The 464,751-nt window shown below is 37.6% G+C and overlaps 4 protein-coding genes across 16 annotated transcripts; 1 reads left to right on the top strand and 3 right to left on the bottom strand.

The window, feature by feature from the left end:
• The first annotated feature begins 47,990 nt into the window (after positions 1-47,990).
• On the top strand, positions 47,991-291,720 carry PCCA (propionyl-CoA carboxylase subunit alpha). 3 transcript variants are annotated; one of them, XM_039337756.1, is made up of 24 exons: positions 47,993-48,129; positions 64,239-64,322; positions 65,305-65,352; positions 65,453-65,521; positions 86,627-86,740; positions 88,588-88,641; positions 119,974-120,105; positions 125,997-126,033; positions 129,958-130,036; positions 136,866-136,968; positions 138,242-138,336; positions 142,812-142,962; positions 153,911-154,054; positions 155,170-155,244; positions 160,749-160,817; positions 165,411-165,486; positions 178,779-178,889; positions 184,303-184,405; positions 210,556-210,658; positions 224,800-224,898; positions 233,098-233,151; positions 275,414-275,554; positions 288,196-288,273; positions 290,359-291,720. In XM_039337756.1, exons 1-24 carry the CDS (start codon positions 48,037-48,039, stop codon positions 290,425-290,427), a joined length of 2,181 nt encoding a protein of 726 aa, XP_039193690.1. In that variant the 5' UTR covers positions 47,993-48,036; the 3' UTR covers positions 290,428-291,720. The 3 variants fall into 3 exon arrangements, 2 of the variants coding, with proteins under 2 accessions (XP_039193692.1, XP_039193690.1); XR_005556076.1 differs by lacking the exons at positions 288,196-288,273; positions 290,359-291,720 and adding an exon at positions 261,252-261,314 and having other exon boundaries at positions 47,991-48,129; positions 275,414-275,546; XM_039337758.1 differs by lacking the exons at positions 233,098-233,151; positions 275,414-275,554; positions 288,196-288,273; positions 290,359-291,720 and adding an exon at positions 216,683-216,747 and having other exon boundaries at positions 47,991-48,129; positions 224,800-224,884.
• Positions 275,561-310,887, bottom strand: GGACT (gamma-glutamylamine cyclotransferase). Of its 4 annotated transcripts, none has more exons than XM_039337760.1 (3): positions 310,678-310,887; positions 303,435-303,899; positions 292,231-293,817 (listed from the first exon to the last, which is right to left on the bottom strand). In XM_039337760.1, exon 3 carries the CDS (start codon positions 293,798-293,800, stop codon positions 293,327-293,329), a length of 474 nt encoding a protein of 157 aa, XP_039193694.1. In that variant the 5' UTR covers positions 293,801-293,817; positions 303,435-303,899; positions 310,678-310,887; the 3' UTR covers positions 292,231-293,326. The 4 variants fall into 4 exon arrangements, 3 of the variants coding, with proteins under 3 accessions (XP_039193694.1, XP_039193695.1, XP_039193693.1); XM_039337761.1 differs by having other exon boundaries at positions 303,435-303,550; positions 310,678-310,696; XR_005556077.1 differs by lacking the exons at positions 292,231-293,817; positions 303,435-303,899 and adding an exon at positions 275,561-276,246.
• An 8,851-nt stretch (positions 310,888-319,738) lies between these two features.
• Positions 319,739-371,474, bottom strand: TMTC4 (transmembrane O-mannosyltransferase targeting cadherins 4). 3 transcript variants are annotated; one of them, XM_039337753.1, is made up of 18 exons: positions 371,382-371,474; positions 368,238-368,453; positions 353,156-353,271; positions 351,784-352,000; positions 347,000-347,087; positions 343,337-343,434; positions 341,668-341,760; positions 336,786-336,947; positions 335,892-336,094; positions 334,001-334,172; positions 333,784-333,915; positions 330,739-330,818; positions 329,058-329,165; positions 328,018-328,159; positions 325,804-325,918; positions 324,749-324,861; positions 323,109-323,178; positions 319,739-322,599 (listed from the first exon to the last, which is right to left on the bottom strand). In XM_039337753.1, exons 2-18 carry the CDS (start codon positions 368,397-368,399, stop codon positions 322,403-322,405), a joined length of 2,268 nt encoding a protein of 755 aa, XP_039193687.1. In that variant the 5' UTR covers positions 368,400-368,453; positions 371,382-371,474; the 3' UTR covers positions 319,739-322,402. The 3 variants fall into 3 exon arrangements, with proteins under 3 accessions (XP_039193687.1, XP_039193688.1, XP_039193689.1); XM_039337754.1 differs by lacking the exons at positions 351,784-352,000; positions 353,156-353,271; XM_039337755.1 differs by lacking the exons at positions 351,784-352,000; positions 353,156-353,271; positions 368,238-368,453; positions 371,382-371,474 and adding an exon at positions 349,064-350,995.
• Positions 371,475-401,598: 30,124 nt separating this feature from the next.
• Positions 401,599-430,342, bottom strand: LOC120305616 (maestro heat-like repeat-containing protein family member 6). 6 transcript variants are annotated; one of them, XR_005556075.1, is made up of 16 exons: positions 426,476-426,852; positions 424,868-425,015; positions 423,848-424,000; positions 420,422-420,576; positions 413,949-414,117; positions 413,659-413,828; positions 410,997-411,131; positions 410,797-410,911; positions 409,778-409,921; positions 408,835-409,005; positions 408,370-408,525; positions 407,049-407,138; positions 405,358-405,460; positions 403,471-403,522; positions 402,797-402,905; positions 401,599-401,741 (listed from the first exon to the last, which is right to left on the bottom strand). XR_005556075.1 is itself a non-coding variant. In XM_039337751.1 (16 exons), the coding sequence occupies exons 2-16, from the start codon at positions 425,006-425,008 to the stop codon at positions 401,729-401,731; spliced, it is 1,890 nt and encodes a 629-aa protein (XP_039193685.1). In that variant the 5' UTR covers positions 425,009-425,015; positions 426,476-426,852; the 3' UTR covers positions 401,599-401,728. The 6 variants fall into 6 exon arrangements, 5 of the variants coding, with proteins under 5 accessions (XP_039193685.1, XP_039193683.1, XP_039193681.1 ...); XM_039337751.1 differs by having other exon boundaries at positions 403,471-403,536; XM_039337749.1 differs by lacking the exon at positions 426,476-426,852 and adding an exon at positions 430,043-430,342 and having other exon boundaries at positions 401,599-402,905; positions 403,471-403,536.
• Positions 430,343-464,751: the final 34,409 nt, after the last annotated feature.

The raw sequence follows: 464,751 nt of genomic DNA, 5'->3' as shown, positions 1-464,751 counted from the left end.
CACCAGCAAATTAGAAAGTGAGAATAAATCATCAGAGCAGACTGGCTTGATACCCTCACGGTGATCACTAATAATGCTAGAAATCTTTCATCAGCCACTTCCACTGATGAGTTATTACGTACCACTCAAGCACTGCTGGGACACAGCTACGAAGAGAAAGATCTTTATGGCCACAGTGACGGCTGTATGATGCTCTTGGTCTTCCAGCAGCTGGTTCCACACTAGGGATTTCTAGCTTCATTGCTGCATCTTCCTTATTACCTTAGCAGTGATTGGCTGGCTTTGACTCTAGAAGCCACTAGTGTGGACCTGTCCAATGATACCTGTCCAATGATACTAATCACCAAACGTGATTAGACCTAGGCCAGGGGTAGGCAACCTTGGCTCTTTTATGACTCCTGGACTTCAACTCCCAGAATTCCTGAGCCAGCACAGCTGGCTCAGGAATTCTGGGAGTTGAAGTCCACGAGTCATAAAAGAGCCAAGGTTGCCTACCCCTGACCTAGGCCATCCAAGGAAGGAAGGGGCCTTTCTGGGAAGATCTGGATGCCTTCTCCTAGTTGAGTTCCTGAATTTCAGAAGTCCTGCCCAATGTTGATCTTTAGCATCACTGTGCCCTCCCTGGAGTGATATACAATTTGTCAACAATACTGCTGCACATCAACGAAGTAATTACTCCTTAGACGTGAAATCCTACCTATAAATTGTATCACGATAGTCAGAGCAACCCATTCCCAGCTTTATGGCTGGTGCAAAAAGCACTGGATCTGCCACTCTGCAAGATGCTGGGAATCATGAAATGGCCACAGAGGGTCCATAGACCGATCAAAGAAGGCTTCTTTGCCTCAGCCTCAGAGATACTTCGGGGATTGAAGCTTCGCTGCCAAGGGGTGTCCTTGAAAGGGATGTGTGTGTGCGCACGCGTGTCCATCTGTACATGTATGTTTGCATCTGAACCGCCTGCCTTCTCCTTAGAGAAGGGCTGCCTTCTGTGAGTAGACTGCCTTCCTAGCTCTTGCGCCCCAGTTGCAGAAGGTCTCACGGAGTGAAGTTTCCGAAGTCAGATCCTCAAAAGAAAAAGAAAGTAAAGCCACTCCTGGAGGGGTTTTTTTCCCCCTTCCTTTGGTGAGGGAAGCGAGCAGGCGCCGGGCAAGCGGAGGCGGCGAGCACAAGAGGGGAAGTCAATTTCGAAATCGACCCCTGCCCACCTCGAAAAGATCGCCAAGGCCGAAGGCGCACCCTGAACGGAGCGAAGGCGCTTGGGGAGCTCTCCCGCTTCCATCGCGCTTCCCGGAGCTGCTGCCTGAAAGGCTAGCCGGCCGCCTATTCCTTCCTTTGAGAACCGCAGGCGGCCACGCAGCTTCCTTTCAGCCCGCCCCTGCCTGACGGGGGTCCCGCAAAGAAGTGGGTGCCCCTGGGGAGCCTGAGGGAGGCCCTAGAAATCTCCCTTCCCAGCCCTTGATTTGAGCCAGATCTCAGGGGCTGCCACAAAGAAGAGGGAGTGAAGCTATTCTCCAAAGCGCCTGAAGGCAGGACAAGAAGCAACGGATGGAAACTAAGCAAGGAGAGAAGCAACCTAGAACTAAGGTTGCTTAGTTAGAATTATTAACCGGTGGAACAACCAGCCTCCAGAAGCGGTGAATGCTCCAACGCTGGAAGTTTTTAAGAAGAGACTGGACAGCCATTTGTCTGCAATGGTATCCGGCAGTGATGGCGAACCTTTTAGAGACCGAGTGCCCAAACCGCAACCCAAAACCCCCTTATTTATTGTGGTTCCCTCAGGGAGGGTGGGGTGTGTGGCCCAGTGGTGGGCGTGGCCAGAGTGGTCACAGCAGACTGGGTGGGTGTGGCCAGGTAGACGTGGCCACCTCCATACTCTAACATCTCTACTCGAGATTGCTAGCTGGCCATTTTGCCTGCTTTGTGCTGGGCGGGGCTGCTGTTTCGGGCGGTGGCAAGCCTAATGGACCTGCAGGAGTTGCTAGTGGCTGCAGTGTGCGTGCCCACAGAGAGGGCTCTGAGTGCCACCTCTGGCACGTGTGCCATAAGTTCCCCACCACTGGTATAGGGTTTCCTGCCTGAGCAGGGGGTTGGACTAGATGACCTCCAAGGTCCCTTCCAACTTTATCATTATTATCATTATTATCATCATTATCATCATCATCTACCTGGCAGGCCCTTTCAAGTGTAAGGCGGGTTGCAGGCAGCCTCTCTCCACGGGGAAGGAGGGCTGGGTCTGAAGTCCTACCTAGACAGAGTCTGCAGAGTCTGAGCCTAGGGTAAACCTCCCCGCTGGGCGTTGCAAATCATGGCTGGCTAGGTCTGCAGCTAAGAGTCTCATTGCACTGCTTATTCCAAGAATTCTCTCTTTGCTATACAGCTCTGCCTCCAAGCAGCCGGGTCGATCTGGAAGGCTGGATGTGTTTGACGGAGTCACTTGCACGAATCTTTACTCCAGGCAGATCTAAGCGTATTGAGTTATTGACTCAACGTATCTTTGGCTGACAGCCTTCCTATAAGTCGCGAGGTTGTTTCTGGGAAACAGCAACAACAATAGAACTCCAGCCCAAGAGTTATTTTTATTTAGCATTGCCCCAAAACTGAATGGCATGAAATCCTGGATTTCCATTCCTCAGAACCTGCAGTCTTCAGTAGGTGAAACGTGGTAAAACCAGCCAAGCAATTGCCGGTGGCCGTCCAAAGGGGGCGGCGGGGGGGGGGGAATGAATAAGCTAGATTGAATCTAAGTTTGGATAGGTTTTTTTTAATTTGGGAAGAAAGATTGAAGGGAGGAGAGGTCGAAGGAAAGCAGAGAGGGGCTTTTCTTCCTTTACTTGTTCCTGCTTGGCCTAGAAATCAGGTGTAGGCAACCTTGGCTCTTTTATGACTTGTGGACTTCAACTCCCAGAATTCCTCAGCCAGCAAAGCTGGCTGAGGAATTCTGGGAGTTGAAGTCCACAAGTCATAAAAGAGCCAAGGTTGCCTACCCCTGGCCTAGATCCAGTGGATTGTTCTGGTCTTTTCCCACGGCTCACTAGTTCACCCATTTTGGAATGGAGGGCTGCATTTTCACTCCCCAGCACTAGCCCCATATCTGTAGGGGATATCCGGGAGGGGGAAAGGAGGAGCCCCAGGGCAAACAGTGTGAGGCCCCAAGACCCAAAGGTTCAGCTTTGATGCTGGCTCTGAATTCTGACACCAATGTATTGTGGGAGTATTGACTTACATCAGTTCATTTAGTGATCATTCAAAGTTAGGATGGCGCTGAAAGAGTGACTTATCACCGTTTTTCACACTTACGACCTTTGTAGCATCCCCATGATCATGGGATCAAAATTCAAGTGTTTGGCAACTGACTCGTACTCAGGACCCTTGCAGTGTCCCAGGATCATGTGATCCCCTTTTGTGACCACCTGACAAGCAAAGTCAGTGGAAAAGCCAAATTCACTTAATAACCATCTTACTGACTTATCTACCCTGGTGATTCACTTAACGACAGTGGCAAGAATGGTTGTAAAATGGGGCAAAACTCCCTTAATAAATGTCTCACTTAATAACAGAGGTCTTGGGCTGAGTTGTGCTCATATATTGAGGACTACCTGTATTGTAAGAAAGAGTTGATGGCTCAAGCGCCTAGAGCTTACTTCCGGCTACTTCCAAGGCCATTCAAGTTCCAGTCTTCCACTGGGACTAGAAAGGCTGAGCAGCAGTGTGTTTCTCCCCGGCTCCTGCTTCCTTCTAGCCAGTTCATGCCTTAGTAGGCAAAAGAGGCCCAGATCTGGAAGCTGAGAGGAAATAGGGCCAGCCCAAGGGAACTCCATCCTTGAAGGGCAAAGGGAGGAGGACAGCCAGGATCAAAGTGCAATGGTGAAAGGTGTCCTGAGAACACTTAAGAAAAGAATAAAGTGTCTCAAAATTACAAGGAGGTGGTTCACTGCAACCCTAAACAGTGCAGGACAGAGTAGTAAAGGGGCCGAGCTTGATGTGCACAATTAAAATAAGATCCAGCCAAAATGAAGGATCTTTTATGCCATATTAATACTTACCGCCGAGAGACTTTTGTGGTGCAGCTTGGGCAACAACATCAAAGCCAGCAGCTGCATTTTTGAAGCAAAATTGAAAAGCTCGACACTCAGATAAATATTTTTTTCGGTTGTGATTTTGCTGAACTGTTGCTCCCCTTGTAAAAACAACAACAACAACAACAACAACAAAGCTCCTAGTGCATCCGGTTCAGAAATGCTTTTTTTTCCAACTTTTTCTAACAGCGGAGAGACTGGGAAGGTCCTGGTACCCTCGATGCTGAGAATGTTTTTAACCTGGAAGAAAAGGCGGGTCACTGGTTCCTGGTTTTTCTACTAACACTGTAAAACTGAAGCATTCCAGCCTATCTCTTCAGCTTCCCACTCTTCTTTTTTTTCTTTTTTCTTTTAACCTGGGAAGGCTATGAAAGTTGTGTCCCCCCCCCCCCCGTCTGAGGCAGTTAAGAAAACCCTGGCTTTGTTTGGAATCTGTAGACCTATCCAGTTCCTCCTGGCTTTTTCTTACCCTGGAAAAGTCTTCTCTCTTCCGGGCCCGCCCTCCTTCTGAGATCAGAAATGGAAGGATCCTTTCACTCCTACATTTCTGCCGCCCTCCGAACTGGGGGTGGAAGCTGTGAGGGGAGGAGGTGAAGCAGGTTTCTCCATCAGAAAGAGGCTTCAAAACTCAGCGATCAGGACAGGGCACAAACTGGGCACAATTGCGCTCAAAAGTGCAATTCCAGGGTTTTATTTTTCCAGAAGACGCAAATTGATATTGCTGGACAAGCTGGATACCTGGAAGGGCAGACCGGGATTCCCACCAGCCCTACATGGAGAAGAAGACGCCGTCTGCCATGCCTGGAGTCTTGGGCTCCTGAAACCCTCCGGACAATCAATGGACAATCTGGCTCTGGGGATGGGGCCCTTAGCCTCACCTTGCCTGCCTTTCTTTTGAAGGCCAGCCTCTCTTCTGGCTTATGGTTCTTCAGGGAGGTCAAGGCAACCTGCTTCTGAAGGCTGACCTGCAGATGAGATTCCCCTGAATCAGGTGTGATGTGTGTATCTGCTCTCTCTCTCTCTCTCTCTCTCTCTCATTCTCTCTCTCTCCCTGTCTCGTGTGTGTGTGTGTGTGTGTGTGTGTGTGTGTGTGTGTGTGTGACAGAGAGAGAGAGAGAGAGATGGAGACCTTAAGAAAAGAATCAATTCACATAAAGAATGGAAGAAGCTGTGAATGCAGGGTATTAAATATGAATCATTTACTTCTAAGCATTCAGAAACAAAAATCATGGATTGGAACAGCTGAGGGATTGCAGACCTAGATGGAAAATGGCCAGTTTTTCTCTCCTTGTATCTAATACAGATACTTTTTGTATTTTTGTTCATAAATATCAAGTTCTGGGCAAGAATTCCTGAGAAAGAGGAAGACATTGGGCTCATATCTCAGGCATCTTTCTTCCTGGTCTGTTAGCCTCATGAACATAGGAAACAGTCATCCCTTTTGTGAAACTAATGTCCTTGGCCTGACTAATGGGGACCTCACTTTAAAAATAGCAGCTTTACACCTGTATCCACACAACATGCTTCATGTAAGGACAGTCTTAATCCATTTTCTAGGGTCTTATCCTAGTTTAGTTCCTGAACTAACCCAAGTAACTGGGTTAGCAAAAAACTGAGCCAGCAAAAAGTTAACCACCATTGTTAGCATTTTGAGTAACATAACCCTACCTTCTTTCAGAAACTTGTTTCAGTTGGTGTGAACTTTTGAGTTATTACAGGTAGTCCTCAACTTACAACAGTTCATTTAGTGACCATTTAAAGTTACAACAGCCATGAAAAAATTGGCGTAACCATTTTTCATGTTTATGACCCTTGCAGCATCCCCATAGTCACGTGATCAAAATTCAGATGCTTGGCAACTGACTCACATGTATGATGGACACAGTGGAGTCATGTGATCCACTTTTGCAACATTCTGACGAGCAAAGTCAATGGGGAAGTAAGATTCACTTAACCAATGTGCAAGAAAGGTTGTAAAATGGGGCAAAGCTCACTTAACAAATTTCTCACCTAGCAACATAAATTTTGGGCTCCATTGTGGTCACAAGTTGAAGAATACCTGTATTATGTCAGCCTTCCCTAACTTCACTTCTGTTGGACTTCAATTCCCATAATTTTCTCATCACTTTATTGTGGATGATGGGAAATATAGCCCAACAAATCTCCAGGTTGGGAAAAGTTGTTTAAAGGCAAAATTCACATTAAATAAGTGCATGTACAGTATGGAAAACTATCCAACAATATACCAAAGGCAGCATTAAGGCCAAATAGGACAGCACATGTAGTACTATGCTTCCTGAAGCCAAATTTATGGGCTTTTTGTCACTGACATATCTGGTTTATTCTAATTTATTTCCTTATGTTCCTTTTCTGTGTGATAGTGGTGGTGATGGTGGTGGTGTTGATCATGATGATGATTGCCACTCATTCCCAGACTCTGAATAGGATGTAGTAAATACAAGAGGAAGATGGCTTATTACAGAAAGGCTGACTGGAGCTGCTTTCCTGCTTCTAACAATAAGGTCCCCCCTTTTCCTCACAGGGCCATTCTGAATTGATGATGGAGAAGTGGTATACATGGGATTTCATCCCTGCTTTTATGAAAGTTACTTCCCTGATGACTAGCTCATGCTCTCCAGCATTGTCACTTGGATTTAAAGTCTTCTACTCTCAGCCCAACATCATGTCCAGGAAGCTATAATGAGGACAACCTTACTGTTACCTCAAGGAGGACTGGCAAGTGGCTACGTCAAAGGAGGCAGTGAGTGGTAAACAGAAGTCAAACAAATGAAATAAATCTACTTCAAGGCTTTCCTACTTCAGTGCCACATCACTTCTTTGGGACCAGCATTCTAGAATTGGGAAACCAATGTGTTTATGCCCCAAAGCTTTGGCACCACTTGGAAATGTGTCCCATTTCCTTGAGAAAGAATGGAATGTTGGTCTGTTTTGCCAGGTCAGTATTAGCAGGCTAGGTCAGGTGCTGCATTTTCCAAGAGCCAAATATTGTTCATTTTGCCTCCAATTGAACTCTCGCAGGTAGTTCGCCCACAGGAATGTCTCATCTGGAGTCCTAGGCAGCTCTCCTAAATTCAGTGGTTTCCTGGGATTCGATATAAGGCGAGGAAGCAGAATTTACAGATCTGAAATGGGAGGAATGACATAACGTCTTGGAAGTTCAGAAAAGACCTGCTACACGAGGACATCATTCAGAAAGATCCCAGTCAATTTGATTCATTAGCTGCAGATGCTTGTCAGAAATAATCTGGGAGTAATTCTGTAAGAAATAAACGATTTACTATAAGGTAGACTTTCAGGCACCATGGGAGAATTCGGGAATCGTCGTCATTTTAAGCCAGGGATTCAACAGAGACTCTAATCCCATGCTAACATTTTGGTGATGGACATTTTGCTGACGCTTTTCGGATAGGTGAGTTTTACTTTAAGGAGCCTGTGTTACAGGTCTCTGGAAAGAAAGTTTGAAAGTGTTTCCCTTTGGCTGGATCTCGCGCCTGGGATTCCTGGGCAGGCGGGAAGAGGATCAACTTTGATTCGAAAGCCTGTTTGCTTTGTATTGTCCGTTTTAGGATCAATGAGACGTCTCTGCCACGTGGATCCCCTGTTGGAGTAAATCACAAGCCGAAACTGGAAGCCGAACCGCTTCAAATGGGGGCTTGGAGAGCTCGCCGTCCTCCAGGCCGGACTCGTGCCATTATTTTCCTTGGCGGAGGTTAGTCGGGAGTACTCAATCTGATCCCCCGTCCCCAGCCTCTACCTTGGCAGATCGAGAGGCATTTGTTTGTCAGATCGGCCTGGTTTTAGCCAAAAGGGGTGTGACCATTTGGAGGGAGCCAGAATGAAAAATACTTGGCCTCCTTCGTCAGCTTCGAAATCTCCAAGCGTTCTGCACCGATCGCAGAATAACCTTCCAGCAGCGATCCTACAATGACAGGGGTTAGGGTTCCGGATTAACGCTGCTCTGGATCGCGGGATCCTTAGGAAGGCAATGCAGGCCAAGGGCAAACCATGCGCCCTCACCTGAGGAATTTGACAGCGGTGAAATTGCTGCCAGTACCGTGTTTTCAAGCGGAATTCTCGTTGACTGCATCAGAAATGCCCACTAAGAATTCTCCAGTCCGGAAAATACGACGCGTCGGGACGCCTTCTTTAAAAAAAAAAAAAAAAAAAAAAAAAAGGATGGGTGGGTTGTGGAAGAGAAAGGTTCGCGTTTTCGACCACAAAATCGCGGCTTCCCGTTTCCCTTTCTTCTCTTATCCCTTTCCTTTCGATTGCAAAAGCCACATTTTCCAGAAGGCGGATTCCATTACAAGGAAAAACAAAGCGGCGGTTTTCGCCTTCGGTGGTCCTTCCCCCCCCCCTTTTTTTTTTAATACTAACGAAGACTCGCTTTTCAGCATCACTTGGGAAAACAGCCCGCCCTTCCCTCTCCACCTTCCCCCCCCCGCTTTAATTTGCACGATCGCCCGAAGCTACCAGTATTGGTCACTACCAGTTATAGACCCTTAGCGATCCCTAACGCCGGCCGCTTTCTTTTGGAAACGCTTCCCCAACTTCCGAGGGTTTTTGTTCTCTTGCAGAAAAGCCAGCCGGAACAGTCGCCAGGCAGCTTATCCTTAAATTTGGGGACATTCTCCTGCATTTGGAATCTAAACGCGGCTCGCAGAAAGTAGACGTTTAAGGAGATGTCCCTTAATCGCTGTTTCACGGAAAAGCGCGTGCAATTCTCAACGCGATTTATCCCTCGGCCTGTTTAGGATCTCATTCTGCGCAGCCCCGCCAGTGCGGTTGGACACGATTCTCGGGGAAGAAAGAGCGTGCAGAGAGGTCGTCTGAAGGCTTTCCCCCCCCCTCCTCACTGGCGTCAGGGAGGGACCCCACGCAAACTCGCTTCTCTGATTCCCAGGAAGATTTCCGCCCCCCCCCTCCATTCTGAGGGCCTCGGCAGGGACCCCCTTGCCCTGCCCTGCCCTGCCTCGGCTGCTCCGATTCCGCTTCCCCTGGAGGAAGCCCCCCCCTCCAGGTCAATTTGGGGCAGCTTTCCGCCAAAGCTTTCCGAGTTCGGCCGTCCGAGCTCAGCCTCCTTAGCACCCTCGGCGGCCGCGGCCGCGACTCCCTCCGTGGGCTGGCTTCCTCGCCAAGGTGCCTCCATTGTCCCGCCAGGTCGATTGTGGGCCGCGCGGAGCTTGTTCCTTCTCCCGGCTCTTGAACAGTCCGTTGCTCAAAGACAACAGCCGAGGAGCGCCAGCTGCCAGGAGAAGCAGAGGGAGCGGGCGAGGTCTATTATGGGATGGGGTTTGAATGGGGGTTTTTTTTGGGGGGGAGGGAGGCGAGGGGAAAGCACTGGGTTCAACTGAAGCCACCGAGGCTTCGCGGAAGCCGGGGCGCGTCTGAAGTTCAAGTGGTGTCCCATGGGGGAACGACATGGAGACGGGGTCGGCTTCGTCGGGTCAGGGAAAAGGGTGATTTGATCGGGAAACGCCCGGGGCTCTCGCCGTTTTGCTCTGCCGGGACCGGGACGAGTGGGTTCTGCGCCGGGCGCCTTTTGCAAAGGATCGCAAAGGGCGAACTCGTCGGCTGGGTTGGTAAAGGGGGTTTGTGGCTTCTTTCGACACAAGCGAGCGACCGTGCATGCCCTGAATACTAAGGGGCTTTTCACACGTGACGGCGGCGCCAGACACCTACGACCCTCGTTCTCTTCCCCCCCCCCCTCTGGCTTTCATGTGTGTTTGAACGGCGTTCGCGCTAGCTAGAGGAAGAGAGAAAAAGAAGAGTGGTAAAATAAGACGCGCTTTAGCCTCCTTTGAAGCCAAACGCGCCCAGCTTAAAAAAAGGAAGCCTCTTTCGAGAAGAAGAAGATTCCGGAGGACATCAATAGCCCCTGCATGGTCCCTTGGCCAGAAGTGTTTGCCTTATCTTCTTCCGGGATAATTCCCCGACTTCCCATTTATCTTAGGGTCCCGGGACTTCCTATTGCTCCCCTGTCAACATGCCAACCAGCCCCCATCCCGCTTTGGCTTTCTAAGGGTGAAGAGTGGGGAAACCACGCTGGCCGGTGGATAAATTTTCTAGAAAACATTTCAAGCTAAAAATCACCTTTTTCTCAAGGGAAGACTCGAGGGTTAAAGGCCACTGTTCAAATATCCCAGGAGTTTCCCACCCCAAGTCCTGTAGAGATCAGGCGCAAACTTACGATCTGGATTTTGCAAATCGAGCGCCCGAAACGCTGTTAAGAGGGCATTTTTCACTCTTTCACTTCTTAGAAACGCCCTTTTTTTGGGGGGGGAAATACTGACCAGGCAGGTTTTTTCAGGAGGGCGAGCTGCACATTGGAGGAGGTAGGCTTGCAAAAGCCGCGGTTCCAGGTAATCGCACTTAGGAGACTAAAATGCCCGAGGTCCCAGAGCCAAGCGTCCGGACCAACCGACTTGGGAAGATCGGATAAATTTTTCGTTTTCAAACAAACCCCAAATCTGGAACGCTGCGTTGCAACAGCCTGAGAAGCTATTCAGCCTAACTTCCAACCAGATCCATTTTCTTCCTCGGATTTTCTCTCCGTCCATCCAAATTTGCGCCAAGCCCTGTTTCCAACGGTTCCGCTAAGAGTTTAACCTTGGAAAGGGGACACCTCCGAAAGCGCTCGACCCTTCGCTACCGGCAGAAAACCCGCAACTACTTTGCAAATCTGGTGGGAGACGCGATGATGGGGAGCCTGTGGAGGGGAGGACGTTGAGAGGGCATGTTCCCTCCACCCTCCTCGGCCTTTCCAGGATGGCCTCCAAGCCTCCAATCTGCGCAGAAGACCAGCCACTCTTCCCAGTCGCCGCCGGTGCGCCCTTGGTGGACCCGGTGGCGCGCAGGCGACTGGCAACAGGTGGCCTTCAGTTGGTTGCGCTCAGGATGCTAGTCCGGTGCACGGTGCCCGAGTGAAAAAAGCAGCTCCAGCAGGCGAAGAGCCAGTTCCGCTTGCTGCTTGCCTTCTAAGATATTATACAGGAGACGAGAAGGCGTGAAATAATAAAGCACGGAATGGTCTTAAATTGTGTTGATAGACTGAAAAATAATTTGGCTGAAGCAAGGTCAACTTTTTGAAATCTTGAGCCTCAGCGGTTAGAGGACACATTTATTTTATTGAGGACGCTGCCCTGACTAGGAGGGAAATACCTTCATTTTAATAAAGATTGGTGTCATTTAGATTTTTTTCAATTTCTGAAAAGAACTATATTCCACAAGCCTTTAACATTAGATTTTTAAATGCAATCTATTCGTGAATTAATTGTTCCTTTAGAAAGCTGGTGATAATCTACAAACCATCTTTTTCATCGGCTAACAAATCTTGTTATATTTCCCCCCATTGTTAATTTTTTAAATTTTGTTATTTCTGGTACAGCTAAAAAAAGAACCGTGAATCATGTATGCATATGTCTGTCTGTCTATCAATCTATTTTATCTCCAGAATTTCATATGGAGGTGAAGTTCTTGCTTCTTAAAGCCACACTGAATTAATGCCATTGTTTTGTTTATTCATGTCAGAAGCATCACAATTAAAGTAAGGCATGCTATATGACATAAAGTTTAAAATACAAAATTCAAGATTAAAATGTATACAAGATAAACAGATTTGCCCAGAAACTAGCAACTTTAATTGCATTCTATTGCGCTACCATGAGATCCTCAAGTGTACACTGATCAGGACACAAAGGGCAGATATACATATGTGTTGGTGTCTGCAGGTCACCACAATTGCAAAGGGCAGAAGCCACCAGATATCTTCATTTGTTCAGAGTGTCTCTGGATCTTGTTGTACCTGACAGTCTATTCAAAGGTTTCCATACTTCCCAGCTTTCACCAGACCCAGGTGCCAATTCCTCTGTTGGTTCCATCCAGTGTTGGTTCTTTGTAGCTTCCATAGGTCCACTTTGCTTGCAAATTCTTCGAAGTCTTTCCTGGATGGAAGGAAATTTTTCCTGGATTTTAATCTCTGATCAGCTGGTTGTAGGCCATAAAAAGGGTGTTGTTTAGAAGATAGCGATGATTTAAACTTTTCTCTGTATGTTGCTGTTTCTCTGTGAACAACACGCAGGGCAATGCAGGCAAGGTGGTAGATCTTATCTACTGGTAAGTAATTAATGCAATTAAAAATAGTAAGACTGTCTTTGAGGTATGTTAATTCACATAATTTACCCAACATCTGTTCATTGAAATGACAGTCCAAGGAGAGTTGTGCTAACTGATCCCTTGGTTTAACCTTCCCTAAACAAGGTTAGTCTCAGAACAATACTATTTATTAAAATAATCATTACTGTTATATCACTGGGAGCAACTTGAGAACATTTTCTTGGAAATTTAAATATAAAGACAGCAACTTTAGAAACTTACCTTGAATCTAAAGGTAGGAAGTGTCAGATATTCAATATAAAATGGGGAATTGGAATTTAAAATATAAGTTCCTCAACTATCAGCAGAAGAAAATATGGAAGCAGAATCCACCTCATGTTTAGAAGTTCTATTTTTTTTCTTTAAAAATGTGGTAAGAGAATCTATATGCAGTAATATATTTATTATTATATATAGTTATATAATTACTTATTATATACAGTTAATTTTATATATGGTTAATTTTTAAAAACTTCTTGAAAGAGCTAAAATTAGAACTGGGCCTAAATACAATAAACGTGAAACAAAATTATTCTTAGCACTGATACATTTTTTAAGAAGACTGTACAAACCAATTTTAAACTTCATTCAGACTTCTACTGCACCACAGTGTGATGGTAATCAGTCATTAGTGTATTCTTCTATGGAGTCAGATCTTAAAAGGTATTATAATTTATATAGTTATTTATTATCTTGACTATATAAGGGTGCCATTTACTAAATCAATTTACTATTATTGGATGCATCATTTACTTTCCTAAATGTTTGTCTTTTGGGGTATTTTGTTTTTGGTACAGGTTCTTTCCTAGGAAAACTGTCTTTAAGCCATTGTCTCAGGCCAATAAAAAGTTTAATTTCTATAATATGAGTGGATAACTGTATGCTGAAGTTCTGGTAATTTTCCCTTTTCTGCTCAGAAGCAATCAATGTCATTTGATATATATCAAGAATCAGATATCAGAATAAATGAACACTAATCAAATCTCCTCTTAGCATTCAAGATTGCTGGAGCTATACAAGTGATATAAACAAAGCCTTATTTACTCTGCCAGTAAACACAATGCTTTAAGAGACAACTTGGGTTTAACAGCATAGTTTCAGATATGAAAATCTATCATTACTGGAGGTTGTTTTATAGATTATTGATTTGTTTACACCAAAATTTCCTCTCTAATCAGCAACAGATTCCGTCTGAGGTCATGCACATCACCTGTTTCCTGATCTTTTTAAACTAAAGATCCTTGTGTCAGCCACAGCCACAGATGCTATCTGTCACAGTTAGATCTCTTCCTCCTAAGACATTGGTTGGGTATTCTATTCATAGCCGTACTGCTTTTATACGAACATTGGATAATAAAATAAAAACAATTAGTCCCACTAATGTCAACAGGACTAGAATGGCTTGAACTCTGCTTGAATTTTAAAAATTCAAACAATCTTTTTTTCTTCTAATGTGTAAATCGCACTTCTTGCAATTCTATGATAACTCCTTTTTTTCCATTTGCACCTTGATTTTATTTCATAACTGAGAGAACATGGTCTTTATAAAGTCACAAATAAAGAAAAATAAACATAAAAAAGACAGTACGTAAAGGTAGACAAGTAAATAATAGTAGTAACCTTTTTCAAATGTTTATGTTGAACCTCCAGGGTAAAGTAATATTAAAGAGTCCACATACTTCAATTTTCTTTAATTTTTGTTTACCCGGATTATGTTTTCTAAAGCACTGGGAGAACTCCCACACAGGAAACAGTCCTTAGAAGAATAAATGTCTCTGCTGAGTGTTCCACAAAGACGCCATTGTGTTGTCACTCTGTGCAGACAATGATACTAACAACACTAATAGAAACAATTTTGTTGAAAGAATTAGCATCTACTACATTCAGCTATGTATATACTAAAATACAGTATTTCAACCAAAACCTGTGGAAAGATTAAGCTTGATAATTAAATACCTGTGTAGAATGAAATACAATTTTACTAGTGGTATATCCATGTTATATACAGATAGATGGCACAGCTTTGCTGTAAAAGATTTTGAGAGGGAACTATTATGACAATTAAATATTTGCACTATATGCTGGAAGCGGACATTCCCCCTCCCAAGATTCCATTTTAAGTGATCAAGTAAATCTCATCACTTTATTTCAGGCAAAAGAGAGAGAAGCATTTGGAGATAAGAACTGAATAAGTGCCTTTTTAGTAAGAAAGAACTTGGTCACCTCTAGTTTTCTATGTCTACATATCCCACAATCCTTTGCTATGAGATGGTCCTAATGGGAGCCAAAGCTTAAAGCATCTGGAAGGCAGCAGAATGCTAACCCTTGTTCTAAAGACATCCATGATTATATTGGCTGTGGAATATCTATGTTGTGAATTAGGGCAGAAATTTGTGATCCTCCATGTGTTACAGTATAATTCCTATAACCTCTCATGATTATTCATGCTGGCTTGACTTCTGTGCACCAGTGATCCATAACATACAGAGGGCTACAGGTTCTTCACCTATGCTGTGGAATCTTGAAATATAACCCATTTCCAATGGAAATGTCCTTGAACTGAGGATTCTATTTCTAACCCCATAATAAATGTAAGTTGTAATTGTCAACCTTCTAAAACTTTTCAAAGGTTTGAAAGGCCAAATTGTCCTGAAATGTTGATAGAGCCATGATGAGAAATTGAGATAGCAAGGGATAAAAGCTCTGATGTCATTACATGGACTTTGGATAAAGTCTTCGATGGGATTGTGATTAGGTATTCTAAATCTGCTTCCCTTTTCATAGTCTCAGTCAAGACAATTGCTCAGTTTGAAAGATAAATTTAGTCTTTCTTTTTGGCAAATGCAATATCAACTAGGTTACTCAGCACAATTGATTTTCTTTTCCTAGCTCGACATTCTTGGGGTATTATTGTAAGTTTCATTTGATGGCTTTTAAAAATAGCAATGGGTTTGATTTGTAACAGAAACAAAAGGTTTAGAAATAGAAGTTGGAGAATGGTTTAATATCAGTTACTGGAATTTCTGGTCTAGCCACTGATGTATTGCTTAATTTTAGAAACTTACTGTATATGGAGCCAGACTATTGTTTCCACCTAACTTAGGAGCGTTTGCTTACCTGAATGACTCTTCTCAGCATGATGATGAAGAATTCACCAATGGTTATTTCAGTCCTCCTGCCCAATCAGACTAAGTTGTCAAAGTTGTCACACCCATCCTTGCCTGGTACCTCCCAATTTCAACGACGGCGGAGCCAATTACGATAGTCCGACGTGATGACTCCCAAGAAAGGAAAAAGGAACAACCCCCCCCGGACACAGGGCCTAACTGACCTCTAAAGGGGCGGACGTGGATTCTTCATCATCATGCTGAGAAGAGGTGTTCAGGTAAGCCAACGCTCCTTTTCCAGCATGATGGTTGAAGAATACATCAATGGGACATACCAAAGCCCCACTGTCCCTATGGGAGGGAGTCAGTTGGGACCTGTGTCCCTGGTTCTGTCACTACCTGTTGTAGTATTCATCGACCAAAGGAGGCCTCAGCAGATGCAAATTTGTCTAGTCGTTAATGCCTAATAAAAGGGGAAGGCGAAGACCATGTCGCCGCCCTACAAATATCCTTTATAGATGCTTGTGTTGCCCACGCCGCAGATGTGGCAGCACTGTGGGTGGAATGTGCCATCACATGACTTGGAACTGGCAGGGAAAGTGACACATACGCCCCTGCTATGCACGCCCTGATCCACCTGCCTATGGTGGAGGTGGATACCTTCTGCCCCATGGAAGAAGGGTTAAATGAGACAAATAGGGTTTCTGATTTATGAAAGGCCACCATGCGCTTGATGTAACAGCGCAAGGCCCTTCATACGTCCAATGTGTACCATTGCCGTTCCAGGTCATGTGACGGATGGGGGCAAAAGTTTGGGAGAATAACCTCCTGTTTATCTTAGGGATAAAGGAAGGATCCAATCTGAGAACCACCCTGTCCTTGTGAAACGTGCAGAGGTCCTTCCTGACAGATAAAGCGGCCAGCTCCGAGATGCGTCTGGCGGAGGTAATGGCAATCAGGAAGGTAACCTTGAGTGACAAGGATCGCAAAGAACAGGTTCTAATGGGTTCAAAGGGTGAGGCAGTTAGGGCCTGCAGAACCCGGGGTAGCTCCCAGGAAGGATTCCTGTGAACCACAGGCGGTCTGCTATTCGTCACTCTTTTGAGAAAGGAACGGAGCATGGGATGCTAAGACAAGGATTCTGATCTGTCCCAGGAAAGCACCGTGGAGAGAGCTGCTACCTGCCTGTGAATGGTGTTAGGTGACAACCCCTTATTGATGCCCTCCAACAAGTAGTCTAAGATCTTTGGAATGGTCAGTTCGGAGAGACTCAATTGATTCTTGTCACACCAGTGGCAGAAATTCCGCCAAGTGTGATCATAAATGCGGTTAGTCGCTGGTCTCCTGGCAGCCTGAATCATGTCAATCACTCCTGAAGAGTATGACTCTTGAGTCAGGGTGCGGTGTTCAAGTGCCAGGCGGCCAATTGGAGCCATTGGGGGTCTGGATGTTGTAGAGCCCCTTCTGTTAAACATATGCGACTGTTGGGAATTTGCCATGGAGAAGCTGTGGACAGGCTCACTAGGTCTGCGAACCACAGCCTTCTCGGCCAGTGAAATGCAATGAATATTAACTCTGCCGGTTCCTCTAGGATCTTCCTGATGACTGCTGGGATCAGAGGGAGAGGAGGAAAGGCGTACAATAGGCCCTGTGGCCATGGGCTGCGTAGTGCGTCCGTCCCCTCCACTCCCCGAGAGGGGAAGCATGAAAAGAACCTGAGAAGTTGGGCGTTCTCCAGTAAGGCAAACAGGTCTACGATCGGATGGCCAAACCTGTCTGTGATCTCCGTGAAGATCACAGTGAGGCTCTTTGAAGAGAGTTTCCTTGCTCATGGCTGAGGATGTCCACCAGTTGAGGGAGCGGAGGACCTGACAGGGAACCCCTACCAGTTGGTTGGAGGAACTGGTGCGTAGTCTCTGGAACGGGAGCAGGAACCATTGGAGGGTCCGAGAGTGTAATCTGGCCCAAGGCACTATCGCTATGCAAGATATTAATTTCCCCAGTAGCTGGGAAAGCAAAGCTAGTGTCACTACTCACTCCCTGCGAACCTGAGGATCAGGTCTTGGATGCTGTTTCAACGGTCTTCTGACAAGAACACAAGAGTCTGTGTCTATTACCACACCCAGATGTAAGAGGCGGGTTGAGGGGACCGTCTGGCTTTTCTGAAGGTTTATCGAGAACCTGTGGTTCTGAAGAGTCTTGATCGTAAAGGGTAGATCCGACTGGGCGGTTGGGATGGAGGTTGATTTGATCAGGATGTCATCCAGGTAACACTGGACATGTACCGGTGTGCCAATCTTAAGTGTGCCGCCAGGACCGCCAGGATCTTGGTGAAGACCCTGAGGGCAGACGAGAGACCAAATGGCAGGGCCCTGTATTGGAAGTGGCGATTGAGATGACAAAACTGCAGAAACTGGCAATGATCCAGGAGGATGGGGATGTGTAGATATGCCTCTGTGAGATTGATTGAGGTCATGAAATCCCCTCGCCTGATGCTGCCCAAGATGGAATGGAGCGTCTGCATCTTGAACTTCCGATACTGGAGATGGAAGTTCAGGCCCTTGAGGTCGAGGATTGCTCTTCATCCCTCTGAGGATTTTGGGACTACAAACAGGATGGAGTAATATCCCTTTCCTACCTGGTCCGCTGGGACCTCCTCTATGGCCCTGATGCTTAATAAATGCCGAATAGCATCTGTCATGAGACCCCTTTTTATTGGGTTTCTCAAGGTTGGACAAGAGACGAAATGATCTCTGGGTCTGGTTATGAACTCCAGGGACAGACTGTCTCTTATGGTCCGTAGTACCCAGGAGTCTGTGGTTGTGTTTTCCCATTGGCGGATGAAGAGAGAGAGTGTGCCGCCAATGGGAGGGGTCCCCCCCAAGTCACTTGGAGCGATGAAAGGGACGACCCCCTCTGCCTCAAAAGGAAGACTTATTCTGGGTTTGGTGTCGGGGTCGGTCCTTATAATTTTTCCTGGGAAATTGGGAATGAAGGGGCGGGATGTTTGTCTGGCCTCTGTTGTTGCGCCCATCCGAAAGGACTGACGGCGAGCATAGGGAAAGAACCATTTATTTGATCTTCTAATAAGATGGGAGATTACCTTCTGTTTGTTCTCTACTAGGTAGGGTGTTAGCGCCTCACCAAATAACCAACCCCCTTTAAATGCAGCAGTGGCGACACGCCATTTATGTTTACTTTCAGCCCTCCAGTTCTTAAGCCAAAGCAATCATCGCGTGACAACCCTGGAAGCCATTGTTCGGGCAGAATGTCTGGCAGTGTACAAGGATACGTCTGCCATGTACTCAGAGATCGCCACCAGTTTGGTGAGATCTTGGTGAACCCTAACCTCCTCTAGGGAATCCTCGTTTGAAGTTGCCTAAGCCAGATAAGTGAGACTCTGGCAAAGAATGAGGTAGAGGTTGCCGCCTTTGCTGCTCATGCTGATGCTTGATGTACCTTACGTAAGGAGAGCTCAGATTTTTTTATCCTCTGCCTTTAGGGCATCAGAGACATCTCCTGGTAATGTGGAGGAGGAGAAAAGCGGAGCTATGGATTCATCCACTTTAGGTACCTCCAACAAATCTGTTATATTCGGGACCATATCCACTAACTTGCGCTCTGTTACCCCCTGGAAAGGTTGAGCTCCTGGGGATTCCCATTGTCCCTGAATATTCTTGAGGAACAAAGGGGGGCAGGGAATTTGTTGACGTCTGACCACCGGTTCTGAAAACAACAGATCCAGTTCCTGAGTGGAGGAAGGCTCCAGGGTAGGGGTAGGGTCTGGGCTGATCTTACCTGCTGCACATACTCTGCGAAGAAGAGAAGGAAAGAGTGTAGAGTTAAAGAGCTCCACCATGGATTGCGGCTCTTGTGTAGGCTCCTCGCAATCCAACCATTGGTCTGCAGTATAGTCATAATCAGAGGAGCTGGAGGTGTCGCTTCCCGGGGAGTGAGGAGGCGAGATCGAATCCGGACGGTTGCACCCTGAAGATTGTGTTGAAACAATTGGAACTGAAGAACGTTTCGGGATGGATGAAGATTGTTGATGTCCCGAGGAAGCCATCGCTTGATGAACCGCGTGCGATATCATGGCCTGCAGCTGATCAGCAAACAAAGGATCTTGTGAAGGGCGAAGCCCTGCTGCCGTCGGGGTAAATGTTGCTGTAGGTTCCATGGGTGGACGCTGTGGCACAAATTCCTCCCCAAAGAGGGGTGGGCTTTCCTGAGCAGGTCTGCATTGTGACTTGCTCAGGCTCCCGCTCAGGGGACCACGCACGTGGTGGGACAAGAATTTGTGAGTCAATGGTGGGAGCTGCAAGTGGGGGAAGTGCTGGGTTGTCCGCTTCCCCTACTGCCAGCCTGTGTGCCCGAGAGAACTGCTTCTCCAAGGCCCGATGTGTTTGGTTGGCCTGCTTTTCAGCTGACTTACTGGGTTTATTGCTGGATTTAGATTTGGACTTGGACTGTATGTTAGCCGCGGCTTCTTGGCAAGGGGACTTGCGCTTAAGTTGCCTGCTTGAGACAGAAGCCTATGACTCAGTGTTTTCTGCCATGTTAACTGAGAAGGATCCCAGCGATCACTGAAGGCGATCTCGATCTGCAAGAGACCATCAGTTGCCCACCGCGATGGGGCTGACGTGCACGTGGATCAGCGTGGTCCGGCCCACTGGCCAAACCGGATTCACGCTGTGTGCGTTAAGGCACTGTCACTGGGACGTCCAATTGAATGACTAGATCTCACATGTCTCACATAGTGGTGATGGTCAGGTTTTAGGAAGCAACCACTAGATTCAGAGCGGCAGATGGGCTAAGGTGCATGAGGTCTAAGTGGCAATGGCCTGTGATGATAAGAGAGAATTGAAAAGAGACTGCTAGGCAAAAGGGATTGTCCTATGCGGACACTTAACTTGGAATCTACCTATAATTTGGAGTCTGCCTGATCAAATTCTAGGTGCCTGTTGTGTGGGCCTGCCATGCGGAGAATCCCAAAATGGCAGCTGGTGAAACTGTCCAAAATGGCGCCCGCAAATAGTGAGGCAAGGGAGAAAGCTTAATGAAATTGCCACCTGATGAGGCAAGAGGCGTGCTAGCCTCAGTCTCCTCCAACACTTCCAAATCCTCGAGGGAATAGCCTCCCTGCTGTCCTACAAGGGACGGAGGGTATGGAGGTGGAGACCCTTTTTCGCTGCGTCCAAAATGGCGGCCGCACTGCCGGGATAGAGGAGACTAGTGGGGGGCGCGACTCTGAGGAAGCCAAATCACCTGCCTCTGATTGCAAATAGACGCGCTAGAGGAATTCCATCCCCTGGTCTAACCTAACTCTCCATCCTTTAGCTGGGAACTTTCCGAAATGCTTTCCGGCTTGTGCCGAACAGCTGAGAGGTGCTGCAGTGGCAGCGGCGCCTTCCAGCGGCAGCAGAGACTACACGGCTGATAGACAGCCGATAGAAGCAAAGGGAGCTGCAAGGTAATCTTCTCCTAAACCACAGCAGCGCGCACTTGAAAACGCGCTAATTCTGGGCTAGTCAGTTGAAAATGAGGCCCAGCTCCACCAAGGAGTTTGACAGTTGAGCGGTCCCAAAATGGCGGCCGTGAGTTGATCAGAGTTCCTGACTGAGGGGAAAAGCGGCAGATGAGAAACTGAGTTTGTATTTACAAGCTGAGCCCTTGACTGAAGGGAAAAACACCCTCCTGATGAGGAGCTGAGCTCCTCACAGCATGAAAGGTGTCAGATAACAAGCTGAGCTACTGGTAAAAGGTTAACTCCTGACAAAAGGGAAGGGTCCCAGTTTACAGAGGACAGAGTCCCCTTTAGAGGGAAGACTCAGTGGCTAGTAACCTCCAACCTTCCTGTCAAGGAGAATCCACTAATGGGTTAGAAAAGGGAAATTTGTTTCATCTAAGTCAAACCTGCCAGAAGAAAGAATTTGGGAGTCAAAGTTATCATGTCCTCCTGGGCGAACAGACTAAGTTGAAACTGGGAGGTACCAGGCAAGGACGGGCATGACAACTTTGACAACTTAGTCTGATTGGGCAGGAGGACTGAAATAACCATTGGTGGATTCTTCATCCATCATGCTGGAGAAATGTTGAATCCCAACCCCGTTCTAAGCCATTTTAAACATGCCAGGTTTAGTTAAGTTAGTTAAGGCATTCTTGAAATAGATTAGAAATAAGTTTTCTTTCTTGAGATTATTTTTGAAGTGTGATTCTTTTTCTTCTTTAATAGGAGGGGCTTAACAGTATTCTCATTAAAGACTTCCACGTATGGGGGGAGTTTAATCTTTTCCTTTGCTGCCGGTAATCTGTGAGAGTGTGTTTAAGGTCTAATAAGGAAAAATAAACATTCACTCATCTGCTGCAAGGAATCTAGTCCTACCTTTGAAGGCTTCTGTCATCATCAGCTATTTAGTTGTGCCTGACACTCGGCCACTTTATGGATCAGCACTCTCCATGCCCTCTGTCTCACACATCACCTCCTTCAGACTCACCATGTTCATCCCAGTGTTTTCCTTTATAGTGTCCAGCCAACAGGTATTAGGGCAGCCCCTTCTCTTTTTTCCGCTGATCCCTTCCAGCATGATTGACTTTTCAAGTGAACCTGCTTGTTGACATGGGCAAAGTATGACAGCCTTTGTTTGGTGATCTTGGTTTCAAGTGATATTTTTGGTGAGATTCAGCCTAGGATTTCTTTGTTCGTGATTTTTGCAGTCCATGGGATGCATAGTAGTCATCTCCAGCACCATAATTCAAAGATGTCCACCTTTCTCCCATCTCCCCTTTTCAAAGTACATGAGGGCTCCCAACTAAGTTCAAATTCTGACAGTGGAGAGTTGTAATTCATGTGAAAACAAAGATTTCAAGTTTCAGACAATCATGCTGTAAGGATAGAGTCACCTCTTCATGTATATCAACAGAATAAGCAGGAGCGGTAAAGAGCTGCTCATCATTCCACATCATACTAAATTGAGCATCTAAATGTAAAGCTGGACAGGTTCACTGATAAGCATTTAATATGGGTCACTCCATTGTCATCAGATCTATGTGATAAATGCAAGGAGATGTTGTAGGGGAGATTAGCTGTAGAACAGCATTAAACTTGGTTAACGTTTCTTAGTTTATCTCAGAGGGATGTTGTAAGGATTAGTTTGAAAGAAATAACAAATAATTAGTATACTTCCTTTTAATTTCATTTGTTTCCAGTTTAACATTAACATTGTATTGCTATTATTTTTGTGTGTTTTTTAGCCTCCAGTTTCACATGCAAAACTTACAATTTGCTACAAATTTCTCTTCCACAATAACAGAATGGAATGGTGCTCCTTTGTTGCCTGGTAAGGCCATATTGGAATGTGTTAGAAAAAAGATTTCCGTGGAAAAAAGCATATCCCATGTTTATTTGATACAAATAAACTCAGCACATTTCTTTTGTTTCACAATGCTCTCGCTGTTCCACACTGTGCTCCCACTGTTTCCAATGTACCCAGAGAAAAAGATTATAAATCCAGAATCACTTTCAAAGGAAAAGGGCTTAGGATGGCAAGATCTACTAAGTAGAGCAAAATTAAGATTTAGGAAGGTAGATATTTTCTAAATAATCTGATGGTTTAGGACATGCTTAATCTAGGAATTTGTTTTCATGACCAGAACTGAAGGGTGGATGGAGATATTTTCACAGACATACATCCCATTTCAGTTGTGTTCCAAGATTTCTTAATGTTGGGACCTAAAAAGCATTTATTATAGTTAAATGACTGAGAATTAGAAGTCCAGTTATTCCAACACAAATCATATGAAGCAGAGGTAAGCATTATAGTCTACAGTCCTTGATGGAGTGAGAAAAAGTATTTTTCACCAACAACCAAGACTGTATATCTGGCCATTTGACATTTTCCATGCTGCCATCTGTTATGCTAGCAGTAAGTAGAAGGTTTGCTGGTAGATCTCCAGATAGGGTATAATAGATCAGTGTTTTGACTTCCCAATTGTTTTTAAATGATATCAACAAAGATCTTCTCTCTTTCTTGTGAGAACAGAAATTATTATATGAGATAGAATTTCTGGGCGAATCCAAATTATTCCTGCTACTTTATGCAAAATCTACAGGTACTTCTCTAACATTCCTGAGTTTGTATTGATACATTAACCACACATCAAAAACAAATCAGAAACAACCAACAGACCATTACAATCACATGGAATTACTGTAGCACACAAACCAACTAAAGGTCTCCAAAATATCTTAAGTAAGCCAAAAGACCTAGGAGTCCAAGAAAAACAGGAGTCATCTACATTGCAACATACAGTCTAAGGCAGTGATGGCGAACGTTTTAGAGACTGAGTGCCCAAACCTCAACCCAAAACCCACTTATTTATCGCAAAGTGCCAGGGCCGCATCAGCATTGTGGTGCCCTCATGGGGGGGCAGGGAGGCACCTCTGAGTTCCAGCTCTGACACGCAAAACCCGGGAGCGCAAAAATGGGCCACTGTGCTGCAAGGCGCAAAAATAGCCATGCCGTGGGGTGCAGATACAAGGTGCTGCAGCATGCAAGAATAGGGAAGGGCTAATGAGTATCATGTAGGCACTAGTCCCACCCCATTTGCAGCACATGCGTGCTTGTGGCCCTGTGCATGCATGCATGCAAAATGCTTCCCCCTCCCTTTTCTTCCAGTCCACCAATCAACAATGGTTGATGACCTCTGCTCTACCACCTCTACTCCAGCTTGCTTGTCAGCCACTTCATCTCCTTTGTGCTAGGCGGTGCTCCTGCTCCAGCCGGCAGTGGTGGCCTGATGCACCTGCTGCTGGCGGCGGTGGCGCACGTGCCAACAGAGAGGGCTCTGAGTGCCGCCTCTGGCACCCTTGCCATAGGTTTGCCACCACTAGTCTAAGGACTGTAATAGCCACTATGTAGAACAGACAGGCAAAAGAGTAGCAGAGTGCATCCATGAATATCAACTTGCTGTCAGAAGACACAATAAAAACTCCTTAATCTCACAGCTCATGGGCAGACTCAACCATAGTTTCAACTGGGAAACTGCGAGCATCCTAAATTAAGCTAAATCTAAAAATGCTAGGGAATCCCTGGAAGCTTGACTTTCAGACAAATCAGCCATCAATAGATGCATAAAGTAAACATATTTATCCACTTTGAAAAGACAGAATAAAAATGCTAAGAATGAAACAAAAAGACTAGGACACATCTTCTGCAGCAGGCAACATCCAGTTAAGCCGGGATTATCACCAGGCAAACAGTCATCAGTCAATAAGAAAGCAACACCCTAATCAATAAACTATTAAGAAGACACCCCCCAGCCAAAACAGGTAGGAGAAGTTTTTGCACATAAACAGGGACCAACCCCCCCACTTGCTCACACTGATGATGTTATCTAGTTGATAAAGAAATATCTGCAAGCAAACAACTAAGCTCAGAATGAACTCTTACTTCACAATTGAATCTAAGCTACATATATTCTCTATTAGAATGTATCATATCCAAAGTTTTTTTTAAATGCCGAATGAGGTTCTGGAATATTTTAAAGATACAACACAGTTCTGATTAAATTTTGCATGACCTTTAAATATAGGAATAGAGTACTGATTCATTTCTCTGTATTGCAAACTTTCCATGGAAAGAATGTAATTTCATTTTATTTGTCACTCAATTTCTGGATCTTTGACTAAGGACAAGCAAACCATATTGGAGGTCTCTTTTGCCCTGCAGCTAAACCCTTGGACCGGATGGAGGTCATGCAGGAGTCAGGTTGTGACTGCTTTGAGGGCATCTGTGCCTGAGTGGACAGAGACAAGACTGCTTCAATGTGAACTTGGGACCATTTAGACCAGAGATATCTATGGCTAGAGAGAAGGCACAAATGAGTCCTTTTGTTCCATCCCTACTTTTCACACCCTAAAGGACCAGGCAGTTCTCTGAAAGATAATGAGAATAGTAATGTAGAGCAAGAGTCACATTAGTCTGTAAGGGCAGAAAACTTTTAAGTGTCACCAGAGAGGGATTAACTGGTTTCTTTGGCATGAGCTATCATTGGCAACAGCCTATTTCATAAAACGCTCAAAACTGACACTTTACCAGATGGAGAATAATATAAGTATGAAGTCTTTCCAATTCATTTGCTGAAGCATGAATGCTAACAAGGGCTTCTAATCAATTAAATAATTGCACTTAATTGATAATGTTTTAACTAATTATACAATTAAGAAATTGTATTTAAATATGTATATGAACAAATCTCAAAACAGTTTCTTTTGCTTAGAAACTAAATGAAGTAAAACATAACATAATAAAGCAATCTCTATTTTTACAGACCTTTTTAGATATATTTTCTTTTCTTTTTCTTATGTAACATTATCCATGAAACAAAATGGCCCATAGCCTTCAGTTTCAGCAATTATAATTGATTACTCAGATTGAACTGATTACTCTGCCTATTAAAGATTAATGCCCTTATGTTTGTAAGTATTAAAGCATAAAAAGTGGCACTTACATAGACAGCAGGAAGGAAGAAGAGACAAAGATTGAGAATTTTTGTGCCAATAATGAAAGAAATATTAATTTTGCGTATTATTTCTGTGATTAGAGATTTAATAATCTGCAAATATGGCCTTCCATATACAGTATAGGCTGCAAATGTCCAGTCAAACACTCAATGGTACCTAGAAGACACCAGAATCTCTGCCTCTTTGTTACTACATAGTGGTAGTCCAGATTTCTGTAGCTACGTAAGGTAGGACTAGAAAATGGTATCTATTCGGATCAGCACACAAGCTTGTGATTAATATAAATGGAGAGAGCCAGAGTTCTGTTGCATGCTAGGTAAAATGCACATTGGGCATGGTGAGGTAACTGTTGACATTGTCTGTTTTTGAGCTCTTGTTAGAATAGAGCAGTGTTTTTTAAGATGTGGTCCTAGGACGCTTGGGAACTCTCCAAAAACCCTTTCAGGGGTCCTCAAAATTAAAATTATTTGTCAGTCTGCGTTGAAAAATAATACAATATTAAAATCCTATCAAACAATTTGAGAAGTGATAGCAGCAATGAATGTGTCAATGTTCATTTTTAATAGCATAAATGTTAATAAATATAACAAATACAAATAAAAGCTCTTTTGGGATCCTCTGTAATTTTTAAGAGTGGGAAAGGCTCCTGAGAGAAAAATGTTCAAGAAACATTGGAATAGAGCAAAAGATAAAGCTGCAGCAGACACTTCTTAGGGAAGGATTATCCATATTGCTGCTGAAATGTAGTCTTTTTCTTCTATCATGTTAGATTGTTAATGGTTAGCATTAAACCTGGATATCATTTTCTGTAAGTTTTAAGGATAAAGAAATTAATTTTGTTGTTTTCTTGTTCCTATGGCCATTTTAGGAAAGCATGAAAAGGCAGGAATATGAAACATATAAAGGAAAATTTTCCCAAGTTTTTGGGGCTGCCCTAAACCAGGGCTAGGCAACCTTGGCTCTTTTATGACTCGTGGACTTCAACTCCCAGAATTCCTGAGCCAGCTTGGCTAGCTCAGGAATTCTGGGTGTTGAAGTCCACGAGTCATAAAAGAGCCAAGGTTGCCTATCCTGCCCTAAACCTACTTTCATTGTTTTGCAAATGTGATATTGTAAGTGAAGTAATCTCAGAATTCCCAATTTTGCTGCCAAAAAAACCCACCTCTGCGTCCTCCATTCACTGCAGAATATAACTCTAGTGCTTCAAATCTGGGCCCGAGGTCTGTTTGATTAACATTCAAGACCAGAGTGATCTCCTAACTGGTCATTAGTTGGCTCACTGATCCTTAACTGCAGATCACTCTCTTATTTGGACTGCATTTCCCTTAGGTTTCAAAATAATTAGCCTCAGGGCTATGGATGGGATTTCCTATCAAGTGATGTGAATATTGATGGAGCACCTTAGCCTCTACTGATTAGCCATTTATTCATGCTACATATACCTTTTTTTTAGGGAATCAAAGTTACCTCCCTCAATTAAGCTTTCATAGTTAAATATTCAGGCAAATCAGAAGCCAAATGAATGACTTGGTTCACCTTATAGCTTTTAACTAAATACAATTTGCTTAAATGTCCTCCAAACTATAAATGTTTATATACTATACTATCTCCTATTACAGCAAGAAACACTAATTTTAGATTATTGCTCTGGCCACTTAAACAGAAATTGATTTACTTGTTATCTTTCGTTTGGTTATTGTTTTGTCACTTATACTTGAACTATGGTACAGATAGACTTAGTTGCCACTATACTGCAAATCTATTTCTCATTACCTATTTAAATTCTGGTGTTTGGGGATATACAGTATTGTTATTTCAACCAGTACTCCTCAATGCATATTTTAAATTTGGACAAGGCTATTATCTGGAATTTTAGGCTTCATAGCGTAATATGATAATAACTGTATTTACATAGAGACTGTGTTCACATATCACAACATGCTATGATTTGTTTTCAACCTGGTTTGAGGAAGAAGTGAACTGTGAGAACGTACTAGGCCCCTGAGAGCATTCAGGATTTTCATGTAACTGCAAGTTGTAATACAAGAGTAAATGTGGCCAAAATGTCTTTAGTCCATCCCTAAAATTTTACAGTTTCCTCTTCAAAATGGAAAAATATTTACTCCTCAACTCTTATTTTTCTCTGGTTTAGCAAGCATTTTTTCCCAGCTTTAGACATCTAGCTTACAATTCTTAAATTCCCCCACAGCCTTCAGGAAACAAGACTTGCACTGATGCTCACAATTGTTCATAAACTAAACTCCACTCCTCTTTGCCTTCCCTCTTCATCTAATTTCTACAATATGTCCTGCCCCAATACATCTGAACTGAAGCATCATAGTTTCATCATAGCTACATTTGAAACATCATAGCCATTTTCAGATGGATATCAGAAGCAAGTCTGTCAGAATCTCCATTCTTGAACAGTATTTCACATATTTCTATTTTTTTAAGGTTCATATTTCAGTTTATAATGTATGTGAAATTAAGACACTGATCACAGTGTCTCTGACTTTTTCTTTCTTCCAAAGTCCAGTGATTTGGATGTTTTAGGTGGTGAAGGAGCTGAAATCTGTAGTCCCCTTGGACTTAGTTATGACATATAGGCAGGCACATAGTCCTGGAGGCTTTTTCAGCCTTGTACTTTGGTGACTGTTCCAGTAAGCTAGCACAATGAAATAATTTCTTCCTAAAATACCCTCCATACACCATCCTCCATACTTCAGCTTCAAATGTTGATCCATTCCCAAGGAAGTTGGTCATTGTTGTTATAAAAAGTATTGAAACATTATTCATTGGCTGCAATATTTGTTTCATTTTAGCTTCATCAGTTAGTAGGTATTGTTTAATAACACTCTTTTTCAGAATTTCAATCTATAGTGATTCTATTCTATGATTATTTCTTTCAGATACCTGACATTTTATTGTAGATCATCTCTGATATGGAGTATTATATTTCCCTTAGTTCTATCAATTCTTTTTTATTTTATAGACATACTGAAGATCTGAAAATATGCTACTGGCTGCCATTGTTCCAGGTGTTTGGTATGTTTATTTCTCTATTCAATGTTAATAGCAAGCATCTAATCCATCTTGGCTGTAGACAGTTAACATTTGCATATTTGAATGTCCTTTTTGTGTTTGTCTTCCATCTGACATTTTAATTGCTTGTATTGCTTTTCATTAGTTTCATGGGTGTTTTGTCAGTTTCTAGCAAATTCTTGTTTTGAGTGCTTGAGATCTAAATAAATGGGACTGAAACAGTCTAACTAGGCTTAGGGTTGTACTCTAATATTCTAAAAGTAATATTCTAAAATGTAATCCATTAGCAACTTTATTCCTAAATTAGTAATTTTTCAAATATTAAACATCAAATTATGAAATACTATTTATGGTTTTTCCATTTGTTTTTAATTACCATGAAACTTAATTTTTGCACATATTGAAGTAAAGTATATCTAACTAGATAGCATATACAGTATAGCATTTCTTAAAATGACAAATTTAAAAATGAATGTGCTATCTTATGACTTACATTTAACTTGCCATCTTTACCTGTATTTCTTAATAACTGCCAAAATACTTCAAACATTTAATTGTTACTTAGAGTATTGTCTGCCATCATTTTTATGAAGGCAAAAGGTAATATGATCACTATGGCTACCATATAACCACCTCTTCTATTAAAAATATTAATCAATTCAACCTTCACATTAGAGGATGTTTCTACTGATAGAAAAGATTGCCTTGTGTGCAGCTTGTTCATTATGATTTTCATTGTGAGCTTCTTAAGGACACTAAAAAGCGAGATCTATTATGCAAAGAAATAGTCATATGAAATTCCCTCACCTACCAGCTCAGCCTATTGGTATTTATGTAATACTTTATGGCAGTGATGGCAAACCTTTTAGAGACCGAGTGCCCAAAAACTGCCACCGCCCCAGCCCATGCCTGCTCCACCCCTGCTCTGCTCCGCCCCATACTGCCCCTGCTGTCCCCATCCCGCCTGCCCACAGGGCCACTCATCGCCTCCACGGCCCGCCACAGATTGCCAGGCAGCCTAGCAGCACCATGGTGGCCATGCCCTCCGCCAGCACCCCACAGCATTAACTGCGCAAGACAGGGCATGTAGGCGGAGTCTTGTCTCCGCTGCCCAGCTGCCATGCCATTGGCTATACTGCTCTGCGCAGTTGCACTCGGGGGCGACTCTCCTCCAGGGGGGCTGCTGGTGAGGAGGGAGCCGCAGGGGGAGGCGGGACTGGGGCAATAGCGCAAGTGCCCACAGAGAGGGCTCTGAGTGCCACCTCTGGCACGTGTGCCATAGGTTTGCCACCACTGCTTTATGGTGTTCAAAGCTGATAAAAATTAATTACATTAATTATTAGTTTATATGGGTGCCATTATCTAGAGCTAAAACAAATATGTAAATCAGAAAAAGTGGGAAAAAACCCTAGAAGCTAACAGAATAATTTTTTATTATATCTGTTTTGGATTTTTACTATGTCTATATAGAAATGGAAAAGAGACATATATAATAAAAGAGGCTTTTAATCTCTTAAAAGGTAGGAGGTAAATATATTTTCATACTTACTTTTTAAAAATTGAATCAACCTTTATAATTTAGTATAGGTTTGTCAGTTTCTACAATGTGCTTTTAGGTATTTCCTTGGTAATTAAATTGCCTTTTCACATTTTCATAATTTAAAACAATTTTTTTTATTAAGACCATTTTGTTCCAAGCTTTTAATGTTAATCTGAAAAAGATCATGCCAAGGAAAAAAGAGTTTGATTTAGTTAAACCCAACCTAGGTACATCAAGCGAAAAGCTTATTTCCTTGACTCGTATATTTAAAACCTCACTTCAGGGGCAGAATATTTCAGATCATACCAATTGCAACCAGCCAATCTGGGGGTGAAGTTCTTGAATCAGTATGGTCCAAACAGAGTGTTCTGTCCCTAGAAGAGTAAGTTCCACATGCAAATAATCACTGAAACTCTACTTATGTTTGTAAATTTATCTTAAAGGGTAATTATTACAATACAATACTTGTAAACATAAACATGGTTCTTTGATAGATGGAAAAGTGACGTATATGGTGAAAAGACTGAAAAACACTGCATTGACTTATTTTCTTCACTAACTTTAATTAATGATGGAGGGAAGATAATTTCATACAGACATGACAGAGCAAGTTAGTGTCTTCCTTATAAATATGTATCTAAAAACTCAACACATTTTCCCCTGTAGAGCCTTTTCAGAAGAAACCTGACTCAGCTTGCTATCCCCAAACTATATTGTTTCCCATTGATTCTCTTGGCATTTATTCTCAGGATTCAACTTGCTCTTTCAGCAGTTTGTCTTGATTACAGGACTTGATCACATGACTTGATCATGGAACTTGATCATGATCGTGGATTTAAAATTTTATTATGAATTTCACTGGCTGATGTTAAATCATGTCCCTCTTTCTCAGACTAATTGGAGTAATTAGCTACAAATTTATTAAATGATAACATGGACAGAAGGAAGAGGCAGTGCTATGAACAACTTGGAAAAAAAGTAAAATTAAAAAAAACATAATAAATCCAGAAAAATATCTCCTTCACATGCTAATGAAACATCAAAGACCACTGCAATTAACATTTCAAGTCTTAATTGACTAATAAAATGAATTTCAGTAGCTAGAATAGAATACAGCTGGAAAGGACCTTGGAAGTCTTCTAGTCCAGCCCCCTGCTCAAGCTATCTCAGACAAGTGACTGTCTAGCCTCTTTTTAAAAATCTCCAGTGATGGAGCGCCCATGATTTCTGGGGGCAAGCTATTCCACTGATTAATTGTCCTCACTGTCAGGAAGTTTCTCCTTAATTCCAGGTTGTTTCTCTCTTTGATCAGTTTCCAACCATTGTTTCTTGTCCTGCCCTCTGGTGCTTTGGTGAATAACATGACCCCCTCTTCTTTGTGGCAACCCCTCAAATACTGGAACACTGTTATCATGTCTCCCCTATTTCTTCTTTTCTTTAGACTAGCCAAACCCATGTCCCGCAGCCGTTCTTTGTATGTTTTAGTCTCCAGGCCTTTGATCATCTTAGTTGCTCTTCTCTGAATTTTTTCCAAACTCTCGAAATCTTTTTTGTGATATAGTGACCAAAATTGGCTGCAGTATTCCAGGTGTGGTCTTACTAGAGTTTTATAAAGTGGTACTAATACCTCGCATGACTTTGATTCTATGCCTGTTTATACAACCCAGGAATGCATTAGCTTTTTTGGCTGCTGTTGCACACTGCTGGCTCATGGTTAAGTGATCGTCCACTAGGACTCCAAGGTCCCTCTCACAGTTACTGTTTTTAAGCCAGGTCTTGCCCAATCTGTACTTGCACCTTTGATTTTTCCTGCCTAATGTAAAACTTTGCTTTTCTCCACATTGAAACTCATTTTGTTGGATAGGGCCCATTGTTCAAGTTTGTCGAGATCTTTTTGGATCCTGAGTTTGTCTTCTGGGGTGTTGGCTACTCCTGCTAGTTTGGTGTCATCTGCAAATTTGATGAGTTCCCCTTCAATTCCCTCATCTAAGTCATTGATGAAGATATTGAAGAGTATTGGGCCTAAGATGGAACCTTGTGATACTTCACTACTTACTTCTCTCCATGTGTATGTAGTGCCATTGAGGACTACTCGTTGAGTATGGTTTGCCAGCCAGCTATGAATCCATCTGGTGGTGATGTTATCTATTCCACCTTTTTCTAGTTTATCAAGGAGTAGATTGTGGTCTATTTTATCGAATGCCTTACTGTCTAAGTATACTACATCCACAGTATTTCGCTGGTCTATTAGTTTACTCACTTTGTCGAAGAATGAAATAAGATTGGTTTGGCATGATCTGTTTTTAATAAACCTGTGCTGGCTACTATAACTTTGTTTGCTTCTAGTTGTTCGCAGATCTGTTTTTTGATTATCTTTTCTAGGATCTGATTGGTCTGTAGTTTCCTGGGTCCGTTTTTTTCCCCTTTCTTGAAGATGGGAATCACATCAGCGCTTTTCCTATCCTCAGGTACTTCCCCGGTGCTCCAGGATTTTTGAAATATGTGGTGCAATGGTTCTGAAATAACAACTGCCAGCTCCTTCAGAACTCTGGGATGTAATCTGTCAGTCCCTGGTGATTTATATTCATCAAAGTCAGATAGGTGTTCTATTACCATTTTCTTGCTTATTTTAATTTTTGTTTCTAATTTGTCTTTTTCAGCGTTTTCTTTGTTATGTTGGGCTGTAGTTTCTTTTTGTGTGAAGACTGATGCAAAGTATGAGTTAAGCAGCTCTGCTTTCTCCCTTTTCCCTGTTATTTCCTTGCCATTTTCTCTCTTTAGTGGACCTATAGTTTCCTTGACTTTTTTCTTGTTGTTAATATATTGGAAGAAACTTTTTTTATTATCCATGATTTCTGTTGCAAGTCTTTGTTCATTCTGAGCCTTTGCTTTCCTGACTTCATCTTTGCATGTTCTGGCTGTCTGCTGATAATTGGCCTTAATTATGTGCCCTTTTTCCATTTTTTGTATTTGTCCTTTTTGTCTTTCAGTTTGTCAGAGAGCTCTTTGTACAGCCATGCTGGTTTCTTCTTGAATTTCTTGGTTTTTTTTTTTCAGTGATATTGTGCTAGTATGGTCTTTTATAATCCTATTTTTCAAAGTTTCCCATGCTTCTTGGATTGTTTTCCCCTTTAGGATTTTCATCCATTTCATCCAGCTACATTTCAAAAGATTTGTGTGGACAAATCTTTATTCAAATCAGATATTTATGTTACATATCTTGAAGATTATCCAGAAATTGATGCAAAATGCAAAGGTGCAGGCAGTTATGTGTGTTCTAAAACCGCTTGTAGTATGCTTCTGTTCCACAAGCTGCATTGGTTGCCAGTCTGTTTTCATGTCCAATTCAAAATGGTGGCTTTGATTTTTAAAGCCCTTCATGGCGTGGGACCAAGTTATTTGGGGCATTGCCTCTCCCCAATTACACCAACTTATCCCATCAAATGTAGCAAGAGAGATGTTGCGGGTCCTATTTCTCAGGGAAGTTCACTTGGCACTTTAAATAAGGATTACAACATTCCTAGTCACATAAGGCACAACTTTTTCTTCAACCAATTTCATTTTTGTAGCAATAATTAATGTTCTGCACAAAGATAATGTAATTATACAAAGTATTTTACTTTGTTCCGACAAAGTCCCATTTTAATGAATGGTTTAAATTCTGCTTCAATGTATTACCTCCATCCGATTATTGCTGGGCTTTTTTGTTGAGGGGAAAAGACAGTGGCAATGAATATTGGGTCTTAATCAAATAAAATTGTCCCACCTCCCCTGAAGACAGCTTGGGTCTGGGGTAAGTGTCCACCTCATTAATAAGATTATCTAAATTATCTAAACTTAGGGAATGGTTACCTTTCCTTTTGTATGGGAAAATTATGTGGTATCTAGATTCTTTTTTAAGATACAGAAGTTAGTTCCTTGCAGCTGTATGCATTTAGCTGGTGCAAAGCTTTGTGTATCCAATGTGCTGAATTCAACAAATGTTTTTTTTCCTACCAGTTTGCTTGCAACTCTCTAGACTACGGGTGTCAAACTCGCCACGTCACGTGTTGTGACGTATTGCAACTTTTTTTGCATTGCTGGAACTGGGATGGAGCAGCCTCCGTATGATGCAACCGGCCCATGGGCCCACAGTTTGACATCCGCTCTAGACTATTTTACAAAGCACTTTGATGTATGCAATATAAAAGCCTTTCTGCATTTTATTACACATTGCCCAACTAACACTTTACAGTGTTGATTCCTGCCTATGCTTGTATAGACATTTGCATCTGTATTAATTGTTTAAAGGATGAAGGAAGGGTCTTCTTAAGGAAAGAAAAAAAAATCACTTTACAATTAAAAAAACCACACAAATTGGCAGGGTTTTTGATGAGTTTAAAATATGGAAAATGCCATGTTGTTTAAGGAGGATTTTATATTCCTCAACTGAATTGAAGCTAGAGCTTTTGTAAAGAAAACCTTTCATCTTAAACATGCAGTACTCCCTCACAACATAATTACCCTAATTTGTATTCTGCTGTAGAAATAGAACTTCTTAAACAAATTAAGTAACGATCACCAAGCTTACATGACCAGCATTATTACCAGCTGATGTAATTTCAAATGGTCACTAAATGGGTGATTGTAAGTTGAAAATTTCTTGTACTGACAAACACTGCAACTGGCCCTCACTATTCCTCTACAATATTGTTTTTCTTTTGCTAAAAAGGTTTTCTTAGATAATGCTCAGGGATAGCATATTCGTAGAGTGATCTTTGGATAAAATAAATAGTAATGGAGATCAGAAGACCTGGCCCTTCCTTTCTTCCTTCCCCATTAAACACATCTTACCCAAATCCTTCAATTTATCTTTTATCAATGCTAAATCAGTGCTGTTATTTATTCTGTGTTGGTTATAGTTGGCTTAATGTTGTTCTATAATTGTCATTTTATTGAGCATTTGAACTTAGAAGGGTTTTGTAGAAAGTTAGCAGAGAAATATTATAATTAAAGAATAAAGCAAAAGCAAGGTAACAATAAAACTGATTTTACAATCCTTGTTCATTTCCTTGGTTTCCCAAATATTTGCAGCTTATGACTATGTAAATAAATATTTTAATTTGCTATGCAATGCAACCTTATGTCTTTGGCTACAGCCTTGCATCTGCTTAAGCCAACTTAACCCCCTACTGTTTTCAGTGGAATTTAAGGACTCTAACTGGAAGCAGAATGGTGTGGACTATAAGGACTATGGTTGTTGGGAAGATTGGGGTATAATATTTTCCTCCTCCTTTCTGTCTTAATTAGCTCTTTCTATGCATAAAGTGCCTCTTTCTTTGCAACAGAGGAAAAATGACTTGGATCAGACAGTTTTCTTCTGCATCAAGCTTTTGCTCTACAAACCAGCTGGTTTAAGACATGCTGGTTGAAGCCTCTTTCTCTGTGTCTATAATCCTAGTCAGTTTCCCGTGGCCACAGTGGGGTGCTTCCTTTGATGTTGCTCTGCAGGTGGCTGCCTATGTATAAAATGAGGCCTATAAGCAGAAAGCCCTCTGTGGATCAAATGAAAACAGAGAGAATGCTATTGTGCTTCAGTGTTTTATATACATGGAAGGAACTGATGTCAGTACTGAACTATTTTGTTGTATAATGTATCAACCCTTTACATAGAAGTCAAAGATAAATAATTTGGCTGCTATCCTGTCTTTATCAACAGATACACCAGGTTCTCACAATTTGTTCCAACACATCTGGTGAGACAGGTTTAATCAACATTTAGCAAGAGCAGAAGTTAAATTTAGAATATTTGTAGCATTCTTTATTGGCTGATTGGTTTTGAACTGGATGAGTTTCTGTGAAATATGGCTTTAGAAGACAATTGTTTCTTTTGCTTGCATTGTTGTTGCAATCAAGCTTTTCAGCTAGGGAATGATATTTTTAAAGTTACTGCATAAAAATTGTGATTTTAATTATTCTTACAACAAAAATCTCAAGTAATTGACCTTTAAACTCTAAAGATGTAATTAATCATTCAAATTGTTCTACATTCTCTGACCTCTTTCAAGGATATCATAGCACAGCATTTATACATAAAATATAAATATAGGAAGGTGGTGTAAGTTACTAATACTACAGATATGTATGTGTGTGCAAATATATATATCATCATTGTCATTTTAGCCATTGTCTATCCACTGCAGGATGAAGGCCTCTTCCGCATGTTTCCATCCAATATGGTCCTGAGCTTTCTTTTGCCAATTGGGCTCACGATATTTACTGTCATGATCCACCCTGTTTTATGTCTCTTTTGTGGATGTTTTTTTATTATGTGGGACCTATTCTATGACTGCCTTGGTCCACCTACCATCAGTTCTTCTTGCTATGTGACCAGCCTTTTCCATTTCAGTTCTTTTATTCTCTTGATGATATACTTTTTTTTGTTCTCTAATCCATGTGCAGGTTTTTCTATCATGTCTTATAATGCCAAACATGTATCTTTCTATGGCTCTTTGCGCCAGTCGTAACTTTTATATTCATTGTGAGGTTAATGTCCATGTTTCACTGGCATATGTTAGAGGAGGTAACACAAACTGATTGAAAACGTTTCTCTTCAGGCATAGTGGGAGGGTGTTCTTGAAGAAGAACTAAACATAGTAGGGCACTATATGTACCTTGGTCAACAGATCTCAGTGGAAGGTGATACAATACAGGAAATTGAATGGTGTGTTAAATGTGGTTGGCAGGCATTCGGCAAGCTAAGCGTAATTTTCAAACACACACACACACACACACACAGACATTATAAACAGTATGTGAAGCAGAAAAATTGGAAGGAAATCAGCTTCACTATACATCAGGGTGATAAAATGGAAAAGGGACAAAGCAGGGATGGATAAGATGGGATGGCAAAAATATTAACAGAGATCCAAAGGGCATATTTTCATCAGTGCCATGTTGGAAGGTAGGCAAATAATAATAATAATGCAAATAATAAAGTAAAAATGACGATACAATGGACAGTAGGTAAAGGTTTCCCTGTCCAGTCCTGTCTGACTCTAGGGCATAGTGCTCATCTCCATCTCTTGGCCAAGGGAGCCAGCATAGTTTGAAGACATTTTCTGTGATCAGCATGGCTATATGCCAAAGGCAAACACAAGGCTATTATCTTCCCATTAAAGTAGTACCTATTAATCTACTCGCATTTCCATGCTTTTGAACTGCTACGTGGGCAGGAGCTGGGGCAGAAACGGGATCTCACTCCATTGTGTGGCGCTCAGGTTTCCAATCCACGTTGTCAAGTTTCCAGCTGACAAGCTCAGCATCTTTAACCGCTGAGCCATTGTGCCTAGTTGCCAATTAATTTAACAATTACTCACGCAATAGGGCAGAAGGGATATCTTCCTTCAGCTCCCTCCATCTTGCCAAATGGTCTCATGCAGCTTCCAATTAAAGGAAAAAAATGGAAAGCTCTTCAGTATCAATCCTCCATTTTCAGCCTGGATTTTTAAGATCTTGCTGCCTTGGGTATCATCATCAACATTACTAACGTTACAAATAGTCCTTGTTTAATGGCTGACCTGTTTAGTTGCCATCTGAAGTTATGGTGGTACAGAAAAAGTGACTTTACAATTAGTCCTCATATTTATGACCATCACAGAATCCATGCAGTCACATGATCAAGATTCAGGTATTAACAACACTTGGAGTCTCTTGTGGCCATGTGACTGTTCTTCACAGCTGGCTTTCAACATGCAGAGGCAAAGGCAAAGCCAGTGGTGGAATGGCAAGATATAATGTCTTGCTTAACACCTGTGTCCCTTAGTGATAGGGTTGGCAATTTAAGCAAGGAAGCATTAGCATCACTATCATTACCACTAATACTTTAATGGTTTCTGGAAAACTGTTAATGATCATCAGCGAATTTTCTCTGAGTAAGAATAAGCTGTTCATGTGTTCATTTGGAAACACCTCCTTATATATAGACATTGTCCGCTGACCTCCACAGGACTCATGCAGCACAAATGGGTACAAAGTGGAAACGTGAGAAATGAATATGGTAAAACCATGCATATACTCATTCTCAAATGAAGCCCAACTCATCCTCTGTATACTTTTTTCTGTGATATTACCAAAGCCATTTTTAGTCCAGCACAGCTGATGAAAAATGAGCTTTATGTGGCTGGATAGCAATAGCATTTAGACTTATATATCACTTCACAGTGCTTTACAGCCTTCTCTAAGCAGTTTACAGAGTCAGTATATTGCCCTCCAAAATCTGGGTCTTCATTTTACCGATCTTGGAAGGATGGAAGGTTGAGTCAACCTTGAGCCAGTGAGAATTGAACTGCCAAACTGCTGATAGTCAGCAGTTAGCAGCATTAGTCTGCAATACTGCATTTTAACCATGCGCCACCACAGCTCTTATGAACATGTTCTTATCCTGGCTGTGGTGCCTAAAATGTGCTTGTCATCCCCCAAGGGATTGCAATTTACAATAAAATAAAACTGTGATCTAAAGATCAGTTTTATGTAATTCAAAATATGTCTGCAAATGAATTGAGACCTTTAGATTTATTTCTCAAAATAATCAGGATTCCAAGCAACCTTCCATCTTGGTACAGCCCATTATGTGATTGTTAGGAATGAATTTGGGAGTAACAGAGATCAGTAGTTTCTAAACCAGTGAGAACAGATTTTGTTATGTTAACAAATCCTAGCTGTGGCACACTGTAAATCTAGACTCTCTAGATTTTCAATCTTTTATTCTGGAACTGACTTACTCAGTGGTAGATTCACACATGATTTGGTTAGTGTAGATATTGCAGAGAAGAATAAAGCCAATTATTATACAGTACTGCCTAAAATAATATACAGCAAAGAAAGTCTAAATATAACTCAATACTTCAGGGTTTAAATTTCAGGTTTTTTTCCTGTCACCTGAGTTAACACATATTTTACTGTTCTTTTCAAGTTCATATGGCTTTCATTCGTTTGGAAACAGCTAGTTCCTGTTAAACCAGCTTAATCTGACATAAATTCAAATAATACCTTGGATCCGAATGATAATTCTGGAATAAAATAACAAGCTATAAGGGGATGAGAAACAATTACTTTGATGGAAGGGAGAAACATGTATAGAAGATTGATAGGAAATAACTTATTTTATAATTAACATGGACACTAACCTCACAATCGATACAAAGGCTATGAGTGGCGCAAAGAGCATGGAAAGATACATGCTCGGCATCACAAGACAAGATAGAAAGACCTGCACATGAATTAGAGAACAAACAAAATTGTACAATATCATCAAGAGCAGGGGTGTCAAACTCGCAACGTCACGTGACGTGTCGCGACATATCGTGACTTTTTTCCCATTGCCGGCAATGGGGTGGGTGCGGTTTTGGCATGATGCATCCGGCCCGTGGGCCAGCAGCTTGATACCCCCGATCAAGAGAGTAAAAGAACTGAAATGGAAATGGGCTGGTCACATAGCAAGAAGAACTGATGGCAGGTGGACTAAGGCAGTCATAGAATGGATCCCACTTGATAAAAAGGATCCATGAAAGAGACCTAAAACAAGATGGATCGATGACATCGGTAAGTATTGCAGGCCCAGTTGGCAAAAGAAAGCTCAGGACTACATTGGTTGGAAACATGCGGAAGAGGTCTTCATCCTGCAGTGAATAGACAATGGTTAAAATGATGATGATATTTTTCAGGAAAGTTGTTATTCTGCTCATATGCTTCACCTATCAATATTTTCTATACATGCCTTTATATATTAAAATGTACAGAATATATTAGAAAATAGGAAGGGTTGTTCTTGGTTGATTACAGGTTTAAAATCATTTTTTTAAATCATTTTTTTCTCATTAATCAAAACTGATAAGTGAATAAAATTAAGAAAATGATATTCCTATTCTATGTAGTCTTTCTCTTTTTTTTAGACTTACATTTATCTTTCTATTATTTTGCCCTTGATAGGTTCTGATAGTAGGTTAACCAGAGCACAATTCCATGGGGTCAGTCTGCTTGCCCTTTAAAAAATATTGACAAAACATAAGCTCAGGATACCACGTGCTGAGAAAGTGGCTTATTGCTTGATTGCTGTTTGCATTGCAGGCATTAACCTTTAAGTGACTCTGAAATCTATTTACTATGGAAAAAGCACTTTACTTTCAGTGTGTAAAATAAAGATCAGAGTTTGTGCAGACATGGGATATATATATATATATATTTGTTATTTCTCCTTAGCAGTCAACCTGGTGTTCTTCCATTTAGTGCATGGGTATCCAGATGTAGATATGACTGAGAGTAATAATCTGGCAGGTGGTGAAATTTATCAAGGTCAGCCATGTGAGATATTCTGAGTTTCCACATCTTATCCTTGAGGTATCTAAAGCAGTCGTGTAATCTGCATCTAATTGGCTTTTAGAGTATTGTTCTTAAGCAATTTTTTGTCATAAAAAGTAGGTGTTCTTAATAAAATACATGGGTGATTCCAGAATGCAAATGAGGGGGACAATGTTCTTCAAGGCATGTATTCCCCCCGCCCCAATACTGCAGTGTCACTTCAATTAAATGTAGTTTTTAGATATTGTAGACTGTTGCTGTTTATTATCAAACTGTATGGGAGCAGAAATACTGAAATAAACAAGATCTAAGAGTGAATGCATAAAACCATTTGTAATAAGTAATATTGCCTTAGAAAGGAAGATAACAAAAAAAAATAGAAAGACAGTGAAGAGGAAAGGTTTTCTTTAAACAACTAAATATACCTGCTAATAAAAATCTTCTAACAATCAGCAGTAATTAGGACATACAGACTTTGATGATTCCAGAATAAAATGTTCAGGAGAACTTTACAACTTTCTAAATGTTACACCTCCTTCCAAATTATGACATTCTGGAAGTGGTTTGCTGGTTTCTGGAAATAAATTCTCAAATTGAAATTGTGCAAGATATTTCAAAGATGGTCTATGGCAGAGGTCCCCAACCTTTTGGGCACCAGGGACTGGTTCCGTGGAGAAAGGTTTTTCCGTGGATCGGAGGGGGCATGGTTTTGTGTGCTGCCTGCATCTCATGGGTGGGGCTTTGCTTGTTTGTGCATGCTGCAGCCCGGTACCGGTCCACAGACCGGGGGTTGGGGACCCCTGGTCTATGAAACAGATTCAGAGGAAATCTTGAACTCTTTCAGAATAGCACAGACAGATGGAAAACAGAATATTCCAAAATTCTCTGGAATGTTCTGTCCCTAGTTCAATGAAATGTTTACATCCTTAAAGAGTAATGCTAGATGCTAACCAAACCTTTCCATCTCATGTGAACCATTTTTCTCTAACATACACAGGAAATATGCATACAAATATGTTACTTTTGGATTTTTTAAACTATGAGGTCAAGTTGTTACAAAAATTTACTGCACCAGAGGCTGTTGCAAGTCAGTTTCATCCACAAATCCAAACTAGTGTAAAAAACATGCACAGCAGAGAGCTTTTACCTTACATAAGCAGCAGCATTGGGATAAAACATGGCTAGTGTTGGCTCATTCTCCTGAACCAATATGGCACATTTTCCCACCTTCCTGATGAAGTGGTCCAGTGAACCTGGGTAGTGGCCTTCCTTTCTTCCTCATAAATTATGCTACAGCAGACTGTATCATGGACAGCTGCAGACATTTTTGTGAAATGCTCAATATTAGGGTTCTTCATCTTCTGCACTGAGAACAACCAGGTTTTTGAAGATATCCTAAGAGTCCCTTTCTACTGCCTCAAACCCTCAAATGTCACGAATGAACTGATGGCACAGACGTTTCCACACCCTGTTCAAGTTCACAGGGGTAATCTGGCGCTAGACCGCATCAATGTTATTGACAGTCTTGTAGATGGCATAGAATTTCCAAAAACTAGTTCAAAGTCTTCTGGGAATCCACTTCAGTTGCCTGAATTGCCTGCATATATACGGTATGCAGTGAAGATAAATATTTTTTGAGTGTTGCTATCATACCCCACACCCTGACACCCCCCTTCCATAGGCTGCAGGAGGGAGACAATGTTTGGAGACAGATGCACAACCTTCACATTTGGGTGGAAATTCTCTAGGTAAGGTGGATGACCTGGGGCATTATTCAAAATTAGCAAAATCTTGAACAATGTTTTTCTCATAGCAGTACCTCTTTACTTCTACTTCTGGGATGAAATGGTAGAAAAACCAGTCTCCAAAGATGGGAAGGGTGACCCAAGCTTTCTTGTTAGCCTTTCATACAACAGGAAGTGAGGTCTTTCAGATGTTCTTAAGAGCTTGCGAGTTCTTGGAGTGGTAGACTAGCAGCAATTTTAGACTCAGATTACCAGAAGCATTGACACCTAACATTACAGCTTATACTTCACAGCTTTGAAGTCTGGCATCGTCTTCTTCCTAATGTAGATTCTATCCAGCATTTTCTTCCAATAAAGCGCTGTTTTAGCCACACTAAATATTTGCTAGCAAATAACTACCATCCTCAATGATCTCCTTGAAGGTTCGCAGGAACTCCCTGGCTGCATCCTTGTCTGCACTTACCACATTTCCATTCATTTTCACATTGTGCATATTCACATGAACCTTAAAATGCAGGAACCATCCATTACTTGCAAGGAACATGTTCTTGCAGCACCTTCATCAACTTTCAGTTTCAAGTCATGAAACAAACTCGTAGCCTTCTCCTGGATCAGCATTAGGCAAAGTGGCATATACTACTGATACTGTTTGATCCACATGCTGAGCAGCATTTCCATCTCTTCCATCACTTTTCCTCTCTTGCTTATTGTGGATTGTATAGGCAGTGAACTTTTCATACATTCCGTGATTTTATCTTTGCTTTTAATTATTCTAATTATTGAACAATTCATGCCAAATAAGCATGCTACATTCACCTCTATTCTCTTCAATATGTCTGCCCTCATCTGCATTATAAATGCAGATGAAAGTGGATATATTGATGCTTCTTTGTGCAGCCTCCTCTGTATTGTCAGTGGTGTTCACTGCAGACATTCACAGTCATCAAACATCGGACACACAGTCAGGCAGTCAGCAGTCCTGGTCTGTTTCTGAATGGATCTGCAAACAGCATGTGAGCAGAAGTCAGGAAAGGGTTAGTTACTGGCATGCAGCATATGCATGTGATGTGTTGGAAACTAACCTTTTCCCCATCTCCTCCTAACTTCAAGTATTTTCTAGGATGGGCTTGACTTGCAGATTAGTTTGTTTACATCAGTGAAAGTTTACAATTCAAAAGTTCATCAGTAGACTAATATTTATATTACCAAACTTTTAAAATTTGCACTGAAAGAAACGCTTGGAAATTTGCTTTTACTGCCTCTTTCTATGACCTATTGGTCAAAAATAACCTCTATATTTGATTGCAAAAATTTGAATGATCATTGATTGATTTTGGTTTTATACTATCAAGCTGGTTCTGATTCCTAGTGACTACATAAGCAGACAGTGAGGGTCGGGTTTGTCACATCCACCTCCCTGAAACTTTGCACTGGCTTGCCATAGGGCTGTGTGCTCAGTCCCTACTTGTATTCACTGTACACACATGATTGTGTATCGTCTGATCCATCCATTGCGATCATTAAGTTCGCAAATGATACCACAGTATTGGGTCTTATTACAGGTGGAGACGAAACACTGTACTATCCTCATGGTGTCTAGAAAACAACTTGCACCTGAGCATCAGCAAGACAAAAGAGATGATGTTAGACTTCCGGAAGAAAAGAGAGGAACCCACCCCATTTTACATGGGGGGGGGCTGTGTGGAGAGAGTTTCCTCCTTTAAATTCCTGGGAGTCTACCTCAGCGAAGATCTCACCTAGAAAATCAATACAACCCAGGTGGCCAGAAAGGCCCAACAGAGACTCTACTTCCTTAGGGTCTTGTGAAAGAACAAAGTGGAACAATGACTGATGACCTTCTTTTACTGGTCCACTATAGAAAGCATCCTCTCACATTGCATTATGGTGTGGTATGCTGGCTTTCCTGGGAGTCTACCTCAGCGAAGATCTCACCTAGAAAATCAATACAACCCAGGTGGCCAGAAAGGCCCAACAGAGACTCTACTTCCTTAGGGTCTTGTGAAAGAACAAAGTGGAACAATGACTGATGACCTTCTTTTACTGGTCCACTATAGAAAGCATCCTCTCACATTGCATTATGGTGTGGTATGCTGGCTTGACAGCCACGGATAGAAAGACATTACAGGGAGTGGTGAGCACAGCACAAAACATCTTGAGCTGTCCCCTGATACCACTAGATGACATTGCTAGGGCCCGCTGCCTTAGAAGAGTGAGGAAAATCCTCAGGGACGACTCACAACCTGGTCAGCACTTCTTTACTCTCCTACCATCGGGTAGGAGATATAGAAGCATAGCCAGCCGCACCAACAGGCTGAAGAACAGTTTCTACCCATGGGCAGTCAGACTTTTGAATGGGAAATAACTCCATGTATGATAGACTTGTGGGGCCAGCGCGATGTGCAATAAATTCACATGGTGCAATAAGACTGTGTGTTTGTTGTCACTGTGAGTTGTGTCGGGGGGGATGACGAAGGGAGGCTTAGCCAATCTCATTGTACACCTGTTGTACTTTGACAATAAAGGTTGATTTGATTTGATGAACATTAGCATCAAATGAGCATCAGGTAGCAGCAAATAGATACATAACATGGTACTCCTTTGTTTTTAACTTGTGATTATCTGGACTTTTTCAGTTCATATATGATAGCTCTTCCAGGAAAGGGGCAAGGAAAATGGATGGAAAAAATCTGCAAAAAGCTGAAGATGGACAGTGGGCAAACATTAAAATACCTAGACTATGTAATATAATTTTGAATATCTAATACTAGAAAATAAGACATAAGCATTTTTGTGTTGGGTCATGAATGTGTATTTCAGAGTTACCTTTTAGAGTATGTTGCGGTTCAATGCATGTTTAACAGGAAATAATAACTATATGAATTTTAATCAAGACATTTGATGGCGATATCACTTTTCAAATTTTAAGGGTGCAGTTTGACATTTTTCTGTTGCTTCCCTTTCCATATAAAATGTCTCAAATGCACATTGTTCCCCCTATCCCCATTCTAAAACACAGAGTTATTTTCCTGATTGGTTATGTGAATTTGTCATATTTTTGAAGAATTAGTTATAAAAAATACCCAGTAAATGCATATTGTATTGGTCACAGAATACGATGCTAGGCATAAAGCATACATACAAGAAAAGTGGGCAGATTGATTACATTTATCTGCATTATGTACTTAGTTTATAATTCCGTCTTCCTATTGAGTTTTAATACTTTACAATACAGCACAATATTGGCAGGTGAATTGTTACTCACTCTAAAATGTATTCTAAGATATAATAGACAGATGACTTTCTGTAGTCTTTATTCTCTCTGACACATATATATGTATGATGGTTAGTAACTTGCTCACAATAGTTATTACCCTATTAAACCTATACAGTTAACAGAAACCTAATAAAAACAAATTGAGTTTACTATCTTTTGTCCACCTTGCAAGTGAGGAAACTAGTTGGTCTGCACTGGTAATCCTCAAAAATTATAGATTAATTTTGAATGCCTGTGAAGATTGCCCCCCATCCCAATAGTTATTTGAACTGTAGCAGTCCTGGAATTTTGGGCCAATGGAAAAATACTGGCTGATGCAAAGCATAAAGCCAACAACACCCTAGTAGGGGCAGCAACCCATTAATTGGCAAGTGTTCTGCATTACAATCTCCATAATTACTGGCTCTGGGCTTTCCAGCATAGGACCCTGGAATATATTAAGGAGTCACTTTTCAAGTATAAATTAGAATTACATAAAACATGGGAAATAAGGTTGGTTGAGATAGATAATGTGAAATGTGCTTCTATTTCTTTTTTAAGAAATCAAGTGCCCCATACATTTTTCAATATATTCTCACATGTTTTTTTCCTGGTGTCTCAATATCTTGAAAATCTTTTAACATATCTTTTCACAGGGCTTTTCTACTGGCACCAAATTCTGGAACTCTTTTGATGGTATCTTTCTAGCACCTTGCTCATTTATTTGAGCTCTCACAAAAAGTACAAAAAAAGATTGTTCTTATACGGAGGTACATTTTCGTTTCGACAACTGGTTAAATGCATATATTGCTTTTAGTTAAATTTTGTTTAATTAGTTGTATAAACTCAACTGATTTTATAAATGATGGTTTATGTTTACAGTATATGATATGTGGAACCATCAACTGTGATTCAACAAACCATGTTCAACAACCCATGGTTTTGCACAATCTATTCTATTCTATTCTATTCTATTCTATTCTATTCTATTCACCAGTGTGAGATCAGATATACACACTAACTGCATTAAGCCACAATTTAACCATAATTAAAAACATTCTGCTGGATTTGCAGAGCACCCTAAGTTGTAAACTGTGATTTAGAAATCACAAGAGCTCTACAGGAAGACCAAATAAACCCTCTCCCAGTTTAGTGTGCATGAACCAAGTGACTAGCCTTCTGGAAGGAAGTAAAGATATGGTTTTGCCATCTGGCCTGGTAATCTGTAGTGGATGTATAGCCTACAGAATGGCTATACTCATCCTGACAGTGATTTTAGATTATGGTCTTTTATAGTCTTAATCATTATTGTTTTAATCAGGGGTGTCACACTCGTGACATCATGTGACATCGCACAACGTATTAGGCCGGTTTTGCTGGCAATGAGATGGGCGTGGCTTCAGTATGATGAAACTGGCCCACAGACCAGCAGTTTGACACCCCTGCACCAAATGAACTGTTGTAAGTCAAATAAATAATAAAAAAACTTGTATGTAATTAGGATTGCTGTCTTTTAAAAAAATGACCAATAGCCATTTTCATTTTACACAATGTACCATTGATAGAGAGCTGTATTTCTTAACTGTATTAGATCACTCTCTAAACATGTCAACACATCAACACACAGAATCGCAGGGAAAGCATCTCAAAGAGTTCAATGAATCGGAATAGAGCTGGAAGGGATCTTGGAGGTCTTCTAATCCAACCCCCTGCTCAAGCAGGAAATCCCCATTTCAGACAGGTGGCTGTCCAGCTTTTTCTTAAAAACCTTCAGGATGAAGCATCTACAATTTCCTCATCCCTCATTGGTACCTAGACTTCTCTTAACTGCCCACCCTATGTTTCAAAAGTCAAGGGAATCGCCTTTCCATCAGCTAGGGTTTCCATCCACGGGTTTTACTCCCTACCTGCAAGTTTTAGGTTCAGCTGCACACTACATTGACTGACCACAAGGCTTTTCTCTGACCTCTTACGGAGCAAGGTCACAGCAGCCCTGGACCTGTCTTCTCTACGCGAGTCGCCGCCACCTCAGCACCCCCAGAGCTTCTCAGTGGAAAAGCGTGCCGGCCTTCGCCATCGCCCCCAGGCGAGGCGCGAGTTGTAGGGGCGGGCTCTGGGCGTGTGGGCGCCGTCGGGAAGGGGCGCATCTGATTGGCCGAGAGAGCGCAAGGTGAAAGGGCGGCCTAGACGCTGAGGACAGAAGCCCAGCCTAGCATGATGGCGGCGGCGGCGGCCTCTCTGTGGCGTGGGAGCGCTTGGCAGCAGTGGCGGTACAGGATTCTGGAGCGGTTCTCCGTGTCGCAAACGGTGAGGCGGCAAGCGAGCGAGCGGTTGGCTGCTACTTATGGAATATCGCCCACAGCGGGACGGGAGCAGGCAAACAGGCAGGCATTTTCTCGGCAGAGCAGCCTAAGGCACTGGAGACCAGAGCGCCGGTACTTCTGTGGGATGTCTCGGCCTTCATTTGGGGCAAGGCTGCATTTGCTGCGCCAAGATCGGTCTGGAGGGAGCGGGTGGATTGACATGCCCATGAACCTAGCAGATGGGACGCCTGGCTGGAACTGGGTCTTCGTGGGTCTTCGCTTGCCTGGCTGGAACTGCTATGTTATGCTGTCTGGCTTTTAGGGACTACAACTCCAATCCGGATAGGCATTCTGGGTGTGGTGGATGGGATCTGTCTGGAGCGTAAACTGCATTAGACTGCAAGACGGAATGATCCTACTGTATATGCACAGGTTCTGCAGAGGGAGGAGTGCATTAAATAAATTGCTCGGGGAGAGGCTTATCTGTACCAGTTTTTTCCTGCTTGGTCTTGAGGTTAGTGCTGGTTAAACATCGCAGCTGTTTCTCTGTTCTTGTGTTAACATACGTGAAAGGACCTGATGCATGGCAGCTGAATCAGATAAAATGCAGAAGAGAAGAAACATGTTTTAGGTAGAGTTATGGAAGTTTAGATTTCTATCATGAGTATAGCCTCACACTTTATTTAACTGCATGTATTGTTGAAAGCAGTGCTACTGTATATACACACACAGGCACATACATACACATACATACATACACTCATACACATATGTATTTTCCTTAATCAAGTTGATTCCAAAAGTGAGCTGGTGAAAGGTACTTTGCATGTTATCCTCTGATTTTTTTTTTTTTTTTTGGGACAGAAAACCTTTTGTAGAGGTGAACAAGAAGCAGTCTGAGCAGTCTTGCAAACAGCCAGGGTCAGGCAGATACAATTTGTCTTCTGTAATTTTTAACTGGGCTCTTAATAAATAGTAATCACTTCTCTTCTGTTTGTTCCTTGTTGGCTATACTGAAATCTGTAAAGTCTTTTTCTGATGTTTTAAGGATTTTATGCATAGACTAGTTCTAAAATGATTTTTAGAAACACATCTCAGTGATACTCTTGGTCTAAAGTATTTGTTGTATTCATTTAGTGAAATTTGTATTTAAATAATTAACCAGATGTATTTTCTGTAGAAATAAGGGATTAAAATGACAGATTAATACAGTTCAATTGTTTTCAGGATCTGTCTTACACAAAGGGAAAGTTAATCTTGTTATGTTAATTAGATTCTGATATTTGTCCTAACATGTTGTTCCTGCAGTATTGATGCTACTATATATGTTAATCTTTCATATTTTCCATAAAGATTTATATCCTTTTAAAACAATGATCTGATATGCTTTGGACTGAAAAAAATATATTCATCGCAGATTATACAGAAAGACTGATTTTTTTCCACATTGGTTAAAAACAGTTCACAAATGCTGAACAAATAACTCTTTAGAATCTAAATTTTTAAAAATGACAAGAGATTATATAAAAATAAACATGAAGAAAACATATTCATTAAAATGCCCAATAATGAAATTAAGTGACTGTGTTTGACAGTGGTAGTATATACAATGAATTTTCCAGTAGGTAATAAATAATAGAGAAGTTAATTTCTTATAAGATTGAATCTTGAATTTGGGCATATCATTTTATTAACAGAAGAGAAAGTACACATGCACATTTGTTACTCTAGCAATAGAAGGTTTCTTTTCAGTTTTGGTTGAATCAATTGATTGTTTCTAGTGTTCTTTATATGTTGATTATGATATTTTGATAAAATCCTTTTTTTGTATTGTTTGAATTGATTTAAGGTTGGACATAAGCTGCTCCAAAGTTCACAGCTGGAGAGGCCTATAAGCCTAATAAAATAAGTTCATAAATGAATATAACAGAACTAATATAATGCAATCATAATGCATAATTATAATAAAAAAGGAAAAGGACCTGGGAAAACCTTATTATAAGCAACAATCCAGAATAGTTGATTATGTTATTAAAAATACTTGCCCAGCTTAATTTAAATTCTGACAAAGAACATGTATTAGCAATCTGTTGCTGAAAACTCTCTTTCTAAAGCGAGTTTTATGATTATTCTTTAGGCTTTGTTTATTGTTCTGGGAACAGTCATTTCTAAGGAAATATTCTGTTTAGCTGAGAAGAATATTTCAAGTTGAAGAGAATAAATGTATAAAAATCAACATGTTTTCTTTGTTAATTGCATTTAAGGTATTTTAAAAAATTTGACAAATGGTACATTTCTTGAGAAATGGTCAGGAACTTGGGATCTCTTTCTTAAAAGTTCAGCTTACATGTGACAATGCTGTTATAAATTTCCCAGATTTCAACTTATATCATTTTTGGGATCTGATTAGAAAATTATTATCTGTCATCCTTGAAATTATTGCAAGTACTTGGTTCACTTCTAATGATAGTAGATTTCAAAACTGAAAAAATCCCTCTATTTAAAATTGCAGGTGAAACTTTTTTGGATGGTATATGCATAATAAATGGGATACTTGACCTTAATAGGTTTATTACAAATAGCATGTTTAAGGTATTTGAATGATTATAAAGTAAAACAATTTACCTAAGATAGAAGGATTGCAATATTTGGGAAAGGTTGTAGAGAAGATGATAGGCCTGTAACTTTGAGGGCTCTGGAAGAAACAGATTATCTGGAGCATTTTCAGTCAAGTTTCAGGCCTTGTACAGTACAGAGATAGCATTAATTGTGCTTGTGGTGACCTCTGGTTGACCAGTATGGGGATGGTGTGACTCTCCTGTTCCTGCTTGATCACTAGGCAATCTTTAATATAATCAATTATGGTATCCTACTCCAACTTCTTGGAGGGGTGCACAGTATTTCCATGGTTCTCTTTTTTTGAGGTTATTTTCAATGGGTAAGTGAGAGAAGAGATTGACTCTGAGAGTCTTTTTTTCATGGTTTCTTCAGAGTTCAAATCTCCCTATTCCTATTTAATATCCATATAAGGCTTCTGGTTAAGATCATCTATGGACATGTACTCTGGCATTATCAGAATGCAGACACCCTATTTGTATCTTGACCTCTAACCAACTAAGTCATTGGCTCCTGGCAGATGATATGCGACCATCCTAGAAAAGTGGTAATGGGGGAGGGGAATGAGCTGAACTGGTGGCAGCACCGCATAAGCCTGAGCGAGAGATAGCTGGAGCTGCAGGGCTGTCGGGGCTCAGCGGAAGCGCCAGGATCAGTGCCACTTTCCAGCTGATCGGCGCTTCTTGGGGGCTGTCAGGGCTCAGTGGAAGTGCCAGGATCAGTGCCAGGGTCCAGCTGGAGCTCAGCGCTGATCCTGGCGCTTCTGCTGAGCCCTGAAGAAGTGCCGATCAGCTGGAATGTTGCAGCATCTCCAGGGTCTTGTGATTTACATTCAGATGCTTGGCATATGATTCATATTTATGACAGTCACAGTGTCCCATGGTCATGTGAAGTGACCAAAACCTGCTGCAACCACCCAGTAGATGGGGGGGAATAAAAACCAAACACCCCCCACCCCACCCCCGTTGCCAATCCTCAACAGAAATGCTCACAACCATGAAAACCTTGGACAGGAGGAAGAGCACTGCCGGGTGGGCAGGCAGGTGTCTTGCTCAGCTGTGGCTGGGGGGGGCACTTTTTTCAGTGCCATTGTAACTTCGAACAGTCATTAAGCAAACTGTTGTAAGTCAAGGACTATCTGTACTTTATCACTCCCCCCCTTTTTTTTGGGGTCATCAAGTTTTTGACACCTTGCTAGGCGACTGGTGGTACTTGGATGTTGCCATATCCTAAAAGTGGTACAATGGGTGAAAAGGTTGAAAACCCCTGAACTAAGTGATGCGATTGAGATAGAGAGAAACATTTATTTATTTAGTGTATGGCATATCATACATAGATTTGCCATACATATTAACATTTCACCTAGATTAATAAAACATGAAAAAATTAAATGTTAAAAAGATCAGTATTTAAATATCAATGTATAGGCCATCTAATCACTGACGCACAGCATTGTTTATGTGAAAAAAATCAGGCACTGGACCTGTATATGCTGTCAGCTTACAGTCGATCATGATATGCTCTACAGTTTGACATGGGACCCCACAGCCACAATATGCCCCATTTATACAGTGAGTTCCAACAGATGACTTGTGAGCTGTGAATCCTATTCAAATTGTTCATTGCTGATACGGTAGTTTATTGTTCACTGCTGATACTTTTTTGTGGGGTCATTTATGTCTTCCTATGACTGGATGTTCAGTAACTCATTTGACTTTCCACTGGGAATTGATGTTAAAGTTGTTGAGCAGATGTTGTGCAAATGCCAATGGAAGCTTCCTGGATTTGAGCCTTCTGGCTGTTCAATGAGGAAGGTCGGTGTGCGCCGGTAGGAGTGAGTTATTCATAATTTTTCTATATTCTCTCACTAGTACATGTTGCCTTCATAAGGTTTTACATATAGGCAAGAAAAACCAATTGTACAGATACAGATTAGGTGAAACTTGGCTTGATGCCAGTAACTGAGAGGGATCTTGGAATCCAAATGGACAGTTGCTTAAATATGAGACAGTACTGTGTGGCAGCAGCCAAAAAAGCCAATGCAAATCTAGGTTGCATCAATAGATGGATAGAATCAAGATCCCATTAAATTCTAGTATTGTTTTACAAAGCCTTAGTAAGACCACACTTGGAATACTGCATCCAGTTCTGGTCACCACAATATAAAAAAGATGTTAAGACTCTGGAAAGAGTGCAGAGAAGAGCAAGAAAGATGATTAGGTGGCTCTGTAAGCTGCCAGTTGATTTCCATTGTTCTGATTATCATCTGTATAGCTTTCAAAAACTCAGGGTTTGCTGGACCACCTCTCTCCAGTTTTGTCTGCTGTCCTGATAGTTTTAATAAATCTGGCATGCTCCAAGGCCCATCTTTAAAATGATGTAATAGGGAAGAACTGGCTGTCTTTTTCCTCTGGCTAGAAACCAAGAGATCTTGAGTTCTAGTTTTGCCTTAGGCGTGAAAAATTGTCTGGGTGACTTCATAGGTTTGTGTTTGTAGTTAGGCTGTATCATTTTGGTTTTTTATAAATGTATAATTTTAATCAAATTGTACGGTATTTTACAAATCTTATTCTGTTCCCCCATTTTATTTCTGTTTCTGATCTTTGAGAAAACTAATCATATTTATTTTTAATAACTTTAATACTTTTTTGAATAAAAAGGTAAAATTATAATATATTTCTTTCTCCAAATATTCACAGGAACTCTATTTAGTTTATTTTTCACATGAATCAAAGTAGGAGATGTCTGAATATACCATTTGGGAAAATTTCCTGAAAATCCTTATACTAAGATAAATGAAAAAGTCAGAATATAAGCTAAGGACCAATCCTTTATTTATTGAAATTACTAACGAGACTTTGTGACTAGTTTAGACAACACAACAAACTTGAGCATTAACGAAATGAGATTAGGAATAGAAATGTCTATAAAATTGATGTACACTATACGTACAATATATTTGTATGCTTTACTGCCAGTTCCGAAAATTAAATTATACAAGCAACAAGTTCTAATGCTAGATTAATGGGAAAGAGAAGGGAGGGTATTCTTGGTTGTCATCTTGATATTCATTTAAATACTAGAGCACAGAATAATCAGGTATAGTTTAGGAGTTGAACTCATATAATTCTAAACTATAAAACTTTGGGGGGGGGGGAAGGGAGGAATCCAAATATGTATAAATATACTTTTAATAGTTCAAGAAAGATTTGAAACATTTCAAAGCCCAAATAATATATAGCTGCTGAAAGTAAGCTTCTCTGAGTTAAGCATGATCTGGGCTGTAACTTCTCAGAACTTTGAAAAGAAATGACCAGGAAGAAAAGCTTTTTTTTAAAATGCTGGAATGAAACTATGGCACAAAATTGAAAGTTGCTGAATGGACTGGAGAGATGGTCCAGAATTTATATCTAATCATACTTCAAATCCTACATGTTCTTTTAAGATACAAATCTGTTTAAAATAGGTCTTTAACGTCCTCTTCAATGAAGCTCTATGAAGTTGAAAAAAATCAGGAAACAAGAATTACTTGGATTTCTAGATTTTTTAAAAAATAACTTGTAAGCTAATGTAACAGAAACTTGAAAGCTCAAGAATTTCTTTTGTAATTGTCATTTTTTCTTCCCTTAGCTGTCTTGCTGCCATTTCTGTGTTCCCAAGTACTGTTGGGAACATATCTATCACATCTTTTCACATTCACGGATCATATCTATGTGAGGCAGTTATATACACTAATGTGTATAATATATACATTGGTAAAGTTAAAAATCCACTATTTTGCAGAAAGAGCACTATAACAAATCCCTAGTATTTGATAAATTGATTCATTCTGAGAGACTTGAATAAATGGAATTCAGCTTTTGTTTCTGGCTAAATACTAAATTGACCTTTATTGTTTCATTAAGGATCCTTGGGAAATGTTTGATTTGCTAGTTAAACCAAAGACATTGTGAAATATTTTTATTTATCAAGCAAAGCAACAGTCAATTTCACCCAAAAATTTAATTTTCAATTTTATGACATTGAGAATTTGCTCAAATAAATCGAAGTAAAAGGAAAGGAGCAAAGATTACAGGTAGTCCTTGACTTACAACCACAATTGAGCCCAAAATTTCTGTTGCTAAGTGAGACATTTGTTAAGTGAGCTTTGTCCCATTTTATGACCTTTCCTGCTATTAAGTGACTCACCGCAGTAGATAAGTTAGTAACCTGGTTGTTAAGTGAATCTGGCTTCCTTATTGACTTTGCTTGTCAGAAGGTTGCAAAAAGTGATCACGTGACCTTGAGACACAGCAGCAGTCATAAATATGAACCAACTGCCAAGCATTTGAATTTTGATCACATGATCACGGGGCTGCTGCAAAGGTTTTAACTGAAAAAATGGTCATAAGTCACTTTTTTCAGTGCTGTTGTGACTTTGAACAATCACTAAACAAACTGTTATAAGTCAAGGACTACTTGTACTTAGAAAATGGGCTAATTATTTTCTTTCCTAGTACAATTATCCCTTTGTACTACATTCCACAATTAAGCAGTTGTCCTCTATATTTCAGTATTGTCACAGAGTGTATAAAAATTGTATTTCTTGACATAAATTCCCTTTTATGTTTTTTCTACAGTTGAGCTGAAAGGATAAATCCTTCACTAAAGACTTAAAATTCCCCAACTGAGTGGATTAGGGCAGTATTTCTCAAACTGAGGCTAGTGACCCTGGGAGGATAGCAAGAACAAGTCTTTTTTAATTTGGTGCAAAAGCATGCTGAATGCAAAACATTATTCATAGCCTGTCCATAATTCTTAAAAAGATTGAATGTTGGTGGGTGGTTTTTCGGTAAACATTGCATTTATCATATGACTTGATGCTCACTTTACAGTGAGGTAGCTGCCAGTGTTTTTTTAGTTGCTGCATTTTAAGAACAGTTTAAAAGAAGCTGATTTAAAATTGTGTTACATGATGCCCACAGAAGTTCTGGGAAAGTCAAATTTATTTATTTATAAAATTTATTGGCTGCCCATCTTACCATAGGGTAACTCTGGACAGCTTACAGTAAGCTAAAATATAAAAAGTTAAAAACCAAAACATTAAAACCAAAGACACATGGGGAGGGCGGGGGTGGAGGCAGAGGATGGGATCTGCTATTAATCACCTCGATTGCACTGTTTCCTCACTGGCGCCCCAAGCTGACTGGCAAAGCCATGTCTTTAGGCCCTTATGAAAAGATAGGAAGGTTGGGGCCAACCTCATATCCGGGGACAAAATGTTCCAGAGGGCAGGAGCAACAGCAGAGAAGGACCTCCTCCTGGACCCCGCTGGAATACTTGGGCTGATGGGACCCGCAGCATGCCTCCTCTGCCAGCACAAGTGACATGATATGGAAGGAAGGAAGAAAGAAAGGGAAGAAAATCAGGTTATAGGTAGAAAATGGGGTATTCTGTTCCTGAAAGCTTATTGCTGAGATTCATAGTATAGAACCGGGGTGTCAAACTGCCGCCCCACAGACCGATTGCATCATATGGAGGCTGCGCCCACCCCAGCTCCGGCAATGCAAAAAAAGTTGTGATATGTCGTGACACATCACGTGATGTGGCGAGTTTGACACCGGTGATATAGAACAAGTATATAGGCCAGTACATTGGTGGCCATGGGAGGAAGGAAAGAAATCCTGGAAAGTTCAGAAGGTGGATGGACCAGTAGGATTTAGCTTGCTAAGAACCACTAAGGGGAGTGAGGAGGGAAGAAGAGAAGTGTGCACCAGCCTTGCTTGACTTGGTGATTCCTCTGGATTTTGTTTAGGCTAAACCCTGCAATAATCTAAATGTTCCATACTTTGTTCAGTTCAAAATGATTCATTCGTATAATTCATTCCACATTTGAAACAAAAAACTGTTTGCTTTTTCATATACTTTTCTATTGGCAACTAAGAATGCGAAATTCCTGAAGTGGTCAAATTGTATATTCATACAGATGAAGCATGGTCTATGGCAGCGATCCCCAACCTTTCCGGCTTTGCAGACCGATGGGGGATGGGTGGAAGGGAGAGGGAATGGTTATGCTTGAGCAGCAGTTGAGCACAAGTACGCAGCTCCATTTGCACGAGTGGCAGGCACACCTGAAGCTGCGTGCATGTGCACACTCGCTTGTGCAAGTGAAGCTGTGTGTGTGTGTGTGTGTGTGTGTGCACAGTCACCTGCTGCTTCTGCAGGCCGCTTCCGAATGGGCCAAGGCCCAGTAGTGGGCCGCAGCCAGGGGGTTGGGGACCCGTGGTCTGTGGCATGCCAGCATGGGAGATTCAAACTTTTATTCAGACTAAAACTCTTGGTGCCATGTGATTCCACTGTGTGATGTACTATATATACAGCCTCTTGATTCAGAATATATAAGTTCAGATGAAGCTGATTATTCTTCCTGCCACATAGTAAAATGTCAAAAGTACTATATTCTTCAACTCAATGACACACTGAAATTATTTAATTAAAAGACATAAGTTGTGGCAGAGGAAAATAAGTAAATTTCTGGAAATATTTTGTTGTATAAAAGCTCTGTTGAAAATAGTAATACAAAAATGGTGACAGTGTGAACTATATCTTGAATCATCTTTCTTCAGTGAAATTCCATTAAAATATTTTCCTGATATACAAATGTAAAGTATAACTGGATTGGAGAACCTTTGTTGAGCTGAAGAGAGATAAGCTGACTCCTGAAGAACGGTTAATTGATTTCTGTTTTGACATCTTTCTGAAAATCAAGTTCCAAATGCTGCCTGTTCCTGAAATCTTGATTAATGTGCAAGCTGAATACAAATAATTAAGCAAGAAAATCATGAAAGTACTAATTTCCTTTGCAACATCATACATGTGACTCAGATTTTCAGCAGTTGCTGCTTTAAAGATCAAATGAAGGAGTTTGAAGTGAAACCTGTAATTTTAAAACCAAAATCAATGTTTGAGAAATGAGAAGGCAAAATAAAACCATCTGACATTTTAAAAACTAGTTGATAAGATTCCTTACACAACAGTAAATAAATCTATTATTGTACATTTGATGCAAATGGTACAGATGCATAGAGGGCAACCCTAAAATGTATACTATATATAAGATCTGATCATTAATTTAAAATCAGACATTCTGGAAAATAAAATTAAATGCAACTTAAGGAATCTTCTATTGATAATGTAAGAAAAGAGTGCACTGTGTTGCACTCTTAGATACTTTTAAATGGAGAAAATTGCTAAGAATATATTAGAGTCCAAGAAGAGCAAATAATTCAATGCTCAATGAAGTAAAACTATAATGTTCATCAAAAGCAGTAATAATGACACTACAGTAAAGGTTAAATGTTTAGGAATTTGCTCTTGCATGCAAGTCCTACATCATGCAAAAATAAGTTTCACGAAATGCTTGAAAAATAAGATTCACTGATGCTTTGAAAAAATCAAAGACAACAAAGAAAAAAGCCAAGAGAAGACCAAGGTGCCTACACACTATTGCTAAAGGCATAAATATAAACTTACTTACAAAGAAACAAATAGAAAGCAACAATCCTACACAAACAATGTAAATCTTGTCACAAAGAGCTGGAAATGACCAATGACCAAATGATCCACAAGCAACTTTTGCTTTGCTTCTCTTTTCACTTCAGCTGTGGTCATAAGAAGTGGGTGGGTTCTTGTATTATGAGTCTGTTCAAACTCAAAAAAAGATCTGGGTTTTGCAGCTTGGAATGTGAGAATCTGAGGCTTTTTATGACTGGCTGCTATAGTAATGAACCAGGAATTCTCAAAGCTCTGAAACAGCTGGTTGTACTGTCATCACCACTTTAGATCAAATGTGCATTTTTCTAGGATTGTACAGCTACTGTAGAAACTTAAGAAAAAGTGCAATTTCTTTAAGGATTACCAATAAATGCAACATGCATGCATAGACCTGAGTCACCTTCTGGCTTTGAATCTGAAGCATTTTATACCTTATATGCTTCTGTGGTCATGTGGTTGGCATGACTATATGCTGAGGAGCACAGGATGCTGTTACCTTCCCACTGAAGTGGTACCTATTTATATACTTGCATTTGCATGCTTTCAAATTGCTAGGTTGGCAGGAGCTCACCCTGTCATGTGGTGCTTGGGTCTCAACAGCTTCTGATTGACAAGCCTAGCATCTTAACTGGTAGGCTACTGCATCCCCTTAGGGCTGGGGTAGGCAACTTTGGCTCTTTTATGACTTGCATGGCTGGCTCAGGAATTCTGGGAGTTGAAGTCCATGAGTCATAAAAGAGCCAAGGTTGCCTACCCCTGCCTTAGGAAATGTTGAGGCCTGCCAAATCATCAAATCTGCCTTTGGGGGCCTTAGGAAAATCTCCTCTTCCTACCCAATAGATATCTGTCTCCTCACTGCTAATGCTTGCAGCAACACTTTTCTATGTTTTACATGCCCTACTTCTTTCAAAAAAGAGAAAAAAAGTGTGGAACTTTCTTTTTTTTTATTTTTTTTAATTGAAAATTTTTATTTTTTAAAACATACAATCATTTATAAAAATACAATAAAATTTTAGAATAGAGAACCCCCCCTTACCCTCCCTCCCTCCCACCCCCACCCCCCTCCCTTCACTTCCCAGAGCAGAATACAGGGTTAGAAAAAAAAAAGAAAATTATAATAATTAAGAAAAAAGAAAAAAAAAAGAGAGAAAGAAAAAAAAATATCATAATTAACCTTTAACTCCATAACTTATAAAACAATTCTCTATAATATTTGATATTCATTCATAAAATAAATAAAACTTTTTAATTCCATACTTTTTCTGAATATAATCTATCCACCTTCCCCATACAGTAATATATCTTTCTTGTGTATGATCCTTTAAATAAGCAGAAATTTTTGCCATTTCTGCAAGACTAGATACTTTAAATATCCATTCTTCTAAAGTAGGCAAAGAATCTTTCTTCCAATATAAACCAAAAGTGTGGAACTTTCAGGGAGAATTTTCAGGGAGCCCTCTGGGAAGTGCCTCAAGAGTTTATTTCATGAACTTTCCTATGCTTCACTTTCTCCTTGGAAGATTTGCAAAGTGAGATAGCTATTCCGATGGGCCAGAATTTGAAGGTGATTCCAGAGAACTATGCCACCAACATCCAATGTTATTATTTGCTTTTGTTTTTGTTTCCAAAACCACTACTAAGCACAAAGTGGCCAAAAAGATGGGAATCCTCCTTTGTTAAGGATTAGTTGATAATTGTTCAGATTGGCTAGACTGAGAGTGCAGTTCTTTAGAACGGGGCACAGTGGCCACCTTTTCATCAGTCTTAATATATTCAAACGAATCCCAGATAATCCCTCAAAATCTCACTCAATGCACCACATTATCCCTGTCAAAGTAGAGTCCACACTGAGTGTTTTTTCCCCTCAAAAACCTTGCAAACATATCACAGCAGTTTGTAGGAACAACTTTATCCTAACTTTTCCCGAAAAGAGACCAGGTAGCCTTGAACAGAATTGTGGAATGCAATTCTTCAGACACATCAAGAATAGAGAAATAAACATGCTTATGAGCAACAACTCTATCCTGTCCCTAAGGCTCATGCAACCTATAGGCCAGTGATGGCGAACCTTTTAGAGAACGAGTGCCCAAACTGCAACTCAAAACCCACTTATTTATCGCCGGGTGCCAGGTGGGCGTGGCTCACTGGCTGGGCATGGTGTGGTGGTCATGGCAGATTGGGTGGGTGTTGCCAAGGTGGGTGTGATCACCTCAATGTTGCTTGTGGGGAGGGACGTCTGTGGGGGGGTGGGCAGGGTTGGGGGAGATCCAGGGGGTCTCTGGCAGGTGGGGCGGTAGGCAGGATGTTCATCCTGCGGGATGAGGTGAGGCAGGGCGGGGCTGCCAATTGCCACGGGGCGAGACAAGGCGGGCTGGGGCGGCTGCTGCCTGACACCATCGACCTCCAGACACAGGCCAACAAGCACATGGGAGGGCGAAGGTGTTCGTCATTAGCCACAGCCTGCCGGTCCCTCGACTGATGCACTCTGGGGCTCCACAGCCCACTGCCAGCAGTTCAAAGAAGCCACCTCTGAGCTGTATGGCTGGCCAACAGCTGAGGAGGTGATGCAGTGGGTCATGCTCAGGAAAAGGAGAGCATGTGAGGTCAGGAGGGATGGGACGGGGAGAGGGAAACCAGCCGTGCCAGGATGCATCCGGCCATGTGAGACCTCGGCAAGTTAGCAGGCAGCTGGTTGAAGAGGGACAGTTGCCATCTCCGGGGCATGGCATGCATGCCCACAGAGAGGGCTCTGAGTGCCGCCTCTGGCACGCATGCCATAGGTTCGCCACCACTGCTATAGGCAGTCACATCCAGTCATTTGTGGGCAGTTTCTGGTGGCAACTAAGATGTCATAAACAATAATTGCCATGGCACCATGGGTTTTGGTGCAAGCAGATTTCAGACAGGACTGTGTCATCGTTGTGACCCACTTAGGTCTCTGTTATGGAAGCCATAATACAATTTTATTATGCAGAGTTCTGGCATTAACCTGAGGCCATCAGAATCCTGTCACCTGATCTTAGTATGTGAGCTAGAAATTGGAATCTGTACCATATTTCCAATCTCCCTCCTTATAGAACGGCTAACTTGTTGCCTTCCATTATACTTTCTATGACTGTGATGGTGAACCTATGACATGGGTCAAAGGTGACATGCCATGATGTTTGGGGTGACCTGCCAGTCTTCACTAACACCCAACAACTATTCTTGAAAGCACACCCTGTTCTGTTTTTGCACTCCTTTAAAATTCCTAACAGAAATCTAGTCAGAAGTCAGTGTTCTCCCTCTTAACTTAATATTATTTATAAAACATTTTAATAAATTTCACAAAGTTAATATATTATACAACTAAATAATATAATTAGCCACCTTTATCTTTAAAAGAGGCCAATGCAGGGATGTAAGGAGAAAGGATACTTGAAGTTGACTAATACAGCCTCATTTTTTTGTGGGGTAAGGAAGAATTTGGTTGAAGGAAAAAGGTAGTCTAATTTAATTTTGGTCAGATGCATCACATTAATGGTTTCCTTAAATAGCCACGAAGTTGTTGTTTGTGTATATGCGTACAGTGAGAGTTGAAGCTTCTGTTTTGCACATAGTAATTTTATATTTGGCATTTTATCCTGGTATGTTGGTTTTGTTATTTAATTTTTTTTTTGCATTAGCCATCTTTCTTTTTTATACGCTTATTTAATGTTATTTAATGCTAGAAAGTACCTTAGCCATGAAAGCCAGTTGGGTGGTTTTGGCCAGTCTCTCAGCCCAACTTACTTCACAGGGTTGTTGTTATGAGGGGAAGTATACTAGATATGTTCATCGCCCTGAGTTATTTATAAAAATAACAAACATGGGATATAAAATAAATGTGGAAATATCCTTGCTGGACTTAGATTTTTATTGTATAAATATAGGATTTTTATGGTATTATTAGCCATAAAATTATGTATTGGTATCACTTCAAGATTGTGTATCAATGGGAGATCAAACTGGTCCTGACAAAGCTAGCTGACAACTTTGTCATCCAAAAGGAAGAGAAGGGAACTAGAGGGTCAGCTATTCTGAACTTAATTTTTACTAGCAGAGAAGAAATGCTAGAGTGGGTTGAAGTTGCAGGAACTTTGGGGAATAATGACCATATCATATTGGAATTCAATATAACGCAGACACAAGCAATAGAACAAAATCAAACTACTGTCTTAGGCTTTAAAAGAATTGATTTCAACAAACTTAAAAAATGCTTTGGAAGAATTCCATGGATGAAAATCTTAAGGGGAAAACAACTCAAGAAGCTTGGGAAACTCTGAAAAATATGATTATAAAAGCCCAGCACAATATCACTTAGAAAGAAAAGTAAGAAATCCAAGAAGAAGGCAGCATGATTGCATAAAGAACTCTCTGATGAATTGAAAGACAAAAAGGGCAAGTATAAAAAATGGAAAGAGGGATACATAACTAAGGAGTATAGAGCCCAAATCTGCAAAGATGAAGTCAGGAAAGCTACGGTTCAGAATGAACTAAGACTTGCAACAAAATACTAAAAAAAAGTTTCTTTCAACTTGTAAAAAACAAAAAAAGGCAAGGAAACGATACACTAATGCAGACATGTCAAACACAAGGCCTGGGGGCCGGATGCAGCCCGCGAAGTGGTTTCATGTGGCCCGGGAAGCCATCCTAGAAACAGTGAGGGAATGGCCCCCGCTTCCTTGGTCCTGGCCCAGGCCAGCCGGGAGCCAATGTACAATTTTGTGGTGGCCATCTTGGTACTTGCCCCAGTGGACCATGCCTTGGCACTTGCCTCGGTCCCACCCCCTTCTGCCAGAGACCCTCAGATCTGTCCCACTCCTGCCCAGGCCCCCACAGACACCCTTGACGGAACGATGTAGAGCTGGCCATGCCCACCCAGTAGGCCACACCCATTCCATTCACGCCCACCCAGTAGGCTGCACCCACTCTGGCCACACCCACCTGTCCCCCCCAGGGCAACCGCAATGCTGATGCAGCCCTCAGTGAAATTGAGTTTGACATCCCTGCACTAATGGGAAAAGATGGCAAGGAAGTGACAGACAGCAAGGAGAAAGCAGAGCTGCTTAATTATTTCTTTGCATCTGTCTTCTCGCAAAAGAAAAAAATAGTTCAACCTACCAAAAACAGAACCATAAAAGACAAACTAGGACTACAAATTAAAATAAGCAAGAAAATGGTAAGAGAATATCTGTCTACCACCAGATGGATTACACCCCAGAGTTCTGAAGGAGCTGGCAGATGTGATCTTGGAACTATTGAACCATATGTTTCAAAGATATAGAACACTGGAGAACTACCAGAGCATTGGAAAAGAGCTAATGTGGTTCCCATCTTTAAAAAAGAGAAATAAATGGATCTATTCTAGGAGACTACAGATCAATTAGCCTGACATCAATACCTGGGATGATCTTGGAAAAGATAATCAAACAAAGCTCCTGAAGGCAGGACAAGAAGCAAAGGGTGGAAACTAATCAAGGAAAGAAGCAACTAAGGAGGAAACTAAGGAGAAACTTCCTGACAGAACAATTAAAAGTGGAATAGCTTGCCTTCAAAAATTGTGGGTGCTCCATCACTGGAGGTTTTTTTTAGTAGAGATTGGACAGCCATTTGTCTGAAATGGTATAATGTGTCCTGCGTGGACTAGGAGACTTCCAAGGTCCCTTCCAACTCTGTTATTCTGAGATTATTTTATGTTTAATCATTAATCTGATGTAGAAGTTCGTTATAATACCTGGCATTTTTAAAAACAATATTTCCATTATTTAATATTTAATAAATATTAATAAATATTTAATATTTATTAATTTTTGTATGATATACAAACCATTTTCAGAAGCTGGTGAATTGTTTTGTCTTATTTTGTCATACAGCTGGTAAAAAGTAGCATTTTCCCAAGATGTGTGATTAATAGTAATTTCATTTATTTTCTGTCCTTTGCAGAATATTGTACAGGTCGCAGGATATAGATGGTGCCTTATCACTTCTCGTGGCTTTCACTCAACAGTTTATAATCCAAATGAAAAGGTAATTATTTATGTGGACTTGTTTTCTGATATATAGCTTATATTTATTTTTTTAGGACATTAAAGAGTTATACCAAAGTATATGTCCTAAGACTTCAAGGAGAAGTGTAGTTTCCTCAGACTTTAAATATCATTCTGACCTGTAATTTTTAGTGCAACAGTAGGGACAAGTCATTTAATTCATGGCTGCAGTTACAGTATGTTAACTGTATTTATTTTCATTTGTAAGATTTGTTTAAATTAAATGAAATCAGATTTATTTTTCCCTATGAATTAATATTTATTGATTTAAAATCAGCTTCTGTTGTTTCATTCATGCACAGATTGAAGATTATTTTGGTTAATAAGGTGTTGCATTTACATAGGTTAGATATGATAGGGACATCCATCTCTCTGCTAATGTCTTATTACAGACACAGGACTGTATTATGGCTTATGTTCTCTTGGGACTATAAAAAGAATATACAAACAATAGAACTGCTATATTCTTAGTGTTAACTGACTAGTCTTTCAGTGTTGGAAAACTATATTTATTGTCCCAATTGCAATGACCTGAAGTTACTTGCAACTTACAAATTAATTGCTTACATATATGGGTAATGTATAGATTATTACAAAATATGGCATCCATTACTGAAATTATTGTGTAAATATTTTTGTTCATATACATACATTCATATACATTTTGGTAATTTTGTCCTCTTTTTCCTTTTTAAAATTTTTTCTTTTTGTTCTCCTTAACTAAATAAATAAAGATTTTAAAAAAGAGAATGCACAAGTTTGTTTTAAGTCTGTTTACCATTCTTAGGTCAGTTTTATTTCTATGAAATCATAACACATTTTGTAAATAATCATTTTTAATATATTTAATGATTAGATTTCACACTCTTGTATTTATTGAATGAGGCCAAATGTAAGTGTAGGTATCTCTGTTTACATTATATTTATGAAGAATACTTTTTTCTTCCTCATTCCTTCGCTAGACCTTTGACAAAATTCTTATTGCAAACAGAGGAGAAATTGTCTGTAGGGTAAGTAACATCTCAAAATTGTAGTTATTTTGTAGTTCTTTGATTTTTACTTAAAGCATTTAACTAAAAGAAACAATTTTCCCCTCCTCACTCCGACTAGGTAATTAAAACATGCAAGAAGATGGGAATTAAAACAGTTGCCATACACAGTGATGTGGATTCAAATGCTGTAAGTACCCATTATTTGTTGTAACTTTACTTTCTAGATTATTATCTGTGTTGATGCCATCCAAATACTCAATGAATATTTGCCATTATTTTAATCTACATTTTAATAGGATCCCTCCATAAGGAAATATCATTTCATAAGTCATTTTTATTTAAACAAATGTAGTTTGAAAAGGATGCTGAGATATCCAAAATTCTATTAACAAAGAATATGATGAGATGGGAGATTCAAATCATGATAGAAAGTTTATATTTATCTTTAAATGCACCTTTGAATTCTTCATAGGGCTAATGCTAATTTCCACATTTCAACAATATTGAAATAATAGACATTCACATTTTCAACATCAATATGTACTAATTATAGAGTAAGAGAGGACATTTAAAAAAATAAACCACTTGTGGAATTATTGCCATCAGGCTATTGAATAATACAGTAGTGCTTTATGTTGCCACTGCTACCATACAAACGATAAACCCACACAGGTTATACACTAGATATGAACGGGAGAGCTTAGAAAGCTGAGAGAGGAGACAACATCTTAGGAAGCCTGTTACGAAAAATAATTTCTGAGGTTAATATGTATATAACATACTCTCTACCATGTGTTTACTAGACAGGTAGTACTAGAGATGTTATATGCATCTTCAAGACCTTCCTAAAGTCCTATCTAGGGACATTATAATTTATACTTACTGTACATATGAATTTTCCACCAAGTCAATAACATAAAGATATTTTTTAAGCAAACATTTTTTAAAGAAAGTAGAGTACAGTTAAAAGCTAGATCTTAAAGTCAGATTTCATGCACCAGGACAGTAATATATTTGAAAATCAAGCGTATTCAAGGGATGCATAGGAATTGTCCATGTTATTAGTGGCAAGTTTACTTTGAAATCCAAATATTGATGTGAATAGATAAAATCTTCATAAATATTTAACAAATTGATAAATAGATGATAGTCCTTGCTAAATTTTGTCTGCCAAGTAATGTAATGCAGCCCATTGTTGCATGAACTAAGGCTCTGTATTGGTAAATTTAACAAAACTGCATGCTTTCCAGTTAATTATTATGCTCCCAGGGGCTTATTATATTTCACTAAGATTGTTACAATTTTTCAGAAGCTGAAATATGTTACTTCAGAAATTATTTTGAGTGGGAATTTCTTTTTGGATTACATTTTATTATTTGGTTGAACTTTCTTTTTTGCATTTTTTTTAATTTTTACATAAACAAATGAACATATAGAAAGGAATGTTGTAAAATAAAAAATATGATCAAAATTTAAAAACCAGTGTAGATAGAAAAATAAAAAATGAAATATAATTAATAATTAAAGAAGCAACTTCCATTCTTTTACAGCAGTGACAAACAAACTTAGTAGTCCGCCCTCTCTAAAAAGTGGGGATATTTTCTCTAAGAATACTAATGATATTCCTTTGATTTGATTTGCTTTGAATAAACATTTGTTCTTTCTTGGCTTGAATTAAATACTAGTGGCAATATTGGGGGGGAGGGTTGGTGCTGACCACAGAAGAAGCGTGATCATTTAAACTTCTTTTAATCAGGATTGCCACAGTAGGGGTGGAACTTAGTTTTAGGAAAGCCTTATTACTAGAAATGCAACAGTTTGGTCTAAAATATAATTTAGACCTAACAATATACAAAAGGAAAGAAACATATGAGCATAATGGATAGCAGAATGAAAGGAACATAAATGTGCTTTAGTTCTTGTTTAAATTGTTTCAAAATAATTTTGAGTCAGAAAGAGAACATTTTATTTTAGAAAATTCAATAGCAATAGCCTAGGAATAACATTTGTGGAATATATCATAGAATGTATGAAGTGCACTTTATAGGATGAACTCCAAGAATAAAAATATAACTTGGAAAATTTTGAACATCATAATTTGCAAAATGTTATATATTTGTGCAACAAGTAATTTGTGATTTCCACTATGTTCTTTTCCTCTCATGTTTGAATATTTTTAGAGAAATGTAAAATATTGTAAAAATTTATCAGCCATCTGTTGGATTGTATCCAGCATGGTGCCTTGCTGTTTGAAATAAAATTCCTGGTGTGTATTGTCATTGTAGTTTTAGGATTTAGTAATGAGATTGAGTGGTATCTTGTGTGAGCCCTCATGGATGATTGACAAAGAGGTGATGTGACTCATCATTTATCAAGTTATTATCATGTCTACCCTTTATAATTTATCCCTGCTGTCTGGGGAGGTGGTAAGGACAATATGACTTTGATGTCAAAGTAATTAGTGTTTGTTTGTGATTTCCAGCTGAACAAACTGGAAGCTAACAATCAGGTAAATTAAATGAAATGCACCAGCATAGGCAAAGATGAGAAGACCTCTGGGAAGAGCTTATCAAAATTTCATATATTTTTTTTACAGTTATGTTTTCTAATTGCTCACTTGTATTCACTTGCCGTTAATAGCTTCTAATATATGCTGCTGAGGCATCTTGCTCTAATACAGGAATTTAATAAATAATGAGATCATGCATCATTAATTGCTTTCTCTCCATCATATTTATATCAAACCAAACTGTTAGACCTATTAAAGTACAAATTTAACTTTTTTAAAAAGAATGAACTGTTTAATTATGAGACATAATAACAGCAACATATTTTAAATAGTTATGTATATTTGGCAAGTTGGGCTTTCCAGCTTCAGTTTAGGATAGTTGCATATGCTGACTCTGTAAACCGCTTAGAGCATGGGTATCAAATTTGCCATGTCATGTGACGTGTCGCGACGTGTCGCAACTCTTTTTGCATTGCCGACAATGGGGTGGGGGCGGCTTTGGTATGATGAAACTGGCCTGTGGGCCAGCAGTTTGACTTAGAGAGTGTTGGCTTAGAGCAGTGTTTCCCAAACTTGACAATTTTAAGGCATGAGGACTTCAACTCAGTTGCTGGCTGTGGAATTCTGGGAGTTGAAGTCCACATGCCTTAAAATTGTCAAGTTTGGGAAACTCTGGCTTAGAGAGTGCTGTAAAGCACTATGAAGTGATATATAAGTCTAAGTGCTACTGCTACTGCTATTGCATAAGTGACTTTAGCATTATGGTGGAAGAAAGTATGTTTATGAGAAATTTTTACATAACTAAAGAAGATAATGATAAAACACAAGTGTGTTTGTATAGATTAGTTTTACTGGAGAAACTATTATTGTTTCAGGTTATGACTTTCATCCCGATTTTCTATTTTTCTATTCTATTCTTTATGCCTTGATACTCAGTGTTTTATAATTACCTCTTGCTATCGGATTTTTTTTTTTTTTACTCAGTATCCAGTTTCCACTTTTTGGGTAATGTTGTACAATAGATTCAGAGGACCCTGGATGAAATGGATTATCTGGATCCTTTTTAGTTAGGTTTCAAACCTGGGTGTGGAATAGAAGCTGCTTTAGTTGTGCTTTTGGCTGATTTCTGGTGTGGGTGGGAAGATGGTGGTGAATCCCTTTCTTGCTTTGCTTGACTTCTCAGCAGTTTGATACCATCAACCATAGTATCCTTATGGATAACCTCAGAAATTGGAGATGGAAAGCACGGGTTGGGCTGATTCACCTCCTTTCTCTGGGGCCAATTCCAGTCGATGATGATTGGGAAGAAGAGATCCTGTGTTCAGCCCCTACTATGTGGGGGTGTTGCAGGGGTCGGTGCTCCCCTTCTCCTATTTAACAGCTATATGAGACTGCTGGGTGAGTTCATCCATTGTGATGGGATGAGATATCATGTACATCTCTGTTCCTAGCAAATTATGTGATGTGAACATCCTATCCTAGTGCTGGAGGCTGGGAGGGTCTATAAAGAGAACAGGCTTCAACTGAACCATGGCAAGACTGAGTGGCTTTGGGCTTTGGGACTCTCTGGTTCTGTTGCTGTTGCCACCACCCTCAGTTTGACTTTCACCCTGTCAATCTTTGTAGTACGGTACATTTTCTCCATCTTCCTTCTCTTATCATGATCTCAAACATGAGATGCATGTGTGTCTCACTAACCTTATCATTTCCCTGGTGCCTTCCTTCTCTACCCTGGAATTCAAACAGGAAGCATGAATTGAGATATTTTGGATTTTCTTTTAGAAAAAGCATCACTTACTGTCCAGATTGCTTTCCCAAACAACAGACTTTTCCAATATGTAGGATTGAGGTCCAACTTGAATTTTCTCTATTGCATCTGGATCCACTAAATGAAAGTGCAGTAAACAGCAATATATATTAAATTGTTCATTGAATAATAAGTCAAGACAGAAGCTTTTAATTCAAGACTGGTAACAGCAGCAAGATTATCATATGCCCAGAGATGGAAGAGTATTAAAGTTCCTACAGTGGAGGACTGTATTGTAAAAATGTCAGAACTAGTGGAACTGGCAAAACTGACTTGTCTGGCCAGGGAGAAAACAAGTGCTTTGTTTGAAAGACTGGAATCCTTCTATGGGCATGTTGCTAAAAGAAGAATAAAAAGTGAAATGGTGATTTATGGAAATTTAATAATTGAAACAAATTAATATTAAATAAGGGACTGAAAGGATATCTGGAAGAATTAAGAGGGAAGAAAGTAATAGATTTGTTAATATCTGGTGAGAAGTAGGTTGAAAATCATACTTCAAAACCTTCCTTCTTTTCTTTTTTCCTTCTTTCCATCCATTTATCCATCCATCCATTTTCCTTTAGATTTGTCTCTTACTCTATATAAAATTCTCAATAAATATAAATTTAAAAAAAATTCAAGGCAGTGAAACACCATACTGATTTATCAATTTCCTTTGAAATCTGATTCATTATGTTTTCAGTTTATCATTAAAAAAAATCCTATCAAAAATGGAAATATAAACACTGCTTCAAATAAGTATGTGATTCTACTTTTAAAGAAGCAAGTTTGCAGGGGTTTTTTTGTATTTAATGCCATTTTCCCTGTTAATCTTTCTTATCAAATATTTATGTTGATATTGATTTTAATTAAATGACTGCATTGTATTTTGAGAATTGCCATCCATGGACATCCCTCCCACCCTTATTTGGATAGTAGTAAGGAGAATAGAATTCCTGGCAGAAATATGGTTAACATGTTTAATCAGCAACATTATATTTAATTGGAGAGTCCGTAGTCTTAATAGCAGGAGGCTGAAGGGAATTATTTAGTATTAGTAATGATCATCTGGGAGTTGTGTACTAATCAAGGAGCTTTGTGTGTTAGCTGTGGGGGTAATGAATTATGACGATTATGACATGTTAGTACATGTCTGTGGGAAAAGTGGATGGGCCATGAGTTAATCAAGAAATATATTAAAATAGCTTCCATGCTGATTTCTGATACTTTTCTCTGTACTGTCTGTCAAGGTTTGGGATTTTGAAATAATTATTTTCCGCATTCATTTTAGTATGCAAGTAAGCAGTTATCCAAAATCTTTAAAACTTAAAACACTATAAAGAAAGTCCATATTTGAAAACATACAATCTCAGATTCTATAATGGCAGAGTAAAAGTGTGACAATTGGAATCCTTTAATTTTATTAATTTATATACCATAATTTATTTAGAGAATTGATATGCTTTCTATCTACAATTTTGTTATTATCTTAAGATTATAAATGGCTGCATAAGTTTATTCTTTAAAGTACAGTTTATTTATTTATTTATTTATTTATTTATGAGACTTATATACAGCTTTAAGTGCAAGCACTAAAGTTTATCTTTTCATGAAGTCAGCGATCCCCAATCTTTGTGGCTTGGCAGCCCAGTCGGGGGGAAAGGAGTAGTGAACTGATGCACACATGCCTCGCAGCTCAACTTGTGCAAGTGGTGGGCATGCATACATGCACAGCTCGACTTGTGCACATTGAGCTATGTGTGCATGTGCACACGTGCCAGCCCTCCACTTGTGCAATTTGAGCTGTACATTTGTGTGTGCGTGCTGGGCTGCTACTTGCACAACCCGATTCCGAATACGCTATGGCCCAGTAGTGGATCACAACCCGGAGGTTGGGGACTCCTGCATTAAGCTATTTAATATTATCCACCTTTCTTCTAAGGTCAAATAAATGTATTAATCTTTCCCAGCCAAAGGTATTCTGAACCATAGCCTGCCCCCAATCCTTGTGCAGTTGGCTGTTTTGTAAGCCAGGTAAACCTAGGAGGGCCAAAACCATGTCACTCATGAAATTGCCAGTACATATATTTTTGTTAGTAAATTAATACAGTGAGTTTACTTGTTAAAAAAGAAATTGAACATGTCACAAATCCACAGAATGGATTATATTTGTAAAATTGTAAACTATGTATAGTTTACAAGTTTACAAATATATTTGTGTTATATTTGTAAAATTGTAAACTTGCACTGAAACTGTTGTATAGACGAGCACCAACATTTTTATTACTGTATGCACTTATTAAAAACTTCCTACCAAACTGTGACCATCATGTATTAACTTAATTAAAGCTGTATCACAATGCAGCTCAAAAGTGTTAACCTGTAGGAAACTGTTATTGAAATCCATTATCTATGGAGTCAGTATTAGTGGTCAGCAGCATCAGAAGTAAAACTGCAAGTAAAGTCTCCTCAAGGGTGCTGTGAGCCCAGCAGGTTAAAATGTCAGAGTTTCTTAAAGGGACTGATAGCTAAGGTCTCTAGAGTTATAGGGAAACCAATCATTTGGCCTCAGCAGGGAATATTTCTTTATTTAGCAAATAGGGAAAAATTGCTAACCTGAAAGAAGGATTTAGTGTGTACCCTGTGTGCTGTTTTAAAAATATCCTCATAAGTAACACATAGATATGTGTGTATGTGTACACACACATTTTTAAAAATGTGTATATGACTTCTAAAGTTTTCATTAGATGTTATGTTGCATAGGTAATTCTTGGGAAATATTTTTTATGCAAATTATACATAATCCTCAATTCTTTGATAAATTATGCTTATGTGAATAGAACAGAATACTTTATTTGGCCAAGTGTGGTTAGACACACAAGGAATTTGTCTCCGGTGCAGAAGTTCTCACTGTACGTGCATCATCATCATCATAATACCAATAAGAGGGGTAGTAAAGAAGATAAAAAGTATAATAATACTAGAACCATACAACATGGGTAAAGATACATAGATATTAGGCAGTTCTGTGAGAATTAGGTGTTCAGTAGAATAATGGCACAAGGGAAGAAATTGATACAACAATGTATTATCCAGTTAGATAGACAGCAGTTTCTCTAACTTCAGTGAGTGAAGAAGTGCTGTAGTATTATAGGAATTGCTTTTCAGTTGCAAAATAGTTTTTGATTTCACTTATGAATGCAAGACAAGTGGGGGATGCTTAAAGTATCCAAATACAAGGTGGTTAATAATCTCCAAAATGGGTTAGAAAAAGAAATTTTTATTTATTCATTTGTATGCATGGTTTGAGGTCATAAGAATGCCCCTTTTATTTGTTCTTTTATTTATTTATACATAAGATACACAAACATGTACATTTTCTGCAAAAGTGCCCCAAAGCATTATTTTTCCTAAATAGCCCTTTATAAAATCTATAAATGTAATGCTCCATTTGACATTCTTGTCAAACTAAGGTTTTGTTTTTGTTTTAAAATTACATACTTGTATGAATAGTGATTTTCTGAAAACTAGTTTGTTTGAAATAATTACCAGTTAATGTGCAATTTGTAAGAAAAGGATTGACTGCATAACATAGATTAGATAAAACTGGATCAGGAAAAGTGATTGTGGTTTTCAACTGGGGCTTATTTAACAAATAGGTTAGATAAAGTTTGTAAATTGAAGCTTCCGTCTTGATAAAATTGAAGTCTTGAGCAAACATTGTATCTAGGAAGAAGAGCAGTCTAAGTTATAATAATATAGAGTTTCATCCATTTTGAAATAACATGTTCTGAGTCCTTAGGATGCTCCTTGATGTAGTCTCGTTGCAATCATGGTGAATTTTATTTTATTTTATTTTATTTTATTTTATTATGATATGATATGATATTATATGCCATGCCATGCCATGCCATTTTATTATATGATATGATATGATATGATATGATGATATGATATGATATGAGATGATATGAGATGAGATGATATGATATGATATGATATGATATATGATATGATATGATATTATATGATATTATATTATATTATATTATATTCCCCTGAACTCGACATTGATGACTCTGGGCAGCTTACAAAATTTTAAAAATCCATCAGATAATAAAAACCCAATAAAGCTCACCCCCCTTGGCAGCAGCAATACAATCAAATCAGTCACTTGATTGGCTCCATCTCCATTCGTGATCCTCAGGCAAGGTGATGGTTTTAATCTATAAGTTTATAGACTGTATAGATTCTATAGACCAGGGGTCCCCTACCCCCGGTCCATAGACCAGTACTGGGCCGCAGCATGCCAGTAACCGGTCTGCACAAACAAGCAAAGCCCTATCTGCGGGATGCAGGCAGCACACCAAACCACGCACCCTCCGGTCTGCAGAAAAGCCTCTCTCCACAGGGGACCTCTACTATAGACTATATAAGCTTATATTAGATATTAGAGAACTTTGTATCAGTTTTGGTTGATATTCTTGGATTTCTCCTAGGAGGAGAGAATGATCTGGATTTCATTTTATATTAGGCCATAATGTGATTTATTGGGTTCCAAATCACTATATTGTGTATAGATGATTTTTACCTTAATGTATATCAGGGGTGTTAAACTACTGGTCTGCGGGCCGGATGCGTCATCCGGAAGCCGCGCCCACCCCAATGCCAGCAATGGCAAAACTGTCCCGATACGTTGCATGACGTCACGTGATGTTGCGAGTTTGACATGTCTGATGTATATCATGAAGCTAGACAACTGTGGTTTATCCAATAAACTGTGGTTGAACAAGCCATAATTTAGCACTGTATATGAGTCTACTATTATGTAGTCACAGCTTTCTGTAATTGATATTTTTGAAGACACCTACAAACTTCAAGTTGTTCTAAATGGTGCGGTCTTATTTTGACAGTATTGCTATCATGCAGAATATTTCATTAGTCTTGAAAGAATTTAAATAGCTGCCTCATTGTTTTTCAATGGAGTGCAAAATGTTTAAACAACATGGGACCCATATATTTAAGAAAACGTTTTTCCATATGGTGGAATCATTGGTTGATCCTCAGTTCAGGAATTCCTTCCTGTTTTGCATTTGGTAAGTGTCAAATTAAATAAATTTCATTCGCTCAGGCATTTAAAAACCTTTTTTTTACTTTCATTTTTAAAAAATATACTAACTTCATAAATCATAATTTTATATGGTATTGTAAATATATTTACCTTTCATTTTTTATATTGCTGAAAAATCTTTGATAAAAGTGGAATATAAATACTTAATATTTCCAACATTAAAGTAGTTTTTAAGTAAATCTGTAATTTTAGTTAATCTGTAGTTCTATAGACTATTTGATCTCATTTGATATAGACAGCATGCCCTTTTGAATTTTTAATCTGTTTTCAAATGCATTAAGAATTATGCTACCCAAATATAATTACCTCTTTCAGAATGATTTTTTTAAAATCTACATTTCTTATTATAATAATAATAATAATAGTAAAGTTGGAAGAGACCTTGGAGGTCATCTAGTCCAACCCCCTGCTCAGGCAGGAAACCCTACACCATTTCGGACAAATGGCTGTCCAGTCTCTTCTTAAAAACTTCCAGTGTTGGAGCATTTATGCTTCTGGAGGCAGGCTGTTCCACTGATTAATTGTTCTCACTGTCAGGAAGTTTCTCCTTAGTTCTAGGTTGCTTCTCTCCTTGATGAGTTTCCACCCGTTGCTTCTTGTCCTGCCTTCAGGTGCTTGGAAAATAGCTTAATTCCCTCTTCTTTATGGCAGCCCCTGAGATATTGGAATACTGCTATCATGTCCCCCCTTGTCCTTCTCTTCGTTAAACTAGACATACCCAATTCTAGCAACCGTTCCTTATATGTTTAGCCTCCAGTCCCCTAATCATCTTTGTTGCTCTTCTCTGTACTCTTTCTAGAGTCTCAACATCTTTTTTACATCGTGGTGACCAAAACTGGATGCAGTATTCCAAGTGTAGCCTTACCAAGGCATTGAAGAGTGGTATTAATACTTCACGTGATCTTGATTCTATCCCTCTGTTAATGCAGCCTAGCACTGTGTTGGCCTTTTTGGCAGCTGCAGCACACTGCTGGCTCATATTTAGGTGATTGTCTACTAGGACTCCGAGGTCCCTCTCACAGTTATTACTATTGAGCATGGTACCACCTATGCTGTACTTGTGGATTTGATTTTTCTTGCCTAAATGTAGAACCTTGCTTTTTTCACCATTGAATTTCATTTTGTTAGTTAATGCCCAGTGTTCAAGTCTGTCCAGATCCTTCTGTATCTTAAGCCTGTCTTCTGGAGTGTTGGCTATTCCTGCCAGCTTGGTGTCGTCTGCAAATTTGATGAGTTCCCCTCTATCCCTTCGTCCAAATCATTGATGAAGATGTTAAAGAGCACTGGGCCCAAATATTAATATTATTGTTTCAATTGTTACTTATTGTTGAAAATTGGCACTGCGTAATGCAGTGGTGGCGAACCTATGGCATGCGTGCCAGGGGCGACACTCAGAGCCCTCTCTGTGGGCACTTCTCTGAACTGCTGGTGGCGGGCTGTGGAGCCCCAGAGTGTGCCGGTCGAGGGGCCGGCAGGCTGTGGCTGCTGATGGACACTGTTGGCCCCCATTCGCTCACTGGCCTCTGTGTGTGGGGGCCGATGGTGTCAGGCAGTAGCTGTCCTGGCCCCTGCCTTGCCTTGCCTTGCCCTGAGATAATGGCACGCCCACCCTGCCTCGCCTCACCCCACAGGATGAGCCCCCTACCCACCACCCCACCTGCCAGAGACCCCCTGGATCTCCCCCAACCCTGCCCAGCCCCCACAGGCATCCATCCCCATGAGCAACATTGAGGTGACCACGCCCACCTTGGCCACACTCACCCAGTCTGCCATGACCACTACAGCCACGCCCACTCAGTGGGCCACGCCCACCTGGCACCCGGCAATAAATAAGTGGGTTTTGGGTTGCAGTTTGGGCACTCGGTCTCTAAAAGGTTCACCATCACTGGCGTAATGTCTAGCTTTTACAGTGGTAGTGTGACATTTTTATTACTAAAACATTTCCCCTTTTCTGTCACTTATAATTTGTTAATTATTTTACGGTATATGTAATATATTGTTATAAGGTCCTCCCATTGTGTGCTTAAAATGTGTGATAAATTAGTATACATAAGTAAAACAATTAATGAAATAAGTGGCAATCCTTTGCTTATTAAATTATATTTTGCAGATGAAAAATATGCATCTTTCTGAAATAATATCCTTAAGTTTTGTGCATCAGGAAATACCATATAGGACTGTTTTATTTTGGTAGAACTGACCCAGCATACTAATCCTGGATGGAAACTTTGCAGTTTTCTACACCCTAGAAAGTGAGATTGGTGGGGGCTTGTGCGCATGTTTGCTGGTTGTCAGCCTTACCTGTCTTCTGTTGGAGGTTAGATTGATGTCAATCCTGGCATTGTTTTGAAAAGGTGTCAAGATAGAATCATTCTTAAGTTTTGAAAACTATCAGATTGGTGAATTCCATTTGATGGTTAGGTCTATGTTGTTATTTATTTGGCTTTTATTATGCTTTTATCTGTAGAATTTTATTTGATGATGACTGTAAATAAATGTATAAATGAAAGCCAAAATTAAAGATTATTGCTAGAAATATAGTTTTCAGAAAATGGTCTAAAATGAAGCCACAATTTTTCACAGAATTGTGAAATTGCGTTTCAGTGGAAATGAACTAAGAGGAAAAAATGTCTGCAGAAAGTTTCCTATTTTTGTCTAAAAAGTTGTCTTTGGGCCTCTAATTCTCTGCATACCTAAGATAAGGGTGGGCAGCATATAGTCATTACAATCTAGTTGAAGAAGAGCTTCTCTTATTCCTTGTTATAGGCCATACTAACTAAGTCAAAGGAAAGCAGAAGTTCACCAACATTATTTTGTTGCCTTAAAAGAACTAGTGAGCTTTATGATAGCAAATGCCCTGGAATTGTGGGATTCCATTCATTGGAAAGCCTGATAGACTTGTCTTGTGTTTTTGGTGTAACAGTTTAAGCTCTCTATGTTGCCACAACTCTGAATTCTTTTAAGTGCAAAAGTAGGCTTGAAACTCAACATTAAGAAAACCAAAATCATGGCATCCGGCCCTCTCAATTCCTGGCAAATAGATGGGGAAGAAATGGAGGTAGTGACAGATTTTATTTGTCTGGGCTCAAAGATCACCTCAGATGGGGACTGCAGCCAAGAAATTAAAAGACGCTTGCTCCTGGGGAGGAAAGCTATGGCAAATCTAGACAGCATACTAAAAAGCAGAGACATCACCCTGCCAACAAAAGTGCGTATAGTCCAGGCCATGGTTTTCCCAGTTGCAATGTATGCCTGTGAAAGTTGGACCATAAGAAAGGCTGAGCGCAAAAGACTTGAGGCCTTTGAACTATGGTGCTGGAGAAGACTCCTGCGAGTCCCTTGGACTGCAAGGCGTTCAAACCGGTCAGTCCTAGAAGAGATCAACCCCGACTGCTCTTTAGAAGGCCAGATCCTGAAGTTGAAACTCAAATACTTTGGCCACCTAATGAGAAGGAAGGACTCACTGGAGAAGGGCCTAATGCTGGGAAAGATTGAGGCAATAGAAGAAGGGGACAACAGAGAAGGAGATGGCTGGATGGAGTCACTGAAGCAGTAGGTGTGAACTTAAATGGACTCCAGAAGATGGTAGAGGACAGGAAGACCTGGAGGAACGTTGTCCATGGGGTCGCGATGGGTCGGACACGACTTCGCAATTAACAACAACAACAACAATTTGTGGAAGTGCTTACAAGACAATGTTTATGTGAAAATTAGCTACTGATCCAGCATACCTCTTTTAGGATAAAAGTTCACACAAACATCAACTAAATCCTATCATGAGGAGAGGGAAATGGCTAATTCCAGGGTGATTGGAAGCAAATTATCTATATCCCTTACACAAACAATGCATGGCCATTACAGAGTCTGCATATATTAGATGGGTGTTTATGTCTTGTAATTAGTAATTATAAATAAGAGGCATGGTTTTGTGTAACATACACTTTGATTAACCTATAAAATTATTTGTAAAAGTATTTGAGACTTCTCCAAGAGCTCCATAGTAGTTTTGCCTTGCCAGGGAGCAAGGCAATGTCAGATCCTCCCTTATAGATTGATGGGTTAGATTCCTTCCAGTAAAGCTACTTCTTTTCATCTCTTTTAACTGTGGTCTTGGAATCTCTCAAACTGGAGTGTGTGTATGTGTGTCTCCTTGTATAACACAAAGCATTCTGCTCTCTTCTTTCTATAGGCACACAACAAAGAGTAGGAGAGCTATTCAGGCAAATTTAGGCAATTAATACTTTTTACCCATTACAAAGGGTTTCCCTAGCATAATACACTACTTTTTCTTGGTAATATGAATGGTTTTATCTTTTGATCCTAATTTACTTTTTATTGACAGGAGTTCCTATTTAACTTTACTGATGTTGGAGTCTCCAGGGCCTAATGGATATATAATTTTAGAAACTCCTTTTACTTCGAAGGGAGGAAAACTGCAAAGCTCGATATTATTTATTAAGGCTGGGAATAAACTACCTCAGGGTTTCTGAAGGATATAATGTGTCATGGTAATCTCATACTGTGTGTGTATTTTTTTTCTGTAGGTTTTCCTTAAATTGTATACAATACAATTGTATGGCATGTGCTTTAATTTCAATCTGAGTGCAGGCTGATGTTATATGTTTCCCGTGCTGGTACTCTAATATCTTACATCATTTGTTAATGTTTTTCCACTATTTTTTATTAACTTTCCCTTTTGAAATTATTGTGATAAGCTTCTTGGGATCAGGAGACATGCCTCTTATTGATATAATTCTGTAAAGCTGTCATGATATTATTGTTGGGCAGCTTCCCCATATTAATACTTGCGGTCTTGTTAGTCATATCCTTCAAGAACAGTTTGTTCATGATGTCATAGTGTGATGTTCTAAAGAAGGAATGATCATTAAAGATTTGAAAAACCATTGCATGAAAATACTGAATGTGTACACTATTTGTGCAGTAATCAGATTTTTCTTTGCAGCTGTTGGATTGCAACTGGAATTTATAATTACATAGAAAAACATTTATGAAATGTTTAAAGTTCAGGGGAGTTTACAGTCCCTGCAATATGCAACCAGGTATCCCAAGGTCTGTTCAGTCTGAAAGTAGTCTGTTCAGTTTCTTTTAATTGCAATGTGAGGTACACCTCAAGGAGAAAGTCTATTCCAATATATCTATTTAGAAAATATGGGGGCTTCAGCTTGCTTCATTAGTAGAGCTTTATATTAAAAACAAAAAACAAAAGCAGAAAGTGTGAGTATGTTTGTTTAGGGAATCCTTGGGTGCCAAACAGAAACAATTCTGACTTTTAGGGCTGTCCTAAAAGTCATAGCATTAATCTCTTGTCCATAGGAATTTTCTGACATTACCATCTCAAGACTGAGACTATTTTTTAAATCTTAATATAAACATTAAGCACTTTTAGATCCTCACCACTATTCTTCTGAACTATGACCTTTATTAGTGCTATTTGATTTCAACATTATTGTCTGGTATTGAACACTGCATGACTCAATCTATTTAGATTTGTATTCTGACCAAGGCTTGGCAATGCCATGTCTTTATGTAATTAATAACTGAGTCAGTGGATTTGAAGGTAAATTGTATTAAATTGAGTTTTAATTCAAGACTTTGCTGTGCCTTGATGTGTTTAAGAATGAGAAGCAACCTTAACTTCATTTTATGGGATGAGTTAATTGTGGATTGTCTTGCTGTGGCATAGAATGCTCATTGAATAAATTAAATATATCTACTTTTTGGTAAGGAATCCTTCATTGTTCTATAATGTTGATGTGAGCTATAAAGATACCTAGGTTGATCAGGTTTCTATCATGAAAGATTTCAGCTGATATTCAATATAGGCTTATCGAATAATGCATACAGAATTGATGCCTTTGATGTTGGAAAAAGAACAAAGGAATGAAAAGTGAAAGTAGGTTGCAATGAAGGCTGGTTGTGTGGTGCAATGTTGTTGGAATCATTGCTTTAAGACCTGAATATGCCAAGGGTTAGTCTACTCTGCATAACTGGAACAGTGGGTGACCCAAGCATTCATTTCTCCTGACGGATCTTTGTGCTGGATTTCTTTTAAATTAGGCATTTAGATTCATGTAAGAAGTGTCTACCAAATGGAAAAAAATTAACTAATTAAAGTGTAAAAATAGTTATTTAAAATAGTAAAGGCAGGTAGCTCTGGCTATGTGAACCAAGCAGCTGATCAGATGTTGTTTTCTTTTTGGACTCTGTGTGTGTATAGATTGATAGATAGATAAGCTTACAGTGAAATCAGTTTGCAAAATGATAGATGAATTTGCACAACTTCAAATTTCCAATTTGGAGTAGTTTATACTTAAAATTTTACTCAACTCTTACAGAAGATAATGAATGAATTTACTTTAAAAACTAAAAATATTTTTGAGTTGAATACAACACATCTTGTAATATTCTTGGCTACAGGATGGATATGACTTGTTATTGTCTTCTTCTGATACAATTTTTGCTTTGAGAATCTGTAAATTATCTGTAAATTATATAGTGGTTTCTGTATAGACTCTGTATCGAAGTAATGTTGGGAACAATGGAGCTACATTTGACTTTTTAAGATAACACTTAAATTTTGATTTATCAGAACTTCAATTGAGTTACCAGAACAGTTAACATTGCTGCTATTCTTCTGGTTTTCATGTAGGATTCTATAATTAATAATTTTAGTTTTTCATGAGATTTGAAATTTCCATGAATTAAATCATAAAGATTTTTGTTGTTGTTTATATATTGTTGTTTATATATATGAGTCAGTTTACCATGTCATTTGTTGACTTCTTGGATTGTATTTATCTATGTATATACTTAAGGATAATAACTTAAATGAATTAAAATAAATTAAATAAATTAAAACAGAAATTGCCTTATCTGAATAATGCTAAAGTGTGTTGAAAAGAATTTTTCTTACTGAAAAATACAGCATTAGTAAAATTCCATCCTGCATTCCATATTGGTTATGTATTTGTCAGCTTTTATGGACATCTGCAAAGGCAACTTACAAATATTCTGGATAAGTAAATAATGTTTTGCTGTTGAATGACATGCTTTCAACTATTTCCAAGGAAAGGAATTTTTTTTCTCACTATGTACTGTATTTTGTATACATTTCTTCCTTTTCTTACCTTATTATCTAAAATTATTTAAATAAAATATTTGTGTGTGTAGAACTTTATTCTCCTCTCTTGCTTTTCTTATCAGTATATTCTAAACACCCAAGAATAAGAAAACCAGAGTTATATTGGCATCCTAACATATATCTAATGATCTAATTTCTGCTGTTTGCAATAGTCTTTCTGAAGATTTTCTGCCATATGAAATGCTAGTTAGTTCTATCAGATTTAAAATATTCTCTGTATTTTACTGGTTAGAATGTTGATTATTGGAGAGAACTAGATTTAAACCAATGTCCAATCATAAAGTTCACTGGATGACCTTTCTCTATTTTCATTCTTCCTCATCTAACTTCTGGGCTGACTTCTGAGATTAAAATTGGAGGTTGCTGTAAATAGAAACATTTTATCTTCTTTCTGGTGGTGGGATTCAGCCAGTTTGTACCATTTGGCTGAACCAGTAGCTAATTTTTTGTTGTCCAGGCCCAGAATGGACTTCCGGAAGCTGCATCCACACAGAGAACCGATTGTTCACATATTTGAATTCCACCATTGCTTCTTTCTATAACCTGCTCCTGCAGAGACAGCATGAATTAGGGAGTTTAGCTTAAACAAACTGATATTTAATCCATCTAAAAATAAATATTATCATTTGAGGTGTCTGATCAACTTGTAAATCATATTCAACTTGGCCTTGGCAGAGTTGTAATTATTTAGAAGCAACAGTATCAGTTTGGATTTACAGATGGGGATGGTAGTCAAGAGTGTTTCTAACTAACTTAATTTGATATCCCAGTTCATCTATTAGTTCATTTTTGTCTGATTTATTCATAGCTATTTGAGAATTGTTACTTCCATATTGGATTTCTGCATTGGGACTTCCCTTAGAAATAATACATAAACTTCAAGAAAATATTAACAGGCTGTGGTTTAAGACTAGTTAAAAGCAAAAGCAATATCACTTAGACCAGCGGTTCTCAACCTGTGGGTTGCGACCCCATTTGGGGTCGAACGACCATTTCACGGGGGTCGCCAAACAACGCGATCCGCCATTTTTTCCACCATTTTCCCCCTTTTCCTTAGCTCTGCTACTCCCTCTTATTCTATTGGCTTTTGAAAGCCAATAGAATAGACTCTCTTGAACATAGTCTAATTCTATTGGCTTTCAAAAGCCAATAGGAATTGTCCAGGGCTGTCTCTGCCCTGCTGAGCCCGCCAAAAGCCCCAGTCTGCAAACGGTGCTGCAAGGGGAACAGTCTGCAGAGCTTCCCTCCCTGCTGAGCATCTAAAAAGTAAGCAAAAGAGGGGCGGGGTGGGAGGTGGGAGGCCGGTGGGTGCAGGGAGGGTTGCTGGCGCGCGTGGGGCCCGGCAGGTGCCTTACCTGCCTTGGGCTGGGCCAGCTAGTGGCCCAGCTGGTGGTCGCCCTGCGCCGCCGCGGCCGCCCTGGAGCACCTGGGCCTGCCTGCCGCCGCCCCAAACGGGCGGCGGCCAAGGTAAGCCTAGCGGGGCAGCGGCGGGCGCAGGGAGGTTTGCTGGCGCGCATGGGACCCGGCGGGTGCCTTACCTGCCTTGGGCTGGACCAGCTGGTGGCCCAGCCGATGGTCGCCCTGCCTGCCGTGGCCGCCCAGGAGCGCCCAGGCCTGCCTGCCGCTGCCCCTTGCCGGCTATGCCTCAGCGCTCCCGGGCCGGTAGTCCTCGACTTATGACCGGGGTCGCGGCTATAAAAAGGTTGAGAACCACTGACTTAGACATATATACAGCTTCAAAATGTTTTACAGCCCTCTCTGAGTGGTTTACAGAGTCAGCATATTGCCCCCAACAATCTGGGTCCTCATTTTACCAGTCTCCGAAGGATAGAAGGCTGAGTCAATCTTGAGCCAGTCAGGATCGAACTGCTGGCAATTGGCAGAATTAGCCTGCAATACTATATTTTAACCACTGTGTCACCATGGCTCATTGAAGCTAAAGGAATCATATGTTAATTTTGTTCCAGTTTTGTGAATATGTTTGTTAAGGGTGCTATCTTTGGCTTTTTTTTCTTCCTGATTAATTGGAGTCTTTTTGGTATTGCTTCTTCCCAAAATTTTTCCTTTGCTTGAGTGTTTTTTGAATGTTGTCAATTTCAGGGCCTTTTGTGTTGCCCCAATAGGTGTGGGGGGGGGAAGGAAATAGTGGGAGGATGGGGGACTATGGTGACTAGATGATGGAATGGCTTTCACAGATTGGTGTGTCTTGTTTATTTATACTAAGGAACTTGAATATTGCAATACTGTGACATGACAAACTGTAACATCAAAATCTATATTAAGTTCAGTAGCTTTTAAAATATCTTTGGATAAGAATAAACACTAATTTTAGTGTTCAAGTCTTTAAATTTTCTTTTACTTCTTTAATACTTCCAGATGTCTGACATTTGGATGTTGTTGCTTATTACAAATTTAAATTCATCAAAACAACTTGATGCTAAATATAATTTTAACTTTCATTATTATCTTACATTTATCTCTGTCAGACTATAAATTAAAAAAATGAAAATATGTTGCAAGTGCTTCGTTGAATATTATCTAATATTTTAAAATATTGTTTATTTAATAAAGTAATGGAGATCTTTTTTCCATTTGCCTGACTTTGTTTGTTTACTGGTCCCATAACTTTACTGATGTATTTATTGTCCTTATTGGCTGCTATCTGCAATTTTATTGTATTATAAAATATATATTTTCTTTTTTTTTGGCTTAAAAAAGAAGCAATGATTCTGTGTTGTTTTGAGCTAGCACAGTGTAGAAAGACAGAGTTTAAAATTTTAATTCTAATATAAATAAACTGTAAAAACATTTTAGCAAAATATTTGTTTTCTCTCCCTCCCCCTTCCCCTCCTCCTTCTCCTCCTTCCCTTCACCCTCCTCCTCCCCCTCTTCCTCCTCCCCCTCTCTCAAGGGCTAACTATAGAGGTTTACTTGTGAAATAGAAGGGAAGTAATTGATTCTGAAATATGTTGATTATTTGTTGGAGTAAATATAACAGAATTGAGATGTATACAGGATCACTTTTGATTTCAGAATAAAATAATCATTTCATAGCAGTCAAAAATGGTACAAAGAACTGCAGTAGACAACCTGCTTTGCACATTATAGCATTTATGTTGCTTTTTGAATGGTATCATTGTCAGTGGGCCATTTTTTAAAAAAAAATTAGTGGGAAAATTCTCCTAAGCTTTTGTATTGGAAAATGGAATGCATATTGAAGTTATTTGCATTTCTGAAGTTTCTTAATTTTTTTACTAATTAAGAATATACCCATTTTTAAAAATATTGACTATGAAGTTAAAGCATCATTTACAGTTTTTAACTAAGCTGAGAAAAATTTACAAAATTTTAAGTGCTCTTTTGAAATAAAGCTACACACTAATTTCAGAGAAATCAGAAAAAATCTTATTTATATGATTCATATATATCTCACATTGTAATGAAAAATTACTTATTTGTTAAGGATAGCATTTTACAAACCTTATGCAGAATATACTGTATCCTAACATTTGAATGATAGCATTGTCCATCACTGATTTGAGTTGCTAAGGAACTTGAATATTGCAATACTGTAACATCAAAATTATATTTAAGTTAAGTAACTATTTAGATATCTTTTGATAAGAATAAGCACTAGGTTTAGTGTTCAAATCTTAAATTTTCTTTTGCTTCTATAATACTTCTAGATGTCTGACATTTGGATGTTGTTGCTTATTACAAATTTAATTAAATTCATCAAAATAATTTGTTGCTAAATATAATTTTAACTTCCATTGCTATCTTACATTTAGCTCTGTCATAGAGTGTAAATGAAAAAATGAAAATAACTATGTTGCAATGCTTCATTGAATATTATCTAATATTTTAAAATATTGTTTATTTAATAAAGTAATTGAAGAGTTTTTCCATTTCTATTTATTACAATGGCAGATGCTTTCTGAGCATTTTTAAAAAAGATCAAGTAAGCGTCTTTAAAATACAAAACGAACTGTTTTAGAACATGCATTTTTCAAAATTGATTCTGAAACTTTATTTAGCTATTGCTTATTGCTCAGATTTGCAATAGTTGACAATAGTCTACGTGAAAAAAGATCAGAATTAATTTGGAAATCTAAGGTTGCTTTAAAAAAAATCCCAAGATTTTCTGGTTCATGTGTAGTGATATTGAACTCTTTATCATATGCTTTAATTTGGGCATGGAGTTGACCTGATGCTGTGCAGGGACACCACTGCATCCCTTCATTCAGTTCACTCTAATTATCACCAACTTCCTGGGGAGTCTGCTTAGCTGGAACCAGCCGTGAATGTTTGTTGTTAAGTAGTAAGATATTAGACTGTTATATTTAACAAAGTGGTTTTAGACTCTGAATTTACATATAGATGATCAGTGTACTTACTATGTTCAGATTTGTATTTGTGTATTATTTCTCTAAATATGACTTGTGCTTCAGTATAAAGTGAAATTTACTGTTGTATTTCCTTATTTGCATTGTGTGTACCTGTCTTCATTATCTATATCTATATCCTTCTCTTGTATGTCTGATTTTGAGTGCTGGGATTTGTATATGTATATAATCTACACAATGTATTCATATGCGATTTATGTCAGTTTTTGTTCTTTAAACATTAATAGCTGAGGGAAATAGAAGTAAACATTGGCTGGCAGATGTATATTAAAATGTAGTCATTTTTTCTTTTCAGGTCCATGTGAAAATGGCCGATGAAGCAGTCTGTGTTGGCCCAGCTCCCACTAGTAAAAGCTACCTCAACATGGATGCTATCATGGAAGCCATTAAAAAAACGCAGGCCCAAGCTGTGAGTCTGAATGAATCTCTCCTCTGCAGCTGTTTCATATATAGAAAGCAAGGACACTAGAGTTTGTATTTAAAGATTAAAAAAAAGTGAGGGGAAGAATGATTGAATATGCTATTTCAGTTTAGTTCATGTCACATGAGTTAAATGTGGCCGAAATTGCTACTGGAAATCAAAGGCTTTGTAGCATCTGGCAGTGCCGGTCGCTGATCCTGCAGGTGGCTGCTGGATTCAGCTTTCACACCAGGGAGCAGCTTCAGTTCATTTCCAAATTTGCTAGGGAAAAAAATCCCAATTAGTTTAGAGCACTAACCCTTTCTGTGCCATAGCTTCTTTTTTGGATCTTCCTTACAATAGTGTGTGATTTTATTTTTACAATAGGCTTATTTTCAAACTTTTTAATGATCTCGCTTATATGAGAATGTGCATGTGTTAAAACACTTTGCATGGAAATACGTGGTGCATCCAGATATTATTTTTAAATGTATTGTGTTACTGATGAAATGTATTGGAATAGATCAGTGTTCATACTAATTCCATCTATTCTGTTTCTTCTGATGAATTAGGACTAGATTCAAAATTTTACAGGAATGCTTGTTTTTTAAAACCACTGTTTTAGGGCTGTTATTGCATCATTTAAAACCACTGTTTTAGGGCTGTTATTGCATCATTGAATGCAAATGTGGTCTTCAGAACTGCTGAATGCAAAAGCATCTTTAAATAAAATGCGAGGGATGGGAGTCGGCCAACACCAGCAATTACCCTGGAGTGGCTCAATTAGCATTATCATTTCTTTTGAAATAAATGTTTCAGTATGGTGCATTTGCAAAGGGGGAGGGGGTGGAAAAATAGCAAACAACATTAATTAACCAACAGATACTGCAGATGTTTACATTGTTAGTTAAGAAGACTTAATAGAGATAAAAATAGTTCAGGCTTTCATCTTTAGTTCACTGCATATATTTTCTTAGTTGTGCATTTACGTATGATTCAAATTATGAAACTGATTATTTTTTCACCTTGCTGTATTTGGTAATTATATGAAGTGTTGTTTGTAATATAGAAATTTGCACAATATATTCATTATTTTGGTGTAGGGCATATTAACATTTTATCTTAGTCTACTGATTTTATATTCTGTTTTCTTTGAAGTGAAACTTTGCATTAATATTGATGGTATAGCCCTGAACTTGGGAGACACAACAGTTAGGAAAATGATTTGGAGAGAAAAACAGACTATATAAACTTGGTAAAGTAGAGAATGTTACAGACTTGAATGGTGTGGAAAATGTTATGCTGAAGGAAATGTAACAAATTATGGGAATGGTTTAATTAAGTGAAAATAAAATAGATAGAAAACTTGTCAAATATCTATTTCTGTATCTCTTTGAAGATTATGATTTTCAACTAGGTCGATCCATATTTGGTGTATCTAGAGTAACATGTTTGGTCTTCTCTATATAATTAAGTGTACACACTTAAATGCAGAGTATTAAATCAGAAATGTGTGACCTGGAATGATGTCACACAGATCATATAATGTTGGGTGACCTGCTTTATTGTGTAATTTTAAGTAAATTGATATACTTGTTGCTTATTTTTTTAAATGTGACACCTATGTATATAGGGCCTAAAAGTGCTAGATATAGTAGATGAATTGAGTTTTTTTAAAATGTAATTAGTGCAAATATTTCAAATAGAAAGATATTTTTTCACAATGAATTTCAAAAGAAATGATTCAGCAGAATAAATTCATCTAATATAAAGTAAAAGCTGAATGTACATTGTGCAACTTAAGGTTCTGCATGCCTGGCATTAGAAAACTTAATTTTGTCTTCTATTTTTTTAAGGTTCATCCAGGATATGGATTCCTTTCAGAAAATAAAGAATTTTCCAAGCGTTTGGTAAGTTTTAAAAAATTATTCCATTTGTTTCCTCAGATAAATTATGTTGTACATAAGTGCAGAGTATATATTTTATTAGTGGTATGATTTATACATTGAAGTTGGAATCAGAGATTAAAATTGCCTCTTCTCTCCCTCCCCCCCCCCTTCCCAGCATTTACTGGAGAGGAATGAAAGTTGAGAGGAAAGAAAGCAGATTCCCCATGAATTATGACTCTTGGGGGAGGGGGGGAAGCAGCTGCTATTCTATAAAGTTTCATTTTATTCTTTTTAAATCCAAAATATATTTATTTAAAGCTTGCCGCATGTGGTGAAAGTTCTGCATCTTGGTTTTTTTTTATCAATAGCAGTAGCAGCAACAACAAAACTAGTATGGATTAGTAAAAAAAAAACATTATCATATAGTTTTCATTGATCAATTTCTTCCTTTTACTTGCTTTCTATGAAACAAATTAATTATCTAGGGACAAAAAATAATGACATTTGCTAATTTAGCATTGACTTATCATTTGGAAATAACTACTTTTGAAAAGAAATTGTGACTGAAATCTTACAAAGATGTCTGGATTGTTCTTGATTATATTCTATTTAAATTTATTTTATTATAATATTGACTCTGGACTATTACATTCAGATGGATTTAAAAAATTGGTACTCATTCTCATGAATATTAATCAGTTAGTCTATATATCTGACCAACTAACATGATAATTTTATGCCTACATATCTACATATAAGTTCTATAGAATTTGGATTTCATGTTATTGTTAATTTTGTTGAAGTATTTGATGAGGATATCTGAGATAGTATAGCTAGATTATGAAGAATTAATAGTATAAGCACAGTTATATATTCAATTATTTATTACAAAGTAAAATCCTCCTTTCTTTCCATTTTGATTAGAAGGAGGATAATAGGTACCAGATTATAGCTAAGAGCCAAAAAATGTGTGCTACTTTTGTATTCACTGGCTATTTGATGGTCTGCTAAGAACTACAATTGAAATAAAAAATAGGTAATTCTCATGAAACAGTGGAAAAAATTTCTACTAACATGAATATCTGCAGACAATGTATGTGCTAGAGTGCTATTGTATGGAAATTTTCGAAGTAAAAATATAACAATAAAAGCAAAATAAAAGTGAATGTTACTGTTTCTGTTTCCTGAAGATATGTATATAATTAAAATCATATGAAACTAAATCATTACATAATTCAGAAACAGATTGTAATATTTATCAAATAAGTTCCGTTAATTAACAACTTGTTCTTTTTTGTGTGGAAGATATTGGCTAAGATTTAAATCTTGATTTAATTGTCAACAAGAAAATAAACAGTTTAATTATGTTAGGACATGATTTAATCGATTTTCCAGATTTGTAGTACATGCATTCCCTAAAACAAACAATTCGCTAATATGTTTTTATAACAAAGTATATTTTTGCAGTTAACTAGATCTTTATGAAAGGCAGTTATATTGCCTTTGAATATAACCCCAAGTCAATAGTTCTTCAGTTTATTTTTGTGATGCTTAACTTTGGAATGTCCAGAAGCAGTTGCAACAGCATACAGCATCTAGGCTACCAACCGATGCACTATACTGGGATCATGTTATGTACACTGGATGAGGAAAGTAACTCAGGGCCTTTTATAAAGTAAATATTCAGAATGATGCAGTAGTTCCTCCTTTATTTTTAGGAAATTAATTCACTCACACTTTTTGTGAGTGAATTTTTGTGAGCCGTGGTGGCGCAGTGGTTAGAATGCTATATTGCAGGCTAATTCTACTGAGTGCCAATAGTTTGATTCTCACTGGCTCAAGGTTGACTCAGTCTTCCATCCTTCTGAGGTCTGTAAAATGAGGACCCAGATTGTTGGGAGCAATATGCTGACTCTGTAATCTGCTTAGAGAGGGCTGTAAACCACTATGAAGCAGTATATGTCTAAGTGCTTTTGCTATTGCTATTTTGGACTGAGTGATAATTTAGATTAGAGCAGGGGTCCCCAGCAACTGGTCCACACAAACAAACAAAGCTCCATCCGTGGGATGCAGGCAGCACACAAAACCATGCACCCTCCGGTCCACGGAAAAACCTCTCTCCACGGAACCGGTCCCTGGTGCCCAAAAGATTGGGGATCTCTGGATTAGAGTGTACAACTTCTAGCACAGTGAGGGTTTTAATAGGCTTTCTGTAGATGTTGAGAATTGCTCTCAAAAAATAGACATCAGGGTTTTTAGGGGTAAAATGAGTTGTCTCAATGATCTTCAAGATTTGTCATTCATTATGTCCATTAAACTCCCCAAAATATACAAAGAACAAAGCCCCTAAAGTGTTGGTGGGAGGAAGGGAGAGCAACAAAAAAGATCCTTCCTTTGCACTCTCTTTGTTATTATCTTCATTCATGTTAGCGGTAAAATTAATTTGGCTTAGTCAGTATTTATCTATTGGTTCACCAAAATTATGTTTATGTTTTGTAAATATTTTAATGCTTCTTTATTTCTGCTATGTGACATGGCCTGCCATGGTAAGAGGCAGATTAGGGGTTAAATTGCTTTTGTCTTCAGAGCAGGAGAGAACATATTTTTTTTTGCTTGTTTCTGAATGCTAAGAGTAGTCTGTAAGCCCACCTTGAGACTTTTTGAATGCAGAGATCATGGCTGAAAAATTTAGCATAATTTCTAGACTCTTTTGTTCTTTATTTTCTCCTTTTTAAAATATTTTGCCAAGTAAAAGAAATCTGTAGCATGTGAAAGCTTGGTTGGTTCTAATAATGATATTATCCAATTAGGCATTTTGAATGGTTTTTCATGTAATAATAGTGTTATTATTGCTTTTTAAATATATACTTAAAAATTTGCATTTAAACCGCTTTATATTATTTTGCAGTTTCTTTTTTTAAGCTGCAGTTTTGTGGAATAGTAGGGCAACTAAAAACAACAATTTGTATTTGTTTTTAACTATCTTGCATAATTTAGTAGCTTGGTGAGTATCTTTTACTTTTACTGCTATCTTATAGCAACATTCTATTTATTGATTTGCTGTACCACTTTTTATGAAATATTGCAAAGAATCTACAGAATTAAAGTATAAATATTAATATATACATATTCATAAGAAAAAGGAGTGAATGCAGAGTTCATCTAATATTCATATATGAGACATGTAAAGAGACAGGTCTTTAATGGGTGTGTAAAGCAGGGGTGGGGCAAGTTTTAGGTGTTAAGGGCCATACCTCAATCTCCTAAAGCAGGGGTGTCAAACTGCCAGCCCGCGGGCCAGATGCGTCATTCCAAAACCGCGCCCACCCCATTGCTGGCAATGGAAAAAATGTTGCAATACATCGTGACATGTCACATGATGTTGCGAGTTTGACTCCCCTGACCTAAAGAATTGTGGGAAGCAATCCAGTGATGTTGCAATGTACTGGAAGAAGTGTGGCTGAATTTTTTTTTTTTAGTCTCCTATAAGCAAATTACTTACTTTAAGGCACAAGAAAATTGTGAAAAAAGGTAAAATTGGGCTACTAAAAATTGCACATTTGCTTTCAGATTTCAGTAGTGCAGTCTTGGATACTAGGGAGCTATGAATAGGATTGTGGGCTTCATATAGCAGGCACATCAGAAATATCAATGCGAATATCCCAGGTATGTGTTCTATCACAGAGAGGATCACAGTGAGTATTCATAACTCTGCAGTTCTTAGCTCTATATAAAGTCTCATGGTGATCTTAGTGATCCAAGACATCTGTAATGGTGAGGCTATCAGTTATAACTATCAAATAGTTATTATAGCTGTAATAGATTTTTTAAGATTCCAAATTAGTTTTTATTTAAAAATATTAAAATATAAAAGAGAAATAAGTATTCAAGAAGTCAATGCAAAAGATCCTTTAGCTAGTGTGTAGAACTATGTAAAGTACAATTTTTGTGTTGAAAACTGAACATGGTTCAATCTTTAAAGTAGGGTCAAATATTTTTAGGATTTTTTTTTTTTTTTTGGTGATAGAAGACTTGTAGAAATCTAACTAGTGGGAAGATCCTGGGATAAAATATGTATGTGTTTCTAGGTCATCTTTAGTAATGCAAGTCTATGGATTACTATTGCTATGTTTAAGTAGAACTAGAAAGTGAAATTGATCCTATTTCCTGATAGTTTCCTATGAATTCAGTTAAAATATGAAAATATATAATGATGGAAAATTGGAACAACCCATCTCACAGGATTGTTTTTGTGGGAAAAATAGGAGGAGGAAGGAGTATTATGTATGTTTACGTTTTGACTTACTTAAGAAGCATCATAACAGCATCTAGTACAGCAGGGGTCCTCAACCCTTGGTCCACGGTCTGCTGCCCATTGGGAACTGAGCCGTGCAAGCGGTGGGCAAGTATTTGAAGGTCCATTTGTGTAGGTGCAGGATTAGGTTGTGCACGTGAAACCAGTCCCTCCCCACCTGCCACCACTGCTGCTAGTTCACAGAGCTGGAAAGATTGGGGATAGCTGTAGTACAGATTAGGATTTGCTCAGTTCCACAGGATCTAGTTAATATTTTATAGATCATTCTATAACTAACTGATATCTTAAAGATTTGTTTGGCACAGTTGCTGAATGACCTGACTCTAGATATATTTCATTTATATCCTTAACCTCTTATATTGTATGTCCCTATTCTTTTCTGTACTGCAATATTTGTTTCATTTTCCAAGCCTTTCTATCATCCAAATCTATTATTCGTTGCTACATGCATTTATTTTTTCCTGTTCTATGCTCTTATTTTTCCATCAAATGTTTCTCTGTTCCCCTAAAATTTGTCTTCCCTGATATTTGTTCTGCCTCTTTTTTCAGTATCCTGGGAGGAGTTTTGTCATTTTCCATCCAAAGTTTTGTGATGGTGTTTTAATTTCCTACTTTTTCTGTCTTTTTCCTTTAGCTAGGTTAAAGGAAAGTGGGAGAGAATTCAGATGGTAGAAAAATTACTTACTCATTGGATTCATAAGAAGACAATTGAAGCATATGCTCTGCTTGGGCCACATTTTGTAAGCTTTTGCAAACATCTAGCCATACTTTTCAAAAATGAGATATTGTGTATCTGGGTATTAATGTCTGGTCATCTAATGGCTACTTTGGTTGGAGGGAAGGTCTTCCCATACTCTGATTTTTTTGTGTTTTTTTTGGTTCTCCCCCCCCCATGTTTTTGGTTTTTTTCTTGGAGTGACAGAGAAAGTAGAAAATATTTCATTGGTATAGGTAGTCCTTGAGTTATGACCACAATTGAGCCCCAAATTTATGTTGTAAAATGAAACATTTGTTAAGTGAATTTGCCCCATTTTATGACCTTTCTTGCCATAGTTGTTAAGTGAATCATTAAAAACATGGTTGTTAAGTGAACCTGAATTTCCATTGACTTTGCCTGTCAGAAGGTCATAAAAGCTGATCTCATGACCCCAGGATTCTGCAACCGTCATAAATGTGAACCAGTTGCCAAGCACAGAATTTTGATCATGTGACCATGGGGATGCTGAAATGGTTGTAAGTTTGAAAAAATGGACACAAGTCACTTTTTTCAGTGCCATTGTAACTTTGGTCACTAAAGTTGACTTGTAAGTCAAGGACTACCTGAATATGTATTTATAACTATTTTAATAATTGTCCTTAAAATGTCCAAAGTAGGATAAAAAATTTAAAAGTCCAATACAATAAGATAGCTGAAAGCTGAGAAGCCATATAACATCCATAAAGCATCCATAAAACAATTAGGAGGATTGAAATTAAACATAAAAATAACATTCTATTTCGGCTGAAAGGCCCGCAAAGTAGATGCTAGACAAATTTTTCTAGGCAAGTGTTCAGAATCAGGGGTTGTTACAAATTGTGTCATAATCTGCTGGTAACTTACCTGCTTAGATAGTAGAGGCATCATTGTAGAGATATTGTGCACATTGATAAAAGTAAATGGCTTAGGGCCCTAGTGGGGGAACAGCATACTGGAGGTGGTTGATCAAGTAACAGTTGATCCCATCTCCCCCACTCTGCTCCTGCCATCCCCATGTGTCTTTAGGTTTTAATGTTAATTTTAATTATTTATGTTAAGCCGCCCAGAGTTACCCTATGGTAAGATGGGTGGCCAATAAATTGAATGAATGAATGAATGAATGAATGAATGAATGAATGAATGAATGAATGATTCCTCGGATACACTGATTATACATTATGAAGGGCTTCAGTGATCAAAACCCAGCATTTTGATTTGCAACAGTTAGGAAATAATTCAGTCGGGAAAGCATAGGTATAATATAACTATAATGCCAAGGCCCAGTTGGTAACCTTAGAATTGCATACTGTATAGTTTCAGAGGCATAGTGCATAAAATGCATTATTGTAATCTGCAGTTTACTAGAGCAGAAGCAAGCTAGGTACTCATGAAGGTGCACTTTGTGTCCCATCCTTTTCTCACGCTGAGCTTCAGGTACCCACATGTTTTTATAAGACAGGAGGGTGTAGAGTGTTTTCAGCCCATAAAATACCTAATATCCTTTTTAAAACATTCAGAGTCCTATTTAAATTTGCACACCTTTTAGTTCATCGTCTTTAGTACTTAATAAGATATTCAATAGAGACAGTTCTGCATACTTGCACCAAGCAGCAGTTTTCTTTTAGGGGATATTAAAAGATAATGGAAATCTGTACACATGCAGAAACTTGAGGTGGCTTCTAAATGCCTAATACTTGAATGTCCAAGGGGCTTATACATAATAATCTGCTGCATACGTTTGCTTTTTTAATTTGAAGAGTTCTCCCTAGTGATATTTGGGAATTGGGAAAGAAAATGCATACATTATTGTACCAAATGACCATGCTGTGCTTCTTATGTATGTTAAAAGGCTAGCGCACCTCACACCATGATAATAATTAGGCTTGGAAGTAGTGCTATGTATGTCCATGTTTGTAATGCGAAGCAGCAATAAGTGCACAGCATTCAGTGGCAAAGTAGCATTGGGGGCACTTAGAAAAATTAGGAAGAACCCCATTAATTCATCCATTGCTTTTATATTTATGAGTTGCATCCTGAATTTAAAATTATTAATGCATAAATTTATGTCAAGAAGCAATAATATGCTAATATATCCATTTTTGCCTTTGGTAGATTGGCTGCCCCTGATGATGGATTGTATTTAAAATAGTTTACTAGGTGTAACTAAATCTTGTTGCATTGCTGCCCTTATTGGAAATACTGTGTTCTTGGAATTTACATTGAGTATGTAAATATAAATAAGATATATTGGCATAGTAAAATAATCACAGTGAAAAAAGAGGAACAGCTTTCCAGCTTTGGTCTTGCCTGTGTATTCTGAACTGTGTTCTTTGCTCAGACTTTGAAACATGGAAAATATTTACCTTAACTCAGTATTAGCCCCTCCTCCCACCGAATAAGAACACATTACTTGTTAACAAAACAAGGATTTATTTATGAAATTTACTCCCTCATCAAATGAAAGTCTAATTCTAGTAGGAGTTTTCTGGTAGTTTACTAAGCTTCTCTCCGTTCTTAAATGTAGAATGAGTTGATCCATTAAATTGGCTTCCAAGCAGTAACTTGTCATTTTAATGTAACATGTAATCTTTATTTGAATAACCATTTTATTATATTAAAAACTGACCCTCCTTTTTATTGAAGAAAAGGAGGTGTGAAGTTGGATGCTTTGAACTTTCATAGAAAGTATTTTTTATTCTGAAACAAATGGTTTTCCCACTACACTGTCCCAGGGCTGGCATTAGCTGGCAATTTCCCTAAATATAAAACAATGAAACAAAAGCATTTGTTCATGTTGTTGTGAAGCTATTATGTTCTATGTAGCTGCCAAATTTGGCAATTTTGCAATCATTATTTCCCCCTGGCTCATTTCCTAACAATCTGGTGGTTTTCAGGATTTGGATTGTTAAGATTGGTGACAGTATTCTTGGCCGGATTTTTAGTAATGCAGCCAGGATTCATTTTATTCTTGGATATTCATTTGTATGTCATAAAGTGACAAGTAGCACTATATGTTAATAGAATTTTTCATTTCTCTATAAATTAAGAAAACCAAACTTCTTTTATTTATGGTTTTATGACTTATTTTTTTAAAGAATTATTTCTTACTTCAGTGCAGAAGCATGGAAATATTTCCATGTGTACCTTCATTAATTCCCTGTTTTGTGTATAACTTATCAAACTGAAGTGTAACTTGGAGTATAGCTGGCACAAGCATATATGTAAATGATTTTAAATTATATGACTATTTTTCTTAACCAAGACAGATATATTTTTATAATTGAATCTAATTGTTTTTGACCCTGAGCCCAATTTTACAACCCACCTGCAATTTCCATTCAGACCTCTGATACAGAGAAGTGATGAGCAGGAAGAAGGAAGAGGTTGACCCATTTATGCAACATGGATTTAGTCCCATTCATGATTGGTTGGAGGCCTTCTCAGAAGAAGCAATAGACCCTAATTCTACTTTAAATCTTGGTCAGCACAGGCTTCTATCTTGTGAAGTGTAATAAGAAACTAGAAGTTCCATTCTGATACCAAAGTGTTACATTTATCTTATGGTTTTGCTAGCTTAAAACTTATTTTTATAATATAGGAAATATATTGCCTATTTTTTAAAAAAGGTGACTGGAGGATGAATATTCCCAAATATTGGAATCTTATACATAAATATACAATATTGGAAACTAATTTATAGAATTAAATGCCTAAGATAAAGTTAAAAGCTAAATTATTACATAGAAAGTAAATTTACATAATCAGAGCATAATGATTTCCAGCTGAAACTGTAACCATCTTAATATCCAAAAATGCTTATATACAAATCACATCTATAGGTCTAAAGTTTGAAGAACTTAAATACTTCAGTCCCCCCATTTAATTTATGTCTTTTTGGTGTCTTTTATAAAGTACATTTAAATTTGAAGACTCAGATTAAAATACTATGTTCAAAAATCTTTAAATTGTCTTTGTCCTGTTTCCTTTGAGGAGGAAGGTAAGTACACAATAACTTCAGACAAGATAATTATATAGCCAACAAAAGAAGAGGACATATTTTATTCAGTGGGTTGTCTTTAGGATTTGATAATGCAGCCAACTGCTATTTTATCTGCAAATGCAATTTTGCACATACTTATTTGGAAATAAGCTTGATTGAACCTAGTGCAGCTTACTTGTGAGCAGAGATATGTTGTTACAGAATTGGGGATTATAGAGACATTGCTTTATAGTTGTTCCAGTCCTTCAAAAGCGTGCCATTCCAGTTGGTGCTTTTGGGGCAAGAGAGGGTTGACTTATTGATTGACTGATAGATTTATATCCCACTTTTATTGTGTGTAACTCTAGACAACTTACTTAATGCTCCTGATTTTTTTTTTCTTCCTGTAACAACAACCTAAGAGATGGATAGAGCCCTTGGGCAGATCTGTGATGGGGGCCCTAGAGACTCCATCTTATTTAACATTTATGTGAAGCTGCTCGGGAAAGTAATTTGTTGATTTGAGTTAGATATCAATATGCTGATAGTACCAGTTTTACTCTTTTTCATCACGCCAAGCAGGAGGTGTCAGCCCTATCAGGTAGACAGGCCGGGAAACAAAATGCAAAAAGATTACTAGAACACTGCTTTTATTTTTGCAAGGACAATAACAGAATCTTGAAAGATGCCTCAGGATCTTCTAATCATCAAAGAATTTATTCTCCCCCCTCTTACCACAAAGAAAATCAAGGTTTGATTTTCTTTGTGATTCCTCCTCTCCTTTTAGAACTAAGCAGATGTTTATGATATTTATGTAACCAACCTTGCTTTTCTCCTCCATGACTTTGGCCAGACTCTTCTACAGGAGATATGGCAGAAGTCTTTACCCAGTGGCTAGAGGCAATGGCTGGTGGAATATCTATATGGACAGAACATACAGATTCAATCTCAGCAAAGCAGATTCACTGTTGTGTCCATGAACATTACATAAATTGCTCTGGGTAGGATTGTACTTCCTCCAAAGAAACAGATGCACAACCTGGAGGTTCTGCCAGGACCGGATACATCATAGCAAAACTGCGCCTACCCCATTGCCAGCACTGGCAAAAAAATTGTGATACGTCGCGACACGTCACATGATGTTGAGAGTTTGATACCCCTGTGCTAGAAGAACAATGAAGACTGTGGCCAGAAGAGTGTTAGGCCTGCTCTAATTTGTCTGCTAGTTGCATTGTTTCATGGATCAAGTAATGTCGAACAACAATGATCTATGCTCTTGTCATCTCTCAGACTATTGTATTTTAGTTTATGTCAGGCTGCCCTAGATAAGCCAAAATCTATAGCTGGCATAGAATTCAAGGGTGTGCATTAGTTAGAATGTGTGTATATAGGTTCAGCAGGATAATGCCTATTTGACAGAGGCTGCGTTGGTTCCTGGTAGGGTTCAAACTAATGGTGATTTTTTATCAAGCCTCTTATGGCTTGTGTCCTTGTTTCTGGATTACATATCCATTCTATAGCCAAAACAGAAGGTGGCCAAAACCCACTCCTTATGAGATCAAGAGAGTTGGGGCATCCCCCTTGGTCCACAACAGCTTGGTGCCTTCAATCAACTTTGCTCTCCTTTTACCCTTCATAAATGGTGAAAACAGACCTTTTCTATACAGAGAGGAAGACTTTTAATTGGGGGACAGCAACTAATGTTTTTCTACTTTTTGTTTGTTATGTTGTGTTTTAATGTTATAATACCGTGTTTCCCCAAAAGTAAGACCTACCCTGAAAGTAAGCCCTAGCTTGATTTTTGGGGATAGGCCTAATATAAGCCCTACTCTTAAAATAGGAAGCCACACAGCGCTTCGGGCCATTTCCACTGCTTGTGGCAGCCACCGGCCCAAAATACTGCGCAGTCTCCTGCTGCAAGCAGTGGCAACAGCCTGAAGCACTGTGCAGCCTCCTACCACGAGTAGCGGAAACGGTATGAAGCACCATGCGGCCTCCTGCCACAAGCAGTGGAAATGGCCCAAAGCACTGTGCGGCTTCTTGCTGCAAATAGCGGCAAAGGCATGAAGCATCATGCAGCCTCCTACTGCGAGCAGCAGCCACAAGTGGCGGCAAAGGGCTGCTGAAGAAGTCAAGCAGCAGCATGACAGGTGTCTGGGCATGGGGGGCCTGACTGCGGCGGTCCTAAGGTAAGACATCCTTTGAAAATAAGACCTAGTGCCTCTTTTGGAGGGGAAAAATATAAGACTGGGTCTTATTTTTGGGGAAACACAGTATTATAATCCACCTAGAGCAGTGGTGGCGAACCTATGGCACGGGTGCCAGAGGTGGCACTCAGAGCCCTCTCTTTGGGCACACACACCGTCTCCCCAGCCCCGCCTCCTCCCACAGCCCCCTCTTTACAGCAGCCCTCCCGGAGGAGAGTCACCCCTGGGCACAGCCCACACGAAGCAGCACAGCCAAAGACATGGTAGCTGGGCAGTGGGGACAAGACTCCACCCTTGCGCCCCGTTGCATGCAGATGATGCGGGGCACGGGCGGAGGGAGTGGCCACCATGATACTGCTGGGCTGCCTGGGTGATCTGTGGCGGGCTGTGGAAGTGGTGGTTGGCCCATTGGGCAGGGTGGAGCGGGGACGGGGGCAGTTTTTGGGCACTCGGTCTCTAAAAGGTTCACCATCACTGACCTAGAGTCTGATGAGCAGTCATTATATATATTACTGGAATAAATAAAAAGCTGCTGTGTGGAATTTCTTGATATAGGCTGAATTGTATTTTTCAGCACACATAGGGTTAAACGAAAAGGTTATAGTAATCTAGTATGCAGTTTCCCTTTTTACTGCATTCATTAGCAGTGGCAAGTCCAAGCTGCAGTCTATGTCAGTAATTTACATTTCATTGCTAAGTGACAGTTCTTGTTCAAGGGCTTTTTCTAAGGCTGTTGAACATACTTGTATTAAGAATAAACAGAGTAGAAGAATTGAAAGCCAAATACCCTGCCAGGCTTTTCAATAGGTCCTGAAGCTTCAAATAGATCATTGATTAGTGTTGCATGGAGCATTATGAGAATAAAAAGATAAGGCCTATAAAATTATGGCAGGTGGGATATCCTATTTTAAATCTCCTTTTGTTATTACTTTTACAGCCATCCTCCTTAACTTTCCTAATCATTCTCTTACTGTAGAACTCCAGCTTATTGAAGACAAAGCAAGACAACAGAGCAATGTCTACTAGGCAGCTTCTCTCTACTACCTCCCTCCCTGCCTTTAAGTAAAGTTTGTTATCTCTAAACTTTAAAGTTTAGAGATCCTGCAGGATTTTTGCTCTGGGTTTTGATTCTTCAATTTGGCCTTGTGGTAGCATGTTTTATTTGATGGCATATATATCATGTAGAAGACAAATGGCATGAACTGGAAGAATATAGTGTTGACAGGGTATGATATTTTTTAATTGATCTGAACAACGCAGAAGTTTCTTTGTTTTTTTTCTTAGATATACATATGTTGTTTTTATTTTTTTAAATAAGCCACCAAGAGTCATTTTGGAATTAAGCAACTTTGAAATTGAAGTAGTGAATAAAAATAAAGTACTGAATTAGCACAAAATTAATAATCTTTATAAATATTATTTTTTTAATGTGGCTTTGTCTTTCTTTTTCAAATGTTTGCATAAGCTAGATATGTTTCCATGATACAGGAGATACCTATAGAGATACCATTGCCTTTTGTCTGAAAATATCAAATTAACTATCTTTTATTGACAACATACATCAATATTGAAATAATAAATGAAGCATAGTAGTATTATTACTGCTGCATTAGAAAATCATTGAACAGCCTGAAATATCTTTTTTTTAGTATATTATTAAAAAACACAAGTAATGCATTATATTATTTGAAATAACTTTGTTAGAAATTTCAATCCTTTCAGGTTTTACAGAATTGATGCATGGATTGACTTGGGTCCCGTTGCGATTTGTGTCAGTGCCTTGTCTTCATTTTGCATTTCCAAAGAAGAATAAGAAAATACAGCATTTTACCTGCTTTATGTTGTCTTTTAATATACTAACATAATTTTATCAGAAAGTTCATCACTTTTTATTAAAATTGAACAGAGTAACCCTACAAAAGTGAACCAGAGCTTTCACTACTCTGTTTAGACCTGTGGATCTGCATTAGAACTGATGCAGTCCTGTTGTCTCTTGGCTCACCAAGAGATCCTTGTCAGGCACGAAAGATCAGGTCACACAACTGACCTCTTCTGTTGAATTGTCTGAATTAGGGAGGCTATTATTTTTTCACATGTTGGACAATGGTGACTTTGAAATAAATTTTGTATCTTTCATCATCTCATTTCAATTACTTTAAAATCTGACTATGATAATATACTATTTCCTTGTATATAAAGGGAATTGGCTTCAGACTTTGAACAATGGTACCCCATGAGTTGTTCCTTTATTTAAATCCTCCTTTAATTTTGGTATCATCTGATATATTGTATTAATTAATATTCACTATACAGGTTAATTTCTCAAAATTACACATATTAAACTCTTTTGAGTTTTTATTTAATGTCTAAAAATTATAATGTAGAAGTACTGTAAAACTATCAACATCCAGCTTGAGAATCCAAATAAATCACCAGGATCATTTCACTCCAAAATTCTTATTCTTTATTAAATACACAGCATAGTAGCGTCGAAGCAAAATTCACTCTGAGGTTTCCAGAGATTCCCAGACACAAGATCAAAGAATTAAACAATAGTCTCTTCGCCCATTGGATTGATATGGTGAAGGGGGTGCCCATTATCTATAAATATTTATTGAATGCAAAAGTATGTCATTGTGACAGTTTATATCATATGTATGATGTTGTGCAAATACTGCCAATGACTTCATTTACTTCAGTTTAAGCAATTTGAATGGCAATTCTACATATACTACACAAATTATGTCATTTGCACAGTTGATGTTTAATAATGTCATCAGGCAAACTGTGTAACACTGTAAATTTGATTTATTACATGTATAGTCTGTTGCATCAAATCAAGCTTTTGCAGTAATGATTTCAGGTGATGCATTGACTCCAACGTCAGGACTAGAATATTCAAACTAACATTTTTAAAATTACTTTCTTTAAATGTAGCATAACAGCCTATAGTAATTTCCTCAAAGTCTGATCAATTGTGTCACTTCCTGTTTATCTATAGCGGTGGTTCAAAAAAGTCTTAGTGATATCTCCTGCGCTTCAGAGTACTTTTTGAAGCAAACTTTGCTTTCTTGTCAAAATCATTCTGAAGCTTTGACCACTTTATCCACTCTCATTTAAGTATTTTTTGTATTTGAAATATTAATTATTCACCTGTAAGTTTGTAGATCATAATGAATGGGAACTTCTTGATTATAGTTCATGATCATATCAAAGACTCATGTCTTTGGAAAACTGCTATCCTTTTAGTAATAACCTGCAGAAGTTAATACTGTATCCTCAAATTAATTAGGCATCTAGAAGGAAACAGGAATTCTGCTAATGCACCTTTCCAACTGCTACTGAATGATAATAAAACCACTTTCAGCAGGCCAGTTTGGTATAGTGGTGAAGGCACCAGAATAGATAGCTGTGAGTTCAGGTCCTGCTTTGGCCATTAAGCCAGTTGGGTGATTTGGAGCTAGTCACACTTGCTCAGTCCTGGAAAGAAGACAATGGCAAACTACTCCCACAAAATCTTGCCAGGAAAACTGCAGGGATTTGTCCAGATAAATACTAAGAGTCAGTATTGACTTGAAGGCACTAAAAACAAAACAAAACAAAAATTACAAAATAACTACCAAATAAGCAACTTTCAATTACTTGTATGATTAAACCATCCCTGCCCATTAGCTTAAAATGTAAAATGACTTGACCCCCATTATTGTAATTAGTGCAATTTTACTGCTGACATGTGTAACTACAATAATCAGTATACTGCTACCAATATGATACCATTTCAGTTAAAATGTGTAGTGATGCAATTTCCTTTTATTCTGTGATAATTTAAAGAAAAAGCAGCTTTGATATTTGATCAGGCTATTATAGGACTTATAAAAAGAATCTTCTGCAATCTTCTAAATGCTATAGAAATAACTTTGCATTGTTTGGTCACAATGATATTTTTATGAAATTGTGGAGTACTTTTCAAATGTATTCAGTCTAGTTATCTGGAGCAGGAAAATAACTAAAGGTCCATCAAGGTAAATAAAGGCGATAAAAGAGCATCTGATTAATACAATACAGTGACTACTTAATCAGTTCAAGCATCTTAATTTGACAGGTCATGGAAGATTTTGTCAAATATAGAGATTGCAAAGTAGCTTGCTGCATCGTTTTGATCACAGAATGTGCTAAAATATCAGAAATAGATTATAGACAGATAGTTATTATGCTTTCACTTAAATGATAAGAGTGAGATACAGATAGAAAACTTTTCTGGCTGAAAGTGAATTCCAAAGGTAAAACAATTCTGAACAAAAGAAAAATGAGCCAGAAGGCAGAATTAAAGTAGTTGCATTACTGGAAGAGGGAGACAGAAATCATTTCATTTTTTCTACCTTGGAGCTAAGGATTTCCTTATGCTATGGCACTGAGCAAATCTAATCTTGATTTTTTTATTTTAGACAAATTGAGGCGGATACTTAATTCTGTTACCTGCCGCCATATAAATTACTTTTCTATTTATTAAATTTATTTGCTCCCCATCTGGTCGTCAGGCGACTCTGGATGGCTTACAACATTAAAACATTAAAAACAGTAAAACCATCACACACACACACACACACACACACACACACACACACACACACACACTACAGATTATGATTAAAAGATGGGGGAGGGAGCAGGATGCCAGAGGAGAGGTAAGATCTACTAAAGCAGGGAGCTGGCTGCTTTTCTACTTTCCATGTGCTCAGACAGTTGACCAATAGACTGTCATGGCCCCATCAGATCCTGGTTCAGAGAAAGAAGAGGAAGAGGAGTTGGAATTGGGATCATCTGGTGGGGATAGCATGTTTCCCCTAGAATATTGGAGAGTCTAGGGGTCAAGGATGATATTGTCCCAAGCCTCTCTGGCATTGGGGGAGGTGGTCGACCAGACGGGGATCTGCCTGCCTTCAGAAACACGGGAGGATCCACTGCAGTGTGGATGAGAGGCAGCAGATTCCCTCTAATGTGGTGGTCTCCCATGGAGAATGAGACACGCACGCAGGTATCTCGGGATGGGAGCCCAGAGCTGACTCCAACACCCTATTTTATTGTTACTATAGTTTTTACATCACACAGCGTAATCAAAAGACGTATATAGGGGTGGTTACAATGTATCACGAAGATGGTAGAGGACAGGAAGACCTGGAGGAACGCTGTTCATGGGGTCGCGATGGGTCGGACACGACTTCGCAATTAACAACAACAACAATGTATCACATAACAGACACTCTCCAGATGCAAGGCTATGCAGGTGGGTGATGATTCATGTATCCTATTTCCCGTGTTCTTATCAGAGCCTGTCCAAATAGCTGATGAATGTGTTCCGTGTCTGGAGCAGTCCGTTTTGGTATCTCAAGGACTTTGTGGGAGCATGTCTATGGGCATATTTATGCAATTAATCCCACATCTCCTCCTTTTGTGTTTTTTCAATGTTGCTCACTTCCAGTTCCAGAAGGCATCTTGATTCACTGATTAAGGCGTCCTTCCTAGTGGAGGGCGTAACATTTTTGCACATTTGCAGGAGGGAGGGAATACATTGAATGCAACAACATAGAAATACAATTAATATCAAAATGGTTACTATAATAGAAATCAAAGATCGTAGCCAGGATCCATCCGGTAGCCAGGACCAAAGGGCACCCCAGATATCCACGGTGCCTGATCCATCGCTGCGTAAGGGATTATTTTGGATCATAGATTCCATTTTCCTTGCTGTAGCAGAAATATTAGGTTGAAAATCATGTATATACATACAACAATGAGAATGAATTAAAGCACATACACCGCCTTTTGCTGCTAAAATAATATCTAAAGCATACCGATTTTGCAAAACTACTTCCCTTATTTCCCCCATTTCTTGATTAATCATTTTAATGCTGTTGATTGTTTCATTAAACATATGAACAGTCCAATTGTTAAGCAAATGAAGGTCCCTATAGTTCATGGCAACTCCTAGATTGGGCAATATTCCTCTGCTGATTTGAGTCTCTAAACTACCACCCAATGTTAGGGGTGGATCCGAGGAACCAGTATCACGTTTGTTCCACAGGCGTCCATCAGGGAGATGAGGCAAGGCATATACAGCAGGGGTCAAAAGGCCCAGTGTACAAGTGCCTTTCCAATCCTTAGGCACCTGGCGACAGGCTCTACGGCCACATAGTAGCCACATATCGGATAACTCATAATAACCCTGGCGAGACTCATTAGCAAATGTTATTATGGATTCCATGTCAAGGCAAGCCATGTAGGTACTGACGTTTGTCCATTGATTGCTTCGATAAGTGTCGTTTATCTTAGTAAGGTTGCTTTTGATGGATTTGCATTTCTTTGCTGAATTCCATATAATAACTTGTTGACAATTACTATAATTTCCCAAATAAGTGGCAGTATGGAATAGTCCTGTGCTATAAAAACAAAATCTGGCAGGTTCCATTATACGAGCGCCCACAGCATATGTCATATTCAATGTCTCTGTAGTTATGTTCCACAGCTGCTTCCATCCTGTTTCATTGAACGGGATGGCATGAAAATGAGGCCACCACGACTGTCACCAGGAATTTGCATGCAAATCCAACAGTTCGTGACGTTAAGTGTAAGAGCAGTGCGCCTGGCATCCCGTACAAAAGCATTAAAAGCCCACAGTCCCTGATCTTCATATGCCTGACTGAGGCATATAAGGACGAACACAATGAGCTGGAGTCCAAATGATCTCGCCATGGTCGTCTATTGCAGCGTAGCCTCAGCCCCAGGTAATGAGGGAGGCAGGCCCTTTCCAGGTGGTATCAGGCAAACATCGATAGTATACCTGGGGGTGTGAAGAATCTGTGGGAGAAGCAGAAAAATGCCTGCTTGCGGCGGTTGAGCCAGGGGTGCCAGAAACATGCAAAAAGTTTAAGGTAAAAAGTACAAGATTAAGAGTGTTTTGTATCCGAGGCAAGCTGGGGGTATTTTCCCCTTTCTTTTTTGCATGCATGTCTAGAGCCCTTTTTACGGTCTGATTGGCTTGTTCCATGATCGCTTGACCAGTGGAGTTATATGGAATGCCAAATTTATGAACAATAGACCAGCGAGAGCAAAACTGCGCAAAGGAGGTGCTGGTATAAGCAGGAGCATTGTCCGTTTTAATTTCTTTTGGGTTGCCCAGGGTAGAAAAGGTACAAATACAATGATTAATAACATGTTTAGCAGATTCAACCCTTTGAGGGGTGGCCATAATAAAACCTGAATAGGTGTCAATGGAAACATGCAAATATTTCCAGGGGGCAAATGGCAAATATTGCGTAACATCCATTTGCCAAAGTTGACAGCTCTGCGTCCCTCTTGGGTTGACCCCTTGAGGAACAGAGTGTGCTTGGAGGCTGCAGGTGGGACATTGTTGTATGATAGCCGCAGCCTCCGTAGCCGTTAAAGAAAATTGTTTCATTAAAGCCTTCTTATTTTGATGAAAATATGAATGGCTGTCCCATGGGGTTATGGGAGATAAAACAAGGACAGAGACGTCCTGGTGAGTCGAGAGGGCCGAAGCAGCAGCATCCGTCTTGGCATTGCCTTCGGAGATAATACCAGGGAAAGGTTGGTGACTTCTAATATGAGCAGGAAAAAAACAAGTAGAGCGGGAATGAAGAAGGGATTGGAGTGTGAGAAATAGACTGAGGAGAGAGTCATCCAATGAGGGTGACACATATGAGTCAGATAAAGAGGTGAGAACTTTATATACATAAAGACTATCTAAAATAAGATTAAAAGGTTCAGAAGAAAAAGTTCGTAAAGCCAATATTGTAGCGGCAAGTTCAGCACGCTGAGCAGAAGTTTGAGGAGGAGTAATTTTTGTGTGCCATTGTTCACCCTCCTTCCATACACATGAACCATAAGTCTTGCTGCCATCAACATACAGGGTGAAAGCGTTAGGAATGGGAGAGGAGGAAATGGGAGAATGCAGAGAAATTGAAACATTATTAATGAGTTGGAAGCGAGGGTCAGAGGGAATATGACAGGAAACAGATCCTGCCCAGTCAGCAAGAGAAAGTTGCAATACATTTGAAAAGGCAAATAAAGGTTCCCATATAGTAAGAAACATGGGGACATATAAAAAAACAATATCAAATCCAATTAAACATTTTGCTCGAAAACGGCCCTTCGTAATTAAAAGAGCAAACATATATGGCAGTGGATTGATAGATTTGCGAGGGGTATTGGGGAGGTGAATCCATTCAACAATGGAGACCCTCCCCTTTTGATGTTGGAGAAGGGCAGCTGTAGGAATAGAGGGAGTATAAAATATGGCCAAAGACAAAGGCTCATTGGGAATGGCTCGGTCCACCCAGCGGGTGGAGAGGGCACTATTAATTAAGGCAAAAACATGTTTCTGAGTGGGGTTAAGAACAACAACAGAGGAGGGGGAAGTGTGGCCTCGCAAAGCCAAAAACAAGGGTGCCAATTGGGCAGTGGTGAGTGCAAGAAATGGGCGCACAAAATTTATGGTGCCCAAGATTTGTTGTAAAGCAACTAAAGTGAGAGGAGAAGGAAGGTGGATGGCAGGGAGTACTGGAACAGAATGAGAGGCTAGGACTTTATGTCCCAGATATAAAAAGGGAGATTGGGTCTGAACTTTTTCCGGGGCGACAATAAAGCCATAAGAAGCTAAAAGCTGAATGAGTTGGGGAAGGACAGTTTGTACCGTGCCAGGAGGACCCGGGGCAGCTAGGAGAATGTCATCCATATAGTGATAAAGCAAAAAGTTAGGATAGGATTTGCGAAAAGGCAACAAGGCAGCGTCCACAAAAGCTTGACATATGGTGGGGCTGTTAAGCATGCCTTGGGGAAGAACAGTCCATTGATAGCGAGGAGTAGGTCGGGACATGTTAGTTTGAGGCAAAGAAAAGGAAAAAGTTGTTTGTCATCAGGGTGTAAAGGAATGGTAAAAAAACAGTCTTTTAAATCAATAATTGCCAAATCATAGTCTTTGGGGATCATATTTGGGTTGGGCATTCCGCACTGTAGCGGACCCATGGGTTTAATTATTATGTTAATGAGGCGTAAATCATGAATAATTCTCCAGTTGCCTGATTTTTTCTTGACTACAAATACTGGGGTGTTATAAGGACTGGTAGTTGGTTCCAAATGGCCAGATTGTATTTGCTAATATACCAGTTTCTGCAATGCTTCCTGTTTTTCTAAAGTGAGTGGCCATTGGTCTACCCACATGGGGGTGTCAGAAAGGAACGTAAGCTTCATGGGTGAAGGAGGCATTATTAGTCTTCCAGATTTAACTTCGCATCAAATTGAGAGAGTAAGTCTCTGCCCCATAAATTTGTGTGAAGAGGGAGAATGACAGGTTTAAATTTAGCAGAAATGCCTTTTGTGATTCGTTGTGCAGTAAGCCAATTTTTACTGGAGCTTGCTTGTTGAAGTCCTCCCACTCCTCTGACTGCCGGTGAGGATTCGAGGGGCCAATTAGAGGGCCATTCAGCTGTTCTTATGACTGAGACATCCGCACCAGAGTCTACAAGACCAGAGAAGAGAATGCCATTGATTAAAAAAGGCATCACCAGTTTTTGGGGAGTAATTTGCTTTGTTAGTGCCAATAAATCAGAGGAAAAATTCCCAGAGTGAGGTGCATACGCAGCCTCTGGAATGGATGGTGCTGCACGTGGTAATAAAACCAAGCGTGCCACCGTATCCCCCCGGTTCATTGTGACAGGGAGATTGGTATAAAATTGGACTTTTAGGGTGTCTCTATACGTGGGATCTATCATACCTGGAAGCACAAACACTCCTTGTTCCCGAGCAACAGGTGTGGGAAGGATCATTCCCTCCGTTTCCGGAGGCAAGGGTCCGGAATAAAGGGTTTCAGCAACCGTGAGTAGGTTAGGAAAAGTAACAGAAAGATCAGAAGCCAATTTTAAATCAATGCCAGAAAAATATTGCGAAGCAGAAGGAGTAAAGTCTGAAAAGGATGCAGCCTTTGGAGAGGGGTTAGCTGCAGACCCCTCTGTTAGTTTCCCCGATTGGACTGAGAGGAACGGCACTGATTGGCCCAATGAAAACCCTTTTTACATTTTGGGCACACAGTTTTGGGCTTGGCTCTGGGGATGGCAGCGGGTCGAGCCGCGCCGCCTCCTGGGGCTCTGCATTGCTTTTTAAAATGACCAGGTTTTCCACAATTGAAGCAAGTGCCTTGGGGTTGATTCCCCTTTTGGATTGCAGCTGCAAGAATGTCCATTTGAAAAGCATTGGTTCCCACAATGTGGCAGGCTTTAAGAAAGTCCGCCAGGGTGGCCGTGGGACTGGAAACAAGTGGTTTAAGAATGGACTGGCAGTCCGCATTTGCATGTTCATAAGCCAATTTTATGAGGATTTCATTTGCTGCATCTCTGTTTGAAATTTGACGCTCAATGGCAACTTGTAGGCGATTCACAAAGTCTGCATAGGATTCAATCGCAGTTTGGCGAATGGCAAAAAAAGACTGAATCGGGGTGCCAGACTCATCAACACGAGCCATGGCAGAAAGAACACAAGTATTAATGATCGGAAATGCAAAGGGGGTGAAAGTTTGAGCCTGAGCATTAAGGGTAGCAAAATTGCCTTCTCCGAAGAGTTGTTCTGCTGTCCATTGTGAACCTGGGTGATTAGCTCTGTTTTGTGCCTCTCTCTTATATTCAGATTCAAAAACTACGTATTGCGTTCCGTTAAGAAGCATGCGGAACAGATCTTTCCAATCTTGAGGCAACATTCGATATGCGCTAGCAACTGAGTGTATCAGTCCTCTAGTATAGGGACTGGTTATGCCATAATCTTTTGTAGCCTTTTTCAATTCTCGGATCATAGCCAGGGGAAGTGCTTCCCAATCAAACACTATGCCTACTGCGGTCTGTTGATAAGTAACAGGGAACAACTCTGTCTCTGATAGTTCAGAAACGCTCAAATCACCATTGTTCAATGCCTTTTGAAAAGCGCCACGGATGATTCCGGGCCGGGAGACAGGCGGCAACGTGGCAGGAACAGGAGAGGCTGTTTGTTGTTTATCAGGATCCATAGAATTTGCAGGGGCAGAAGGAGGGTTAAAACCAACTCCAGGTGGCAAGGGAATGGCCAACATAACAGACGGACTTTTGTACAGTGGAGGGTCTAATAAAGGCTGATGAGGCGAGTCAGCATGGGTTTGAATCAGGGTATAGGCAATTTTCCAAAGGCACAAAATCTCTGGTGGGGCTCTCGGAGACTGATGGAGGACGGTACCAATTTTCCTCCATGTATCTACTTTTAAAGATCCAGACTCCGGATAAGATGAGCAGTTAGCCCATACGTAAGCAAGCAATTTAACAGCCTCAGATTTAGAAAGGTGACGGGTTAATTTCTGTTCCTGATCAGTAAGATATTTTTTCCTGCCAAGTAGCCTCAGCTCTTCCACATGCTGCTTTTGAGCGTGAGACATTCCACCCCCCATACTTACGAAGAGGAGTCAGTTGCCAGCAACTTCGTTGGGTGCACCAAGCCTATTCCAGGCGATAAGTAAAGGGTCGGCAGGGACGTATCCCTCAGTGGATCACGTCGGGGTCACCAGTTGTGGTCTCCCATGGAGAATGAGACACGCACGCAGGTATCTCGGGATGGGAGCCCAGAGCTGACTCCAACACCCTATTTTATTGTTACTATAGTTTTTACATCACACAGCGTAATCAAAAGACGTATATAGGGGTGGTTACTTGAATCACATAACAGACACTCTCCAGATGCAAGGCTATGCAGGTGGGTGATGATTCATGTATCCTGTTTCCCGTGTTCTTATCAGAGCCTGTCCAAATAGCTGATGAATGTGTTCCGTGTCTGGAGCAGTCCGTTTTGGTATCTCAAGGACTTTGTGGGAGCATGTCTATGGGCATATTTATGCAATTAATCCCACACTCTAATGAGGAACATCTGCCTCCCCCACTCAGATCAGGGCATGGAGAGTGGAGCAGAGAGAAGATCAAAGGAAGTCTGTGAGTCTGCTGATGAGCAGGCCATCCCGCCCCTCCTAACAGGACCCCGGACAAGTTGATTTAATCAGAGGGTATATTCATTGGGAACAACTGTTTTGCTTTGGCATGAAGTTCCCCGGCCTTGGAAAAACTTTGCTTTGGATCGTGTTTTTAAATTTGTGAACTCTGATTCTTGCTTGTGGATTCTCAGCCTTGCCTTGTGGACCTTGAACCTTGTTTATGACTTGTGGACCTTGCCTTGTGGACTTGCATCTTCTTTCTGGTCTACGGACTTCCTTCCTGCCTTGTGAATTGGCTCTGGTGACTGTTAACTTTAGTTTGTGTGACTGTGTTGGCACTGACTGTGGGTGGCTGCCTTTGGGAAAGTTGGGGTGGAGCTTTACTGGCCATTATAAGGCCATTCGCCATGGGATAGCAGAACAATAAAGGACTTAATTGAAACCTTCATCTGCTTAGGTAACCTGGGTCATAACAGTTTGTTCCCAACCCGCAACTCTATCCTGCCCCGTCTTTTGAAAAGGGCTTTGGTTGCAGCCAGACAGGATGGATCTCCTTGCCGATAATGCTCAACTAGCTCAACAAGTGGGGCTCCTTTCTTACAATCTGTCCAATTGCAAGCTGCTGGCCCAACCAGCCTTGCTGTAAATGCCCTGTGGCAGTGACAAATAAGTTTGATGGGACTCAGACAAACAAACAAACAAACAGCCTTTATTGAAGCCTGCATCTGCCTAGATGACCTGGGTCATAATACAGACCTGCATAAAGGTTAAATGTCTCTTGAAATCTGCTTCTCATTTTCCATAGGGAATTCTCAGTTTTTCCTCTGTTACATTTTTCTCTCTCTCTCCCTCTGTTTCCCCCATCCTTTTACTCTGCTTGGTTCCTCCCAAGTCTTCACACTGAGTTGTTGGGGCAAGGAGAGAAAGAGAGACGGGTTGGGGAACCTTGGCCAACTGTGCCAGGGAGCAAAGAAACAAGGATGTCCTGTTTTGCAGCAGCAGCCGCAGATATTTTGGTATACCTTTATTTACTCACTCTAGGTGACGAGATCCCCCCCCCTTTTCCCTTTCTGAGCGGCTTTGTAAGCACCATGTACCTACGAGCAGCTGCGGGCTTCCTACTAAAAATTCTGATATTGCTTTGGCTGTCCCTGGCTGCCGCTCTTCTGCCACTGTGCACTCTGCCTACCCATTCACCTGCCTGCCCGCCCGGCTCTCCTCACTTGCTCGCCCACCCACCCACCAACCCACCCACTCTCCGTCTGGGTGCCCACAGTGACTTGTCCTTGCAGCAAATTGCTTATCTTGACTTGTCCTGCAATGACCTGGTGGCAGAGGTGACTTGGTGTTGGTGAGGAGGCCATCCACAGCTGGCCACGCCGAGCTGTCCTAGACCCCTAGGTATATTGGTTCATTTGAAGGGGAAATTAGAGTGGGTGTTCCAGTCAGTGAAATGATACATCAGGTGTGAAAGTAAGATATCCTGCCTTATTTAATAAACAGAATTCTGGGTATTCACTATCAGTGTGATCTTCATAACAGAAGTCTGTTATGGCTTAAGTAAAGGATATGTCTAAGAACCTCAAACAGTTGATACACACCAGGCTGGAAAAATTATAAAACAATTTCCAAAGAGTTTGGACTTCACTGGTCCCCTGTCAGGCAGATTATGTACAAATGGAGGCAATTCAACACCATTATTATCCTCCCCAGGATGATCAACTAGCCAAAATCACACCAAGGAGTATAATATTCTGGACAGTCTCAAAGAAGCCCAGAGTAAGGTCTTGCATTGGCAAATGTCCATGTTCCTGATACCATCATCAAAACAGCCCTACACAACAGTGCTGTGCATGGCAGAATTGCAAGGAAAAACCCAGTACTCCCTGAAATGAACATTGCTATCTTTCTCCAGTTTACAAAAATCCACACAGATATGCCAGAAGGCGGTTGGAAAAACATTCTGTGGATGGATGATGACAAAATAGAAGTTTTTGGCTGAAATAGAAAATGTTATGCTTAGTGAAAGAAAAGCTCTGAGTTCTAGCATAAGAATCTTATCCCATCTATGAAACATGGGTGGAAGAATATTTATTTTTTATTAGATTTTTATCCTGCCTTTATTACTTTATAAGTAACTCAAGACAATGAACATACCTAATACTCCTCCATCTTTCTGTTTTTCCTACGGCAACAACTTTGTGAGGTGAGTTTGGCTGAGAAGAGAATGACTGGACCAAAGTCACCCAGTTGGCTTTCATACCTAAGACGGGATTAGAACTTATAGTCTCCTGGTTTCAACACCTTAACTAGTACACTAAACATGATTTGGGCCCATTTTACTGCATCTAAATCAGGATTGTTTGCTTTCATTGATGGAATTATTAATTTTGAATTGTTCCAGCAAATTCTACAGGAAAATATTTGAGTGTCTGTTCATGAACTAAAACTCCAGACAAAGTGGATCATGCAGCAAAGACCATGACTTCAAAAACACAAGTTATATGACCAAAGAATGTTTAAAGTAGAAGAAAGTTAATATTTTGGAATGGCCATGTCAAAGCCCTGAATTCTATAGAAAAATTGTGGAAGGACTTGAAATGGACCGTTCATGTGAGGAGGCCTACCAATATTCTTGAATTGAAACTGTTTAGTAAGAAGGAATAAGCTAAAATTTCTCTAAGCCAAATGTGCAGGATTGTTCAACAGTTATTGAAAATTTCATTGAAATTTTCATCGTAGTTATTGGTGCCCAAGAGGGGCACACCCCTTAATGAAATGTAATGTTCACATACTTTTGCCACGTGCCAATTTTGATTCATTTGTTAATTGGGTTCTCTTTTTCTATTTTCAGCACTTGTGGGGAGAATAGATAATATTTCAGGTCATATTTATGTAGAAATATTAAAAATTCAAAAGTGTTCGCAAACCTTTAAATACCACTATGCCTTAATTATGAAGCATTTGAATAAAGTTTAATGCATCATACATTATCAGTAAGAATAATTATGGAAAGGGAATATGCTGCTTACCTGTATTAGTATTAAAAAAATCTTTTTCAAGTGACAGTGCTCACATTTTATACATATTGAAGACTAAAAAAATCAAATGTTAATAATCACATTTGATTTTTATTTTTTGCAAAACAGAAGCAGTCTCAGATGCTTCTGGGAACTCATTAGAAATAAATGGAGCAAACACACTACAGGAATCCAAATACAAATCTATTTTTAAGGAAATCTTGAGCTTTTGCAGCAGAAGTGTTTGAACATCCATCCTATTAATTGTAGGAACTACTTAAGATATTCAGTGTCAGCAATCAAGGCCAAGTGTAGAGAATAACTATAGTAGTTCTACTTTCAAAATTCTTGAAAACCATTTAAGGATGTCAGTAGGAGGTAAATTAAAGCCATATGCATTAAGAAGCTAATAATTTGAAAAATGTACAGGAGCAATGAACCTTGGAGTTTATCAAGCATTGAAATGACTATTAGAAACAGCACTGTGTAGTTCTAAATAACAAAATAAAAGTAAAATGAAGTCTGTCTAAAGTTGAATCATCATGACTTCAGTAATCCAAGTTCCAGCGCTAGAGAGCAAATCTCAGTAGAAATGCAAAAAATTACAAGATTTTTCTTTTTTGAGCAGAGAGGAATCTCCATTTTCATTTGAAAAGTTATAATTTAGTAATGTTGAACCTAGAATTAAAAACAAATCTTGTGTGCGCAACACATTAAAATAATCCAGAATATTTCTTTCATTTTTTCTTTTCTTTTCTACTATTAGTCTTCTGCAAGAAACACTCTTTTATCTGAATGACTTGTTTTCAAGTAACTATGAAAAGAAATGTACTATTGTGTGTCATTCTTTTAGATCATATATTTAACTTCTTGGATTTTATTCATATGCTTTACATTTTGATTGATACATTTTCTTCTAACCCAAAATGCACAATCCAAAATGGTGCTATGTAGTGTTACAGCCACATTTGAGCAAGATTCTTCAAATTGTCAGATAGGACATTGGCAGTTCCTACTAGTTCAGGAATTCTGCCTGGGTCTCTGATTTAGATGAAATACTACAGCCATCCGGTTCACATAAGCAGCAGTTCGGCAGTTCGAGTCTCACCAGCTCAAGGTTGACTCAGCCTTCCATCCTTCCGAGGTTGGTAAAATGAGGACCCAGATTGTTGAGGGCAATATAGTAACTCTGTAAACCCTTTAGAGAGGGCTGTAAAGCACTGTAAAGCAGTATATAAGTCTAACTGCTATTGCTATTGCTATAAACAGTCTATGTGCCAGGTCAAATACCAGAAGGTGGAAAGGCACCAACAGATTCAAAAGAAAGAGTTGGTTTAGGCAAATTTGTTTGATGCTGTTAAAAGTATCATCACAAGATGTAAGCTGTCTAAGTAAAGCTGCTTTTTGCAATTGACTGATAAGTGATTTTGTCAATGCCAATGATATTCATGTAATGCTCCAAATGTTTTAGGATTTTATTGCCAAGTCTTGTTGTCTGTTTTGCCTGCTAGTTTTTTTTTTTACATACTGGCCATGTAATATTTTATCTTGCCATGCCTCTTTTCTATTTTTTATTGGTCTTTCTTTCATGATATACTAGCATCTTCTTCACTGCCCTTCAAATATTCTTCCAATGGCCATTCTTCTTCTTCAGCAGTCTGGTGTACTTGCAGAATTCCATGCCCGCCTATGCTCCTTGATAAATAGAGTCTGTTATCATTGCTATATGGATGCATTTGGATTTTAAATTCTTCCCTCTCTTGATGCATTCACTTTTAATCTTCTTCACTTGATGTTGTGTGCTTGATGTTGTCAACTTGATGTTGTCAGCTTGAAGGATGCCCAGGTATTTGTAGTGATTGTCTTCATCCAGACTCTTGATGTTATTTCTACTGATGGTGCAGTGGTTAGAATGTAGTATTGCATGCTAACTCTGCTGACAGCCTGGAGTTCAATTCTGATGGTTACTCAGCTTTCGATCCTTCCGAGGTTAGTAAGATGAGGACCCAGATTGTTGGGGGCAATATGCTGACATTGTAAATCGCTTAGAGAGGGATATAAAGCACTATGGAGCAATATATAAGTCTAAGTGCTATTGCTAAGTGCTATAGGGCATCTTGATTCCTCCAGTTTTCATTATTTTTCCTCTGGTAATGGTAAAAGTGGCACATTTATCCAGTTCTAATTGCATTCCTGTGTCATAGAACCATGCTTTTGTAATGGAAATTGCATAGATGTGAAGTGACCAAGAGTTCAGCTTAATCTATAGGCAACTTCATAATTTTGTGACTGAGCCAATTCCTAAAATTTCTTTGATGTTGCTATACTACCAAGCTACTTCAACAGAATCTAGTGTACTGAATTTGATGGTACCATTTTATAATAGCAAGAACAACCAACAAAAAGTTTCCCTGGAATAGTCATGAAGCTGGTTTTTATTATTTCTATGCTGTTAGGTTTCAAGTTTAATGGTATGTGATATTTTTCTTTATTTACACAGATGCTTTTAATTCAGTCTGGTGCAATCTTTATGGTTATTTTTTATTTTACACAAGCAAAACTATTATCAGAAAAAAAACCCCTTATTACTATGGTTAATATTTGCTCTTTACTTCGGTCATTTCCTCTTTCTTTTGCTTATCATCTTTCATGTTCCCTCTATTTCTTTCTTCTTCTTCTTCTTTTTTTTGAAGAAAAAAGTTGGAATTCTTAAGGCTTTGCTGCCTCTGTCTTCTCTTTGTATTGATCAGTAATACTAAAAAGAGATGAGTTAACATAAACCTGAGTAGACTCTGTAACCTTCCCCCTTTCCGCCTTTCTGGAAATGTAGATGCAATAACATTTGCAGTTGAAAAGGTTCATTCTCAGTTTCTAATGTTTAAGGATGCAAATGAAGCATTTTGTCTCTTCTGTGCCTGGAGGTGTTATGCAAGAAAACAGAAAGAGGTTTCTAGGATTAGTTCCACAGATTCCTTTTATCATGTAAAAATCTATGACCAATTTGATTGCCAGGAACTGAGGAAATCCTATATGGAAAACATCTAAAGAAAATTCCTCCCATGTTTCACTTTCCTTCCATCTAAATCAGTAACCACCTTGATAGTTACAGGAAATATTTGTTGGAATGCATGCAATTTTCTATTTACTTTGATTATTTGTGCTCTCTTGGTTTCATGTTTTTAATATGCTTTTTGATTATTTCAGTGTTCTGTTTGGAAAAGTGTACAATTATATTAAAAGGAAAATAGATTTGAATGCTTTGACTTTTGGAATATAAAACTCTTTAAATCCGTCTGATTATTGGTTTTATCTAGCTGTAGTTCCTTCTCCAAGATTTCAACTCCCTTATTCTCTTTTAGTTTTAGTTGACTATGACAGAATGTGGGAATCCATGTGCCCAAAGTTGCCTTACAGGGGAGATGGGCAGCATAAAAAGATAACAAGCAAACAAACAAACATTTAAGTGAGCCAGTTTGGTGTAGTGCTTAAGGCATCAGGCTAGAAATTGGGAGACTTTGAGTTATAGTCCCACATTAGATGCAGAAATCATCTGAGTGACTTTGGACCAGCCCTAGAAGAAGGCAATGGCGAACCACAGGGCAGCTTTCAGGAATGAACACTGTTGAAGGTACAGATTTTTTTTAAAAAATGCTTATTTCAAATAATGATGTGAATCCAGCTTCATCCATGTTTGAGATTGGTGTGTGTGTGTGTGTGTGTATGTCTCTGTGTGTGTGTGTGTTTGTGTCTGCCTGCCTGTCTACTTGCCTGTCTGTCTGTCTTTCCTTTCCATCCATCCATCCATCCATCCATCTCAGTTTTGCTTTTTATGTGCTGAATGGCTAGGAATGGCTCCTCTCCATTGTGATTCATATCAGTATAATCAGGTAAATAGGAATAAAGGAGTCCATTATTCAGAAGAATGCATTTACTTCACAGAATATATATGGTTCAATAGCATACTGTCTGGCAGAATGGAAGATATTGGATGATTTAGGGAATTAATTTGTAAGAATAGTGTATTAGTTTTGGAGAAATGTTTGGAGAAAACATATGAATTTCTTTGCTATTAAGTTTTGGCTTAAAGATGTGAACTAACATGATTTGTATGCTAGAAATTTATTGTTTCACTCTAAATTTTACAGAAGTTGAATTTGTAGAATCAGATGTGGTAACCAAGTGGTAAGAAACCAAACACATGCATTTGCGGGATATCAAATCATTTCTTTGATATGCTTGCCTTTTGTGTTCTGCCTGAAGTAGGGCAGACTGATAAATAAATAATTTTATTATCTTATTAGTTAGCCAGATAATAAGTCCCGTAGACATGAAAGAGATGTATGTAATTTTGATTGCCATTATCACATTTTACTTATCACTTAGTTAGCTGCAACTATAATCCTCTTAGCATTCAACATTCTTTCAAGCACCCCTCCCCAAAAGCCCAGTATGTATTGTATATATGTCTATAGATTGAGGAACATAATTAAGGGTTGACGTTATAATACTATCTAATATATTTGAATGGAACAGTATATTCTTTGATACTGTAAAAATTCAGATCAGTTTGTAAGTTGCAATATAGCATAAAATACAAATAACTGCAGCTTTTCTAGTATTAGTCTAAAATGGAAAGGGTTCTTGATTAGTATGAAGGTTGGTATTTAGAATTCATCTGAAAAAAAAAATTAAAAGTCTATTTCGCATATCTTCAGCCCGTGTAAAAGAAAAAAAATTTGTCTTTACGTGAACCTTAAAGAATGCAGAATGAAATCCTGAACTATATTAAACAACATATTTTAGTATGGATTTGTGGCATCTCAGAGTTATGACTTAATTTTTCTCACTCATAAGATCCTATAGTAAGTCTGGCAAACCTGTTTTATAACTTTCAGCTAGTTTTCCTTGGTCTGGTTTTGATTTGTACAAGCAGTAATTTTGAGTGCTTTGCTTTCTCTTCCTCATATATTTTTAATGTACTGTTTCAAGTTAAAGTTGCTTGTAGTATGTGAGTTACCTTCTAAGAGGTCCATTGTAATACTTTTTCTGATGAGAAGCTTCTCTTCCTTCTTTGTTTCTTCAGGCATCAGAAGGTGTTGTTTTCATCGGACCAGATATGCATGCCATTCAAGCAATGGGAGACAAGATAGAAAGCAAACTGTTAGCCAAGAATGCAAAGGTCAACACTATACCAGGTTACGATGGGGTGATAAAGGTAAGAATTCTTTTTGAAATCAGCTATTTATATAAGCTCATTTTTAATTTAAAAAGTCCTTCCTGGAATTAAGTTATAATTACAACCTTCAATGGGACAGTGGGATTTATGATAGGAATATTTGCATATGATAAGTTGTTGAGATGAATAACACTCTTTATTCTGTGTAAAAGAACAGTAAACTCAAAACTATCACAATGATATGTTTCACATAATGCCATATATGTGAGCTCCCTGGTCTTATGATTGCATAAACATAAGGATAAGTATAAGTATAAATGAATAATTAAATAATAAATTAATAAGAGAAGAGAAGCTGTTCTTCACAATAACAGTGTTTTGAAGAAATAGTGATTTGTTTCCCCATAGAATGAAATGACTGCCATAGGTAGATAGAAGAAATAAAATTTGGGAAGAAGCTTGCTGGATGTGTGAGTTAGACTACTTCCCTGCCCATAAAAATGAGACTGTGTAGCACTTTAATTCAATCTTGAAAAGTTGCTTCAGAACATCTCCTTTAACGAGTTATTGACAGATGCTGTTTTTGCTTTTACATGTTATGAAGTATTTTTGGGAAATCAAATTAAGGTTGTGAGCTGCCTGGAGTTTGATTTAGGATGGGCAGCCATATAAATATTTTAAAAATCAAATAACATGATAGCCCCACTAAAAATGGTTAAGAATTAATTTTATTATCTATGTAGTCTTGCCATGGCCTCTGTTACTTGATCACTTAAAATATGATATAGTGGAGAAAGGCATGAATATTTTGGGACCTGTGAATGAAACATTTCTGCTGTACTTTAAATGTTAAATATAGTACAGATGGTTCTTGTTTAATGACCATTCACTCAGCAACTATTCAGAGTTACAACAGTGCTGAATGAGGAAACATACGGGCAGTCCTTGAAGTTGCAGTTTTCATAGCATCCCCACAGTCATGTGAATGCAGTTTGGGCCCTAGCAACTGGCTTGTAATTACAACATTTGTAATGTCCCACAGTCAAAAGTTCTCCAATGTGCAATATTTTCTTTTTTTTAATTGTATTATAAATAAAAAACTTTTTAAAAAAGTTCTCCATTTTGCGACCTTCATTGCCAGTCAGTGAAGAAACTGGCAAGAAGTCACAGATGGCAATCATGTGACATCATATCTAAAGACATCTAATCATTTGGTTTTCCTTGCCTAAATGTAGAACCTTACTTTTTCACCATTGAATTTCATTTTGTTAGATAGCGCCCATTGTTCAAGCCAATGTTCAATTTAATTTTTGTTTTATGGAGAGAGAGTGTAGATAGCTGTAAACAATATAATAGTTATTTATTTTTTTACTACCTTTGGCCTTCAGTCCAAACCAGTTCCCATGGCAGCCATTGCTAGATATTAAAATGGACCAAATCCGTAGCTATAGGACACCTATTTGCATAAAATTTGCCAGGGCTGTTTTATACAAACATGCAAACGGGCCAATTTCAACCATGAAATAAACTTCGCAACTTTTTTTGATTTTGGTGTTTAGATTAGGACATCTTTGGGAATAATACTGTGCTATTCACCAAGACTGTAGTACAGACTTAAAAAATATATGAAGCATAACATTTGAAAGATGTTCTGTACATGCTAAATATTATGCTATGGTATATATAGACATTAAAATAACTTGAACAAATTATGCAACTGAAATAAGGGTTTGGTTATGGAAGACATGTGCAAGTATATATATTAATGGGTTTTAAAGAAACTATAGGACTCTTGGATTATTTTTACTTTCATATAGGCTTCTGTAGAAATGTACAACATTTATCTGTCACTATTCCTCCACCATAGGGTTAAGATGCAGAAGGATCTTGACAGACTTGAACATTGGGCGCTATCTAAAAAAATGAAATTCAATAGTGAAAAAAGTAAGGTTCTACATTTAGGCAAGAAAAACCAAATGTACAGGTACAGAATAGGTGGCACCTTGCTCAATAGTACAAATTGTGAGAGGGATCTCGGAGTCCTAGTGCACAATCACTTAAATATGAGCCAACAATGTGCTGCAGCAGCCAAAAAAACCAGCACAGTTCTGGGCTTCATTAACAGAGGGATAGAATCAAGATCATGTGAAGTGTTAATATCACTTTATAATGCCTTGGTAAGGCCACACTTGGAATACTGCATCCAGTTTTGGTCTCCACGATGTAAAAAAGATATTGAGACTCTTGAAAGAGTACAGAGAAGAGCAACAAAGATGACTAGGGGACTGGAGGCTAAAACATATAAAGAACAGTTGCTGGAATTGGATATGTCTAGTTTAATGAAGAGAAGGTCGAGGGGGGACATGATAGCAGTGTTCCAATATCTCAGGGGTTTTCACAAAGAAGAGAGTCAAGCTATTCTCCAGAGTACCTGAAGGCAGGACAAGAAGCAATGGATGAAAACTCATCAAAGAGAGAGGCAACCTAGAGCTAAGGAGAAATTTTCTGACAGTTAGAACAATTAATCAGTAGAACAACCTACCTCCAGAAGCGGTGAATGCTCCAATACTGGAAGTTTTTAAGAAGAGACTGCACAACCATTGGTCTGAAATGATAGAGGGTTTCCTGCCTGAGCACGGGTTTAGACTAGAAGACCTCCAAGGTCCCTTCCAACTCTACTACTACTACTACTACTACTACTACTACTACTACTACTACTATTACTATTACTGTTACTATTGTTATTGTTGTTGGTGTTATTGTTGTTATTATTATTATTATTGTTATTATTATTCTCTAGAGTGGATAAAATATGTATATGCTGATTTTTGCTTCAGAATCCTGACATCTCTAGTCCTGCCTTTCTTTGAGAATGTATAAAATATTTTCCCCTTCATCTGAACAAAATGCATAAATGCCTATATTTACAGGACATCACTTATAGTCCTTTCACTTGTTTAAGTTTTCAAAAGTAGAGAATAATTGGGGACATTAATCTTGTCTCCTCTCTTTCAAGAGACTCATCTTTCTATAGGTGATCCATAGAACCTTATTGGAGGTATCCATGCAGCATGTAGTGATGCTTGTGTGTCAAGGGAAGGAGATCAGCTGATAAACACCTCTTTTTAAGGATCCCCACCTATATGCCAATTAAAATTAGAAAAATGTTCATTTTCCTTTTGTCTTTTGGCAAAGGAATGTGATAATCTTCAGAAGAATAACAAACTAGAGAGTTAGTTGCTCTCCCTCTGCTACTTATTCCCCATGAAACCTCCCTCCTCCAAGCAGTAAGCGATTTGCACCAATGTTAAATTTGAACTCTTAAGTCAGGTCTGGGTAAGGAGATGGTCTAGGATTGCAGCATGGGGGGAAGATGGAAAAGTTGTAACTATCTTTTCCTCCATATAAGGATAACATAGAAATCCAGACCCTGCATGGCAATGAAGCTTGGGAAGGAAAAAAAATATTTCCCAGTGTCAATTCTTAGAGCAAAAGAATTAGAAATGGAAAAGATTTTTCCTTTTGATTTCCAGAACATGTACCCAGGTTTAATTTCAGACTTCTGCTTTTTAAGATTCTTACTGGATTAGTTTTATAAACAGGGAGGCCATATAAATAGAAGCTTAACATCCTGATGATTGGGAATGTTTAGAAGAAAAAAACATGGAGAGAAAAATGCTGGGAAAAATAGTAAAAGAAGATTTCTTAACTTTTTTTTTTGTTCTTTCTCTTTTCAGAAGTAGACTGGCTGGCTTTTAAATAGAAGTGTGTAGATTCAGTGAAGCTATGCGCTTTTGACTAGCAGAAGAACATTTATTATTTTAATTTTTTCACAAACAGTAGGTTGATAGGATGGTGAAATAGCTTTTATTTTTGAAGGCTGCAAATTATAGTTTAACACTAGTAATAAAAGGAGTAATAAAGCAATTTTAGTACTGCTTTGAAATGTAAATGGCATACAGTAACTAGTTGACTTCATATGAGCTTGAAGTCTGAAGCAGTTTTTCCTGGTTTACAGGTAACTAAAAGAGAGAGGAAGAACTAGGTTGCTTGAACTTTAAAATTCTGTTAATAAAGCTATGCATGATTTTTTTGTTATGGAGAAAAAGAAATACGGAACTTTCCTCCTTGGCTCTATAGTAATCAGGCTCTTCGTCAGTCCTCACTCTTCCTGCATTTTATTCAAGAGGCTCTAATTGTCTGTATTTGGCAGGTTTAACACTTCCTGACAGAGAGGCTATTAGGGGGAAGTATTCTCACATAACTGTCACAGGCAGGAACAAAGAACCTTCAGACTCAATGTGTGGAAATCACTAACATTCTTAAATGACCCTTTTCATGCATTTTTAAAAATCCCTCTAAGCTAGAACTTGGTGCCTGCTGGGGCTGCAGGGAAAGCAACAAGGTGTAACAGTAAACCTTGATTTTATTCTTTCCTGCTTTTTGGAGTGGATTTCTGTTTGGTTTAAAGCAGTTTTTGTTTGTAAAATCTCATTAACAGATGTGCCTATTTGAATTAAACAGATACACACACAGATACTTGCACATTTAAAGCTGATACTGGATTCAGGGCTGCTTTGAACTTAACAGGCACTGATTTGCAGAAAAGAATAGTTAATGAAAGGAAATTAAATTTTCTAACTACTTCCTGTAGCAACTTCCTTAATCTTCATCATACTCTTGGTACGTACTAAAAAGATTTTGTTTTAATGCTTCCTTAACAAGAATCCTCCATCCCCTCTTTCTTTGAGGCAAGAAGAATGCTTGCTGGATTAAAAAAAAAACCCCAACTTTTAAAATATCAGTTTTCATTTTAATGTCCAAAAGTCAGTCCCTACAGATTCAGTCCTGTAGATTAGCTGGAGTATTCTGAATATATAGTATATACTAAACCAGCAGTAGGAGAGTTTGGGGTTTAATTTATCTTTTAAAAACAAGAGTGAACTCTAACATAAGAATTGTGAGCTCACCAATTTGCTTTGAATTTTAGAATGGAATGAAAGGTAGGCCTACCAAGCATAAGTCTACTTACCCTATTTTTTATTTCAGTAAGAGGAATAGTTTTGTTTGCTATTTTTGAACAGTTGATTGTTAGAAATCTGCATTGATGTAGTCTGAGAAGATCTTGTAGATTTGTTCAAGACTGTAGTTCAAGATTTGTTTGAACTGCTGGGGATTGGGATGGTACACTTTTAACCATTATTTGAGCTATATTTTCATCTTGTTTTGTTACTTTCTCCACCCATGTGTCTTATTCAGAATCTTAATTCTAAAATAAAAGTAAGTAGATACAACAGTTTGTATTCTGTTGTTAAAATGCCAAATGCTATTAATGTTTGTGAGTCAAAGTTTCATTTAAAGTTAGGATTGCTTTTTGAATTATTAACCTCCATCTTGACACCCACTTCGCCCAATTTATGCAACATTATATTTGAAGTTTTCTGTAAATTTAATACTTGTGTTGATGCTGAAGCTTAGCCAAACAATAGAGAATCAACTCCCCCTGCTGACTATATCTAGGCCAACATGATACACGGGTACTTTAGAAGATAGGAAAAAACTAAAAAAGCAAATAAAAAGGGTATTAACTGGCTGCTGATAAATCCTAATGTTCTGATCTTTGCTTCTTAGTGGAACCTTCTAAATTCAATAATTTGAGCAATTTGAGTAATCCTTCGGGAGTCCTGTTGCTTTTTGTTTTGTGTTTCACTAAGTCATTTTTTATTGCTTAAGGGCTGTGTAATGCAGTGACAAGGTAAAATTTACATTTCATTGGAATTAATTTTATATTTCTGTGAATGAAGTGGGTCAGAAGGTTGTAAAATCAAACATTAAATGTATTGAAGAAGGCAGTGTAATATATGATTGCCCTAGAGACATTGAACAGCGCTGATATGATTAATGGTGGGTCCAATTTCCTGCTTTTACAGGATGCAGATGAAGCTGTCCGAATTGCAAGGGAAATTGGTAAGTTAGGGGTTTTTTTACATGGGGACTGAAAGAGATGCGCATGCTTTTCAGAAGATGCTCTTGACTAAATTATTTAATTATTTTGGTTTTCAAATTCTCTATTGCTATAAGAACTGGAAGGCGTAATTTGCACCTTAAAACAAATCTATATTTATATCTACATTTTAGCAATTTATGTTGTAAACAGGATAACATTGACCTGTGATAAAATATAGGCTTTGGTGAGCAACAAGTAAGGATAGAATTTATGTTCACTGTTACCTCCACATTTGACTTTTTTTAAATAAAAAAGTTTACTTGTTTTATAAAACAAATTTTCATTCAGATTGAGTGGAGTTTAAAACATGTTTTGAAATATTGTGTGAGTGTCAGCAGAATCTTTTGAAGTGAGTTACTGAATCAGAAGAACCTAAATTACTTCTCTGGATCATTGTCTACATTTTGACAACTTCATTTTTATAGAATAGATTTTTTTTAATCATTGAAATTTTGAAGTAGTTGAGGTGTAAGAAGTAACCATTCTTTCCAACTAGGATTGATTGCTGGTGACAACATTCATGCAGTTTTGTTGGCAGTGTTTTATCTTGCTCTGGATGTCCAGGTACTAACCAGAGCTCATCCTGCTTAGCTTATGAAATAAGACAAAGTTGACTAGATGCTGCCACTTGCTAAGATGGCATGGAGACTATAAATCTAATTAAATTTAATCTTATATTTGATCTTGGCCAATATTACGTGAGAGTGTCTTAGAGAGAGACTAAGCAAGATAACATGCATTTCATAGATATTTCAGAAATCTTTGGCCAGTTGTTATTTCTTAGTCTAAGTAACCTGTATGAAAAGGGACAACTTATGAAAATTATAAGAGATCCAACCTAGAAATAAGGAGAATTTCCTGACAGTGAGAAGAATTAATCAGTAGAATGGCTTGTCTTCAGAAGTTGTGAATGCTCCATCGTCAGACAACCATTTGTTTGAAATGGTATAAGGAGGTTGGATTAGAAGACCTCCAAGGTCCCTTCCAACAATTCTAATTCTTATTCTAATTCTTCTATCCCTGTCCCTATCCCTTTTCCCCTATCCCAGACTGAGAAATGTAGAACTTAGGGAATCTTATGGATGTTTTGAAACATAAGACATAGTTGACTAACTTTGTGACCTTGCACATGAGGAATGTTTTAATGAGAAATTCACTTCTAAAACAAAGCTAAATTTCTAGGTACAAAAAACAGTTTTTGGAAAAATGGAAATAGGAGGAGAACAGGGAAGGCTATAATCACATGTGTACATAATTTCAAGTAAAATCAATACAATCAGCCCCGTTATTGTTGTTTATTATCTCCTTGAATAAACTGAACCTTTTGCTTTGATATTTTTAGGTAGGTTATCTTTGTTTTTCTCCTGTTTCTCTGAGTACTTTTTTCAGTTTTACAAAATACAGGGCATAAACGAAAGCCAGACTCCATGGGGAGATTAAGAATAGTGCTGCATGTCTAGGTCTATTCAGCAAATCAAATTATTTAGAGCAGCATTCCCAAACCTTTCTGGCTTTGCGAACCGGCGGGGGGGGGGGAGAGGTAGTGGTTCTGCATGAGTGGCTAGTGAGCGTGCACATGCAGCTTCATTTGCACAAGCAGCAAGCATATGCACTCGCTTCTCGTGGCCAGTGCTAGGCCATGGGGACCCTTGATTTAGCGATTAACCCCACCTTCCTAATATCTCTTTTCAGAATAGGAAATGTACAGGTTTCTTTTTGCCAGTTTTAGTTTTATTGAAACGGGATATTAATTCTGGGGGAAAAAGTTGGTATAATGTTGCCAATGATCAGAGCTTCATGTAAGATTGATACGTAAAGAGATTGAGTAAAGAAGTAACACCAAAGTTTGGTGCTTTTTCATTTATTTCATAAAAATAGTAATCCAATATGAAGTGTGTCCATGCAAAAAAAAAATTAATGTCTAGTTCAGTTAATTCAATTTTCTATCCAATACACCAGGGGTGTCAAACTGCCGGCCCATGGGCCGGACACATCACAAGGAAACTGCGCCCACCCCGTTGCCGGCACTGGGGGGAAAGTTCCGATACGTCGCGTGACGTCGTGAGTTTAACATATCTGCAATACACATATGATAAATTTTGAAGTCTCCATTCAAAGATTCTAGAGGACACACCATATCCCAGTCTGATAGGTATTAATTGATTCTTGATTGATTAATACAGTCTAGAGAGATTTCTTACATTTCTAGGCACCGTTGATGTCAGAAATGTCTCCAAATAATAGCAAATATTTCCTACAGTACCACATGAAATTGTCCAGGAAGTCAGAAAGAACCACAGTATAATTTGGAATGTCCAAGTTAAATTCAAATCTAAACCTCATAAAAATGGAAAAATTCAGGCTAAAAATCCTCAGATGATACTGAGTTGAAGCAATTTATCATATAGGAGTGGCACAAAAATTCTATACAGCAACGTATATGTAAGAATCATTTTTATACGAAAATTAAGTTGACATAGAGAAGATAAAAAGATGAAGTTTAATAATCAAATCACATAAAATCTGTATTCAAAATTATGCACTGCTGTCAAATTTTAAACTGTGTCTAACATTGTGCCAACAATTTAATTAGGTGAAATAAAATTAGCCAAAAAAAGAGAGACCATTTCTCAACTCTTCATTTAATGATATTTAAGCAATGATAATACAGGTAAAAATAAAAGAACCCACAGAATTTCTATCATGTATGACACTCTCATAGTATATATTGGTTATAATCTTATCATTCTGTTTCATAGAACTAATTATCTTCCTTAATTCATAATATTTCTTGTGAAATGAAATACTTGCCAACTCCTTTTCCTTCAACACCTTTTAAGAACATAAATACAGCAAAAATATATTTAATAAAATAAGATCAGATAAAGATCATTCTTTATGTGGTAGGCATCAGCTACATAAGTAAAGAGAAAGAGAGCATGTTAGCTGAATGAAGTACAATACAGGTGGTCCTTGAATTATGAGACAGAATTTCCGTTACTAAACAAAGTGATTGTTAAGTAAGTCACATCTGATTTTATGACCTTTCCTGCCACAGTTGTTAAGTGTATCACTGTAATTGTTAAGTGAATCACATGATCATTAAGACAATCTGGCTTCCCCCGTTGGCTTTCCTTGTTGGGAACTAGTTGGGAAGGGTAGAAATGGTGATTACGTGATGTCAGGGTGCTTTCAACCATTGTAAATATATGACAGTTGCCAAGCGTCTGAATTTTGATCATTTTGACCATGGGGATTCTGTGATGGTTATGAGTCTGTAAGTCATTTTCTTTGGTGCCATTGCAACTTGCAGTGGTTGCTAAACGAATGGCTGTGACTCGAGGACTACTTGTATACAAATTTTATTCTAAAACTGAAGACTTCTTTATTGATCTCTCTATTATCCAAATATTGGTTGTTTTCCACAGTTTCGTTTAAAATGTGGATAACCCTTCTCAGAGTGGTCTATCTGACTGCTTCATATTTAACATCTTGGTGCTTGGATTGGACGAATGAAACTGTCATTAATTTAGCATACTATTTTTCTTCTGTAGGTCTTCATGTCATGTTAAGTTGAAATTCCAATTTTTTTAAAAAAATGGTTTTGCTTGTTTGAGGATCTTTTGATGAAAAGACAATGTTTTAGATATTTATTAAAATGCTAGGTTTTATTGGTTGTTGCGAATTCAGCCCGATCAGCTTAAATTCGGGAGATTGCTGTCATTAAAATCACTGTACTGTACAGATAATGCAACTTAAATTCCTCTTCCCAGCAGAAAGCTTTTTAATAAGCTTGTTATTGACCTTGTCATTGAACATGTGGTCAGTTGTCATAAATGTATGATCAAAATTTAAATTTCTGTCTAATTGTTCCCTGCTGCTAGGCTACCCTGTGATGATCAAGGCTTCGGCAGGTGGTGGTGGAAAAGGCATGAGAGTTGCATGGAGTGATGAAGAAGCCAGGTGAGATGCTGTCCAGAAATCAGTTTTGATGACTACTTCTGTTTTCAAATCCAGCTATGCCATTCTTTCTTTTTACAGTTCTCATAAACTATTATAAACTAGCAGTTAAGCAGCAAATGAACAAGTTTTTGCTCTTATTCCCTAGGCAGTCTATTGCATGTAGTCCTCCACTGATGACCATTCATTTAATGATGCTTCAAAATTATGTCAGTACTGAAAAAATTACTTACGACCAGTCAATAATTAGTGTGCCCATGTGATCAAACTTTGGGTACTTGGCAGCCGGCATGTATTTACAATGGTGGCAGCATTCTGGATTACATAATATGATTACTATTTATGATGTTTTCAGGTAGTTTCCATCAAGTAAAGTCAATGAAGAAAGCCGGATTTGCTTAACAAACACATGACTTGCTTAATAACTGCAACAAGAAAGATCATAAATAGCCACATCATTTAGCAATGAAAGTCCAGTTGTGGTCTGTGGTATTCCATTGTAAGGAGGATGAACTAGAAGTCCCATTCCAGTCAGAATGACTATGGACAAGGTGAAATGGTCCTGCTAACATGGGCCTGGTATACCTTAACACTTTTCTTATACTGGACTTTTGTGTATATGTTTTTTCTGTCCATATGATTCAACTACTATTCCATAATTTTTATTAATACATTAGTTACATTAATCCCATATTTTCGTGAAGCTTGGGAGCCCAAAGCAAGATGGCACAGCTGTTTTGTAGCAGCACTGATGCCATGGAACAGCCCTTTGATTGAACTCAGGCTAGCTGCCTCCTTGATGATTTTTTGGGGGAAATTTGAAAATGGAATGGTTTCATAAACCTTTCCCCTGATTGTATATATGATGCCATCCTTTTTTTGTTTTATTTTTAGTCTTTTTTCTGTTTTTGTTGCTAATATTTATTGTGCTCCTCCCATTATTTTAAATGTATTTGTAGTAAACTATTTCTATTTATAGTCTATGTAAGCTATTGAAAGTCATTTTTGATTGCAATGTGATAGAAAGGTGTTGGATATGTAAATAAACAAATCCTTTAATGGTGTTAGCTGATAAATTATTTACAAGATTTGCTTTACCCACCAACACAGACCAATAGAAAATAACTGCTGACTTTCAAATATTTTCAGTGACTAAAACAGGATTTGACTATACTTTTGGAGAGACGACTCATGAGTTGATGGGGCTGATAGGATGTAGGTGTGTGTATGTTGGGAGAAGCCACAAATATCTTCCTCACAACCTCATATCATAACTGAGGAGAGTGTTTAACCATGTTCTTCTTCAGAATTCTAGCAAGCCTGGTTGCTGTTTTCAATATCTTTAGTAACATTATTGCGAACAGCAATCATCCTCTTAATGATTGCTGATTATCTGAAATTAACAATAACAAAAAACAGCTATTTTGCCAATACCAGGATTCTGCATTTTTTAAGGGGATTTAAAATCAGTATTTTGTACATACCAATTTTATTCATACCCTCAAGCACACAAAGTTAAATTATGGCTGAGAGAGAAAAGGGATCATTCATCAACAAACTCATTTCTGCAGTTGAAAGGAGTTGAACATTGAGATGGTTCACCAGATAATGGCACTAAATGACTTTGATTTGAGTTTTTATTTTATTTTATAATTTAGAAATGTGATTTATGAAGTTATCTTTAAATTGCTAGGAAAAAACACACATTAGAAACTAAAAAAAAGTAATGTAAATTATGGTCAACAGGCCAGTAATTAGACATGCTAATTTATGTTGATCTAAACAACTTTTCAATTATGCACCTGTTAGGTATGAATGTTTCCCTAATGTGTAGAAATCCTCGGCAACTTAGTCATTGTTTATTTCTGTTTTATTATCTAATAACTTTTTTGTTCTGTTTATAATAGTTTTTATATTTGCACAATTTCCTTCCTCCATGGATCATATAGCATGGGAGAAGAGAGAAGGTTAACATATTGTGAACAAAAAGAGACACATTTTGGAATTAGCTGTAGATTTTATATATCCTATAAATTTAGTAGAAATACCTCACTTCCACATGTGTATGGATATAGAATATTGGGAAAATTAAATGTATGGATTATATTTCATTTGTTGCAGTTATGATTTTTATTATTGAGGTTTTAAAGTGATTGAATAGAAGTTTTAAAATACATTTTAAAATTAATTTTACTGAAAGAAGATTTCAGAAAGATTTAAAGAACTACAGAAATATAGAAGAAATAGAAAAAAGATTATAAAGGTGTAAAGGAAAAATGAAAAATAAATGTATAAAAAAAGAGAAAAATTTCTAAAGAATCAACTTCTGACCAGCAGTTACACACATAGTAATTACCATCTATAACCTCCCATATTGCATATTATAGTTCATGTATTCCCATAAACAAATATTTTAATTAATAAATCCCCAAAATAGCAATTTATTTTTATTTATTTTTAGCAAAAAGTTTTTAAAGGGTTTCCAGTCTTTTCTAAAAGTGGTTGTAATATTCTCCTTAATCAAACAAATCAATTTAGCCATTTCTGCAAATTCAGCAATCTTCACAATCATTTTCTCTGTTATTGATGTTTCTGTAGAGTTCTATTTTTGTGCATATAATAGCCTCCCTGCAGTTATCTTATTAAAACCAATTGTCCATGAGCCTTTTCTAGTTGAGTGTAAGTTCCAATAAGAAAAGTTCCAGTTTTATCTGAATGTTAATTTTTAAAAATTCTCTGCATCACCATATGTATTTGTGTTCTTTCCACTTTTTCCCAAGTCTACCATGCATGATAAAATGTCCCTTCAAGTGAATCTTCCATCTTTGACTTTAGATGGAGTAGTGCTTCCCCCTTCAAGAATGGGTTACAATCTGGGGATCTTTCTGGATCTGCAGTGTGGCAGCTGTGGCCAGGGAGGCATTTGCACAAATTCATCTGGTGCACCCTTTCCTAGATTGGGGACTGTTCAGACAGCGGCTCATGCCTAATTACCTTGTGGATCGACTACTACAATACTTCCTAAATTGGTCTCCCTTGAAAATTATCCAGAAGCCTCAACTGGTCCAAAATGTAGCAGTACAAGCAATGATGTACATGCCTAATGTTCCAGAAGTTTCACTGGTTGCCAGTTGGCTTCCAGGAACGAGTCAAGGTGTTGGTTGTTACTGATAAAGAGGGAGTATTATAGTGGAGGTGATTGATAGATTAACAACAGATCCCAGCTCCCCCCTTTTGCTCGTGCACCTCTCATCTTTTAATTGGGCTGCAGTGTTTGGCTTTTTATATTAACTTATTTATGTCTTTTAGCTCAGAGTTCATTGTTGGTGGCCTGGAGGAGGGGGGAGGGGAGATAGAAGGGATGGTTTTGTGGGAGGGATAAATACATGCATGTGCACGTGTGCATGAATACCCCTTGATTGCGCAAGTGGGACTGCAAGTGCCCAAGATGCTTGCGGCGACGCTTGTGTGAGTGGAGCCACGGATGCTCATGATGCTTGCAGCAACATTCGCGCGAGTGGGGCTATCCGAGCACACATGCATGGACTGGCCAGGGGCCAATAGGCTGCGGCCTGGTAGTGGGCCATGGCCCACAGGTTGGGGACCCCTGTTTTAGCTTACACAGTTTTAATAATTTATGATTGTAAAGGGCAGCCAATAAATGTTTATTAATAAACAAATAAACAAATTCCTACATATCATAGGCCCTGGCTCCTTGAGAGACTACCTGCCTCCCATAGTATGTGCTTGGCTAATTTGATTTTGGTGCACTCAGGATTCCTTTAGGTGCTTCACTAGTCATAATAATCTTGTGTCCCGTGGGAACAGAGGTCATCTACTACTCTCATGATCAGGGACTGGGCGTTGTACTAGAAAGCCCACCAAATGAATGTATTGGAGGAATGTAATGATGGCATAGTTTTGTGGGTGGGATATTATACTCTGTAACTGGGAAATTTTAGTGGGAATTTCAGACTTGGTTTCACTTTTGATCGTGCCGATAATTTGTAACTAATAAACATGTTCTTTGAGGAATTTTCAAGCCTCGGAGTTCTGCTTTATTCATCTCTGTCTGTCAGAACCATGACATTCAACCAAGTCTTCTAAAACTTTCATTTTCTCGGGGCCCTGATCGCCTACCCATCTTTTGGGAGAGCGGTGAAGACTCGGTGAAGATTTAAAGATGGAGGAAAAGAATGGAGCCATTGCTGGCTGCAATGGAACTCCAGCTGTTGGAGCACAAGCAGCCGCTCCAGCCATTGAGAAGGCGACACGGACAGGGGCTTGGCCAAAGTCCAGGTTGATCCAACCTGAGAAGTTTCCAATTTAAAGTGATGCCTTTTGGACTACAAGGAGCCCCTGTTGTATTTATACAGTTAATCAAGCAGGTGCTCCATGATCATTTGTGCAAAGGGGTTTTAGTTTAGTTTATCTTGATGACATTCTCATTTACCCTGAGATTATGGAAGAGCACATTAAATTGGTCCGCAAAGTGCTGAGGAAACTACTGAGAACTAAATGTACACAAAGCTATCTAAATGTGAGTTTCACCAGACATGCCTTGACTATCTAGGGTACCAAATTTCAAATGAGGGCATAGAAATGAATCCTGCAAAAGTGAAAGCTGTATTGAAATGGCAAACCCCTCGCACCCGTAAACAACTTCAAAGCTTTTGGGGAGTTGCTAACTTTTACCCCCAATTTTTCCTCTCTTTCACAAAGATAGCTATGCCAATAAACAACTTATTGAAAACAGGGAAAGGAGGGGGGAAAGCCCCCATCTTGTCAGCCTTTGCCATGGTCCCTAGAATGCCAGGCTCCATTCAAGAAACTAAAAAGACTCTTTGCAGCCGAACCTGTTCTCAAACACCCTGATCCTGAAAAGCAATTTATCATTCAAGCTGATGCGAGTGACGTGGCTGTGGGTGCTGTCCTCTTACAAAAAAAATCACGGGGGGACTTACAACCCTGTGCTTACACTTCCCGAAAGCTGACTGTCCCAGAGAGGAGATGGGCCATTTGGGAGATGGAGGCTTTTGCGGTATGATGGGCACTACTAACATGGTGCCATTTCTTGGTAGAGGGGGAAGCCCATTATAAGATAAAACAAATTCTTAATTCTAGGTTGTACAAGGGGAAGTTACAATACCTCATTCAGTGGAAAGACTACCGTCAGAAGCTACGTGGGTGAAATGTACAGATGTGAAAGCAGAACGGTTAATACAGAAATTTTACAACAGACATCCTCACAAGCCTCAAGGAAATACCTAACGGGCTTTTTGTTTCCCCTACAGGAGATTCTTTCCTTGTGGGGGGGCGACTGTCAACTCTACAATGAGCCTGGCTGCAGCCATCTTTCTCTTCATTCTAGGTTGCCACATAGGACGGAGGGAGGGGGTTTGCCCAGGTGCTTCACTAGTCATAATAATCTTCTGTCCTGTGGGAACCAAGGTCATCTACTGCTCCCATGATCAGGGACTGGGCGTTGTATTAGAAAGCCCACCAAATGAATGTATTGGGGAATGTAATGATGGCATAGTTTTGTGGGTGGGACATTATACTCTGTAACTGGGAAACTTTAGTGGGAATTTCAGACTTGGTTTCACTTTTGATCGTGCCGATACTTTGTAACCAATAATCATATTCTTGGAGGAATTTTCAAGCCTCGGAGTTCTGCTTTATTTGTCTTTGTCTGTCAGAACCATGACAAAGAGAGGATAAAAATGGCCACCTCAACAATGAAGCCCTCTGAGCATATCTCTTGTTCCCTGGATCCCCAAGCCTGATGACATAGGAAGATCTTGAGGTCCTTCTTCAGGGGGGAAACAGTGTTCTATGAGATGGTGCTACAGCAGAGAAAGAATGTATTCTTGCAGCCACAAAATGTGATCAGAGTTTCTCATTGCTTAGTCAGCTCTTGAAAGGTATTATAAATTATTTTGTTATTAACAGCTTTGGTTATATCATATATTTTTCCAAACCTGTAGATACATACAAGTCATGAACAGTCAATATTTTTCCTTCATGAAAAGTTGTGTTGCTTGTTAGCATTCTTAAGATAATGACACATGTTGGATTTGTATTGCCTTTCCAGAATTCACTTTGTAGAATGTTTTTTCACAGTCATTATCATTCACAAATTCTTTTCGTAGTTTAATGCAAGAAACAAAAACACAATTTCTTGCATTATTGTTCAAATGTAGGTCTGCAGTTTTGAGTATTCCAGTGATCAGTGACATTTATATATTGAACTAACGATGTCTGCAGGAAATTGGCAAGATAGAGTTGGAATGCAAGAGCTACACCCTTTGAATATGCGTTTGACAGCAACACACATACACACAGGATGGGGCTTCTATTGTAACAATCTGTTTGCCATCTTACTGGTTTTAATGTTCCCATCCTGTAGATGCCACTGGATACAGATGACTTCATTATAATTTCCCCTGAACACTATTGGTAAAGTGCTTAGCTGTTGCCTTGTTTTAGAATGTTTCTGACTTTAGTCTGTCAATTTTCCTTGTAATTTCTTGCTCAAGTACTGACAGGGCCAACACTGCCTAGTTTCTTTCAGAATCAGTCAAAGATGAGTAGGTAGTACCACCTGCAGTGTTCTTTGAGTTTTAATATGTTATAACTGGCTTCCTTTTGTAATACTTATGAATCATGGCATTTAAACCTACAAAATGAAAATGTACCCATTATTGTACTTTCAGCAGTTGAAACCTTTTAATTCAAAGCTATTTGTACATGCAGGATTCTTAGTCTTTTATTAAACAGAAATAATATATTGTCCATATTTCTAACTAGATTTCTTTGCTTTATCATAAAGGGAAGGTTTCAGGTTTTCATCTCAAGAAGCTGCTTCAAGTTTTGGTGATGAACGGTTATTAATAGAAAAATTTATTGATAATCCTCGCCACATAGAAATTCAGGTTTGTGTTTTTCTCTTTCAACTTTCCATGTGGGGTTGTTATCTAGGTTCTACTGAGTTTTATTTTTTTCTTGTATTATCCTTGCATATTAAATTAGTAAGAATGATTTTTCATGCTGAAGATAAACCTGTGAATATTTGTGTGAAAAAGTTGCTGAACTGAAAGCCATTCAGTAACTTAATTTAACACTTGTATTGTAGAACACTGAGATAAAAAAATCACCAATTTAACATACCTTATTCTTGCAAAATAGTCCCATTATTATTCCTTTTTGTCTTGGTGTTATAATGTTACAAACTACCTAGAAATGAAGGATTCTGCATGCCCAAAAGGATTTAGATTAATGTTTTTCTTAATAGTAGCTGCTTCTGCAGCATGTAAACTATTTTTCAGGTATGAATTTTAAAAGCTTTTTCTTTTAGTAGTGGTTGCCTTGGATATCAGTTTTTCACCAACATCCCAAGAAAAGGATAGGTAACCATTTTAGCTGCAGAAAAAAGATAAATAATCCATAATAGGACAATGCCTTTTAAATCAGTGTAGTAAGTTGAGGGTGGAGGTTCATTCTCTGCGCTTGTAGGTTGGTTTCCAAATTTTTCATTACCAGGCTAAGTAACATCTTCAGCAGAATTTAGGGGATGTCAGTGTCGGGATCTTCTGCTTATAAGGGCCATGTAATCAGTAGATCTTGTGAGCAGTGTAGTAAGTGTCACAAAACAGTCTGAAAGATAGCAGAAGATCCCAATACTGACATCCCCTAAATTCTGCTGAAGATGTTACCTAGCCTGGTAACAAAACGTTCGGAAACCAACTCTTCAGGCTTTCCACCAGTGAGGATGGTAAACAAAACTGTGTGTGATATCACCACACATGTACAAAAGGGGCACCTATTTCATCATGATGTAGTGTTCATTCATCATTTATTCCCCCACCCTTCTCTGGATGGCCAAGCCTAGTTGTCTACCACTGTGAACTGACTCAGCAAGATGCTAGAGCCTATTCAGACTTTTTCTGGTTTAAACTCTTCAACCTTCTTCTAGCATATTTCCTACTTTTTACAGTATTTTTTTAATGGAGAAAAAAATCTAAACAGAATAGAAGTGTAACATTTATTCTTTTCCTTATTTGAATAGAACAGGAACAGATACTGTAGATTATTAATTCAGATAAATGCTTTGTAGTACCATTGATGAAATATTTTCACTGAAACAAGCTACTTGAAGTAGAGAATGAATGTAATTTTTTTAAACCATTAACCCTGAGTTCTTATTAGATATTGGCTGACAAACATGACAATGCATTATGGCTGAATGAAAGGGAATGTTCAATTCAGAGAAGAAACCAGAAAGTTATTGAAGAGGCACCAAGGTGAGTGCAGTGTATTCTTTATGAGCATAAAGAAACTTTAATAAAATGTTAATACTGAATTGTATAATTTAGTGTTAATAGAAATTAAGGATCACTGAACTTTTTACTAATCTGAAGTCCTTTCATGAGCTTGAAAAAAAATTAAACAAGAGTAAACTATTATGTTTTAGTGGTTGCAATATTATTTGATGATAATGCTTTGTTGCCTGAAAATCTTTTTATGAGAGAGAGATTTCTTTATTGATTCTGATTCCTTGAGAATAAAAGTATTATATTTTAGCTTTTCAAATGCTAGAGTTCTTTTAACAATAAATAGTAGCAGATAATTTCAGAAAATAAATACATACCTATATGATTTTTCCATAGTATTATATAGATACTATATTTCATAAAAGCTTCACTGCTGGGATGAATAAAAACTTAGTGCCTTATTAAATCTCCCCATTGAATTGTAATCTGGTAGAGTAGTAAACTGAATAATCAGAGAGATTCCTGGTTTTTACATACATTTCATATTTCATACACTATATTTTCCTTCTGTCCAAACCATCATGTTTGCTTCCACTCAACTATAGACTGCTTCCTTCCAGAAGCAGTTCTTTATCAGAAATGGAAAGAAATCATGATTCAGAGAACTGCTCATGCATGACAGAATTGCCCTTGTGTGTATGCTCATAAAAGTTTCTCTGGATGTAGGCTTACACATACTAATGAAGAAGGAGGTGAATATGTCACAAATCCATTCTCTGTGTGTACATTGTTCACTAAGACAAGGGCTCCCAACCACTGGGCCGCTATCCACTATTGGGCCGTAGTCTGGAACTGGGCTATGCGAATAGCTGGCCAGGGCATGCACATGCACAGCTCGACTTGTGTAAGTGGCAGACCAGTTACCCTCTCCCCCTTGCCGAGACGCCAATTCATAAAGATTGGGGACCACTTCACTAAAATATGATTTGTTTTACTGCTTTGAGGTAAAGGTTGAATATGTAGTAGTGATGTTTTAGGAAAACAAGAATGTTATGAATGTTGCAGATCCTTTTGAAATAATACTCCTTTTATTTACCCAACTGCTATGTCCCTTCTCTATTTTTCCTTTCTTTCCCTAGTGTATTTTATTTTCTTAGCTGATGAGCAGGCACACTGACTTTATTTATCTTTATTCCTGTATGTTGCCTGGCTCCTTTATAGAAGCTTAATAAACACAGATTTTAAAACCATTTTGAACACAGGAAATACCTTCTGTTGCACAGTTTATTCTTTGATTCTCTTGCTGTTCAGATAATTATCTTGCTTTGATTTACCACACTAATATAAGAAACATAGTAACACACTTGTTTGGTCCTTGCATTGAATAGGGGTAGATGAGAATAGAAACAAATTATGATATTGCACTTTTTAAATGAAAAAATATCTACATGTCTGTACTAGTTCATATGTCTTACATATGGTTTGGTAGATAAATGTGAACATTTGTAAAGGTAAATAAAAACTTCGAGTGTTTTGAAGTACTATCAGAATACAATGAAAAGACATTGCCAGGGTATATATTTTTCTGAGCTGATATGCCTTTGGCCTCTGGAAGATGATATATTTAGTGTCCTGTAGTGAGGAGACTTGCAGGCTGGGGAGCAGTCTTGAGAGTGAATCCCAAGAGGGCTTCACAACTGTACTCTAAGGCAGAAGAACAGCTGTGCTTAGGGTGGAACGAGGAGGAACCATGCTGAGTAAACAGATGAATCAAAGTAAGAAAAATAGAAAATTAAAACTTTCAGTTTTGAAGTAAAGTTGAGACAATAATTTAAAATGCAAGCTGTTACTGTCATTGGATGTCAGATACAGTGTTGTAGGCTAAAGTTGAAATGGCAATTCAGTTTGAAGCTTTGGGCTTTCATTTCAGATTTTTCTCTGAAACATTCTATAATGCATTACTCATTTTTAAGTATGAAAAGCAAATAGACTAAATGTCTACATAAAATATTGCAAACTGGACATATTGCATATTTTTATATACTAAGTCATAAACATAATAGACAATGTTTCTTAATTCACTAGTATTTTTAAAACTTTTAGAATGTAAATTACATTGTGCCTTGTATTTTCTTCTAAACTCATTGTAGTGTTATAGTAAAAATAGTGAAAAATGTTTCATTGATTTGTCTGCCTGGTGCATTAATACTATAGTGTTTGCATTTTCATGGACTAAAACATTATTTAAATAATCCTTTTATTAAGCCTGGCATGTAACAGGCAAAAATTCATACAGCATGCAGCCTTTCTAGCAATTAAAAGATCAAAAGACAAGAACTGAAATAATTTCTATAAAGCCACAATTTTGATTGTATAGCATACAGATATGTGGATATAGGATCCAGCTCTTTCATGGGAGATCAGCTAATCTAATGAGACAAAATAAAATAAAACTTAGTGGAAGAAGAAAATATATACCTTAATGAAAAAAGCCATTTTACAGGGTAAATATTACAGTGAAAACATTTGTTGATGGAAATTCAGTGGTACAAAAGCAGTGTCATGAAAAAACAGCTGAAAAAAACTGCTAAAGAACTTGTAATGCTCTGAATAGGCCACTGTTGCTTTTCTACAAATTGAAAAAATGGTATCTATAAAGAGATTGGAGCAAGATTCAAATTGTACCAGATCTCCATAGGTTTATAGTTTAAATATATATTTTTTCAAACTCAGACTGTAAAGGTATGAGTTGTATTAAATGGGAACAACAACAACAGTAATTTATTAAACATATGGTGCTTAATTTCTTAAAATTCTGTGTGGCTCACAGATGGCAAGTAGAACAAACTGAGTATGGCTAAAGGTTGAAATTATACAAAATTGTACATAGAAATACAGACAATAGGATGTAATAGTATACAAACTAAAGTGCCAATACTGTGATCTCGGCACAGGAAGTATTTTATAGAAAAGAAACAGGCAAAGAAAAATGGTCACCATATCAAGGGTTAATTATACAGGAAGGTAGACAACTTAAAGATGAAATCAACAACTGCAGAGAGTTTTAGTTTATAGTGCTTAAGAGGAAGATTTAATATAAATAAAAAAGTAAAGGGGAATTGAATAGCAAGATGGAGTTTGAAAATGAATTGTGTACGAATGAAGAAAATGTGATTGGAAAAATTATAAACTTGTGTTAAATTTGAAACAGAAGATAAACAAGTTAAAAACTGCATGATAAAATAAGAATTTTGGTTACAATATACAGATGGTTCAGTGGGAGACAAATGGACCAAAGGACTAAAATTCACATATTATTATAATTTAAGAGATACTTTTTATAAAATGATATACCATTGTTATATGACACCAAAAATTATGTGAGATGTATAAAGTTATGTCTGGTCCATGATGGAAATGCATGGTGGACTTGTGAAAAAGCAAAAAAAAAAAAAAAAAAGTGATACAAAGAATTTTGAAGATTAATATTAGGTGAAACCCAAACTTTTTTTTAGTGGAGCTTATGAATAGTCAGTTAGAAAAGCTTTATGGAAGACCGATTTTATATTTGGTAATTGCAGCATTGTTATTATATGCATAATGTTGAAATACCCACAACTGAGGAATGGATTGGGAAGATGGCAGAATTAGCAAAGTGGCAAACCTGACCTGTTTGGTCAGGAACAAAACAATAAGTATTTTTTATAAATGACTGAAAACTTTTTTTTGCTAAAAATAGAAAAAAAATGAAATGGTGATTTCTGGATTTGATGATTTAAAAAAGATTGAATAGGGGCTGAAGGAACTATTGTAATGTTTAAACAGGAGGAGGGATCACTGCAGAAGTACAGCTGAGAAGACTGTAACTGCTATAAGAACAATAGAAGTAGTTTATTTCATTATCTTCTTTCTTTAATTGCATTGTTTTCTGGGGTTTTTTTCTGTTTTTCTTATTTCTTTATATATTTCTATACTTGTCTTTTATCTGTGTAAAAACTCTCAATAAAATAAAAAGGAAACCATGGTCTATAAACAATTGTATGTTTGCAAAAAGAAAACCAGAATAGAATGACTGGCTGAACATTTTGCTCATTTTTTCAGAAATAGCATTATTTCAACCATTTGCTTCTTTCCTTCAATTTTCCTGGACTAGTCCATCTTGGAAATATCAAATTTTAATCAGAGGCTGCTGGAAACAGTTCCATGACATGCTTTTCCTGGCCTCATTTCCTGTAGTTTTTAAAATGAGCAAACCTCTTTTTCTGTAAAAAACGGGGTATCTACTTTTGTGTATGTGACCGAAAACACCTGTTCCTTGGAGGAAATGTATATTGTGCAATCAGCAAACAGCCTATAGAACTGTGAATGTATGTTAAGCAAGCATAATTATTATTTTACCTTTTTTCTTTCATATTTCTATTTCTAAAAGGCATAAAATAGTCAAATTTACTTTTACAGAATTTCTTTTAAAAGCTCCCCCCCCTTTTTTTTTTTGGTATACATAGCACCTTCTTGGATCCTGGAACACGTAAAGCTATGGGAGAACAGGCTGTAGCTCTTGCTAGAGCTGTAAAATACTCATCGGTGGGAACAGTGGAATTCCTTGTGGATTCAAACAAAAATTTCTATTTCTTGGAAATGAATACCAGACTGCAGGTATGTGGAATAGAAAAGATGGGAGGCGAAGGAAAGTGTTTGATTCAGCTGGGGTTAGAAATGATTTTGTAATGCTAAAAATATGCATTATTTCAGTTTGTTCTTTCAAATCTATTGTAAAAAAAACATTAAGAAAATACTTTGTCCGAGGTAGATTTCCTCTTCTAAATATATGTTTATGATAAAAAATCTGTTAAAAAATAATACTTTTTAGTTAATTTTTAATTCTTTGTACTAGAAAAATAAAATGGCTATATAGTTCTGTTTCAGTCCACATGGATTTTTATGTCAAATTTGTGTTCTCTCCCATATTTATTGAAACTGTATAAAGTAGATAATTTCTGTTCTGCCAATAAACTTGGAAGGAAGTTACCATAACTTTGGAAACATGTCCTAAAACATGTTGCATTAAAACTGCAGATGTGCAGTTAAGCTGATAGACCTCTGTTCACAATAATTCTTATTATCAAAAATCTTTGTTAAGTTTGCTTTTACTTGGAACCCCTTCCCTTCTGAATGGTGTGCTGTAGGAATGTGTGGTGATGATGTTTGTATTTGTTAACTTCCTTCTTTCTTGCTTTGCTAGCGAAGGGGTTGTTCTAACAGTTGTTTCTATTAAATGAAAGTTTATGGTTGATTGAAATAACATAGGTAGTTCTCAACTTACAGAAACAATTGGGACTGTTATGCAATGAGTTTGTAAAGGCAATCCCTGCAGTTCCAATTTCCATTGTTAACTGAATTCCATGGTCATTAGGCAAGGCAACTTTCTTCCGGTTTTCCACAATCAAAGTCAATGGGAATGCTGGCAGGAAATTGTAAGATATGTGAGTGGCTGGTGTGGTGCAAGCTCAGAGGGACTGGAGGAGAGGTCATGAATGGGGACATTTACTCCAGAGACTTGCAAACTTTCCTACCAGCATCCCCATTAACTTTCTGGGAAAGCCAGCAGGGAAGGTCACAAGTGATAATTATGTGATCATGGGCCATTGCAACCAATTGTAATTGTAAGTCAGTTGCCAAGCACTCAGATCATGTGACCATGGAAGTGTTGGGATGGCTGGAACTCAAAAGATCGTTTGTTATCACCATTTGTTCAGCATTAAGGTAACTGAAATGGTAACTGAGTAGTAGTAGTAGTAGTAGTAGTAATGGTAGTAGTAAAGTTGGAAGAGACCTTGGAGGTCATCTAGTCCAACCCCCTGCTCAGGCAGGAAACCCTATACCATTTCGGACAAATGGCTGTCCAGTCTCTTCTTAAAAACTTCCAATGTTGGAGCATTCACCACTTCTGGAGGCAGGTTATTCCACTGGTTAATTGTTCTAACTATCAGGAAGTTTCTCCTTAGCTCTAGGTTGCCTCTCTCTTTGATTAGTTTCCATCTGTTGCTTCTTGTCCTGCCTTCAGGCACTTTGGAAATAGCTTGACTCCCTCTTCTTTGTGGCAGCCCCTGAGATATTGGAACACTGCTATCATGTCTCCCCCTTGTCCTTTTCTTCATTAAACTAGACATACCCAATTCCAGCAACCGTTCCTTATATGCTTTAGCCTCCAGTCCCCTAATCATCTTTGTTGCTCTTCTCTGTACTCTTTCTAGAGTCTCAACATCTTTTTTACATCGCGGTGACCAAAACTGGATGCAGTATTCCAAGTGTGGCCTTACCAAGGCATTGTAAAGTGGTATTAACGCTTCACGTGATCTTGATTTTATCCCTCTGTTAATGCAGCCTAGCACTGTGTTGGCCTTTTTGGCAGCTGCAGCACACTGCTGGCTCATATTTAAGTGATTGTCCACTAGGACTCCAAGGTCCCTCTCACAGTTATTACTATTGAGCAAGGTACCCCCTATACCAGTGGTTCTCAACCTGTGGGTCAGGACCCCATTTGGGGTCGAACAACCATTTCACAGGGGTCGCCAAACAACGTAGTCCGCCATTTTTTTCCCCCTTTTCCTTAGCTGTGCTACTCCCTTTTATTCTATTGGCTTTTGAAAGCCAATAGAATAGATTCTCTTGAATACAGTCTAATTCTATTGGCTTTCAAAAGCCAATAGTTATTGTCCAGGCTATCTCTGCCCTGCTGAGCCCGCCAAAAGTCCCATTCTGCAAACGGTGCTGCAAGTTGTCTGCAGCGAAGGCGAGCTGTCTGGAAGTTTCCACCCCTCCCTGCTGAGCAACTACTAGAAATGTAAGTAAAAGAGTGCCAGGGATGGGAGGTGGGAGGCCGGCGGGTGCAGGGAGGGTTGCTGGCACGCGTGGGGCCCAGCGGGTGCCTTACCTCCCTTGGGCTGGGCCAGCTGGTGGCCCAGCCGGTGATTGGCCTGCGCCGTCTCTGCCGCTTGCCAGCTACGCCTTGGCCGGTGCAGGGGGCAGCACCACGCATGCGCAGCACTCCCAGGCAGGGAAAGTCCTCGACTTACGACTGGTTGGGTAGTCCTCGACTTATGACTGGTTGGGGTCGTGGCATTAAAAAGGTTGAGAACCACTGCCCTATACTATACCTGTACATTTGGTTTTTCTTGCCTAAATGTAGAACCTTGCTTTTTTCATCATTGAATTTCATTTTGTTAGATAGTGCCAGTGTTCAAGTCTGTCCAAATCTTTCTAAACAGAATGGTTGTAGTGAAAGGTTGTAGAATGAGGAATACCTGTAAGCAATGATTTAATGTAGATTGTTAGTGAATTTTATAATATTTTTGCTTGTATTGAAAAATAAGAGTGTTGGAAAGACTAACAGTCTGATGCTTACTGGTATTTCTTTTGCAATGGCAAGGGTTTATTGTTTTGTTTGCTATTTTGAGCTTAGTGTCTTTTTCACTATTTTATTGTGATCACTGAGGAGCAATGAAACCAAAAGACTTTCCAGATGGAGAAACCACTATAGTTGGAAAGAAAGATTATTTAAATGTTGTTTAGACAATTTGAAAAGATTTGTTCTTTCCAACTTTATCAGAAATATACTAACCTTTAATTAGAATGTTTGTCAAGTACATTTCTCTAATTCTTCTGTCTTGGTTGCATATTGTCTCTAATTAGTGCTTCAGTTTGAAGTTGGTGAGTAGCAATCTTACTGGCCTCATCACCAGTTTTCCCAGTTGATTTGTCACTTTTCTCCAGCCTTCAAGTTTGATGTCAGTTAGCAGACTTATATCTAGTCATTCTTTTTGTTTTCTTTCACAAGGAGCCAAATTTTAAAATCTTGATGACACCCCCCCCCCATATTTAACTCTACAATGATAACATTGCAGATGTGTTTTTGCTGACAGTCATTTTGAATGAGGTTTTCTCCTTCTCCCACTAATATCTAAGTTTGGTGTTTGGCTTTTTTTAGGGGTTTTAGCATACTGCCTTAACTATATTATTAATGGCTGTATTATAGATGGCTCTCCTTTTTAATCTCCTGTGCAAGGGCCATCTTTTAAAACAAGTTATATTTTTTAAAAAAAATACTTATTTAGGAGCAAGTTCACCTTATGGCTAAAACCTAAGTTGGGTTTCTTTTTTGCTTTTTAATTTAGTTCATTTAACTGGTCCCATTTTTTTCTTTACTGGGGGGTATTGCTGTAATGCTATGCATCAGATAACAATCCAGAAACTGACTTTTGGTAGCCTTACTATGTATGCACTATTGAACATGTTTCCATTTGGCAGATTTATACACTGCCATTTATTCTTGCAACATGTGAACAATAAGCTCATTTAAATGTCAATACTCTTGCCTTATGTTCTCCCTAAACAAAACAGATTACTTACAGTTTTCAAATTAGAATTTCTTAAAATACCAGTTTTTCATATATTCTTCACCTAGAACAGGGTTTTTCCAACCTTTTCACCCATTGTAGCACTTTTAGGATATGGCAACATCCAAGTACCACCAGTCGCCTAGCAAGGTGTCAAAAACTTGATGACCCAAAAAAGAAAAAAGTGATAAAGTACAAGTATTCCTTGACTTATAACAGTTTGCTTAGTGACTGTTCAAAGTTACAATGGCACTGAAAAAAGTGCCCCCCAAGCCACAGCCGAGCAACACACCTGCCCGCCCGCCCGGTGGCGCTCTTCCTCCTGTCCGAGGTTTTCATTGTTGTGAGCATTTCTGTTGAGGATTGGCGGTGGGGGTGGGGTGGAGGGTGTTTGATTTTTATACCCTCCATCTGCTGTGTGGTTGCAGCAGGTTTTGATCACTTTACATGACTCTGTGACCGTCATAAATATGAATCAGTTGCCAAGCATCTGAATGTAAATCAGAAGACGCTGGAGATGCTGCAACATTCCAGCTGATCAGCACTTCTTCTGGGCTCAGCAGAAGTGCCAGGATCAGTGCTGCTTTCCAGCTGATTGGTGCTTCTTCAGGGTTCAGCAGAATCACCAGGATCAGCACCGAGCTCCAGGTGGAGCCTGGCGCTGATCCTGGCTTTTCCACTGAGCCCTGACAGCCTGAAGAAGCGCCAATCAGCTGGAAAGCAGCACTGATCTTGGCGATTCCACTGAGCCCTGACAGCCCTGAAGCTCCAGCCATCTCTCACTCAGGCTTGTGCGTAGCTGCCACCGGTTCAGCTCATTCCCCTCCCCCACTACCACTTTTCTAGGATGGTCGCGTACCACCTGCCAGGTGCCAATGTACCACAGGTGATACCTGTACCACTGGTTGAAAAGCCCTGACCTAGAACAATGGAAAAGAATCTTTCATTAAATTCCATTAATTCTTAATAAACCCTCACCTCATCTTAGCCTCAATTATCTGCAGAAAACGATCAAGATAAAGATATCAAGATTGAATTCATGAGATTAAAATACTCATCTAACAAGATCAGTAGGTAAATCAAATAGAGCCAGATCAATCCACAGGAAGGACCCATTAAAAACAGAACACAAAAACAGAACAGAACACCATTTGTTTTTACCTTGTTGAATTATTAAATTCACAATTCAAGCCCCTCAGAGCATTATTAATAATCTATAATAGCCTAAATTATACTTGTACACATACACATATGCACATATTGAGCAGGAAGTACCCGCAACAAATGAAAGGATTGGGATAAAAAATTAATTAAATGCAAGTAATTAAAATTAATTTCCTGCAAAATAAGATATCCCATTTAAAAATGAATTATTTTTCCTACCTGTATAGAGGTTTCTACCCATTTAATCAGATCCAATGGATTGGGCATGCTGCAGATCCTGCCGGCCTTTCTAGTGGTGGAAGCAGAAGAAGGGCTTTTTTTGCCGTAGCCTCTGTTTTATGGAATATTCTCCCCTCAGAGATTACAAACAGAGATTATCTGTTGGCTTTTCACACAGCTTTAAAAACCAGGCTACGTACCCGGCCTAGGCCTTGGAATGTGTGAAGGACCCCATTACTTGACTTTACTATTAATCAATCATCACAATTGCTGTTTATACTTATTTATTTTGTGGATGTTTTATGTCTTTTAAATTGTTTAAATTGTTTTAGAATAAATGAATAAAATGCACTTTTGTGGTTTGATAGAATATTGTCACCCTTAGAAAATATTAGATTATTAAATATAGCATACACTGTATTAAAAAGATGATACTGTACATAATAATAAGAACATCAGACTGATTGAATATTTTGGTAGGCATGCCTAAAACAGTGATAAAGAGAATGACAACATTGCAACATAAAAACTGATATTGGAAGCTGTTGCCATTCCAGTGTCCAATCTGGTCCATGTCTCTCTGCCATTTAGCCACGTTCAAACAAATTTTCAGAATTGATTGATCAGTGAGATTGGTAACATAATGCCAGATTCTCACTTGATCTACCTATGAAAATGTATAAATGAAAAAATGTACTTTTATACTGACCCTTTAGCTACAAATCCTCCCTGAACATGTTTTAAAAGATCCTTAATTTTGGCTATTTTACCAATAACTATACTCGCAATTTTCTGTTAAAGAAGAATTACCTATTGAAAACAAAAATTGACACAAATATAAAGAATGAAACTATTCAAGCACTTTTTAACAGTTAGAAAAGTGATTCATAAAGGTAATGATTATCTACATTTGCCTAAGACTGGCTAGAAATGTGAGAATTGAGCCCATGATTAGCCTGCTTGGGTGTGGAAATGGGTCACTAAGGAAATTGTTTTTTATCAAACCGAAAGATGGTAAAGAGAAAAATGTAAGCACAGGGGTTTTATAGGTGGAAAAAAAAATTTAAGATGCCACAAGCAGTTTTGTATTCTGTTGATATGGAGGCTCCAGGCGATAATCAATGCCTCCTTGATGGAGGGGTCTTTCCCGCAAGCTTTAAAGGAAGCGGTGGTGAGGCCCCTCCTCAAGAAGCCTTCCCTGGACCCAGCTGTTTTGAAAAACTTTCGTCCCATCTCCAACCTCCCCTTTGTGGGGAAGGTTGTAGAGAAGGTGGTGGCGTCTCAACTCTTGCGATCCTTGGATGAAACCAATTATCTGGACCCTTTTCAATCTGGTTTCAGGCCCAGCTACAGCACTGAGACTGCTTTGGTCGCACTGACCGATGACCTCTGGCGAGCCCGGGATAGGGGTTATTCCTCTATCCTGGTGCTTCTTGACCTCTCAGCAGCTTTCGAGACCATCGACCATGGTATCCTTCTGCGTCGTCTCGGAGAGGTGGGGGTGGGCGGCACCGTATTGCGGTGGTTCTCCTCCTACCTCTCTGACAGGTCGCAGGTGGTGTTGGCGGGCGGACAGAGATCGACCCCTAGGCGCCTCGATCATGGGGTGCCTCAGGGCTCGGTCCTGTCCCCCCTCCTTTTAACATCTACATGAAACCGCTGGGTGAGATCATTCGGCGACATGGGGTGAGGTATCATCAGTACGCGGATGATACCCATTTATATATCTCCACCCCGTGTCCTTTCAGTGAAGCAGTCGACGTGATGTGCCGGTGCCTGGAAGATGTGAGGGTCTGGATGGGGGTGAACAGGCTTAGACTCAACCCTGACAAGACCGAGTGGCTCTGGGTCTTGCCTCCCAAAGGCCAACTGGATGGTCCATCTTTAGTCCTGGGCGGGGCAAATTTACCTCCCTCAGTGCAGGCACGCAACTTGGGTGTCCTCCTGGACTCACAGCTAAATCTGGAACATCATCTATCGTCTGTGGCCAGGGGGACCTTTGCACAGGTTCGCCTAGTGCACCAGTTGCGGCCTTATTTGGACCGGGAGGCTTTACCTACAGTCACTCATGTCCTTGTCACCTCAAGACTGGATTACTGTAACGCGCTCTACATGGGGCTACCCTTGAAGGGCGTTCGGAGGCTGCAGTTGGTTCAGAACGCTGCACTAGCTTCCTGTGGGTCTCCGGACGCAATTCAAGGTGTTGGTTATCACCTTCAAAGCCCTTCATGGCATAGGGCCAGGTTACTTACAGGACCGCATTCTGCCGCACAGCTCCCAGAGACTGGTGAGGTCCCATAGATTGGACCTCCTTCAGGTCCCGTCGGCCAGACAATGTCGGCTGGCGGGCCCTTGGGGAAGGGCCTTTTCTGTGGTGGCTCCGACCTGGTGGAATCAACTTCCCCCCGAGGTTCGAACTACTCCCACCCTGCCGGCCTTTAAGAAAGCCGTTAAAACTCTCCTGTTCCGGCAGGCCTGGGGCTGATGTCCCCGGGGGGCCGGGATATGATCGGACTTGCGGTATGACTGTATTATTTTATTGTTTTATGATTGTTTTAACTTTGTACGCCGCCCTGAGTCCTTTGGGATTGGGCGGCATATAAATATTTGAAAATAAATAAATAAAATAAATAAATAAATATACAAATGGACTTGAAGAAAATAAGCAATAACTATTGGGAAGACTTCAACAAGAAAAGGGGAAGATGTGAGAAAGGAACTCAAGAGTATTCTCCCTTGATTTTCTTTGATTTAAGAAAGAGGGAAGAAACAACATTGTCAGGCTTTAAAGATTTTGTTGTTATGGCCTGGATCAATAAAGTAGATTTTTTGTATGTCTTGTGGTGCCTGTTTCTTGACCTGGTGTATCTCAAAGGGCTGACACTTGATATGTAAGCTTTAACAAATATGATCATCTCAGCACCTTGAATAATGTGATGGACATATATCTTTAGCTGAAGCGTTTTTGGCAGATAAACTTCCAAGAAAAAGTCTGTTTTGGCAAATTTCTCTCTCTTTGGCGAATGTTTTCTTTAAATTGTGGTCTTTTTCTTTGTAAGATAATTATGTATCTCTGATTCTCTTAGGGACAATGTTACATGTTTATATACTTAAAAATTACTGAAACTGGATGGGCTCTGAGGTAATTTTGATTTGAAATGGGTACGTCACACAACACTTGGAGAAGAGTGGGTTGATTATTTAGTGTGTAATACAGTTACACCCTTCCACCCAAATATTACAAAGGACAGGATTTCCCTTAGAGGAGGAAAGATTCTGACAAAAGTATAAGGAAATGTCCTTTCTACTGAAAAAAGCTACAAAGAGAATTGCAAAAAGGAAAAATACTTTTCTAACATGAATGTAGTTAAAGAAGAAATTCTAGTGGCAAAAGCATTGCTTTTGGTGTTGGCATATACTTTAATATGATAGATATATATTAAGTTATATTAACTTCAATCAGCACGTCCCTTTGCAGTTAGCATTTCACTTTTATGGTTTATTCAAGTATATTTTGAGACAGATTTGAACAATTACTCCTTTGTGTTTCTGTTCAGAGTTAAAACTGAATATTTGCAGTAGATTTAAACCAGAATTTTTTTTCTCATGTCAGACATATAACTTAGTACAATGTACAAAAGATGGTAAGCATGTTTTAAACCAGTCATTGCTTGATTGCTAGAAATCAAACTAGCTAGAAAGAATAGAGGAAGAAAAAATTGCTAATCTTTTCCCTGACCTAATAGAGGGGCTTTAGTTCTTATTTCTCTCCTTACTGTACCGTGGTAGATTAGCTGTTGCATGACAGCTGAGAAAGAGACAATCTGGTGGAGCCTAACTCTTGGAAGATGGTTATCAATTTGATGGAAAATGGCTGCTGGAAATAGAAAAATAAAAATGCAAAAAATTAATAAATTCACTGTTAAAATAACAATGACTGTGTGTATGCTGTTCTTAGTATGAAAATAAACATAGTATAAAAAGACAATTAACTATTGTTTCAATCAAATGATTATATGATTGAAATATCCAACTGTTTTTTGCTTATACTTTGCTCCCCCCCTTTTATAACTACTTTTTTTTACAAAGAAACTGTATTGATGGAACAGACAATAATATTTTTAAAGACAGTGTTTAATTGTATAAATGTTGATAAATATTAAAGCTGCAGAAATATTTTGCTTTCAGAATGAGTTTCTACCTAGCTTGACCATAAAAAATGAAACCCTATGTTAATTATGGTGAGGTTACTATATTTCATATTAGAATGAAAACTCAGTTTAAAAAAATACAATGAAATAACTCAGTTAGAATGATTTCAAAGTTTCAAATATATTGAAAAAAGTTTCAGTATAGTTATCTTAAAATAAAAAATAAAAAAAAATCAGATTCACTGAGAAAATAAATATGTTCCCCCAAATGTATTGATAATTTACATATTTGATGGGGTAGAAGTTCAGTATAGATGAAGAACTTTCTTGGCATTTCATCAAGAGTCTTAATAAGATTGATATACCTGGAAAGTATAAAGTATTTGACAGTGAGTCCTAAAGGAAGCATCTTAATCATATAATAAAACCTTCATTTTAGTATAATATTTAGAATGGTGCTTATTTCAGTGATGTCACTGAAACAGCTAAGTTATCTTAAAATATGGTGGTGTAAAATTTTAAATGCACAGAGAGCTAATTATAAGTGCCATCTGTTAATTTTACTCCTTTTTTTTGGCAAAGACCATTATAGAGATATTACATCCGACAAAATGTTATCCTTCAATTATGTACTTCAAACAAATACTTCATTTGTTCAGTGACCTTTTTTGTGTCACAAATACATGAAGTATGACAACTCTTAATGGAGAAATATTTGTGAAATAGTGTTTCTTAAGACAGTATTTCAAAGACAAAGTATTTCAGCTGCAATAGCACTTTACAATAAAACAAAATGATTAAATCAATCCTCCCTCCCTCCCTCCGTTAGGGTGCACAGTAACATTATGGATGAGCACTTATTACGCTAACTTGCTCTTTAAATGTACATATTTTATCCTTATTTCAAGCCACATTTGCGAAGTTAAATATGCATTATATAAATCTGTTTTACTAGTCAGAGAAACTCTTGCACCACTTCTCCTTTTTGGTTTAACTGGGAGTGAGGGTATTCCCATGACAGCATGATCCTGAGTTGTTAGCAGCTATTTGTTGAGAGCATGCAGTGATTCTACTGGTCCAGCTCTGCTATTATGCATGCTAAGCACTACAGAGATAAGTCTGTATGGAAAAAAACAACAACCCTGAAGTATCCATCTGCTCATTTCTGCTACACTGCATTGATGTAAGATTACGCTAATCTCATTGCTTGTCAGGACAGGTTAGTGAAAGCAGGCGTGTGGGTAAGACTTAGCTAGTCTGATTCTATGGAAGATTGTAGACTGCTCCTGTACATGCCATGTTAAGTGTAGCAGAACGGGCTGATTATCAGCCAGCTTTTTGAAATTCAGTCAAAATGCTTTTGTATTTCTAGATTAAAAGTTGTTCTCTTTTTAAAAGTCATTTCCCCCAAACAAATGTATTCTTATCTGTCCAACTATCCAATCTTATTTTAGCCATTACCTGCAGTTGCTTGATTTTGTTGTGTATCTATTTTCTGCAATAAATATTAGACATATAATTTCTGTACATCTTGTGTGACAAAGAGATCATCCATATTACGTATTGTAAATTAACATATCCACCCCCCAACCAAATTTTGTTTTTAGGTTGAGATATTAGAAAGTTTAGTTGTGTTGTTACTGATTGACTGACTGACAGTTCTTAACCTTGCAGGTTGAACATCCCATCACAGAATGCATTACCGGTTTGGATCTAGTCCAAGAAATGATCCGTGTTGCTAAGGGATACCCTCTCAGGCACAAGCAGGCTGATATCCCCATCAACGGCTGGGCAGTTGAATGTCGAGTGTATGCGGAGGTAAAAAATAACTGTTAATAGCTGGAAGGAGAATTGCTGTAGAAGAAACTTGTTAGGTATTGGGAGAAGCTAAGATTTCTTTTTGTCTTGTTCCATTCTATGTGCATGAATGGCTTTTCTTTTTCATTCGTTTTATAAAATTATTTAGATCAGAGGCAGCTACATAACATATTGGAAAAAAAGATTATAGTGGTATTTCAACATTTCATACAACATTACTTATTTATGAAAGCAAAGGCAATGTACTGAGCCCTTTTTTAAAAAAATTGTTCTGAAAAGAAAATGTCGTTGCTGTACATTTCCAATAGATATTATAGACTATATACCTATAATAAACTATATGGCTAAATATTATAACCAATAATAGTATTTTTAAAACATCCCTTTTTATTTGGAATTGATCAAGTTAACTTTTATGTATTGTGCCATTGGGATTTGAAGTCAAAAGTTGATTTCTGTTTTACAGTCAATGTTAGGATAATTTGTTTAGTTCTCTTTATATTGGATAAAACATGTTATTTTTTTCTGTTTCCTCTTTTCTTCTGATACAATTTACATGTCAAATACAATTTACATGTCTGAGAATTTGAATAAATAATACATACAGTAATGTGGAAATTTTATCCATATGTTTGGGTCAAACAGTACAAATTGCATTTAAACTGGGATGCATGCCTTAAATATAATAGTGTTATTAATTTATACAGGGTATGATCCTGAAAACCCTGAGTGTTGTGTACAATTCCAGAAAAACTTGTCTGCGGAGTATTACTCTCTCTCTCTCTCTCTCTCTCTCTCTCTCTCTGTGTGTGTGTGTGTGTGTGTGTGTGTGAATATGTGGTGAATATGCGCCCCTGCTATTGTGCTTTCTTTTAGAAAGATTGTCCTTGCTTTAATAAAGGCACAGCAGGGAGTTTTTAGCTTTAACAAATCTTCCATGACTTGAATGGAAGAAGCAGTTTCATAACCCTACTAAAATAAGTCATTTTGAAAACAAAATATAGTTTGTCCATATTTAAAGTGGAGGAAATGCTTAGTTTCCCAGTGGCTTAACCTTGCTTCTGTGCTTTGTCTTACAAAGTTAATACCACTCTGTGTTTTGAATTTCATTTCAGGACCCTTACAAATCTTTTGGTCTGCCCTCTATTGGTAGATTGTCTCAGTACGAAGAGCCCCTGCAGGTCCCAAATGTAAGTAATTCTGATGTTTTATTATTTCTTATTTTCAAAGCATGAAGAAACCATAGATTTCATATTATTTTGTAGATTTGGAAGACTTCAGGGCTCCTTAAGGCTAGTTGTCCTAAACTATTTCTATAAACCAATGAGGAAGATAATTAATTATATTAATTAGTGGTAATTAGAAATGAATTGTAGTGTACCCAAACAAACATAAACAAACAAACCACCAAAAGCCATATATATTGGGACGTACATCTAAATAAACTCTACATAGTCATTCTTTAAAGTGTTGGACTAGCCATGACATAATTCTGGCTTTTATAATGTTATGCTCCCCTTTCTTTAGATTTGAAGCTTTTTCAAAGATGAAAGGCAATTTTCTATACATAATGAAAAGTGCTTTATTATACTGTAGAAAGTTCTTTTAGGAATTCTTGTTTAATTGGTTGTTACACAAAAGGCAAGTGCATTTCTGTTCTTCAGGGTAGCCAAAATATTAGGTGCAGAAGCATAAAATGGTGTTGGCTTTGTGAAATGACAAAGGGGATACTACTGTAAATACGATTATTTACCATTATTAATTACATGGGGAAAATGGGGAAATGTTATATTCCTGAAATTTAAATTTGGTGAAACTGAATCTAGGATTTATTTGATTTCTAAAATTGTTTTTGCCTGTATGCTTCCTATAGAAGTTTGACTTTTTGTGGGGGGACTTTAAGAATTCAAGCTGTGTTTAAAAGCAGAAGTATAATATGTAAAGGTTTGCTAAATTCTATATGATATTAAATGGCAGATTTAAACACGCACAGACAAACACATGTTACAAAATGTGTCTTAATATTTAATAAAAACCAAATGAATTAAGAAAGAATTTCCAGTAATTACTCTGGGGGTGGGTTGAGGTTTTTCACTATGGTGTAATAGCTAACAGGATGTCAAATATTTTGCCCTTGCAAGTTTTTGCAATTTGCAATATTCTGGACATGAGACCTGTTGAAAGTACAAGTGATAATGGACAAACTCTACCTCCTATGGTCTTTGTCCCACCAAATCTTTCTTCAATTAATGCTGCAGCAGGAGTTTTATGTAATAACATTTACACTTATGAGGCATCCAGAGAAAGAAAAAAACAATTAAAATACCTTAAATGTTCTGCTTACTGCTGTTATTTGCTTGTGCGAATGTTGCATGTCAGCTAAATGGATCACAAAATAGATAAAGTGATTGGGTGCAAGAGAGTGCATGCTAAGCTTTGTCTATCATTATTGCTGGGAGCAATCAAATTGATGCCAGCAGGACAGTAGATGCGTTGACAGCTGTAATTATGTATCTCCATGGTGATCACTTTTGGCCTGTCATGGAGGCCTGCAAGTCCCCTCCTTTGCAAGCATTTAATCAGATTGGGCTGTCACTTGTCAGGTAGACATGGTGGGTTGGGAGCTGTGCTTAGGGGAGAGGTGAATTGAAAATGAAGGGTGGGAGATGCCTGATAGATTCACATGCTCCATCATGATACCGAGGGAAGAAATTTTAATTATGTTGGACGCCTAAGAGTAATGATTTTTGAGGATTTCATATAAAGTGCCTGGGCCTTTCCCTTTTGGTGTGCTCTCACCACTGTGTTAAAATAGCACTTTTTTTTTTTTTTTTGCAAATTGTGTTGGTTTATTTTGTTTTTCTTTTTATAAGCAGCAGGGCTTATAAATTAAGAGAATATTCTGCCAGTGGTATGTACCCTATACATTTATGGTATTAGTACAGTAAACATTTCTTAGTATTTCCCTTATAAAGATTAATCATTTCTTTTATTTCCAAAATTGACCAAAATAGAATTATTTGCCGAAAGAGAAAGGTATAGTCAGAGAGGTCTAGTGATTAAAGCATTAGGCTAGAAGCCAGTCAACTTGTCTCAGCCCAACCTACTCACCGGGTTGTTGTGGAGAAGATAGGAGAGGAAGGGATATTAGGTATGTTTGCTACTTTGAGTCATTTATAAAAATAACAATGGCAGGATATAAATAAACAATAAATAAAAATAGTACAGACGTACAGTTGCATTTGGTGATTAGGACTCCAGGCTTGCAATGGTTATGGAATGATTTTTTTATTTAATGTAAGCTTAATAGAGTTACATATGGGCTCAGCCTTGCCACAAACAAAGTAGCAAAATATATCCTTGTTTATATGAATCATTTTTAAGACCTCTGGCAGCAAACACTTAAAGCAGTGTTCCTCATTATAGGAAATTATCAGCTATGCTCATTTAAGAACATAAGTGGTGTTCTGCTGGATTAGATCTCTGGCCTATTTAGTCGCCCAGCAAACTCTTCTCAAAGTGGGCAACTAAATGCACAAGAAAGCCTAGTAGGCTCTAAGTTGAAAGCCTTCCGAGACAGTCAGAATATCATCAAGGCTAATGGTCATTCAGCTCTCCAAATTCTCCAGCTATCATGATCATTTTGAGAATTGAAATGCGCACATGTAGATATTGGTCAGGTTGAGGAGCTCTTGGGGTTAATGCTTGTGCATGAAATGGAGAACTTATTCTTAACCTCAGTGTTGTGATCCTGTGGCAATTCGATTGCATAGATTCATACTTGGCCTTCAGAAAAAGAAGGTGACTAGATTTTTCATTCTAAACAGTAGTGCTGACCTTTATGTTGATAGGAAACATTATTTTTTATTATTCTAATAAAATAAACAGGCTTTCTCTGCCTTCACAACTTAAGATGTTAATATATTAAGAACCCTAAAAGCCGTATAAATACAACAAAAATGATTGGTAGTCAAGACCACTGAAATTCAAAAATATTCACTTTTTAACAGTTTACTTATAATCCTATCTTTTTCCATATCTGGTATGTGTTTATACATGATATTTGCCTTTAAAGTGTCTCAGAATTTGCTTGATCCTAAACAGAATTAACTACAAAATTATGTTTTTCTCATGCTATGGACAGAGACTTGAAAATCCTGAAGTTAATAACTAGCTGCTGTTACTGTTAAACTTCATTTTAAATAACCTAGTATTGATTTATATAACATATTTTGGTGTACTTGCATAAATAATATTGTATTTTGCAAAAAACAAATGTACTAACTAAAGGCAATCACAGGAATAAAAACATATGTAGAATATAACAAAATTACTGGCACTGAGTTTTACTATTTTACTGAAATTAGGATTAAATGTAGCATGTTTGCTCAAGACTATATACCATCAGATTGAAAATTGACTATATATTTTCTTTTAAATTGTTTTAAATTTTGATTCTCTGTCAGTTTATTTCCATATATTCTGCAGCTAAGCAAAATAATCACTAGTCTCAGGAAACATTAATAAGATCAGCAACTTCCTATTTTTAAAAAAAGATTAGCATAGGAAGCCCTTAAGAAGAAGAACGTAAAGTTAACAAGGGTTTCTGGAAAAAATAGAACCATTTAGTAAATAAAATTCTTCTTTTACCTGTGTAACAGCACCGTTTTACTATCTGTTACAATAAATAAGTTACAGTATTTTATATGATCAGTATGGAATCTTAAATAGAATGTAATGTACTGAATGGCATTAAAGGTGCTTTTTCCAAAAGGCAATTGGACTTTCTTGTTTTTTTTTTTTCTTCAAAAATGTTTTATTTCTCATCCAAGAAGCTTCCATGACCTGGATGAATAAGAATCTCCATAGACATTCAGATATCATGAACATTTTTTTTCACTTAAAACTTTTAAAAGTTTTCATTTACCTTGCAGTTTAATATTTGCAATTTCTTAATCGCCACAGCCCTGCTACGTTAGCTTGCAAGTAATAGTGCATGTTTGGAACATCAAAGGCATAACTTATTTAAATGATTGCTGCCACATTGTTGCATAATAAATCTTGTTTCGTGAATAAATATATTCCCTTCTTTTTGGGTTACTCTGGCTTCCTTTTTAATTCTTTAGCTTAGAATTTTTTGAAGAGAGATTTATATTCAGATTTATATCAGAAAGTTATTTTGTTCCCTTCCCTTTGTTTTGTTCTTAAAATTCTAATTTTTAAATATATATTCTGTGGTGAAAGTGATGCAGAATTTTGAAAGTTAGTTTCCTTCAAACCTCAGTAGTTGTGCTTGTACATTTTCTCTTCTCCTGTGGAATGAGGATAGCTAAAACCATTGTTCTGATGACTGGGCATTTCTAAGGCATCTTGTTTGTTTTCTAAAGAAGGTGCTTGACAGTTGCTGTTAGAATTAAGAAGCCTGCATTAGTAAATGTGTAATTATAAGGCACAATTCATCTTTTTTTTAATCATGAAAAAGTGTGATGCAGTTTTCATAGAGTAAAGCCTATTAGGACATGTCATTTGGATAATAAAGTCATCAGTGTGACCTCATGTGGATATTGTAGACAAGAGGTTCTACATCTGGTCCCTTGATAATTGCCTAAATTAAAATCTAAAAGCCTAACAGCCGTTGGGTTGACCTCTTTCTGCCTTGTTGCAGACAGATGAACTGCTGTTTTATTACAAAAAATTCTTTTCCCCAGGTGAAGATTGAAGGGAGTTTCTAAGCTCGTTTCCCTCAGCCCTCCAAATCCAAATGCAATATTTTTGTGTTATATCTCTTTCATCCATTGAGGTTTAGTTTTCTTCCCAAAATTATCAGTCTATTAAATGTTCTTGCTTTTTTTTTTTTAAAGAAAAGCGTATGTGTTGCAGTTAACATGCTTTACAAATTTCAAAAACTAATCTATCAAGGACTTATTCTAGAATTAGTTATTTAATAGTTAATGTTTATTTTTAACGTGCAGCCTGATAAAAAGTAAATAAATTAAAATTATATGAATTAATAACACTAAGTTTTGTTGGTTAATTAACAGTTAGCAGATTCTTCAAATAATTCAGTAGTTACCAGAGGCTTGTATGTGTGTGTGTTCATGCACACATGCCTTCATACGTCCATGCATTTATCTTTCCCACCCAGTCTGAGACTTTAAAAAAACCTGTTTAAAACTGTAACTTTGCAAAAAATTCTCTGAACATCACTAAAATTGCATACTTGAGAGAAATCCAAGTTTTAGACGAGAGTGAAAAAGAAAAGGAAATGGCTGCATTTGTGAAAGTTAAAAACCGAGAATTAAAAGAGGCTAGCTTATCAGCTCTAAGGTTTCTTTTTGGTATGTCTGAGTATTCTTCTGGAGTAGTAAAATACTGGGTGTAGTAACAAATACATGATATAATCACAGAACACAGATTCTTTTTGTGAAAGATGCTGGTAAAATCAATAATTACAAACATGTTTTACGGCAATGGTGAATTCCCAAGTGGAGGATTTAAGACTTAAATATCAAAATACAGAGATAAGATTTGTGGAAAACTTTGTCTTATGGCCCATTGTAATAAATGCAACTTTCAAAGAAAAGAATAATGACCATACTTACTCCTCCTCCTCCTCCTCCTCCTCCTCCTACTACTACTAACTAACCTTAACCTCCTCTTTATTATAAAACTAATTTATCTGAATTTGTTCTAGGTTCGTGTTGACAGTGGCATACAGCAAGGAAGTGAAATCAGTATTTATTATGATCCCATGATTTCAAAAGTGAGTTAATTTTTTATCCATCGAAATACACATGCTATTTTTAAAAATGTATATATATTGACTAGTGTAATTTCCTCATAAGAAAGCTAAAGAGATTCCTTCTTTTGGTAAAATCTTTGCTATAGTAATCCACTGAAAGTTATTTGATGATGGTTACCTTTTGAAATGTACTTTTGTTTCATTCTGTGTGTAACAGGATACCATTTCAGTAGAATACATATGTTATGATATAAAATTGTCTCAGGGATGTCATTATTTAAAAAATAGTTTTATTTTGGAATACAAAAATCTTATGTCTTTGTTCTATAAACTTTTAAAATGTGAATTATGAGAAAACTAGGCAATTCATTACAGCGTTCTGTGAACATAAATCCTTTTGTCATACTTTTTAGCTTTCAGTTTTTAGTGATATCTGAGTTAACTGTGTTTTACACTTTTTAAGTCAAGGTATAAACAAGCCATTACTATCCCCTTTTCTTTATGTCAGTGGTGGCGAACCTATTGCACGGGTGCCAGAGGCGGCACTCGGAGCCCTCTCTGTGGGTACACGTGCCGTTGCCCCAGTCTTGCCTCCCCCGCGACCCCTCCTCACCAGCAGCCCCCCTGGAGGAGAGTCACCCCCGAGCGTGGCCTGCACAGAGCAGTGCAGCCAAGGATATGGCAGCCAGGCAGCATAGACAAGACTCTGCCCTCACGCCCCATCATGCACAGTTGATGCTGTGCAGTGCGGGCAGAGGGTGTGACCACCATGGCACTGCTGTGCTGGGCGATCTGCAGCGGGCCCTGGAGGTGGTGAGTGGCCCTGCGGGCAGGCGGGATGGGGGTGGAGCGGGGGCGGGGACAGTTTTGGGGCACTCGGTCTCTAAAAGGTTTGCCATCACTGCTTTATGTCTTTGATCAAGACACAATTAAACCCGAACATTTTTAATAAACTTTTAATTGCTATTTATCTACATTGGTACATTATGATTACAAGGTTCTGAAAAGTCACAATCTTGAATCATGATTGTTTTCATAACCTGGTTTGTTTTGTAGTAGTAATTGAACCTTGCTACTTTGTAAGAGCACTAGTCAGAGCTTTCCATTCTTAACTGAAAGGTGCAAAAAACTAATTCTTATTCTGATTAATAATCTGGAGTTGTGGCATCCTGGCTTAGATGTTTAACTTGAAGATACTTAAACCATAGTAGAATGAACTACTAATACTTGTGGACTCTCACAAACCTCATGGCTTCTAATATATCTTAAAAGTATTAAAATCTGTCTTGTTTTTGTTAATGACTGTAGTTTAATGTTTTGCTGGATATAAACCTCAATTTCTCATTAACATTGGCATATTCTGTTCCTTAACTATGTGTGGAATTGGAAGTTTCAAAATTAATTAACTGGACAAGGTTTGGTTATCACAACAAGCTGTAGCTAATTTGAAACAGAAAAGAAGGAAAAGATTGTGATTTTTTTTTTATAATTAGGTTGGATGAGAGGACTACTGTGCTACAAAGAAAAAGAACTCTGTTATATCAAGCCAAGGCCCATTGTAGTCCAACAAGTTGTTTCCCACAGTAGCCAAATTAGATTATTGTAGAATGGTCTCAGACAAGAGATAGAGATATACTTCTCACTATTTCCCCTCTACAGTTAGTATTTGGAAGCATATTACCTTAGGCCAGGAGTAATATTGCACCTTCAATAGTGAAAATCCTTGATATATCTGATGTTCATGAATATATCTTGATTCTTTTTAAAACCATCCAAATTATTCGCTATCACCAGACATTTGTAATGAATTCCACAGGTTTATTTGTTATTAACTCAATTGGTATGGTTGCCCATCTCACCAAAGGAACTCTGGATGGCTAACCCAGCACAAAATAACTACCCCTCCTCCCCCCATATATAAAACCTTCAGTGGCAGCTGGGATAAAACCCAGGTTAAATTCTTTTTACTGCCAGAGTTAATTTTACTCTTTTTTGTTGTTATAATATACTTCCTATTTTTTAGAAGAAAACTTTACAGAAGTTTATTTTGTAACACAAAACTGTAATAGAATATTTTCCAGAGACTTATGTTGGTCTTTTTGTTAATATGGTTGATACTTTTTTGTATTGTAGAATAGCGGCCTTTGTTGCTTGATGGCCTGGCTGGGGGGAAGAGGGAAACCAGACAGCACGAGTGGTGGCTTGGTACATGCTCATGTGTGCAGTTTGACTTGTGCAAGTGGCAGGTCAGCATTCATATGCACATACACAGCTTGATTGCGCAAGTTGAGCTCCATGCACACTGCTGCTCAGGCAAGTTGAGCTGTGTGCGCATTACATGCATGCTAGTCCACTGCTCGTGAGGCCTGGTTCCAAAAAGGCCATGGCCCGGAAGTGGGCTGCAGTCCTGGGGTTGGGGAACCCTGTTGTAAAATACATTCAGCTGAACCTCATTACCTTATTTTTCAGTTGTCTTCTAGCCATTATAATTCAAAGCATCTCTCTCTTTTGTTTTTGGTTTCTTTTATTTTAATCATCTCTACTTTGAGAAGTTTCACAACTTATATTCAAGTGTGACTATATTTGCACCTAGTTAACAACTTCCATGATGTACAAAAACTAGCTATAACATCATTGCAATCAGGATTCCTTATTTACAATATCTTACAATAATGCACAAACACCAGTTAAGTTTTAATTTAGAATTGCATCTTCTTTGCCTGTTTCCAAGATCAATTATCCTAAGGCATAGAATTTGATATTTACTAATTTTATTATTTTTTTACTCAAAGTACATGTATTGAAGATATCTGCAATTGAGCAGCAAATTATCAATGTGAAAAGGAAGTAATCTCTGGGGAAGAGAAAATAGAACTAGCAAAACTTTTGGCTTGACAAAAAATTAGTGGAGACAATATAATGCACGAAAGTGGGCAAAATTCTGATAGATTTCCAGATGAATGGAACATAAATTTTATAGATATATTAACAGCTATATTGTTAGAGGTATATAATAAATAATTTAATCTTTCTGTATTTCTCCTATCATTTTATGTGACCTATATTACAGTATGGGGAAGGCCTTCCTGGGTATGCAAACTACAGATTAGAATCTTGGCTCACGGTGGATGTTTAATTGCAGTACTATCCAGGAAGCCACAGAAAATAATACCATTGATAATTGCCCATCTCGATTTGGATTTATAAAAAATAGACAAGCATTTGATAATCCATTCTAGATTGATATTTTAGACACTGCTGTAGATAAATGACTACCGATAAAAAAGAATATTTGTAGCTCAGAGTTGAACTTTGGGGTTCGTAGTGCTCTGTGAGCTTCATGGTTTTCTTGCAGACATTTTATAGTATATAAAAATAGTATATAAAAATAAGAGCAAACCTCACTCCCTTCCACCACTGATGAGGTTACCTGGTTTGGTAATAAAATGTCTACAGGGAAACCAAGAAGCTCAGAAAGCACTAAGGGCCCCACAGATAAATTCGTATGTAGAAATTTGCCCCAAATGTTAATATATCCAGTCAGAGTATAAATAAAGTCCCAGATAAAGATTTATTCTTTTACAAGCCTCTGAAAATACTTTCACTCTTTCAGAATCACTCTCAACATTTTGATCAGGCATGATCACTGATTTAAAATTGTGACCAGATATTGATTTTATCAAAGAATTAGATTTTCTACTGTTTTCTAATATGTTAGATTTTATATCATCTTTGATATAAAAGAGAAGAAATTCCACAAATTCCCTTCCCTTACTTTCTGTTGAGTTGTATCCAGAATTGTCTCTGTTTCACTGAATCTCTCTGCTTTACCAGATTTCTCTTACACCCACAGAATCTGTGTTCTATTCTGTGGCTCAGTTCTCTAACTCCCCACTCTGCCAGCTTGCTTGGTCTTCTGGCATTAGCATGTGGCTCAGCGAAGGGTATCTTTTTTAAACAAAATTCTTTCAATTTCCTATGTGATATTCCCAGTGTTTATTGGTAGGATGGGATTATTGGGTGCACCTTAATTTTATTTTAAGCACAAACACAAATAAAAAATATCATCTCCTCCAGTCTCAACCTAACAACATCAGCATCACTTCCAATCCATTGTGTCTTTTGCTGTCCTACTACATACTGCACCCTCAAAAAAAGTTGGGATTGTTCTTTACTGTTTTATCACATGAGTGGTCAGAAATCATGTAACTATCAATTCTATACATGCCTGTTTGTCAGAAGTTAATAAATGGTCTCATAAAATTACCAGATGTAGAATGCAGTATAGTACTGTAATAGTATGTTTGAACTGTATCCTGCAAGTACTTAGGGAAAAAAATAGAAATATGTATATAACGTACGTTTTAAATATCAGGTTCCTAATTTGGAATAAATTTATAGATACAGTATGCAGTGAGGATTGTATGTTGTCATGCCTTCATTTGGCAAAGATACTAGACAAAATTCTGACTTAACAGAAATCATAAAGGTTGAGGAATAAACGTATGTATTGAAACTTCATAATATTAAAAAGGAATTATGAAATAGGCAGCATATTTGAAACAAAAAGATGTTGGTTGTGATAGAGTTCATTTTTTTTAATGTGTCTTCTAGCTAATCACCTATGGATCCAACAGAAATGAAGCTTTGCAAAGAATGGAAGAAGCCTTGGATAATTATGTTATAAGAGGTAAATTAAAAGTATAATTATTCTAGGTATCATAGCTTATTTAACTGTCTTAAATCTTTCAGATTGGTTCTATTTTAATGGAGTTTAAGCTAACTTTATAATGTTATGTTATATGCTTCCTGTATTGGTTCTAATGTTTTATAATACTATATGATATTTGTTATCGTTCTGATCAATGACTTACTTACTTCCAAAATGGAACAATTTGGTAGCAGTATACAAATATCTTTAAATGATCTCATTGCATCAGCAGTAACACAATTAGTTATTCAGATATTTTCTGTATAAGGACAATTGAGTCTAATAAGCCTGAAATATTAACTTTTGTCAAAGCATTATTTAAAATACACTAAAGTTTCTCTTCCCATTGTCTACAAGAATTAGAATCTAATTCTTTTTCCACTCTTGTTAAAATTTGAGTAACAAATAGTTTCATCACTAACAATATTTTATCAAGAATAATGGGGAGGGAGTTACCATAAGATTTATTGATTGGCTGTAGTAGATTAGGTATTTCTGAAAATATGTTAGTAGGTACTGTAAATACTTCTGTTTATCCATATGAGGCAAACAATATTTGCACTGAAGTGAAAAATGATTTTAAAAATTGTCATTTTCTTCTGTTAATTAAAGTATAAATCCCAGTTCCCAACCAAAAATTTCATATAATTACTTAATAGTATCAAAGCAAGAGAAAAATAACCAAAACAATCACTTTCCACAGATAATGTACCATAATGTTTGAGATGATTTAATGGTAAATAAGATGGTATTTTGACATCAAGAGAGTTCATCTAGGTCAATTTTGCAAATATTTCACAACAATATTTCTAATTAAAATATAAGATGAAGAACACTTTATAGGACTTCTAATTTAGTTTCTTTAATGAGATTTACTATTTCCCATTTCAATGTTATAAACTTAGAGCAAAAAATGAAATGCAACATTTTTATTAATATATATATATATATGTAAGTCTTTAGTTGTTCGGGTTTTCTCCCGCGTAAAATTGGAAGTGTCTTGGCGACGTTTCGACGAAGTCCCATTCGTCATCTTCAGGCTGGTGTTTTCAGCTTCGTGCTTTGAGCAGCAAGCCTGAAGATGACGAATGGGACTTCGTCGAAACGTCGCCAAGACACTTCCAATTTTACGCGGGAGAAAACCCGAACAACCAAAGACCTACATACAAATACCCGCGAAAACCTCAGAAAACATATATATATATATGAGCTTCCTTCTTTTCTTGCAGATGTTTTATTACCCTAATTAGATAATATCATCAGTGCTAGTAAAAAGTGCTATTTGCTGTCAGTTTATATTTTGGTGTCTTGCCTGTTTTAGGGATTCTTTGTTGGTTATTATTATGTCTTTATATAGTAATTGAATTAGAGCTTAGATATTGGAGAGGAAGGCTCAGATCAGGAAAAAAAATTACATAGCATGCTAGCATCTCTGAATTTTGGCCAGGAGTCCTAAATCTGATATTTCTCATTCATCTAGTTTGAGCAGCTGGATGGAGTCTTTATATCTTGTTAGCATTGTATAAAGTCTTCCTACAACTGCTATTTTCATTGGCCCATTTTTTCTTAAAACCATTCCTTTCTGAAATTGAAGTTGTCAGATTGCTGTGAGGAAGCCCTCCATTTGTCACTCTTGGAAAAGATTTGGTTCTAGTTTCATCTACCATAGATGAAAATTATAAGTTTGAGGATATGTCCTTCTTAATAGAATGGTTACAGAATGCAGAGGTAACGTAGCAAATTGCATGGTTTCCTTTCTAGCCAACTACACGGAGAAGCAATAGGAATATCTTTAGGTGCTTAATCAAGACTACATAATTTCACTCTTGTATACAATGCTAGTGTTATTAAGAATGATAAAAGTACCACATTTTCTTCTTCCTCCTGATTCTTTTTATGGACAGTTATTATTATTTCAATACCAGTAGGTAAAAATTTGATGTGATAATAATATTTAGAAACAGTATTCCAGTGGAGTTGTTTCATTTTTTTTTCATCTCTCCAAATAAGTTGTCTGCTTTTAACTTTACTTTTTTGCCCATTAGAGATAACTGTGTAATTCCAACACTGCTGGATTTCAAGGTTTTGACATCTTTCTTCCTAACCCCCATTGCTGAACTCCGATAAATCAGTGCATTAAAAGAAAGAAATAATGTAGAAAGCTTTCCCTCCTTCTTTTCCCCTGCTTATGTGACCTTTACTTTCAAGAAAGAGAAGTCTAGTAACTTGAAAGCTTTAGCACATGTTCCCCCGCCCCCAGAAAGAAAATACAGTTATGAAATTGTGCTCTTTAATGATGTGCTTTTATTTGGTAGTTCTTATTTGATAATTGTACATAGCTAATTTTTCATCAGAATCTTCAGTTAATCATGAGTTTTAATTTGGCCATTTCTTTCTAGCTGTTCAGGTCCATCTCTGAAAAAGATGTACCATTGGCAAATGGTTAAAACAGCTACAATATAATGGAACACCATATAAAATACAGCTATCTTTACACATTTAGACAGTACTTACAGAGTTTTGGCATATTTAAAGAATTCCACAGTTGTATATGCCTATTACTTTCCGATATCTCTGCCCACTGAATGAACCTATTAGTTCTTGATGTTAATATGAACGAGAAAATCTGTTTATTACTTGCTGAATTCTTGTTTTAGGAAATTTCAGGGTTTGGGCTTAGAGTTATAGCCTGAAAATTATTTTGTGTATGATATAAATTCTTGTTAGGAATGAAATATCTTAATGTATTTATAGGTCCTTCTTGACTTATAGTCATTTGTTTAGTGATAATTTGAAGTTACAACGGCACTGAAAAAAGTGACTTATGAGCGTTTTTCACACTTATGACCATTGTAGCATCCATTGCTTAGCAATGGAAATTTTCAGCTCAATTGTGGTCATAAGTTTTTCTTAGATATGTTTACATACTTACCAGCTTCCAAGACTGAGCAGTTTATAGATTCTATTATTATATTGGCTGCTTCTGATACTTTTTGATCTTTTTTAATTTCAAAAACAGTTAATACTGCTTTATAAGTAGTAGTAATTATTATTAAATAAATTATCAAATAATATTATTTTGAAAATTTTACAAGCTATATGTTTTGTGAAGTTCTATTTCTTTTTTCACTCTTTCTTCTTGATTATACTTTTAAATATATATTAAAATAACACTATTTTAAAAAGAAAAAAGAGAAAGGCTGGGATTAAGTAATAAATATTTCCCAGGGGAGGACATATTTTAACACCAATAACCAACCCGTATTAAAAATGACATCCATGTCACATATCATTTCATATAAATAATAGGAATAATCATGTTCAAAATGTCTGTTTTATAATTTTCAGAGATAAGAAGTTGTTATGGAGACAGTTTACTGTTGTGTCTCTGGTCCCTTGATTAGCAGAGACAGGACTGCAAGCATTCCCTCCTTTACATATTTTCACAGACAGAGAAGATTCCATTTGGAGTTCATTCCTAAGGTATATAGGGTTTTATAGAGTTTATCCTACAGAATAAGCCAATCTGTTTCCTTGATAACTATTGCCAGATGTTACACCACTGAACACTACTACTGTCCCTGAGTTGAGTTGACAGATCTGATCACTGCAGCGATTGTTGTTACTTCCATTCTTGACCTTGGCTTATATCTGCTGGAGGGTCTGAAATCCTGACTGAAAAATTTCCAATGATCTACATTCTTGTTTTCACCCAACCAATTTTTAGTAATATCTATCAATCATCCTATGATCTATCACCATATTGTTTATAGATGAGATTGTATTTTAGATGTACCTGATAAGCAATCTGAATCCAAAGCAATAAGCAAATGAGCCGTTAAAGAAAAGATAGGCTAGAAGTTTATTTGACATTTCTATTTCCACCATAAATATACTAAGAACTCCTGATGGCCTAGATAGAAATTCAATAAGCAGCAAATATTTTTACTGTGAAAAACTGTCTTCCCCCCCCTTTTCTAGTTGCTTTAGTAGTCAGAACAAAAAAGCATAGAATACAGCTTTTGGCATAGATTAATTAATATGATTGTAGTCTATTAGAAAACTAACTACTGATTCTGCTAAGAAGGAAGAATGATCTATATTTAAATTAGGGCTGTTTTTCACAGAGTTCAAACTTGAACATTAATTCTGAAAATAATCGGAATAAATGGCACAGAAATTATTACACATATGTAATAATGCTTAGCACTAGCATCAGTCCTCCTGCTTTATCCTAAACCTGATACAACTTATTTTGTAGGGAGTTTAACACTTTGCATGTAATCCAAGCAAAGAAGTGAGTAATAAATAATTTCTTCATCACAGAACCTATTATAAATAATGGACCTGAATTTTGAGTGTCTTGAGCATTATCATAACTACATGAAGTTGAGATGAATGGCAACATTTATGCTCCTAGAGTAAAAAGGCAATTGAAAACATATTAGTCTAACTCAGGAGTGTCAAACTCGCAATGTCACGTGACATGTCACAACATATCACAACTTTTTTTTCCATTGCCGGCAATGGGGTGGGCGCAGTTTCGGCATGACACATCCGGCCTGCGGGCTGGCAGTTTGACACCTCTGGTCTAATTCTTTTGAAAAAGCTAATTTATTCTTTGCTCATGCCTTCTCCATATGATTTGCTATTTGTTTCATGACATTGCAACTTTTAAATTATAAATTTACAGATTAGAAGTAGACAATATGTGGCTTTTCAGATATTGGTGAACTATATGGCTCCCAGCATTCTTCACTATTGGTCCTACTTTCTAGGGATGTTAGGAGACTTTCAACCTTCAATCTGCTTTTGATGCTAAATAAATGTATTTCTAAACAGGATAGCAGTTTACACATTTATAAGTTTTCTTAGACAAGCAACTAATTCGTCATGTTCAATGATATTGCATGAGGAAAAGCAAATTCATCAGTGGTAAATGAGGACACAATCCACTTTGTTCTTTCTGTTGATATGCTTTTCTTTTACGTGAATTAGGGAACAAGATACTGTTAAACTGTATTTTGATAAATCGATTTTTGCTTGGATTTTAAAAGGAAAACCTTGTGCCCTTCTTATCAAATGTGACAGAAGAGGTATGCTGAAGGACTGGTCTGTTAGGGAGTTAGATTTGGTGAGCATGAGGAGGTGGTCCTTTTCTGGCAGGGTGCTGGATTTATGGAACATTCTCCATGGAGGGTCAAGTCCATCCCTGCTTACTTTTCAGAAGTCCCTCAAGAGTTCTTGATTTTAGTACTGGGGTTTTATCTTTATAAGCTGCCCGGAGTTACTGACTGTGAGTTGGGCAGCAATATAAATTTTCCTAATAATAAATGAATAAATAAAAGAGATCTAACTTTGCCATCAGGCCTGGGAAGTCTCAGGGGACTGGTGAGATCTTGAAGTGGCTCCCTTACTAATCTAATCTCTTGTGTGCCATATGCTTTTTAAACTTATTGATAATGATTTTTGACATGTTTATTATTTTATATCTTTGTTGTGCATTGTGAGTGGGAATGTGTACTTTTTCACTGGTTTTGGCATATAATTCATATTTTCCCATAACAAATTATTTGAATGGATCAGTATATTTGATTAATTTTTTTAGCTGCAATTACCTGTATATCACCTTCCTCCCTGTTCGTACCACCAAAATATTCTTTCCAGCATTCATATTTTATGGAAGAAAATAAATGAACTTTTAATTGGGAAATACGTGTACATCTAAAGCACTATTGCTTTGTAGTCTGTCACTTTTCCATTCCTTTTTCATGTACTTTATGAAAGAGGTACAAAATGTTTCAGCCTTTTTCCTTCCTGTGTTTTCCTAATGTGTTGGGAATCCCCTGCTAGGCCAAAGTTGGCTTGTGACATTTACTTAGAATGATTTAGAGGTGTAAGCAGTAATCGATCACAGTTCTATCCTACCACAACCTTATTAATGCCATATGCATCTACAAGTAAATTACAAAGATGAACAGAGTTTAAAAGCTTGACGTTATTAAGAAATATTCTTCTCAATGGCAAACATGCTGTTCTGCAAATACTGTATTGCACTTGAGATGGATAATTAGAATTGAAAAAAGTGTATTTATGTGAAAAACTGGGAAAAATGTACAAAGATGCCTAACAGAAAAAAAATGAAATCAAGTAAAACGATAGATGCCTGTCTAGATACAATTCAATAACAGCCTTTAAGAATTTAGCACACTACAATATTTATGTACTTTAGTATATTATTAGCAATAGCAATACCATGTAATACACATTTATTCCAAGGTGCTGAAGCTAATGTAGATGTTTCCTGCATCTTTATTCTTTCTCTCAACAGGACTATGACATTGAAAAAAAAAAGTAATATAAATAGGTTTTATTGCTATAAGCATAGATCATAATGATGTGGCATAGCATAATATGCAATAGGACAATTAGGATCTCTGTCTAAACATTGCCTTTAGCTAGCATAGACAACAATAAGTTAGATGACTAACTGCAATAGTATCTGCATAGAATGACAGGGAGAAAAACTGTAGCAGTTGTTAAGAGTCCCAGAATTATATGGTAAACATTACCATGTTATGATTAATTTATTAAACTCACATGCCACCCGACAGCTGTAACACCATATTGTGCATTTTAAAAAAGTGGTTCATAAAATTTTGGAGTAATATTGTTAGTGTATAGCTACGTGGCATGCCCCCCAAGGCCTATGTATCATCCATACTACAATTTGTATAATTGTTGCTGTTGCTTTAGCAGATTTTCCCATTATTCTTTAATTACAGTTTTTAAATTTGAAGTGCTCTTTAATTTACATACCTTAAAATATGGCAAATATTATTGATTGGTCCCCAAAAATTGAAATAATTTTTAAATCCAAGATCACTAAACGTTTAAAATGGGATGGTAACTCCTTCTTTTACATTATATACGGTACTGGATCTGGAACCAAAACAGTATATGGATTGAACCATATACTGTTTTACATTTTACATACTGATCTAGAACCACAATAAAAGACTGAAGTGAACTTATATACTATGGCTGTGAACTCTGCAGGATAAAGTGAAACATCTCATTGGGCATGTTGCACAGGCTTTTCTTTAAGCAAAAGTATCTATTTGAATAACATAACAGATCAATCTAAATGTATCTTTTGACAATTCAAGTTGGATTATGTATTTGTATATACTACTGCTACTACTACTACTACTACTACTACTAATAATAATAATATTAAGTTGGAAGGGACCTTGGAGGTCATCTTGTCCAACTCCGTGCTCAGGCAGGAAACCCTATACCATTTCAGACAAATGGTTGTCCACTCTCTTCTTTAAAACTTCAAGTGTTGGAACATTCATAACTTCTGGAGGCAGGTTGTTCCACTGATTAATTGTTCTAACTGTCACAAATGCAATGTTCAGAGGTCTTTGTTTAGTGCCTGTCTAGCACAGCAACCATTCACAGATACAATAATAATGAAAAAGTAACTGATCAGTTTTCACATTTATGATTTTCAAAGTTTATAAAACAAGGGAAAGCCGAAATAAGGTCATAAATCCAGCAGTTTCACTTAGAAACTGCTTTGCTTTATGACTAAGTTGCTGCTTCCAGTTGTGGTCACCAAACAAGGACTTCTATAATTGCAAGCATGCTATCAGGACTGTTATCCTGCTGCACCAGCTGTGCTTTGCCAGATGCCAGTCTGCGGGAAGGCAAGGGATTGGGATAAGGGGAATTGAAACCACTCATCGTGCTGTCCCATGAGAGCCGCTGGCTGGTGCAAGGTCACACCATGGAATGCAACATCCTCCAGCCTGCCAAGCCAAGGACTGTTGGCAAAACAATTTGTTTGAATGTAATTGGACAAAGGGAGATATCCAGGGGGAAAGGTGGGGGGATGCTTTGAGCATGAAAAATCAGATTCGGCTTTGCTACACTGTAACCACTTGGCTTTAGTAAAGTATATTTTCACTAGTAGTGGTGTGGAGAGTCTTCCTTTACTGCCTGACCAAGTTGGGACAGCTGACACATGCAGTTTGAAAGAACTGTATTTTTTTTATTGTTTGGAATAAATATTTTCCTTGTATTTTCCATAATAGTTTTCAGGAAATATTATATAGTAGATCTTAATTGTCTGCCTTTTCCCTTTAGTGCAGACATGTCAAACTCGCAATGTCACATGATGTCGCGCAATGTATCGGGACGGTTTTGCCATTGCCGGCAATGGGGTGGGTGCAGCTTCTGGATGACGCGTCTGGCTCACGGGCCAGCAGTTTGACATCCCTGCTTTAGTGCTATTTAAATAAAATTAAATACCTATTAAATGTGCATTTCTAAGGTAGTCTTACAAAGTGGTAGTCTTCAGTTATCATTATACTATTTAAGTCACTCAGAAAACTGAATGCTTTTACAACTAAAAACTATGGGAATGAAGTTCTTTTGATTTCACTTAACTCAATTAAAATTCTTAGCAAGTTAAATATATTGAATTGTTTATCTATGGCAAGACATGTAGGACACCAATTAAGTTTACATGGAAAAATGCAAATTTGTGTTTTGCGAATGTCAAGTTGACAGAAGCTTAATAATGTAAAAAGGACTAATCAACGCAGAATATGTTTAGTGTCAGTAAATATTTATATTGAAGAATGTTTCCCATGAATGATGAAATGCCACAGGCAGTTTATTCTGAATTTTATTAATTACATTCTATGACTCGGATCACCATATTCTTGCAATTTCTGTATCTTTTTGTACAATATACATAAGCTATTATGTAGACTAGGGCGGTAAATGGCATATGGGATGCCCATTCAAATTATTTTTACTCCATTATTTAAAGCTGATAATAAATTGCAATTTTTAACTTGATCTCTTCCAATTCTGTCTTTAAGAATAGAATGTAATAGTTCTTTAGCTGAAGACAAATCCTTCATACTTTTGACTTTTCTGCTTTTCATTTTTATTTTACTGTATGCCACAAAGCCTAAAGTGATGAGGCGTTTTTCAGGAGAAATGTTGCTTACTAGAGCAATTATCAATCTAAGCTGCGGGGTTGTCAAAAGAACTGCAAAAGGAGGAACAGCCAGGGAGACTACTAGCCATTTTTTCTTTGATTTACAATGTGCTACAGGGTTGCTTGGCTTTCTTCTGTTTAATATGAAGTTTCTGGAGGAAAATTATGCAGAACTTTGGAATTTGCTGTTGTTAGGCAGTTGATATGTCACTGGAATTGTGCCTGGAATTAGCTGTGGAATGAATATGAGCAAAGAAAGTGAAATGTAGTGCCAAAATACTCCTGGTCACTATGTTTCCTGATCTAAAAATAAATGAAAATGTCCTATGAATTTTTTCTTTTTAGAATTAAGAAATATATATTTAAAAAGAGATAGAAATTTAATTCTAAAAGTGCAATGAAAGATGTACTTTGTTAAGCTAATTCTAACCATGTTTTCACTTTGGAGCAAAATCAAAACTGGCAACTTTTTTTTTTTGCATTAATGTCTGTCTGTTTTTGTCTATCTAGTTTTGTGATTTTAGTCTCAGTCACTTGGATTATTAAGGTTTTTTTTTAAAAAAAAAAAGTACAGGAGGAAATATCTTTGATGTATGGATGTAATATATAGTTCAATGTGCATATAGGCTGGCCTTTGCTTGATCCTTGAGAATGTGGGGATAATGTCTGGCTGATGTTTTTCAAACAGCAGGTAACCTAGGGTAAACTCCAATAGGGGTCCATGTTTCTGTAGCCTCATAGGTATTCACACAGATGGGGGACATCTTGTGAACTCTCACTGGGGTCATGCTAAACTGCAAATCATTTATTGAAATTTCTGAAGTTTGGGGTATGAAGTATTCTCTGGTTGAGCACCGAAGCTCTTAATTTGCTTAGATAGCTAAGGATCCAAATTCGGGCAAAAGAAAAACATATGCTCAGAGAATTAATGTATATTATGGAAGTATTTTTATAATACAGGTAGTCCTCGACTTACAGCAGTTCATTTAGTGATTATTCAAAATGAAATGAAAAAAGTGACTTATAACCATTTTTCACAGTTATGACGTTTGCAGCATCCCCATGATCACGTGATCAAATTTTAGATGCTTTGCAACCACTTCATGCTTATGACCATTGCTGTGTCCCAACGTTACGTGATCACCTTTTGCATACTTCTGACAAGCAAAGTCAAGGGGGAAGACAGATTCATTTAACAACAAGGTTACTAACTTATCAACTGCAGTGGTTCACTTAACAACTGTGGCAAGAAAGGTCATAAAATGGGGCAAAACTCAACACATCTCACTTGACAACAGAAATTTTGGGCTCAATTGTGGTCGTAAGTCAAGGACTTACCTGTACTGCTGTTATAAGTCGTCTTGTAACTTCTTTCATTGAATGAGTGACCATTAAATAAGAACTACCAGCAATTGCTCTAAATTCCAAAGAACACTAATATTAGCACATTTCAATGTCCTCTCAACAGAAGTTCTTGAGGAGAAATATAAAGTATTTCCTTACAGACTTAAGATTGTGCTCTTGTGGCGAGGGATCCATTGAATCCATATTTTAATGGTCCCCAACCTTTTCTGCATCAGGGACTATTTTTCAGAAAAAAGATTTTTTCCATAGACCAGGCGGGGATGAGGGGGATGGTTTTGCATGCTTCCTAAATCCTGCACACACGCAGATGCAGCTTTGCTCACTTCCAGGGCCCGGTTCCTAAGAGGTTGGGTACCCGTGCCATAATTCATGCCCTGTTATGTTCCATTCTAAAAGAATGGAAGGGCCTACCTCCTAATGCTCTACTTGGCAAAATATATGGGCTATTCTGATTTATTTTATGTGGATTTACTTTTTATGAAACTGCTGCCATTTTGCATCCTTGAACGTGGATATACTTTTATACTCTCTTTTAAACTAGAAATGTCCTGATCAGTTCAATGGCTTAGTTCTAATGTTACATTGCTTTAATTTATTTATTTAAGCTGTTTAATTATTTTATTAAATCAGTGTTCCGATTTGTGACTCTAATAAAGATTACTATATACAGCCAGTTGATGGCCAGCCAAGAGACAATAAGTTGTTTGTAATTCTGCAGACGATAAGCTGGGCTAGGGTGAAATTCCCTGAAACATGTTCTTGATAAGTATTAAGAGTGTTAGACAGAAATATATACCTATTCACATTTTGTCTGCATACCAGAAACTCCAAAAGTAGTAGCAGATATGCCTCTGGAGCTGGTCAGTATTTGTAGAGCACTTCTTGCTGGGGGCTGTAGGTCTGTTCTGAGATTCAAGGTTTTTTGGAGGATTTTGCCACCTTCTAATCCTTTTTTAAGAGATGAGGAGTATAAATAATAACATTGGGAGATGGCTTCATGGCATGTCTTATCCGTGGCATATCTTACCAGTGACTTGGTTATAACCTCAAACAGACTGTGCCAGAGGTATTTTTTTTATAGTTCTAGCAGACACTTCTTGGGGAATATCTCATTACATCTTCATTAAAGATGTAATGTGATTTGAGTGGGAACTCAGATAAGTGACCTTCTGACAAAAATAAGATATCACTTCTAGTAGACAACACCTGAATATAGTCTGACAATATCTGATCAATAAGAGACCCTTTGCTAGAAGTTCTTTTATGGTAAACAAACATTATGGGAAACATTGCTTCTAGTGCAGGGGTGTCAAACTGCCGGCCTGCGGCCCGGATGTGTCATCTGGAAGCCACACTCACCCCATTGCCGGCAATGGCAAAACTCTGTGCGACATCATGTGACGTCGCAAGTTTGACATGTCTGTTCTAGTGTGTAGCCATAGCTTCTCAGACTTCAGCAGGTGTTAGAGTAGGAAGCTCATGCATTCCTTTTAGTTTTTAAAAGTACAAACATAGATGAGAGGGTCACAGGAAAGAGTGATAATCATACAATCTATAAAGTTTGCTGAGTGACTTTTTTCAAGCATGTGTGGAGGAATTTATGCACACAGTTATTTATTACATTTGCAAAAAGAAAAAAAAGGGTCCATACCCATATCTCCTCAATAGTCTTCCATGATACCGCTACATCCTACTATGTTGAGAATGGAATCATTTAGCCCAGTTTAATCCAAATAAACTGAAGTGGGAATTATGAAAGGGAAACTTGGAGTGTCAAGCTTGGTTTTTCTTCTTTTGTGCAAGAAGAAAATGAGCTAATAATACACTTTATTATGGGCTGTAAGAATAAGGAACACTAGTTTACCTTATTGGAATTATCTGTAGTAATTCTGATTAGGTAGATTAGCTCTTATTCCCAGGTAAACATGTTTAGGACTTCAAACAGGATTAAAAGTTCCAAATATATTTACCGGGGAATAAGAAGCTCATTTGCTAGACCCACCATCTTCTTATTCCTCTCCATGTATGAATTATCTCTTCAATAAACTCTTATATCTATGGAGACTGTCCATTTATGGAGAATTCTGATTCTCCAGAATCCTCAATTAGATGATAATCCTTCATGAATAGGTATCCATTGCAGACATTCACTTTTTCACATTGAACCTCTTTTTTAAAAATGTGAAGCAGTAACCGTTTCTTCTCCATCTTGCCTGCCTCCATTTCAGCTTTAAATTTTCATTATTTGCAGCTCTGTTGCCTGTTTGCTCTATTTAGGTTGTATTTCCAACTAAATCTGGAAACCTGAATTTTTTTTTAGAAATGTAGATCTTCTGTTACTGGTCAAACAAAAGATGATAAAGATTATTAGTGCATGAGGTAAATCCATGTACAGAAAGTCTTTTTCCACATAAAAAATGAAATATCAGTTTTATAATATTTCTATTGAAAAAAAATGTGAACCCAAATATTTGGATTATTCCTGATTGCTGTGTTTCACTTTTTTGGTGCGGGGGTGCTTTCAAGTTAGTTTTTGACTCCTGGCAGTTGCCTGAAGAAGTTCCTGCAGTTTTCTTGTCAAAGTTTTTCAGAAGCGATTTGCCATTGCCTCCTACTTAGGACTGAGAGACTGGCCCAAGATCACCCAGTTGGGGTGTAACTAAGGTGCAGGTAATGCTCATAGTTTCTTGGTTTCTAGCCTGATATCTTATCCACTACACTAAGTTTCTATTAAATAGTAAACACTATTGATATTAAATCTCATTTATTTAAGGATTTCTCATCTAGAGCTTTTTGGGGGGGGGGTGTTTTGACTTGTCAATTCAAATATCATTAAGCATACATTCTTCGGCTGCTAATCTAATGGGAATAAATGCTTTATTTTCAGGTGTTACTCATAATATAGCATTGCTACGTGAGGTAATAAAGCATCCACGCTTTATCCAGGGAGACATCAGCACGAAGTTTCTTCCTGAGGTGTATACCGAAGGCTTCAAAGGTGAATTATGAAGGAGAATACTTTCTTACAGATAAATATGTGAAATAGCTACCCTTTCTTTTTTTTAACTGAAAAGAGTTTCTAATTTTATAAATTCTTCCTTAAATTCTAATTTTTGAGTTTTAATCTGGTAAAAGTTTTCTTAACTTCAAGGAGATTCAGATGTTAAGGATCTAATTACTTGACAATGTCGTAAAATAAAGCACATTTGGGAAAGGCCTGATTTTTGCATAACAAAATCTGTGTGTTTGTTTAGTTGGTAAGGAAGTACCAACAGGCAGGAAGAAAATTCTTACTTTATTTTACTCATCTTAGCAAATGATTTAAGTGGTATACTACTGCTTCAAATGAATTCATACTATGATCTGAGTTCAAAAACTTGATTCTGAAAAATAAAATTTACAGCAGGGAATTTCCAAATAAGCCTTTTATGTCTAGCGAGCATTTAGTGTGATTCTATTTAATTCTTCCATTAACTATGAGAGTAAAAGAATATGAGAAACCATAAAGTACTTGCATTCAGTTTTGAGCATGTGAGATTCAGCTTCCCATTTACATAAACTGAATTGTCAATTTAAGAAATAATTGTATAATCCTTTGCTTTTTTATCAAGTTAAGAGCTTTGAAGTCAACTATTCCTTTTATGCTTGAAATACACTTCCTGTTTATGGTAGTTAAACTGATAAGCTTGGATAGTACAAAGTGCACATGTGTTAGGGAGGAAATAATTCAATGAAATAAACATTGTTTTTTAACAATGTATTTTAATTCTATGAAATATCTTGACAGCTTTCCTATTAACCTCTGCTGGCAATTTTTAATTAATTTTTTTTAGTTGGAGTGAAGTACTTGACACATATTCAGGCTAATTTTCAAGTAAACGTTCCTTTTTATCAGTACAAAACACTTACATAGAGAATTGGAGAGACTAGAATTATTTATTTGTTAACCATCTATGAATGAGAGACAGTTTTTTATAGCTATAGAATGACATATGTATAAACAATAAACTTCCTTGTATTTGAAGCAAATGAAGACTTTATCTTTCTGTTTTCTTTTCTGAAATTCCCAAGCAAAATATTGTACTAGCATTAATAAGGAGATATTTTTTGTAAGTCAGCATGTTTTGTAATAAATATACTTGGTAGCTACTATCAGTGTATTTATTCCAAAATATCCTGGCTCATAAAAATAATTTTCCTCTTCATGGATCAAGGCTATCGAGTCCAACTTTGTAGAATTAGGCTTTTCTCCATACTCAGTACTCAAAATGGACTATGTTCAGGCAAAGCAAACTCAAAGGTAGATGACATAAAGAGGCAAGCAGACTTAGAAAAAGCTCCATTGTTTCTGGCTCCAGATTCTGTCAGCTATACTGCCACCCCTGCCAGTTATCTTAGCCAGTTAATGAATCATTAGAAAGCCTTTTCACTTGCCCAATGTCCTGTGCTTTCATCAGCCATCCTGGACAGCAAATATAAAGGGATACCACTGGTTGAAAGGGTCTGTCCATGTGATTTTGTAGAGGTGGAAAACTCTGGGCATATCCTTCTTTGCTGTTCTTTTTATAGAGACATTCAAACAAAATTTATCTTCCTGATTAATCGGTATCCTGTCTGTTCAGACACCGTTTATCTTCAGTAGCTGTTTAAAGACGAATGGATTATAGACACAGCACAGGTCTATAATCTAGATTCTGTGCAGCAGCACTAAAGATTTGTCAGAACCTGATGAGTAATCTATTATAGCTATTTTACACAATTATTATACCAAGCCTTTTGCTGTTATCAACTTGTTGCATTTTAATGTCTAATGATAATGACTATAGGCTTCATAATTTAAGTACTAATATTACATTAAAGCCTAGGGTGTGTTCTTCTTTATGTGCAACTGACAGATAGGATGCTAAATTAGGATTTTAATATAGATTTTATTTGTTATTTGTTATTATTTTATTTTAGAATTTTAAATTAGATACTCTGAGTATTTTTAATTGTGCTAGTGTTTGATTGCAATAAAGATTTGACATAACATGACAGCTATTAAGGAATAAAAAATTATGCATATAAGATATGTTATAAGTATATTTTGTAAGCTAAAAATTGGACTAAATAGTGCTATAACATTGACTGAAATCATTTTGCCATTTTTTATTCAGTATTGCTTAGTGCCATATGTAATAAATAGTACATAAAATGGCTTACAAACAAATTTACATCAGCTGAGGTTTTTATTTATTTATTTATTTATTTATGAGACTTATATACCGCTTTAAGTGCAAGCACTCTCTAAGCGGTGTACACCAGTAAGCAATGTATATATATATATTTACATTGCCCCCAACAATCTGGGTCCTCATTTTACCTACTTTTATTTTATTTTATACTTATTATTTTATATTTTATACTTATTTTTTATACTTATTATTTTATACATTTTATACTTATTATTTAAGGAGGAGCCTTCTGTGTGGCCCTGATCACGATGATCTTGCTACATTTAGAATATTTAATAAGTTTCAAAACAGAATTGATTAATCAGTTATCTTCACTGGCAAAAGCATCAGTGGATTAGATATGTAATCTTTTCAGGGAATAGGAGAACCAGGTAAAAATGCCCATATTCATGTTTTTTTAAAATATCATTCTTGAAGTAATAATAAAGAAAATATAAGAATATTCATGATTCCAATATAAAAAATAATATTCTTTCTTTAATCTATTTGCAGCAATGTATTTATTTATTTAAATTAATCCATATAGAAATATAGCTCAACTGTAGTTTGATTTAAATATAATTTATGCATAGGTAGGCTAACAAATTAACTTTGAAAATCATGTGCTATTTTCATTAATATAGTCAAAGAAACATGACTAGATTTTATATTAGTCCATGTAGATTCAGAATTAATGATTACAAAGGATTACAATTAATTACAAAATAAAATCATGGTTCTTTCCACTCATGATAAAAAAAGAAGAAGTAATCAATATTTTTCATTATTAAAATGCCTGTTTTGCCAAAAAGGCTGTTTTTGTTTAAGTCTCTTTATTTCAGTTGCTTATTGTTTGTATAGGCAAAGATTTTTCTTCACTTCTCTATAATTATAAAAAAAACCTCTAATCAGATGAACTATACAACATAAACATGAAGGATGTCGCAGCATGCTAAATTTGAAAATTATTCTGATTTTTTTCAATTAGTTCATTTTATTAGAAACTGAAATTTTCAGTAGGTACAAAGTAGTCACTTAACAGCCATGGTGTTTCGCTTAATGACTGTGGCAAAAATGTCATAAAATTGGGTGTGGTCATATGATGCCTCGCTTAACGATTACACCAGCACTGAATTTTCTGGTGCCAATTTTGGTCTTGCTGTAATTTTTTTTCAAAATGACTTAATTAGATTTATTTTTTCATATTCCCTTTTAAAAAATCTTTTAATTTGTATATCTCTATTGCTATCTCTTTCAACTTTTTTGACTTGTAAAATAAATGGAAAATAGTCCAGTGAAAATAAAGCATTTGAACCATTTAGGCTATTTGCATATGAGAAAAAACAAGAATTCTGTTTCCCTATTGTTGTATGGGGTAAACTTTGATTAGCAAATTAATACTAACAAGTTGAGGATAAATCAAACTCCTGAAATCCTTTGAAATTATTCATAGTTGCTATAAAGGGGGCACAGTGTGGCTCAGTGGTTAAAGATGCTGAACTTGCAGCTCGAAAGCTGACAGCCCGGGTTCAAGAACCAAGTGCCATGTAACAGGGTGAGCTCCAATACCTGCCCCAGCTCCTGCCTACCTAGCAGTTCGAAAGCACTCAAATGTGAGTAGATAAATAGGTACCACATCAGTGGGAAGGTAACAGCAATCTGTGCTCCTTGACCTATAGTCCTCGTAGCCACATGGCCATGGAAAATGTCTTTGGACAGCACTGGCTCCCTTGGCTAAGAAACAGAGGTAATGACTGCACCCTAGAGTCGAACATGATTGTCGAACATCTTACTTTGCTATATGATTAGCAGATGTTCAAATTCTTAAAATTGCCCCGGTTTGTAATAAGAATTATCAGAATGCATAAAAACTAATAATAATTTTAAAATTTTGGCAAAATATTTAACATTACTGCCAAGAAGATAGATGAAATATTGTACCAGAGCTAATAGGCCACTCTCTATAGGGGAGACAAGGAAAGGGGGAAATAAATAAGTCATCATCCTAATTGTGCAACTGTGTTCTTGCATCAGATGCAATGAAATATTACATAATCATCTCATTTGCCCAAAGATACTGTGACACAGGTGCCATTATTTTGACATTACAATGGCTAGCTATTGAAACCTAGATTGGTGGATTACTATTATAAGAAAGGATGATCTGAAATACCATATTTCCTTGTCATTCTTACTATCTATAGAGAGTGAGATGGTTGATGTATAAATTTAATAAATAAAATAATATAATAAATCCTCTATGCTGAATGTGGACATAGGTTACTGGGATTAATTTATGAAACTCTCAAATGTATTAGCTGAGCAATACTTTTTGAAAAATGATTTTTACAGACATTATACTGCACAAGAGAGTCTTGGATATTATTTATGACTTGGAGCATCTATGCATATCAAGTCAAAGCCCATGAATGACAAAGTGACAAGACCACTATCGACCTATTAGAAGGAAGGCTAGAATGGCATTTTAGTGGGAGTATTTTATACTTTGCTGGTTTGCCTTTTGGCATTGTACAGAATGTATGAACTATTAAGTGCTTCATACTTTGAGGTCCCAGTTTTGGCATTTGATAGATTTCCTAAGCATTCTATAAAATGCCTAATTTTACACATTGACGGTAACATATACATTCTGAAAAATAATTTTACAAGTAATGAAAAATTGTATGAGGAGCCCTGAAAAGACCAGCTCCTTGTCCTTGTACACTTTCCTGAGCTCCTGCCAGATTACTGCCTAACCAAACAAAAATGAATCAAGGTTCTGGCATGCTGCAGATCTCCACATCTGTCATTCTTTTTATTCCTGAAAGTATCACTACGTATCCTAGGCACTTCTAGAAAATAAAACAGTAAACGGGTACAAGCGAGATATTTAGAAGTGTGCACCCGGCCCAGAGAAGAGGTAAGATAAGCTGGAACGGTAGTTGGCATCTTGTGAGACTAAAGTTTGATGAGGGATCTTTCCTGTGCCTCTTATTCAGTGTGTACCTTATTTGAAGCCATCTCATTTTGCTGTTGGGCAATCTTCTGGCAAGAATTTATGATAAACGCTGTGACCTGCTTTAAAATTTCCTGTGTACCCATTGACATAGCAATCACTGTTCTAACAAAAATGAATTATGGAATATAATTAAGATGGTGATACATATAATGCATTTGAAATTTGATTTTGAAATCTAGGGCACAGATTGAAAGACTCAGAAAAAATGGAACTACTAGTAATAGCAGTATCTCTTTATATGGCTGAACGACTTAGATCACAGAGTTTTCTGGGAGTTCCAAGGTAAGTTTGATTCTAGAATACTTCGTTAGTTCATGGTGTCATGGAGAACTATTAAAAACTGACAAGATATTATTTGTGTCTTTTAAACATTTTGGATATGAATGTAGGTTCTTTTGCACATTACCTGTTAAAGATCTTCTGGACAATGTCAACATAGATTGTAGATGAACAATATAAAGTTTCAGATTATCTCAGAGTTTTGGGTGAAAGGTTTTAAAAATCCAGGAGGGGAGAAAATTAATATTTTTAAATTAACTATAATTATTTAATTTCATTTGAAATAAAATGAATTTATTTTTGTGCTGGCTGCTATCTAATTTTTGGATTGTGACCAGGTGAGTCACAGTATACCATGCCTAAATGAAAGTAAGTAAGTAGGTAGGAAGGTAGGAAGGAAGGAAGGAAGGAAGGAAGGAAGGAAGGAAGGAAGGAAGGAAGGAAGGAAGGAAAAATTTCTGTTTGTCAAACAGACTGCTGCTCAGATAGCAATCTTCTGTTCCAAACAACATGCAGAAATTCAGAAATGTGGAAGTTGTGATACTGTATGTATGTATTTATGTATTTATTTATTACATTTATTTATTTATTATATTTATTTATTACATTTATTTGTTGTCCATCTCATATCCAATGACTCTGGGAGGCTTACAGCATAAAAACTTTAAAGCATTAAAATATTAAAATCAACAATTGTAGAACACAGCAGATAAAATCATTATTAAATACAAACCATTAACACCAGATGGGAAAGTAGGAAGCTGGACATATGGGGTAGGGGTGGAGATGAGATTAAGTTTTAGTTAGTCAGCCACCTCCAATATGAAACTCCCCCATATTACAAACATAGCATGTCTAAGTTTTGGGAGAAATACTAATTTTTATATAAATCACCAAACCAGTATTTGCTCCATTGCTTTCATCTATATATTTAGGAATATACATTGAATATATTTATGTTGATAGAAATCTGCATGAAATTAATAGTTTATATGTTGCATGAATTTTCTGTCTCCTGGTGCAGTACTATCACTGTAAGCCTATTTTTATAACTTAGGCATATGTACACTAGTTATGACTGGACATTTCATTTTTGGGTGCTTTAAATTATATTTGGTTATTAAAATTGTTTTAATTGAATCTTCTACTTTTTATGGAGGGTAGCCTTATTAAATAGACATCTGCTCACACAATGGGAAGTTCCCTTCTGCTCTTCTCTGCATCCTCTGTGCTTGACGAATTTGCTCTAATTGAAATAATATAGTGATTTCTTAATTCTTTTTAAAGAAATAAAAACTCTAAAATGTAAAGTTATAGATGCAGCATTGTTTTTAAACATGCAATAATTGGACACCTAAATTCTATTTGGAAGCCTACATCTTGCCTATTGCTGATCTAAGATACATCTCTATTTTAGGATGCTTTTTGTGATGGAAAAGTAGTGTGAACTATTAAGCATATGCGGAAACTGAGATTTCTCTAAGGTGTGCTCTCCTGATATTATCTTTTGGGGATGGTATTATTATATTCACTGGATGACCTCTAAATGATCATTCTGGCAGCTGTGCTTGTGTTTGTAATACTTGGTACTGTGGTTGATTTCCATATTCCTCATCTTGGTGAGCCTCCTCTGAATGTGTTCCAATTTCTCACTGCTCTTTTTGTACAATGGCCTGCAGAAATGGAACTCCAGATGGGGTCTGACCAAGACAACATAGATTGCAGTAATAACCACCGATGATTTGAAGTATTCTCTTATTAAAGTACTATGAACTAGCATTTTATTCTATCTCATGTTTAGCTTGTGGCTTACAAGGATTCCCAGATTCCCTTTACAGATATGAGATATGATGACATGAGATGTGTTATATCTGACAGTGTACCTCCCCACCCCATCCCCAAATAACTAGATACAGGTAGTCCTCGACTTACAACATTTGTTTAGTGACCATTCAAACATACAACGGAACTGAAAAAAGTAACTTATGAATATTTCTCACACTTAAAGACCATTGCAGCATCTCCATGGTCACACGATCAAAATTCTGACACTGATTACGACACTGACTCATATGTATGACGGTTGCAGTGTCCCAGGGTCATGTGATCACCTTTTGCAAACTTCTGACTAGCAAAATCAATGGGGAAGCCAGTTTCACTTAACAACTATGTTACTAACTTAATAATTGCAGCAATTCACTAACAACAGTGGCAAGAAAAGTCATAAAATGAGGTACAATTTACTTAACTGACTTACTTAGCAGCAGAAATTTGGGGCTCAATTGTGGTCATAAGTCGAAGACTACCTGTATATTCCTACCACGAGTTTGCATTTTCTACTTTTTAGTTTCGAATTTTAAAAAGTACTGTTCATTCAGTTATTTTTCCCCTAAGGGCAGTGTCACAGATTTATTTCTTCAAGCTAATTGTCGAAATGTTTTCATATTATAGAAATCTAATTGACAGATGATATTCAGATAACAGAACTAGCGATTAACATGTGAAGGAGTTATGAATAGCAAATGTGTTTAAGTGCTATGTATACTTTGCATAGGTTTTACTCTATTTTAATACCTGGTTTATTATATAGTGGGTACCATTTTTTGGTAAAGATCAAGTTTATATTATGCAGTGAAACAAAAATCTTGCAATCATCATGATAAGAATACTGTTTCAAGTGGAAAACCTTTAACTTAAATGAAAGTAAGTTGTGTGAATATCTCCCCAGCTTAAAGTGCTGTTCATCTCATATATTTGGTTGGAATCTTATTTATATAGGAGATTAGGAGAATAAATATTCCAGGTGGGACTGTCTCATGAGTCTATCAGCATAAAGCTTGTACTTCTAAACTTAAACACCTACAGCACTTCCTATGTGTTGCTTGTATTGGCTGCTAATATTTTCCTATTATCCCTGTTAGTTTTGGCCTCCCATAACATGGAAAAACCCACTGTATTACCAACAGTCGCACATGTGGAAAAAACTGCCTCTATACTCAAAATGTGACATATTTCTTTTTAAAAAACAAAACAAAACAGCAGATAATTTATTTAAGATCGAAGTTAGTAGAATACCTTTCTTGCAACTTGGTGTCCTCTGGATGCACTTGATTTTAATTATAGTGGCTGGAAATTATAGAAGTTGAAATCAACACAATTGGAGGGTATGAAATGACAACAGAACCAGCTATTTAAAGACCATGTCTAGGTAGACTGGTCCCATTTTTCTTTCTTTCCTTTTGTTGGGCTTCCCTTTTGTTGTTCTGTTTCATTCATTCATTTGGATAATGAAATGGAGGCAACGGATTCTTGCAAAACGTAAGGATTGGAAAATTTCAGTGCTTAATTGAGACAAGTCAGAAATGAAAAGAAATATAAGGACATGCTATACAGGTATTCCTTGATTTAGAAACAGAATTGAGCCCAATATTTCTGCTGCTAAGTGAAACATCTGTTAAGTGAACGTGACCCCATTTTACGACCTTTCTTGCCATGGTTGTTAAGTGAATCATTGCGATTATTACATTAGTAACACGGTTATTAAATGAATCTGGCTTTCCCATTGACTACACTTGTCAAAAGGTCGCAAAAGGTGGTTACATGACACCAGGACACTGCAGCTGTCATAAATATGAATCAGTTGCCAAGTGGCTGAATTTTGATCATGGGACCACGGGGATACTGCAACGGGTGTAAGTGTGAAAAATGGTCATAAGTCACTTTTTTCAGTGTTGTTGTAACTTCGAACGGTCACTAAATGAACTGTTGTAAATCAAGAACTGCCTGAAACAGTTATATTTACATGGTTATTTCGAAGAAGCAAATCTATTTGGAGTAAAAATACTCTTGTGCATTGTGCAGCATTTTTTAATCTAAAGAAGGAACCTGCTGTGGTTCTCTGGAGTACTTTGAGCCAACAAGTACTTGGTGGTGTAAGATAGCGAAGCAGCCCTGTAAATAACTTGAGGTGATAACAATTTACTTGAGAGATGAGTGAATTTTTTGGTTCACCTTTGAGCATGCATTCATAATAGCTAATATAAGAACCTTAGCTTGGTAACGATTAGATACATTCTAAACTTACAGTTTCAAATAAACTTTTAATGAAAGATAATTTATATGTAGTAAGACAAAAAGAATTGAAAGAATTTTTTAAACCATGTCATCAATTATTTTAGTAGACTAGAGAAACTATCCATGGTTGTGTACTACAATATTAATAAAAACTATATGAAGCTCTCTGAGGCAGCAAGCTCAGGAAACAAGCACCACTTGGTTTTCTGGAAATGTTATAAAGGTAATGCAATGGATTCTTGAAAGCTGACTGAAGCAATGTTTTCTACAAAATACTGTTCATTTAGATGTAGTTATTCAATATAGTGGATGAATGATACAGAAAACCAAGGACATATGTTGTCCTACAGCAGTGGTTCTCAACCTGTGGGTCGGGACCCCATTTGGGGTCGAACGACCATTTCACGGGGGTCGCCAAACAACGCATCCACCATCTTTTTTCCCCCTTTTCCTTAGCTGTGCTACTCCCTTTTATTCTATTGGCTTTTGAAAGCCAATAGAATAGACTCTCTTGAATAGAGTCTAATTCTATTGGCTTTCAAAAGCCAATAGGAATTGTCCAGGCTGTCTCTGCCCTGCTGAGCCCGCCAAAAGTCCCATTCTGCAAACAGTGCTGCACCAGTTGAGTAGTCCTCGACTTATGACCGGTTGAGTAGTCCTCGACGTACAACCGGTTGGGGTCACGGCATTAAAAAGGTTGAGAACCACTGTCCTACAGCATCTTGATATGAGTGCCTTTGCAGCATAGGCTTTAACAAAATATTAATAGTTTCTGGATTAGCTTGTATATTCACTAACTGCTGTTCTATCAAAATGAGACATGAAGCTCTGCCTCTTGATTTTTCAAAATGGGAATGATGTAAAAAACCAACAACCCTGGTATAGTTATCCGGTTAATTTGAACATCATTACTAGGAGTGCTGAATTACCTTAAAGGTTACATTGCTGCTTATTAATACACAACTTCAAGCAAATCTGGACTGTAACCTTCATTCCATCAACCCATGAAAAAAGAACCCTGTATAGATTTCATTGTATACTACTTTTCAATAATTGATCATCCTTCTATGTGGAGGTATATCTCCATCAGCCTTAATGCCTGTTGAAACACTAATTGCGGTGGATTTGCAATAAAGCAAAGAAATACTGGGGTAAAATTCATATTTTAATTCAGAAGATTTTTAAATATAATTTTAAGAATATAAAAATTAAACCAGAGATGTTTCTTTAGGCTTAATGGACAAAGAACTTGAAAAAACTTGCTCTTATATATGTTGATAGCAGCAAGAATGCTTTAGGCGCAAACATGGAAAGATACTTTAATTCCCACTAGGACAGAGCAGTGGTAGTGCAGTGGTTAGAATGCAGTATTGCAGGCTGGTTCTGCCAACTACCAGGTGCTAAATCCTGACTGGTTTAAGATTGACTCAGCCTTCCATTCTTCCAAGGTCAGTAAAATGAGGACCCAGATTGTTGGGGGCAATATGCTGACTCTGTAAACTGCCTAGAAAGTGCTGCAAAGCACTATGAAGTGGCATATAAGTTTAAGTGCTATTGCTAAAAGAGATGGCTAAATTAAGTGCTCTAGTCAAAGAAAAGAATACATCCAACTTTGTTTCTACTTGAAAACCATTTCCTGGTTTTGTGTTTGAGGTGGAAAAAAATGAAGCTTTGACTTTGGGTTTTGCCGATTAGATAGATTTGCCGTTATAGAAATGGCTAGTACATATTAAGTATGTAAAAGTAAAAAGTTGAGGATATAATATTATTTTATTCAACTGTGTTAAAAAGAAGTCACTGCTTTTCTTTCTTTTTTCTCCTTTGCTTCTTTCTCTTCCCTTTTCCCTCCCTATTTTCCCCCTATTTTCATTTGTATTTTATATTTTTATAAGCTTAATATAATTATTTAAGAAAAACACTAACTATGGTTCCTATCTTACTTTTCCATGTCTCTTGGCTTTTTGTAACCAAAGTGGTTAATTTTGAGCAGCTTCTGCTGTTACTTGCTAAAAGTGAATAAACAAGGTGTCAGGTGTTTGTTCACAAGAAATACCTAGAATTCTGGCTGATAATTTATCTCAGATACATGTGAAATTAATAATAGAAATATGGTCCTAAATATGTCAGGGATAGTGGCTGACAGTATTGCGTTATTGAATATAAAAATGATTATCTTGATTATCTTGCCTAATAGGGGAACTAGTTATTCCAGGATAATCTATCACCTAAATGAACCATTTTCTAGTAATTATAACTATACATGTACAATTATTACAACATGCAGTTGCCTGCATGTAAAATCTGTGGCTTTGCATGCACACCATATCACGTAATGCATGCATATGCATTATGCGCGTATACATAATTTCAGATGCACAGTATGTGTAGGTCCACTTCCCATGGTTTTCTGCAGATGTTTGGTTTAGTCAAGAATGCAAACCATAGGTAATGTGATTTTAAGTGTATTTGGAATTTTCAAAAGCAGCTGGCCACGAGAGAAAAAGGAAATGAGTTGGAAGAAAAAGACATCCAAAGGCTAGTGGAACTAGTTTGGTGGTATTTTGATTCCTGATAGAAAAGTAAATGTATATATGTTCATATACATATTTGTGAGTCAGGGTTTTTGTTTCGAAGAGGAATCTTCTCTGTGGTTCTTCTGTTGCAAAAGATGGGTAAGACCAAATGGCATAATTATTGTTAGAATACTCCTCTGTGCCCTGTGATGATTCCAAAAGCTCTTGCACAGTTCACTGGTATTATTGTAGTTCTTTGGCTACAGGATATTTGGCAGCTGTTGCACCCCACTGGCAAATCCTATTCATACTTCTTTTCTATTCACCACTGCTGTTGGAGAATTGATTTCTCCCTCCTCTGCTCTAACCTTTCCCAATTCATTTTGGATTGTTCAGTGTGAAACATTTTAATTTCATATCATAAAGCCATTCAGCTTTCAGCCTTTTCCTTTTTGTCTTTTTAACTTGTCACTAGGGTAACAGTAGAGCATGCTTCCTCTAGGCAATCAGCTTTATATTTTGCATGCTTAATGTTGCATTAAGTGCTTGCATTTTTGTTTAACCTTCTTAAATAATCTAAGCTCAATCTCATGAAGAACAAATGTAATGCTTCCTCCAAAACTCTCTTAAAATGTCAGAGATGATTGGTAAAAATCTGAAAGAGTGAAACAGAATATAAAGAAGGTCCTCTCTACATAAGTAATAATCTCCCCCAACAGTTAGACAGAAGTGTAATGTTACACAACATAATTATTCATATAGCTTGTAATGCACATCACCTTTCTAGCATTTATAATCGGAAATAAAAATGTTTACACATCACCACATTAAGGATGAATGTTAAAAAGACTAAAATTGGTATTCATTATATTTATGAAAAGTATGTTTTGTGATCCTGGTATGAAATGATTGACTTCTTTCTCTTCCCCACATTTGCTCTCATCCTATTTTCTTTTTCTTACATGGATTTATGAAACTCTCTTTGGATACTACTAAGAATAAAATTAAATCAGTTTTTATGTCTCATAGACAAAAGCTGCAGTGTCCATTGTTTTTCTTTAACTACAAAAACAAGTAGATCTTATATTATGCTTAGATAGAAGTGCATACTTATGAAAACATCAGAGACAAAGTGGTTTTTTGTGACGCTAGACAATAAAATTGATATTGTTATTTTCTAAAGTTTTTTGCTATATTTTTTTGGAAAGCATGGTAAAATTAATATAGCTAATATTGATATACTTGTTTGCTATAGTTACTCACATCCCAATGTTATTTTTTCCCTCTGGTTTTTTAAGTTAGCTTATAAAAACAATCTTTTGGGCTAATTTTATAAGCTTTTATTCTAGTTCCTTGTTTAAATTAGAGGGAAAGCTACTTTGTTATCATGTCTGCCAAAAAGGGGTTTGGCAAGGTTTGTGACAGAATTTAGCCAAAAAAAATCCAACATATGTAGCAGTTAATTTACTGGTAGCTCTACCCTCATGACAGAGCCATTCTTACAGAAAAAGAATTGATTTGCAATATGATATTTAAGATAGAAGTAGACTTTTAAATGAAGCTTATGTCCATCACAGTCAACCATATTCATCAAAGAAATAATATAATTGAACTCAAACAATCCCAATCTGTTATCAGATGACTGAGAGCCTCCATTAATTCAAATTATTACTTTTTAATTATTAGTTCAGCTTTAAGCCCACAATCTTACAGGAAGCTGTAAATCACCCACCCACTCACACACACACACAAACACACAAAAACACACACCTGCGCACACTCTGCATAAATGGACACAAACATAGGTCCACATCTTTATTAAATGTGAGCTCTTGGATCTGTTTCCATTTCATTATTGATTGCATTTTTTTCTGTCTCCCTCTTTTATACAGTACCCACATATGCTCATATGATGCACATGTGATTTGCATTCATGCTGCTTTTCAGCTTGGTTAAAATTTGTTAGTAACAAGCACTTACGTATATTGGAAAAAGATACATTACATATATTGTGCCAAGAAGCACAAGACAAGTAGAGAGATGGAGAGCAGTTTGACAAAATGATGAGTTGTGAACAAATATTTGCGCTGATGGAGTCAGCTCTTCCTTGCTGTTGTTCAGTCATCGTGCATCTTCAAAGCCATTTTACTCCACCCACCTCTTTTTAATAAATGTGTACATATTGATATTTAGAAAATTGTTTAAAGAGACAGTGTAGATCGCAGCAAGTGACACAGTTCTTCTTCATTAAGATTGTTGGTACAGATAGAAAGTTTATTTAAAATGTCTTTAACATTAGTATCTCAGTATTAATCCATTCCTGACACTTTCTTTTTATCTTTCTTGATTACCTTTTTTAAAAATTAATCTTTTTTTCTGTCAGCTATACTTTCTTTTTATACTTCTTGTCCAACCATGAAAACTGAATAGGTCTCAAAGTTACAAAAAAGACAGCAGTTCTAAAAGCAGTTAAAATCAGCTTTTGAATGGGAGTTATTTATATCAGTTTGAATGAATCAAATCATATCGGACTCATGTTAAAAATTATTTAAAAATTCCTCTCCACCTGAAAAATATAATGTACAGTTACAGATACCAAATTCCAGTTATTCCAGAAATTACTCATTTATAGGCTAATTGCTAACTGTAGATGAATCTTTGCTTTCTCTGAAAAAAGCAGGGTGACATTTTCCTCTTTCTTTTTATTTCATCTTTATGTTATCTCACATCCTTCATCAATATTTGCCTTTTATAAGTTTTCTTTCATTACCTTTTGTCTTTAGCAGCAGTACATAATATCTATGAGGAATGGACATAATTTGTATAATATACATCGCGAGTTTGACATGTCTGGTTTACACTATTCCATTGTTGCTAATGTTTTCATTAAACAACTCCAAATGAAATAAATTTCTCTTCTGACAGGAATCAAAATCCAGTTCTTAGATACTCAGTTGTAATTCTGGCCCCAGGGATATCTTGAAGTAGATTATTTTTGGATGGGTTGCAGTCTAGACAAGAAATAAAGTCAATCCCACAAGTCCTGTGCAAGACCAAGTGAAGAACTGACTGAGTGGCAGATTGCTGGAAATGACTCTGAAAAAGACTTTGAAGCTAGATAGCAGGTGATTTTAAAATGTTTGTAAGAATCTAATTGCAACTTCCATTTTGTGAATTGAAACATTGTTGATTCTCCATATGAACTAGACCAGGGGTAGGCAACCTTGGCTCTTTTATGACTCGTGGACTTCAACTCCCAGAATTCCTGAGCCAGCCATGCTGAGGGGAAAGGGAGAAGTTTCCAAGCTGAGCCATGCTGGCTCAGGAATTCTGGGAGTTTAAGTCCATGAGTCATAAAAGAGCCAAAGTTGCCTACCCCTGAACTAGACCTAGCTGTACAGGCAATCCTTAGAATGCTGGCATTCAACCACACTATGTAGTTAATAGCAGACTACAGACGCCTCTATAGCCATTGTTATCATTACAGAAACCCTCACATTCTATTGTTCTTACAACTGCATGCTTCAATTTCTTAACTTGAACATGGCAGTTATTAGCTGATAAATAAAAAATCCGTAAAATTAAAAATCTCCAGCCAATGTCACCTTCTTCCCCACCTCCATCAGTTTTTAGTTCACCTTGCATTTGTTTTTGGAATAATTTCTTTAGAAAAAAAAATGGCTGATTCTTATGAGGGAGAGAGCAAAGCTGTACCCGCTCTAAACTTTAAACATTCTGTGAAACTGTCTATGGAGATTCTCAGTCATCCAGGTCATAGTTATCCCAAAGATGCTTTTCTCACGAGGCAACTGGACTTTCTTGTTTTTTCTTTAAAGACGGTTTTGCTTCTCATCTAAGCAGCTTCTTCAGCTCTGACTGGATGGTGGGGAATGGAAAGATTTATATTCCTTGCAGATAGCTGGCATTTGCATTCTTTTAGTGAGCTGTTAGTGCTACCTGGAAGCTTATCTATGCCCTCAGGGTCACCTGAGTGGTGCAAATGTGCGTGGTGCCTTCTTGGAACTGTTGAAAAGACTATATTGTAGACTGAAGATAGATGATGGAGGGATACAAACTTATCTGTAAAACTGTGGCATGGTGCATTAAGGCTAACAGAGAATAGAGATGCCTTAGCAGCTGAGTCATGGTATCTGAAACAATGATCCAAAGGACCCTAGGTTGTTTAGTTCCATCTATTATTCTGAACTGATTGATTATCAAAGAGTAATATCCACAAATGTAGTGAGGTTTTAGTTTGTTTCTAAAAGTAGGAAACAATTAGACAAGAGTGGCTTAATGTCAGAGAAAGAAACTTGGGTAGGATCCACCTTAATGGATCAAGCAGTTAAAAGTGGAGATGGGAAGTTTGTGCCTTCAGACTTACCAGATTCTGTTAAAGATTTTACAGTAGAATTGGTTCATCTTTTCACTTTTACTGTCAGATTTACTGAGATGGCTGACAAATATGTTAGAATTATTTTCCGCATTGTTCAACTACTATGATATATTTACTTTTCCTCTTTGTTCTCGTTCACCTATTGAGAAACCACCTAATATGGAAAATCTTATAGTAAACAATGCTTGTCTGTATATATGAATGAATGAATGATCTAGGCAAGGGAACAGAAGGGGAACTTATCAAATTTACAGATACACTAAGTTGGCAGGAATAGCCAACACCCCAGAAGATAAGTTCAAGATCCAAAAAGACCTTGACAGACTTGAACACTGGGCCCTATCTAACAAAATGAAAATCAAAGTAGATAAAAGTAAGGTTTTACACCTAGGCAAGAAAAACCAACTGTTTAGATACAGACAAGATAAAACTTGGCTTAATGCCAGTAACTATGAGACGGAACTTGGAGTTCTAGTGAACTATCACGTAAATATGAGCCAACAGTGCAGCAGCAGCCAAAAAAGCCAATGCAATCCTTTGCTAGATAGAATCCAAATCACATGAAGTTCTAGTATCACTTTAAAAAGCCTTAGTAAGACCACACTTGGAATACTGCATCCAGTTCTGGTCACCACAGTATAAAAAAGATGTTGAGACTCTGGAAAGAGTGCAGAGAAGAGCAAGAAGAATGATTAGGGGACTGGAGGCCTGTAATCATTTAAAAATTTAGATTTGCTTGCAGTATACAAAGCTCTTATTTCAAAATGAATCCTCAATGCCTTTCTCTGTAACAAGAAGAGTACTTGAGCAGGGTTGGAATAGAAGACATCTGAGGTCCCTTCCAGTTTTATTATTCTATATTCTATGTTCTATTCATCTAAGTTAAAAGTTCCATGCCATAATTAGAGCTCCCAAATATACAACAATAGTTACCACAATTCTGCATTTGTTTTCTGTGTGCTGAATACTTTGCATAATATTTGTATGAGGTGCTATAATAGTTTTCAATTCAGATATCAAAGCCAAATCATTGTAATTGAATTAACGTCAAACTATTGCTTAATATCCTGATTTGATAGTCTTTTTACAGATAATGATATGTGAATTTACGTAGCATTGGCATTAAAAACTAAATCTATTTTGACACAACTTCAGAGACCTTTGAATGTTGTAAAAAAATTGCCGTGTCAACAAAAACATATGTTCATAATTATTTGTTTTAAAATGTGTGTGTGTATGTATGTGTGTGTGTTTGTGTGTAATTTGGTTAGGTGTTTCTTCCTTTCTGTTTTCTGTAATGTTCTTTTTGTCTTTGAGCTTGAGAGTATAGGAAAATGAGAGTCAGTTTTGTAGCGAAGGCAAAATGCTAGAAAAATAGAAACAAAAACTGCTTTTGATCTTTCTACAATGTTTTAAACTGTTATGTGTGAAACCACCGATAACATTTAAACAGGAGACCATTTTTCCTTTGTTTGGCACTCAGCTTCTGCTTAATTTTTTTTTCATCTTTTCATCAAAAATTCTGTGTTCTGCATAGCTGTAAAAGATTTATCTGGATTTGAACTTTTAAACAATGCTGAAATTGTTTTGTGTTTTCTGCCATAAAATGGGTGGTATGTGAACTTTTAAAAATTTATTATCCTTTATTCCCCTTGCCCTTCCCGTTAAAAGAAAACCACAATTTTTACGCTAGATCTAAAGTTTCATTAAAATTGCTTATGCCCTGTCCCAAGCATTTTAAGTGGGCCATCTGTCTAAACATCTCTCTATTTTTTTTTCTGATCATTTCCTCAACTTATTCATGAGCCATGGGAGGGCTCCTTTGTAGTCTCCATGTAGCTGGTTCAGTCTACCCCCACAGAATACATTGATGTACTTGCATAACATTTCTTTTCACAGTCCTGGAAATTCTCTGAACTTGATTCAGATGAATGGCCCACTTTCTGAAGTTTTTTCTCCCCCATCCCCTCCCCCCCTTTCTGTTGTAAAGATTAGTATTTAGAATTTGTCCTCAGTGGCTAAGAAATATAACATATTTATTCTTGATCACTTACAGGCCTCCAACTGTGAAAGTTATGATGAAAGATTTCTTAATTATTCTTTGACCATTGATGTTATTTAAAGTCAATGTGTTATTTTTATTTAGCGGCTGAAATAGGGAATTGTGCAGCGGGGAAAAAATAGCTTCTTAGTTTAGGTGAGTGTCATGCAAAATTGTTTTTCAGTGCTGGGGTTGATTTGATCTTCCCTGTGAATGTAAAAAACAACAACGTATTAATGTCATTATGCTTTCTTTGTTAACTAATACTACAAAATTTAATGAGACATTTCTTCCCATAACTCTTAACAACTTTTAAGAATCATCTACAGTGTTGCAAATGTAGATGGGAAAATCCCTCATTTTTTTCTGCAAATCAAATAAATTCACTTCATGTATGGAGGTTGATTTGTGACTATCAAAGCTTAAATAGAATAGATACATACCATAATAATGAATGGAGTTTTCATTGTTTGGACTGTTACCCAGTTAGTAATAATGTTGGGTTTTATATTATTGTATTATATTATTTGGTAATGTGTTTTTCTTTAGTATTTAAGTAACACATAAATATGTTGGATTGAGACAGCAGATAAAACTCTCATTTTATATGTAGAACACTGAAGTTTGTACCCTAAACTGCTGGCCCACGGCCGGATACGTCATGCTGAAACATGGCAATGGGGAAAAAGTCGCAATACGTTGCGCGATGTCACGTGATGTCACGAGTTTGATATGCCTGCCCTAAACCATTTGGTGAGGAGGCAAAAATGGAAGAAATTGACTATTGTAATTGTATATGTGTATTACAAACTATGTATATGTGATAGTTTCCTTTCTTTCTTTTGATAACCTGCATTAGTAACTTGATTAGTTATGTCTGGAGTGTCCAGGGTGCGAGAATGGAGTGAAGGGGCCTGCTGTCCTTTTTAGAGCTGCTTGTTCACCTATCATCCCCACCTGCCACTCAGTTCTTACCTGTGGCTCCAAGTAGCTGTAGTACACAGAGTGGCCATACCTGGTAAACAGTCTTGGCAAATGGATCAAACCAGGTGAGAGTAGCTGGTGGGTTTCCAACCCTTTGTGAGGCAGGGAATTTGTCTATCCCAACGTAAGAATTCTGCCCCTGGCAGATTGAGCAAAGGAAAGCAATCAACAGTTGAGTGGTCAAGAATGCAGGCCCAGCATGTACTGTATAATGGAGTGCTAAGAGCATAAGAAGACAGACATCTTGGTCATCCACTGCAACAGACGAGGTCCCCAGCTATAATGGGTACCCATGCCACTGCATTAAAGTTTCTTCTTCCAAGAAAGTGGGATTGCTTTTGTGCAATGGCTGTTCCACTTAAAAGTCTATCACACACAACTTTGTATTGTGCAATTCAGCTAAGTCCAAATATAATTCATTAAGTCCTATGGCCTTCGGGAGTGTGAAGCAACAGAACAGAATAGAATAGAGTAGAATTCTTTATTGGCCAAGTGTAATTGAACACACAAAGAATTTGTCTCCTGTGCATAAGCTCTTGGTGTACATACAAACAACAAAGGATAAATCATGATAATAATCATAAAATACAATAATAAATAAGATACAACACTCAGTGATAGTCATAGGATACTAAATAATCAACATAATAATAGGATACTAATAAAAGCAATCAACATAAATCATGAGATAAACAACAAAGTTATAGACATAAGAAGCTAAGGAAATAGGTAACAGGAAAGACAAGAAGGATAATAGTAATACAGTCCTACTAGGTCAGTGGTTCTCAACCTGTGGGTTGGGACCCCATTTGGGGTCGAACGACCATTTCACGGGGGTCGCCAAACAATGCAGTCCGCCATTTTTTTCCCCTTTTCCTTAGCTGTGCTACTCCCTTTTATTCTATTGGCTTTTGAAAGCCAATAGAATAGACTCTCTTGAATAGAGTCTAATTCTATTGGCTTTCAAAAGCCAATAGGAATTGTCCAGGCTGTCTCTGCCCTGCTGAGCCCGCCAAAAGTCCCATTCTGCAAACGGTGCTGCACCAGTTGAGTAGTCCTCGACTTACGACTGGTTGAGTAGTCCTCGACTTACGACCGGTTGGGGTCGCGGCATTAAAAAGATTGAGAACCACTGTACTAGGTGATTTGACATCCTAGGGCATAAGACAGCGTTGTGAGAATTAGTTGTTTAACAATGATAGCATGGGGGAAAACTGTCTTTGTGTCTGTTGTTTGCGTTTGGTATGTATCAAGAAAATAAATAGAAGAAAACTCAATTTCGGAGCTTGGAACATCCACATATTGCTGGATAAAGACAAGATGGCAAGGACAGAAAGACAAATAATGTTCATAGCAGCCAAATTTTGCTGTTATTGCATTTATATTATTGCACTTAGTTTGAGTTTGCAGATGACAGTTCATTACAGAAGGCTGTGAATAGATGGGAATTTCTATGAGGACATGGAACAGATTAATTGGAAAATCCCTACCAGTGACAAATTTGTCATTTTAGGCAACTTCAACACTAGGATGGGAACAGAGAGGGACAATTGGAATGGAGTCCTTGGGAGAGATGAGGTAAGAATACTAAACAGTAATGGCTTGCTGTTTTGAGATGTATGATGAGCACAACCTATGCATTACTAACAAGATGTTAAACTTGCAAACAAGTACAAACAATCTGGATACATTTCAGGTCCAAATACTGTCACCTACTTGATTATGTCATAGTCCTCTTAAAAACATCGTCCAACCATTCATGGTACTGAGTTCTGGATAGATCACAGTCAGTGGTTCAGTCGGTACTCAACCTGCATATCGATCTTTTACATCATGAGCAACCAAGGACTATCAGTATGTCTTTTAGCATCAGCAGATTTTGATATTTAGGTCAAGCCCAATGTTTTCAAGATGTATTTAATGAAAAACTCTCCAACAATTTACCACTTGTGAAAATCTGTTCTAAAATGTGAATGCAGTTTAAAGATGTGATCACACAGACTGCAACGACTCAGACTGAAAACTTGGGTGCAACAAGATTTTTTTGATGAAAACCACAAGATCATTTAAGCAGCCCTCCAGGCCAAGAACCAGGTCTGTACAGATTGGCAGAATGACTCTTCATCTGTATCAAAGAAAGACAAGTTTAAACCTGCAATCAAAAGTAGAGGTGGAATTGCAAAAAATGCTAAGAAAGGCTGAGCAGGTAAAATGCTATGCAGACATGCATGCCACCAGAGAGTTCTTCAGTGCAATATAGTCAGCTTATGGTCCTTCTAAATCAGAATGTTCCTCGTGTCATCTGATAGATTGAGCCTGATCAAGGACCAGAAATGATTGAAAAACCACTGAGCTGAACGTTTTTCCAATTTACTCAATAGGCTGTCCACAGTTGACCCTGATGTCTTACAACAGATTCCTCAGCAGCCAGTCTTGGATGCCCTAGACCTACCTCTCTCTGCTGAAGAAATCAAGCAAGGATTCTCACAGATGAACTCAAATAAAGCAACAGGAAAGGATGGCATTCCTGTTGAGATCTGCAAAGCACTAGACCCAAAAACTTCACAGATATTTCAAGATACTTGGTTCACAGAGGAGATTCCATGATGCCCTTCTGGAATAAATGTCTCTCTCTATAAAAATAAGGGAAGTACATCAGACTGCAGAAATTACAGGGATATTTCACTGCTGTTCATTGCAGACAAGATCCCCTCCCCCATTCTCCAGAAAAGAACCTCTCAGAGAGTGGTTTTCGGCCAGAATGGAGTACAGTAGCCATGTGGCAAGTCCAGGAGAAGAGTGGCAAGTAGAACAAGCCTCTTTACTCTGTCTTCACTGACATGACAAAGGCATTTATCACTATATTCAGGGAGGCTGTCTGGATTGTCCTATTTTGGATGCTGGAAGAAATTTGTGAAGTTGATTCAGTTGCTCCGTGATGGAATGAAGGATAGGTTCTTCACTGTTATGATATATCACCTGCATTTGCCACTTCCAGTGATGTGAAGCAAGGTTGTGTGCTAGACCTCTTCAATCTTTTCTTCACTTGCGTCTTGTCATGTGCTGTCCAGGGTCTGAAAGAGGGAGTGTACATCAAGTATTTGTTGGACAGCTTTCCTTTTGACCTTCATCACTTGAACACATGAGGTGCCTCCATGTGGTCATTCAAGAAACCCTTTTTGCTGATAATTCTGTGCTCCTGGCATGTAAAGACAGCGATACTAAACAAATTCTCAGATACTAAGCTTATTGAAATAGAACATTAATTGCTTGCATTTTCTCTTGCACTCATTCATCTATTACTCAGCAGTCTCTTGCAACTAAAGTGGACCCAACTTCCAGTACAAGAACGTGGCATTTTTCAATCCGGACAAAGGGGGCTCCAACTGGGATTTTTTTTTTTTTGATTCAGGTCTTTCATAATTTTCTGGTTATTTAAATAAATTGCATATTGCTGACTGTTTAAATGTTTATTTCTCCTGCTAATAGTTTATTCTTTGGGAATTGCTCCTTTTATCTTGATATGCAGGCGTCTGATAAAATGAAGATGTGTCTTACTATTGGGCTGTCTTTTCTTATATTAATGGTAGCTCTGAAACTTTTGTAGAAGGAAATCTCTTTATTTTTATCAAATGGGAAGTTCAGAGATAGGAGAACATATTGTTTTACCCTTTCTATCCTGTTGCCATAAGAATAGAAACCAAGAATTCAAGGCAATTTGCACCTCTAAGAGAAAATCCCAGCTGAAACCAAATCACCAACTGTCCAATCTTCAAGAAGATCTACATTTCCTAATATTCAAAAGTTGAAAGAGTGGGGAGGAGGCCCAAACAGCAATGATAATCATAACCCTCAGGTAATTGTTAAACTACAAACTTCTGAAACTAAATAATAACCAACATATGAATTTTATAAAACACATCCCATCACTTTGTCCTATCATCTAGACAGCTTCAGGAAGAGAAACGTTGACTGATTTCAGAGAAATTAAACCAGTGGCATCCACCAAGAATACTTCATCTTCTTGATCTGCTGTGTGATCTACATAATGTCTAAAAATAACAGCAAATGAAGAGCTGTTCTAGACCTGGTCAGCAAATTAGTATTCAAGAGAAATGTTTTACATGCAAACATCACAGTCTTTCCAGTAGTAGCTTGATATATTGAAACTACTGTAGAAGCCTTCTCCAACATGTCCATATAAAAGCTGTACTAGTGATCTCCCTTTGAATATGCACTTTTTTCTTTCAGCTTGTCCATGGCTCCAGATGATTGATAAAGGCATTACTGCTCACACTCTCATGAAAGAGAAGCTGATCTTTGTGATTACGTGTTCAGTCAAACACATGATGGAGACTCACTATTCCATAGCAGGGTGTATGGAATTTAAATCTGTATGGATTTAAATTTTGGGAATAGAGTCTGAGCATGGATGTATTTTGCCAGAATGTAATATGGTATGGAAATTTTTTGCAGCAGCATCTAGCCTTCAGATCAAGCCTTATGATTCCGAGTAAAAAGTAGAAACTGCAAACACCCTCTCTTCAGAAGATCCTTTCCCCCTGAGGTCAAGGGGCTGATCTGAAACTGATAGCTTCAGACAGGACTGCTCAGTTTTTATGTATCATATTAATATAGTTATTTTATGGCCACACTTTGTTGTCTTACTAATAATAGACACATTGAGTAGACCTAATAAATTAATACTTGACTGGTTGAATAGTTTATAGACAATAGGGCAGTGATGGCGAACCTTTTAGAGACCGAATGCCCAAACTGCAACCCAAAACCCACTTATTTATCGCCAGGTACCAGGTGGGTGTGGTTCACTGGGGGGCGTGGCTGTGGTCATGGCAGATTGGGTGGGTGTGGCCAAGGTGGGCGGGATCACCTCGATATTGCTCGTGGGGAGGGACGCCTGTGGGGGCCGGGCAGGGTTGGGGGAGATCCAGGGGGTCTCTGGCAGGTGGGGTGGTGGGCAGGAGGCTTGTCCTGCGGGGTGAGGCAAGGCGAGGCAGGGCAGGGGTGCCATTGTCACAGAGCAAGGTGAGGCAGGGGCTGATGTGTCCGCTGCTTGACACCATCGGCCCCTGCACACAGAGGCCAGTGGGCGCATGGGTGCTGGGATGCATCCGGCCATGTGGGACCTCCGCAAGTTAGCGGGCGGCTGGTAGAAGAGGGATGGTTGCCATCTCCGGGGCATGGCGCGTGTGCCCACAGAGAGGGCTCTGAGTGCCGCCTCTGGCACACATGCCATAGGTTCGCCACCACTGCAATAAGGTGTTGGCAAGAAGGTAAAATGTCTGGCAGATAGAAATCAGTATTTTAATGCCAGTAATAAGGAAAATACTATTGCTGAATGGTAACAAAACTTCTGGAAATGAAGGAAGTTGCATAAACACTGGTCCAACTATGTTTCTGAAATGCCATTTAAATAAAAGGAACATTCATTGCTTCCATTTATTCCAATGTAGCAGTCACAATTACCTTAATGCTTGTGGTAAAACCAAGCAGATCAAAGAGATTTTTTTGCCTGAAGAAAATGTTTTTGATTTCTCCTGGTAACATACCATCGTTACCATTGCTACTTTTTTTTAAATCTTCTGTTACTTTATTTTAGCAGATATTGAGGAAACCTTCTTCCTAAATTTCCTCAAGCAATCTGTCTAGCTCAGGGTTCTACAGTTTTAACAGGCAATTAAATAGTTTGAACTGTTCTGAACTTCCAACACCCCTTCCAACAACCCAGCAGTGATTGCATGTTGGGCACCTGGTTAACTAGCCTGCATTTATGGCCATTTGCAGCAACTTGCAATTATGTGACTGGGTTTTATGACAGTTTTGTCAAAAAATGGAATTTTTTGTAATGCAAATAAGCCGGGTAGGTGGTTGGCTTATCAATTAAGGAAGAAACAGAGGTCGAGAATTATAGATAAAATAAATTATAATGGCAAAGTGGTTTTTCAGAAAGAATTGATCAAAAATTTTTTTCTAGATTTTTATACAAAATTATATATGGGTCAGAAGGTACAGAGTTCGGATATAGATAAATATTTACAAGATGCTCATTTTCCGAAATTAACAAATGATCAAAGAGATGAGATTAATGGATTGATTACTTCACAGGAAATTATTATGGCAATTAAACAACTAAAAGTTGGTAAAGCACCTGGTACTGATGGATTGACATCAATTTATTATAAAATTCTAAGTGAGGAGATGATAGAGCCCTTGAAAGAACTTTTTAATAGTATATTAATGGGTTTAGAAACACCTCCATCTTGGAGAAGGGCTTTTATTTCTTTGATTCCAAAAGAGGATCAAGATCTTACTTTACCTAAAAATTATAGACCTATATCTCTTTTGAATATAGATTACAAAATTTTTTCAAATTTTTTAGCAAATAGACTTATGATTGTATTGAATCAAGTGATACATACTGATCAAACAGGTTTTATAACTGGGAGATATATGAAGAATAATGTTAGACAAATCATTAATTTAATAGAATATTTGGATAAAAATAATCAGATTCCTGCAGGTTTGATTTTTTTAGATGCTGAGAAAGCTTTTGATCAGTTAAATTGGCAATTTATGTTGAGGTTGGTTGAAGAGATGAATTTTGGGGATAAAATTTTGCAAGCTCTTAGAGCAGCGGTTCTCAACCTATGGGTCGTGACCCCATTTGGGGTTGAACGACCATTTTACGGGGGTCACCAAACAACGCGATCCACCATTTGTCCCCCTCAGGGGGCGCCGCGCATGCGTGCCGTGCATGGGGGCGCCGCCATGCATGCGCGCCGTGCATGGGGGCGCCGCCGCGCATGCGTGCCGCACATGGGGCGGTGCCACGTGTGCATTGCCCCGCGCATGTGTGCCACGCATGGGGCGGCGCCACGCATGCGCGTTGCACATGGGGCGGCGCCATGCGTGCGGGGGTCGCTGTCACACAAAGGTTGAGAATCGCTGTCTTAGAGGTATTTATCAAAAACAGTTGGCGCAACTTATAATTAATGGAGGTTGATCTGATGTTTTTCAAATCGGAAAGGGTACAAGACAGGGATGTCCATTGTCCCCTTTGTTGTTTGTTTTAACATTAGAAATTTTGTTGATTAAAATTCGTGAATCATCTAAAATAAAGGGAATAATGATTAATAAGAAAGATTATAAATTAAGAGCTTTTGCTGATGATTTGGTTGTTACTTTGTCTCAACCAACCTATTCGGTATTGGAGTTGTTACAGATTATAAATCAGTATGGGCAAGTTTCTGGTTTTAAAATCAATAATAAAAAGACTAAAATATTATCTAAAATATGACTAATTCGGATAAGGAGATCTTAGTTAATTTGACAGGTTTTGAAATTGTAAAAAAGGTAAAATACTTGGGGGTTTATATAACTGCTTCTAATGTAAAACTGTATAAAAACAATTATGAAATGTTATGGCTTAAAATGCAGAAGATTTGAATGATTGGAAAAAATTGCAATTATCTTTGTTAGGGAGAATTGCTGCAGTTAAAATGAATGTTCTGCCAAAATTTCTTTTCTTGTTTCAAATGATACCTATTTTAAAGAAAGAGGTAAATTTAGAAGAATGGCAGAAGGGTATTAATAGATTCATTTGGGCTGGGAAAAAACCAAGAGTTAAGCTTAAAATTATTCAAGATGTTCTAGAGAGAGGTGGACTCAAGGTGCCGAATTTGAAATTGTATTATGATGCGGTGGTTTTAATGTTGATCAGTGATTGGGTTAATTTAACAAATTTAAATATACTTTTTTTGGAGGGATGGGATTTATTATTTGGATGGCATGCATATTTAATTTATAATAAAAAGGTGGATAGGGTTTTTAAGTCCCATGTTTTAAGAATTGCTTTATTGCGTGTCTGGAAGAAATATTATAGATTAAATTTTAAAATACCGTTGTGGGGAATTCCTGGGCACGCAATAGAGGGGATAAGAAAAGGAGTGAAAATGGATAGGATTTCTTACAAACAATTGCTTATGTGGGAAGGGAATAACTGGCAATTAAAATCTATGGAGGAATTAATGCAAGAAAATATTATTTATTCTTGGTTCCAGAATAGGCAATTATTAGAAAGATGAAGTATAGATCAAAAAGTGGGTTTTGCTATGGAAGATGTGAATCTGATGAAACAAATTAAAGATCAAGGTAGAGTTTATAATGCTTTAGTGGAATTGGATTCAGAAACAGAATTAGTTAAAGATTGTATGGTTAAATGGGCTCAGAATTTTGAAGAGCCGATTTTATTAGATACATGGGAGATAATTTGGGTGAGGAATGTTAAATTTACTCAAGCTCAAAATTTATGAGAAAATTTTTATAAAATGTTTTATAGGTGGCACCTTGATCCACAAAAGTTGTCTCATATGTATCCGAATGTACAGCCCAAATGTTGGAGATGTGGTTGTTTGGATGAACGTATTATCATATTTGGTGGTCACGCAGAAATGTAAAGGCTTTTTGGATTAAGATTTGGTGGAACATTCAGAAGATTTTTAATAGAAGAATAAAATTTACACCACAATTATTTTTGTTAGGTATTATTGTAGATTGTGATGCTAAAGAGATTACCTTAATGTTAAATTTTATTACGGCGGCAAGGTTGCTGATTGGGCAATATTGGAAGAAGGATTCCTTGCCTACTATAGAAGAATGGTTTCTTATTTATCAGAAATGGCAAAAATTTCAGATTATCTGAAAGACCATTCACAAGAGAGATATATCTCTGTGTGGAAAAGATGGGTAAATTTTGTACAGAATAAATATGGAATTAGAAAGTATTATTTAGCTTTTGAATAATCTATAGTTTAAAGTGGGTATGGTTGGATTTGTAGTTTCTATGTATTGGAGTTAAAGTACTTTAAATTTTTTGGATGTAAGTATAGTTGATTGATGTTCATTTAATTTGTATGGGTTTTTTTGTTTCTTTAACCCTGTATTCAGCTCTGGGAAGGAGGGGGGAGGGTTATGGGGTGGGAGGGAGGTATTTTATTGTAAAAAGTTTATAAAATTTTCAATAAAAAAAAATGGAATTTACTTCCAGTTTTCAGCAAAACTGGTCCATAGTGAACCATTGGTTGTTTAAAGACCATAGCTTTCACTTTACAGCCATGAAGTTTGCTTAAACAGCTACTGCAAAAAGGGACATAAAATCGAGTTGTTCACATGGGTAACCCATTTTATAGCTGTTATGACGTGTGACCATGATGGCAAGCTCCATTAGAGTAAGTCATATAGATAGTCCTTGAGTTACGACCACAATTGAACCCAAAATGTATGATGCTAAGTGACACATTTGTTAAGTGAGTTTGCCCCATTTTATGACTTTTCTTACCAGAGTTGTTAAGAGAATCGTTGCATTTGTTAAGTTAGTAACATGGTTGGCAAGTGAATCTGGATTCCCCATTGACTTTGCTTGTCAGAAGGTCACAAAAGCTGATCACATGACCCCGGGACACTGTGACTGTCATAAATGTGAACCACTTGCTAAGCATCTGAATTTTGATCACGTGACCATGGGGAATGCTGCAATAGTTGTAAGTGTGAAAAACAGTCATAAGCCACTTTATTCAGTGCCACTGTAATGTTGAACGGTCACTAAAGAAACTGTTGTAAGTCAAGGACTACTTGTATGTGTTTTAAACTGAAGATATAAGGAATTGTAGCTTAGATATGTCATGAATCTACTGTACTGAACAATTAACCTTGCATAATAAATTCAATAAAATTTGATTTATCTAGGATGCTGAGTCTTTTAAATCTATGAATTTGTTGTTACAGTTTAAGATTGATTGTTTTATATACAAATTATAGTTTTAATCTACATACATCAAGAATTCAGTTCCATTATTATTACTTGTTTGTTGTCAGGAAGTTTTCTTTTTTTATTATTATTTTTTTTACAAAAATTTTATTGAATATACAGTTTAAAAAAAACAGTGGACATAATATAACTTTCCTGGTTTAAACAATACAATTAATATTAACTTTCTTTACATTATAAAAAAATATGTATGTAGGATCTGTGATCTTTCTAATAAGCGTTCTTTCTACATTGTGGTGAAATAACTTTCAATTCTATCTTTTAAGGAATACTAGTATAAAGATTTCTAAACTATCAACTTATCAATCAACATTCATCCCAGCATTCCTCCTTGACTCTAGCCATTTATACACTCCATTCCAAATTTCGAAATAGTCTGTTTCGGTTTTATTTTTAAGCTCTAATGTTAACCTATCCATTTCCGCACAGGATAGGATTTTATTTATTACTTCTTCTTCAGTAGGGGTTTCTTTTCTCTTCCATTTCTGAGCATAGGCTAGTCTCGCTGCAGTTAGAATATGCAGTACTAAATATAAAAATCCTTTGCTGGATTTCTCCTTGGTAATCCCTAATAAAATAGTTTCTGGTTTTAATTCAATTTTTTGTGATAATATCTCTTCCAACCAATTTTTTATCAGATGCCAAAATTCTTGAGCTTTTGGGCATTCCCACCACATGTGATAGTAGGTCCCTGGTAATTTTCTACATTTCCAACATATCAGTGAGGTTTTTTTGTCCATTTTTGCTAATCTTATGGGGGGAAGATGCCACCTGTAGAACATCTTATATAGATTTCTTTATAGGTGGTGGCTAACGTTAGCCTCCTATTCCTATCCCATAATAATTATTAATTACCTAAATCAATACTATAGCCAAAATTTTTGCTCCAAATTAGCATTGTATCTTTAACTTGTTCTTCTAGCATGTCTTGTTCTAATAAATATTGATATATCTTTTTTATTGTTTTTATCTTCTGTTCCTAATAAGATTTTATCTAATTCTGTGTGTTCTAATTTTATCCCGGGTTCTTTTTTATCTTTTCTGTATCGTGATTATATTTGCAGATATGCCCACCATTCCAGCTCTATGCCATCTTCTAATAATTTTTTCCTTGTTTTCAACTCTCCGTTCTCATCGACATTGGAGATATTTATGCACCCAAAATTTATGAACTTAGGAAGGGTAATTACATATAAAGACAGTCAGGAAGTTTCTTGATGACATATCTTCCTAAATGGGATTAAGTTCACCAGGCTTCCTTTTCTATAGATGTCATTAAAAAAAAATAGCATGGTATAGGATTATTTGTAGTATTTGTAGAGAACTGAAAAGAGATAGGCTTCTGGTGTAATGAAATCACTAAACATATGTTGAGTTATAACAAGGGCGTACAATCACAGAAGAGGAACTCAAGGAGAAAAGTGGGGCCAATTATGATAATGAACAGGTAGCCAAATGAAAAGGATGGAAGAGAGCATAGGGTAACAATGTGAAATTATGATTAGCATGGTAAGCAGCTGGCATAGCCTAAAAATTGTCAGATGTCTAGAACATCACAGCAGAATGAACTTTAAGGACAGTATGAAAGGACAAACTCTTTAATATGATTGTAAAGGTAGTTACTGAAAAATACAAAGTTTGCATTGGAGACTAGTAATTCCCTGAAATTTTCATTTTAGAAATCTTGAATATTACTGATTTGTATATTGAGCTAAACTCATTTATATGCTTCTTGTTCTTTGAAGTATTTCTTTCCAGAAATATATTCAAATATTGCTTCTTTTTCTTAAAATTTGTAATTTGGTCTGTTTTCAAAGACCCAGTGAATTTACAGTAAGGACTATTGGAAAAATTATGTATATTTCTATATTTTAACACTGAAAACCATTACTGCAGTTTTGTTGCTGTTTTTATTAATAAGAAAATAGTTCAGCTTGTTTATCTTTTAAGATAAATCCTCAGTAGGAGCACAATATTTCTGACATTGCTTATTTACAGAGCAGTTCTAATTCTCAGAGGAGAATTAGAATGTGGATACACCTGCCCAGAAGCTACCATTATATCGTGTCAGACTAAAGTATTTAGGATTTTGTTTCAAGTCTGAGTATAAGCCTCCCTCACAAACCTGTAAGACCAAAGACTGTAACATACTTGACCCCCCCCCAACTAGCGTTAGTTGAGTGGAGTTTGAAGAAGCATATTCATCACTTTTCTCTTTACAATTAAAAAGCACTAACTTAGCCAGCTTAATTAACCAAATTGAAGCTATTTATAATATGTTACCTTGTTTTGTTTTAGGATTTCCCTTGCCAAACCTAATACAAAAAACTGGGAATTATGTGTCCAGCTTGGAGACACAACTCATTCAGTTGTAGCTTCTTGTCAAGAATCCATTTTCTTCGTAAGTATTCTCACTGTTGTAATAAATAGCATTTTGTAATTGTGTGGTATATTTGATTAAGTTCCAAGATTTAAACTGAAGAATAAAAGCATTTGAGTAGTTTCCAGAAAGGGATATTTCTGTTGATCTGCTTTTAGGAAATAAACTATAAATCTTGTTGCATTGTAAAGTATATCAAGTGTTTTTTGATTTAAGTTTTTAGATCAATTTCATCAAAAGCATCTTATGTAATGGAATGTAATCATCAAAAACATGTCAGAATAAATGTACATGTCAGGCATGAACAACCAGGTGGTCCTTCACTTACAATAGTATGTTTAGTAACCAAAGTTATAATGGCACTGAAAAAAGCAACTTATGATCATTTTTCACATTTATGAGTGTTGCAATGTCCCCATAATCACACAATTAAAATTCTTGATAACTGACTCGTATTTATGATGGTTGCTGTGTCCCAGGGTCATATGATCACCGTTTGTGCCCTTGTGACAAGCAAAGTCAATGAGGAAGCCAGATTCACTTAACAACCTTGTTACTAACAACTTCAGTGATTCACATAGCAAGAAAGCTCATAAAATGGGGGCAAAATGTACTTAACAAATGTCTCACTAGCAACAGAAAATTTGAGCTCGATTATGGTCATAAGTTAAGGACTACCTGTATAGAGTTCAAACTAGCTACTTTATTGTTCTATGCCTACTTCACAGGAATCTTCCCAGATTGGCAGACTAGATAAATCTCAACTGCATTCAACAAGTTCATGCTAATTCCCCATTTGAGCCCTCCTCCCATCTAGGACATTTGTTCTCTTAACAGCTTCAAATAGAAAAAGGTGTTTCAGAATGCACATGGGTTCACATGTAGTAACTCATCATCTTGTGGACCCTCCCCAATCCTTGCCACACCTCCCTTGCACTCTTGTGTGCCCTTCCCTATCTGGCAGGACCTACTTGCCTGCTTGCGGGCATCTGGTATTTGCAACTTCTTGTCTTCTGCATTGACTTGGTTGTTGGGAGGTGGCAGGGGCTACCAAATATTACTTGGCAACACTAATTCCAGTCCCAATTGTTGTCCTAAATCAACTACCTGTATATGTCCTTCCTCAAAGTCAGTTCCTTAATTTGCAATTATTCCATTCATTGTGAGCTCTCTGGGCTACCCTGATCTTTCAAGAAGCTAATTTGTAGAGAGCAATTTGGCTTTGAAATGATGTCAACATACTTCCTTCTTGAGATTATTTATAGAACAAATATACTTTAAATTTGGAGCAAAACTAATAGTAAAAGTTAAAAACATAGATGCATATAGTTGTTATCTATTGTTATTACATATTTGATTTTACAAGTATGTTGAGTACAACAGCTGAATATATATAATAAACAATATACAAAAGATTTAGTTCTTAGAATTATACTGTCCTATATTCTGCTCCACAGTGGAGACTCTTTAGTGAGGAACAAAAAAATAAATATAAATAATTGTGGAGTGCCCTCTCCCAACTCAGTTCTGCTCTCTCAATATTGGTTTGGTTTATTTTCCTCTTTGCTGTATATATCCAGTGGTGAGATTCAGCTGGTTTGCACCACTTTGGCAGAAGCGATAACTAATTTTTTGTTCCCAGGCCCAGAATGGACTTCCAGAAGTGGCATCCACACAGAGAACTGGTTGTTCACATATTTGAATCCCACCATTGTATATATCTCGCAATGGGGAAACTGGAAACATGCTCATTTTGGTTCCCTCCTGATATTAAATATCTTGGGAATAATTTTTTTATCTCCACGTATCATACTTCCAACTGTTTAAATGTCAAACAGTTTTACTTTAGAATTCAGAGTAGTTTTTGGTTTTTGCTTTTGTCTTTTTACTGTCCCTTCAATCACACCTGGTATGTTCTGATATGGAACGCAGAGGAATTATTTCTCCAGTGAGTTTACTTCCAACAAGCTTTATATTGCTTTGTGGCTGGAAACCAAAATGAGGAACAGTTATATTTGCAGATACAATCTAGGAAAAAGTTTCAGATGCCATCTTACACATCAGGAAATAATTCACTGCTTTTATGAAAGCACTAGCATGAAATAAAATTTAAAAATTAAAGTTATTATTTATAGCTTGAAATAGTTTCATTGTGATGTTTTGCTTCAGGTAATCCATTTTGATTAGTTGACAAACTTGTATTTTCTCCAGCAATATTTAACACATTTATTCCACATATATATGTAGAAATATTTTCTTTTGAAGCACATTTTGTTTCTAATTTTTCACACTTACCATATTATTTTGAAATATTACGTCCACTTGCATTGCTTTTGTGACCTTGTTGATTAAATGCACCTTCTAACCATAATTGTTATTTTTTTCTCATCTTTCTTTACTGTTGTTCTTTAAATATGGATCTTAGTCCAACCTTGTATAAGACCTCCTGTTCGCATTAGAGGGACTAAATAAGTGTGAGGAAATAAATATTAAAAGTACTACTGTATATACAGCCAATCTTACATACTGAAATTATATATTCAGAATCATTATCTTGAATCTTATCAGGATATATATCAGAGGTCTTCAAACTTGGCCCTTTTATGATTTGTGGACTTCAACTCCCAGAATTCCTCCTTGGTCCACAGGCATGCTGGCTGAGGAATTCTGGGAGTTGGTCCACAAGTCATAAAAGGGCCAAGTTTGAAGATCCCCTGATATATATGGTAGGTTAGAAGATTAGAATTTTAGTTGGGCAAGATTGATATCAGGTCCAAGACCAAAGACAACACATCAAAATCCAATTGAGTCCAGTCTATTATTTGCTTCCACCTAAAGGACAGAATATTATATAATACACAGACACACACACTCTCTCAAGTGCCTAGAAAGACAATTAAGGGGAATTGTTTTTCATTTATCCTAACCAGCTCTCTGTTTTTTACTATATAAATTATCTCCTTTTTTTAATTGTTGCCCCAAGTGATTTTTTTTCTGTTTATTTTTCTTATCAATTGTTCTTATGGGCATATATTGACATAATTTTAGATGATTTGGTATTAATTCTAAAATATGTTTTAAAAATACTGGAATTCTGGGACATTTAATGAAAGTGAATACTTTTTTTTATCTCTGTACATTTCTGGATTCTACTGTGGAGCTTCAGTTAGAATGTTCTAGAAATAAGGAGTGTTTGGATCCTTCCTTTCTAGTTCATATGGCCAAGGGACATGGCTCTTGCTCATGAGGAGTAGACCTCTAATTAATTAAGAGTTCAGCTCATTCAATGAAAATAATCTGTGGTAAAATGTAATTTTAAAATTCTTTTATTACTTTTTGTTTTATGTCTTTTGGGGGTTAGTAATGTTTATTTTTCTCATTAGAGGAACCAAAATGAGTTCCACTCCATGCCATTCCTGGCTTATGGCCATAGACTCATTTTTAGGGAAAGCTTTAGCAGTAGAAGCAAATAGCTTCTGATGGTTATTACTAATGTATTTTGAATCTTGCAAGAAGATATTATTTTTATTGCTAGATCCTTTAGTTTCAGGTCCCAGTATTAGCAAACATCTGAACTCTGCTGTAAGCCCACACTGGCTATGCCAATCCTAATGTTTGGCATCACTGAAATAAATGAGACACACATAATTGCACAGTAGGTAGACTGTGACCATCTGCTTTGAAGTCATAGCTTATAACCGTGAACTCCTGCTGTTGGTTTGCCCATACTCAATTATATCTATTAGCATTTCCATGATAAAGTTGAAGTACCAGATATAAATCTGCCAAAGAAATAGTTAACTCTCTGTATCCTGAATATTAGCTCTTCATTTTTAACTGTTTCATTGATGGAACATGTCTGATGTTTGAGCTATTTCATCTTGTTAAGTGATCTCTGAAATCTGCCCAGTGGGGAAATTTCTCAGAATTATGCTGCCAAAGCTTGCTTTCTTTGCTCTAAATTTCATTGCCTTTCTCAGGGCAAGACAGGCGTATTACCATGACTTTAATGTGGCTCTTAAGGCTTTATAGAATGAAAAGAAAATAAAACTACTGTACTGACTAGATGTGCATCAGCTGTGACTAACTGTTTTGATGTAGCCTTTTCAAAAGACTAGAGCAGAGCTTTCTTTTTTGAAATGTGTAAAGCAGTGTAGACATAGTTTCTCAGATGGATCTAATTAGTCCTTCATAGGGAATGGTTGCCTATTTGTTGCAGCTGAATTCTCATTGCATTCACCCATAACTAGAAACACCTCAGTTCAAACACATTTTTTTCAAACAAAAAGGGGTTTAAGGCTTCATGTTTTACTGCTTTTTGATGTCTGTTTCTCTTTAACAAAGAGAACCTTATGTTTATACAACTGTTGTTATTAAGAAAGCCCAGCTTTGTTGAAGAACTCATCAATATCTGATGGTTGGTAAAAGTAGAAGATGTTGATATACTAGGTAGGGAAGATCAGTTACATGTTTCTCACACAGTAGGCTCATTTATGGAGACAGCCTTATAGTAGCTGAATACAAATAACACACATCTAGTCAGATCAGATGTTATGACTGTTGCCAGCCTCTAATCCATTCTTTCTCATGGCTGGCTGGGGGAATTCCGGGAGTTGAAGTCCACATATTTTAAAAGTTGCCAAGTTTGAGGAACACTACTCTAATCTCTCACAATAGTCTTTCCCACTCTGGTCACATTTGAAGTAAAGATAGTGGAGTTTGCTTCTAGGATCTTTTTAATGAATGTGTGTGCTTGTAATGTAATTTGACTTGAAGTCTTAAGAATCTGCCCCTCATGAATAAAAGAAATGAAGCAGAATCTGGCTTGAAGTTTCTTTTCAGCTTTTTCATTCCAATTTTTTTTATATATATCATCAGTTTGAACCTAGTTAAGAAAAAAACATCTAGGAAGAATTACTGCTATAGCAATTGCTTTGGTGGAAGGGGAAAATTGCTGCTATAGAATTGATTTGGCAAGAGGTGAGGCCATATAAGTAAAAATAAATACTGAAGGAGGAAAAAGATCAGCTCTTCATCTTAGGCTCTTTCAATTGCACCATGTACATTAATTTATGTGGAAATGAGGAATATCAGTATTTAAATTTCTGATTGGTTTTCATCTTGTAATCTAAGTTAAAATATCAAGACTCATATTCAGGGTGGACCTTTACCCAAGATTGCTTTGATTTCTCAGCAACATCTGAGTATCTGGAACCTAAAGCTTGCAAAAAGACACAAGAAGATGAAAGGAGTTTGTACTTGATTTTCCTAAAAAAATAAAGCATAGTGTGTGCTGACCATGATAAATTTCACATTTATGAGAGAATTTTGATAAAATATCCTTTTTATGATTTATTATCACAGTATTTAAAAAGAAGAGAACACTGTAGTGATTGAAATTCATTCTTAGCAGTTTCAAAGCCAGAAACCTCACTTTTTTTTCATCAAAGCTCATTCTCTTAGAACAGTATCTATTTTATGAGTATGAAATTTTCCTTTTAACAAAGATCTGTGAAATTACAGGAAGGTCAGAGATAACTTAAAAAAAAATAGCCTTTAATACTCAACAGTTTCATTTAGTAGACACCTTCTTACATTTTCTTCATTCTGTAAATAAAGCATCATGTAAAGTGATGTCAGAAAAGTCATACTGATCAGATTAGAACACGGTTGTCAAACTTGCTACATCATGTGATGTGTCATGATGTATTGTGACTTTTTTTGCATTGCTGGGGTAGGCGTGGGCCGGCAGTTCGACATCCCTGGGTTAGATCATCTAATTTTGCATCTAGTCTTCCAAATTGGCCTGTAGAAATAAAATGATCAGCTTATAATAATAACTTCTTCTCTGATTCATCACCAGATTTCAGTATTCAGAATTTTACATTTGAATTTAAAAAAATACTTAACTACTATGACTAATTGTCATCAATAGTTCTTTTAAATGCAGTGCTTTTTTTTAATGATCTGGGTCTCCAAGAGTGCATTGTAATGATGATGCATAAATTAATTTTATATGATTTTAATTAACTTTCCTCCTTACAGCCAAGCCATTTAAGAAAGTGATCATCACTGGATCATGAACAGTATCAACTGTTTTATATGATGAGGTACTTTTGTTTTTCCCTAAATGTGTGACCAATTTCATTAGATAATTTTCAATTTTATTCTTTTCAATCTTTTCAAATTTATTCAAACAAGAAAAAAAAAGTTGATAACCTCTCTAAAACAGAGTTACTGCCTAATTTCTAACAGCATACTTAATCAAATTAGTATTACATTTGTCAAAATAATTTAAGTACAGTCATACACTAAAACAATTAAATACAGCATCCAGTGTATAAGTATTTTTTTGTAGTAGAAACTAATCATACCAAGATTATGTTGCAGTCTAGCATCTTCTTTTAAAATGATGTCTGTAACTTTTTGCTCAGTGTGTCTCCTTTTTCTCTTCAAGAAATATATTTTGGAAGATTGAAAACCAAACCATTGTCAGGTTTCTGGCATAATTCATTAAATGTAGTTATAGTTGACTACATTTTGTGCAAGTTCACAAAATTTATCACGGTTTATTTATTATAATGTCTGACCATGCATAAAAGAGTTTTAACGTATAAATTTCAAGGCTTTGATTTGTTTTATTATGACATTTAGCAAGTAGCAAAATAATCTTTTTATGTTAAATCCTTAATTTCTTCTTTTTCCCTTTCTTTTACAAATTACCAATACAATACAATACAATACAAATTACCAAGACACTGAATTGGTTTAGACTTTTCTAATTATTTTTATTCAACGAAAATAACATACTCTTTACTTACTGGAGAGCCTTCCTTTTGTAAAGAAAAATAACGGAATAATGTCAGCAATAAGCCATATTGCATGTAGGTAGTTCTCATTTACCGATTGTCAACTCTGTCATTAAGTGCAACGTCATGTGACCATGACTTGTGACTTCCTGCCAGCTTCCCCAGTGGTTTTGCTGGTTGGAAGCTGGGCATGAAGTTTGTAAACAGTGATCATATAACACTGGGATTTTATAATCATCAAAAATGCACCCTGCTTTCCAAGAATATATATATATATATATATATACTATTTTGGACATGTATATAAAGCATTTTAAAGAAGATTCAGTTTTCTTCCGAATAAAGAAAACTTGTGTTTCTTGTAAAACACAACAAATATTAAAGAAACATCACTCTGTAAGGTATCTTTAATGATCATAATTACAGGTAGCCCTCAATTTACAAACGTTCATTTAGTGACCGTTCAAAGTTACAACGGCATTGAAAAAAGTAACTTATGACAATTTTTCACACTTATGACCATTTCAGCATCCCTATGGTCATGTGATCAAATTCAGATAGTTGGGAAGACTCATATTTATGATGGTTAAAGTGTCCTAGGGTCATGTAATCTCCTTTTACAATCTTCTGACAAGCAAAGTCAATGGGGAAGTGAGATTTATTTAACAACAGTGTTACTAACTTAACATCTGTAGTGATTCACTTAACTGTGGGAAGAAAAGTCGTAAAATGGAGTAAAAGTCACTTAACAAATGTCTCAGCAACAGAAATTTGGGCTCAGTTGTGGTCATAGGTCAAGGACTACCCGTACTGCAGAAACAAAGAGAAAGAGATTTCATAATCTCAAAAGCATGGGGGTGATAGTTCCGTATCAAGAGGATTGGAAAAGAATAATAACAAATAGGCTAGTTCAAAAGAAGTGTGAGTAATTAGCATATAAGTATGAAAGCAAAAGGGTTAAATTATAGAGTAATTAGTAAGTGGATGATTAACATAAATGTAATAGTTTTTATAGTCATTTGAATACAATTGGGAATATGAATTACACAAAGTGCAGGGTGTGATTTCATAATTAAAACAATGCCTATTTAAGGGCCATATTAAACGTTTGAGTGGCATTACCTATAATTTCTGATTGATGCTAGTTCTTCTATAATTGCATCCTTTAATGTGATAACAAAATACTAATGAGTTTTCATATTTATTTTTTAGGGAGTAAATTTTTTCTATCTTTTTTTGATTACATTCATCTATTGGTGGTCTTTGATTGATAATTGGTCTCTTAGAGACCCTTTGACATTAAGATGGGCTTGAAAAAAAGTTATTTGCGACTCATCCTCAAAGTTATGACTGCCTTACCAAGCCCACAGTCACGTGATCACATTTCAGGCATGTGGCAGCTGGCTTGCATTTCTGACCAGCTGCAGCATCCCACAGTCATATGAATGCATTTTGCTACTATTTCTGACAAAAACCACCCATTGAATAAACTAGATTTGGACTTATGATCATATGATTTGCTTAATGAAGCAAATCATTTGCTTCTCATAATGATCATGGTAAAAACATTCATAAAATTGAGTCTGGTCACATGGTGACTTGATTTAAGACCACTATGACTTATGACCAAATTCCTGAGCTCAATTGTGTTATAAGTTAAGGACTACCTGTGTAAACAAATGCTTGCAATATATTACATTTTAAAATAAGTGACTAATAAAGGAGAATATCTGTAGCTTAGGTTTGAAATGAAGCTCTCTGAACTTGCTCGTTTTCTTGCAGACATTTAATTATCTAAACTAGGTAACATTATCAGTGCACTGATGATGTTACTTATTTTGGGTAATTATTATTATTATTTAGCATATGATAAGAATATGACAAAAAAGAAGTAAACATATATACACAGTTCACATAATTATAAGTAAAACTTCTATGGGGGTTATGGCAGTGGCCTCATTACTGGATCTTCAATTTAGCTATCCAGATGATTGTCTCTGGTATTGCTTTGTGCAGGTCTTCTAGGGAACCAGAGAATGCTTGTCCTAGGCAACCTTGCACAATATGTTTAATAGTTTGCATATCAGCACCACAGTTGCAACAAGGGAATTTTTCCATCCCCACTGATATGGGGTGGAGGCACGTCTTCCAGTATCACACCTAATTATGTTCAATTTTGTCCAGACAGAGCAAGGCAGGTCAAAATCAGGCTTGGTAGAGGGATCATTAATGGACAGGCCACACTAAGGTACCTCTCCAGGCATTCTCGGGGTTAAACTGGGAAAATGTTAAGTGAATAACTTCTTTCCAAGCTGCCCTACAGGATTTCAATCTTGTGATGGGCTGTACATTGTGCTGGTGAATAGGGAGGGTCTTGTTGTTTAGCATCCTTGACCATTGCCAAATGAGAGCTTGTTGTCTTCTGATGTGGGGCGGTATGGTATTGCTAAGTATTGGTAACCAGTGCATAGGAGTGGGATGCAATGTGCCAGAGATGATATGCATTGTCTAGCATATCAACAATTTGAGTGGTGGTTATTATATTGTAAAATACAGTTCCAGAACTTCACTGAAGGCTGGTAATTTGCATATGTATTGCTGAGGTGGAAAGTGGCTACTTCTGTTTGTGTTAGGTTTGGTTAGGTTTGGATGATAAAACATCTGCAAGAAAACAACCAACCTCAGAAAGCACTAAGGACCCCTCTAAAATAAGTGAGCAAACAATTTGAGAATATCTGCTCCAGTTTTGAAAATCCTATTACAGTTTTGCCCAGTTATTATGAAGGAAATTGCCAGTGAAACCTATGCTTGTTATGCCTAACTCTTTGGAGGACTGAAGTACAGTACACACTTTTCAGTGCAATGAACTTTGCTGCTGAAACTGTATAGTCTTCCAGTTTCTTTCTGGGTGCAATTCAAGGTCTTGGTTGTCACCTTTGTAGCTCTATATGGCTATAAGACTACAGGACTAAGCACAAAAGTGGTTAACTTGGGAGGGTATTTGTGAATCCTGGCCTGAAAGAAGTAGCAGTAAATGGGGAACTTCTGGGGGAGGTATGACATACTAAAAGCAGCTCAGAGAAAGCGGAGCTAATGGCTTCAGTGAAGACCATTGACTAGTTCTTTGGAACCTTTCCAGATAAGGAGAGGATGAGAGATTACCCATATGTGTTCTGGATGGCTGCTCCCTGCTCCCAGGTATTGATGTCAGGCTGATTGGTTTTTAATTTCCTGGATTTGGTTCCCCCATCCTTTTTTTTTTTTTTAAAGATGGGAACCACATCAGCTCTTTTCCAGTCCTTAGATAGTTCTCCAGTGCTCCAAGACTTTGAAAAATAATCTTTCAATAGTTCTGAAATCACAACGGCCAGTTCCTTCAGAACTTTGGGATGTAGTCCATCAGGACCCGGTGATTTGAATCTGTCTAGAGATGAGAGGTGTTCCCTTATCTTATTTTTGCTTATCTTAATTTGCATTCCTAACTTGTCATGTTAGGTTCTGTTTTGGTAAGTTGAGTTGTGTTTTCTTTTTGCATGAAAACAAATGCAAAATATGGAGTAGTTCTGCTTTCTCTCTGTCGCCCATTATTCTTTGCCACCTTGTCCCATTAGTCCCATTTTTTCTTTGACTTTTTTTTTTTTCTCTGTGTTGAAAAAAAATCCCTGGCCTAAGACACAAACTGGCAGCTCCTAGAATATTGGTAAGGCACTGTTGTGGCAGCTTGAAGCCACTAGCATGTGGCTTTTGCTTTTTCCACTACCTGAAGTTTCTATTTGGAAGATTCTCTTGGTTGCTCCAGAATATAATTTGTGGGAGAAGAAAGAAGCATTTCCTATAGAACACTTAACATTTCTACCAGTAACATCACCAACTGCCAGTTTGTTTTAGTAGTTCAGGATAGAATCTTTTCTCTGTATGTAATAAATATTTTCTTTCTGTTTCTCAGACTAATGTATTGTGAACAATGTGGGTGTTTTGAATGAGTAAATAACCCTGAGCCCTTTACTTTCATGTCTTTGACAATGGAAGATTAACTAGATTTAGGTGATTTGCAATAAGTATTTTTCCTTTTTGTATCAGATAAAACAAGTCAGCAATTCTTAATTTTATAAAATATTGTTCCCTCATTGTTTCGTGGTAGGTACTTTGATGTGTTTTACTTTTCGTGTATTGAATTGATAAAAAGCTAGTGTGAAAACATTTCCATAAACTATTTGGAACATTCAGTTTTCCAATTTACGTAAGTGCAGAGGAAAAGGTGTGCACACCCTGGAAGAATTTGGCACCAGATTAGGGTTACCTACTTCCTTTATCTTTAAAAAAAATTACTAATTGGGTTAACCTTGATATGACTGTGGTCTTACTTTTTACAAAGCTGCCCTCGACATAAAGTCCTTTTAAAACATAGTTTAGCCTATCAAGAATGTTCATAACATTTTTTTTCTAATGAGAATTTTTATTAAGCTTGGTCTCCTGTGTATGAATTGGAACATTTAATTAAATAATGGATTTTTCCATAAAAAGTAACGTTTTGGTGTTGTTTTACTGAAGTGTTCTTTCTTTCAGAGATTCAACCTCAACATTTATATGTTTGATACTTTGAAGTAAGATAGCAAATCCAAACTGAAGCTATGCTAAATAGCAAGGATGGGCAACAGGGAAAGTACAAGGACTGTTATTCAATGTCAAGTGCCTTCTCAAAGCCAGTTTTACAGGCCTCAGAATGTAATAGAAAAATAACTATTGAAGAGTATTAATGCTTTTTAATTTTAATTGCATTTAAATGTAAATAAAAAGATTGCCTGGTAAGTCACTTACCAGTCAAATGCCCATAATCTAGAAATTGTGAGCCTTTGCATTACAACTTTTAGAAAAGTGAAGTACAACATCAGACTTCCCAGTATTATTTCTAGTGTTTTAGCAACAAATGTCTATTTGAGAAGGTGAGGCAAAGATAGATTGCTTAAAGTTGAATCTGATACACACACACACACAAAAAATGTGTTAAACTTCAGAGTATGCTATGGGAAGAATTTGAATTCTGTAAGTTGATCTTATCCAAGTGCCAGTAAGAAATGTACAAAAGTAGGTGTTCATAATATATTGTTCTAAAGTAGTTAAAATGCAGTGTGTTTATGTATTATTTCTATTTAGTCAAACTATATCAACAATAGATTTCCAGTATTTACATTCTTATTAGCTCAGTCTAACTTTTGGAATGACCTAATACATATCCCGTTCATTTGTTATAGAGTGTTTTCAATGGACGAAATTAGTCACTAGGAATATTCCCTGTTTATGCTGTTCAATTATCCATGTCTCTTACTAAGACCAGTAGGGAAATTTAACAGAAACAACCTAGCTCTCACTCCTCGATCAGAGGCTTGCAGCATTGAGTGTACAGTAGTGGCCAAAATTGTGGAAACCTTTTGGGAAAAGTGTATTTTTGAAGTTTGATGGGTAATAGCACTACTTTTTGGGGGAGTAGTACCATAAAATTATATATCAATGGAAAGATAATTTAATCAAGAATGTAATACAACAAAGTTTGTTCAATTATCTGTACTGTATTCTATGAAACGTTATAGCCAAATAACCAGAAAAAGGAAGCACAACTTGTTTAGGTTGATATCAGGTAGCTTTCCTTCATCTGATTGTAGCCAATGAGCATGAGTGTTTAAAGAGCCAATCAGGTGTAATCTTGTTTTGGCAATGAGCCAATCAGATCACAGTAGGATTTAGTTATTGATGTCATGTATTGAAGCTGAGAGGAGGACATTTGTCAATGTGTTATGTGATCGCTATCAAGTTGGTTGGGTTTTTTTTTCCCTTTCATTTAGTGAGCTTGTGAAACGTAATAAAATTAAAGTAATGGTGCAAAGAGTTGACTGGTTGCCCAGAAAGTGATGTAAAATAGTATTATTAAGTGAACAACGCTACAGTTATAAAGAAATTAGAAGAAAAATTGGTGGAAACTTAACCAAAAGTGGCATTTCTACTGTACACTTTTCCCAAAAGGTTTCTACAATTTTGGCCACTACTGTATGTTCACTATCCCAGAATTGGAGATAGAGTATAAGTTAGAGGAAACTAGAGTGTGTGGAGAATAACATGTGAGGATTAGATCTCTTCTAGACTCTTAACCAATAGTGCAGGTTCTCTTAATATTCAGTTTGGTTCTGTCTTCATCTGATTGGCTTTCTGATTTCTCTCTCTTGGCAATTTCTTCTCCTGAATTGGTTCCCTTGCTATCCTAGTAGATGATCTCATGTCATGATTGGTTAATAAATATTCTACAACATGTACCCACCTCAGTAGCAGACAGTTTCCAAGAACTACAATGCAATAACTTGCCAGTTGCTCCCTTTGCTTATTGTTTGAAAATTCTACAGCCTTTTTGTTATTTATTTTTAAACTACATCATATGACTTACTAGGTTTTTCAGCTTTTAAACTTAATAAATTTTTCTCTGGTTAATTAATGTTTTAATACAAATATTTGAACAATTAGAAAAATGCATAATTTTTCTAAATAATGGGGGAAATTCTCTAAACCATGGGAGAGTGAAGGCTTTCCTGAATGGTTAGAGATTTTAGCCTAGAATCAATTGGATCATGCGTTTAAAAAATAATCATAATCCACAACAATCCAAGAGTAGAATACCAGAAAGGTTACTCAACTTGTTCAAATTTAAACATCAAGAGTCAAGGAACAGCAGAAAGCAAAGGCATAGAAATGGAGATTTTAGGTTGGCATGTGGTTTTCAATGAAGGATAGGCCACCGTCAGCAGCTGTTTTTAAGTAGACTGGGTACAGATATGGTTTAGTTTTGGGTGTTGGAACCTTTGTGAGGTATAATCATACCTAACCACATTCTGATGGATGACTTCATGCAAATGGCTTCATGTAGATATTAAGAATGAGGAGAGGACATGAGCAGAGTGCTTATGCTTGACTTCCTGAAACTGTTGATGCACCCTGGAACTAGGTGGTCTGGCAGGTTCTGGCCCCTAATTGCCTGATTCCTCCTGTACCTGCTGAGTCTATCTCATGTGGCAATTTTCTGTCAACTCATGAGACTGGCGGCCTGGTGAATCAGGTTGCTCAGGTTCAGCCTCTAACTTTGAGTCTGAGGAATCTGTCCATAACAGTTTGTACAAATTATTCAACATTTTCCACAGGTAGCTTCCAGAAATGTATTTCACTTTTCCTCAGCAATGCTAAAAAGACTGTGTTGATAAATGCTACCTTTTGTGGCAGAAACTGTAGTGCTTCCTCTTTTGTATGCAGTGATGAACTTGAGTTGTGCTTCTTGTCTGGGCTTATGATAATGATATCCTTGTGTCACAACAGGTGGAAGTCAATGGGAGAAAATTTTGTGTGACCGGTGAATGGAATTTGGCTTCAGCAGTGTTATCTCTTCAAGTGGATAATGTCCAGAGAACTGTCCAGGTAAAATATTTTGCAGCTATTACTCTTTAAAATTTCTACACCATTTTAAATCTGGGAAGTCAGTGTTCGAGATTATAACTGCACATACTTAATTTGTACTTGGCAATGAAGGAATGCAAAGCTATAAACCACCCTTTCTGAGGCCTTCATACATTCAAATGGTCATTAAATGACCAATCAAGGACTACTTGTAGTTATAACAATTGAGTCATCTTAAAGAGCAACTTGATGTAGAGCACATTGTAATAATTCACATATGAGATGGCTAATGCATGAATAACAATGAACAGGGCCTCAGTCTTGCTAGAGGTTAAGCCTTAGCCTGTTACTGTCCCTCCAGATGCTCTTAGTCTCTAGTGATAAAACTTTGGTGACATTGCTTAGTTGGTCTAAAATTGAGATATGTAACTGATATTGTCAGTGTATGATAATACCTAACCACATTCTGATGGATGACTTCATGCAAACAGCTTCATTTAGATATTAAATAAGAATGAGAAGAAAGTCAAATCCTGAGATCCCCTATAAAGCTTAGACTTAGATTTAGATATTGAAAGTTACCAAGAAATCAAGTAGTTCAATGACAGATGTACTCCCCCATCCTGAATATATTATAGATCATCAACAAGCATGATCAAGGCTGTCACAATACAACGTCCAGTATTGAAACCTGCAGACAGGATGAAATTAACAGTTTATTTTAAATTGGAGAATTGGAGAAAATGTAACATCTCTCTCTCTCTACCTTGTTACCTTTACCCGCTCTCCTGTACACTGATCAAGCTTTTTATATATTTCTTGTACAAAGATAAACTTTAGGAAATCTAAGAAACAGTGACAAAAGAAATATTCCAATGAGAGTTTGTCAGTCAAGGCAATCAGGGACAATGCTAGACACAATGATTCACAAGATTTCTTGAAGTATAAGTACTTAACAACAAGAAAAATTTCAAACAACGTACGTGTGTATTTAGGCATTGTAGGAGAAAAGCTCCGTTGGTCTACTTTGACAGAGAATCAGGAGGTGTCTTTTAATCATTTTTTTAAAAAGGCATATACATTTTGGGAGCTGCAGCTTACTTCATCAAATGGCCATGAATAAAATAAGGAAAAATGAGAAGAACCCTTTCTTCCTAAATGCAAACATAAAAGTAATTTAAAAAAAATAATTAGTTTTAATCATCTCCATTTTAATGCTGTTTTTTCTATTTGTGAGCAATTAGTTAAGCTGTAGAATAGTTAAGTATGGGTAGTTTTACACCCATGCCATAGTTCTCACTTTGAATCAGGCCAAGGAGAATGTCCTCCAACTGTATATTTAGGGATTGAAATTGCCTAGGCATATAGCAGATCCATAGAGGGTGAAGGAGCTAGTTGGAAATATATTCTTGAGAAGAGATATTACATCTAATTGAATATCTTTAAACCATTGCCTTAAGGCTGCTTGGGTGCTCATGTTTAACTGCACAGAGCTGAGTTAAAGAATATCAAAGGATCTCCAATTTTTAATCTTTTGCTTTAGACCAGAATGAAACTTTATTGTTAAGGATCTGAGGTGTCAGACATACAGGATCAAAATATATTGTGGCTCTGCATATAAAAATGTGCAACCAAATGGATTCTACTTGTGAAGAGTGAAGTATCATGTTTGAGATACAGCAAGGATCTTGGAATGTGTATCTAAGAGATTTAGTCTGAACTCTTTCAGGAAAGAAAAAGCTGTATGGGTAAACTGGTGTCTGAATAACAGCTCTACTCTAACTTTGGCTAAGTACAGTAGGCATACAGCAGAGATAAATAAGGTCCCTTTAGTTAGTATAAGACAGTGGTTCTCAACCTGTGGGTCGGGACCCCATTTGGGATCGAACGACCATTTCACGGGGGTCGCCAAACAACGCAGTCCGCCATTTTTCCCCTTTTCCTTAGCTGTGCTACTCCCTTTTATTCTATTGGCTTTTGAAAGCCAATAGAATAGACTCTCTTGAATAGAGTCTAATTCTATTGGCTTTCAAAAGCCAATAGGAATTGTCCAGGCTGTCTCTGCCCTGCTGAGCCCGCCAAAAGTCCCATTCTGCAAACGGTGCTGCACCAGTTGAGTAGTCCTCGACTTACGACCGGTTGAGTAGTCCTCGACTTACGACCGGTTGGGGGTCGCAGCATTAAAAAGGTTGAGAACCACTGGTATAGGAGGATGATTGCAGTGCTGCAGCAGCTCTCTGGGCTTTTATGCTACATATTCCCTGGGCATTTCATGTGAAAAGACTGTACTTGGGGATTTAAATGATTTAACCTGCTCAATAGAATAATTTTTTTTAACACCCAAATATGCCTTTTGGCTGTTTGGCAAATACTGCCCATTTGGATAAAAGTTCTAAGATACTGTAGCTTCAGAACTGAATATGACAATTCACAATCTCCGTTTTCCCTCTCTCTCTTTGTGTCAGTGTCCAAAGTAAAGTTATAATCGTGTTTTATCCCATTTTGTCTAATGTTTAGTTGTTCTATGTACAACAGCCTGCACAATGTACAGATACAGTTACAATACAATGAGTTTTAAAAACATTTGATGTAATATGGAGCTTGTGGAAAAGGATACTTTTCCAAAGTTCTAGAAAATGCACTTTCAAAAATCCATTGAGAGGATATAAGACACTTTTAGAGTATTCTAAATATTGAGTAACCTTGTGTAAATGAAGATTGACTGGAAAAATTATTTAACTCTAAACATTTACATGTTTTATATTTATAAGACCACTGAACTTACTGATTTCTATACTCTACATGGGAAATTAAACTGAAATTTACTTCTTATTGAAAAATTGTGTAACATATTGTGTCGCAGTGAGATGGGTAGCAAATAAATTTAATAAATAATAAATAACATTGTCTATCTGGTTTGCTGAAGGAGAAGAGGTTGTCTCAGTAGCCCCAATCTATGGGGTATCGGAGAGCGTGGTCTTGTCTCCCTGCTTTTTAACATCTATGTGAAGCCACAGGATCATGGGATGGTTTGGGGAGTGGTATCATCAGTCTGCTGATGACACCCACTTATACGTCATTATTTCGAGACACGGGGGATATGACACTGACACACAGGATGGAAGTTAGAACCTTGGAAGTTAGAATTGCTTTTGGCAGCTTGAATTATTGTTAATGTCCTGACGGTAAGCATTAACTGTCAGGGAGCAGGTTTGTAACTTAGGGGTCTTTCTGGAATTAACAGCTTCTACAGGAGCAGCAGATGGAAGTTGTGGCCAAACTCTAACTGGTGTGCCAGTTGAAGCTTTACCTGTGGCAGGAGTACTTGCTAACGGTAACTCACCTGGCTAGACTACTATAATAAGGCATACTTAGAGATGCCCTTAAAGAATATTTCTTCAAAAAGCAGTGGCCTGCACACTTTTGGGCTCCTGCCTTTGGTAGCACAAAAGAATGATTTTGCTGTCCCTGTATTTAGTTTGTGGTTCCAATTTAAGGTGCTGGTTTTGATCAGAATAGAATAGAATAGAATAGAATAGAATAGAATAGAATAGAATAGAATAGAATAGAATAGAATAGAATAGAATAGAATCTGAAAGGGACCTTGGAGATCTTCTAGTCCAGCCCCCTGTTCAACCAGGAGAATCTGTACCATCTCAGATAGGTGATTGTCTAGTCTCTTCTTTAAAATCTCCAGTGATGGAGTGCCCACGATTTCTGGAGGCAAGCTGTTCCACTGGTTGATTGTCCTTACTGTCAGAAAGTTTCTCCTTAATTCCAGGTTGCTTCTCTCTTTGATCAGTTTCCAACCATTGTTTCTCATCCTTCCCTCTGGTGCTCTGGTAAACAACGTGACCCCCTTTTCCTTGTGGCAGGCCCTCAGATACTGGAGTACTGCTATCATGTCTCCCCTATTTCTTCTTTTCTTTACACTAGCCAAACCCATGTTCCGCAGCCGTTCTTCGTATGTTTTAATCTCCAGGCCTTTGATCATCTAAGTTGCTCTTCTCTGAATTTTTTCCAAACTTTCGACATCTTTTTTGTGATATGGGGACCAAAATTGGCTGCAATATTCTAAGTGTGGTCTTACTAGGGTTTTATAAAGTGGTACTAATACTTCATGTGATCTTTATTCTATGCCTCTGTTCATACAACCCAGGATTGTATTAGGTTTTTTGGTTGCTGTTGCACACTGCTGGCTCATGGTCTAGTGATCATCCACTAGGACTCCAAGGTCCCTCTCACAGTTACTGTTTTTAAGCCTGGTCTCGCCCAATCTGTATTTGTACCTGTGATTTTTCCTGCCTAAATGTAAAACTTTGCTTTTCTCCACATTGAAACTCATTTTGTTGGATAGGGCCCATTGTTCAAGTTTGTCTAGATCTTTTTGGATCCTGAGTTTGTCTTCTGGGGTGTTGGCTACTCCTGTCAGTTTGGTGTCATCTGCAAATTTGATAAGTTCCCCTTCAATTCCCTCATCTAAGTCATTTATGAAGATGTTGAAGAGTACTGGGCCTAAGACAGAAGGACTTGGCACATTTCCATCAACTAGTTAGATTTAATTGGGCTGAAACTGTTACAAAGCCCACACTTTCAGGAGATTCAGGGGCTGAAGCAAGAAGGTGCTGTTTTCCATGGTAACACCAACACTGTGGAGTAATTTTCTTGTGGAGAGCAGCGTTATCTCCTTTCAAAAGCCCTAGAAAACTGAGCTACTTTAGAGAGCCTTTTTCCATTTTGATGTGACGTTGCCATCATTTATTTTTTATGGTGGTATCACTAGACAACCCATGATACCTTGGCTCATTGTTTCAGAGATACTTCTTTATCAAATTCTTCAGTGCCTTCAACAATTGCAGAGCTACTAATGCACTTTTAAAAATTCAGGCAGCTATTCAAAGATGTATCTGCCTTGAAAGTAGCCCATGTTGAAGTGTATATCACAGGCAAACATCAGCAATTGACCAAAGGAAATGTTTTAAGATGTTTTGTATTATAAAATGCTTTATGATCATTTTTATCTCATAAAATTTGCCACATTTCAACTCCACTGGAGTCATGGATCCCAGATTTTTGAGACGTTTTTTAAATTAGCCAGTTTGAGATACCTTGGTTCAGAAATAATGCAGCGTTCAGCTAGTTAAAGGTTCCAGTCATGGAAGTTTAGTAGCATACAGATTGTATTGCTGTGGATTTTCAGTTTTTGTATTAGGTATGTTTTATATCGTATTTTTTCCTATGTAAGCTATTGAGAGTTTATTATCATTGTGGTGGCATAAAGTATATTTAATAAATAAATAATTTTATAATTTCTTTATCTTTAAAATAAAAGGACTAGATATATTATGTTTTAAAAGAAAAACATTTACATTCAGATGCATTTTGCAATCTATGTCCTACTATATAATGCATGTACAAGACAAGATAGAAAGACCTGCACGTGGATTAGAGAACAAATGAAAGTATATAATGCCATCAAACGAGTAAAAGAACTGAAATGGAAATGGGCTGGTCATATAGCAAGAAGAACTGATGGCAGGTGGACCAAGGCAGTCCTAGAATGGATCCCACTTGATCAAAAGCGTCCATGAAAGAGACCTAAAGCAAGATGGATCAATGACATCAGCAAGTATTAAGGGCCCAATTGGCAAAAGAAAGGCTCAGAACTGTATTGGTTGGAAACATGAGGAAGAGGCCTTCATCCTGCATACTGGAATCTGACTCAGAAAATAACACACTATAGTACTTACATACAATATTCAGGTTCTGTCCTTTTTTCTCACATATTGATACATAAAACACCCACATCAACTATTCATGTAGTGGATTTTTTCCTGGTACTGTAATATGTTATTCTCCAGCATAGAAGCTGTTAAGATAAAGAGCACTCATTTTTTAAAAAATGAAAGAATATTCTTCAGTTAACTAGTTTTGACAACCTCCTGATTAGTCTGTATCTGTTTGTTTTGGCTCAGAAATTCTTCATTGTAGGCCCTGGTACTTTGTTCTTCTTTACAGTTTCCGAAGTACGATTGTGTTTCCTCTAGCAGTTGGGAAAACTGTATATTCCTGTTTCCTTTATAAATGTAAATGTCAGGATTTTTGTATGATTTTTCCCATATTTTCCATTTTATTAATAATTTTTGCTGAAATATGTCCAGGCTTGATTCATTCCCTTTTGTTTTCCTATGAACAGACTGGAGGGCTAAAACATGATGTATTAATTGAAGGGAAAGAAAAAAAGAAAAAGCAATATTGTTGTTTTTATTTAAAATGCAATCATAATTGTTTAGGAGAGAAATGCTTCCAATTATTATTCCTTTCATGAAGCTTTTTAAAAATTAGGTAATAATGACAAAATTATCTTAAAGTATATAGTGTATGTGTATATACATATACATATACACACACAGACGTGTGTGTGTGTGCACCTGTGTCATCCTGCTATTCTTTTTGTATCCCTTATTCAGCTGAGTGTAAAATAGCCATTTTGACCAAACTAAATAAAGGCAAAGGGTAGACCTGATTTGTTTGTTTGTTTATTTGTTTATGTGTTTTGGCAACTGATTCTTGGCAACTACTTAAACAAGTCCTGATAGTTTTCTTAGCAAGATTTGTGGAAGTGGTTTGCCCTTGCCTTCTTCCTAGGGCTAAGAGAAGATAATGGCCCAAGGTGCCCACCTGGCTTTTGTGCCTAAGGCAGGACTAGATTTTAATCTGGTTTCCCAATTTTAATCTTCTCCTTGGTAGTTGTTTCATTTGGATATTGTTTTCTACCTGTTTCTTTGACAGTGTATGTTATAAATGACTCTTCTTAAGCAGAAGTCATTTACAAGACTACTTAGCCCCAAAGAGTATCTATAAGGCTACTTAGTCGAAGAAGAAAAACAGGATCTATAACATAATATGTAAGGACGGTAACAGACACTGTTTAGAACAGACAGGCAGAAGACTAGCAGAGTGCTTCCATGAACACCAATTAGCAGTCACAACATATGGACAAACTAAACCTCATAACTATTAACATCAAATAAAAAAATGCTAAGGAATACTTAGAAGCTTGGCATTCAGACAAACCAGCCATCAAGACCCATAGAGATAAAGCACATTTAGATGATATTCAAATGAGTCAATAAAAAACTAAGAACAATTCCCAGTAGCCAACATCTAGATTAGCAGGCAAATAATCAAGCAGAAAACACTATGCAAATCGAGGGACTACTGAGAAGAAAACCACACTCCATTTAATATTGGCAGGGGAAATTACTGCATATAAACAGAGAGGAAAACCCACAATTATTTATACTGATGATGTTACTTAGTTGAGTAATGAAATGTCTGCAAACAAAAATCCAAGCTCAGAGAGTGCTAAGGACTCTGCAATTCAACCTGAGTTACATATATTCTCTTCTATTGGAAGCAAAGCAGTGTTTGATTCTGTAGAAGTTGTAGCATTTCACACAAACATAAGCAAAGACAATATTGAATCACTATCAATAGGGCTTGTGAGAGGCTGGGGGATAAAAATGGTAGAAGTGGTCTAAAGATCACTTACCCCAAATCTGTGCATCTGCTGAGGCAAGCTGTAGCTCTCCAAAGCATATGCTTTTTAATTAAATTTGGTAGTTGGAAAAGATGCTACCAGATGCCTTCTGATTTTTTTTTATCATCATAGAATAACATGGCTCTTCTCATACAATGTCCCAAATCATTAAGTATGTTTTATGGTTGAATGGAGATTGAGATCTATGGCACAAGCCAAACATTAACCCACTGTTCTGAGCTCAAAGAAATTTGTTGCAGAGCTCTGTGTAAGTGGAAATAAGGCAAATAGACAAAATTTACAAAAATGCAAGACAAAGAGAAAAAAATTAGTAGGAGTCTCTGACAATATTTGGATATTTAGGATTTCTATTTTATTTGATCAGTTAATGATGGAAAGAGAATTGATTATAGTCAATTCTGATTAGTTGACCGATTATAGTCCATTTCTGAAAGGTATTAAATCCGGTGTCCATTCCATTCAGCTGTGAAAATACTATCGAACATTAATATGACTGTTATTTTCCTGTATGACATACATTTCTGCTTTAAACATGACTTTCATTGAATGTGATCTGTGTATATGTGTCAGGTTTCATAAGCAATTTGTCAGAATTCTTAGGGAGAAAATTTCTTGCTGATAAGACTATACTCTCATTGTTATTCTGTTTCTTCCAGTGGCTTTCTCGAGATGCTGATGGAAATCTTAGTATTCAGTTTCTTGGAACAGTGGTGAGTAATGCTAAACTTTACCAGCTATTCACAGACATTTTATAAAAATTTAACATAGTTTTCATTTCACATTTTATACAAATTTAACGTACTTTGTTTATTTCACATTTTTGTGTTATCTAGTTATGAATGAATATGTATTTTGATTAAAAGGGGAAAAACTTTTTCTCCATATTTTGAGCATTTTTCCTTTCCCACCTTTGCCTAAACTATAATAACACCTATTAGGTTCTCTCTCTTTCTCTCTCTGTCTCCCCTCCCTCCCTCCCTCCCTCCCTCCCTCCCTCCCTCCCTCAGATGATTATATAAGATGGCTAAGGCAGTGTCCTCAACCTTTGTGGCTTGGCAACCTGGTGGAGGGGGGAGGGAAAGGGGAACCAGGCCTTATGAGCAGTGGTCCGGTGTGCACGTGTGCACAGCTCAATGTGAGCGAGCAATGCAGCCCGGTTGCGAATTGGCCATGACCCAGTAGTGGGCTGTGGCACGGGTGTTGGGGATCCCTGGGCTAAGGGAAAGAAATATGCATCTGGGGAGTAGCTACGCAGCTCACTGGTTGATAAGCAATGAATCTGCAAACATTTAGAGGCAAGTAAAGTTACAGGTAGTTCTCGACTTACAACAGTTTGTTTAGTGACCGAAGTTACAATAGCACTGAAAAAAATGACTTATGAGCATTTTTCACACTTATGACCGTTGTAGCATCTCATAGTCACATGATCAAAAATTAAATGCTTGCCAACTGATTTATATTTATGATGGTTGCAGTGTCTCGGGATCATATGATCACCTTTTGCAACTTTTGATAAGCAAGACCAATGGAGAAGCCAGATTCACTTAACAACTGTGTTACTAACATAACAACTGCAGTGATTCAAATTCACTTAACAAATATCTCACTTAGCAACAGGAATTTGGGGCTCAATTGTGGTTGTAGGTCAATCCAGATGGATTCATAACTGGCTGACCAACCTCATTCAACATGTAGTCCTTAATGGAACTACATCTACATGGAGGGAACTAGGCAGTGGAGTACTTCAAGGTTCTGTCTTAAGCCTAGTACTCCTCAACATATTCATAAACAATTTGGATAAGAGGAAAGAGCAGGAACTCATCAGATTTGCAGATGACAACAAGCTGCTCATGAAAATGCTCATGAAAATAGGGGTGACATGATAGCAGTCTCCCATTATCTAAGGGGCTAGCACAAAGAAGAGGGGATCAACCTGTTTTCCAAAGCATCTGAAGCAGGACAAGGTTTTTAAGAAGAGATTGGAAAGCCTATTGTCTGAAATGGAATAGGTCTCCTGTTCAAGCAGAGGGTTGGACTAGAAGATCTCCAATGTCCCTGCCAACTCTGTTATTCTGAATATCAACTGGCCTGTGTCTGACTTGAATTCTCAGCTGAGAGGAAGCAACTTCTTATTTTCAACAGAATCACAATCAGACAATAGTTTGTGCATGGCTTTATTCTTTGTGTGTATGTATACATTACATATGAAATACATTTCTACCTGCTGTTGTCATGGGAAAAAGTAAAAGAAGTGGGAAATCTAAGGATAAGTTGCTAACTAATGTTAGAATCTAAATAATAACAAAATTTAAAGTTTAGTCAGATGCTTATCTCGGAATATAATAAATCTTTAAACCCAGAATAGTGATAAATAGGATTTTTGATAGAATAGACTAATAGTGAAAACTCCAAAATGGGTCACAGCAGATGATAAAAAGAACCATCACAAACATTTCTAGGTAGTACCAATTTATGATAGTATCAGGAAAACTGAAACTCAGAAAGGTAGCAAATGATGCTAAGAACAAAAAACAAGATCAATTAAAAATAGAAGAAGAGCAAACAGGAAAAAAAATGACAAGAAGTTGTGTATTTTGAGGAATTATTTATCAAATTGCATGAGATGAAAGGATAATCTTCTGAATAGCTCTGGATTGTAATAGTTTTGGGTGGTTGGCTAACTGCTTTCTGGTGAGTATGCAGAGTTGTTAGGCGCTTATAAGGAAGGCAAGTTTTAAAGGGTTATTGAGTTTAAAGGGTCTTGAGAACTGAGAAATGAACAAGAAGAAATAAAACCCTTTTCTATTGGTAGTCTCTGAGAAGAAAAAGTGAAGAACAGATATGCATCTGTACCTTTAGTACATACTACATGGTAAGTTTGTCTTTGTGTTTCAAAAGAACAGCACATATTATACCAAATACAAACCTCATAGCTGTCCTTAAAGAAAAAGTGAAAGGAATGGAGTAATGTATGGCCACATTTCAAATGGTGAGAAAAGACATTTATCAGCTCAAAGACAGGACAGAAACAACAGAAACCAGCAGTGGAAGCAACTATTTATGAGGAGGACAAATAAAGGAATAAGAGCAAGCATCAAAAGCAAGAGATGTAGAAGATTCTGCTAGAAATAATAAATAGATTTGAGACCTTGCAAATAAAATGGGTTGTGATCATTCAAGGAAAGAAAAGAGACACAGCAGAACAGAAACATAACAGTAGTGGATTCTTCAAGAGAAGACAGGATGCATCTTTGCCCTTTAAGAAGAGAAAGAAAAAAGTCGTGATAATTGGTGACTCACTACTATGAGAAATTCAGACAAATGTATGCTGTCTAGCCATGTCAGCTTGCGAAGTGGCTGTCTGCCAGAAACAAGGATCAAAGATGTGACAGAACAAATTTCAAGAATTTTAAGTCCAGAAAGATACAGTTTTGTTAATATCTGCAAGAACAGATTGTCATGCATAATAAATACATGCTTTCAGCTTCCTCCTCCTCCTCCTCCTCCTCTTCCATCTCCATCTCCATCTACAACAAGAAGCACTGGATGGGGTGGATATCCATACAACCCACTAAAGAACTGGCACACATACAAACAGACACAATTCTAAATTAAGTGGAAATACTATGACATCATTTCTAAAAGACTGAAAATGAAGAATCCTCTACAATTTACATATTGCACTGACTGCAGCCAAAGATGATGTTTCCAGTAAAGGAGAATATTCATAGCTCGGGGTTGACATGAAGTCCTTGGTGCTCTATGAGCTTGGTTGTTTTCTTGCAGATGTGTCATTACCCAAACTAGGTAATATCATCAGTGCTAGTTCTAAGGCTAGGCTAAGATGACGTTATATCAGTCTGTTTCTTTACTCATTGTAACAATAGGAGTATCAGTTTTCATGGACTGTACTCAGATGTCACTTACATAAAATACATCACAGACCTCCTAAGAAAACTTATAATTTCCCTAACATTTTATCCACTATGGATATTGAAAGCACTAAATCCCAACATACCTCACAAACACAGACCTAAAGCCATTATTTCTTTCAAAACAGCACTGTCTGCCAACACACTGTATATCTTTCTATCCACCAGTAACTATATCATCATTGGCAATAACTGACTCAGCCATGGGCACACATATGCCAATATCTTCATGGATGTAGAGTTTAGAGACAATGGCCTTGACATCCCCCTCTCAGTTCCCTGAGGCAATCAAGCCAAATAAAGTTTTCTTAAGTTTATACAAAGATGAGAGATTTAAAAAACCCTTAAGGCAGGTGCTCCCCTAATTCACATACAGCTAAAAGAGATAGGAGGGGAGGCATACATTAGACTTGCAAGATTCTGTTATTATACAGGTAGTCCTCAACTAGTGACTTATGACCATTTTCCACACTTATGACCATTTCAGCCTCCCCATGTCACAGAATCAAAATTGGCAACTGATTCATATGTGTCCCAGTATCGGATGACAACCTTTTGTGACCTTCTGACAAGCAAAGTCAATGGGGAAGCCAGATTCACTTAACAACCTTGTTACTAACTTAACGACTGCAGTGATTCACTTAACAACTGTGAGAAGAAAGGTCATGAAATGGGGTGAAACTCACTTAACAAATGTCTCACTTAGCAACATAAGTTTTGGACTCAATTGTAGTCGTAAGTCAAGGACTATTTGTATTCATTCTAATAAAATTAGTTTTAAGCCAACATGTCTTGGTTCTTGATCTGATCTCCCTTATGGGGTTGACAGTGATTGACCTAGAACAGCACTTAACTTATACCCCTTGAAGCCTCTTCTTTACATGAGATACAGCTGTTTTTTACTTGGATTGTGGAAATAAATCATCAAATTCTATCCTGACCTCAACAGTTTCCATTCTATTATCAGCTTCATCCTAGACCTCTCAACCTCTTGTCTGCTATTGCTGTAGCTCTGGAATCTGAGGTCTTGGCTAGAGTATTCCAGAGCCCAAGAAAATTTTTGATAAAGAAGAATAACTCAGATTAATGTCAAACACCAGGAAATCAGGAGAATCAGGCACGTCAAATGAGTATAAAGATTTATTACAAGTCCAAGCATTCTACAAGAATCTGAGCTACTAACAGCCAAGGAAAATTATCGGGAGATAAAAAAAGAATTCAAGATTGGCTGAACTAAGAGCTCTTGGGGGCGTGCAGGGACTCATGACTAATGATGTATTTGAACCCTCCCTTGGGCTCAGCCTGGTCATCTCCTATACTACAGCCCATATTGGACAGTGACATTGAACTTTCTCAGGGATTCAACGTGACAAATTTGCAAATAATTAACCACTCAGCCCGAACCAGATTCTCATAAGCAACAACAGCAACAAAGGACTGCAATAAAGCAATTTATACAATAAGACACTAATGCCAACATAGGAACCAGATTTTTCTACTTTGCCCTGGTATCAACAGCACCATCATCATTACAGGCCCCCAAAAGTACAACCATAAGATTAGAGGTGCTTTCCTCCAATGTGATAGGTGCCACCATCTGTCAGCTATGCTGCTCTGGATTCTGTATGGGGAAAAAGGGATAAACTTTGTGCAGAAGAATTAATCAACACAAATTTTAATATCAGGACTTAAAATAAGGACAAAGCAATATTAGAGCATTTCAAGCTCCCAGGACACTCTATAATAGTAGTGTGCTTCTTTGGAAAAATATGACTTCAATAGCACCATCAAGCAAGAAATTATTGAATTCATGTGTATCAAAAAGTTCTAAGCAGTCTCTTAAAAAGAATTTATAATGCGTTAATAGAATTGGATTCGGAAACGGATTTGGTTAAAGATTGTATGGTTAAATGGGCTCAGAATATCCAGGAACCGATTCCATTGGATATATGGGAGATAATTTAGATTAGAAATGTTAAATTTACACAGGCTCAAAATTTAAGGGAATTTTTTTACAAAATGTTTTATAGGTGGCATTTGGATCCTAAAAAGTTGTCTTGTATGTATCCTAATTTACAGCCTAAATGTTGGAGATGCGGTAGTTCTGACACAACTTATTTTCATGTTTGGTGGACTTGTAAAAATATTAAGGCTTTTTGGATTATGATTTGGTGGAACATTCAAAAGATTTTTAAAAGGAAGATAAAGTTTACTCCTCAACTATTTTTACTAGGAATTTTTGAGGATTTTGATGTCAAAGAAACTATTTTAATGTTGAATCTAGTAACAGCAGCAAGGCTATTGATAGGTCAATATTGGAAGAAAGATTCGTTGCCTACTATAGAAGAATGGACACTTAAGGTTTCTAATTTAGCAGAAATGGCTAAAATTTCTGCTTATTTAAAGGATCATACACAAGAAAGATATATTATGGTATGGAGAAGATGGATAGATTATATTCAGATTAAATATGGAACTAAAAAGTTCCATTTATTTTATGATTAAATTTTAAATAATAATTATTAATAGCATTTTATAATGGAAATTATTTAGTTTATTTACTGTTATGGTTCTTTATAATAATTGTTTTAAAATGGATTTGTTTATAATATTATGATATTAAGGTTTAAAGAGAGTTAAGGATTAAGTATGAATTTAGTTATTGTATAATTTGTTAAATTTAATTAGATTTTGTTTAATATGTTTGTAATAACCCTGTACTCAGCTCTGGGAAATGGGGGGGTGGGGGGGGTTGTGGGTTTAAAATTTTTTTGTTAATTGTCAATAAAACTTTTTCAATAAAAAAAAGTTCTAAGCAGTCTCAGTGTTCAGGAAATATACTGGGGTGATCTGATGAAGTGGGCTGCAATTATGAACGCTTATGCCTCATAATAAAATTGGAATGGGACAATTAACCATGGACACATAGCTGCACTACTTCACCACAGGCCCCCCGCTGGAGCCGATCCATTGTGGGTATTTATCTTCAGCTGGACCTCCGCTGGCACTTCTCTCTTGCTAATGATCTGCCAGTGCTCCTCCCCTGCACCCTCATTCCGAGCAATTTGCCAAGGGCCACTTGTCCCCAGCCAATCCATAGTGCAGGACAAGTAACCTCACATCCCAGGTCTGCCTCCCCTTTGGTCACAGTTCCACTGGCTCAGCTTGCTGAAGTGGAAATTAGAAAGGTTGGGGGGGGGGCAAACGTGTTTTTCCCCTGGCAAGAAGCAGAATAATATGACTCGCTGCATTTTGTGTGCAGTCAGAGGGCTGGGATGACAAAGCTGCTGCCTTCCAGACATTCCACGCTGTTGCAGGGAGCCCCTTGGCTGAACGCTGCAGATTTGTGGCATGGCATGGCCATCCTTGCCCCCTGTGTCACACAAAATGCAGCGGGTTGTATTCTGCTTCTTGCCAGGAGAAACAACACATTTGCCCCCCACACCTTTCCAGTTTCACTTCAGGAAGCTGAGCCATTGGGACTGCATCCAGTGGGAAGGCAGAACCAGGATGTGCGACTATTTGTCCCACATTATGGATTGACTGGGGACAAGTATCCTTTGGCAAATCGCCTGGGATGAGGGTGCGGGGGAGGAGTGCCAGGGGATTATTGGTGGGTGAGAAATGCTGGTGGAAAGCCAGCTGAAGATCAATGACTGCAGTGGTTGGCTGTGGCAGGGGGTGCATGGTGAAGTGGGGATAGCCATGCCAGTGGTTAATTGTCCTAGACCCTAATAAAATGTATTGGTTAGAAAAGGTGATACCATAATCCTGATTTAATACTTAAGAGGTTTCAAGTATTAAATTGGTTGTTCAGTCCTCACCATGCTAGCAGTATTCAGAGCTATTCTAATCTCAGGAAAAGTTTCCAAGTCATTATGGTATGGGAATAGTTCATTGTTACACCTATAGACAGGTGCACTATCAAAAGGACTGTTATTTGTTGGTATAAAAAAAAAGTCTGTTTATAATTCCAGCTGAATAGTTGTTCTTTTTAATTTTGTGATAATCCTGCAATTGAATATACTAGATCAGTGGTGGCGAACCTATGGCACGCGTGCCAGAGGCGGCATTTGGAGCCCTCTCTGTGGGCATACACACCGTTGCCCCAGTCCCACTTCCTCCCACGGCCCCTCCTCACCAGCAGGCCTCCGGAGGAGAGTCATCCCCAGGCACGGCCCATGCAATGCTGTGCAGCCAAGGACATGGGTAGCCAGGCAGCAGGGACAAGACTACGCCCTTGCACCCCATCACGCGCAGATAATGCTGCAAGGCACGGGCGGAGGGCGTGGCCGTCATGGCGCTGCTGGGCTGCCTGGATGATCTGTGGCGGGCCTTGGAGGTGTTGGGTGATCCAGCGGGCATAGCGGAGCGGGGACCGGTGGGGTGGTGGTTTTGGGGCACTTGGTCTCTAAAAGGTTCGTCATCACTGTACTAGATATTCAAGTAAAAAGAAAGTATTATTCAAAGCTATGGGCTTTGATTCTTAAATTTTACCAGCTTTTTTTTAAATTTGAATAGATTAGAGATACTGGAAATGACCCTTCTGGGGGAATCAAAAGAATTTCTACATAGCTCAAATCTTAATATTCAGTTATAGATTTAACAAAGTTGGTTAACGTAATTGAATACAATTGCAGTTCACCGTGTTTTGTTTTAAAACTGTCACACTCAAAAATTATATATTTAGAATTATATAGTACATGCCAAAATGGGTTGCAAAATATTCAAATCTGCTTTTATGAAAAATTATTTTTGAAATATTTAAATATTGAGGATGGACAGCATAATCCAAATTATATCTTGACTTTGCTTTACCACAACTGCCTAAATGATTACTGAATTTTTTGCATTTTTCTTGTTAAAATAAAAAAATAAAACTAATTATTTTATTAGAGGTAAGTATATGCAAGAAATACATTTACCTCATTTTAAATAATTAATCCATATATCAAACGTTAAATATTATTAAAACAGCGGTCAAATTTAATGAACTTATCTAATATGTTTCAAAACAACAGTCTGCAACTTATATAATAATTTAAAGAACATGGGATAGTTGCTTGTTCATAGAACTCTTATGTCTTTGCCAGGAACAAGAAGCAAATGGAAAATGAATTTATCAGCTTAACAATACTCAAAATTCTGGTTTTAGCTAGGGAGCCACAACCTTCAGTTGTGAATTCCTGATGTTCTTATTTTCTCATTTGCCACTTTTTCCCTGCAGTTCTCTTCAAATGAGGTAGAAGGCTTTTTATAGAGCGCATCTGAAAACAGGCTGGGAATAAACAGTTTGGAAGAATTTCAGGAAGAAAACAGGGAAATGACCAGTTGCTTTTTGCTCCTGTATTCTGTATCCAATTAATCTAGAGGTGATAATCAGGCTATGTCACATTTATGTCATATAAATAATAAGGCATATACTCTGGTTTCTCTTCAGATTGTAACAGATTGGCTGGTTGTATGCATGTTGAAGATATATATGATTCCAATATATTAGTGGTATTTTATGTTTAAGAGTGTATTTGAAATTGAGTTTCTGTTGTTGGGGATGGTGAAATAAATTTGGAATGTAACTGGCAAATACCTTTTTATTTTTATATGGTTCTACTATGAATCTCAGTGACACAAAATCAAATGAAGAGGTTAAACATAATTTAAATCTCATATTTTAATTTAAATTTTATTGACAAGACTTTTTATAAAAATAAAAAGATGAGATTTTATTTCTCATTACTCTATAGTGCAGGTTTTTACAATATTTTAACATCTTGAATGCTATTAATATGACCCTTGATACTACATCACAATTAGACTTCAAAGGAAGCATTTCAGATATAACAGCGATTAATGACAACCATTGAAAACAATTTTGAACTCCATCAGTTTAACTCAGGAGGGCAAACTTAATATGATAATTTATCTAGTTGAATTGTATTAGCTTAGCAGGAAAATATGCAAATATGTGACCCTTACCTAGCATGAAAATAGCTGCTGTGCTGGTAAATTTATCAGTTCCATTAATGAACTTTAGGGAACTTTGGAATTTTCAGTATTTGTCCCCTTGGAGGCTGGAAACCAAACCTGAACTCATACTGGGACCATTCTGGTCTGCATATTTCCATAATTTGCTGCTGCTACTAATATGACAGCAAGACGCAAATAACTGTTTCTAATAATATCAGATGGAGTTGTGGAGGACAGCATTTTAATGTAGTAAAAGACCTCCCTGTGGGGTTGTTATTGGCACTATAGAACAGCAGTTACACAGTTGCAACAATAGTCCCTTAATTGATTCGTTTAATTAGCAAGAGACGAAGCTTGTGCTATGTCTTGTCATCTGAGATCATGGAAAATTATACACAAAGTCTCTGTTTGTACCACACATTTTTCTGTTTTTATTAAGTATGAGAAATGAAAGTCACTAGCCCTGCAAGGCAGATGTTTTAAGGTATATGTTGGAAAGTTAAAAGTTTCATTGGTTTTCAGTGTAGATAAGTTGTTAGACGCCACTGATGGTGATAGATTTGTTTGATGTTTCTATTGTAAATGCTTACAGCATTTGTGGACAATTCTGCTGATCAGTTTTTGGCCTTTATACTCTTAGTTATAGAAATGTTCGTTATACATTTGGGTTTTAGCAACCCTTACCACACTGAACTTTTAAATTCTAATACAGATAATTTCATCTAATCTATTTATGTTACTAGTGATTTTCTAGTGAATTCCTATGTAACAGAAGATCATTATACACCTAGATCAGTGGTTCTCAACCTGTGGGTCGGGACCCCATTTGGGGTCGAACGACCATTTCACAACAACACAGTCCGCCATTTTTTCCCCCTTTTCCTTAGCTGTGCTACTCCCTTTTATTCTATTGGCTTTTGAAAGCCAATAGGAATTGTCCAGGCTGTTTCTGCCCTGCTGAGCCCTCCAAAAGTCCCATTCTGCAAACAGTGCTGCACCAGTTGAGTAGTTCTCGACTTATGACCGGTTGAGTAGTCCTCGACTTACGACCGGTTGGGGGTCGTGGCATTAAAAAGGTTGAGAACTACTGACCTAGATTATTAATTTACAATTTTCAGTGTATTTTTGCTTTATTTCACTTATTTTATGCCACTATGGGGCAAAGAGAGAATCATGAAATCAAGTGGTTTTCCTGATTCTCCTGTAATAAGTCTCATACCAATTGCAAGTTACTATATGTCTTTGATTATTTCCTAAGACAAAGAGAGAATCATGAAACCAATCCTTACAACTGGTATTTTTACTTTACAAATCACCCCAGAAGGTTGCAAAATCAGATTGTTCACATGACTGCTATAGCATACAATCATAATGGGCTGCCTCCATTATGGTCGTATATTGAGAACTACTTGTGTAATTTTTATTAAAAGTTTTAAGAGCATTAATAAGCATTAATACAAGCTAAATTGGAATAGAAAGAAAAATGAAAAAATAGAAATAATAGAAAACCTAAAAGTGAAATAAGACAAGGAGATAGAAGGAGAAAAAGAAACATATAAAAGTATAAAGTTAACTTACTATATTTGTCACAGCAGTTATAAATACAATTATATTTTAAACTCCCTCTTTAAAATTATTTCATGACTCTTCTTTCTATAATTCAACCAGTCTAATCATCAAATCATAAATTCATTTTTATCATTAATAAATGTAGATATTGCCCTTTCTGTGATCAAAGAAGTCAGTTTGTCCATCTCAGCAAGTTCTATGAATTTTACCAATCATTCCTCCATAATGGGTTGTGCCAAATCTTTACATATTAGTGCATGTCTTACTGCGATAATTGTATATTGAAATAATCCTACAGGGATTTTTTTCTAACCCTTTAGACATTTAGCCTAAAAGGACAAATTCTGAATGTTAATCTTTAAAATCCTCTGTATCTATGTATGTATTTAAATCAATTTTTTAAATTTTCTAACATGTCCACTAAGCATGATAAAATGTCCTTTCCTGTTGTTCACATTTCCAACATAGGTACATTTCAAATATTTTTGTACATTCTAGATGGTTTCTCTGGCATCATGTGCCAACAATACATCTTATTAAAAATCTTTTTAAGATCATAACATAGTGCAATTTTAACCACACATTTTCTCATTGATCAATCTGTATATTATAACCAAAAATCTTAGTCCACTTTATCATACGCTCTTTAACTTGCTTTTCCTCTGTTTCAAATTTCAACAAGTTTGTACAGTTCTGCAATTACATGCTCATTATCAGTATAAAATTGTACTTCAAATTCTGATTTTGCTCTATATCATAAGTCTTTATCTATTTTGAATTTTCCTGATAATTGTAAATGGGAAAAACCATTGACAACTATACACATCTGCTATTAGCTGCTCTTGGACGAAGGGATAGATGGGGAACTCATCAAATTTGCAGACGACACCAAGCTGGCAGGAATAGCCAACATTCCAGAAGACAGACTTAAGATACAGAAAGATCTGGACAGACTTGAACACTGGGCGCTATCTAACAAAATGAAATTCAACGGTGAAAAAAGCAAGATTCTACATTTAGGCAAGGAAAACCAAATGCACAGCTATAGTATAGGGGGTATCTTGCTCAATAGTAGTAACTGTGAGAGGGACCTCGGAATCCTAGTGGACAATCACCTAAATATGAGCCAGCAGTGTGCTGCAGCTGCCAAAAAGGCCAACACATGCATTAACAAAGGGATAGAATCAAGATCACATGAAGTGTTAATACCACTTTACAATGCCTTGATAAGGCCACACTTGGAATACTGCATCCAGTTTTGGTCACCACGATGTAAAAAAGATGTTGAGACTCTAGAAAGAGTACAGAGAAGAGCAACAAAGATGATTAGGGGACTGAAGACTAAAGCATATAAGGAACGGCTGCTGGAATTGGGTATGTCTAGTTTAATGAAGAGAAGGACGAGGGGGAACATGATAGCAGTGTTCCAATATCTCATGGGCTGCCACAAAGAAGAGGGAGTCAAGCTATTTTCCAAAGCTCCTGAAGGCAGGACAAGAAGCAACGGGTGGAAACTAAGCAAGGAGAGAAGCAACCTAGAACTAAGGAGAAACTTCCTGACAGAACAATTAACCAGTGGAACAACCTGCCTCCAGAAGTGGTGAATGCTCCAACACTGGAGGTTTTTAAGAAGAGACTGCACAGCCATTTGTCTGAAATGGTATAGGGTTTCCTGCCTGAGCAGGGGGTTGGACTAGATGACCTCCAAAATCCTTTCCAACTCTACTATTATTATTGTTTATTATAATCTTATATTCACCTTGCTCATTTTCAATAATTCCTGATATGTCAACCATTTGTCTTTACTTCCTGTTTCTCTTCTATGAATCCCTTGTGCTCAGAGGTGTTTTGGGGCACAACTTGGGTTTATATCTATTCCATATTCTCAATATGACACATTTAATAAAATTATCTTTAAAAATCACATTAATTTTATGATGCTGTAAGTTTCAATACCATCCAAACCTCAGGTGTGATTTTATATTTTTTAAAGTTTTTTTTTCTCAGCCACATTCATTCTTCCATCGAGCCTGAACTGCAAGTTCCAAATTCAGTTTCAAATCTGGTAATCCAATTCTCTTTCCTTTCCATCTTGTATTTAACTCACAGTTTTTTCCCCACACAAATTTAGATATACTTTTCTGTTATTCTTTGAATGGTACATCAGTTATCAAAACAGGTATTGTCTGAAACAAAATATTATTCTTGGCAAAACTGTCATTTTTATCACAGAAGTTCTTAACAGTGACAATTTTAATTTCTCTTATCACTTTCTTTTTAATTTTATTCCATGTCTTAAATAGTTATTTTGAAATAACATAAAATATTAATTTGACATAATACCCATGTACTTGTTACTTTTTTATTAGTTTTAAACCACTTTTCTCCATCAGTCCTAGTTGATCTTCTAATTTCATTTTTTTTGTTAACTTCTTTGTCTTCTGATTGTTAACCTTAGAACTGGCTAGCATACCAAAGTCCTTTAATTTTCCCATTAACATTTCTATTCCCTCTAGTGCAGGCATGTCAAACTCGCGACGTCATATGACGTCGCGCAACATATTGGGCCAATTTTGCCATTGTCAGCAATGGGGTGGGCGTGGCTTCCACGTGATGCGTCCGGCCCGTGGGCTGGCAGTTTGACACCCCTGCTGTAGTGGATCTTCCAGAACTAACACCAGGTCATTCACAAATGCCCTTAACTTATAATTAAAAAACAAACAAACTTAACTCTCATGATTTTCTCATCTTGCTATATGTTTCCATTCATTATCTCGGAACCAAAATGAACAAGGATAGAGTCAGTGGTCATCCTTATCTTGTCTCGTTTGAGTGGTTTTGTTAGTTAATGGTTTCATTAGTTTTTCTATTAACAATAATGCCTGTTAGCACAACTGCTCACTTGCTTAAGACGGTCTCTTTCTAATTGGTCATAGCTTTTTCTTTTAAAGCAGTTTGAAGAAAGATTCCAAACTGGAAATGCATTGCAAATGCATTGCCAAATTCTTTCCCATACTATTTTCTTATTCGTATTCACTGACTATCTCTCCCTTCCTGCCATGTGAACACTTCAGACTCAAGAAACAGCTTAGAAAGGCCATTTTCTGAAAAAAAAAATCAGTCCTATAGATTAGGGTTCACTGCAGTTTGTGTATTTTTCCCCCTTTTTTAAAAAGAGGCAATAAAATGCATTTTGGACCTTTGAAGGTACCATTTGAAATGGTACTATTTCCATTCACATCTTGCCTGGATAAACTTTTGCAGTTTTCCTGGCCATGCATGTTATTTTTGTATATTATATTTATATTCCATGTGCCTCCAAGAAGCATAAGATGGTATATATGATTCATCCCAGCCCCACTTCTATCATTACAACAGTGCCCCTTCTTTATGGCTGAGCATGGATTAGAAGCTAAATTTCCACTGTCTTTCCAGATCCTTACATAGGCTCTTTTAGTTTGGAGTAGTATTATATTTGCTCAATAAATTACTCAATTTTACGGGAGTCCATGTGAGAACTTTTATACAATTACATGAAAAATTGATACTTACATCCTAGTATCTTTTAGGATCCAAAAAAAAGGCTTTAGCAAAAGTTGTACTTATTCTTGGGCAAAGCTGGACCAAAATACCTAAAATAATAAATTACAATTTATGCTTCCAAGTTATATCTGTCAATACACGTTTATAGGTCTACCTAGAAATTTCCAAAAAGAAATTTTAAAAGCAGAAAATTTTGTTAGGTCTTGATTAGTGTAGGAAACCATACGCATGTAGTCCCTCTCCTAATTTAGCAAAGATTAACACAACAGATTGCAGTATGAGTAATAGATTTGTACAGCGTCCTTCCTGTTTCTCTAGTAAATGAGTGCATAAAGAAATAAATATTCAAACTTTCATCAGGACAATCAACTTCTACCAATTAAACGATATCTAGTTAGAAGATGAGAAAAAGAGTAGTGAATTTTCAGATATTTGTGTGCAAGAGTAAAGTTCTCCTGCAGGGAGATGAAATCTCTAGTCAATTTTTGACAGAAGCGATTTCATCACCTTATGGAAATATATGACAATAAAATGTAGAAGAAATTTGGTACAGTTTTTTTCTTAGCTGGAGAAAGAGGGTTTTAATTTCTTATTTAAGAAGAGGTTGAGAAAATATTTGCATTCACCAGAATAAAGAACTAATACTTCTTAAACAATAACAATATACTGGGTGGTCATCAAGGGTGCTGAAGGTAGAGTGTATTGCAGTAATATAAATGGGAGATGGCCAAGCCATGAGTGGACTATTGCAGGAAAGGGTAGAATTGGCATGCCAGATGAATCTTGCAAAGCCCCTCACATATCAAGCAGAAACCATGAGTCTAGGAGGACCTGTAAAGTGTGAACCAGCTCAGTCTGGGAAATTGCCACCCAATCTAAAGTAAAAAATGGAAAATCCTCTGGGTCTGTCATGCCAGAGTTGAGTTGAAGTCAGTTCCTCCCCATTTGGGCCCTTACAATTTCCAGGCACTTGGCCAGCACCACCACAGCATCACATGTCCATATATAATTGAGTATCATCAGCATACTGATGGTACTTGGACCTCTCCCAGCAGTTTTATGTAGCTGTTAAAAAGGAGAGGTACAAGGCTCAAGCCTAGAGCTTGGTTCTCCCCCTCCCCCGCAATACTGACTGGAACTGACTGGAAGAAGAAGGAAAGCCACCTTAACACAGGACCTCCATGATTGGTGGTATCAAAAACTGCTGAGATGCAGGAGGGCCAGAATGATTGCACTATCCCCAACCCAAGCCCTCCAACACCCTCAACAAGGGTGACCAATGCTGTTCCAATGCTGTGCGCTTGGCCCCTACCCAGACTGAATCCACTTCATCCGGCTTCCTTTGTAGCTGTGCACCAACAATCTTCTATAAAAAGATTATCACACAATGTCGTCTTCTTCTACCCTGGAGTGGTGCTTTTCCAATGGCAGCGGCTGTTGGAACCGCATCACCCCAGAGATTCAGATGGCCCCTACACTGTTAGCCTTTGGCAATTTATGGATGGCCTAGCTGTTTCTCCAGGCATTTGAAAGGTGACTAGATGTGTATTGAGTAGAAGAGGTCTGTTATTCTTGGTAATATTTATGAGAAATTGAAGCCTAAAATACAGGTTCTTTTTGGTTAAATTTCTCATATTATTTAATACATATAATTTAAGATTCTTTTGTTTTGGAAATGTTTCTTTTTCTTCCATCTTCTACTTATTTAATAGTGTTTTAAATGGTCCCTACAAGTTTAATTGATATAGATGGTGAACATTTTTACTATAGAACACTAACAGTGAGCAATGTATCACAGAGGTAATTTTCTTAGCACTGTGCTTGCTCAGATGTATATAATCACTGTTGTTCTGTCACTTTTCTAGGTAGCTCAAAAAAACCCCAAAGCTGAATAATTGCAGTCTGATCCTACTGAAATTACAAAGATGTTGTTTAGTGCCCGTGGATGCTAGAAGTCAAAAGTATATCACTAGACTTAATATAGGTCATTAATTTTGCAGTTGCTTTAAAAGCATTCAAAAATAAAAGGGTATCATGAATCATCTGATGATGATCTATTAGGTACCCTAAATTAATAGGTATCCTACAGAATAAAAAGATTACAGTTCCCATCATCCTCAGAATGTGTGAATGGTGATCATAAACAGTAGGATCATAAACGTAGAGTCAAAATTGCTCAGGTGAATCTGCATTCATGTCTGGGAATTCTCTTTTTCCTACTCAAGCACACATAGAAGCATACAGTAAGTATCACCAATCTTCCTCTTTAGTGTAATGGATTAGATACCAGTTTATCAGTACTGAATCTTTTAATGTGGAATTAAGTCAGATGTTGAAGGCCAAACACTACTAGAATTCTAGTGTATTTTATTGAATAAGGCTAGCCATATTCTGAACCCTACATTGTATATTTTACAGGGGAAGCTCCTGGTTTGATTACAGAACATGTAAATTCATCCATTCAGCCATTAGTAAGTGTTGACAAAACCATGTAAATTAGGCATTGAAGGCTTTATTTTCAGTAATGTCAATAAGCTAAGAGGATTTCCTATTTATTATACATTTGTGACAATACAGTGAAAAGCTCAATTATATTTCCAGCCTAATTTTTAATATCTGCAAAATGTACTTTTTTGGGGGGGGCACAATTACTTTTGCCATCTGTTTAGTAATAAATTGGGTTTGATCATTTCCTTTTTTGATTTCCAAAGCTCCTCTGGCTTTGTCTTAATTCTCATAGTTACCAGGCAAAAATGTTGAAGCACCCCCTTCCCTCCCTTTTTTGTAATACAATTAATTTTTTCCTTTTTGTTTTTGTAATATGAAAAAATATTAGGAGCGTCCCGCATTTCCGTCTCAACTTTCAAACATTTTCTGTACTAACCTTTTTTTTTTTTTTTGACTATGGAGCTATGGCTGATATTTACTTTTTTTAAAAAAAAAATTCCTGAGCAAGTTTATTTGAACAATGTAAAGTCAAAGAATCAGCAGCAAAAACAAATATTTCTAATTCTTCTGCTTTTTCTTGGTGTTTACCCTGGAGTCACTGTCTTCCTTAGATAAAACAATTTGATATTAAACAGTTCCTCTAATTTTACAAAGCTCTGTTTCTTTTTATGGCAACACACACTGTGCAGGAAGGTCATTATGCCGAATGGGGGGGGGGGAAGCTGTCAGCATAAAAGGGAAAGTTAATGCTGCACATGTTGGCTTTGTTTATGGGGTTCCTGGAATGTGTTGAGAGTCATTCCAAGCAAGGGCTTGAAATAATTTGTTGCAATGTACTGGACACCTACTTCATGGGATACTTCAACAAGAAGAATTGTTTTTGTTTAAAAGTAGAGTTATATAAATACATTAGCCCAAAGGGTGTAGAATATTTAACAGAGTTTGTGACAGAAGAAAACATACTGCATGGCTGCATCTATTTATATTTGTTCAACTTCTTATTCCTTACAGTTAAAAGGAACATATTGATATTGCATATAATAAGCTCCAGCTGTAAAAATGCCCACTCATTCTGCACTTTGACATAGTTGTAGTTGAATGCTATTGTGCATGCAAAATATCCTTTTTTTTCTAATTTCCTGTGAGGACCAAGGACTATATGTAGAGATTGAAATGATTTTCATGGCAAGGTAGGGAAATATCCCATGATGAACATTCCACCTACTGAATTGTAAACATGCGAACAACATTCATGAATCATAAGAATTCATAATGGAATTCTTTTGCACAGGAATAAGGTGTTGGTCTTAATAAGTTCTGCATTCGGTTATTAAATTTTAAATGACATGCAGAAGATATGAAAAGGAAGGTGACTACCCAGGAAACATTAGAAAGGGCCATCAAAAACAAATTCCTCAGACAACTAAAGCACCTGCTTGAAGAATTGATCTTAAGAAAATGTGTTTTCTTTTTCTTCCTGTGATTGAACCAGATTCCCTCTCTATGATTTAAAAAAAATCCTACTGAGATTATTTCTAAGGGAAGCCCTAGATTAATTTCTTTCTTTCAATTAAGGTCAGACTAAAGTGATATCTGATTTATGTCTTGTGAAGAATAAAGGACAAGGCAGTCTTGTAGTTCCAGAAGATAGTTTAGACTGACTTAAATCCATGCAATTTTTTTATTCTTATGAATCCCTGACATGAAAAGGAAATTAGAAAATTACAAATCCTAAAAACATAGCACTCTTATTTCACATTCCCTAGCATCCTTCACAACATGGATGATTCAGTGAGATTGCATTTTTTTTTGTCTTTAATAATAAGTTTTTGATACGTGTATGCTCTTCAGCTTGCTTTTTCTCAGTTGAAGTTCATAATGACTGGTACCATATATCTCCTTCTCTCCGGAGAATTGCACTGGAAATCTTATATGCAGTAATCCTAGACTTACGACCACAATTGAGCCCAAAATTTATGTTATTAAGTGAGACATTTGTTAAGGGAGGTTTGCCCCATTTTACAATGCCAAAGTTGTTAAGTGAATCAGTGCAATTGATTAGTTAGCAACATGGTTATTAAGTGAATCTGGCTTCCCCATTGAGTTTGTGTGTCAAAAGGTTGCAAAAAGGATCATGTGACCTTGGGACACAGCAATGGTCATAAGAATGAACCAGTCGCCAAGCATCTGAATTTTGATCACATGATCATGGGGATGCTACAAAGGTCGTAAGTTAAAAATGGTCATAAGTCACTTTTGTAACTTTGAACGGTCACTAAATGAACTGTTGTAAATCAAGGACTACCTGTACAGATGGCTTAGAATCTTTTAAGGGATGACAGATATCATGGGGTAAAAGAAGCATAAGAGATAATTTGTTGAACATTTATACTTTGAATCTTGGATTCTCCCGTGCTTGTTAATTGTGAGGTTTGACTATGGATTTTCCCCTAGTTTTCTTTAGAACCCTAATATCTTTTTAGTTCTGTGTGTTAAATCTCAAGAAAATATGTCCACAGAAATATATGAGAAAGTACATGTTAGCAGTCTGTCTTCCTGTATCTTAAGTCAGATTCCAAAAAAATAACAAGTGTGATGCAATTAACCACACATCCTTATAAAAGCAGATAGTGTGATTCAATAAATGTATTACGCAAAGGATAAAATAATAACATTTTCAGTTTGTTGGAAACTGTGGAGTACTATAACAATACCAACTCAAATATTACAGTGTATAATTACAGTACTTTTAAGAATTATAAACATGGCCAATGGGTACTGCATTATTTTTGCAATTATGAAACATATAGAACTGAAAAAGATTAAAAAGGAAGTATTTGGAATTCAGATGCTATGTCCAGTATTAGGTCTAAAACCTTTAGGTACTTCATTTTTGGGATGTTTTCATATAAAATATGTTTTGATGAATAATAGAAATCAAATACTAGAAATACTGTAAATATAATGTGTCTACAGAAATCATTATTTACACTGAGCATGCTTGATCAGTTATATATAGGAATGACAATGGCAGACCATCTGAAACCCCAAAATTTAAATTTCCTAAATCATGCGAGGAACATAATCTGACAAAAAATATTATTTTTAAAAAAATGTTAACATAGTCTTTTGGGAAACTGTAGATTTATGGTGTGGGGAATTATTATACCCTGAAAAGTCAGTTCACTTAATTAATAAAAACACCATAGACTGTCACTGATTTTTTTTTTTTTGTTACTCCTTTTTAAGAGTGTACGGTGCTAAAATGTTCCGTCAGATTCTGTAGCACTTTTATATACTTTTAATCAAAGTCCTTACTTCAGAGCCTCACAGTCCTATGTTTTGTCTTCCTGCTGTCTGTCAATGTCCTATTCTTTCTCAGAGTACTAACATGGTTAAAACATGGTTAATATAATTGTTATAGTCAGTGCTATTTTTGTAAAAAAAAAAAAAAAAAAGGTGCCGGAACTCACACACGTCATATAACCCACCTTGCCTACCCTACAAGATTCCATCCAAAAAAGGTGCCGGAACTCCGTTCTGGGCGTTCTATGACAAAAAAAGCCCTGGTTATAGTTAATACTCTGAACTTTCTAAATATTGAGATTGATACTGAAGAGGTATATTAAAATGGTATATAAGCATATCAAATATAATAATCACATTGTATTAATATTTGCACAGGTTCTCCTTGCAAGCATAACCTTAGTTTCATCTAATTACATCACCATTTTACTGATTTAAATTCACAAACTCATTTGCACAGGAATAAGGAATTTGCACAGGAATTTTATATAAATAAAATTAAATAAATAAATAAATAAATAAATAAATAAATTGTTCATTATCTGTGTTATGGATTAAGTCTGAAGAAGGAGCAAAACAATGAGAAGAAGTTTTATTGTAACAATTTTTGGATGCCTGCTTTACAAGAAAGAAGGACCTAAATAATAAAATAATTTTTATGTATAGAAAGTAAGGGTTATAAGGTGGGAAATGCTAGGAATCTGATTTCCTGGCCAGTCTGGGGAAATTGGATCAGTTAAATGATTCAGGAATTGGGAGAGTGTATATTGAAATTGCTTGGAGAAACATCAATAACCTCAGATATGCCGATTCTACCAGTTCTGGGACTGGATGTAAGGAAGGTTTAAGGGATGTCTTGTTGAAAGTGAAATACAGTGTGCAAAAGTACTGCTCAACATTAAGAAAACTAAGACTATGACAACTGGCAAAGCCAACCCAATGTTGACAACCAGGTAAGAAGTTGAAGTAGTTACAGACTTTATCCATAAGCACAAAAATATCTAGAGGTGGTAGCTGTAGCTATAAAATAAAAAGACATCCGTTATTTGGGAGAAATACTATCATAGATCACAGTGTATTAAAATGCAGAAACATCAATCTGCTACCATAAGTATATATTTATGAAGGTCATGGTTTTTCCAGTTTTGTCTATGTCTATGAAAACTGGATCATTAGAAAGGCTGAATGAATAAAAATTGATATAAATTGTTCAAAAGAAACAGACCTAAGAAAAAGTGGAGTTGCATTATATGTAAGAGATCATTATATGTAAGAGATCATTACATCTCTGCAGAAATGCATAAAAACAGGAATAAAAACCTACTAAAATGCATATGGGTTAATATAAAAGGGGGAAAAAATGACATTGGCATAGGTGTATACTACAGGCCACTCAACCAAGCAGAAAAAAGGATGAACTTTTTACTAGTCAGTTAATAAATGTATTTAAGAAACAAGATAATATTAATGGGGGATTTTAATTACCCTGATATCAACTGGTGGACAAACTCTGCATCAAGTGAGAGATCGAACAGGTTCCTAACCTAGCTGACAATTTTTTTATCCAAAAGGTAGAGGCAGGATCTAGAAGAACAGCTATACTGGACCTAATTCTTATTAACGGAGAAGAAATGATAAAGAGGGTTGAAATTGCAGGAACTTTGAGAAGACTGACCATGCCCTTATTGGAATTCAATATAATGCACACACAAGCAATAGACCATAATCAAACCAGTGTCTTAGACTTTAAAAGAGCTGATTTCAACCAACAGAGAGAGCTTGAGAAGGATTCCATGGATGAAAATCTTAAAGGGGAAAACAACCCAAGAATCTTGGGAAACTCTAAAAAAATGATTATAAAAGCCCAGTCCAGCACTATACCACTGGAAAAGAAAAAATAAAAAATCCAAGAAGAAACCAGCATGATTGCACAAAGAAGTCTCTGATAAACTGAAATATAAAAAGGATAAGTATAAAAATCAGAAAGAGGGACACATAACTAAGGCATTATATTAGCACATAGCCTGAATCTGCAAAGAGGAAGTCAGGAAGGCTAAGGTTCAGAATGAATTAAGACTTGGAACAAATGTCAAAAATAATACAAAGTTTCTTTCAACATATAAAAAATAAGAAAAAAGTCAAGGAAACAATCATCCACTAATGGGTTATGATGGCAAGGAAGTGACAGGCATCAGAGAAAGCAAGAGCTGCCTAATTCCTTCTTAGCATCTGTCTTCATACAAAAAGAAAACATAGCTCAACTTACCAGAAACAATTGTAAAAAAAAACAGTTCCAGGAAATTATAGACCAATCAGCCTGACATCAATATCTGGGAAAATCCTGGAAAAGATATTCAAGCACTAGATGTGCGAATAGCAAGCAATGTTATAACCAGAAGCCAACATGGGTTTGTGAAACCCATGATAGCAGTGTTCCAATATTTAAGGGACTGCCACAAAGAAGAGAGGATCAACTTATTTTCCAAACCACCAGAAGACAAGACAAGAAGCAATGGATAGAAACTAACCAAGGAGAGAAGCACCTAGAACTAAGGAGAAATTTCCTGACAGTGAAAACAATCAACCAGTGGAACATCTTACCTTTAAAAATTATGGGTGCTCTATCACTGGAAGCTTTTAAGGGGAACCATTAAATGGTTGGGTCTCCTGCTTGAGCAGGGGTTCGGACTGGAAGACCTCCAAGGTCCGTTCCAACTGTGACAATGTTTTATGTTCTATGATTGCAGAATAAATAATTTAGTACCAGATGATACAAAATCACTGGAGGCACTGAAACTCAGTTGATAACTGAGATTATCCAAAATAATGGGTGAGTGATTGGAGAACTGAGAATTGTTTAATTAACATATTTATATTCCAGAAAATTAAAGATTGTGAACTAAATTTAATTTAAAAATTAAAATGTGAAAAACAAAGCCATATTGAAAAGATATCTTAGTGCCCTTATAGGTGTTTTAATTAGGATATGGATTCTGTAATTATTTCAATTGTTTATGAAGAACTGGCAAAATAGATATTGCTTATAGTGAGCAGATACACGACATATACCTGTACATATATACAAACATACACAAAACTCTCCCGAGTTCTACTAGAGCAGAAGTAAGTAATGTAGATTTTCTCAAGAAAACCATTGGAGTGTCAGTGTCACAAATGAAAAAAATCTAAAAAGGAAAAGGAAGCAATTCTTTTACAATGGAGCATAGTGTAGGAAAGGATAACCTACCTTCAAAGATTTTGTTTTGAGTATTACGAGGTTTAATAAATTGTTTGCTTCAAAGACCTTTGCTACAACAAAATAAGCAGCCTTCCTGCTATTCTTGTTCACTGGTTGCTATAAGTAGCTCATATCCTGTCCTCTCTAGTCTTAGATGGCTTGCATTTGTGGTAAAACTGAAGCTATAGCTTTCAAGATCCTGCTGCTTCTTTATTAACAAGTTCACAGGGAGTTGCAGGAATCAATAAATTAACATAAAGCTGTGGCATTTGGCCTTATTGTAAGGGCAGTCAACAGAATTTGTTTAACAAAATAAAATCATTCATCCAATCCAGTGTTTCTCAACCTTGGCTACTTTAAGAATTCTGGGAGTTGATGTCCACATATCTTAAAAGTTGCCAAGGTTGAAAAACACTTATCTAATCAAATAGTGGGAGGGAAGAATCTTTTATTGTCCTATAATACAATTATCATTCTCATTTTCAGAAATTGCAATTACAGAAGTTTGAATCCTAAAGTGAGCTGATAGTTACTAGTGTGCTTCCAGACAGGATACACCATGAATGTTGGATCCTAGTTCATTTAAGTATAAAAGTAATAGAATTTCACCTTTTTGTGGCTAATTTTACACACTGATTTCAGTGGGAGAATATGAAGTCTCTTTGAGTCCATCTTGCCTCTTGCTAAAGTTGTGGACACATCCAGGTAGTTTTCTTGGCAATAATATGGAAGGTTTGCCATTGATAATTTTTATACATTTTGTATCCTGAAACAACAGACTAAATGATAAATACTGCATTAGGTTCCTCCTGAGATTTGAATGCCCCTCCTTTCTTGGTACAGGTAGTCCTTGACTTATAACCACAATTGAGCCCCAAATTTATGTTGCTAAGAGAGAAATTTGTTAAATGAGTTTTATTCCGTTTTACAACTTTTCTTGCCACATTTGTTAAGTGAATCACCACAATGTTGAATTAGTAATACTGTTCTTAAATGAATCATTTAATCTTCATCAGAGGGTCACAAAAGGTGATCACATGACCCTGGGCTACTGCAACCACTATAAATATGAACTAGTTGTCAGCATCTGAGTGTAAATCACATGACCCTGGGGATGCTACAGTGGTCATAAATGTGAAAAATGGTCATAAGTCACTTTTTTCAGTGCCTTTGTAACTTTGAATAGTCACTAAATGAACTGTTGTAAGTTGAGGACTACCTGTATTTCAATAGGCATTGAAGATGGGGCTTATGGGTGAAGAAATATTATTACTTTTGAAGTCTCTGATTTTATTGTTGTATATAATTATTGTTGAGAAAGATTATGTTTTAACAATTTAGATTGTAGTTAATGAAGTGTTGCTTAACTTGTTCTGTTAGAAGAACTATGTATTATGATGTGCTATAATTAAGCTGAAAGAAATTGTATTACTTCAGAACAATCATAATTTGTCTTAAAGTTTAGGCTTAATTCCTATTTTCATTGCTATGGCTCTATTCTAAAACTATAACTCAACAACAACAAAAAGGAATATGAAAACTATTGAAATTCATTTTGGCTTTAAATCTAGTTTGATCTATGACACATTGAACTAGTTATGAGGTATTTCCAGATCTTTAAATAGATAGAAACTAAGTAGAACTATTAATATTAATAGTGTTCATATAAACAAAGTAGATGATGAATTGTACAAGATTTCATCAATGGAAATGATACTTTTAAAAAACACTGTACTGTTTATTCACTTAATCTATCCATGTGTTTTCCTTTATAAAGTAATATGCAGCCATACAAAATTTCAAAGCATAGATGAGATATATTATCGAAATCCAAATTAATGTCATTGGACTACCCCGCAATGCTCACTCAAGTTTTTATTGCCATATTACAAAACATTAATTTCACTGACATTTTGTTTGGCAACTACTTGATGACATTAATTCAATCTTTGATAAATCTTAGGCCATCTTTAAAATGTTTAACTTTATCTTTAAAATACTAATTCTGTCATTTAAAGCCAATTATATGAAATTTGAGAATATATTTAATTACACTGTATAATGATTAAATACCACAAAATTATTTGCTATAATGAGACAATTTCCAGCTATAAATCGGACTGGAATCTGCAGCCATCATAACCCCACTGAGAATACAGAATTTTGTAGCATTCTTTTTCTTTCTATTGAACAATACTGTTCCTGTTACTGCTATACATTTTCCTTTATAGAAAAATTCTCATGAAATAAATATTGAGGGATAAATTTCAAATTATTGTCAGATTGGTGTCAAATTTCAAATTGTTATTGTTCCCAATACCAGGCTCTAGTAGTCAGATAAGTTGTGAAGTTGATAACATTTGATTTATATAAAATATAAAAAACATGTACACTATTATTTAAGACATATTGAAATGTTATGCTGTTAAAGCAAATCGTAAACACATTAGAAAACCTTTAATATAAAAATCAGAAATATTTCTTGTCTTATATCTTTATGTATTGGTTTGGAATAAATAATCCATATCTCAGCTTCAATTCAGTATAGATGTAATATCCCTATATATTTCATTCCTTCCAAAATACTTTTCCAGTTTTGATTGACCAGATGAGGATCAGATATAATTTACAATTACCTGGGAAAAAGATATCTCCTCAAATATAGGTTGTCTTTGCACTGTATTCTTAACTGCAATACACTAAAATTAAGTCTAATTAGAAAACAAAAACAAAAATCTAACTCACTTCAAACAACAGCTGCAAAATTTTGCCCTGAGGATGGAGGTTAACTCAATTGTGAAATAACGGCCAAAGCTCATACTCTTAATAACTGTTTTCTTTAGCCCTTGAGAAAACTCCATAATTTAATGTGAAATGCTTGGCAGAAAAAGCTTCAATTTAGAAACTGGCTCAGCAGGGTGGAAAGAGTTGAAAACTCTCTTGTTATAAACACACTTAAATTTGCAATTTTATGTATTTTCTCCTCAATAAATATATCTAATGTTTAAAGACGATTCACAAATATCATCTCCTAGCACACTGCGTAATCTGACCCATGATTTCATAAAAGTAGTAAATGTGTACCATTTCTAGACCAATGCATAATCATTATTTGCATAAATGGAACCATGACACAATATAATGGCTGTGCATGCAGTCTTCAGTGTTTGAAAATGTCCATGTTTAGTGTACAAGAGGTATATAAAACAGATTTTGTAAAACAGTGATGGTTACACTGTATTCAGTTGACTGCCATAATAGTACACAATACATGCCATGTATCTGAAAATTATAACTATAAATAAGCCCATAAATGATGCAGATTTTACATTTATGAAATATTGCACAATTGTTATGAGCCAGCATTATATCAGACTACTCAATATTTTAGTTGACCATGCATAGTAAGACCTATGCTACACATTTCTGTATGTGGAAATAATGTTATATTATTCCAAATGGCATAAATAATTCTGTTTTGTTGTGTTTTTAAACAGTATAATATTGTTATTAAAGTCACTTTATATAGTTCCTTATATAAAATGATGTCACCATTTAGCTTTGTCCATGTTTAATTGACTGTATTATTTGTTAGCAAATTATGAAAATCATGAAAAAATGCTTTGTGTGCATTCTATGTATTGTTTAGCAGGAATTTGACATAAACGATACATTTACATATCTAATATTGCACATGTGTAAGAGGACAGGCCGAATCTTATCTGTGATTGTGATATAAAGAGAAATAGAGTAAGAAGTTATATTGATAATATCTCACAAATATCTTAATTTCTGATAATTTTTGGACACCTTATATTTGTTGAGCAGCATGTGGGTTAAATAATAATATACATACAAAATTCTATGTTCTGAATTTGATACTTTAACTGGGAACAGAATCACCATCATCATAAAATGCCTTCACCAACTCCTTATAAGTGAAGGTTATACTCTTGCAATAAAAAAATAATCAATATAGCTTTGATCTATCTGCCAACTTCTTTAGGCCCAGTTGGAATAAGCTACAATCAACACAGTTTGGAAATACATACAGATGTGTGTGTGTGTGTGTGTGTGTGTGTGTGTGTGTGTGTGTATCAGCTGCAATAGGTGAAATAGCCTATGACTTCATATCACAAACCTCTTTTAACTTTGGTATGTGGCTTGGGAAGTTTTGTTGTTCAAAGAAACAAAATAATGTTTTGTTTAGGTTTTTTTTTAAAGGATTTTATTCTGCATGCCCAAGCTAAGTGTGCTTGTTTTCTGCTCTGTGGTCAACCTCTCCTGTGAAGATATAGTTCAGTGTTATCCTTGAGTATTCAGCTTTCATTTATATGCAGAACTTGAGTCAGTCTTACATAGTCCTGTGTCCCAATAGTTAAGGTCAAATCTACAAAGCCATGGAAAGTATGACTATGTGATATTTTCCTTCACTCCCTCAAATATAATGGCCATCAGTGTTTTTAATTCTAGTGACTTTTAAGGTCAGTTTCTTCCCCTGTTGGAATAACTAAAAAAAAAAAAAAAAAAGACCAAACACCTGGAAGGAAAAATACATAAATGTGTGAGCATTCAAAATAATTCCAGAAATGATTATCTAGAACATGTTCTTTATCTTTTGAGTTGGGCAATGTGCAGAAAAAATTGATCTGTTTGCTACAGAGGTGTTAGTCACTTAAACTAGATATTACTATTGTCTGATATAAATGAGAAAACACAGTTCAGGAGTTGAAGATAATGTAACTAATCTTTTTATAGTTTTTAATTTATTGATCATTAAGATGAAGTCTTAATGATTTTTCTCTAGATAAGAAAATGAAAAACAGGTCTTACACTGCGTGATTACACAAGCCTATTTAATAACAAAATGGTGAGTATAATCAGTAGACAGCATAATGCTACTGATTATTTTGTTATTGAGTGTCTTTAAAATCTCTAAATAGTATTAGATGAAAACTGTTTGGTTTATTAACAGAATATTTTCTGCTTGTTGAGAGTGGGTCTTTTAAAATTCAGTGTTGCTTTGGAAATAATTGTAAATATTCACATTGCCTTTGTGGATGTTACTTCCTCTTCAATGGTCCAATTTAGGTGCTCTGAAAGTACCATTTGATATGCGAATGATTGGTACATGGCATATATAGCACATTGTACTTGCATGTTAAATAGTTTGCTAATCATCTAAGAGCTAAGCCCAGTTAGCTTTCTTTATCACTGGAGAACTTAGTGAAACTTCACTGCGAAAGCAGAACCATCTTTTAAATAATAAAAAAATAAAATACAGACATGTAATAATGTCAGATATTGAGGTATTATGGCATAAATGCTAGAAATGTGTATCTGTTGCAACATGGGAAAAATGAAGAGCAGCAGTATACATTTGTTTAAATTTCAATAAATACAGAAAACATTTTTTAAAATTGATCAGCCTTTGTCTCCCTATGATAATGATTGTGTTACTGTACTTTATTTTGAAGAATTACAGAAGAGTCAGATTTTGGACTGGAAACTCTTGGAGACAGGAGAAATGAAATGTACATATCTGTTAGTGTATTAGTTATCCTCTTCCTTATTTTTGAGATGTAAAAAGTTACTATATTTTGCACCTAGAATAATGATAACATTTTGAAGTAGCTTCATTTTTCTTATTGATATGCTTAAAACCTTACTGTTTAATTGAACCAGTAATCTCTTATAGCGTTTTGATTGCCAACTTCCAATGACTCTTTTGCAGCCAGGTAACTTGCACAGTCTACTTTCAAAAGTATGAGAAGGTCCTTTCTTTGTTGCCAGTTAACTTCAGCCTGAAAGTATCAACGGTTCTGATCCCAGGTATCCTCTTTATTTGACACAGCCTTGATTCACCACTAGATACCATGTGCCAAGACCTATCTGTCATTCTGACTTTATTATCCCCTTTTAGGTGGATATACTGTATTTTAAGGCAAGAAATGGTATGATCTAAATAGTGGGATAGTACAGAGTTCCCCAAACTTTCTGGCTTTGTGGACCAATGGGTAGAGGAGATGGGATGATTCTGCTGCTTGTGCAAGTAGGGATGCATGTGTGCTTGCTTGCCTGCCACTTCAGGCAGCCGGGTTCTGAACAGCTCATGGACCGGAGGTTGGGGACCCCTGGTATAGTAGAACTAATCTTCCTGGGAAGTTAGTTTCCTGGCCTGGTTTATCTAGTGGGGCTGATAACCTGCTCTATAAAAAGACAAAAACAAAAAACACAAAAGAGTGTTGACAGTAAGTATTCTGAGGGTCCATGGAGTATGGAAGAGAGTATTGTCACAAGTTTGTCTTTTATGGTTTTGTATTTACCCATCTCACAGCCATTTTGTGGAAGACTAACTCTCTCCCCTTTGGCAGTTATTTTATTTGGGTTCTTAAAAAATCCATAAATGATGCAGATAACTGGGGAACACAAATGGTAACATTTGATGTTATGATTATTTTAGAAAAATCATCTTGAAATGAAAGTTGTCCTCCCTGATTTTTATTTTTACTAAATAAATCAGAGGGAAAGAGATTGAGAGAGAAAGAACACGTTTACATCAGACTCCATGTGTACAACCAGGAGTGATTAAATAATAGATTGTGTCAGTGTAACATATTGACACTATCCATTGGATGTTATCAAACAGCCTAAGCTAATAGAATGATTTACTTCATGTTTAACTGCCTTTTTCAATTAAAGGTAGCAAATGTTGTGGGATTTGAGTCTAAGTGAACAAACAATATATTTTCTCCTATTAACACCATCATTGCTGACATGCAACCGATGGGAATTTTTCCCTATTGCTGCAGGCTATAATGGGATGGTTTAAATGGTCATGAGGGAAAAAAAGTGATTAATGATTAGGAACTTGACTTCACAGCTCTTTTTTTCCTCCGTGCATTTCCATTTGTGTCAACTAGCTGCACACTTGGGAGATGTTATTTCCATGTAATCAACGTAGTTTTATTTCTGCCTCTATTTGTTTCCATTTCATGAGACCCATTGGTAATTCAGTTCTAGCTTGCATTTCTTTGGGTGTGTCAGTTCCAGTAATGATAAAAGAGGACATGTGCAGCTGTTTATTAGCCTGGTGACTAAAATTTCAGCTTCTGAACCTGAGTATCATGGTAGACACAGGGATCCTTTTTTTATTGCGCACCAAGTTGGAGGTTACATGATTGCATCTGGGAGGAGCTATTGAAATTAGTTGAGCATTAAGCTGACATCATATAATTATAATAATTAAGAAATTGCCTCTGCAGCATCTAGAACAATCCACATTAGTGCCCTTTTGTTAATAAACTTCACATCTCTGTTTTTTTGTTGGGCAGCTCACTCAACCTTTTGGAATTCTCCTTGTCAATAGTAGCAAGACTATTGGGTATATAGTACAACAGTATGCAAAGTTTCCAACCCTTTTCTTCATCAAAAATTGATCATTACAATTATGTTAATAAACCCAAAAGATGAGAAGAAAAACATTTTTATAGTTCAGCTATTATTCAAGAACAAGAAGCAGATTTAACGATTGACAAAACATTGCTATTTGCCAAATCAGACTGTTGACAGTATCTGTCCTAACTTTCTCCAGTCTCATTCTTTTCTGATATGTAGGGTTACATTTCCTAAATTGCTTTCAAGAGAGTCTGTTGTGTCCTGTGTCCACTCCTCCACAGCTGAGAAATAATTAAGTGGCTGAAATCAGACAGTGAATTGGGAAAGAACAGAAAGATTATATAGTGAATATACTTGGTTAGTTTAGAGGAAAAAGAGTCCAAAAATGAACACAAGTTTCTCCTTTGGTATTTGGAATAGAATTTTCCATTTACACAACAATCGCTCCTTCGCCACATTTCATAGTTAAGTTGAAACGAGATTTTTTTATTGAGTTTTTCAATTTATGATGGATAATACAGTTGTTTATTTGGAGAAAAAGTTAGGGAATTAGGTTATGGGTCAGGTGCCATAAATCGTTGTGGAATTTATGATATATGAATGGTCTTAACAATTAATTCATTTGTGAAATTTACTGTGGTACTGTATTGAGGTTGACTTCTGCCTGACAAATCTAATATTTGGGTTTGTCTTTATTCATAGATGATAGGTTGATGTCAACTATGATAATTACATAGAGTCTCACTGTTTAGATAGAGTACATCTTAAGAAAAAAAATAGAAGGGGTGCTTGTTTTAAAGACCACCTGACAATCACCATAAGCTTTTGTTTGACTATTGTTGTAAACAAGGTGTATGAGATGACCAGGCTGAGCCCAAGGGGTGTGCGTATCAAATGCATAATCACTATGAAGTCACTACACCCCCAAAGGAAGACCTATGTCCAGGCCCCCTTGAAGTCCATTGACTCTTAGCTGGTGCCAATTTGCCTCGATTATTAGTACAGCAGATTCTTGTCTATAGCTAGCATGAAATAAAGTGCTTTTGCACTTTATCCTGGCTCCTAATTTCTTGTGCCTGACACAAAGAATTACAGAAAATTTACTTGATCTGATCTACCATGATTCTTTTTACAGCAAAAAAAAAAAAAAAAAAGCATTGTGTGGAAAATTCCTAGTACTTTAACTAGCATTCTCAGTATTTCATTGTTCATAAGGGGGGAAAAAAAATCTGATGTCATAAATCACACAATGATTCTTTTAAAGAAAAGGTGTCACTATCTTAGGGTATTGGATTTGAGTCTTCCAAGATGTAAATCTCCCTCACTCATTGAAATTCATTAGGAGATTTTGGATCAGTCATTTTTTCTCAGCCCAACCTAAACAATAGGAAGGCTGATTATCATGTAATCCAGCAGTCCCCAACCTTTCCTCCTCCATGGATCTGCAGCCATGGTGGTGGCAGGGGTGGTGGTGGCAGAGAGAGCATGATTTCATGCACTTGTCTGCCACTTGTTCAAATGCAGCTTCGTGCACTCACCCACTGCTTGTGCGGCCTTGTTCCCAACAAGTCATGCCCAGTATCAGCTGTGGACCGAAGATTGGGGACACCGAAGTAATCTACCAGAAATTCTTGGTGGAAGCTTTTAAGGAAGTTTTCAAGGTCTAGTAGTAGAGTCCAAGGAATAAAAAAGGTTGTTTCTTCCACACAGGAGCCTTTGGTCTCTTTCTGAAGATTTAAATGAAATAAACATCCAGTTTCAACCCCACTTTTTTTTTTTAGATAGCTCAATATAAAATTGCTGGGACCGTATTTATGAATACTACTCATTCATCAAGATGAGGCATACACAGATTTTATCCTTGAAACTTTTATCCCTGAACTTCATATTCAGTCACTAGATGTATTTAGGTCCTTGTGTTATCTGATGTTCTACTTCTGAAGAGACTTCTTCAAAATGTGATTCTATGGCCATGCTACCACTGCAGTGGATTCTTCTAATTATCTCTAATAATTCTTAATTCATGGACCTTCATTGATTCCCAGGAGAATGGCTTGAGGTTTTGTTGATTTCCTGGAATGTAGCTGGATGATGATCAAGAGGAAGAGACCTCTTCTTTCAGAACATTACTGGGAAATCCTCCTAGAAGAAACATGGGAATTTGAATCTGTAAAACATGATTTTATGTTATATCTTTTTATGTTTATATCCTACCCCATTGTGGGCTATCCCAATCTTTAAATGTAGATATTATCAAAGTTTTGGCCGGCTGAATGTTGTGCAGGCCTGGTCTATCATGTAATGCCAACTCTTTTTTAACTGTCTTCCAGTTTCAAGCTTCTTTATGATTATGGTTGAAAGTTCAAAAGTATAGAAATACAAAATGGCTAAACTTGCAAAAATTATGAACCACAATTAAAATTAATTACAGGTAATCCTCATTTAGTAACTGTCTTTGTTTGATGACAGTTCCCAATTATGACAGTGAAAAAAAAGTAACTTTACAACCAATCTTCACATTTATAACTTATGCAGGTCTGTAAAGCAAAGGAAACTGAAATAAGATCATTCCCCCAAAGTCTCTTTTGATTTGTTATTGCCTTGGGATGTCAGTTGAATATTTTCACATTTTGTTTAGTGATGTGACAAAGATCCTGCTTTCATAGAATTATTATTTTGATGTTCTGGCATACTGGTCCAAGATGTCCTCTTAAGATTGTTAAGCTTATATGCTGATGATGCAGCAATCCTCTCCTTAATATCAGTGCATCTGAGATGGAGTCTCCATCCTCTTCTTCTTTCAACAAGAAGTTCTTAGGGGTTGTACAACATAACTAAAGTAATCGCTTTCTCTAAAGGGTTTTTCTCACTGTCACCATTGGAATATTAATGGCTTTAGCACTGAGCAAATTAAAGCCTTTATTTTCTTCAAGCTTTGGTGACTTGAAATCAATAGCAAGTTAACATCACAACTAGCATTTTGCATTGTGCTGTCAGGATAAGAATTGTATCTGAGCTTCAATGAAAGTTTTCAGAGCCAAGTTCATTTGGCATCTGTGAGCTTGTATGTAGATTTGGTGCTATCATGGCTTAAGCTTTGTAGAGCTAGTTCAGTCTAAATTGTTGGTAAACTTGGTCACAAGTCTCCATTGCATGTCACATTTCTTCCTGAGACTGGAATCTCACCTTCTTTCCATGGAGATCCACATGTGGCTTTGCTTCTGGAAATATTGGATGAGTTTTGGAGGTAGCACATTGGCCTCAGTGAAGGACAACTTGGAAGTCATGGATCACAGGTTTAAAATATTGAAGACTACTGAGTTCACTTGCCTTCCAACAGAGACTAAATAAAACACCATTCTTGTATGGCGCAGGCTTGTTTGAGGAACTATTCTATTGTACCATGATTTAGCAAAGATAGTTCACCTGCTTTCAGAAAAATGTTCACCCATTGCAGTATTTTGCTATTGGCCCTGCTAGAAGTAAGATTCTGCAACTGTTGAGGGAAATTTCAGTAACATCTTTGCATAAGAGAGGAGTTGCCTGTGCTTGCTGCAAGAAACTGATACCACCTCTCTCATGCTTTTTGCTTTTATGCTTCTACACTGCACGGGATGGCAAGCTCATCAAATGATGTGTTTCTTAACTCTCAGAGGAGGAGGATAATCTCTTCATTTTAGCTGATGGGTTCCTAGAGTAACCAAAGGAGTGGCAATTGCCACCACTACCAGTTATTCAATGGTTTAGCAATTTTGTTTTTAATGTCAGCATTTGTCTATACCTCTTAGTTTTTCACAGTGGCCTTTTTTATTTCCCAGTAAGCAAGTTTGTTTTGGCCTTTGACTGAAAAATTAAGTAATATAATTTTCTCAGTGACTTTTACATGTTCCAGATCTGAAACCCATCTATTTTCCACATAGACAGACAGACAGACAACCTTTATTGTCATTTTTTTTACTGTGGGCACAATGGCACACATTAAAAATAAATTTTAGTTGCTCACTCTCAAAGTATACACATACATAACACACATTTAAACATATTATAAACAACATATGTATAAACCTACACCCTTACATATAAGTAACATATAAATATTAATCACTGTCCATCTTGAATACATAAAGGAAGGAGGAAGATTGTGGGATTAGTTGAATTTTTTTAAAAAAATGTTTTCTTGCATTGCTAAATCCTTCAGGATTTAACTCAGTTTACCATATTAGGTTTACATTAGTGATTTTTTTCCCCGCAAAATAAAATTAACATGTTGGTTTATTATGGAATTCTGAATGATGCAGAAGAACAAACTGCTTGAGAACATAAAGGAAAGATGGGAATTCTCTGGGTGATTCTAAGTGAGCATGAATTAGCACCTATTTGGAGATTATTCCATTCCATTCCATTCTATTCTTTAAAAAAAGAATGGTATCTATAGTACACACAGAGAATAGCTAAATATTGCTTTTCCAGATTGTGTGGCACTTCCTTCATAAGATTGGTGTCAAGATTTTTTCTGTTCCATTTATACTAAACAATATTGAAAGGAGGATTATTTTGAGTTTCTCGTGCTCTCCTCTTTTACAGGGCTTGTAATCTTCTATGCAAATTCCCCTAAAATATTTAGCTCATTCCTTCTTCTTCCTTATGTTAGCTCTAAATTCTATGATACTGTAATATCTTTCTGAGGAGTTTGGAAAGATTAACTTAAGTAGTTGTTTTGCAGTGGTTTTCAATTCTTCAGTTAGACCATGTCCAGACAATATTCCACTGAAATCTACTTTTTTCACACACATGATGCTTTAATGAATCAGTTCATTAATTGTACCAACCTCATTTAGAATACCTCTCTTTATCTAGAATATGTCTGGCTTGTATATCATTTTCTGTTCCTAACTTTTTTAATTCAGTCAGTTCAGATCCTTGGAACAATGAAACAAATTGTGAATCAAAATGCTAATACCTCTGCTAGGGAAAATTTTTCATTCCCAGAATTTCTTAAGCTAGCCATAGAGTTATTAATAAGGTATTAATAAAGTATTAATTTTTATTTTCAAATTTATAATATGGACATATTCCTCTCATCTCATGTTTTTTCCAGTTTTGATAATGCTTATGTAATATACAGTACTTCAAGTTAGACCCATGACTTTGATAGTCAAAATAAATGACTTAAAATAACTTTTTGTCTTAACAGTTCAGTCCACATATTCTGCATACTTTAAAAATAAATTTGAAATTAATCTATTTCTGTTTTACCTGAAAGGTGAATTAGATTGGAATAAAATCTAGAATTTTTTTTTTTAAATATTTAGTGGGGTTACATAATTAATTTTTCTAAAAAATATATAAATGAATGTTTGTTGTTGCAAAGTACACAGTACAAACAAAACAATTTTATATTACGCAACCCAAAGATTACTTTTATATGGAAAAATTCAGTATGTAAAACCCCTTCAATAGAACTGGAAAGACACTGTTAATTATCTGGCAATAGTAAGAAATAGGAACACAACATGTATTAAAATAAATTGATGGCAGACCTTTGTGAGCAATATGACAAAATGCTTCCTCTTTACACTTATAGTGGGAAAATTCTCAAAAGTTGTTTTGAGTCTATCTACATTGGGATTTGTGCAACTTTTGTGTTTTGCAAATCTTTTACATGTGTTACTTTCTGAGAATTACCTTATTTATAACTGTTAATTCTCTCACTCCAATTCAGCATTGTCTTGTTTTTTTCTCTTGTATAATTTCCTAGTTGTTTCTGGGTTTTTTCCCCCAAAATGTGTACTTACTGAACAAGACTGAAGATTCTTTTGATATCTTAATAAATGAAAACTCTAATTGTAGTCAAATGTATTTATTATTTTTACTTCTAATTTTCTAATAACCAAAGTTCATTTGTAGATTAGAGCCCTTTTCATGCATCTGATAAAATAGCTTCTAGTCCAGAAAGGATTAAAATCATAATAAACTAATAGTTACTGGATTTGGCTTTCCTACAACAAACTAACATGTCATCTTACTGGAATTCACTTGAAAACACAATTTAGGTTTCTGCTGAAGTCCCTTACTTTCTCTCTCTCCTCAATACACTGCTCCTTAAACCATGAGGTAAACTCTTTCTCAACACATCAGTATGTCACTTATTTGTAGTTTTTCAAGAAGTCTTCAGCTCATGAGCAGGTTTCAAAGGAACCTCATCTCCATATGGTTTTTTACTGGATAATCCTTTATCCACCATCTTCAGCTCTCATTCCCCTGCTTTCTTGCCTGTGGCTACGTTTCTATTTCTGCATCAATTAGTCCAGTGATTTATACAACAAGCAAGCAGTTTAGAGGTAAATGGTACACAATTAACATCTCATTCCACCATAAAGGGTATGCTAAATACCCTAGTCACTGCTTTCTCTGCCTGGAATTGAAATAAGTGTTTGTCCTAATTCATATGCTAGCTGATGTGAAGTGGGCCTTCTTTGTGCTGCACTACACCATTAATCTAATTATAGATAGCTGCAAATGAAGTGCTGTCTGAGCACAGAGACTGAAGAAAAATAGCGCTTTTGTCATTTAGCATGACTCTGTGAAGTAAGATCACACTTTGCATGGCAGGCTGGCAAAATGGAGATCTGAATAATATTGCTGCCTGTTGCATACTTTCTAATTACGAGAGCCTTGTAAACAGAAGTAAGTGCTGGTGTAAATAGAGCTGTAGATATGCTGTCATTTGGCTTATAGGAGGGAAAATCCTTTGAGTGCTGTTGTATTAAATGATGCATCCTGATTGACAGGAACCTTGAGACTACACTGATGGAGTTGTCAAAGCATTATGCTAACAGACTGCTCCACTGACTGCAGATGTACAGAGCGCTGCTATTCAAACAGCTGAGTGTTATCTGTTCATTTTACCTTGTCTGTGTTATAACTGCACACAGTCTATTTCTGTGTGCTTTTGATTGTGATTGGTCAACCTTAACTTAACTTTACTTTGTAAGGCTTAGTTCTTCTTATGGAGTTCTCCTTGCTTAGCATGTTTGAGTGTAACTGGCAAATCTAGCCTCTACCACAAGAACTTTGAATGATGCAAGGGTTGACTCGTTAGAGGTAGGTTGTTGTCAGTATTATTTTTCTTTGCAATTATATTTTCTGTTTGCAATTCCTAATTCATGCTATCCCTCAGCTACTTCAATTAGCTAATTCAACTAGTCTGCAACATTCCTCACTCAGTCTTTGCTTCCTTTTAAAGTTTAAAATCCTTCCTTTCTCACGTAGGCTTATTCACTTTTCAGTTCATCCGACTTACAATCAAGGAGTAGTTGTGCTGCTGGTGATGCTAGAAAGCTTTCAGTCCACTTTTTTTCAGAGCCAGGTATTGATCAGTTCTGATCGTCTCACATTCTTCACATTTACATGTCCTAAAGTTACATTTCTCCTTTGAACCAGCCCAGATGTTAACATCTTTGATATGTGCCTCCCAATCCATAGATCCTTCTGGTTCAGACCATTCATTCTTAAACTGAGAAACTATTGGATGAAGGAATACTTTTTGGAGGACATGACATTAACTGGGATTCATTGAAGGCAAAATATTCACCCAATCGCATTTTTTTTTTAAAAAAAGATCCGCTTTATAACACTTTTGGCGTTCTGTGTCCATAAGGGCTTTTTTGTGTCCATGTCCATAACTCTGCTCCCAAAGGATTTCCCCCCAAAAGTTCACTGCTGAAGTTAACTTTTTAAAAAAACAAAACCCATTACAATAGCTCCTTTTCTCCCCCCCCCCAAACAAGCCAAAGAACAATAAACAAATACAAAAGGAAAGGGAATAACTCATCAATAACAAAGGCCTGCATTTTAAAAGCCTTTTTGCTTACTGGCTCTCTCATCTCATTCCAAGCAAAGCAAGAGTCCTGCAGAGAAAATATCCAGAAGAGAGGGGAATGCTAAAATAGGAATAAGCAGAAGGATTGGTAGGGGACATAATGGAGACAAGGAAGCTTGTGCTACATAGCAGTTAGGAGACACTTTCAGAATCTCATATTCTCTGGTACTGGTTGATTATGAGAACTGAAACTATTTTCCATTTAATGTTACAAACTTGAGATACTTTCAGAAATATGTAAAGCTTACTTTTGAAGTGCTACAGTTTTTTAAAAGCCTAACAATATACCAAAATGAAACGTATTTTGCAGTATGAAGCCAGGTAGCATATCATTTCTGATGTTGACCTAGAGATCTAACTTGATTTGTGTTTCTTTCTAAGGTGGCTATTTTTTTATCAACATTTCCAAACTACATCTAAAAAAGGCATTTCTTTAGATCTTGAAAGTGTACATTTTGATACACATTACGTTCTCTCAGGTATAATTTTATACGATGATAATTCATCTTTTGATGAATGGATTTTGCAAAGAATTGGTATTATAATTTATTTTGGAAGCTTTTTTTGTCTTTCCATGTAACTTAGATTTTAACAGAAGGAAGAAAACTATTGGCATTATAATTTCCGGAAAGAATCTTATCCTTTAAATACCATCAGATATTAGTACAACTTGATTGAAAACTCACAGTGCAATATAGGAGCAAGTAGAGTATGTTATTTGGCCTGTTGTGGAAGATAGAAATTCTGATAACTTTTGCAATAAATTCCATTAAGGTCCCTTCCTATGTTCTTTGTTGCAGATGTGCATTTCTAGGGCACTGATGATCATTTTGCTTGAATTGAAAAATATTTTTCTTCCTAGGAAATTATAAATTGCAATTAACAAACTTATATTTCAAGACACTTTAATTTTAAAAAATTAGATATAAAAAGATAACAGCTAACACTTAGTTTTTAGAACAGTATTAACAGCTCGGATCCATTATAATCTCTTCTATGTATTTTATTAATTTGTGGTTCTTATTCAGATGCCTGCATGTATCACAACAGTCTTTATTATAGGAAATCCAAATAGATTGTTTTTATCAAAACTAACCCATTTTGTGTTTGTGGGATGCATATGTGTTTGTGGTGGGGAGGGATTTTTTAAAATAAGGAAGCTAGTGTGAGAGGAGGTTTTGTGTGTGGAGGGGGTCTCAAGGAAATGTGTAAAGTCTACGTATTTTTAGATGTGTATTTCTCTATAAATCAGTGAATAACATAAATGGTACACATAGTGTAAATTAAAACGTTGTCTTCACAATAATAATCTATCTGGGTGGTAGTAATCCCAGTTATATAAAAGGCAATAAAAACAGTTTTTAACTGAGTGTTGTGAAGCAAAATGCAATAAACATTATTACAGCGTGGAATAATTATGTTGAAGATTTTATTTGGTGATTTCCTTGCTGATTTCTGCATAAGTGTTGATTTCTACTGTATATGGGTGCTTAGTTTGTGTGTCTATATATGTGTGAAGAAGGGAGGGAGAGAGGGGAAGAGAGAGAAAGAGAAGAGCGAGAGCAAGCACTGTTGTTTAGCTTAGCTTTGATTATAAAGGAATTGCAGAGTATTTTTTTTTTCAAAAGTGTATCCATCTTGGTTTTTTGTGGAGTAACTTTTTTAAAATGGATTATATACAGAGCACACAACAGCACAATAAAATAAAACTAATACTTTATTTATTCATTCATTCATTTTATATCCTATCTTTATTTTGGATAACTCAAGCTGGTATACCTAATGCTCCCTCTCCCTGTTAGAGAGAGATTTTGAAACCTCACAAAAATGAATAATAATTATATAAGAGCATGAAATGTATTATCACTTTGATCTTCTCTTTGCTATGTCTTGATGGACTGAGTGCTCTTCAGGTAACCAAGAAATAAAATGTAAACTATTAGGTTAAAGAACAGTAGCTCCCAAGCCTGTCCCTAGTTATATTATTACTTTGTGGATAAATCAGAGGATTTAAACGGTATTCTTTACAACTTAAACTGAGAAATCTGGAAATAATGAGCATTTTCTCTTAAACATGTCCATCATTCCATTGCAATAGATGTTATAGATCATTGGAGATTGGTTTGCTAGACCTGCACCCAATACAGTCTGCTTTTTCAGGGTGAAATGGGCTTATGCTTATAAGGTTATGTCTAATTATTTCTAAAAGATCAGTTTGAGAATGGGTCCTGAGATTCAGTAGCCAAACACTATTAATTAGTTTGTTTTACAGTATTATATAATATTATATATGATATTAGGCATAACCCTGATTATACATTGCTTTTCAATGGGCAGAGATCCTTCCTCAGATAGAACAATGTAGCAAATGCCTTGAGATGTTTGAAAATGATGGTTATTGGTTATTGAAGCTAAAATATTTTATTTTATTTGCATTCTGAAACTATTAAATTGCTTAAGGCTCTAATAGTGAAAAATGAGTTAAAATAATCAGAAATCCTAGATATTATGGCTGGCTGGTCTCAGTGTATATTAGATTATTATCTGCCCTTCCTACACCCACATTTTTTAAAAACTAAAACCAGTCATTAGTGGAAGAGCTGCATTTGTTCTTTTGTCTGCTGATGGCCAAAGATAAAGTTTCTGGTGGACTCCTGCTGCCATCTGCTGGAGGCCTAGAAGCAATGTCCAGAACAAGTTTTAAAAACAGATGCCATATAAAAAATGTTAAAGGAAAAGAATCTAGTGGGAAGATCAAATCACTGGAATTTTGGTGATTATGTAAAATGTATTAGTAAGTAGTAAAAACGGAGAATAACTTTTTCCCTCTTAAAAAAATTGTTGGTCATTTTGGTTACATTAACATAAAAATTTACACAGAAGCAAACCTATTTGCAAAGCACAGAAAGTTTATATGAGTTAAAAACATTTACTTATTTAGCATAGCTTGTACTTCTGATTATTTTGATAGTCTACTTAAATTGAACTTGGATTTTCAGAATCTGATGATCTAAGAGATTGCAACATGTGGGCTTTTTTAGGGGAAAAAATAAAACTATAACTTTCTTTTTGTTTCATGTTTTTGATTCATGGCGGAATATCTTGATTTTTGTACATTAATAAGAATATACCTCTTGGATAAGTTAATCTATTTTCTTACATTTACATATCTATTTTTGGAAGCATGACTGGCAGAAGATGGAGAGAGAAAAATATAGTATATAATCGGTATTAAAATAAGACAATCATTTTGGTTAAGGTTTGTAGTGTACAAAATAAAATTAGAAAATGTTTACAACACTCAAACATGCAGAAAGACAAAATTTGGTTTATTTTGTTAAACTATATAATGACAAATACTGGATTATATATAATGAAATCTACAATACAGATACGTTTTAAAATAATTATTTTATTAAAGATGCAAATTATGTTTTCTATTTTAGGGATGACCCAACAGTATTTTAAATGACTTATCAAATTTAGCCAAGTATATTGCACATTGTTTCCAATATCCTTTAAAAATGCAACTTTTTTTTAATTTCTCAAGTGTCATCCCAAGATTAAGATATCAACACAACATACTTGTTCAAGATTTTAGATATTATGTTCTTTTTAAAAAATAATACTGTTTTGGATATAATTTGCTTTTGTAACAGTTCTTTCTCATCTCTTCTCCTTTTTCCAAGTACAAATTGCGTGTATTGACCAAACTTGCTGCAGAACTGAGCAAATACATGCAAGAAAAAGTTACGAAGGATACCACATCTATCATAAGAGCCCCAATGCCTGGAGTAGTAGTGGCAATATCCATAAAACCTGGTGATACGGTAAGAGCTTCTCTTTTCCTAATATCCATTTAAATTAAGAATATTCTTCATTGAAGTATTAAAAAAATAGTTTTTTAAAAATACACCCTTGAAAACATAAGAAGTATATATACATATGTAACTCTTCAATAGGTAAGTTTAAGATGAAACCCTAACTAATTAAAATGTGTATATTTTCTGGTGAATGTTAATTTATTGTTATTTGAAATATAACATATAATATGAATAATATAATATATCAACTATAATATATTTTTGAAAATCTTCATTTTGAAACTCGACAATAGCTCAACTTTCATTTAGAATGCAGAAGTTATTACAAAGCTGGAGACTTAATATGGATGATGATGATGATGGTGGTGGTGGTGGTATCTTCAATTGAACAATAGAATTAGAAGAAACTGAAATTGATTTAATTGTATTTTATTTCATCAAGAATTACTTTCTTTGTAAACTAGGACAAGAAACTTTCTGATCAAATTATATTTTTAAGATACATATTTTATTCTTGAAGATCAGTAGTCTCTCTGTTGAGAAAGCAAGCTTACTATTTTTGGCTCTTTTGGAGAGAAGCTGGAAAGTTTCAAAATCCAATCCTGATAAATTTAGTTGTCCAATATTGTGTGGTGGGAGGTGAGAGAGAAAATTGTTCCTATGTATGCTGAATTTCAGAATGGTGATCTTGGATTGTTCTGAAATAAAATAAGAACTGCATGTAATGTTAGACTCTTAAGTTTCTTAGTCCTTCTCGAAGCAGTGGTTTGGTCCTAAAGCAGAAAAGTGCTTTCAGTCCAAGCTTAGAAAAATCTTGTTCGGTAAGGCCAACATTAAAGTAAGATGATAATTTATATACCAGTGGCAATAAAAAAAAAGATTGACCTCTAAAGACTTTTAAAAACAAGGGAAAGTACTGATAATTTATAATTTATGTATTCATTAGAACTAGTGAAACATTTTACACACAAATTGTTGATTCCCATGGTTTTTTTTTTAAACTATGTGAGAATACTCCCATGCCTACCATACATTTATTAAATGGCATTTCTGGAAGAGACCACATACTTATATAATCAATATGTATAGCTTTGAAGTTGCTAATGGTTTCTTTATATTCTGAAAATAAAGCTCCGCCACCTGTATTTTTTTAAATTATTGGATTATTATATTATGTAAGCCTTAGAAAATCCAAATTATTTTACAGATTTGGAAGGGACCTTGGAGATCTTCTAGTCCAACCCCCTGCTCACATAGTTAACCTTATACCACTCTGGACATATAGATATGTAGAATACCTGTATTCTATAGAGTTCCCCAGCCTGGCAACTGAATCAATTCGCTGGATTTTATTTTTTTATGAATTCACATTGGTTTTATTTATTAAGTTATACAAAAGGAGAAGTAACTGGATGATGTCCCTGAGTTAACATGTTACCCCTTAGCCTAGAAGGTAAAAACATTTGTATGCTGCCCAGTTGACAGATAATTCATCTTTTGTGTTGATGTTATATTTTGAAGGAAAAAACTCTTAAGATGGATTTTAAAAACTGCTCATAGAATTTTTTTCTATAGTTCTTAAGAAAAAGCATAAATGTTGTGAACTTTGTTATTATGTATATTTGTATATAAATAGAAATAGATCAAAATTAGGTTCAGCATACTTCTAACAAAACCTGCAAACTTCACCTTTTATTGTTACCTCACAAAAAAGGGGAACTATGTTTGCATTTTATAGTTACATTTAAAAACAAAGTTACAAAAAGGACAAATAATTCATTTTAAAGTGTTGCTTTAGCTTGATTTCCACACACACCAGCGTATGCTTTAGAGATAACTTTCTTAGCTAAACAAGTTGTACTTGAGCTTTACTCTAAAAAATATATTAAATATTTTGTCTTTTAAGCTCTGAAAAAGTGTTTGTAAGAAGTGACTATCAATTCACCTTAACATTTATTATCATGTTAACATATATAGAATAATTGCAGAATGAGACAACCCGCCATGGCCAACTCACCTCAGGACAACTCGCTGTGGGACAATTCAACAGTTCAATTTAATTATTTAAAAGAATTAAAACATTATTTTAATTTTTATCATTCACATTTTATTGTGTCCCTCCTTTGGCATCCTTTCCTTAATGATTCTATTTGACTATTTCTTTGACATTACTGTAACTCGTGTCCTGCACTGAATTGTTCCGTGGTGAGTTGGCCATGGATAGTTGTCATAGACCGCAAAAACTGAGCAGACGTTAGAAAGGAATCTATTGACTACTTTTTCCTCTGCCATATGAAGGTGGAAGCCTTTCCTTTCCTCTATGCCAAACAGTTGGAAGAAGTGAGGTAGCAAACAAATATATTTTTGTGTGTGTTGGGGGGGGGGAGGAAGAGGTTTAAAGACAAAGTGGGTATTTTCTATTAAGTCTATTTTATTGTAGTAGAATTAGAATGAGATTCAAATAATAAGATGCTAAAAAGTGCATCTTTTTGTTGAACTGCTTTTGTTGAATATTTTATCTGCATGAAGAAACAACTGCAAGAGGTTGGGCATTGAGCCAGGAAATTAAAACGGAGAAAGCATTCTTCTCATAGAATCAATTATTCTAAAAGTAATACAGTGGAATCCAAACAAGTTGTTAAATAATGAGAGAGATTTCTTTCCCCTATTCCCCCCCCTCCCCAAACCATACCTTTGCCTGCAGGGTTTTGCTGGAGGCACTGAGAAGCAGAGCTTCTGAACAGCTCAGGGTGATTTGGACTTGTCAATGATAATTGGACAGCTTTAATTGCAAAAACACATTTGTGGCGTTGAAAGGGAGTTTAGCCTAAACCCTTCCTTTCCAAGACTGATGTCAAAAAGTTTTCTCTGAAAATAGATGAGGTTGTATCAGGTCTCCAGACTGAAGAAGTAGCGAGATGATACAATTCAGCTTATATGTTTTGGCTGTCCATCAGGACAAAGAACATTATTGCAGCTATTCAAAGGCCTCGGTATTCTTATACACCAGGGGTTTTGTTCCCCTGTTTGAATCTGTCTTGACTTGTGTTTTTCCTCTCCACTGTTCAGGTAGCTTAAGCAGTATTTAAGTACACTTTTTATTTTCTAGTGCATTTACTAGTCAATAATATAATGAAGTGTGAAACAATATTACGAGAAATGTCAAAAACATTTTCTGTAGGCCGTTATACTAAACTGGTAGATATGCAAATTGTTTATGAGTGAAGTTTAGTATTGCATGAGAATGGGAGCCAGAGATGAAATATTATTTTGTGCTATCTCACAAGGAGGCTTTTGTTTTGCAGAGTGAAGCATCATGGTAAGAAAATACTAGGATGATTATAGCTTTCTTTCAATCTAGGGCCTAGGCCTAGACTGAAGTTGGAAAATGATGATGTTTATTTTACTCAGTTTTTTCGTATTTTCATTTCTGGTAAGATACTGTCTGCTTATCAACAATGAGGTAAACATATAGAAATATTGTATTGTGATGAACACAATTGAAGTTTTTTTTCTTTAGTTTCTTCTCCCCAGGTTTGGAAAAGGGTGGAGCAGCCCTACAAACTAACCAGAAAGCATACAGTTCTGTACTAACTGGTAAAGGACTGTTACTGAGATCGGTAGATCTTAGAGATCTATTGACAGATAATGCAGCCAGCACATTATATTGAAACAAGTAGGAATTGCTGATTAAAAAGAGAATATTTAAAATTCAGAGTTGAACTGTGGGATCCCTGGTGCTCTCTGAGCTTTTTTGCTTTCTTGCAGACTTTTCATTACTAAGCTAGGTAACATGAGTTCAACAGCTTCCCCACAAGCAGCAATTATTTCTATATGATGGCTTATCTACATTCAAAAGAACACATGATTTTAGGCCTCTTGGTCCATCAAGCATATTGGAGGAAGCATTACTCTACCTTACTGCATTGTCTGTAATGAAAAAAACACCCATAGTATGCATCTCAATTAAATGTCTCTATTGGAATCAGTCCATTCCAATGTAGACTATACATTCCAATAGACTTTTCTCATTAGTCACATGAAGCCCTTTTCATTAGATTTCTTTGTTTTTCCTTTAAATGAAAATAGGTATGCCTTGGGTATATCACTGGAACCTTTCAGTTTGCTTTATGGGGAAGGACTATTTTATAAAAAGTAGCTCAAAATTTATTCACACAGAACTAAGTATTCTTTATGTGGTTCTCTGGACATTTTTTTTCTCTTTAAATTAACATAGTGGATTATTGAACTTTTAAAATTCAAATAGTTTTATATTAATGTTTGATATTTGGGAATTTTTGAATCAAAACATTCACTTATTTTGCTCAAAACAGTTGAAGATTATCGCTGCTCTTGAAAGAGTACAGATTTGGGGCTATATTAGGGAGGGAGGGAGGGAGGGAGGGAGGGAGGGAAGGAAGGAAGGAAGGAAGGAAGGAAGGAAGGAAGGAAGGAAGGAAGGAAGGAAGGAAGGAAAGAAGGAAGGGCATTGCGATTCCTCAACAGTGAGGGTACAATTATTTTGTTGTGTTTGAAAAGTCACAGTGGCAGGTAGGAAGGAAGTTGAAGGTCAGAAAAATAAGTGCAAAATCATTTTGCATATGTGCAGACAGAATGGTGCTCTTTAAATTGTGAGATTGAATTGAACAATAGACATGAAGTTAAAGGAGTTTGATAAGGAGATCTCTAATTAGAAATATACTTTGTTTGACAGCACGTTATTACGTTTCTTTTATGTCGCATATGTTCTCTTTTAATGTAATATACATTTGTTGTATTAGCAGTGAGGTATTAACAGTATTTTCAAATTTGAACTGGGGTAAGTAATTAGGGTCATATGCTAAGCATATTGATCTATGTTACATGTAAATGTAAAATTCCCAAAGTATTGAATTACAGTATGCTCCAGAAGACCCTGAATTACTGGTTTAATCCTTATTGGGAATCATCAGATACTGATAGCCAGTTGTTATTCTGTGGAGTTCAAGATCTTGAGAGTGGATCTCTTAACAGACCCTTATCTTTTCTTTACTTGCGTTTAAATATAAGTAATACTTTTTGAAGACACAACCATATCAGCCTAAACCGAATTTTAGACATTGAGCGTCAATATACATAAGATATTTTATATAATGAGTATTTAAAAGAATCTTTGAATTTTCATAATCTTTAATGCTTCAGATCTATTTTTTTCTGTCTTTTTGTTTTATTGAGAAAATTTTATGAATATGTGCCAAGAATGTCTAGACCAGAACATCTTGAGGAAAAAACTATACAAGTACAGAAATAGTGTCTTTTTTTTCTTTTTTTGGAAATGGCTTGTACCTAGAGCGGTTTGGTCTGTTGGAAATGCAGGCAGCAATAGTTTCAGATCCAAAGTGAATCATGAGTGTCCCTTTAGATACCTCACAGGAGAACTGAAAGCATTTTACCAGTCAAATGGAAAGCGTATGATTTCAGACTTATTCAATTTTAGACTCACACAATTTAACTCTCTAACACTCAGTTTAAAAAGCCTAAGAAAACTATATCTTGCTGAGATTACAGATAATGTCCTGCCATTGTCCCGTCTCTCAAAATGTTGAAATGCAGCAATCCAAATACACCTTCCAGTCCTATCTCTTTCTTTCAGTTCACTAAGCACACTATAGGAGTTGGTGATTTCTTGTAAAATATGAGATCGGACTTTATCCTATCTGTTGCTTGTAACCTCCTCTTTTTCTTTAATGCTTTCCTTGTTCTTCAGTACTCAATTAAATACTCAATTCTTTAACATTAGCAAAAGTTTTGAAGTGGGCAAAGGCATATGTATAATTAAGGTCATGCTTCTTAAAATACCCTTTATGTAGCTTTGCATAACATTTAATGGATTCCAAATATTGTTTGCTGTATTTAACATACTGAGGTTAGTAACTGACATTTTTTTCTTTTACTTGATTGTAGCCCTTTGTTTAAGCAAGATTGCATTCTGCTTCAGTACTGGCATGATAAATTCATTTCATATTGAAAACAATATTATAGGGCATTAGACAGAGCATTTTGAGTCACTCTGATGCCCAAAATAAAAACACACAGCAGCTTGTAAATATGTGGAGAGTGTGTGCATATATGTGTGTGTGTTATACGTGTATACATGCTTACAATCATACATATTTCAGTGCAGGTGCTATACTAATGCAATATAATTTCCCCCTATAAATGGGGTTTCCTTGTTTTCAAAGAGCCCATACATTTGGTTAGAAAATAAAAGCAAATACTCTGATTTCTGTAGACAAAAGAACCCATCTTTAGCAAACATGGCCTTTTAGCAATCAGAGTATGCTCAAAATATTTCTAAAATTGTATCCCCTTATTTATTCCCTCTGGCTGTTAAACTAACCCAGCCTCCCAAAGGGAACCCTGGACATTTCTAGAACCTCTGGGAACAGTTGTGTTTTGGATAAGTGGGGGTACAATGATTGGTACTTATTGCTGTCAGGGGAACATCTCTGACCTTTGGTTAATCAAGGGTCAGAAAATCAGGGATGCGCTCCACTGAAATTCATTCCTTAAAGGAGTATGGCGTAAAAAGTTTAATAATCATCTGTCAAGCATTGTTAATTGCTGCTAATTATATTTTCAACCTGGTAGCACCTGTTTCCGAATTAATAGGTATGGGAGAAATAACAGTAAGTACTTTTTTTTATATGGATTTGAACAATGTCAGGGCTACAGTTAGACAACATAATACCAAGAAATCACTAAGGGAAAAATTCAAGGATGAACAGTAGCCAAAACAATTGGGTGGTTGCAAAAAGGGACAGGATGTTAATATAATAAACATGATGTTTAAAACTAGGATGGATTAAAAAAAACTTTTATTTTTTTTATTAAGCCCAAACACACACTCCTTTGTCTCACCTTTTTGTCTGAGAATGCTGTGTAAATATTTTGATCGCAGTGAATAAATTACTTTGCAATCAGAATTTGTCGCTGTTTTCAAATAACTATAGCTTGTAAGTATATGATTTAATTTTTTCAGCTACCATTGATCCCAACATGGCTGTGAGAATGTTAAGAGCAGTCGCTCTTTTCACACAATTTCTTCTGTGTTCAGACCGAAGATGATACTAAAATGAAATTCCAACTATGACTTTGCCTTGCTCGGATCCAAAGTCTTGCCTTTTCTTATGCACAATTGTTTAAAGTTACCTGTGACTATTTCCAACATTAAGAATCTTTCTAAAATATAGAGGCCTTTTGAAAATGAAATGGCAGCATTTTCAGTTTTGCAGACAAGTCGGTGAGGTGGATATTGATCCATCTTTTTCTGGAACCCCGGCGCGCCAGAAAGTGATACAGTAGAAAGTCCTTGTAAGTCTTCTGAACCTTCTGTCTAATTTGGCAGAAAAAAAACAATGTAGGGCAACAAAAGAATAATCTTATAGCGTAAGAAATCTCCATCCCGCCCCCCTCCTCCATCCTCACTTACAAAAAAAAGGCTTAATTTTTTTTCAGCTCCACACAATGATTTGATGCTCACTCTTGCATTGAAACAGTTGCTGTCGTAAGAGGCAGGAAACAATTTTCTTTTAATTGCTGAAATGATTCGGAAGTGCTTCGTGTGCTGCTTCTGTGCAGCAGATGCTGTGCATTAATTGGCCTGTGCAGGACTGACCCAGGCTTCCTTATAGCAGACCCAATACTAGGCACAGGGTTTAAATAGCTTATTTATTATTTTGAGGAAGCTGGCAAACATGGTATGTTCTTGTATGTGCTGTATTTCATGGTCTGCTGTTCCAATGTCAGGAGAGTTTCCAGCCCTGGTAATGTATTAGCAGCAGGTCATCTGTAAATAGCATCCATCAGAAGCCTTTTTCCCTCCCCCCCAGCCCCCCCATCCAGATATACCAATGACTGATGAACCTGTCTTTTGTATGAATGTTTAGCACAGTAGAAAGCCATATGCCACTGGCACAGTTTCCTGTGCAGGCTTTCCAGTGGCTAGAGAGTGGCAGGGTGGGGTGGGATTGGGGAATTGTCTTCTTGCTTTCGCATTCTGTCATTTATAAGCAGTTTGCCTTTTCAAAATGGTTCCAGATTTTGTGAATGCGTGCATCTCATTGACGCTGCAAAAAGTGGGATTTGGGGTTACCTAAAGGCAATTTGACTTTTTTCTCATTGTGTTCTTTAGCCAGGATATTAGGGCTTGTCCTTAATAGGAAATCTTGTTTTGTAACTCCCCGTCTGTTCTAAGCAGACCTCTCCCCATTAGAAGGTCCTCCCTTGTGTGGGAGGACCACAGCTGTTACCGCAAATCTCATCCAGTAACTGTATAACCCCCCATTTTGTGGTTCTGAAGGATGAAATTGAGAAATGGAATACGGTGCACTCATCCTTTACCTCTCCAATTTTAGACCCTTGCACATCATTTTCATGCTTTTATTCCAAATCAAACTACATTAGTGAGCAACACCTCTCTCGGGCTCAATGTGTAGCATCAAAGACCCCTTTTTACATTGCTGACATTTTATTTTATTTCTTCCCTAAAGGGTGGGTGACTTCATCGTCTCAAAATCTGGGCTGCTTCTTCAAGGTTTCGTAGCTGATTCAAAAGAGAGAAAAGATGAAGTATTTTCAAATAGAATTTCCACAAAGCAAACAAAGCTATAGCTTAAATGCTACAAAAGGAAAATACAAAGCTTACAGTCTGACTTAAGACATTTCCATTTCTTTAAATCTTTGTGAGAGAAGTGGATCTATCTCGTTATGATGGAATATTGGGGCTTTAATAGAAATAAATGGATGAAATCATTAGCACAACAAAGCAAATGATAAGCTTGAAGATAAAAGTCTCCGGGGAAAGAGTTCTCTGAAAATAAATAGGACTTGATAGATTTCCATATCATTTATAACTTCCCTTAATTACACTTGGAAGACTTGCCAGTAAAACTGGAAAATTGGCAGCCTATATCCATTATAGCAATTTTGCCAACCATGGCAAGCAGCTGGCTTTACTGGATTTTATTTCCCATCACTCACAATTAATCATCAGCTGAAACTCTTCAAAACATAGCAATACTGTGTGACATTTGGGGCTTCTTAAAATGCTAAAATCTGCTGAGTAAATGGGCCGAGGTTTCTTTCCTTCAAGCTAACTCCTTTTGGTGCGAGGCAGACTGCTGCTTAATGAATGCCACTTTGATAATCACAGGCGAATGTGAACCTTGACCTGGTGTCAAAGGAGAGGATGCAGCAAGCTGGGCGAAAGATACGAGAGTCAGATCTCCAAACTTTACACCAATTAGACAGAGTGGAGAAATACATCAGGGCCGATTGGTTTTATCAAAAAGACTTGCAAGGCTTGTGACTATTTTGTAAGCCTTACATTGAAGATACCCTGTCACAATAATTAAGTCTTGATGACTCACAGAGGTAATAGGGAAGTGGGCCAGGCTCACAAAAAATGGTCTGAGACCTCATTGTACCTCTAAATGTCCATAGAAAGACCATTAGCAATCTTTTATTGTTATTCTTTTTTGTACACAAACTGTGTACTTCCAGTTTTGAAAAACGATTTATTCAAGAAGCCCTGCCATATTTTAATTCTTTTTGCAGAAGCCTCAAGGCTGTACAAATCCTCAGTTTAAGCCCACATTTTGTTTTCTATTGCTAAAATGAACAGGAATTTGAAGAATTGATGCAACACACCGTTGAATCTGATGTTATACCTCATTTTAGAATGAAATATTAAATAATATTTTTTACATTTATCTTTAATCCCAGCACTTTAGATTCTGTTTCTTCTGAATATATATATATATATATATATATATATATATATATATATATATATATGAAATTGCATTTTCTTTTTTTAAATTTGCCTTTTTTAGAAATCAAAGAATATAAGGCTGTAATTGGTATTGGTGAATAAATCTTTTGGATTATACTTGATAAATTCCTTTCCCCACTTCAAACCTTCATTAAAACCACAACTGATATATAAAGACACATTTTAATCAGAAGTGGATTTAATTAATATAAACTATTTGATATAACTTGTACACATATACTTTTATGGCAGCTCAATCTCTTTGGAAAAGTTACTAGATTTTTAAAAGCTGAACTTAATCCTTAAATGATGAAAGAGGATATTTTAGAGATCCCTTAACATATTCATTTTCCAGCTTAAATAATACAGGCAGGCAAAAAGATACACACAATTATGCAGTGAAAGAAACTGAACAAAGCCCTAGAGAATGAATGAAGTAGGAAATTGTGAGATATTGGGGACTAATTTTAGGATTTGCTGTTTTGCAACACAGTAGGAAGGAAAGATTATAAAGGATTGACATAAAGAACAATTATTAAATGTGGTTGCTTTAAGTGACACTTTCCACGAAAACCATTTTAAACAAATTAACTATTATTAGAAGTAAAGCCAGTGTTCAAAGAGTGGGTATCTATGGAAATACAGTTTTTTCCTCCCTTAAGGTAGAAAGTTAAATAGGTGAGTTTATCTCTAAAGATTTTCAACTCCTTTTTGCTCTTTTTCCAGATACAGATTTCTTTTAGAATTCTTCTTTATTTGAGAACTCCACCACAAAATACCGAAGAGCTCAGTTTTAAAAGACAACCATGATTTAATACACAAAAATAGGACTGCCTTAAAATATATAAATAAGAACAAATTTGTTCTTATTTTTACCCACAACATAATTCTCCCATGGAATAGAGGGTGTTAATTCAGTAGGAAGATCTGTGCTGTCCTGCCCATATATTTAGCAAATTCACACAGACCTTTCAATCTTAAAGAGAAAAATCATGCCTATATTTCCAGGGGAGATGGCTTATTATAGTGTAATATTCTGGCTTGGAAAACATACCGATTGGTCCTCTACAGAGGTCAATTTCACATATAACTAATGTTCCATTAGGATATCATATTCATGTAGGCTATAGTATTACCCCCAATATGAGGTGAATATTTGTTTCAGTTTATATACATTTGACAAAAGGTTCTATGGTTTCCTAGTCATGTATATATTGAATTCTGTGTACATCATGTATGATAGTGTAGATGAAAAGATGGACAACAAGGAAATGCATGGAAGGACCATGATCTTTTGTGTATAAAGCCTTGCAGCTAATGTATTACTCTTCAAGGACTCAGCAAATGTGAGGATGGAATTTATAGTCTTTTTTGTATGTAAAACAAATGATGAGAAAATCCTAAATATTAACCTTTGCCCATGTTGAACTATATTAATACAGCATCTCTTCAACTGGTAGATAATAACTGAAGTCACATGGTCACATGATTGCTTGCAAACTTTTGTTGAGAACTCACAGAAATAAGATGACTGAATGCCCAGGGCCATTATGTAAACAAAGCATCATTTTAGATTAGCAAATGGCAGATTTTTTTTAAAAAAAGAATCCCTTACAAAGAGATGAATATTTAACTTTTGTACCATAAATTGATTTTACATATGACAGGAGTATTGTTTCTTAATATATTTCATTTTTTTCTTTAGGATCAGAATCTGAAAGAATCATAACTGTAAATTTCAAACACAATTGAAAAATGTAATATCATAGTAGGACAACTGCAGGTTATAAATGTAAAATGTGTAAATGGAAAGAAGGTACAAAAATAGTAAGAAACCTTGAAAAATATAAACAATTTAGAGAAATTTCACTAATTTGCACCTTTCTCCCTGATGTTTTAAATGCTCTACACAGGAGAAAAATTAAGCAATATAAGCCCACACCTGCTCATAAGTATATCGTTTGATATAGTGCAGCTCTGAATTTGATTTTCTGATTTTGTATGATACCTAGAATAATTTCAGGATTGAAATTAAAGTTAGTTTTCTTTATAATGTACAATTTTGTAATCAGAATTTTATCTAAAGCTGTAGATGGTGGTTCTTCAGTACCATTTGTTTACTGCACATATGCATTAATTGAAACTGATTATATTTAAATTTCTACTTATTCAAATAAAAATTTAGCCATGATTTACTGATTAATTTCATTGAATTTTCCTTAAATATTATTAAACAAAATAAGCATTAAAAATTGGCAGGTAGGCTGATTTTTTTTATTACCTTAACCCAGGGGTAGGCAACCTTGGCTCTTTTATGACTTGTGGACTTCAGTTCCCAGAATTCCTGAGCCAGCATGCCTATCCTTGCCATAACCTTATTAATTCACCTGGTATTTGAGATCATTTTATGGAAGAACCTTAAGCCATTGCCGACAGGGTTTTGGAAGCAGTGTTATAAAATCTCCAAGGCAAATGGGAATGCTCTTTTGCTTTATATTCTCTTTATATTCCACCTCCTCAATCCACTTCAGAATCTTGTTGGTCCCGAGTGGATGGTGTGGTCCATACTCTCTTCTTCAGAAGCAGTTGCTTTTGAAGAGAATATTAGAGAAAAATACTCTCATATTTCAGCCATGATGTTTAATTGTTTTAAGGAAACAACGTGTTCAATCTCCTTCATAGCTACAGGTAAATGGAATTGCATTATGGATTGTTAGCTGCCTGCTTTCCTCTACTAGCAGGCTCCAAACAGAATCACTTTATTAATTTTCTTAAAGAATGAAACAGTTTGATGGTATATTTTTATTTTTTTAACATCTATTGCTTTTACCAGGTTGCAGTTGGTCAAGAAATTTGTGCGATTGAAGCTATGAAAATGCAGAACAGTTTGCCTGCTGGTAAAACTGGCAAGGTATGTCTTAGTTACACTCTTATAATCCTTGACAGGTTGAATATAACCCTATTGAAAGAAAGAAAGGATTACTCAGAAAATCTGGCATTACAGGGTATTATACTGAGATTTTAGTGGTATACCAGGACTTAGACTACCAAAATGTTTAATGTCACAATTTAATAGCAACAGTGTTGTTCCTGGAGTGTTCCAGCTAGGTCAGTGGTTCTCAACCTGTGGGTCGGGACCCCATTTGGGGTCGAACGACCATTTCACAGGGGTCGCAAAACAACGCAGTCTGCCATTTTTTCCCCTTTTCCTTAGCTGTGCTACTCCCTTTTATTCTATTGGCTTTTGAAAGCCAATAGAATAGACTCTCTTGAGTAGCGTCTAATTCTATTGGCTTTCAAAAGCCAATAGGAATTGTCCAGGCTGTCTCTGCCCTGCTGAGCCCGCCAAAAGTCCCATTCTGCAAACGGTGCTGCACCAGTTGAGTAGTCCTCGACTTATGACCGGTTGGGGGTCGCAGCATTAAAAAGGTTGAGAACCACTGAGCTAGGTGATCTTGAGCCAGTCACTCTCGGGTCCAATCCACTGCATGGGGAGGTGGTTGTAGGGAAAACAGGACTAGGAAATTGTGTTGGATATGTTCACTGCCTCAAGCTATTTGTAAAAACAATCACGGTGGGATACAAATAAACAAATAAAATAATAAAAATAAAATATAAACCACTACAGGCAGACCTCGACTTATGACCACAACTGAGCCCAAACTTTGTGTTCCTAAGCAAGGCAATTGCTATATGAGTTTTGCCATGTTATGACCTTTTTTTACCACAGTTGTTAAGTAAATTACTGCAGTTGTTAATGAATTGTGTGGTCACTGAGCGAATCTGGCTTCCCCCGTCAAATTTGCTTATCGAATGACATCTGGGAAGGCTGCAAATGGTGATCACAGGGCCCCGGGAGAGGGCAGCTGCCCTAAGTACATCCCAGTTGCCAAATGGCCAATTTTGATCAAGGGACCACAGAGGTGCTGCCATGATCATTAAGTAAGAAAAAAGTCACTTTTTTCAATGCCGTGGTAACTGAACGGTCACTAAACAAATGCTTGGAAATCGAGGACTTAACTATGTTACATGCGAGATTCTAGATAAGCTTTTTCCAGCCTTCATTTTGGTCATGCCCCATTATGTCCCACAAAGTGTGTGTTGATCTATCTTTTGCAAAGCCAAACTTTTATGTATTCTGCACATGGGAAAACGTGTGCATTCATAGAACTGGAATGAGGTCATTCCTTGCTTGCTACAACTGGACTAGCATATTTTGTTTGTGCTAGATTTATGTCCTGACTTTTCTTCATAACCTCAGCAAACATTTCCATGTTCATTCAGAACACTAAAAGGAATGTTTAGGATTGTAAGGTACGCAGCGATGTAAATTGATCTAATTAATAAATAATAAAGATAGCAGAATTATGGAATCTCAGATACTGCCATGAGCTTAGAAAAGCCACAACTAAAACCAAGAAAAGGTGGAAAAGGCCATATGGGCTACCCCATAGAGCTTCTTGCATCCTTCTTTCTACAGAATGGTAGAACAGATCAGAAAATTATATATAGTGTCAAAGACTATATAGTCATGTATTGATGCAGTGCTTGGGTAAAAATGAAAACATGCAAAGTGTACAGAACTTGTTTAAAGTTCTTCCAAAGGACACTTTTTTAAGGTATCAATAATTTCATGTTTGTTTATATATTTGATATGGGGTTGACTATGCATGAGCTTAGGAGCATATACCCATTTGCAAGGGACTTCGTGCAGGGCAATGCCATGAGCGATGCAACCCTCCAAATCTATTCCTTGAGAATCTGAGGCTGTCACTTCTTCAAAAATACACACATCAACAAGGGGCTTCATACATACAGACATACGTACATACATACACCTCCCCCCACACATATACAAAAGACACTTTGACTAGGAAGGGTAATTGGGCAAAGCCGCTCCAATCATTGGCAGAGTCTATTCTCTAGGTATAACTAATTGCAATTTAGAAATAAAAATGTGTTTAGAACCAATGTATTTTTTGTGTGTGTGTTGCAGGTGAAAGCAGTATACTGCAAAATTGGTGATACTGTTGCGGAAGGAGATAAACTTGCAGAATTGGAATAAATAATTTCTTTCTAAAGTTATAACAGTCGGAGCTGCCTATTTTATGGTCAACCAGAAATTAAAATGAATGTTTATGAAAGCAAAAGAGTTATGTAAACTCAACTATTGCTATACCTTTTTACAAACAACAGAACAAAAATGCATTTAGTTGATTTAGGTCATCTTTCATAATTTAAATTAACATTTTCCTGAAACTCCCCTTCACTCCATTATAAATATTTGTATATATGAAATTTGTAATTCTTTTCATTAAATCTATTTACATGGATAAAATTAATACAATCAACATTTTGGCATATAAACTATGTGTAATGTTTAAAGTTTTTAAGATTGTGTGTGTGTGTGTGGATGTGTGTGCATATATATGAGATTGAAAATATTTTCTCAGAGCAACTTTTATGTTTGACTATAGAACAACAGTTGTTGGCATTATGAGACTAGCTGAGAGGCCTTCCCTTCAGTCCAAGAAAAGACAAAATTGAGCTATTTTGACACCTTTCAAATGTTATCAGATTCATATACAGAGATGAAGAATGCAGATGAAATTTTTGATCAAGTAGCTTATCAGAGAGCTATTAAGGTAGCAGATGTAAAGTACAAAGAGTCAAGTTGCAGTTAATCAGATTTATTGCTTATACACACACACACACACACACACACACACAGGAATCTAATCAATTAACATCATCACTAAATTGGCAGTAGATAAGAATTAAGGGAATGCCAGATACTGATTATTCTGTCCGATGTTGTGAATTGCCCAATCTCCACCAGTCCTGTAAACTGTTCAAAGTAATTTTTTTCTATGAACAATCCCTTTTTATTGAAATCAAAGTGCTTAATCTGAATGGACGGACTGAGCTTAATCTATTTTTTGCTGACTGAAAAACCTGTACAGGAAGGAAGACACGTGAAATGAGCTTTCTTATTTCTGGATTGTAATTTGGGAGAGAGAAAAAAAAAAGAAAAAAAAAAAGGAAAATAAGTGATTAAAAAAATACAAAAAGAAAAAAAACCTTTAACTAGTGTTAAAACCAGATATGTTTACTAAACATGTTAATCTATTATTTTAACCTAGACGTAACCTTTCATTTTAAAGGTTTTCAACAATTAAGTTGTTCTCTAGTTTTACCTTTCAACTATTTTGCTAGTTTTTTTCTCTTGCAAACATGCGTAAAAAGGGAAAGAGATCACAAATGCAAATAATTTGGTATTTTGTAATTTGAGTCTTGAATTGTTCTGTAGTGTTAAGCAAAGTTTATTCTTGCTTGATACTAAATAAACTTTTGAAAGGAAAAAAAAAGAATTAAGGGAATTCAGGAGGGGCTGAACTTGGACTGCTTGTGGGTATGTAGACTCCAAGCTGGTTCCTCTCTTGACTCTGCTCCAGGCTCTGCCTCTCCTTCCCTTACAGCAGATGAAAAGGCAACGTACTATTGTCCTCTGTTCTCATACTGTACCATTTTTATAAAAATGAGTAAAGGAAGGTTAGGTGTACAGGAAACCCTGTTTATGCTTAAATTGAATACAAGTAATCCTCGACTTACAACAGTTCGTTTAACGACCATTCAAACTTACAGTGGAACTGAAAAAAATGACATGACCATTTCCCACGCTTCCAACAGTTGCAGCATCCCCACGGTCATGCGATCAAAATTCAGATCTTGACAACTGACTCATATTTATGATGATGGAAGTACTGCGGGGTGACATGATCCCCTTTTGTAAGCTTCTGACAAGCAAAGTCAATGGGGAAGCCAGAGTCACTTAACATCCATGTTACTAACAACTACAGTCACTCACTTAACAACTATGGCAAGAAACATCATAAAATGGGGGCAAAACTCACTTAGCAGATGTTTCATTTAGCAACATAAATTTTGGGCTCAATTGTGGTCATAAGTCGAGGACTACCTGTATTTTTATTCAGCTATAGATTTATTTTAGCACTTGTGAATTTGCCACATTTAAAAAATGAAAGAGACTACATGTTTCAGGTCCTATAACTCTAGAATAGTGATTTTTGACAATATCAAAATCCATGAATTCTGAAAGTTTTGAACATATTACCTTATTATTTGAAACCAGTAGTAATATAAGAATTTTGTCAGTTTTTAACTCATTGGTACTATACAATTAATAATTTTAAGAAGGTTCATATTAAGAAAACCAGCATGATGTATGAAAATTATACATTGCAAGAAGTCAGTGACAAAAAAGAAATGGGTATATCACTGATATAAAAATCTTATGCATTGATGGTAAAAATGCAAAATATTGATGATTCAGAACTTTCAACCAACAATAAGTAATACAGTTTTAAATAGCTGAAGAAGACATTAGGAGGCAATTTATATATAATAAAATCAATAGCTGAGTAAGAAATACAGTATTCATTAACCAAAAATGGGCCCTAAGGAATGAAAATATAAGGCCTATTATCACTTTTGCCTCCTCTTCCATTCATGCCGTTCCCCCATTCATTGTGGGAGGTGATATGACTACCTGAATATTGGTAGTATTCTAACATAATTGAAATATTTAAATTACCCTGTTTAACCTTAGCAAGACAAATGTTTCGTTTCATAAGTGCTGGCATTCATATCATTCTTTCATCATCCTGTTCATTTGGAAGTCATTGGAAAGCAGATCGTTGGATTCTGAAGGCATCTCTCTGTTGTTCAATGGATTCCCCCATTCTCCCTTGGTCCATTTTTGGCTGGTATGGAAGTTTTACTTGCACACGCCCACAAATAGTCTTCTAGATGAAGTTTAAAACCAAGTTCAATTATATTCTGAAGAGGTAAATTAGGACTGCATTTTAGTATAAAATAGTAAAGATGTTCTTCAATATCTGGGTAGGTGTTCATAGCTGGAAGCATTGTTTGATTTTCCACTTTTATTCTCTGCTTTCTCGTAAGACGTAGGAAAGATTATGCTTCCCAAAAGAATCATAGTTATCATAGTAAGGGAGATGCATCCATTCTGGCTGATAAGTAGTAGTACTATACACATAACATTCCAGAATGTTTTTAATTGGTGATATTCTTTCAGATGTGCTACTTTTATTTTCCCACTCAAGTACCTCAACTTTTGCTGGAGTACGCTGATACATGTTTGGGCATCCTTCAAATTCATCAAGGAATTGCAACATCTGATCATCAACAAAATATATTTCTCCAGTGACACGGTGCCCCTTTCCCGGATTATTCAGCAAATAAGGAATATTGTATTTGCCTGCAATCACTAGTGGGTATTTCTCCACTGTAAGTCCTCTGCCCTGGAATTGGGATGTCCCATGAACCCCATTTATCATGTGGGGATAGTTTGGCTGGCCTTTCTTTAGTGTTCCATAGACAAACACCCGGACCATTTTTCCAACTGAGGGGACTGAAAGAAAGCAAGAAAATATTGATTTTTGCATTTAATTCTCTGTCAGCAGTAAATGCACTTGCTTAAAACAAGCCAAGGGTATAAACTGCTATTTCTCACATTTGTGTTAAAATTTCCAAAAGCTTTTCACTACAGTGAACATAATGAGTAGTTGATTATTGTTGTGGATACTAGACAACTTCCTAGTTGTAATAAGTTTGTTTATAACGTTCTAGTGCAGTGGTTCTCAACCTTTTTAATGCTGCGACCCCAACCGGTCGTAAGTCGAGGACTACCCAACTGGTCATAAATCGAGGACTACCCAACCGGTCGTAAGTCAAGGACTTTCCCTGCCTGGGAGCACCACGCATGTGTGGTGCCGCCCCCTGCGCCGGCCGAGGTATAGCTGGCAAGCGGCAGAGACGGAGCAGGCCGACCACCGGCTGGGCCACCAGCTGGCCCAGCCCAAGGGAGGTAAGGCACCCGCCGGGCCCCACGCGTGCCAGCAACCCTCCCTGCGCCCGCCGGCCTCCCACCCCCTGGCCCTCTTTTACTTACATTTTTAGTAGTTGCTCAGCAGGGAGGGGTCCAGACAGCTCGCCTTCGCTGCAGACAACTTGCAGCACCATTTGCAGAATGGGACTTTTGGCGGGCTCAGCAGGGCAGAGACAGCCTGGACAATTCCTATTGGCTTTTGAAAGCCAATAGAATTAGACTCTATTCAAGAGAGTCTATTCTATTGGCTTTCAAAAGCCAATAGAATAAAAGGGAGTAGCACAGCTAAGGAAAAGGGGAAAAAAATGGTGGAATGCGTTGTTTGGCGACCCCCGTGAAATGGTCGTTCGACCCCAAAGGGGTCGCAACCCACAGGTTGAGAACCGCTGTTCTAGTGGGTCCTGCAACTGCCCAAAAAAGTCTTATGAATTGGGTTAAGCAGCCATGTATGTGATTCCAGTGCTTTCTGTACCTACACTTTCTCCCTGCAATCAGGTAACTGTGCCCAGTTGAGAATGGTTTAGCACGTTCCTCCAAATAAACCACTTATTACAAACAGTTATTAAAGATCTTTAAATTCCTAGTCTCTACAAATATTCATCAAAAGAATTTTGACATCTCAGCAAAGATCAGGACAATTTGAAGAACTTATGTCTGCAGAATCATAACTGTGCCTTTACATAATTAAATGGAACAAAGAAAAAAAAACAAGAAGAAAAAGCAAAATAATAAAGAAATTGAGATATAAGAGCTTTTCATACTTTTTTAAAATAAAGGTCAACAGTTATAATAAATAGTGAGCCAGTTTGGTCTAATGGGCACCAGGCTAGAAAACAGGAGACTTGAGTCCAATTTCCACCTTAGGCATTAAAGCCAGTTAGGTGACTTTGGGCCAGTTAGTCTCATCCCAACTCACATTACAGGGAATGTGTATTTCTTGTGAGGAAAATAGGAGGAAGGAGTAGTATGTATGTTTGTCACCTTATTTATAAAAATAATAAAGATGGAATTTAAAAATAAATCTAAAAAAGTAAATTATCTGATTGTGATCCTCCAGACATAATTTACGTCTGTAAACAGTTTGTTCAGAGATTGCAAGTTATATCAGGTCTTCAGTCCACTAGCCATTTGGGGTCATTTATCTTTTCAGTATTGAAGGATGAAAGGGAAGATAGACACATAGGTTAGCTGTCTTTCTCTACACAAGAAAATGCATGGAATAACAGGGCTCCATATACTTTTCACATACAGAAGATTAAGGGATGTAACATCTGGTGACCTCTTGAGGTGCATTTTCATCCATAAGTGAAACAAGTTTTCTAATACTTCTAAGCATAGAGAGCACTTGCCTACCAAGTCACCAAGAGTCAGACATGACTGAATGGTGAAATATCAATACTTCAAATAAAGAATGCAAAATGTGTTTTGAGCAATGCTGAACCTAGTTCAGCCACTGAGATTATTTGTCAGTGAATTTAACAAGACATATTGTTTTTAATAGAGAAGAAAATGCCACTAACAGAAATAGGGGTTGACTTTCATCTTCTCTGTGGGTATATTATATCCCACGTTCAAAGCAGCTTTTCTAACACAAAAAAGAAAAGCCCTTATATTTATTAAAGTCACAAGATCCAGTAATATCCCCCTTTCTCTCCAGTGGTTTTGTTTAACTAAAGCTCAATATATCTGATGCTTTCAGGATTTTGCTCTGCCAAAAATTGTCCAGGAAAGACCATATCTGCTTTTCTAGCACAACAATGTAATCTCTAATTATCAGGTGCAGAATAGCCTTTCTCAGGCTAATGTCCTCTAAATATGTTAGACTATAACCCATCCCATTAGCCCAGATGGCAGTGATAACTATAATAATTGTATTCAACCATCTGGAGGCTAGTAGGGCAGTAAAAGGTAATGGAGATACTTTGAAACAGTGGTGTCCAACCTTGGCAACTTTAAGACTTGTGGATTTCAACTCCCAGAATTCCCAAGCCAATATGGTTAAGCCTGGCTGGCTGGGGAATTCTGGCAATTGAAGTCCACAGGACTTAAAAGTTGCCAAGATTGGAGAGCCCTGCTTTAAATGGTGGACAGTGCACCTGAACCTGCGCTTAATTACACTTCTTCCAAATCCTTTTTTTCTGCTCTCATTCATTTGTTAGAACATGTGTTGTGTATTGCAATTGTCTGAACTAAAATTGGCCTTCTAATGGTCCAAAATGCTTATAAGTGGCAATGAAACAAATTAACCAAGCAAAATGAACAACCAACCAAACCCAGAACAATATTTTTAGATATTTTTAGTCTCTGGAGCTGCATCTTTCCTCCTAATAAAAAACTTGGTTTGCACATGTATGCACTTAGGTGTCAGTTAACTGCATGGAGAAGGTTATGCATATCTTGGGAAGATGTTTATATATATATGTCAGTTTACGGCTATATAACTGTGAAAGGAGATTAATTTTTGTAACTATGCATATTGATAGACATGGAGTTTACCTTAGTCCTGGATGTACCCTTAGGCTAAAACGTAATTTTTTTGGCCCCATTTAATGAATTCTTATGCCTTTCAAACTATAATTCTCAGAAATCTTTAGGAAAACATATGAAAATTTATGCTATGTAAGACTTTAGAATACAGTGATTATTAATGTAGGCCAGTAGTAGGATTCAAATATGTGAACAACCGCTTCTCTGTGTGGATGCTGCTTCCAGAAGTCCATTCTGGGCCTGGGCAACAACAAATTAGCTACCAGTTCTGCCGAAGTGGTACAAACCGGCTGAAATCCCACCATTGATGTAGGCCCAAGTTGACAATGACAAAGCCAAAGTAGCAAACAGCATAGAAGACCACACTATAGCAACTGCCTTTGATCAGGGTCTTCTCAACCTACATTCAACATATTTATTCATTTTGTTTCTCCCCTTCTCAAATTTCATCTCATAAAAGAGTCTGGAAGTTTCTAGCAGAGTATGAAAGTATCAATCTGTTCCCTAGTTCCTTAGCCATGAAGTCATTAACAGAAGAATATTCCCTTTAGTTCTAGTGATATTCTAGTGCAGTGATGGCAAACCTTTTAGAGACTGAGTGCCCAAATACTGGCCCCACCCCCCACTCCGCTCCCTTCCCTGCCACTCCACCCCACCCCACATGCTCCACCTCTGTTCTGCCCCTGCACCACCTGCCCGCAGGGCCACTCACCACCTCCACGGCCTGCTGCAGATTGCCCAGGTGGCCCAGCAGTGCCATGGCAACCACGCCCTCCGCCCACGCCCCCAGCATCACCTGCGCATGACAGGCCATGAGTGCGGAGCCTTGTCCCCACTGCCCAACTGCCATGTCCTTGGTTGTGCTGCTCCGTGTGGGCTGCGCTCAGGGGCGACTCTCCTCCAGGGGGGTTGCTGGTGAGAAGGGGGCCGTGAGGGAAGGTGGGGCTGGGGCAATGGTGTATGTGCCCACAGAAAAGGCTCTGAGTGCCGCCTCTGGCACTCGTGCCATAGGTTCGCCACCACTGTTCTAGTGATATTCTCACTAGTTGAAAACCAAGGCAGTATAATGATGATGCCTTCTTTTCAAGACATTATAATGATTTGATCTGTTTCATAAACATTTAGCTTATTTACATTTAACCTTCTTCCAAAATATTTCTCTTTTTTCCTCTCATGAAATAGTTCAGGGGTGTTATATTCTTCCACAAAGATAAGAATTTAATGATGGTTGTTTTTGTTTTGGAACAAAAATATCATTATTTTTCAGATAGTGATTTGAGTAAGAAATGCAGACCCTTCAGGAAGAAATTTTTGCCCACCGAGGACTGAAAAAGAATCAGAGTTATATGTGCAATCACTTCCCATTTGGGACTCCTGTTCACTTTGAATTCTAAATGGGAAAATTGTAAAACAAATTGTTCACAATCAAGAGGTCATTTGCCAGAGTAAGTATAAAAAAAGGAATTAAAAATGTACACTGAAATCTTCATATCTGTTTGCAAATCTTCATATCTGTTTACATTATGCAATTTCTTCATTGGGAACATGAAGGTTTTTTTTCCTCCCCCCAAAAAGCAGAAGAAAGCTTCATCTTCACGTATCATAAAGAAATGAAGCCCTGGTTATTTCTGTTACAGAACTGATTCCAAGAGGCAAAAAAGTCTCCAAGGCTTTGCTTAAATATGGGAATATAGTTTCCCTTTTAGATCGCAATTATTGGCAATCTATTTTATAGAAGTAAATAGCCGGTCAGGAAATTAAAACTTAAAATAAGACCAATGTTTGTAGCAGAAATCCTTCAGTTACCTGCTCAGCCTTCCCATTCCCTGGCTCAGGAATTCTGGGAGTTGAAGTCCACGAGTCATAAAAGAGCTAAGGTTACCTACCCCTGCCCTAGTTGCTTTGAATTCTGAGACCAAGCATACAAGATGAATATGGGTTGTACACATAACCACAATGCTCAGCAGCTTCTCTTCCATTCTTGAAATGTTCACAATCAGACTGGTGTCCTGGTATAGCAGAAGCAGGACACCACTTTGTGAAATATGCCAGAGCTTAAGAAAAAGGGGGACGTGATAGATACTTTGTTCTTGCTGCTGTGTCATTCAGGCATCAAAAGAGAGATGAAATGACCAGGAAATATCCAGCTGTAAGAGGCCAGAAGACTCAATATGGGTATGACTTCAGGTTGTTCATGGGTTCTGAGGAGTGCCTATTTGTCTTGGCAATATTTTTGGAAATGGTTTGCCCATAGCTCAGGAAATGTGATGGCCCAAGGTCACCCAGCTGGCTTTGTGGCTAAAGGAACTCATGATCTCCTGGTTCTATACTGGTACCATAACCGCTACACCAAACTGGCTCTCAGAGGGGAGTTTAGGACTGTTGTTTTGTGGGGCGGGGTTCTTGTTAGAATTTGAGTGGGAGTCATTTAACTCTACTTTAAAACACAGTTAAATTATGATTTAAATAATAGGAATTTCATGGTCAAATGCTGGTCAAATATTGATTTAAGTGACCTCACAGAATATTGGTTTCTCTCACAGATGTGATTTCACAACAGAATTCTGATCTGGATTTTATGCCACAGATATTCATTTTATTGCCCTCTACAAATCAAAACAAAAATATAAAAAAATGAAACACCACAATGGGAAATCAAGTACTGAAATATATGTTACATTTTAATTGCACTGTTTAGCTTAGATCAGGCATGTCAAACTCGCGATGTCACATGACGTTGCGCAACGTATCGGGCCGGTTTTGCCATTGCCGGCAATGGGGTGGGCGCGGCTTCCATGTGACGCATCTGGCCTGCGGGCCAGCAGTTTGACACCCCTGGCTTAGATGTTCAGGCAGCATCTTCCCGGTGGTGTTTAATTAATGGGGAATTACATGCAAGTACTGGTAACAATCCCGTAGCCTTATGTGTGCATGACTTTGGTTGTTTCAGGACCATCTCTGGTCTTCTTTGGTGATTTAGCTTTGGCTTGGATGCAGAAAAAGCAACAATCATATTCTGTTTTCCCTTCAATGGAAAACCAACCAGCTCATGTTCCCCCCCCCCACAGCTACCGCTGATTCTGGGTAGTAGTGGGTGGGGAGAAGAAGCGTGGCATCTGGAGCTTCTTCTGCCTTCTTTCTCTTTTGCATGGAGCAAAGCAGGGGATCCTGGTGCTTCCCATCCCAAGCAACCTTCTGCCTCCTGTTCCTTGGGCTAATCTGCAGGCATTGTTTAAAACAGATTTCTCCCCCCAGTCATTGCTGTATCCTGCAATCACGATTTCAGCTATTGGAAAAAAAAATTCCAGGTGGCCAAATTGCTTGCAATTGTATCTTTTTGTGCAAAAGGATACCATGCTGTTGTTGTTAACCAGATTAATGTACACAAATGTGGATGTTAACTTTTCTATTGCTCCAGGATTGTGATTGGGTTTTTTTTTTTTTTTTTTGGATGCTTTATTGTTTTAACTGTTTTATAGTTTTAGAATGGTACACTGCCTAGAGTTACTTGGCTTGAAAGGGTAGTTTATAGAAATAGAATAATAAAATTAAATAAATAAAACAATCACTTCACCTCTATTGAAAGGCTAATTATTCATCTTGTGGCAAGAGGAAATAACAATAGCTGGTGCTTAATTTTATACAATGATAGTAAAAAAAAAAACTGGGCAGCATAAATAAAATATGTAACAGCAGAGATAGTTGTGTCCTAATTTGTATTCTAAAGAAAAAAGTTGGCAACTACAGTATTTAACTAGTTCTGACTAGTCAGAAATTAGGCCTCACAATATACTTCAGGACAAAACAACTTATTGAAAAGATTCTGTCATGAAATATTCATACTTCAGCCATTAAAGTTTAATATCCTGGGAAAATGAGTGAAATCTATGTGTCATTTTTTTCAAGTAATTTCTTTTAACTACAACTGACAGCCTATCCAACTGCTGGTAAGGCTTATTTACCTGAGGAAGGAAAAGTAACAATAATTTAAAAAGTGAAATGGAGTACATTGGGGTGGAGGAGGGAACAAATTAAAATAATTGAAAAACTTTAATTAGGATCATTCATTCAGACCTGTTAGGATGCATTTTATTTCAAGCTACTAATTCAGTAATTCCTCTTAAGAGTATTGAAGCGGATTAATAGCAGCTGTAACTAGTCAACAGCAGAGCATGTTTTTGCTTTTATTATTTTTTCTTTTATTAAAACTTTTATTAAAAATTGCAGCTAATTTATTTATAAATACACTGTTAGTGGGGAACTAATATAACATCCCGGAACCATCCCTGAAGTGATAGAAAGTCTGTTGTTTTGATGCAAAAGCTAGACTCTAAGAGATGCTATAAGGCACTAATGGGGAAATGAGCTGTCACTGAATCCTGCCAGAGACACTGGAGGACAAGCTGTCCACTCATTGTTTGGTTTCTCCTGGATTTTTTTTCTTGTTTTGCAAAAATGTAATGCAGTACTAGGAAATGCCCGTGTTTAGCATAATAGCTGTTACTGAATCACTGCAGTGTTACATTTTCCACATTTTTCTGCCATTATTTGGGAATCAAGCAGAGTGAACTAACTTAAATCCAAAGGACTTAAAAGACTGATGTAAATCTACATTTATTCATCCCCAGAAGAAACCTCAGATTTAAACTTGACTGATCTGTCAATCAGGCTAGCGTACTGTAGATATTTAATAATATTGCAAGCATAAAAATGATAATTTACAATATAATACAAGACTTTCTAGCAAGAATATTGGCACAATATTTTGGATTGTAGTTTTTAAAATTTTGCTTATATCAAACGAAGAGCAATATATTAGCAAAAAGGCTCAGATTTTTTGTTCTCTGCCTCTATTTCCTCACTCAGCCAAACCAAATACACCATGTCCAGCAAAAATTAAAAAAAAAATAACAGCCATCAATAACCAAGAGCTAGAAATTTGATGTGATAAGCCAGTGTTAGCGAACCTATGGCATGCGTGCCAGAGGCGGTACTTGGAGTCCTCTCTGTGGGCACACGTACCATTGCCCCAGCCTTGCCTCCCCTCACGACCTCCTCACCAGCAGCCCCCCTGAAGGAGAGTCGCCCCCGAATGTGGCCCACATGGAGCAGCGCAGACAAGGATATGGCAGCCAGGCAGAGTAGACAAGACTCTACCCTCACGCCCCATCCCGCACAGTTGATGCTGCGGGGCATAGGCAGAGGGCGTGGCTGCCATGGCGCTGCTGGGCTGCCTGGGCAATCTGCAGTGGGCCCTGGAGGTGGTGAGTGGCCCTGCAGGCAGGCAGGGTGGGGGACAGGGGGGCAGAGCAGGGGGTGGAATGGGGGCGGGGCCAGTTTTTGGGCACTTGGTCTCTAAAAGGTTTGCCATCACTCTGATAAGCTGTCTTTCATAAGATAAAAGCTGAAATGGACATACTTTCATATGATTTTGTTATTCAGTTTTATAAGAATATCCAGGGATTGGCTGGTCGCTTATATCACTGGTCGCTTATAAATGAGCGCTTTATAGATCATAAAGCACGTTATGTCCTGCCAACTCCCTCCCCCCACTGCATTTCTGGAACTTGGTGACTGGTTCCCCTTTATGACCACTTGTACCGGTCATATAACTGTGGTTTATTATTATTATTATTATTTAAAAAAAACAATTTCTGGATTTTTTTTATTTCTGAAAAAAATAATGCTCATTTGGAAGAATGGGTTTGCACTTACTATTATTATTTATTAAATGTTTGCTGCCCATCTCACCGAGATGTTCACTTAATGACTGCAGATTTGCTTAACTGCCACATAAAAAGCATTGTAAAATTGAAGCTGGTGATGTGGGTGCAACTTATGACCGTTATCGATTGTGGTCGTCGTCTAGGAATACCTGTATATGTGTCCTGTGGTTGCAGCCAGACAAAGCAGAAACACCAGCATCTCTCTGTCCTATTTTTTTTTCTTAAACCAAGTAATCAAAGGGAAATTATTTAAATTTTAAATTATTAAAATATGCCCCATATGAGATACATAGGAAATCCCTAGATCCGTTGGGCAGAAGATGAAGTACTGATGGCTCTATAAAGATCCCAATTCACCCATTTTTACTGTGTTGCAACACAGTATCTTAGTTTTCTATCTTTTTTTTTTAAACTACTTTCTCTGGGAGAAAAAAAAAAAGTGTTCACTGTTGGCTCAGTGACCAGATATAGTTACATATTAATTCTTTAGAAGTTCCTGAAAACTGTAGGAAACAGGTGAAAAAACAAAATGCCTTGAACTTTAAACCTGAGCCCAGTCTGTTTGAATAAAGCGAGTTTTAAGGTCACTCTTCACTCAGTGCTAACTTTCAAGACGGACCCACATGCAGAAGAGACTCCTGGGACCGCATCCTGTTGGCTCTTTGATGCTTTCATTTTGTAACTTGCTATTTTCTTTAGAGGCAGACAACGGGCTTCCTGGTTGGGGCAGCCGCTGCCCAACCTTACCAAATATCTCAGAAGCGTTTATGGCAAAACACCTTTCTTACATTAGCCAGGGAGGCACCAGTGGAAACCACAGCTCCTTTGAAATCAAAAGGTTAGGGCCTTCTCTCAGCGGTTGTCCACTGTGAAACTATGAAATCCCGGTTTGTGAAAACAAACAGCGTTACAACTATCGAACAATACCTGTGAGAATGCTTTGTATTTGACTTCACAGACAGATTAAGGATTCAGTTATTTGAATTTCATTTGAAACAGGACCACTGTTTACGTGCAGCTGTCTTTTAAAGGTCAAGAAGCCTCTGAAGAAACGAAGGAAGGTATGAAATCATTTTTAAACATACATATCTGAAAGGTACGCAAGGCTTGCTGCTGAATCTCACAAAATTCTAGAATCAAATGACATCCTCTTCCTCTCTAAATTCCCAAATGGCTGGTGATCTGTAACATCCCGGTGGTATGTTCATAGTCTTCCATGAACCAAAACACTCCAATACCTGTTTTTAAGAATGAATGCAAACTCCTGCTTGAAACATGAGTCAGGCACAGGAGTGTATAAATGGCCTTCCTTCCACACTGAAGTTGCAAGCAGCATGCTCCACTTCAGCACTGGGCTAACATATAGGCATGAAATGAAACCCAGCGAGTAATCTAGAATTAACAGAGAATACGTCACAATACTTCACAAATAGTTGTGAAGATTAATTGGAAATTCTAAGCAGCATTGACTGCTTCACTGTAAAAAAATGCTTGTGATAAATATAAAATGTATTTATTATTAAATTTATCCACATTGACGCTAGGCGGCAATCATCAATATACTTCTATTGAGACTAGTCCAGACTACCTTGTGCCTGCTAATAGATAACCATAAGATGAAGTAATATAACAGGTATTTCTTCACAATTATTAAACAAACAGAAATGTTTAAACCTGAAAAAAGATAAGATTACCAACTGTTATCTACATGGTAGTTAGTACACATGTGTGTGTTCCTTTATAGGTAGTATTAGAAATTAGTAATCAGTGAATTACTAATTACAGAACCCAAACAAGTGCAGCTCATAGAGCAATGGGCATACAGATAGTCCTCAATTTACTATAATTGAGCCTGGAATTATAGTTGTAAGCTGTGCTGGTTATTAAGGGACTAACCCGATTTTATGACTTTTGTTTGCAGTGGTCATTAAGCAAATCCATAATTGCAATCAGCATTTTTTGCTGGAAACTGAAAATAAGCGCCAGTTTCCAGCAAAAAAAGAAAATCACAAATTATGGTCACATGACTGCGGATATCAGAATTTTGAATCTGAGTCATAAGCACTTTTCTTGGGCTTGGTTGATAAGCAACTGGTCATAATGTTAAGACTATTTGTATTGCAGCATGCTTATTACTGCCCATGCTTACAGACTAGCTGTAGCTTCTGAGTGATCTTCAAGAGCAGCCCCAAGTAACTGCATTTGCAATAATCTATTCTTTAGATGCCTAGGACATTACTGACCATATGAAGGGCCTTTTGATTCAGAAATGGGTACAACTGGCACATAAGATGAACCTTTGCAAAGATCCTTTCTCCATTGGCTGCCATCTGCTTTTCATGCAGAAGCCGCGAGTCCAAAATTATTCCAAATTGTGCACCAGTCTTGAATAGGAAAGTGTAACTGAATCCAAAACTAAAGATGGAGACTCCCCAGCTGGGATTGAGCCTATGTCTGTCCCTTCCCAGCCGAATCCACACAGCCTCCAGGAACTGGGACAGGACATCAATAACATCATTTACAAGGCCTGAGGCTAAGTTATATAATTGAACATTATCACCATACTCAATCCAACAGATGATCTCACCCAGCAGTTTCATGGTGATGTGGAATAGCAGGGAGAACATGCCTAACTAAAACCATCCTGGTTTTGTCACAAGTCATCAAAAGCACAACCAATTCAGTCTCTGTACTAAACGCTGACATGAAACAAGTCCAAATAATCTGCTTTCTTCAGGTTCTCTAGAGCTGAAGCCTGACCTCCTCTATAAAAGGGGACGCTGAATGATACTTGTCCAGGTGTCAACCTCAGGCTGAAAAGCCCATCCAAAGCAGAACACCAGAACCATTGTGTCCTCTAATGATTATTGTATTGAGGATATACAAACCGGTAGGGTTAAAAGAAAGCTAACTCTGAGGAAATGGTAGGAAGCAGTTAATTAAAAGGATGGAACTTTCCCTCCCCTCTCTGACAGGTTCGGGTCACATTGTCTAATATATTGTTCAGTAATTATTATGAGAAGAAATTTTAGTTTGCCAAAACAACTCTTCAATGGCTCCAACTCTCACACTGATAAGGACACCTGTGGATTCAGAATTCTCCCCTCTCTGTCTCCCACACTGTTGACAAGTTAGAAGCATGTAGTGGTCCTGAAGACCGTAAGTTTGCAGGTTGATACCAGGACTGTTGGGTCCAGTGTCTCCTTGAGGAGAGGGTGTACCAACAAGCTCTTTCTAGGCTAAAGGGACTATATCGTCTTTCCTTAAAGAATTTAAGTGGTGTTCCCCTTAAGACATTGTATGATCCTAATTACAGGTCATCTCTTGCATGACTTTCACCCCTCAGAAGGGACCTGGATCTAACAAACAGGTAGCTGAGCTAAGAGACTGGAGAACCCTCTTTACTTCCTCAGGAAACACAGGACTACACTCACTCCAAATAACTAACTACATAAGGCCTTGCCCATCCGAGTCCAACTCTGAGCGAATTTGAACAACTCTTATCTGTCAAATATGAGAATATTCCTCACAGTGACCCTGCAGTTCATCCTTTCCCAGTAGGATCGGATTGCCCTAAACCAGAAACTGGATGATGGGCAACTGCAGATGGTCCAAGAAATAAGGATGTTTCACTCCATTGTCAGCAAAATGTAATCCCAAATATGGGTTCTTATGCTCAATCTGATTTACTCTTCATCTTTCTTCAACAGCACAAGACTCTTCTACATTTTTGTTCATGGTTATCATGATAATTGATAGAATTCGTATAAATCTTTGTTATACAGGTCTACTATAAATGTTTTGAGCTGGAGGGAAAGTTAGGCTACAATTCCTAAAAAAAAAACAAACAGTTTTGAACAACTTAAAAATGTTATTTTTTAACACTCAGTGAATTAAAATAGAATGTTTTCAGTTAAGGCAAAAAATTAGCAACAATTCAGAAGTAACATTTTCAAAAACAAACATTTTTTTTTAAAAAAATGTTTATTTTGAAAAGAAAACTTCTCTGCAGGTAAATTTTATATTACAATTCAGTAATTCCTTTTGTGTTTTGCTTTCACCCTCCTTGGTATTAATATCAAAAAATGACTGACTGCACTTGTAAAGTTTTGCAGATTTTTTAATATATTTATAGCATTATAGGGCAAATGTACAAAAAATGTATCTCCCCAAGTCACTCTTTTATATGACTTACTAGTTCAAACTAAAGGGATTTGGCTCAGCATTTTTTCATGAATATATATGGCATTTTGAGCCCTGTAATCCTCCATAGATAAATACTAGATAGGTACTACGTGATGGCCAACAATTTTCTCTGATTTGCTCAAAACAGGCTAAAAGGAGACATTACTATCACAATTCTAAACATGCATTCAATGGTTCATATTTCTAGGAACCCTCTATCCTTAAACAAAAGGATCAGCAATTTATTCCAGAGTATAATACTCAATGGCAAAAGGTTCCTTAGTATAGTTTGTCTTTCCAGGAAGCAAGGTAGAGAACAAAATAGGTATGTTAAATATTGAAGACATTTTATATGATAAATGATGATATAAATATATGTAGCCTAAAGTGTACTTCATTAGATTCTCTGGTAAAATGAACTCATGCCTGCATAAATTCATTCTGCACTGCAAGTTCTTTGGAGTAATAGAAAGCATTTCATCTTAGGGTTCATCTGATGTACAGCAAAACCAGTTAGTATTATTAGGATAAGCCACAAAATATTTCACTCAGCTATTCCCTTCCACTTTCACACAGTTGTTAAAAGGAGCTCAGAAGTATTTATTCTATTTTAGGTTAGGAAGCCAAATTACACCTAATCCATTTATTTGATTTGTTTGCTGCCCCTGTCGACTCTGGGTGGCTTAGAAACATTAAAAACTAATAAAACCATGAACAATAAATATTCCTAATGACAGTAACAAATTACAGTTAGAAAGATGGAAAGAAGCAGGATGCATGTGGGAGGGGAAGTGGGGTCTTCCCTTAATCCACCATCACACACACACCCATTGAGGCAACTGGCATAGCCAGCTCTTCAGGCCCTTATGGATGAGGATGGGAATGGATCTCCCCTTATAGGTAAGGGCAGGTGCCACAGCAGAAAAGGCTCTTTTCCTGGACTGCGCCAGCTGAAATTACTTGACCAATGAAACCCACAGCATTCTCCTTCTGCCAGCATGAGTGGGGGAGATCAGTCTCATTGGGATGTGAAAGTCCCTCAGATAACCCAGACCCGTGCCACGAAGAGTTTTAAAGGTGATGACCAACACCTTGAATTGTACATCTTCATCAACGATTTGGACGAGGGGATAGATGGGGAACTCATCAAATTTGCAGACGATACCAAGCTGGCAGGAATAGCCAACACTCCAGAAGACAGGCTTAAGATACAGAAGGATCTGGACAGACTTGAACACTGGGCACTATCTAACAAAATGAAATTCAATGGTGAAAAAAGCAAGGTTCTACATTTAGGCAAGAAAAATCAAATGCACAGCTATAGTATAGGGGGTACCTTGCTCAATAGTAGTAACTGTGAGAGGGACCTCGGAGTCCTAGTGGACAATCACCTAAATATGAGCCAGCAGTGTGCTGCAGCTGCCAAAAAGGCCAATACAGTGCTAGGCTGCATTAACAGAGGGATAGAATCAAGATCATGTGAGGTGTTAATACCACTTTACAATGCCTTGATACGGCCACACTTGGAATACTGCATTTTGGTCATCACGATGTAAAAAAGATGTTGAGACTCTAGAAAGAGTACAAAGATGATTAGGGGACTGGAGGCTAAAGCATATAAGGAATGGCTGCTGGAATTGGGTATGTCTAGTTTAATAAAGAGAAGGACAAGGGGGGAGGCATGATAGCAGTGTTCCAATATCTCAGGGGCTGCCACAAAGAGGGAGCCAAGCTATTTTCCAAAGCGCCTGAAGGCAGGACAAAAAGCAATGGGTAGAAACTAATCAATGAGAGAAGCAAACTAGAACTAAGGAGAAACTTCCTGATAGTTAGAAGAAGCGGTATGCTCCAACCCTGGAAGTTTTTAAGAAGAGACTGGACAGCCATTTGTCCAAAATGGTATAGGTTTCCTGCCTGAGCAGAGGGTTGGACTAGATGACCTCCAAGGTCCCTTCCAACTTTACTACTACTACTACTACTACTACTACTACTACTACTACTACTACTACTACCTGGAAGCAAACCGGGAGCCAGTGCAGCTTATGGAACACTGATATAACATGGCCCATTCTAGGGCCCCCAAAGACTGCCCACACCGCTGCACTCTGCAGAGTTTAATATTTCTTAATATTAAATTCTGATCAGTGGAAAGAAAGCAGCTTTAAATTAGAATGTATTCTAATTCCTCCCCAAAAGGAAATGCTCATGATCAGCAACAGATGGTGTTAATATTTATATGTACAGTAAATGAATGCAATATATTTTTGTAAAAAATGTAATAAAGTTGCAAATATAGTTCTCAGCTAAAGACTCATTGCACATGCTAGTTGTGGAGAGATACTAGCCATTGCACATGCTAGATGTGGGGACATATTAGCCATTGCACATGCCAGATGTGGGCAGATACTAGCCATTGCACATGCTAGATGTGGGGAACTATTAGTCATTGCACATGCTAGATGTGGGGAGATAGTAGCCATTGAACATGCTAGATTAGGAGAGATACTAGCTATAGTTTCATAAACCAAAAATGGCTGGGATTATACAACCCATTTATTGTAGATCACAATAGCTTGTTTATCACCACATAGCATGTGAAAAACCCTACATCACAACTTATAGTACATGAACCCCACCATAAGCAAAATAGAACCTTGACATCTATTTATGTATGTAAAAAAGATAAAATATATCTTGTTCTCAAAAGACATTGTCTAGAACAGCCCATTTGAAACATTCTTTTGTATGGAATATTAGAACCTCACAGCTGAAATTTGGATTATGGTTTTCAACTGTACATATTACAAGGGTGAGGGGCTGCCACAAAGAAGGGGGTCAACTTATTTTCCAAAGCATTGGAAGGCAAGATAAGAAACAATGGATGGAAACGAATCAAGGAGAGAAGCAACCTGGAGTTAAGGAGAAACTTCCTAACAATGAGGACAATTATAACCAATAAAACAGCTTGCCTTCAGAAGTTGTGGGTGCTTCATTACTGGAAGTTTTTAAGAGATTGGCCAGCCATTTGTCTCAAATTGTATAGGCTCTCCTGCCTGAGCAGGGGGTTGGACTAGAAGACCTCCAAGGTCCCTACCAGCTCTAGTCTGATTAGATGGTAAGAAATATTAAATATTCTGGTTTCAACTCTCAAACTATTCAACGGGATGACTTTTCTGTGGTCGCTTTTTGAAAGGCGCATTTCTAACTCAGCCATAACACCTGAGGCCTGAGCGCTTCAACTCAAAAAGAGTCCAGCCTCTGAAGGAGGCTATTTCTCCCAAAAATACCGATAAGAGTCATGAAATCCCTCGTCTATGGAGATTCTCAGTCATCCAGGTGATGGTTGTCCCAAAGGTGCTTTTTCAAGAGGAAACTGGACTTCGTTTTTCTTTGAAGACGCTTCGCTTCTCATCTAAGAAACGTCTTCAAAGAAAAAGGAGAAAGTCCGCTTGCCTCTTGAAAAAGCATCTTTGGGACAACGAAATCCCTTCCTCCCTCTCCCTGGCCCTCGATGGTGGGCAAAGGCCTTTCTGCGACTGCGCACCAGAACAGGTGAACGGTCCAGTCGAACAGGAAGTTTTCGTCGGCACATTCTTACTCTCTTCACCCACTAAAACAGTTAATTTGTATGACTCCGCTCAAGGGGAGAGAGTTAATTCCCTTGAGCCAAAGAGATTTTGGGCTTCGCTTTGCGCCCGAACCGCTCGTAGTCACTGATAACCACGAAAGCTCCTTTCATGGCTCTCCAACCGGGTCTTAAACCACGGTCGACCAATACGATCGCTCGCCTTCCCTCACGTGGTCTTGCGAGGGGCACGCGCCGCTCCGTTTGAAAGCCCGGTCTAACCCAACCTAGCTATTTCTCTCTCTCTAAGCCCCCCCCGAGCCCCGCCACGAATTTCACATGACGCGTCTTAGCCAATCACCTGGCACCAATCTCGGGGTTCTATGACAGCCTGAACTCTTCCACCTTTGAAAGGCTCACCTGCCAGGTTGAACAGCCGTCGACTCCGCCTCAATCGACTTGCCAAGACTGTAAAATCTCCGACCTTCTCACCTCAGTCGTTTCCGGGTTGTGGCCCTTTAAAAGCCGATGATTGGGCGGAGCCACCTGGCGTCACAAAAGGGCTGGGCTAGAAAGGGACTTTCGGTTATGTAGATGAAGGGGAGGGGGTTGTTGCCAGGAAGGTGTGACTTCCCCCCCCCCATTAAAGTTGCAAATGTTTATTCATGTTTCTTTAGGTATATGTGTGATTTTATATACACATATATGGGTACACATGACTATCTCATATATATGATTCTGGGAGACTTACAAACAAAGCAAATATAAAAACAAAAAAGAACATTGCAACAAATAAAAAATGAGAAAAAAAATTGGACAGCATATAAAATAATAAAATAAGTAAAACTTGCAGCCAGGAAACCAAACATCAAAACAATCAGGACTGTAAAGCTGCTGCAGAGGCTCTGTCACATGCCCAGGTCCCAAGGCAAAACTACATTTTCAGGACCCTGTGAAAAGCCAGCAAGATCTGATCTTCAAGGGAATGATGTTGTATAGCAGTGATGGCAACAGTTTGGACTGAGCGTGCCTAAAATTTGGAAATGCCTAATTTGACTCTGCTGGTATATCATCTTGCTCCAAACAAAATAAAATCTTCCCTATCTGCCTGTAAAGTGGGAAAGAAATAGAATAACATAGAACAAAGAAGAATAAAGTAGAATAATAATAATGAAAAATCACTAAAAGCAAAAATCATGTGTCTGCATAATTTCTGGAAGAAAGCAGTGTTAGCCAAAAGCTGTATTAACAGTACGTGAATGACCTAATGCATATTTAGAAACATTGTTTAAAAGTAAAAACTGCCTTCATTGTATTCCCATGAGAAATGGACCTAATGTGTGAGAAACTATCTGAATGTTACACAAAGTAGATTCCATATACAATGTAAGATTCTATCTATGCTTCCTTTGTTCCTGAGAAAAAGAAACCTATAAAGCTTTAGTTTAGACCCACCCCCTTGTTCAGAAATTTGCTGATTGTTAATCGCTTCTGAACCTTTGCACAAAAATAAACCTCTCTGTTTCACCCTTGGAATTCGTAAACGTCTTTTTTAAGTTCTTTTACTTTTTCCACAAGACCCCCATCTAGGCCACCATGAACAGTGGTACTCAATAGCAGTGCCAAGGCTGGGCCTGCAGTAGAGGGCCTGACCTCATGTTTCAGCCATAGGGTCACCGTTGCCACGTAAAATGTCCATCTTCTGATGTTCCTCAAACACACCTTTCTCATGTGGCCTCTACAGCCTCTTTCATTGCTTCTTGTGGTAATTGGAATATGTCTGACCAATGGTTGGCTTGGATCCCCAGAAGTGAGGAACTATGCACTTGTGCTTCTCATTGCAGCCAAACTGGTTAACCATCCTCATTTATGTGTACTGATTTCAAAGCAGGCATTCCCATGATATTAGATTTGGTTCCTCACCAATAAAAACTGCAACTCAAACCAGGGCTGTGCTATAGTTCTGGGACGCAAAACTCCACACAAAACCCAAATAGCAGAGATACAGAAAGTTATAGCCTAGTTCTGAAAGTCACAGAAGTGCACATGACCCTTTCATAACAGCATTAAATAGTTTAAAAGTAACTTAGTTGATAGGGCCAGCAGAAATACAGAAGATAAATTGGGATGAAACTCGTTTCAAGTTTGTGAGAAGTGCTGGGATAATATCCTCCACTTTGCTCTGCACTGCTCTTAACTTCCATGTGACCTCAGTGAAGCATCTAAAAAACTTGACAATGGAGCAGACAACTGGCAGAATCCAGGTCTCTTTCAGACATTTGCATCACAGAACTAGCAGGCTCTTGAAAACACTAGTTCTGTTTGTTAATTGCAGACCTAGCACTGGTTCAAAAAAAAAAAAAAGCTCTACATTCATACGTTATTTAAAAGAAGACCTAGTCTTCTTTCAGACGGGGAACCCTCTGCATATAAAGAACCTGTGTAATGCTAGACTGGTGCTATTCAGAATGCTGGACAGGCATTCACACTGCAGATGCACAGTACAAGCCAGGTTTTGATATCTTTGCAGTCAAAGCAAAAATGTCCACGGAGGACAGTGCCAGGCAACTGAAGCGGTGTATGTGTGTGTATATGCCACATCAGGAGCTCCAAAGAAGCTGGGGAGATCCCAGCCCTGGCAGAATCTTCAACCATATGGTTGATGAAGCTTTTTAGAAAGTGTGTTGGGAGAGGAGAGAAAACTCTTTTTTAAAAACTGGAACAGCTGAATACAATTTTAAGCTGCGTCTACAGGCGGCCACCAAGAAGAAAGGGGTCAAGCTATTCTCCAAAGCACCTGAAGGCAGGACAAGAAGCAATGGATCATGGAAACTAATCAAGGAAAGAATCAATCTAGAACTAAGGAGAAATTTCCTGACAATTAGAACAATTAATCAGTGGAATGACTTGCCTCCAGAAGTTGTGGGTGCTCCAACCCTGGAAATTTTAAAGAAGAGATTGGATAACCATTTGTCTGAAAGGATATGGGGTTTCCTGCCTGAGCAGGGAGTTGGGCTAGAAGACCTCCAAGGTCTCTTCCAACTCTGTCATTCTGTTATACCATGGGCTGGGAATAAGATGAAAGAAGTATAAGGACTTGTCATTTAAAAATGTTAGGAGGGCAACTTCATGCTGCAGCTACAGGGGTGGAATAATGTGTCTTCTAACTATCCAACTTGATGGGATTGCATGAGTTCTATGCCCATAGATTTGTTGGATGTTAGAGAAAAAGAAGGGCAAGGGAGGAGACTGCTGTTGCCAAGACAACCAGTGGATTTCCCCTTATGACTTAGGATGGGTTAAGCAACAAAGTTAGAAAATGCATGAATCCATGTCATTTGTCATGAAAGCTATGTTGCCTGTTGGGGGGAAGGCTATTTGTAATTTTACTCCAAATCTATTTGCTAGCCATTTCTTGGGAAGTAATTCTGTGCCTTTGGATCCAGGAAAGCAAATTCACTTGCTATTGCAAATGCATATTGTTTGAGATTTTAATATCAGCTCATCAGTGAATGAGATATAACAGGGCAACCTCATTGCCAGGGACAGTGGGGACAGCCATTGCCTGAGAATGACAAAGACTGAAGAAGAATCTTTTTTTATGGCCATGCTGGGAAGATCTATTCTCCTTATGTTGCTGCAATTCATACAACCGCTGACACTTCCAGCAGCAACCCTGTTCCTTTCATGAATACATTTAAAAATTGACAATTTAAACTGCATGGGGGTTTCCTATTTGCTTCAAACACATAACAACAAAAGAGTAAGACTCCACCTGAAGAGAAACTCTGCAGACTTGCACGAACTTTTTCAGAAAGTGCCTTGTAGTGCTAACAGCGGATATAGAAATAGGAAACTGGCAAACTAGCTTTAAAAAAGAAAACATTCTGCTATCAAATGTATCTGTAAGAATGCTGTAATCTCACTGAGCTGATAGAAAGCATGTTGGGAGGCTGGTTTAGGTTTTGATTAATACTGACCAAATTCATTGTAACAGCTGCTTTATGAATGGGCTTCTATGTTACAGTGGCCACGGTATGTCTGCTTTCTGTTGTCTTAATACATTCACATGACTGCAATCATTACTTTCACCCTAAAGGAAAGATGCACTCATGGTGAAGAGAGGCTTTGCTGAACAATCTTTGTTAAGTAATTAAATTTCAGGCAAGGGTGTCTGGGAGCTAGCAAAAAAATCCTGCCTGAAATACAGAATGCGGTTGCAAACGGTAGTGACACCACTGAGCTGGAATGCCACTGCTTCTCTGAATAAGGTATTTCTTTTCTTATGAGAAACAGAAGCCATTTGCAGCAATATTCACAGAAGTGTTGAACTTTGCAGTGTGTCTAAATGTACTTGATCCAGGAGCTGGTCTAGTACGGACTAGCACTGGGAAAACTTTAGTTCAGCTATGGAAGCTCTTTAGGGGGTACTGTAAAGCAGGGGTTCTCAACCAGGGGTGCTCGGCGATATTCCAGGGGGTGCAAAAACCTGGCTTTTCAAAATTATAGTGTATATGCATAATTTGTTGCCATTATTTTGAACTTTTGTAAGGAGTGCGAGAATATATCAGAAGCATTCTAGGGGTATAAAAAAGGTTTGGAGCCACTGCTGTAAAGGAAGCTTGTAAACCTGTGCACTTGGAAGCTTGTACACTGTAAGGAAATACAATGTGCATTTTAGGTTTCTGGGTGAAACTACAAGATATAAGTAATCCTCGACTTACAACAGTAATGGAGCCTCCCCACCACAGTTGTAAGCTGTGACAGTCATAAAGCAGGTCACCCATGTGACCTATTTTATTACCTCTTTTTATGGCAATCACTCAGCAAATCACTGTGGTCTTTAAGCAAACCCATTGTTCAGTATGGAATGATTTTGCCAGAAACTGTCAGAACTTCAGAACTGGGTGTTGTAAGTACCTTTTTGGGGAGAGAGTCTGTCGTAAGTTTGAAAGATTGCTAAGTGATGGATCATAAGTCAAAAACCACCTCTATACAGCTAGGAATTAATTATCTAAATCTTGGACAGAAGTCAGTTTCACACTGCGAGAGATGCTGATTTGAAATTTAAGACTTGCTCAGGCACAAACCCAAAATAACATGCTGCACCAATATTGTAATTATTAACATTGAAGGACTTCCATGAAGACATGTAAAACACTACATTTAGAAGCTTCATGCATTTATATTAATAAATTTTTATTACAGTTTAACAAGGGCTCCCTGAATAAACTTATAATGTATCATAGACAAAAAACATTGAACATATCACCAAACTAACTAGATAATTCTGTGCGTTCTAATACATGCAGAAATCCCATTATGTATCCTGTGCAAAATCCATACTTACAAAATTGTTAATATTTACAACAAACAGCTACAATTCTTACAACCAATTTAATATAGTCATATCTTGGTACTCGGCTGCTTCAAAATTCGTAAAATTTGGTACTCGATGCATTTTGAAACTAAAATCTTGTCCCAGTACTTATCTTTCTCCTAGTACTCAATGTGCAAGGTAGAACTTGCTAGCATCGGCTGCCTCAAGACTTGCTACCTCTTCTGGCCAATATAAAGAGTCACGGAGTAGGTCACATGGTTTGCTCAGTACTTATTTTTAGTTCTCGTTGCTCCTCCCAGAATGGATTAATGACAAGTACCAAGATACCATCATATTTACAAATGCCAGTGAATGGAGACTCCCAGCAAACTATATATAGGATTGCAACTTTAGCAAAATTTTACTTAATCCTAAGTACCCGTATATGCCGGCGTACAAGGTGACCCGGCATATAAGACGACCCCCGTCTTTGTCGCCGAGTCGCATTCCTAGAACGTCGTCTTATACGCCGGAAACTACCAGTATTTCCGGCGTATAAGACGACTCGGCGTATAAGACGACCCCTGTCTTTGGCGCCGATTTTAACACTTGCGGAAGTCGCCTTATACGCCAGCATATACGGTATTATGGCATGAAATTTATCAAAAGTGAACCATATAGTACAGGTGGTCCTCAACTTACAACAGTTCATTTAGTGACCATTCAAAATTACAATGGCACTGAAAAAAGTGACTTATGACCGTTTTTCATACTTATGACCATTGCATCATCCCTATGGTCACACGATCAAAATTCAGACACTTGGCAACTGACTCATATTTATGACAGTTGCAATGTCCCCCTTCTGACAAGCAAAGTTAATGGGAAAGCCAGATTCACTTAACCAACAAGTTACTAACTTAACTTCAGTGACTCACTTAACAACTGTGGCAAAAAAGGTTGTAGAATGGGGAAAATTCACTTAACAAATGTCTCACTTAGCAACAGAAATTTTGGGCTCAATTGTTGTCGTAGGTTGAGGACTATCTGTAAAGGGATCCCGATTTGTTATCAGATTAAAGTTCAGAGCAAAAATTTGCAAGCACCTGTAAACCTTGAGCTGCAATCCTCAAAGACATTATAAACAGCAAAGGAATTTATAACTGAAACATCTATTGTTTCATTTTAGAAAAAGACATGATTTATAGCCTGATCCTATGCATCCATCCAGTTGCAAATAAGGCATTGAGTGCCATACTATACAGAATCTAGAAGTCTGAAGGAATGTTTGAAAGAGACTTATTAATTGCATTCTAAATCATCAGGTTAATTTGTTATTTGCCAATCAAAGTAGCTTGACACATGGAGAGTTTTTGTGGAAAAAAAAATATGTAGGAAGAAAATTGATTAAATGTTCCTATCCTCCCTATTGCCTTCCCTCCATCAATCATCACCTTCTAAGGTTTCTTTTAAACATCTAGTGCATAACATGTACTTTGGCTCTAAATCCCACTGAAATTGGCAGGCAGTAATTAAAAAACAAGATGTAAATCTCTCACAAATTTGACACCAGATCAGTAACAAAATGTCCTATGCTGCCACGGACAAGGCCATAAACAAGTAGCCTGTCAGTTTCACACCTGTCCCAGGAAAGGTTAATAAGCACTCACTAATATCTATGTCAAAATAATGTTTTGCACGGGCAAGTAGCCATCTCTAAGAAGATAAGTTGTATAGAAAAACAGGGCTGTCTCTAATGCGTTTGATAGGTGTTGCAACCCCCAACCAAAAAAAGACAGGGCTTCAGCCATGCAGAGACAATCTTAATTTTTTTTGTTAATCCTTTCTGCTGATGTTTCTGTAGACCAAGTAGGAAAGATGTATGTTCCTCATAGGTAACTGCTGGAATTTTTACCACAACTGGAAATTAATACAATCACAAGACTCTTGGGTATTACCAGAAGCAAATAATGACACATGAATATTCCACTGTGGATTTATGTACCCAACACTGTGAACAATTAGTGAATGAATTAGGACAGGGGTCCCCAACCCCTGGTCCGTGGATCAGTACCGGGGCGCGGCATGCCAGCAACTGGGCCACAGAAACAAGCAAAGTCCCATCCGCGGGATGCAGGCAGCACACAAAACCACGCCCTTCCAGTCTGTGGAAAAACCTCTCTCCATGGAAGCGGTTCCTGGCGCTCAAAAGGTTGGGGACCTCTGAATTAGACAAGTTATTTGAATGCCTTTCTTGATATACTAGATTCAGGAAACCTAGAGTTAACCCTAACATATCCCAGAAATCTTATGAGGTGTAATGTACTTTTATAGTGTTTTAAAATGCTATTCAAATAACTCCAAAATAAATTATTAGTTTTAATAATTATATTCAAAAGTAAAATCATTTACATCTCATCTAAAAAACCATATGTACACACGCAAACTAACAAGAACACATTAAAAATGTCACTTTGAGTACTCAATATGTTTGTAGCCACATGCAGTTTACAACTCTATTAGAAAGGAAATTAACTAATGATCCAGCTCCCTGCTGGTTTATTCTTGGTCTGAGTTGTGTCACATGTAAATGCTGACTAACTGAATCATGGTTTGGATTAACCCAATTGCCTCATCTCACACAACACATCAATTGTATCCTATTGTGCTTGTTGAAATTAGCTCCTCCAAAGACCTATAATTTCAACCATGCTGAATTCAAGATTTTTATGTATGTAAATTTTACAAGGAACTTCTGCAAGGATTTACAAGAATTCTATATGATTTGGGGCAGTAATTTAACTAATTGGTAATTTTTAAAAAAACCAAGAAATTATAGTTTTGGTAATATAAACAAAGAGTAAAATATAAAAATTTTCAACCCCATAAATTTAAAATAAACTTCACCTTATAATGTCTTGATTTTCTAATTCAGAACACATAATGCAAAGCAATGATACAGTGATCAGCAATTAGGGTTGTGCAAAATGTCTCAGATTAGAACACATTTAAGGTTGAAGCCTCCCTACATTGTCTTTGAAATATTTGTTCTGAATTTGACATGGGCTGTCAAATAGGAAAGTATTTCAAATTGGGGTCAAATATTTTGAGCTTCAAATGCAACTTGGAAAATTTCTAACAAAGTTGGAAGAGCTTGTGTGAACTCAAAACAACTGCTTCCACCCTGAAAGAAGGAATGTTGAGGCCATTTCTATTCAAACTGGAAATATGTTGTCCAATTCTATCAGTAATATCCAGTTATTATTGATATGATAAATACAGTACTTAATTTGGCTTCAGTTAAAGCAAATAAAGGGTTAGATTTAAGTAGGCAGAAAGAATGAGAAGAAGTTACAGAAGAGAAAGTGACAGTTGGAAACAAGTAAAAGGGAAAGGAGAAAACCAGCATAGAGAAAAGAGAAAACGGATAACTTTCATGACAATTGTTCTATAATGAAGCCTATGGAAGGATTCTCTTGATCTATTGTTTTAAAGAGCATGATCTTATATCCTATATTATTTATTATAAATATTATAGCCAAAGTCAACTTTTAATTGTTCATAATCAAGTGATCCTCTACATATATAATGGTATGTGGGAAAGACCTTGGAAGGAATAGCCAAGAAATGCTGCCTAGAGAATGATCAGATAAGAGACAGCATCGTCCGCAGCTGGATAGTGAGCAGGGAAGACGTTCAGAAGAGACCCTAATTTTTCGGGCTGTAAAAATGGTAGGCGAATGGTGCTTTCAGACTTGCAAGATTCTATTAACGTAGCTTTATAACAGAATAGAATTTGCTCATCTGGTTGCAATTCCTATCTGGTCCAGCTAGTAAAGCTGATAAAATGGGACAGTTTCTGTTCTAATAACCATCTGTGATGGTTACATGGGTTTGCTTAAGACTGCACTACTAGGAAAAGAACCAGTAAGAAATAAAATCTCTCTCTCTCATTTTGCAGTGTGGCTGTAAAATCTTGAAAAGTGTTTCTTTGCCCCTGTCTTCCCATAACAGAATAAATTGTGCTACTTATGATCAAGCAAATTCAGTTTTGCCACAAATTATTATCAAATGCTAGGAGTATTTTAAAATCTAGAAACTTTTATAACTGAAGCCTTGTTGAAATGATGTAGGTCAGGAAAAACTCAATTACCAAATGGATTTTTAGAATCATAAAGCTTTTACAACCGGTGACACTGAATTCTATTATCCAATCAGATATTTTGTCTGACAAGATTGATACCTGCATCATTATTTTTTTAAAAAAAATTAAAACAATAGACTTTTGAACACCAAGAGATCCTTAGTACTTGTACACAAACATATACATTGAAGTGTAATGGGAAAATAATCTGAATAAACACAGTTGTAGCTTAATATATGCAAGTACTACAGAAATGGTTATATCTCTATCTTGAATCTGTTCATTTAATGTTGAATAAACGAGAGAACCCGAACATATTTAAAGTTGAAAAAAATAAAATTACAGTATCATGTTATCTTCAAAATTGACAGCATCAAGCTACATGCTTTGTAAAATATGGAGGTTTCTGTTCCCAGAAAATTGCTCTTATTATTGAATGAGCATGAATCTGATGTTAACAACTATCTGGATATATATATATATATATATATATATATATATATATATATATATATATATATATATAAGCAGGAAGAAAGGCAGCATTTGACTTTGTTTTCAATAATGGAAAATGAAAAATAAATAAGGAGCACACTTACTTTATTCCAGAATCTGTAATGAAATGAATATGGCATGTGGGCTTTCTAGATATTTAAAATATTCTCTATAACCTTTCGTGTGCCAAGAATCAGTTCTGTGGAGGGTGATTTTTCTGCAGACTGGGGGGGGAGGGGGCATGGTTTCATGCGCTGCCTGAATCCTGTGTGTGCGCAGGTGGGACTTCCCTTGCTTGCATGGCCCGGTTCCTGATAGGCTGTGGTCTGGTGCCAATCCATGGACCAGGAATTGGCGACCCTGCTCTATAACTATCTTGTCTGATGGAATATTAATATCTAAAAAAATCCATGATGGCTAAAACAGCACAAGGCTGAATAGAATCTATTTGTTTGAATTTTTTTTTTTAATAAAGTGTGTGGAATCCCTAATACAGAAATCATGACGCTAAAGAATCCTTTAAAACTCCTCTCTCTATAGTGGTCCTACTTTTAGAAGAAGCTGAAACCGGGGACTAAGATCCTAGAATAAAATACATGCATATCATATTTATTTCTTTTTCACTTTCCTGGCTCAGTGCATATCCTTTTCTTTGTCTTCAGCACAGAAAAATACAGACTCCACCAAGAATAAATATGGACATGGAACAACACACTATTTCCTGATCCTTAAGCTACTACACAAAGTTAGATATAATACTAACAGGTGACCTTAGAGTATGTTTTTAGAATCTCTATACTCACCAAGAAGAAATGAAGAATCATCAAGAAATTGTCTGGATTTAAGCTGTTCATAGGACCACAAAAACAGATACTAATATATCAAATCCAGAGTAAAAAGCCCCTTTGTCTGAAGTTGTAATGATCATTACCCAGTTTAAGTGTTTAAATACTTTATGCAACCTTCCAGACACCCTCAATTTTCCAACTTCAAAATAGCAAGCCCTTCTTTATACCCTAGTGAAACACTGACTTTAACTTAGCAAATACTTGAACCTAGGAGCAGTATGAATTCAAAGACTTCTTGCAGTGGAAAAATCTCGACCTGCTGTATCTCATGTTCAGCAGGTGTATTTACAACTCATGGACAGCAATTAAAGCCTGGCCAGATAAAAGCAACTTCACCTTGCATGTAATTGAAGCAAATAATCTCTTCATAAAAGTACAAATCAATCTCACTGCTCAAAGTGTTGTTCTTATCACAAGGTAATATTTCATACAGATAGTCTTTGACTTACAACTGTCTGTTTAATGACAGCGTAAAGTTATGACAGCCTCAAAAAAACTTCCTTACAATCTCCCCTCCCCCCAGTTACAACCATCCTGCCACCTCTGTAGTCATGTGATTGTAATCTGGGCTCTTGGGAACTGGTTCGCATCGATGATAGTTACATCATCTTGCGATCACCTAATAACAATTTGCAACTTCCCAGCAGGCTTCCCACAAGCCAAGTCAATTGGGGGAGCCAGGTTTGCTTAACAACTGTGTAATTTGCTTAGTGTCCATGGTAAAATGGTTGGAAACAGGGATCCAGTCACACAATGTCTCACTTAATAACTGCATCTCTTTTGGAACTAAAATTACAGTCCCAATTGTGGTTGTAAGTCAAGGACTATACCAGTACTGCACTGGAATTCCTATTGAAAGTGAACAGTTACCACCCACAAATGAAGGCAAATATACGTGTCCTAGTATAATAATGCAAAATCGAATTTGAGTTGGTCACCGGAAGCAGAGATTTACTCTTCCGAGCTCTTGGACTCATGCTGGAGCCCATCTTCAGTTACCATCCATTTCCATTTCTGAACTGAACAGTTTTCCGTTCACATGCTCTGCTGAAGAATATCTCCAACTCTTTATTTTAACGTGGATTCTACCAGTGCAAATGACTGGATATCTGTATAAATATTCATCCGATTTCATCACTGGTTCAAAAAAAAAAAAAAACTGAAAAGGAGAAGCAAGCCCTTTTAATTCTCTAAATAAAATGTTCTAAACTAGGGTCTTTTTTCCCCTTTGAAATTCTAACACTAAATTTCAAGAAACATCTCAATGTCCCATGTTGTTGTGTTCTGTAGTCCTGGGTGACAACACCTCTCGCTGGTGATCAGTAGCCACATTACCCATCAGTGTATGCAATCTGCATTCAAAGCCCGAGAAGAAACCTCACACATCATCCTTTTTTTTTTTTGCAGTTGGTCCAGTTTCTTTTTTAAAAGACTATAGTTTTCCCTGGTCCCAGCTGCTGTGGGGTCAAGCTTCAGAGAGACTTCATAGTGTTTCTTGGCTAAGTCAAAATTTCCCCAGCGATGGTACAGTACAGCTGAAACAGCAAAAGGGATTTTTTGTTAGCAGCGTTGTTGACGAATAGACAGTCTTGCCAATTATTTAGAAAACATTAAAACATTTGGTTGGCTGTCGGCACAGTGGCAGCCTGCTCTGTAGCCAGCTGGAGCAGACATGTTTGGAGCTACACAGGCCAAGGAATGACAAGAGTAGATTGTACTAGAGCCATAAATGGCTATTTTTATCAGGAGGGCTTATTGTGATTTGCAAGCACAGCTCAATTTGCCACCACTGACATACACCACCTCTGGGTTGCAGCAGGCAGCCTGCCTGGTTGGTCTGTCATACAATGTGATCGGCTTGATACTATTGGAAACCTGTTTTAAGAACTCCAGTATCTTTTGGCAATTTGCTTAGCAAGCAGGCAGATGAGAAATCTAGCTAGCAGAAGAATGCCTGCAAGACACTGAATGTGGAAAAAAAATTCAACCAGTGTCTGAATTTTTTAAAAAAAGTTTGCACCAGGGGAGCTATAAAATGTCTTACCCAAATTGCCATGGTAACTGGCAGCCGTTGGATTGGCTTTAATTGCCTTGTGGAACAAAGCTTCAGATTCCTGAATAATTCAGAAAAAGAGATCAACAGGACAAGCTATTTTTGTAGTGCCTACAATGTCAAGTGCAACCAAACACTCCCAATTACCTCATGCTCTATGGTCAATTAATGTGATTATGTCACCCTATTTTTTTCACTTGCATTCACACTTCCATTTCTCTCTAATGGAGATACGGACAATATAATTCACAGGCCAATCCAGCTGTTGGTTGGTAGTTGCTGTCAATTAGACTGTAATTACTTCAGTGTTGATAAGAACACAAAAACACTTGTGGGCTGCATTAGAAACCAAAGGTTCATACAAATCACTTCTTAAAACCAACACATTCAAATAAATTTAGTCTCAAGAAAATTGATGGTATTCTAAAGTTATCAGATCTAGGCTACAAAAATCCAGACCACCTCTAAATTGCAGAAAACAGGTATCAAATCCTGCCTTTTGCTGCTCTCTAGAGATCATCTGAATTTTTGGATTTAATTACTTCTAAGACATTACAGTATTTCTATTTGAGGTGTATTTGCATACTTCATTGATAAACTGTAACAGTATTTTTACAGGAAAATCTCTCTCACACAGACAGATACACAAACAGAGAGAAAGAGAGAGAGTCAACAATTCTAACTTAAAAAGGATTTATAGCTTGGCAAAATAGTTTTCATTATTTCTCTAACAAACTTTTGTTTCATATCTGTTCATAAAATTCTTCTTAATTTTCCATTTTCCCCGGTGGCTGCAAATAACCTGCCTTAGTCTAAACAATTAAAAGCAGTGAGCGTTTTCATGATTCATTTTTCAAAATGATTTCTGTAAAGCTTACAGATCCTTCATGGATGACATCCTTAAGGCTTTAAAGACTATATTTAAGCCAATTTCCTTTTGTTAAAAGAAAGTTATTGTTTAATAGGTAAGATCAAGAAAACTGTAACTGCATGCAACTTACATTGTTTTAAATGTTTTTATCATAATTAAAATAGGAACAAAAACCTATTCTGTACTTCAAACTATTTTTGAACTTGATGCTATTTTTATTACAATAAGCTATCTAAAAGTATCATCAAGTTCAAAAATTTGCTGAACAAAATAGTTTTTTTCTATATTTATGGTTTGAGCTTTTTGCATACAATAATTAATCGTAATAACTGAGACATATTTGTATCTGGATTTTGGATTGTTCTGGAAGAGACTCCTGCTTGTATATTTCTATCTACCCCTTAATCCAAAAAACCCCCCCCAGTGCTTCAGTTTAGTCAGGTCAAAAAAATAAATAAATGAAATTGCCTGGTAACAGCTGTTTAGGAAATGTCATCCCACAACCTGGCAAGGCAATTTGGACAGGACTCACAATTTCTCTTAAGATTTCTTTCCCCTGTAATTTTGAAAAAACAAAAACAAAAAAACAACCCAAGTCTGCATAAAAATACATACTTTGTGTGTTGGTTTCCAAATTAAATCCACTGCCAATTTTTTCACTGAGTCACATTTATGAGGACATACCTAATCTCCGAATCATTGAGAAATAAGATTTGTAGGAGTTATCTATCTACAAATTGTGGTTAGAAAAATGCTTTACCTTATATTTCTGTGATTTCCCCAGTACATTTGCCAGTGAAAACATAAGAGAATGATCATTTGGTATTAACTCCAAAGCTTCCCTTCCAACAGTTTCTGCTTGTGCCAAGTTCCCTAGGAACAAATTAAAGGAGAGAGAGCGAGATGGAACAAGGGTGAATAGCTGTTTTTAATCAAAATAAGATGCTTAGCTATTTTCCTTAAAGAAAACAAGAACAGATCAAATAATAAAAAATGAATTGCAAGTGAAGAGCAGGGCATTAAAATTTGCACAGTATTTTTTCTAGAGGGAAAGTATGAAATAAATGTTTGGCTACTATGCATTTAAAACATGTTCATGATCAGAATGTGAATATAACCAGATTAAGAAATATTCATATCAAATACAGAAATAAACTGAAGAATACCAACATGAAATAAAAGGTTTTGTGAGTTTTCTGAAGGCTGTTGGAGAAAAAGAACAGAGGGAACCACTAGTAGAATGAAAGATTTTCTAGTTGATTAGTAAACTGACAGGTACTAGGATGATCCTTTCTTTTTTTTTTTTGAATTTTTTTAAAGCTAATCAAATTAGGACTCTTAATCAATTAATTTGATACAAAGATCCAATCCATTGTGAGATAAAACTGACATAATACATTGTGAGTCTTTTTAAAAGATGGTTGCCTGAAACCTCTACATCTGTTATGATTTCAAATACTAGAATGTAATAATAAATTTATTTCTTGCTTAATTCTGAGATTTCCCCCCCCCACCAAATACTGAATCATTATTTACAAAAGTATTTTGGAACACCATGAACCAAGACATTGATACAAATGGAAAACCGATTTCTAAAGACACACTTTTGGCACGTTCAACATTTTGCAATGGCAAGCTTATGTATAGTTTGTGAGAGATGCCGTTTTATAGCAGCTGTAAAATCTTGGGTTGGTGACATTCTAATTTCTATTTTAGAACTAGAGCCCCACTTCATGTAGCAGAAAAAATGGGCTGGAGATCTAAACAAGATTCAGAAAAAAAAAATACTCTGGGGGAAAAAAAACATATTTGTACCTGTATTGTCGAGCAATATAATCATATTGTTCCAAGCCAAACTATGTTGTGGTTTCAGCACTGTGGCGTTTCTCCAGGCATTCAGTGCATCTATGTGGCGATTTAGATCAGCATACTGAAAGTAACACAATTGGCCATGAGATAACAAGTTAAGAAAAGTAGCTCTTGTACAGGTGCCACTGTAGGAGAGTCGCTGCATACCAACTACATCTGCAATGTGAATAGTTATAATTCCAGGACAGTGTTTTATAAAGGTCAAATGTGAGAAAAATAATTTTACACTAAGAACTGCACATAATTGTGTACAGGGTAGAGGTTTTCTGAACATTTCCCCCATCGTCTACAGACCTTCTGCTTACAAAAAGCCTGTATGCCTTGGTGCTGTGTTCTGCTTTCGATTTGACCATTAAGAGGGGCTTCAGAGCACACAGGATCTCACACAGCCCCCATATGCAATTCTTTTAAGAAGCTGCATCTTTTTCCAGGGTCGTGCCCACATTGCGGGTCAGTGCTTCTGCATCCTCCAAAAGCATGGAGAATGTCCCAAAGTATCCCTCATGCTTAAATCAGAAGGGCTGTATTGCCGTAACATTCAAACAGCCCAACATTCTGTGCTTCTTTTATTTTAGAAGGAAGATTGGTGTTTATTGATTGAAGAAACTGACTTTTCCAACCGATATAAGTTTCTTTATTCTATCTCTCTTACATGTTGGGAGTACAAAGCAAACAAGCAAGCAAAACAATCAAACAAAACCACAAAGAAAAACCACCAGAATAAGAGTAACAGCCAGGCAAAATTTGCCTATTATTTACATTTATCTAGTTACTGTCTGGAATATCAAGGTTGGTTTGGAAATAGGAGACAGATAATCTGTTCATAGATTATTTTGCACGATAGTAAAATATTAAGAAATAAAATTACTCTTCCCCCCCCAATTTGGTGAGAGTTAATAGGAAAGGGAGAATTGACCCCTCCCCCCCAAAGACTGCCAAGTACAGTTGGGAGAAAATTAGCAGTGGTATCTGTGTATCTGCTAATTTATTATTAATTTTGTTAAAGAGCATTTATCCCTACTATTGTTCAATTAATAGGCCTTTTCTCCATTTCTCTCTAAACTTTTAGATTGTTCAATCACAGGTAGTCTTTGATGTACGACCACAATTGAGTCCAAAATTTCTGTTGTCAAGTGAGACATTTGTTACGTGGGTTTTGCCCCATTTTACAACTTTCTTGCCACAGTTGTTAAGTGAACCCCTGCAGCTGATAAGTTAATAACCTGGTTGTTAAGTGAATCTGGCTTCCCCATTTACTTGGCTTGTCAGAAGGTCACAAAAGCTGATCACGTGACTCCAGGATACTGCAACCATCATAAATAGGAACCAGTTGCCAAGCATCTGAATTTTAATTATGGGACCAAGGGGATGCTGCAAATGTTGTAACTGTGAAAAATGGTCATAAGTCTATGTTTTTCAATGTTGTTGTAACTTTGAACGGTCACTAAATGAACTGTTGTAAGTCGAGGACTACCTGTACTATAGTAATTATATAGGACAGCAGCCCCCAATCCTTTGGGTACCAGGGACTGGTTTTGTGGAGAGAGGTTTTTCTGTGGACCAGAATGGGCATGGTTTCACATCCCGCAGATGGGGCTTCGCTTGTTTGCACGGATCGGTTTCTGGCATGCCACTGACTGGTGCTGGTCTATTTACCAGGGGTTGGGTACCCCTGAAATAGGAATAGTGTGCTGCTAATTTTCACCACTTTATTATATAGTTTTACACATTGTATATTCTTGTATATATAGTACAAGAAACATTTAGTTCCTCCATAAGAGCATTTCTGGGAAACCAGAAGTTACAAAGTGAGGTTTGGTTTACATTCATTCTGATGCAATCCTAATTTATAATTCACTTCTATTAAAAGTAAGACTGCAACTTCATTGTGTGGAAGACCCTAAAGAATCTTCCTAAACAAATCCAAAGTCCAAGAAGATACTCTCTAATAAGCAACTGATCAACATTCAAAACTCACCGCATCTTACGTATCTAGGACAGAGTTTCTTGACCTTGGCAACTTTAAGGTGTGTGGACTTCAACTCCCAGGTGTTGCTTACTGGGGAATTCTGGGAGTTGACGACCAGACAACTTAAAGTTGCTAAGGTTGAGAAAGGCTGATCTAGGATCATTAGCAGAAAGATAAATAAGTACACTTACTAAGCGTCCTAGATTATAGTAACAATCTGGGTATTTTTTCCTGTGTCTAATTGCAGTCCAGTAGCTTTTCTCTGCTTCTTCATACCTTCTTAAGCTATTCTGCACTATCCCTAAATTCATCCATGCTGCTGCAAAATCAGGCCTAGGCAAAGAGAGTTGTGAACATTTTAGCATATTAAGTACATGACAGCTTTGATGTCCCTTACTTATTTATAAAATTAAAAATGCAATCTGAATTTAAAACTGTAAAGCAATTTAAGGTTTTTTAAAAAACAAACAATAATGTAATAACATAGTACATTAAGGACAAGGGGGAGGGGAGAATAATTTAAATACAAAAAATAGAGATAATGCACTTAAAGCCAGGCTGAATAGATTTTCCCTACAACTAAAGAGAAGGGAAACATGTTCTATAATCCAGAAACTACTCTCATTTGTTCTCATTGCTTCTCGGACTTTTGATTAAGATTAAGTGCAGAAAATACTTGTTCTATGTTTGAATTACCCTAACTTCTCTTGTTGGTGGAATCTAAAGAAGGGCATTTGAATAAGGAAGGGATTGTCCTTCAGGTATCTTCAGTCTAACTCCTACTTATGCCAAAGAAGCAAACTATTGGCCAATGGCACTGGTCCCCAAAGTATACGACAAGAAATAATATAACTCCATTTTGTAGTAGCTGCACTATTTGCACACCCTTTAAGACCAAATTTATTCTAGAGGCAGGCAAAGTACTTCATTCCAAGCAAGAAAAGTTTTGAGAAATTCTGGAAACTTTTCTTATCTTGACCATACTTTTTGGGTCTAGGCCACAGCATAACAATTTATGAAAAACAGCCTGAAAAAGACAGCTTTGTGTAATCTGGAGGAAGAATGTTCTAGAGGTTCCTCTAATGAAACACTTTACACATAACTGCATCACAGAGTATATTTCAGAAAATTAACTAAGAAAAGATCCAGATAATTCCACAATATTTGCTTTCATTCGTAATACAACAATATGTTGATGACCCACAGCTAGATTTTGATGTTTAAAACATACTGTATTTGAACAGCTAGTGAGAGAAGTTCTTCAGCTTCATGAAGTTCATTTTTTTCTTTCAAGATATTTCCCAAGTTGTTCATGGCGTGAACGTATTTAGGATTCAATCTGGGGTTGAAAAGACAAAAACAAATAAAATAATTACTTAGTCAAAGGAGCCAGCTCTCCTAATTTTATTTGTCTACACAGCCACAATTCTTCTCTTCCACTTGTCATTTTTATATCAATTGAAGATGTCGTCACTCTCAAGCATGTATTAAATTGCCCTCAACTTCTGACTACTGAACACCCGCACCCCAAATCAAAACGAAACAAGATAGAGAGAAAGGAAAAGCCACCCAAATAAACTTCAAAAGCAACGGTTTCTGTTTACATGCATTTTTGTATAGCCTGGCTTTGATCTCAGCAATGCTTTATTGCTCGCTAATGGTTGTATAGGTAGTCCCCGACTTACAACCATTCGTTTAGCAGCCTTTAAGGTTACAAACTGGTCATTGTACTTATGACCATCTCAGCATCTCCATGATCACGTGATCAAAATTTAAGAGCTTGACAATCATTGATGATGGTTGTTGAGTCCCATTTGCAACCTTCCCTACTAGCTTCAATGGAGGGAAGCCTGATTCGCTTAACAACTGCAACAATTCACCTAACATCCGTGATAAAGAAGGTTGTAAAATCAGACCTGACTGATTTAGCAGGTACCTTGCTTAGCGACAGAAATTCTGGCCCCAATTGTGGCCGTACGTCAAGGACTACCTGTCCTAAGGACAATAACAGAAAGCATAGCTTTGCCGTTAATTAAAGTCTGGAACTAAACATCCTCATTATTTGAGGATGAGTAATAAAATGTGGTGTTAATGTCCAAATCTGTCTTCAAATTTTACAGATATGTAACTTTATCTAGTTAATACAGTTGATGTTTATAAAGTATTTTTCCTGGGCCACATCACCAATATTTTTAAATCACTGGGTTAGTTTCCAAATTCTGCTAAGCCCCTTTTATTTTATTAAACTTGATTTACCTTAGTGCACTATAAAATCCCAGCCACTGTAACATGGTATATTGTTTAACCTTAAGTACGTACTAAACCAGAACAGTTCATTCAAGAACATATAGTTAAAACAAACATGGCTTAGAACAGTGATGGCGAACCTTTTAGAGACCGAGTGCCCAAACTGCAACCCAAAACCCACTTATGCATCGTCGGGTGCTGGGTGGATGTGGCCCATTGGGTGGGCATGGCTGCAGTGGTAACAGCAGACTGGGTGGGACTAAAAAGTTCAGTCAATCAATTCCAACTTTGCAAGATCTTTTTTTTTCCCCGCGAGAAGTTGAAATTGACTGATTGATTGAACCTTTTTTTTTTGTACATGGCGGCAGAGGCCTAAAGCGAAAAGGTTTTATAAAACCCAGCTGAAGGCCTAGGACTGGGGTGATGGCGTGCATGCCCACAGAGAGGGCTCTGTGTGCCACATGGCACCCGTGCCATAGGTTCGCCACCACTGGCTTAGAACGTATTTCCTTAAATTAATGTTTTATTCTGTATTCTGTACAATATTCTGTTATCACTGCTGACGATCTTTCTGAATGGTCAGGTTCTTACCCTATATCTGCTTTCTGCTTTTTTTAACCAAACCAACATTTTTTTTTAAAAAAAGCACTCCAAATCATCCATACCTTACAGCCTCTCTGTAGTAGCTGATTGCAGCACTTTGATTGCCATTATCAGCTAAGTTTTTGCCAACATTATAATGGACCTGAAAGTAAAGGTCAGAACTATATCATTCTAGCCAGTGACATTATTTCAATGCATATGACTTTTGGTTAACAGAAATTTGATTTGGACAATTATAACAATTTTAATAAATGTGTATTTTTTATTCTTGTATTTTAACATGATACTTGGTATGCCTATCCAAAAAAACCAGATTATTATGCAAGAGGCGGATGTAATTATCCATGATAAAACAACAGCTAGGAGAAAAAAAAGCAATAGAGTATTGAAAGAGCTCTTAGCTTTAAGTGTAGAGCAGTGGTTCTCAACCTGTGGGTCGGGACCCCATTTGGGGTCGAATGACCATTTCACGGGGGTCGCCAAACAACACAGTCCGGCATTTTTTCCCCCTTTTCCTTAGCTGTGCTACTCCCTTTTATTCTATTGGCTTTTGAAAGCCAATAGAATAGACTCTCTTGAATAGAGTCTAATTCTATTGGCTTTCAAAAGCCAATAGGAATTGCCCAGGCTGTCTCTGCCCTGCTGAGCCCACCAAAAGTCCCATTCTGTAAACGGTGCTGCAAGTTGTCTGCAGCGAAGGCGAGCTGTCTGGAAGTTTCCACCCCTCCCTGCTGAGCAACTACTAAAAATGTAAGTAAAAGAGGGCCAGGGGTGGGAGGCTGGCGGGTGCCTTACCTCCCTTGGGCTGGGCCAGCTGGTGGCCCAGCCGGTGGTCGGCCTGCGCCATCTCTGCCGCTTGCCAGCTACGCCTCGGCCGGCGCAGGGGGTGGCACCACGCATGTGCAGCTCTCCCGGCAGGGAAAGTCCTTGGCTTACGACCGATTGGGTAGTCCTCGACTTACGACCAGTTGGGTAGTCCTCAACTTACGACCGGTTGGTGGTCGCGGCATTAAAAAGGTTGAGAACCACTGGTGTAGAAGCTCTGGTCACCAGCCATATATCAGGAACACTTAATAAGACCCAGAGCTTATTTTCACCCACCACCACTTTCAATGACCATATCCTTATCAAAACCTTCATGAACATCTGGTGGACAACTCCAGGAGAAATGCTACAACTGTATGCATCCTAGTTTCCAAGCTAGTTAAGGTGCTGCAGCGTTCTAGCTTGTTTGAAAGCTCAAAGGTATTTTTCTATCAGATATCCATGCTGCAATTTGTTGGAGAATGAAAAAAAATTCTCAATGGTTAATTGGTTTGGGTATGGAAACTTTTCTTTTATAATGGAAATGCTATTCAGAAAGTGACTATTAAGATTGCGTTTTAATTACACATCTAAGTCAAGTAATTCCCAAATGAAAATCAAACTGATGCCGATACTGACAATTGGCTGGAATGCTTATGTCAGATTTAAATTTACTATATTTTCAATTTGCTCTATAATTGTACTTTTTCATGTAGTCAATCTCAAATAAATATTATGGTTTCAAAATTAAATCTAAGAATTACAACCTTGTAATTAAGAAAACAAAATCAGGAGCTACGTATTTAAGTTTTGTGATTAGAATGGTTTGCTTTCTGCAACAAAAGACTAAGTTCAGCTGTGTGTTAGAATATGATTATACAGTCTATATATTTTCACATTTTGTCTTGGTGGGAACTGTACTCCAAATTAAAATGAAAATGGGTCCCCTGTTTCATGAAATATTAAAACATAATGCCAGATACTATAAAAATGTATTGTAATTACTTCTATATGCCCATATCTCTACAGAACACTAAGGGGAAAATCTATTGTTGGATGTGACAATCTAAGTTCTTTATAGAACTGACTTTTTTCCTATTTTGAATTGATTTACAATATTACATTTTGTTCATATTGAAACTTATATTCCAGATTCTCTCATTAACCTGCCTTTTGACATATTCTAGAGGAAAACTTAAGATAGAAAAGTAAAAGTTCCATTGCTCACATTTTAGACATAAGCAACTGTAATGAGAGGAGGATGAAGATCATATAACATTTGTGCCCAGTGAATACAATATATTATTAACAGCTTTATTAACAACATCCAGTTGTACTTAATAATGCAGAAAATCAGGGATTAATCCAATTTTTGAAGAAGCACCTCTGCACAAATAACACAAATTCTGAATTATTTGCTACCATTTTGTGCTCCTAAGTAAATAAATAAACCATTTCACTCCTAAAGATATTAGTTTAGGAATTGTTAAGCTTAGAAATAAAACAGCATAATTTATTCACAGATCCTTCCAATGAATAGAACATTCAGATCGAAAAATGTATAAAACAGCATTTGAAGTTGTTGGTCTACATGACAAGGGATATGTATGCCCCAAAGCCACATGTTCACTGGATTTATTATTCTTCAAAAATGCTTTGCAGCTGGTGACTGTGTGCCACAAACCACTGCATCACAAAAGATCATGTAATCTTCGGAGTTTTTTTTACCTAACTCAGACATCAACAATACTCAAATTAATTCTAGTGATGGAGAAGCAAAAATAATTTAAGGCTTGAAGGCAAAGCTTTAATTCAGGCACGATGCCCATGGCATTTCAGAAATCGAGACTGTGCTAATGAGTGTGCCTATATCCAATCAATAAAATTGGGTGTGACATCGTCGCTAAACACACAATGAAGAGGTTCTTGTTTTCCTATTCAGGAAATATGATATTATTCTTATTAGCTATCACTAACACAGCAACTGTATCACTAAACAGGACTTGAAGCATTGTTCACTACTTATTTTAAAAACGGTTTTAATGTGACCTTGGATGTTTTATAGAATGTATAGGATTTTTCTTCCTATTAGGAGATGAAGTAATAAAATGTATACAGAAAACAATTGAACTAAGACAAATCATTAGGAATAAATACCTTCACTAAATGTTTTGATTATTAAAACTGCTGATATAATAGAGAATAATCCCAAGGTTTTTGCAAGAAGGTAAATACCAGAAATGATAATTATTTACAATAATAGAACAATAGAATTATTATTTTTAGAAAATGCAGAAGCTTACTTTGGCATTCAGTGGACAAACAGACAAAGCACTTCTAAAAAGCTGCTCCTCCGATCTCCATTGGTTACTACGGATGATGGAACGCCACACATTTATCAATAAGAGACCCAGCAGAGCAGCAACCAACAATTTCTTGAGAAAGAAGACACACATTAAAAACCTCAGCTTTTAAATCTCTTTTCCATTTTGTCAACCGTTAGGATAATGTTGTTTGTACCTTTTTGTTAGCTTGTTTACACAACAGACAAAATCCGTATGTAATCAATATGCAGTAACCAATACTGGGGAGATAGGTGACTCTCTCGGCAATAACAAACCCAACTCTAAAAAATAGGTTACTTGCAGGAAGAAAAGGAAGGATGAGAAATCCCAATCCCAAGGTAAGGATTCTGAAATGCAGAGAAAAAAAATATTTTAACAACATGTAATAAAACTCTCACTACAATATTATGATACAAGAAATTAAAACGCATATTGCCATTTGTCTAAGTTTCCATTCCCCAGAAAGAGTCATCATGGGGGAAAATCACATAGGCTTCTCAGCATGGTCCTTAACTTCCAGTATTAAAGGATTACAAACCATTTGAAAGAAATGATTCAATCTAATAATTCTAACTAGGCAAGATGAAGATTGAAACTATTCTCTTTATTTTGAAGAAATTGTTACCTCTGTAGAAGAGCTCTACAGGATGACTGCGATTTAACTATGAGTTTCTCAGGTTTATTACAAGATATTTTGCTTTATTTTTTTTTTTTAAATCATGGACCATGGCTTCCTGTTTTGGTTTTTTTCCCCACCATATCAATGCGTAGGATTTCAGGTAACAAGACACAACAGCAACTGCCTAAATACAGTTATTTCTGTTTAATGTTTCGGGGATATTAAAGACTAGTCCTAGATATTTCCTATGCTGCATATCTGGAACAAAATACATTTTAATGGCTTAGAAAAATATCAGTAACAAGAAAAATGTAAGTATCCAAACATAATACAGTAAAGAAAAATATCTAAGATGTCTGTAGTAAAAAAAATCTGCAGAACAGAAAGTGTGCATGTATGTGGAGGGATAGATGGGTGTTAAGATAAATAAACTACATATTTATTCTTTGGTCTCCTGATCTTTTCAATTGTCTATTGAAAAACCTTCTGTAGAAACAGGTCCTTCTTAAACAATGTGGGTTGGAGTAGTGGAAGTTTTGGGACAGGGTGACTGGCTTCCAATGGGGCTTACAGTATAACATAAATAATCTCAAAAAAAATCACAGAGGGAAAATTTTCAATTTCTTCCCAAAAAATTCCCCCACTTTCCTTTCCTTTGCATTATTAGGACAACCCTTCCTTGCAAGTTTGTTTGGAACTATACATGATGTGCAATGAACCATTCAAGCACTGTGATGCACGTAAGATTATTATTTTTAAAATCATTCTTGTTTTAAAAATTGCAATCTGAAACAAAGCAAGTGCTCACAGAAAATGTCTAATCTGAAGCCCAGTCCCTTTTGTCAATTAAAACAAGTGCAAATGAGAGAATAATTATTGATTATCTAATCAACACAGAAGTGTACCTTAATACTTTTACAGAAATCATTTAACAATTCAATTCTGTCAAATAACTTTCACTTGTTTAAAATGACAGTATGTTTTTCCATTATTTTCCCTGGATCTGTTCACCAACAAAAGAGTAATCATCCTGGGGCAAAATTCCATTTAAAACTAACACAGCCAATATGAATAGCCAATATCAATAATTATTTTTTTAGTCTCTTATTTTTTGTTTTGCCAGAGGAACAGTGTTGAAAAACATCACAGATCAATTATACGTTATTCTGAGCACAAATTATTTTTTTACTTCCTACAGAGTTAAGGAGCTCAAAATGTCCTCTCACAAGGAAGATAAGGCATCACTTTCCCCTTCAGGTTTTCTTCCCATGGCCAGTGGAAATAAAGATGGGCCCCAATTAGGAGGTTGCTGCTATAAATATTTATTGGCGCTGCATTTGCTAAAGAATATTGATTCCACTAATTCCACAAAGAAGAGTGGCGCTATATGTCATGCAGTAATGTCTTACCAACTTAGGAGAACCTTAACATGTTGACCGGCATTTACCTTCTCTTCTGGCCATCTTTCGAACCCATAGCTTGGCACGCCAGCACAATCAGGCACAGCCAAAGAAGCACCAGGGCAATTATTCTCCGGTCACTGACTGATTTAATAAGGGGCACGCAGCCCATTGACCAATCAAAACACAGCCACCAGGGACACAGCAGCAGCCAAGCATTCAGAGAATAGTAGTAATTATAATTTACAGCCTGTCAATGAAAGGGAAAATATGTGTGTGCGTGTGTGTATATGAGGTTGTGGGAATATCAAAAACAGGGAGGTCAATCAACATTTCACAAATGAATCTGAATTTCAAGGAAACATCTTCTGCTATTTAAACTGAATCAAACCAAACAGATTTCATAAGACTCAACCAAGTTAGAGAAATGTAAGTAAAATAATGTTATCTTGATGTGATCAGAATCACCTTGCAGGTCAAGATGATTACAGTTCCTTGGAAGGTTAGGAAATAATGTATGTATGTATAAATCAAAGGCCCCCATGAAAAGTTTAAAATTCAAGACGGCTGTTATGACCACACAATTGGAGCCAAGCCTCTTGTGTATATGTTATTAAAAGGGACACTCCTTCAATCTGGGGGAGGTCACTTCTGTTTTCATTTCTTTGATTCCAACCCCTCCTCCCCGCTGGCCCTGATATGAACTTATACAACTACAGATCCTGGTCCAACCCAGCTTCATACTGTCTATTTTGATCAACAACTATTTCCAAGACCCCGGTAGACATTTTTTTTCCTAAATTATTATTGGCATAGTTGGAAGTGAACTCAATTGGGAACTCAATTTACACAGTACATTCACTGTGTTACTGCCCTGTGCTACTGTCTGATCTTTTGAATAATCATTAATGTTGGCAAAACCCCCATTTTTTCCAGCTTACCCTTACAAAAGGACTGGTTGCAAATGAAGCTGGATTATCCACTTCTGTAAATGCTGGAGGCCCTGTGCCCATAATTTGCCAGCGGGCATATAGAATAGTGGCTCCTCCAGATAACAAAAGAGTCATTCTGAAAAGAAGTCCTTTTCTAAACACCACCAGGTTCTATGAAGAAAAGGGAAATAATTATTTAAAAAAAGAAATCTAAATTATTAACTGTTTTTTACTCTTAAAAATAGAAACAGAGCAGATAGGTATGCACAGACTGGATAGGAATGAGAAAAGTTAACTGGCTCTCATTAAAAATAATTGTAACAGCCATTAAAATAACCAAGATTGCGGGAAAATAACAACCATCTGAACATCTTGCACGCTCCCCAGGGGAACCCCAAGGTTTTTGGACAAATCATGGTTTAAAGGCTTCCCAGAAAGCTAGTTAGATGGTTTAAATCATGGCCCAAATTAAATTCCATAGCTGTATAAGAATAACAAAGTGTGGGAGGCATCTATCATTATATACAGTATTTTGCCATAAAAGATATTGAAATGCAATTCCTCATTGTAGAAACATCCATGTAGGTGTTACTGCTGGTTGAATTATGTTGGTGTCATTTGATTTTATTGATCTGTACATTTATGCACTGGCTTGATAGTTGGGTAGTATAAAATGTCATTAAAAACAAGCATTGTTTTATAGTACTGCACCAGAATAGGAAATATTAAGAAATAATTCTATAAATTTCAATGCTTATCTATCTCTCAAGCTTAATAACAGAATAAAAGATTCTACTTTTATTGAAATCAACAGAGAAGTCTTTTGGAAGGAAATTTGGTGGAAATATTATTTGTTAGCTTGCTAAGCTTTTTTTAAATTATTTAATGTTACTTTCTACATGTATAATACACTTATTTCAGATATGTCAATGTGAATGTATACAAACCTATATAGTATTGCCATTGCTTTAACTGTTCATAATTTGAAAAAAAATATTTTTAAACTTTGATATATATTTAAAATACTTATAGCTGTCATGTAACAGAATTCAATAGTAGCCTGGAATGATATTTTTTATTTTATTTGACAGAGAATATCAATGGTGTTTAGTATTTGACATTAATAGTAGACATTCTATGATATTTTGAATTTGTTAGATGACATGCAATCCTTTATGATATCTAGCAGTTATCAGATACTATTATTCACTGTGTTTGATAACTGAGAAAACAACAAATTAAACAAGGAAGAAAGCCAATATTACAGTAACAGTCAGGTTTCAAAAGCTGTGGACAGATGTCACATTAAAGCTTTGATATGATACTTAATTTGGTGCTTTTTAAAAACATTCAGCCATATATAATCTTTAATTTTTTTACTGTTTATTAAACTTCCCCCCTTATTGGTCATACAATATGATTGAAGTGTGAGGTAAAATAAAATATGCAGTGCTGTCAGATCTCTTGGTGAGAATACAAGTCACTTAAGTGAGATGGCAATGTAGAAATTTGATGAAAACAAACAAACCTATTTGATGACTTCCACAGGGGCAATCAGAGTAATTTTCACAGAGAAATCTCTCCTATGCTGTCTTCCTCTACTGTTGCTTTCCAGAAGTTTTGGATTTCAGTTCAAAATCTTTATATCTAATCTATGTGCACATTTATGGAAAACCATGCTTCTTGTATTATATGTGATGCCTAACTAAACAGGTATGTATAATATTAATCCTTGCAAGAACTTCTCAGCTATAATGAAAGATCCAAAGAAATCTATTTTGGGGGGTGTTGGTATATGTATTCTATTCCTAAATTTAACATTCTGCTTCCAACTATCATTTTATTTGGAGGCGAATTCCACTGAAATAAATGGAAACAATGTGCTGAAAGCAAGGCTAGAATAAGCAAGAGATTTATTTAACTGAACGGATTTTGTGATAGCCTAGTTTTAACATGATGTCTTTTTGAAGCATGAAGTACAGTATTGCCATAAAGCGTCTGAATACCTTCTTATGACAGAATTCTGTATTTCAGGTTGTAAAAACTATCCTAATTAATCCACAATCTTGAAGAAAAGATGAACTGTTCTGTCACTTATAGCATGATGTAACTACAATTAAACTGAAACAATAAGGCACTAATTATTGTTTTGACATAGAAAATTTAGGTTGAGCTCAAGAGAAAGAGAGACTCTGAAAGGATATAATTATAGTATTCTGGCAAGACGCCACTTAATCAATATGATCAAGTACAGGCAGTCCTCGACTACTACAACTGAGCTCCAAATTTCTGTCGCTAAGTGAGACATTTGTTAAGTAAATTTTGCCCCATTTTACGACCTTTCTTGCCACAGTTGTTCAGTGAATCATTGCAGTTGTTAAGTTAGTGCTGTTATAACTTTAAACAGTCACTAAATGAATTGTTGCAAGTCAAGGACTACCTATAGTTTTAGCAGCATTCAGTCATGATCAAAGAATATTATGCAATATAAAGGTAGCCCATTAATTATTTAGAGAAATATTCTTTTTTTGAAGGAACTGTTCTAAATAGTATTTGATTCCAGTATTTTCATTTATTAAATTCGAGAGCAGTTTGTCACATTGCTCTAAGGATGTTAATGTTATAACATTTAATGCTAACATTTAAACATGTTAAATGATTATATGAAAAGATGTATAGGTATTCCTTGAGAAATGACAGGCCACTAATGATGGTTCAAAGTTACACCCAAAAACTACATAGGACTCTGCTTCAAAATTATGACAGCTGCAGGGTCCTGCGGTCATTCACCTTACGATAGACCAGGGGGATGCTGCAGCTGCAGCACCCTCTCTCTCTTCCCCCCATCCTACCTTGACAGGACCCTGAAGCGCTCCAGCCTGATTCTCTCATGCCTCTTGTAGAGAGTAGTCTACGGTCTAGCCCAGGGATAGGCAACCTTGGCTCTTTTATGACTCGTGGACTTCATAGCTGGCTCAGGAATTCTGGGAGTTGAAGTCCACGAGTCATAAAAGAGCCAAAGTTGCCTATCCCTGGTCTAGCCTTGAAGTCCTAGCTGGACTCTACAGACAGTTAGACCAATGGTTCTCAACCTGTGGGTCGGGACCCCATTTGGGGTCGAATGACCATTTCACGGAGGTCGCCAAACAACACAGTCCGCCATTTCCCCCCCCCCTTTTCCTTAGCTGTGCTACTCCTTTTTATTCTATTGACTTTTGAAAGCCAATAGAATAGACACTCTTGAATAGAGTCTAATTCTATTGGCTTTCAAAAGCCAATAGGAATTGTCCAGGTTGTCTCTGCCCTGCTGAGCCCGCCAAAAATCCCATTCTGCAAACGGTGCTGCACCAGTTGAGTAGTCCTCGACTTACGACCAGTTGAGTAGTCCTCGACTTACGACTGGTTGGGGGGTCACGGCATTAAAAAGGTTGAGAACCATTGAGTTAGACAGACAGCTAAAGCTTGCAAAGATCCAGCGTCCTCCATTTTGTTGCACAAATTTCTAGTCAGCTAACTTTCGGAAATGAAGGGTTCTTCTTTAGCCTGAGTCAAGATAAGGTTTTTAAAAGGGATGGAGAGTGGAAAGCAGAGTCACAAAGTTTAGTTTTAGCATCTAATTTTGGGCGGGGGAATCAACAAACCTGTCCCTTCTACCTTTTGTTTTTGTTTATTGAAGAAATGTGGCTTTCTGGGGGAGGGAGGGATTTAAGCAAGACAAAGGTTTTGGGAAGCTCATCCTGAATCTGCTGCATTTTATGCTGGAATGGGACAACTTGGCGCAGCCAACTCGCTGCGGCCAACTCGCCGTAGCCAACTCACCACAGCCAACTCACTGTGGGACAACTTGCTGTGGGATAATTTAACAATTCAATTTAATTATTTAAAATAAATAAAAACTATTTTAATTTGTGTCATTCACATTTCATTTTGTCCCTCCTTCTGCATCCTTTATTTATTCTATTCCACCATTTCTTTGATATTAGTGTAACACTTGTCCTGCAGCGAGATGGCCACAGCAAGTTGGCCACAGCAAGTTGGCCATGGTGAGTTGGCTGTAGCAAATTGTCATGGACCCCTTTTATCCTGGGCTGCAAAGTTGTCCTGTAAAAGCCAGACCCTGCATAAAAGGGACCTATGACAACCTGCCACAGCCAACTCATCATGGCCAACTCACTACAGGACAACTCGCTGGGGGACAAGACTTACGGCCAGCTGATGGGCAGCCAGCTGATGAGCGCAAAAAGCTTTGAAAGGCTAGGGAACTGGTCCTTTTTTGCCCCAGAAAGGCAGGGCACCTTGGCAGGAGGAAAGTGTCAAGAGAGAGTAACCATGAAGCAAGCCGGTTCAAATAAATACAAGTTTATTGCATGCTAATACTCTTTACCAGAATCTGAACTACTAACGATCAGAGCAAATGCAAATACATGTAGATGGGGGTCAATGGAATTCAAGATGGGCTAGACTTAGATCACTTGTGGGCACAAAGGGGCTTGAAATTGATGACGTGCTTGGCTCCTCCCTTGGGCTCAGCCGGGTAATCTCCTACAGAAAGGCAGGTGCGTCCAACTTTTTCCTTCCCCATTGTTTCTCGCTGGCAAGACAATCAGCTGTGTGTTGGTATGCAAGCCAACAAGGGCTGGGAAGTGTGGGCTTGTGCCTGCACTAAGCTTCCCAGGATCTCCCCCACCCCTGAGCTCCACTTAACAACCAGTGCATTCGTTTAACAAATGCACAGGGGAAAGTAGGGATGGCTGGTCATTACTTGAGGCAGTTCATTTAACATTGTCCAGACTTCTAACCCTAATGGGCAGGCTCCATTACAGTCATAACTCAAGGACTACCTGTATCTCACACAATATCTTATTCAATCTAACAATCTAACAGGACTTACCTCTACTGACTTGTCCTTATGAAGTATCTTCAAAACAACTTCCAAAATATTGAGCCTGTTGACCACGACAACATCAAACAGAGCATTTAAACCCTAAAAAATACAGAGAACAAAGTAAGAAAGAGAGAAAGAAGGTATGTATATTAAAGAACATAGTTATATTATTTAAATTATTTTTGTGTTTGTGTGATGTCCTGTTGAGTTTAGAGGGACTTACTTTCAGATGACAAAGGAGAGAACTGTAGTCTTAGTTATATGAGATGTTGAACATAAAGGGGAAGTGGTAAATAAAAATCCACAACTTGTGTAGCAAATAGAAATTGATATTCAGGAAGAATCTCTTTTATCCAGTATTAAGGGCTCGTAACGTATCTGATAATTCACTTAAACTCTATTTATCACCATAAAAACTCTGAGCTCTGCTGCATATATGAAAATATTTCCTATTTTGCAGGAAAACCATCTTATACATTTGTCTTGAGGAATTGAACACATTCCAAACATAATTTTTTTTTTTTAATTTTACTTTGGAGGAAACTCTAGTTTTATGTAAGTGTGGTTTATTTCAATCAGTTAGTAAAAAAGTTTGATCCTAGTTTAATCTAAATTTGGATAAAAAAATGACTATTTCCCAAATCTGTAGATAATATAAAAGATCTGACTGCGCTCACACAAAAAGCCCTCCCTCTCTTCAAAAGTCTATAGCTTCATCATTAGTAAATCATTATTTAGTAATGGGGGTGAGGAGGTTAGTTGAATCCTGAGGTGATGCTGATTTACTGTTGATTGAGGTTGTGCTAAAATGCCATTATTATTTATTATATTGTTATTTTATATTGTGTGTTTTTAACTCTATCTTAGCTGCACAGAGTTGCTATTTTAAATTAATTAAAATATACAATAAATCCATAATTCTTGTGAACGCTTTGGATTACCGAGTAATTGCTGATTCTGAATTCTGGATCAATCTGGAAATTGATGCTGGTGTTATTGGAAAATACCGGCATCAATAATGAAAGACTAATACACACACACACACACACACACACAACTGATAGACGAATCCAGTCATTTGTGACTTATAAATCATTGTTTATATCATAGCATACTAATATGATAATAGAGTTATAGGTATAGAGATATATTTCCCACAATGCAAGTTTGGTACTTTCTAGGCTATATGATGTTTTATAACTTACTGTTCAACATCCTAAGAAAAACATTTTTCTTCATATATCAAAGCTTTTACATTTTTTGATATGCACTGCTCAAGTCTCATAAAATAGGCTTAAATTATTTTTTTTCACTTCAAATCATGTAACTCAAATATTTCTGCGAGCTACAGATCATGAAATGAATGCACTATTGGAATCATATTAATACGCACAGGAAAATGTCCAGGATTTTCCAGAAAACCCAAATCTTTATCAATATAGCCAAACCATGATTAAATCGAATTGTGGTATAGTACAGTGTCTGGTGATTCACGACAGCAAGGATAATAATAAATAAGGGGAAGCAGCAATGCACCTTTTGAAAATGTTCATAACAAAAGAAAGTTGCTGAAATTGTAAGAAATCCTGAGTAATATTGAAACACAGGAAATGTGTCTTTGTGTACAACATTGTAGTTACAACTGAATTGAGTTGCCAAGAAATGTTAAAATTACCAGTATTGTAACTCCTTGTTCTTTGCACAGCATTGCCATGGTGCCAAGGAGAACACTCAACAAAACCCAACTGATGGAGAACTGGGATCCTTCTTTATCTATCAATTTTAAAAGACAAGACAAAAGAGAAAAAACTGACATTCTATACAGATCTTTAGAGAATTAACATGGGTAGTTATGATGGCAAAGTATAACAATATATAGAGTTGTAATTATTTACCATTAAAATGTTTTTTCTTTGTATATTTTTCAATTTTCACATGTTTTAAAAAGTACTTTCAATGTGTTTTTTCTTTTCTTTGAGAGCGTGTATGCATTTTTATTACATCTTTGTTTTATTTTTACCTTTTTATTAATTTAAAAGGACTCGAATAAAAATGTTTTCTTTGTTTTGTAAACTAAATGTACTATTACAGATGTCTAAAGGACATGGTTCTCTTGTTATGTACTTAATATTTTCAACCCAAGTAGACAACATGTTGGCTTGTTTTAAAATTTCTTTTAAAAACAGCCACAGTTCCTGACTTGGCTACTTCTGCGGAATGGATTTCTAACTTCTGAATTGTCTTCCTAAGCAAACCCACCTGATCTATCTTCACTTACCACCATCTTAATAAGTAAGCAAGGAAGATAATGACAATACATTGATCCTGATATTCTATAAAAACCCAAGATTTAGGTTGCAGCACTCAAAAACAATAAATGTAGCTTTCGCATCTTAATCTTTGAAAAAGTAAAGCAACAAAAAAGTGCCAATTATGACTCCAAAGATACACAGATGCCAAGTGTGTTAATCAGTTTAATGAAGCACACATTCTACAACTATGCTGTTTCTCCCACCATGATCTCCTGTCAGAGAATGGAACTCATTTGTGGTTGGCACCTGAACCTAGTTTAAACTGGTACACCATATTGTGGGAAGGCATTTTGCCACCCTCAGCAGATGGTTGCAAGCTTGATGTATGCCAAAGATTTGCAGCAAGCATTTGATTCCTGTTCCAAAAGATACAACGCCCATAAGTGCTTAACTGTCATTTTATAGAAGAGAATCTAGTTTACAGAATTTGATTATGTTTATACTGTAAGATTGTGAAGTTTATACATCGTCGTCCTGAGACAGAGGTCTATTTAGGTTGCAAGCTCGGCTGAACATCTATACCTGAAGCTTTTTACTATGTTGAAAGTCTGTAAGTTGCAGTCTAAAGACACTGATTAAATACAGAGTCCTCAATTTATAACCACCCATATAGAGACCATTCAAAGCTACAACTACAATGAAAAAAGTGACTTACAAGTGTTGCAGTCACATGATCAAAATTCAGATGCTTGGCAACTGACATGTATTTATGACAGTTGTAATGTCTCCATTTGCAACCTTCCCAGCTGACTTCCACAAGCAAAGTCAAGGGGACAAGCTGAATTCGCCTCATGATTAGCTTAATAATTGCATTGATCTGCTTAACAATCATGGCCAAAAGTTTGTAACAATCATCTTGTTTAACAAAAGAAATTCTGGTCTTAATTGTGATTGTATTTTATTTGTTTTTTTTTAAAGAGTTAGATATTTTTAAATCATTTAATCATTTTTTAATCTTTTTTAATCGTTTTTTTTTTTAATCTTCCTGGCTTGACAATAGGGTAAGCAGAAAGAGAATGGGGCACATGAGGACCACTCTGATCTTTACCAAAGTGCTAAAGATCATGTTAAAAAAATGTGGTCATTCATGTATCACTTTGATTTTTCATTCCATTTTAATGTCATTTTATAACATTATGTTATTTTAAGATGTTATTATTTGGGCCATGTGATAACAACAATTTTAAAAAAGAATGAAAGAAAATCCTGCAGCCATTTTCTTCATCATGAGCAAGTACTAATTTGTTTGGGTAGCCTTGCTCCTCCTGATGAAAATAATGTTGCATCCTATTTTTCTTTGGAAGCGCAAAACTGAAGCAAGTTGCTTCTTCCCTCTGTTTGAAAAGGAAAAAAAGGGCAGCATAATTTTTGATTGCTAGAGGGAGCTATCACAGTCATAGCTTCCTCTGCTAGCATCAGTTTTAAAACACTGCGGGTTTGTCTTTCGTTTGAGTCCTTGCACAGGTGAGGGAAAGAGGGAATGGAAAGGCTGCTTTGATCCTGCTTAAGCATTAACACTAACTACAGCTGAAGCCCAATTGTTGTGTGAAAAACTGGAAATAAGACACTGGTAGCCCACCTTCCTCCAAATAATAAAAGAGGTAGCAAAGTCAAAGATTCCTGTCTTTCCCAGGACCAGGTCTGAACCCAACGTTTATTTTCTAGGCAAGGAGATGAGTCAGAAAACACAGAATAGAAAAGCTCAAAGCAGCCTAAGACTTCTTAACTAAATGTTTGTACACAATATCGTAAGTATACCATATAATGCATGGGTACATAAAATGTATGCTACTGATTATATATATGGAAATCTAAAGCAGGGGTGTACAAACTTTGCAACGTGAAGACTTGTGGACTTCAACTCCCAAAATTCCCCAGTCAACATGGGGAATTAAGTCTGCAAGTCTAAATTTGGACACACACACATACACACCAGTCTAAAGGCATGTCCACACAGTATTCCTAGAGTTAGTTAGCTTCTTTTTAAAAGTATCAGCATGGAGAAGTGGTTGGTTTTGTCTATGTTTGGAAACTAAGCGGGTTTAGACCTGGTTAACATTTGTTGATATTCCAAGACTGTATGCTAGACCGCTAGATGCGCTGGGCGGGCCATGTTGTAAGGATGCCGGATCATCGCATCCCATCCCAGCTCTTCTATGGTGAGCTGTCTCAAGGAAAGCGATCACACGGGGGACAAAAGAAGCGATACAAAGACACGTTAAAAGCTTCCCTTAAGTCCCTGGATATTAACACCATCTCTTGGGAACTTCTGGCGCGTGATCGACCGACATGGCACATCTTGGTGTACCAGGGTTGCCAGACATATGAACACAGAAGGACAATCTTGGCACAAGAAAAGCGAGCGCAAAGCCAGAGCTGCAAATGCTGAATTAACAGTGTCTACATTTCTTTATTCAGTATGTGGCAGAACATTCCGTGCTAACATCGGTCTTATTAGCCACCTACGGACACATCATTGATGGCCCATAACCCACAAGATGTCAAGGTCTTCATCGAAATCGATGGATGAACAACAAGCTAGACCGGAAATAATAATAAAAAATCATCCAGGAGAAAGAAATGGTAAAATGTTTCTATGAGCCTGACCAGAAAATGGCACTGAGACAATTACTAGGAGTGTAAATTGACTCAAGGGTGAAAATAAAAACAAAACTGACGTTTTCCCCAAACAAAGTAAAACTTATGTTGCAGCATAAGTTCTGAAAAATCACATGTAATTTCTATGTATAATAGTGCAATTTTTTTTTTTTTTTTACTCCTTGTTGCCCAAATTTCCATAATTCTTCCAACCGGTCATTGAAAAATCAAAGGTGTCGTTAACTAAAATATTGTTAACTCATATGCAGGTGAGTTGGGAACGGAGGTGAGATAGACAAAATAACATTTTGGACATGCTGATTTCTGAAAAGAAACTATTCCTGAGTCTTCAAATTCAGGCATTATGTTCATGTTTATCATCAAATGGCATAGCTTACCCAAAAATGTTCAGGAGGAAAAGTACTTACTCTCTTTAAATGCTTTGCAGTAGCCAAGAAAAGATAACAAAAAGAATAGGGCACACAAGAGGTCTGCTCTGCCAACGATCCCTGCAATCTTAATAAGGAAATGAAGAAGAGTTTAGAATTAGTAAATGAGCCTCTTACACGCCACCTAGACAACAACAGTCTTTTAAATTAATGCAAGCATCCACACCAGAATTTTAGGCAGAATTTTCCCAATTTAATCAGAGCTACCGAGACTGAGAACCTTTTCATTTCAGTATGAGTTAATGAAATGCTTCATCCCCTCCCACTTCACTAGGTGACCCTAACTAGAATTCAACTATTCTCATAAGAAGGAGAGAGAAGATACAACAATTTGCAAAATCCAGGGACTTCTGCAACTATGAAACGTTTTGGAGTTCTATGTTAAATTTCATATACCAGCCTAAGTGATCTATGCCTCTTCCTCACAAATATGCAGTGAAGTGTGAAAATGAATTTGTTTTTAATGAAAGATGGATACCAACTAATCCAATATTAGAGAAGCCTCACAAATTCAACGTTAAATATGTTTTCATTTAATTATCCTTAGCAAATGTCTGCAAGAAATCTATATATTATTTTCAAATGTTTGTGTCTATGTATGTGTGTGTTTGTGTGTACATAATAAAAATAATCTTTTTCTAATACCATGTTTCCCCGAATATAAGACCTGGTCTTATTTATTTATTTTTGTCTCCAAAAGGCATTATGTCTTATTTTCAGGGGGGGTGTCTTTTCCATTCACCTCATGGCGATGCCACTGACAGCCCCGCCCAGCCGGCCCACTTGTTCTGCGGCCAAAGAAAGGCTTCTGCAGCTGAGAACCGAACTATGGATTGAATTGATAGCTCGGTTCGCGGCTGCAGAGGCCTTCCAGAATGGCCTCTGACTGTGAAATGCAGGCTGGAGCTCCATTCTCAGCTGCAGAATGAAGCTGCTCCTTCGACCACAGAAGAAGTGGGCCGGCGAGACAAGTGTTGATCCATAGGAGCCTGGCTGCAGTAGTAAGCTCCACCCCAGCTTGATTTTTAGGCATGCACCTCACCCCCAAACTAGGGCTTATTTTAGGGGTAGGGCTTATATTAGACCCACCCCCAAAATCAAGCTAGGTCTTATTTTCAGGGTAGGTCTTACTTTCGGGAAAACATGGTAGTTTCTCAAGAGTGATTATACACTGTAATACAGGTAGTCCTCAACTTACAACAGTTCATTTAGTGACCATTCACTATGGCACTGAAAAAAGTGACCTATGACCAGTGTTTTTTTTTTGTTAAAAAAAAAAGTGCCGAAACTCACACACTTCATACAACCCGCCTTGCCTACAAGGTTTACCTTTGTAGTTGAAAAAAAAAGCCCCTCAATTTTTAGTGTATCTAAAGACTAGGATTTTGTTCAAGGTAAGTTAATATTATTATTACTATGCACTGTGTGGCTTTAAATTACAAGAAGGCATTTTATTAATCTTTTGGGACATTTACCATTGGCATACCCATTTAGTTTAATGAGTGGAAATGTCAGCTTTCAATGTAGAATGAAATTGGCCCAATAAAACAAAATTTGGTTACTTGTAAAAGATTGAATTATTTTTAAGAAGTTGTCAAACAAGGTGGAAAAATTTACATTTGGAGTTTAATATGGATATTGACTTGAAACAAATTAAAGGTGAAACTTTGTCAATGAACAGATTACTTTTAATTTAAGTAAAACCCAATTTAATAAATAGATCTGATTAAACCTCATAGTGTAGGTCTATCTTTACATCTGACCAATACATAATTAATATATATTATTAATAATAATAATACATCCAAATCACAAGACATTGGCTTTATTCTTATTCTTCCCCTCTGCAGTTTGAATATAAAGTATAAAAGATTAAAAAGAGATTTTCAGAGACATACCAGCCTTTGAACTACCCAAGGAACTGAAACAGCAAAGTTTTGCTGTCGGGCAAACTTCCACACCAGCTACCATTCTTTCCTCTCTCTTCGCCTCTTTTTAACCTCAGACCCCACCATCTTTAAGGGAAGGCAAAAGCTCGCTCACCCTCTCATGAAAGATGGCCTCCATGTTTATGTGTCTCCTACCACCACCATCGGCTTCAACACCACATGGTCCGACCCAGCCAATCAAGCCACACTCTGGCTGTGGTGCTCCGGCACCTCATGGCTCTTCCTAGAGAAGGCAGACAGCGCCAGAGGGGACCCCACTTGCACTGTACCACCAGCGGGGCATTTTCAAAAACAAACGAGGATAGGAAGGGAAACAATAGGAAAAGAACGCAACTCTGGAAAATCCATCCAAAAATGATGCCGGAACTCCTTTCTATGACAAAAAAAGCCCTGCCTATGACCACTTTTCACATTCATGACCATTGCAGCATCCCCATAATCATGTGATCAAAATTCAGATGCTTGGCAATTGGTTCATATTTATAACCTTTGCTATGTCCCAAGGTTCACTGATCACTTTTTATGACCTTCTGATAAGCAAAGCCAATGGGGAAACCAGATTCACTTAACAACTGGGTTACTAACTTATCAACTGAAGTGATTCACTTAACAACTATGGCAAGAAAAGGCATAAAATGGGGAAAAACTCACTTAACAAATGTCTCACTTAACAATAGAAATTTTGGGCTCTGTTGTGATCATAGGTTGAGGACTTCCTGTAGTTTCTGAAGACCAATCTCAGATTCATAGAATAAAAGGCCCGGAGGATTCCTTAGAGACCATCTACCCAACTTCCTACCTTTGCAGGAATATGCTCTTAGAGTAAGTGAGTTAATAAGCTTGCTTATTCTCTGAGTAGTCTTCTCCAATTGGGGTTATATCCAAATATGTGTTTTTCAGCTCCCCAAACTTCTCTTCTAACTTGGGAGGGGGTGGGAGATCAAGGTTGTGAAAAACTATTCAAAGACATCAAAAACATTTCCAATGGATGACAAAATGATCATAGCAACTTACCATGATTTTTCCTAGGATGTTTTTTTCCTAGAAAACCTATCCCACATCCCCTTTAAAACTATTTTCTAGTGCCCCTGACACTATCAACAAATAATAGTGTAAATACACTTATAGCCGTTTAAGCTATCACAAGGCATAGAATTACGGAATTGTGTAGCCTAACCATAGTCAGCCATCACAGAGAGAGACAAATCCTTCCTCTCAACAATATTCTGAGAAGAGAAGCCATGATGTTTTCCCTTCAAAAGACACAAGGCAAGGAATCATGAATTCAGAGATGGTAGCTTGCAGGTCCACTGGAAGACTGGAACTTCTTTATGACCCACAACCCACCCTTCTTTGGCCATTTCCTATACTTTTGAGAAACAGCCTGGAGGGAGCATTCAGGAGACATCAATGTCTGTGAATGTTTTTTTCCCCCAAGTGTATCGTAAAATAGTCAAATAGCTAATTTAATTCCAAGGAAAAAAGGAATCTCACAAAAACCAAAAAAGCATAGGTCTATCAACCAAACCCTGTAGCATGGTACTAATAGGTATGGGACTCACATGTAGCCTCAACAACAAATCTCCCCTCTTGGTTATCTCTCTCTCTGATTTTATTCCTTGACCTCCCAGATTGACTGAGGGATTTATGTGTAAACCACTGTTTAACACTGGAACGACATCCAATCTGCACACCCAAGAGTTGCAGGTTTCAGAATCACAGTGCTTTCTCCGATCAACACTCTACCAACCCCTTTGAGCAGAACCAATTTCAGATGTAGTTGTCATTAAAAAAAACAAAAGCAAATCATTTCGTAGCGAGACATTGCTTCACATTTGTAAGTGGCAGTCACAGACAAGACTAGATCATATGTAAACATTTGAAATGTATTATTACTTCAGGATAGTTTCAAATGTCAAACCCGAAAACATCTGTTAACTGGCTGAAAGGGTAAGCAAGGATAGGCAAAATGGTGTCTCCAGACACCAACATAACCAGACACCATTGGCTCCCTACCTTACCTCAGTTTTATGGAAACACCTATCTTCATTGGCATGTTCCAAATGTGAAATCAGCCCCAAATATTGCTTAGTGTAAACAACTGTCACCATCCAAGGACTATTCAACTAACAACTGAATGGTGGCATCAGATTAAGTCTCTGTTCAGAAGTGCACTGAATGGCTATCCTCTTCATACGATATGGAAAAATAACCATAGGCTTCCAGCTGCTCTCCCAGTGTTAAAATATGAATACCATAGTTCTTGCTCCTCCGAGAACCCATAACTGGCTTTGGCTTTGAAGAAACAGATCACAACGGGCTGCTTCTGCCTGAACCACATAAAGATCGTATGAACTGTTCCTGAGAAATTTGTTTCAAGAAAGACATTGAATATATCCAATGCAGCACATTTTGGGGTGTTTAGGTAGGAGATTGACTACCAAGAATTCATAAAAACTAGGGATTCGGTCATACAAGTACTTACACTTTCTCCTACAAAATGCTATCATCAATCTTCCCAATTATGGGTACACCATGCAATCGTTATGCCAATCAAGATACATTTTAAAAATAAATAATTATATAAATTATCGGCATCTTTTGAAACCAAAATCTCTCTGAGGGATTATAGTATACTAGAGAAGGACATACAAGCAAAGACATACAAGCAACATAAAATTAGGTATGTTGTAGACAGACATACAAATGGAGGAGTGCATATAAGAAAGGTAATTTGCATGAATACAAAAGATTAGATGATGGAACCCTGACGTTTCTGAGCACTTCTTAACACCTGAGTCATTAGGTACTTACACATTCAGTGTGCACAGGATGTACGGCAAACAGCAAAGCTGCTAGGAGGGAGGATTTGGGGACAAAGTTGAGCCTTCTTCCTTTATTGGTATAGTGCAGCCCACCCAATAATATTGAGAAGACATCAACAATTAAGACAGAAATAATACAATGGAGTATTATATTGATGATATGAAAGCCAAATGGGTGGAAGCCTCCAGCTAAAAGGTAATTAATCCTATGCAAGGGAAGACAAAAAGAAAACAATGAAGTTAAAAATTGGAATAAATGAAATTAGAATATGTTAAAATAATCCAAAAGTGTGCTTTAGGTGCACAGAGATGGCAGTACCTGTGTAACTTAGTATAGAGAGGAGATATTGAAGGAAGATGACAATCAGGGATGCAAAAAGCAGGCATCTTATCACTTGGCCTATCAACTAGCATCCCAGATTGTGAAGCATCAGAGAGTAGGAAACAGGTTCTTCTCAACCCAGAAATAGAAGATCCTTTTTAGAATTTTTGTTCCTTTCTTCTTTTTTACATGTTTTCCCCTTTTCTTTTCTTCTCCCCCAACCAGTGATTCAACCTGAGTTCCAGAACAGTTTCTGAACCACTGTTAGTACCAGGGCAACATTAAAATTCTAGCAATCAAGAAGAATGGTTTTGAAGCCAACTGAGTACATAAATGGTACACCATGTGTCCTGCATGCCAAAGCTCTCAAGTTTAATCCTTGGCAACTCCAACTAGGAGTGGAAACCTTGTTCCCATCCAATATATAGCAATATGGGACTTTGAATGAAATGCTACTATAGTTATAGTTATTTATAAAAAAATAAGTAACCTTTCCTTGTTAAGTGCTTATATTGGGACTTATCCTACTACCACCAGTCCATGGGTTTACAAAGGAAGGCTGGAGATTACTCACTTCTTCCCCAAGAGGTTCTGAATATGTGGATGTGACAGCAACTATACTATAGCAGACCATATATTCCAGTGAGAACTATAACACAATGGAGCCTTCCAGCCAAAAGAACAAGGCAAGCACCAATGAAACTACATGTTGTGTTAAAATGTTGCTAATACGGGTGTGGAAGCAAGCACAGTATACTTTCGGGGTTCTTAGGAATCTAGAAATGAGGCCCAAATTTTACTTATGAGATGTTTCTGACTGTCTGTAACAAGAGAAGTTGTTCTATACTAGAATGGTCATGGCTGAGGAACGCAAAATTGTTGTCACAGATTATGTATCCGGATGGGAAAATCAATCTATATTTACAACACTAAACGACTTCTTATTTCACTAAATAGACAGCATCTCAATGAATTTTATCCCCATTAATGACCCTCCTCCAAAAAGAAAGCAAACTTAAGGTAGCCTGAAATGTCTCACCTGAAAGTCAATACAGTAAGCGGTCGGTAAGATTTGTGGCTTGTATTGCTACTGAGTTTACTCCCCCAAAAATCATGATGCCATAGATCACCAAGTGGGGTATCAGCCCTTAGATCCTGAAAGAATAATGGTTATGAGATCATCATGTCAGAATCTGAGCTCTGAAGTAAATCAAAAGAATTGTTCAACTGGGATTGTGCCCAGTAATGTACCAATATATAACCCTTTAGAAGGTTCAATCACAACTTTTGGGTTGGAACAACAAACTATGAAACTTATTCAATGACAAAAAAAAGATTCTGCCAAGTGAGGAATTTCATTCTTATTTCAATGTATGTAAAACTTTTGGATAAGGTGGGATAAAACACATTAGCATATAATTGACAGGGAAATAAACAATGTGAAATAACTTTGTCAATTCCACACCACCAGGCAAGGAAGGCAAGAGCATTCCAACTTAAGAGAGCTGTACCTACCGATGCAGTAGATCTGAGTTTTGATGAAAACTCTTCCCAGCAAGATAGCAGATTGATTCCTATTATTTTTGACTCCTAGAGACCAATCAATCAATCAATCAGAATAGAGCTGAAAGGGACCTTGGAGGTCTTCTAGTCCAACCTCCATCTCAAGCAGGGAGACCCTATACCATTTCAGATAAGTGGCTGTCCAGTCTTTTCTTAAAAAGATAGGCAAGAAAATCGTTAGTGAGCACCTGTCCAGCCTAGATGAGTTCAAATCGCCAGGACCAGACGGATTACACCCCAGAGTTCTCAAGGAACTGGCAGATGTGATATCGGAGCCACTGAACTATATTTTTCAAAGATCCTGGAACACAGGGGAACTACCAGAGGACTGGAAAAGAGCTGATGTAGTTCCCATCCTCAAAAAAGGAAAAAAGAGCCTGACTGGAAAAAACGAAGCTGATGTAGTTGACCCATCCTACAAAAGCAAACAAGAAAAAAAATGTGGGGTAGAAGACCACCCAGATGGATCCGTAGGGCTGACCGGAATACTCAGCGAGTGGTCCTCAATGGAACTGCCTATGGAGGGAAGTGTGTAGTGGGGTGCCCCAGGGCTCTTTCTGGGCCCAGTACTCCCTACATTTCATCTATTTGGATAAGGATAGATGGGGAAACTCTCACCAAGCAGAAGGAATAGCTGGCACAATTCACTACAGAAAACACTACACTTAACACTAACACAAAATGAATTCAATGGTGAAAAAAGCAAGGTTCTACATTTAGGCAAGAAAAACCAAATGCACAAGTACAGCATAGGTGGCACCATGCTCAATAGTAGTAACTGTGAGAGGGACCTCGGAGTCCTAGTAGACAATCACTTAAATATGAGCCAGCAGTGTGCTGCAGCTGCCAAAAAGGCCAACACAGTGCTAGGCTGCATTAACAGAGGGATAGAATCAAGATCACGTGAAGTATTAATACCACTCTTCAATGCCTTGGTAAGGCCACACTTGGAATACTGCATCCAGTTTTGGTCACCACGATGTAAAAAAGATGTTGAGACTCTAGAAAGAGTACAGAGAAGAGCAACAAAGATGATTAGGGGACTGGAGGCTAAAACATATAAGGAACGGTTGCTAGAATTGGGTATGTCTAGTTTAACGAAGAGAAGGACAAGGGGGGACATGATAGCAGTATTCCAATATCTCAGGGGCTGCCATAAAGAAGAGGGAATTAAGCTATTTTCCAAAGCACCTGAAGGCAGGACAAGAAGCAACGGGTGGAAACTCATCAAGGAGAGAAGCAACCTAGAACTAAGGAGAAACTTCCTGACAGTGAGAACAATTAATCAGTGGAACAGCTTGCCTCCAGAAGCAGTAAATGCTCCAACACTGGAAGTTTTTAAGAAGAGACTGGACAGCCATTTGTCCGAAATGGTGTAGGGTTTCCTGCCCGAGCAGGGAGTTGGACTAGATGACCTCCAAGGTCCCTTCCAACTTTACTACTATTACTATTACCTCCAGTGATGAAGCACCTACAACTTCTGAAGATAAGCTGTTCCACTGGTTAATTGTCCTCACTGTTAGGAAGTTTCTCCTTAATTCCAAGTTGCTTCTCTCTTTGATTAGTTTCCATCCATTGTTTATTGTCTTGCCTTCTGGTGCTTTGGAAAATAATTTGACCTCTCTTCTTTGTGGCGGCTGCTCAAATAGTGGAATACTGCTATCATGTCACCACTTAGTCCTTCTTTTCTCTAGACTAGCCATACCCACTTCCTGCAACCGTTCTTCATATATTTTGTCTCTAGGCTCTTAATCATCTTAGTTGCTCTTCTTTGTACTTTTTCCAATAAAAGATGACAGCAAATACTTTATTTTAAATTATTAGTAAATAACAATTGCTTATTCTTATTTTTTAATCTTGCATCTCTGATTCTAGCTGGGAAAATGTAGCTGGAGCCACAAAATTACGCCAGGAAAGAAAGGACGTATTCTCTCTTTGAGGGAGATGGGCAGTTCAGAAATGTGAAAAATAAATTAAAAAAACAAACAAACTATCTACCACCAATTCCTGCCCGTTACAGTTTTGAAATAAATTTGTATAATCAAGCCTTCCCATAGAATTGCCATTCTAAGTACGTGTACAGTAGTTCTAAGTTCATGGTAGTCCTCATTTAACCGGCATAGTTTGCACTGGAATCTCGTTCACTGAGTGAAGCAGTCGAGTGAAATTCATCCCTCGGCATGTGAAAGGGAACACCTTTGGCAGGGTGCAGGAACGGAGCTCAGATCTCCACCCCAGTGAAGGAGTTCGGCTTCCCTTGATGAGCAGCTCTTTCAGCCAGTACCCAGACACAAAAGGGAATTCTCTTGGCAAGCAGCCACAGTTTACAATCTTCCTTCCTCCTGGCTTTCCCATTCACTTTCTGGGGAAACTGGCAGAGAAGGTTGCAAATGAGTGGGGAGCTGGCTTAACATCTTCTAACATCCAGTAAACTTGATATTGATTGATAATGCAAAATGCAGTTTCATTTCACTATTGTCTCACATCCTGGACATAAACTGTTTCAACTTCTTCCCTCAAGATGACATTATAGAGCATTGCACGCCAAAAAAAACAAACACAAACACAATTCCCCCCCCCCATGATATCACTTTGCTAAACAACTAATTCCCACAACACTGTCTTATGCCCTGGGATGTCAAACCACCTAGTAGGGCTGCATTACTATTACTGTTATCCTTCTCATCTTTCCTATTATCTATTTCCTTAGCTTCTTATGCCTATAACTTTGTTGTTTTTATCTCATGGTTTATGTTGATTTTTTTTATTTAGTATCCTATGACTATCACTGAGTGTTGTATCTTATGATTTATTATTGTATTTTATAATTATAATCATGATTTATTACTTGTTACTTGTATGTACACTGAGAGCTTATGCACGGGAGACAAATTCCTTGTGTATCCAATCACACTTGGCCAATAAATTATTCTATTCTATTCTATTCTATTCTATTCTATTCTATTCTATTCTATTCTATTCTATTCTATTCTATTCTATTCTATTCTATTCTATTCTACTCTACTCTACGCTACTCTATTCTTTCTTGGTTGGATGTAATTGATGTCTATTGTCTCAGTCCTTGTTATCTGCAAATCCTGAAAGAGAGTTCAAGAATTTTACAGATGGCAACTACCTGTAGTTATCAACTACTGTACCAGTTGAATTCCCTGCTGAGATGTTTTCTTAATTTTCACATAACTTGTTAAACTATTGTTGTTTTGAAAATGTGTATACCATGCTGATGAATAACATTAAGAGAACAAAGGAGAAAAAAATTATTAGGCATGATAATGTTTCTGTTATTGCCAAGGCGAGGTTATATATTCACCCACAAATAAATACACACACACACACACACACACACACACACGAAAGAAAGAGGGGCTGACAGTGTGTTTCATTCTTTTAGGAATGCATTTTTACACATTGTTTTATATCTAGGTATGTGAACCTCAAGTATCTCTCTGCATTTGGAGTTCTTCCATCCATTTGGTTGTCCTGGGTAACTGTACAAGAGATCCAGGGATACTTTGTACAAGAGATAAGGGAAACTTTGGTTACCTAAAGCCTGAAAGTTATAAATATCAAATGTTAAATTGGAATATGAATGGGAAACTAAAAATTGGGAAAAAAATCAATAACAGGATATTGATTGTTTATAAAGATTGAATGTGAAAGTAATTGAGATATGTATAAGCTAAAAAATTATTGATAAATGTAATAATGATGTTTTTACTTAATTGATATAATAAGGACTGTATTAGATTAAATATGAGATAGTAGATATTAAGGGAAAAAGAAAGGAAATATTTGATGTTGTAACCTGAGATTTGTACTAAAGATTTTATATGTTATTGAACTATTGATTAACCCAGCCACCACGTTGCTTTTTAAATACTTAAATGTAAAACTGGAAAATTAATAAAATATTATTTTTTTAAAAAAGAGATCCAGGCAAGAACTAAGACTATGTATTGCAGGGGTGTCAAACTGCCGGCCCATGGGCCAGGCATGTCATCCGGAAGCCGCGTCCACCCCATTGCCGGCAGTGGCAAAATCGGCCCGATACGTTGCGAGATGTCACGTGACGTCGCGCGTTTGACACCCCTGAAGTATTGCCTTCAGAAGCAAGTTCCGTTTTAGGAAACAAGAACTCAGATCAGAGACAGGCAAGGTAGCATTCTCCAGGTGTTTGGGACTTCAACTCCTGTTAATTTCATCTTTTATGGCCAATAGCAATAAACTGTAAGAGTTGGACTTTGAAACATCTGCAGGGCATCTGATTGTTTACAACTGATACATATATTCATTTGGTTATTAATCTCACTGAATGGCCTTCCAGTGTGGTTCATGTTACTACCAATACCTTGTTAAGTCTTAGACAGCTATACATAGTTAAACTAATCATTTTCCATACTGGCTGGAAAATTCTGGGAAGTGAAATCTACAAGTCTTAAAGTTGCATGGTTGGACATCCTTGCTGTAGTCATTGATCCCAAAAAGTTTGAGAAGATCCAAGCATTCATCTACTACTACTGGGGTGCTATGAAACCAACAAGAAGGAACATTACTGAGCAGCCGAGATGATATGTGAAAAAGGTAAGGATTCATTATGGCCAACATATTGCCTTTTTGATACACCCCTTTGCTTTCCAACAGATACCCCACAGCAGGAAGGCCAAGAATTATGTTAGATTTCATTTAATAATAATTTCTATGAAATAAAATCTTTGTGACTATTCCCTATATATTTAATTATTTTCTTCTTCTGTACTGTTAAAAATGATAATTACCTGCCATCTTTTGAAGACATTCTGAGTTTACAAGTTATGCCTGTAATATTTATAATTAGCAATTGGGAGAAAGATGAAATAAACCGATTTGTTGGGATCCATGTGCTATATTTGAAAGCCTTAAAAAGTCTTAATAATTGGACGCTTGATCCTAGCCATATTTATTCAGAAGCAAATCATAATTTAATCAGTGCATTTCATTGAGAAGTGAAGCACACAGAGCTGTAATTTCTAGGATTTCTCTCCCATATTAAATACTTCAGAGATAGCAGGAACATATTAATATATTTGTTCTGCGTTAATAGAAACTTTAGCAAAAAGCAGCAGGCAGTCTCATTACATCCATAAAGCAGAATGCAAACAATAAGAAATTATTCATGCATGCTCCCCTAAGTATTACAATACCCAGGAATAATTTATTCTACAGTTTATAACCATGGGCTTTTTTCTTCATCTTAATATGAAAATAAGACAAAGCAAACCAAAAGCTCAGAAAACAGACTGAAATGAAATTCTGGCATCAGTGGAGTTTGCACTGAACCTCCTGTTACTTTAAATAAGGAAAGGATTTTATTTGGACAAATAAGACAATGATCACGTCTGTAAAAATGCCTGTCTTGGTTAAAAAATATATATATAAGTGGAGGTCAATCAGCAAACACTCTGTCATTAGATTTCAGTTTTAGTTAATGAGTGTCTACATCATATTCAATCTTTCTGAGAGTTGATTTGACAGGAAGCTAACTAACAGTCTTATAATGCTTTAGAGATTAAAAATATCCATTGGCATATCCACTTTCAAGATCCAAAGTTCACTTCAACACATGGATTCTTTACAGTGTTTCTTAAGCTTGACAACTTTAAGATGTGTGGACTTCAACTCCCAGAATTCCCCAGCCAACTATGCTTCTTTTCAGTATGTATGTCAGATCAGCCATCAAACTGCTTCAGCCCTATTTTGCTTAGCTTTGATTGCAGTCTGTCATAAAATGTGGGGAGAATGGGAAGATATCAAGGGGGGAATGATAGGAACCAGAGGTGCCATCCAGAGACAACAATGGCGAGATCCAAAGACCTAAGCCTGGGAATGGAATGCGAAACATCCATCCAAAGAAATGCCAAAATGTGGAACTGTTACCAAAACACCTAATTTGAACATTATTGGACACCACCAAGATGACCAAGGGGGGAGGGTCTAGGACAGTGGTTCTCAACCTTTTTAATGCCGCGACCACCAACCGGTCGTAAGTCGAGGACTACCCAACTGATCGTAAGTCGAGGACTTTCCCTGCCCGGGAGCGCCGCGCATGCATGGTGCCGCCCCCTGCGCCGGCCAAGGCGTAGCTGGCAAGCGGCAGAGACGGCGCAAGCCGACCACCGGCTGGGCCACCAGCTGGCCCAGCCCAAGGGAGGTAAGGTACCCGCCGGGCCCCACGCGCGCCAGCAACCCTCCCTGTGCCTGCTGGCTCCTACCTCCCACCCCTGGTCCTCTTTTACTTACATTTTTAGTAGTTGCTCAGCAGGGAGGGGTGGAAACTTCCAGACAGCTTGCCTTCGCTGCAGACAACTTGTAGCACCGTTTGCAGAATGGGACTTTTGGCAGGCTCAGCAGGGCAGTGACAGCCTGGACAATTCCTATTGGCTTTTGAAAGCCAATAGAATTAGACTCTATTCAAGAGAGTCTATTCTATTGGCTTTCAAAAGCCAATAGAATAAAAGGGAGTAGCATAGCTAAGGAAAAGGGGGAAAAAATGGCGGACTGCGTTGTTTGGCGACTCCCGTGAAATGGTCGTTTGACCCCAAATGGGGTCCTGACCCACAGGTTGAGAACCGCTGGTCTAGGAGAAGGGAAACTTACTGGGGTTGTGCAGGAAATCCTCAGATCTGGCTTTGCTACACTATAATTACTTGGCTTCAGTAAAAGGATACCTTTCACTACAAATGGAGTTGAGGGTCTTTCTTTCCTGAATATCAAAGCTGGGACAGGCCTGATAATGCATAAAACAGCAGTACTGTCCCTTAGATCAGGGGTGTCGAACTGCCGGCTCACGGGCCGGATGCATCATAGCAAAACTGCACCCACCCCATTGCCGGCAATGGCAAAAAAGTCATGATACATCGCAGCATGTCACATGATGTTGCGAGTTTGACATCCCTGCCTTAGATGGACACTAGGTGCTGGTAGCAAGAGTTTACTATAGAGCACAGAATTTCAGACATGGGTGTTTTGCAATGTTTGGCAATAGGTGAGAAGAGAATTTGTCAATGGGGGGGTAGAGGAGACTTAAAAATATGGCATTCTATAGCACATGGAACTATCCGCACCATTCTTCTATAAAAAAGCACAGAGCACAATCCTGAGGTACGCAATACAAACAGTTCCCAACTTACAATAGTTCATTTAGGGACCATTCAAAGTTACAATACTGGAAAAAATGACTTATGACATTTTTCACACTTACGACCACAGCAGCATCCCCATGGTCACATGATTGAAATTTGGGCACTTGGCAACTGGTTTATATTTATGATGGTTGCACTGTCTCGGGGTCATGTGATCACATTTTGCGACCTTCAGAGAAGCAATTCAATGGGGAAGCCAAAGTCACTTAACAACTGTGTTCCCAACTTAACAACTGCAGTGATTCACTTAGCTGTGGCAAAAAAGTTCGTAAAATGGAGCAAAACTCACTTAACAAATGTCTCACTTAGCAACACAAATTTTGAGCTCAATTGTGCTTGTAAGTCAAGGGCTACTTTTACTTTTTTGTTTGCTGGCTGAGAGAAATGTGCCACACACTTAGACACAGACTGTGTTCTTGATATATTTGTTGAATCTTGGAAATGATCTAGGGGAGACAATAATGGAACCTGCACAAGTAATGAAGAACAATTGATTAGTTAGGTGTTCTTTCTCTTGCAACTCTTCGTCTAATGCATATACTTTTTTAAGTATTTTAAAGATAAGGTTTAACAGGCTAAAGTGAAATCGTTAGTAAATAAAACCATTTGACATCAGCCAACAATTTCAGAATATTCATAATAGAATTTCATTTTCAGTTGTTCCCCTCTGTCTAGCATGTATGATGCCAAACCTCATATTATAGGGCTTAGACTGGTTGCTGGAATTTCTCAAACAACCTACAAAGTTGTCACTTTGTCAAAGCTTGTGCATCCCAAAGCATGTAAGAATACCAATTTTTATTGTGCCAATAAAAATGACATCAATCTTGCAGCTGATTTACTGCAGCAAAGCTTTATCCAATCTAACAACCAAAGAGTTGGTGTCAAGGGGTCAGGTCTTATGGATTTTCTGTCAGGAGTCCTATCCATAGAATTTGGAAGAAGATTGTGCTCAGCTAATTGACCACAGAATTATAAATCTGATCTGACAATGTCATCTTATACCACATGCATCATTCCAGACCAGCATGGCTCTCTTTCCCTGGCAGTGTGTCTTAAAACTTTTACTCTGTTACAGGAGGCTTCTGATGCCAGGTATCTGAGTGGAGCCAAGTCTGCTGAAATAACTATTCCTAGTGCCTGTCATGTTCTTCAGTGTATTCTTATTTTAAACATTATCATTCCTGTACTCTAGACATTTGATGCCAACCAGTTTCTTACTAAAACCTTGAATGGCCTCCAATGTGATCAAATATTGGCCTTTCCAGAGTATTAAGGGTAGGAAGAAGGGCCAATGGTACAAGATGTCCTCTTCCCTCTTCATACATACATACCCTGTTTGTATAGTGTTACTCTGTTTGAGATACCCTCAAACAGAGTAACACTATTTCTAGCCATTGTAATACTGTAATTAATAACTCAAGCATTGTTTGTTGCTGGAGCATCAGAAAAATGTATTGGTGGAAACCTGAGTTGTAGTCCAATTCATTTTACGATGGCAGGTGGTGGAATGCCTCACTGATTAGGGCCCCTTTACCTAAAAAAAGGACTTCTTTTATATCTTTACTACATTCTTCTTATAAATATAGCAAAAAAAATCCAAGTAGTTTTGTCTGACACATCTGGGCAAATTCTTCCACTGATTTGAGTACTAGCGATGCTCTAGACATCTCTTCTCCTGTCAATTCCTTTGTAAACCAGAGGGAGTGGTGGGATCTCCGAGAAGAGAGAGGTTGCATGGGTGTGATCTCATCCAAGGTCTCAGCTGTTCCCTTATTCAAGTGACAACCAAGTCTTCAGATGGATCATGTAGCAGACCAATAGGAACAGCCCCCATCTCCCTCTAAAGGTCATCCAGGTTCATCAGTTTCAGGAAAAACCAATCTAATGGGTACAGCCTTCCTGAAGTGGATGGTGGCACTAGAGAATTCCATGGAACTCAGGGGGTGATCTGACTATAACAAGGGAGACACTAAGTATTTGCCCATTTCATATCATATAGCCACTGCTCTGATAGGAACACCTGATCCAAGTATGACCACCATCCCATGTCAGGCTCTGAATGATCTAGGATAGGCCCACGGTCATCATGTTGACCATGAACTCCAGAGCCAGCTCAGACCTCACTCACCAAGAGAAGGCAGATTGAAGTCCTCCAGAACTATAAGTCTGAAGAAAAAAACCTGTCAGCTCAGAAATGGAATCAAGGAGTTCAGGTAGGGAAGTTGCAGTGCAGGAGGGAGGCTGGTACAACACTCCAAACTAATCCCTACAGCCCAACCTGGTGCAAGGGTGTGAAGGAGTTACTGGATGACAATCACCACATCTACACCCCTGGCCCAGAGTCTCAGTTGATGCCACATCCCAAACCTTACTGGGCATATTTCTGGAAAAGCTAACCTTCCCATTCCTGGACCGAGTCAGGTCTCCGTAATACATACCAGGTCTGCCTTCTCATCAATAATTAAATCGCTGATGAAGGAAGCCTTATTACAGACCGACCTGGCACTCAGTAGCAGTGGGCAGGGCCACTGAAATGTCTATGACAATTCGCCACAGCCAACTTGCCACAACCAACTTACCATGGCCAACTCATCACAGCCAATTTGCCATGGCCAACTCATTGTGTGGCAACTTGCCACGGCTAACTCACCAAGGAACAATTCACTGCACGACAAGAGTTACACTAATATCAAAGAAATGGTGGCATAGATCATTAAAGAAAGGGTGAAAAGGAGGGACAGAATGAAATGTGAATGGAATGGCAAAAATTAAAATATTGTTTAATTTATTTTAAATAATTAAATTGAATTGTTAAATTGTCCCGCAGTGAGTTGGCCATGGTGAGTTGGTTGTGGAAGTTGGTTGTGGTGAGTTGACTGCTGTGAGTTGGCTGCCAAAAGTTGTCCCATTCTGCTGAAGGTCTACTACAGACAGTGTATCAGAATAGAGTTCAAGATGGGGACTGCAAAACTAGTATAAGACAATGGTTCCACATTCTCCAAGAGTGGCTTGCTACCTGTCTCCCACCAGCCCTCCCCATGCACATCACTACCAGGATCCCCAAAATCAAGTCCACCAAGACCAGGGACCAGGAACCTCCCATTTTCCTCACCAGACATCCTTGGGAGGGGAACTGGGTACCTGAAGGTACTATAATTTCACTAGTAATCAGCACCATCAAGGTACCCAGCCCCCATTTCCCTACACACTATCTCACATTCATACACATTACCACATATTCATACAGATCAACACTCCCAGAAGGAGGAATTGGCCTATTCACAATAGGACTCCACAAACACGTACAGCTTCCTACCTCTTTCTTTCTAAGGCAGTGTTTCTCAACCTTGACAACTTTACGATGTGTGGACTTCAACTCCCAGAATTCTCCAGCTAGCTTTGCTAGCTGGAGAATTTTGGGAGTTGAAGTCCACACATCGTAAAGTTGCCACGGTTGAGAAACACTGTTTAAGGGCTACTCACAGGGTAGGCAAGTTGACCTCTGGGGGAAAGGGGGCCCATAGAAGCTTGCTTATTATGGCCCTCACCTGACCAGCTACCACTCAAATCCCCAAGCCACAATGGCCAACAAAAGCACAGATATACAGGAAGGAACCAAGCAATAGGGAAGGACTCCATCAGCACAGCCTCAATGGAAGCCCCAGCAGTAGCAAAAAAAGTGTCCAACAGCAGCACCCACCAAAAGCTGCTCCCCCAAAAGCATCCAGCAGCAGCCCACTCCAAAAGCTGGAGTCCAATTAAAAAGAACTGCTGCCAGGTCTAGAATGCAACACCAAACATGGTTTGCAAAATGTGCCTGTAAAAACACTATAAAGTGGGAGTGCAATGAAGCAGTAAGCACGGCCATCCTCCAGAATGCACTGCTCTAGTCCAATCCAATCTGCTTCCAACCTGCAGTATGAACAGTCCACTTCCTCCAAGAAAGTACTTTAATAAAACAATCAATGCACAAGCATCTACAAACACTCATGAGGACAGGCCAATTGCTCTTTCTTGCCGCCATCTTAAACTGAAAACTGGTCACATCTGGGTCCTGACTACGAAGTTCAATACATTTTAAAATTATTTTGAATAGGTCTGGGTTCTGCTACGCCAAAACCCCCCACTACTTCCATCTGCAACAACAGCTGGCTACCAGTTCAGCCACATGTGGCTTCAGCTTTCCTGGAATTTGTGGCGCCTTGCTTCCTTGAGACGTGAGGTGATAGAAATGCTTAGAGTGACGATGGAAATTGGCATACGGATAACTGTGGAGCAGGAGATCTGACAACCATATCACCTTGGCATTCAATCTCAGCTGACAATTTTCATATTGATCAGAACACTTAGAACATATGCTTTAGAAGCAGTTGTGTGAATCTGACTTAACAAAAAACAAACAAGTCACAGGAGGCCAAGAATCCTGGGAACGCATTCGTCTAAAACTGTGCTCTTATTATAGGGAGTCTATCATGAAAAAAAAAATCCTGTTTTCCTTTCAGCTTGACTTAGCACACATTCATTAGACAAATTATGTGCATATGATTCTGTTGGATCAGAATCTCCACACTTGATTTTCAACAGCAGTCTTTGCGTTGCAGGCTGCAACATTTGGCAAAAGACACATTGTTCTAATTAACACATGTTCAGAGAGAGGCACTCTGCCTCAAATGCTTTATTTGATCAAATGTTTGCCTTTCTACACGCAGAAAAGATAAATCATTGCTCCATGTTTTAAAACAAGACAAAACAGAGAGATGTTTATTTGAGCTAGAAAGCCTCTGGAAGACTGTTTGAACTCCATGAAATTCAGTGACAGCTTGCATTACAATGCCGAGATTGCCCTGCGGGGATAAACATTGGCTGCTGTAAAAAAAAAAAAGAACTAATTGCTGGTGGAGAAATCAAGATGGCTGAGACAACTTTCAGAGTCCAAGAAGGCGAGGTGCTGTTTCTGGGCTCCTCAAGGAAAGGAAACTATAGAGGTGGTCCTTGTTTAATGATCACGAACAAATTCAATGAAGAAGCCAGTAGGAAGTTGAAAGTTGTGGTCACGTGAGGTCGTCATTCAATGTCCTGTACAGTCCTTGATTAACAATGGTAACTGGGACTGTCACTAAATCGCATGGACATGTGGTGTTTTTTTATATATAACCATGCCCATTAACAACAGCTTTCCAGACCCAATTAATGGAGTTTAATCAAATATCTTTGTTACAGTCATTGACCAGGCATTAAAGGAGGACTATCTGTAGCTACATGTACCTCATCAAACCGAACAAGATTTTTTCTTAAACTCTTAAGCCCTAAAGCAGTGGTTCTCAACCTGTGGGTCGGGACCCCATTTGGGGTCGAACGACCATTTCACGGGGGTCACCAAATAAGGCTGTCCGCCATTTTTCCCCCCTTTTCTTTGGCCACGCCCCTGGCACCCGGTGATGTATAAGTGGTTGGGGGTCATCACAACATGGGGAACTGTATTATGGGGTTGCGGCATTAGAAAGGTTGAGAACCACTGCCCTAAAGTGACTTAAAAAGGATATATTGGTTAAATGAAACCAGTGGTAGCTCCAAATTTTGGAGGTGGGGGGAAATTGGTGGTCAGAGAAGGAAGTTAGAGGTGGACAAATTTCACTCAGACAGACTTCTTTTCAGAACACTTGGATGGCTGAATCAAATAATCCCTTCAAAAATATTTGGCATCACAGCCAAAGGACTCCCTCCCTGAAGGTAGTTCTACCCAAAACTAACCATGACTGTTTTTCCAATCTCCCCTTAGGGCACATTAGAGAAGAAGGCAGTTTGTTGATTTACACTTAAAACTACCTGCATATTCTAAGATGCAGACAAACAAGTTATTTCTGGACAAGTGGCTAACCAGTCTCTTCTTAAAAATCTCCAATGATGGAGCACCCACAACTTCTGAAGACAAGCTGTTCCACTGGTTAATAGTTCTCACTGTTATGAAGTTTCTCCTTAATTCCAGGTTGTTTCTCTCTTTGATTAGTTTCCATCCATCGTTTCTTGTGCCATCCTCTGGTGCATTGGAAGAAAAAATGGCCTCTATGACTTTAAAATTGAAGCTCCAATGTATACAAAAAGGAGACAAGGTTTTGATCATGTGGCCATGACCATTATCTTGGCTTTTGTCTCCTACCCCAAAGCTGACCAGGGTAGCAGCTGTAAAGCAGGGAGCCCAGGAATTGACAGTAGATAACTTGCAAAAACATGTATTTCAGAATGCGCCCACCCTAAAATTAATTCCTGAAATAAATTATTTAAACCATTTCTTTTCTCATTCTTTATGAAAAGGCAATGCATACTTGTATTTTTTCTCTCTTAGCTACTTCAGGTGGTTGAAAATGCAGAAAATTAACAGATTATATTTCTCATTTATTTCTAGCTTTCAAAATTAAGTTGTGGCGGAAGATTAAGTAAAGTGTCTGAAATCATGCTCCAAGCTCAACTTTAACACTATTTGACATAGTACAAGTAGTCCTTAACTTATGACTTGAAGTTATGTTGGACTTCCCCCGCAAAAGGTACAAATGATCCAGTTTCAAAGTTCTAACGGCTGCCCTCCCTCTTAGTCATGTGACTACATTTAGAGTGCTTGGCAACTGACCCACATCTACAACCATTTGCATTGCCCCTTGGTCACATGATAGCGATTCACATTTTTGCTGAAAATATAATTTCCAGCAAAAAACAACCACTGTGAAAATAGTTCATACACTTTCACCATTATGGAATAATCACGGCTACAAAGACAGTACCACTCCTGATCTTATGTATATATTATCCTTACATCATGCACATCTTTCCATCATTTGTAAAATGATTGCAGACCTACAAATTAGGTTTCAGGTGAATGATGTAATTGATACAAATTGATACACACCAGGAAATCAGAAAAAGAAATATAACGTACATAAAACCTATTACAAAACCCGAATCTCAATGTGTTTAACAAAGTATATTTGCACCACAGTTCTTTTTCATTCGAATGACTGAATGCAAAAATAACCCTACTTTGCAGCAGCTGTGATGTTGAAAGTAGAGCACAAATATAATAATTTGTCACGTTTGTCTTCCTAAACAACGAAACAACTTCAAGTACTATTTTATAGCTGCTAACGCAATAGAAAAATACAGTTTTAACTCATTTAAGGCATTTTCTTTTGTATTTTTTTCAAATGTATACTCTAAATAAGTTATATTAAATTCAAGTGTGCTTTTTAATTAATCAGAGATGTATTCTAAATCTGTTTTCATTTGATTAATGTAACCAATTATTGGAAGCACACGTAAAACTGTAGTCCTTTTTAATTCTATTTACAACAATTCACCACTAACCTTATTGTTGATTATAGCTTCAGAGTCATCAAAGACAAAATCTCCATCATAGCTGTTCACAAAGCAGATAATGGAAAAAAATCCCACAATGGTTTTGGCCCAATATGGTGGAAGGGTCAAGAGTGGTATATCATGGTCCAGGTTAACCTCTCCCTGCGCCATTCTGCACACTTCTGGTTAAGAATGTGGAGTACCAACATTATGCTGGTTGTGAATCTAAAAGACATACAACATAAATGCATAAAGAACCAACTCAACCCAGAGCTACAAACATTCTCTTCTATCTGAAGCAAATCAACTTTAAAAATTCTTTTACATCTATTTACTAACACATACAAATATTTGGTAGTCTACTTGCTAACACACATAGATGGTACATCATTTGTGACATATTGGTAGTTGGGGAGATGGGGGCAATATGAGGAGAAAACAAAAACAAAACTCCTTTCTCTTATTATAAAAACTCTTTTTCAACTGTATATAAATATGTTGTTTAAATGGCTTTAATACTCACTAAAGTTGTAATAAACAATAGCCTGATTAAATTATTGTAAGCATTTATTTGTAAATGACTACTTGGAAAATGTCTGCATTCAATATTTAAAGATTTTGGAACCCAAACCCTATTTTCTATTAATCTAATTTTTTTATTTAGAAATGTAGATGACTACCTATCTTAAACACAGGTAGTCCTTGACTTACAACCACAAATGAGTCCAAAATACTGTTGCTAAGTGAAACATTTATTAAGTAAGAAATGCTGTGGATATAATTTACTTGAACTTCATTAAGGCATTTGATAAAGTAGATCTCAACCTACTACTTGATAAGTTAAAAAAATGTGGGTTAGACAGCATCACCACCAGATAGATTCATAGCTGGCTGACTGGCAGTACTCAGCATGTGGTCCTCAATGGAACTGCATCTACATGGAGAGAAGTGTGTAGTGGGGTGCCCCAGGACTCTCTTCTGGGCCCAGTACTCTTCAACATCTTCATCAATGATTTGGACGAGGGGATAGATAGGGAACTCATCAAATTTGTAGATGACACCAAGCTGGCAGGAATAGCCAACACTCCAAAAGATAGGCTTAAGATACAGAAGAATCATGACAGACTTGAACATTGGGCGCTATCTAACAAAATGAAATTCAATGGTGAAAAAAGTCCTAGTGGACACTCACTTAAATATGAGCCAGCAGTGAGTTGCAGCTGCTAAAAAAGCCAATACAGTGCTAGGCTGCATTAACAGAGGAATAGAATCAAGATCACGTGAAGTGTTAATACCACTTTACAATGCCTTGGTAAGGCCACACTTGGAATACTGCATCCAGTTTTGGTCACCGCGAAGTAAAAAAGATGTTGAAACTCTAGAAAGAGTGCAGAGAAGAGCAACAAAGATGATTAGGGGACTGGAGGCTAAAGCATATAAGGAACGGTTGCTGGAATTGGGTATGTCTAGTTTAATGAAGAGAAGGACGAGGGGGAACATGATAGCAGTGTTCCAATATCTCAGGGGCTGCCACAAAGAAGAGGGTGTCATTTTTAAGCAAAACATTGCAATTCCTGTGCTAAATAACAAACTTTCTTAATGATATTTTAAACTTGGGAGAGCAAAGAATGGGGAAAAAAATAAAGAAAACACCAATTAAGAATTGACCAACAGATGATACCAACCTCCCAAGCAAAGACCTTTCTGGAAATGGGAACTAAATTGATTTGTGGTGGACATTAATTTGTTGAGTCTACAATCCAGCCATGGTTACTATAGCAAAATCCCCTATATTGATTTCTATAAAAATACATAAAGTGGTATACTACGGCTAATTATCTTCTTGTTTTTGTGCTATCGTTGCCATTCCCTTCTGTTTTAAATCCAACCTTTGGGACAAAAGCAATTTAGTATTGAGAAAAGGTAATTAGGAGATTAATAACAATTTTCAGCATAGTTATAATGGAGGTTCCCAAACAGAAGAGCAGAATGCCATCTTTTTCTAGGCAAAGAACATCCTTTGGGAATTAAGTTCTGAAATTCTACAGAATGAATCCCTCCCTCAATCTCACATTTTTTACACCCATTGTAAATTTATTCAAATGAGATGTGTTATTATGCCCAAGGATATGTGTGTTTGTTCTGCATTCAGAACACGCGCGCGCACACACACACACACACACATCCTATACAGTGTCCTCAACAGAAAGACTTAGGGAATTTTATGTCACCTATGCGTGCCTATTTAGAAATATGTCCCATGCAGTTCAATGGGATGACATGAAAGCAAAGCATCCCACACAGCACACTGACCTTGTCAGGAGCTGTTTGCAAGGCACCGGCATACACGAAACTTTCTGATATGTGACCGAAAACTCATCACAAAAAAATTATTTTAAACTTCTGCACCCCCCACACCCACCCTCCAAGATGGGAAGGCGGAGGGTCTTTTCTACACATTTTGCCAGCCGGAAATTTCCATTGTGGCCGGCTATTGAGTCCGTTCCTAAGCTGGACTGACTAGGAAGATTTAACGCGGGTTTTTTCGGTCAGCGAACCGCCAGGTCCTTTAAGCCGCGGTTCCGAATTGGCGCCTTGCAAAGACGCGCCGCGGAAACCACCCATTGCTGTCCTGCAGCTAAAAAGGCCGAGGGGAGTCAGGTCGCACAAGCGAGCCAGGCTTCCTCGGATGGGAGCGCCGCGAAGTTTGCGCGGAGGCTTCTTTCCGGAGCGCGCAAGGGATGCTCCCGCCGAGTCCGACCGGGCGGCGAAGCAGGTCCCCGGGAGAGATAGCAGCAGAGATCGCGAGCGGCGGCAGCAAAGCGGCTAGGGCAGTAAAGAGGGGCGATCGAGCGGGTGGGCAGGCAGGCAGGCAGGCGGGGAAATGCATAAAAAAGTGGCGAGGAGGGCCGGACCCCTTCCTGCCCGCCACGACAGATTCCCCCGCCCCGCTTTTGCGGTGTGCCTCCGGCGCTTCCTTTTGTCCTGAGCGGTACCGTGGCGGAGGGAGCCGCGGAAGAGTCTCCCCGCCGCATGCAGCTCTCTAGGGCAGCCCGGCGGCGCCTTCCCTACGCAGGGACCCTGGATCTGCCAGCCCTTCCCTGCTCGTCCCGCGGCCCCGCCAGCCCCCGCCTCGCCCCAGACAGGCGTTACCTGCAGCTGGAAGGAGCCCGAGCGGCATCGCCCACCCGCACGGGGAACTCTGCCCTCTCCGCAGACGGAGCCGGGGATGGGCGGGGCGGGCCGGGTCGACCGAGGGAGGAGCCTCCTCCTTCGTTCCCGGAAGGCAGGCGCCTGGCGGATTGGCTCGCCCTCTTACCCGCCCCTCCAAAGGACCCGCCCCCGCTCATTGACGGGCGGAGTGACGTCTGCGGACCGGAGTAGTCAGACCGGGAAGAGGCCGGGAGTGGGGGGATGATCGAGTCGCGTGGATTTTGGGCTGGGGCTAAGGGTTATGCAACCGCGCGATCGTGGAGGATTTAGCTGGGAATGGGAAGTGCAGCGCGATCCTAAGTGGATGCATGTCCCCTGTTAGCTGGATCGAATTATTCTTCCGTAGAAAAGCCTGCTATGTTCCTGTCCAGGCGGACAGGCAGGCCTGGGGATGGGGGGGGGGGGGAGGGAGAGGCAAGATCTACTTAGCTACCGTACTACTGCAGATAGTCGTGGACTTAGGACCACAATGGAGTCCAAAATTTCTGTTACTGAGAAATTTGTTAAGTGAAATTTGCCCCCTTTTACGACTTTTCTTGCCACATTTGTTAAACTAATCGCTGCAGTTGTTAAATTAGTAACATGGTTGTTAAGTAAATGTAAGTCAGTTGTCAAGCATCCAAATGTAAATCACGTGACCATAGGGATGCTGCAACGGTCATAAGTGTGAACAATGTTCATAAGTCACTTTTTTCAGTGACATTGTAACTTCAAATGGTCACTAAGCAAACTGTTATAAGCCCCCAGCTTGATATGTTGATTCTTAGCATTTGTTATCTCAGAGTTACAGTGAAAATTCTCTTATTATCTTTGCATAAAGTCCTTGAAAGAGTATTAAGAAATTAGGGATTGAAATGAACTAGTTTTAATGGGGCTCCGACTTTGTAGTAACATATCAATGAGTCTGTGTGTGGAAAAGTATTCCTGTGTTATACAGGTAATCTTTGACTTATGACCACAATGGAGCCCAAAAGTTCCATTATTAAGCAAGACATTTAAGGGAGTTGGGACCCATTTTATGACCTTTTTTGCCACAGTTGCTAAGTGAATCACTGCAGTTAAGTGAATCGTGTGGTTGTTAAGTGAATCTGGCTTCCCCCATTGATTTTACTTACTAGAAGCCAGCTAGGAAGGTTACAAAATGGTGATCACATGACCCTGGTACAGTGCAAATGTCATAAATACATGCAAGTTGTCATGTGCCTGAATTTTGAACACATGACGATGGGGATGCTGCAACAGTCCTGTGAAAAGCAGTTATAAGTCACTTTTTCAGTGACTGCTGGCTCATATTTAAGTGATTGTCCACTCCAATATCCCTTTCACAGTTACTACTATTGAGTCAGGTATCACCTATTCTATACCTGTGCATTTTGTTTTTCTTGCCTAAATGTAGAACTCTACTTTGTTCACCATGAATTTCAATTTGTTAAACAGGGCCCAGTGTTCATGTCTGTCAATATCCTGTATCTTTAGCCTGTCTTCTGAAGTATTGGCGGTTTCTCTAGGCCAGTGGTTCTCAACCTGTAGGTCGGGACCCCATTTGGGGTCGAACGACCATTTCACGGGGGTCTCCAAACAAGGCTGTCCGCCATTTTTCCCCCCTTTTCTTTGGCCACGCCCCTGGCACCCGGTGATGTATAAGTGGTTGGGGGTCACCACAACATGGGGAACTGTATTATGGGGTCGCGGCATTAGAAAGGTTGAGAACCACTGCTCTAGGCTTTTTGCAGGCTATTTGTCTGCAAATTTGATGAGTTCCCTTTCTACCCTCTCATCTAAATTATTAATCTTGATGCTCAGCCTGGAGATGAAGGAATGCCCACCTTCCACCTATGACTTCCAGTATAGTTGTTCATTAACACTCCTGGTACCATAGCCGTGTTTGCATATTCAGATCCCTAACAGCCATACAATGTTTTTGCAAGAAGGACAATTCCAAATTAATTTTAATGTAACAAGGGGGATTTTTTCCCTCTTGTATGTGCTGTCACATCAGATGCATGCTCCTTGTTGTGTAGTTTGAGTGATTAATTGTGCTATAGCCAAAGATTTCTAATTAATTTTGCAACCCCTTCTCCAGTTTCACACTTCAGACTTAAAAGAATCTTTCCTGCATTTGCTGTTTAAAATACATATTCACTGCAACCAGTGAATATGTATTTTTATATCAATTGCTAAGAAAATATCCAAGGGCACTGGTGTTCTTGCAGTCTGTGGCCATCTTGACATCCCTCTTTTATCCACTTCATTATTTTAATGATTAAACAGAATAATAAAATCATGTATTCATTAAGCAGGAAGGAAGGTCAGTGGAGATGTCTCCTTTCTCATAATTTCCCTCTCATTTTTCATGTTCCAAATTGTCCCACAACTCTATATAAATATTAATATCAGTTATATATAGCTGCTGTCGTATTTCAAGAATCCTAACGTATATGAGTTTCTTGCAGACTTGGAAGCTTTCCAGAAAAGGGGTAAAGGTTGTGTGGAGTTTAATTCATTTTTCATCTTTCACTGGATTTTTTGCTACACTGACTGAATGCTGTGTCCCTTTCTTTTTCCTGGCTTGCCCTGGCATCTGACCATCATGCTGGTGCAATGAACTGAAGTTTTAGGAGATGGAAATGAGATAACTCAGTTACTATCACAGTGAAGTTTGGCTGCATGCTGTACTGGCCTTGTACAATGGATATTTATGGAGGAACTACCAAAATAATAAAATAATATACAGTATGTATTGTGAATATGTGTCACTCAGCACCAAACAATTTTTTTAAATAAAACCAGTGAGTTGCCTGCTTCCCCTCCTTGAGTGACATATAAAAATATGAAGATGTGAAAGATTCACATATACACTCCACTAAAACTCTTATTGTATTTACCTGTTGGTCTATTTGTACCCTCAAGTTAGCCTAAACGGTGCGTTGTAGTGCAATAGCTTTTGAATCAAGATACCTAAAACCAACTAACTTAAAAATGCATAAAATATCTGGGACCCATTACTCCCATCAAATTGAAATTTCCCCGAAGTTGAGATTGCTTTTGTTCACAAAGTTGTCGCTGTAGCAGCATCCCTGCAATCACGTGATCATTATTTCTGACATTCCCTGCCACCTTCCCCACAAGCAAAGTCAATGGGGAAGTTGGCAGAAAGTCAGAAGTCCCATTTCCACTTCGTTTTTGCCCACCCATGATCTGTTGTCTATTTAAGTGGAGATTATTAAGATATTAGTATGGTATTATTAAGATAATATGGTTATTGAAGTTTGTTTGTCAATACAATTATTTTTCTATTTGTGATATATATTCTTCTCAGGTGATCATGGAATGGTCCACACTGGGGTAAAAAAATGTGGTCAGCCTAAAACTTAATGTTCATTCTGGTCACATCACAATGCACTTTGTCTCAAAAGTGAGAGCCATTTTCCCAGCTTAGGAATCCTAGCCCTAAATGCTCCTATCACCACTGGGATCACTTTGGCTTTTACTTTCCACATCCTCTCTAGTTTCTCCTTCAGGTCCTGGTACTTCTCTAGCTTCTCATACTTCTTCTGGATGTTGCTATCACTTGGCACGCTACATCTATCGCTATTCATGTTTACTACCACAATGTCTGGTTGATTGGCCAGTACCTATTGTGTTTTAGGATCTGAAAGTCTTATAGGATCTTAGCCCTATTATTCTGCATGTCCTTCAGTGGACTCTCCCATCTGGACTTGGGAGGGACTCTAGACCATATACTGCACAGAAGTTCTCGTACACAGTGCCATACACTGTGTCCTTCAGTGTATGCTTTTCCTCCCATATCTTACACCCTGTCACAATGTGTTGGACCATCTCTGAGGCCTCTCTGTATAGTTTGCACCTAGTGTGGCTGACCCATGCTTCTCTGGACCTGGTGCTAGTGCCTTTTCTTGTGCTGCTATGATCAGAACCTTGGTGCTGTTTATCCAGCACTTTCCAGCTTCATATATGAAGTAGGCAGATGAAGGATTAAGGGATCTTTGTCTAAGGTCCCCTGCTGGTAAGGCATATGCCAGGTGGGATTTGAATACTGGTCTCCCATGTCAATAACCATTATTTTGACCAGCCATCTCAGTTATAAATTAGAAACAGAGATGGAGATGGAAGTGGAAATGGAGATGGAGTTGAAGACAGACAGATAGACATGCACTCTTTGCAGACATCTCTCCATAAAAGATTTTGCTGAGATGAGTGGGAACTATTCTACAAGAGAATATTATGGGAAAATATTGAATTTTAGCAGCCTCTTCAGTTGTTACTTAATATTTGATGATCCTTGGTTAATTCAGATAAATTCTGCAGAGAAATTGTACATACTAGATTTTGTAAATTATATTTTGTATATAATGTTAGCTCACACTACTAATAAAGTAGCATAAGTATCTTAGTGTCCAAAATAAAATCCCTCTCACCTTCCAGCAGGCTTTCTTTGCTACCTGCTAAGAACTACTCAGAGATGTGATAACTTTGACCCTGGAGGTGGAACTTAGCCATGAACAGTAGTGGAATTCTGTAGTGTTTGTGTTCCCTCTTGAATTGAATCTACCCTCCTGATAGAACAGGGGGCAAGAATATTTAATAAGCATATTCTTATTAAAAAATAATAGTAAGCCAGGTAGCAATCATGTCAGGCCTTCAGAATAGAGCTGTTGCTGCACAATATGATGGAAAAAATCTCACAAAGTACTAGAAACGAAAGTTTTGAATTTAAAGGTGTGAATTGCATCATAAGATCTCCTGGAATACTTTGCAGCATACAAGTCATATATATACCTTAACACCCTTTTACTAACATCTCTCAAGGTCTTTTCCTTAATTTAGAACATTGCTGCTAATCTGTGGCCTGGTTCTCATATTTAGAGATAAGGAGTACAACAACTGCTAAAACAAGCTACACCTGGGATTAAAAAACAACCAAAATACCTGCAGCTCCAGCTACATATAATATCACTGGAACCATTTCACTTCATTGTTCCATCCAGCTCAGCCTTTTCTGCCATCCACCAAAGTACAAATAATAGCTATAACAGGCTGCTCACCTCTTTTTTTCACCTTCTAATATTTGCTCTATGTTTTTCTTCTATTTTAGATAAACCCAGGAAACTAAAGAAAAGCGTACAACACTTTGTCACCAAAGGTATCTTGAGATCTCTGAAAACACCAGATAAGAGAACATGATCAGTTCTATTATTAGTTAAAATACTAATAGAGAAAGTGACTGGGTGAAGCGTGATTGGAGAAAGGAAAAGGACAAATACAAACTACCACTCGAACCCGAAAGGGGGAATGGATTGAGAGATAGAGACAATCGAAGAGACAAGGGGTTTACATCACCTGCCTTAGAATCCAAAGAAAATAAGATAGATGAAGATACACACGCAGCTAGGAAGGACAGAAAGAAACGAACCACCGGAGCACAATTCAACCAATTGGGTCCGGTGACGAGATGGAGGAGCCGAGTGCAGACTCCGGCCTGCCTATAAAATGACTCTCTCACACCCTGACGGTCCAGCCCTGATGATGCCGGCAGATGACGGCGAAAGCTTGGCGTTTTTAAATTAAACCCTTATAGTTTTAATCAATACCTTGGTGTTCATATATGCGGTGTTATCTTCATTTTAGATGTCAAAAGGGTCTCCCTCTCTCTCTGTTCCTCCCTCCCTCCCTCTCTCTCCTTCCCTCTCTCTCCCTCCCTCTCCCTCTTTCTGCCCTTGGTCTGCCAGTCCTCTTCCCCAATCAGTGTGTGTGTGTGTGTGTGTGTGTGTGTGTGTGTGTGTGAGAGAGAGAGAGAGAGAGAAGGAGGGAGGGAAGGAAGGAAAGAAGGAAGAAAAGAAAGGAAGAAGAAAGGCAGGAAGAATAAGGAAAGGAAGGAAGGAAGGAGCCAGGAGGTGTCCACAGTGGTAGGCAACCTTGGCTCTTTTATGACTCATGGACTTCAACTCCCAGAATAAAAGAGCCAAGGTTGCCTACTTTGCCTGGGCTAAGCAAACCCACGTGACGCAGAAACCCCCGCCTGAATCACTGGGGGCTCCCTGCACTGCAAAGCCTGTGGATGGCGAGCCCCGCCCCCTGAGCTGATCCATGCCGGGATTGGCCACTTTCCCTGAGCCCCGCCCCAATTCCCAGGCTCGGCTGTCACTTCTGTTGCTGCTGCGGTTGCTTTGTCGGGCCGAGGCAAGGCGAAGCACGGGTGGACTGGCGGGCCAGGATGAGCGAGCTCAGGCAGCGGCTGGCCAGGGAGACGGAGGGACAGCGCGATGCTGAGGGCAAGGTAGGGACGAGCGTCTGGATGCAGTGAGGTGTGTTCCGCGCGATGGCGGAATGGCAGGGGGGGTCAACTTCAGAATTCCTGAGCCAGTAGGCAACCTTGGCTCTTTTATGACTCATGGACTTCACTGGATCAGGAATTCTGAGAGTTGAAGTCCACGAGTCATAAAAGAGCCAAGATTGCCTCCCGAGCAAGCGTGCTGGCCGGGTGACACCGAGGCTGCTTTGCAAAGAGAAAGCGTAGGGGAAAGCGGAGGCTTGCCTCAGAGCCGGTAGGTGCCCCTTTGGAGGAGGACAAGGAGGAGAAGGAGGAGACGCCATCACCACCCCTGGCACTCTCTCCCAGGCTGGGCATCTTTGCGCGGCGGAGTGGCCAGGCGCTCGCTCCCTTTTCCTGGCCTATGCAAGTCCCCAGAGAAAAGAGCCTACTCACCTTTCTAACAGTCCGTGCAGTCTGAAGAGAGAGAAGAGGTTTGTGGGCAGTCCCACAAACCAAAGAAGTTCAACCAATCAATTCAAACTTCTGGGAATTGAAGTCCATGCATTTTAGAGTTGCTAAGGTTGAAGAAGACTGGTTTAGAGGGTGCTGTTCTACAGCAGCAGTGATGGAGGAATGCCTTCCAGTCTTCTTGTTTTCAAGAAACAGAAAATGGTGCCATCTTGTTTTACACCCCAAGCAGCAAACTGTTTTGCAATGACTCAGGCGCAGAAGTTATTAAATGCTCCTTTTGTAGTTTTGGCATCTCAATAAGTATTTCACATCGATTCCTGCCAGAAGGTAAAGGAGAGTCTCTCAAATATGCTTCATAGCAGTTGGTTACAATGCCATCTTTGTTTCCTTAACTTCATTGATTTGTAAGTGACATCTGGTAAATTTGTACTCGGTTGAATCAAGTATGTATATAAAAACATGCTTTGTATATAGTACAAATTCCTCAAAGAAACAAAGCTTCAAACGAACACCCCCCCCGCCCCAAAAGCCCCTTCACTAAATGACTGCCTATTGGCTGGAAGAATTACACTGAGCAGATGCTATGCAAAGTAGCAAGGGACACCCTGCTATGAACATAATATCGGTTGATCTAAATTTAAAATTGCCTTAAATGGATTAGTTTCTATATGCTGTAACAAGAACCACTTTATTGGCAGACCCTATAGAAGAATTGAAAATAGAAATAGAAAATTTGGCTTCTGCTTTTCTCCATTATGATTTTAGTCCCACCACTACTTTAGATTCACCAGAGTGTATGAGGGGCACTCAGATGAACATTTCCCTCTATTATTTTATATGCTGATCAAAAAGCAAGCTAACACCAATAATTGTCCCTAATGTTTAGTTGCTTCCTTGTAATGAAAATCTTCAGGCATGAAAGTAGCTTATTTTCAAAGTGCTTACTAGATAATGTCTTCTGCTCAGCCAGTTGGTAGTACTTAGAATTTATTTTCTTTCACTCATTGTTGACGTCCTGCCAATATTATCATATTGATCTTCTAGCAAACTGGAAAAAGGAGAAGATCCCACCATTTAATAGAAAAGAAGTCCTGATTCTCATGATAGAGAAGGCCAATTGGCATAGGTGAGACTCATTAAATGCTCTTGAAAAACAAGAAATAGAAATGTATTATTTCCCATCCTTCCTTGCTCTCTCTCTCTCTCTCTCTCTCTCTCTCTCTCTCTCTCTCTCTCTCTCTCTCTCTCTCCTCTCTCTCTCTCCCTCTCCCCCCCTTACTTTTGGAAAGCTTTTGGACAGTGGTGGGATTCAGCCGGTTCGCACCACATCAGCAGAACCGGTAGCTAATTCTTTGTTGCCCAGACCCAGAATGGACTTCTGGAAGTGGCATCACACAGAGAACCAGTTGTTCACATATCTGAATCCCACCACTGCCTTTGGATGACTTCTGAAATGGCTGGATTGTGGTCATCTGGGAAAATAGCATATTTTGCTCAATCTCTCTTTCCATGAAGTATTCTGAGTTGTGCAGTTCTCATTCCAATGGTTATTTCAACAATGTTTGCAAAGTGATGGCCTGCTGCCCTGACCCATGCGGTAGGTCTACCAAAAGATCCATAAGCATGGTCAGCATACTAAAACTGAACAATGTAGTTCAGCTTTAGCAATGGGGAGTATTTAACCGCCAGATCAGGATTAAGAAGTGAACTGACTTTTAGAGAAAGAATTTTAGTTTACAAGCTTACATTTAATTGGTCAAATAGAAAATTTTTTTTCACTTATGAAATGAAATTTCATTTATTGAATCTATAAGACTATCTGACCCTCTTGCAATCCCAATTAGGAACTCCTAATTAAAAGGCTTGCTAAGGCTCCATGGAGTATTTTGATTAATGGAAGTCACCCAAGATGGTTGGGATTTTTAAACAATATTATCCAACACGATCTGAGTGGGCATCTGCTTGCCTAATGCAGTTTTCTTCCTCCTTTAAGTCTCTGCAGCATTTTCTGAGATGGGACGCATTTTGTTGTGATATGAAGGCTCAGTGAAAAGGAGGTAAGGGGAGGTCAAGGAGAAGTTCTGAAAGTACATTAGATGTGTTTATGGAGTGGGGTCATGCAATACATTGATACTGTGTTATACCATTGACTGTATATGAAATATTCTAGTTGTATGCAAATCATTTCTGGGGAAAACACTAAGGAATGCAAGGCTTTCTCAGAGATACAATAAAAGTCTTCTTTAAAAAGGCAAAGGTTTCCCCTCTTCAATTATGTCTGATTCTAGACGGCAGTACTCATCTCCATTTCTTAGCGGAGGGAGCCAATGTTCTCCGAAGAGAACTTCTATGGTCATGTGGCCAGCATGACTATACACCGAGGTGCAAAATCTCCTTAAAAGTCCCAGAAGACAAAAAAAGGAAAGGAAAAAAAGCCGGAGGTGTCAAATGTGATTTTTTTTTTTTTAGCACTATCGTAACTTGGATGGTCATTGCATGTTTTGGGTGCATGGAGTTTCAAGATCTGGGACTTTGACATCCTTAGGCCAGAATAGGATGGCACTACCCTAGACAGACCCAGTCTGCAACTTGGGGATTCTCCTGGACTTGCAACTCCTGCTCAAAGATCAGATGAAGTTGAAGCTAGGAGAGCCTTTGCATAAATTCAGGTTGTGTGCCAGTTGTGGCCTTTCCTAGATCAGGAGTCCCTGTTATTCAATCCCTGGTCATCTCACATTTGGACTACTGCAATGTGCTCTGCATCGGACTACCTTTGAAGAACATTTGGAAGCTTCAACTGGTGCAGGAGCGGGCAGTCTTTGGGGCCCCTAGAGTGGCCCATGTTACACTACTGTTCCACAAACTGTACTGGCTGCCGGTTTGCTTCTGAGATAATTCAAGGTGTTGGTTGTTACTTAGAAAGTCCTACATGGCATGGATCCAGGTTATTTGAGGATCCATCTCATCCCAGTGGGACAGGCCCACCCCACTTGCACTGGCAGAAGAGGCAAGCTGCAGAAAAGAGCAACAAAGATGATTAGGGGACTGGAGGCTAAAACATATAAGGAACAGTTGCTGGAATTGGGTATGTCTAGTTTAACGAAGAGAAGGACGAGGGGGGACATGATAGCAGTGTTCCAATATCTCAGGGGCTGCCACAAAGAAGAGGGAGTCAAGCTATTCTCCAAGGCGCCGGAAGGCAGGACGAGAAGCAATGGATGGAAACTGATCAAGGAGAGAAGCAACTTAGAACTAAGGAGAAACTTCCTGACAGTTAGAACAATTAACCAATGGAACAACCTGCCTCCAGAAGCGGTGAATGCTCCAACACTGGAAGTTTTTAAGAAGAGACCAGACAGCCATTTGTCTGAAATGGTGTAGGGTTCCTGCCTGAGCAGGGGGTTGGACTCGATGACCTCCAAGGTCCCTTCCAACTTTATTATTATTATTATAAACATTCTATCAGTCAAGGTATTCTGGCTGGCGAGGTACAAGAGAAGAATCTTCTCTGCTGCAGCCCTGGCCGTTTGGAGCATCTTGTCCCAAGGTAAGATTGGTTCTTACCCTCCTGACGTTCCACAAGAGCCTGAAGACCTGGCTCTGCCAGTTGGCTTGGGGCCCCATTGGGGAAATTTCACAGTGGAGGTGGGTGATTGACTAATAGCAATTCCCACCTCCACCCTGAACATTCTACTTCCTTCCTCCCCATCTTTCAGTTTTAGTTATAATTTATATTTTATGATTTTTTTGTTATTTGATATATTTGTATATATATTTATAGTTTTATTTTGCTTCTGTAAGCTGCCCAGAGTTGTCTTGCAGCGAGATGGTAGCAAGCAAATTTAATAAATACAAATTAAAAAAATGAGTATCTATTTTTTATAGAGCTTCTGTTGTTGTTGTAGTTTAACAGTGCTTTTCATAAACGACTAAATGAGCCAAGAGTTTCCTTAGAGCTACTGAATCCCATGGAGAAATCTGAAACTGGGAGAAATCTTTGCAATTTTATTCCAAAATAGATTTGCTAGAGCCTGTGGCATCTACTCAGCCATTTGCTAGTACAGTTCAAGGCAGATGGACAGTGTGATCTATAACCACACCATCCAAAAGATTAGACATAAGAATATTTCAGATATTACTTAATCTCCTCTAATTTTAAAAGATATTTGAAAGTACTGATTTATGAGGATGGAAGTTGCTCAGTAGAAAGTTTCAGATGAAGCAGAAGACCGAAGCCATATAAATATTGGAAGTTTAGAAGCCTGTTGTAGACATACACATCGAGTGAGTAAGAAGCTGGCCATGTCACAAAAGAGCTATTTAGGTGAGGACAGCTCAGGTAGATGGCCAGAAACTCCCAGAAACTAATTTTTTACTTCAACCTTTTTTAATAGACAGGCATACATACCTTGAAACAAATTAATTGGTATATTCCCCCCCCCCATGAATATCTGTGGGGCTAGCTAGGCCAAAGACGTCAATCTCAACATCATCATCAGAACAACAAACAGGCTGGTACCTCACATAGTAACATGCTAATTTCCCATTTAATGCTTCAATTAGACCTTTTGAAACAGATAAGAGAAAGAGTCTGACAGATATCATGGCAAATATCTGCAGTTATCATGTGACCTGTTCCCATCTTAAGTCCAAACTAGATGACAGATAGTCATTCTCAACTGGATCAAATATTGGATGATCTGATTTTAATAGCAGAAAGGACATTCTGCCATGGCGGTGCAGTAGTTAGAATACAGTATTGCAGGCTGACTCTGCTCACTGCCAGGAATTTGATCCTGACCAGCTTAAGGTTGACTCAGCCTTCTATCTTTCTAAGGCCGGTAAAATAAGGATCCAGATTGCTGGGGGCAATATGCCAACTCTGTAAACCGCTTAGAGAGGGCTGTAAAGCACTGTGAAGCAGTATATAAGTCTAAGTGCTACTGCTATTCATTTGGGGATTATGGAAAGTCTTCAATCCTGCTCTTCTACTTGCCACTTATCACTCATCAATTCCTGTTTTCAAGCATCTTTTTGAGCACATTTATAGTGTTTACACTTACAGGAAAGAAATGTCCTGAAAGAACAAAATGTAGATGGATATTGTCTAAGACTAGACAATTCCTCCCCTCTACCCTCCTCTGACCCACACAACCTTTACTATTACAAAATGACCGACAATCTGTTTTCTGTATTGCTGGGACAACGTTATACTTGGACACAATGAACTGCCTCTGATATCTCTCAATCTTGAAAGATACTGTCTCTGATTCTAATGCATCGCAGTGTCCCTGACATTAGATTGTATCATAAACATTTCACAGCTCAACTTTTTAAAAAAATTAAAATATAAATAGGCTATTTTTTTTAGTGCCAAAAGCCCTCTGGCAGCAGTTTCCAACATCTAAAATATGACATCTGCACATTTCAAAAGCCATACAACTGAAAACTTAATAGCAGTTAATAGTAGGACCAAAACATCTAGTCTAATAAAAATTCTAAAGTCCAGTAAATAAATGCAATTAATGTGCATCTAAATTCCAAAGATCCAATAACAAAGAAAATAAGTATAATAAAGATGAAGCTTTGGGAGCCTTTAAAAGACCTCCCTGATGGATATACCATTTCACAATTGTGTAGCCATTCTCCTTTTCATTTCTACTAACCTAGCTCTTGCTATAGGGAGGTTTGGAAGCATTGTAGGTTTTTTTATATATGGAACCAGAGTTTTTCAATAACTGCAGAAGACTTTGATGTTCAATAATAATGTGAATGCCAGAAGATATTAAGTAAATTCTTCACCTTTTCTTCTTTATATTTTGCACATTTTGAAGTTTTCAAACTGTCTCTTAAAAGTAAGCCAGTGTAGCAAGCGTTAATTATTCAGCACTTCAATCATTATTTGAATGGAATTCTGATGGAGAGCTCACGTTTTATACCAAGGTCTTTAGGAAAGCGATCTAAGCTGGTAAAAACTTTCATGGCCGTCAACACTACTTGAGCTTCTTCACTCAGGTTTCAATTCAGGAGAATTCCCAAAATCTCCATGTCGCTCTTTCCAGGGGATTTAATCTAATCTGATAGGTGTGATTTGCTGTAGTTGCTTTATAGTTTTTATTGTGAAGTTCCACGTTTGAATAGCTTGGTCAATGTGGAGAACCAAACTATTGTATACTCAGGGGGTGGAATCTGATGATCTGAATGGACCAGCAATTTCTGAGTCAATGAGCCTATTACTTTAAGGGAGAGTGGTGGCTTGTGTGTGTGTGTGCATGAGAGAGAGAGAGAGAGAGAGAGAGAGAGAGAGAGTAGATTTAAGTATAATGAGGACTTTGTTTCTTTGCTGAAAATGGAAACCTCCTTATCCTCTGCAATCTCCAATGAAATTTGAAGTTTATAAATGTGCCACATGCACATATCATATAACACTGACCTAAAACTGACTTTGAACACCAGGGGACACACAATGTAAATTAGTTCAAAAGATGCTGACTCCAGCATTTTAGAGAGGTGGCTGATTGCCAGAAATGAATATTTCACATTTGCTATAAATTGGTAATTTAAGTTCATTGCCTTAATAATTTAACAGCAAAGCTGAATAAATAGCTTTGGGCAATTTCAAACACCTGTCAGGGCCTTTTAATCTTTTGCCTCTTTACATATCACTACATTGCTGCCAGGGAAAAATGATTTCTTGAAAGCAATGCTGCCTCTCTTAATTCTTCAGCAACTCATATTTATCTGATGAGCTGCATAGTTTGGTGGTTAGTGCTACTCAAATTATTTTTATTTTCAAAATAAAGCATCTAGTTCCTTCCTGTACACCTCCTAGTTGCAAAAATAAGTGAAATGTATATAATTGATCTGCATATTAGAATTCAAGGGCTGAAATCATCTCTACATTTGCATCATTTTATGAAGTAAGCGAGGGCAATATTTATTTGTGGATTCTGATTTTCCCGCCTAGAAGACTTACTGCTTGTGATCTTTTCCTATGCTATTTTGATTCATATTTACTGGAACTGCTAAGTGAGAACTGGTGCTAGATCAACAGCTATGTTGGTTTTGAGAGGAGTGTTTATTAAAGCTTGGATATAAGAGGATGCAGGTCTTCAAACTATCAATGAACAGTATCAGTCCAAGGGTTACCCATACTTCAGTATGGATGCAGTAGTCATTTATTTAAGGCTAGGCTAGATGGGAAAATTGAAAAAAAAAAATTAGTGGAAGAAGGCAATGACCCAACCACTTCATCATCAGAATTTACGTATGTACTTATTTTTGGACTTCCTACTATTCTTTTTTTAAAAACATGCAATTTGAAGTTGCGCTCGTGGCTAAGTCAGGTTTCTAACCATTTTTTAAAGTTAAGCCATAATGGACATAATGCAACTTACTGAGCTAAACAAGTATAGTGTGATGCGATGTGAGCCCAGTTTCAGAAGCAACAGTTGAGTATATATAGTGTGCTGCCTAGGAAAATGTTGAGGGAAAAATATTCTTTGCCTGATACCACCTCAGGACTCTTAGCCATATGAAAATGTGTGTGTGTGTGTGTGTGTGTGTGTGTGTGACAGAGAGAGAGAGAGAGAGAGAGAGAGAGAGAGAGAGATTCCTATCCATCTATTTGAATGGATTGAAATTAATATTATGACATTTCATAAAGTTTCTAATTCAATGGCTCCTTACTATTCTGAAATTCTGAAACCGTGATGTACTTACTTTATCAATTGTTCTTTTATATTTTTTGTTCTGCCTTTAATTATAAGCATATAAGCATATAATTATTGTTGCTACTATTACTATTTTATAGAAGTTATTATTGATACCATGGCTGCCAGTGCTTTAACACTTGAGAAATGCATTTTTAAACATCATATTTAACTAATAATGTTGGTTTTTTAAATTGATTTTTAAATCAATTTTCCTTTGGCGAGTTGAAAAAAATCCTTTAAAAAATCCTTTAAAAAGTCAAATTCCTCACTGTTAATTAGGTGAAAAATTGGACTTCTTTTGAGTGGAAGAATGCCTAATGCTTATGCATCTACTTGAATTTCTATATGAATAAATTCTAAGGCATACTTCAAAAAGTTGCAGTGATGATAAGACTCCTAGAAATCCAATATGCCACTTCCTTTTTATTAGTCCCACCCACAGTCCCTGATTCACACTGAGATTATAAATGTGTCTGAAAATGTGTTATATGCAGATTGTACAACAGAAATCTGATTAGTCATGATTTCAAAGATGCTGTTAAGTTTTCTTGAATCTGATATATCTGTCCTTTAATTAAACTTTAACCCATTAAAGTCAAGGGAGTTTACTTTTGAATAAATCCATACAGGATTGCATTATAAGAAAAGGACTTTTCACAAGGACATCCTTGGTGACCTGATGGAAAGGATGCAAATTATAGCATTCACGCCATTTCAGCAGTGACATCATGACACTTGAGATGTCACCTTCCTGATGCCTGCTTCAGAAATTGCTCCAAAGTTTGTATTAATGGTATAGTTAGATTTGAGACTTTCTGGACAGGGTGGATTATGAAGGAATAGGGAATAATTTCAATGATCATATGGCAGATTTATTTTCTACAGAAAGTCCTGCACTTAGCAGCAATGCTAGTTATTGTAGAATAAATGAGTACTCCTTGATTTAAGAATAAACTAGATGCAAATTTCTTTCCTTTCATCTGTGAATTGTTGGGAAATATGCATTTTAATATGCATATTTTAGTAATATCTGAAGGGCAGAGACATATTTTTCATTTACTTCAAATAAGTTGCCAAGCAGCTCAGTGTCTCAAAAATTGACTTTCCTGTATAGTTATGACCTTTACTGAGCCAATTTTGGTCACCATATCACAAAAAAAGATGTTGAGAGTTTGGAAAAAATTCAGAGAAGAGCAATTAAGATGATCAAAGGCCTGGAGACGAAAACATATGAACAACGGCTATGGGACTTGGGTTTGGCTAGTCTAAAGAAAAGAAGAAATAGGGGAGACATGAAAGCAGTATTCCAGTATTTTAGTGGCTGCCACAAGGCAGAAGGGGCCAGGTTGTTCACCAAAGCACCAGAGGGAAGGATAAGAAAGAATGGTTGGAAACTGATCAAGGAGAGAAGCAACCTGGAATTAAGGAGAAACTTCCTGACAGTGAAAACAATCAACCAGTGGAACAGCTTACCCCCAGAAATTGTGGGCACTCGATCACTGAAGATTTTCAAGAAGAGACTAGACATTCACCTGTGTGAGACGGTATAGGTTCTCCTGCTTGAGCAGGGGGCTGGACTAGAAGACTTCCAAGGTCCCTCCTAGCTCTATTCTATTCTATTCTTTTTTAAAAAATATATGTTTTATTGATTTTTAAGATACATTTTAATATTTGGTAAACATCGTATTGTCTGGGTTAATGTTTAAAAAACAATAATAATTTCTATAACTATGATTTCCTCTTCTTCCAATAATATTCTCTTTTGCCAACCTTAAATTAATACAATTCTTATTTAAATAAATGACAATTAAATATAAACATTTTTCTCATGTTTCTGCAAGTAATAACCACATCAATATAAAGCGTCTTTTCATCAATCATCTTGATTGCCTCATCATAAGTCCTGTTATACATTCTTATTTAAATTTGTTTTCTCCACAATATTCAAAATTTTTCTTACTGGTTAAGATTTTCTCAAAATTAATTACACTTAAATATTTAAATCTTTTTTTTCATACAAGCCATCATATTTTTACATTTCTCACATCTTTAAAAAAAGGAGCAAAAAAAAGAAAACAAAAGACAAAACAGAGAAAACATTTCTTTTATAGAAACCATCCCAATGTTTTTATATTTCTCATGTCAAAAAAACAAACACAAAATAAAAAAGAAAGAAGGCATACTATATTACTTTAGGGGCTCATCCCTCTTAAGCTAATCTTCATTTATATTCAAAATCTTTCTACTTCTTTAACCATATTCAAACAAATGTTTAATTTTTAAATACTCCCTCTGGTAATTTCCATCATCTAATTTCTTAATTCTCACTTTAGCCTTTTTTTTTTTTTTGCTAAACATCTTTCCTGTTCAATATGCTTTGGAGAGTCAGAGTCTTCCCATAATCTTATAAATGTTGTTGCAGGTACAAAAGGCCAAACAGATAAGATGTTTTTATAGGAAGGTTTCGCCCTTTTCTGTTTGTTGAAAATCTTTTCCTTTTTGTCTTTCTTGATTTTATTTATTATTTTTTGTTTCTCAAGATCTTGTAATTCTCCTGGCAAAATCCATTTTACCAAATTTTTCTTGTCCTCAAACTTATTTTGTAATCTTAAAGTGTAGTTTGTCTTTTCTATCTCCAGAGTTTCTTATAATTTTTTTCCATCAAGGTTAAGTCATATTTCCTTGTAGTGTTAAATTCCATCTTGAAATCTCTCTCCTCTGTCCTGTAGTCAGTTGTCTGTTTTTTCTGCTCACTCTCTATTTTTATTTTCTGAGAATGTTTATGTTGTAAAGTTAAATTGAAGATGTGTTCATTTATGTTTTCAAGGTTATGTTTAATTTCCTCGTGGTTTGAGATTATTGTTATTTGAATTAGTTGCAACATAGCATAGATCTCCTTCTGGAAAGTATTTGTTTTTTCTTGGTATATTCTTTCTGCAGATTTCTGGTTTTCCATGATAGCCAAAAATCAAGGTTTTCCTTTCTCTGCAGACAACTTTAGAGTCACAGTTGAGGTAGTATTTGTAATCCAGAAAGGTCAATTCTTTTTTTTTTTTTTTTAGAGTTTATAATTCTCACTGTAGAAAACCCAAGATGTTTTCTTTTTTTTTGTCACACCTGTTCTTTGTTATTAAGACATCGAAGGTCACCAAAATCAAATTTATCTTTGCCTAAGCCTTGCCAGTCTCTGTAGTAAAGCAGCTGTTGTTGTGTGTTTTCATCCACCACTAGATGTCAGCACCAGTTCTTTCAGTAATAGACAATTACTTATTTCTATTTTCATAATAGATAAGGACAATTTCTATTTTCATAATAGATAAGGACAATCTTAGCAGATTCCACCAATTTCAAACTTATCCAAATTAAGTTTTATAGTCTTTTCATTTCAATATATTTTTATTCCCCCTAAAAAGTTTAATTCGTCGCTTCCATCTGCAGGAGGGTTGGGCAAAAGTTCTCCTCACTTTCAGAGGCTTTTTGCTTCTTGGGTATTTTTTTTTCCAGGAAATCAATTTCCAAATAGGAGAGAGAAAATCACTGTTCTTACACAATTCCAAACACGTTGTTTACAGTCATCTTGAAGTAGTACTTTTGGACTTCAGTTGCTTGTAGCTTGGGCTAGACTCAGAAATTGAGCTAGCCTCTTCTCCTGCCAGTTTCTGGAGGGCTTTTCCCAAACCGATCGGATCAACCACCATCTCTCCACAATTGGCGGTACTTCCCCCCTTCTGTGTTGCCTCTACGGGCCAACCTCAGGCCCATTTAGGGTTCCCTGGCAGGCAGAAATCAGCCATAGGGAATGGAGCCCTATGATCCCTCGGCTACTACGCTACTGCGCAAAACCGGAATTCTCTTCTATTCTATTCTATTTGCTAAATTTTGCATGCAGTGTGTAAACCTTTTTCAGATCTCGGTATGTAGATTATTTCATTTCTCCTATTTTTAAATTTTGTGATAGCCAATGTCCAAACATTAGAAAGTATATTGAATTGCACATTAAAGCAATGATATCCCACTGTTCCTCCTGAATGATTCCAAGAACAGCATGAAGATTATTAAAATAAGATACTCCCTGCACTTGGTTTTATAAACTAAAATGCAGGAAGAAAAGGTGACGGAAAAGGAAAGTAAAACAGGGCCAGGATTTTGGGGGGGGGGTTGGTATTTTTTATAAGGGGTGCCTTGCTAGAAATGAACCGTTCAGAGTGGAATAGATGAATAGCCAGAAAGTGTTGCCTAACCTCAAGATCAGTTATTTACTGTCAGGGTTGATAGGCATCTTGACCAACTAGTAGGGGAATGAAAAAAAAATGAAGTTCCTGATGGTCTCATTCCTCTGGCCACTTGTTTCATTATAATATAAATGAGAAGCAATATTTCTGCTCTTTGTTTTTGCAATGCCAGAGGAGAAAGGCCACAAAATACTGCGACACAAAATCCAAACTGACTTTTGACTTACCTGGTAGGGCAGACCTTAATCCATTATTATTATTGTTGTTGTTGTTGTTGTTGTCTTAGAGCCAGAAAACAAATTAATAAGGCAGAGCAGGTAGCAAAAAGCTTTTCAGTCTTGCAGTCATTCCACTAAATTAGGGTTTTTCAAACTTTATTTCACAGAAGCCTGGATTCACTCAAACCTAGCTAATTTTCCTATCGTTTGGTCTCTGCCTCTTGATCAGGAATTTTGGTATATTAAGGTCATTAGGTTTACTATGACATTTTCCTGTGGTTTTCTACCTTCAAAGTAGCAAGAAGTAGGAATATGTAAATAGGTTGGGATTTTCTTGCTTCACGCCTGGTCCAGGGCTAGAATGTTTTGGAAATCATTTCAATATCAGATAAATTTTTGAGCAAAAGTCTGGAGACATCTTGAAGTTAGGGCATAAATTTTGGGATCTGTGGGCCTCCAAGGACACAGAGTCCTCCTAATGTATATTATAGTAAATTAGACTCTAAAGTATGATTTGCATTTTTTTAAAAAAATGTTAGCTGCTTTGAGCATGTGTCTAAGCAGAAGGGCAGGGGGTGGGGGGTGGGTGGAAGATGAATTAAAGGAATAAATAAAAATAAAAAATAAGACTTTGGGGGCAGATTTCTTTTCTGCAACATGGTTCCCCTTCTGGAAATGGGAGAAAATAGATGTGTTCAATTTGCATATAAACAAAATTTTCAAATCAGTAATATTAGCACTGCTTTTTCTAATAAAACATGAAGAAGGTCATGGTTTTCTCTGAGCTCAGCTATTAAAGCTGGAAGCAAAGTGGTGTTGGGAGCTGGGTAGTTCTCTCTCTCTTTCTTCACTGCAGAGTAGCACATAACCAGTCCTGGATGTAAATCTGGAACTTTGTCTCAATGTGGGAATATTTTCAATTTGATTTAATTAACCTGGTCAGAAAAATGCAGCGAGCCAGTGCATCACCTGCTAGATGATGCCTTTCTAATCACCAAGGCCCATTACACATATAAGAAATAGTGGGATTTGGCTTTCTCCTGAAAGCCTCAGAAATTGATTGTGCCAAGAAAGGCTAGCTTGATCTATTGGCAATAGTGGGTTTTAGCTGAACAAAAATGAGTTATGAATCTTCAGATTTTTCCAGGGGACCTCTCTGCCTAACTCTGGTGGCATCCAAGTAGGTGATCCTGTAACCATTACAGTGGTCATGACATCTAGATGGGGAATCTCTTGTGACATAGTGTGCTGCCCCGCTCACTCACACACACACACATCTAGTGAATTTATTAATATTCCCCAGCAATTCCCTTTACCCAAAACCCAGAACTGTCCCAATCGAGTCCAGCCACGAGCAAACCAAGGTTAGTCCACAGAGCAATGGCCCAATAGTCCACAAGGCACTTGAAAGTTGCTCAAACAAAATAACTTCACCAGACAAACTTAAATCCATCAGACAAAACTTAAATCCACACACAAGAGGGTTCAATAGGCAAGAAAAATTCAGAGTTTCCAAGGTACAATTCAATTCCAAACACAATGTCAATCCAGAGTAGAAGCAGGAATCATGATGACCAAACCGCTAGAAAACAAACACATTGTTCCCAGCAACGCCAACATCTGTCTGCTGTGATAAATAGCCAGCTTCCGGTGCAGCCCATCAAGATGGGCAGGGCCATCTCCTGAGTAGTGTGGCTGACCTTCTCTGCTCCTGCCTTTTCTCTGCCCTAAGTGTTCTCAGATGAGGTGCAGAAGGCAGTTCCTTCTCCTCTTCGCTGGCCGGCTACCACTGCAAACTTTCCCCAGCTGGAAGCACAGTCAAATCCCTTCCTGTCGGCCATTCAGAGCCATTGATCAACTCAGTTCCTGAGGAATGGGCTCATCCTCCCCTGATCTGACCTCGGAAGAAGTATCTGGGAAATCGTTCAAAGGAGACATCACACATGATAAAAATAAGCAATTTTCTCTTTCCCACATCACATTTTCTCTTGTACAACTTCTACATTTCTGCTACAGGTACAACTTCTACATTTCTGCCTCACTTTCAGTATTTGCAGCATTTGGCAGTATTTGGCGAACTAATTGAAAATCCATGATGAGCTGGATTCACCTGAATAGTACCAGTGGAGATTGGAGTCTTAGCTTGTGAAGTGGTCTGGGGTCATTTTGAATTTGTGTATCAAATAGCCTTAGGTTTTAGTTCTGCCACTTCTTTGTTGGATCCTTTCCCCTCACAATTGTTAAGGCTTCCCACAAGGTGGTAGGAGATTAGGTCCAGATCTTAATCAGTGCTTCTCTATATGAGGAGGTCATCTCTTTTGATACCGCTAACCATAGTATCTTTCTGGACTGTCTTCAAGGAATTGGAGTAGGAGGCCCTATATTGTGGTGTTCTTCTTCTTGAAAGATCAATTTCAATCTTAATGGTGGTGGGAAAAGAGAAATCTACCAGAGATATCTACTTTTGTTAATCTTTCCTCTCCATAATGTAAAAAGAGGTGGAGTTTCAACTATACAGGCATCACATTTTTTGACCCACTTAGCGGACCTCCTGACACAGACACATGTTTTTGGTTCTCTACTTCAACCATATTGTTTTCCCTTGGTCAGATCAAGGAACCCTCCCTTCCCAAACCCCTGCCAATATACTTCCACATCTCTGCATGAAAAAATAATGGTGCAGAAGTGGAGATATCATTGCTAGGGACTGCCAGCTCCAATATCAAGGGGAATGGAGAAGAGAGACTGTCTTTCTCCTCAACACATATTGACCTTACTCCCAACCTTTTGGCTATATATAAGTCAACCTGACCTACTGTGATAACATCACAAGAATCCCTGCTTCAGCTCCTCAGCCAACAAAACCCTGGCATGCTAATCGTGCAAAAAACCCCAACTACATGCATTTTTTTTTTAGCCAGCCATCATCCTTTTTAAAATCAGAGTAAACTGTATGCACTTTTGGAAATGCATAAATACTCCTCTTTATGTTGTTCTCGTGGCCACTTGTTAGTTGTGATTGAATGTTCACCATGGGAAAGGCACAGATTACCCATTGCAATTTTTTTTTTTTTGCTCTTTGTAGCCAGGCAGGAAATAAAATCTGCAAGAACATGGATTTTGTTTTGTTTTTTCTTAGCATCTCCAAGGAATAAGCTAAGTTCAAAGAATAAGCTCTACACACACACACACACACACATTTCCCCCTTCCTCTTTCACATTCACCTCTGCCCTCAGACCTTGTTTTTCTTCTGGAGACCATCCACTTCCTTCTATTGCTCTCATTCAGCAATAATTTAAAGAGATTTTTCTTTTCCTCTCCCTCCCTCAACTGTCTTGGACAACAAAGCTCAAGTAGACAGCTTGAAGCAGCAAAAGTTCAAGTTCCTTCTTTTCTTTCAGGGCTATATAATGAGGGAAAGCAAAATTAGAGGTGGATCTTTACTGTTTCTGAGCTAGATGCATGCATAAACCCCCCCCCCCAATGCAGAATGTTTTGTATCAATAGAACTGGGGACCGGCATTAAAACTATGAGCTCACTCCTTGCTGAAATATTCACATGATCACGAATATATTTGCTTTGAACTCAAAGTCCATTCCTTCATTACCAATGTATATACTGTACCATCTTCTATGGTGACCTTCTATGGAAAGATAACAGTAATGAGGACAGTCTGTACATCATATTACTAGAGGATGCTATGAAGATGCTATAACCACCCAGAGGTGTTGCTGGGAGTCATTCAGCATATTAAATTAAAAACTATGTTAAAGCACAGTCAGCCAACTGTTTAGACTGGATTGGGCATTTTTATCCATCTAATCCTAATGAGTCCTTCCCAAAGATCTGGCATAGGGAGGTGTTGTTTGATAATGTTAAAGATACCAATGCAGGATGTAAGCTTTTCCAAGTAAAGTTGCTTTTTGGAATTGACTGATGGTGATTTTGTCAATGCTGATGGTGTTCAAGTGGTGCTCCAGATATCTTGGGATTGCACAATAGATTACCTATTACTATTGGTACTGTCTTTGCTTTCCTTGACCACAGTTCCACTTCTATTTGCAGGTCCTTGTATTTTATGATTTTATCCTGTTCTTTCTCTTCTGTTCAGTCAACAATTGTTAAGTCTATTATATTGTGTGGCAGGTGCTTCTCTGTTTGAATTCAGCTCATATATGTAATCGTCATGACCAATTTATTAATCAGGCATTTAAAGCAAACCAGCAAGTCAAACTCTTAGAACTCTATTGTTCTGTAAGATAATTTGATATTTTTGTTTTATTTATGTGTATGTATGAGTGTATATGTTGCTACTTTTGACATTCCATTACAAATTTTAAACTACTGTACACATTTTGAAAAGAAAAAACTTTGCATTCTCTCACAAGTGAGGGAGAGAATGTTGAGCTTACATACATGAAAAGTTTTCAGACTATTCTGAAAGTCTCAACAAACAATAGGTTTTTAAAATGTCGCAATTGATAAGGATTTTGTAATCTTATGTATAACTTAGATATGCATGATAGCCCTGTCTTTCCCACCCTTTCCCTCTGTTTTAACTTAATTTAAGCCTTATTACAGTTTAACTGCTTCATACTTCTGATGAAATAAGTGAAACGCATGAAAGCTTGTGACTTTTAATAAAATATGTTACTCTGTAAAAGGTGCTATTATATTCCTTCTGATTTTAAGATAAATTAAGGAACTGAAGAAAAATTCTCTTTCCTTTTACTACTGCTATATATTGCCCTGATAAGACCACACTTGCAATATTGGGTCCAGTTCTGGTCACGATATAAAAAAGATGTTGAGACACTGAAAAGAGTGCAGAGAAGAATAACAAATATGATGAGGGGACTGGAGGCTAAATCTTATGATGAACAGTTCCAGGAATTGGGTATGTTTAGTCCAATGAAGAGAAGCACTAAGAGTGACATGATAGAAGTGTTCCAATATTTGAGAGACTGTCACAAAGAAAAAGGAGTCAACCTATTCTCCAAAGCAGCACATGGGCAAGACAAGAAGTAACTGATGGAAACTTATTATAGAGAGATCCAACCTAGAATTAAGGAGAAATTTTCTGACAGTGGAGTGGCTTATCTCTGGAAATTGTAGTTGCTTTTATCACTGGAGGATTTCAAGAAGAGATTGAACAGCCATTTGTCTGGAATGGTATAGGTCATAGGGGTAGGCAACCTCAGCTCTTTTATGACTCATGGATTTCAACTCATAGCTAACTCAGGAATTCTGGGAGTTGAAGTCCATGAGTCATAAAAGAGCCGAGGTTGCCTAACCCTGGTATAGGGTTTCTCTGCTCGAGCAGGGGCTTAGAGTAGAAGACATCCAAATTCCTTCCTGTTATTCTGTTTTATGTTCTTTTCTCAGTGCTGATAGCCACGTATAGTCTCCAAAATAATCAGTCTGTGTGATTAGTGGATAGAGTTGCTTTCCTCAGTCAGGACCCCTGCAACTAGAGTAGTGTTTCTCAACCTCAGCAGCTTTAAGAAGTGTGGACTTCAACTTCCCAACTTCCCCAGCTAGAGGGGAGTTGAAGTTCCCACTTCTTAGTTGAGAACCAGTGAGCAAACAGGAAGGCAAACAGATACCTGGGAGTTGTGCTGGGGGAGAAGAAAGGTCTGTGTGGGGGTGGGGGGTGGGGTAGGTACATATTGACCTCCCATAGCCAAAATAATGAAGCCAAGGATCAAAACTATGGGGAAAAAATAAAATATGATTAGATTTTTATTTTCAGGTCGAACAGTTCCTAAAGTAGTAGAAAATCAAACATTATTAGTGGAAAGGTAGAAATGTAGCAGGGGAGAGAAAGTGTTTTCTACTTTAGTGCACAGTGTGTCAAAAGTATAACTCTGCTTTCTAGCAATTAGTCAAGGGTTTATGCTCAGCATAATGAGCTCCTGGGTCTCAGGAACAAATCTTTTCCATTTGTGGATGGACAGGGAATGTTAGAGCAGCCGAGAAATTTGTAGATGAGATCGTCTGAGATGAGATAGTTTTGTTGTGGGATTATAGATCTCTTGCTGTCAGGGAGAATTGGGGTCTTGAATAGAGGTTTTCAACTGAAAATAAGGAGGGATGTTCTTTTGTGAGGAGCCTCAGTCCCTTGGGGGAATAAACCCAATCCTCTACTGTAAGGTTACTCTTTTTGAGGTAAGGAGGACATCTGATTGTGGTTCATTCTGCCATTAGAAACAGAGTTACTAGTTTACAATGGCTGTGTAGCTCACAGGAAAACTTGTTCATCCGCCATAAATGTTATGGATATCACATATTTTGTAGATAAGTTGAATAATACAATACTCAAAAAGAGCCTGGTGTAATGCCACTATTCAAATCTGTAATATAGTGAAGCTGGAATAGCTGGAGTTCTGATCACTGAACTGGAGGCTACATTTGAAGAAGGGTCTAAGATACCAGGGAAACGTGGAGCAGTGGACAACCAAAATATTCAAAGAGCTCAAACACCTTTTGAGAAAATAACTAGAATATTTCGGACTCTTTAGCCTTAAAAAAAAAAGAGTCTGATGTGATTAAGGGATGAAACTGTTCCTTGAATGGACAGAGTATCCTCCCCCCCCCCCGTCTCTCTCTCAGAATACTAGGACTGGGATCGCCTAATGAGACTGATTGGAAGGAAACTTAGAACAGATCCTAAATAGTGCTTTTTCACACACTACAAATCTGGAGAATTTATTTTTACAATATACAGTGACAGTCATTAACTTACATTAACTTTAAAATAAGATCCAGTAAATTATTGGAAGAGGGGCTATTAAGAACTACTACTCTTGGAATTCAGTGTTACCTCCATGTTGGGAGCAGCAGGATTCCAAATACCAATTGCAGAGAAAAATAAAGAACGGCAGATACGATCTTTTGTTCCGCTTGGAAACATCCCAGAAGCATCTGGTTAGTTATTGACCAAAAATGCTGGAACTAAGCAGGGCATCAGTACAATATGGGATAGTGACTTCATTCCTTTTATTGTCTCAGGGAATGGACTGATACCGCATAAAGCCTTTTCCCATGAACTTCATTACTTCATTATATCACAAAGACTCAGATTCAGCTCCATCCAAAGTTATTTGGGGAAGAAAAATAACTTATTTGCTTGAGGTCCCAAGCAGCTTTTGTAAGTCACATCTTATTATAATATTTTAATAATGTGATGTAGTTATATTCTATTAACTTCTTTTATATTCTTGAATGACCATTGGCGGCACGGTGTTTAGAATGCGGTATTGCAGGCTAATTCTGTTGACTGCTGATTGCCAGTTCAAGTCTCACTGGCTCAAGGTTGATTCAGCCTTCCATCTTCTGAGGTCAGTAAAATAATGACCCAGATTGTTGGGGACAATATGCTGACTCTGAATCACTTAGAGAGGGCTGTAAAGCACTGTGAAGCGGTGTATAAGTCCAAGTGCTATTGCTACTGCTGTGTAGAAAATTAGGTTACAGACATAAGGACAGAAAATAAAGATATGGTATCCCCCCTCAGTTTTTCTATTTCTGTTCCTCCAAGCCACATTATTTCTGCCAGCAGCTGCAAGCTTTCAGGATACATGCCAAGGCATATCATCTGTAAACAAAATTTCTATTTCCTTGGAGCCAAATCAAAGAACTGAAATGGTGACTTGCCTTGGTGTTCTTGAGAAATGGCTGGCAGACTTTGTCTTGAGTGAAGTTTGTAAACATATATTATCAGTGGCATGTACTGGCAGGTTGTTATTATTTGGGGGCTAATTCTGAAGTTTAAATTCTGTGAACAATATTATCTGCAAAGCGATTTACAAGCTCCTGCTGCTGTGGATTTATGAAGACAATAAAAAGCTCATTAGGCAGTATTAGAAACAGCAGTGCAAACTTTTTGTTCCACCTTGTGCACCGAGGATAGTGCACAAATGAAATGAATATGCAAGTAACTTTTTATCTGAAAAGGTCATGTTTAGTAATTACTGCAAGTCTCTGTTATTTGAATTGCTCTGGAGAACACATATCAGGTGAATGGCTCTAGCAACATCCTTTCTATTTTACAGATAAATGTACCGTTGACTGTTTTCCTTCTGGCCCCAAAATCCCTCATTGCTTCTTGTATTTCCAGACTGGGTTTTTACTTGTACCTTATGGTACTACTCATGATGCCACAACCTAGACATTGTTCAGGCAGAATAATAAAAATAATAAAAAAACTGTTGCTGCTCCTTCAGAAAAAAGTAGTTGAATTGCACTCAAACTTTGAGAATTGTGCTCCATTTTTAAACATGGTAGTAATTTCTGGAGGCTGAGAGTTGGAGCAAACCAGTGATAGAGTGGAGGTGGTTAATTGCCATGTCAGTCATGTTTTTCCAGCAAGATCTCCACCATATCCCATCTCATAGACTTCTAGGGAATCAATCCTGCTACATGGAGAAGAAAGCAGAAAGGTTGCCATTTTAATGAGAAAAACAATCAAAAAAGTTAAACTCTTCCATTTCACACTCCATTGCTAGAACAGCTACCCTTCACTCAAAAGTACAGCTTCCTGAACCAGCTCATTATTAAAAATGTCAAGTCTTCATTACAATCATTTCACAAATAAGCATTGTTTATTTATGAATAAGAGACCTTTCCATGAGTGTGTAAAAACCAGCTGTGTACTCTCATTCCTGTCTCCCTCTTTCTTTGTGTTCTGTAATAATCCATCACATTTTATTCAGTTTGTTTCTCTCCCCTGCTATATAAATCAACTGGATGACTGGTTTTGTATTCTCAGTCTGAGTGTGGGGACAAGTTGCTGAATGCTGATAGTTATATGCTGCTAACAAACTGCTAGAAGGAAATGCTGAAGCACTGGCGTCTTAAGGATAGTTTTGACTATCATTTAGAAAACATCCTGGTTTCCAATATGAGAATGCCAAAGAACAATTATGCTCTAGTTTGTTTAAGCATAGTTTATTGAATAAGCATGGTTGGTTGAGTTTGCAAGCTATATTAAGCTAAATTCAAACAAATCACATGCTTCATATAGCCTTTAGTAACCTTGCTTCCTACAGATGTGTGGACTTTAACTTAGCTATGGTTAGACTGGCTGGGAAATTCACAGAATGGAAATCATGGCTGGACAGCATCCAGGGAAGACTTAACATGTTGTGTGAAGCTTACCTTCTTGATCTTCACTGCTGTCTCAGTAGGGTTAAGCTTTATCCTCCAAACCAGCTTCTTCTCAAAATACGGGTGGGCCGGCAGGGAAATGCCTATGAACTTGTGCAAAGGTGCCCCATTTATTGTTTGCCAAGCATTGTCCTCATAATAGAGTTTCAATCTTATATTGGCAGGTTGAAGCCAATTCATGGGGTTCTGGCATGAAAGTATTTTCCCTGCTGAGATATTGGAAGATACATCCAACAATACATTGTGCATGGAGGAGGCAGCTGAAGTGCACGTAACTGAAAGGACAATTGAAATGACTCTTCTGTTCAGGGTCTGTAGCCTATGTAGCATGGAATTCACTTCCCAGGTCATTTTTATCAGTAGATCCCTGACTTCTTAGGTTTCCCTTATGAATTTTTTAAAAAATAATTTCACTTCATCCTGGTACAGGTGTGGCTCTCACATACACCTTAATGTTTCTCTCCCTATCATATAATTAGAACCATAGATGAGTTGTGATTTGACACAAATATCAAATTCCAGTTCTTGAAGTAGACTTATTTAGCAGCTATATCTCACCTGAATGAATGTGGATGACCAGTAGATGGCAGACATGAGAGACCACCCTCCTTTTCTTTACTGCCATCTAATGGCTGGCCGATTGATAATCAAAGGCAAAAAACAATGGTGAAGGAATTATTGGCTATATCCAAGAGCACACCACTCTCCCATACATATACCAACATCTCTTTCTTGAACTCCAAGGGCATTTATGCAGCAGCTACAACTGACCTGCACAAATTTAAGTGTCACCATTAAGATAAACTCTTAGCTGCTATCTTGGTTTCATTAGATCAACAGACTGGCTATTCTTTTGAGAGAAGGAGGAAAATCATTGGCCTGAGGACCTGGAGCATCTAACCATCCTGGCACACTTTTTGAACTATAGTTATTTTTTGTATGGTTGGTGATATCTACATTTTAGCTGGGGACATTTTGCCAGAAGATGCCTTGATTGCATCACATAAAGGGGCTGTACAGACAGCAGCAGGGCAGGAGCCCATTCAGATGCATAGGAAGGGCCTGCTGTGAAGGCCACATGATTTACATTGATATGATTTCCTCCAGGTTCTGGGTCAGAATAAAAACACGGCAAGGTAGCTGCATGGATCAGCTCTAATAGTATAGTATAGGGGGTACCTTGCTCAATAGTAATAACTATGAGAGGAACCTCGGAGTCCTAACAGACAATCACTTAAATATGAGCCAGCAGTGTGCTGCAGCTGCCAAAAAGGCCAACACAGTGCTGGGCTGCATTAACAGAGAGATAGAATCAAGATCACGTGAAGTATTAATACCACTTTACAATGCCTTGGTAAGGCCACACTTGGAATACTGCATCCAGTTTTGGTCACCACGATGTAAAAAAGATGTTGAGACTCTAGAAACAGTACAGAGAAGAGCAACAAAGATGATTAGGGGACTGGAGACTAAAGCATATAAGGAAAGGTTGATGGAATTGGGTATGTCTAGTTTAATGAAGAGAAGGATGAGGGGGGACATGATAGCAGTGTTCCAATACCTCAGGGGCTGCCACAAAGAAGAGGGAGTCAAGCTATTTTCCAAGGTGCCTGAAGGCAGGACAAGAAGCAATGGATGGAAACTAATCAAGGAGAGAAGCAACCTAGAACTAAGGAGAAATTTCCTCACAGTTAGAACAATTAACCAGTTGAACAACCTGGCTCCAGAAGTGGTGAATGCTCCAACACTGGAAGTTTTTAAGAAGAGACTGGATAGCCATTTGTCTGAAATGGTGTAGGGTTTCCTGCCTGAGCAGGGGGTTGGACTCGATGACCTCCAAGGTCCCTTCCAACCATCGCACAGTCAGCCAGATGTTCAGACTGGATTTGGCATTTTGTCTACCTATCGAGTCCTTACCCAGGACCTGGGATAGGCAGATGTGGGTAAGGACTCGATTATTATTATTATTATTATTATTATTATTATTATTATTATTATTATTATTATTATTGATCATCGCACAGTCAGCCAGATGTTCAGACTGGATTTGGCATTTTGTCTACCTATCGAGTCATTATCATCATCATTATTATTATTATTATTATTATTATATTATTATCCTACCAAAGGGATCCAGAATGATATTCTTCCATGCCATTTCATACAGTATTCTTTATTCAGATGAATATTAGCTTCAGTTTCAGACATCAAATACAGGATCTGAAAACACACAACCAGCAAGAAAAGGGAACAAAGTGAGAATCTGGATAGTGATTAGGTACCTATATTACAACAGTTATTCATACCCATATCCTCTTGCCTCTAGACTACTATAATTTACTCTATGTGGGGCTCCCCTTGAAGACTCAGAAGGCCCACTAATACAAAATGCAGCTAGCTGGCTGGCTGGCTGTGGATAGCATGCTTATCCTAAGGGAGCTACATTGGCTGCCAGTCAGCTTCAAAAAAGTTATGTGGCTTAAATCCTTTTTACCTGAAAATCTTTCTTCCATATGGAAGATTCCCCCCATCATGCAGTGAGAGGCGTGGAAGTTTGAAAACAGGCCATCTGGTTGTTCCCGTCCTGTGGAACAAACTGCTCTCTGAAATTAGGCTATCCCTACTCTTTTACCAATTTTTTGGAAGATGTCTAAATCTCTGGTTATGGAGAATTGGAGGTGTTTTATCTACATGGCCTGTTTCCCTCCTGCCATTTTTAGTTGAGAGATTTTGTTGCTTGCTGTGAATTGTTTTATTGATTGTGGATCTGGGTGATGTAATGGTGAGACACACAGGATCTAAACTGGGACAGCATACAGATTTTCTAAGAACCAAGATTACATGCTGCAGAAAATCTATACATTTACAGTCAGATTACATCTTGGGGAAAGATTATAACTTCCATGTTCATAGATAAAGTAGGTGGAAACTTGTGGCTGGAAGAGTCACATAGCTAATTTTGGGTGGCATAACAAGCAGCAAGTTAGGATTTGTACTAAGAAGAGTTGGTTAATGATAGTTTGTTATATAAGGCACAATTTTCTGTATTTGCGCATTCGGTGAAGCTTTTAATTATAATTATTATTAATTATAATTCACAAATCCTGATGGCTGTATTTGTGTGCAACACAATTACCCAAAACCAAAGAAAACATATCATGACTTAACCAGAAGAACAAACCCTTATGTTAAATACTTCTTCTCCATCTTCCCATTATAAAGGTTGCCTTTATTCCTTTTTCACCTCAATACTCCAGATGGAAAAAATATCATACCTTGGGAAATAACGGGAACATCTGAATAGATCTGGGCAATACCTGCAGACTTTCTCTGGTTCCGAAACAACTGGGACAGAACATCTTTCAGACGGAAAAGACCTCAAAGCTAAAACAAAGAGCAAGGGCTGTGTAACAAGCAGACCTGGGGGAAACCCAATGAACAAGTTTGTTTCTGGTTAGTTAGCCCAATTGTTTGGCTAGGGATAGATTTGTGAGGAAGTGTCTAAACTCGGTTTGGGAATTGCTGCCTTGGCAAGGGAGCATCCCACCACTCTGGTAAGTGATATGGAATATAAAGAAGGCCATTCCCAAGTCAGTTATCTGTGGACTATAGAAAAAAGAGGATTTGTGGCAAGTTAAACAAGGCCAGAGTCTTCTGCAGAGTGATGGAGCGAAGAAAACAAAAGGGCATATTAAGAATGTAACTTTTTAAAATAATTTCTTTAAACAACGTTAGGAAAGCAATGGCTTGATTTGGAATATATAACCTTGAACAGGCAGTGTCTTAATGCTATTGGAAAAAGGCTTTTGAATGCACATTCTTTCAACAGAATCCTATTTATTTGTATATTGTCTTGTTTTTTTTTATCAGTGTGGCTGGCAATGGGAAGATAAATTCAGTGGTAACAGTAGAAAATCCCTCAATATCATAAAAATATTAATATATTCACCTTTCCTCAAGTAGTCTACTTCTGATTTTTGCAAATGGCTGGATTCCATGTGCTGGAAGATAGAATCTAAAGATAAGTTATATTAAATGTACATCAAAAGGCACATCTTCATTATCTTAACTTACATTTCCTCCTGCTTCCTGGAGGCGAGGCTTACTATTTATGTTTCTCATCATGTTCTGCAATAATTAGGTTCTATTTGGCAACTACACTGACTGACCAGGGTCTATGACAACTCATCATGGCTAACTTACCACAGCCAACTCACTGCAGGACCACTCACCATGGGACAAGAGTTAACTAATATTGAAGAAATAGTAGAAATGAATCATTAAAGAAAGGATGCCAAAGGAGGGACAAAGTGAAATGTGAATGACAAAAAAATTTTTTTTTAAATTTTTTTTAAATAATTAAATTGAATTGTTGAATTGTCCCGCAGTGAGTTGTCATGTGGTGAGTTAGTCATGGTGAGTTGTCCTGTTGTGAGTTGGCCATGGTGAGTTGGCTGCGGCGAGTTGTCCCATTTCAGACCAATGTATTTTTTGTGCTTGTTATATTATTTTTAGTTTCTAAGCAAGTGGACAACGTATACTGAATCTTGGCTGATCTTGAAAAGTCTAAGCAGGATGAAATCAAGCCTGTGGTTGGATGTCAGATTGCCAGGAAATTCCAGCTGTATAGAATAGGCAGATGGATGGATAGACTGAGAGACAGGACAGACAGATGGCAATGAATGTATTGCAGATCATCCGTGATGATGATATTCTACAATTTAGCTCCTTCAAAGCCCAAAGGTGACTCCAAGAAATGATTAATAAAATAAAAACAGCAAAATAATACAAACAGACCCTAGGTGGCTGACTGCAGCTTGAAGGTCTTTGCAATCATTATTACATGCTTTATCTTTCGGTGTGGAAAAGATGGATAAATTTTATACAATATAAGTATGATATAAGAAAATATTATCTAGCTTTTGAATAATTTATATAAGTTTAAGATATTATTTAGAAGTGTAATTGTTATTATTCTTTAATTTTTTATTTTTTTATTTTTATTATTTCTTTTTTATTTTCTCTTTTGTTTTTCCTCTTTTTGTTTTTTTATATATAATGGAGTTAAAGTATTTTACAATTTGTTTATTGAGTGTAATTATATTTGCTTAAGGTTTATTTGGTTTAAAACTTTTTTTTCTTTTAAGATCTAATTAAGCCTGTATTCAGCTCTGGGAAGAACGGGGGAGGATTTTGGGGTGGGTTGGGAGGGATTGGGGAAGGGGTTTTTATTGTAAAATTTTAAAAAATTTTAATAAAAAAAAAATCATTATTACGTGCATAACAAAGCAGTCCTGGCAAACATCCCTGGGAAGGTTTTCCAGAATGTGGGTCTCTCCACTGCTAATTTGGGATCAGAACAGCATTATAGCCATGATATGCTTGGACAAAGTCAGAACTTCACCAGGACATACTAGATTGGAACTTTAGAAGTCATCCTTTCAACATATTTGAAGGATATCATGTTGCTATTCTAGAGTCTCTCCAGTTTCTTCTGTACCATACATTTCAAATGCTGGGTATGTGAATCAAACGGGGTCTTTAAGAATCTTTTAAGGCCTTGGAAATTATCTGAGTGAAGGATCCTAATGATTTAATGGTTCTTCAGAACACCATTTGAAAGAAATTGATCTGATGGAAATCTATGATTTCTAGAAATACCTAGAACTTACTGCTGTAAATTTTTATTAAGCTGCTCATGAATGCAAGCAATGATTATATGATTTATGAATCATCAGAAGAAATAGGTGAGCTATCCTGATCATTAAATGAAATAGCCTTGGGACCTGTGGAAGAATGGGAAAAAAGGAAATATAAATAATTTTATTGATATAACCTATAAATGTGGCGGCTGCAATCCTTGAAGACTGTTGTGGGCTCTGAGTATATTCCTGCGCTTGGTCCAAGAAGCCCCGCAGTTTTCCAGGATACTCTTTAACCTAGAAAATAATTTTGATCCATGTTAAAGAGCACTCCTCAATGTAGTCGGCCAGATATGATAAGAATGCAATTGAAATTCCCAGTGGGTTAGGCCATTCTTCCCCAACTTATTGTCATCGAGATATTTTGAGAGTGCATTTCCTAACACAGGGCTATTCAACCTTTTCATAGATTGTACCACTTTTAGGACAGGACAATATTTGAGTACCACCAGTGCTTAGCAAGTTATCAAAAACTTGATGACTAAAAAAAAGGGGGGGGGGTTGGACTTTACTGATTAGATTCATTTGTTGTTATAGAAATGGATAGTTTATAATATTATGGAAAAGTAAAAAGTTGAGATTCAATGTTAAAGCTTCCTTTTTACTGCAGCAGTGGAACTCAGAAGTCAATGTCGTTTCTTTTTTCCCTTTTCCCCCTCATTTTTTCCTTTTTCTCTCACCCTTCGCTCGCAACCCCCGTACCCTTGGCTAGCAAAAACCTCTCACTTGCTCTCATTCACTCACACGTTGCTCGCAAAAGCCCTTGCTCACTCTTTCACTCACCCTTTGCTCGCAAAGGCCGCTCACTCGCTCTCTCCTCACCACTTCACTAACAAAAGCCTCCTCTCCTCTCCTCTCCTCTCCTCTCCTCTCCTCTCCTCTCCTCTCCTCTCTTCTCTTTGGGTGTGTTTTTTTCTCTCTCCCTCTTTCGTTAAAACCTACCTATAGTTTCTCCTATCTCTGCCCTCCTTCTCCTTTTCTCTTCCAGGTGCTCCGGAAGTTCCAACTAGCATGCAGCCATGCGTGCAGATCCTGAGGCTTCTGCCGAGCCCTGCAACTCCAGCTGGTCTCCTCCAGGCCTGCACGGTGCCGCTTTAGTTCCTTCCCTCTCCTGCTATACTTGGCTAGGGGTCACGTAACACCTGCCAGGTGCTAAGTACCACCGGTGGTATGTGTAACACCGGTTGAAAAGTCCTGCCCTAACATCTCTGAAAGATACTGAATGGGAGAAAGCAGCACTAGAATGATACTCTCTTAGGATGTGTCATCTAATGCCTATAACAGCGTCTCTTGAAATGTATCTCTGACAAGCCATGTCAAGACCCCACATGTGAATATATTATACTGTAAAATTCAGTGCATATGAATAAAACCTGGTAATTGATTAGCCTTAGACTATGCATGTTGAATTTTCCTTGCCTAGGAAAGATTCTGATAATGTGATTACCTTGCACAACTTGTTGGGGCTATCAAAGGTGGGGGAGAGCTATTAGATAGGTGGATAAAACCAATATGCTTTAATAGTATATGCTCTGTATGATGGGCAGGGCTTCTGATGAGTGTTTTGCCTGGGTGGTGCACAGAAAAATCTTTCCTCCAAGAAAAGGAAAAATGATAGCTATGAATATATTCATACTTAGTTGGGAAAACTGTTGTAGGATAAATGGCTCAAAGACTACTTATTAGGAAGCATGCATGCTATACAAAGGAAGCCTTTCCCCCCTCTCACTTCTTCTTTATCTTTATTCGATGATTTGGAATCAAAAGATAAAAACAAACAAACAATGTATGACAAAAAGAGCCCAATATATTTTAATGGCCTTACCAGATGCTTACAGAGCACGTTCCAAAAGTTCTCATCATTTGCCGTCCACCCCAAGAAGGTCTTGCAAAGTTCTAAACTGTTAGTACGAGACTTAAAATCCAGAGAAAATAAAAATGTTCCTCAGAGAGAATAGATCAGGATTTGAAAAACAACAGAGAAGAAAGGCAAGAACATTCTTTATCAAGATATTACAAACAAAATGTTTTTCCAGATAATAAAGAGAAAGTGTCCAGAATACACTGCAACAGTGATGGTGAACCTTTTAGAGACCGAGTGCCCAAACTGCAACCCAAACCCCACTTATGCATCGTCAGGTGCTGGGTGGGTGTGGCCATTGGCTGGGTGTGGTCCATTGGCTGGGCGTGGCTGCAGTGGTAACAGCAGACTGGGTAGGACTAAAAAGTTCAATCAATTCCAACTTTGCAAGATCTTTTTTTTTTCCCGCAAGAAGTTGAAATTGACTGATTGAACCTTTTTTTTTTTTGCACACGGCAGCAGAGGCCTAAAGTGAAAAGGTTTTATAAAATCCAGCTGAAGGCCTAGAACTGGGACGACGACGCGTGTGCCCACAGAGAGGGCTCTCAGTGCTGCCTCTGTCACCCGTGCCATAGGTTCGCCACCACTGCACTACAGTGTGTGGTTTGCTATTTCTTTCAGTAAAGTTTAGTCTGTTTGACCTTTAATATTGAGAAGGAAGTTTCTGACCTTTATTATGGCAAATCATTTTAAATTAAACCAAAGTGGCAACCTGAAAAATGTTACAACTATATTAAAAAACGTGCTATACATAATTTTAAACCCATAAGCAAAACATTTTTCATATTGAAGATGTTGTTTTCCCTTCTCTCAAATAAAACAGTTCTTTAAGTTTGACATTCTTCAAGTTTTTTTAGCATTATATTTTATTATGTTGAGGTTTCAGGGTGTGTATTATGTAGGGGAGTCTATAAGGTAAGTGTTAAAATCAAGGCAGCATCTACAATTGTACAATGGAAGCCCTGCTTCCCCCTTTTTTTACTTGTGACACATGTAAAAATAGATGGACTGTGATCATGCAGTTGTGGTTGCATCTTGATTTTCTTGACATCCCTCTGCTTATGTCCCTGTTATGGGCATTCATAGAGGAGACCCAGAGAGAAAGTGATGTCAGATACATCACACTGCCATTGCTCAAAAACAGAGGATGTAATGTTCATCTATCTTACAATGTTCACATAGTTTGTATCATCATTTCATGATGTTTGTGCTGCTATCACCACTACTACCACCACCACCATCATCGCTTGAACCAGGGAGAAAAAATATATACTACTTGATTTACCTTTGCCACATCTTGATGTGGATCTTCTAGATTTAGCATCAGTGTTACAATACTATTGAGAACTTGATCCTGCATAGAGGGTTTGTCTTTTGTGTCCAAAGTTTTGAAGATGTCTTGGAACAGCTGATTTGCAGCACAGCATATATTGTCCCTCCTCTGGAATTTCAGAAGGAAAGGAAATACATCAATTTCTATCAGACTGGTAAATATCAACTTTGGAAGCAAAACGAAGATCTAGTTTTTTAGGCTATTTTCTCCTTCCTAAGGAAAAGTGGCATAAAATAACTGAATTTATTAATGAGAAGAAGAGGAGATGCTTTATGCCAAATCTTTATGGTATTTCTCTTATAATAGAAGCAAAATCGAACATATTTTTAAAGATTTCCCAAATCCACCATTTTTCTATTTACTGTCCCAGCTTTAAAACCCTCTCACATGTGAATGAATAATGTCTTCTAAACTTACATCTATCAAGAATGGATGAAGCTGTTTGACAATCTTTAGAAGTACATGGTTGGCATACTTGTGGTGTGCAACCTCCTTGGTTACGACCTCAAAAGCTGTCAATGTCACCTTCTCATCAGAATCATTGAAGTTTGGAAGTATACTCAGGATTAGCGATGTGAGTTCTTTCCTCTGAAAAGACATCAACACGCATTCATTTTATATATGTGTGCATTTGTCTATTTGATATAATTTGATATCAGTCTTCTTGAACAGGTCAGCAATGTGCATGCTAAATATAATAAAACTTTTTTCTAGGGCTTGAAAGTTTAAGATGTAATTCTTCTCAAAATTGTGGGCAGCAAAGAAGGACTTCTAGAGAACTAGACAACAAAAATGCAAAAGCATTTGCCACCTTATTAATACTTGAAGAGGTGGGTAAAGACACTTGTATGGAATATTTATTTACCAATGAGATTTATATTTGCCTCAATCATTAAATGGACTTTCAATCTCACTTCTAAGGCAGGATGTTGGTGATCTGGCTCAAAGAAACTTAGTGTTTTATGGATGAAAAACAGTAGCTTGAATTATCCTTAGAAATAAATAGCTCAATCAATGCAGTTGATCCCAAAGAGTAATAATATCAGCCATATATTTGCCCTCTAGACGAAAACTGGCTGCAACATTCTGAACATATTAAAGTTGCCAAATTCTTTTCAAGGCAATTACATGCAGAGAATTTTACAATATTCAAGATAAGAAGTGACTAAGACATTATTCACAGTAGCCTGACTGAATGGTTCCAGCAGGGTATCAGTAAGCAAAGGAGGCACCAAATTGGCTTAATTTCTTCAGAAATAACTCATCCATTAACCTCATTCAAAGCTAAAGTTTTCTTCAAACATACAAATAATATACCAGGTTCAATCATTGATGGTGGTGGGAAATCATTGTCACTCACATTTTGCAGATGCCGAATTACATTCCTCATCCCATGAAGACTGAGCCAGCGGTAGGTTGGGTTTGAATCAATCTGCCAACTCTTTAATAAACTCAAGATATAATGCTTTTGTAGCACTGTATAGGTAGTCTCAGAAGAAAGAAGCTGAACAACATAAATCAGTAAATATGTGGTAGAAAATCAGAGCACTTCACCTATTTCCCATTAGCTGTGGAATGATAAAGATGAAATCTGCTGTATTTTGGGGGAAGGAGGATCAAGAAAGTCAAGATGGTGGCCATTACTGCTCAATTGAATGACATGTCTAGGGGCTTTGCTCTATGTCATGATCACCATCATGACCTTTTTGCCATCTCTGGGATGCTTCTATTTCCTCTTTTTCTTCTACATCCATGATCTTTAATAAAAAGCAGCAAGTAAGGTGTTAGGAGTTTGTTCATTTATTGGTTGAAGAATTAAAAAGGCCATGCAATGCTACAGATAGAAAGAACAACAGAAATATTGGCATGTAATCTTGAGATGACCTAAGAAAAAGAATTCCATTTAGAATTTTGGATTTCTCCTTATAATGTTTTCTTTATAACATTACCATATCCTGTTTAGGCTGGGATGAAAATTAGAATATTAGTTTGCCAAATGGGCAGGTAGTAAGACCTACAGATTTTAGCTAGTTGGAACAGGAATGTAGTAATCGATATATAAATGAATTTTGAATAAATGAACCCATAAATGCATATCAACAGTGAATTGTCATACCTTCTCACAGAGGTATTTATGGCAATCAAAAATATTAGGATAGCAGTCACCACTGCATGCGTAAAACCTTGTCCCTTTTTGTGTGTGTGGCACTGATTGAGGCCACAATCTTGATCTTTTCGGAACATTCCCTCCCCCCACCCCCATCCCCCTGAATGCTCAGAGTTTTGTAAGTCATTTCCCAGCTAGGGCTGCATATTCTCTCCCAGGTACTTATGCTTTATCTGCCCCAAGCAGCTACATGAAGGAGGAAATAAACCTACTGCAGTGAAAAAGGCCATTGCTGTTAGCTTCTGTTGGTCATCCCCATGATGGAGAAATGGTATCACCTTAGTAAACACAGCGTAATCAAGCCCATGATGATTCTTGACAAGAGCTCTAGAAGAACAACATTAATTAAATTATTACATATCATAATCATGGTGAACTCTACCATGAGGTTGTTTGTTTTTTTATGATTTACCTGGCCAAGAGGAGAACACCTTCAATGTAATTCTCTGGTGAAGACAGAAGATCCCAGTTTTCTGTGAGACTTGTAAAACATGTCTGTGATGACTTCTCCCTTTTAATCAAGGCTTTTAAAGTTTCCATGGTACAGCTGAATTAAGGTCAAGAAAAGTATTTGACTGATGGAGAACAGGGAATCTGGTATCTCTCAAGAGTTTCACAAAGAAACTATCATCTCTCTCTCTCTCTCTCTCTCTCTCTCTCTCTCTCTCTCTCTCTCTCTATCTATCTATCTATCTATCTATATCTCATCTCTCTCTCTTCTAGCACAGTCTCTTTCTTCTAGCTATCTCATCTGTCTGTATCTGTCTCACCCAGAAACATGTTTATGGCCAGAGTGCAAAGAAATTAGTAAAAATATAAGAAATCATAACCAGTGCGGACGAAGTATGCATGCATCGAACTTGACACACAAGCAGCCTGCATGCACCATTTTAATGATTTTGCTGCCAATCTGCTACGCTCGACAGGGCGATTCAAGTCCATGTGGACCAAACATCAAATTTTCAAAAGTTACTTTTAAAACTTGGAAAATCTGTCGAAAAAGGTGTCAGAACTCTGTTCCGGTGCGTTTTATGACAAAAGAGCACTCTGCCTGCCTGCCTGCCTGCCTGCCTGCCTGCCTGCCTGCCTGCCTGCCTGCCTGCCTATCTATCTATCTATCTATCTATCTATCTATCTATCTATCTATCTATCTATCTATCTATCTATCTATCTATCTATCTATCTATCTATCTATCATCTATCTCATCTTTCTCTCTTCTAGAATAGTCTCTCTCTTCTAGCTATCTCATCTGTCTGTATATGTCTCACCCAGAAACATGTATATGGCCAGAGTGCAAAGAAATTAGTAAACTTAAAATATAAGAAGAAATCGCAGAACACAATTTTTTTTATAAAGCAGTGTGTGTTTACAGGGTGTGTGTGTGTGATTAGCAGCCAAAAATCTATAAGACATATCCAAAAGTGTTCAAGAAGCAAAATCTTTATTAGCCAGTATAATTATGGAGACATATGAAGATGGAATAACATTCTCAGTCTATATGAGAACTTATTTTTTTCTAAAAATCCCTGTCATTTGTGTTTGTAGTAAATTGCTATATCGGGATGCATTTTGTTCTTGGACTGTGGATTCCACTTGGTCTTTGAGTGGTAATCCAGGGATCACATTTGAAAAGCAGATGGGTCCAGGAACAAAGAAAAGTAACATTTAGTTACATTAAATAAAATTAGTTCAGCTAATAATTACATGAATTATTTATATTTAACGACTTTATATTTAATAACCCATATATTTAATGGCATTTCACATGGAAAATTGGTGACAGGTTTTGAACACTGATATGTGCTGAAACTACTGAAACTACTGTACTTCAGCATATGAATAAATGAAATACATTTTTAGTATGTTTAGTATGTTTTTACATTTTACATTTTTTGTGATGTGTGTGTGTGTGTGTGTGTATGTGTGTGTGTGTGTGTGTGTGTTCACATGGATTTAAATGTATATCTTCAGTGTTTAAATAGCACCAGTATCCTGATTTTTATAGACTAGCACAGAATGCTGGCTGGAGAATTTTGGAAGTTGAAGTCCAGACATCTTCAAGCTGCCAAGATTGAGCTGGAAATATTACTTTTTGCTTCAAAATCTTTGTATATATTTTATTCATTATTAGATTTATTTATATCCAACCTTTATTTGTACCAAAGGTAGTGTACATAATAATCCTGCCTCCTATTTTATCTACAACAATCATCCTGTGAGACAGGCTGGATTGAGGGAAGACTAGAACTCCTGGTCTTCTAGTTTCCAGTCCAGTATTTTAGCTACTACATCAAACTGACTACCTTTCCCTCATCTCTCTCTCTCTCTCTCTCTCTCTCTCTCTCTCTCTCTCTCTCTCTCTGTCTCTCTCTCTGTCTCTCTGTCTCTCTCTCTCTGTCTCTCTACACATACACACACACACACACACACACACACACATCACTGCAATCCAAACAAATTCTCAGCAGTGATTGTAGCAGGTGCACGGAAGTGAAGAAAAGAAGATTTGTAAAGGGTGACACACCACATATCTCATTAATAAAATGCCACTTTAAATGCTATAAATCTAATGATATTACAAGGCCATGTCATCTCTGTTCAGCCACTGTTGTGGAAGTGATGAGTTCTATTAATTTATTAAAAGAGAAGAAAGGTATCCAATAAAGACTGGAGAACATTCAAGAAAGATGTTAACCTCCCATCTTCCTTCTCATCTGACTTCTGAAGAAGAACAAAACTGTTCCACCACTGGAGATGTGAAGGCTTAGGAGAAACATTCAGAAGAGTTCTGAAAAAATCCCTCAAAAAGCCTCTCACCTTTTCTGTCCTTTGTCCAATTTTTCCAGTTTCTGGAACTTACTTATCAATGTATTTAATGTTCAGCCATAATTTATGATTAGTCACAACATGTGACTACCATTCTTTCAAGTTTAAAGAATTTTCTAGGGGAACGTTTTAATTTCTCTTGTGCTGATGTACGTCCCTACAAGTCTCTGCCCTTATGAAATAGAAACAAAGGTTTATTATGTCATGTCTAACACTGATATTACCTGTTTTATACCCCACTAGTTACCTTATGTATTGCGATGCTTTGAGGATGTCCTCCTGCCCGTAGTCACCATCTAAAGAGCTCACCAAGTAGTGCAGTTGAATGACCAGGAAAATTATCACAGACACATAAAAGCTATTCATAGGCACTTTGCACCTTTTATCTTTAAATATTATGCCCAGGGCCTTTGTTGCCTGAGAAAAGAATGTATATAAACACAATAAATTCTAGACAAATTGGTGCTTGTCTGCCAAACATGCATCATTCATTATTTGGATTCTCAAATGAGTAAATAACCATGGAATAAAACTCACAGCCAAAGGGAAAAAGGAAGTATTAGTATCCTTGAAATTTAGGTCTGAGCACAGAGGCTCACTGTGGAGGCTGGGTCTTCTTTTTAGGACTTCAAGGAGTTTGGCAAGGACCTGGAGTCTGACAGGTTGTTTAGCTTGGCCCAGGGTTTCCCAGATTTGAGTAACATGTCTGCAATTGAAATTGGAAACAAGACACAATTATTTTGTTTTAGAAAAAACACCTATTTTTGATTTCTTTTCAAACCTAGTTTGGGATAAATGTGAGCTGGAGAGAAAGGCAGAGAGACAGACCTATTAAGATGAAATTACAGGCACAAATGCAGACAAAAAGAGAAACTTATTGCACATCTGGAGAGTGATTGGCTACTAAAGATCGCAGAGGATACATATGTGATTTACTTTTTAAACTATGGCTATAAAAGTATTTTAAAGGAGCCTCTTGTCACTGTTTTTCACCCAATCTGAGACACTGTTGACTTCAGTAACCACAGGTCTAGATTGTACAAGCCAGCTCAGACACTGCCTTTCACTCATCCACTTTACTTTGTTGTTCCCAGCATTCTTTTCCTTATACATTTGTGAATTGGTCCCTGCTTCATCTTTTTAATAACTGGAGCAGCAAAGCAAGCACACTCCATGCTGCTGAAGCATACACTGAAGGCTCATGAAAGTTCAGCTGAGTAATGCAGGAGGAGACAAATAACATACAACTGTTTGTATCAATAAAGCCAACGTTTCATCTTCACTGAACAATTTGTGTGGGTGGATCTCCAGGAGGCAATCTTATAATGTAGCACTTTGAAATCAACAATCCCAGAAATCAGCATTGTGATGCAGTTTGTCCTGAATTTAATTTTATGTCATGCAACCAAATTCAAGTTTATCCAAAGGTGATCATCGGGGATTAATTCTTAGACTACACATTTTTCAGCAACTTGCTTTGAAACATTGCTATTCTTCTTATTTATGACTGTATTCCAACTAATGATTTATAGTATTGTCTAATTATTGTTGTGACAACCTAAAGCTTGTCTGTTTTACAGTTTTGTTGGCACAAGAAATATAGGGTGATTCCAGAAAATGCTCTAAATTGCGAATTAGGAAATAGCCCAAGACTGAACATGAAATTCTTCAGAAGATGAAATTTTTACAGTCCAATCTATATGATCAACTCAAAAGATAATGTTCAGTTCTGGCTTAATCTTCCTTTGCATTCCAAGAATTCTAGACTGAGTCCTTGGCAGTTTCAGGTAGGCATGGAAAAGATTCCTACTGAAATCTCTTGAGAGCCATTGCTAGTAATTGTGGATGCATCTGATTATGGCATAAAACAATTTCCTCTATTTCATGCTCATTTTGGTCTGGGCAGTGCAAGATAAATTATGACCAGAGGAGGGCTCTCCAGACTACAGGCTTGGCTTGTCATAAATACATGCCCCAAGCTTGTAGATTTGAATGAACCCTTGTATTTTGATTACATGTCCATTGATACCAAATAAAGAGAGACTGACAATTGCCTTAGCATTCTCCATTGTCAGGTCAACAATTGAAGTGAGTCATCAGTAACTCAATAAATAAGAGAGAGAAGTCCCTGCGGAATGAGATTATACAAGCTTTTTACAACAAAAGATTTCAGATTGCCGCCCAAGATGTCATCATTCTAAAGGAAATCCCATCTAAAATCTTAAGAAGTAGGAAAGACTTTGCTTTTTTAACCAATGAGCTTAAAGCTAGATCGATGCCATTCAGATGGGAAATTCCGATGGGTATCGTTTTGAGCCATGCTGGGACACGTTACAGATTGAACACAGTTGACAAAGCTAGAGATTTCTATACTTCGGTCCTGAGTGCAGGCTCAACTTCATCTGGTCGGAAATCTTTGAGTGCTAAGGAACCTGAGCAGCAATCTGAGGCACTAGATTTGGTTTCCGCAGGGATGATAGAAGTGGCAAAGCAACGCCAAACGGAGGCTAAAGAGCAGAGGATGACTCGTGCAGCTTATAAGCGTAAAGAGAAAGAGCAACGTAAAAAAGAGCCCAAAGAGAATTCTCCTGGAAGTCCATCACCGCCGGTGGGAGGAGCAAGACCCAAGAGTTATGCAACACATGCAGCTCTGTCAGAGTTTGATGGTGTCTTCTCCAGGCTGCGTGCCAAGGGAGATGGCAAAGTTTTTGACCTGGAATGTTAATGGATTGAATTCTCCTCAGAAACGGAAAAAAATCTTTTATTATTTGAAGCAACACACTAATGATGTTATTTGTTTACAGGAAACTCATATTCTACTTAAAGATCAGAAATATTTAGTTAACGCTCGTTTGGGATCTCATTTTATATCTCCTGCACCTGGGAAGAAAGGGGGAGTTGTTATATATGTCAAACAAAACCTGCCAGCTTGTCTGGTAGAATCAGATCCCCAGGGGAGATATGTGATGATTGAACTTGGTATTTATGGTAAGAAAGTACTTATAGTTGGACTTTATGCTCCAAATCAACAACAGGAACAATTTTATAAACAGTTACACCAAAAAATAACTTTGCTTGACTATAGATCAGTGGTACTAATGGGTGATTGGAATGGTGTCTTAGACACACAAAGGGATAAGAAAGGTTCCTCTCCTTTTCTTAAACAAGCAAGGCTACCTAAAGCCTTTTTTGATATGAAAGAAGACTGGGAATTAAGGGACTATTGGCGGGAACGTAATCAAGAGGAGAGAGACTTTACTTTTTTTTCTGACAGACACCAATCTTTTTCAAGAATTGACTTTTTCTTGATTACCACGGATTTGTATAATAAAGTAAAGAATGTAAAGATTTTTCCTAGATCACTGACGGATCATAGTCCAGTTTGGATGGAGTTGATTCAAGAGAAAGAGGAAAGAAGATCCTGGAGAGTTAATGAAAATTTGTTTAGACAAGAGAAGAATGTTCAAAAACTAAAGGAGTGTTTAAAGGACTATTTTGCTTTGAATATGTACAAGGGGACTTCAATGTCAATGGTATGGGATGCAGGTAAAGCATTTATGCGCGGTGTTTTGATAAAAATGAATAATTTTTATAAGCGAAATCAGATTCAGAAACGTAGAGAACTTGAAGATGAAATTAAACTAAAAGAAAGGGCTTTGATTCTAAATCCTTCTGATGAAAGTACTAAAGAATCTGTAAAGTTATTAAGGTCACAATTTAATATGTTGATAGCAGATCAAGCTGCAACCAATTTATTATTTATGAAACAAAATACATTTTGTAATGCTAATAAGCCGGGGAGATGGTTGGCTTATCAATTAAGAAAGAAACAGAGACAGAGAATAATAGAGAAAATAAATTATAAGGGTAAACTAGTTTCTCAGAAGGAATTAATTAAAAAATCTTTTTTGGATTATTATCAAAACCTATACAAATCTACTAATGTACAACTGTTAGATATAAATAAATATTTAGCTGAGGCAAGTTTTCCTAAACTGACTGAGGATCAGAAATATGAAATTAATGGTTTAATTACTAAGGAGGAAATCGCCTCAGCAATTCAACAATTGAAATTAGGGAAAGCACCGGGTACGGATGGGTTAACAGCTGTTTATTATAAAGCCTTAATGGAGGAGATGATTCAACCATTAAATGATCTTTTTAATGGTATCTACAGGGTTTAGAGATTCCTCCTTCATGGCGTAGTGCTTTTATATCATTGATTCCAAAGGAGGATCAAGATCTTACTTTACCAAAAAACTATAGGCCTATATCTCTTTTAAACGTGGATTATAAGATATTTGTAAAAATTTTGGTAAATAGGCTTATGAGGGTGGTGCATCATCTTGTGCATAAAGATCAATCAGGGTTTATAACAGGAAGGTATATGAAAAACAATGTTAGACAAATTATTAATTTACTAGAATACTTAGATAAGAACAACCAAGTTCCTGCAGGGCTCATATTTTTAGATGCTGAAAAAGCATTTGACCAACTGAATTGGCATTTTATGCTAAGAGTAATGGAAGAAATGAATTTTGGTGAAAACATATTACAAGCCCTTAAGGTAATATATCAAAAACAAACAGCACAACTTATTGTTAATGGAGGTTTGTCGGAGGTTTTCACAATAGAGAAAGGTACTAGACAGGGGTGTCCTTTATCGCCATTGTTGTTTGTTTTAACATTGGAAATATTATTGATTAAAATTCGAGAGTCTCAGGAAATTAAAGGAATATATGTTAATAAAAAAGAATATAAGTTGAGAGCTTTTGCGGATGACTTGGTTGTTACTTTGTCGCAACCTGACTATTCTGTAGTAAACTTATTACAGTTGATTCACCATTATGGTTTGGTCTCGGGTTTTAAGATTAATGTAAATAAGACTAAAATTTTACCTAAAAATATGTCGAGTCAGGAGAAGCAGATTTTGGTTAACTCGACGGGTTTTGAGATTGTTAATAAGGTAAAATATTTGGGGGTGATGCTGTCTGTTTCTAATGCAAAATTATTTAAAAACAATTATGAAAGGTTGTGGGTCGGGGTACAGAAAGACTTGAAGAACTGGGAAAAGCTGCAATTATCCCTCATGGGAAGAATTGCAGTGATAAAAATGAATATTCTACCCAAGTTTCTTTTTTTGTTTCAAATGTTACCAATTTTGAAAAATGAGATTAATTTAAATGAGTGGCAGAAGGGTCTCAATAAATTTATTTGGGCAGGGAAAAAACCAAGGGTTAAGTTCAAAATTATGCAAGACTTCCGTGAGAGGGGTGGACTCAAGGTACCAAATTTGAAATTATATTATGATGCGGTGGTTTTAACATTAATTAGTGACTGGGTAAATTTGACAAATTCTGAGATACTTTATCTAGAGGGATGGGATTTACTTTATGGGTGGCATGCCTATTTAATATTTAATAAAAAAATAGATTGGGCTTTTAAATCTCATATTTTAAGAATTTCTTTACTTAGGATTTGGAGAAAATATTATAAAAGTGATTTTAAAGTACCATTATGGGCTATACCTTGGCATGCGATAGAAGGAATAAAAAGAGGGGTTAAAATGGATATGGTGTCTTATAGACAGTTACTTAAATGGGATGGACAAAACTGGCAATTAAAATCACGGGAAGAATTAGCACAAGAAAATTTTACTTATTCTTGGTTCCAATATAGGCAACTACTAGATAGATGGAAGATGGATTGTAAGGTGGGTTTTCTTAGAGAAGATGAAAATCTTATTAAGCAACTGAAGGATCAAAGACAAACCCACATTAAGAGAATTTATGGGGTTTTAGTTGAATTGGACTCAGAAACGGAACTAATTAAAGATTGTATGATTAGATGGGCGCAGAACTTTGGTGAGCCAGTTTCATTGGACACCTGGGAAACTATTTGGGTGAGAAATGTCAAATTTACTCAAGCACAGAATTTAAGGGAGAATTTTTATAAAATGTTTTATAGATGGCACCTTGATCCACAAAAAATGTCTTACATGTACCCTGACGTGCAACCTAAATGCTGGAGATGTGGTTACAAGGAGGCTTCTTATTATCATATTTGGTGGTCATGCAGAGAGATAAAAGCATTTTGGATCAAAATATGGTGGAATATCCAGAGAATTTTTAGAAGGAGGGTAAAATTCACTCCGCAATTATTTTTGTTAGGTATTGTTACAGATTGTGATACAAAGGAGGTTGTATTGATGTTAAACTTGATCACAGCCGCGAGGCTGTTAGTTGGACAATATTGGAAGAAGGAATCTTTGCCTACATTGCAGGAATGGTTTTTTAAAGTAGCTTATTTGGCGGAAATGGCAAAGATTTCGGCTTTCTTAAAGCAACAAACGCAAGAGAAGTTTTTTGCTATCTGGGACAAATGGATAAAATTTATACAATTTAGATTGGGTATACAAAAATATTATATAGCCTTTTCATAAGTTTTATTTTTATATATATTATAGATATCTTTTTTATATATATAAATATAGAGTTTTTAATTTAATTTTTTTTTTTTTTTTATTATTTCTTAAGCCTATATTCTGCTCTGGGAAGCTCAGGGGGGGGGAAGGGAGGGTTTTTGGGAGGGGTGTGGGGTGGGGTTTTTTTTTTTTTTATATGTATTGTTTAAATTTTTTTTTTCTCTTTTGTATATGTTGTTTTTTGTTCTGTATTGTTCTTGTTTTTTTTGTAAAATTTATAAAACTTTTAATAAAAAAAAAAAAAAATAAATAAGAGAGAAATGAGTGCATTTATCCATAGTATTCCAGTAATAAAAGTGTATATGGCAGAGTATTTAAAATGGTGGGGTCATTGATATTGTTATCAGTTCAGCCCATCTCTTTATCAGAAGAAAACCTCCCCCCCCCATACTTGTCATAATAATTAGCCTGCCACTCTTTTTTTTTCAGTGCCTTTGAGGCAATTTTTACTCCTGGTGACTACATGGACAGGAGCAGAACTCGGATTTCCTTACTTCTAGTCCAGCACTTTAACCACTAGACCAACCTGTCACAAAAGAGCGAGAGTCTCAGAAGGCTTGAGATGGCCTCATCTGTGTGTGCTTCAACCAGCAGGCAAACAGCTCCTATTGCTGCTTCTCTTGCACTGCGATCCTGGATAGCATTCAAGTGGAAATAAATAATATCTATGATTTCTGGCACCTACAAAGGAGAAAAAAAGGGATTGTCAAGGGTTGTATTTTCTTGTGTTTTTAGTCCTTAACATAATTTATTCATTCAAATATGAATGTAGTAGTACAGAGCATCTGAATAAGACTGGGTACTTCTTAGGAAAAATGGTCCTTAGGAAAAAAAATCTTAGAGATTAATAAATGTACTATAAGTCAGGGCTTTTCAACCTTTTCACCGATTGTACCACTTTTAGGATATGGCAATATTCGAGTACCACCTAGCAAGGTGTCAAAAACGTGATGACCAAAAAAAAAAAAGCCTGTTCAAAGTTGCAATTGCACTGAAATGACTTATGACCATTTTTCACACTTATGACCATTGCAGCATGCCCAGGGTCATGTGATTTATATTTGGGTGCTTGACAACTGATTCATATTTATGATGGTCACAGTGTCCCAAGGTCATGTGATCCCCTTTTGCAACCTTTTGACAAGCAAAGTCAGTGGCAGGGTTGCTGGTGGCCAAGTGCTAAGGCGGGACTTCCCTCCCTCCCTCCCTCCCTCTTTCTCATGCCCATCTTCTTCTGAAGGAAGAATTTGAACCCCCCATATTTTCTCTCTTCCATATATTCATCAAACACGGAAAAGCCTCCAGAGACAGAAAAGACAAACTGCTGAGTGAACTAGCTTAAAAGGGCACATTCCTCTTTAAGAATTAGCTACTGGCTAGAAAGGAAAGTTAAGGAGTGCAGCCGGCACTTAATGAAGAAAATAACAACTGTAGATTTACTTCTAAGTTAATCTTTAGGTTAGAGATCCTGGCTTGCAACAAATAGCATAAGTATGTTTAAAATTAAATTGGGATGTGGTTGTTGTTGTGGCATACTAAAAAAGTGCCAACATTGATTATTAGTGTCTTTACCATTAGTAGTAGAATGCTGCATGTGTCACAAGCTTGTCTATAGCTGGCAACCTAGTCTAATAAAACAAATTTTATGAAAGCATGACCAAAGCATGATAGGCAATGGAAGTCAATCTATGAAACTTCATTTGGTGATGACAATGCCAAGTTGAAGATTGTAACTTATAGTGTTAGAAAGTCAAATGGTAAAGAGCATTGAGTAGCAAATAAAATGAATGAGCAAATGGAAGAAGAAATGTTGTGTATTGTGAGAAGAAGAAGAAGAAGAGAAAGGATGTAATAGATTTGAATAAAGATGATATGCTCTTTGGAATAGTGTTGACTAAAACTCCATCAAATCCATTATTTCTTGTAATGATATGTGAGAATGACCTTGGGAAATAAGAGGGAGAGTCATAGGTTGGACAGCTGGCATGTAAAAGATATCTCAGCCTACAGAAGAAGGGAGGACATGGGAGTCTCCCTCGTTTTCAGGAGAATAAAAAGAAAGGAAGGGGAAGATCCTTTCAGTCTTGCAAGATTCTGTTCATGTAGCCTTACAATACCGATAGACTTTGTGCAACTGGTTGTGTTTCTGGTTTGGACTAACATTCTTACTGCAGGTCATCCCTGCTTCCAATGACAAACTGAACAATTAGGGTGAATTGATACCTAAAAACTTCCTTTTTTGATGAACCCTCCCTATAATTTCCCCAACTTGGCTTTATAAATTCATTTGCTTTGGCTTGGAAAGAGATTAAGTAACTAACATGAAATGGGTTGGATGCCCTTCCATTTCTTTTTCAGGTTTTCTTCAAAACTCTTAATAGTATTTGAAGAAAAAGAATGGCTTCTGAAGTGGAATAGCTCATGACTTCTTATGGCACCTCCTTGCCTTCTAGTACACTTTTGATACAGGCTATTTTTATTGTTATTGCAGACACTTGAATTAGAGGACACCTCACTGGGCAGTGTAAGTCCCTTAAGTGAAAAGACTGGTGTAAGGCTTCCTGATGAAAGTTTTGAAAATCTAGACCAGTGTTTCTCAACCTTGACAATTTTAAGGCATGTGGACTTCAACTCCCAGAATTCCACAGCTAGCAATGCTGGCTGTGGAATTCTGGGAGTTGAAGTCCACATGCCTTAAAATTGTCAAGGTTGAGAAACACTGATCTAGACAACAAAAGGAAAAATAAAAAATATGGAACAAAACTGATGAATTGGAAGTTCTCGAAAGATAAACTGCACCTTATTTAATTGAAAAGTGTGTATTAGTTGACTAAAGTCACAAAATATTTTTCAGAGCATTTCTCCTAGGGAACACTTATTCAGATCTTTAACTATTGCAATACAACTTTTCCCAGTGTAGGACTATTTCCATCATGTTAGGATTTAGCAATATGAATGACATGCCCATAAAACAAAGAATCCTGTTACTTCGGAATAATATTGCAATTCTGAGTTGGTAATCTTTGGACACATGTATTTCAGAATACAGATTACAATCAGTGGATTACTATGTAATATCAGATGGAAAAATATTCTTTTGTTTCTAGAATTCTCAGGGTTGGACAATAAAATTGCACCCAGCTACATCTAGGGAACTCAGAATTATAGGTATTTCTGATGATGATAAAGTTTTTACTGATAATCAACGCCTCCTTAATGTCAGCTGCCACCTTACGCTTGCTTGCGCTTCGCTGCTAGGTGGTGACATACTGCCATGAACTGTGGGGAGAGGGAATGAAGGGGGGAATGCTTCAGGAAATGAAGTAAGTGCTGTATCTCTTCAAGATGCTGCCTCAACGTCATCCAGCTGGAAGGAGAAGCGCCGCTTCCCAAAATACAGTTGGACTGACCATTAGGAAAACATCTTGCCTGAACCTGATTGGTTGCACTGGGGTGGGCAATGAGATATAGTTAAGGGAATGAAAAGTAGAATTTAGGGATTTTGGTGTGTGATTCTCAGTTCTGGCTTTGCATTACTGCAATACACTTATCTCTAATAAACTATACCTTTCGCAAAAAATGGAGCCAAGGATTATTTTTATTTAGAGGTTTAAGTTGTGGCAGTGCCCAACACCTTAACATCTATTTCATGAATATCACTATAGTGATGGCTCACCAAATCAAAACTGGTTTTTACAACAATTATGCTGTAATATGATGTTCAATTTAAAGAAACAATAATGCAGTTAGCAACTTGTGATGGCCATTTATGGGGGTAGATACCACTGGAAAAAAATGGAATAGGTTAGTTGCTATTGAAAAATGGTAAAAATTGATTTGCTATTATTTAAACTAGCAGTTCTAGGACAAGGAATAATTTCAAAACACCTGCAGAGTGAATCAGAGCATCAAATCAACATAAAACTTGAAAATGAGACTCAACTTGTCTTACCTTTCCCCTTAATTTGTTCTTCTCTTTCTTTAAAAGAGAATTCAGCATAGTTGCAGCTGCCTGGATATTGTTTCTGTCCGAGTTCCGCAGGCTAGCCACTGCCAAGAGTATCTGTCCAGTAATGGTGGCTGTTGGATCAGTTTTGAGAAGTTTCTGAAAAGGACAGAGAAAAGGTGTACAATTCTTAAGCAAGTGGCAGAGCTAGCTTATGCTTTTATTAAATTTTATTCAATGCTGCAAGGAGAAGTCTTGGACATGTCACCCTAACCATTAGCTCTGGACCATAACATTATGTCTATTGCTAGGTTCTCCCATATAAAGTTTGACAGTTGTTTGAGACTTCAATTTTCATTATGCCTAATCATACGACCACAAGATATGCTGATTAGCAAATATGGGGATTGAATTCCAACACAGCTTTTGGGCAACAAACTGGGGAATGCTAGTTGAAGTGTACATAGTGTATAGGATGATCTAACATGAAATTAAATGTATTAAAATGAATAGAAAACTGTGCCTCAAGGCAGTATATGTGTACACTTTCCTAAGAACCAAATTTAGTCTTTGAGCAGGATACTGTGTTCCAAAACACAGATGGGGTCTCTAAAAAAGTGGATTGAGATAGATTAAAACTGTATTTGATTTAATTTAAATTTTATTAATAGCTTTCAGTATTAATGTACTGAATTGGGAAAGTGTATACTTCCACTGCTGCATAGTAGCTATGAAGTATGAAGAATCGGGGCATAAGCAGAAGACTTTTGGAATTACGGTATTAGTCTTCCTGTTCATAGATTGTACCTCATTACATTCTTCTGTAATTGGATTCAAGGAAATACTCTCATGATGTTCTAAGTCTGTAATCCCTGTTTTGTGTTTTTCCTCCAGAAGGAAGTTCTTAAATTCCAACCCTGACAGGACAGTGGGACATTTCTCTTGTAGTCTGCTTCTTGTTTTCCACACATAGTATTTTTCTTTTCCTGGCACAAATATGAGAGCTGTATATGGATTTGCCTTCACCTGGAATGGATCATCTAATGTGTCCTCAGAGGAGGTCTGTGTAGCTTTATCAAAGCAGATAAAATCTGATTCACTGGCAAAGGGCATGTTCAGCCTCAGATGTGGGCCATTGGTCTTCTCTGTTTTTTCTTTTATAACCATAGCTGCTCTAGGAGAGAATGAAAGATTGTGAAGTTATATCTCAGAAGAATATCTAAAATTATTTTTGGTTAAAGCAATGGTGAATTAGATGAGGAGAGTTTTCAGTTAAACCCTGTGGGATTTGGAAACAAAATCCCTGAAATAAGGATTTCATAAAAACCTGTACATTATAGGTATACACTTATGACCACAATTGATCCCAAAATTTATGTTGTTAAGTAAGAGGTTTATTAAGTGAATTTTGCCCCATTTTACATCATTTCTTGCCTTAATTGCTAAGAGAATCACTGCAGTTGATAAATTAGTAATCTAGTTGTTAAGTGAATCTGGCTTCTCCAAAAGGTGATCACATGATCTTGGGACACAGCAATGATCATAAATATGAACCAGTTGCCAAACATCTGAATTTTGATCACATGATTGTGGGGCTGCTGGAAAAGTCATAACTGTGAAAAATGATCATAAGTCACTTTTTTTAGTGCTATTGTAACTTTGAATGGTCACTAAATGAATTGTTGTAAGTTGAGGATTACCTGTATAGAGTAGTAAGAAATGAGAATGTGTTTGTAAGAAGGCTGTTAAACTTCTCAGTGAAAAATCGGAAATAAAATTACTCCCAAAGTTCATGGCTTTTTGCTTTTGCTCAAAATACTGTGGTGATTCACCTGTACAATTCATAGTAGTGTTTCTATAGTATTTGCTTTATTCTAATTCTATAATCACAATTAATAATTATTTTCATAACATTTATCTTATTGTAATATAATGTAGGTATATATGTTGGTGCGGTTCTAAGATGTATAACGAACTAATCAAGTCTCTTCAAGAACTCTAATTCAAATTCCTCTACTGTAATAAGAAATTTAGGCAATGGACATGCCTAATGATAGTCCTACAAAAAAGGCCTAAGAAATTTTTACATAAACTGTGGAAAACTGAGGTGGATAACTTCCAACCATTTATTCTGAACAAACATATACAGTATACACATTTGATTGATTGGTTGGTTCATTGATTGATGTGCCATTGTTTTTTACATCTAGCGACCACATAAATTTTCTTTATGACAAACTATACATATGAAAAAAGAGTAAAATCATATATGATTATAAGCTTTTAAATAATAATTCTTGACTATTTTAATGTTTGACATCAGAAATCTCTTGCTCCCAGTCTAGAGGTTCATATTGCATGTGCTGTAGAAAGCTGCCTTGATTTCACTTATAAACATATAAAATATGATAATGTTTTCTTGGCATTTATTTAGATTTCACTCATCAGATAGTCACAAATATGATAACATTGTTATAAAACAAAATCAGATTACAGAATAGATTCCTGTAAGAATTAATGATGAATCAGAACAATAGAAACAATGTGGAGTATGGAAGTGACTTATGACTGACAAACTCTGAAAAGTTAATGGAGGCTTACAAAGTTTTTGACCAAATGAGATAATCTACTTACAATATGCATGGTTAGAGCCAGGGTTACAGACTTCTCTTTTTGGTGCACCAGTTTTTGCCTCACTGGAATGTGTTTAAAAAAAGATCTCCACTAACACATGCAGGTAACAATGGATTTTATTACATCATTGCTTTGTGGATACCCTAGTTACAATATTACCAAGAGGGCCCAATGTTCCACTGGTTGACATGGGTATCTCTGGTATCCAATCAACTGAAGCAGTACTATTCCCAATGATAGAAAGCACTGAGGCAGAAAGCATTAGTTCAAGGTAATGTTTGTTGTGAAGAAACAGAATCTCTATAATCAAGACTGAAAGAAACCTATCCAGTTTGAAGTCAACAATATGAAACCATAACCATGATGCCATACATTTATCAGAGCTCATAGTTGAAGGAGGATTTATTTAGATCAGGAGTAGGCAACCTTGGCTCTTTTATGACTTGTGAACTTCAACTCCCAGAATTCCTGAGCCAGTATGGCTGGCTCAGGAATTCTGGGAGTTGAAGTCCACGAGTCATAAAAGAGCCAAGGTTGCCTACCCCTGATTTAGATTAAGGAGAACCATGCACGCGGGGACTCAGTTGCAGATTGGTCAACAGTACCAATTAGATTGGAAAGGAATTTTCAACCATTAGAAGCATAGAATTTTAGGATGGACTTCTAACAATGCTTATAACAACTGGGAATTTATTCGTCTTTATGACAGACTCTGATCTATTAAAGAGGAAAAAAGTTCCTTGGAAATAGCTTAGCTGATTTCCAAAATGTCCAGTGTGGTCAGATCTGTTTAGCATTTGGACAATAAGTCATATATTCTTAACCAAAATTTAAGATTATTTTTGATAATTATGCTATTAATCTAAATGATTACAGTAACACCATCATGCCATCCTTTTAAGATAATAATACATTAGGAGTTGATTTTAATGACATTCAGTTGAAATAATCTGATATGGTCAAACATTCAGCAGAGAGATGCTGAAAGACTAACTGAAGAATTAAAGGTGCCATGATGTCCAGAATAGGTAAAAAGTAGCACTAACTTTTGAGAAGTTTACAAAGCGTTGTCTCAAGCATCCTTTGCTTATAGCAGTAACTGATTTTAAAAAAGACATGTGCAATTATCTAACTTGTATCATTACATTGTATTACTTTTATAGGTGGTCACCCAGAAACAGTGATGGGATTCAAATATGTGAACAACCAGTTATCTGTGTGGATGCCGCTTCCAGAAGTCCATTCTGGGCCTGGACAACAAAAAAAATAGCTACCGGTTCTGCCGAAGTGGTGTGAACAGGCCGAATCCCACCATGCCCAGAAATTGTAAGCTTCATGTATCTTCAGAATTCCATGGAAGCTCAGTCACTTTCCTGGACTTGAGTGCAAGCAATCAGAGAACCTAGAGTGAATGAGGCTCTTGATCTCAGATGGGGTCCAATCTGGGTTAGTCACCAGGACCAGAGAATTTCTGAGCTTTTGGACTTGTGCTGGAGCCCATCTTCAGAGAACTTCTCTCTAGCAGATTGTGTGCTGTTCTGTGTATGGTATTTATATGGTGCCTGTTGTATGTGGCTTTTTAGATGTTGATCAGGGTGTATTGATGGCTGGCTTCTAAGTCGTTGGGTGTCATTTGCTTGTGCTGCCAGCCCTCAACTTCTAGGTACTTGATAGGCTGATGGTAAATCAGCACTCCTGTTGATTGATGAGGGGCCTGTTTCAATCATTTCCCTGGTTGTTTTTGTCCCTGCTCGTCCAACAATCTTAGTAGGTACAAAGTTGAATGTGTGTCCTTGTTCATTGCAGCGTTTTTATCCTGGGACACATGTATTCGCCTTCATTCATCAGATGGAGTTGTTCTCCTTGGCTAGAAATACAACAATATCCAGGTAGAATTTGCCTTCTTCTCTTTGCATTCCCTGTATGATTCCCCTTGTAGAGCTGGCCAGACCTCTATCTTTCTGTGTTGTCTCCCATAGCATTTCATCTCCTCTCAAGTCTCTATGGAGATAGGAAACTGCAGAAAAAAATGCATTTTGTTCCCAAGAGTGCAACTCTTTGTTCTGTAGATCCAAGACTCTTCTTTTCCAAATAGTTTTCAGTACTATGAAGCAGTGCAATTCCATCTGATACCTGAAATCAGTGGCAACCTTATGTTTGAAGTAGATAATGATTAAGAGATGAGGCTCTCTTGTTGACAATTGCCTTGAATTTCTGACACATCCTGTTGGAAACAAAATGGCATCTTTCTGCCAATGCAGATTAAAATAATCTTTCCCGCCAATCTTCATGAACATTGGAAATGACATCCCTGCAAGATTTCCAAGACATAAAACAAGCAGCAAGAGAGTATTTATTATGACAGGAATAAAATATCTTGGATATGATCAGTTTTCTCTTTACAAAACCGTAGACTAGATACAAACCAAAATATATTATTTCATCGATTAAGCTGTCTCTAGCAGAGCTCTAGGCTAGACTGAGATATCAAAAAATATCCTGGAAGAAAGCAGTGGCAAGCTCTTTTGTTCCTGTTGTCAAGAAAATTGCACAGACATGCTCACAAAATCAAAGTGAGTCAAGCTCAATTCAAAGGAAGTTTTTTTCCCTCTTTATCTGGCATTGAAGCAGCAGGGATTGGTAGGAACAATTTTCAGTTCTGGTTAATTTTATTATACAAAGTATGTCTATACTGTAATGCCTACCAACACAATTAAATTCAGGACAGCCAGCACAAATGTTTGATTGCACTCACTCTTTTGTGAATGCAATTAATAAACTCTGATGCAAATCCACACATATAAAATACAGTTTCAGATATTGAACTAAGCTGATCTGCATTTGCCTTCATCACAGCTGACTTCAAAACACTGAATACATCAATATGTGTTCTCTTCAGTTAACCAGGTGGAAAGTGCAAAAACTAGCACTGAATCAATGGTAGTTTCCTTTCTATGCTGTATTTAGTCATTTTTTAAAAAAAAAATTGCCATCATCCTAATCAATTTGAAGGACTGGTGCTGAAAAGACTGTGAAATGCTAGTGTGTTGTTATGGTGCCTTATCAGCTCGAGAGGGGCAAAGTCAAAGAATGGGATTTCATGTTGGTTATAGTAATACCCAGATTTTTTTTTTCAATCTGAAAACCAGTTCTCCAGCATGAGGATGGATAATCCACAGACTGGGTTTCCTGAAGTCCCTTCTACCCAATTAGACCAAGACTGAGAGATAGCCACGCCTCTTGCTGGGTCACATTTACCCAGTTCTGTCTTAGTCTTTACCCAGACAAGACGCGTTGGTGCTTCTCTCCAGACTCAGGGTTTTTTTTAAAAAAAATTGTTTCCCCTTATTCCTATCCGTGGATTATCCTTCCTTTCCCCTTTAATTTCTCTTCAAAACACTGTATTTTTCCTGTGCTTTCCTCCCTCAGGTCCTCCCCTCCCCTCCGAGTCCTTTTTGTTTACATTCCCCGGCTGTTGCAGCCTCAGTACGAGGCTTATGTTTCTTCCGGTTGAGTGCTCAGGGCTTTGGGAAGCCTGTAGCCTCAGCACGAGGTTTCTTTGTTTACCTTTTGCTTTTCGGGGCTTTGGGGAGTTGCGGAGCTTTCTGTTCGATCCAGCTGATCGGCGGATCTCCGCGGAGGCCCAGGGAGACGGCAGTTCGTCCCTGACTGCTGAGGCCTCAGCGGGGGGCCTGTTTCACTTTATTTGCAAGGCTTGCAGAACCGCGGAGCCTTCTGATTAGCTTGGTCGATCGAGGGACTGCCGGGGAAGCCCCAAATGACAGCTGATCGTCTGAGCTTTGTCCGGTCGATCACGGCTACCGACGAGTCGCCACGTGGCTGGCGGCCGCCATTTTGTTGTTTGGACGAGGCCTGTACTGCAGGGCCGGTGTTAGGGCCATAGGTTGATCGCCACATGGCTGGCGGTCGCCATTTTGGAATTAAAATAAATAAATAAATAAATTTTTAAAAATACTCATTACGCAATTTAATTTCTCAACTTTTGTCAGCAACAAAAGAGAGATTTAAGGCTAAATTAACCTTTCTGATCTTACTGAGTGGCTGGAACAGTTGCCCACCCATTTCTGGGGAGGGCTGACCTAGTGGAAACAATCCAAGCATTTTTCCCCAGCCACATCCACTTGTCATTGCCTCTGGCAATTTATTGCAACAATATAATTGAATTGTCTTTCATTGGGAGTTGGATTCTCTTACCTCTACTGCCTACTAAGAACCTATTTGTCATATACTGTGTTTCACAATTGTTTTTTTGGCAAGGAGCTCACATACTGGTCTCACCAATCTCTGCAGTCCCACACTGGGCCTCAGCTCCTAGCCTGTTCTAGACCCATTCTCAGACTTGTTCTGAAGGGTCTCAGGCCTAGTTCCTTCAAAAGGTGTCCATATTGATTTTCCAGCCTTTACTGCCTGGTACAAACCCATTCTCAGACTTGTGCTGAAGGGTCTCAGGCCTAGCTCTTTTGCAAGGAGTCCATAGTGGTTTTCCAGTCCTTACTACCTGGTACAACCCATTCTCAGACTTGTGCTGAAGGGTCTCAGGCCTAGCTCTTTTGCAAGGAGTCCATACTGGTTTTACCAATTTTCTACTGTTTTTCACCTTAAGACCTTACTTCTTGCTTTTCTTAGACCCATTCTCAGACTTGCGCTGAAGGGTACACAAGCGATGGCTGAAGACAAGCAGCCTCAACTGGTTATGGCACCCACCAGTCCTCCAAGTAAAAGGAGATGCAAATCTCCAAAAGTGGAGGCAGCTGGCAAAGTCAAAGCAAAAGCAAAGGCCTTATCCGGCAAAGCACCATCCAAGACGGTGGAAAAGGAGGCCGCTAGGAGACATCAGGCCCTAGAGAGGCAGATATCCAGGGCTCAAAAGACAGCTCCATCACAAATGTGCAAGCTGCATCTGAGACTTCTCCTTTCAGCCCTCAGGTAACCACAATTGCACAGGTTCATAGGCCATTGTCTCTGGAGGGTGGGTCTCAATCTCGACCCATTAGTCCCATGACATCTAATCCTAGTCCAAGCTGGGGGGCTCCCTTGCTTAATCCTCAACCTACTCCATTGGCCACATTCACACCCACGGCCGCTGGTCTCCTGAGTCGTCACAGACGATTGCGCCGGAGCAACTCCAATCCATGCTCACGCAGTTATTAGAGAGTCTCTTATCCCTACAGAAATTCCAAACCTCAACACCTTCCCAGTGTCGGTCTATCTCCCCTGATTACGCTTATTCCATTACTTCCGATCAATCCTCACAGAGTGGGGATTCTTATTCGGAAATTGATGAATCACAGGGAACAGCTCTATCAGACGATGAGGATGCTCCTCAGAAGCCCTCCCCTTTTGTAGGCCTCTTTGATCTCAATCTATTCAAGACCATTCTAGCCAAGGCCATGGCCACATCCAAGATCGCCCCAGAGCCAGAGCCAGACCCACAACTCACCACTTCCACCAGTCAGTCTTCAAATCCTCTGTTTGCTGAGCCCACGGTCACTCAAAGACATATTCCTTGTCCTCCATTCTTTGCCAACACAGTAAGAAAACAGTGGACCAATCTTGGGGTTTCTCCTGTCCCAGGGTCCTCTGACAAAAAGCTGTTTAGTGTGGCGCCATCCTTAACCAACCTCCTGGAAGTCCCGTCTATGGACACATCCCTTACTCCCATTTTTTGAAACTCCACTATCGCTGGAGATATGGTAGAGGCGTTAAGACCAGAGGAGAGGAAATCTGAATACGCACTAAGAAGGGCGCATCAAGCATCAGGGTGGGTGGTAAAGGCTTCCACGTCAACCTCTTTCTTCTCATGATCTTCTATCACCTGGCTCCGGGAGCTTCAGGGCATGATTCCGCAGGATCAGGTACGTGCCCATCAGACGTTGGGTAAGTTATTAGCGGCGGTGGAATACATGGCCGATGCCACATTACATGCCGCCCAATTTTCAGCCAGAGTGATAGCAGCCAACGTTTCTACCAGGCAACTGTTTTGGCTGAAGCAATGGTGGGCGGATCTAAAATCCAAAGGGCATTTGGCCACCGCTCCTTACTCGGGCAGAAAATTGTTTGGGGAAGCCCTGGAGCCATACTTGATAGAAAACAAGGATAAGAAAAAGGTACTTGCTCACCAGGCCAGACGATCGGACAGGAAGTGTGCTCCCTTTTATTGCTGTCAGGGATTCCGGGGCAATATCCAGAGTTCTAACTGGTCACAACCCATTTCCTCCAAGATCAGACCATCAAACGGAACTTTTGGACCCAAGCCCAGGCAACAACAGCAGTCTAAGCGGCCCTTTCGAGGTGCGGGGGGCTGTTCCTATCGGAGGAATAAGTGACTCCAGGGAGGGACCCCCCATAGGTGGTTGGCTCTCCCTGTTCTCTCAGAACTGGGGGAACATTACCACCGATGCCTGGGTTTTGTCCACCGTCACCAACAGCCTGACCTTGGAGTTTTTCTCAAAACCGGCAAACCGATTCATTTCTTGTCCAACACCTTCAAACCCGTCAAAATGGGCTCTCATGAAGGAGGCCATTTCCCATCTTATCGAAATAAAAGCGGTAGAACCGGTCCCTCCCGATCAGAGGGGGCGAGGTTTTTATTCAATCCTCTTTATAGTTCCAAAGACCTTGGGAGGATGGAGGGCCATTGTGGACCTAAAAAGGTTAAATTCTTACCTGGTATACAAAAAATTCAAAATGCAGACCCTGCAATCCATCTTGACCAGCATAAGAAGGAATGACCTTCTGACATCCATCGACCTCACGGAGGCGTACCTACATATCCCAATATTTCCATCACATCGCAGCTTTCTCAGATTCTGCTACAGATCTTATCTCTATTAATACAGAGCGCTTCTGTTTGGCCTTTCATCCGCCCTGAGGGTATTCATGAAGATCTTGTCGGTTCTGGCAGCTCACCTCAGACTGGAGTCCATTTGGATCCAGTGTTACCTGGACGACATCCTCATCCAATCAGTGTCGGTTCAGGCTGCATGGTCAGAGGTAGCCTGTACAATAGAGGTGCTCCAGAACCACGGATTCTTGGTGAATTTTCTCAAAAGCCAACTGATTCCATCCATGTGGCTACTTCATCTGGGAGCAGTGATAGGTACAACACGCTGCATGGTCTACCTGTCGCCAGACTGCATAGCCAGTCTCAGGGCCCTTGTCCGCCAGGTGCAATGCACCAGGACAGTTCCGCTTCTCACTCTCTCCCAGTTCTTAGGCAAGATGATCTCTTGCATTGCCATCGTACCTTGGACCAGACTACATTCAAGAGCCCTTCAGTGGTTCCTCCTCCCCTTTCAGAGGCAAAAATTAACATCCTCCAACAAGCAGGTGAGGTTGACCCCTCTGGTATCGAGTTCACTCTGATGGTGGAGTTCTCGGGCCATCAACAAGGGCTCGAAGTTCAGGGAGCCATCATGGATCGTGCTCACCACGGACGCCAGTCTCTTCGGCTGGGGGGCTCACCTCCAGTCTCAGATAGCCCAGGGGAGATGGTCTGATAGCCCAGGGGAGATGGTCCAAGGAGGATTTGAAACACAATATAAATTGGCTGGAACGCAGGGCAATTCACTTGGTGTTGTGTCACTTCAGTCACAAGGTGAGAGGCCAGCACGTTCTCGTCCTCATGGACAACATAGCAGCCAAAGCCCATGTGAACCGTCAAGGGGGCACCAGGTCGAGTTCTCTGATGATAGAAGCCAGACTGCTCTGCTCTTGGGCAGAGGCCAATCTGTCCTCGATAAAGGCGGATCACATCTCGGGGGCAATCAACCAGCAGGCGGATGCTCTCAGCAGGGCAACGGTGGATCATTCAGAGTGGCGAGTGATCCAGCACTGTTCCTAGCAATATCTCACAGGATAGGCCACCCGGTTCTAGACTTATTCGCCTTGGCAGCGAACTCATAACTTCTCCCATTTTCGTTCCCCGGGGTCGGAGGGGGTAGATGCCCTGTGCATTCCGTGGCCCCGGGGACTTCTATATGCCTTTCCTCCGCTCCCTCTACTTCCAGCCATCATCCGCAGGATTCTGTGAAAGAAGGCGGAGATTGTCCTCATAACTCCTCATTGGCCGAGGTGCCTGTGGTTCGCCAATCTCATGAGCCTGTCAGAATCGGTTCCGTGGAAGATACCTGCAGACCAAATAGCACTCAGTCAAGGGGTACTTCGACATCCTGACCCTCAATGGCTACAGTTAACTGTATGGCGATTGAGCGGAGACGTCTTATTGAGGAAGCTTATCCTCCAAGGGTCATTGATATGATCCAAGCATCTAGACGCCCATCAATTAATAAAGTTTATGACTCTACTTGGAAGAATTTTATATCTTGGATGTCCAAGCATCATGTCCAGTTGTTATCTCTCATGGTGCCTCAGGTACTACAGTTTTTACTGGACAGGATGGATAAGGGTCTGTCTCCTAGTACTATCAGGAGACAGGTTGCGGCTTTGGCCATGGTTCTTTCTTGTGACGACTCTTCCTCACTTGCACACCATCTGGTAATCCGTTCTTTCATAAAGGGGGCAATTAATACTAGACCTCTAACGGTTCATCGGTACCCCTCTTGGGATCTTTCAAGAGTTTTGCAGGCCCTTACCGGGTCGCCTTTCGAACCACTTCATTCCTGTGATCTCAATCTCTTATCTATGAAGGTGGCCTTTTTAGTGGCAGTGACCTCGGCCAGGCGCATATCTGAATTGGCCGCCCTCTCTGTCAGGGAGGCTCTCTGCCTGTTTCGCCCTGGTTGCGTGATCCTATGTTTGGATCCCACCTTCATCCCTAAGGTGAACTCTTTGTTTCACCGGTCACAGGAGGTGGTGTTGCTGAGTTTCTGCCCTAATCCATCTTGTGACTTGGAACACAGATGGCACACCTTGGATGTTTGCAGGGCGCTATGCATTTACATTAAAAGGACTGCTTCTTTCCGTAAGTCAAAGGCACTTTTCCTCTCTTTCAATCCTGCCTCTATGGGGCTCAAGGTTTCTTCTTCCACTATTGCCAGGTGGATTAAGGCTTGTATTGTCAGGGCATACCAATTGCAGTTTTTAGCCATTCCTTCATGTATCATGGCTCACTCTACTCGTAGTGCTGCCACCTCTGCGGCCTGGGCCACGCAGGTGCCCATTGACGACATCTGTAGGGCAGCGACCGGGTTGTCACCTTCCCCATTTATCCGTCACTATAAGATTGATAGCTTTGCCTCTGCTGGCACTGCCTTTGGCCGTAGAGTATTACAGAGGGTAGAGTCATCTCCTGCATCACATGCCCCGTCTGTTACCCCCCCCCCAGGGACAGGCAGGCTTTGGTATGTCCCAATTTGTGGATTATCCATCCTCATGCTGGAGAAGGGGCGTTGTCTTACCTGAATGCCTTTTCTCAGCATGATGATGGATAATCCACTCCCGCCCTTTACTGATTATTGGGCACTGTGGCAGGAGTCTGGAAACCAATGCGTCTGGCTTTGTCTGCTGCTTCGCCTTCATTGGAACTGGGTAAACGTGACTTAGCAAGAGGCGCGGCTATCTCTCAGTCTTAGTCTAACTGGGTAGAAGGGACTTCAGGAAACCCAATCCGTGGATTATCCATCATCATGCTGAGAAAAGGCGTTCAGGTAAGACAACGCCCCTTTTAACAGTCAGTTCTTTTTAAACTCCCATCTTCATATTTTTATCATCTTCATTTTTTATTGTTAGTAGTAAGCCAATCCCCAAATTTCTTTATTTTTTTTCCTTAGTAGTTCTATTCTTGCCATTGGATTTTCCAAAAAGAAAGCCAAATCATAAACAAATGCCCTTAGTTTATGGCAATCGTCCAACTCAGTCATCTAGTAAAGAAAGACTCCTGGTCCATTGTTTCACCAACAGTATCCTTTATTAAAGCTTAAGTGGTTACATAAGTACTGTGTTTCCCCCAAAATAAAACCAGGTCCTATATTAATTTTTGCTTCAAAAGACCTATTAGGGCTTATTTTCAGGTGATGTCTTATTGTACAGAAGGCAGTGAGTGCATGGGTGTTGACCGTGTCCAGCAGCAGCTGCAGCCCACCAGCACATGCAGCCTGTGCAGCACAGGTGAGTCCAAGCTCTGTGATTGCTGGGCTGGACTTCCAAGTAGCAGGCGGAGACAGAGGCACATGATCCAGCCTGCTGGACATGCCAGGCCACTGCCCTCTCACTCCATCCCACTGTCTGTCTTTACTCACAATCGCAATGGGCATCTGCATGGCGCATCCAGTGGGCCAGATTGCATGCCTCCCCCCATACTTCTACCTTTGCTTGTTGCCACTGCCACCATGATGCGAGATGAGGCAGGGGGTGGAGCGGGGGTGGCTTCATGCAACGGCCCCTGTGCACTCAGCCCCCACCATCTAATTTCATCCTCCACTCTGCCACACATGTGGGACAAGCTTCCTGTCTGCTGCCCCAATTGCGACAGCCCTGGCGAATGGGAAGACTGGGGAGTTCCCATCCTCAAGAAGCAGCCAGGACTCTCCTCCCCGCTCTGCCCTGTCTGAGCCTAGCCCCAGAACTGCCCCACATGCCCTGCACCCACACACCTCAGGGTCCCACAGCCAGGCCACCCCACCCACCACCTGACATGCTTTACCTTGCGTTGGTGGCACCAATAGCAGGTAGAGGCAGAGGCACAGGGGGAAGCATGCGATTCAGTCTGTTGGAGGTACCATGCAGCCACCTGCCCCATCACGGCAGTGGGCAAGCAAAGATAGACAAATTAATATTATTTTATAATTAAATACATCCCTTGTATATTGCAATGGACGTACTAAATGCATCTGTCTGGCTGACGATCTTAACGGGAGCTTATTTTGGGGGTAGGGCTTATATTACAGGCATCCTGAAAAATCATGGTAGGGCTTATTTTCTGGTTGGGTCTTATTTTCGGGGAAACACGGTAGTGAAGCTGGATCTGGCATTTTCGCACACAAACAATACAATTAACGTTTCCCCTGGCTATCCCCCTGTTATCAATTAATGTCCAGTTGGGTGCTTAGAAATTGTTTGGGTAATGGACTCTCAGTTCACAGACTTTCCAGCTCTTCATACTAATGGCTGACCTTGGGCTGACTTGTGTTTCTCATGCCTTGGGCCAGCATGGCTTGGTTTTCATCCCTACCCTAGTCCTCACTTCCCTTCCCCCATTGCTAATGTCAGGCTGTCAGCTTGTAATGCTTGGCTAGCAGAATGGCAGCCATGACAGTTTAGATGCTTCTTTTTTATATGCTTCACCCCAGGAATTCTCTCATCCTGTCCTATGTCTCTATTCAAAATTTCCAAGGGCTAGGATGAATAAAAATGGTGAAAGGGGCTGTCCTTCCCTTGTCCTTTGCATATTTAACCTGGTTTTGTTGATTCCCTTTAAACTAATAATTAATAACATTAATTTAATCAGTTTAATATAATCATCTCCAAAGTCAGTATCTTCCAAGATTTGGACCAAAAAAGTCCAGTTCAAATTATCAATTGCTTTTTCCACATCGAGAAAATCAGCGTGGCTTGTTTTTCATTGTGTTGCTCCAAATATTCTAATATATCAAGAATATTTCTAAAATTGTCTCTTAGGGATTTATTTTTGGTAAAAAAACTGATCTTCATAAATATAATCTCACAAGACATTTTTCATCCTTTTATCTGAAATCATAAATATCTGATAATCATTATTCACTGAACACATTGGTTGATAGTTGTTTGGTTGAGTTTGGTCTTGATCTTCCTTAGGAATTAATGCAATATCCAGTTGTCTGGTATTTTTCTGCTATTTAAAATATAATTCATAATTTTCTGAAAAGGTTGTAAAAGTTCATCTTTGAAATGTTTATAATAGAAAGCCAGCAGGCTATTTGGTCCATTCGTTTTCCTTATTTCAGTCTTTTTTTATTGCCATTCATCCTAAGTCCTAGGACCTAGGCTCATTTATCATCTGGTTTTGTTTGTATGTTATCATTGGTAAATTGAATTTCTTTAAATGTTCTTCCACTATTATTGGTGAAATTTCCTCTCTTTTATATAATTTTGTACAGTACTGATGGAATATTCTTTTGATACTTGAGAGGAGACAAAGGTTAATAGCTGTACAGAAATAGGCTGTTGAAATTCACAATCCTGAATTTGAAAGTGATGGCTATAGCAATGTTATTTAAAGCAATTTGGTCAGTTGGAGAAAAAAAAAACCCTGAGAATGCAAATACCTAAGATTTATGTTCAGTTAATCTTAAGAGAATCCCTAGGTCCTTTGCGAAATGCAATATTGTAAAATTATTATATTGTTCAAGTTTATTTACCTGTGCAAATATGAGGAAGATTATGAGTGAGACAGATTGTAAGTTTTTACAATGGGATGACAACACTTGAGGAACATGTTCCCCGAAACTATAGTTCATAATTTAATATTAATGATTTATAAAGTATAATATTAATCAAGCTCATTATAATCCTAGATCAATCCATCTAGTACTAACAGCAATTAGATTAATAACACTTTTAACAAATGTTTAAATATAAAGCTAATTCTTGACTTATGTTCAAAATTAAATAGAACCCTACTCCCCCGGCCAAGTACTTATGATCTGTTCCAGCATTCTGACAGTCAGGCCCCCTCATGGTCACATGACTGCATGAGAGATGCTTGACAGCTGGCCCATATTTACGACACTTTTCAGTGTTCTGTGGTCACATGACCTCATTTTATGACCTTTTTGCCAAAACTGGCATTTACTTCTGTTTTTTTTGGCAAAAACACCACATAGCATACAACTCAGAACTGCCACCTCATACCTGCACTTTCCATTCACTAGCTGTCAGTCTGCCATGAACTATGGGGGGAGGGAGCTGGATGGGAAGAGGGGGAGGCTGATAACTCATTGTACCTTCTAGAGCAGGGGTGTCAAACTCATATGTCACGTGCCGGCAATGGGGTGGGTGCGGTTTTGGCATGACGCATCCGGCCCGCGGGTCAGCAGTTTGACCCCTGTTCTAGAGACACAACCTTAAAATCAGATAACTGGGAAAGGCATGCACTTCCACACTGCCCAGTGTACAGTTGAAGAGAATGTTCCCAAAACATTTTATTTGAATATGATTGGACAATAAGGGATCAACAATGGGAAGGGACAAAGGGGAAAAGTTAACTGGGAAAGTTTGATCCACAATCCTCAGTTCTGGCTTTGTTATCCACTTGGCCTTTAGTAAAGTAAATCTTTCACACCAAATGGAGTTGAGGGGTGTTCTTGCTTAAGGGACCAAGATGGGGCAGGGCTGACAATACAATAGGTTTGCTTAACAACCACAGTGTTTGCTTAATGAACAATGCAAAAATGATTGTAAAATGGGTCTGGTCACAATGTCAACATCCAGCTCAAGAATCCAAAGTTGAATCCTTAACACACATGATGATTTGTTTTATGACTGTCATGATTTATGACTGTAATGGGCAGGTTCCATTTTGATTGTAAGTTGAGAACTACCTGTAATACATCTAATGTACTTTATACAATCTATATCAAGTGTACCTGATCATTAAATTTGGCAGTTGACTACCAGCAACAAATGTTTCCTATATTTTAATTTTATTATGAAGGGATCAGTATATATGAAGTAGAAGTTCTTGGCAGTGATTTGTTCTCCGAGCTTGCCTTTTGCTCTTGGACATTTCACTACCAAACTAGGTAACATCTTCAGCGGGACTTTAGGTGAAGTGTCTTGTTCGGTTCTTTTTCCATTTATATAAGTCCCGTGTGGTGTTGTGGTTAGTTGGTCGTGTGACTGGTTGTTTGCACGATGTGAAATTCAGCTGGTGAGGAGGTGGTCAGTTCTGTCACTGATTGGTTGTTTGGATGGTCCAATTTCTTATAGGTTCATATGCTGGCTTTAAGTCAATGTGTTTGTTGATGTATCCATTTGTAGAAGTTCTTATTCAATAATACATGTCTCCTGGATAATAATTCATCATGGGCATACGCATTTCATTGTTAGTTTTGTCTTTGAGAAATGAGTTGCACAGTGTCTGCAATGTCATTATTGCTTCATGTTTTGAATATGACTGAAATAGTTGTCTTACAAGACAAATGACAAGAAGAAAACCTGAACTTCAAGCATGTCTATTTCCTCTAAAGAAATTAGTTTTCTCATGTGTGTTAGAAATTGTATTTCAGCTATGTAGCTATATTCATTTTTTTTCAAAAGGGAAAAATAAATTATTTTCCCGTGCATTGTCTTTTATCTCAACATTTCTGGCTGCTTTAATTCATTCTGGGGATTTGTTTTGAACGTAGATGAGTTAATTACGTAGGGCATTTGAAATGTAATTTGCACTAATTACAAGGATTCATCAGCCATTATACTTTATATGCTCTGAATTTGAAATTTCAGCAGGGTATATGTTTATAATTCTCTGAAATTGGGAGACCTATTGTCTTTCCACAAAGCCAATAATATGCAACAGTCAGTCATAGTTTTTTATTTTTATTTCTTTAGCAACTTTATTCATTCCTGCAATCAGGACATCTTTACTGACAGCTAAAATTCATCTTAGCCTTTTTGGCATCTGCACACTCAATTGTTGCTCTGGATTTCCACATGGACAAATGCACAATCATTTCTTAGCTCACCATTCAGGAAACAGGGAGAGCGACGTCTGACTGAAGGAACTGAAGAAACTGCTTCCAAATACCTTAATTGTGCAAGTTGTATGCTTTCTGTATAACTTGCCATATTTATTGAAGAGTAGTCATCAAAGAAACCTCTTGCATGTATAGAATTAACAATTAAAAGTTATACAAGTAATTCACTGGTGGAAGTTTATTGTTATTCACTTAGGATATGGAATTCTGGGTTTTTAATGATTTCTTTTATTTATTGTGCTACATTGCCCAGAGTCACCTCTCATGAGATAGATGTCTATGTAAATCTGATTAAGTAAATTATTAAAACAATCCTTAGTACTACAGTATATAGGAATTTCAGTGTCCTTGTGATAAGCCATTAGTGTCAGGATTGCCATCCTAGTGTGCCAGCCATGCTTTGCCAGATGCCAGCTTGCCATAGGCAATGGGGGAAGGGAGCTGTTTAGAGGTAAAGTGGAGTTGGGACAAGAGGAATTGAAACTACTCTTCGTGCCATTCCATGGGGCCCATTGGACGCTCCAGGGTCATGGAATGGAATGTGAGACATACCAGTCTGTCAAACCAGGGACGGTTACCAAAACAATTTGGTTGAATGTAATTGGACAATTTAAGATGACTAGGAAAAATTAGGGAGAAGAGAAAGGTTAACCAGTGCTTTGGGCATGAAACTTCAGATCCAGCTTTGCTACTCTGTAACCACCTGGCTTTAGTAAAGTATACTTTTGTTAGCAGAGGATTTGAGAGTCTTTGTTTTCTAACTGACCAAGCTGAGACAGCTGACAATTAGAACTATATCAAACAGGGAAAAATAACCTGCATGTCAGAGGGCCACAAGCTGGAATCAAGATATTATTTTTGCCCCCAAAGTCCCAGGAGATCATGCTGCTAAAACCCAGGATTAAAAATTGGAAAACAGTAGTGCAATTTCCTATCAATTTTCCATAGGAAACAAAAGAGCATTGAAAATATCCCCTCTAAAAAGAAGAAAACATTCTCAGCCTATCCCTCGAATGGCATCAACCAATCATGGCCACATTCTCCACATTCATTGCCCATTGAAAGTAAGTTCTCTGATGCTATAATATTCTTTTTCTCCTAAAATTGGTCTGAAAAATCCACCTAGCCTCTTTAGGCAGCTGCCATAATTATATATCTGAGCAGCTCTGAATATGTAGGATGAAAGAAGAAGGATATTATAGAAACAAAAATATCTTATGTCTACTGTTATTTCAGGTCACCAAATGGGCCAAGAAACATTCCCAGATACGGAAGGGTTTAAAATACATCTGTTTTTATGACCAATTGATTTACTAGATCACTAAACCTCAATTACACCTGGGACATTGAAAAAGAAAAGCTCAATAAAATCACTCTGACATCTTAGAGTTAGGGTGGGATCTGGACGTGCTCTTGGCATTCTTAAGTCCTTTTCTGCTGCATTCTATTGACTACAATCTTTTATCTTCAGTTCCTACTGGTACAATAATTCTCACCCTTCTGCATCTATAATTTAACTGTGCATTTTATTACACTTACATATAAGTCAATCCATCTCTCTGTTTCTCATTCACTAGCATTTTTTTTTTTAAAAAAAACTTGTAGTGGTAAAAAAAGGCTTTTATTGCAAAAGGAAGGCTATAGATTCAGGTGTGCTTTGTTAAACATGCAAATCAAATGGATATTCTATTTAAGAAAAACAAGATTATAGTGAGACCACAATAAAACTCATCTTTCAGTAAAGAGGGGTCTGCAACTCACTCTAGAAATGTGGAATTTCTTTTAGAAGCATTTGCAGAACTCATTCAAAATGAAAAAGAAGGCAACAGAATATACTTTGCTACAGTTTAGAAATGTAGGAGCCATTGGCTGGATTGTTTTGTGTGTTTCCAAACCTACAAATGCTCATATAGTGTTTTTTTTTTGCTATTTTCATTTTTAATTATTACTGCTCATTTTGAGTTTTGAGTTTCTTTAAACTTTGGTGTTGAATATTTTATTGATTTGGGAATTTTAAAATGTTAAAGTTTTTATTTTTATTATATTTTACTTCATTAGAGTCAAATGTTTCGGTGGCATAACAATTTGGAAGGAAGGGGTAAAACATGAGAAATCTCATGGTGTGCTCAACAGCATAACAATATCTAAAATAACTTTCAGATCTATAGTCTTACTGTCATCTATTTTTTAAATCATGCTATGAATGTTTATTATGATTGCTATTAAAGGAACTCAGTCCCTGTTAAACATGTTTAAAAATGCTCTGTGTTTGTATAAATACAAATATGGAACCATTATATTTGTAAAACAAAAGAGATGAAAACAATAACAGGTAACTTAGCAATCAAAAATAAGCATGACAGAATAATGAAGATTTAGATTTAAAAAAGATTCAAACATAGAAGCATTGAATAGAAATGCCAGCAGGTTTGATAGGCTTTTATTAAAGGGAAAACAAATATACATTTAAACACTCTTTCATTAGGAGAATAATCAATATATCTGATTTTCATTCAATAGTGTCTGCTTTAAACAGAGAAGGGAACTACTTTTCCCAATAATGACATTTTGGTTAGAGTAGATAACCATTTTTAGCTGAATTGATATCTTTTCAATGCTATGTGTATATTTCATGTATTGTTATACCACTGAAAGGGGAGATGGATTCTCAGTTTTCCATTTCAGTACAGTTTGAATTGCAGATGCCAGGGAGAAGATAGCATCTAATTATGGAGTCTCTGGAGCATCCACTCCAGTTATGGAATTGGCAAAACTTTGGAACACTTCAAAAGTCTGCAATCAGATGTTTTCTTATATGTAGCTTTTTATTGTACTTTTTCTGATCATTTCCTATTTAAGGCTTGTCTGTCTGTCTATCTATCATCTTTTAAAGACAGAAGATTTATTTGCATCTGTCTGTCTTCTTGTCTACCAACCAACCAACCGATCAGATAGAAGATTGATTTGCATCTTTAGAAAAATGTGCCTAGAAGCACTTCTTTGATGGAAATAGGTAAATTTCCCCAAAGGTGGTCCCTTAATCATTTGGCCCCTTAATACCTTGCATTTTCTTAAACAGGATTTCTGCCTTATCAGTTTTAAGCCAGATCAAAGTCAAAGTCAAAACTTGACTTCTGGATACATTAATAAAATTGTGTTGTTTTGTTCACAATAGTCTGGAAGTGTCATTGACTTCTTCTGGGATGATTTCAATGCCCTATAGTACTGCCCTAGATTTTCCCAGATTTGCTTCTGTTTAGCTTTTAGAATCATTGAAACATATCTTTCAAAGTTCTTGAGGAGCTATATGAGGACTGAAAAGAGCTGATGTAGCTCCCATATTTAACAAAGGAAAAAAACATATCTAGGAACTTACAGTCCAATCAGCCTGACATTAATACCAGGGAAGATCTTGGAAAAGATAATCAAACAACAAATGTGCAAACATCTAAAAGTAAGTAAAGTTATAACCAGTAGCCAACATGGGTTCATCAAAAACAGATCATGACAAACAAATCTTATTTCACTCTTCAACAAAGTAACCAAATTAGTGGATCAGTGAAATGCTTTGGACATAGTGTACAGTACTTAAATTTCAATAAAACATTTGATAAAGTAGACCACAACCTACTTCTTGGCAAGCTAGAAAAATGTGACATAGGCCAGGGGTCCCAAACCCCAGTCCGTGGACCAGTACTAGGCCGTGGCATGCAAGGAACCGGGCTGCACAAAAAAGCAAAGCCCCATCCATGGGATGCAGGCAGCACACAAAACCACGCACTCTCTGATCTGTGGAAAAACCTTTCTCCTCGGAACCGGTCCCTGTGCCCAAAAGATTGGGGACTTCTGTCATAGGCAATACCACCTCCAAATGGGTTTGTAATCAGCTGTTGCAACAAATCATACTCAAAATATAGTCCTCAATGGAAGTACATCTGCACAGAGGGAAGTAACTAGTGGGGTACCTGAAAGTTCCATTTTAGGCCCAGTAGTCTTCAATATCTTCATAAACAATCTAGACATGGGAATATAAGGGGAACTCGTCAAATTTGCAGATGATACTAAGCTGGCAGGAACAGCCAATACCCCAGAAGACAAGCTCAAGATCCGGAAAGATCTTGACAGACTTGAACACTGGGCAATGGATGGAAACTAACCAAGGAAAGAAGCAGCCTAGAACTAAGAAGAGTACTCAGCCAATGAAGTAGCTTGCCCTCAAAAATTGTGAGTGCTCCATTACTGGAGCTTTTAAGAAGAGACTGGATAACCATTTGTCTGAAATTGTATAGAGCAGGGGGAGGCAACCTTGGCTCTTTTATAACTCAGGAATTCTGGGAGTTGAAGTCCATGAGTCATAAAAGAGTCGAGGTTGCCTATCCCTAGTATAGAGTGTCCTGTTTGTGCAGGAGGATGGACTAGAAGATATCCATAGTCTGTTCCAACTCTTTTATTCTATGTTCTATGTTAACATGATTGTTAGACCATGATACAGCAGGTCAAATGGAGAAGGAAGCTTCTTCAAGGCATGCACCTCTATTTGTACATACAAGGAGATGTGGATTTATCTAGGACTCTCCAAGCTGAATTCTACAGCAAAAGAATTCCAATGTAAGCATAAATTACCTAATAGGTCTAGACTTGATTCAAATTGTGGGAGTACAACAGGACCAACAGTTTAATATTGGTAAATGAAAGGAGAGCTTAAAGAAGTCTGTCCTGATTTGTGTTCATTGAAGATCAAGCTAACTGACCATAAGTCAGTTAGACATGCATTTAGGATATGCATTGGAGATATATAGAAAACAAAGCTTTAAAAAGTAGTTTAGGTACAGTCTTTAACAAAAACTCAGCTATTCTTTGGGGCAGGAATGCTTAAGAGTAGTCCAAGGTGAGCCAGAATAAATGGGCACCTGGAAATCAATTGATACTTGTACTTAGAAATTTCTTCTCTTAATCAATACAGGACAAATGTAGGGCACATGTCCCTCAAACATAGCATGAGTACTATCAATGTGTTTTTTAAATTCCTTGTCCCTATATTTTTGCTTTTGATAATCCATCACTGAGATACCTTCTAGTTGCCTTTAGCTATTCCATTTCTAAAGTAGTGTTCTTCCTCTTTATTGGATGTGGTTTTCTGCTCTGAAAATGATTAACCTACTTCATCAATGATATGGTTGAGAATGCAATCAAGGGTTGAGATCCAATTCTTATTAGCCACTTGGGCTGCTGTAGAGAACGGTGTCTTCGCTTCCAGTTATTGGGTACTGTGATCTATGACTATTTTAGCTGAGGCTTCAGGAGAGACCAAACACCTGGGTTCTGCAGAGGTGTCTCCCTGTGTTTTCTAAAATGAGTTTTCTATAGTCTTGGTTAGAGTTGAATAAACAACTCTTGGATAGTAAGTATGAAGACAAGGCATTACTGATTCTATCATGCATACTGTATGTTAACACAGTGATGGCGAACCTTTTAGAAACTGAGTGCCCAAACTGCAACCCAAAACCCACTTATGTATCATCAGGTATCGGGTGGGCGTGGTCCATTGGGTGGCCGTGGCCCATTGGTTGGGCAAGGCTGTAGTGGTAACAGCAGACCGGGTGGGACTAAAAAGTTCAATCAATCAATTCCAACTTTGCGAGATCTTTTTTTTTCCTGTGAGAAGTTGAAATTGATTGATTGCTTGAACCTTTTTTTTTTTTTGCACATGGTGGTGGAGGCCTAAAGTAAAAAGGTTTTATAAAACCCAGCTGAAGGCCTAGGACTGGGGCGATGGGACATGTGCCCACAGAGAGGGCTCTGCGTGCCACCTGTGGCATGCGTGCCATAGGTTCGACACCATGGTGTTAATACGTGGATTAAGAAACAGAAAACATATGGCACCAAAAGTTACACCTCCAAATCTTATCTCCAGATAGAGATGATAAATATTATCAAGCTGTTTCCAGTATTTCCAATTAATTCAAATGTTGCAGTGGCTGAAAAAGCAATAAAGAACGTTGGAAAAAACATGCTCATTTAGGCCAAGAGTCAGTTTTAACCTTTGCCCATCCTTTGACATTCAGATGTATTAGATTTAAATTGCCATAATACCAATTAATGCAATTGGATCACTTGACTAAGGAAGACTTTTATAGCATATTGTACCTAACAGCAGCAGTGTTGTCATCCACCATTTCTGAAGCTTTAAAGAAAAATCTATGGCATAAAATTAGTTCTCAGACAGAATCCTTCTTTATTAAACATTGGCTTTTCTGCGTATTCCTAGTGTTTCGGAGCTCAGATGTTCACACTGTGAATAGTTCCCAACCCTAATCTTCCACCTAGTGTAATGTTTTTGCCATCCTTTTCTTTTTTTAAAAAAAATTATGATATATTCCATGTATTAAAATAAAGGCTTGTCACTACAGAGGCAGCCTAAAGCATGCCCCCCACATTCCAACTGATCTTTAGATTACTACCAAAATTGCTGTCTTTGTATACTTAGGAGCTGATGTGATAACTGAAAATAACTTCCATTAGCACTACAGAAACTCCAGCTGATACCAAATGAATTTCATTTGATACCAGCAGAGAAAAATATTGGCTACTGAGATATTTTTCCTTCATGGTCATTTACAGTTAGTTGGGATCCATATAACATTCAGGAAGCTTCCAGATATTTTCTTTTCCTTAAAGTCCTTACCCAATACATTCCCATTCTTTGAATGTATTAAGAAAACGTTTATTTCTTGTTTTGGAAATTTTTAGGATGCAGATTGTGAATTGCTTAGAACCATTGATAAAGGTTAATTTTCTTTTTAAAAAGTAGACATTTTACTATTTTGTATCTTATTGCCATTGACTTGACTCCTGTTGGAAGAAGTGGTTATTTTTAATGTCATATTCTCCTTACTACTTAAATGACAAACCAGGCCATTGTATGTAGAGCAAGATAAGAAACAGCTATCTATCTATAGCATGCCAGAAAATGCAATAATATCAGAAGAAAGCTGGCAACATTGGGAGCTTTTTATCTTAGGAAAAAAATAACCTTGCAACAAGATAGTTGAGCATAAAACATGGTATGGAGAAAGCAATGGGAGATAAATAATTCTTCCTCCAGTACTGGAATTTGGAATCATCCAATGAAATTGAATGGTGAGAGATGAAAGCATGTACTTCATCCCATGGATCATAGTTAAGTTATGGAATGTGCTATTATTTAATCAGCTTTAGAAAGAGATTAGACACATTTAAGAAGTTATAACAGTCAATTATTATTAGACAGTACGTTTTCCCAATATTGGGGAACTTGTGCCAATGGAATGAAATATTAGACTAGATTGGTTGCCTTTGAAATGATAAGAGCTTGGATAAGTCCCAGAGCTGGATTAAATAGGCCTATTAGTACGGTGATAATTTGTACTTCAATGAAATTGCAGAAAGATAGTGTGAGCACTGCAAGGTGGGACAGAAATACAAGTATTTAGGAAAGGAGTGGGGTTCCAATGGGTCACGTGACCCACAATTCTCTTTTGAAGGCCTCAGAGCTTTCTCTGGATCACTCTGCCAATATGTGATAGAAAAGTAGAAATTTTCAGTAGTGCTTTATCTCTCTCATCCATTGCTTAGACATGTTAAGGAACCAAACATGTTTGTGACATCTCAAAGAGTCTTAAAATTGAAATTTGTTGTGTTCAATCTCAAAGAGAGATTGCCCAATATTTTTACTTTTAGCTTCTCTCGCTTCAATAAAATTGCTATGTCCCTAGCTCTGCCCACATGGTCCCAGGGAGCAAAATAAAATTAAAAGGAAACTGCACTTCTAAGGCAAAGAAATGAACAGAGCATTAAGAAAGTTGGGGAAAAATAGTGCTTATCAGCTTATGTAAAATTTATAATAATTTATAATAATTATTTTATTACAAGTAGAATAGGAGAATAGTAATTCAAAAATAATAGAATTTATGGTGTCTGTTAAAAAGTTGGGTTTGGGATACAGACTGAGATGGCTTTGAATCCTCTTTAAAGTTTTGGTTGTTCTTAGCAATATCTATTAAGTAGAGGCAGTTATAAGATCTTTTCACCTGGTTGCAAAGTTATTAAAAACACTCCAAGATGTGACTATAGTCACTCCTATTAATGTGGAATAATAATAATAATAATGAAAAATCACATCACTAGAATAATGATGTGTCTGCATAATTACTAGAATAATGCTGTGTTAGCAATATGTGACTGACCTAATGCGCATTGCACTCGGATACAATGTATGTAGCAAAACTGTCCATTGTATGCCTGTGAGAAACTAACCTAATGTAATACAATGTGTATCATAAATGTGTAGTCCTTTGTTCCTGAGAAAGAGAAAGTATAAAACTGAAGCCTGAACCCGCCCTCGGGGTTCAGAATTGCTTGTCTAACCCTCTGGAATTCGTAAAAGTCCCTTTCATTTTTCACAAGACTATGAGAATAGTAAGGAATGAATGAGAAGAAGAGACAAGTTATTACAAACTCTTATAAAAGAGCCATTGAATCTGTGGCGTGGAGAAGTTGTAAAAAAGGCTAAATGAAGCTTTACTCCTGCTTTCTGGATAGAATAAAATGTAAAATCATTAACAACGACCAAAGGCAATTTATAAAGAAAATATGAAGAATTTATTTTGACCAAGATCCTCTTTGCATTGCATCCATGCTTTAGTTACCTCTGCTTTGGGTCCTAAAGTGCTAAGAAAAAGCAGTTGTAGAAATACTAAACAGAGGACTTCCTTGCTAGTCAAGAAAGGAACCTAGTTCTAAAGTCTTGATCGAAATAAAAAGATTTAGATCAACCAGATGAGAATTTTGGATATATATTGAAGACCCCATTCAATCAGAACATGATGGAGACCTTTGAAATATAGCATGATAGCTTCCCTTTTGTCATAGGAGTTGGGATAAGTATACACTGCATTTTAAGGAGAACATATAGGACCAGTGAATCCAGTATCTGAAATGACAAAAGACCATAACTGAAAAAAGGGGGGTTCAATTATTTCTATTATCTAAAGACATAATTTGAATTCTTATGCATGGAAATATTAGTTGATGTTTAATGCTGAAAATACTCTGCCATCAAATAAACAACAGGGAATAAAACCAGCATTCTTGTGAGCTGTTTTCAGGCCTCAGTGGCTATGTTAGCATTTTAATTGTAAAATCAGATGAGACTGCTCATATGCTCACAGGCTAAATTTTATCCGTGACATAATGCAAAAACTATTGGTGGTAACTCTAAACTGATATTTCATGTAGGTTGCTTGATTAAAAATATTTTTTCATTCATTCAGTTGTGAAAAGGCTAACAGTTTATCTCTTTTGTTTGTGGAGCTCTTTCATGTGCTCACAAAAGAATTAGTAAAGCTTTCACATACTTTATAGGTGTATAGGTGGAGTCCCAATTTATATGATTCAGGCAATAGGGAAGACTCACCAAATGAAGCTATTTTTTTTCTATTTGCTCTGGGACTATGCATAATATAGAAAATACGCTTTGCTTTGTACCTGTAACAAACCACCATAGTCTGTAAGTGTGGCTTAACAGTTTCAAATTGCCTATAGTTTGGCAGGAGCAAAACTTGGATTATTTTAGGTCATTTTTTTTGCTTAGTTTTGTTTCAAATATAAGAATCTTATAAAAAAAATTTATGGGGCAAATAGAATAAACAATTTGCTGTCGTGGGCCAGCATTGAAGATGCCTTGGGCTTTTTTTTCTGACCTTTCTCCCCCTTGTCTTCTGCCCAGAAGAGTAGTTTTCAATATATAGCCAGACAACAATCCTATTTTCTTCTATTTTATGGATTAAAACAAAGAATGAGTTTATGCTGCAGTTTGGGCATGGACCCTTCCAGACATAACAGTTCACACGTTTCCCTAATTTCATGTCATATTTAAACAACTTACCAATTGTAGTTTGCACGTGGGTTTGTATGTGTATGCAAAGGGCAATTAAACTCAAAGGGTCATAAATATTTGTCTATGGATAAACTAAGCTTGAGATGTTCAATAAAGGGAATGGAGGTCCCATTCAGCTTCACCCAACTTATGGAGATTTACTGGCTAATTTTTAATTACTCCTTAAGCCTAACCTACTTCAGATATTGGTTGCGGAAGAAAAATGAAGCAATATCCCCATACACATTGAGTTTCTGGCGAAAAGGTAAATTTAAACCAATTATTTACTAAAAGTAAATAAATCGCATAGGGCTTTGAAACACATATTTTTTTTCTTATTATGGAAACAGGAAATATATGGTGAAGTTTCATAAACCTGAGCAAATTAGAAAATTGTGTGCAGAAAAAGACACCGAAAATTATCCTGGAATTGTAGCATCCAAATTTTCTAGATTGCTCATTCAGGAAAAAAAAAAAAAAAGCCCAGTGTTGAGAGAAATTCATGACATGGAAGGACACATTCAACATCTGCTATTTTCCCTACAAATGGTTATGTTCACAAAACAGGCTGTTTGCATTTGGCATTTATGAGATTCAGCACAAGTACACCAGGCTGCAATTCAGTTTTGAACAGGATCATCTGTAAAAATAAATAAATAAGATCAGACACTGCAAACAGTACAATAAACAAATAAGAAGAATCTGGGTGAATGCTGTTTTAATGTTCCTCAGAAATAAGGCCAGCTTGCAGCATTCTCTGGAAAACCACCTTACTATTCACCGGAATATATTTTCATCAAAAAGCATTCATCTCAATTTTTCCAAGAACCCTTTTCTGAATTTTTAAAGAGGATTCTTCAGAAATCTTGAGATTTTAGAATTCTTTAAAAAATGTAAAAAAAAAAAAGGCTCATTTCAGCATTCTATAATTCCAACCTTACTTCTCCTCTTCTTCTCCAACTTAGCTTGTACGCTAAATTTTCTGGTCTCTCTGTGCTTCTACGGAGACTTTTCAAGCATACCAAGAAACCTTTTCTGATTTGAGATCCTGGGATTTATAGTTCTAACTCTTTTAGTAGCTTGAACAAACTGCAGTGGGATTCTGCACGTTCTGACAAATGTCCCTTATATTGAAAAGAACAATTAGGAACAGAAAGCTAAACTGTATATTGTCTGCAGACTTTAATGCTGCTGATTTCCATTCTCTTCTCCCAGTTTAGAAAATTGGTAAAAGAAAGGGAATCAACTCAATGGAAGGCTGTATCTGGCTTATATTTGAAAACTGGACAGCCAAAAATTCAAGGACACAAGTCTGGGAATGTATTTGCATTTCAGATCCTTAAAAATCCTTTAGCTACAGAACAGAACATATTAATAGAGCTGGAAGGGACTTTAGAGATCTTCCAATCCAACACCCTGCTCAAGCAGGAGATCCTATACATTCCAGACAAGTGACTGTCCAGTCTCTTCTCAATAGTCTCCAGTGATGGAGCTCCCTCAACTTCTGAAGGCAAGCCATTCCACTGGTTGATTGTTTTTCCTTAGTTCCAGGTTGCTTCTCTCCTGGATTAGTTTCCATCCATTGTTTCTTGTCTTGCCTTCTGGTGCTTTGGTAAATAGGTTGATCCCCACTTCTTTTGTGGCAGCACCTCAAACATTGGAACCTGTCCAATATTTGCTATCATGTCTCCCCTAGTCCTTCTTTTCACTAGACAGAACCAATTCCTGCAACCTTTCTTTATATGTTTTAGCCTCCAGCCCCCTAATGATTTTTTTGCTCTTTTCTGTACTCTTTCTAGAGTCTTTTTTATAATATGATGACCAAAACTGGATGTAATATTCTAAGTGTGGTCTTACTAAGGCAGTAGTAATGTGATCTTGATTCTATGCCTCTGTTAAAGCAACCTAGGATTGCATTGGCTTTTATGGCTGCTGCCACACACTGCTGCCCTCTATTTAAGTGATTGTCCAGTATGATACCAAGATCCCTCTCACAGTTACTGCTGTTGAGCCAGGTTTCACCTAATCTGTACATATATTTGGTTTTTCATGCCTAAGTATAGAACTTTACTTTTCTTTACATTGAATTTCATTTTGTTAAATAGTATTCAAGTATGTTGAGAGCCATCTGGATCTTGAGTCTATCTACTGGGGTGCTGGCTATTTGTATCAGCTTGATGTCATCTGCAAATTTGATGAGTTCCCTTCTATTCACTCATCTAAATCATCTATGAAGATGTTGAAGAGTACTGGGTCTAAAACAGACCCTTGGGGTACCTCACTTCCCTCCATGTGGTTGTACTTCCATTGAGGATTTCACATTGAGTACAAACCCATCCGGTGGTGGTGCTGTCTATCCCACATTTTTCTAGCTTACCAATAAGTAAATTGTGGTCTCTTTTGCCAAATACCTTACTAAAATCCAAGTATACTATGTCCACTGTATTTTGCTGGTCCACTAGTTTACTCCTTTGACAATGAATGAAGTAAGATTTGCTTGGCATGCAACATGTTGGAAATGTAAAAAAGTACATGGAACATATTATCATTTATGGTGGACATGCCCAGTTGCAAAAAAAAAAAAAAAATACTGGACTACAATAAGAAAATGGATCGAAGAAATAATAGACCAACCCATAGACTGGAAACCAGAGATCTTTTTGTTGGGTATTTTAAACAGAAAATATAGTAAAGAAATATGGTACTTAATTTTACATATAATAACGGCGGCAAGAATAGCATATGCACAGTGCTGGAAAAATGAGAATATACCATCAGAGGAAGAAGTGATAAGAAAAATCCTGGACTGTGCTGAGATGGACAAATTAACAAAAGAGATAAAAGAAAAGGAAGACACAGAGTACTATATAACATGGAACAAGTGGTATGACTGGTTGGAGACTAGAAATAATAGAGGAGAATAAATATGGAAAGGTCAGAAGTGAAAATATGTGTATAATAATGTATAATAATAATAATATGAATTATTCTTAGTAAGAAGTAGAATATGAAGGAAGAAAAATGTAAATAAGAAACAACGGGGCAATAAGGACAAATATTCTAAAGAAGAATAAGGGGGGAAATGTAAATAATAGAAGATTACTGTTACGTAATTGCTGTAAAAAAAAGGGAGAGGAGTATATACTGTGTGTGTATGTGTGTTATGTTTTGCTTTGTTTTGTTTTGTTGGTTAAAAAAAAAAAGGATTTGCTTGGCATGATCTGCTTTTGATAGGTAGTTCCTGACTTACAACCATTTATTAATGACCATTCAAAGTTGCAACAGCAATGAAAAAAAGTGATTTACAACCAGTCCTCACCCTTATGACCATGGCAGCATCCCCATGGTCAAGGAATCAAAATTTGGGTGCTTGACCATTGGCATGCATCTATGAGACTTGCCTTAACTGGGATCACGTGATTGACCTTTCTAGCCAGCTTCTGACAGGCAGAGTCAGAGGGGAAGGCTGGATTTGCTTAATGCTCACGGGATTCACTTAAGGTCAGTGATTTGTTTAACAACACTGGTCAAAAAAGGTCATAGAATTGGGTGCAACTCACTTAACAGCTATCTTGCTTAGCAATCAAAATTGTGGTTGTAACGCAAGGACCACTTTTGCTGCAAAACCTATAATTTAGCCCCTCTGTGGAGTGCCTAAGGTTCAAATCCTGCATCTGGTTCTCCTGCCTTTATATTAGGACATACTGAGAACTGCTGATTTCTTATGGCCATGAAAAAAATGCAGGGCTTAAATTGTACAGTCAGAAGTGCCATCTTGACTTTTTTTGACTGTGGATATCCTGGCTTCTTATGGAATATGGCATGTAGAAGACATGGAGATGCATGTAGAAGACAAAAAGCATAAAGTGAACGTGTTTAAAGTGGAACCACTCATATACTATTTTTTTTTTTTAAAAAAAATCTCCCCTCATTTGCCATCTTATCTTAACATTTAATTTTAATGGACTCAGCCCAAAGGGGAGGGAAAATACACAGCCTGCTTGAATTGTTTCTAAGAACTTATACTAGCAAGGGCAATTGTATTTTCTTCTATGTAACAAAGTCGCACGTTCTCCCTGTGTTTATCTGAGGAGGCACAGTGTGTGTCGGTCTGGCCTCTGTGGTGAATGTGTATGTTTCTGCTCTCCCTCGTATAGGTAGTTCTCGGGTTATGACCACAAGTGACCCCAAATTTTCAGTGTGAAACATTTGTTAAGTGAGTTTTGCCTCATTTTATGATCTTTCTTGCCACAGTTGTTAAGTGAATCACTGCAGTTGTTAAGTTAGTAACACGATTGTTAAGAGAATCTGGCTTCCCCATTGATTTGCTTGTCCAAAGTGGATCAAGTGACTCTGGGACATCACAACCGTCATAAATATAAGTCAGTTGCCAGGCATCTGAATTTTGATCCTGTAACCATGGGGATGCTGCAACAGTCGTAAGTGTAAAAAACAGTCATAAGTCATTTTTTTCAGTGCTGCTGTAACTTTGAATGGTCACTAAATGAACTGCTGTAAGTTAGGGACTACCTGTACTGTGTCTGTGAGATTTGGTATGTTTGTGTGCACTAAGAAGCACAGGGTGGGCTCCATGTGCTTGGCTCCGAGTCCCGTGTCTGGGAGGGAGGGAGGGGCTATGGAAGGAGAAGCCAGCTGCATTTGAAGTCATGCTATCAATGAATCTTTTTTTTTTCCTGGATTTTTATAAAAAAAATACACCAACAATTCTAATATTTTCTGGGAAAGGAATTGTTTTTGGATTCTCCTTTGCTGCATGCTTGAAAATACCCTTTCTAGGAATTTCTAGGAGATATGGAGCTTGCTATAGTGATCTATATTTAATCTGAGTTTTTAAAGAGATGCTTTCATGCAAAATAGTATCATGTCTGAGGCAGGATTGTGATATACCTGGTGCAGTTGTGTGAGCTGCTGTTCCATCTATTAGGGTTAAATGGCTGCCGCAGCAAATGAATCTAGATGGGAAGGAAGACAAAAAAGAACAATGTATTTGCTGCAAATGTGGAAAATTGCTGACAACAGGAGGTGTTGACACTCGCAAAAAGGAGACAAAATGAGGCAAATCTAATAACAGGCAGTCAGAAAATTGTCAGGGCAATTGGAGCTCCTCCCCCCCATCTCCTCCTCCCGCGCTTTGTGTTCAGTTCATTGCTTTTGTGCGAAAAGATAAATGGTAACATGGGAAAAGTTTTCAATGAACAAACCTGCACTGTGCTTGATGAGAAATTGATAAATTCTGAAGTCTGGCTTGTGCCAGACAGCCCTCACAGTAATAAGTTATTCTAAGCAAAAACCTCAGGAGCAATGGAGCAAATTAACTTTTAGCAGAATATTTTGGTTTTAGGAAACCCATCAGGAGGAGAAAGAATGTTTTTGAGATTCATAGGGTGAAAACCTGTCAGCCAGCACTATTCTGAAAATTGCTTATTTTAAATTAAGGGTTTGTTATTCCACAAGGATGAAGGACTCTCGATAGAATTACAAATGTTATTTAGTAAGGTATACTCTTAGATAGCTTAGGACAGTGATGGCGAAACTTTTAGAGACCGAGTGCCCAAGCTGCAACCCAAAACCCACTTATGTATCGGGTGCTGGGTAGGCGTGGCCCATTGGGTGGGTGTGGCCCATTGGGTGGGTGTGGCTGTGGTGGTAACGGCAGACTGGATGGGACTAAAAAGTTTAATCAATCAATTCCAATTTTGTGAGATATTTTTTTCCCACAAGAAGTTGAAATTGATTGATTTTTTTTTTTTGCACACGGCAGCGGAAGCCTAAAGCGAAAAGGTTTTATAAAACCCAGCTGAAGGCTTAGGACTGGGGCGAGGGCGCGCGTGCCCACAGAGAGGACTCTGAGTGCCACCTCTGGCATGCGTGCCATAGGTTCGCCACCACGGGCTTAGGAGAACAGATATTCTGTTAAGGGACATCTGAGCCCTGGCAACATTTATAGCATCCTCGCACAAACATTGTTTGAAGGCATTTTATGAACCCATTTATAGGAAATGTCCAATACTAGACATAGGTATTAGGCAGGAAAGGGAGAAAGGTGTTATTTTGCTATGCTCTGATCTGAGATTGACAATCTCCCTGCAAATCATCCTTAGTGCAAAACAGGAGTCATTTATTTTGGTGGAAGTGCCATTGAGTTCCCACTGGTATCAGTGGAATTATTGTGGTCTCATTACAGGCAAGGACGTCTCCTTTACTCTCCAGAAATTGAGAGCAGAAATCATTGAAAAAGGAAAAGATAAAGGACTCAGGTTGGTGTTAGGAGCTTCTCACTCTCAGCTATTCCACCTACCATTATCGAAATATAAGCTGGCAATATTATTTTTCTGCCATGCCCTCATGACATTGCCTTTATCTCATCCCAGCCTAAAAGAATGTAAGACATCATTAGATTCACTGATGTGAAAGTAGCAGTTTCTCCCTTTTTCCAATGCTGAACGTTCAATTTGAGTGGGAAACAGATGCCCTGAACACAGGAGAGGAAGCAACCATTTTCTTGCTGGTGTAAGGTTATTTACAGATTGTCCTCGAGTTATGGCCACAATTGAGTCCTGCGTTTATGTTGCTAAGTGAAACATTTGTTAAGGGAGTTTTGCCCCATTTTACAACCTTTCTTGCAACAGTGATTAAGTTAATCATTGCAGTTGTTGTTAGTAACATGGTTGTTAAGAGAATCTGGCTTCCCCATTGACTTTGCTTGTCAGAAGGTCCCAAAGGTTGATCACATGACTCTGTGACACTGCAACCGTCATAAATATGAGCCAATTGCCAAGGATCTGAATTTGATCATGTATCCATGGAGATCCTGCAATGGTTTTAAGCATGAAAAATGGTCATAAGTTACTTTTTTCAGTGCTGTTGTAATTTTGAACGGTCACTAAATGAACTGTTGTAAGTTGAGGACTACCTGTATTTATTTGCTAACTCAAAGACAGGGTCTCATTGAATTTAATAATGGGGGGAAAATTTATAGCCTTTGCGACAGCAGAGGTACCAGTCTGGGAAAAGGTCATTGCTATATATCCCAAAGCAGGATGATCAGCAATAAATTGTATTGCTTTCAGAAGCCTGGGCTATTCTGGGCTAGATCGCGTGGGAGTTTTTCCCAACTTTTAGTAGACATTACTCCCAGCTAATGCGGATAGAACTGATGCCCAGGTCTTGGCAAAATGGGCATGCAACCCAGAATTCTCTGAAGTTGCCTTTAGCTATGCTGTGCTCTATCACAGTTGGGAATAATATCTGCATAGGGGCAGAGGGCCCTTTCCCAAACAAGAGGCTCAGAAATGCCCAATTTTACCATGCTCTGGGAACAAATCTGGTTTTTCTCTACATAGTTAAGGAGATGAATAAAAACTATGTGTTCATGTTGAAAGAGAGAGTAGAAATGGAAAAGAGTGGGCATACTGTAAAAATCTGCACAGACAAATGTATGGGTACAGTTGCAAATTTGCAAATGATGTTTAAGGAGATAGTTGCATCGATCTTACCAGAAAAGTAAAAGTAGATCAGGCACCTGATCTATTTGGGGGTCTAAGTGCTGTTCATGGCACTTCTTTATTTTAAACTGGAATCGAACTAGACGATCTTCAAATAAATCATGCTTTCTTCTGTAAAAAAAAATGTGGGATCGCCTGAGGCACGAAGCATAGCAAGAGGCATGGATTTGAGATACAATTTGGTTTAATACAGAGTTCCTTTAGCAACTGCCTCATTTAGTGACTGTTCACAGATACAATGGTGAGAAAAAAAATAACTTCACCACCAGTCCTTGCTTTTATGTTCTTCACAAGTCTGTGAAGCAAAGGAAAGCTTAAGTAAGATCATAAGCCCAATTACAGTTTCACTTAGTGACCACTTCACTTAATAGCCAAGTTGCTGGTCCCAATGGTGGTTGCTAAAGAGGACTAGCTGTACTCTTGTCTGAATAATTACAAAAAGAACATACATCTTTGGACCTAAGCCTCCTCTCCTCTCCTCTCCTCTCCTCTCCTCTCCTCTCCTCTCCTCTCCTCTCCTCTCCTCTCCTCTCCTCCCCTCCCCTCCTCTCCTCTCCTCTCCTGTGATACTCTTCTAGAATATCTACCCATATTGAAATCATGTGGATGGTTTTATAAAAGGTATAGGACTGTAGCCTTCCATTCTTCTTAGTTCTTTCTTTCTCTTTCTTTCTTTCTTTCTTTCTTTCTTTCTTTCTTTCTTTCTTTCTTTCTTTCTTTCTTGAAAAATGAATTAAATTCAGCCTGTTTCTTACTGAAAATGAGATTTACTAAGTTTCTAACTTTAATAATTTCAACACAAATGTATATTGCTATTGATTTTCAAAGCTAATACAAATTTGGGAAGGAAATATATTTTAATATGAAACATATTAAAAAAAATTATATCCTCAAAACACAGCTGATGTTTATTGTTGAGTATTAAGAGCTAATCTGATGAATGCCCCAAGCAGTAATAATATCATCAAACAGCAAGCAACTTGTTTTATATTTTAAGATGCAGTTAGAGACTATTTTCAATTTTTTCCTAAGAAATCAATTTGTAGAAAGGTCTCTAAGTTATAGCAAGAATTAGCAAATGGTAGTATCAGTGATTCATAATTGACCAATCAGTTCTATTTTGAGGAACGTTACTTCTGTTTTTGGCTGAAGCAACACTTTTAGCTTCTTTCTTATGCACAGGACTGAGAATTTCAAGCAGTAGCTGAAAAAGGACATTGTTCAGATGATGAACAATGTGGAAAAATATTTCTAATCCAACCATGGACTCACCATCACTGGAGGATACTTTAGTGGTCAAAGCTATTTATGAAAACTGGAGCTTGGGTTCATGGACATGACATGTTCAGAAGCTTACATTTGGAAGCAAAACAATATAGTGCAAGAAGGTATTACTTCAGGCCCCAAAAAATGAATTAAGTACAAGCAATAATCCCCCTAATTCTTTGTTAAAACTAAATTTTTGTACAAAAGAAAGCTTAATTTTTCTTGAAAAACTTTAAGTTAGTGTTTTTCAACCTCAGCATCTTTAAGATAAGTGGACTTTTAACTCCCAGAAGTTCCCAACTAGCTCACAGAAATCAGGATTTCTTAACAGTTTTCACATTTCCAGGCAAGTTACAAAATGAATTAAGCTTTCTTGTCTGCCTCCTTTAAATTTTTATAGTGTAGACAATCTTCCCACATACTTTAGACTTCAACACCCATCAGCACTATGGAGAAGAAGAGTAGTGCAAAACACCTGGAGAACCCCAGGCTGACTGTTCATTTGAAGCAGGTCATTTGAAGTTGCCTTCAAACAAGTAACACCAGGATATTGAAGAGGCCAGGGTTACAGTTTCCCCTCGTATAAAAAGATAAATTTTGTTTTCACCTTTTTTTTTGATCCCTTTGAGTCAGTGTTGACTGACTAGAGTTCACCCTAATCCTATTTCTAGTCTGGTGCCTTAGCCACTATACCAAACTGACTCTTATTTCAATTCTATTTAAATTTAAATGTGTTATCTTTAGATATAAACATTGTAAATCAACACTTAATGAAAATGTGTTCTCTTTGGAGATTCAATAATAAGTGGTCATTCTAAATGAAAAATATAGAGACTCCAGTTCAGAAGCTTTCCTTGGTAAATTTTTATTTTCTAGCTGATTTGATAAATTTGTTTTATTAATACAGATCTTTTCTAAAATACACTCTTTTCAAACAAGAATTTGTTCTGCTTAAAAACCTCCAGTAGCTTAAATCTCAATATCCACATTCTGCTTTTATCCTTTGTATTGCCCTCATTCCATTTCAATTTTGAAGCCATTTGAAAACATTCAGTTCTTGCAAGAAGAGTATTTTGCAGTTGAATAATTGATGGCGGTTTGACACCCCTGCTCTAAATAGAAGAAGATTGGCTTATACAATGAGATCAGCTGAAACCCAAGTCGCTTTGGGTCATTCCTGGTTGTTGCTCAGGACCAGTAAAGTACATGGCAAAAGGCACAAAAATGCATAGAATAACAGAATAACAGAACTGGAAGGAACCTTGAAGGTCTTCTAGTCCAACCCCCTGCTCAAGCAGGAGATCCTATACATTCCAGACAAGTGGCTGTCCAGTCTCTTCTCAAAAGTCTTCAGTGATGGAGCACCCACAATTTCTAAAGGCAAGCCATTCCACTGGTTAATTGCTGTACTATCAGGATTTTTTCTTCTTAGTTAAAGATTGATTCTCACCTTGATTAATTTCCATCCATTGCTTCTTGTCCTGCCTTCAGGAGCTTTGGAGAATAGTTGACCCCCTCTTCCTTGTGGCAGCCCCTCAAATATTGAAATACTGCTATCATCCACACCTAGTTTCTACTTAATCAAAATTCATTGAATTACAGCTTTAATTCAATTATCCTACTGGGTCAAAGTAACACTAAAAGTATAACACTTAGGAGTGGTAGGTTCAAATAAATAAAGATGAATGATTCAAGATTCAAACAAATCAAGAAAGCTGAATGATCCAGTGAATTAAAGTGCTAAAACAAACAACACATTTCATCAACCACTCCTCTTTTAATTAGTCACCTACTCCATTTGCTTCTTTTGGCCTTAATATCTATAGCTGTGCAGATTTATAAGTTATTTCTAAATGACTGGAATTTTTTAGAAGTAGTTTTTATTAAAAGATTTTACATATATAACAAGAAATAACACTCAAGAAAAATATAGTACATGAGAAAATAGGGAAAAGAAAACACAAAGCGAAAAGGAGGTAGGAAAAGAACGGAAAATGGAGAAATATTTATTTTCATGCCATGAAAAGTTGATTTATATGAAACTCATTAATGGTGATGACAGAGAACAATTTTTGATTAGCAACTAGTTTATTCAGGTAAATGTTATGTTGTATTGAAATTGCCATTTATATGCTACTGATACTGTGCTTGACTATCAACAATAATCTGAGATGATCAGATTGAAAATCCACCATTTATGTCAGCTATCCCATGGAAACAGGACATTTTACATTAAACGTGGTTTGTTTAATGAAACTCAGCTTCACAATTTCATACATTGCGCTAAGTCTTAAGATAATTTGTCTAATGATAGCCATCTGTGAGAATTCAGGTATTTGTAAAACACAGATCAGTATGTCTCATTCATAAACCCTAGCTTAATATAGTGTTGGAACAGATAGTGGCTGGGTTCACATATTGTGGTAAGAAATGGTTCCTTCATGATTTATTGACTATGTCACCCGTTTTTGTGTTTTCAAGCCTCCTGCTAACTGCCTAAACAAATCCCTGCAATTTTCTTTACAAGATTTTCAAAGGTGGTGTATAAAAGAGTGACTGACCAAACTCTCTTTGTGCTAAGGCAGAATTAAATCTCATGATCTCCTGGTTTCTAGCCTGTGTCTTAACCACCATGTCAAACTGGACCTCACGCATCCTTAATATCAAGTCTTCAATTCTAGCTTATAACCGCAGCGGTTGCCTCCTTTCAGCAGAATGAGAATGAAGCCTTCTCAAAATCACCTATCCCCATGTACTAGTGGTTTAATAAAGCTTGTAAAGACATTTCATGTTCTTGGGTCTTCTTTACATAGCATTAAAACCTTGCTGTAGATCCAGTGGTTCAGATCAAGACCAGTCACATACAGTACTATTTGTTTTCAGTCCAAACAGAAAACACAACAAATCATACTTTTCATAGAAGCGTGTTTCTAGCAAATGGGAATTCATAATCGTACCATTTGACACATGTTTCAGATGTTTTAACAGGGCAAATCTGAATTGCCAGCAGCTCTGTGGGATTGCAATAAGGTATAAAAGTCATAAATCAATAAAAAATTCATATCTGAAGGACCACTGTCAACTTTTTTCATGATAGGGTTCTTGACTCTTTTGAAACCATATGGGGCAGAAATTAAGTCAAACAGATCTTTTCTTGGTTACATGAATGTGAAATGAAAAAGCTCTAACTGCTTTTTATTATGGTTCATTGCACAGTCAGCCAGATATTCAGACTGTATTTGGTATTTTTATCCACCTATCAAGTCCTTCCTAGGGACCTGGCATAGGCAGATGTTCGTGTTTTGTGGTGTTAGAGATTTCATCACAGAATGTAAGCTGTTCCATAGTAAAGCTGCCTTTTGCAACTGACCGACGGTGAATTTGTCAATGGCGGTGTTGTTCAAGAGGGGCTATAGTTGTTTGGGGACTGAACCCAAGATACCTATTACTATTGGTACTACCTTTGATGATGATGATGATTATCTTCTTTGCAATGCTACAAATTCCTTTTTTACTTAGGTATTAAGGGACTTCTGGCATTCTAATATGCAAAGATAAGAAAAGTAATCTCTTTTAAAAATGTCTTCCCATAAAAACATGTAATAAAAAATAAAACTCATAATATTATTTTCATCTTCTTATCCTAAATGATTGTAAGAGGAGAGCTGTGTGTCGTGACTAAAATCTCATGCCTCTTAATAAAATTTATTAGTTGGGGAAAACATACTACCAAATTCCTGATATTTTATCCTGAGCAAGAACCTATGGTAAGTTCTTATTTATTTATTATTTCGCTATTAGTTTAACAAATATACAGCCTATGTTATGTTCAAAATAGTAACATAAAATGTTAACATGGTTAACAATGAGATATTTGAAAAAACAACAAGGTAATTGATTAACACAGTAAAAAATAGGAAAGAATTAACTGAGTTTGGCTGATTCTGGAAAACTAAGCAAGGTAAGTGCAGAGTAGGAGATTATCAAGAAATACCTTGGGAATAGGCTCAAGAAGGGAGTGACAACAACAACAACAATAACAACAACAATAATAAAGTTGGAGGGTACCTTGGAGGTCATCTAGTCCAACCCCCTGCTCAAGCATGAAACCCTATATCATTTCAGACAAATGGCTGTCCAGTCTCTTCTTAAAAAATTCCAGTGTTGGAGCATTCACAGCTTCTGGAGACAGGTTGTTCCACTGATTAATTGTTCTAACTGTCAGGAAATTTCTCCTTAGTTCTAAGTTACTTCTCTCTTTGGTTAGTTTCCATCCGTGGCTTCTTGTCCTGCCTTCAGGTGCTTTGGAAAATAGCTTGACTCCCTCTTCTTTGTGGCAACCCATGAGATATTGGAACACTGCTATCATGTCACCTCTAATCCTTCTGTTCATTAAATTAGACATACCCAATTCCAGCAAACCATTCCTTATATGTTTTAGCCTCCAGTCTCCTGATCATCTTTGTTGCTCTTCTCTGTACTCTTTCTAGAGTCTCAATATCTTTTTACACCGTGGTGACCAAAATTGGATGCAGTATTCCAAGTGTGGCCTTACCAAGGCATTGCAAAGTGATATTAGCACTTCACATGTTCTTGATTCTATCCCTCTGTTAATGCAGTCTAGCACTGTGTTGGCTTTTTTGGCAGCTGCAGCACACTGCTGGCTCATATTTACAATGTCAGACCTTTCTGGAAGAAGGAAACACTGTAGCATATTGCATCCATATTCTTTTCAAGAAAATCATATGCCCATCTCATGAATCCTCAGGAATTGAAATTAACTTGAAGGAGATTTTGCTTTTAAAAAGCAAAGAGTGATACAGCAACAAAACAGGAAAGATATCAACAATCAGCATGAAAATCCTCTTAAAGTAGCTTATTCGTAGAAAATTACTTGTCTAAGCAGTTTAATTT

The sequence above is a fragment of the Crotalus tigris genome, unplaced genomic scaffold, assembly GCF_016545835.1.
Source record: "Crotalus tigris isolate CLP2741 ecotype Arizona unplaced genomic scaffold, ASM1654583v1 scf7180000017685.4511686, whole genome shotgun sequence".
In the NCBI taxonomy this organism is placed as follows: domain Eukaryota; kingdom Metazoa; phylum Chordata; class Lepidosauria; order Squamata; family Viperidae; genus Crotalus; species Crotalus tigris.
This window is presented reverse-complemented; position numbering and strand designations above follow the sequence as displayed.

Excerpts from the sequence above, each read along its gene's own strand:
- PCCA (XM_039337756.1), top strand. The coding sequence starts at position 48,037 with ATGATGGCGGCGGCGGCGGCCTCTCTGTGGCGTGGGAGCGCTTGGCAG. Across the intron at positions 178,890-184,302 it reads GTATACCGAAGGCTTCAAAG|GGCACAGATTGAAAGACTCA; the intron begins GTGAATTATGAA and ends TTTGAAATCTAG. Across the intron at positions 288,274-290,358 it reads CTGCTGGTAAAACTGGCAAG|GTGAAAGCAGTATACTGCAA; the intron begins GTATGTCTTAGT and ends TGTGTGTTGCAG.
- GGACT (XM_039337760.1), bottom strand. The coding sequence starts at position 293,800 with ATGGTCCGGGTGTTTGTCTATGGAACACTAAAGAAAGGCCAGCCAAAC.
- TMTC4 (XM_039337753.1), bottom strand. The coding sequence starts at position 368,399 with ATGGCGCAGGGAGAGGTTAACCTGGACCATGATATACCACTCTTGACC. Across the intron at positions 353,272-368,237 it reads AAGCTATAATCAACAATAAG|GATCTAAGGGCTGATACCCC; the intron begins GTTAGTGGTGAA and ends TTATTCTTTCAG. Across the intron at positions 329,166-330,738 it reads TACTACAGAGAGGCTGTAAG|ATTGAATCCTAAATACGTTC; the intron begins GTATGGATGATT and ends TTTCAACCCCAG.
- LOC120305616 (XM_039337749.1), bottom strand. The coding sequence starts at position 425,008 with ATGGTTATAAAAGAAAAAACAGAGAAGACCAATGGCCCACATCTGAGG. Across the intron at positions 409,006-409,777 it reads TAATTCGGCATCTGCAAAAT|AGGAAAGAACTCACATCGCT; the intron begins GTGAGTGACAAT and ends ATGTCTTTTCAG. Across the intron at positions 402,906-403,470 it reads AGTAGACTACTTGAGGAAAG|CTTTGAGGTCTTTTCCGTCT; the intron begins GTGAATATATTA and ends TCTTTGTTTTAG.